The sequence below is a fragment of the Monodon monoceros genome, unplaced genomic scaffold (genome assembly GCF_005190385.1).
Source record: "Monodon monoceros isolate NGI ecotype Baffin Bay Population unplaced genomic scaffold, NGI_Narwhal_1 Super_Scaffold_20, whole genome shotgun sequence".
In the NCBI taxonomy this organism is placed as follows: Eukaryota; Metazoa; Chordata; class Mammalia; order Artiodactyla; family Monodontidae; genus Monodon; species Monodon monoceros.
Window position 1 is genome coordinate 19,515,169 of NW_021703777.1, and position 576,716 is coordinate 20,091,884.

The window sequence follows — 576,716 nt, forward strand, 5'->3', positions numbered from 1 at the left end:
AAGTGAACCAGATGCAAGCCTGTCTTTACCTGACACAGTCACTCTGCTACCCAATATCCATTCTTCGCTTCTTCTTGGAAACAGAACCCTGACTTTATTGGTGGTAGTATATCCAGCTAAAAGCATCATTTCCCAGCTTCCCCTGCAAGTTGGTGTGGCCTGCGACTAAATCTGATACGTGACTATAAGTGGAGATTGCTGTATATTACTTCTGAGAAAGCTCCTTTAAGGGGGATGAAGAGCTAGGTGTGAAGTTTTTGCCTTTCTACCCCTTCCTCCTTCCTGCTATGTGGAATTTAGGTGGGGTCTCTCTAGCAAACATTTTGGCATATAAAGTAGTCTTAAAGTCAGAAGCCAAAGATTACATGTCAAAGGAGCCGGGATTCCCAATGACCAAGGACCCGCAATGCCAGCCCTGCACTGCTTCTTCCACACTCCTTTTATAGGAGGGAAAGTGAACCTAACATGTTTACACGCCTGTTATTCTATGCTAACGAATCCTAAATGCAATGATACTGGCATTTTCTTGGCCTTACCAGATTCCAACAGACGATTTTCCTTTTCACACAGCTGTAAGTTCCTCAACAATGTCTCAGAATTAATGGAACAGGAATTTGGAGTTTTCAGTTTATCCTGCTGCCTTAGCTTACCTGAAATTTTACTAGTAAAGTCCCTGATTGGGAGCCTCCAGTATAAGGAGTTAAATGACCATGAGAGAAGGCTTTGTGAGCACTCAGCACAGAAAGGAAGTTAAGGGCAATGCAATCTTACACAGGTATTTCAACCCACAGTTGGGGGAAGGCAGAGTGTCAGTGAGAAAGCAGATGTAGCAACATCAGTGCTAAGGAATTTATTTATCACAGTTAGAACCTCTTGTATTGTCAACCTCTTGTACTGTGATGGACCTTAAATAAAACAGAGGGAGTCTGGAAATCACGGTAGCCTACTGTTAAGAACCAAAGTGAAGACAATGCCAATCAGAGCATGGAGGACAGATTGGTAGTTAATGTTCCCCTGGCACAGACCATCAATAATTATTTCTGTTAATACACCTACACTAATTACCTGGTAAATCAGAGCGCTCTTTGGTTCTTCACAATTAATTCATTTTTCAAAAATTTAAGCTCCTAGTTAAAGAAACCCTCTTAGATGTTGGGTTGGTAGGTTGGAAATACTAAACATCTAGAGGTCATTATGAAATGCTGTTCAGGGGCTATTATACAACTGGACTCTCACATTGGCACTGCTAAGCAACTGCTATAGAAGTGAACCTCGCAGGGTCAGACTTGCAAACTGAAGAAACACAGATTATCCTGACTTAGAGCAAACCAGTGTGACATCCATACATCTACACACAATAACTTACACTGGTAAGGGAAAGAAAATAATATTCTCATAAAAAGGAGTTGGTATTAAATACTAAGTTCAAACATGAAAGTAGTTCTAGAAACTCTGGTGAATTTGTATTAGATATTTTCTAAGGAAAATGAAATAATAAATCTACATCGGGTAGATTGAACCCATTTGCACTCTTCACTCTCCTCCTGCGTTAGAATTGCATGTCTATTTGCCACTTGACTCTGCAGCACCTCTTACTACACTGGCCCAACCGACATGACCCACAGCCTGAAGTGCAGCGACCCAGCAGAGCCCAGGCTGGATCTGCTCATCAGACCCGTGGGCATGAGAATAACCTGTCGGTGTGAGCCTGGGGTCTTCAGATTCTTCGGGTTGGTTGTTACTCCACATGAGTATGGTAATAGAGGTCTCCTATGGTCTGAATGTTTACATCCCCCCAAAACTCATATGTTGAAATCCTAACCCCCAAAAGATGATGATATTAGGAGGTAAGGGCTTTGGGAAATACTTACATCAGAAGGGTGGCGCCCTCATGAACGGGATTAGTGCTCTTATAAAAGAGGCTCCAGAGAGATCCCTTGCCCTTCCACCACCTGAGGACACAGCAAGAAGGCGCCATCTACAAACCAGACACCAAACCCGCCTGTGCCTTGAGCTTGGACTTCCAGCCTCCAGAACTGTAAGAAATATATTTCAGTTGTTTATAACCTATTCAGCCTGTGGTATTTTGCTATAGCAGCCTAAACAGACTAAGACAGGGTCTGATTCAGTACTCAAAAAATGCCAAATTAGTAATCATTGTTATAAAGTTCAATAATGCAAAAATAAAAGTATACACGCCCATAAAACGCATTGAAATCATTTTTGGTTTGCCATACTAGCATCTTTAAAGCCTGAAATTATAGAATATTCAACTGGTATAATGAATGTCTCAGGATAAGGTATGTTGACTGATAGGTTTACACTTTGTTATCTAGGATAATTTAAATTTAAGCATGGCTTCCCATATCCTACCTTCTACCTGGAACCATAGCCTCTAATAAGTAGCAATTTTCTGTTTTGCTTTTTTGGTCTTCATACCCTATTGCCTCTGTTCTCCTCAGAGTTGAGGAAAATGGCCAAAAGATCAACACATGGAGAGAGTAACATGAAGCACCCAGACAGTCCACATATATGCTGATCTACACCAAATGAGAGTTTGTTAAACTATCTTGGTTTTTTGGGGGGTTTTTTTTGCAGTACGCGGGCCTCTCACTGTTGTGGCCTCTCCCGTTGCGGAGCACAGGCTCCGGACACGCAGGCTCAGCGGCCATGGCTCACGGGCCCAGCCGCTTCGCGGCATGTGGGATCTTCCCAGACCGGGGTACGAACCCGTGTCCCCTGCATCGGCAGGCGGACTCTCAACCACTGCGCCACCAGGGAAGCCCAAACTATCTTGTTTTAATATCATGTTGCAAACAGCTTCTTAACCCAGACATACAATCTGTGCTTTAAAGAGGTAAAGATTATTTCTTAAGATTGAATGTAGGGCTTCCCTGGTGGCGTAGTGGTTGAGAGTCTGCCTGCCGATGCAGGGCACACAGGTTCGTGCCCCAGTCCAGGAAGATCCCACATGCCGCGGAGCGGCTGGGCCCGTGAGCCATGGCCGCTGAGCCTGCGCGTCCGGAGCCTGTGCTCCGCAACGGGAGAGGCCACAACAGTGAGAGGCCCGCGTACCGCAAAAAAAAAAAAAAGATTGAATGTAAGCAGGTGAAATGATAAAAATAGATTCTATGTTTACTGATTTTAATGATTAATATTTACAGTATTTATCTGCTGAATATCTTTGAAATAAACATAGCTATTTCTCTCCCTCATAATACCAAGTACATGGAAGTCACACAAAAAATACATATTAAAATGAATAATGAATGACACAATACATGGATTCAACGGTGTTTACGGTTTGGTCAAACAATATTCTTTAATTGTCAGTCATAGAGTGAAATGTACATTAACATACATGTTAAATATTCATCCCATCTGCATTATTGCTATGTGACATCATTTTATGGTCTGTAGAAAAATATAATTCCTGAGATCATTGTTGGCTTCTTTCAATCATTTTCCTCACTGTCAAATCATCTTTCCTTAAACGACTTGGGAGTGTGAATTGGGGTTAGGAGGTTCAATTATAGACCAACTTTTTGTATCTGCTAAATGAATAAACAGGCTCTATCTTTTATAAAGGGTAGAAAAATAACCATGGTGTGTGGAATTATTTTGCAAGGTATACATTTATAGGAAAAATGTGGGCTGAACACAAAAGAAGTATTTTCTGAATGTCTCTCAATCACCCATAAGGAACATAGATTTCCTAGCCAATCAGTCTTTGGCATACAGCCGTCCAGCTGTTATTTCGCATTTACTTAAAATATCCTCTGCTAAATAGTTGTGTTCATCTTTAAAAGTAAATTGCTTAAAATTACATTCAATTTCTTTCTGTAAACGAACATTTTCTTCACCTTCACAAGCAAACACATTGGATACTGAAACGTTGTCACCAGCTTTACATACTGTTCTGCCGTTTGCCATGGTACAACCATAACGTAAGTCATAAGAAAGCAATCCTGGCTTTTTACGGAATCTGGTGGAGTTTACACTGAGTCTGGACTTAGTAGGGCTAACAAAACTTTACTGATTTCAAAATTCATATTATTTCAGGATGGTTTCCAAAACAATCCTAGAAGTCTCTAACTGAAATATAAAACAAAACAAAAGCTATGAGCAATCTTTCTCTCCTGGGTTCACTAAGGCCTTGGAATCATTTGTATCTGTGTACTTGCTTGTGAAAGCACTAAAACAAATTAATTCAAAGAAAACCACTCTGAAACTACTTGAACATTTGATACAACCATAGAGGTTCAAAGGCTTGTACGGCCTAGTCTGTATTTTTCTCCAAGTCTTGGTGTCAAAATGATTATAGAATGCGTCGTTTCCTGCTCTGTGATGATTTTTAGTGTGCATGAAACATAAAAAAAAGTGAGTATTTAACAAATACCTCATGTATCAGGCTTCTCAAGCCAGAACTGAAAAGCTTTTTGAAGGATTTTTAACAACAAATAATGGCTTATTTCACAGATCAGAAAACCAACAATCAGCTTTCTTGACCTACAGCTGAAAACAAAATTATCTTTTAACTAAATAGGAGCTGTTTTATTTATTAAATGCCTTCGTTAACAACACCATCTTTCACTTCCTATTACTCCAATTCAATTTCTCCTGCATACAAAGTAATGAGCAGAATGGCTGTGAATCCAGTTAACACCCCAGCATTCTGAATCATGAAGAAGGTGAAATCGGTTTTTCTTCCAGTTACCTTTTCTCTCAGCATATCATTCATCTCTGGAAACTAGAGGAAAGATATATTGTTAGATAACTGTTGCCATCTTGTGGGAGAACATAAAACTGTCACTGACAGATTCCTGCGGAGGTGGGAGGGGACGAGCATTTCTCTGAGTTGTTTAGATGTTTTAGTATAGAGAGCATAACAGTGATATCCAGCCCTACTAGACATCAACAAGAAAAGTACGAAAATAGTGTTCCCCAAGTGAGTCAATACAGTGGGATGGGATGTACCTCATTTTATGTCTCTCTCTCTCCCCCAGCTCTCTTCTTTGCTCTCTCTGCTCCGTCCACACCATTCTTTTTGGACCTCAAATGCATCCAGCCCCTTTCCATCCTCAACATCTTCACACCCACCAAAACCTCTATCTGAACCCTTTTCCCTCAAAATGTTCAATGAGCTAAATCTTTGAAGTTTCAGCTTAAATCTTACTTTCCTCGGAAGGCTTCTCTTAGGCTCTCCTAATTTAGGTTCTCTTATTATCATCTTTCATCATATATATTGTTTTTCCTTTCATTTCACAGTTTTTTATTTGTAATTATGTAATCGTGTGTGTGATTTTGTTTGTTGAATTTCAGGTTCCCCTCTTTGTAGACAGAAGCCCCAGGAACACGGAGACTGTGCCTTTTTTGCTCCCTCCAGGGTCCACAATTTCCAAGCCTGATACAAAAATATCAATCAATAGTAGCTGATTAAATACATTTTTAGAAATCACTATATATTTAATTCCTGTTCTCTTCAATTTGTTTCCTTTTGCTTGTTCTGTCCCTCACAAAATCATAAGGTTTTTAAATAAACTGTGCTCTGATCTTGAAATGAAGACTAAAACAATCTTACTGCAGTGAAAGCAATTAAAACCCCAAGTTCTGTACTTAAAAGCTATCCTTTCTCAGCATATAACTTCTACTGAAAAGGCTTCATGAGGAGATCTGTAAATGCCATCATTTCAAAACATATTTCAAAGTGATCTGCTATACACACATTGATTTGCTATACATACAATGCATACAGCGGTGCATTGTACCAAAGCATCCAAGAGGTCTCCAGAATCCACTGTCAATCCACCTGCCTGATTTGAGAAAACTTACTGGGATAAAATGGATGACATTTATGAAACCATTCTGAAAGAAGCAAGTATGCTTTCTGAAAAAAGCAAGTAAGTATATACAGCATCATTTATTACTATTATTTCTTTAAATTGAATAACTCTAATAGATTCTGTTCTTACATTACAGAAAGAAGAAGTGATGACCTAGCATAAAATATGCTATGAGGCATTAATTCTGTGAAGAAAAACATAAATGCAGTGATGGTTCTAAGAGATGAAATCCTTGCACTTACAAGGGCCTGCACAGAACAATGAACAGAGCTAGACAGTTATCATTTGTAACTAAGAACGCAGATGAAGGAAATTAAATTATTAAATTATGTATGTAATACATCCTCAGTTCCAAATGCAAAAGAAACATTCCTTGAGTTGCATCCACTTAGCACATTTTCATTTTCTAGAAAGCTGTCCATGATTTATTTGAAAATGCACAGGACCATTGGTATTCTCTCTCTTACACACACACAGACATAAAGACAGACACAGCATAGACATAAACATAGATACAAATATATATCGTCCCAAGTAAATACCGTACAATTTTAATTTACCAGTTTTAGTTTAACTCAAAAGGCTCTCACTGTTCAGAGCTTTGAAATAACAGCTATTTACTTTAACAAGTTATTCCCTTCTGAACGTGACATCCTAACAAAAGAAGAGAGGAAAGTCCTATGGAGACATACTATAGAATACAAGCTTTACCCACAAGGCAAAACACCTGGGAAGATATCTCTCCTTCAGCAAAAATAAGTCATTTCATCCTCTGTCAATGAGATCCTAGATCAAACAATCAAGGAGAATCACTTTCAAATCACTATTAGTACAAACTACTGAAAAAGAGTTATCTGTTGGACCAGGAATATTTTAAACTACAACAGAAAGGCCTTCCACACTGTGGAAAGCAAAAGGTCACCCTTAGTCAATTCATAACCCAGATGTGTCATTCCAAATTTAAATTAAAACAAGATAAAAATCTTAAAATTTCTTACCATATCCGCCAGAGAAATATAGAGGAACATGCCTCCAGCAAGGGCAAATATAATATTTGGAGCAAAATTATTGCCCACCAAGATGCCAAAAGCTAGCCCAACATAGCAGGAACACGCAGAAAGGAAATTGAATAACAAGGCTTGTCGAGTACTCATTCCTGCATTGAGTAGGATCACAAAGTCCCCTAAAAGAAGAAGAACACATCAAGTGAGTAGGGTTACTTTCCTACTTGGGGATGAAATAAAAGAAAATCATCATTGTCTAAAAAAGGGCTCCATCTTTTTGAGGCATCAGCAGGATTTTTAAGAGTGTGTCACCTGAAACGTCTCCCTCCCCTGAAACCAAGAAGCACCTGACTTGGAGAACAAGAGCAGAGTCCCTTACCTAACTCATGAGGGAACTCCTCGCACAGGATGGCGATCGAAGTGCTGAGTCCCTGCAGAAGAGACAAGGTGCAGGAGGCCCCAATGGCCAGGCCATCGATGAAATTGTGGAGGGCATCACTGAGCGTTATCATCCAGGCAATGGTCCCTATTTCTGACAGCTTCGGCCCCTTCATACAGGTACATGAGCTTGACTCTTTTTTTCCATCCTGCAAAATAACAGAAAATCAGTCAACAGGATACCACCAATATTTCTTGAAAGTCTAAGCGATGCACAGAAGTGGATGTGTTACATGTTGAGAGAGACAAATGTCTCCACCAGAAAGTCTTTCATAGTAGATAGGAACCCCTAATCATATAAAAACAGAGAAAAAAACTTATGGGAGGGAGAAAGGAAAGGAAGAGATTGACAGGCCTTGAACAAACCACTTGAAAAACACTTCGCTTTGGTTTCACCTTCAAACAATCCTTTCGACTTGTATGAACAAATTCTTACGACTGCCTTCCTAAAGTGTAACTGATACTAACCAAGAATTTGATTTATTCACATTCTTTAAAGTAAAAGAAGTTTGTCAAAGACTAAATTTAAAGTCTCTTCCATGTTACAATTTAAATGTGAGATCCATATTTAAAGCATGATGATATCAAGAAACATTTATTTTAATCTATCTTATGCCACTGTGTGACTGCGGGCAAGGAATCTGGGCCTCAGTTTCTTCAATTGTGAAGTGAAGAGAGTGTACTCAATGGCTCATTTATTTTTCAATGGCTTATTAAGTTTCCACGGTATTCAGGTAGTGTGCTGCGTGTTTAGGCTGTAACAACGTGGTCCCTACAAGCTCTAAATTTCAATGATTCTCTTAACAAATTCCATGAAGTGTGATTGGAACAGGCTTGCTTTTACACAACACTTCTTTCTTTCCACTTTGAAACAATAATAAAAATAGAAAACCCTACAACAGACCCTTTGCAAGAATTCAAATTTCAATCAAATTTACAAAATTGTATAAAATCAAATGACAAATGCCAACTGTAACATCTTCCAGAAACTGTGGAAAAAGATAATAAAAGGCAAATTCATTTTTAAGCAGGGAAGCAATTTGCAAGTAACTGGAGAACATTTTATTCCTAATTCTCCTTCCTGCAACTCTACCTCAGCAGCTAATCAACATATTTATTGAACACCTGCAATTTGTACAACAGTATGCTATGCGAAGTGCACAGAAGTGGAAAATACAGCTTCTATCTTCAAGAAGCGTATTTACCTTGGAGAAACAAGATGTAAAGTATACGACTGACTCTTTTAAAAATGTGCAACATATATCAGCTGAAAAGGGCTTCCTTCAGAGCAATCATCTGTGTGGTTGTGCGTGTACTCTGACGTCACTTCATTGCTCAAAACTGTTTGGGGACCTCCTTTCAGAATTGAAGGTAGATCCTGCCACACATCTTTTCACTGTTTCATTAGTGGCAAATCTTCAGCTTTGAGGGATTTTTTTGTTTGTAGACACAGCCAAAAGTCATTTGGAGCCAATAAATCCTTTTTTTTTTTTTTTTTTTTTTTGTGGTACGCGGGCCTCTCACTGTTGTGGCCTCTCCCGTTGCGGAGCACAGGCTCTGGACGCGCAGGCTCAGCGGCCATGGCTCACGGGCCCAGCCGCTCCGTGGCATGTGGGATCTTCCTGGACCGGGGCACGAACCCGTGTCTCCTGCATCGTCAGGCGGACTCCCAACGACTGCGCCACCAGGGAAGCCCTGGAGCCAATAAATTCTTAAATTAATATGAAAGGAGGGAGGATTGTCAGTAGTAGTTTGCTAGCTGTTAGTAGCGGTAGAAACAGTAATAGCAAAGGCATATGGTGTTTATTATGTGCCAGGCACCGTACTAAGCAATTTAGATATTTAATTCCTTTAGAGCCATTCTATGAGTTAAGTACTGCTATTATCCATCATTTTATGGTTGAGGACACTAAAGCACAGAAAGGCTGGTGAACTTCCTAGGGATACAAAAGAAAGAAGTGTGCTTTTTCTAGTAACTGTTCTACTACTCCAAACTTATGGTGGGGGGTAGGGAACACCTCCTGTTTGTGGTAAAGTCTGAAGGCAATTTGCAAGGAGAATACCCCCTTTCTCTCAAAAACACTGGAAGCAACGTTGGAATAAGTATTTAACCTCCTTTTACTTTAAAAGGCAATTCTCATCCGCATAAAAAGAATTCCATCTGGTTTTCAAATGTGGTCTTTTTACTGTATAGTGTTAAAAACATAAACCGAGGCAAATGAAAAAGTTTAAGATCTTATTTGAACAAGAATGGATTCCAATCTGGCAGTGTCAAACCAGAAGTGGTTAGGAGCATTCCATGGACAGGAAGCGCAGGGAGACACTTTTACTGAGAAAAGACGGAAGCAAAGCAAGAAAATTATTGACTGGCTACGGCTTAAAGCCTAGATGGCTGTTTGCAATGGATTGTCCTTAGGTTTTGATTTTGTAACATTGAGACATTTACAGGCTTAGATTTTGGATTGCTTGTATATGACATTACAGCCACCTCAGCTTAATTGTCTCCTTGTTTAATTAATTTAATTAATTGATATATCTTAAATGCACAACATAATAAACAACAGTGACTTAGTTCATGTCAAATGGGTAGCTTGGATAAGAAATGCTCCGGATCAGGAAGCAATTACTGCCAAAAGAGAAACAAAGGCAGGCATGAGAAAAAGCCACAGAGGAAGTGACCTTGGCTTTGCAAAAACCTACTGCCAAGATACATTTAATAAGACCACTTGTTTTCCTCTTCCAACTTGGTTTACCTAATCACATATTTATTATTTACTTGTGACGATTTAGGGGAAAGATTATAAGACCAAGTCTTGACTGCCTGATATTTTGTACAGAGTCTGTATACAAACTCCTTTAATTCGGAAAAAGAAATTAAATTAATATATCAGGCATGGTTCTCTTACCTCTGAGTACAGATATTACTGACTCTATTTATTATGCTTCCTTTTAGCCTTATAATCTTAGGTCTCAAATGACAGTGTTGGGTAGGTTAACAGTTATACATTTTTAATAGTCTTAGAACAAATGAAAGAAGGCAAACATTCACAAACCGTTCTCTTTTAATTCAGCTGGAACAAAGTCACTGTGCAGAGAGACAATTAAGTCAAGTCTCTTTAGTTAAATTAGGGACTATTCTTCTCTTTCCCTTTATTTTTTATTTTTCTTTGCTGTTGTTTCCTTGCTTGCTTTCTTCCTTGCTTGACTTGTACACTAAATGTGAGGCTCTTTCTAACCTCAGCCAGGATAAAGCAACTCAATCTAGTGAAAAGACCATCACTAGATGGTCCAGGAGAAGCACGTTCTCGCTCGGCTCTGACAAGAATTTCTGCGTAATCATCAGCAAGGCTGTGAACATCGCTCACCTTAATAATTAATGAAAATGACAGTCAGAGCGAAGTGCAGGCTAACCAGATAGGGGGAGAAAGAACAGCGTGGAACGAAGTTATGAGAGGAGAGAGGACACTGAGTAGAGTCCCAGCACAACTACGGAGGGGAAGAAGCACAAAGTAAAAGGAAAAAACGTACTAAGAAATCAAATGGAAGAAAGCAGGTATGCGTATTGCAGAGCAGTCTGAGTTTAAGCAAGGAGGAAGAAGACCAAAAAGGGACACAAGGAGAAGGAGGAATGGCATGAGTTGGGAGGAAAAGGAAGAGAAATCAAAAGAGGAAGACGAGGGGCTTCCTTGGTGGTGCAGTGGTTGAGAGTCCGCCTGCCGATGAGGGGACACGGGTTCGTGCCCCGGTCTGGGAAGATCCCATATGCCGCGGAGCGGCTGGGCCCGTGAGCCATGGCCACTGAGCCTGCGCGTCCGGAGCCTGTGCTCCGCAATGGGAGAGGCCACAGCGGTGAGAGGCCCGCGTACCACAAAAAAAAAGAACTTAGCTCTCCTGCATAGGACACAGATCATATAAATACGGCTTACACCTGCGGTGAAACACTATGCAGAGTAGTGGAGATGAGGAATATTTTATTTTTCCACATGTAAAGATGTCCAAAACATAGCACTGAGGTTTATATATATATATAAAACATGTCTAGTGGGCACCTTTTTGTAAAAATTATTAATATAATTTCATGATGGTCTAAAGCACAAACATACTTGGAAAGATATATACAAAAATGCGAATCATGGTTCTCCCTAGGAGATAATACTGTGGATAATCCTTGGGTTTTTTCTTTTATCTTTTATGGGTGTCCTGGATTTTTTTTTTTTGCACTTATTATATATTATTTCAATACTCAGAAAACAAAATATTAAAGCCATGGGGTGAGAACCTCAGGAGAGGGAAAAGTGAATCTGTGATGACTCAGGAGTTATCATCATAGAACAAGGTAAAGCTGGAGAAGCAAGCTGCCTGGCCAGTTTGGTCTGCATTAAGAAGAGGGTGTATTGTCCCACTAAGTGCAACTTCTTTTGTTAAGTTAATGCCATGAGCACTGTCAGACCTCACTGTGCATTGGAGGAGGCAAGGTGAGTCATGATTAATAACAATGGTTTTGTGGTTTATTGTCTATATATTTTATTGATAAGAAGGTAAAAGTGAGCAACCACTGCAGGTGAAAGTTAAATTTCAAATTCTACATCCCATGCTGAAAGAATTTTGCAGAGCAAGAACTCTGGTAAAAAAAAAAAAGAGTCAAAAAGGAAAGTAGAAACACTTCAAAAAACACAACAAAGATGGCAAAAGGAAGTATAAGTAAACAAACAAAAGCTGAAAATTGTATGCAAAGGAACATAAAATCTATGCCCATAAAAGAGAAGTTAATGTAATATAAATAAAAACAATAAAATATTATTTTAAGAGGCTGCAAATAAAGAGAGGTGAGAGTTAAAGAAAGGGGCACTGAATGCAAGCTAGCTTAATGATTCAAGGGTATGGGCTTTGGCACAAAATGGGTGTGAGATTAAGTAGTGGCTCTGCTACTTAACAGCTCTGTGTCATTTGGAATGTTACTTGGGTCCTAGCTAACATAAGACAAGAAAAGGAAATAAAAGATATACACACATAGGGAAGAAATAAATAAAACTGTTTTTGTTGGCATATGTCTATGTAGAAAATGCAAAAGAATTTTTAAAAAAAGCTCCTAGAATATAATAAACAAGTATAGCAAGGTTTCAGGACACAGGTTAATATATAATAGTTGCTTTCCAGTAAACCAGCAATGAATAAGTGGAATCTGAAATTAAAATCATAATACCATTTACATTAGCACCCCCTAAAAATGAAATACTTAGGTATAAATCTAACAAAATATGTAGAAGATCTATATGAGGAAAAGCACAAAACTATAATGAAAGAAACCAAAGAAAAACTATTCTGTTCATTCATTAGAGGACTCAACATAGAATTGTCAAGATGTCAGTCCTTCCCAATTTGATCTACAGATTCAGTACAATCCCAGTCAAAATCCCAGCAAGTTATTTTGTGATTCTAAAGTTTATATGAAAACGCAAAATACCTAGAATAGCTAACACAACATTGAAGGAAAGAAACGAATTTGGAGAACTGACACTATCTGATTTCAAGACTTACTATAAACCTACAGTAATCAAGATGGTGTGGTACTGATGAAAGAGTAGACAAACATCAATGGAACAGAATGGAGAGCCCAGAAGTAGACGCATATAAATACGGTCAACTTGTCTTTGACAAAGAAGCAAAAGCAATACAATGAAGAAAGACAGTCTTTTCAACAAATAGTACTGGAAGAAGTGGACATCCACGTGAAAAAAAATAAATAAATAAACCTAGACACAGGCTTGACACCCTTCACAAAAATGAACTCAAAATGGATCACAGACCTAAATGCAAATGCAAAACTCTAAAACTCCTAGAAGATAACACAGGGGAAAACCTAGATGACCCTGAGTATGGCCATGACTCTTTAGATACAACACCAAAAGCATAATCCATGAAAGAAATAATTGATAGCCTGGACTTTATTAAAATTTTAAAACTTCTGCTTTGCAAAAGACAATGTCAATAGAATGAGAAGACAAGCCACAGAATGTGAGAAAATATTTGTAAAAGACACATCTGATAAAGGACTTAAACAAAATATACAAAGAGGTCTTAAAACTAAACAATAAGAAAACACAAAACCCTATTAAACAATGCGCTAAAGACTTTAACAGACACTTCATCAAAGAAGACATACAGATGGCAAATAAGGATACGACATCATATGTCATCAGGAAAATGCAAATCAAAGCAAGATAACACTACACACCTATTAGAATGGCCAAACTCAGGAACACCAAATACTGGCAAGGATGTGCAGCAACAGGTACTCTCATTCATTGCTGGAGGGAATGCAAAATGGTACAGCCACTTTGGAAGACAGTTTGTCAGTTTCTTATAAAACTAAACATACACTTCCCATATGATTCAGAAATCATGCTCCTTGGTATTTACCCAAAGAAGTTGGAGACTTATGTCCACACAAAAACCTGTTGTTTACAGCACCTTTATTCCTAATTGCCAAAACTTGGAAGCAACTAAGATCTCCTTAATTAGGTGAATGGATAAATAAACTATGGTACATCCAGACAACGGAATCTTGTTACACACACCCCCAAATGAGCTATCAAGCCATGAAAAGACATGGATGAATCATAAATGCATATTACTAAGTGAAAGAGGCCAATCTGAAAAGCCTACATTCTGTGATTCCAAGTATTTGACATTCTGAAAATGGCAAAACGGGAGACAGTAAAAAGATCAGTGGTTGCCAGGAGCTGGGGAAAAAGAAAGGGATGGATAGGTGGAGCACAGAGAATTTTTAGGGCAGTGAACATACTCTATATGATACTACAATGATGGATATATTACACATTTGTCCAAACCCATGGAATGTACAACACCAAGAGTGAACTCTAAACTATGGACTTTGGGCACTTATGACGTGTCAATGCAGGTTCATCGATTGTAACAAAGGTACTGACTTGCTGGGGGATATTGATAATGGGGGAGGCTAGGCAAGTGTGAGGAAGGGGATATATGGGAAATCTCTGTACTTTCTTCTCAATTTTGCTATGAACTTAAAACTGCTCTTAAAAAAAAATTACCTGGAATCTGACTTCAGATTCCTTATCTGTAGAATGGAGAAAAATTGTGATGATTAAATAAGATGTTTATGAACTGCTAAGCGCTCCATGAATAGTTATTACTGTGTCACACAGATCATTTTACCTAACGAAGTACAGATGAACACAGCATTATTAAAAGGAAGAAAAACAAAAAGTGCCTAAGAGAAAAGTGTGCAAGACGGAAGACTGCTCACATCTGATCCTTGAATAAATTCAGGAGCATACTGATCAAGATGATTGGAGAAAATAGGAGAAAAAGTACATCTACCCAAAAAAGAGCTTTAGAGAAGTGAGAGGGTGCAGTGACACGTGTTAAAAATAAACAAGGAAAACTTTTAACAAGGATGCTTGAGCTTGGACATAAATATACTCTTGAAGAAAGCTATCGAGCTTTCAACTACTGGAGTTCAAGGTGTATGAAAGAGTCAGGAGGTTAATTAACCAGAAGGTAAAAACCACTGTGAAATGTATGCAATCTAAATTAATAAGTTTATATGAGTCAGATAACTGACTGGTATAGGAAGAAAGGAATCTCTAAGATGTAAAGTAGTATCTTGCGTATTCAGCATTTCACAGTTTACAAAGCACTCGCATATATTAGTGTCTTCGTTTCCTGTTGACCTTTACAACATCCTCATGAGTAAAACAGAACAGATAGTAGTATCCTAATTTTAGAGATGAGGAGAATGACTGTCCAAGAATATAAATGACTTGCGCGACATCACACAGGAGGTGTTGGGATTAGGCTCCTTAATTAGTTACCAAACACCTATTTTAAAGCAGGCAGGAATGGTGCTAGGAACCGAGGACAGAAATATAAATAAAAGAATCTCCATGTTGCTGGAATTTATAGTCCAAACTCAAACTTCAGGCCCATGACAATTAATTCCCCTCTGCCCTTTTAGAATGACTCTCCACGCTCTCGCCCCGCTCTCTGTCCTGAAGCTGTTTTCCTGAATGGGCCACTGCTACAGGCTTCTTATCCTCTGGTTTCCATTTGAATTAGACCACTGGGAAGCCCTAGAGGGAGCTTAGGGGGAGAAAGGAAGGAGAAGTCAGGGTACTTATTCCTCTGATACCCCTTTGTGTGGTCGCCTCAAGCTGTCAGTGACCCTCAAATGGAGAACACAGCTCAAATCAAGACAACTCTCTTCCCAGGTTCTAGTAACTGCTCCTTCTTCGCCATCCTTTGGGCCCAGGGGTGGTAACAACTTTACCATTACTGGTCCCTGGTTCATGCGCTACTCTTATAACCCACTCACACCTTATAAATAAATCTTCCTCAAATTATTCTAATCTGAGTAATCCATCTGTTTCCCATTGGGATCCTGATAGAATCACTGGTACTGGAAGTGGCCATAAAAAACAGACCCCCAAAAATGGAATTTAATTGGGTTTTTCATATATTCAAAGTACGGGGAAGTGGGACATTGGTTACCCATGGGTGGGCTTCAATTTTCAATGAAGCCCAGAACATGAAAGGACTCTGCAAGCTCTAGGCTACATTGCAAGCTTTCCTGCCAGTTGGTTCTTAGGACCCAGCAGAGCCAGTGGAATTGGAATAATCTGTGGCAGACAGAGATGCTGAAAGGAGCCTTCTGGCAATCCCTGACCAGAGAATCACAGTGCAGACCCTTAAGATGTTAGGTTAAAGCCATGACCTTTCTTGCCATAAACTATTCTTTATCTCAAAAGCAGTTCCTTGCTTGTTCCTAGGTCCTTCTAGAGACTTACCTTGTGCCCATGGAACATCTAGTGGCCCTGAGATCATTCCCAGCAAGCCATAAATCAGCTGTTCACACCAGCATTCCATCATTAAATTGTATATACGAGTACAAGCGCACACCAGTCTTGAAGACACAGATTGCAAGGGCAGTCGATTCAGACTCTCATAATCTAAACCTCATAGTTCATCTCTTTTCCCTTAACAACAATAAGGCTACATGGGGCATTTCCTATAGCCAGTTAACTGTGAATAGTGAGTGTTCCAGCACCAACCAGCTATACAATCTTACTCACAATGAACTTAAAATAATAAAGATAAATCCTCCAAGTGGGCAGAACTTTTGAGTGTTGTGTTGAACTTCCTGTAGAAGTAATGGCCTGAGATATACATCTACTCTAACTCATGGGTGGGTGCTAAAAGAGTTGGCCAGGTGATCAGAGACTTTCAAAAAACAAAATTGGAAACTGCTGGCAGAGATCTGGAAAACATATATAGATGGACCTCTTGTAAAAGGCACAGAATATGAAGACAATTCTATTCCATTAAAACTCATAAGAGCCTATCACTGAGGATGCTCTCAGTAATAAAGTGAGAGAGAAGACCTGACTATAAATGTCACTTGGTATCTTTCATTGGCCATCCCAATGTTTGCTTAATTTATCCCCCAGGCTCCCTCCTTGAGGGGCAACTTAGGCTGGCTATGTCCCTAATTAAAGGTCACTGCTCCACTGAACAGTGGCTTTCTGTACAAGATTAGTTCCCTCCCAGTTCTAGTAGCTTCTTCCTTCCCCTTTCCCTTTGGACATAAGATTGCTAACTGCTCCACCATTTCAAGCCCCAGGTTTACTGTACTCTCCCCTGTGGTTCACCCACAACTTGCCCAGAGTTTTGTAAACTGCCCTTTTTCTATTTTTTATTTATCCTTACTTGAAAGTGCCATCTCATTCTGGAAAGGACACAACTGATTCAAAGTTAAATGCTCATTCCACATACAACACTCACAGACTCTTTATATACTATCATATATATTTGAACAGGAAAACTCACGAAAAGGATTAAATAGACACAAAGATATAAAGAGTTAAAGGCACTATACAAATATAAAATTTCGATGGGCTTTGCTTTTATGGCTATATTTTCAAGAGATTTCAATGGACTTTATAGCTGGTGGTTCCTTTGTCCTTCCACTAGCCCTTAAGAGTCAGTCTCAGCTCACTATAACCAAAATCAGACTTCATATGAGAAAAGAGAAATTAATTTTATCTTTAATGCATATAACCAAATATAATTCAAATGCACTTAGTCTCTAGTCATTTGGTTTCAAGACAAACCTCATAACTATTTTCAAAACTCTCTTTGCCAATGAAAATAACCATTAACGAGAAAATAATAATTTCCCGAAAGCTTGAAAATTGTTTCCTTTCCCTCCATCCCTTCTGTGAGAGGTGATTGAAGTTATTTAGCTCTTTAGGAGTTGAAATAATTGTCTTTCATTTGCAGTTGGGACCATATCATTTTACTGTCCTGATAAAAATAATTTAGGAGAAATCTGAGGGGTTTTCAAGAAATTATGTTACTATTTTGCCAATGGAACTTAGAGTATATACTAATTAAGTATTTACAGTTACCCTAATGGACTACTTACGCCTCTCTAAAAGGATGCCTACTGTTACTACAGATGGAGGAGGGCATTAATGCTCTGATACATTCGAGAAACAGGATATCGTTTCTTAGAAAAAGCTTACATGATTTACTCCCCAGCCAACGCAACTCTCATTGTTACTGAGAAGCCTTAAAGGAAGTCAGAGCACCAGGAAATTGGTTAAATTTTCATTTAAGTTGGAGAAATTTGTTGCGGGGCTCCTGAAAAATGGGGTTCCCCAATGGCAGGGATATCTACATTGCTCAGCATCAAGTCTCCCAGAATAATTCAGAGGAGGAAACAGGAGTAGGGTGGGATGTGGTAGAGGAACCGACGCCGTGCAGCAGCTGCCTGTGTTGTAATTACCATTTGACATGAATTATGTAAAAAGAACTGAAATAAAGAAGATCCCACCCAGTGTACTACAAGTGATTGACTATCGAGCCCTGCAAAAGATGAGGGCAGGCTGTCTGATTGGCAGAGATCTAGAAATGCAAGCCTCTTAGAGCAAGAAGTTTGGGGAAGTGATAAGAGGCAAGGGATGACAGGTGACAAGAGGGACAAGAGCAAGTGCCAACCGCAGTCACCGCGACAGAAGAGGCGATGAGGACCACAGCGGGGGCACTAAGAAACAGAGAGTCTGCCAGTAGAGAAGAAAGTGAGCAACAGAGAGGGTTAGAAATAACCCTGTTCTCTGAGGAGGCAGCTGGCCCCGGTCTATATTTCAACAGTTTAGAAAACCAGGGCATCTCTACTTTGTATGTGGAGAGTGAGGGGTGAGAACTACACAGGGGATAAGGGTACCAGGACCTCATTCCCTCTTAAAGATGCAAATGGATACTCTGAAGATTTGCTCACCAGTTTAAGAAAAGAAATTTGTATTGAGGTATAGTTGATTTACAATGTTGTGTTAATTTCTGCTGTACAGCAAAGTGATTCAGTTATACATATATATACATTCTTTTATATTCAAGAAAAGAAATTTGATAGTGAGGAATTGAGCATGAAAGACACAGGATGTACTCAGGGAACTCAGAACAGTAAAATGATAATAGTAGTAGCACAAGTCATTAGTAGTAAAGTCATTTAATCTTCACAATAACCCCATGAGGTTATTAGTTCCATTTTATAGATGAGGAAATTGAGTTATAAAGAGGTTAATTAAGTAACTTGCCCAAAGTTACACCTCTAGAAAGGAGCAGAGACAGGATTTAAACTTCTATGCCAAACAAACTACGCCTGTGATCTCCAGAAAATATGGGGTTTTATTTTCTCTTATTCACTCCTGTTCATCCAGTATCTAGCACTGCAGGCACTCTGAACATTTGTTGTCTGAATAAATGAAGGTCAAGTAATAGTAAAAGTACATTTTCTCTCATGACAGGTTCACAAATCATTGTCACATGAAGCATCTATTCCAGTCTTTCCAAAGAACAAACATAAGGGCAGTTACACAACATGGGTAAAGGGTGCATGGAAAAATGTTCATTAATCAATTCCAAATTGGTTCATCTACATTAAAAAAAAAACACTCTGAAAGTGCAGAAGTGTTTTTGTTGTTCTTTGCTTGTTTTGTCACCAATTCTTTAACGTCGTGGAGCCAGATCAAAAGCTCCTTGTGGACAAGGGTTTTTTTTTTCATTTCAGCCCAAAGTTTAACATTAGTAGGTGTTCAGTAAATTTTTCTTTTAAATAAATCAAGGTGGGGGGTCTTGTTTTGCTGAACTGGATGGAGTAATGGGATGCCAAATCACATCCTAGTCAGCAGACATCAGTGCCTCCACATCCGTCCCGGTGACCTCCAAAGGGCAGAAGACTTTTACCAGCAGCCGCCTTGCATCTAACTCGAGGATACTTACATGTTTTTCAGAAGATTGTTGGAGGAAGGGGGCAAAATATCATAGTAGCAACAAAGGTGACTAACACTGTTGAGTGCTTACCATTTGCAAGGTACTCTGCTAAACGCCGTGAGCTGAGCACCTCTAACATCCAATCGCAGATGCAGTAATGCAGGTACTAGAGGTAAGGGCTGGAACCAAAACCACACAGCTAGAGATGGAAAAGCCATTGAACCCAGATGATTTGACTCCCAAGCCCATGCAATAAGAGGCAGAGGAGACTGCTCAAAAGAACTGAGTTTTTCCAGATAAGAAATTCTGTGTTCAGTAATTTATTCCTATGATAATGGGTTATTTTATTGTTGTTGCCAGTCTCCATCATGGAAGGTGCCAGTAATTCAAGTACCTCTGGGTTTTTGTTTTTTGGGGTTTTTTTGCGGTATGCGGGCCTCTCACTGTCGTGGCCTCTCCCATTGCGGAGCACAGGCTCCGGACGTGCAGGCTCAGCGGCCATGGCTCATGGGCCCAGCCGCTCCGCGGCATGTGGGATCTTCCCGGACCAGGGCACGAACCCGTGTTCCCTGCATTGGCAGGCAGACTCTCAACCAGTGCGCCACCAGGGAAGCCCATACCTCTGGTTTTGAGTAGAATACACTAAGCTGATGTTTTGGGGTTTGCTAACACTTAAGACACACTTAAAATAATACCTCCAATCACTGAGGGAATAAAACACCATCTCGGGCTTTCAAATCTACTCCATATAATCTGTTGTTTACAGACTGCAGTATGGATAGGAACTATACAGTTGTTTTTTGACTGTCCCTTCCTGAGTCTGTTACATTTAATTTAATAAAATGTAATTTTAGAACCAGAGGCTTATTTGAGATTATCGATACTTATTTAAACGTTAAAACACAGTAACACTTACTTTGAAGGAGTTCCATCTAAAATTTTCTCCAATGTCATTTCATGCCAGCATCCCTTGTGCCTTGGCTACTCTGATCTTCTTTCAATTCCTAAAACCCACCAAACTCTTTCCCACCCTGGAGACTTTGTGCTGGCTGTTTCCACAGCCATGACCGTCTTCTCCCTGATCTTTGCATAGAGAGCTGCTTCCTACAGTTCAGATTTTAGCTTAAAATATGTTCCTGACCACCCAAACTAGCTGCCCAGACATCACCACATTTCAATTCCCTGCATAGCATCTGTAACCCTATAATGTTGGGCTATGTACCCACTGGAACAAAAACAGTGCCAGAGATCAGAGACATTTTCTGTCTAATTTGCCACAATATCTCCAGGGGGTGGAACAGAGACTGGCATTAGGCATGTGATCACAGGATACATGACACAGTGAATGAATGACAGAATGAAAAACTAAATACCATACTCCTGCCCATTAATACAGCTTTACTGATTTGACCTACAGACCAGGATGTCATTCAGAATGTGAAATGTTACCACAAAAGAAGGCTCGGTTTAAGATTGCCTTTATTGTTTTAATATATAAGTTGCATGACTGAAATTTTGGTCCAAGTCAGAAAAACTACAAAGAATCCAGAGAAATTTTCTGCAAAATGATGCCCTCCCAGTAAAGGATCTTTGAAATTTTACTTTCCAAATGTAAAACAATCTCTAGATTTGTTTGTTTTGCAGCCTAGAAAACTATTGATGATCCCTCACTTCAGTTTTTCTGATATGTATTTTATAACCTAGTGATAAAAGTAGATAAACTAGAAAGCATCAAGCCAGAGACCTGCATGGTTTACTGAAACTTCAAAGGTGATCTTTATTGGTGCTTTCTCGGCCATTGAATTTTTTTCTTTAATCTGCCTTCACTGAGTTGCTATAAAGGTTTAATAAAGTCATGCTCATTAAGCAATTTGATATCCTCAGTAGAAGAAGATTCAATAAAGTTTGTTCTTTTTTTTACTTTTAATGCTCTGATACCTGATATCAGAAATAAGAAGCAAAAAGAACCACTTTAAAAAGAAATGGGGGGGCTTCCCTGGTGGCGCGGTGGTTGAGAGTCTGCCTGCCGATGCAGGGGACACAGGTTTGTGCCCCGGTCCGGGAAGATCCCACATGCCGCGGAGCGGCTGGGCCCGTGAGCCATGGCTGCTGAGCCTGCGCGTCCCGGAGCCTGTGCTCCACAACAGGAGAGGCCACAACAGTGAGAGGCCCGCGTACCGCCAAAAAAAAAAAAAAGAAATGGGGGCTCACACATTGAGGTTTCTCCTTTTCACTGATAAGAACTCAAACATACAATAGATCTGAATAAATTGGGCCACTGATCAACACGGTGAACAAAGTTAAAGACAGTTTGAGAAAGTCACCACTTAATTAACAAAAATGAAGAGTCATTAACTTAATTGCACTGAGATCCTCAAAAAGGGACTGAAATCCCCTATCTAAAAAGCAAGCACACGGTAAAATCAAATTCCACCACCCAATCAATGATCTGACTGCAACCTGATGGTAATTTATTAAGACTGAACACCTAATTTGGTCTTTAAACACCTTCAATTATTTTCTATTCACTAAGATAATCAGTGAAGTATTTCTAGTTATAAAAGTGTTTTGTGTGATCTGGACATTTGCCTCAGACATAAAACTGAATAGATAGGAATATATAGGCAGATAAACATCTGTGTGTGTGTGTGTGTGTGTGTGACAATCTGCTAATGCTCTACTACAGAGTGTAGTAGTGTTAAACTCAGAAAACATCTTGGCAAGACCACACTTCATTTGCAAGATACTTTAGCTTTGTGATCTTTCTAATTTAGGATTCTTATTTTTGAAATATATAGAATAAATATAATATGGAATACTAGAATATAGAATAAATTCTACCTCCCCAATAGCCTCTCCTTGGGACATGAATTTTACTTATTACAATAAAACATCTCATGCTTTGGCAAATTTTCCATCATGCAATCCACTGAGTAAAAATTACTCACCGGGTCTTGATCCAGTATTCCCAAACTGCAAGATGCAGCATGTAAAAAATATAGCACCACATAAATATTTTCAAATGAGCAAACAGCAAAATTTTTTTTAAAAAGAGACCAATTTTGGCAAGCCCAGTGTTTATGACATGGACATCTTTTATAATTCAACCTTTAAAAAAGCCTGAAAAAGCTGATGTTAAAGGGACACCAGCAATAGAATATATATTTACATTTTCCCATTGCTTATGCTAGTTTGCATAATAAAATTAAGCAACTCTTTCTGATGCCCGGAATAATTTACTTGAACCTCGTAATTTTTTTCCTCATTTTTCAAAAGAAAAATGTATTTGCATTCATCCTCAATTTTTTTTATCAATCAGCATATGCACAACAAAGCAACACAGCAATTCTTCATTATACTAATGGGGGAAAAATTAACTTGACATCAAGCCTAATTGAGTAAAACCTTACTAATTTTAAATAGGGATAAGTCCTGCCTGTTTAGTGAAAGCAATTTAGTATAGAACATGTTTAGATAAATACACTTTTATAGCTTTCCAGAATTCACACTCACAAAAAGCTTCCACAGCAAGCACAGGGTGTGGTAGAGGGCCTTCAGAAAACCTGCCACGTTGTATGGATAAGATTAATGGAGCATCTCAATTACAAATAACAACTTGGTGTTTCTTGAGATAACTTGAAAACTTTAGGTGCATCTTCCTAACAAATTATTTCAAAAGCAATTTTTATAGAGGATGCCAAAGTACTCTACAGCCCAGTCTACAAGCAAAATGTAACAAATCATACGTTATTAGCTATGACAGGTTAGCAGAGTCAAATTTAATGAGGTTTCACTCTGCAGGCAATCCTCAAGTTGCACTGCAAAAGTTCATTTGTAAGTTCATGGTCAGAAATCAGAACTGATTAGAGCAATGTTCCCGTTAGGAAGGTCGTGTCATGCCTATATACGGAAGGAACATGGGTTTGGAACTCAAGATCCCAGGAGGGGATCTCATCATAACTTTGCCATTTATTATCTGTGTGAACCTGTGTGAGTTTTTTAACTTAACTGAGTCTTAATTAAATCTGTAAATAGACTTAATACCTATTTCCCAGGACTTCTGTAGGAATTAAACATAATAGCTGTAAGGCACCTACTACAGTGCTCTCTACTCCCACCCCTGGGCATTTATTTTCTTTTATCAAGTATCTCTCTATATCAGAGACGATTAGCTGGGAGGTTGTAAGGGTGTTTCAGTTGTAGGGGTGTACATACTTTAAATTGGATGTAATAATTGGTGGGTCTGTATATTCTTCTGTTGCAAAGGTTCATGCATTTCATCAAACAGCTTCCTAAGGGGGATTCTTAAGACCTGTTCTACAGGGGTACTTGCTTAAATTTTAAAAAATTAGAAATGGCCAAATGCTTACAAATAATAATTGGAAGTACCCTCTGCACCTATTTCATCCTATCTTATTTACTTAGCAATCTCACACCTATCCTTCACAATTGGTACAAGCATCATCTTCTCAGGAAAGCATCTGGGACCACTTCATCTGCATCACTTCCCACTCCAACACGTGCCACATCTTTCTCAGCACAGCAACTTGTGTATACGTCTACTAGAGTACTCATCACACCACACTATAACTATTTTTACATGGATATACCTACCTTTAAGGAATTCCAAGTACATGGTAGATTCTTAATAAGTGGACAGAATTTTTTCCCACAAAAAATGTATTTATATTTGTTCATTAAAAGTAGTCAAAAACACTAATTCAAAAAGGTAAATGTACCACAATGTTCATAGCAGCACTATTTACAATAGCCAAGACATGGAAGCAACCTAAATGTCTATCAACAGATGAATGGATAAAGAATATGTGAGATAGATGATAGATAGATAGATACATACATTCATACATACATACACATGATGGAATACTACTCAGCCATAAAAAAATAATGAAATTTTGCCATTTGCAGCAACATGGAAGGATTTGGAAGGCATTATGCTAAGTGAAATAAGTCAGACAGAGAAAGACAAATGCTGTATGAGATCACTTGTATGTGAAATCTAAAATACACAACAAACTAGTGAAAATAACAAAAAAGAAGCAGACTCACAGATACAGAGAACAAACTAGCGGTCACCAGTGGGGAGAGGGAATGGGTGGAGGGGCAATATAATAGGGGTAAGAGACCAAAAAAAGGGTTATTATGGGATTATATGAAGACATCTGTGTGAAACTTTTGAAAATTAAAAAGCACTATAGAATTTAAAGAACCTTTCATTCAACAAAAAAATTGTTTTTAAAAAGTAGTCATTTTAACTGATGAGAAACATGCACATCAGAAAGCAACATGGCTTTGGTAAAAGAACTTTGAGTTTGACAGATCTAATTTCAAAAAAATCCTAACCTCTCTGAAATTCAGTTTCCTCATCTGTGAAATGGAGATAATCACACCTACCAATCGAGGTTGTACACGAATAACATTTGTCTAGTACTGAGTATATTCCCTGCACAAGATCTATACCACCAACACCACACCACTAACTACCACCATCACAATTATTGCTGTTAATTATTCAGGAGTGACAGGTAACAGAAATCTAACATGCTTATTGAGGAATTGCTCTACCTGACACTGACTATGGCTCACAGACCAGAGAAAAGAAAATCTGTGCGGGGACAGCTTTCAGGAGGCGGAGCGCAAAACGGTATTTCTGGAACTTCATACACAGGAGCAGGCTACTTTCATATGTGACCCCCTGGTTCCCAGAACCCTCCAAAGGTTGCAGGCATGCTGTTCTCGGGGTCTGCAACAGTGTGGGAGTCTACCCAGGTGGAGTATCACCGTCTCTGCCTTGCACCCATGCAGAGTATTGCTTGAGTTTGTGAGTCCAGGATGTAAAGGTCAACATTTCCACCCCTGAAATTAAGGACACAGGCTCAGGGTTGAGAAATCTGCCTTTCTACCCAGCAATCTGTTATCATCTCTAATCCCCTCTTAACTACATTAACAGAGAACCTATTCCAAGCTCTTCCTCTCTTCGCCAACCCCATGCTCCTTACTGCTACTTCCCACCTGCCTGAGATGGAGGCATCTGACACACACACACCCCTCCGCCCACAAACACATTCTCCACCTTCCACTAGATCTTAGCATAAAAACCCTTCTCCTTTTGAAGATCAGCAGTTCCACTCGTGTTCTAATTCCCTTTTAGTTTCTTCTCTAAGAATTTGCTGCATCAGACCTTCTTGCCAGGACTTCCATCGTTCTCTGCTTCCCCAACCTCTGGCTGTCCACTCCAGCCTTTCCTCCCTGTCTGCAATCTCCTTTAGATTAACGAATTCCTGAATCGTCATCCTCCCCTGAACGGCTGTTCTTCCTCATTCTTCTTCCCTTTGATGACAAACTCCTTGAAATAATTCACTTCTCTAGTCTTTTTCTGCGTCTATTTATTAAATCTGGCATTTCTTCTCCTTACAGCCTACTGCAGCAAAGTAATCCCTAAAAAGTAGCTATATCTGACTTCAGAAGCATTGAAAATTTATAAATTCTTTACTAAGAACTTTTTGAAAACACCAAGGAAAGACTACTTAGTACACACAGCACCATTCTAAATACCCTCCAGACCTCTCCTCCTGGCCATAGTTTCAGCTGTCAGGGCAGAACCTCCAATCTCTACTTTCTTGAAAATTCTTCCAAATTTTTCTCTCCCCCAGCCCCCCACACACAGCAGTTCTCCATCTTCACATAAACTTATTATTATGGAAGCTGATTGATTATTCTCAATCATTACTCTGTGCTGGGGCAATGCAAACAAAGACATATTATCAAGGAGAGTCTGCAGTATACTGAAGGTCTATGAGGTTTCTTCTGTTTACTGCTGGAAACATAGCACCACTCCATCCCACCCCAGCCCCTGGCCATTCTCGTCTACATTCCTCTCCAATGTCCCTGAGGACAGCATTGCCTACTGCATGGGACTTTGTGCACCAAAGTGTCTTCTAATGAACTTTGACGCTGAGAAGTTTTGGTCTAAGGGGAAAGCAAATCAACCTCAAAATTCAACTGCCTTCCTATCCTTTATTCAAACTTGCTATTTGGTTTTATTCTCTGCAAACTTCCATGAAAACCCTGTTCTCAACTCTTCTGGAAACCTTCATTAATATAACTCTTGACTATAAATTGCTCCTGCACTGAAGTAATCCATCTATTTTTGAACCTTCAAAATGTACCCCACCATATTTTCACAGAAAACCCACTGCATAAAATGCTTTCCTCCTTCCAGTTGACTTGTGCTTATAAACCTGACATATGAGCCCACAACTTTGTACCAAGCTCCCTACTCGAAATCAAGAGCTGCCCAATCAATATTCTGCCATTGAAATAGAGAACGTTGTGGCTTTGAGGCCACACACAAGGTTGGCTATTGTTCCTCTCACTTAATCCCCATAACTTCTCAGGAAGATGGTCATGTTTGGTAGTATGGACGTGGTTGTAATAAGATTTAATATTTACTTCATAGCTGTACGTTTTCATTACTTTTAAAATATTTCATTTTGTTTGTAATAATGCTGATTGGTAGAGACTTTTGCCAATTTAAAGATGAAAAGAAATAGTTTTAGAAAAGTAAAGTAACCTGATTAGCGGTAAAGTATAGTTGATTTACAATGATGTGTTAGTTTCAGGTGTACAGCAAAGTGATTCAGATATATGTGTGTGTAAACATATATGTATATTCTTTTACAAAGTCGTTTCCATTATAGGTTATTACAAGATATTGAATATAGTTCCCTATGCTATACAGTAGGTCCTTGTTGTTTATCTATTTTATATATAGTAGTTTGTGCCTGTTAATCCAAACTCCCAATTTATCCCTTTACCTTCCCTCCCCTTTAGCAACCATAAGTTTGTTTTCTGTGTTTCTGAGTCTATTTCTGTTTTGTAAATAAGTTCATTTGTATCATTTTTTAGATTCCACATATAAGTGATATATGATATTTGTCCTTCTCGGTCTGACTTACTTCACTTAGTATGATAATCTCTAGGTCCATCCATGTTGCTGCAAATGGCATTATTTTGACTAAAGTTCTTTTGACAAAACAAAGTTGCTCTAACTTTCATGTTACTAATCAATTAAGACCTACTGAATAATACTGTAGTTCGGAAATGACACAATTTTTGCCAGAAAATATTCTTATTTATTCATTTAGTCTTTCACTCTGCTTTAAGAGTCCTCAATTGTAAAAGTAAAAACAAACCATTCTTCTCAGAAAGAGAGAAGCATTGCAGATTCTTAACAGAGATACATTTTTCCTCCTGGATTTCTAAAATTTTTAAATAACAAACATTTTTTTAAGTTTTTAATTAAAATTTATAAAATAAAAAAATTAAAATAAAAAAATTAACTAAGTATAGATTACCCATACTTTATAGTACAGAAAAAGAAAAAAATTCCAATAAAATTCAACATTGAGAAAAACTCTTAGTAAATTCTGAATATGAGAGAACTTTCTTGATCTAATTAATGGTATCTATTGAAAAAAAAAAAAACTAAAGCCAGCAACCTACTGAACTTAGAAGTGTACCCATCAAAGTCAGAAACAAGATGAAACACCAGCTATCACTACTTCTACTCAGCATTATCCTGTGAATCTTTGCCATTGTAATAAGAAAAAAAGAGTTGTAACAATTGTAAAAGAAGAAAAAATTTGCTTCTTTGCTCATTGACATCTACACAGAAAATCCAAAAGAGTAAATAAATAAAATACAAAGAATTGCAGGAGAGTTCAGCAATACTGCAGGTTTAAAATCAATATACTGAATTCAATGTACTACTATATAATAACTAATTAGAAAATGGAATAGGAAACAACACCTTGTATAATACTTGCAGAGCTACAAAGTAATTAGGAATAAATCTAACAGAACACTCTAAAGACATTTTTATAGAAAATTACAAAACAAAGAAAATCTGAAATCTCATAAAGATGTTAGCTGCCCCTCAACTGATCTCTAGGTTCAATGCAATGTCAATAAAAATCCCCAAAATATTGATAGGGAAGAACAAAGACAACTTTCAGTGAAAACAACAAGGTGAAGAGCCTTGTCTTGGGGCATTCTATGTTCACTACAAATTATAATAATTAAGGTACTGTGGTCATAAGGCAGAAAATTTTTAATAGACAAATGAAAGACAATAAAAAGTCTAGGTATAAACACATTGATATATAGAAACTTGACATATGGCAGAGATTAGATGATCTATTCAATAAAAGAAGCTAGGCTAACTGCTTATCTATACAGAAAGCAAAAAGTGTCTCTTTTTTTATATACAAAAATAAATTCCACATGGAATATTAAACCTTTTGGAAAAAAATACAGAAGAATATCTTCTTTACTTTGGCAAAGGGAAGCTATCTTAAGCAAAATACAGAAAGTAGAAAGCTTGAATAAAAGTATTGATATGTTTGACTACATTAAAATTAAAACTTTTAAAAAATAAAACATAAACAAAGTGAAAAGAGAAGTCAGAGACTTTGAGAATATATTTGTAATCCATTTAATCAATGAAGATTAGCACCCAGAATATATACAAAACTCCTACAAATGACAAAGATTATCCTTGACTAAACTTTAGTCAGGATCCTCTGAGCCCTGTTCTCAACTAGACCTCATTCATGGGCTTCTTTGCCCCTCCTTCCAGAGTCCAGTTGTAGCAAGAATCCTGCTAAGTCAATTTAGTAAGAATCCCCATATTCTTGATATCTGATCATCTTGGCCTGCCTTTAGCAAGGATGCTGTCAAGTTGGTTTAACAAGGATCCCTCTTACTCTTGATGTCTCCTCTTAGTAATTCTCTATCCACTGACAACCTCACTCTGCTTGTTAGCCATAAATCCTCAGCTGTCTTTGCTATATTCCGAGTTGAGCCCCATCTCTCTACTCTACTGTAATAGAGTTGACCCCTATCTCTTTAATCTTGAATAAAGTCTTCCTTGCCATTTTAACAAGACTCAGGATAAATTTTCTTTCATACAAATCAATAAGAAAAAAGATAAGCAACTCAACTAAAAATCTGTGACATAGATGAACAGGAAACACAAAAGTAAAATGGCCAATAAGCATATGAAGAGATGCTCAACTTCACTAGTAATCAGACACATACAAAGGTTAATCACAGAAAGATACCGTTCCAAATTCATTAAATAAGCAATAGATTTTTTGAAGTCTAAAATTTCCAACAATTGCTAAAGAGGTGGAGAAAATGTGAATTGTGCTGCTGCTGAGGGTGTAAATAAGCATAACAGTTTAGAGAGCAACTTGTTGTTCTTCAATAAAATTACATACGTGTGTACTGTATGACCCATTTCTTACAAGTCTAGCTATGTACCCCAACCTTTCTCACAGAGTTTCTGTGAGACAATTAAACCCTAGTGCCTTAAGGCATCCACAGTACATAATAATAAATTATTTTCTTTTCTGTGCACTTTTCCCTACATATGTTTTGCCTCCATAAAAATGTTTTCATTTAGAGAAAAAGTAATCATCTTTCCTCCTCCCCTCCTTCTTCCAGAGTTCTCTTTCCAACTGCTTCATTTCTGTTAATCACACTATAATTTTTTCTGAAACACAGGCTCATGCACTCATTTTCAGTCTTTCCATCCCAGAAGACCAACTCTTGCCAAGACAGGCCAATACTATCTGGAACTCTTATCAAATATGTCTTTCTTTTTTTCCCACCAACATCAAACAGATCTTCTGTTTTCTCTCTCACTCTGCATTTTGTAAATCAAGTTGGAAACCAAGCAGTTTTTGGCATCTTATCCTGATAACTCACAAAAAGTTTCTGTCCACTATGAGTAGTACTCTTTTTGAGTGAATTTTTAATGATTCTTTGGCAAACAATATGTGGGACAGAAATCAGTCAGGATTTCTCTGGCAATTTCTAGGGAGGTTGAGAAGACTTCTCTGGGAATGTCTCACTTTTGAATGCCTTTCTTTCTTTTTTTTACTTTAAGATATTCATTATTTAACAGAAATTAAATTGTGTGTGTGGTCCATTTACAAAGGCAAAAGAAAACCCTAAAACTCTATAAGTTATACCCAGAACTCAAAATTTCATAACATTTTAATTATGTTTGCATACAAATGGTTAAAATTATAAACTCTACAAAAAGCATTAACCGTATAAATGTTTATGAGTAACTAAAATATTCCCTTTTCATTTGGATATCACAGCAGTCCCTGACTGAGACCCTTAAGCAACTGTTTGTCCTTCAAATAGATTAAATAGTACAGATTTGGGTACATTTCAAAGCACTTTCACGTACCGTACATTACCTTATTCGATTCTCCCAGCTGACCTAAGAGTCGGTAGTACAAACTCTTTCTCTATGAATTTGCTGTGTCAATGGTGATGCTACCAGCCTCCCTGTGTGAAAATAGGGATGTCTTAGCTGGCCAAATGACTGGCTAATTTAAGGAACAACAGATAACCCTAAATCCCTCCTTACACTTGGTATCAACTAAAATGTTTCTGCCAAATTTACGTATTTGGTGCTTTTTTTTTAAATTTATTTATTTATTTTTGGCTGTGTTGGGTCTTCGTTTCTGTGCGAGGGCTTTCTCTAGTTGCGGCAAGTGGGGGCCACTCTTCATCGCTGTGTGCGGGCCTCTCACTATTGCGGCCTGTCTTGTTGCGGAGCACAGGCTCCAGACGCGCAGGCTCAGTAATTGTGGCTCATGGGCCTAGTTGCTCTGCGGCACGTGGGATCCTCCCAGACCAGGGCTCGAACCCATGTCCCCTGCATTGACAGGCAGATTCTCAACCACTGTGCCACCAGGGAAGCCCCAAATTTACGTATTTGGGACATGGTCTTATCTGGAAGAGCAAACGTGGTACTTAATGGATAGCTCCCCTTTCTGGCAAGTTACTCTGGTTGACATTCCGAACCTCTCCACTTTAGTTCTGATTTAATTTAGATTGCAGGTACCATCTCTAGTCGTGTGACTTGATTCACTGGTGCTCTATCTCATCTTTCAAATTATCATTTTTACATTTTGTATCACTAAATTTTTCATCTTTAGAATTTATCTGTATAAAATGTCTGTATCCAGATTTAAAAAGTTAACAGCACTAACTACAACTTTTAACTCAATTTTAAAAGATTTTATGCAGCCCAATTATTTCAATAACATGACAATCAAATATCTTCCCTGCATAATTAAGGTGCCATTACTTTCATGTCCTTTCAAATGAACTGAATGTGTCAGAGTATGACAGATACAACTGGATGGATGAGTGTGTAGCTGAACAACTCGGATAGAGAATCTGCAATGCAAAAACTGATAATATCATTCCAGTGGCAAGTTACGTTGGACTTTAAAGTTTTATTCCAGGGTGAGTAAATGTTTCAAGTTCTCTTAGTCTGACAGAAGTCAGTGGCAGCCTTGCAGGCATTTGCATTCGGAAAGTTTTCTTTACTACCAAACAGCCTTCAAGTTTTAAAAATCAAACTTTAATTTCTAGGAAAGGCACTCAAATGTTTTAAAGGGTAAATAAAAAAGATGAGAAAGCATGGAATTCTATGTTTTTATCCTTTCATTGTGGTACTCTATCCCACTGAAAAAAATACAAATCAATACAAAAGCCTTTATGGCTTAGTATAAGAAGCCCTCTTCTAAATGATGATCTGTAAATAATTATGCACATAGATTTAAAAGTTAATCCCACAGGAATGAAAAGTGAAGCGATAGGATCTGATGAGATCACTATGATTAAAAATGTAGGAAAGCGAAGAAAAAAATTTGGTGAACGGAAGAGGGAGGGAAATATACATTGATTGTGTGCATATAATGTCAGACACATTGTTACAAAGTTGGCCTATAGTAAATAATTTTCACAAAAACTTATTAATTTAAGGATTTTTGCTCCTCATTTTACAGATGAGTGAACAAAGACTCAGAGATGTTAACTAACTTTCCCCAAATCACGCAACGTATTTTATTGCCGAGACGTTAACATTGGCCCCATGTAACTCCAAAACCCTTGCTCCCTCCTCCCAGCTGTCCTGCCAAGAAAAGGAGATTCTGAGAAAGCACCAAGAAAATGGTAGCTAAAATGGCAGGAGAAAAATAGTATTGTGTCACAGAAACTATCTAATGAGTAATTCCAAAAGGGAGGAAGTAAGTTCCAGTAAAAAATCTGCCTTTATATTCCTAGCATTTAGCCAATAATAGGTACTCAGATGTGTGCTAAACTACAGGAATGCCTCAGAAAGGATGAGAATGAGTGTTAAGAATACAGCCTGCTGCCTAGAAAAATCACTTGTATCATTCCAGAGAGAAATTTCAGAGAATAGGTAGTGAATTTTTGAATTACAACAAACATTTGAGGAGATGATGAATAAGAGCAGGGAGCACATAAAAACTAGTCAGCAAATGGAAATAATAGGCAGTGTAGTCAGGGTAATGGTTAACCATCCCAGGAGCCAGGAAGCCTGGGCTTAAATCCTAACTTGGTACCCATGTGACCTTGGCTACGTTACTCAACTTCTCTGTATATCGGTTTCACATCCTTAAGATGGAGGTAGTTACTGTACTCACTTCATACAGTGGTTACTCTGAGCAGTAAATGAGTTAATATATGTAAAGCATTTAAGACAATGTCTGACACATATTCTTATTTCACTATTAGCTGATGTTTCAAGAAGTTGGACAGTGTAGAGAAGGAGAAGATTTGAGAAATCTTAGGGAGCAGCAGAGTCAGGAAAAAAGAATAGTTTAAGGAAGAACAGACTTTCAATGTTTGTAGACACGGGGAGAAGGAAAGATTCAGGAAAGATAAGTAACAGGAAGAGGCCATGGGAAAGATGAGTGCATGTGGAGGAACTGGCCTTAAAAGAGAAAGGATACAAGTTCTGACACAAAAGGGAAGGTAGAGAGCAGATGCACAGAGCACTTTTCAGGAAGTAACAGATGGGGTGAGACAGCAAAGTTCACACAGATTCCAAATAATCTTCGCAGTCTCCTCCTTAAAGGAAAAAAAGGTTGTAGTGAGAATTTTGTGGAGTAATGAAAAATTTTTTGGAACAGTTATTCTTGAAAATGTGAAAAGGTGTCCACTAAAAATGAATAAAAGTGGACTTAGTAAAGCGTGGGCTAAACTCAGAGCAGATTCAAGTACAAATTTTTATGACTTTCAAAACACACAGACTGCAGCTTGATAAAAGTCTGTGGGGTGCAAGGAAGCATGGAGATGGATCCAGTGAGAAAACAAATGCCACCAACAACCAAGGTGTACTCAGAATTCCTCCTCATGATTGTGTAGGGACAGTGTTTGCCTCTAATCCAACCAGCTTTTTTGTAAGCATCTGTCAATCAAGACCAATGAAAACCGCTTCTTATATAATTTATTATAAGTATCATTTTCAATTTTAACTAATTGTTAGTATAACCCCATAAAAGGAAGTAACTGATTTCTGTTTTTAAATCTTGTGATATTCAAAAACGACCAAATGTAAAACAGGTAGCTAGTGGGAAGCAGCCGCACAGCACAGGGAGATCAGCTCGGTGCTTTGTGACCACCTAGAGGGGTGGGATAGGGAGGGTAGGAGGGAGACGCAAGAGGGAGGGGATATGGGGATATATGTATGCAAATGGCTGACTCACTTCATCGTACAACAGAAACTAACACAGTATTGTGAAGCAATTATACTCCAATAAAGATGTATTTAAAAAAATAACTATATGATTGAAAGTAGTGAATAGGTCTTTGGTGAAATATGGCACACTAGACATACATATTTTTCTCTAGTCCCTACTGAGACTTCCTAAAATTAAAGACTAAAAATGACATAAGTCACAACGACAGAAAGAATGGAAGATGAGAGCGCTGAGATATTTATTTTGGAGGATGAAAAGAGGAGGATGAGTTCTGACTCCACAGAGGAAGAAAGTCAAAAGAAACAAAGTGATGCAGGGCCCAAAACATCAGAAAAGTTTAGAGAATGGAGGCGCCAACTGCCTCCGAGAGAAAGAGCGGAACTAGAAAAAGGAAATCAGTTGTAAATTTATTCAGGGAGCAATAAAAACCCCAGATTATTGCTTCCAAACCAATTCAGCAAGGCAGCCACTCCAAATGATGACTAGAGATTTACCCACTGGGGAAACTGAACCAGAAGAGGCCCTCGATTCAAGGACACAAAGCATTGAAGACAAGGGTATCAAGTCAGATATTCACAGTGCTTCAACCCCTTCCTCTCCCACCCTCCTTCCCAATATGGGCACCATCCTTCCCACCTCTGGGCAAGAATGGAGAAAAACCCATCACGCAAGAGAAAAGAGCAGTAGGCCAGCCCCATACATATACACAGAGCTTCGGATTTGGTTTTTTTGGACTTGAAAAAAGGATGCTTTCCACTTTTGTGTATAATATTTTGGTATATTATACAATACTTCAGTTATGCTATGGAAGGGCAGAAAGTTTGTTCCGCCCCACTGATGAATTCTCAGTACTTAGAATAATGCCAAGTACATATTAGGTACTCAGTAAATACTTGAATGAATGAAGTGTTTTTAAAATCTCTTGGACTCTCATGGATACCCCAAGCACCTCAAAGATGTTATCTTTATATTTGTAGAGCATCACTTCCTTTCAGTTATTGACAAAGAAATAACATCACCACACTTTGCAGTTAAATTCCACTTCATTGCACCTCGACTTTAAACATAAAATTCACAATAGTCAGTTTCTAAAAATGGCTGATATTAATTGTTCTTCTATTAGAAAGAATAAGTGGCTCATATCACTTCATATTTAATAACATTCATTCTTAAATGAAAGCACAGGAGGTTTCATTTAGAAAAAGACACTGATTTTGTACTACTGGAGGAATGAGCTAGATGGGCCCTCTAGTGGCCTTGAAGAGCTAAAACTCCCCGAAGTACCTGACATTCCTGAGGAATCAACGTCTATTAAACACAGTCTTTCTGAAGCTGTAGACTCAGGGGGAAAAGACCCACCCGGCTGCAGAGTTACTGCAAGACTTCTCCCTGTGTTTGTGTAGTAGTCAGAGAGAGAAAGGAACACAGCAAGTGTCACAGGGTGAGATGTGAAACATTACTTAGAGGCAATAATGGGATAACTGGAGAAATGGAATCCTGAGCTCCAGTCTGTCCCTCATAACTGCTTCCTTATTATGCCCCTATCACTGCTACCTTCCCCCCAGAACATGAATGCTCCTACATGCCCGATCTTCCCGGACCGGGGCACGAACCCGTGTCCCCTGCATCTGCAGGTGGACTCTCAACCACTGCGCCAGCAGGGAAGCCCCAAAACTATAGTTTTTATATGAGTGGATATAGACAAAATACCAAAGGCAACTAAACTTAAACATTATTGCATTTCTGAGTATTCGGTGATGAACCAAAATTGTCTGGATGAATATTGATAAAGACATCCCTAAGTCATGCATTTTAATTATTCTATAACATTTCTTTTGTTCTTCCTATATTCCAGAAAAACCAAGAATCATGTTGTTATAATCCAGATTGTCATATAATTTGTGTTCTTTTGATAGCAATGTCAAATTAAACTACTTTTCTTAACTCACTCTTAGATGCTTTCTTATTATCTTCAATTTGGAAAAACTTCACTGTGTCAAAACAGTAAAAACAGGAATCGTCAACAAAATTCTCAGGGCAATGCTTGGGCTTCGAAACAAACCATGAATTTTACATGTCATGTTCAATCATTGTAATGGGGTCACCCAGGTTAAATATATTCTCATCATATAAAATACTAGAAAATATTCTAATTTTATTATTAAAATCAATATCACTCATATTTCTCTACCTATTGTCTCTTAAAGCAATATCTGGACCCTGATAGCATTTCTTAAATGTCTCTTCTTTCCGTTGTTTTTAATGCGATGTGAAGAGAAAACTGAAAACAACAGTGCGTTGCTCAATTTGTTTAAATCTCTCTTCACTAGAGATTATACCTACAACCAAAACGGCCAGAAAATAGTCCCCAGAGGAAATTAGCATCAGGACTTTTTGTTTTTTAACATCTTTATTGGGGTATAATTGCTTTACAATGGTGTGTTAGTTTCTGCTTTATAACAAAGTGAATCAGTTATACATATACGTATGTTCCCATATGTCTTCCCTCTTGCGTCTCCCTCCCTCCCAGTCTCCCTATCCCACCCCTCCAGGCTGTCACAAAGCACGGAGCTAATATCCCTGTGCCATGTGGCTGCTTCCCACTAGCTACCTACCTTACTACGTTTGTTAGTGTGTATATGTCCATGACTCTCTCTCGCCCTGTCAAAGCTCACCCTTCCCCCTCCCCATATCCTCAAGTCCATTCTCCAGTAGGTCTGCATCTTTATTCCTGTCTTACCCCTAGGTTCTTCATGACATTTTTTTTTCTTAAATTCCATATATATGTGTTAGCATACGGTATTTGTCTTTTTCTTTCTGACTTACTTCACTCTGTATGACAGACTCTAGGTCTATCCATCTCATTACAAATAGCTCAATTTCGTTGCTTTTTAAGGCTGAGTAATATTCCATTGTATATATGTGCCACATCTTCTTTATCCATTCATCCGATGATGGGCACTTAGGTTGTTTCCATCTCCGGGCTATTGTAAATAGAGCTGCAATGAACATTTTGGTTCATGACTCTTTTTGAATTTTGGTTTTCTCAGGGTATATGCTCAGTAGTGGGATTGCTGGGTCATATGGTAATTCTATTTGTAGTTTTTTAAGGAACATCCATACTGTTCTCCATAGGGGCTGAACCAATTCACATTCCCACCAGCAGTGCAAGAGTGTTCCCTTTTCTCCACACCCTCTCCAGCATTTATTGTTTCTACATTTTTTGAGGATGGCCATTCTGACTGGTGTGAGATGATATCTCATTGTAGTTTTGATTTGCATTTCTCTAATGATTAATATATGCCAACAAACACATTCTTTCATGTGTTTGTTGGCATTCTGTATATCTTCTTTGGAGAAATGTCTATTTAGGTCTTCTGCCCATTTTTGGATTGGGTTGTTTGTTTTTTTGTTATTGAGCTGCATGAGCTGCTTGTAAATTTTGGAGATTAATCCTTTGTCAGTTGCTTCATTTGCAAATATTTTCTCCCATTCTGAGGGTTGTCTTTTGGTCTTGTTTATGGTTTTCTTTGCTGTGCAAAAGTTTTGAAGTTTCATTAGGTCCCATTTGTTTATTTTTATTTCCATTACTCTAGGAGGTGGGTCAAAAAGGATCTTGCTGTGATTTATGTCATAGAGTGTTCTGCCTATGTTTTCCTCTAAGAGTCTGATAGTTTCTGGCCTTACATTTAGGTCTTTAATCCATTTTGAGCTTATTTTTGTGTATGGTGTTAGGGAGTGATCTAATCTCATACTTTTACATGTACCTGTCCAGTTTTCCGAGCACCACTTATTGAAGAGGCTGTCCTTTCTCCACTGTACTTTCCTGCCACCTTTATCAAAGATAAGGTGTCCATATGTGCGTGGGTTTATCTCTGGGCTTTCTATCCTGTTCCATTGATCTATCTTTCTGTTTTTGTGCCAGTACCATACTGTCTTGATTACTGTAGCTTTGTAGTATAGTCTGAAGTCAGGGAGCCTGATTCCTCCAGCTCCTTTTTTCTTTCTCAAGATTGCTTTGGCTATTCGGGGTCTTTTGTGTTTCCATACAAATTGTGAAATTTTTTGTTCTAGTTCTGTGAAAAATGCCAGTGGTAGTTTGATAGGCATTGCATTGAATCTGTAGATTGCTTTGGATAGTTTAGTCATTTTCACAATGTTGATTCTTCCCATCCAAGAACATGGTATATCTCTCCATCTATTTGTATCATCTTTAATTTCTTTCATCAGTGTCTTATAATTTTCTGCATACAGGTCTTTTGTCTCCTTAGGTAGGTTTACTCCTAGATATTTTATTCTTTTTGTTGCAATGGTAAATGGGAGTGTTTTCTTGATTTCACTTTCAGATTTTTCATCATTAGTATATAGCAATGCCAGAGATTTCTGTGCATTAATTTTGTATCCTGCTACTTTACCAAATTCATTGATGAGCTCTAATAGTTTTCTGGTAGCATCTGTAGGATTCTCTATGTATAGTATCATGTCATCTGCAAACAGTGACAGCTTTACTTCTTCTTTTCCGATTTGGATTCCTTTTATTTCCTTTTCTTCTCTGATTGCTGTGGCTACAACTTCCAAAACTATGTTGAATAAGAGTGGCGAGAGTGGGCAACCTTGTCTTGTTCCTGATCTTAGTGGAAATGCTTTCAGTTTTTCACCATTGAGGATGATGTTTGCTGTGGGCTTGTCATATATGGCCTTTATTATGTTGAGGAAAGTTCCCTCTATGCCTACTTTCTGCAGGGTTTTTATCATAAATGGGTGTTGAATTTTGTCGAAAGCTTTCTCTGCATCTATTGAGATGATCATATGGTTTTTCTCCTTCAATTTATTAATATGGTTTATCACGTTGATAGATTTGTGTATATTGAAGAATCTTTGCATTCCTGGAATAAACCCCACTTGATCATGGTGTATGATCCTTTTAATGTGCTGTTGGATTCTGTTTGCTAGTATTTTATTGAGGATTTTTGCATCTATGTTCATCAGTGATATTGGCCTGTAGTTTTCCTTCTTTGTGACATCCTTGTCTGGTTTTGGTATCAAGGTGATGGTGGCCTCGTAGAAGGAATTTGGGAGTGTTCCTCCCTCTGCTATATTTTGGAAGAGTTTGACAAGGATAGGTGTTAGCTCTTCTCTAAACGTTTGATAGAATTCACCTGTGAAGCCATCTGGTCCTGGGCTTTTGTTTGTTGGAAGATTTTTAATCACAGTTTCAATTTCAGTGCTTGTGATTGGTCTGTTCATATTTTCTATTTCTTCCTGATTCAGTCTTGGCAGGTTGTGCATTTCTAAGAATTTGTCCATTTCTTCCAGATTGTCCATTTTATTGGCATAGAGTTGCTTGTAGTAATCTCTCATGATTTTTTTTATTTCTGCAGTGTCAGTTGTTACTTCTCCTTTTTCATTTCTAATTCTATTGATTTGAGTCTTCTCCCTTTTTTTCTTGATGAGTCTGGCTAGTGGTTTATCTATTTTGTTTATCTTCTCAAAGAACCAGCTTTTAGTTTTATTGATCTTTGCTATTGTTTCCTTCATTTCTTTTTCATTTATTTCTGATCTGATTTTTATGATTTCTTTCCTTCTGCTAGCTTCGGGGTTTTTTTGTTCTTCTTTCTCTAATTGCTTGAGGTGCAAGGTTAGGTTGTTTATTCGAGATGTTTCCTGCTTCTTAAGGTGGGCTTATATTGCTATAAACTTCCCCCTTAGAATTGCTTTTGCTGCATCCCATAGGTTTTGGGTCGTTGTGTCTCCATTGTCATTTGTTTCTAGGTATTTTTTTATTTCCTCTTTGATTTCTTCAGTGATCACTTCATTATTAAGTAGTGTATTGTTTAGCCTCCATGTGTTTGTATTTTTTATAGATCTTTTCCTGTAATTGATATCTAGTCTCATGGCGTTGTGGTCAGAAAAGATACTTGATACAATTTCAATTTTCTTAAATTTACCAAGGCTTGATTTCTGACCCAAGATATGACCTATCCTGGAGAATGTTCCATGAGCACTTGAGAAAAATGTGTATTCTGTTGTTTTTGGATGGAGTGTCCTATAAATATCAATTAAGTCCATCTTGTTTAATGTATCATTTAAAGCTTGTGTTTCCTTATTTATTTTCATTTTGGATGATCTGTCCATGGGTGAAAGTGGGGTGTTAAAGTCCCCTACTATGAATGTGTTACTGTCGATCTCCCCTTTTATGGCTGTTAGTATTTGCCTTATGTATTGAGGTGCTCCTATGTTGGGTGCATAAATATTTACAATTGTTATATCTTCTTGGATCAATCCCTTGATCATTATGTAGTGTCCTTCTTTGTCTCTTGTAATAGTCTTTATTTTAAAGTCTATTTTGTCTGATATGAGAATTGCTACTCCAGCTTTCTTTTGCTTTCCATTTGCATGGAATATCTTTTTCCTTCCCCTCACATGTGGCTCATGTCAAGGCCTGGTTCATGGCTGTCATCCCGGCACACACCTTCTCTACTTCAGGTGGACTTCTCATTCCTAGAAGTAGATTTCAAGACTCCTAGCTTCATTCTGCTCTCTCACTAGATTGGTAGTTTACCCAGGTTTACAATTCCACAGTTGCCTCTGTTCAGAATATTAAAGGTACTGTGCCACTGGTCTCCAGCATTGATGTCAGGAAATCCAACGCCATTCAGCTTCCAGTTCCCTTGTATGGGACCCATTTGATTATTCTCAAAGCTTTTGGAACATTGTTTTCCCAGATATTTTCATGGCTGGTTCTTCTTTCTCATTATCCAATTCTCCACTGACCTCTTAAGGGACCGTTCTTGATAGATCAAAGAAGCCTCCACATGTCACTGCCACATCACCATGTTTTATTTTCATCAAAATAGTTAATGCTACCTGATATTTTCTTGTTTTACTCTTTTCTATATTATCTCTTTCTGCTGAATAAACTATAAGCTTCACAAGAATTTGCTTCTGAATCCCCAGTGCCTAGGACAATGAGCAAGTACTCAATAAATGTTTATTAAATAAATGAATGAAAGCCTGTATATTAGCATTACTACCAGAAGCAGAGAAAGAAGGGCCATTTGATTGATATTTCTAAATTATGTAAAACAGGATCACGTCTAGGACCCCATCTTTGCCACGGTGTTTGTGTTTACGGCAAACATGTCTTCTGGCCACTGTGAATCAGAAACCAGGAGTCCTAAAACTTTAAAACTAAAGTCAAACTTTTGAGCAGATCAATTTTATTTGTTCTCAGAAAGCACTGACCATGGGCCAAAATTATCTTCTTCCCTCTACAAAACGTAATATTTATTAAGAGTTAATGTTATCATCTTGATCCTAGCAGAGCAGTGACATAATGAAGGCAATCCAGCAAGGTGTATAAGTGCAAGCTTCCGCATCAGATGGCCTCAGTCCTGATAGAAGCTTCGTCATTAGGCGATGTGTGTCCTTGGGTTTATTTAACGTCTCTAAGCCACAATCTCCTAATTATAAGAGTGCTTGTCTCCTAGGCTATTACGAGGATCAAATGAGATCACTCATCTAAAGTTCTAGGCATAGTCCTTGAACATTTAATAAAGGTTAGCTGTAATTATTAAAGGAAATTATCTATTTGAACATTTACTTATTCTTTGCAAAGTCTTGCCTAAAAGCATCATTCATTATATTGCATAAAATAATTTCCTCTCTTAGCTTAGTGCTCACATAAAACTGCCTTTTCAGTCCCTCCTGAGATTTTCCTTAATTGGGTGGGAAGAAGTATAGGACCAATCATATTTTCTTTCCAGAAGGAAACTCAGATCATTTGCATTAATAACCTCTTCCAAATATCTTTTATCTGCTTTTGTTTCTTAGCTGACTTCCTTCTGATTTTATTTTTAATTATCGTCTTTTATATTGTATTTAACTTTATAGCTTTTGGATCTGTCGTTTATGAGCTGAGAGACCCTGGAGAGGTTATTTGGCATCCAAAGCTCCACTTTCTTAATCTGTCAAATGAGACATGTGTGGACACCCATGACACTAGCATCCCAGTCTCCCTTTTAATGACCACTCTTCTACCGCATCCATATTCCCTTGGGGCCATACAAAGGGCCCAACCCTCTAAGCACTTAGATTAGTCTAGAAGTGGACATCTAATTCAAGCTGGACCAAGGAGACACTCACCAGAAATTTTGGATTTAGGACTTAAAGAGGCAGGTCAGTTTCCTTCTAGTAGCCGAAATTATAAAACATAAATCCCAGGAGTTGCTAGTGGCTACATTTCCCGTTTATGAAGGAGCCCATCCACAGTGAAAAAAGAAAATGACTCTAAGATGCAGAGAGGAGAAGGGAGTGGGAGCCCTAATAATTCTAATGGTTCCAGGGTTGTTGATCTTCCTATAGCTTGGTTATCCCATTAGATAGCCACTATCTTTCCAATAACTTCTCATTTTTGCATACATAATTTGGGTTTGATTTCCAAATAATTCTAATACATAGAAAATAATCCCTACTTTTAGTTCTAATAGTTCTAATATGTAGTTCTAATATGTAGAAAAGAATCCCTACTTTTAATAGTTGTTATAAAAAGTAAATGAGGGCTTCCCTGGTGGCGCAGTGGTTGAGAGTCCGCCTGCCGATGCAGGGGACACGGGTTCGTGCCCCGGTCCGGGAGGATCCCACATTCTGCGGAGCAGCTGGGCCCGTGAGCCATGGCCGCTGAGCCTGTGCATCCAGAGCCTGTGCTCCACAACGGGAGAGGCCACAACAGTGAGAGGCCCGCGTACCACAAAAAAAAAAAAAAAAAAAAAAGTAAATGAGATAAAATAAGTGCTGGCTTATTACCTGGCATATAATACTTGCTCAAGAAATAATATCTATTAACATTATTTAGAAAATGGGAATGAAAATTCTAAATCAATTAATTAATGAACACAATTTTAATAGCTTACAAGTCTTCTTTCAGTTTCAAAATCACCCAAAGGGATTCTTTGGTTTTGTATCTCGAAAGAATTGCAAAATAAGAGAAATGCTCTAAATTAGTTTTGCAACATATCATTGTATAAATCTTAGTAACTCTTACATAGTTAAACAATCTTAGAGAATACTAAAGCCTCCAACCCAGCAGCCTACAATTTATTGCTAAACTCGCATATTTGCAGTAAACTGACAGAGGGAAAGTGGAAAAAGAAACAAACTTACATTCCACTTATCCCACACATGCAGGAATAAGTCTGATACAATTAAATGTGCAAAATACTGACTGGCTGCATGCACAGCAGTCTTCACATAGTGTGAAGGACGCAGTAAAGAGAATTACAATACCTGTAGGGATACCACACTGACGTTATCAAAATGGATGTGTCCATTAGGCTCTGTGACAGCTGGATTTGCATAACATGTCACACCATTGATGGCAGGTAGCGTTTTAGGTTGATGAGTTTTTTCTTGAGAAGAACCAAAGTCATCATTTCCAAAGTGGGTATGACCATCCTACAAGAAAAATAAGGGAGGAAAAGATTATAAGAAGAAACAAAGATGGCTCATACAGGCAAGAAAATAGAGAATTTAATGGTTTTTATTTATAAGAGAAAATTTTTATATCTATTCCGTATGTAGTATAATATTTTTAGATTTATAAAATTTCTCTTCCTTTAAATGTATCTTCATTTATTAGATTCTCCTGTTTTTGTTTTTTCATGTTAGGGTGCATATACCTTCTTATGTTGATGGATATGAATGGAATACAAATTATGTGCATCTGTTATTGGACATTAAATTGTTAGTATTTACTCCAAATTCTACAATAAGAATCAAGTGTTCCTCTTATACTTATCAATATATTGATCCTTTCCTTTCTCTCCTCACATTCACAAGTCTAACAACTGAACTGTTCACATAATTGTAAGAATAAAATTCCTGCCTTTATTTGCCTATATAAAGTAGCTTTAGTGGGTAAAACATCAAACATTGTAAATAAAGTCCATTTACCTGACCATATGTCTTCAATAACATCTTAAGCGTTCTTTCAAAAAAGAAAAGTATGTAAAATCCACCAAACACAGCAACTGCCTTCTCAACATAGTTGTCAATTTTGGGATTGAATCCAAATGCCTAAGGGAGAAAAAAAGGCAATTCAGGTAAGACCAAGTAATTTAATTTGATTCAGTAAATAATTTTCACCACAGTCCTAAGTCCATCCTTCACATCCAGGTAATACTGGGGATTTACCTGCCAAAATCATAAAACAAAAACTCTGAAATCTGAGTAATCAAACTGTAAGAGATAGCACTGAAGTCTTATAACCAGAGGAAGTCCTATTAAATAAAGCCCCCAGAGTACCTTATAGTTTCCTAGCTATAACACCTTCAGCGATACTTGCCTTGAGAAAGTAAACTTTTATCAATAAAAAAGCAGCACTGATTCCTATACTTATAAGATAATATTAGACATGGGTAATTAAGACAAATGAGACATTGATTATCCACTTTTTCTAAAAGTAATATAATTGCCCATAATTTCCAGAGTCAACTTTTTAAAGCAAATATGGTAGGTCACTTGGATTACTGTTTTCCCAAGAGAGAGCCTCTTGAACTTAGAGGATCCTAATAAGTCCTAAAGAGATAAATAAATCGAGGACTGAGCCCCAGAATAAGGAAGAAAAGATATAAGGTACCAGGCACTCACACACACACATACACACACACTCACAAATGATGAGAATGAAATAATTCATTGTTTAAAGGACACAGGACAAGAGCTGGAGCTTGAAATTATAGAGTCATGATGTTCTAGGCAGACAAGAAATACAAACTTAAAATAAGTAAAATAGCAGGGGAGCATAACATGTGAAAAGCCACAGCTTTATACCATTCCACACATTGTCAATGTCCCCTCTGAACAGCAGTCTAGAATAGAAAATGCCTGGGTTCTTGTTCTACATCTGTCTCTGGGGAGACCTCATGCCACATCTTCTTTTCAGTGACTTCTCCGGACCTATTTACACAGTGCAAAAATGGCATAAAAATACCTACTCTATACAACTAACACGGTGGTTATGAAAATAAAATAGCAAAGGGGAAATAATTTTGCCACAAAAGAAGTAACTATCAGGACTTCCCTGGTGGCTCAGTGGTTAAGAATCTGCCTGCCAATGCAGGGAACACGGGTTTGAGCCCTGATCAGGGAAGATCCCACACGCTGCGGAGCAACTAAGCCCATGCACCACAACTACTGAACCTGTACTCTAGAGCCCGTGAGCCACAACTACTGAGCCCATGTGCCACAACTACTGAAGCCCGCGCACCTAGAGACCGCACTCCGCAACAAGAGAAGCCACCTCAATGAGAAGCCCGTGCACTGCAATGAAGAGTAGCCCCCGCTTGCTGCAACTAGAGAAAGCCCATGCACAGCAGCCAAGACCCAACACAGCCAAAAATAAAAAGTAAATAATTTTTTTTAAAATTTTTTAAAAAGAAATAACTATGTAAATTGGGGGTATTATTAAAAAGATAGATTCTCTAGTGTTTACATAATTCTCTGCTCATATCCATAATTCCCTAATTATCACAGAAAGGCAAAAGAACCTCTATAAGTGCTATTGAAGAAGTTTATTTTCCTAATAGACATTTTAATGTATTATTACATTTTCAATAAAACAGGAAACCTCAAAATCATAAATGTACAATCCTCAGTCCACATACCATGTTAGTTTGTTTAATTTAATTTGACTCACCACAAATCAGGTGAGTTAATATATATAATACTATATCAAATATAGTACATATAATTTTTAAAATCAGAAAATCTGTTTTGTCATCCTAGCTTTGTTACTAGCTGATTATATGGCTGTAATCAAGTCATTTAATCCCCTTGGATTTTAATTTTTTCATCTCTACAATTGAGGCTTTGAAGTAGATGCTCTCCTAGGTCCTTTCCAGATATAATAATAATAATAAAAACTATGACTTTAAGAAGTTACACCCCCACTTTCATATATAGCTGCGAAAACTAAAAGGAACTTTAGTTATAATTTTCTAAAACTTATGAGCTGAAGGTGATACTATATATTTTCTTTTTGTTCAGAGCTTGCCCCTCCATCTTTGTGTGTGCATGAGTGGGGAGATACTGTCCACGTGTATATGTGTTTCTCTAGTTGCCCTTTGTGACTCCCTCCTGTTAATGTCTCTTTCTCCCTCCTGTCTCTTTTCCTCTCACTTATTCTCCTCACTCCATCTCTCTTCCTTATATGGCCACATTACAGATTTAAAATAAAACATATACATCACGTGCTGAAGAACTGAGTAGCGCACTGTAGTCAATGGCAGCTCAATAACATGTTTTACCAAAGGAAAAAATAAGCTGCTGTTTATTTATCGGCCCTCGATTGATTTTTATCCACAATCAAAAAGAATGAAAAGGTTTGTCAACCATGTTCTAATTTACCCTCTAGTCTTCTTTAGCTGTAGTAAATACATGGAGGAGTTTTTTTTTAACATCTTTATTGGAGAATAATTGCTTTACAATGGTTAGTTTCTGCTTTATCACAAAGTGAATCAGTTATACATATACATATGTTCCCATATCCCCTCCCTCTTGCGTTGCCTTCCCACCCTCCCTATCCCACCCTTCTAGGTGGTCACAAAGCACCAAACTGATCCATGGAGGAATTCTGTTGTATATCTTAGTAAATTTGACACTGCGTGCACTTCAGAAATAAATAAGTAAATAATAAAAAGAGTGTAGAAAAATTAAATTTGCCAAATGTGAGACAGAATAGAGTCGTAAGGCCTTCCGAGGTGTCCCAGAGCTGTCTGAGCACGTCCTGGTGCCTGGCCTCCCAGAATATTAATTTTCTCTCTGACGCTGACTTCCCCTGCAGCTTGGGACAAGCTTTTTCATTTGCTGTGATTCAGCTTTCTCTTACCCAAAACACTATAAACCAGACCATAAAATGCTGCAAGAATTATGGAGGCTTAAAATGTACAAAGTGCTGAAACATTTCAAATAACCAATTATTCACAGAAACAAACAGCCAACCCCCTTACCTCTGGTATAAGTTGGAAAATTGCATTTGAAAATAGAGTCCCAATAGCCAGCCCCACAAAATAGGTCAAAATCTTAGGGAAGTAAGATTTCTTTATCAACGGAGTCAAAATCAGTCCGAGGAGAGATGCCAGATTAATAACTGTCACTGACAGGAAGCCATATCCCCAAACTGTGGATCAGAAGGAAGAGTAGAAGTTAATTAGAGCATAGGAGCCAAATGACATCTTACTGTACATTAAGTGTGAAACACATTTCACCTTTAAAAGCTTGAAACAGGTATCTTCTTTAAAACAACGAAAACTTCTCACTGAAAATTATATAGAAAATTACTGAGAATATAAATATTAATAGTAACACTGCCTATGCTTTCCTCAGTCCTAAGTCATCATTATGGGATTACAGACTTTTATAGCTTGCAGGGAATTTGAAGAACATCTAGCAGAGTGATCACCCGAGGCCCACAGGCTCCGAGCTACCTAGCTGCATCTGTGGCTCAAAGCCCAGTTTAAAACTAGGCCTTTCAGGGGACTAACAGAGGCAGTGTGGGTTTCGGGGAGAAGGTATGGGGTGACGAGAGCAAGCGGATGGGTGGGGTTGTTAGCTTCAAGATGACCATAGTTGCTGACACTGAGCTCGTCATAATCATTTGTCTGCAGGCCCTGTGGACAGCACCTCCTCGGGGAAGACAGCACCTCAGCCCCCTGCCTGGGCCTCCAGGGAGCCCCAGTGCAGTAAGCACTCAAGAAGGGAGCACAGCTCACCCTACCAGGCTCAGACAAAGGCAACAATATCCCATAGGGTGGAGACAGTGGTGAAAAGGGTCGTGGAGCATTCTTCATGTCTCCATCCTAGGGCCTGGTCCCCTACTGGTGCTTAATAAATGTTCCTTAAAATGAAATGAAGGGATGGCATCCTAAGGTCAATATCTCCCCGGTTATCCTAGAGGGGATGGTTTAAAAACAACATGGGAGGGCTTCCCTGGTGGCGCAGTGGTTGAGAGTCCGCCTGCTGATGTAGGCGACGTGGGTTCGTGCCCCAGTCCGAGAAGATCCCACATGCCGCGGAGCAGCTAGGCCCGTGAGCCATGGCCACTGAGCCTGCGCGTCCGGAGCCTGTGCTCCGCAACGGGAGAGGCCACAACAGTGAGAGGCCCGCGTACAGCAAAAAAAAATAAATAAATAAAAACAACATGGGAATGCGAGTGAAACAGACTGTGAACCGTACAGGGGCAGGTGGCAGTGCAGGCTGAGATACAAACTGCCCCCAGAACTGTGTGACATTGGCTTTGCCTGCAGCCCCACTGACTGTGCGCTAAGGACAGTGTGAAAGATTAGAAAGCTGCCTCTGCATTGCCACTTCTTTAAAATGCCCAGAAAACATTTTTAAATGTCGGGGCACTTTCCTCATTGACACTGTCAGTGGAGTACGTAGTAACACCGAATGCTTGGAGAGTGTTTGCCACGTGCCGGGCACCATACTAAGTGACTAACCTGTATTAATTCATTTGATCTTCACAAAACCCTGGGAAGCAAGTACCACTACTACCTCCTTCATGCAGTTGAGGAAACCAAGGCACGTGGAGTTCAAATCAGCTGCCCGAGTCATGTGAATAGAATGCAAGATTTTGAACCCAGTCTGGCTCCAGGGCCCACATTCATTAGCAATATGCTTCATTACCCCTTAGAGGTAATCTAATTTTTAAAAAGCTCAAAGGACTCAACAAAACTGTGAACATCTTATATTGTGCTTCATGAATACAGGATTGCTCACCATTATTCTAGTGATTCTAACTACAAATAAGCCATCTTAGGAAACATTTATGGAGCCTAGGTTGTAGACCAAACCGTGCTTCCTGCCAACAAGGAGCTTGGACCTTTGGCTTGGGGACGCTAGAGGGCACACACATACACAAAGCAAAACAAGGTAGCTTGTGCTGAGTACCACATGAAAAGCACAGATAATACACATTACAATGTTACCACAAGAACCATCGCAGCACCGACCATGCCTTTATCTTCTGCAGATACTTTCCTATCAGTTCCAGACTCCTAACCATGCCCCAGAGTCATCTCACGGGACTCACAAAGGTCCACCTCGTTCCCATTTCTTTCCTTATCACCTAAAGCAATACTACCCACTCCCCTTAGCATTTCCACTTCGAAGAAGTTCTCAACCCCACCTCTTCCTCCATGGTATAATCTATGTGTAGTTGCCCTTAACACAAACAGTCTTCTATCCCATCGCTAGCCTACATGTGTTCATTCATTCAACAAATATTTATAATCTAATTAGGTAGACAAGATATATACAAGTTGGAAATTAAAATCGAAATGCAAAGAACTTTTTGAGTACCAAACAGAGGCAAAGCCACTCCGCATATTAAACTCATCAGCTTCCCCTGAGAGATCCTATTTCACTGCCCTTGTCCACTGTCTCTGTAAATAGCAGAAACATCAGGAGCAATTTCGATGTCTCACTCTCCACAGTCAATTCCAAAGACAATTAGTGACCAAACTCTATGAATTTTGCTTGAGATATCTCACTCCACGTTCTCCATCCCATCACCTCCCACTTCTCATCTGGTGCACTGACAGCTTTCTGTCTGGTCTTCCTCCCCCTACTTGACATGGCCACCAATCTTATTATCCTAAAACACAATTCTGATCATCTCGTGCCCTATTTGCAGCTGCCCTTCATCAACGGACTGCCACACAACCTCTCCAATGTTACTTACCCCCTTATCAACGTGGCCTTTATGCAAACACAATGTTTTCCAAATATAGAATTACCTTTGCACTGTGGTTCTTTATCTGAAAACACTTTTTCTATCTTCATTGCCTGACGAACTTACACACGGCTCTCCAAGCCAATGCAAAGACCTCCTCCATGAAACTTTTCTGGATTTTCCAGGCAGCAATCCCTTGCTCATCAAGCTTCCCATAGTTCTTTGAAGGTATTTGAGCCACTTACCATTTCTTGTCTGCTACCATCATTTTATCACTTATATATTCGTCTACATGATACAAATTATAAGATTTTCAAGGACAGGGGCTATGTTTTATTCTTCCTCAGAGCCTAGAATGTTGCCCAGCAAATAGCACACATATCTTGATGAATGAATGAATGCCATATTTTCAAGGTGCAGTCCAGAACTCTGTCAAAAAAATACCAACTCATTTGCTTGTCCAACATTTCTAACCTTCCTTACTATTATTGTGCACATCAGAACCACTTGGGGAACTGTGGGAGTGGGAACCATCATGCTCCAGGCACACAGCATAGTCTCCCCTTCTTGCATTGTTAGCACATTATTCAGGAAAAAAAGATTCATTCATCCACTCAATCTGAGCACCAAAGAATGAATTAGTATAAGAATACTCCTTGGACCTCTCCATATACACATAGGACTCCCTCTAATGATCTGTTTCAGAGAAAATCCTTTCTCTCCGCTTCTTAGTGAACTCTGAAGAATTTTAATACATTTTCAAGGAATATTAGTAACAATAGCGAACATTTATTGAATGCCCACAATGTGTTAAGATTCTTCTAAGAACTTCACCTGTTTAAGCAAATTTGATTCTCCTATTTCATAGAGTTTTTATAAGAATTGAAATAAAACCAGTTAATTCAGACCCTGTAATATAGTAACTCTTCAATAAATGCTATTATATATTTTTTTAAGTTAGTAAGTAGACATCATGTAAATTTTAGTTCATTTGTCTCACTGTTATACAATGAAAGATCAGCAAACCAGGAGTCAGGAGCCCTGGGCTCTCATCCCCCCTCAGGTATGTACCTAGAGGAAGCCATTTAACCTCTCTGGAACATAGACTTATGTCATCAACTGTATTACAGAGTTGGACAGTGTGATTTTCAGGGATACTATTAAGGATAAGATACTATTACTCTTATCTGTTATTTGAACTGAATGGTATTCTGTGATCTTAAAAAAAAAATGAGGCAACTTTGGACCATTAACTTATTGCTAAAATGTAATTAATCTCCTAGAGAATTTAATTTACCATCAGTTTATTGCACTCATCAATATGAGTTTATAAAGTACCTGAGAGGCAATTTCAAAATCACAAACTGTAAGGTCTCAGGTAAGTGAGATTCTTTTATCTGCCCATTGAAATATCAGAGTTTGGCTTGCTTTTATTTTGGTTTTCCATTCCCTTGAATGAGCTCAAAATTGACTCTATATTAAGTGAACTATTATATAAAGAATCCAGGGCATTTCATTGTTTAAAATATCATTTAAAATAGCAAATATCTAGAAAAAATATTTGTTTGAACAATGAGCTCTGAAATTATTGTTACTCACAAAATCTCTAATTATATTGATAAATTATGGTTGGTAATTTCTATTCTTTGTATATGTAAATATAGAATACAAAAGAGAACATGGGCTCTGAAGCTGAGACAGCCTGGGTTTGAACCTGGCTCTACCACGTACAAGCTGTATAAATCTTGAGCAAATGACTGTGAACTCTCTGCACCTCAGTTTCCTTGGCTGTAAAATGGGAATAGTTGTTCCATCATACAGTTGTGCAAAGATTAATTGAGTTAACATATGAAAGAACTTGGAAAAGTATCGGTTATAGAAAGGACTACATAAAAGTTGGCTGTTATCGTTATTTTTGTCTTTGTTGTTATCCCTTTTATTCATATATAGTGAGATTAAAATGCTCATAGATACACAAAGGAATCCAAAAGTTAGTATCGGGCTGGCCAAAAAGTTCGTTCAGGTTTTTCATGTTACAGAACAAACTTTTTGGCCAGCCCAATAAAACAGGCACTCCCTTTGTTGAGGCTTCCCTTTTCTTCTTCATCTTTCCTCTCTTTATATTCTCCATCTATATTCACGTTAGATGTGCTCACTCAGACCAGTGGCTCCAAACACCATCTCTGAGATGACAAATCTCCAGCCTCGACTATTCTCTGAAATCCAAATATGTGTGTGCCACTGCCTACTGGACACGTCCCCTCGTGGGTCTACATCGATGTCTCGGACTAACCACGTCAAAAATTATACTCTTGGTCCTCACCACTCGCTTCCTCCACAACAAACTGCTCCTTCCCCAGTCTTGTCCATCCCAGGATATGGTGCAACCATCTATGCAGTTTCTCTGGCTTAAACTTGGATTCATCTTTCCCTCCCACACATCCAGTGCAGAGGCGAACCACATTAGCACAGTCTCCACAGTCTGACCACATCTCCTTAACTTCTCCACTCCCACCTTAGACCAAGCCCCCGTCAAGCTGAGCACCAACCCTGGCCATAGCCCCTGGACCCATCTCCTTGCTTCTACTCTTGCCCCTTAACAATTTATTCTTCAAACTGCAGGTAGAATAATCTTTTACAAATCCAAATAAAATCACATCACTCCCCTGTTTAGGACCCTACAGTGTCTTCATACCTCATTCAGAATAAAATTCAATCAGTTTACCACACCTTACAAGCCCTCCCTTTCTGGCCCCTGGCTACCATCTCCTACTCTGCTTCCCGCTCACTGTGCTCCAGACACACACGCTTTCTCGCTGTCCCTTACACATGTCAAGCTCATCCCCAAGCTTATGCTGCTGTCCCCTGGACCAAGAATGCTGTCCCCCAGAGAAGATCTAGCCATGGCCCTCTCCCTCTCCTCAGTCAGGACTCTGTTCAAATGTAATCTCATCAGAGAGGCCTCCCTTGACCCATCTAAAATCACACCCACCCACCATCTCCTATCCTTTACCTACTTTATTTTCTTCATAGCATTTATCACTCTGAAATTATATAATTTATTTGCTTGTTTGTATAAATGTTTCCTATTTCTTTTCTTCGCTACACTGCAAGCCCTAAGAGGGCAGGGAATTTTTCTTCTTGTTCACTACTGAATGCTTAATACACAGAAAATAAAGGAACCCAAAAAATGAGAATTAAAATACTCATGTGGGGCAGGTAACAATTTGGGAATACCAAGAAATTGCCCCTCAGCAACTGATCTATCCCATTGGTGAAAGAACTCTTCTACCTGTTTAATTAAGTATGTGGACTATACAGTAAGAATATACTTACTTTCTTTAAAGAAATTTTTAAAAATTTCTTTACAATACCTATGGCAACACCACTATAGGCACTTAAAAGAGTCACTGGCATTTCTTTTATTTATGAAAATTAAAGCAGTAATAACTCAGTACCTTAAGATTTAATCTAGAACCACACTAGTTTCCTTATCTCTTTACCGACAATGACAGATAAATTGACAGGTTTTAAAATAATATAAGTACAACATAATGGAAATTGATCAATTATGACCCAAATAGTGAATGTGCCATCCAATATACACAACAGAAAACATGTATTGCTTAAAATCAAGAACTGAATTTTATAAAATTTTCCGTTGGTACCAAGTAAAATTTTGACTCCATAAATAAAAGAGCATAACTTCTGAAGCTTAAATGAGTTCTAATTATACTTATTCTAAAGACTTCCAGAATATAAGTATTTTTTACCAAGGGATTCTATGTAGATTAATTAAGAGCAATAAAGCAGAAAAAGAAGCATCTTAATTTCATTTTAGACTAGCTCACAGAGTTTTCAAAGAAATGGGAGAAAAAGCTTGCAACATACCCTCTGAAAGACTTGGTTTTGTTTTGTGTTTGGGCCGATCATCGCAAGGGTGAAAGTTCAATTGCTGTAAGACTGCTGGACAGATGACAGAGAAGTCTGAGCTGGTGATCTGTGTAGCATTTGAAAATCCATGAAGGGAAAAGATCTCTTCCGCAGATAAACACTGAAATAGAAGAAACAAAGTAACCATATATGTGTCAACAGAGTAGAAGGCTGCAAGCAAAGATACTGTAAAGAGGCATGGACTACTTCCTCTAGACACACAACACTACCTCTTTTTTTTTTTTAATTTATTTATTTTTGGCTGCGTTGGGTCTTTGTTGCTGCGCACGGGCTTTCTCTAGTTGCGGCGAGTGGGGGCTACTCTTCACTGCGGTGTGCAGGCTTCTCATTGCAGTGGCTTCTCCTGTTGCGGAGCACGGGCTCTAGGCGTGTGGGCTCGGTAGTTGTGGCATGCGGGCTTCAGTAGTTGTGGCTCACAGGCTCTAGAGCACAGGCTCAATAGTTGTGGCGCACAGGCTTAGTTGCTCCGCAGCACGTGGGATCTTCCCAGACCAGTTCTGGAACCCATGTCCCCTGCCTTGGCAGGCGGATTCTTAACCACTGTGCCAACAGGGAAGCCCAACACTACCTCTTCTACAAAAAGTCACTATAAAAATGTATCAACAGATGAATGGATAAAGAAGATGTGGTACATATATACAATGGAATATTACTCAGCCATAAAAAGAAACGAAACTGAGTTATTTGTAGTGAGGTGGATGGACCTAGAGTCTGTCATACAGAGTGAAGTAAGTCAGGAAGAGAAAAATAAATACAGTATGCTAACGCATATATATGGAATCTTAAAAAAAAAAATGGTTCTGAAGAACCTAGCGGCAGGACAGGAATAAAGATGCAGACGTAAAGAATGGCCTTGAGGACACAGGGAGGGGGAAGGGTAAGCTGGGACGAAGTGAGAGAGTGGCATGGACATATATACACTACCAAATGTAAAATAGTTAGTGGGAAGCAGCTGCATAGCACAGGGAGACCAGCTGCGTGCTCTGTGACCACCTAGAAGGGTGGGATAGGGAGGGTCGGAGGGAGATGCAAGAGGGAGGAGATATGAGGATGCATGTATATGTATAGCTGATTCACTTTGCTATAAAGCAGAAACTAACACACCATTGTAAAGCAATTATACTCCAATAAAAATGTTAAAAAATATATATTATCAGTGGACCAACACCAATTCACACAAAGAGCTTTAAAACAATTCTATGTCCTCAATCTCCCATCTCTGTTTTTCCTCAGTTTGAATAGGTATTTTGTGGAGGCTATTGGAATACCTCTGTATACCGTTTCTTGTAGACAAACACACCTGGTTCCCTTACAGTTTCATGGTTAAGAAGTTCATCCATCCTGGACTGCAATAATAATCTCAATACATAAAAGTTGTTTTAAAATATAGAAGTGAAAGAGAGACAATTTGTCTTTAGAACAAATTGTTGCTTGCTAAAATATCAATTATTCTCAATGATGGTGGGTAGCTTTTCTATATTACAATATTTCTATATTATAATGGTGCTAGGCTGTTTAGAAGTTCATTTAACTGTTAATAAGGAATAGAATCTGCATTAGAAAAAAGTTCTCTGCAGAAATAACATTTTAAAAGTACCGTTTTACTCTTGGGCATATTTTAACTGTAAACTTCCTTCTATATACTTGCATTATTAAGAAGACTATAAAAGAAATTAAATGTGTTACTACTGCTAATAAATGTTATAAGAATTACAGAGTATGAAAAATACCCATTCACTCAAAGAAAAACGTCTATCTTTAATAACTGCAAAGAACGTTTCTTTGCATACTTCAGCCAATATTTAAACCCCACTAAGACCTTAGCTTTGTACTCTAGACTGGATTGTGTCCTCCGCAAATGTATATATTGAAGCTCTAACCCCCAATGTGATGATATATGGTTATGGGGCCTTTGGAAGGTAATTAGGGTCAGATAAAGTCATGAGGGTGAGGCCCTGCTCCAACTGGATTAGTGGCTTCATAAGAAGAGACATCTTGTCTTAAGCAGCCATCTGCAATCCAAGGAGAGAGCTCTTACCGGACACCAATGCTTCTGGCACCTTGATCTTGGACTTGCAGTCTCCAGTCTGTGAGAAAATAAATTTCTCTTGTTTGAGCCACCCAGGCTACAGTATTTTGTTATGGCAGCCCAAAGTCACTGATACACTATGAACTGTACCAAGAACTCAGAAGTTGTTCTTAACTGTTTCATCATAAAGTGCTGTAATTCCCCTCACAACAGAAACAATCAAATTAAAAATGTAAGATTTGGTAAAAGATCACTATTGATTATGAAGGAAAGATGAAAAACATCAAATACATCAAACTGTATGGAGCTGTCAAAAGGTAAGACTTCAATTGCCTTAAAGAAAATGCACATGTACACACCATTTTTGTAACATCTAAGAATGTGCCTAAAACTGTTCTTTACTGAACCTAAACTCTCCTTTGGGTTCGTGACAATGATAGCTGTGTGCCATCCCTAGAGTAGGAGACAACACTCAATGCTCTGTTAACAGTCTTCCCTAAGACCAAGAATAAGGGATAATGAACCAATGGAGGGAGAAAATAGCTTGATAGCCAATGGGGGGAGAGAAAGTGGGTATAGTTTATTCATTACTGTGAAGACACCCAGGAGCATAAATGCTAGGCTCAAAAATTACAGAGTCCAAGGAATTCTCTGGTGGTCCAGTGGTTAGGACTCCGTGCTTTCACTGCTGAGGGCCCAGGTTCAATCTCTGGTTGGGGAACTAAGATTCCTGCAAGCTGTGCAGCGCTGCCAAAAAAAAAAAAAAAAATTACAGAGTCCCTGTGGCTCGACTGCCCCACTGCATGATTCCAGGAATAAATAGGTGTAGAAGTGAAAATACAAAGCAGCACTGTTTCCCTTCAAGGAAGTTCCTCCAACTCCAAAATAGGAGGAAAACGGATGCTGCCCATAGATAATTTGCAAAAGTCTTCTCAGAATGAACAATCTAAGACTTCCTAAAACTTGATGACTGTTAAGCAGTTCCTTTTAGACTCTAATTGTGACCCATTAGTGGATCAGAAAATCCACTTACAACATCACAGAGAGCATTTTATCAGTAAGTAAAACCAATATAATAGCAATTACAGAGTGTATCACACATAACAGGAGCAAGTATTGCTTAGTCAAACTTTTGCTTCAGTTACACTTTATACATACCATGCACATGTATACTGGACCACAATATAAAGTTCATTTTTTACTATAAGTGGCAGTCAAGAATTTTAAAATCACTATCCTTAACGATGCCCAGACTGCCCATTGTACATCATTAAAGACACCGTCCTACATACAGTTAGGGAAAAAACAACAACAACAATGCAATCAAGGAATATATACTCAATATTGAAAGATAGCTGAGAGTCTTGATGATCTGTTCAGAAAGAATAAAAAGGTACGGAGATGACAAAACTCTAGGCCTTGCTTTATGATTTTAGAATGAGGATGGACTACTAACAGTGTGACAAAACTGAATTAACGACAGGCCTGCCTTATTTAAATTAGCGATCTACCTTCAGAAAACAAACAGAGGTTGCCAGAAAGGGGGTTGGGGGGGCGTGAATTAGGTGTAGGGGATTAAGAGGTACAAACTTCCAGTTATGAAATAAATTAGCCCTGGGGTTGTAATATACAACATAAGGAACATGGTCAATAACATGTAATAACTTTGTGTGGGGACAGATAGTTACTACTTATCAAGGTGATCATTTCATAATGTCTACAAACGTCAAATCACTACATAGGACACCTGAAACTAACATAATATTGTACGTCAACTATATTTTAATTTAAAAAATAAATAAAAATAAAGGAGTGAGGTTATGAGTGAAAATTAATTAATTAGTTTCATTAAATAGCTATCTACCAGCAAGTGGAATGCAAATAGTTTTATACTGCACCCTATTTGGCTTTAAACAATATGGATTTTTATTATGCTTTGATTTAACAGAGTTGAACTTGACACAAAGAAAGCAGTTGTCTAAGAAAGGGCAGTGCTTCCCAGAGCAGAGACAAACAGGATGAGCGCCCAGGGCCTGAACAGTGAGGACGGGGGAAGGTTGAATGATTAGGGCAAATTCCTCCCTCAACATTTTATACAGTGGAAATCTGCTTATAATAAATGCCAAGGAGCTAGGCAAGATTTGAGATTACACAGTGTAGATAATTACACAGGCTCTCTACTTGACTAAACTTCAGTCAGGTTCTTCTAAGTCCTCTAGGCTTTGGCCTTGCGTCCATCCTTGTAGGGCTGCCACTGCCCAGTTTTAGCAAGAATCCTGCCAATTCTGTTTAGAGAGACTCCCCTAACCTTAATATTTGATATTATCTTAATACCCTCAGTGTCTGGTCAAGTTCTTCATTCCTCACCCTGATATCTGATTACCCTGGCTTCAGCAGGAATCCTGTTAGGTCTATTTAACCAAACTCCCTCCCTACCCCTGATGTTTCCTCTTAGTAATTTCCCATCCACTGACCCCCACTCTGTTACTTGGCTATACATCCCCACTTGTCCATGATGTATTCAGAACTGAGCCCAGTTCTATACTGAGGTCCCTTTTCCCCTATTGCAATAGTTCTTGAATAAAATCTGTTTTTATTACCTTACTGTCAGACTCTGGTTTTCTTTAACAATACCAAGTATAATAACCATGTAATTATACTACACATCACATAAATTCTTTCCTTCATTCAACAAGTATTTACTGCATCATAAAATTCTGTGTATGACATTGATGGAAGGAGTGGAAGGTGGAGGGTGACAACAGAGAAAGAAATAGTACAGAGAAAAATAAGTCATCATACCTTCCATCAAGAAACCAAAATAATTTCAGCAGAAAGAAATCAGATACACCAGTATCTATAAAACCAGAGAGAAAGTGATAAAGTAATTATAAAGAACTATGAGAGTTCATATAAAGCAGAAATAATATGCAGAGGAAATAGTCAAAAACGACTTTGAGGTTAGAATTCCGGGAAAGTAGAAAGAGGATATTGCTACTGCTGTGATTAGAGAACCTAGGAAAAGAAAGGCATTTCGGAGGATGGTGGCAAGTTTCATTTTAGACATTTAAAGTTGCAGTGGTGCCTGTGGGACACCGGATGGAAATGACGAGTGAGCTTTCTCTGAGACAGCTAGAGGCCGGAGAGAAGGATGTGGCTGTCTTCTGTAAGGAGATAGCAGTTAAGTGGGAGTGGAGGAAATCATCAGGAGAGAGTATAGAAAGAGGAGAAAAACTTTGGGAATACACATATAATTTGTGCAAAAGCAGGAAAGGGAGCCAGAAAATAAGACAGAGCGAGATAAGCCCAAAACATAAGAAATAATTAAGGCCAGTGAATGCTTATCATTTTTGCCTGCCTGAGACTCCTTCCCCATCATCCAGTAACAAACCACCTGCCTGCGATGGGAGCCTCCCTCTATGTGATTTAGCTGGGGCTGACCAGGGAACATAGGACCCACACTTGTCCACTCTCTGGTGGAGCTATTGAAGAAATCTTCTTCCACTAGGATTGCTACAAGTCTGTGGGCTCCTTAGGCCACTTTTCCACCATGTGAAAGAAGGTGAACTAATAAGCAGAGAAAGGCAGGTATCCAATACCATCACTAATCCCCTGGATACATCTGTGCCTAAAGCTGCTTCTGCCCTTGAATCTTCAGTTACCTGAGTCAATGAATTTCCTTTTTGACTTAAGCTAATTTCACTTGTTTCTTTTACTGACAAATGAAAGAGTCCTAACCGATATATAAAGTAATTATTTAAAAGACTTTTTTTTTTTTTTTCCTGTGGTACGCGGGCCTCTTACTGTTGTGGCCTCTCCCGTTGCGGAGCACAGGCTCCGAATGCGCAGGCTCAGCGGCCATGGCTCACGGGCCCAGCCGCTCCGCGGCATGTGGGATCTTCCCGGACCGGGGCACAAACCCGTGTCCCCTGCATCGGCAGGTGGACTCTCAACCACTGCGCCACCAGGGAAGCCCTAAAAGACATTTTTAAAGCTAGCAAAGGAATGTTACGTCCAGAACCTGTGTGAAAACAAAAAGATAAGCTTCTCCACCCTTCTTCCTTTTCTCAACACATGGGCTGTCTTCCCTACTTGGCTGTCTAGTCAAATGGCATCCACTAAATAATACAAAGCAATAAGACCATATGATCCCATACCCATTAAGCCTAGGCCTTCACACTATGCCACAAATGAAATATCATCCCACTCAAAGGTCACCCCAGAGGTGGTTTCAGATTCTGTTTTGCACGGCCTGTGATTCTGTGGAAGCTGAGCAGCTCACCTTCCCAATAAGGCCACGGCTACAGGTATGGCTGAGCTCTCAAGGCAGGGAGAGAGAGCTCTCCTGATGCATTTAGACTCAGTGACGATCAAAATTAGAATGAAATATCAAGTCCTGTCAGTTTTTCTGGGTTGTCAAGTAATTGAGTCACACAAACTTTTTTAAACCCAGTATTCCTGCATTTCAAGCAGAGAAGCCAATATGTTGCTTCATCCTTCTAAGCTACCATCATATAACCATACAACTACGAGGCCAGGAACTGGTCTCAGATTGTTAAGAGTGTATTAGGAAGAGGAAAAGATGAAGATCCAAAATCATTATGTAATGGGAAAGAAACTTCTGGAATCCTTGAGCTCATATCCACCTTAGTATTTACTAATGCTAATACTAACAATATAATACCGTATGCCTGGCACACAGCAGGGCTTAGTAAATACTTGTTGAATGAACAAATTAGTACATGAATGAATGAACCCCTCACTTGTCTTCACAGTAATTTTTAAAACCAAGTGCAAAACCTGTTCATAGTAGTAACCTAAACAAAATGATATAAAAGCAAAACAAGTATAAAAGCCCAAGAAGGTGAAGTATACACAAGAATGTTTCAAATATGGCAACTGGACAAATATCCCAAGAGAACAATGTAAATATTTAAAGCTTAAAAGGGTGGTTTGAGTTTAACAACTGGGAGGCCATTTCTGACCCTGAAACCAATGAACAGTCCCATTAACTTTCCCCTTCAGGGGCGACCGCACAACGTCAAGGAATTGGTGATTTAAATGCTCCACTCTGGCAGCAGGAGCAGCAAAGTGGGAGTGACCATGGGCATCGCTTCCAGGTTTGTTCCTGACGCAACAATGGAACTACCCAACCGCAGTTACAAGGAACTTGCATACCACTTCCAAACCGCCTGGCTCTTGCACAACATATATATGTGCTCAATCACCCTCTACCAACTTTCTTTTGAACTTTTTCCCAATTAATTTCCTCTTTAAAGTTTACTCATGATTACTTCACCATGATAAAAGAGTTTTCTAAGGTTTGAGCAAAGAACATTCTAGAAAGATGATCTTCTAAGGTGTAAAAGGTGGCTAATCAAGTGATCCCAGCTCTGTTTCCTCAAGATTTGTTCTTCCATTTTTCCCGCAGATTTCCTTACAGTTCTTACTGAAGCCACTATGGTGCTGATGCAGTCCCTCCCACAATGTACACAGGCGTGCACACACACACGTGCTTATACACATTCTCAGAGCTCTTCCTTAAGAGTAGACAAAAAGAGCCTTTCCTGGATATATTATTTAAAGGAGAAAGATGCTTTATTTTATGATACATTGATAAGGGAAAAAACAGATTATTACAAAGCAATATGTATAGAATGATACCACTGCTCTAAATAAGGTTAAATAAAATCTGGAGATATGGTGCAAGAGGGTTCCCTTTTCTCCACACCCTCTCCAGCATTTACTGTTTGTAGATTTTTTGATGATGGCCATTCTGACCAGTGTGAGGTGATACCTCACTGTAGTTTTGATTTGCATTTCTCTAATGATTAGTGGTGTTGACCATCCTTTCCTGTGTTTGTTGGCAATCTGTATATCTTCTTTGGAGAAATGTCTATTTAGGTCTTCTGCCCATTTTTGGATTGGGTTGTTTACTTTTTTCATATTGAGCTGCATGAGCTGCTTGTAAATTTTAGATATTAATCCTTTGCCAGTTGCTTCATTTGCAAATATTTTCTTCATTGCCGCTCTATTTACAATAGCCAGGACATGGAATCAACCTAAGTGTCCATCGACAGATGAATGGATAAAGAAGATGTGGCCCATATACACAATGGAATATTACTCAGCCATAAAAAGAAACGAAACTGAGTTATTTGTAGTGAGGTGGGTGGACCTAGAGTCTGTCATACAGAGTGAAGTAAGTCAGAAAGAGAAAAACAAATACAGTATGCTAACACATATATATGGAATCTTAAAAAAAAAATGGTTCTGAAGAACTTAGGGGCAGAACAGGAATAAAGAGGCAGACGTAGAGAATGGGCTTAAGGACACAGGGAGGGGGAAGGGTAAGCTGGGATGAAGTGAGAGAGTGGCATGGACATATATACACTACCAAATGTAAAATAGATAGCTAGTGGGAAGCAGCCACATAGTACAGGGAGAGCAGCTCGGTGCTTTGTGTCCACCTAGAGGGGTGGGATAGGGAGGGTGGGACGGAGATGCAAGAGGGAGGAGATATGGGGTATATGTATATGTATAACTGATTCACTTTGTTATACAGCAGAAACTAACACACCATTGTAAAGCAATTATACTCCAATAAAGATGTTAAAAAAAAATCTGGAGATAATATGCTTCAAAATGTTAACAGTGTTTACCTCTGGTGGTGAAATTATGAAAGATTTTTTTGTTTTTTCCTTTCTGCTTCTCTGTATTTGCCAAAGTTTTAGGCAATATGCATGTATTCCTATTTTAATTAAGAAAAGAAAGTTAAATCATGAGGGTTTTCCAATCTTTGTACAGGTTCCTCCAAACACAACTGAGACAGGCTGGAATTTTTAAATTTTTACTAAAGAAAAAGAAATTTTAAAAGCTGTGATACACTCTTTAAAAGAGGTTTACAACATTTTCTGATGACCACAGCTACTGACAAGGTTCTCAGCCCTGCCCCCCCTCTACGTGCAGTTTCCAAGGCTCTCTCACCCCCAGAAGCCTGGTGTGGTGTCAGAGCACAAGTAGTCTGGATTTTTGACTTCATGATCCTGACCTGGCTCCAGGGGCTGGGGCCACTCTGCTTTCCATCACCAGCAAGATAGTCCCCTAGGCCTCCTCCCTTTTGCTGCCAAGACCAAAAGGTCTTTTGGCCTTGCTTCTCGCCAAGGGCTCCCCACTAAGTGCCCTGGGAGATAAAGTGTGGAAGGCTTGCCCCTTCTCCAACTCAAGGCTGGGGCAGATGCCACAAGAAGTGAGCTCATCCTCAAAGTCATCTAACCTCTGCGTACGTGGAATGACCTTGTCCATCACAGACCCAATCATATCACAACCCTTTGGCACAGTGGTTCTCAAAGTGCAGTCCAAGGACACCCCCCCCGCCACCCCGCCCAGGGGTTACCAAGACCCTGCCAGAGAAAATGCAAGGTCAACATGATTTTCATAATGATTCTAAAACTGCATTTTCCTTTTTCACTCTCATTCTTTCATGAGTGAACAATGGATATTCCCGAAGCTAAATGACATGTCACAACAGATGGAACACAGAAGCACATATGAGAATCCAACTATCTTCTACTAAGCCAGACATTAGAGATTTGCAAAATGTACGACAATGCCACTCTCCTCACTAACTTCTTGTCATGGTAAATACAGTTACTTTTCATTTGAAAAACAAGGTTAACGTGACATGGCCTTATTACTGTTATTTTTTACATGTTAAACAAATATTTTAAATTTTTCTTAACATTAATTTCTATAATGGTAGATATCAATAGATATAAACCACATGTACTTTAGTATATTGGGGTCCTCAATAATTTTTAAGAGTAAAAAAGGGTCCTGAGACCAACAGGTTTGGCCTAGAGCATAAGAATGACAGATGGGCCCTTTCATTTAACTGACAAGTTGGGAACTTCTAACTAATCTTATCCAATACATGTCTCATCTTGTTTATCCTTACTCACCCCACACACAAGACTATTTCTACTGAAATATTGCCGTTGTCAATCTTCTGCTCAAACTGGCCCCCAACACACACACCAAAAAAAAACTTTCCTTCTGCCAAGAGTCTAAAGACCTAACACTGAAGAATTATCTGTCCCCAACCTTCCTTCCTCCTTTTGCCCTCCACCAAAAGCATCCTTAAACTCTCTGTTTTAACCAAGCAGTTCTAATGCCTTGTATTTTACCTTCACTCTGACTTTGCATGCCCCATGAGCCCTACCTAGAATTCTGAGATACCTCCTCTCAAAGTATCCAACTTCTATCTGTCCTATATTTGGCCCCACTGCCTCTACTTAATATTGCTATGCTCTCCAGATTCCCCTACCCATAGGATTTACATGTTCAGCACTTACTGTGTGCTTCCTCGTATTACCATCTGCTCGTGAAAATGGATATCTCTTTAATAAGATCATGAACATCTAGAGAGGAAGGATGTATTATTTCATATCTTCCTCAACTCCTAGCAAGCTTCAGACACGTAAGTCACTCAACTTATAACAATCACTAACATGATTTGAGATTAAGGAAAGGGCAGGGAATGAAAGAAGATTAGAAACTAGCACATAGTGACTGAATATAATTCTGAGAAATACAAATTGATAACCTGAGACTTATTTACTAGGAACTCTGAAGAATCAAATTTTCTAGTCACAAGTTGCCTTGTTCATTCTATAAAACTTACCCGGCATCAATTCAGTAGAGCCCTGATACTACAAATAAACTAATACTGACATCAATGTTTCCAAGTTGCCATAACAGTTACAGCTATGGACTATGGAGAAAATCTGAGTCTAAATTATGACCAAAGTACTCTAAAAATTTCAGAAATTAGAAGGAATAAAAACTTAATTATTTCCTTCTACTGATATGACACACAGGTTCAATTTTAACATACTATTTCTTTTCTACTATTTTTTTATTAATGTGTCTGCATCAAATAAATGGATTGCTGGCTTACTTTGAACTCAATGAGACATCTAGGTTGACTGAAATAATTTTAGAAGTTATATTGGTGTAAAATTTCTTGTAAAAGGTTGAAGTTATTCATTCATTTAACAAATATTTCCTGAATACCTACTATATGCTAGACACTATGCTAGTTACAGGAATAAAGAAGGTGACTGAGATAAACCCAGTCCCTAACCTCACAACAGATATCACAGACTAGTACAGGGTTCAGATTTTTTTAAAATAGTAATTACAGTATGGCTCAGTAAGTGCTAGGGTAGGATCCATGAATGTGAAGAAGACAGAATAACTAACCTACCCTAAAGGAATGGGATTGTCCAAGGATTCCTGGAGAAAACAACATCTAAGATGAGATGTGAAGAAAAAAGGAGAAATAAAGTTGGAGAAATATGAGGGGTAAGGGTAGGTACTGCAGGGCCTTAAATACCAGGCAAGAAGTTTAGATTTTATTCTAACAGTAATTAGAAGCCATTTGAAGATGGTGAAATGATCAGATTCACGTACTTGGGATATAAATCTGGCAGCAATGTGAAAGATAGGACACGGGGCAGCACGGAATGCCGTGGGCAGCATAACGCCAGGCACAAACAGAATGCAAGATCTGTATCTAATTAAATCTCACAACAATCCCATAAAGTAGATAAAATGATCCCCCCTACACTAAAGAGAACACTGGAATTTAGAGATATTAAGTAAGCAGTATTTAAGCTATTGTGACACGACTTAGGCGCGTTTGAAATGGGAAGTAGAGATAGAGAGGACTCAAGAATAACATCCCGTTTTTCAGCTTAGTCAGCGGAGTGGATGGTGACACTGATCAACGAGACTGACAAGACAGGATTACAGTAAGTCCTCTACATACGAACCTTCAAGTTGCGAACTTTCCAAGATGCGAAAGTGCATTCGCATGTCCAATCACATAAGTTAGTTCAGGTGTCTGGCGTACATTGTCACGTGCGTGCATCCTCTACAAGTGGTTGTGCTTTTGTGTACTTTACTGTACAGGACTGTATAGAGTGCAGTAGTACAGTATCCTTATTTCAAGCCCAGGATGTCCAGAAGCAAGCATAAAAGCAGCAGTGATGTAGCTGGTACTGCTAAGAAGCGCCAAGCGATGACGATGGAAACAAAAGTAAAAATAATTGAAAGAGTGGAGCGAGGCTACAAGATGGTAGATGTTGCGCGTTCTAATAACACTGAACTCCCTGCTGTGCAACACAAGGAGCTTACTAATGAAGACCTGACGGAATTGGAGGCCCAGAGAAAGGACAAAGAGAGATGAGAGGAAGAAGTAACTTAAGAACTGAAGAGATTCACAACACGGGAAATGGGAAGGGGATTTTCTTTATTTGAGGAGGCACTGTTAGTTTTTGAGGCACAGGACCCAAACTTAGAATGGTGCACAAGGGTTGCAGCAGCCGTTCAAAATGCAACCCAGTGCTACTGTGTCATCAATGACGAGAAAAAAAGAGCTACTACCCAGACATCACTGGATCGCTTTTTCAAGAGGGTAGATAGAATTGAATCCAGCAAGGAACCAGAACCTGTGGCCTCAGTGTCAGGCGTGAGTGAAATTGCAGCTTGCCCTCCGTCTCCTGTTGCTGACGATCCTTCAGCTCTACCATCTCCCACCTCCTCTCTCTCCTCCAGTCAGTAACTCTTCTTGCCTGTTCACTGGATGCCAGCCCCTGATGCCAGCTGTGGCACTGGACTACTGTATTTTTCAAGGTACTGTAAGATTAAAAATGTTTTCTTTATTTTGTGTGTTTGTTGGTTTTTTTACATATTATTTGTGTGAAAAGTATACTATATAGCCGATTGTGTTACTTGGGTACCTAGGCTAACTCTATTGGACTTACGAACAAATTGGACTTACAAACGTGCTCCTGGAATAGTACTCATTTGTATGTAGGGGACTTACTGTACCAGAAGGTGTTGATGGAGAAAGGATGGAGTTGATGAGTTCCATTTGGGACAGGTTTAGACCTGCTGAGTTGGAGAGGGGAGAGAGTTAGACATCAGTCGGCAACCAGGATGTGCATGGCTAACCCTCAGGAGAGAAATGTGAACTAAGCCAACCTAAGCAGAAAGCCCCCACAGACAGGTGATAACTGCAGCCAGAGGAGCGACTGAGGTTGCACAGAGAGAGTGTGCAAAATCAAAAGGAAGAGTGCTTAGGATAGAACCCCAAGGAACACCGATATTTAAAGGATGAGCAAAAGACACTGAAATTGAAAAGAAGCAGCCAGAGAGGTAAGAAAACCAAACCAAAGTAGACACAGCTGTGGGCAAGGAGAGGATGTGTGTCAAGTAGGATGTGTTCAACACTGTCGAAATTAACACAGAGGTAAAGCCTGAGAATCTCTCATTGTATTTAGCAATAAGAAGGTCTGGGTGACGTCCTATAGAGCAATTTTAAGGAAGTATTGGGGACAGAGCCATACCGCAATGTGCTGAGGAGTGTCTGGAAGGTGAGAAAATGGAATAGACTTCATACATGTCCACCACCCAGTTATATAAAGAAAGTAAGGCACGAAGACCATGGGATATTCAGGGAATTCATAGCACAGGGGCCACGCTAAGGCAGCACATGCCTAAAACCAGCACAATGGAGAAGAACTGAGGATTCAAAATCGGCACCTCTGTTCTCCCAGTCAAATTTGGGCACCTGGTGACTTCTGCCAAAGACTTCTTTGTGCCTCAGTTTCTGGGGAAACTGCTATGTCCCAATTCTCTCACACAACACTGTTTGGAGTATCAAATGTCAATGATCAGGAAATAACATTGCAAGGTTGAAAAATAGCTTGTGAAGAAATTAATAACCTTGTTTTAGAGCTAGACCTCACTATTGCAGAGACAGCTCCAGCAGGAAAAATAGTAATAATAATTTTTTTTTCTTGTTTTCCTGAAACAAAAGAAATCTCAGCAGAAAATACCTTCCTGCTTTCAATGATTGTACTGTTCCCAGTGGCTTCAGGAAACTAGCATCAGTTCTACTCTGACACCGAGGCACTTGGATGACATATGAGGCACTAAGATTTTTGAAAAAAAAACCAGCCCCTCCGTGGGCAGATACTCTTCGGTATATGTGGAGCAACAGTGGAGAGACAGCCTGGGTTTTGAAGTCTAGTCACTCTGGACTGGAATCCTCACTCTGCCACTTCTGAGCTATGACTCTGAGGGAGGTATTCAACCTCCCTGAGACTGGGTTTCCTCATGGGAATACCTAGAGTACTCACCCTGTGAGATTAAGAGGCTTAATGGGATGGTATATAAGAAGGTACTGAGCACAATGCCTGGCACACGGTAAGTACTCCATAAATGTTAACTATCACTACTATTAGGATAGGACCTGCTCCCTCTGCTGGAGTGAAGGTCCTACCTGAACATTTACTTAAATGGCATTCACCCCAAGATTAGGGACAGAGCCAGTGTCTAGACTTTCTCAAAAGATGTGTAGGTAAAGTAACCAAAGAATATACATGAATTCTGAGATCCCTGCTCCTAAAGAAAACTGCAGAGCATCATGATTTGATATTCAAACTCAAGTACCTGGTATCATCAGTAGGGTGCATCCCTTAACAGAAGGGTCCATGTGTTTTCTAGCATATGTGTTCAATATTCATTTAAAGCAGGATCTGTTACCCAACTCAGAATCGTCTTACTGATTTTACCTCTCTCGTTTGAAGTTTGGACTAACTTCTCTTTCCCTGTCCCTGCAGAGACACGTCCCTGACTTATCATAGTCAGACCAAAGTGGCTCCTGTCCTCTTACCTGCTTCCCAACTAATAAGGTCACAGCTGAATGTGGAGGACCCTGGGTTCTTTTGGCCTGCAAAACCCATACAGAGGTCCTGAGGTAAATCTAAATTTAAAAGCACAATTACAGGGCTTCCCTGGTGGCGCAGTGGTTGAGAGTCCGCCTGCCGATGCAGGGGACACGGGTTCGTGCCCCGGTCCGGGAAGATCCCACATGCCGCAGAGCGGCTGGGCCCGTGAGCCATGGCCGCTGAGCCTGCGCGTCCGGAGCCTGTGCTCCGCAACGGGAGAGGCCACAACAGTGAGAGGCCCACGTACCACAAAAAAAAAAAAAAAAAAAAAAAGCACAATTACATCAATTTCTACAAGTATAATATGGGTTTCCAATCATTCCCATTTCAGTATTGATGTAAAATTTGGACAAAAATAATAAAACAAAGCCAACTCCTAAATATAGCCTCAGAAGTCCTCTGGGAGGACCTAAGGTTTACACTTTCAGGAGTTCACATTTTTCAGGAGTTTATTACTAGTGTTTAATGAAGGGGAAGAAGAGACAAATGGTAAAAGCCTTTCTCAAGATGAGTCACCACTGAAACTAACACTGAAACCAAAGTCACTGGACTGATGTATTTCTCACTGAACTTTTTATTTCATTAATCCTTGCTGTCTTTTTATAGCCTTGCTTTCCTCAAAGTTGAGTAACCCTAAGGTGCTCAGGCCTCCAGTGAAAGACAATTTTGTTAAGGGTAGTTAACTATTGTTAAGCTATATCAACTAATACAGCATTATAATATAATAACTATGCATTGAGCCTACAGTTTGAGCCAGGCATGATGCTAAGTATTTTACATGCATTGTCTTGCTTGTTATTATTTTTTTAAGTAATACAGGTAATGGGAAAAAACAGATTATTTGTTTGAGTTACTACATGTAATACACATAGCAGTAAATATAGAAGTGCCTAAAATACAGTGATACTCAGTAATTATTATTATTGTTCTTATATTTTCGTTCACAACCATCCTATGAGTAAGGTTCATTTTTTCAATTCGAAGATGTGAAAACTGAGGATTAAAGAGGCTAAGTCATTTGCCTGTGATTCCCAGCTAATAAGTGATTAGAATTTCAGCCCAGGTCTGTTTAAACCCCAAGGACAAATTGTTAACCATTATGTTGTATTCCTACTACAGTTAGAGACCTAAGAAGCCCATTGAATATACCAATGACAAGTGTATTATTTTTGAATAGGTTCAAAAATAGAACTAAAACAGAACTAAAGTCTTAGAGGCCTTATCAATGCTCACTTGGTTTTTTTATTTCTCCAACTATTTAGTTAAGTATAAAAAAAGTCAAGGTATTAAATATTTGGACTTCAAAGGCATAATACTACTTTTCAGGTTAACACCTTTGATCTAGATTCACAGATTTTTGTTTTTGTTCTCCTTAAGCTTCAGGCCAAGAAAAACAACAGAGGACTTTTGGAAGGAGACAGAAACCAAACTAAACAAGGCTCCATTCTGAAGATTTTCTATGTTCCCACATCCCATCATCACAAAGGTAATTCAGTGATAGTTTCATTTCTTTATAAAATAAACCTCAAGGCTCGGCAAACCCATTTGGCTCCTGAAACAGACAACTGGGAATAGTTTGAGAATAAATTAATTAGTTTCAATTACAAACAGGAATCCTACCATCATCTGAAGTTGGAAATGGGAACACTCTCTGAAAACTACAAGTTTCTTAGGTTGTCTAGAGTTTAGTAACATTCTTTTTTTTTTAAATAAATTGCATTGTAAATGATCCTAATATTAACTGTGTGCACTTAGTAATATGGACAGTCGCTTGAGGACATGCCACTGTGAATCCAAATAACTGGCAAACTCTTGTTACCAATCACATCAGGCTACCCTCATTAGGGGGTTGCTTTTCTTTTCCCTGAGGAATGCCATTCCTTCTCAACTTCAGGCCTGTTTTCCAGGCCTATTTATATTCCTATTTTCCTCCCCCGACCTCTACTACCACCAAAAGAAATTTAACATAGAGGTTTCAAATGTATATTGAATTTAAAGAAAAAACTCTTAAACTGCAGTCATAGTTGAGAAGCAATGGGTTTTTATGATGGGGAAAAGAAGTTCCTGACCATCAACATCTCCCAATGTGGGCATCACCTGGAAACAGAGAGCTGGTGTGAACCATGGAAAGCACAGAAGCTGAAAATCTCCCACCCAGCTACTCTACTTTGAATATCTCTAGAGAGAAATAAAGATCTATCTCAATGAAGGGGAAAAGTTTACCACTCCCTCTCCTGGTAACTGTGTGAGAGCTCAAACTCCCATCTAGCAGCAATGAGATTCTAAGAGTTAGTAATTCTGTTAGAGTTAGTACCTCTGTTAGGGTTAGTAATTCTGTTAAAGTAATCTGCTCACCTACTCTTCCCTCATTGCTTCAACTCATTCCCTAGCACCGACGCACAGTCCTCTTTCTCCAGTGTTGTGCAGTCAGCAATGCAGCTGCTTCACAGGCATGAAAAAGGAGGACTTACAGGATTAAGAGGAACAAACTATTATGTATAAAATAAGCTACAAGGATGTATTGTACAACACAGTAAATACAGCCAATATTTTATAATAACTATAAATAGAGTATCATCTTTAAAAGTTGTGAATCACTGTATTGTACACCTGTAACTTATATAATACTGCACATCAACTATACGTCAATTAAAAAAGAAAAAAGAGGGGCTTCCCTGGTGGCGCAGTGGTTGAGAGTCCGCCTGCCGATGCAGCGGACACGGGTTCGTGCCCCGGTCCGGGAGGATCCCACATGCTGCGGATCGGCTGGGCCCGTGAGCCATGGCCGCTGAGCCTGCGCGTCCGGAGCCTGTGCTCCGCAACGGGAGAGGCCACAACAGTGAGAGGCCCGCATACCGCAAAAAAAAAAAAAAGAAAAGAAAAAAGATAATTAACATGTTAAAAAAAAAAAGGATTATCTGCCACAGAGAAGATGGCAGAATTTTTTTTTAAAAAAAGGAGGACTTACATTCTAAACTGCCTGAAGAGAGAGTGAATTCATTGGCAGAATCCTTCTAGAGTAAAAGTGAGAACAGGGCTGAAAAATTTAACACTAGACATGGATGTTTCTCCCATTACCTGCAGTCTATCCATAGAAGAAAGAAGAAGCTGATTAATATGCCTTTCTCCAGGAAAACTTCTGAAACTCAGAATTAGGAAAACTATTGTTGCCAAAATATTTTCTCCAAGAAAAATTCATTATATAAGAAAGAATTAAAGAAATTTTCATTCTATAAAAGAGAATTCATGTAACCCACAAGAAAATTCCTCTTGTGATTAATAGCACAGACACATTTGGCACAAGCAGATGTTCATCCAGTATTTTAAAAACCAAAACAAACAAGCAAAATCCTCCAAAAGGAGAATTGACTGACTTGTAACTCCTCCACAAGGTGTTTCCCAGAAGCCTCCCACAGAACATGGCTCCCAAAAGTATTTGTTTGGCAATTAATCGCACACAGCCTAGTGATACGTCTTGTAATATTTCTTTCAGTGATTACTTAACTACTGAAGTTTTGCCTTGCATACTTTTCACAAGTTTCCACCTTCTTTCTTTTTTTTTTTTTTTTGCCGTACGCGGGCCTCTCACTGTTGTGGCCTCTCCCGTTGCGGAGCACAGGCTCCGGACGCGCAGGCTCAGCGGCCATGGCTCACGGGCCCAGCCGCTCCGCGGCATGTGGGATCTTCCCGGACCGGGGCACAAACCGGCGTCCCCTGCATCGGCAGGCGGACTCCCAACCACTGCGCCACCAGGGAAGCCCTCCACCTTATTTCTTAATTAGACTATAAGCTCTCTGAGGGCAAGGACCTGTTATGATCATAGTAGTTTCTGTAGTCTTAATACTGTTCCCTTAACATGACTAAGCAATGGAGCTACATAAGCGACTGATGGTTTGTAACTTCTACTCATAGATCAAAATCTGAGATTAACAGTTGCCCTGGCTAGGGAGAGTATGGTTTTCTAAACTATAATTCAAAAAATCCACTATAGGATTTAGGACTGCCTGAGGTTTTACCACTTACTGTGTGATTTTGGTCGAGTACTTAATCTCTCAGCATCACATATTTCTCATGTGTAAAATTAAGTTAATAATGGTACCTGTATCACAGGATTGTTGTGATTTTGAAATGCGTTAATACAGATAAAGTGGTTAAGAGTTATGTCGCACAGGAAAAAACCAATAAATCCTAGATATAATTATTTATGTTATGTACAAAAGGGTCTATGTGACTCCTAGGGTAGTGGGTAAAGATGCAAGTTTGGGAGTTAGAGATGGAAAGAATGAAGGCTATTTTCTCATACGGATCCCAATCATCCCTGGCACGAAAGCAAACTAAGCTCTTGACATCACAGTCAAATGAATTATGAGTGTCTCTCATTTTCCTAAGACCTCCTGGAAACAATGATCACACTGTACACAGTCAACTTAAATGAGAGTGATATAATATATCAAAATAGATCCACTGTCTTGAAGGAAAAGCCACCAGAGACCTAAACACAACCTGGCCCTTCGGTCCGGCCCTTCCTGCCAGTTTCTCACCTGAACAAGCAGGTTGGAAGGCATTCCTAGAAGATTTACCCCCTTATTTCTCAGAATATAAAGAAAAAAAAAAAAGAGGGAGAGAGATGCTCTTTCTCCCCTCCATCCATGATCAGTGCTTCCCAGAACCTCCCTCATCTAATGCACCGTTAACCTCCAACCCAAGAAAAAGTACACTAAGCAACAACAAGATATGCATACAACATGTATGTAATGACCACACACATACACCCCTTCTGTTTGCTACAGACTGCTAGCCTGGCCATCCATTGAAATAAGCCAAGAGTTACCTCACTGCCTCTCCCTCTGGCATCCTTGGGCCATAAACTAATGAAAGGAAAGATCTAACAATAGTTAAATGACTGATTGCTACAGGCAAAAGACTGAATTAGAAAATATCTACCTTTGGGGCTTTTGCCTACTCTTCAGTCACGGCTGCTCTTCCAGAAGAAGGCAGAGCTTTTGTGTACCTCCTGACAGCCTCCAGGATCAAGCAATCATTACATCTCCTACAAACCACTGCAGTTTCCTCCTCAGCTCCTGTCTGGACCCACTCCGACACATTCCACACTCTCATGCAGATGAATTTTCCAAAAACACAAGCCTGATCCCATTCCACTGTCTCTGAAATTCTTTAATCAGACATGTCGTTCTATCGTGCATTATAGTTACGCGTGCACATGTCATACGTCTACCTATTAACTGTAAAGTCATGTGAGGGCTCAAACTGCCTTACTCATATTAAACCATCTTCACTCATTCATTCAAAAAAAAATATAATGAATACATGTTATGTACCAGGCACTACACTAGCCCCTAGAGAGATGAGCCAGATCAGTCCCTTCAGTCTGTTCAAAATTGTATTGGGTGTGTGTGTTGGGGTCGAGGAGAAGCTATATAAACAGAAATTTATAATACGTATAAAATGATGTCCATATTATAATTGCAATATATAATATGTTATGATTCCATAGGCACCAATTAATATAGGGTCACATAAAAAGGGGCTCCTACTAAACCCCTGAGCAGGCTAAGAAAGGCTTCTCGGAAGAAGTAATGTCTAAACTGATACCTAAAACATAAGCACACATATATGGCGAACCAGGAACTACCGGCAGTCCATGAAGACTGGAATAATAGCAAAGGATAAAGCTTGAGAAATATATAGGAACCAGATCATAAAAAGGCTTAAGCCACATTAAAGTGTTTAAAGTTTATCTTGAAGGCATTTAATTGTTTTAATAAAATGAGTAATATGATTAGATTTGTAATTTTAAGGGACCACTCTAATCAGAGTATAGTAGTTATTTGAAATATTTGTTGAACACATGAATAGCTAAATGTCGTTAGCATAATAAAAAATTTCAAGAATTCAAAAAGACAGCAAATCAGTGGTGGTTGTGATGCCCCAGAAAGGTTTCATGGAGTTTAGCTGGGTTTTTTAAAATTTAAGATTTTGATAGGGCAATTCAAGGAAAAAAAGGACATTGCAGCTGGAAACAGGAAGGGTGCAAGGAAGATGATGAGGTAGAAAAGTGGTTGAGTAGAAGTATAAGTGATTTCATAGAAGAATGAATAATTTAATTTAGTGAGTGCTAGGTCTGGGCAGGCAGGTTAACGTCTCAGGGTCAACCTTGCGGTGCAGAGCCTCAGATGCCAGGCTTCAGATTTAGACTTCACCAGTCAAGAGACAGTTCATGGAGGAGATCTGAAAGAAGAGAGGCATACTCCAAGTATTGCTTTAGGAAGATTGAAGGTGAATTGAAAGGGATTTAAAAACAAAGTTCAGGCAACCTGTGAAAGAAAAGAAGAAGATGCGCTGCAGGATACGTATCAAATGAAAAAATAAAGTTAGGAGAGAGAAGCAAAAGTCTAAGGTGGAGTGATGGTGGGAAACAAAGGTTGCCTCACAGGCCAACCTGCCACACCCACGGCCACATCTCCATCAGGCCCACTAGGCCCCCTCAGGAGACTGAGTTATTTAAATGGAGCCATTTCCTGCAGCTTAGTGTGGTCATTTAGAGGTGAGGTGTTCTGAAGGAGAAATTATGAGAAAAGACCACTTGGAGAATGAGAAAGGAACATCTGAACAAACAAAAGGTGGCACTGAGCCCACTCTTAAATCCCCTAAATTAATCACCCAGGGTATTCACTCAGCTGGGGCTTCCCTTTGTATTTTAGAAACTCCCTGAGATACAGCAGACTTACACTCAGTCATGGGCCCCAGAGACCCCTTTAGATAAAAGAACTCCCTCCTCTCACTTGTTTGGGTTGCTTCTTCTACCTGCTCTTTGTACCCTCAGAAACCATAAGAAGCCAAACAGTAAACTCAATTATTCTATCGTTTCCAGTTTGAACTCAGGTCACTTTGATATCCCAAAGCAACAAGTTCTTTTAATAGTACTTAAGGACACTGAAAAAATACTAGAAGACCTTCCAAAATTGTCTCAATTTTTAGTACAGTAGTCCTATTACATGGGAAAAGCTGACCTAAGCCCTCATCCAAAGGAACAATGTCATCTGTAAACAGATCTCATAGAAGATTCAATAAATCCCTGGCCCAAAGAAATTAATTCTATCTTTTCAACCTTCTGCAAAGTCAGAAAATCAAGCTTTTCACATATATTATTATTCTACTTTGCTGCAGGTAAGGAAACTAAAATTGCATTCTTTAAGGTATGGAGATATTAACAGCCCTAAATTTTCCTCCAAACTGGATGACTTCCTACTGGAGCAGAAATAAATGTCAGCAAATTAATAGATTCTTCTGGAATGGCATTTCATTCGACACCATTTAACTGATGATTGGTGTTTTCATTAGGACTTTTTAGAACATCCAACAGATGTTCGCTAGGTCTGATTAAGTGATAAATTTTCCACGGCTTCCCTTTATTTCCAAACTATGGGCTTCTTCCCATCTCTTTTTGATGCCCACAGAGGCCATAATGAGGGTCGTTAAATATGCAAACAGAAGAGTGAGAAACAAGGTGTCAACATACTTATAATTTACCTGTTGAGGTGTCCTACTTACTCATAAACTGGGACTCATACTGCTAATAAACTTAAGCAATTTTCTTAAATTATTTAGGTATATTTTCTGGTGTCTTTGCCAAGGCGTGGCTCAGCGGTCTATTGTCCCTTTATAATTCATCAACACCTCCAGACATTGCGTGGCTCAGCGGTCTTTTGTTCCTTTATAATTCATCAACACCTCCAGACATTGCAACATAAGGAGATAATTTAAGTCAAAACAATGTGTGGGCTACAGATACGCAGCTGCAAGTCAAGTCCCCAAGCTTCTTTCCAAGCACATGACCGCCCCTACTCCTACCTAGAAATGCTTTAGTCAGGTCAGCTGTTTCCCCCACTTGAAGAGACTGCAGCTCGACAGAAAATACTTAGGAAGTTGTTTGCTTTAGTTTCTAAAATATCAGTATAACATAGGGTCATTTCAGTTTTTCCAATGTATCATTTTTTAGACATTGAACCAACTGTAATGCCATGCCAGAACTGGATCTATAGTTTACTAAAGAACATGCATAAGAGGACCACAAAACCCTTCTAGATCAAAGGGAGGCCACTTTGATCCCTCATGGCATCAGAGCCTTATATTTCTTGAATATTGCATGTTTTAAATGAGGTAAGGTATTTCTAACAAAAAGAATGCCAAACTATAATGTTATTAGCAAGGAATTTATCTGATTAAAGTTTCCCTAACTGTAATCTAAGGTCAAATACATCGGGAAATGCTAGATTTCCAAGAGTGGAGTATAGTATGCAGCATTTCCCAAGCATCTTGGACCACAAAAACTTTTTGTAACACAAACTAGTATCACGCAGAAGTGACAAACAATACAGAAAATACTGAACACTGCCATTCATCATCAGTTGTCACTGGAACCAGAGCAGAAGGAAAAACAAAATCAAAGCACCGAGTAAACAGAGTGTTTAAAAGTAGAGAGAAGTTCGGGGGAGGATGCCAAAAGCACACTTCGCTTACTTCACAATTTTAAGAAATAATCATAGAATATTTATGACGGAAATAACGAAGAATCTATAATATCATCCTTTTTGCAGTTTACTAGCAGGTATGGTCTTAATTGCTCCTAGGTAACTCATGGTGACCCTTAAATTTTAGGAATTACCAAATGCCTGTATAATACTGTGAGTATGTTTGTTCGTTTTTGAATGAATGAATGAAAATTCAAATCAAACCCTTGACCTGACAGATGACTAAAAGCTATGGCTTCAAACCCAGTTCGACCCACCGACTGGATGCTTGATCTTGGCCTCAGGGCCCCCCTCGGCCTCCCTATCTCTATACAGTAGGCCCTTCAGACCCAAATGCCTCGGGTAACGTACAACAGAAAGACACAACTACATTACATCTCGACAGCAGTCGTTACCCACCGAGCTACTGTTAACGAGGGTGGCCTGTGAGCCACTGTCTCTGCCGGGAAGACTTCAGGACGCCATTCCTATCTAAAACGCATCTCCTAAGATGCTTCCCGCTCTCGACTACTTCATAAACTTTTGCATAAAACCTTATAACCACAAGCGTCTGAGGACTCAGTTCATCGGGCGTAAAACTGCAATTTCTGGCTCCCTCGTCACCGCCAGCACTTTAACCCCGGCCAGAGAGCCAGGTCTAGTGAAAAGCAGGACCCGCCTCACACTGGAGAAACGCAACGAAATTCTTTCTCCAGCACTTTTCCCCATTAAACAGCGTTCCTGGGCAAATGGACGTCTCCGGAAACCCCGGCGGGGAAGGGCGGCCGGGCCCGCGCCCTACCTGGTTGAAGTGCAGCTGCCCGGGCTCGGGGTCGCCCTCCACAGGGGCGGCTCCCAGCTGCTCCAACAAGCGCCCGAGCTGCGCCGCCGACAGGCTCAGGTTCGCGCCGAACACGCTCAGCACATCCTCGCTGAAGGCGAGCGCGGGCCCCGCCGCCTCCCCTCCGAGGCCGGCGGCCGCCAGGAGCAAGAGCCCAGCCACCGCCCGGCCCGGGGCCATCCTGGCCGGGGTTGCCCCTCGCGGGCCTGAAACGGACTGGAGCGCACAGGGAAGCGCCGGGCGCACCCGAGTCGGTGCCCAAGGGCGCGGGTCAGGCGTCGGCGCCGGTCCGAGTCAGCGGTGGCGCGGAGCGCCCTTGGTCCTCCGCCGCCTTCGAAAGAGCAGCAGCCCGCGACCTGCCGGGCATTGAAGTGGCGGTGCCGCTGGGGGTGGGGAGCGATAGACAGAGCGGGCCCCCGGGCCTCCTGGAGAGCCTGAGATAAAGAGGACAAAGGGGGACAGAGATAAAGGCCACCCGGCTACCGCCGGCCGTCCCCGGGAGCACTGCGAGGCCGGAGCCCTCGAACGCCCGGCCGGGCATGGGGCCAACTGCCCCGGAGCCGGGTTCGCAAACGTCCCAGGATTAGCGTGCAGTGTGATGACACATGCTCTTTCCGGATAGAAAGCCCTACACCGCGCCACTTCTTAGGAAGAACTAAAAGTACATGGGCTGTAGAACCCCACCTCCTCTTCTTTCTTTCTGCTTAATTCCCTCACAGCAAACTTAGAAGGGGTGAGACGTGTAGCCCCCAGGAAGCTGCAGGAAATGGCCCCTCCGGTGTCCTGGGGTTTGAGTGTCTAAACGGGACCCTCCCTCTCCCAGATCTCTTCTCTGCAATGGCAAGCTAGTAGGTTAGCTAGCCTGCTAAGCTCTCACCTCGTCTGTTTGTTTCTCCGCCTGTTTATGTCCACGTGAGTCAGTCTCTCTCTCTCTCTCTCTCTAACACTATCCCAGAAAAGTCCGCTGTGAAACTCCGAGATCCTGCCCTGCGCTCTTTACTGATAACTGGAGGCCCTGTCCCCGCCTCCCTGCAGCACGTGGTGACACATTCCCCGGCCTGAACTCCCGCGCACGTCCACGCCGGGGCGCACAGCCTCTGGCCGTCCCTCCTGGCTGCCGTGGCGCACTCCCACCCTCGGCAGAGCCAGCTCCCCGCCGTCCCCCCTGGGGGTTACCTGAACGCCACCTCCTGGTCCGTATTCCTAGCCTCCTTTCTGGTCTCGACGGTCTCTTTGTTAGTTTGTTGAAACCAACTTCCTGGAATAGAGTCTGGAACCCTTTGCATTGTCTAAGAGATTAGCAGGAATTGGTTTTTTGTCTTACTTAACATCAGGAGAATAAGGAAACCAAATCTGTAGCGGTGGTGGCGAGCTCTCTGAGCCGGCACTGCTCAAGCCGGCCCTTCCTGACGCCGCAAGGGATATCCGCAGATCAGAATGAATGTTTGTTCAGATGAGGGTTCAAGAAAAGCTGACTTAGGTGTGAGGTCAACAAGCTTGTGCAAAGTGAATGCGGTGTTTGAGGGCAAAGGTTGTGTCTAGTGGCTACAACTGTCCAGAAATAAAGTGAAACCACGAATCACTGTTACATGGCTAAGGACAATAAGAGGAACTCAAAGCGTTCTTCTTGTCTGTCATGGGGGAGAGTACACAGCCTCCTAAAATAGCACATTTTAAAAGAGGCACTTAGTCCAGACAAAAGGCAGGGGAAAGAATCTCATTTCCCATGAGGAACTTAGATGATGGAAGAAAGAGACAGGGAGAGAAAATTCCAGAAGGATGAACATCCAGGGGGGACATAACTGCAGGGCTGTCATATGGAGAGGGTTTAACTGTGTTTTAACTACAGAGGGCAGAAGGCAGCAGTAACAGGGCAAAGTTACCAAGAGGAAAGTTTCTGCAGAAAATAAGGCACAACTTCTTTGGGAGGTAGTGATTTCCCCATGATTGAAAGTGATTCAAACTCAGGGGTATGTAGGATTCCTGCCTTGGAGGGAGATCAACAAAATGATCTTGATGGTGTGTCCTTTCCAACTATAAAATCTGTGTATTCGTTGATATTAATTTACAGAATTACACTGGTGCAAAAAGGGCAAATATTTCACCCAAGGGCCAGACATAAGTTCATGTCACACTTCAGCTCTTAAATTACACAACTGATGGGGACACTTCAAGATTTTTCTTGGATCCTTAAATATAGTTTGTTGCCTATTTTTCCTTCGACCCCAGCAACTCAAGGTGATCTTGGAAATCAAGGAACACTCTAGATGGTTCACCTACACCCAACAAGCTATTCTTTCCCAGGTTGAACTGCAACATTGATAAGATATTGGACTTTCCACAAATGTAAATGGGTTCCAAATTTTATATTGTGGATTTTCCAAATAAAATTTTATTTATCAGCCATTTGTGTCTATATATATACATTTTGCCAGTCCATCAACGCCACAAGATGATAAATAGTAAAATAAATAATAATCTTCTTGCTTGGCATCTTTACCGAAAACAGTTAACATAATGTAAGCATGCAATTAAAAGAGAGTATTCAGAAAATTACAAGTTACTAACTACCAAATTGGTGAGGCTAATTCCTTCCACTCTAGTGAGATATAATCACCAAAATACTACTTAGATAATGTTTTAGGGCCAAAAAAATATAGCATTCTACCAGCAATATCATTACTGAAGAAAAGGACTTCCAATTAAAAACATAAGGTGTAATGTAAAAACTAATTTTTCTCAGAAATTTGCCTTAAAGGTCAACTAATTTTAAATGATCATAATGAAGGGAGAGTGCCAAGAACACTGGCCAGGATGTAGAAACATGTCCTTTTCCTTTCTGACTATGTCACCTGGGAAACCTGGGAAAGTCATTTGACATAACCAAGACTCAATTCCCTCATCTATGAAACAAAAAAATTGGGATAGAAGCACAAATATTCATTCCAGCCTTTTCATTTCTAAATGTCTAATCTAGAAGTCATCTATCAGAACAAAACATGAAACACCTAGAAGATAAATAAAAGTTCAATTCTCCACTTGAAAGGGCATTTAACATCAAATCTTATTTTTCTAATCTCTTTCAAATTTTTCTAAGTCCAAATCTTTTTGTACTATTGCAAATAAGGAGCAAATTGGCCACTTTTAAACTTTTCCATGCATTCATTTTCCTCTGGAAGGACTAAACAGTAAACCTAGGAAATGGTATGTCTTTTCCTTTCTTCCCCTCCTTTTCTCTTTCTCTCTCTCCCAGTCCTAAAGCCATCAGGGGGAAGCATAGCATAATAAATAGTGTCTGTGTGATGGGCAGTCACAGTGGCCCAAAGAAAGGTGTTGGAACCTGAACAAGGGAAGAAGGGTATCCAAGTGGGAGGGAAATTTAGCGTGAGCTGTTAGAGCCCAAGCAGGGTGACGAAGGTGTCAAGATTGGGGGAGGAAACTTTGGAAATCAGAGGATGCATCCCTAATGAGGTAAGAGTGTATTCATGCACCCTAGCACAGAATGTCAGCACCCAAGTATGATGAGTGAAGCTTCCTTCCCAGTACAGTTTGTCAGAGCCCAAGCTGGAAAGGAGGGCATCTACACAAAGCAGTGGTGCCCTGATGTGGGGTGTCAAGAGTCAGAGCAAAGATTGGAGGGCATCCTTGGGTCAGAGGAGAGAAAGAGAAGCAGCCGATTGTGAAGTCAGAGGCTGGATGGGTGAGGAGGGCCTTGGTGCTTGACTGTGGCCCTGCACAGAATGTCTGAGATGGACAGGGTGAGGGGGCAGACCCTGCCAAGCAGCAACACGAGGTACCAGGGTCTGTGCAGTGAGGAGGGCAGCCTGACATGGGGTGTGTGCTAGTGTGATTTATAATAAGAAAAAGATATTTGGTCTTCATCTCTGTTTCTGGCACAGAGCTCCTAAAACCCTTGGAATTTCCTAAGTGATGCAAGTGTTAAAGGTGACTTTTGGATCCCCACCTAAGGATGGGGCTGGTTGCCAAGGAAACCAACCATGTGATAAGAAGTTTAGAACTTTCAATCCCACCCTCTTGACCCTCTGGGGAGAGGAGAGCAGCTGGAGGTTGAATCAATCACTAATAGTCAATGGTTTAATCAATCATGCCTATTAATGAAGCCTTCATAAAAACCCAAAAGGACTGGGTTGGGAGAGAGTACAGGTTGGTGAACATGTGGAGATTCATGGAGAGTGGTGTGTTCAGAGAGGAAAGAAGCTCCGCCCCCTTTCCCCAAACCTTACCCCTTGCATCTCTTCCATCTGGCTATTCCTGAGTTATTTTTTATAATAAACTGGGGATGGAGGAAGTAAAACATTTCTCTTGAGTTCTCTGAGTCATTGGAATCTCAGATCTATAGCCAGCTTATCAGAAGCACGAGTGGCAACCTGGACTTTGTGACTGACATGGGTCGGGGGACCGTCTTGTAGGAATGAGCCCTTAAACTGTGAGCTCTGACTCTATCTCCAGGCAGATAGTGTTAGCAAAACAAATGAAAATAGATATTGCTGTAAATAACCCCTAGCTCTGTCCACCAGGAAGGGCTGGAAATGGTGATGCCCTAATAGCAATAAGCATATACAGGGCCCTGAGCTTGGCTTCTAAGAACTATTCTCCACTAGTAGGGAATCAGAGCTCCTTAGAAAAAGGGTTGGTTCCAGGACTGAGCAGGCCAAGACCAAGATGAACCTGGAATCTCCTGCTGTGCCTAAAAACAAGGAAGTGGTCAAAAAATGTAGGAAATACATGTAAAGTATTCCAAGATAATGGAGCATCAGAGCAGCAACTTACACTCAAATGGTTTGCAGGGGAAAGGTCTCTGTGCTGTGCTTGCAACTTTTCTGTAAGCTTGTAATTGCATCAAATCTTTAAAAATAAAATATTGAGTATGAACAAGGAAAGGAGAACGTTCCTGCAACAAATTACACAGAAATTAATACTAAAATTTTGCTAAAATCCCAACTTGATAATATTCCGTAAAATTAATTGACTCATTCAAGACATATTTTTGGCAGCTGCGTCATAGTCCATAATGTCCGGGAAAACAAAAATGAAAACATGCATTTTGTTTTACCTTTAAGAAGCCTGTAGTTCAAGTTAGAAGGGAGATGGTTGCTATTACGGAGATTTTAAAGGTTGCGGTGGAGAGAGATTGGAGAACTTATGTCTGCAGAAGATGTTGAGCTAATAATTCACAGAGCAATAACCCTTGAGCTTGAAAGACAAGTAGAAGTTTGACAGAAAGACAGGAGTAAGCACATTCCAGGACAAAGAAGTGCAAAGTAAAAAGCCCTGAGAGACCTGAAAAGCAAGGAGAGCTACAAAGGATCTTTGGAACTGCAGAGTCTGGAGCAGGAACACAAGGTTCCAATGGGTCAAAGAGGTCCTCCCCTAGTGATGCTCCAAAACTTTCCTGCTGATCATCTGTGGTAAAATTCTCCTCAGCGAATTTAAACCTCCTTTTTCCCCGTATGACGAGTATCAAATAATATTCATTCATTATTATTACAAACATGCCACACATAAAATTCTCAAATGGCAGCAAGATAATGACTCTATCCAGATTGTATGACTCTTCAGCCACCAATGCTACAAACAACGTAGGTAGGAATCAGATTTCTGCAAGTCTCTGAATTTAACTCTTAGTCTATAAACTGTGGATGAAAGTCATATCTGCTCAATCTATGTCACTGAATAACTGTGAAAATCAGATATGGTAAAGTGTGTGAAAACTCTTTATAAACTGTAAAACAGAATGTCGGTATTATTATAAGCTTTTTAAATGGTAAGGTAATGTGACCTGTGTAATCAGCCTAGTGGACTGCTTTTGGAAAATGGACAAAAAAAACCCAGAACCTTGGAACAAAGACTACTTTATATCTAACTAAATTCTTGAGGTTTTTTTCCAGGAAATTAAAGTGCTAATCAGAAATGGAAAGAACCATAGATATCATTGACGCTAATCTGGTCATTTCTGAGTGAGGAAAGGAAAACTCAGGAGCGTTGAGTGACATGGGTAAGTAACGCTAGGCCTAAATCTGCCTCTTTCCATTTTACCACCAAAAGTAAACCCCTGTCAATGTTTGGAGAGCATTATGCATGTGACTTTAATTTAATTGAGTAAATGAAACTGAAAATTATAGCAGCCTATGTTCTTCCTAGCTCTTCTTCCTCGTAATGGACCAATATCCCTGCTATTGGTCTTTTGTTCCCATTCAGCTCAGCTCACTCACCATGACCTCACTATGTTTTCTGTGCTTTATAATACCTATAATACCATACAATTTTTTAAAGATATTCTTAGAAGTTTTGGAAAATGTTATGCACGCTCACGGAAAGATGTTGAATAAATTAATGAAAAAAGTAGAAGCAGAATATGTTGTAAAACAATATAAACAACATATGTGTGTGTGTGTGTTTGTACTTACAATATCAAATGTCTGGGGGTTTATGCACCAAGCTCTTGACAACGTCTTCCTCCTAAAGAGTAGGTTTGGGGAGCAGGGATTCCAACGGGAGAATAATACCTTTCTGTGGAGGGAAGAACGAGAAAAATGTATCTTCTTTTTTTTTTTTTTTTTAGTGTATCTTCTTTATACACTTCTATGGAGTTTGAATTTCTCAAAAGGTATGTCTTACTTTAAAAGAATTAAAAAATGTCGAGGGCTGCCCTGGTGGCGCAGTGGTTGAGAGTCCGCCTGCCGATGCAGGGGACACGGGTTCGTGTCCCGGTCCGGGAAGATCCCACATGCTGCGGAGCAGCTGGGCCCGTGAGCTATGGCCGCTGAGCCTGTGCTCCGCAACGGGAGAGGCCCCAACAGTGAGAGGCCCGCGTACCGCAAAAAAAAAAAAAAAAAGTTGAAATGTAGATGGTGTGAGAACTCTAGGCAGCCTCTAAAGTGGACACTCGAGGCGTTAGAATCAAGGTGCTTCCATGAGCCCAGGGAGGAGAGTCCTGAGTGGCACGGAGATGCCCTGCTGTGGGGTTGACGTGCTTTTTCATCACAGAAAGCTAACAAAAATAGCATGGGTTTATAAAAATAGCCCTGAAAGGCATCCAACTCCTTTCACTCTGTGAATCCGGAACAGCCCCAAGTCTTTGATGGCGGATGGGGTCAGCTGAACCATAGGCATGAATAATTCTCCTTGGAATGAGGGCTTCGCATATCTCAACTCTTCCAACACTTGAGGGCCGGAGGCCCAAAGCTGGAGTGAAATGGAGCTGCTAGGAAATTGCATCATGTGAGAACAGTTAAGAATTTTGCTTTCAAGATAAGATCTTAGTACAAAGCCTAGCCTCCGGCAAATTCATGAAATGAAACTGTCGTAGGGAACTGTTTTCTCCTCTGACTTCTCAACCTCTTAACACCTGGACCCACGTCCTCTTCCCTTGCCTTCCCTTCCTGCAAATCTTTTATTTTCCACTCACATTAAATATCTCCATTCACATTAAAATACAAAAGATTAAGAATTAAAAAGTGATAACTGACCCAGGCACTATTTGCAATATTTTTATGCCAATGTTATCACTGGCATAAAGCAGTGATAGTTCACGAAGCATTTTTAACTTAAGAGTTTAAATGAGACTATTGGAAGTAAAAAAGCAAACAGAGCGAGTGTTCTCTCTACAGTGCGTGTGTGCCGTATGAGGAGCTTAAATCTACCTAAGAATCCTCCTGACCGGCTTCACTTCTAGTCTTTTCCCTGAGGCTCATTCATACCACATTCTTGCTGCAGAAGAACTCTCACTATGTGAAGCATTCATCTATGACTCTTGTTTGAAAGATGTGTGTGATCTCTAAGCGTGGCACCATAGACTAACCAACCCAAGGTCCGCAGCGCAGTACTGGGGAAAGAACAACGGAATAAGAATCAGAAGACTTGAGTTCTCATTTGAACGGAAACGGCGTGAACCGTTTTGTAGTCTGTGTAGTTTGAGTCCCTTAGCTCTTTGTATACCTCACAGGGTTGTTTTGATAGTTCATTGAGATAAACAAATTAAAGTATTTTATAATCTACAAAGCCAAGGAAGACTAAAATTTCAAACTAGCCAAACCAGATTGAGATATCCTCTTGAGCACGGTTGACAGCACTGTGACAACTTGTCTGTCTGACACATGTAACAACATCAAACAGGCCAGGCAGCTCATCCTCTCTAGACTTGAAAATTACTGGTCTGTAGGGCCACAGCATGGTCCAGAGAGCCCATTTTCGAAAACACTGCTTTTTTTTTTTTTAACTTGGATGGAATTTGTCATTTAATCATAAAACTTTAATGTTTTCTAGTTTCTTATTCTGATGCCTTTGTTTGGTATGTTTCAGAAGGACGAAAATTATTCTTGGCATACGCAAAATGAAAAATCAAGCTTTGGTACCTGCAGCTTTACACTTAAATATGAGCCATTCTTATGGGAAAGTCTTAACATAGATGAATGTACTTGGAATAAAAATGTACACAAATATAAAGTAAAAGCAGGATAGATGTTACAGGGAAAGATATTAATTCGAAAACACAGGAAACAATGTTCAAAAAAAAATATCCTAATATCCTAGAAACTGTAGGGAAATGTTCAATTTGTATTTGTGAAAGAAGAAATATTCCTCAGACATAAAATCTGATGCCACTGAGAAAATGATGGATTTACTAATGTCCAGGATTTTTATGTTCCAGGCACAATCTCTAGAAATGCTTCATCTGGTACATGTGTATTTCTTAAAGTCTATGGACAACTAATAGATCTTGGGTGTCTTCTAGAAACCCAGCCTAATTCTTAATTCAAGCTACCCAAAACATGTTTGTTCTCACAAGTGAAAAATCTATTTTCCACTGCAGTTTGGAAACTAAATTAGATATGAAAAAAATTCGTGTTAAAAGAAGCCTAAATATTTGCTCAAACAAAAACACTGTGAGTCTTTTTAAGGTTGATACAGGAATAAGTAATAAGGAGGAATAAGTAGTTGCTTTATTCCAAACTCCCAGGACTATCGCCTAGGTTTCTCTCATCTAAAAAAAAGAAAAGAATTGGTATAATGGAGTTAATTCCGGGAAAATACAGAGTTCAGATGGATTTTTTTTCATTTCTTTATTATCTATCATTTATGAATTTGAGGGAAGGAAAAAGAAAGAAGGAGGGTAGAAGGAAATGTTCTATAAGGGTACAAATTTGATAATATGTTTCATATACTGAATTAAGTTCATATTTCCTTTGACATTTCCCAGTTAGGTTTATTATTAAAAATGAAATTACATCTCCAAACTGTAATTTCCAAACTAGCTTGAGGGTTTATTATATATTTGAGCTCTCACTCTCCCACTGTAGTTGTTCTTTAAATACAGTTTTCATTGTTTTAAATGTCATGAAGAAACGCTGATAAAGTCATAATATTTTTAAGTGATGTTGAATTCATTTTTGTAAGAAATAAAATAAAGATGCATAAAGAAAATAATTTAATGAACAAAATCGTCAACATGATCATCTCCGGATGGTTGTAATATGAAGTTTTTATAATTTTTTATATTTTCTAAATCTTCTGAAAAATGATTTCACAATTAAGTTTTTACTATTAATTTTAAACTAGCAACAACAAAATTAAAAGTTAGAGAGTTAAGTAGAATGAGGATATAAACAGCTTTTCATTAAAAAAGCCATTAAAAATTTCCTCTGAATATCATGCCTGTGGGATTTCCTTTAATTTGAGGAAAGAGCCCTGCTTTCTCCTTGTCTATGTGGTTAATTACAGACTCACGGCAAGAACAAGAATTGAGTCAGCAAACTCAATATTTAGTAGGGAAAAAAGTCCCCCAACGCCAGAATTTTTATGCTCCATGAAACTTTCCAACTGCAATTATACCCTCCTACATAAAAGGTAGACTAAAACTTTAAAATCCAAAGGATTAAGATACAATAAATGGTCCAATGCATTCTGGGTAGCTACCACTTTGCAAGTTTTCATCTAAAACATTGCATAGGACTAATATTTTAGAGATTTTTACTCTAAAATATTACTAAATACTAAAACAACTAAATAAAACTAAAAATTTAATCTAAAGTACCTAAAATAGGAACAAGTAACTTCTCAAGTTGTTTCTTACTTAATCCACTGAAAGTTAATACAAAGCAAGTTTTTGCCAATGTTACATTTAAATTTTCAATCTTTGTAATGCAAAATTATTTCTATTAGGCCCCTATTTTATTCTTCACCATTTTGTGATTCTAGGATATGAATTTTTAAAGAAGGCATAGAATAATCTTGGAACAAACTTGGAGCCAAAATAAATCTGTCTTTCAGAAAGTTCAGACAGAAAGTTGAAGCTCAAAGTTGTACCCTAGTGTCCTTTCTGCTCTCTTATCTTGAGAGAGGTTTGTAATGCTCTGTTTTGGCCATCCCTGGAGAGTGAGATAAGCAAAGTGACTGGGATTAGAAAAGAAGGAGGTGTGCATAGCATTACCATCAGCATACTCTGCGCCTGGCTGTGCCATAGGTTTAAGAACTAAAGAATGGGGCTGGGAGTCATCACAGATCAGATCATATCAAAACACTTTCTAGAGTAGGTTCAAAGATGCCTGGGTTTTAAGATAATTAGAGAACATTTATATCACAGTCATTTTTTTTACTCATCTATGACTCCGCTGACACTATAGAATTCAATATTTATAACTGTAGCCCCAGTGCCATCAACAAAACTAATATCTGTAATTACTCTCTCCAATCCACAGTGAGTATGAAGACATGATCTCTCCGGGACAATGCGGTGTATGCAGTAGGTCTGGGGAAAGCCTACAGTGAAGATAACAGCATTCTTACTCTATCATCCAGATTAATGTGTAGTTGTTTAAATGCCATCATTTTCTTACAGATGTTATTTTCCTTATATAACCTTGGCTTGAATTTTAATTCTAGTGTGTGAACATTTGGAACATTAATTCATTGCCTTAATCAGACAAGAACGCTTCACATATAGTTTATATTCTTAAATATTAGGAGTGACTATAAATCAAAGGTAGGTTAAATACAGAAAAGTAAACTGGTTTTTAAGTATTGACTCAATTGAAACAAGAGCTAACACTAAAAATCATAAACAGTATACATTTTAAATTTGTAATCTTCTTTTGATATAAATACTGATAAGGATGGTAAAGACCACTACCTACTAACAATGGATCTATGTTCGAGAACCTAAAACAGAAAGAGAATGCCTCCTGGACTGGGCTTCTAGCCAAGAAGCCAGGTTAAAGTACAAAGAGGCTTCGGTGTTTGATCAGCCCATGAAATCGGTTATGAGGAGCCTTAAGTGTGCTTGTTCACACTGCATTTCTACTTGCAGCTCTTTTACAGCTGTTAACATGGGTTTGGTTTATTTCGTTTCATTTGTTTTTTGTGTTGGGGGATTCTTCTAATGGCTGGATTCTTCTAACAGCTAATTATTATCCAAAATACATGACAAACAAGCAATATAGAGTTCCCTAAAAGTTTTAAATGACAAAAGACTTGGTTTGGTTTGCTTTTAGGTCTCGTGGTCCTGTTACTGCTAACACAAAACTGATTATTGATAAACAGTGATATTAATAAAATGATTTAGTTTTGGGTAAATATTCACTAATTGATCTTTTATTTTTTGCTGTACGCAGGCCTCTCACTGTTGTGGCCTCTCCCGTTGTGGAGCACAGGCTCCGAACGCGCAGGCTCAGCGGCCGTGGCTCACAGGCCCAGCTGCTCCGCGGCATGTGGGATCCTCCCGGACCGGGGCACGGACCCGTGTCCCCTGCATCGGCAGGCGGACTCTCAACCACTGCGCCACCAGGGAAGCCCTCACTAATTGATCTTTAATCTGTATCCCATATTTTAATCTATTAAAAATCTATATTTTAATCTATTGAATTTTTTAAACTGTTCTTCTGAACTTTGTACTGATTACATTTCAAACTTCAAAGGACCTATTGACAATGTGCTCTTAGCTAACCTCTGAACTACTATGGAAACATATTTAATACTTTAAACCTTTATGGTATATAGAAAAAGTTTTGCCAGAAAATTCCTTTGTCAAATGTTGTGAGGATTAAAGTAAATAATATATGTAAAGTATCTAGCATAAAGACATAAGAATGTGTGTGTCTGTGTGTATTTGTCTCAAGCACTGCACTGTACTTTCACATGGACCACAGTTCCCTAAAACAATACTAACTGTGATTATTATATTGATCCAAAGTTCAAGTCAGAAACATTTGTTTCTTTTTCACTGCAAAAATACAAACACTCAGAAAAGAAATTTCTTTTCCCACCAACAGATCTACAGTCCACCCTTACCTGAATCCCTAAGCTCTGCCTTCTCTTCTGTTAGAGCCAATGAACTTCCCATCCATTTTTCCAAGACCAGTCCTCCACTGGTACAATGGTTCCCATCCTCTCTTGCTTACTCAAGGTCTTTGTTCCCACAATTATACCTTCTCTCTCCTACAATATCATCAGTTTCCCCCTTGGTACTACATCATTCCCAAGAAAAAAAACATTATCTCTTATGTCTGAAAAGTTCCTTTCCCACTATGTACCTCTTGAGCTATCACTCTATTTGACGTATGTTGAATTGTGTTCCTCAAAAGAAGATATGTTAAAGTCCTAATCCTCAGTAACTCAGAACATGACCTTGTTTGGAAATAAGATCACTGCAGATAGAATTAGCTGGAGTTGGGTGGGCCCCGATCCAATATTATTGGCAACCTTATAAGAAGATGGACACTTGAAGACACAGAGAAGAGCACCTTGGGATGATGAAGGCTGATATTGGAGATATGCGACAGGAAGCCAAGGAATGTCAGAGATTACCCACAAACCACCAGAAGCTAGGAATACGCAAGAAAAGTTTCCCCTAAGGGTTTCAGAGGGAGTATAGCCCTGCCAACAGCTTGTTTTCAGACTTCTAGCTTCCAGAACTGCACATGAGACAATAAATTTCTGTTGTTCTAAGCCACCAAATTTGTGGTACTTTGTTACAGCAGCCCTAGAAACTAATACATCATTTCCACTTCATACTAAATTATTCCCAATGAGCAGAAAACATTATCTTATCACTTAAAAATTCCCTTGACCCTAAAACTCCCTTAAACTAGCATCCTATTCCTTTGCTTCCTTTTTATAGCAAATATTTTTAAGAGTTACTTTTAATTGCTGTCCTCACTTGCCCCCCCCCCCCGCATTTTCTAACCCACTTATTCTGGTCAGGATCCCCACCTCTTCCACCACTCCTCAAAACCACTTTTGTCAAAGTAACTTATTGTACTTTGTTTTTCTTCAAAACAAATAATATTGTATGTTTATTTCTTAATTTCGCTATTGTCTATCTGCCTCACTGGACTCTAAGTTCCAAAAAGACAGGGAATTGATGTATTTTTTCACTACTATGCTCCAGGCCCTGGCACTCAGTAGGTTCTTAGTGAAATTTTGTGGAACAGTGCAATGCATTTGCTTTTAGATTATTAATTACATGTGATACATAAAATTTCCTCTTGGATTTAAAGCACTCTTTATTTACGGATGCAATAAATTTTGCAAGTATTTTGTAATAACTTTTCAAGAATTTGAAGGTTACTAATAAAAAGGGTTTTTATGTTTTGCAAGCATATGTTACCACTAATATTTTACCCTAAGGTAAACTGTTATGTCTTTATTTTATAACTTCCAAAGCTATTAGCAGATATTAATCTTCATATTCATCCTATGTATTAAGGAAAGGAGTTTTTTTAACTTTTATCTTACAGATTTGGAAATTAAATGACTTAAGAACCAAAAGGCTGTCCTGTGACATCTAAGTGGGCAAATGATAAAATGCAAACTTGGATAAAAGCTTTTCACTATCAAATCAGTTTAATTTCCACTAAAATCCCTCATTACTAACCCCACCTTATAATTTCATTGTCATTTAAGATTATTATCTTAAATATATTATAATTATATTAAATTATTATCTTAATTATATTAAATGAGAAAAAATAACTTCCTCCTGGATATTAAGGCAATTTATAGATGAGGAATATGAAATCAGAGATATTATGCAAACAAATGCGATTAATAAAGATTCCTTGCTCAGTTCAATGCTCTGAAGAGAAGCAGAAGTTTTGCACAATGAACTGAGTTAGAACCGAAAATTAAGGAGCGCTGTTTAAACGTATTCATAAAATGCATGATCTAAAGTGTGAACAGGACTATCATCACATTAGTCCATGATGTGATAGTTCACAGTAATCAACCATCTATATCCACATAAACTTGTCTTTCCATTTCTCCACTACCCTCCTTATCAGTAGTAAAGAGTAGCTCTACAGCAAGATAAGGCAGCACATTAAACATACTGAAACTTTGCTAACTGCAGACATCAGGGCTACATTGTTTCACTTCCTATCAAGGCCTCCCTAGAAGAAGAGCGCTATGTATTTTATTCAAGCTATTTTTTGGACTAGAGTAATATAACAATACCATTTAATCATCCATGTATACACACAATAACAAAAATTCTATGACACTGTGTATCATATTTGTGTTAATGTCATCTCTGACAAAATACATCTACTTTCTGATTTCATGAAGAAAATGGACTCCAGAAATTTCAAGACCGAAAGTGATACTAGATTGAACATTAAAATATTCATAAAAATACACTTGCATGCTATTTTATGAAATCTTACTTCAACTCTTTGTTTAACTCAAACTATCTTCTCTCTCCCAAAACTCTGCCTTCATAACCACTCCTTACTTTCCAGTCATTTTTCCCATCACTTACTCCTTCCACCCTGGACAAAGAGAAGAGGTGTTCCTACACTTATCTAAGGCCAGTCCTGTAACTGAGCTATGAATCCTTTTCTCTTCCTCCACCTCAGGCATGACTCACCTCTCTCTCTTCCACCCACAGCCCTTTCCTCCCTGGTGGCTCTTCCCAGTAGTAGTACTCAAACCCAGCCCCCTACTCCACACTCCACTGGAGCCACCGCACTATTTCACTCTTCTCTCAGCCAAAGTTTTGCAACTTCTTTTCAATGATCAACCCACGGGCTCAGCAACCTCCTGGCTTCCCTCCTCTATGTCTCTCAGTAGCCTTTGGCATTGGCTGCCTACTCTCTTCTTCTGGAAACAATCCGGCCCTGTCCTTCATGAAGCCACAATCTCCTGGTTTCCTCCTACTTTTCTAAACTCCTTTTCAGTCTGTTCTGTTAGTGTTAAAGGTTAGTCCTGTTAGTGTTTGTGCTAATCCTGTTACATGATGGTTTCCCTCCAAACCCTGTTCAAGGCCCTTTTTTTCTCATTCATATTTCTTGAAGAAGCTTATCTGTTCCCCTCGTGTCGATTACTACCTGTTATGGGCTGAACTGTGTCCCATTAAAATCCATATGTTGAAGCCCTAACCCCCAGTACCTCAGAATGAGACTTCATTTGGAGCTAGGGTCTTTAAAGAGGTAATTAAATTAAAATGAAATCACTGAGGTGGGCCTAATCCAATATATAACTGCTGTTGTTATAAGAAGAGGAGATTTGGGCCCAGATAGACACAGAGGAAAGACCAGTGATGACACAGGGAGAAGATGGCCAAAGAGAGAAGCCTCACAAGAAATCACCCCTCTCAACATTGTGGTCTTGGACTTCTAGCTTCCAGAACTCTGAGAAAATAATTCCTGTTGTTTCAGCCCCTCAGTCTGGGGAACTTTGCTTTGGCAGCCCTAGCAAACTAATACACGACCTGTGATTAGGCTATGGCTCCGCAACTCACCACTGTGGTGTCAGGTCTAATCACTAAATCACATCCCACTGCCTACTGGGTCTCACCACACGGACGTCTCAAAAACATTTCAAGAATTTTACATATGCCAGTGCATCTAGTTGCCTGAACCAAAAACATGGTCACTGTAGCAGACCCTACTTGAGCCCCATGTCAAATCTCCTCAGCCCATCTCTAACTCCAGTTTCACCTCAAGTAGTTCTCTCAGATTTTCTGCCTCAGGGTTTTCTCCAGAGTTCTAAGAACTTGCTCAGCAGCTAGGAGTTAACGTCCCTGGAGGCAACAAACCAAAGAGACAGGAGGGAATAAAGACCCCGTATGCAGTCTTCCAGAGAGACCCTTCTGAGAGATTTCAGTATGGTTCCTCAGAAGATCCCCTAAAAGACTGTGCTCCAGTTTCTGCAGCAATAAAGAGCTCAGTAGGGCACACTTGATTGGCTTTCCTCCTTCGCAGAACTGGCTTTTCTCCTTTCCTGACTCACTCTCTCCATTTCCTCAGTCTTACTTCCTGGGATTGCCTCTAAAATAAACTTCCTGAACCCCAGTCCTTGTCTCAGACTTGCTTGTAAGGGGATCCCGCACTAAGACTGTCAATGTCACTCCCTTAGCTTTCTCCTTTATCCATTTTATCTGGCCATCAGTTATTAAGTTCTGGTGATTCTACCACGGCTTTCAAATTAATCTACTCTCTCCAAGCCCACTGCCTTTATCCTGGGTTCAAGCCACCATCAACTATGACCTGGATAATACTACAATCTCTAACTAATCTCTTTGCCTTGTGAATTGCCCCTCACCAAATTGTTCTCCACAGGGAAGTCAGTGTGTGCTTTCTAAATGGACTATTTGATCCTACTTACTCATAAAAACCTTCAAATAGTTCCCATTGTCTCTAGCATCATGTCCTTAACATGATTTGCAAGGTCTTTTAGACCTAGTTTTCCTCCCCAATCTCGTCTCTCACTTTTCACTTAGACTAGTCCGATTAAGCTGTTTTTAGGTCTCTGACCAGCCATGCGATCTCTCACCTCAGGGCCTTTGCACACGCGCCTCCTGCCTCTTGAAATGTCCTTCTCCACTCCTCATCACCACTACCACTCATCTTTACCCTTCCTAGTTTAGCTGGCACTTACCCTTGAAAACCTCTGATGTTAATTGTTTGATTAGGTGCCTCTCCTATGTGTTCCTAAAACATATTATGCTATATTTTAATTGCCTGTTTATTTGTTCAGGTCATACAATCAATATACTTTTTATTTACTTATTTTTTTTGCGGTACGTGGGCCTCTCACTGTTGTGGCCTCTCCCGTTGCGGAGCGCAGGCTCAGCAGCCATGGCTCACGGGCCCAGCCGCTCCGCGGCATGTGGGATCTTCCCGGACCGGGGCACAAACCCGTATCCCCTGCACCAGCAGGCGGACTCTCAACCACTGCGCCACCAGGGAAGCCCTACTTTTTGAGGGTTTTTATTCCCCACCGTGTCTAAAGAACTTCACATATTTTAGGTATTCAATAAATATTGGTAAAATAAATGAATTAATGAATACAAGTAAAATTGTTAAATAGTGTTACTGAAGATTTTTAATAACAAAAAGACTGGCAAACAAGTTTTCAAATCATATACAAAGTGTTGAAGCAAACCAGAAGGAAGATTAATAAACAGACTCTATAAAAATCTAGGACAAAAATGCCATCTTCAGAAATCTTTGATACCATTACTGCTGTAACCATGGATACATGCCTACTCAGACTCTTTTAATCTATTACTTAGAAAGCAATTTTAAATGTTTGTAATACAAAGCAGGCATTTTCAAATGGAAAATTAAGTCAATCCCATAAATTAGTGAATTTTTAAATGACTTTTAATGACACGGCTTTAATGTAAGACCTCACCCAATGAAACAATGAGGTGCTAAACAGAATTAGCCTCTCAGTAAGGCTGAGAAGTAAAATCCGTTCCAGGCCTTTGACTCCATGATTTCTCCTCTTGCTGCTTCCACCTCAAGTCCTTGCTCTGAAATCAGAAGCCTTCTATGTCTGTTCACTGCCCTTCCCCTTGCTAAATATTGCCAGGATATCCTGGTGAACTGCCCTTTCCAGCTATCAACTATCTAAACAACGTGTAATCACTGCCAATCCATGCCTCTTGGTCTTGTTGGACAAGTAAATGCCAACACTTGAGAACATCAGTAAGAATCTCCGATCAGCTAAAATGGAGAGGTTGGTTTCCTGTGCAATCTACAGGAATATGTGTAACCTCACCAATCACTCTGGGTAAGTGGTTCCCATCCAGGAAGTATCAAGAAGCACTTCCTAGCTGAGACCCTATCATCAGGGCATCACTGCAACCAAGAGTTGCTTCCAGCATAATCCAGGTAGAGTTGCTCTGCTCAAGACAAAGCTTTATTCCTTACCAGTCTCTTAACAATAATGTTTAACTGTTCTCAAGAGAAGAGATGAGGCATCACTGAAAAACCCTCAGTTGTAGGTATATTGTCATCAGTAACTATATGAAAAAGCCACTATAGTAAACCATTCCTTAAAAACACTATATTTGAGACTGAACAATTATTTTGATCCTCAATTTAGGAGGCAATAACTTTCACCAAAACCAAGTGCTGGGTTGATTCTAAGGAGTAGTTAACGAAATCATACAAATTTCAAAAACACAATTCTTTCATTTATTCGACGAAGTTTTTTTTAGAGTGCCTTTTATGTGCCTGCCAGACACTCTTCTATGTACTGAAGGATTGCCTATAAACAAAACAGACTAAAATCCTTATCTTCTTAGAGTTCATATTTTACTAGGAGAAGAATGAACATATAGTTCATTTTTAAAAACACTTATCATATAATGAGTCACTGTGTAGTTATTAAATATCATATTCCCCAAAAATAAAATTTAAAGATTTGAAAATATGTACACATAATGTTAAGTGGGAAAAAACTAAGATACAAAACCATATATGCTATATATAGTAACATACATATATATAATGTATATGTATGATACCAAAGTTTTTAAAGAATTAATAGAAGCATATGTAGACATAGATATAGGTTCTAGATATAGCTAGATATAGATTTAGGTTTAAAAAAGAGTATGGATATACACTAACAGTTACTAGTGTTATCTTTGGCATGAGATTACCAATAATACTTTTCTTTTTTATATTTCTTGTACTTTCTAAAATCTCATATTGAATACTCTTTTAATAGTAGCAAATAAATATAACATTATGTATTTTTAAATGCAAAAATTAGGCTAAGATGAAACTTTATTCATAATTGTCAAAACTTGGAGGCAGCCAAGATGTCCTTCAGTATGTGAATGGATAAACAAACTGTGGTCCATCCAGACAATGGAATATTATCCAATAATAAAGAGAAATGAGCTATCAAGCCATAAAAGTCATGGAAAAATATTAAAGCATACTGATAAGTGAAAGAGGCCCCAATCTGAAAAGGCTACATGTTATATGATTCCAACTACACAATATTCTGGAAAGCGTAAAATAGTCTGGAGGCAGTGAAAAGATCAGTGGTTGCCAGTGGCTCAGGTAGAGGGAAGGATGAACAGGCAGAGCACAGAGGATTTTTAGGGCAGTGAAACTGTACTGTATGATACTATAATGGTAGATACATGTCACTATATATTGTCAAAACCCATAGAATTTGCAACACAAGTAGTGAACCCTAATGTAAACTATGGACTTTAGCTAATAATAATGTATCAATATTGACTCATCTATTATAAGAAATGCACCCCACTAATGTAAGATGTTAATGATAGAGGAAACTGGGGGAATGGGAGGGGACTTATAGACACTCTCTGTATTTTCCATTCATTCTTCTGTAAAACTAAAACTACTTTAAAATAAATCTATTAATTTTTTTAAGCAATGGGCTATAATGAACTCCATCTTTGACCTTCCAGTGTACAAAACACTGTACAAAATTGTGGCTCCCAGGCCTTGGAACTTCAGAGACCAGTACAATTTCCCTGAGAGTCAGAAAGAAAGAGTTTTCCACTTTCTTTTGCCAAGTAAGCATATTAAATCTATATGTGTGTGTGCACATGTGTGTGCACATACACACACATTCACTCTTTCCACAATAGCCCTTAAAAAGGAGGGACATTTTATCACCCAGAATGTAAAAGCATAATCTTAAAGTAAGAAAAATTCCATTAAATGCAATAAACTTGGTCTTATGAAAAACCCACTCCATTTTGCAACTTTTCTCACTTCACCATGCCCTTGTGAACACCTGACCCACATGGGCTGGGAATCCCTGGTCTATGGCCCAATGTTTTACCCAACTGCAATCCAGGAATGGGGAGGGATGTGCTATAAAAATCAAGACTCTTCTGCCTGGACTTCCTGAGGACGGAGCGTCCATCTCCTGAAGTCAGCCATTCTCGAGCCGTTGGCTGGTCCCATGTTCCACGCTGATCTTTGTTATTTATCGTGATTGTGAAATCATGTGAAATGTTCAAATGCTAATGTCTTGAAGACAGTGAATTAGTCTTCCAAGGTGGTCATTTGACTTGTTCATGCCCTTAAAGTTCTCACATCTCTTCCTGTGAAACAGAACTAAGAGTGTATGTTCACAGAACAAATCTCCCGATAAAACCTTTAGAATACGGTTCACTGCAGAATCAATGAAGTGATGATAGCATAGTGCCAGAGGAGGCAGATGTTGTGACTCCCCAATGATCTCAAGTAGGTACTCACTGCTCCTCGACAAGAAGAGGCTCAGAGCTTCTAGATCCATCCCATGGTCCACTGCTGCCTCTGCAGGCTCTCATCTCTGCCCCAGGCCAGTAGCATCACAAGGTGTGGCTTAGCTAGAATTTCCCTCTATCTCTGAGAGGAAGAAGAGAGTGAGGAGCATCTGCATTGAGGGGTAGGGGTCACATCCATGTGTTGGTTCTGAATTATTTTACACTATTACCAGAAATGGCAAAGTTTTCCTCAGGGCATGACATCCAGGGAGATTCCTGATCCCACCATCCAGCCAAATTCTCTTGCTTCTAGTGTAGGGCAAGTGGGGACTCCTCGAATAATGCAAGGCTTTAATATCAAAGTCACACACAACCTTCCCCTCCTCTTCAGTCTCAAGGAGGTGAGGACAGATCCACTTGCTTCCTCTCACACAACAGAGATTGCGCTGGGCTTCTCCTCAGCACCTGAGTGATTGTTATTGTGGGAAGAATGCAGTGTGGCCACACCTGTTCATCTGACTCCTTCTCTATAAGCTGACAAAGAGAAAATGGATGATCTCATCTGGTTATTCCAGTTCCACAGACTTGACTCCGAATTAAGGAGAACGTTTCAGTTACAAATTTTTGAGGACTGAGTTGCAAATAATACTTCATGCCTCTATTAAATAAGAGAAAATTGATCTTTCTTTTAAGGGTATTGGTCCGTTCAGAGACAAGTAGTCTCATGCAACTGGTAAAAGAGATCAGCTGGGCTACGATACAATTTAATGCAGCCATTGTGCCCTATCTAGATTATTTGACTTCACTCACTGACTACTGTTTGTGCTTAATTAACATCTCAGGTTTGAGCGTGAAATTGCCATATTCTACATACTGACAAAGTGACCTGGTACAAAATAACCCTGCAGTGTTAATAAATAACCCCTCAGCCCAGACAAAATCATGGAGGTGCAGAACATACCAACACATTGAAATTCCAGCTGTCAACCTGGGACTCTCACAACAAACTAGAAAGAGTCCTTCTCCACACCCACTAATTTAGGCATGTGCCCTAAGCCACTCTTCTGATGTGATCTTTTTTTTTCAGTCTTTAGAATCACCAGGAAAACACCAGCTGCCTGAACTGTTCTGTCCTCCTAACAATACCACTGATGAGCGTTGAGCCAGTTTTCTTAATTCCCTCTGCATTGATTTGTTTGGACAGATAATTCTAGTGGGACTGAGTTTTGGCAACAAAAGATAGAAAACCCAGACTAGGCATCTTGCCTAAACCTGAGGACCTGAGTCACTTTTATTATGGGCCATTGTCACACCTTGCTTAAAGAAAGGTAAACCCCACACTCTCCTGCCTTTCCTCTTCTGGTCCAAACCACTTTCCAGTCTTCCACCTTCCAGATATACTGGTTAATATCTTATCTACAGAGTTAAGAAATGATGCATTACTGTCCTTTTCGCCAGTCCTGGCTTAACCTCCTTTCCAGATTCTTTCTTCTCCATTCAGAGAATGAACTACTAAGGTCTTATCTTAGCAATAAATATCAATTTTATTTTGTACTTATTGTGGTACCCTCTAGGTAAAATGGTAAAGGTAAGATTTCTTTCTCAGAAATCTCTCTCACCTTTGGTCCCTTTCAGGCACACATTTCAGGCTTCTATGTTTCCTCTACTCTTTCCTCTAATATAACTGACTTTCCAGAAAAATTAATAAATCATTCGCTCTAAGATACAAGGTTGGCAATATTTAGCCCCTTTCCAAAGATGTTTGCTTTAACAGAGAACCAAAAATCTCAACTTCCAATGCTAGAAATGCAACATCCATAAGAGGGTTTAGGAAAAGATACCTTTAAATCATACCCCTTAGAACACAGTGTTCAAATTGGTTATAACAGCCCACTTTGTGGGTTAATACCAATTTATTTTTTTATACAATAAAAGAGAAGTAAATAGAAATATCAAGGCAAGAATCATTTAGACTAAAGGTAAATATTTCTTAGGAGTTTCATTTCTGTTTTACATATGTATGTATAACATATGTATGTGTACTTACATATGAAACATATAAAGGCATTTTTTATGATGTTCATTATCAAAAAGTTTGAACTAACATGTCTGACTTACACCTTTAACTGGTGCTTCTGAAACTATCAGTGGCATAGAACCAATATTTTTAAATTTCCAGCCTGTCTCAGACCAATACTTTTAAAAAATACAATAAAAATAAATAACTAGCAGAATGATATCAACACACATGAAATTAATCTGTTAAATTTCTGTCATCTTTCTTAAACGTTTTCTCTCAATTGCTGTACTTATTTCATAATTGACTAGGTAAGAAACAGTTTGCGGGCTGGGGCTGGTCTATGGCCCACACTTTGGGTAACACTGCTTTAGGATATATGTTCCTCAAGGATGCGGGCATGTTTTGTTCACCTTTATACCTCCTCAGGTAGCACAGAGCGGCCACAGCTAGCACAGACTGATTGCTGATTAAGTTGGGTCAATCAACCTACTCACAGATGGCAGCTTCAGCAATACGTAGTTCAAACAACCAGTGAAAAGACTAGTGGATTCAGAACTCAGGCATAGAAACTGGCTAAAATCAGCTTATCCTAATCAGTAGTCTACGGGGGGGGGGGGGGGCCTTGGTTCATAATGGCACTCTTAATTATTCCTCTACATTAAACAGTAACTATGCTGTTTTCCATTTCACCAGTTTACACCTTAACCCCATTAAGAGAATGACATCACTTACAAAATAAATAACATAATCAAAACAAAGCCAGAGTTAGAGACAGAACCATTTTAGTTCTGAAATGAGCAACAACTTCAGTGTTAAACTTTGATACACAATTCATAGATTATTTACAGAAAGTACTTCCTAGTGTTGCTTAAGCATAGTCCTATTTTTAAGGGGGAGGGGAATTTGAAAAATATTTTTTAAAGTTCCCTTCCCTGAAATGCAAGCAATTATGCAAGTTGCTACTAGAAGTCCTTATAAGGTAGAGAATGAGAGATATCTGAGAAATGAAGTCTAAAACTGGGCTAGGGCGCCACTGGAGATTTCATAATACCTTTTAATTATTGCACAGGACATATGGAATAATGATTTTAAATCTCAACAGACCCATCGGCTAGCCTAAAGAGAGGACATCGGCTGAAAAAGCCCCAGGGACAGGATTTTCCAGACTTAGGTGTGTTCCCAATTCTATCTGAGGCTTGAAAAAAAACATGCAGCATTTACTTAATTGCCTTTTCACCTCTGGAGAGTAAACAAAGATACCTTATGGTTGTCCCTCTTTAAAGACATGGAGCAGTGGTGTGCTGAGTGCAGAGGAGTCACCCAACCTGAACGGGAGCCACAGACACTGTGCCCAGATTAGGGCTACGATCCCATGTCCCAAAATGTCTGACCTCCAAAGGACAGCCTTTTCATGGAAGTGTGGCCCTTCTCTTTTATTTTTTGGAGGCAAAGTTATTCTACTTCCTGCATGAAAGAAATAAAGTGAGATTATATAAGTCAGATCAACTTTAGATCTTCCCATATTAACTCTTAACCAGGTACTTCTATGATTCCTAACTTTCCTTCGTCCTGCAATATAATACTTTTGTAAGAATGTGTGAAGTAAGTAAAATGGCTACTTAAAATTTTTTATATAAGAACAGAAACTTCCATACAGATGGTGATTGAATGCAGTGTGTTATGTCATAGTACAAACAGTGGTAATTTGTCTTGCTTTACAGAAAACTTTCTGTGTAGCAAATGAGGAGTGCTAGTCGTATTAGCCAAAATACAATTATTCATCAACATTTTTATTGTGCCAGTTGTTTCTCCTGTCACACACACACACGCACACACACACAATTACATTCACACAATATAAAACTTGACAAAACAGTCATTCCTTTCGAATGCTAGCACAATTGCTAGCATTCCAGGTAAGAGAATTTTTCAAAATCTTTTTCAAACTCCCTCACCCTATACATCTATAAGACTAATCACTCACGTTCAGAGGATGCTATGGAACCAATTCCAATTTTTTACATAAAAACAGGTGAGTAAAGAACACTAACCACAAATGTATCCTGCCTTTCCTATATAAATCGTACTACTAGGTAGCCCAACAGTAGGTGAAAGAGTCATCTCTAATAAAAGTATTTCAGCTAATAATTGAAAACCAAATGATAGAATTAGAGCATCACCCTTTTAGTGACCCCCAATGAATGATTTGAGGCAGTGAGTGTCAATGTCTGCTAACATCAGAAAAACACTCAGACATATGGGTCCATGGAATTAATCTGAGTCTGACCAAGCTCCTGGATCCAGCTGCTAATGTTCAGGAAATATGGAGGATAAAACAGCGTGTTGAACTTCACCACGAGGATGTGATCGACAAAGTCCAGACTGTGAAACACTTTAGTGAAATGGTCGAGGTTCTTCCACAAACTGTAAGGCAGAGACTAGAATGGAGGATAAGCCCATAGATCAAAAGAGACATACAAGATATCGAGTTTTTAATAGGCAAAATCAACTGTAGTATCAAATGATGCATACTTAAGTGATAAAATCACGAAGAAGAAAGTGATTACCTTTGGAAAGAGGGGCAGGTCTGTGGGACAGGTCACCTGGAGGGGCTTCTGGAATGACTGGCAAAACTCTATATTTTGGGCTGAGTGGTAGTTAAGTGTTCAGCTTATAAAAATTCAGAGCTATATAATTCCTTTGTGTGGTTTTTCTGGATCTGCTTTTATTTTGTAATAAAAAAGAAAAAGTATATAAGCCTTCTGATGGGAAGAAAAAAAAAACTAATACAGCTTTATTTGACACCTCATCACTCACTTGGAAAATGGCACAGAGGCTCACAGGAATATCTTCCCTGCGTGATTTACGAGGATTACCATCTCTAAAATGAAGGACTCTTTGCCGTAAGTAGGACTTGAGTTTTAAATTCCTTACGTATTTCCAAAGTACACAGCTGAGACTGGCCCTGTGGTTAGTTATCACATTCTGAGTCTGATATCAGCTTTACTAACAATTAAAAATCATACAAATATTTTACAGAAATTCTGTGTAAAACCTGCATCTAGGTTCTGGCTATCAGCTGTGAATATTCTGGCTCCCCAGCTTCTATTCCTGAATTCTTACAATCCTCTCCACATTACAACCAATATGGTCATTTTTTAAAACTAAATGAGAATGGTATGAGCACTTAAGGAAGAGGTCTGCTAGTGTCTTGTAAAGCAAAACACACGTGGTCTGAGACACATCAATTCCATTTCCAGGGATTTGCACAAGAGAAATGAAAGTACAGTCAGCCCTCCGTACCCATGGCTGTGGGACCTGCAGGTGCAGAGGACTGACTGTTCTACACCATTGTACATAAGGGTCTTGAGAATCTGCGGATTTTTGAATCCACAGGGGTCCTAGATCCAATCTCCTTGGATATGAAGGGACAGCTGTATATGATCATAAAAACATTTGTACATGAATTCTCTTCACAACTTTATTCATAATTGTTAAACACTGCAGACAGCCCAAATGTCCATCATAAACTGTGGTATGTTTATATAATAGAATATGACTCCAAAATAAAAAGGAATAAGTTACTGATACATGTAATCACATGGGTGAATTTCATAGAGTGTCTTGAATGAAAAGACACTTTACACAAAAGAGCACATACTGCACAAATATATTTATGGGAACTTCTACAACAGGCTACTTTAATCTATGGTGGGAAAAAATGCATATAGTAGTTTTCTCTGGAACAGTGGGTATGAATATTAATTGGAAAAGAGCACAAGGTTTCTGGTGTGATGGTAAAGGTTTATATTTCAATAGGGATTTGAGTTGCACAGGCAGAAGTACTTGTCGAAGCCAGCAATTTATGCATTTCGTTTTATGTAAAATTTTCATTAAAATAAAAAGAACTAAAAACTCTGTCATCTGGGTAGATTTCCTTTGTCTTCTATTGCTAACTGATTTAATTGTGCCTAATGTTCTTTTGCAGTAAAAGGCTGAGAAGTTCTTCAACATTGTGTTCAATACTGCATGTAATCCTACCTTTTTGCAAGATTTGGAATTTCACTTTGCAATTGACTTTCCTTTTATCCTGGCATCCCAAAATCAGTCAGGGGCTGATAGAGAAGGCACTCTGTAGGTTTCATAATGTCTAGTGGTGTTAAAGGGAAGGGATGCGTAAGTGGAGATTAATTTTGTAAGTAGAAGTTCATTAGTAAACGTTTTCGTGTTATGAGGACTTTTGCTTCTCTACACACATAACTGTACTTTGGGGACTCCCTTAATGGAAACTTGGAGAGCAAGTAAGGACTCCCTATATGCTTATCTCAAGCTCCTTCAGCGAGTGTTATTAAGACTAATTGATCCACTTGGCGGAATGTTGAACTGTGACTCTACTTGAGTAACAAAAGTATTAACCTCCTTTAATACACGTGTCTTTTATTATCAAATAATTGAAACTCTTTACTCAAAGTCTACTGATTTACATGTTAATCTCATGTAAAAAACACCTTCACAGAAACTTCTAGAAAAATGTTTGACCAAATATCTGGGTATAGTGCCTTAGCCAAGTTGACACATAAAATTAACCATCACCACTAGCACATGAAATTTAGTAAAATTTAGTACTGTTTGGAGGATCAAAGGAACTTACCTTGATAGGTAAACTTCTCTAGAAATCCACCTCCTATAATTGTGTGATCTTGGACACCAGGTTACTGATTTTTTTTTTTTTTTTAATGTGGACCATTTTTAGTCTTTATTGAATTTGTTACAATATTGCTTCTGTTTTATGTTTTGGTTTTTTGGCCACAAGGCATGTGGGATCTTAGCTCCCCGACCAGGGATCGAACCTGCACCCCCTGCGTTGGAAGGCGAAGTCTCAACCACTGGACTGCCAGGGAAGTCCCAGGTTACTGATTTCTTAACCTCCAAAAATAGGAATAAAATTTGCTCAGCTTAGTGGGATTATTGTGAGCATTAAATGAGTTAATTAATAATGTCTAACGTATCATAGGTGCTGAATAAATATTATCATCATTAATTTACTTAAAATATATTAAGCTTTCTTTATATTTTATAATTGAGATATTAAACAATAGTTGTCTAAATGGGAAGGAAATTGGAAAAAGAAGGGATATATGTATACATATGGCTTGCTGTACAGCAGAAACTGACACAGCAGTGTAAAGTAACTATACTCCAATAAAAAAAATTAAAATTAAAAACAATAAATAGGGGCTTCCCTGGTGGTGCAGTGGTTGGGAGTCTGCCTGCCAATGCGGGGGACACGGGTTCAAGCCCTGGTCTGGGAGGATCCCACATGCCGCGGAGCAACTAGGCCCGTGAGCCACAGCTGCTGAGCCTGCGCGTCTGGAGCCTGTGCTCCGCAACAAGAGAGGCCGCGGCAGTGAGAGGCCCGCGCACCGCGATGAAGAGTGGCCCCTGTTCGCCGCAACTGGAGAAAGCCCTCGCACAGAAACGAAGACCCAACACAGCCAAAAATAAATGAATAAATTAATTAAAAAAAAAAAAACAATAAATATATAAACAATAGTTGTAAGTGTATGTTTTATAATCAAATCACATTAATAAATGAGCATGCATTCTTTAAACTATTTTACTAGAAGAAATGTTATAATATATAAAACTATCTCATAAGTTGGCTGCCTGGTTTCTTTTAGGTCCCAGACTTCTATTAATAAGCAAACTTGGAGTATAATTGTTTTATATGTGTCACTCCACCATTAACATCCTACCTATGTTTCCCTGAAGTAGCTACCTAGTTTGGAACAACTTTAAGGAGGATGAACACCCTGAAAATTGAACAGTCCATCAACCATTCCTGTTAAGAATATTTCTATTTTAAACTGAGGTAAATGAACCACCATTATTTCACAATAGCAATCATATGTCTAGAGAGGCTAACTATTAAAAGCAAAGATAGGGGCTTCCCTGGTGGCGCAGTGGCTGAGAGTCCACCTGCCGATGCAGGGGACACGGGTTCGTGCCCTGGTCTGGGAAGATCCTACGTGCCGTGGAACAGCTGGGCCCGTGAGCCACGGCCGCTGAGCCTGCGCGTCCAGAGCCTGTGCTCCGCAATGGGAGAGGTCACAATGTTGAAAAATCACGTGGTTTACACTGGTGATCTATGTGGTTAAGTAATAATCTTCACCCCTTAGGAACTTCAAATAGGTGAAATTGGGGTTATTTAACTAAGCAAAGAGACTAGTTTTCTTCCTGATAGACCAGGCACTCAACAAATACTTCTCATTCCTTTCTCCTATATCAAAGTATTAAGGAATAAACTTCCTGACATCAATTTAACAGAAAATAAATTTAGCTATGCTTTTACTGCTTCACAGATTTAGAAATTAAGATTTTAAGGGGAACATATTACTCTTTTGGTTTCAAGTAACAGAAGCCCAATTCAAATTGCCTTAGACAAACAAAAGAATTTACTAGGCCACACAACAGTGAAGTTCAGGGATGCAACATGGTTTCACACACAAATTGATCCAGGGCTTAAGGATGTCCTCAGGAAACTCTTCATGTCTGGGCTACATTAATAGTCAGACTTTTCCTAAACTGTAATCAAGCCCATCTTTGGGCTGTATTTGCCCACAGCAGTGTCAGGCTTACCTCCTACCAGTCTAACAGTCCCAGCAGAGACTAAGACTCCTTCTTGATGGCTCCACAGATGCCCCAGGGACTCATATGAGCCAGTCGTGAGTCCATGACCAACCCTGGAGCCAGAGAGTAGAGTTGGTCCCACACTTGGTGATGGCTGAGGGTGAACTAAGAGTGACAATGGGATGTCTCCCAAAAGGAAGAAATGGTATATTGAGGAGGGAAAAGTAACAAATCTCCACTGTAATATGGAAATTCAATTTGATACTTTAAAAAATAAACCATTTTCTAATGCACCAGAAAGACTCAGTGAAGACAGAACCTTCCAGGGACTCAGATATCTTGACTTCTTGTTCAGACTGTGGCTTCTGATTAATTATGTGACCTTTCCAAGCAACTTATCCTCTCTGGATATCTATTGCATATATGTGAAATGAGAGAATGTGATCACCCAGGTCTTTGGCTTCTAAATATCACTCTACATTAAATGGAACCAAGGCACTTGGAATTAGTGCCTAATTCCAGGACTTGAATAGGGAGAGAACAAGATGAACCTAGAACATGTCCAAAAAATGATAGTGACATGTCAAACAAACTCAGTAACCGATTTGAAAGAGCTCTTACTTGCCGAATCTGGAGCAATTTGAGTATCAAAATAAGTAATAATAGTAAAAAATTATAACCCATTTGATAAAATAAGGATCCAAGGGACCATGACTATAAATAAATATATGAATAAATAAATGGGCGAAAAGAAAGTTCTTCCTTAGCATAGAATGCCATCTAATAAGTGTAGAATGAACGATGAAATTAGAAAAATCACAAGTTGTCAATCATCATGGTAATAATAAATTTACACAAGTATTATCAATAGATGCTAAAATTGATGGGTGAAGGTGGGATAAGAAACAAGGTTTTACCTGATCTCAAGGTGTCTCCCCACAAATATTTATTAATTAAAATGAAAAAGCAACATTACAATAGAAAACCCAGGCAGACACATCTTGATAAAGTGATCAATGTTAGCTCCACCAGTAAAGGGACAATTAGCCATGGTGTGTCACCTGATAGGATACAATGAGAATTACTTGCAATAGAATTACTGTTTTGGGGACTTCCCTGGTGGTCCAGTGGTAAAGAATCTGCTTTACAATGCAGGGGACACGGGTTTGATCCCTGGTCAGGGAACTAAGATCCCACATGCCGCAGGGCAACTAAGCCCACGCGCCACAACTACTGAGCTTGTGCACCTCAACTAGAAAGCCTGCGAGCCGCAAGTGCTCTGGAGCCTGTGTGCCACAACTAGAGAAGAGAAAACCCACACACCACAGCTAGAGAGAAGCCTACACGCTGAAATGAAGATCCCGTGTGCTGCAACTAAGACCCGACACAGACAAAAATAAATAAAATAAATAATAAATAAATCTAAAAAAAAAAAGAATTACTGTTTTGCCTTGTTTATGTACACAATGTTTCTATACACGAGTAGTATCAATTACAAATTTGTCCAAGTATCATTGAGCATTTTAGAGGTAAAAAGATAAATTAATGAGTGACACTTTCATATGAATTTTTCTTATTTTAAAATTAATATGTGTTTATTACAGAAAATTAAGAAAATACAGATAAGCATAAAGGAGAAAATAAGGATCACCAAATCTGTCTCTACCCCCATTCCCATACCCCAGAACCTTAAATTGGAAGTTGCAACTAGAAGACCCAAGGTATCAAATATATCAGATATAAAATTGAGTTATGAGACAGACCACAAGATGCAAATTTCAAAGGAAATATTCAAGAATTACATATACAACACTTGGCCTCTTTCCTGGATCAGAAAGAGTAGAAGTTGAGAGAAATGTGTGAGGAAGCTTCCTTTGGGGAGAGCTTCTCAGGCAAGAGGCCATAGTGAGTCCAGGAGCAAAGGTCCAGAGCCCTGGACCTGCATCAGTCACTATATCTTCAGGCACATTGGAAGCCCACAAGTAATTATGATCCATAATTAGATGCCAACACCAAATCCCTGGATTTAGTACCTTCTTCAGTTGAACAGCATGTCTGGGCCACACTAAAAAATGGTAACAACCTCACAGTGACAGCTAACCAGACACTCACTATTTCATGAGTTCAGCTTCTGTAATGTTTAATCCCCATGGAGGTAAATCATGTATTGTCTGGTATGGGATTTTGCTTTTGTTTGTTGTGTTTTATTTGGTTTAGTTTTTGTTTTTGTAGTGTGTGATGTGGGGAAAAGAGAAACATGTTAAGCCAAACTTCTTTCCCTGATTAAGCAGGACTGACAGGCCTCTGACAAAACTCTGAGCTGGGGTCCACACTAGTGTGCTGGCCTACAGCAGGGAAATGTGTGTGATACTTTGTGCTTTACATAACTCAAGTGTCACTCTGACTATCTTTGTCTGCTCATGCACTATTTTTTCCATCCTGTAAAAAGGGGAATTGAAATAGTCTCCTGCAAGAACCAAAGAAAGAAGCAAGAGTCTTTATTGAAATCTTTTCCGGGAAGGTTCAGCTTCCAGTTCACTCCGCAGTGTAAATTCCTGGCATATATTCACAGTACATTTAACTACTCAACACCTAAACCAGGGTTCATTACCTGCCTTGCTTTTCTTTAACTATTGATTACTTTTTCTTTCTAGTTTGAAACTATAGTTCAAAGTTCTCTTCAAAGAGAATATCAGTCAGCACACCACCTCAGAATTATCAGAGCTAGACTATTAGGTAGGTATGGTCAAAGACCTTTCAGAGATTAGATGCCCGTCAACATTATTGGGTTGCTAAGTCACCCCACTGACCCTGAGGAATCTTGCCTTATTACCATTTCCCTACAAAGTATGCCCTTTCTTCAAATCAAAAATCTTGCCACATCAATAAGACTATGGCCTCCAAGTCCAAGGACTATGGTCCTTATGATGAAACTTTCATCTCACAGCAGCCTATTGAGGCCTTGTCCTGCAACACTCAGCTTATTTTGAACTCCCCAATAAAGAGGCTTTTCACATCAGCCACTTTCTGCCTCTCTTTGAACCCAACAAAAGAAGCCCTTGGCCTGCCCCTTTATATACTGGACATGGTGCCACAGTTTCCATTCTACATACATTTCTTCCCCTAACCCCCCAAATTTTAGGTCTCCCGTTATATCTATGCCCAAAGTACAATAAAAAATAGAAACTTATTGCCCCTTAAATAAATGAAAACAAAGTGATCCAGAGCTGAGCATCGTTTTCAAGATTGATTAATCGTTGGGGGTACTGCACCAACACGTGTATTTTATTAAGAACACCCCCATCTCATATATGCGTACACACACACACACACACACACACACACACACACGCACACGCACACATCTTGAAGATGGAAGTAATTTTGATAAGGGCAGGGTTTTGGCACTTGAAGTTAAGGGAAAGGGAACTAACATTTAAAAAATACCTACAGTGTGCCAACTTTACAAATGGCATGCTACTCTTGAATCCTCATTCCAGCACTAGGAGACAGCGCAGCATTATCAAGGCCAGGACAGTGGAACAAGAACAGGCTGTCAAGTCCTATAAGTCTGCTTTGAATCTTTACACCCTTTCCAGCAGTTTGTAACCCAGTCACGACTACAGTACTTTGCCCTTAGCTACCTGTCAATTCATTTCCCTGGAGTCTCTCAAACCACTTCTACATTACTTATATTTTAAATCTATCACTGGATATGGATACGGATAAACATTGTCCATTGAACAAAATATCACTCTAATAAAAAGAATGAATTTGTATTCCACAGCTGGGTAGGGCAGGGAGAGAAAACCTGTAAGTCACTACTGGGCATTACAGATCATCCTTGAATAAAAGAGCATTTACTGAAAGTGTTAGGATAAAAAAACTTTTCTGTCCTTTCATAAATTAGTTCGTTCTTCTCATTAGGTGTTTCCTTTTCTTTTTTCCTTCAACCATTTCAGTTTTGAGAAATGTAAAAGATGTTTAGTAAAAATGCCTGGACCATTTTCAGAACTTGTGCAAGTCTCAAAATATTTAGTTTATTCAGTGTGTGGAGCTTCCACTATTGCTTAATTGCCACACCCTTTTCAAATTCCTCAGAGATCTGCAAATCTGAAACCAATCAGAGACGGTTAATTTATTTTGTTCAGTCTCAAGTGCCCCTCCCCAAATTTTTTTTCCTTCTTGGAACATTCAAGCTCTCCTGTAATCTAGACCAGGTCAACACAATAATCAACACCCAACACACACATGCTTGACGGTCATCCATGGCCTGCCCACCTGCTTTACCAGATGGGCCTTCTGCTTCCTCCTCTAGTTCCCAGAAATCTGTGCATTAACTGTGACATCTGTCTCCTCAAAATACAAAAAGCACCACTTGTAAAAGATAATAGAAGCCTGACTTAACTTAGTGGGAAATTAACGTAAAAGATTTATCAATTTTAGAGCTAGATCCCAATTTGGGAACAGCTGTGGCAACTAAAACACAAAGATTGGCACAAATGCCGTTTGTCCTCACTGTTCTCAATACTCCTACCTCTCCCTCTCCCTCTCCACCACTCCTCTCTTCCCTCCCTTGTACCCACAGGCCCTGCACTTCATGCCCATGCAGAGGAAGCAACCAAATCTGAAGTATCAGATCGACTCGTAGAGCACTGAGGCTCATGGATGTAAAATGCTCAAGGTCAAATATGTAGGTAGTTGCAGAATCAAGATTTAAACCCTGATCAGTCTACCTTCAAATCTTATGCTCTTTCCATACCACATTGATAAGAAGTGGGCCGAGAAGGAAGGAAGGGACAGGAAGTCTGCTCTGTGTCTGGACACACTTAGGACCGTATCGTTCCAAGTTAGAGAAGCAAGTGCTGGTTACTTACAAGACTCCAGCAAATTACCTATGCTCTTTTTATATTCTACCTGTATTAGATTTGGACCCTGGGGTGTTAAAAACTTCACCCATCCACCAGTCAACAATTATGATAAAGAAAAATAATGGTTCACACTGGAGGTGATAATTTAGTCTGGGTCTTAAGAATGAGTCAACATTTATCAGGCAGTTGGGGAAAGGACATTTCAGACATAGCACCTTCAGTTGGTAAAGCACTTTCTGAATATTATTGCATTTAATACCGAGCAGAGGAAAAGAAAAAAATCCCATTGTGAGATAGGTAGGACTGTTATTCTTATCTCCATTTTAAAGATTAGGAAACTGAGGATCAGGTAGGCTGAGTTGTCACATTTCACATTCTCACAACACACTCAGGCAGTAGTGTACGTGGAAGACATCGGAGAGAAAAAACTCTTTTTTGTAGTGTTAACAATGACTGAAGAAAATTTAGGTGATACAAACAAACTTTAACATTTCATGAAGCAGGAAGTCTCCATTCCCAAGGGTCCAGAGAACTGCAAAATGGAGCAGAAGGCAAGAAAGTTTTATAGGATAAAGAAGAAGGAACAAGGCAGAGAAAAATAGAAAATGAATAAGAAATGAGGAAATAAGTGTAGAGCCCAGAGTTGGCTTGGTGTTTGGGGATTGGCTGGCTGGATATACCGTGTTTCCGGTCAAACAGAGGGTTTACAGGGACATGAAAGTTTTCTAGGTTTCAATGTGCTGACTTGGCACCCCAGGCAGGAGCAGTTCCATCTTGAGCCTAAAAATTTATTTCGACAATGAGGTCCTATGGGTGGACGTCTTAACTTGGTTAACTTATAAGTACTAGTGTCCTTATAAGAAGAGAGAGAGACACCAGGGTTGCAAAGCACAGAGAAAAGGCCATATAAAGACTCAGCAAGAATGCAGCCATCTACAAGCCAGGTAGAGAGGTCTCACCAGAAACCAGCCCTGACAGCATCTTGATCTTGGACTCCCAGCCTCTATAAATGTGAGCAAATAAATTTCTGTTGTTTAAGCCACCCAGTCTACGGTATTTTGTTGTGGCAGCCTTAGAAGACTAAAACCCTGTCTAACAGCAACCAAAGCTAGCCTAGGATATGGAGCATCAGATCAATTACAGATACATGATCCAAGGAGAAACCAGAGAAACTTCCCAATGGAAAGTAAATGTTTCCATAAACTATGGAAACAAATAACATTTGGGCAAAAGTCTTCTCTTGTAGTCAGCTTGTATATTTATGTTTGATGAGGAAAGAGAAAATTCTTAACACTTCCTTGGGGAGGATGTTTTTAGAAAATTTGAAATATTTCCCAGCATAAAATTGCATAACATGCCAACTCAAAAACATCTCCAGGGACTTCCCTGGCGGCACAGTGGTTAAGAATCTGCCTGCCAATGCAGGGGACACGGGTTCAAGCCCTGGTCCGGGAAGATCCCACATGCTATGGAGCAACTAAGCCCGTGTGCCACAACTACCAAGCCTACACTCTAGAGCCCGCGAGCCACAACTACTGAGCCCATGCACCTAGAGCCCATGCTCTGCAACAAAGAGAAGCCACTGCAATGAGAAGCCCACACACCATAATGAAGAGTAGCCCCTGCTCGCCGCAACTAGAGAAAGCCCGCATGTAGCAACAAAGATCCAACGCAGCCAAAAAATTAAAATTAAAAAAAAAACCTCTAGTACAATAAAAAACAAAAGTGATATTCAACCAAATGCATCGGGCAGATGAAATTCAGGCACAGAAATGGAGAAGTTGTTTTAGAGTTAAAGCTAAACTGCTATTATCTCCCAAGAGGCAGATTATATCTCCCATGTTTTTCAACTTTCGGAAAGTAGTGTACCAAGTTTCTAGGATCCTCTTCTTCTCAGGAGTGAGACCAGCCTGGGAAGTGTTCTAACTCTATTCTGACTGGCAAGAACCAAGAGGGAGGGCCCAAAACCATATAGGATATCACCTTTGGTACAACCATCAGTGGCAACGTCCTAAGCAGCAGAGCCAACAACTGTTCCTTCTTACACCTTCATCATCATATGTGCCAACACTTGACCCAGGCACCCAAAGAACTTTGGTCAAGCAACACCAATCATCTATGTGACTTTTCCTCCCTTCCAGTAGGCTAATCTTTGCTGCTTCTCCTCTTTATTCACTGATTCCACAATCTTTGTTGACTGTTTTTCTCCTTTCTCAAATATTTGTTTAACTTTCTGTTCATTTGCCTCTCTTAAAGCCTCCAAAAAATTGGGTCTCCAGCCCATCTTCTCTCCCTCTTCAGATTCAGATCAAAGTCTCCAGCTGCCTCCCGAACATCTTCACTTGAATAGCCAAGTATCCAAAACAAAACTTGGTGTTACCTTACATACCAAATCTGCTCCTCTTCCCTCTTTTTCCGTCTTAGACTCATGATCTTACCATCCATCAAGTGTTCTAATGAGTTGCCAAGTGGTCTTGATTCCACCTTAAAGCCTGATTGCAGAATTAACCTCTGTCCCCTCTTTTGATCTCTTCACTCAGGCACTCACATGTTCTCATCTAGGCTAATACAATAATCTCCTAACTGGTCTTCCTGCTTCTTGTCTTTTTTCCACTCTTGCAACCATCCTGCTGGGCTTATCGTCTTAAAGAACAACAAATATAATTTTGTCATGATCCTGCTTCTAAATATTTGCTGACTCTCCCTTTCCTACAGGATTAAATCCAAATTTAACCAGAAGGGCCATTCAAGACCTTTCCCAATATGACCCCAACCTACTTCTCTAGCTTCAATCTCTGATATGCCTCACTACACCCTCAAATGAATTTCTCTTTATCTCCCAAATTGACCATGCCCTTCCTGTTTTTTTATGTGTTATGCCCTCTGCGTGAAATGTCTGGCCTTTCCCTACTCTACCTCTACCCCAACCTGGAAAACTTCTATTTTTTTCATTAGAAAATAATAATAATAATAGATCAAATGGCACCTGGCTAGAAAGGTTTCCTTGAGTTTCTCCGGGTCTAACCTACCCCACATTTGACTAGCCCAGACTCCTAATTCCAAGAGTCTAGGAGGCATCCTACTAGAAGTAAGCTCCTTGCAACAGACAGGAACTCTAACTGGCTGGCCACTGTATCCCCAGCATCTAACATTTTGCCCAGCATTGAATATTGTTCAACTTATATATTTTAATGAATGAATCTCTTACCTTCAGCCTTTAGAGCACAGAGACCAAAAAAACAGGGCTGAGACAAAGTATTGCAGGGAGGAGGAATATCAAGACAAAAGACAAATATCCAAGTCAGTCATGAAAGCAAAAAATCTAGGCAGAGGGAAAAACCAGGTTTGAAGTCTATCAAAGTGACATCCTAGTAGGCCAGATAAGAGGGAAGGTTCAAAGGCTCAGGTGTGGACAGAGATGGAGTGGTTATAGGTGCTAATCCAGTGTGAACACCCAGGCAGGTAGATCTTCTCCCTCTGAGATCACATGGTTCATTTACAAGTAATGTCTTATGTTGCAATTTATCTGTTCACGTGCCTGAAACACCCACCAGCCTGCGTGTTCTTTGAAGGCAGCCACCCTACCTTATTTATTTTATTTTTTGTGTGTGTGGTATGCGGGCCTCTCACTGTTGTGGCCTCTCCCGCTGCGGGCTCCGGACGCGCAGGCTCAGCGGCCATGGCTCACGGGCCCAGCCGCTCTGCAGCACGTGGGATCTTCCCGGACCAGGGCACAAACCCGTGTCCCCTGCATCGGCAGGCGGACTCTCAACCACTGCGCCACCAGGGAAGCCCCACCCTACCTTAATCATTGTTATATCTGGGCACCTAGTAGCAGGGCCACCACTTAGTCATGGTTTTACTATAAATTTTTGCTGCACTATAAAACCTTAGGTATAATAAATGACTGTGCAGGGCCTGAGTTTCACTGTTGGAACCACTAATGAAGGCAGACTTGGAGATGGAAAATCCAATAGTATTATTGTGTTGGGTGAGATCATGAAGTCACACATGACACCTGAGAAGCTTGCTTTTCTCAGCTCTATTTTTAGGGCAATGACCCTAAACTTTGTGACCCAGGCCTATTTCTACCTCACTCTCAGGAAAGTTTGCACCTTTAGAAGAGCTGATTAACAGCTTAAGCTAAATAAAGTATCTAATAAAGAATTCTTGCCATGATTTAGTCAAGGTCTTCTCCGACAGGCTGACCTTGACACTTATAATCTCTATTGCAGTCTATTGGTCTTGCCTGGTTAGACTCAGAATACAGTCAGGCCTATTTTTAAAACAGCAACTTTTAAAGGAGCAAAACAAATGATCAGCCTATTCGTTTTTCCATATTCTACTTTGATATAATGCGAATATGAGCTTCTTAGATAAATATTTCACAGGATAACTCTTTGGGAGTGGCCACAAATTCTGTACCCATCATCCCATCAAGAGGTAAGCACATGTGCCCATCCCCTGGATCTCATTGGGCTTGTGACTCTGTCCACCAATAGGGTACAGAAGAGGCAATACCATATGATTTCTTTCTCTTTTTTTTTTTGGTAATTGAAAAATGCTTTATTTTTAGAGATGTCATCTTTGGAATTTAAAATAAGCAGTACATTCACTAAAGAAATTGTTTTACAATACAGGTAGTTTAAAAATTTTTTGTCTGTGATATGTTTTTTATTAAAAAATATTTTAATAATTCTAAAAAATAATTTTGGAAGGCATGGGGAAAAGATGGAGGAGCTGAATTATTTCAGGATCTCTGATTAGTGCTTTTTGTCCAGACCAGTCAGATAAGTAAAGATTTATAAGAATATAAAAAATATATATATATAATATATAAAACTGAATCACTTTGCTCTACACCTGAAACTTACACAGTATTGTAAATCAACTGCACTTCAATTTAAATTCTTTTAATTAAAAAAACAAAAGATTTGTAAGAGAAATTATGTTTTAGGAAATCAAGATGATAAAAATAACATTCAGCCCGGGATTATACCATTCAAGAAAAAGAAAGATTGAGAAAACCGCTTGTAAAAGTCAAGATGATCTAATCAAATTCTATTCATATGATCCTACTCTTAGTAGCAGAAATACTTAGTATAAGCATTATAAAAATAATTCTTACCACTTATTCAACACTTATCATTTGCCAGGCACAGTGCTAGGTGCTTTAAAGTCATGATTTCTAATTCTAAAAACTTTTCTTAGGAAGACGGTTAAGCTGTTTTTTTAAACAGAAGAAGGAAATGAAAATTATTAAAGTTTAATGACTCACCTAAGGCCATACAGCTGGTAGATGTGAGAACTGGTGTTTGAATCCAAGTTTTTCTTCCACACCCACAGCACCTACCATATAGAAAATCAGCAGAATAAACTTATCTTACTATTTTATCCAAATTTCATTTGTAAAATCCCAGACATGGCCTACTACTCTGATATGGCAATATCTATCTTTCATAGTATTAATAAATAATTAAGAAAATCCATTATGTTCTTATCATGTGTTTGGAAAACAGTGTGATCACAGACAACAATAATAAGATATTCTTTTTCTCCATTCCAACAATTTAGACTGTTACTCAAAACAAGAAGCCCTCTGATTCAAATATAAAACACAGTATTCTATTTAGCCACAATCACAACGATCTGAAACTCCATTTTTGAGCCATTTCTGCATTATAAGAATGTAGCCTACATTTCTCCATAATAGAGAGAATATTAAACTAAGAAGTCCCTGAAGAGGTCACAGTGTTGACAAAATGCAACATGACGGTGGAGCCTACACAGACAAAGGAAACAAAGCTAGGCCCTTCCACACAGCCCTAAGTCCTCGTGATGACTTTGTTTTAAATCAATGTCTCTTCGTGCCACACATATTCCCCGGTGCTTACTTGATGAAATACCGCAATCGCCATGGGGTCTACTTTCCTGAAGTCTTGTGTAGACTTTGCTGCCACCCCAAAGCCCAAAGGGATGTCTGTCATGGAGTATACCATGTCTCCCTGGTACTGAGAAGTATTTTCAATGATTCGACCTAGTCCAGATTTCAGCACATGGTTAGCATACAAGAAGGGCTGCTCTGCTCCAGGCTTTATCCACACTTTATACTTGGCATAGGGTTTTAGGTAATCTAGAGCTGTGATGTACAACCAAAACTTGTGGGTCTGAGTGAATTTTCCGAAGCACGTTCCCAAAGACAGCTGCTTGTCACCGATGATATTGGCAGTCAACTTAAAGATCTTCTCACTCACGTAATACAGCCGGTCGTTGTGCAGCCTGAAACAGCAGGTGTCATCGGGCTTGTCGACCAGCAGCTGAAGATTTTGCTATCATCTCAAACATTACACGGGTCTCCTCTTCAGTCAGAGGCCGCATTTCCCAGCTCGGTTGGAACACAGGGACCTCGTGCCTCAGTCACCGGAAACAGAAGGTCAGCCCCCAGCCGCTTCTTGGCAACTTCAAACCCTGCCTCTCTAGCCGTTTTCCAGTCGTTCCCCACGCTAACACTCTGTAGCCTGGAGGACCATCGGGGAAAGAAAGCCAGCCTAGCGAGAACCATAGAGACCGGAAGTGCACCCAGGATGCTTCCCATCCGAGATTCGGAGCTGGTTCCCTGGGTGAGGAGGAGGGGAAGAGATGCTATTGCTGAGAAGATGGCGGCGAGGCCACAGCCGCGTCTCAGCTACGGCCTCAGCCACAGTGACGGCCACCACCGCTGCTCTTGGGGAGGTAGAGGATGAAGGGCTCCTGGCGTCGCTGTTCCAAGACCGCTTCCCAGAGGCCCAGTGGCGGGAGCAGCCCGACGTGGGCCGCTACCTCAGGGAGTTGAGCTGCTTGGGGCTGCAACGCGAGCTGGAGCACCTGGCCAAGGAGCGAGCGCAGCTTGCCATGTGATTTCTAAGTTGAGGTCATAAAGAGCCGTGGAGCTTCTGCTCTGCTCATCCTTGAAACCATCTGAGCCACCACAGAAGTCTGACTACCCTGAGACCACCGTGCCGTAGCGGCACACGCAGACACAACACCAACAATCTCAACTGAGCCGGTTCTTCAGCCATCTCCACCTAGGAGAGATGTGTGCAGAAGCTGTCCTAGAATTACATCTCCAGCCCCAGTCAGTTAAGTCATCCGCAGCCATTTGAGTCATACTAGCTGAGCTCCCAGAGCCATCTGTGTTGCGCTCTTTGATGTTTCTTAACACACCTCATTTCATAACCCAAGATGTTACAGCAACCGCTTGGTATCCAGAAGGAAACACAGAGTCCAAGGCCAGATCCGTGGAGAGAATGGAGCAGCTGAATCCAAGACCCATGGAATTTAATATGTACCAGTCAGTTTGTGAATGAACGAGCATGTAGAAATGTGCGAAAAGATATACACCAGGTTGGTGGCAGGGAGAGGAGGTGAGAAAAAAATATTAATCGCTCATTTTTTCTTTGTTTATTTTTATTCTATTTCACTCACTAAACTCATATTATTTTTGCAATTTTTGAAGAGAAGTTAAAGGGAAAATGTTATTTTTTTAAAGCCTTAGAACGTGCCAACTTTCTTTTTCCTTCCTCCATACCCCCAGCCTCCCACGGTGATGTCTGTTGATCTACTCCTAGATTTCTCTATGCTATATAGCACATGAGTTAAATTAGAAATGTTAATAAAGGAGGTGTGAGGTCATTGGTAGAGAAAAGGAGCCTATTTTGTGTGACCGAGTATGATATATACACAAGTTCAGTCACTGAGAGCACCTCTAAAACGTAAAGTTTTGGTGCATGGTAGTAAATGGAAATTCAGAAGGCCTCTGAGTACTTATTTTAATTATCCACCTTTCTTGGCAGTTGTGTGGAAAATTGTGACATTTACAGTTTGTTAACTCGTAGACAAATACCCAGTTAACAGCAGTCTTATTAAGACTGTTAGAAATTGAAAGAAACCAAGCTCAATATTATAACCTGAGTATAATTCCCCTTGGGGGTGGGGGGGACTAAAAAGAGAAATATTCTGTGGTAGTACTGGGCTCAGTACACAATATTCCTAACATGTAATAGAATGAGTTCATTTAAGGTCAATTATCTGTAAACTCAAATTCATATTTCTGGCAGATGTCCTCCAAGGTTTAACTGGTTTATGTCCAACAATTCTAAACAGCATGTCAATCATTTTTATTAGTATGGGGTACATTTCACAAGTCATTTTCCCCAGAAGGATCACTAGAAAGCTGTCAAACTTAGACATTTCACAAATGGATTTCTGAAATTTTTCTATGGGTAATTCTTCTTTGAAAATTTTCCAGGCTAAAATTGTCCAAGCCGTGGTCTAGAGCATAGAACTTTGGAACTTTGTTTATTGATTTGCCCTTATCCTGGAGCAGACTCAGAATTGTTTTCTGAGAAAAATCTTCATACTGTCTACAGTCATCCCCGACCTCCTCTATTCAGAGGTAGACCAATTCCAACTCAAGACAAAGTCTAAGTTAGGCATCTTAATTTTCATCAGGTGACATTCACTTGTATGTCTTTGCTCAGTTGATTTTTAAAATATATACTTTTTGAAGTATATGAGTTTTAAAAATACATGTATTTCAATTAGTAAAACCAAATAATTATTCCAAAACATTTGTCAAATAATCAGTTGTCCATCACTGGCCAACTTTTATCAAAAGTCAAAGTGCAAGATAAGTGAAGTAAGTCAGAAAGAGAAAGACAAATACCATGTGATATCACTTATATGTGAATCTAAAATATGACACAAATGAACCTATTTACAAAGCAGAAACAGACTCACAGACAAAGAGAACAGACTTCTGGTTGCCAAGGGGGAGGGCGGTGGGGAGGGATGGACTGGGGGTTTGGGGTTAGTAGATGCAAATTATTACATATAGAATGGATGGACAAGAGAGTCCTACTGTATAGCACAGGAAACTGTATTCAACATCATGGGATAAACCATAATGGAAAAGAATTTAAATATATATATATATATATATATATATATACACACACACACACACACACACACACACACACATATATATGAATAACTGAGTCTCTTTGCTCTACATCAGAAATTAACACAACATTGTAAATCAACTATACTTCAATTTTTGAAAAAGTCAAAGTGCAAGAAATAATATTCATGAAGGACTAATTAAAGGGCATAAAGTTCACCCAGCCTAATAAATAGTTTTGATATTTATGCCTGGACCAATCTAGACATTAAGAAAGCTTATTTCATAGTTCTGTTTTTTTGTACTACCTACTTACAGAGAATTGCATTTACTGCATTGTGCTTTGGCCTTAGGCTCTCAATTTACATTGAAGGATACTATAGGCAACAGCTATACAAAACTAGTTGTTTTGATCTTATGAATATTGTTGATAATATTTCCACTCTATGACTCTATGTCCTATTCTTAAGGATGCCATGTCCTACTCTTAAGCATCCAAAATACTAAATTTGAGGAGAAAATTTTCTAAAATTTCATAACCAGAAAAATGTTAGCTTATTTAGTTTTATCTACATTTATTAATATTTTTGTTACTATTACTATGCTACTATTATTATTACTGATATTGTTAAGACAGTATTTCTTTTTATGTGATAATATTGTCCTTTTAGCTTTGGCTTATCAGAAGTTTAGAACTAAGTATAAATATGTAGTTGTCTTTGAAGAGTTGTGTGGGACCTTGTGGCATATGTTTATGTGTATTAACTTTTTTCTTTAGTTGTATCTCAACATTCTAAATTTCTTTTCCCTGTAAATAAGTGTCTTTAATCTTCATGTTATGATATGTGTGCAATCCAGTAAGGTATCGCAAATCTTTTTTGAAAGGAAGTAGGTTATAATTTAATAAATAATCATAATCCTGTGATAAGAAATCTTTCTAAGTATATGTGTGGTAGGTAGGATTTGCTAAGAAGCAGAATAGAGACAGCTGGTAAAGAACTGCTGGGTTGTTCATAATAGAAATCCCTGAAGGTGTCACATATTTTTAAATAAATGAAAAATTACTACAAGCCATGATCTGATTTATATAAAAACAATAATATAAGATCTTAAAAGGAAGCCAACTTACAGTTTAAAAAAATGTTTCTATTGAAACATTTATTCTGAATAATAATCTTTAAAAATCCTGAAAACTCTAGGATTTCTTGCTCAGAATTGTTAAGCTTCATTAGCAGAAATGTGACAAAGAAACATTAATCCTAAATGAGTTTCTAAGCTATAAAAAGTAGAAATGGAGATGTATAATCAAATTGCAAATTTCATTCACACTATAGTGTATCTCAGTTATTTTGCCTCAATTTAAAATGGTCATGTTTCCCAGTGCCACTGAAGATGATACAACCAGATGGAAAGATATTCTGTGCTCATAAATTGGAAAAATGAATATTGTTAAAATGACCATACTACCCAAGGCAATGTACAGATTCAGTGCAATCCCTATCAAAACACCAATGGCATTTTTTACAGAACTAGGACATATAATCCTAAAAATTGTATGATAACACAGAAGACCCCAAAGATTAAAAACAATCTTGAGAAAGAAGAACAAAGCTGAAGGTATCATGCTCCTTGATTCCAAACTATACTGCAGAGTTACAGTTATCAAAAACAGCATGGTACTGGCACAAAAACAAACATAGATCAATGAAATGGAATAGAGGGTCCAGAAATGAACACATTTACATGGTCAATTAGTCTACAACAAAGGAGGCAAGACTATACAATGGGGAAAAGACTACCTCTTCAGTAAATCGTGTTGGGAAAACTGGACAACTACATGCAAAAAAATCAAACTGGGCTACTTTCTCATACCATATATAAAAATTAATTCAAAATGTTTTAAAGACCTAAATGTAGGGACTTCCCTGGTGGCACAGTGGTTAAGAAGCTGCCTGCCAGTGGAGGGGACACGGGTTCGATCCCTGGTCCAGGAAGATCCCACATGCCACGGAGTAACGAAGCCCATGTGCCACAACTACTGAGCCTGGGCTCTAGAGCCCATGTGCCACAACTACTGAAGCCCGTGCGCCTAGAGCCCGTGCTCTGCAACAAGAAAAGCCACTGCAATGAGAAGCCTGCACACCGCAACAAAGAGTAGCCCCCACTCTCCGCAACTAGAGAAAGCCTGTGCACAGCAACGAAGACCCAATGCAACCAAAAATAAATAAATAAAATTGATTCTTAAAAAAAAAAAAAAGACCTAAATGTAAGATCTGGAATCATGAAATTCCTAGAAGAAAACAGAGGCAGAACACTCTTTGACATAAATTGTACCAATATTTTTTTTTAATGTCTCCTCAGGCAAGAGAAACAAAAGCAAAAATAAACAAATGCTACCTCATCAAACTTAAAAGCTTTTGCACAGCAAAGGAGACCATAAACAAAATGAAAAGGCAACCAACTGAATGAGAGAAGATATTTGCAAATCATATTTTTGATAAGGGGTTAGTATCCAAAACATACAAAGAACTCACACAACAACAACAAAAAATAAACCAGATTTTAAAATGCGCAGAGGACCTGAACAGGCATTTTTCCAAAGAAGACATACAGATAGCCAACAGACACACAAAAAGATGGTCATCACTAATCATCAGAGAAATGCAAATCAAAACTACTGTGAGATGTCACTTCATGCCTGTCAGAATCAAAGAGACAAGAAATAAGTGTTGGTGAGGATGTGGAGAAAAGGAAACTCTTGTGCATTACTGGTGGGAATGTAAATTGGTACAGCCACTATGGAAAACATTATGGAGGTTCATCAAAAAACTGAAAATAGAACTACCATATGATCCAGCAATTCCACTCCTAGGCATTTTCCCAAAGAAAACAAAAACAGTAGCTCAGAAAGATATATGCACCCTTATGTTCATTGCAGCATTATTTACAATAACCAAGGTATGGAGGCAACCAAAGTGCCCATCTATAGATGAATGGATTAAAAAGATGTGAATGTTGCTCAGTCATGAAATTTTGCCAGTTGCAACAACATGGATGGACCAGGAGGATATTATGCTTAGTAAGTCAGACAAAGGAAGATAAATACTATATGATTTCACTTATATGTGGAAGCTAAAAAATGAAACAAATGAACAACCATAACAAAAGAGACTCAAAGAGAACAGAGATCAAACAGGTTTGTACAGAGAACAAACAGGTGGCTGCCAGAGGGGACGGGGGTGGTGGGATGAGTGAAATAAGTGAGGGAAATTAAGAGGTACAAACTTCGAGTTACAAAATAAATGAGTCACAAGGGTGAAACGTACAGCAAGGCTAATGTAGTCAATAATAAACGTAATAACTTTGTATGGTGCCAGATGGTAACTAGACTTATGATGATCATTTGGAGTGTATAAAAATATTGAATCACTACCTTGTACACCTGAAACTAATATAATAAGTCAATTAAACTTCAACTTAAAATTTTAATAAAATCCAGGAAATAGGGGGGAAAAAGGTTTTTTCTACCTTGGAGACCCTATCATAAAAATAAAACCACCAAAATCCACCAAACTTTTCATATCTGTAGATGATTTCAGTTGTCTAAAAGTGATGCTCAAGCAATCTTTTCTGAAATTTTAGAAGAAAACAATGGAAAGGAAAATAAAAGACAACAAATGCTTCTTATATTTTAAGAATAATACAACACTATCAACTTTTAACAATACTAAATTAATACTGAGATGGCAAATATTATGTGTTTTTTTTAACCACATTGATTTTAAAAGCCATTTAACTTTTTGTTAATAACAAAATGACATAGATTGATACAAGGTATGAACTGGAACTTCAGAAAAACATAATCATGTAGAAGTGGAAGTACTTATGACTACGTTGCTGAAAACAATTTTAAGAGTGAAATCCTCCTCAGAAAATAAATAACACTTAGAAAAACTAGTAAAGCTTTAAGAAATGTATCATGTCACATCTCCTTAAACTAGATGTAATGGATTTTTAATGCTTTGAGTATCAGTTGGTTCTCATATCTTATTCAGTGAAAGAAATATTTTTAAATTTCCATTAACAAGACACTCCATATTAGAATATTCTATAATCTTCTGATCCCAAAGTTTAATAAGAATTTAAAATTAGAGGGAAAAACAATTAAGTACCTGGGAAGGAGCCCATTATATGATATCAAACTGGCCAAGATCATTAAGCTTAGGCAGCTATTTATGCCTTATCCTGGATTAACCTCTGGAGTGGTGTGATAGCATATCACAGCTGCATTCTATTTAAGCCTTTCAATCACTTAAACACAGATTATCTTATTTGATTCTCATAATAACCCTGTTAGATAATTAAGGTAAAGATTAGTATCCCCATTTTTCAGATGGGAAAACTGATATATGTGGTAATTAAATCTCTGGAATCCAAATTAAAGGAGTGATTTAAGCAATCGAGTTAAAGCAGAAGAATACATATAACAATATTTATTGAGCAGCCTTCATGGTTACAGTTTTTCTGCTTTTCTGTTGGAGCTAAAAGGCAGCCTAAAATCTTAGCCAAACGGTGAAAAAGTAATTTGCTGCCTGTAAAGTTTAGCTCCCTATCTAGTAAGAGATAATAGAAAAACCTGCTTTTCTTCACCTATAAAATAATGTTGAACTACTTGATCAGAGGTTATGACCTGTCAGGATAATGAACAGATTTAGGAGAAATTTCATCTGACCTGCAGAATCTTGGCTCACAGAAAATCTTACATTAAAAAAGTCAAAGATTTCCAGCTTCTCTTGAAATCAGAAAACTTGGCTGCCTTTGACCCACATTGTGCATGGTAGCAATCAAATGGAGTTAAGTCCAGGTTTCCCCCTTTCACCAAAGCATGTACTTTTCAATTTCCCATGACCTGTACCACTCCCTATTACTTACACTGAAGATGCTTCTTTTACCTGCATTGTTGCTTGAGTCCTGTAGATATTTGACTTGGTGACCTCTGTTTAATATCACCCATTTTAGCTCATCCATCAATTCATTCATTCATTTTATTCAAAAAGCATTTACTAAGCAAAGCTTGTACATGCAATATTATACAAGGTACTTAGAAGGAAAAGGTAACTAAAACAGCCCAGGAGCACCATGATCTCATTTGGTGGGGACACATACCATAAACAGATTATTACTACACAGATGCCTTGAGACTCAGTCTTTGGGTCTATTCTCCTCTGTCTTTGTTCATTCCCTTGGTACTCTCACTCAGTCTCATGACGTTTTAAGTACCATCTCTATGCTGATGTACATCTCAGTCTGGCCCTGAATTCCAGTCTCATCTAGCTGAATGTCTAATCAATAACTTCACTCAGAAATCTGTCATTCAAACTCCAAATGTCCAAAACCAGATCATGATTTTAGCCCATAAAGCCTCAGTCTTTCCTGTCTCAAAGAATGACAATCCCATTTTTCTAGTTGCTGTGGCCAAAGCCTTGAAGTCATCTTCATTTCTTTTCCTACTCATCCATTCTGTCAGCAAATCATGTTAGCCCAGGGAAGGAGGCCTTCAAGTCTCATGAAGTGACACCTGAGGATGAATAGGACTTAGCTGGATGAAAAAGGAAGTGAAGTACATTCCAGACAGAGGAGACAACATGAGCACAGGCATACAAGTGAGAAATAACAGGACATCTAGGAGGAACACCAAGAAATTCAGTGTAACTGAAGGGTAACTTATGGGAAGGGAAAGGCTGGAGATGGTTGTAGAGAGGTAGGTAGGGTTTGGATCATGGGAGGCCTTATATCCCATTTATCCTGTCACCACACAATGCTGTGTCATCAAAGCATTTTAGGCAGGTAGGACACTGATACATAAAGCCAGATGATCGGGACCTGAACTGAAGCAGCAATAATTTCCATTTAAATTCAGTAGGATTGAAGATTGGTCCAATGTAGGAGAGCAAAGGAAACAATGAAGATGACTCCCTAACATGGCCCCTGAATGTAGAATACAGGAGAAATGGATCAGGGAAAGAAGATAATAATTCAGTGTCAGAAATGTTGAGCTTGACAGCCCATGGAGCATCCACAGAAATGACTTAATGAGTTATCTGAAGCTTCGGAGATGTAGGCTGGAAATGTGAGCTTGAAAATCATCAGCAAATAAATAGGAGTTAAAACCATGACAACTACCTACTAACTGTGTCTCCTTAGTCTGTAAAATGGGGATTATCACACCTACTTTATACAACTGTTTTGAAAGTAACGAGAATTATTATACTTGCATATGGTTAGGACTTCGTGTATATTAGTTGTTTAAAAACTAAATTAATTGCTAAGATTACCTTGGAAAACCATGTAGAATGGTGGTTACTAACCTTTTGGAGAGACATGAATGCCTTTGAGAAAGCTTTCTCACTAAAAAGTTACACATAACTAAACACCCCAAATTCTGCACACCATTTCAGGAGGTCTGTGGACCCCTAAAGAACCCTAGGCTTAAAAATTCTTGATGCAGAGTTAGAAGAGAGAAAATTTGAGAATCATACAAAGGAAAATCAACATTTCAGGAATGATCAGGTTAAGAAAAGACCAAGAAGGGATTACAAAAAAGCTACAAAGAGAACATAGTATAGTTTCAAGAAGAAGGCTGTGATAAATTCTCTCAAATTTGGCAAATAGGTCCAATTAGAGTTAAAATGATCACTGGCAACTTTCACAAATCACAAGGCTAGTGGTGGGAGAAGAAACAAGAATTTAGTAAGTTGAGTGAAATGAGGGCGAAAAGTGGAGAAAACTTCTGGACAAAGAAGGGACGGACAGGAGACCTTTAAGATGGCGGAGGAGTAAGATGTGGAGATCACCTTCCTCCCCAAATACATCAGAAATACATCTACACGTGGAACAGCTCCTACAGAACACCTACTGAATGCTGGCAGAAGACCTCAGACTTCCCAAAAGGCAAGAAACTTCCCACGTACCTGGGTAGGGCAAAAGAAGAAACAGAGACAAAAGAATAGGGACGGGACCTGCACCAGTGAGAGGGAGCTGTGAGGGAGGAAAGGTCTCCACACACTAGGAGGCCCCTTCGCGGGCGGAGACTGCAGGTGGCGGAGGGGGGAAGCTTCGGAGCCGCGGAGGAGGAGAGCACAGCAACAGGGGTGCGGAGGGCAAAGTGGAGAGATTCCCGCACGGAGGGTCGGTGCCGACCAGCACTCACCAGTCCGAGAGGCTTGTCTGCTCCCTGGCCGGGGCGGGCGGAGTCTGGGAGCTGAGGCTCGGGCTTCGGAGGTCGGATCTCAGGGAGAGGACTGGGGTTGGCGGCGTGAACACAGCCTGAAGGGGCTAGTGCGCCACGGCTAGCAGGGAGAGACTCCGGGAAAAAGTCTGGACCTGCCGAAGAGGCAAGAGACTTTCTTCCCTCTTTGTTTCCTGGTGCGCGAGGAGAGGGGATTAAGAGCGCTGCTTAAAGGAGCTCCAGAGATGGGCGCGAGCCGCGGCTAAAAGCGCGGACCCCAGAGACGGGCATGAGACGCTAAGGGATGCTGTTGCCGACACCAAGAAGCCTGTGTGCGAGCACAGGTTACTATCGACACCCCTCTTCCGGGGAGTCTGTGCAGCCCGCCACTGCCAGGGTCCGGTGAAGGGACAACTTCCCCCGGAGAACGCACGGCGCACCTCAGGCTGGTGCAACGTCACGCCGGCCTCTGCCGCCGCACGCTTGCCCAGCACTCCGTGCCCCTCCCTCCCCCCGGCCTGAGTGAGCCAGAGCTCCCGAAAAAGCTGCTCCTTTAACCCGTCCCGGCTGAGCGAAGAACAGACGCCCTCCAGCGACCTACAAGCAGAGGCGGGGCCGATCCAAAGCTGAGCCCCTGGGAGCTGTGAGAACAAAGAAGAGAAAGAGAAATCTCTCCCAGCAGCCTAAAGAGCAGCTGATTAAATCTCCACAAACAACTTGATGTACCCTGCATCTGTGGAATACATGAATAGACAACGAGTCATCCCAAATTGAGGAGGTGGACTTTAGGAGCAAGATATATTATTTTTCCCCCTTTTCCTCTTTTTGTGAGTGTGTATGTATATGCTTCTGTGTGTGATTTTTTCTGTGTAGCTTTCTTTTTCCCATTTGTCCTAGGGATATGTCTGTCCGTTTTTTTGTTTTTGGGGCTTTTTTTATTACTTAAAAATTTTTTTTCTTCATATTTTTTATTTTAATAACTTTCTTTTCTTTTATTTATCTTTTGCTTCCTTTCTTTCTTTTTTTCCTCCCTTTTATTCTGAGCCGTGTGGAGGACAGGCTTTCGGTGCTCCATCCAGGCATCAGGGCTGTGCCACTGAGGTGGGAGAGCCAAGTTCAGGACACTGGTCCACAAGAGACCTCCCAGCTCCATGTAATATCAAATGGCGAAAATCTCCCAGAGATCTCCATCTCCACGCCAAGACCCAGCTCCACTTAACGACCAGCAAGCTACAGTGCTGGACACCCTATGCCAAACAACTAGCAAGACAGGAACACAACCCCATCCATTAGCACAGAGGCTGCCTAAAATCATAAAAAGGCCACAGACACCCCAAAACACACCACCAGATGTGGACCTGCTCACCAGAAATACAAGATCCAGCCTCATCCACTAGAACACAGGCACTAGTCCCCTCCACCAGGAAGCCTACACAACCCACTGAACCAAACTGAGCCACTGGGAGCAGACAACAACAACAACGGGAACTATGAACCTGCAGCCTGCAAAAAGGAGACCCTAAACACAGTAAGTTAAGCAAAATGAGAAGACAGAGAAACAGCAGATGAAGGAGCAAGATAAAAACCCACCAGACCTAACAAGTGAAGAGGAAATAGGCACTCTACCTGAAAAAGAATTCAGAACTATGATAGTAAAGGTGATCCAAAATGTTGGAAATAGAATGGAAAAAATACAAGAAACATTTAACAAGGACCTAGAAGAACTAAAAGGCAAACAAACAGTGATGAACAACACAATACATGAAATTAAAAATTCTGTAGAAGGGATCAATAGCAGAATAACTGAGGCAGAAGAACGGATAAGTGACCTGGAAGATAAAATAGTGGAAATAACTACTGCAGAGCAGAATAAAGAAAAAAGAATAAAAAGAATTGAGGACAGTCTCAGAGACCTCTGGGACAACATTAAATGCACCAACATTCAAATTATAGGGGTCCCAGAAGAAAAAGAGAAAAAGAAAGGGACTGAGAAAATATTTGAAGAGATTATAGTTGAAAAATTCCCTAATATGGTGAAGGAAATAGTTAAGTCCAGGAAGCACAGAGAGTCCCATACAGGATAAATCCAAGGAGAAACATGCCAAGACACATATTAATCAAATTATCAAAAATAAAATACATTAAAAAAAATAAAAAATAAATAAAATACATAGAACAAATGTTAAAAGCAGCAAGGGAAAAACAACAAATAACACATAAGGGAATCCCCATAAGGTTAACAGCTGATCTTTCAACAGAAACTCTGCAAACCAGAAGGGAGTGGCAGGACATATTTAAAGTGATGAAGGAGAAAAACCTACAACCAAGATTACCCAGCAAGGATCTCATTCAGATTTGATGGAGAAAATAAAACCTTTACAGACAAGCAAAAGCTAAGAGAATTCAGCACCACAAAACCAGCTTTACAACAAATGCTAAAGGAATAATGTAGGCAGGAAACACAAGAGAAGGAAAAGGCCTACAATAACAAACCCAGAACAGTTAAGAAAATGGTCATAGGAACATACATATCGATAATTACCTTAAATGTGAATGGATTAAATGCTCCAACCAAAACACATAGACTAGCTGAATGGATACAAAAACAAGACCTCTATATATGCTGTCTACAAGAGACCCACTTCAGACGCAGACCTACTAGAGAATGGACTTGAGGATATGGGGAGGAGGAAGGATAAGCTGGGACGAAGTGAGAGAGTGGCATGGACATATATACACTACCAAATATAAAATAGATAGCTAGTGGGAAGCAGCCGCGTAGCACAGGGAGATCAGCTCAGTGCTTTGTGACCACCTAGAGGGGTGGGATAGGGAGGGTCGGAGGGAGATGCAAGAGGGAGGAGATATGGGGACATATGTATATGTATAGCTGATTCACTTTGACATAAAGCAGAACTAACACACACACAGAAAAAAAGAAAGGGAGGGAAAAGACGGAATGCAAGGTAAAGGGGAATTTCAGGTTACAAAAGGGTAGTTTTTTATTGTTGTTATTTGTAGTGTCTGTTTTGTTTTTTGTTTCTGAGAATTTTTTATTATTATTTTGGTGGGGTTTTTTTGTCTTTCTAAAGGAAGAGAAAGACTTTAGGTTTGTGGTGGGCCCAGGATCAGAGCCAATAGAAAGATTAAGGTGGAAGATGGGGAACAATGGGGGAATGATTAAAGAAGCAATGTTCACTCAATGGAGATGGGGAAGGAAAAAGAGACTGAGGGCTCCAGGAGAGGGTTTGGTATTGGGCAGGAAGAGTACATTGTCCTCAGTGTATGAAGAAAGGAAGAAGGGAAATGATTTACATACTAGTAAGTGTGGGGTAGGGCTGACAATTGACAGATGATCACAACTTTCTCAGTTAAGTAACACAAAGCTTGGAGAACACTGTGAATTAAATGTTGAGGAGAATGATGGTGATTTAGAATAAAGACCAAAAGGGATGAAAAAGAAATCTAATCAAACAAGTAAAAAGCTCTTGCTCTGTGATAAGATATGAGAACTCATTTCTTGTAAGCCTTTAAAATCTTAATAATCATTATTACCAGAACATACCGAAAAAGTATGTTGGCAGTTAGTCTTCCTGTTTCACTAGCAACAGTATTTAGATGAGATCATTGTAGTTATATCTTTACCTGTAATATATTAGACTTACAGAATTGCAAAAGCAATAGTAGACCTTATGGATGTATGTTATATCTATATGATGGATAGATACATGAATACATATATATTACATGATACTAAGTACCAAAATTTTATTTGATGTTTTCATGTGCTTGAGATACAATGTTTATTTTAACCAGGTGTTATGTTTTCAAACATTGATTTGTTTTATCCTTCTCTTCCTTGTGTAACCATGAAGAAATCATATTAGACTAATTTCTTCAAGAATCTGCCTATTATAGGAAATGGAATTAATTTCATTTCCCATTGCTACAACTACCAAATTTGATGGCATAAAAAAATAATAAGATGGGAAGTACGCTCACATAATAAATTACAAAAATTTTCATGGTAGAATTCTTGATTTTTCTGCATCCAAGCTGTGTGTCACTTTATAATCATCATCTCAGGCAGATGTTCTTGTTAGGAGGTAAATTTTTCCCACTAGATTTAATGCTTAAAACAAGTTATCCCCACACCCAGCAACACACTTTCTAAATACAAAGAGCCCTTGTTATCAAATAGTTTCATCTGAGTTGTTTTTCTTTCTTCTTTTGGATTATCTGGGAAATTTCTGTCATATTTTCATTTAATATTTGCACAAATGTTTTAAACCTCTCTTCCTGTGTTGAAATTGGTTTGTACTACATTTATACGGCTAAAAGGGGAGAACAGAGAGGAAAAGAAAATCTAGTCTGAACTATTTAAAGCCTTAAATCTTCGAAAATCAAAAACCAAATCTGGGGACTTCCCTGGTAGTCCAGTGGTTAAGACTTCGCCTTCCAGTGCAGAGGGTGCAGGTTCGATCCCTGGTTGGGGAGCTAAGATCCCACATGCCTCGTGGCCAAAAAACCAAAAAACATAAAACAGAAGCAATGTTGTAACAAAAATTCAATGAAGACTTAAAAAATGGTCCACATCAAAAAAAATCTTTAAAAAAATTAAATCTGAAGATGTTCAGGTTTCTCATCACTTATAAGGGTTTAGGTCCAAAGATATGCCAGATTTTCTTAGAAAATATAACACTGATAATCTGAAAAAGAAGGCAATGTATTTGTCACATTTAACCAACTCTTATGAACAGAGATAGAACAACTAGTCCATAAATTGGAAGTTGTACCTTTAATGTACTTCTCCATAGTGCCACCAAGCGGTTCTATCAATTTTAAAAAATACTTCTAAGAGAGTAATTCAGTTGTTCTAGGAGTTAGACACTAGGTGGCAGTAGATTTCCCTTTAAAGAGGCTTTGAGAACTTTGATGAAGAGTTAGAAATGGTTTACTCTCATTCGACGGCAATTATTCATCCATTAAAAAAAAATTAGAATAACTATAACCTATTCCAAAAGAAAGGAAAATATACTGCAGGGTTGGGGTTTTTTTTTTACAATATTCTGTGAAACCTAGGTTGATCACATTAAAAAATGACCCATTTCTTTTTTTAAATTACAATTTTATTGAGATAAATTCACAGAGCATAAAAGTCTTCTTTTAAAGTGTATAATTCAGTGTTTTTAGTATATTCACATAGATGCGCCACCGTCACATGACCTAATTCCAGAGTCTATGGACCACTACACAAAGAAACCTCATATCCATTTGCAGTCAATTCTTATCCCCTCCTCTCCCTAAATCCTGGCAACCATGAATCTACGTTCCATATGTATTTCCCTATTCTGGAAATTTCAAATAAATGTAATTGTACAATCGTGTTCTTTGGTAATTGGCTTCTTTAACTTAACATAATGTTTTCAAAGTTCACGCATGATGTAGCATTTATTAGTACTTCATTTTTATTGTCAAATAATATTCCATTGTACGGCTATGCCACTTCATTTATCCATTCATCAGCTGAGGGACATTTGGGTTGTACAGTATCTTCTTTTGTACCATTATGAATAGTGCTGCCATGAATATCCTTGTAAAAGTTGTTTTGCAAGTGTATGCTCTAATTTCTTTTGGGTTTATACCTAGGAGTAGAATTGCTGGGTCATGTAGTAAAGCTATGCTTAGCATTTTGAGGAACTGCCAAACTTTCCCAAGGTGGCTGCATCATTTTACATCTAATTAACAATTTTGAAGGTTCTGATTTCTCTGCTTCCTCCATAATGCTTCATCCTTTTCTCCTTCTGTTCCTCAGACTGGCTATCACAATGACCTATCTCCAAGTTTGCCAGTTCTTTATTTTGGACAGCTCAAATCATTTCGGTTATGGTAGTTTTCAACTCCAGAAATTTTTTTGCTTTTTTTTTTTTAAATAAATTTATTTATTTTTGTCTGCATTGGGTCTTCATTGCTGTGCACAGGCTTTCTCTAGTTGTGGCGAGCGGTGGCTACTCTTTGTTGCGGTGCACGGACTTCTCATTGCGGTGGCTTCTCTTGTCGCAGAGCACGGGCTCTAGGCACGCGGACTTCAGTAGTTGTGGCTCGTGGGCTCTAGAGCGCAAGCTCAGTAGTTGTGGCACGTGGGCTTAGTTGCTCCGCAACATGTGGAATCTTCCCGGACCAGGGCTCAAACCTGTGTCCCCTGCACTGGCAGGCGTATTCTTAACCACTGCACCACCAGGAAAGGCCCTGCTTGTTTTTTTAAAATAATTTTTATCTCTTTACTGATATTCTTTATTTGTGAGACGTTCTCATACTTTCCGTTTATTCTTTTAGGTGTAGTTTTTTTAGTTCTTTAGACATATTTATAATATCTGCTTTAAAGCATTTAGTTAATTTCTATATACTTTCTTGTATTTTAATCATTTCATTCTCAAAAAGAGGCAAAATATTAAAATAACTGTTTGTTTCCTATATTAATATGCCCAGCCTAGTCAACAGAATCTCACTAATTTTCTCTCTGCTTCCACTTATGATTGGCACACACACACAAATCTTTATATATAGTCACTAATTAACAAAACTTTACTAAGTCAAGACTTAGAGGCAGAAAACCAATGAGAAATTTGTGCAGCTCACTTATGTTCATTTATATACTGTCTTGACAAGTAAAAAAAGAAATAGGGGCTGGAAAGGGGCATGGAACCCTGTGATTATCACTCCATTTCCCTTCCATCCTGCTTCTGAGGCTAAGAATTCTTCCTAATTTCTCCTGCCAATCAGAAAGAAACACTATGCCACCTTGGAACACAGCCCCAAGATGCATGGTTTAGGAGGTTTCCCTAGTTGAAAACAGTGCCACATAATGCATAGGAATCCAACACAGCTGTAGCTTTTTGTATAGAAATTTTTCTTCTCATTAATATACATAAAATGCAGATCTTCCTAAACTGTCAAAGGATTGTCACACAAAGAAAGGATAGCAGGCACATGAAGCCCCATCTCTAGTTGACAGATTAATTTCTCCTTAGGTATCTTACTTCTGACAACTACTAGGTTGGTTTAAGATGAGGAAAAATGGAGTGACCTTTCACATTTAACCTCCTGGCCTATTTTTGGACACAGAGCCTTTCTTTAATGCCAACAAGTAAAACTACAAAAGGGCTAACATATTAAACAAGACTTGACTAAATAAAAAGAAATAACTAAAGGGAGCTTGATGGAAACAAAATTATACTAGCTCCATCAGGGTAAATAGGTGAAAATATTTAACTAATCCCTTGGTTTTTGAATAGTCAACAGGAGGAAATTAAACCAAACCATCATTATCCCTTCCCCACCCTTATTTTAATTCTCCAGTAGAAAAGACTAGAGCTTGGTGATCTTGGGGCCTGAAAAAATCCTAATGGATTCCCTTGGAGATAGCATTGGGGGCTGGAGTGTAGCAAGGAACTGACCTTTTTGTGTTTTGGAACTAAAAAGAAATAGAACTGATCCTCACTAATAACCCTCCCCTAACCCACCCACCCCCCAAAAAAAGTCAGGCCTTCATTTGGAAGGTGTATCAGGTAATTAGGCTAAATTGCTCAAAAAGAATGCTGCCACTCTGGGTAGAAAGAAAAATTGGCTGAGCCCTGGTAGGTGAGTCCCCTGAGAGCAAGAGGGAGGGCCAGGCTGCATGTTCCCACAGAACCCCCGCACAGTTGGAGACCAAGACCCCACCCAGACGCAGCCCCCCAGATGTGGCAGAGCCTCACATATAGCACATGCTGAGGGAGCCTGGGCCCTGTTATTGGGCCTTGGAGGTCTCAGCAGGGTACCTGTCACTGAGTTAAGCACAAGAGAGGAAATCACAGGTAGAGCCTCCCCACTTTGAATGTACCGTAGGACCAGGCAATGAAAAGGGATTGCGACAACAATGCAGATTGAAACTGCAGCCTTCCCTGAATTTCCAGACTGAATAAAGCCCAGGATTCCTATGCAATGCAAAGCATGTCCTGACAAGTTATTAATATCGATTTTCTTGTCCACACTCAGAAATGGAGGGATGAACCAGATAGAAAGTGGGAAAATACAGCATTTTTAAATACCAAGTGGGGGACTTCCCTGGCGGTCCAGTGGTTAAGAATACGTGCATGTCCAGTGCAGCGGGCGTGGGTTCGATCCCTGGTCAGGGAACTAAGATCCCACATGCCACAGGGCAATAAATAAATAAATAACCAAGTGGAAGCAGAGCAAAGTCAATCCTCTACATAGATTATAAAGCTTGCAAACTATGATGTGCACTTCTGAAGCCTGGCTTGACCTAGATTCCAGGGTCTGAGTGCCTGTGCACTGTCTCAGAACCCGCCACCTACAAGCACAGACCAGTGTCTCCTATCTTATTTAGACTAAGAGATGAAGACCTAGAAGAGGAGGAGAATCCTTTCCTCCAACCAATATCAGTCCAGTTCCAGTCTGAAAACCTCCTCTACCCAGAGGGACTGACCTCAGTGATTACCACCTCTTTGACGGGAGATCAAGTTCACCCACAGCGTGTGGCCTGCCAGCCTCCACAAAACCTCACAATAAAACAGACTAACCACCTGTGTTCACCTTTATTCACACAGAAGACATATAAAACCAATATGCAAATGTGTGCTTTGTTACATTAGAAAATCACATTGGTACTGTGTAACACGGCATGTTGATGACAAAATGTCTTTCTTTTCAAATGAACACTTCTGTTCCTAATCTTTAGTTCATCTGACAGTGATGTTGAGGAACAGTGGTGGAAAGAGGAAATAAAGTTTCTGTCCCCCTCTCCAGCACTATTAAAAACTGTGTTTACGGGTTTCTTAATTTCTCAACACAGTTTCACAAAGTGCTCTTTTTTCAGATCTTGGAATCAATACTTCTTGAATTTAACACAGAAACACAGGCAAGTATCCTGGAAATACAACAGCCCCAGATGACTGACTAAGCCTTGGAAGCTTGTGACAAAGCACTTTGATCTCCCCATGCGTGCCAGGGCCTTCCCAGAGAGTGGCCTTCCCACAAATTGAGTTTGGTTACTATTTCCTTTGCGTAATTTGAACACTGCACTATAAAAGATGCCCTGTTCTAATAAGAGGCAGGTCCTAAAGCCTTTTGTATACGTGGGAAGTGATTTATTACTTCTGTGGGTTCTGGCTTAATTGTAACAATTACTTTGGTCACCTATGTAAAATGTCAAAGTCACTATCTGCTTAGTCAGCATTTCAGGAAGTAAAAAGCCATCGCCTGTGTCACAAAGACTGACCTGATGAGATATCTCGGAGAAATTCCTCAGTACTAATTAAAATAATACACATTGTTACACGGTGCAATTATTTTCCAGAAAACAGCTGACATATACACACTATGCTTGGCAAAAATCCTGGCGAATTTCGCAAGAATGTTTATTCCAGGCTGAGATAATCTTTAAAAAGAAAGAAAAAGAAAGAAACAGACCGACAGACGGACAGACAGAGGAAGTGGGGAGGAAAGGTTGGAAGGAAGGAAGAGAGGAAGGAGGAAGATTTCTTAATAATCAAGAGAGGATTTTAGATTTTAAAGTTGCCTTTTCACATTCTGACTAGATACCTACATAATTCTATAATAAAACCTTATTACAGAAAGGGCATTTTAGCACAAGTAAACTTTATTAACAGCTTGAAAAATCTGTAAAGTAGTTCAAAGAGTTTTCAATATATCATTTATTTTACTTTATTTTTAATTGAAGTATAGTTGATTTACAATATTATATTAGTTTCAGGTGTACAACATAATGATTCAATATTTTTACAGATTATACTCCATTTAAAGGTATTATAAAATACTGACAATATTCTCTGTGCTATACATTACATTCTTGTATCTTATTTATTTTATACATAGTATAAAATAGTAGTTTTTACCTCTTAATCCCATACCTTGCCCCTTCCCCATCTCTCTCCCCACTGTTAACCACTAGTTTGTTCTCTGTATCTATGAACTTGTTTCTGTTTTGTTGTTAATTCATTTGCTTTCTAATATGTCATTTATTTTAAACTCAAAATACAATTGTTTGCTATTTATATTTAAACGAATATTTTTAAAGCTTTAACAATCTCAGGAAGAATAACATGAAATCATGAAAATAATTACCTATAGAACAAATGGTCTGGGAGGTGAAATATTTCATTTTTACCAGAGAGATTCATTAATTTAAAATATTCTAAGCTCATATTCACCTTGAAGAATCATAGCATTGTATTTTTTTCAGATTTTAATAATTTCTACGGTTAACATAAGTGACTTTAAGGAAAATTAATCAAGATGAAGCTATATTCAAAAGGTTCATGGAAGGGAAAACATAGAGTGAACATTTGCAAATGAAGGCAAGCATTATGGAAATGCAGAGTCATGATTTACTCATTCCAATTTTGCAGATGGCTAGAATACATCTGTGAATCATTTGCTTAGCCTTCAGACTGACCACATACACCAACACGGCCACTCACACACTCAGAAAGAACTGGGCATTGTCAAGTTTGGAGGAAGCCAGTGCTGACATGTTGATCCCTTATCTGGAAAGAAGGAATTATAAAGTTCTCTTTCTATCAGACTTAATTTGCTCTTGATTTCTGAATCTTACTAAAAGGCAAGGAGGATGAATTTTTTTTCCTTCCCTTTTGATTCAGTCTAGAATTTTGACTGAAAAAGAAATTTTTTTAAATTCTTGCCATTAGTCTAGGAGGGAAGGTTTATTTCGGGATTAAAATTTATTAGCGGCTAATGGTTTGGCTTAATGAAAATATTGGGACTCGGGGTTCTAAAGGGAAAGAATTTGTAGCTTGCTTCAAAATTTACTGTGGTCCCTCATAATATCATTATTAACATATATCCTTTTTGTTTATCTGCATTGTTTTTCTGAATGTTGGCTTGTAGAGAACTATGTTTGAATAGCACTTGATACTTCCATGAGTTTCTTGCCAACAGTACAGTTATATAGTGAAAATCCCATATAATGGCTTCACAGTTTGATTTGGAAGATCATGTATAATTTTAAGATTTCATGTAAAGATTGCTTTAAATTCTCATTCAACAGGCCATGTGCAAGAAATTCAGAGAGAATGATGAATAGCTATATAAAATCGTGGGCTTCCTGAATTTCCCACTTTATAGATTCTCTTTCAGAAAGCTTTTAAATTGACAGGAAAGAGTTAATACTGTCCCTATAAGGGAACTTAGTAGGTTTTAAAATAAGCTTTTCTTTTGTGAGTTTCTACTCAATAGGATCATAATTGCTCATGGGAACTCTCTTTTAGGACTAAGTAAAATAAAATATTATCAACATCATGGCATTTTCTCTTTGCCATATTTTCATTTCACATAGAAATTTTGCCCTTACCAAAAAACAAGCAGAAAAAAATCTTTCCATTACGTTACAGTTTAAATCAATCAATTGTAACTAGACCTTTATTAATCTTTTAGCTCTATTATAGTTAAAAAGAAAAAAATGGTCTGTGAAGATGTACTTTTGATGGAATAGTTTTAAATAATGTGAATTCTTCCTTCTGTGAGGAGGAGCACGCCACAGGAATAGAACGAAGGATAGAACTGTTTCCTCCAATATTTCTCCCTTGTAGGGAGAAAAGGAGAGGGGTCTGCTCCACAATAAGAAGGTGAACAGTGGTGCAGAAGCCATGGTTTCTGCCATGAGGTCTAAGGAGCAGAGGAAGCCACTGAAGAGAAGAATGGAGCAAAGAATGGAGAAGCTGCACCCTTAGGCTCCTGCTGACTCAGTTTCTTTTGGAAGTCTGGCGGATAAAGCACCTATACAAAGCAGATAACAGTGCCTTGTTAGTGTTGGCCACTGTTTATTTATTAATGCCAGCGTGCTATTTCAAAGATTATGTTTTAAAATTTATTTAAAACAACCCCCTACTAATAAATATTTAGGCTGTTTTCAATTCTCTACTCTAGCAAAGATGGATAGACAGCGTTAAAGAAAAATTATCTGACACTTGTTAAAGCAGTAAGGAAAAATTTATCCAAGACTGTTGCAGTAGGGAAGACATACTGTGCTCAACTCTGAATACAATAAGGACAAGTGGGGATTTATGGCCAAGAAGCAGGGTGAGGGGTCAATGGATGGAAAAATTGCTAAGAGGAGACTTCAAGGGTAGGGGGATTCTTGCTAAACTCATCTCACAGATTTTTCCCTAAAGGCAGATCAAGGACTTATACATCAAAGGTGAGGAATACAGAACTTGATCAGATATCAAGAATGATTAGATATCAAGGGTGAGGGGATTCTTGCTAAACTAGGCTATGCAGACCCAGCGAGAACAGGACAGACGTGGAAGGCCAAGGTCAAAGCCTAGTTGGAAAGAGGGCTCAGAGGAGCCTGACTAAAGTTTGATCAAAAAGAGAGTATTTGGCAGGGGAATTTTTTTTTTTTTTTTTTGTGCGGTACGCGGGCCTCTCACTGTTGTGGCCTCTCCCGTTGCGGAGCACAGGCTCCAGACGCGCAGGCTCAGCGGCCATGGCTCACGGAACCAGCCGCTCCGCAGTATGTGGGATCTTCCCGGACCGGGGCACGAACCCGTGTCCCCTGCATTGGCAGGTGGACTCTCAACCACTTCGCCACCAGGGAACCCCCAGGGGAATTTTTTGATTAAAACAAATTCCCAATAATGGACTTCAGTCAAAATGCATGAATTTTTTATGGTTCTTGTTACACAGTATCAATGGCTCTTTGAAAAAATTGAACCCACTTACAACACAACTACATGAGTGTTCAAGTTTCTCAAATTTTTTAACAGCGTTTTCTTTTGACCAATTCTTAATATGTGTAATTATCTAAAATCCTTCAGTCATCCTGAAAAACAAATACCTATGCACAATCATCTAATTTTGTGTTTTATTACCAAAATTGAATGTTTTCCTTGTTAAACCTGCCTTTTTGGGATTGTGGCTGGCATCTCTACAACAGAGGTCATACTTGTACTTTCAAGTGTGTACTTTCTTTCTGAAGTACACACTGGAATTTATTGCAGATGAGATGGTTTCTACTTTCTAATCACTTTTTGCATTAAAAGCTAGACCACTGCTACACGAAAAAAGAATTAGCCTCCTAGTATCAGTATCTGTATGACTTTTTTTCTCTCTGAGTCAAGGAACAAGGTAACTTCTCAGCCACAGTCCACTGTTCATGGGAGTTTTCTGCCCACTTATTGAATTGTTCACTAGGTATTTTACCTGGTCATTTTCTTCATTGAGCTCCCTTCCCACATGCCTTATATATAATCAACTTGAAGCAGCACAGAAGATTCAGGTTTAATAAGAGAGTTCTTAGTATCTTTGTGAGACATAATGTCTTCGAATCTTCTCTGTTAGAAAATACAAACAGATGGGAACAGTAATGACAATGCACTCTACCCTACACAGACGAATCCAGCATACCACTAGAGGGTTCCACAGTGAAGTTCTGCAGTGTGGGAGAATAATATATCCTGTTCTTTTACTGAAATACCTCTGCATTATCTCCTTACAACTGAAAACTACTGACTGGGACAAAGAGCAGGTAGTTCATCATAAAAGCTAATGACATTAGCTAACATTTATTGAATCTTGTCACTATACCAGTCTCTGTTTTATTATTTTTTTTAACTTTCATTTTTTACATCTTTATTGGAGTATAATTGCTTTAAAATGTTGTGTTAGTTTCTGCTGTACAACAAAGTGAATCAGCTATATGTATACATATATCCCCATATCCCCTCCCTCTTTAGCCTGCCTCCCACCCTCCCTATCCTACCCCTCTAGGTGGTCACAGAGCATTGAGCTGATCTCCCAGTCTCTGTTTTAAGTCCTTTTCATGTGTTTAAATTCAATGAGTTTACTGCAATTCAAAATTAAATCAATTAATGATCTCTAAATCTATGAAGTGAGTATCATTAGTGTCCCACTGTACAAATATGGAAAATGAGGAACCAAGAGGTTTAAAATATTGCCCAAGATCACATAACAAGTAAGAGGCAGAATTGAGATTCAAGCCCCAGCCTGTGTGATTCCAGACGCCAATCTCTTGGATGTCTAACTCAAGGATAATAGATAATAAAGCCAAATTTTCCTCAATGCCATGTTAGGAATATATGTCCACTGACTTATTTAAACATTTAAAAGCACATTCATATATTCATCCAAATTGGTTTAGGTACTTCCTTTAGTTTAGAATCCAATGTCTAAAACTTTTTATTTAGACTAAACGCTAAAAACCTTAATTCCTTAAGCTTCAATGGTATCTTGGGATTTGTTTTAAAATTCAGTCAGGGACTTCCCTGGTGGCACAGTGGTTAAGAATCCGCCTGCCAATGCAGGGGACACGGGTTCGAGCCCTGGTCCAGGAAGATCCCGCATGCCGTGGAGCAACTAAGCTCGTGTGCCACAACTACTGAGCCTGCGATCTAGAGCCTGCATGCCACCACTACTGAAGCCTGTGCACCTAGAGCCCGTGCTCGGCAACAAGAGAAGCCACCGCTATGAGAAGCCCTCGCACTGCAACGAAGAGTAGCCCCTGCTCGCCACAACTAGAGAAAGCCCATGCGCAGCAACGAAGACCCAACGCAGCCAAAAATAAAAATAAATAAAAATTAATTAATTAAAAAAAATTCAGTCATATGTTTTATAATTCTTAGATGTCAGGCAAATCCATTGTCAGTTTTGTTTTCCTAGATTGAAGCACCCTCGTTTCCTAATAAGCACTCACACAGCAGTTCTGCCATCCCTTTTCTATGTAATCCTTGGACTTTCCCCAACATCTTTACATATTTTTCTTAAAGTATATTGACTAGAGCCACAAAGAATATTACAGGTTTATACCTAAAAGGGCTTTGTTGAAATGCAGGGGAGTTTTGTTTTTACTGTGCCTCTTATGATGAACCTTTTTGACCTTTTTGGCAATGGGAATATATATTAGGTCTTTTTGGAAATCCCTGTCTCCAGGGTCATAATGAAACATCTAGAATTGTGGTGTAGTGGAAAGAACCCTAGCCTATAGGTAGGCAACTCACATCCAACTCCCTGCTTTGGTAATTTATAGAAGTGCAATTAAGGGGTGACTAGGTACAGTTGACCCTCAGTGCAGGGAGTTAGGGGTGCTGACCCTCCACGCCGTCAGAAATTGATGAATAATTTATAGCCTGCCCTGCCCTCCCTATCCTCTATTCAACCATCTCCGTGGTTCCACATCAGCAGATTCAATCAACATCAGATTGTGTAGTGCTGTGTATTTATTGTTGAAAAAAATCCGTGTATAAGTGGACCCACGCTGTTAAAACCCATGTTGTTCAAGGGTGAGCTGTATTATAATCTCAACTTCCTCACTCACAAAATGGGACAATTGATGAGCAACTTTATTTTGGCGGTTAAGAGCACAGATATTGGAGCCAAACCACCTGGTTCAAAACCTAGATTGGTTCTCCATGAGCGTGACCTTGGGCAACTTACTTCACCCTTCTGTTGTCTGAGTTTTCTCATAAGGAAGTGAAAAGTATAACAGTAATACCTACTTGCAAGTATCAAATGGTTGTCACAAACATCAGATGAGTGAATAAATGTAAAGAACTTTGATCCTAGAACATTGTCTAGGCTAATATATGCTAGTTACTGTTGCATCACAAGGATATCGTAAGGATTAAGTGAGAAAATATGAATGGGTAGTGCCTGAACTGTTAGCAAGCACCTAGACACTACTTCATTCCTGCCCTCACTTGTATTGAGCACTTACTAGGTGCAAGGCATCATATGAGGCCGAGGCATACAGACCAGCAAAAAAATCAAGTCACTGCCCTTACTAATCATGTTCCATGAGAAAATGAAACAATAAATCAGTAAATAAATATACCACAAAATGAAAACAAACATTTATTGGACACCTGCTGTGTGCTGGCCCTCTTCTAAGCCAGGGAAGTATACGCTTTAAAGACCAGTTGCTGCCCTCAAGGAGCTCTCAATCTAGGATAGCAAAGAGCACATTCTTTCCATTAAACTAGAGCTCAAACCTAGCACTTAACTTCCTTTTTCAATATCTTTATTGGAGTATAATTGCTTTACAATGGTGTGTTAGTTTCTGCTTTACAACAAAATGAATCAGTTATATATATACATATGTTCCCATGTCTCTTCCCTGTTGCGTCTCCCTCCCTCCAACCCTCCCTATCCCACCCCTCCAGGCGGTCACAAAGCACCGAGCTGATATCCCTGTGCTATGTGGCTGCTTCCCACTAGCTACCTATCTTACGTTTGGTAGTGTATATATGTCCATGCCTCTCTCTCGCTTTGTCACAGCTTACCATTCCCCCTCCCCATATCCTCAAGTCCATTCTCTAGTAGGTCTGTGTCTTTATTCCTATCTTACCCCTAGGTTCTTCATGACATTTTTTTTTCTTAAATTCCATATATATGTGTTAGCACACAGTATTTGTCTCTCTCTTTCTGACTTACTTCACTCTGTATGACAGACTCTAGGTCTATCCACCTCATTACAAATAGCTCAATTTCATTTCTTTTTATGGCTGAGTAATATTCCATTGTATATATGTGCCACATCTTCTTTATCCATTCATCTGATGATGGACACTTAGGTTTTTTCCATCTCCGGGCTATTGTAAATAGAGCTGCAATGAACATTTTGGTACATGACTCTTTTTGAATTATAGTTTTCTCAGGGTATATGCCCAGTAGTGCGATTGCTGGGTCATATGGTAGTTCTATTTGTAGTTTTTTAAGGAACCTCCATACTCTTCTCCATAGTGGCTGTATCAATTTACATTCCCCCCAACAGTGCAAGAGGGTTCCCTTTTCTCCACACCCTCTCCAGCATTTATTGTTTGTAGATTTTTTGATCATGGCCATTCTGACTGGTGTGAAATGATATCTCATTGTAGTTTTGATTTGCATTTCTCTAATGATTAGTGATGTTGAGCATTCTTTCATGTGTTTGTTGGCAGTCTGTATGTCTTCTTTGGAGAAATGTCTATTTAGGTCTTCTGCCCATTTTTGGATTGGGTTGTTTGTTTTTTTGTCATTAAGCTGCATGAGCTGCTTATAAATTTTGGAGATTAATCCTTTGTCAGTTGCTTCATTTGCAAATATTTTCCCCCATTCTGAGGGTTGTCTTTTGGTCTTGTTTATGATTTCCTTTGCTGTGCAAAAGCTTTGAAGTTTCATTAGGTCCCATTTGTTTATTTTTGTTTTTATTTCCATTTCTCTAGGGGGTGGGTCAAAAAGGATCTTGCTGTGATTTATGTCATAGAGTGTTCTGCCTATGTTTTCCTCTAAGAGTTTGATAGTGTCTGGCCTTACATTTAGGTCTTTAATCCATTTTGAGTTTATTTTTGTGTATGGTGTTAGGGAGTGATCTAATCTCATACTTTTACATGTACCTGTCCAGTTTTCCCAGCACCACTTATTGAAGAGGCTGTCCTTTCTCCACTGTACATTCCTGCCTCCTTTATCAAAGATAAAGTGACCATATGTAGCACTTAACTTTAAAAAAAAAAAAGTGATCCAGAGGTTTGAGGAGACCCATGATGTCACAGGACTTGAGTCTGTCTGACTTCACAAAGTCCCAGTCCCAGGCTCTTTCTAGGATCCTATACAAACTGCTAATAAACAGATCTTTTTTTTTTTTTTGGCTGCCCAGCATGGCTTGTGGCATCTTAGTTCCCAGACTGGGGACCAAACCCAGGCCCATGGCAATGAAAGCACAGAGTCTTAACCACTGCACCACCAGGGAATTCCTCAAACAGATCATTTCTACAAAGAGTGATTCCCACCACGATGAGACCTGCACATGGACCTGTTCTCAAACAAAGGATGGCTTCACCCCAAGCACATCTGCAGCTGGCACTGGCCCAGGCTGCTTTGTATGCTGAAACTGACTCTGAAACGACACACTTAAGCATCTCATTAAATTGAAAAGTAAAATAACCACTATTGTAACTACTTTTCTATACTGAAAATCTTAATAACTTTAAGCAAGCTAAAAACGGCCAAAGTTGTCTTCTAATAAAAACTAAGCTGTTGAGTTAATTAAGTGAAAAGCAAATAACAAATTAACAAGTAAGTTATCCAACCCCGTCTATAAATTAATACATGGGCAATCTTAGAAAAACAACAACAACAACTTTAAATTAAAGACCTGACTTGTAATAATTAGTTTCTCCTTCAGGAGCTGTTACAAATATTTTGTGGCAGGAAGTCTTCCCTTAAATCCCTGCTGGTCTGCAGCACACTGAACCAACATTCTTTTAAAAGAAGAAAACTGTGTAAGTAGCTCTATCTAAATAGCCAACCATCAGTTCATTAAGTTAAAATTTTCAATCAGATGGCCCTAGAAGGGAGTTTCCCTTATAGAAAGCCCCCTGATTCACACAGTTCAGGAGAAGGACTTCACACAGTTTCTAAGCTTGAGCAAAGCTTAGAAAAGAAAGAGGGAAACAAAGATGTGAAAACTTATTTTGCATAAGACTCAATTAGAAAGCAGTGCAAAGTCTAGTCATAGAATAATTTTATTTAGGAAAGCAGAAATCTATGGAAGAAAATGGATTCTATCGCTACATGGAAATAATAATGGCAACTAAAATGCTTTGAAACAGTGCTTCTCAGACTCTAATGTACATCTCAGTCACCTGGGGAATCTTGTTTAAATGCAGATTCTGATTCCTTGGGTCTGGGGTGGAGTCTGATATTCAGCATTTCTCACAAGCTCCTTGGTGATTCCCTCCGTGCTAATCTCTGAAGCACACTTCGACCAGCAACATGTACAGAGTATGAATCTGCTTATTGTAAAGGCCATATCTGCTGTTAAGTTTAAACAGAATCTCATAAATTAATCTGAAGAATTCAGGCACTTGTACAAATAAAAAGGCTAGGCATTAATCATTTATTCAATCAGCATTATTGAGCTTTCTATGTCCTAGGCCTTATGGTAGGTCCTAGGCATTCAATAGTAACTAAATCAAGTGCCTTTCAAACAATATATTTTCAGCAGATGGACTGCAAAAGCAGATATAAGCATCCAGTTATCCGCATTAAGCAAGACATTAAAGAAACAGCAAAACTGGAAAATAATGCCACTTTTCTCACTAAATGTTTCGTTTGGGAAAAAATGTGTTTGGAATATATAGTTATTTTACATAAATATGTTATTTATGTTATCGTGTAATGGGTTCATTTTTTAAATAAATATATTTTAAAAATTGTAAGCGTCTTTGATAAATCTACTTTTGACTGTTCCCCCGAAATAACAATAGGAACATGGATTAAAACGACCTTTCGTAATTCACAAATCAAAATGAATCCATCATTGTCCTTGTGTTAACTTTTCCTTGACATAATATTTTTAGGAATCCTGCCAATCAGGTTGTTTAGATATCAGATGTTGAAAATAATTGGCAGTTTAATCCCATGAACTAGCATTGTTCTGTTTCGTATGAACTAGTCATAAAAATTTAAAGCTTTTTGTATGCATGGCACAGTTTATTAGCAATAACATTATTACAAGCGTTAGTGGATCATATCCATCAAAATTAAAGCAAATATGTATAGTTATGTGGCAAGAAAGTTTTCACCTAATTTTGGGTTAATATGCTCAAGTGCTCCAGGGTAAAGTCCTGGCCTCTACCTCAAACTTCTATGTATAGTATAAACAGTAGAAAGGCTTGTACTCATCAAAGATTTTACCATTTTTTCATGAGCATCAAGTATTGTCCCTGCTGCATGTTAAATAGCAAAATAGAATCACCAAGTAGGTTTTCAAATTCCATCAGGTTGAACGTAGTAGAAGAGATGACCTACCCAAGCTCTTTCTGTTCTCTCACAAGCAGCCAAAACTGGATGGCTCTAAGCACTAAGAGAATGAATGTGTAAAGAGCCATGTCTGAGGAGGGGAGTGGCAAATAGCATGGGAACCAAGGGCAAGCCTTTGCTTACCAGGTTTCCCCTCTTCAAAAGCTGCCAGGAGGTGGCAGCATTGGTTACAGCTGGTTGGACTGCATGAATTAAAGCATAATATCTCAGAGGGAACCTATTCTACTGCATTAGATTGGAAGGGGCAGGGTGGTGACAAGGATAAGGTGGCAGCGGTCTGTTTAGATTGAACAGGCATTGGGACAGGACGATAACGTAATTTTGTACTTGAAAGTGAAACAAACCCGGTGTCATGGGGTGTTTTTTTTTAAAAATGCAGTATAGTTGGTTTACAATGTTGAAGGCGTACAGCAAAGTGATTCGGTTATACATCTACATCTACATATATGTATATATATATACATACTTTTTCAGATTCTTTACCATTATAGGTTATTACAAATATTGAATATGGTTCCCTGTGCTATACAATAGGTCCTTGTTGTTTATCTAGTTTATATATACTAGTGTGTATCTGTTAATCCCAAATTCCTAATTTATCTCTCCCCCCTACACTTTCCCTTTGGTAACCATAAGTTTGTTTTCTATGACTGTGAGTCTATTTCTGTTTTGTAAGTAAGTTCATTTGTATCATTTTTTAGATTCCACATATAAGTGATGTCATATGATATTTGTCTTTCACAGGGTGTTCTTTAGCAAAAATCTTGGCTGGTGGGAATAAACAGAAGTTATTGCAATTTTCAAAGGACAGGAAGAGGGACCCAGGGAGAGAATAGATTTCAACTGAAAGACATATGACTAAAGTGTAGTCCCAGTACTGTCTCCATGAACAATTTGCTTCACACATTATATCTGTGGAGGATTTGTCATGGTGCCAAAGTACAGAGTACAAAAACTCAGCAAATATTCATTTCCTTTTCCTAATCTATTCTCACTACTGCAGGAGATTTGTCCCAGGATACTGTTCCTTCACCAACCCTTAGGAGCTCTATTTTTGTTTCTCATACTTTTCCCATAGGAAAATCATTACAAATATAATAGCCATGAATGTCTGGCAAATAGTAGCAGACAAATCTGGCAGACAGATAGTCAGAAATGAAGTGCTTCTTTCTGAGCAAGGTTTCAGGCCAACAATAATTCTACAGAATAATCACAATTATAACCATCATAAATGTGATTATTCTAGTTGCCACAGCCCCAGATTGAGGCTCAGTTTTAAAGGCTTCCCTTCTTATCGTTAATTGGCCTCTTAAACTATGCTTCTACGCAGAAAGGTATTCACCATATGTATCATTGCTTTCATCTATAAACAGGGTAACTTAGAAAAAAGAAATTCTTTCTTAGCTTAAAAAAGTGACCTGTGTTTATCTTGTTGAGATACACTCTTAAGACTTGAGAATATGTTAGATTAAAGGCCTTACTATTTTTCTTTCCCTACAAAATTCTACCTTATCATCAATGTGTAATATTTTTATTCTAATAAAACAGACATCAAAACTTTAAAGACTAAAATTTATTCTGGGGTAATGTCTCCCTTTTTTTGCAACTTGTGAATCCTTCATCTAGAGTGAACTAAAGATGAACAAACAAGTGAATCATGCATGGTTTGGAATGACTCAAAATTCTAAAGAATAGACAGGTTAATTCTTTTTTTTTTTTTTTTTCATTTCAGACAGGGAATACTTTACTCAAACCTATCAGAGAAATGGATAGCTTGGGTCTATAACAAAGTGTTGTGTTTTAAAGCATAGGTCAATAATTGTACACGAGAGTGTACACTGCTACATACAAATTAACTGATCAGACCACAGCTTTTCAATGTTTAAAACAGAATAAACTTCCCTGTAAAAGCAGCACCTTTGTGACATTTTAACTTTAGTATTCCTCTCCCTCTTCCTCTCCCTCTCCTTCAATAGAATCCACACCAACCTTCTCATCATCCTTCTCAAGGGCAGCCATGTCCTCACGGGCCTCAGAAAACTCTCCTTCCTCCATGCCCTCACCACGTACCAGTGAAGAAAAGCACGCTTGGCATACAGCAGGTCAAACTTGTGGTCCAGGCAAGCCCAGGCCTCAGCGATGGCTGTGATGTTGCTCAGCATGCACACAGCTCACTGTACTTTGGCCAGGTCTCCACCAGGTACCACAGTGGAAAGTTGGTAATTAATGCCAACTTTGAAGCCAGTGGGGCACCAGTCCACAAACTGGATGGTACGCTTGGTCTTGATGGTGGCAATGGCAGCACTGACATCTTTGGGAACCACATTACCACGGTACAACAGGCAGCAAGCCATGTATTTACAGGTGAATTCTTATATATTATTATATATATAATGTTAGACAGGTTAATTCTTATATATTATTTCCCAGAACAAAAATGTGCAAGTTTGTGACCCAAGCTGTTTTTATTTATTTGTTTGTTTGTTTATTTATTTATTTATTTTTGGCTGGGTTGGGTCTTCGTTGCTGCGCACAGGTTTTCTCTAGTTGCAGCGAGCGGGGGCTACTCTTCGTTGCAGTGCACGGGCTTCTCACTGCAGTGGTTTCTCTTGTTGCAAAGCATAGGCTCTAGGTGCTTGGGCTTCAGTAGTTGTGGCTCATGGGCTCTAGAGCGCAGGCTCAGTAGTTGTGGCACACGGGCCCAGTTGCTCCGCGGCATGTGGGATCTTCCTGGACCAGGGATCGAACCCGTGTCCCCTGTATTGGCAGGCGGATTCTTAACCACTGTGCCACCACGGAAGTCCCCCCAAACTGTTTTATAAAGATCCACCAAATTCTACTTAACACTAAGGTTTCAAAAGGGAACTTTTGAGCTAGAGGGGATATGTAGAGATAATGTAATCCAACATTTTTACACGCAGATGAGACGCTTAAAAAATTGTGATCAAGAATATTTATATTTTTAAATTTTAAGAATGTTATTTTGAAATAGTCATGACTATGTATATATGAAATTAAAGTATTCGGTTTTGAAGCCTTCCTTCTTTTTAGAAAAAAACGCTTTATTGCTAATCATGTAAACTATGAATTGCAAGCAGCCATATGTTTCATTACATGAAACGGCTGTTTCATGAGACTCTATCTAGCTCAGCCTGGCATACACTTAACAATAACAAGCTTAAAAAAAGATAATACTAACATCTATGTACCTGTGTAGTTTGAAAAGAGGATAAAATGCTTAGAGTGACACAAATATTTGGAAAAGCAAGAAGAAAAGAAATGAAGATAGAATAATACATTTTTTTGTGGCAACATGAAATGCAAACAAAACCCTCCTTTGTCACTTATTAGAAATTAGAATACCAATTCTAGATATTAGAATATTCAATATTAGAAATGCCAATGGCATTTTTCGCAGAACTGGAACCAATAATTCTAAAATTTGTATGGAAACACAAAAGACCCCAAATAGCCAAAACAATCTTGAGAAAGAACAACAAAGCTGGAGGTATCATTCTCCCTGATTTCAAACTATACTACATCAGTGTGGTACTGGCACAAAACCAGACACATGGATCAATGGAACAGAATAGAGAGCCCAGAAATGAACCCACATTTATATGGACAACTAACCTATGACAAAGGAGGCAAGAATGTACAGTGGGGAAAGGACAGCCTCTTCAGTAAATGGTATTGGGAAAACTGGGCAGCTACACACAAGAAAATCAAACTGGACTACTTTCTCACACTATATACAAAAATAAACCAAAGTGGATTAAAAACTTAAATGTAAGACTTGAAACCATAAAACTCCTATAGGAAAACACAAGCAGTATGCTCTTTGACATCAGTCTTAGCAATGTTTTTTTGGATCTGTATCCCCAGGCAATGGAAAAAAAACCAAAAATAAACAAATGAGACCACATCAAACTAAAAAGCTTTTTTGCAGTGAAGGAAACCATCACCAAAATGAAAAGGCAGCCTGCTGAATGGGAGAAGATATTTGCAAATGACACATCTGATAAGAAGTTAATATCCAAAATATAGGAAGACCTCATACAACTCAATATGAAAAAAACAAACAGTCTGATTAAAATATGGGCACAGACCTGAACAGAACTTTCTCCAAAGAAGACATACAGATGGCCAACCAACACATGGAAAGATGCTCAACATCAATAATCATCAGAGAAATGCAAATCAAAACTACACTGAGGGCTTCCCTGGTGGCGCAGTGGTTGAAAGTCTGCCTGCCTATGCAGGGGACACGGGTTCGTGTCCCGGTCCAGGAAGATACCACATGCCACGGAGCGGCTGGGCCTGTGAGACATGGCCGCTGAGCCTGCGCGTCCAGAGCCTGTGCTTCGCAATGGGAGAGGCCACGACAGTGAAAGGCCCGTGTACCGCAAAAAAAAAAAAAAAACTACACTGAGTTCCTCCACCGGCGCCTCGCTCCCTCCTGGAAGGCCTGGGGGAGAGCTGTCCCACCCCCTGCACCCAGAATGGAGCCCTCGTTTCCGCAGAGCTGGAACTCCTGGCTCAGGGTCTCTTCCCTCCACTGTCACTGAACTGCCCCGGAGGCCGAGGGGAGGATGGCCTCACTGAGGCTGCTGGCTATGGAGGGGCCCCACCAGCTGAAGCCGTGACAGTCCTGGGGACCGTGGGCAGGCCGTGTGGATGAAAGGCTCTTGGTGCTCCAGCCAGGTGTCAGGGCTGTGCCTCTGAGGTGGGAGAGCCAAGTTCAGGACACTGGTCCACAAGAGACCTCGCAGCTCCACGTAATATCAAATGGCGAAAAACTCCCAGAGATCTCCAGCTCAATGCCAAACCCAGCTCCACTCAACGACCAGCAGGCTACAATGCTGGAGACCCTATGCCAAACAATTAGCAAGACAGGAGCACAACCCCATCCATTAGCACAGAGGCTGCCTAAAATCATGATAAGGCCACAGACACCCCAAAACACACCACCAGATGTGGACCTGCTCACCAGAAATACAAGATCCAGCCTCATCCACCAGAACACAGGCGCTAGTCCCTCCACCAGGAAGCCTGCACAACCACTGAACCCCCCTTAGCCACTGGGGACAGACACCAAAAACAATGGGAACTATGAACCTGCAGCCTGCAAAAAGGAGACCCCAAACATAGTAAGTTAAGCAAAATGAGAAGACAGAAAAACACACAGCAGATGAAGGAGCAAAGCAAAAACCCACCAGACCTAACAAATGAAGAGGAAATAGGCAGTCTACCTGAAAAAGAATTTAGAATAATTATGGTAAGGATGATCCAAAATACTGGGAATAGAATAGAGAAAATACAAGAAACGATTAACAAGAAACTAGAGAGCTAAAGAGCAAACAAACAATGATGATAACACAAAAAATGAAATTAAAAATTCTCTACAAGGGATCAATAGCAGAATAACTGAGGCAGAAGAACAGATAAGTGACCTGGAAGATAAAATAGTGGAAATAACTACTGCAGATCAGAATAAAGAAAAAAGAATGAAAAGAATTGAGGACAGTCTCAGAGACCTCTGGGACAACATTAAACGCACCAACATTCGAATTATAGGGGTCCCAGAAGAAGAAGAGAAAAAGAAAGGGACTGAGAAAATATTTGAAGAGATTATAGTTGAAATTTCCCTAATATGGGAAAGCGAATAGTTAATCAAGTCCAGGAAGCACAGAGAGTCCCATACAGGATAAATCCAAGGAGAAACATGCCAAGACACATACTAATCAAACTATCAAAAATTAAATACAGGGCTTCCCTGGGGGCACAGTGGTTGAGAGTCTGCCTGCCAATGCAGGGGACATGGGTTCTTGCCCCGGTCTGGGAGGATCCCACATACCGTGGACAGGCTGGGCCTGTGAGCCATGGCCGCTGAGCCTGCGCGTCCAGAGCCTGTGCTCCGCAATGGGAGAGGACACAAGAGTGAGAGACCTGCGTACCACAAAAAAAAAAAAAAAAAAATGACATACAATGGAAAAATATTAAAAGCAGCAAGGGAAAAACAACAAATAACATACAAGGGAATCCCCATAAGGTTAACAGCTGATCTTTCAGCAGAAACTCTGCAAGCCAGAAGGGAGTGGCAGGACATATTTAAAGTGATGAAGGAGAAAAACCTACAACCAAGATTACCCAGCAAGGATCTCATTCAGATTTGATGGAGAAAATAAAACCTTTACAGACAAGCAAAAGCTAAGAGAATTCAGCACCACAAAACCAGCTTTACAACAAATGCTAAAGGAATAATGTAGGCAGGAAACACAAGAGAAGGAAAAGGCCTACAATAACAAACCCAGAACAGTTAAGAAAATGGTCATAGGAACATACATATCGATAATTACCTTAAATGTGAATGGATTAAATGCTCCAACCAAAACACATAGACCAGCTGAATGGATACAAAAACAAGACCCATATATATGCTGTCTACAAGAGACCCACTTCAGCCCTAGGGACACATACAGACTGAAAGTGAGGGGAAGGAAAAAGATATTCCATGCAAATGGAAATCAAAAGAAAGCTGGAGTAGCAATTCTCATATCAGACAAAATAGACTTTAAAATAAAGACTATTACAAGAGACAAAGAAGGACACTACATAATGATCAAGGGATTGATCCAAGAAGAAGATATAACAATTGTAAATATTTATGCACCCAACATAGGAGCACCTCAATACATAAGGCAAATGCTAACAGCCATAAAAGGGGAAATCGACAGTAACACAATCATAGTAGGGGACTTTAACACCCCACTTTCGCCAATGGACAGATCATCCAAAATGAAAGTAAATAAGGAAACACAAGCTTTAAATAATACATTAAACAAGATGGACTTAATTGATATTTATAGGACATTACATCTAAAAACAACAGAATACACATTCTTCTCAAGTGCTCATGGAACATTCTCCAGGATACATCATATCTTGGGTCACAAATCAAGCCTTGGTAAATTTAAGAAAATTGAAATCATATCAAGTATCTTTTCAACCACAACGCTATGAGACTAGATATAAATTACAGGAAAAAATCTGTAAAAAATACAAACACATGGAGGTTAAACAATACACTACTTAATAACCAAGAGATCACTGAAGAAATTAAAAAGGAAATCAAAAAATACCCAGAAACAAATGACAATGAAAACACGATGACCCAAAACCTATGGGATGCAGCTAAAGCAGTTCTAAGAGGGAAGTTTATAGCAATACAATCCTTCCTTAAGAAACAAGAAACATCTCAAATAAACAAAAACAACCTAACCTTACACCTAGAGCAATTAGAGAAAGAAGGACAAAAACACCTCAAAATTAGCAGAAGGAAAGAAATCAGAAAGAGCAGATCAGAAATAAATGAAAAAGAAATGAAGGAAACAATAACAAAGATTAATAAAACTAAAAGCTGGTTCTTTGAGAAGATAAACAAAATTGATAAGCCATTAGCCAGACTTATCAAGAAAAAAAGGGAGAAGACTCAAATCAACAGAATTAGAGATGAAAAAGGAGAAGTAACAACTGACACTGCAGAAATACAAAGGATCATGAGAGGTTATTACAAGCAATTCTATGCCAATAAAATGGACACCCTGGAAGAAATGGACAAATTCTTACAAATGCACAACATTCTAAGACTGAACCAGGAAGAAATAGAAAGTATGAAGAGTCCCATTACAAGCACTGAAATTGAAACTGTGATTAAAAATCTTCCAACAGGGCTTCCCTGGTGGCGCAGTGGTTGAGAGTCCACCTGCCGATGCAGGGGACACGGGTTCGTGCCCCGGTCTGGGAAGATCCCACATGCCGCAGAGCGGCTGGGCCCATGAGCCATGGCCGCTGAGCCTGCGCATCCAGAGCCTGTGCTCCGCAACAGGAGAGGCCACAACAGTGAGAGGCCCACGTACTGCAAAAAAAAAAAAAAATCTTCCAACAAACAAAAGCCCAGTACCAGAGGGATTCACAGGCGAATTCTATCAAACATTTAGAGAAGCGCTAACACCTATCCTTCTCAAACTCTTCCAAAATATAGCAGAGGGAGGAACACTCCCAAACTCATTCTACGAGGACACCATCACCCTAATACCAAAACAAGACAAAGATATCACAAAGAAAGAAAACTACAGGCCAATATCACTGATGAACATAGATGCAAAAATCCTCAACAAAATACTAGCAAACAGAATCCAAAAGCACATTAAAAGGATCATACACCATGATCAAGTGGATTTTATCCCAGGAGTGCAAGGATTCTTCAATATATGCAAATCAATCAACGTGATACACCATATTAACAAATTGAAGGAGAAAAACCATATGATCATCTCAATAGATGCAGAGAAAACTTTCGACAAATTCAACACCCATTTATGATAAAAACCCTCCAGAAAGTAGGCATGGAGGGAAATTTCCTTAACAAAATAAAGGCCATATATGACAAACCCACAGCCAACATCGTCCTCAATGGTGAAAAACTGAAATCATTTCCACTAAGATCAGGAACAAGATAAGGTTGCCCACTCTCACCACTATTATTCAACATAGTTTTGGAAGTCCTAGCCACAGCAATCAGAGAAAAAAAGAAATAAAAGGAATCCAAATTGGAAAAGAAGAAGTAAAGCTGTCACTGTTTGCAGATGACATGACACTATACATAGAGAATGTTAAGATGCCACCAGAAAACCACTAGAACTAATCAATGAATTTCATAAAGTAGCAGGGTACAAAATTAATGCACAGAAATCTCTAACATTCCTATACACTATTGATGAAAAATCTGAAAGTAAAACTAAGGAAACACTCCCATTTACCATTGCAAAAAAAAGAATAAAATATCTAGGAATAAACCTACCTAAGGAGACAAAAGACCTGTATGCAGAAGATCATAAGACACTGATGAAAGAAATTAAAGATGGTACAAATAGATGGAGAGATATACCATGTCCTTGGATTGGAAGAATCAACACTGTGAAAATGACTGTACTACCCAAAGCAATCTACAGATTCAATGCAATCCCTATCAAACTACCACTGGCCTTTTTCACAGAGCTAGAACAAAAAATTTCACAATTTGTATGGAAGCACAAAACACCCCAAATAGCCAAAGCAATCTTGAGGAAGAAAAGTGGAGCTGGAAGAATCAGGCTCCTGCCCTTCAGACTAGACTACAAAGCTACAGTAATCAAGACAGTATGATGCTGGCACAAAAACAGAAATATACATTAATGGAACAGGATAGAAAGCCCAGACATAAACCCACGCACATATGGTCACCTTATCTTTGATAAAGGAGGCAAGAATATACAGTGGAGAAAAGACAGCCTCTTCAATAAGTGGTGCTGGGAAAACTGGACAGCTACATGTAAAAGTATGAAATTAGAACACTCCCTAACACCATACACAAAAATAAACTCTAAATGGATTAAAGACCTAAATGTAAGGCCAGAAACTATCAAACTCTTAGAGGAAAACATAGGCAGAACACTCTGACATAAATCACAGCATGATCCTTTTTGACCCACCCCCTAAAGAAATGGAAATAAAAACAAAAATAAACAAATGGGACCTAATGAAACTCCAAAGCTTTTGCACAGCAAAGGAAACCATAAACAAGGCCAAAAGACAACCCTCAGAATGGGAGAAAATATTTGCAAATGAAGCAACTGACAAAGGATTAATCTCCAAAATTTACAAGCAGCTCATGCAGCTCAATAACAAAAAACAAACAACCCAATCCAAAAATGAGCAGAAGACCTAAATAGACATTTTTCCAAAGAAGATATACAGATTGACAACAAACACATGAAAGGATGCTCAACATCATTAGAGAAATGCAAATCAAATGCAAATCAAAACTACAATGAGATATCATCGCACACCAGTCAGAATGGCCATCATCAAAAAATCTACAAACAATAAATGCTGGAGAGGGTGTGGAGAAAAGGGAACCCTCCTACACTGTTGGTGGGAATGTAAATTGATACAGCCACTATGGAGAACAGTATGGAGGTTCCTTAAAAAACTAAAAATAGAACTACCACATGACCCAGCAATCCCACTACTGGGCATATACCCTGAGGAAACCATAATTCAAAAAGAGTCATGTACCAAAATGTTCATTGCAGTTCTATTTACAATAGCCAGGACATGGAAGCAACCTAAGTGTCCATCAACAGATGAATGGATAAAGAAGATGTGGCACATATATACAATAGAATATACTCAGCCATAAGAAGAAAGGAAATTGAGTTATTTGTAGTGAGGTAGATGGACCTAGAGTCTGTCATACAGAGTGAAATAAGTCAGAAAGAGAAATACAAATACCATATGCTAACACATATATATGGAATCTAAGAAAAAAAAACTGGTCATGAAGAACCTAGGGGCAAGACGAGAATAAAGACATAGACCTACTAGAGAATGGACTTGAGGATATGGGAAGGGGGAAGGGTAAGCTGTGACAAAGTGAGAGAGTTGCATGGACATATATACACTACCAAACGTAAAATAGATAGCTAGTGGGAAGCAGCCACATAGCACAGGGAGATCAGCTAGGTGGTTTGTGACAACCTAGAGGGGTGGGATAGGGAGGGTGTGACGGAGGGAGACGTAGAGTGAAGAGATACGGGAACATATGTATATGTATAACTGATTCACTTTATTATAAAGCAGAAACTAACACACCATTTTAAAGCAATTATACTCCAAAAAAGATGTTAAAAAAAAAACTACAATGAGAAATCATTTCACACCTATTATAATGGTTATTATCAAAAAGACAAGAAACATCAAGTGTTGGCAAGGATGTGGAAAAAAGGGAATATTTGTGTAGTGTTGGTAGGAATGTAAATTGATACAGCCACTATGGAAAACAGTATGGAGTGTCCTTAAAAAATTAAAAATAGAACTACCATATGATCCAGCAATTACAATCCTGGGTATTTATCCAAAGAAAACAAAAACACTAATTAGAAAAGATATATGCACCCCTATGTTTATTGCAGCATTATTTACAATAGCCAATATATGGGAACAGACTAAGTGCCCATCGATAGATGAATGGGTAACAGAGATATGGTATGTATTTATATACAATGAAATATTACTCAGCCATAAAAGAGAATGAAATCTTGTCACTGCGACAACATGGATGGACCTAGAGGGTATTATGCAAAGTGAAATAAGTCAGGCAAATAAAGACAAATGCCATATGATTTCACTTACATGTGGAATCTAAAAATCAAAACAAATGAATAAACATAACGAGAACAAACAAAAACAGTCATAGATACAGAGAACAAGCATGTGGTCTCCGGGGGTGGGGGAAGAAGAGTGATATAGGTGAGGGAGATTAAGAGATGCAAACTTCCAGTTACAAAATAAATGAGTCACAGGTATAAAATGTACAATGTGGGGAATATATTCAATAATAATGTAATATCTTTTTATGGTGACCCATGATAACTAGACTTACAGTGGTGATCATTTTGTGATATATAGAAATAGCAAATCACTGTGTTGTGTACCAGGAGGTAACATAGTGTTGTAGTTCAATTATACTTCAAAAACCAACCAACCAACCAACACATAGAAAAAGAGATCAGATTTGTGATGACCAGAGGAGGGGGTGGGGTGATGGGGAATGGGGTGAAGGCAGTCAAAGGTATTGATACAAACTCCCAGTTATAAGGTAAATAAGCACTAGGGATATAAGGGACAACATGACAAGTATAATGAACACTGCTGTATGTTACATATGAAAGTTGTTAAGAGAGTTAAGTCCTAAGAGTTCTCATCACAAGAAAATTTTTTTCTTTTATTTTGTATCTATATGAGACAATGGATGTTTACTAAACTTATCATGGTCATCATTTCATGATGTATGTAGGTCAAATCATTATACTGTACAGCTGAATCCAGTGCTGTATGTCAATTATATCTCAATAAAACTAGAGGGAAAAAAGAAATGAGAGGGAGAAAAGTACTTCTGTATTTTGTGGGTCACCAGAAGGAAATTAAAGACAGAATTTTTCAGGACTTTAGGAGTTTCAATTTGCCTAATATGCTTCTTCCCAACTTTCCATTAACATACCCATGAATATAGTTGATTTTGTTTATAAACTCAAAATAGTTCTGTAAATGCAGAAGATCTTATGCCAAATTGGGGGTGGAATTTTTTTTCACTAAAGATAGTGTCAAGGGAGATGGTTGCACTAGATATCAAACTCTCCCACCCTCTGAACTAAAACCAAACAGTCCTGAAGCAGATGGAGATGGGTACTTCAACTCACCTTCTGTTTCATACTTCAGCTGACTTCACCTCTTTTCAAAATGTAGTAGCAGAACACATGCACATTCCCCAAATCCATAAACACAGAGTTGTCTGACACCTTCCACCACACTCTAGACCACAAGTGAGGGAGTGGACCCCAAAGTGAGATATAAAAATACATATATTTAAGACAAAATGTATTTTTACGTTTCAAGATATAATTTCTGTAAAAGGGCAATTAGCGTTTTCTTTTCTCTTTCTCTTTTGAGATACAGAAAAGCCTTTCACCTTAGCCTTTCCTAAGGAACTGTTTTCCTGGGTTACAAAAAAAATGCAAAAAGAAAGACTGTAGTAATATCAAGTTTCATACCAACATAGAATTTTGTGGTAAGACAATAAATAGCTTTGTAAGTCAGTTAGATCATAAGATTTTACATCAAAAAAAGCAAAAGTTCTGAGCCTGGGGAAAAAGGAGGAGAGAGAAAGGCAAAAAGAGCAAGATTATATTAGAAATATTATTGTAATAAATTGTAATATTTTTGTAATATGTAATATATTATTGTTGTAACTAAATTGAATGCAAAAGCAAAAAGAACCCTGGGGAAAAAAAAGAATGAAAAAGCAAAAAGAACCCTGGAAATCAAAACTGTTATATTTCTAAAGATAAAAATAAATATTAAACTAGCTCTATGAGCCCCAGTTACATGAAAAGACTGAATTTGTGGTTGGGGGACTGGAGTTGTAGAAGTGAAGTTCTGCTTCCCAAGCTCCTTTGACCACATCCCACAAGTGTTAATACGAAGTGTAGTGAGTTTAAATTTTAGTCACAAACTCAAATGTATCAGAAATCCAACCTACTTTATATTTCCACAAATCAAACCCCATTCCACCAGCAGCCAGGTTGTTTATTATAGCACCAAGGTGAGAGGCAGGGCATCTGCTCTTCATTGTCAACCATCCACATGGGTACCAGCTGAGACATCCATCATCCAATCTGGTCCTCAGGGCTTGACTGTCATCAGTCCAAACAAGATGACACTGAGATGTGACACCACCCTAAGGTGAGGGTGCTGTGCTCACTTTCTATGATCCCTGTCGTTCTGGACTCGCTAGTCAGTCTTTCCTTCTCTAGGCAGATGCCATTTCCCAGAGCTCTGCTTATGAGGCGAGATCCAAGGGCCCTGTACAGAGCTCCAATGATGATGGCTCCTCCACTTGTGCTTACTATCTTTCCAACTTCAGAAATATTTTTCTGTCCTCTGAGTGTAGTAGGAGAAAATATCTTACCATCAGTGCTCAAACATTTTCTCTATATCTTAATATTTTCCTAAAGTTTTTCAAAGACAAATTACAGAACCATAAGAAAAAATTATTTCTTTCTACCCTGGGTCAAGGAATGCAGAGTGGCCTAGATGTTTGAATATTGAACCAATGAAGGAGAATGAAAGGAAGTACGGGTCAGAAGGAGGAACTGTGTCTAAAATCATATCCCCTTAGTACTAACATTTTTATTTATTGTTAACTTTAGATTCTTCTTTTATCCCATAGTTATTGGAGAAAGATTTCTAATTTCCATATGGACCACTGTATTTCCTTAATCTTTTAAAATTAATTTCTAGGATGGCTACTTTTTAGAGAATGTGTTCTTTAGAAGTTATGTTCTGAGGAATAAAGTGAGGTTGTTTTTTAACTAGTAAATTCTTTATTTTTAAAGATGTACAGTCCAACTCATTTCCAGAGATTATGCACTATTAATCCATTATTAATTATATTATTCAAATTCTCTGAAACCTTATTATTTTTTCCTGCTTGAACTATGTTGTTAAGGACATTTTCATTGCAAATAACAGAAACCCAAGTCAAACTAGCATAATTCATTAAAAGAACTTGTGAGCTAATATAACTGGGATTTCTAAAATATAAACTTCTTCAGCAAAGGCTGGGTCTAGGGGTTGAAATGATGGAATTGGTACTGTCTTTCTTCATCCCTTAGCTTTGCTTGCCTGTTTTCATTTCTCAGGCAGGCCCTATCCTCATGGCAACAAGATAGTGCCTGGGAATCCAGGCTGATTGGTCTTTGCATGCTGTAATCACAGGAATAGACTGCTCTTTCTCCCAGCATCATGTCAAGTCAAAATAAAGGACTCTGATCCAGCTTAGGTAAGTTACCCACTTAGGCCCAATCCTTGGGTCACACAGATAAGCCACTCTGATCCGTCAGTTTAGGTCATACGCCATCTCAGCTGGAATTTCACAGAGGCAGATCTGAGTCAAGAACTGCTTTGAGAGCAATTTATTAAGGACATGCTTCAGGAGAAAAGAGTAAGAGAGTGGGGAAAGCTGTATGGGAAGGGGAAGAAGCCTCCAATTCCCAAAGCCTAGTAAGGGAGCTTGAGATAAATTACACCTCCAAGCTTGGAGGTGTAATTATCCAATAAAGGAGCCAGGGTCTGGAGAGATTGGAGGCCATGAAATGTCCAGACACTTTCAGCTCTCCATGTGGACAAGGCAGCACCAGTGCCCACAGGCCCATCTCTGAAGGGCTAAGGTGTAAAGCCTTAACAACTAAGGTCACAAAAGCTGGGGAAGGACTCACAGAACTGGTAAAAAGGGAGCCAAAGGAATCTGAGTGGGGCGTCAAGCATCTGCTAAATGTTCCCAGTCCTGTGATAGCCAAGAAACAGCCTCTTGACTGACACCGCCAAAAGGGTCTGACCAGTGTGGGGAGGCCAGTTCCCAAAGGAAATGACATGGGGCAGACAAAGTGACCAGTCTCCCTTACAAAGCCTGAGATAATGTTAAATTTTCCTGCAACTGTAGTATTTTTTTACATTTCTTTTTCTCCTGATAAATTTTGACTATGTATGTTGATGCTGTTTTAGTCAGCACATAAAGGGTTATGATTGTTACAAATTGGTTGTGCAGTATAGTGTACATGATAAAAATGACCTTCTTTTTAACCTTTTAATATTTTGACACTTGACACTTGTCTAAAATTATTAATTCCATCTCTTTTTTCAACTCACCTTATGAATCTTTGTCCATCCTCTTATTAAAATCTGTGCTTTGTTTTAGAAATACCCCTTGAGAATAGCATAGAGATACTGTTTTCATATTCCTTATTTAGCAAACTTTATAACGCATTTAAGTTTATTATCAGAACTGATATATTTCATATAACATTTCACACTATCTTGGGTTGTGCTTTTTCTTTTTAGGCTTTTATGCCACTTCCTCTGTTTTCTGTCATTTGCCGATTGGGTTGATTTTATCTTCTACAATTAGAAGATTTCAATCCTGCTGTAAGTTCTATTTATTCACTATCTAAAAGTCCTTGTTTTCCATTCTTTACTCACTTTCACATAAATTTTTTTCTATTAGCTATTTTTTTAACTTTCTCTGAGTTCACATTCTTCTAACTGACAGTTTTTATTCATATTATCTGGACATTTAGACTCACATTATTGTGATTTATTTTTATATGTAAGTTTTACATTATTCTCTTTTAAGAACAGTTTCTGACATTTGCATTCATTTTTTAATCACCAAACATACAATTATTTAAACTTAGCGTGATGGTTTATTATATGTGTCAACTTGACTGGATAACAGGGTGCCCACATATTTAGTTAAACATTATTCTGGGTGGATTTGTGAGGATGTTTCTGGATAAAATTAACATTTGAATCAGTAGACTGAGTAAAGCAGGGTATCCTCACCAATGTAGATAAGCCTCATCCAATCCACTGAAGGCCCGAACAGAGCAAAAAGATTAAGGGAAAATTCACTCTCTCTATCTGACTGTCTTCAAACGGGGATCAGTCTTCTCCTGCCTTAGGACTCAGCCATGGACTGTGATTTACACCATCAGCCCTCCTGTTTCTCAGGCCTTCAGCCTCAGACTGGAACTATACCATGGCTTTCCAGGGTCTCCAGCTCTGACTGCAGGTCTTGGGACTTCTCAGCCTTCAAAACTGCATGAGCCAATTCCTCATTATACATCTATATGTATATATATGTATATATACTACTGGCTTTTCCCCCCCTTTGGAGAATTCTAATACACCTAGTTTTATGTTTGAATTATTTCAATGCCCACTGTAAGTCTTTTTATAGCATAACAACACGTTTTAAGATTTTGATTAAATTCATAGTCATCTGAAATATGTCAAGTATTTTTTTAAACAAAAAGCATGTGGATGGTTTGTTTTCTTAGCCATTATATATTTTTAAGTGTCCTCATATTGGCCCTGCAGATAAAAACTTAAGTGGATGAGAATTCTTGAGGCACGGTTTTATCCCTTTAAATTTCTGTAGAAAATATTACATTGTAAACTGATATTTACTACTATGAAAGAAAATTCTCAAGTCTGCAAACTTTTGTTTTATTGGTAACATGTTTTATTTCAAAATGATTGTAGTAAAGATTTAAAGATTATGTTTCTTTTTTTTTTTTTTTTTTGCGGTATGCAGGCCTCTCACTGCTGTGGTCTCTCCCACCGCGGAGCACAGGCTCCAGACGCGCAGGCTCAGCGGCCATGGCTCACGGGCCCAGCCGCTCCGCGGCACGCGGGATCCTCCCGGACCGGGGCACGAACCCGCGTCCCCCGCATCGGCAGGCGGACTCTCAACCACTGCGCCACCAGGGAAGCCCTAAAGATTATTTTTCTTTATCCTTAACTTTGAAATTTTTACCATGCTTCTCTCTCTGCTAATGTTCTTTGCAACATGGTAAGTATTTTAAACCAACGTAGCACAGCGTTAGGGTTTCTTTTTTCTGTTCAGAAAAGTGTTGGTTGGTTGGTTTTTCTCTCATTTTTAGCCTTTGATTTTTGCTTCTGATTTCTTACTCTGAAAACCTATAATTTAAAATGTGGACCATTGTTCTCTATCCTTTATACCTACCATCTTCTCCTCTATATTTTCTATTCTCTTACATTCTGGAAAAATTTTTTCAAGCAATTCTGCCAAATCACTGATTAAATTTTCTGTTAAATCAAGTCTGCCTTTTCTAACTGCACTGTTGCTTTTAATTCCATTGGATTTTTCATTTTCTTGACAATTTCCTATCATAGGCAGCCGATTTTATCTCCAGCATGTTTCACTAGCACATTTCATGCTGCTATCTCTTCAGGCTAATTTGTATTCTCTTCTTCAGTTTTATGTTGCTGTTTCATAAAAACTATCTTTCCTGGCATTTTAATGACTCTATCAAAAAATTTTCCAAAACATTCTCTGGGTTCTAGTAGTAAATCATTTTGAAAATATGCAATATTTCTGAATCTTCAGGGAAAAAATGGCTTCTTATTGTCTTTATTTTCTTCTTAAAAGCACATATTAATTCTTTTTTCTTTTCCCTCTCTAATTCCATTTAACAAGGAAATTTTCTGCCCTGGTCATTATAAATGCCAACTGTCAGAGTCCTACTTGTTCATAGTCCTACCTCAGTCTCTTCTTTGGGGTTAAGAGAATTCCCCTCTTGTGCTATTTCTGGGAAACTACTTGATATGCAAATGTACTATTTTTATTTTCTTATTTTATGAGTTTGAGTGGGACTACCTTCAGACTACCAATTTCATTGACCCTCTAATCCCATGGAATATACATAATCCACAGCCCACTGCTCTCCCAATATCTACCCTAACTACAGTCATTTCCTTTCAGGATTACATTTCTCTGTATACAATGAGCCACTATTTTTCTCACTACTCCTCGGCCTATAACAATCACCAGAACTCCATATATCCTGTCTTGTTGTTTCTAAATGGATATGTAAAGGTTGCAGTTTCAAATTGGTTATATAAAGACAGGTACCAATGGAACAGGAAGGAGGCTGGGATCAGGGTAGGAACAAGGCTCTGAATGCCTCAAAGACAATTCCTGGGTCATGGAGAAACACTCCTGCCCACCTTTTATCCATTGATACATAACATAAGTGGAGCAAATGGTAGGTTTCTCCAACTACTTTCAAGACAGTAAGTTTATTCCAGTTCAAGGGAAAAAGAATAAAAAACAAACAAAACAAAACCACCCACTTGGCCATGAATTCTGAGCATGACTAAGTTGTGATTGTTCTTTGAATAACCTAAAAAAAGCTGTCAGTTTTAGTTTTCACTGTTATGAGTTTTCATCCTTTTTCTGGGCCTTCTTAAATATTTTTGTCAGGAATTGAGAGAATTACTGAAACAGTACCTGCTAGCCAGATGTCATTTAAATTTAAAACCCTAGTTCAAAATTTAAAGCACTTCTGAAAAATTAATTTACTGTATTTCTTTTCCTTCTTCTTATCATTATTATTGTTGTTTTTGTTGAGGAGCAATTTTAATAGCTACCACTTATTGAATGTTATTATCAGGCAGACACCATGGTGGGCACTTTATATAAGCACTTCCTAGGTCTCATGACACCATAAGATAATTACTACTAATCTCACTTTTGGTAAAGAAATTGAAATTCATTGAGTTTAAGTAACTTGCCCAAATCATACTGTTAACAACTTGTAGCAAAAAGTTTCATAATCAGATGGCTTTGACTCCAAGCTCGATCCTCTTTCTTTCATCATGATGCCTCATCTAGCAAAGGATCCTATGGTTATATGAACACGGCCACCACGACAATTGGACTTTTCCTGCACGTAAATTTTACTATAACAAGCATTTTTACAGTTGGCCCACACAAATTGCCGACGAATCTCACTAGTAATATGTATGGGAGAGAAAGAGAAAGCAATTGATAGTAAACCAATTCAGGTAAATCAACACAAAGTTTTTGATCTGGCATTAGTGGCTGCATAGAGAAATGCTTGATCAAAGTCTGTGATGCTGGTTCTGATGGTAGAGATAGTATTTTTCAATGCATCACGTCATTAAATGAGTTATTTCCTGTATTCAACTTCCTTCCTTCGGCAGGATTTAAGCTTGTTCAGAAAAAGATGCTAATTGTTTGAGGGAGTGCAGCTTACTGTTCACGTCCTTTCGGTTAAAGCCTGGATTTAGAGTTACTGGAAATAAATTATTGAGTCATCTCAATAAAACTGTAAAATAGATTATTCTGTAAAATAACTGTTTTTAAAAGAAGCCTTTCCCTGGTTGCGCAGTGGTTAAGAATCCGCCTGCCAATGCAGGGGACACGGGTTCGAGCCCTGGTCCAAGAAGATCCCACATGCCGTGGAGCAACTAAGCCCGTGCGCCACAACTACTGAGCCTGTGTTCTAGAGCCCATGTGCTACAACTACTGAAGCCTGTGCACCTAGAGCCCGTGCTCGGCAACAAGAGAAGCCACCGCGATGAGAAGCCCACACACCACGATGAAGAGCAGCCCCCGCTCGCCGCAGCTAGAGAAAGCCCGCACGCAGCAACGAAGACCCAATGCAGCCAAAAATAAAATAAATAAAAAATAAATATATTTTTTTAAAAATCCCCCTTCATTATCCGTAAAAAAAAAAAAAGAAGAAGCCTTTAAACTCTTTAGCGCTTCTTCGTTATTAAAATCTAAACTCTAAAGGACCTCTAAAGTTTTGTTGTAAAACTTTGAATTCCAACTTCATATACATCATTTGTGCTCTGTAAGAGTTAGGCTAGAAATAAATATTCCACTTAAAATGAGTATAAGCATATGTTGTTCTGAGTCACAGTTGCTTACAATATGGTAGGTCTTTAGAGATAAAGGGATCTGAACTTGTTAAAGCCTCTCGTTTTACCCATGGCAAAACTGTAATCCAAAGGAGTCAAATAGATACATCAGGAATAAAATAGAGATATCATTACAGACCCTGAAGACATAGAAAGGTAATAAGGAAACAACTCTACATACATAAATTTGACAACTTAGATGGAATAGATTAACTCCTCAAAAAATGCAAATTACCACAATTCACCTACTATGAAATAGTTTGAATAGCCATATCATTATTAACGACATTGAATTCATAATTTTAAAACTTCCAAAAAAGAAATCACCAAGCCCAGAGAATTTCTCTGGAGAATTCTACCAAAGGTGAAAGAACAATTAATATCAATTCTACACATTTTTTTTCCAGGAAATAGAAGAGAAAGGAATACTTTTTCTTTTTACACTCATGTAATTCAACTTTTTAAAAAAATTTTTTTATTGTGGTAAAAGTCACATAATATAAAACATACGATTTTAACTATATTTAACTGTACAGTTCAGAGGCACTAAGTACATTCACATTTTTGTGCAACTCTCACCATCAACCATTTCTTGAATTTTTCACCTTCCTAAACTGAAATTCTGTCCCCTTTATATACTAACTCCCCATTTCCCCCCCTTCCCCCCTCCCCATCCCCCAGCCCCTGGCAACTACCAATGTACTTTCTGACTCTATGAATTTGACTGTTCTAGGTACCTCATATAAGTGGAATCAAACAGTATTTGTCTGCACCTACTGTATACTGGAATGCATTTTTAAGGTTAACTTAGTATATGTCCTGCAAATACATTGTACCTCTTTTTTTTCCCCCTGCGCTCTACAGAAGGCACTCACTAGCCATCTACTTCATACATAGTAGTGTACATACATCAATCCCAATCTCCCGATCCATCCCACCCCCCTCCACCCTTGGTGTCCATACATTTGTTCTCTACGTCTGTGTCTCTACTTCTGCTTTGCAAATAGGTTCATCTGTAGCATTTTTTCTAAATTCCACATATATGCATTAATATACGATAATTGTTTTTCTCTTCCTGACTTACTTCACTCTGTATGACAATCTCTAGGTCCGTCCAAGTCTCTGTGAATGGCACAATTTCATTCCTTTTTATGGCTGAGTAATATTCCATTGTATATATGTACTACATCTTCTTTATCCATTCCTCTGCTGATGGACATTTAGGTTGCTTCCATGTCCTGGCTATTGTAAACAGTGCTGGAATTAATATTGGGGTGCATGTGTCTTTTTGAATTATGGTTTTCTCAGGGTATATGCCCAGTGTGGGATTGTTGGGTCATATGGTAGTTCTATTTTTAGTTTTTTAAGGAACATCCATACTGTTCTCCATAGTGACTGTATCAATTTACATTCTCACCAACAGTGCAAGAGGGTTCCCTTTTCTCCACACCTTCTCCAGCATTTGTTGTTTGTACATTTTCTGATGATGCCCATTCTAACTGGTGTGAGATGATACCTCATTGTAGTTTTGATTTGTATTTCTCTAATAATTAGGGATATTGAGCAGCTTTTCATGTGCCTCTTGGCCATCTGTATGTCTTCTTTGGCGAAATGTCTATTTAGGTCTTCTGCCCATTTTTTGATTGGGTTATTTGCTTTTTTAATATTGAGCTGCATGAGCTGTTTATATATTTAGGAGATTAATCCTTTGTCCATTGATTTGTTTGCAAAAATTTTCTCCCATGCTGAGGGTTGACTTTTCATCTTGTTTATAGTTTCCTTTGCTGTGCAAAAGCTTTTAAGTTTCATTAGGTCCCATTTCTTTATTTTTGTTTTTATTTCCATTACTCTAGGATGTGGATCATAAAAGATCTTGCTGTGATTTATGTCAGAGTGTTCTTCCTATGTTTTCCTCTAAGAGTTTTATAGTGTCCAGTCTTACATTTAGGTCTTTGATCCATTTTGAGTTTATTTTTGTGTGTGGTGTTAGAGAGCATTCTAACTTCATTCTTTTACGTGTAGCTGTCCAGTTTTCCCAGCAGCACTTATTGAAGAGACTGTCTTTTCTCCATTGTATATCCTTGCCTCCTTTGTCATAGATTAGTTGACTATAGGTGTGTGGGTTTATCTCTGGGCTTTCTATCTTGTTCCATTGATCTATGTTTCTGTTTTTGTGCCAGTACCATATTGTCTTGATTACTGTAGCTTTGTAGTACAGTCTGAAGTCAGGGAGTCTGATTCCTCCAGCTCCATTTTTTTCCCTCAAGACTGCTTTGGCTATTCGGGGTCTTTTGTGTCTCCATACAAATTTTAAGATTTTCTGTTCTAATTCTGTAAAAAAATGCCATTGATAATTTGATAGGGATTGCATTGAATCTGTAGATTGGTTTGGGTAGTATAGTCATTTTCACAATATTGATTCTTCCAATCCAAGAACATGGTATATCTCTCCATCTGTTGGTATCATCTTTAATTTCTTTCATCAGTGTCTTATAGTTTTCTGCATACAGGTCTTTAGTCTCCCTAGGTAGGTTTATTCCTAGCTATTTAGTGTATAGGAATTGTATAGGAATGGAAGAGATTTCTGTGCATTAATTTTGTATCCTGCTACTTTACCAGATTCATTCATTAGCTCTAGTAGTTTTCTGGTGGCATTTTTAGGATTCTCTATGTATAGTATCATGTCATCTGCAAACAGTGACAGTTTTACTTCTTCTTTTTCAATTTGTATTTCTTTTTCTTCTCTGATTGCCGTGGTAAGACTTCCAAAATTATGTTGAATAATATTGGTCAGAGTGGACATCCTTGTCTTGTTCCTGATCTTAGAGGAAATGCTTTCAGTTTTTCACCATTGAGAATGATGTTTGCTGTGGGTTTGTCATATATGCCCTTTATTATGTTGAGGTAGCTTCCCTGTATGCCCACTTTATGGAGAGTTTTTCTCATAAATGGGTGTTGAATTTTTTCAAAAGCTTTTTCTGCATCTATTTAGATGATCATATGGTTTTTATTCTTCCATTTGTTAATATGGTGTATCACATTGATTGATTTGCGCATATTGAAGATTCCTTGCATGCCTGGGATAAATCGCCCTTGATCATGGTGTATGATCCTTTTAATGTGCTGTTGGATTCTGTCTGCTAGTATTTTGTTGAGGATTTTTGCATCTATATCCATCAGTGATATTTGTCTGTCATTTTCTTTCTTTGTAGTATCTTTGTCAGGTTTTGGTATCAGAGTGATAGTAGCCTTGTAGAATGAGTTTGGGAGTGTTCCTTCCTCTGCAATTTTCTGGAAGAGTTTGAGCAACATGGGTGTTAGCTCTTCTCTAAATGTTTGATAGAATTCCCCTGTGAAGCCATCTGGTCCTGGACTTTTGTTTGCTGGACGATTTTTAATCACAGTTTCAATTTCATTACTTGTGATTTATCTGTTCATATTTTCTATTTCTTCCTGGTTCAGTCTTGGAAGGTTATACCTTTCTAAGAATTTGTCCATTTCTTCCAGGGTGTCCATTTTATTGGCATAGAGTTGCTTGTAGTAGTCTCTTAGGATGCTCTGTATTTCTGAGGTGTCTGTTGTAACTTCTCCTTTTTTGTTTCTAATTTTATTGATTTGAGTCCTCTCCCTCTTTTTCTTCATGAGTCTGGCTAAAGGTTTATCAGTTTTGTTTATCTTCTCAAAGAACTAGCTTTTAGTAGTATTGATCTTTTTTATTGTTTTCTTTGTTTCTATTTCATTTATTTCTGCTCTGATCTTTATGATTTCTTTCCTTCTAGTAACTTCGGGTTTTGTTTGTTTTTCTTTCTCTAGTTCCTTTAGGTGTAAGGTTAAATTGTTCATTTGAGATGTTTTTTGTTTCTTGAGGTAGGATTGTATTGCTATAAACTTCCCTCTTAGAACTGCTTTTGCTGCCTCCCGTAGGTTTTGGATCATCGTGTTGTCATTGTCATTTGTCTCTAGGTATTTTTTGATTTCCTCTTTGATGTCTTCAGTGACCTCTTGCTTATTTAGTAATGTATTGTTTAGCCTCAATGTGTTTGTGAGGTTTTTTTGGGTTTTTTTTCCTGTAATTGATTTCTAATCTCATAGTGTTGTGGTCGGAAAAGATGCTTGATATGATTTCCATTTTCTTAAATTTACTGAGGCTTGATTTGTGACCCAAGATATGATCTATCCTGGAGAATGTTCCAGGAACAGGTGAGAAAAAAGTGTAATCTGCTGTTTTCAGATGGAATGTCCTATAAATATCAATTAAATCTATCTGGTCTATTGTGTCATTTAAAGGTTGTGTTTCCTTATTAATTTTCTGCCTGGATGATCTGTCCATTGGTGTAAGTGAGGTGCTAAAGTCCCCCACTATTATTGTGTTACTGTCAATTTCCTCTTTTATAGCTGTTAACATTTGCTTTATGTATTGAGGTGCTCCTATTTTGGGTGCATAGATATTCATAATTGTTATGTCTTCTTCTTGGATTGATCCTTGATCATTATGTAGTGTCCTTCCTTGTCTCTTGTAACATTCTTTATTTTAAAGTGTATTTTATCTGATATGAGTACTGCTACTCCAGCTTTCTTTTGATTTCCATTTGCATGGAATATCATTTTCCATCCCTTCACTTTCAGTCTGTGTGTGTCCCTCGGTCTGAAGTGGGTCTCTTGTAGACAGCATATATATGGGTCTTGTTTTTGTATCCATTTAGCGAGCCTGTGTCTTTTGGTTGGAGCATTTAATCCATTCACATTTAAAGTAATTATTGATATGTATGTTCCTATGACCATTTTCTTAATTGTTTTGGGTTTGTTTTTGTAGGTCCTTTTCTTCTCTTGTGTTTCTTACTTAGAGAAGTTCCTTTAGCATTTGTTGTAGAGCTGGTTTGGTGGTGCTGAATTCTCTTAGCTTTTGCTTGTGTGTAAAGCTTTTGATTTCTCCATCGAATCTGAATGAGATCCTTGCTGGGTAGAGTAATCTTGGTTGTAGATTCTTCCCTTTCATCACTGTAAATATATCGTGCCACTCCCTTCTGGCTTGTAGAGTTTCTGCTGAGAAATCAACTGTTAACCTTATGGGAGTTCCCTTGTATGTTATTTGTTTTTTTTCCCTTGTTGCTTTTAATAATTTTTCTTTGCCTTTAATTTTTGTCAATTTGATTACCATGTGTCTTGGCTTGTTTCTTCTTGGGTTTATCCTGCCTGAGACTCTCTACACTTCCTAGACTTGGGTGGCTATTTCCTTTCCCACATTAGGGAAGTTTTTGACTATAATCTCTTCAAATATTTTCTTGGGTCCTTTCCCTCTCTCTTCTCCTTCTGGAACCCCTATAATGTGAATCTTGTTGTGTTTAATGTTGTCTTAGAGTTCTCTTATGCTGTCTTTATTTCTTTTCATTCTTTTCTCTTTATTCTTTTCCACGGCAGTGAATTCCACCATTCTGTCTTCCAGGTCACTTATCCGTTCTTCTGCCTCAGTTATTCTGCTATTGATTCCTTCTAGTGTAGTTTTCATTTCAGTTATTGTATTGTTCATCTCTGTTTGTTTGTTCTTTAATTCTTCTTAATTAAGAATTTATGTTTGTTAAACATTTCTTGCATCTTCTTGATCTTTGCCTCCTTTTCTTTTTCTAAGCTCCTGGATCATTTTCACTATCATTTGGAATTCTTTTTTCTGGAATGTTGGCTATCTCCACTTCACTTAGTTGTTTTTCTGGGGTTTTATCTTGTTCTGTAGCTAGTACATAGTCCTCTGCCTTTTCATTTTGTCTATCTTTCTGTGGATGTAGTTGTTGTTCCACAGGCTGCAGGATTATAATTCTTCCTGCCTCTGCTGTGTGCCTTCTGCTGGATGAGGCTATCTAAGAGACTTGTGCAAGCTTCCTGATGGGAGGGACTGGTGGTAGGTAGAATTGGGTGTTGCTCTGTTGAACAGAGCTCAGTAAAACTTTAATCCACTTGTATGCTAATGGGTGGGGTTGAGTTTCCTCCCTGTTTGGCCTGAGGCAACCCAGCATTGGAGTCTAGAGGCTCTTTGGTGGGGCTAATTGTGGACTCCAGGATGGCTCATGCCAAGGAGTACTTCCCAGAACTTCTGCTGCCAGTGTCGTTGTCCCTGCAGTGAGCCACAGGTGCCCCCCACCTCTGCAGGAGACCCTCCAACACTAGCAGGTAGATCTGGTTCACTCTTCTATAGGGTCACTGCCCCTTCCCCCTGGGTCCTGATACACACACTACTTTGTGTGTGCCCTCCAAGAGTGGAGTCTCTGTTTCCCACAGTCCTGTCAAAGTCCTGCTATCAAATCCTGCTACCCTTCGAAGTCTGATTCTCTGGGAATTCCTCCTCCCATTGCCAGGCCCCCAGGTTGGGAAGCCTGATGTGGGGCTCAGACCCTTCACTCCAGTGGGTGGAATCCTGTGGTATAATTTTTCTCCAGCTTTTAAGTCACCCACCCAGCAGTTATGGGATTTGATTTTATTGTGAATGCGCCCCTCCTACCATCTCATTGCAGCTTCTCCTTTGTCTTTGGATGTGGGTTATCTTTTTTGTTGAGTTCCAGTGCCTTACTGTTGATGATTGTTCAGCAGTTAGTTGTGATTCCAGTGCTCTTGCAAGAGGGAGTGAGCGCACGTCCTTCTACTCTGCCATCTTGAACCAATCTCTAAAATCTTCTTAAAAGAGAACTCCAGATCCAGAAGGCTTGACTGATAAAGTCAATTAAGCATTTTTTTTAAAGCACCAATTCTACACAAACACAGAAAGAAGAGGAGGGGTTGTTTATCAAGTCACTCTAAACTGATATCATTACCCTGAGGCCAAAACCAGACAAGAAGACACTATAAGATAAGAAGACTACAGACCAATATCTCTAACGAGCATAGATGCAAACATTCTATACAAAATTTTAGCAAATTGAATTCAACAATATATAAAAAAGATGATATATAATAAGTGAAATTTATCCCAGGAATGTAGGGCTCATTTAACATTCAAAAATCAATCTATGTATTTCAACATATTAATAAACTAAAAAACAAAAACCATATGACCATCTCAATTGATGCAGAAAAAGCATTTGATAAAATCAGATACTTATTCATGATATAAAAACAAATTATCCGCAAAGTTGAAATAGAAGAGAACTTTCTTAAGGTGTATTAGAGGACATCTACAAAACACACAGCAAACATCATAGCTAATAGTGAAAGACCAGATGTTTTTCCCTTAAAATCAGGAAAAAACAATGATGTCTGCCCTCACCACTTCTGTTCAACCCTCTACTGGTGATTCTAGCCCATGCAATCAGGCAAGAACAGTAAATAAAAGGCATGCAGGTTTAAAGAAAAAAGTAAAACTATTTTTATTCACAGAGGACATGACAACCTACATAGAAAAACAATGAATCTATTAAAAAAAAACTACTAGAGCTAAAAAGTAAGTTTAACAAGTAGCAGAATACAAGATCAATAAATAAAAACTCAATTGTATTTCTATATACTAATAATGAAAAATTGAACTTAAACATTAAAATTTATTAAATACTGTCCCATTTAACTAGCATTAAAAATATAAATACTTAGGGATAACTCTGACCAAAAATGTTAAAGTCCTAAACACTGAAAACTATAAAACACTGGTGAGAGATATTAAGGACTGTCTAAATAAATGAAGATGTATACCTTATTTATGGGACAGAAAACTCGTTATTATTAAGATGCCAATTCTCCCCAAATTGACCTGTAGATTTAATGTAATCCAGAATCCTAGAGTACTTATTCTAGAAATTGACAAGCTGCTTCTAAAATTCATACCAAAATGCAAAGAACCTAGAGTAGCCAAAACAACTTTGAAAAAGTAGAAGAAAATCAGAAGGCTAACCCTACCTAAGTTCACGATTTATTATAAAGCTATAGTAATTCAAAAATTTTAAGTGTGCTATTATCATAGAGTTAGAAAAAAGATCGATGGGAAAAAAAAATAGAGTCCAGAAGTAGACTCACACACATAGAGACAATTGATTTTTGAGAAGCTGTAAAGGCAGTTCAGTGGAGAAAGTAGTCTTTTCAATAAATAATCCTGGAAAAATTGGACATACATATTTTTTCAAATCAAGATGTATCATAGATCTAAATTTAAAGCCTCAAACTACGAAAGCTCTAGAAGAAAACATAGGAGAAAATCTTTGTAAGTCTAAATTAAGCAGAGATTTCTTGGATACAACACTGAAACCGCAATACAGTAAATAAATAAATAAGACTTCACCAAAATTATAAGCTTCTGTTCTTCAAAAGAGGATGAAAGATAAGCTTCACAAACTAGAAGGAAATTACAACAAATTCAAAATTCAATAATAAAAAGCAACACACTGAAAATGGACAAAATATTTGAACATACATCAAATGAAAAATAAGCATATGATAAGATTAACATTATCATTAGACATTAGGATAATGCAAAGTAAATCACAATGAGATACCACCACACATATCATTTAGAATGACTAAAATTAAAAAGACTGTTTATACCAAGTGTTGCAAGAATATGATTAAGGGACTTCCCTGGTGGCACAGTGGTTAGCAATCCACCTGCCAACGCAGGGGACACAGGTTCAATCCCTGGTCCGGGAAGATCCCACATGCCACGGAACAACTAAGCCCGTGCACCACAACTACTGAGCCTGCACCCTAGAGCCTGCAAGCCACAACCACTGAAGCCCGCGTGCCACAACTACTGAAGCCCACACGCTCAGAACCCATGCTCCACAACAAAAGAAGCCACTGCCATGAGAAGCCATTGCAATGAGAAGCCACTGCAATGAGAAGCCTGCGCACCACAAGGAAGAGTAGCCCCTGATCGCCACAACAAGAGAAAGCCCACATGCAGCAACGAAGACCAACACAGCTAAAATTTTTTAAATTAATTAATTCATTCATTCATTTTTAAAAAGAATATGATTGAACTAGAAGTCTCATAAGCTGATGGGAAGACAAAATAATGTAACCTATTTGGGAGAAGAGATGGCAGTTTCTTAAAATGTTATACATATGCCAAACATATGCTCCAGCCATTTCACTCCTGGTACTTACCCATGAGTAAAGAAAGTATATATCTGGGCTTCCCTGGTGGCGCAGTGGTTGAGAGTCCGCCTGCTGATGCAGGGGTCGCGGGTTCGTGCCCCGGTTCGGGAAGATCCCACATGCCCGCGGAGCGGCTGGGCCCGTGGGCCATGGCCGCTGAGCCTGCGCGTCCGGAGCCTGTGCTCCGCAGCGGGAGAGGCCACGACAATGAGAGGCCCGCGTACCGCAAAAAAAAAAAAAAAAAAAAAAGTGGAAAAAGAAAGTATATATCTATACACACAGTTATACACAAATGTTTTAGCAACTTTATTTGTATAGCGCCAAACTGGAAACAACCCAAATGTCCATCAGCAGAGGAATGAATAAGTAAGTCATGGTATATCCATACAACAAAATCCTACTCAACTATAAAAAGAAATGAACTTTTGATACACATTACAACATGGATAAATCTCAAGAAAATCATGCTGAATGAAAGAAACCAGATTTTAAAATGTGTACATGCTGAATTATCCCATATACATAAAACTCTAGGAAATGCAAACAAATCTATAGTGGTAGAAAGTAGTGATTGCTTAGAGATGGCGGGAGTTGGGAATGAAGGACTACAGAAGGTCATTGAAGAAACGTTTGGGAGTGATGCATACAGTCCCTATCTTGGTAGTGGTGATGACTGCATAGTGTATACATATGTCAAAATTTATCAAGTTGTATACTTTAAATATATGTGGTTTATCGTACGTCAATTATAAATCAATAAAGCTATTAAAAAAAGAAATGTTTGTGTTACCCAATTCTGGCCAATGAAAATTAAAGAAAAAGTTGCTGAACGCTTCTGAGAAAATTCTTTGATCTTAAAGAGCCATAAGAAGATCTTTCTCTTTCTCTCTCCCCCTCCCCATCCCCACCTCAATGTCTCAATGTGAAAAAGAAAGTATGTTGTCCATGTTATAGGTGGAAGCCATCTTTTGACCAAGAAGAAAGTCAGCATGAGGAAATTGCTAACAGAGAGACAGAAAAGCGGAAACAAATGCCTCTGAGAGGAATAGAACCAAAATCGTGATTGAAATCTGAAGTCCTCCTTATCTAAGGATTTTCAACTACATGACCTAATAATATTCTATAGTAGGTAAATCATTTTTCATTAGGATTCTATAATTGCAGTGAAAAACATCCTAACTAAGACAAGCATATTCTTATTTGAGAACCATATTAACAATTTACAATATGTGACCAGATGGAATTCTATTCTTGGTATTTAATTAAATTACATATTTTTTAATAATCCTCAATCTATGTATATCTACTGCGTGTAAGGCTCATAGGTCCTACAATATAGGAGATATCAGATGTTTATACCCTCCCATCATATGTGTTTCCTCCTTTTGATAACAGCACTCTAATTTTCCCTTAGCAAACCACCTCTCTGGCACTCTTAGTTCAAGTCTTTCAGATGAGACAGATCCTCCTTGTCGCTAACAGTAGACATGTGATTCAAAAGGCATTGTGAGAAAGATGGGCAACTGAGCCCAAGTCCCCAAACTTCCCCTCTCAACCCCCTCTCTCAGCTACTTCTCCAAACAAGAAAAAAGTTGGAGCAGGTAAGTGGAAGCACCTGCATAGGATCCTTGAGGTTGCAGGCTCCAGGGTCTCTGACAGGAAAGGCACTCTCGTTCTCCTGTTTTGAGCATGCATAAAGCAAAGTTCCCAGTTTCAGGGTTCCCAGTGAAAGACTGTACTGGGAAACCTATGAATCCCTTTAGGAAAGAGCTACATGTACTTGTTTATGTGTGTGTTTGTTTGCTTGCTTTTGCGAGGGTTGAATTAATCCAGCTAGTGACAAATAATGTGGAGGAGACTTTCACCCATGAGATGAGTTGCTCCTAGCCCCTGAGGCTAGGAAAGAGTCCTGGCTTTTACCCAGGGAGATCTGGGAGAAGAGAGGCTTACTTCCAAGCTTCAGCTAGATGTTGACAGATTGCCAGTTGGTTCAGCACCAGCCCACAAGAGTGGAAACTTTCCGCCTTGCAGATTTGCCACTGTACAAGAGACCCTAATCACTTGACCTGTAATTATAGGTTAGTGCATGCAGAGCCTGAGGTCTGAGCAGGAAATGGAAAATAAGATCTTGCCTTAGTAATACCAGCAAGTCAGAGAAAAAAAACCAAGATAACACTTCAAACAGGTGTTTCATTGAAATAGAACTGTTGGAAGAGTCAGATGAAAACTTTTTTAAGTAATAAATTATTCAACAAGATATAATTGAAAGTTAAAAGATTAACAGTTAAATATATGATATATGCCATAATGAGAGGGAAAAAATCATTTAAAAATATGTAATAACTGCATGTGTTTCTCATATTGTTCTGTTCCAGACTGAAGTAACTAAAGTGAAATAAGTGATAGAAATAACATTGATATGCTGGCTAACATATTTTCAAAATTAACACATTGCTGATGTTGCATGAAAGTCAGGAATTCCCAAACCTGAAGGCAGGAGGGAACAGCCGAGGAACTGCCTGTCTAGTCCTTGTCACCGTGTAAAAAGAGAATAAATTGTCTCCTGAGAATTCATAACCACTCACACTGTATGTGGTGGGTGGTCAAGAACACTTGAGTAGGAAATTCAATTTAAAGTGTTACCAAGTTAATAATGCACCCAGAGTACAGGCAAAAAGAAACAAATATTCTTTGGAGTACTCAGCTTCAACTCAAACTTCAAAGAATTTCTAAAAATAAAGCTTCAAGAAATACAATTTATTATTGAAAACTCAGTTGATGTATTTAACAGCATATGAGATGTAATTGAACAGAGAATTTGTGAACTCAAAGAAAAAATTAAAGAAATTAACCAGAATTCAATCTGAAGAGATAAAGAGATATTAAGAGCTATAGAAGTTAGAGTAATAAGATCTAACACATGCCTAATTAAAATTCCAGAAGAAGAGACTAGAGAAAATGGGGGAGAGACAATGTTGCAAAAAATAATGGACTCAGAATTTTCCAGAATTACTGAAAGATATTAAATCCTGAGGTCCAGGAAGCCCTATTTAAAAAACAAAAAGAAACAACAAAATCCAAGTGGGGCATATAAAAGTAGACCACATCTACATTCACCACAAGGAAATTGGAAAAGAAAGAAAGAAAGAAATCAGAAAAGATCCAGCCTGACTTCTTAAAAAGCAACACTGAACATTAAAGACAGTGGAATAAAATCTTCAATGTGCAAAGAGAAAGTAACTCCTAATCTAAGTTACATATTCAATGAAACATCATCTTAAGACACTGACAAAATACAGATACTTACAATCAAATGATACTAAAGGAAATTCTGAACTATAAGATTTGCTACTTGAATATAGCCAGATGGCACAATGAGAAAAAGAGTGACTCGAATTGACAGTGGTACTTAGATATAATTGTACCTCTATTCCAGAGATTGAAGGACTAGTGTTGCTATTTTATAAGGTGACATTTTAGCAGAGACTTGAAAGAAGTGAGGGAGTGAACCATGTGGATATTCCAAGGGTGTTACAAGCATGGAAAACGGTATGTGCATAACCTCTGGGGCAGCGGGTGAATCTGCTTGAGGTGTAAAAGGAGCAGGAAGGCAACCTTTCCTGGAACAGCGAGAGTAACCAGCAGAGTGGCAGGAGATGAAATCAGTGTCAGCAGACAGCCAAACTAGGAAGGGCCTTTTTTTTTTAATATCTTTATTGGAGTATAATTGATTTACAATGGTGTGTTAGTTTCTGCTTTATAACAACGTGAATCAGTTATACATATACATATGTTCCCATATCTCTTCCCTCTTGCGTCTCCCTCCCTCCCACCCTCCCTATCCCACCGCTCTAGGTGGTCACAAAGCACTGAGCTGATCTCCCTGTGCTATGCGGCTGCTTCCCACTAGCTATCTACCATACGTTTGGTAGTGTATATATGCCCATGCCACTCTCTCACTTTGTCACAGCTTACGCTTCCCTCTCCCCATATCCTCAAGTCCATGCTCTAGTATGTCTGTGTCTTTATTCCCGTCTTACCCCTAGGTTCTTTTTTCTTTCTTTCTTTCTTTTTTTTTTTCCGTGGTACGCGAGCCTCTTACTGTTGTGGTCTCTCCCGTTGCGGAGCACAGGCTCCGGACGCGCAGGCTCAGCGGCCATGGCTCACGGGCCCAGCCACTCCGCGGCATGTGGGATCTTCCCAGACCGGGGCACGAACCCGTGTCCCCTGCATCGGCAGGCGGACTCTCAACCACTGTGCCACCAGGGGTAGCCCTAGGTTCTTCATGACCTTTTTTTTTTTTCTTTCTTAGATTCCATATATACGTGTTAGTATACGGTATTTGTTTTTCTCTTTCTGACTTACTTCATTCTGTATGACAGACTCTAGGTCCATCCACCTCACTACAAATAACTCAATTTTGTTTCTTTTTATGGCTGAGTAATATTCCATTGTATATATGTGCCACATCCTCTTTATCCATTCATCTGTTGATGGACACTTAGGTTGCTTCCATGTCCTGGCTATTGTAAATAGAGCTGCAATGAACATTTTGGTACATGACTCTTTTTGAATTATGGTTTTCTCAGGGTGTATGCCCAGTAGTGGGATTGCTGGGTCGTATGGTAGTTCTATTTGTAGTTTTTTAAGGAACCTCCATACTGTTCTCCATAGTGGCTGTATCAATTTACATTCCCACCAACAGTGCAAGAGGGTTCCCTTTTCTCCACACCCTCTCCAGCATTTATCGTTTCTAGATTTTTTGATGATGGCCATTTTGACCGGTGTGAGATGATATCTCATTGTAGTTTTGATTTGCATTTCTCTAATGATTAATGATGTTGAGCATTCTTTCATGTGTTTGTTGGCAATCTGTATATCTTCTTTGGAAAAATGTCTATTTAGATCTTCTGCCCATTTTTGGATTGGGTTGTTTTTTTGCTATTGAGCTGCATGAGCTGCTTGTAAATTCTGGAGATTAATCCTTTGTCAGTTGCTTCATTTGCAAATATTTTCTCCCATTCTGAGGGTTGTCTTTTGGTCTTGTTTATGGTTTCCTTTGCTATGCAAAAACTTTTAAGTTTCATTAGGTCCCATTTGTCTATTTTTGTTTTTATTTCCATTGCTCTAGAAGGTGGGTCAAAAAGGATCTTGCTGTGATTTATGTCATAGAGTGTTCTGCCTATGTTTTCCTCTAAGAGTTTGATAGTGGAAGGGCCTTTTTTGATCACTGTAAGGACTTTGGTATTTGTGCTGAGTGATTAGAAAGACACTGGAAGATTTTCAACTGAGTCGTGACTTGATCTAAGCAGGTAAATAAAATGCTTTAGAAATAATTTAGGTTCAAATCAACAAAAATTGTTCTTCCATGGACAAATGTAATCTGGTACTTAGAAGGCTTTCTGCTGATCCAGTTTGATATAAGAATAGAATTTATATATTTATTTTGGAAGTCTGAATAATTTATTTGATACCTTCTCAAGACACTGACAGCACCTGGGTCCTGGGTTCTGAGGGATCACAAAGGGGCCCTTGAGAAGGGCAGGAAAATGGCAAAGGCATGAAGAAGGCATATTTCAACAACTTAAAAAAATTTTTTTATAAGTTTGTTTTCTATGTCTGTGAGTCTTTCTGTTAGGATGAGCATTTTTTAATCTTTATTTTATTTATTTTTGGCTGTGTTGGGTCTTCGTTGCTGTGCACAAGCTTTCTCTAGTTGCAGCGGGTGGGGGCTACTCTTCCTGGTGGTGTGACAACTTCTCATTTCGGTGTCCACATTGCAGTGTCTTCTCTTGTTGCCTAGCACCGGCTCTAGGCCCGTGGGCTCCAGTAGTTGCAGCACGTGGGCTCAGTATTTGTGGCCCACGGGCTTAGTTGCTAAGCCGCATGTGGGATCTTCCCAGACCAGGGATCCGACCCGTGTCCCCTGCACTGGCAGGCATTTTCTTAACCACTATGTCACCAGGGAAGTCCGAACTTTAAACTTTTGCCAAACCTCCAGAACTTGATTCAAAAATATATTCTCTTTCCCAGGGACAGGAGACATTTAAAGGCTACTTGTGTAATGCTCAGTATGTAACCTAATTAAGAACACTAGAGAGTACCTCCAAACTGGAGGGCAGTGTCTACAGAGCAGACTCGCACATTACTTTGAACATCGACGGCCCTGGCTTACTCAGGCCCGTCTTGTTGCCAGCCTTTGAAATTAGAGGCCTGTGACAGGAGGCAAGTAAAGAAGAGAAGAAAACACACTGGCTGGTCCTGGTGCCGATTCTCCATTATGACCCTCACCAGGATGTAGCACCTGGACTTAATGCCGGCTTCTAACACTTCCAGGGGTAGATGTTCTGGGTATTCTCTCCCGTGGCTCTACTGACTCTCATTCTCTTTCTCGTCGAGACTGAAGGGTAGACTCACACAGTTCGTGGGCAGCCTTTAAATCAGGCCAAAAATTGTCCAGGTAATTGAGCTGGAAATACCTTGAAGGAAATCACAAACACTCCTTCTGTTTCCCTTCCATACTGCTGAATTGCCTCTTCATCTTCTGTCACCATAACGACTGGCATCCTGTCCTGGCAGTGGTGACAGTACCAAGCGGCTGCACTGTAGATGCTCCTGTTCTGCCGCTTCTCCATGGACTCCCCGCTTTCCTGAGGGAGAGAGCAGGACTGCTGGAATTCATTAGCGAAGAGAGCGCAATCATGACGCGCATCCTTCAGGAGATTTCGCAATTTGTTACACTGTCTCCGGCCTCTTTGATGCTGCACAGCTTGACAAGCCGTTTGCATGACAATAATTCCCTTCAATTCAGGAAACTCAAGGATCTCGAGGTAATCTTGAACGACTTTCCAATCTGGGATCATGTAATGAGTCACGTCGCGAGACAAGAGTTTCCCATCGTTGAGGCAGACGGCGGGCTGCGGGCGGAGCGGGCCGCTGCAGGGCACGCGGGGCCGCAGGTAATGCTCCCGCACGGTCCGCAGAGTCCGGCCCTGGAAGGCTCTCAGGAGCAGCACCGTCTTCCGCTTCTGCAGCATGCTGGCGGCGCTCCCCGGGCACAGCTCCGGGCCCCGCGAGGCCGCCGGGAGCGGGCGGCCGAGAAGCTGTGGGCGCGGCGCGGCGCGGCGCGGCGCGGGCGGAGGCGAGGCCGAGGCTTCGGGCCCGCCCCCTCGGCCTGGTCTCCGCGGTGCTCGCGGCCGGCCGGCCCTCCTGGCTGCGGCCTGAGCGCTCCCCGCTCCACCAAGAATAGAATTTGAAATGGAGTAAATAGCACCCATGTCCTATTCGGTAGACTCTCTTCCCTGTTTACGACTTGCTTCTAACAGGCTTTTAAAAGGAACTGGATGGCTGAGTGTTTAAGGCCACACTCTGTGACAAGGATAGCAGTGTGTTCTCTGTAGCACTTCCATCACTATGAAGATGTTTCCAGGCATTATACCATGCTTAGGCCCTACAGCCTCTGTCCCTGTCAGGGTGGATTAGCTACGCAATGAGCCTGCATGTACCACTAGAAATTGACCCGTTAAGCTCTTTTAAAATAGTGGTTATTTCATATTTGCATTTTGTTCTGGATACTCTGTACTTGCTCCTGCAGATCCACTCTCCATCTCTCTCCATCCTGCTTTGTGCCTCTGGCTTCCAATGGGGTCCTCTTAATGGGGAATACTGCAGATGTGCATGGTGGAGGGAGAGGTTAGGTAATGTATTCTACTGGCTCCCTGCTTGCCATGTGGTGACTTGTCCATGACTCGTTTCTCTAGTGAAGTATCCTGCTCTTTTCTAAAATGTCACCTATAGCTACAAGCTCTTCCTTGGTTCCAGGTACCACTCTCCCTCCTTGCCCTTTCAGGCCTAGGAGTGGTAAAGCTTCCCTGTTCTTGTTATCTATAGGATGCTTTGCCATCCCTCATTGGTTTCCCTTAACTCTGCTCCCACCCCTGAAAATAATTCCTTCATCAAAGTCTTGTTAATGACTTGTTGATGGTGCCATCTGTTTTCTGTCCACACAGATCGCTCTACAGAGTAAGTTCAACTAGTTATATTTATCAACTTTGCTTTTCTTTTTATGTACTTTACTCTTCTATTTATTTTGAAATTTTCGCATATTTTTAAATTTAAAATTAATCAAACACTGACTCAACAACCATTTACTCGTATCATACAATTCAATACAATAAGCTAAATCAATTGCAATGGCCCAGGAACTAGAGAAGCAAATAAGAGGAGGATCTTAGGCAACTTTGGGGTTCAGAAAAGACTCCGCTGAGAAGGTGAGTAGGACTTGGCACCTCACCGTAGGGCAGCCCCTTTCTCCTCAAGAACTGTGGGTCTCACTGCACTACAGCCTCAGGACCACCAGGGTTAGTTGCTCACACAGTCTCACTGCAAACTCTCTTCAGGGCTCCCCTACTTCAGCAGATCTAATGACATCTGCCTGCAGCCATGTGGGGTGTGGGCACGTACACACGCACACTCAGAAAAGGCTATCTGTTAAAACTAAGTAAGTGCTGTTGAAACAATTTCTTTACATGAAATGAGTGTAATTCTAAAGCATCCTGAATCTGAAGTTTTAAAAAAATTGTTGAAACAGTGAAATCGTCAACAGAGAAGTAGCATTGTTTGAATTTGCAATTCAGTAAGTCCTGACACTTTTTTTTTTAGTCTTGCTACCAATATGATGAATGGAGATTATAATGGGTATTATTATGATGATGTCTTTCAGGTTTCTGTAAAGGCTTGTCAGGATATATGTATGCAAAGGCACATTTATCCTATTAAAGATATATATATATATCTTAATATATATAAAGATATATGTATATATCAATATATAAGTATCAGACCATCACTTATGAATACCTTTGACAGCCAGATATAGAACCTTTCAGAAGACAGAAACCCCCTCCATAAAAACAAGTAATTGGCAGCTGTCTCAAATCAACCGGTCTGATGTCACTCAAACCAATTTTGTTGGCTTCAAGTAGCCTGAGCAATCATCCTGGTTAACTGGGGACTGAGGGTTTCCTGGACGAAGAGCTTTCTGTGCTAAAACCAAGACGGTACTGGGAAAACTGGGGTGAGTTGTTCCTCTAGCTCCATGTCTCGTGCAGATCAGTAGAAGATATTTCTGTTGTGGCCTGAATTGTGTCCCCTGACCTGCCCCACCCACAATTTATATGTTTAAGTCTTAACCTCCAGTTGCTCAGAATGTGACTGTGTTTGGAGATAGAGTCTTTCAAGAGCTAAGTTAAAATGAGGTCGTTGGAGTGGACCCTGATCCTATATGACTGGTGTCCTTACAGAAAGGAGAGATTAGAACACAGACATTCTGAGGGACCCATGTGAAGACACAGGGAAAAGACAGTTACCTATAAAACAAGGAGGGAGGCCTCAGAAAGAAACAATGCAGCTGACACCTTATTCTTGGATTTGTAGCCTCCAGAATCATGAGAAAAATTCATTTCTATTGTTTAAGGAGCCCAGCCTGTGGTATTTTTGGTATGGCAGTGCTAACAACAACAACAAAAAAATACATTCTCTTTTTTTTTCAGCCCCCAGTACGCGGGCCTCTCACTGTTGTGGCCTCTCCCGTTGCGAAGCACAGGCTCCAGACGCGCAGGCTCAGCGGCCATGGCTCACAGGCCCAGCCGCTCCGTGGCATGTGGGATCTTCCCGGACCGGGGCACGAACCCGCGTTCCCTGCATCGGCAGGCAGACTCTCAAACACTGCGCTACCAGGGAAGCCCTCTAATAGTTATTTTTGATTGTGTGCATTTCAGCTGATGAGCCTAATCTCTTTCTGCAAGCTTCTCTTTCCGCGTCCTCCTCGCTGCTCACACCGAAAGACCTGTCCCCTGCAATTCCTTCACCTAGACTGTGACCTCCACACATCCCACTTCCCTTCTGGCACCTTGCTCCTTCATGAATTTTCTTTCTTTTATTAAGTCTATAACACATTAAACTATTTCCCAACCCTTCCAAACTTCCTTTAAGCCTGGGACTCCATAAATGTTAGATAAATGAAGAATGACACTAATTTCTCTCTCCTTCCTGCTTCTCACTCCAAACTCTTTTACATTTATTGCCTTCCTGTCTCCATTTCCCACTCACTTGCCAGCCCCTTGTCATGTGGTTCCTGGCTCCCATCATTATATTGAAACTGCTCTATGAGGTAACCTAGGACCGGAGCTACTGGCATCAGTGGCATTTTGAGAATTTATAGTAAAGTCCCCTTTTCTTCTGAACAGAGTGAGCAGGGTGAACAGAGTGCAAAGTGGTTTCTTTCCTTAGCTGCACACCCATCCCCTGAAGCCATGCTTGGGATTTCATAATTCCCCAATTCAATTGTTTCTTCTCTTTCTGACCTTTTAGGAACTGTCTGCAGTATTTGACACTGTTGAGCACTCTCTGACCTTTGAAACTTTCTCTTCTCTGGTTTTCCAACGTTTCTTCCTACCTTCAATCGCACCTGAGCAGTCTTTAATAAGCATCTCTCTCTTTCTCTCCCCTCCCCTGCTACACACACACACACACCAATTCCAGAAATAGTTACTCATCAAATTTCTGTTCTTGGTTCTCTTCTCTTCCAACTCTTTGGTGACTAATGTTTTAGAAACACTCTCATGACAACCACCGCATCTTTGCAGTTACCTCTTGATTTAGATCACCAATCCTATGTTTCTCAGAGCATCAGGCTTGAATTTCCAACTGAACATTAGTCACTTCCACGTGATCTCCTTGAGCCTATCATGATTAACATGATGAAAACTGAATTCATCATATTTCCACAGATTCTTTCTCAGTTATGATGTTACCATTCTAAGTACCCAGACTAGAAAACTCAGAGCCCTCTCTCACTCTTCCTCTCTCTCGAACTGCATGTATTATCGCTAAGCAGGTCCTAGTGACCCTATCTTCTAAAATCTCTTACATCCTTCTCCTTTTCATTACATTGGATAAATAGTTTAGTGTAGTGATTAAGAGCATGGACAGCGGAGGCAAATCAAGTGGGTTCAGATCCTGATTCCCCTGCTGCTTACTAGTTATGAAATCTTAAGAAAATTATTTGACTTTTCATCTATAAAAATGGAGATAATGACAACCTATTTGATATGATTGTCTGAGAGTTGAATAAGTTAATACATGTGTAACAATTATTAATTTTGTGCTCACCCAACCTATTTCTTCTTCCTAAACACCCAGCAAAGCTGTATTTCCTGGGTTCCTTGCATCTGAGCGGGGCCATGGAATGTGAGCAGAAGTGTTGTGTCACTTTCAGTCAAAGGGAGTTGAAGGAAGACATACATCTCCTATGCTCTCTCTCTTCCTTTGCTGAGGCAACACTGGAAGCAACACATAATGATGGTGAAGTTGTATTCTGGAGGGATTCTGAATGGCTGAGTTACTACGTGGAGGAGAGCTGCCCCTGTGTGCCACCACCCAGGAGCTTCTGCAGTGAATTTTGGGTGAGAGAGAAGGAAACTTTTAAACTTTTATTGTGTTGAATCACTGAGATTTAAGTTTTTAGAAAATAGCAGCTAGTCTTATTTATCCCAAACATCATGTAAATACACTGGAAACTGTGCCACAAGTAATAAGTATTTGATAAATGACAGAGATTATTATTCTACTGCTACTATATTGAGTCCAAATCATCCTTCACTTAGATTATGAGAAGATAACATAAAATGTCAACTCTTTCTAGCCTGAGTAGTTCATTTATTTAAGATACATTGTGCCATAAAAGTTTTGTTTTGCCCAGTTATATTGTTGGTAAATATCAAATGATTATTGTATAGAAGCAGCAAAAGACTACTACTTTGTGATTCCCATAAAGAGGAAAACAGATACTCTATTCCTTTCTTTACTGCCTCAAATAAAGGATAAATGATGCCAGGACTTCTACACCCTCACCTAACACAAACTTTAACTTTCCTTCCACCACCTGCATCTTAGCCTCCTGAAAGTTGACTTGGGTCCAAATCCTGGCTCTCCCACACCTTCTTCTTCCTGAGTCTCTTCGTGTATGGGACATATTTTTATGGCCAATTCTTTGGTGAAACAATGTGTATAACATTTTAAGTGAAAGAATAATCTTTTAAAACATTTCTTTATTATGTATTGAACATATTTTAAGTGCAGTGAATGTGCTTTAGAGAGGTGATATTAGACCAAAAAAAATGTTGACAAGTGGGTGTCTGGGAAAAAATCTAATTTTTTTTAACGTTAATTATTACAACATACAATTCCACTTCCGAAGTCTTTTTGTTACAAACTGTGTTTTAAACCCAGACCTCATGTCTTTAAGTCTCACTTTCCCTCATTCGTTTTCTTTCTCCTGGTCAATTCACCATCATATCTTATCCACCATGCGTGGCATCCATTAAGGGCCATCTTCATCAAGTTGTTCCTCTGAGAAACAGCAGTACTACTAATAATAACCGACATAAATATGAGTTTTCTGAACATCTGGCAACTTGGTCGGTGCTTCACACACCTTATCTCATTTGGCCTTTACAATACCACTATGAGGTGGGGCGTAATTATCATCCTATCTTACAGGTGAGAAAAAGGAGGCTTGAAACAATTATATCTAGGGTCACACAGCTACCCAGGGAAGAACAAGAGTGAATTATTTTCTGCAAAGGGCACAATCGGATACTGGCTTCAAATTTGAAGGTAGCACCTGATTCCATAGCTCGAGAGCTTAACCACCAGGCAATACTGCAAGCACCATTATATCTCTCCCTACCTATGCCTAAGTATTTGACTATACCTCCATGAAAGCACTTACTGTACTCTGCCTAGCACTGTAATTACAAGCACTTCTTTGAGTTTTGCGAACTCTTTGACGGCAGTGATGGTAGTGCATAAATATCTTTGAGCTGATAGAAAAGATGCTAGTATCTCTAAGACCAGTGACATTCTTCTTTGAAATTTCTTGTCTCCCTTTCAGTGTGTCTCCATTGTCAAGGGAATACAATTCTGGATTCTCTATACAGTCTTAAGAGGAAGATGATTTCTTTGCACTCTCCTGTTGGTTTTACTCTTGGTGATATAATCCACTATACAAATCACTTTTGTCCTGGCTATTACATAAGAGGTCATTCTTCCCAGCTTTATCTTCTTTTTCTTTTGTACCCACTTCTATAGGCTAATGGAGTGCTTTTCCAATAAGACCTGCTAACTGCAAGCACAAGATAGAACATGACAAGTACTTTAATAGAGGTGTAATGCAACACTTTGCTATCAATAGGGAGAGATGCCACAAGGATGAGTGTCTGCCCCAGTGGTCAACAGTGTGAGCATTTTATGTCACTTAAGCCTATGAGGAAATTAATTTCAAGTCCTTTTTCTTAGAATAACTATTTACATTTGCATAGGCCTTTTACATTCTTTATCTCCCCTTTGTCTCTAGAGCTTCGTGAGGTAGAGTTGTCATAATGTAAAATACATGTTATTATTGTATATATACATGTAACAACACATATGTTGTTACATGTATATTACATAGCCATGTCTTAGTTTGTTAATTGGGGCTGCTATAACAAAATACCACAGACTGGGTGGCTGATAAACAACAGAAATTTATTTCTCACAGTTCTGGAGGTTGAAAGTCTGAGATCAGAGTGCCAGCATGGTCTGGTGAGGGCCCTCTTCCCAGCTGCAGACTTTTTGCTGTGTCCTCACGTGGCAGAAGGGAGGAGCTAGCTCTCTGGAGTCTCTTTTATAAAGACAATTATCCAAATTATGAGGGCTCTGCCCTCATGACCTATTCAGCTCCTAAAGGACCACCCTCGTAACACCATCACTTCAGGGATTAGGATTTAAAAATATGACTTTGAGGGGGACGCAAACATTCAGACCGTAGCAACACAACATATATAATGTAAAGCATTATATAAAGCTAGTATACAGCTTATTATATAATATACACTATAATGTTATGCTTATTGTATAGGTGACAAAACTGAAGTTCATATAAACTTGGCAAAAGTTACACAGATAATTCAAGGCAAAGCCAGGACTCTAAGTCAAGTATGATTTCAAGTCTAGTGAAGTCTTTCCATTTCATCTTGGCTCCCACAGCCAAGAGCTGTGACCTGGGTGTTTCTAAGCATGTTGAGCTGAAGCAAGCTGTGCCCTTTACAGAAATACAGTTCACTCCTGTTCTATCCCCAAGATAGGTCTTAGAGTTCGTAAGGCTCAGATGTATGAGTCTGTATTTTTGAATACTCTTTACACACTATATAACTTCTCATTGTTGATGTGTACACTATATAGATCTCAACCTCAGAATTCTCTGGACGCCAACATTTCCAATACGCAGCTTTATGAGAAGAGAAATTCATGTGATTTCAAAGATTTAGTGACAAATACAACACATCTTGCCCTTTCCACAATCTTGATGACTGAAATTCCACAGGCATTTTTTCTGTTGCGTTCTGATAGTGGCAAATGCCCTCTGACACCTGAGGGTAGGTGAATTTGTAAGAAACATTCCTGAAAGCAGGTGTGTATATGTATAGGGTGTAGAAAAAGTATTGGGAAACAAAGCGGGAGTACAGGAAGGATAACTGGTGAGCCAAAAAGAGTAGATGGAGGGCTTTTATAGTTTTGTCTACTGTAGTGCATTGAATTGTGTCCCCCAAAATGATATGTTCAAGTCCTTACCCCAGATACCTATGAACATGACCTTATTTGGAAATAGGTTCTTTACAGATGTAGTCAAGCTAAGATGAGATCATACTGGATTATGGTGGGCTCTAAATCCAAAGACTCCTGTCTTTAAAATGGAGAAAGGAGAGGGGGATTTGGATACAGAGACACAGAGGAGACACAGGAAGGAAGGCCACGTGAAGACACAGGCAGAAATTGGAGTGATGCAGCTAAAGCCAAGGAACATCAAGGATTGCCAGGAGTCACCAGAAGCTAGGAGGAGGCAAGGAAGGAGTCTTCCCTAGAACCCTCAGAGGGAGCCTGGCCCTGCCAACAACTTGATCTCTGACTTCTGGCCTCCAGAACTGTAAGAGAATAAATTCCGGTTGTTTTAAGCCACCCAGTTTGTGGTAATTTCTAGCAGCAGCCCTAGAAAACTAAAACAGCTGCTTACTAGGCCACCCCCTCTGCCCACCTCAATTTTAAGTTCAATGTACGGGATAATTTCGAATTTGAAATTTAATCCTTTTAAGTAATTAACACTCTTTTTTTGTTCCCATAATATGTCACACTGACTCTTCTCTTCTAACAATACTGTCTATTGATTCTTTCAGCGATGGGCTACCACCCCATGCAGAATGAACTGTGTGAATATTCACACTTACCCCATAAGGAAAAAGAAGACTATTCCCCTAACACTTTGTTGTTTCATGACAGAGGCAGAAATCACTTCTTATAAACTATATATTAATCTACTAAAAACACAATATTGGCACAATTTCTAATAATGTCCCATAAATAATAACACAGGGTTTCTAAAAAGTCATTGTCTTCAGTCTTTGTAAATCCCCTGAATTCCAGCTGTTTAACCAGCCCCTGGGAGCTAAATGAAATGGCTTGAAGGAAGATTGTTGGTTGCTCCCAAGGTCACTGCAGAGATTCACCCCAGACCCAAACAAATGGATCTCGACTCCTCTGCTGAAAACTCCACCAAGAGGATTCTTATAACCCGAGGAGGGAGGGGGCATGGCAAGGAGTGGGCACGAAGGGAATATTGCTATGGGCAATCTAATGCCATAGCAACCCTGCCTGGTGAATCGGTGATTCCTGATGTTTTAAAGTTCAATTTAAACAGTTATCACTGAATTCAGTAGTGAGATAATTAGCACTAAAATATCTATTTCAGCTCTGGTTTCTTGTTTGGGGAACTAATCTACCCCAAGGTATTCCCTGCCCCGCCTAGCACAGTGCCTGGCATGTAAAGAAGCTCAAATGCTAGTGACTGGTGATCTGCGGGTTCTAGCAGCGGTCTCTCCAGAAGAAAACAAATTCCCACCTGCTGGGTCAGTATTTCTTTCCGAGCTGTGAACCAAAACCATTGCTACCAGCATTCTCATAAAGGCCTGACAATGCCCTGTAAATGAAAGTTCTGAAGAACTGTCAAAACCAGATTTGAGACCTCACCCCAAACCGGTAGACATTCAGACTTCCCTGGACAGAAGTCAGTTATGCTACAGACATTCCAGTTTAATCTGTAAAGAGATTTGAGAGTAACTGAGAGCACTTAAATGCAATATACAGATGAGACTTATTTTTACACACAGCATGCCTGGCTCCATGCCGACCCATCATCCCCTCTGGATGCTTGGGCCTGTCCTTCGGGGCTCTGGACCCGCTGACTCTCACAGCCTCACGGCCGACGCCTCCGCGCCGCCCGCTTCCCAGCAAGAGTCGGCTCTGCGAGCGCTTCCAGGGGGCGTCTCCGTCCGTCGCTGCCCTCGGGGCTCCCGGAGCGGCGGCGGAGGAGCGGGCGCCCCGCGGGGGACGCCGGCGTCCAGGGCGCCGAACGTGCCCCCTTCGCCTGCGCCCCGCAGCGGCTCCGAGGGGTGGGTGCGGAGCTGGCCGGCGAGGCCGGGCCGGGGGCGCAAGGCACCCCCCCACCAGGCGTGCGGGCTTCCCCCACCCCCGGCGGCGACCCCACCTCCCGCCCCCGCGGCATGCGCGCGTGTGTCCGTCTGTCTGTCTTCTCTCTCGACGTCAGTGGGAATTTCCAGCCAGGAAGTGAGAGAGTGAGCGAGAGAGAAAGAGAGAGAAGTGCACCAGCGAGCCGGAGCAGGAAGAGGAGGTTTCGCCACCGGAGCGGCCCGGCGACGCGCCGACAGCTTCCCCTGCTCTTCCCGTCGGTCGGGCCTCTCGCCGCCGCCCTCGGCCAGCGTCCCGCTGCCAGCCTCACTCGAGAGCCCGGGGCAGCCCAGGCCGGAGCCGCCGCGGCCGGGAAGGCGGCGACGCCGTGGTCCCGCAGCCGCGCGCCCGGCGTTACCTCCACCCGCGCTGCGGCCATGGCGCGGCGCTGACTGGCCCGGCGAGACCTCGCGCCCGCCCGGACCCGATCCGACCCGCTCCGGCTCCGGCCGGCCGCCGCCTCTTCCTTCCGCGGCCCCCAGGCCCGCGCCGCCCCGGAGCGGGAGCCACAGGCGCAAGGAGGCCGAGCGCGGACCCGCCAGCAGGGTAAGCCAGACTCGGGCAAGCGGGGGCCGCGCCGGCTAAGTGCGGCCCGACTCCCGCCACCCACCCGCCCCGCACCCCGTCCGGCCCCGCTCGGACTTCCTCATTCCTGCGCTAACCGCTCGGCTAGACCGGAGGAGGAGGTTGACAGTAGCGGAGAGGCGCATGGGCTCTGCGCGAGGGGGGAAAGGCACCTCCGGACTAAGCACGGACCGGTCGGCCAGAGGGCCGCGGCTGCCCGCTCGGGCCGTTCTTTCTCCCCCTTCCCTCCGCCGGGCGGGAACGCGGCGCGGAGGGGAACTCGCGCAAACTTTTTTTATCCCCATCTCCCCTTCCTCTGCCGGGGGGTCGGGGCTTGAGGGATGAGGGGCGCTTGGGCGCGGAGTAGTGAGGGGAAGGTGGTTGGTGCAGTGCAGAGGCAGATTTCACCTAAGGGCGTTCCACGAAATGAAAGCAGAAGTGCATGTCAGTCCTCTGGGCTGGGAAAGCCCTCCCCAGCTCCCCAAGATTGAACCGGACAGCCTTATTCCTGGTCTCCTACCTCCAAAAGAAGCCCGCCACTTCACACACACACACACACACACACACACGCGCGCGCACACACACACCCCAACCAGGACAGGATATGCTCACCTACTATAGGACCTGTACCTTAGTTTTCAAAAGATAAGGAGGGCCTGGTACTGATCCTACAGGGCCTGCCTGGCGTTTGAGAGCGAAGTTACCCACTTAGAACACTTTTTAGACACCCTGATTATGTAAAACAGTTGGACAGCTGTACCATGTGTTGTGCATGACTTCTTAAACAAAAATGATATAAACAAAGCCTATCGTGACATTTTAAAATAATAAATTTTAAAAATATATGAGCTTCCATATGCATTTTTGATAGTCAAAATATCTTTTGCTTCTTCAGAACTTGTTGGTAGACGTGCTGTTCTGAGCAGAGAGATGACTGCTGTAGAAAGTGTATCTGGAAATGCAGGGTAGTTTAACCAATAGAGTAAATATTCATATTATGCTCTTCTGGTGTGTAGGTTGAACAGGAATCACATTATCAGGAGTGGTGTGTAAGAATCAATGGCTACATAAAATTTCTCATTAATTTACTGTAGTAAATTAGGAAATTTGTACGAAGATTGGTTGGTTGCTTGGCTTTGATTATCAAGATTTAAGAGGTTTTCATGGACTTTGCTAAGTCGGGTTTTTCAGTGTTGCAGATAACTAAATAACTATATTTAACTTAAAGATTTTGTTATAAAGCCCATAATCTGAGAGAATGACTGTGGTATTACTAAACCATTTAATGGCTCTGGCATAGAAATGTTCTTCTACAGACTGGTGATCTTTGGTAAACACTAAAGCTTAGGATCAAAATGTTCAGTGCTTATTTTTCTAGCAAAACACCTCAATTGAATACACCTGAGTAGTTTAAATTGCATTCCTGTTGCTAAAACTTTAAATGGGAATCTGATTAAAATAAAGCCCTCAGCTGAAGCATGCTGTTTTCCTGATTTTAATGTTGTGCTTTCTAGAGATGAATCCTTTTACTGTTTGATGCACTAAAGAAGTTATGTAAATAACTTAAAGCAGAGTATTTTTTTGAGCTTCTGAACTTGAGAAGACAGGAAATACAAAGAGATTAATTTATCATGTAATTAAATTGCTAAAGTGAGAAGAGCACGTATGATCAATGGAAACATGAGATCTCCTGAACTTACTCATCCACATTGATACCTGCAACTCCTCAAAGCCCTCTGGAGCTTATTTAGATAAAATGTCTTCCTGGGCCACAGCCTACTGGACTGAAATACTGCTTGCCGTGAATAGAAAACCACTTCTAACCTTGTTTGAAAGACTTTTTAAAGAAAGTTCTATATAATCCAATTAGGGATTGGTGGTGATTTGAAAATCTGTTTGTTTTGAACTTTCAATTTTATCTTGTGTTCTGCAGTTGGCATTCACAGGGGCTGAATAAACGCCCGGTTTTCAAACCCCGTTAGTAAATACTGGAGTATATGTACAAAAATAGTTGTTCCCCTTTGTAAGCGCTCCTTTGATCTTTGCACTTCCTTCTTCTACCTTTTAAACAGTATCATCTGTAATGACTGACTTACACTTGGTAAAAGTTCAATTAGTCTGAAATAGACAGAATTTTAGATTTAGAGATCACAGCCCTCACATTTCTCTTGTCACTTTCCTTGGAACAAATTGACACTAGTTGAGAAACTAATATTTATGCAGGCTGTTTTTACCACTGCTTTCAGACTTCCAGATAATTGATGAAGTAAGTTACTACCTGGACTTTCAGGGATTGCTCACTGTGGTAGATGGAAGGTCTTTATAAGGAATTGGCAGCCACAGGAATCTTGGACTATCATTCAATCAGCAAGCCCTTATTTTTTACCTAATTTATGAGAGGTATTCCCCTATTCAGAAGAGGTGAAAGTTCTGGCTTCTGGGGGAAGTGGTTACTTCATAACCTTCAATTAGTTTGAACTTGGGAGAAATAAGAACAGTAGTTGACATTTTAAAACAATAAATTTAAAAAATGATATCTCCGTTTCTATATAGATTTTTAATAAAGTAGTCAAAATATCTTTTTCTTTTTTAGAACCTATTAGTAGAAGTGCTGTTCTGAGCATAGAAATGACTGCAGCAGAAAATGTATCTGGAAATGCAGAGTAGTTTAACCACGAAGAATAGATACTCAGGTTATGCTCTTCTAGTCTACAGATTGAACAGCAATCACATTAACAGGAGTGGATATATAAGAATCAATGGCTATGCAAAATTTCTCATTAATTTCCCTTACTTTTAGTAGGAAGGTTGTTTCGTTTGGCTGATTGGTTTTCTGTTTATAATATGAATCATACAAGGTGGCATGATTGTTTTATGTTTTAAGAAGAGAAGGAGGAGGAGAAGGAACAGAACTTTCGTGCTGGGGGCCACTTTTAGATGTGCTGCTCCTACGTCTACATTTATGTCTGATCAGAGTTAATTGACAGCTGCTTCTTGGTGACCAGCAAACCATACTGAAGCAATTGACCCTGCTTTCTGAGAATGACTTCTCATTTGCTCTCTTGTATCTCCCATAAATACTGAATTCCCCTACAGTGTTCTTGGAGGTGAGCAGGTAAATCATGAGAAGCGTACATACCCCTTTGAGTTGACCCTGTCACTGCTTAGGAGACCTTAAGGGGTTTTAAAGATAGAGGTATTCATTCATCTTCAGAGAGGAAAGTTGGGACTTGTGACATAGTTTAGCAAGTCAGTTTGGCTCCTTGAGCATTTTTTTTTTAATCAAAAAAGATTAATATTTGCAACCAGATAATCTGGTACAGTTAATAGTTAGGGTAATATTACCAAGACACTTATCTTTGCAATATTTCATTAATGAGTATCCAATGCTTCACTGTTAGATGAAGAAAAGTAGCATTCTTTTCTCAATGATGACTTTGTTTCATACCTTTGGTCTCTGTTGTTTTAGAGAGGGTTCCTGGGTGCAAATTAATACGCTTTCATATTTTCAGGTGAGGCTGGTAGACCTACCCTTGAATATCAGCTAATAGTTTAGAAACTAAGTTGTGAAATGAAATCTCACTGCTTCACTATAAAAATATTTAAACCCTAACAGTTTTACACAAAAGTGATATAAAGTGTGATTTGTTAAAGAGTATAGACTCTTCAAGAGTGTAGATTATGGATGAAAATATTTGTTAAACTTACAATATTAATCATGAAAATATTGTATTTAAACATTTTATCATCGCATTTTAAAATTTTAAAAGAAATCAATTCATTGTTATTCTTTTATATTTTTTGCAGTAATAGGTTTAATTATCAGTAGTACAAGTTTCATCTGCTTTGATTTGTTGCCTGTTCTTGAAATTAGAATAATGAAACGGATGGTTTAATTCCCTTTTACAAATTGGCTTATTACTGTTCATTTACATTTCACCATTAGGCCAAAAATCTTATAACCAGCTTTTATTCTGACCCATACTTTTGACAGATATTAATGAATTTAATCTATAGATGATTTCTTTAAGCTGTGAAAAAAATTCTGGCTGATGGAGCCTGACTGATGCTGCAAGCACTGCTTTGTAATCCAAAGATTGTTAAAGCCTATCTAAATTAATCAATCAAAAAGTAAAACCAAAATATTTTATGACATCCGGAATAAAATACTTATGACCTATAAAAAATTGGGGGGAAAAGGTTATAGCTGGAAAACCTCAGGAACCAGCAGGCAACATTTACTATACTTTCTACCTTCATACTTTAATGATTTTGCAACACTGTAAAACCTGGGGCCTCATCACAGGAGGGTTTTGTTCATTATTTCTTATTTGTAGCATTTTCAGAAAATTTTCCTTGGAACTCTGAATCTAACCATTTATTCTCTGTGGACACAATTTATGAAATGAAATATACCATCTACACTAGAAAAGGGTACAATGCCAACACTCCCAGGCCTGGTATTATACCTTCAGGGAGAGTCAGAACCATTTTACTGAAAACTCCTAACTTCAGTCCACTCAGCTTTGGACTTAATTAATTCTCGTTCTGACCCTGACCTCTCTTCAAATCACTTAACAAACACACATTCAAGTTTTAAAAATTAATTTTAAAAGTTGTTTACAAATACATATATGTATAATCATTTTTGTTGTTGTCAACAAACTGAGGAAGAAAATAAATGTTTACTTATATAACAAGTACATTGTAAAGCTGTCATTGTTGAAAAGTAACCTGAAAAGTGAATAGCAGCAGTGTTTGTTAGTTAGAATAATAAAATAATCCAAGTACTCTGCGTATAGCTTCCCTGTGAGAAGATTTGGAGAGAACAGATAAATTTTGCTGTGTTCCATTACATAATCAGCTCAGTCTGTAGCTTCTGGGCATAAACGAAAACACAGAGCTCTAATGTCCCAGTCTTCACTGTGTGAGTCAAAAAATGTATGGACCATTCAAACATTTCATACTGGAAAATAAAGCTTTGGATTTTTCTTAGATTTAAGCCTTTTGATATATGAGGCTCACTAGCATTTGTACATGAGATTTTCTTTTTTTGCTAACTTGAATTAAAAAACTACAAAACCTACAAAAAGTTAAGCACACCTCTATAGGGAGAGCTTAATTAACATTAAATAAATAACTTGATTGCTATGATGAATTTTGTTTGTCAAAATAGTTATTTTACAAAATTATCATTTTTATTATTTATTGTGTGGTTTTACTAAACATATCACAGTATATTTCAGTGTCAGGGCATACGTATCCTTCATTTTTATCTCCAGAAATCAATTCTAATAATATTAAGCTTGAAAAAAGAAAAATTAAAAGTGATGACAAATTCCTTAATCAATCTACCTATTCATCGGTTCTGGGTTCAAGCCTGCAATTCATTTAAATAGTGAAAATAAATTGCTTAATTGTCCTAGAAAATATGCCTTCCAAGACAAGAATTTTAGGAATGGAGAGAATGACTATTTTTTTTTTTTTTTTTAGTGTTTTAACATGAATCCCTGACTTATGTTTTATTGATGTTTGAAGAACTTTATCTACCAGTTCTTAACTTAGGTATAGGTTTATTTTCTAAGATATAACCATTTAGTGTTTGATCATTAAGACTTGATTTATAAAGTGTATTTTTCTTTTAAATGGGGGCTAGGTGTGGTTGTGAGGTCAGAGGAAAAGAATCCCTAAAAAGTTACAGCATCTAGTATAATGCTCTCTGAATAGCATAAGCACCTGTATGATTTATAAAGTTACAGACAATGTGGAAGGATGGAAGGAGTATGAATGGCTGTTCATATAGAGGACATTTAAAGTAGAAAGGAAGAAACATGAAGGTAAAGAATAAAAGTTAAAGTTAATGTTGAAAACTTTGGCCAAAACAAAGGATAATGAAAGCATAGATAAAGTTTTAGTGGAGAGTTCTCTATAAAATCAGATCTTCAACTTTATTTTTGACTTAAATGTGGAAAAGAAAAATAATATAGAAAGTAAATCAGAATTCCAGAGAAAAGGATAAATTCTGTATATCACGGATGAGAAGAGGAGGGTCATAATGAAAAGAGTGAGAGGTTGTCCTTGAATAGAACTGTTTTGTAGACATTTCACTGTGGCTTATCCTACTTTTTCTTTTTTTTAACTTTTTATCTTTTTTAAAAAATTAATTAATTTATTTTGGCTGTGTTGGGTCTTCATTTCTGTGCGAGGGCTTTCTCTGGTTGCAGCGAGCGGGGGCTACTCTTCATCGCGGTGCGTGGGCCTCTCACTGTCGCGGCCTCTCCTGTTGCGGAGCACAAGTTCCAGACGCGCAGGCTTAGTAGCTGTGGCCCACGGGCCCAGCTCCTCAGCGGCATGTGGGATCTTCCCAGACCAGGGCTCAAACCCGTGTCCCCTGCATTGGCAGGCAGATTCTCAACCACTGCGCCACCAGGGAAGCCCTATCCTACTTTTGATTAATTGAAATCAATAGTCATTTCCCCCACATTCTTAAGTCAGTTGTGTTAAGCAGACCTCAGTACACTTGGGAAATTATAAAATCAAAAGCGTGGTATCTGATAACAGTTAAATACACTTCCTTGCTCTCTTGCTATATCATAGCATTTATTTGATATAATGTCTTTATGGTTTCTCCATGTGTTTACCCAGTTTCCTGTTTTAGACATTTAACTAAATTTAACAAGCACACCTTGGAAGATTTTAATACTTCCTATTTTAAAACATTGCCTTAACAGTCGTTTACTTTGAAGTGCTTTTTTATGATGGGCAGGGAAAGTATCCTATTTCTCTTGAAAAGTCTAACATATAGCCAAATAGGAATTAATCCAAGCTGAAATAGATGGATGACTGGGGGGGGCAGTTTTGCTGTACGTACTAAATATGTGTTAAACTGAAAACAATAATTTTATTGCTGAGGCACTTAAGTATCATTACATGGATGTCCCCGTCAGTATGCCAATATCAAATTTATCATCATTCCCACCCACCAAATTGCTCCTCCCAGCACATTTAGGGGATACAGTTGTTAGCCCACTGTGGTCCATTCAGTAGGTTTCCCATGCCAGAAATCTAGAAACCCATTCTTCATGCATACTCACTTATCTCCTCCAGTCCATCACCAAATTCTATCAATTCAGCCTCCTCTCACCTCCAGCATTCATCCCTTCCTCACTGAATTTCCAGCTTTCATGTTTTTCATTTGCTCCTGATGCATAATCTCCTGCTTCTATTCCATCCTTCATTCCAGCATAAAAGTCAGCTTTCTAAAGTGAAGATCTGCTCATATCACGACCTTTATATTTCTGAAATGTCTCCATTGTCTTTACAAGCTGATTCCTGCACACCTCACCCCCACCCTTGCTCCTCACCCATCCCCTATTTCTCAAGTCATCCATATCAATTTTCAGTTCCTATCTGCCCTATTTTCTCACTTTGAATGCCTCTGCATATGCATTCCCTGTGTGAGGAGTGTGCTCTCCTTCCTAGCCATTGTGCTGACTACTCAGCCTTCAGGCATGGTGTACACATCACCATTTCTCTGTCCCTCCTCTATCCATTCTCCCTGACCTCCCCATAAAGATTTATGTGCTCCCAGTCCATGGGCTTTTGACTTCTTATGCTTTCCAGACAGAAAATATCTTGAGGGAAGGGATTTTATCTTACTTTTTATCAGCACAGCACCCAGTAAGTTTGCCAAATGAATAAGTAAATAACTAGACAAAATATTGATAGACTGCTATTGATTAAGCTGTGTGACTCTGGGCAAGTTAATTAACTTCTCTGGGTCTCATTTTCTCTCTTAAAAAAAAATGAAGACAGACTAAATGAGCATCTCCCTCTAAAAGTATTTGTTTCTTTGATATAATAGTGTTATTTGGAAGACTCCAGATTTTCTTGCCATATTGAGATAGGTCAACTTAAGGAAAATTCATGTAAGAAAGTACAAAGACAGTTCTTGATTATCAATATGATAAGATGAGGAACTGTCCATTTTTGGATTATGAGTTATCATTTATGGTCCCAGTCTAGCTTCTTTCTGACGTCAGGTGTTTCTGGGGTTGCATCTTTTCATAATTAATTATTCTCTACTATGAACTCATGTTCATACCTCCGAAGCAATTTAAGGCACACATGATACAGAAATTGAATATAAAATTCAGCATTTTGATTGTAAATTGCTTCAAGGTCTCACTGATTATAACTATATTTGGAGGAAGAAGATAGGGAAGTGGTAGTCGTATGAGCTGAATCCTTATCTGTCATAGCAAGAACACAATGTCTAAAATTGATCAATTAAGAAAAAAGATATAAACATAGTATTTAAGGATATGAAAAGAACCCCCAGGAAAACCAAAAAGAGAAAGTTAAGAGGGTTAAAAAGTTGATCACTCGGAAAAGCAGGATTGGAGTTGGGAGGTGGTGTGGGGAACCTTTGCTTTTTATATAAGCTGTTCTACTTTTGCATAGTAGGATTTTTTTTTTAGCCGTTAATTTATTTGAATACACGTTGAGTCCTTCCTATGTACCAGGTTCTAGACACTGGGAATACAGTGCTGAACAAGACAGAAATCCACAATTTCATGGAGCTTATTAGATCATTTAATGTTTTCAGTTTAAAATATTTTTTTCTTATATTAGCCTTTTTAAAATTGAAGAATCACATAACCAAAAAAGGACACAAATCATGAGATTATGGTTTTAATGAATTATCTCAAAGTCAACACACTTAACATTAAATAGAACGTAACCAGCACACCAAAAGCCCCCTTTCTGCCTCTTCTTAGTCAAGATTCCTACCCTTCAGTCTCATTTAAAAGGTTTCACTAATGACTCTTGGATTACGTAAATGTTGGTTCCGTGACTCATATTTGTCCGCGTAACAATCAAGAGTTGACTGAATGAATTCATTACTTCAAGGTGCTAATAATGAGCTTTACACAAGTAGGCACTAACTCTCCTATTGTTAAAAGCCCTAAGGGCATCTTATTTCAGATTTTCCTCACCGAACAAAATATGTAAGTGAAAATATTTAAAAATTAAAATTTGACATTAATTTGTCATTTATGAGTTTGAGTAGATATTTTGCTTATTGCCAAGCAGTTAAGATCAGTGACAAAGAGACACGGGAGAAAGAAGTATTCGCATCAGACCTTACCAGACATAGAGGAGAGGAGAGGTGGTTCACCCTTTTTCCTTCTCACTTTATATTGGGTTGGCCAAAAGGTTCATTCGTTTTTTTCTGTAAGATGGCTCTAGTAGCACTTAGTTATCTTTATTTTCATTTGAAACCATTTTGTTAGATTGTCTGTGACAGCTGTCATATCAGCGTGCATGTAAAAAAAGACATCAAAATTGGTGAATTTTTTTTAAAAATAAATTTATTTATTTATTTTTGGCTGCATTGCATCTTCGTTGCTGCGCGCAGGCTTCTCATTGTGGTGGCTTCTCTTGTTGTGGAGCACAGGCTGTAGAACACAGGCTCAGCAGTTGTGGCACACGGGCTTAGTTGCTCCACTGCATGTGGGATCTTCCCAGACCAGGGCTCGAACCCGTGTCCCCTGCATTGGCAGGCGGATTCTTAACCACCGCGCCTCCAAGGAAGCCCCAAATTGGTGAATTTTTGTGTAGCCATTTTAACATTGACGATGGAAAGAAAAAAGCAACATTTTCGGCCTGTTATGCTTTATTATTTCAAGAAAGGTAAAAATGCAATTGAAACAAAAAAAAGATTTGTGAAGTATATGGAGAAGGTGCTGTGACTGATCGAACATGTCAAAAGTGGTTTGCGAAGTTTCGTGCTGGACAATGCTCTGTGGTCGGGTAGACCAGTTGAAGTTGATAGTGATCAAATCGAGACATTAATCGAGAACAATCAACGTTATACCACGCGGAAGATAGCTGACCTACTCAAAATATCCAAATCAAGTGTTGAAAATCATTTGCACCAGCTTGGTTATGTTAATCGCTTTGATGTTTGGGTTCCACGTAAGGTAAGCGGAAAAAAACCTCTTGACCATATTTCCGCATGCGATTCTCTTCTTAAACGTAATGAAAACATTCCATTTTTAAAACAAATTGTGATGGGCGATGACAAGTCTATAGTGTACAATAATGTGGAATGGAAGAGATCGTGGGGCAAATGAAATGAACACCACCAACCACACCAAAGGCAGGTCTTCATCCAGAGAAGGTGAAGTTGTGTATATGGTGGGATTGGAAGGGAGTCCTCTATTATGAGCCCCTTCTGGAAAACCAAACGATTAATTCCGACAAGTACTGCTCCCAGTTAGACCAACTGAAAGCAGCACTTGACAAAAAGCATCTGGAATTAGTCAACAGAAAACACATAATCTTCCATCAGGATAACGCAAGACTGCATGTTTCTTTGATGACCAGGCAAAAACTGTTACAGCGTGGCCGGGAAGTTCTGATTCATCCGCCGTATTCACCAGACATTACACCTTCGGATTTCCATTTATTTCGGTCTTTACAAAATTCTCTTAATGGAAAAAATTTCAATTCCCTGGAAGACTGTAAAAGGCACAGGATCAGTTCTTTGCTCAAAAAGAGAAAAAGTTTTGGGAAGATGGAATTATGAAGCTGCCTGAAAAATGGCAGAAGGTAATTGAACAAAAGGGTGAATACATTGCTTGGTAAAGTTCTTGGTGCAAATGAAAAATGTGTCTTCTATTTTTACTTAAAAACCGAAGGCACTTTTTGGCCAACCCAATACATTGACATCTGCATATATTGAAGGGTTTACCTATAGGCATGGTCATTGTGAAAAGGCCTTCATATCTAGATTAAGGACTGAACGGTCCTCTGTATAAGGCCTAATTTTGATGCTTGCCAATTATTATTTATGTGTGTGTGTAATCGGAAGCTTGTTGTGATTCTTTCTTCAAGGAAACCATTTTCTTCCTCCAGGCCAGTTGTCACCACATACGTAGAACCAAGTATTGCTGGTCCACATGATGAATCCTTTTCTCTTAAAACATGAAGGATATATTTTTATTGATATTGTAGAATTAGTAAAAATTAAAATCCATACTAAAGTCATCATATTCAGATTTAAGAGAATGTGATCAGTTTCTCTATGTTTGATCAAAAGAATATTAATCTCTTGGGAAATCCCTGCTGTCCAGTAGTTAGGGCTCCGCGCTTCCATTGCATGGGGCACGGGTTTGATCCCTGGTGGGGGAACTAAGATCCTGCGTGCCATGCAGCACGGCCAAAAAAAAAAAAAAAAGGAATATTAATCTCTAATTCATAATCCACGAGGTCTCCTCCTCCTCAATCTGAAAATACAAATACTCCAAATTGGTCCTCAAGACAAAGGTCAGACCTGAAATTAAAATTTGGTCATACTCTATTTTTTTATTACGACTTTATTTTTTTAGAGCAGTTTAAGGTTCACAGCAAAATTGAGGGGAAAGTACAGAGATTTACCGTATACTCCCTCCCCCACACATGCATAGTCTCCCCCGTTATCAGTGTTCCCCGACCACAACAGTGTGTTTGCTGCAATGGATGAACTGACATTGACACATCATAATCACCCAAAATCCAGAGTTTACACTGCAGTTCATTCTTGGTGGTGTGCATTCTGTGGGTTTAGACAAATGTATAATTACATGTATCCATCGTTATGGTTATCATACAAGAGTATATTTAACTGCCCTAAAAAGCCTCTTGTGCTGTGCGTATTCATACATCCTCCCCCACCATCATACTCTAGTTTTAGGGAGGAAGAAATCTGTAGAAGTAGAAATGTGGAAGCAAAAAGTTCAGAACAAGGTCCAGTAAGTCAAATCCCTTTTGAATGCCACCTTAATGAAAGACCTCAAACTTTGAGTAGGTGTATTGAATTGGTTTTTATATGGAAATGGAAGGCAGCAATCTCCCACGAGTGACATCAGTTCTAACGTGTAAAGGTTTAGCCAATTTACTATAAATCTTTAGAGAACTTTTATAGATATACAAATTTATATTCACCAGATTTTATCCTACTGTAGTGTAAACAAAAAGAAATGTTACTTAGAATGGAATCTGCCATTTGATATACATGACAATTATAATATGGTTAGAAAATGTCCAAAATATTTTTTGATCCTATAAATTTCAGTCATCTGTGATTAAGAAAACACCATAGGCAAAGATCTGTTTCTTATAGAAAGCATTAGAATGCATCCTAATCACTTCTCTTAAAAAATCCTTGCCCCCCATGGTTACAATGGACAAGGTATAGCAAGAATTTAGATGCTTCTTTCATACAGGGTAATGAAGTTATATTTACTATGTTTGTTGATTCTAAGAGGCACACACCCAGTTTAACACATGACTTAATCATATATGTTTGAGGATTTTCTAGGTATCTTTCTAGTCTTGGTTTTTAATTTCATTGTGTTTGGATAATATATTTTATATGCTTTCACTTCTTTGAAATTCATTGAGACTTGTTTTGTGGTCCAACATATAGTCTATCTTGGTGAGTGTTCCATGTGCACTTGAAAAGAATGTGTAGTCTGCAATCATTGGTGGAATGTTCTGTATATGCACTTAGGTTAATTTGGTTGATGGTGGTGTTCCTTAATTTTGTGTGACAATTACTGATGTTCTCTTGATTTGCTTTTATCAGTTATGGAGAGAAGAGTGTTAAAAGTCTTTAACTATAGTTGTGGCTATTTCTACTTCCTTTAGTTCTGCCACTTTTTACTTCATGCATCTTGAAGCTCTGTTAATATATACATACACATTAGGATCATTATTTCTCCATGATGATTTGACCCTTCATTCTTATGAAATGTTCCCCTTTGTCCCTGGTAATCGTTCTTCTCTTGAAGTGTACTGTATATGATATTTTAGTATAGCCTGCTTTCTTACATTTAGTATTTCCATGGTGTAACTGGTATAACTTCCCATCTTTATACTTTGAGACTATCTCAGTCTTTAATATTAAAGTGTAATTCTCATGAAAAGCATATACCTGAGTCTTGCTTTTGTGCCCAGTCTGAACATCTCTACTTTTTTATGGGTGACTTTAGTCTATTTCTATTTAATGTAATTATTGATATGGTTGGGTTTAAGCCTACTATCTTGGTAATTGTTATCCATTTGTGCCCTCTGTTCTTTATTCATTTTTTCCTCCTTTCCTGCCATCTGTTGAATAAACCAAGTTTACTTTTTAAATTCCATTTTATGTCCTTCGTCGGCTACTTTTTTAAGTGGTTGCTCTAGGGATTATAATATGCATCCTTGAGTCTACCATGAATTAATACCGTAACATGTCATATATAGTGTGAGAATTCGATAGTGTTTTACTTCCATTTGTCCTCTTCCCTTCCTCTGTGTTGTTATTGTTATACAGTTTACTTCTGCATAGGTTATAAACCCCAAAATTTATTGTAATGTTTCTCTTGAATAACAAACAAGAAAAAAGTCTTATACTTACCCACATATTCATCACCTCTGGTGTTTCTTATTCTTCCATGTAAGTCCAAGTTTCTATCTAGTATCATTTCCCTTCAGCAGGGAGAACTTTCTTTAACATATCTTTTAGCAAACCTGCTGACTACACATTCTCTCAGCTCTTGTCTATTTGAAAAATGTCTATTTCACTTTTTATTTTTAAAGGATATTTTTGCTGAATATGGAATTGTTCACTGATTCAGTTTTTTCCTTTCAGCACTTGCATCATTGTTTCTGACAAGAAATCAGCTATCATACTTATCATTGTTTCCCCTTGTCCCTGGATGCTTTTAGGATTTTTTTCTTTTTCTTATCATTAGTTTTTCACAGTATGGCTGTAATATGGCTAACTGTGGTTTTGTTTGTGTTTATCCAGCATGGGGTTCTTTGAGATTCTTGGGTCATGGGTTGATTTTTTTTTTTAATCAAGTTTGGAAAATTCTCCACCATTATTTCTTCAAATATTTTTTCTCTCTTCTCCCTCTTTCTGGGATTCTAAATTATACATGTGTTAAGACCACTTCATGTTATCTCATAAGTCACTGAAGGTGTCTTAATTTCTTTATGCCTTTTTTCTCTGTGCTTCACTTGAATAGTTTTTATTGGCCGTTATTCAAGTTTATTGATCCTTTCTTCTACATTGCTCAATATGTTAATAAGTACACGTAGTGAAATTTCATTTCAGTCTAGAATTTTCCATTGGTTATTTTTCTTTTTTAATAGTTTTCATTTCTCTGCTGAGATCTCCTATCTGTTTATCCCTTATATCCATATTTCCTTTTACATTCGTGAACATGTTACTATTGGCAGTTTTAAAGGTACTGGCTGCTCATTTCATCATTTGTGTCATATTTCTTTTTCTGAGTCATATTTTTCTACTTCTTTGCATGTTTTGTCATTTTTTGTTGTACATTGTGAATACCCCATTGTAGAGAGTATGGATCTTTGTTTTCTGTTAAAGACTGTTGAATTTTGTTGTAACGGGCAATAAATTTATTGGTGGATCACCTGGTTTTATTAAGATGAGTTTAGAGTAGCCCTTATTCTAGGGTATATCCTTTACTCCCATTGCGTGGTCTTCTGAGGTCACAACTGAATGTTAAGATTGTTAAGTGATGTCTCTTCACCCTAGATGATTAGAACTTCAGTGTCTCTCAGAAGTTCCAGGAACTTCTGGAATCTCAATTCAGCTTATCATTGTTCTCCCTTGTCCCTGGATTTGGATCCCCAGCAGCTATTTTCTAGTAGGCTTTGCAGAATCTTGTCCTGCACTAGCACAGTTTTATATTTGGCCAATGCCCAGAAGTGACCCCTATGGAGATTTATGAGCCTCTTTCTCTGTGTATCTCTCCTTTCTGATACTCTCCCCTGTGAGATTGCTGCTCTCTATTTGGGCTCTATGTGCTTGTGTCATAGTTTGGAACGTGCCCTCAGTCAAAAAGTGAGTTTGGAACACACCTCAAGTATTTCCATTCTCTTATGGTATACAGCCTTATACTGTCTCTTGTCCAGTGTCTTAAATTATTGCTTCAAGTATTTTGTATAGCTTTACATTTGAGTATGGCAATGGGGCAAGTTCAATAATTGTAAGTGTCATGACTGAAACCAAAAGTCCACATTTGGACAAATCTGGAATTGCACTGTTTCTTACCATTAATGCAAAGGTAATTTTTTTAAAGTACTTATTTACTAATTTGGCGATTCAAAGAAGTAAAACTCTATTTTTAGGCATCTATATCCAGTTAAAAAGATGACAAATATGTAAAGTTAAATTGCAGTAGAACAGTATGTTGTTGAGTGTGCAGTCATCAATACACAGAAGTATTATAGCCCTTATGTGGACTATAAAGCTGTAGGTTACAGAGGAAATATAGGGTTTCTTGGCAAATGTTGGATTTCAGTAGAGGCTTGAGGACTGGGTAATATTTAAGTAGGAAAGGTGGCATTTTAGGATGCAGGGCATACTGTGAACAAATACACAAGATGCAAATGAGCAAGGCATTTTTGAATGATCAGTCTGCCTGTTGTAGAAGGTTTTGGTTAGGATGTAGTATTAGGACATAGTGGAAAGCCCTCAACCACTCAGCATATTATATGATAAGCATCACCTATTAAGCATTAAGAGCCTATTAAGGTGATGCTTACAGTACAATATGGTGAACGGTTGCGGGCTTTCGACTTGGTCTTGTAAGTAATGTGGCAATAATGTGAAAGAGGCTTAAGGAAGAAGAAATACCACAGTAAAGGAGAACAGTATGGAGGCTATCATTGTTATTCAGAGGTAAGGCAATGAATGTTTAACTAGGGTGTAACAGTGAAAGGAAAGTGCAAAGGAGGGGCAGATACAAGAAATAATACAAAGAAAAAAATCAACAGAAATTGATTATTGACTGGATGGGTGTGAAATAAGCAGAGGGAAAAGGAGAAAATGTTGAAGTTTTGGCTCTGAGTACAGGAGAGAATGATATATTGGCAAAACCTGGAAAGTCAGGAATGGGGCCCATTGCCATAGGAGTGATGAATTTGGTGTTAGATAGTAGGGAGTTGAAAGGATTAAAAACATTATTGTTTTATAATGGTATCACTGCTTAAAGCTAGCAGTAATTCATTAATATTTATATTTTGAAGGTTTTAACAGCACTAATTTTATTTCTGTTTATACCATGGTGGTTTTGCCTCTTGTCCTTCTTTCTTTTGTTCCGCTGGAAACTGAATAGGCCAGTAAAGTAAAAATGAGTACAAAGGGTGTTCTAAATAGGACCCTAACAAAGAAAGTGTAATTATTGAATCACCAAGATGTCTAACACATGCCCCACATACCTGCCATTTCCCATGACACCTACCGTGTTGCATTGTTTTTGCCTGTCTTCCTACTTACTAAACTGTTGCATTAGTTAGCTTTTGACTACATAAAAAAATCACCACAAAGCTAACTAAGAAACAAACATTTGTTATTTCTCTCAGTTGGGGAGGCTGTCTAGGTCATCTGGTCTCGCCTGGCTCTGGGGATCTCTGAAGCCTTTTGGCTGCTTAGCTGGTGCTGTGTGGTCCAGGGGACCCTCAGCTGGGACTTCCCCTCACTGCTCCATGTGGCCTCTCATCCTCCAGTGGGCTGGCCCAGGCTTATTCACATGGCAGCTGTGTTCCAAGAGAACAGAATGGTTGGTCATTGCAAGGCCTCTTGAAGTCTGCATTTAAAACTCACCCTTCTACCTCACTGTGTTGGTCAGAGTAAGTTACAGCCCTGCCGAGATTCAAGGGATGGAGAAATAGATTTTTCCTCTTGTCAGGTGGAGTTGCAAAGAATTTTTAGCCATTGCTTTCAGTCTGCCACAACTGTTAGCTCTGTGAGTACAGGTACTGCTTCACTCTTGTGTACTTTTGTATCTTTGGTAACTGACACATAGTAGTTTCAATATTTTTTTTAATGAATGACTAAATTAATGAAAGCATTCAAGGAGCATTTCAATATACCTTAATTTTAAATATGTACTACGTACTTTTATCATACCATTAGTGAGTGTGGTGTTTTCTGTGGGCAGCTTTCAGAGAGAGCCTCTTTATTCTCTTTCTATCCTTTGAACTTGGTCAGTGGAGACATCTAAAACAAAACAAAACAAAAAGCAACTACCACTTGCATTAGCATTGTTTCGTATTTTTAACTTCACATTTGATTGTCTCAGGAAGGACTCCCTTAAGTTTTGTATACTGTCACAGTGCTGTTCTGCTTTTCAGGCTGTGCTATGGGTAGACTACCTCCAGCCTGAAGATTCAGGAGACCTAGAGCAAAGATGCGGTATTAAAATAAAGTTGTGAGTCCAGAAGGAAAATCAATTCTGCCTCTTAGACAAGTGATATTCGAATCATAGTCCGTGGAGTCAGAGCAGCCAGCATTACTCTTACCAACCTGAGCGAATGGCTTCTTCTCTCTAAACCTCAGTGTTCTCAGGAATATTGTGAGAATTAACTGAAATATATGAAGCACTATCTCTAATTCCTTACTCATGGGAGGTAGTCAGTAAAGTTTAGCTTTCTCCATGTGAACCAGCATACTATCATGACGCTGTGGCATGCAACTAGGTTTCTCATCCTTGGCACTATTGACATTTGGGGTCGGATATTTCTTTATTGTGAGGGGCCATCCTGTGCATTATAGGATGTTTAGCAGCATTTCTGTTCTCTACGGACTAGATGCCAGTAGGACCACCTGCAGGTTGTGACAGATGAAAATGTCTCCAGACATTGCCAAATGTCCCTGGAGGCAAAATGCAAACATTTTATTCAGCAGTGATAAGGGTTAGGATAGGGAGGAAATGTGGCAGTGTATCAGTAAATGTGTAGGACGGGGAAGAAAAATACTTGATTCTTCTCAGAGTGCCTACACTCTTACTGCCTATTATTCCCGTAATTTATTATAAACATAATGTTTACTGTGCTACCTAATGAAATGGCTAACATTTGCTATGTATCCCTAACTGTGCTAGTAAGCTTTGCATGCCGTAATAGTTGAATGTTGTTAGATTGGTACTCCATTGTAAACAGGGACCTTATCTATACCAGCTCCAAGCACAATGCATTTGTACTCATTAGGTAGCTATTCTATATGTTAATTGGTCATATTGTACCCAACTCAAAAAATAGGGAGCTGAGGGCTTCCCTGGTGGCGCAGTGGTTGGGAGTCCGCCTGCCGATGCAGGGGATAAGGGTTCGTGCCCCGGTCCGGGAGGATCCCACATGCCGCGGAGCAGCTGGGCCCGTGAGCCATGGCCGCTGAGCCTGTGCGTCCGGACCCTGTGCTCCGCAACGGGAGAGGCCACAGCACTGAGAGGCCCGCGTACCCAAAAAAAAAAAAAAAAAAATAGGGAGCTGAAAATGGATGGAGGAGTGGAAAAACATAGAAAATGAGTTTATACAAATCTAAACATGGTAGGACACAAATATTCTTTTTCAAAAACTTAAAAAAATCAGCTCTTCTGAGAAAAGTAACTAAATCACCATTAACTTTACTTTTCTTTCATCATCACTAAGTCAGTATATCATCAGAAAGATGTAAATAAATAGCCATTTTAACGTTAAATTTTTTTCTATTTATTACGAAGAGGATTCCAGTAGTGCTTAGAAGTTTTTGATTCATTCATACTTTATGTTTTCTTCACTGTATATCATTAATCGTTAAAGATGTCAGAGTTAAACTTTAAATTCAGGACAGGGTTTGATTTTCTCTTTTTTTTCTATTAAAAAATATATTTCCAATTATATAATTAAGTTAGAAAATTAAAACAGAAATTTATAACTTAGGGAGTAAAAGTCCCTGTGTTACTATATATGGATGTGAATTATTATTTTTAGCAGTCACATAACATATAACTGTATGAATGTAGCATAATTATAATTAAACAATCTCCTATCAAAGGACTTTTAGACTCTTTCCAGTTTTTTGCTGCAGTGAATATTCTTGTACTTATTTTTTTGCACACTTGCTCATGTAATTCTTTAGTACAAATTCCTGGAAGTGGAATTGCAGAGTCAATAGACACTCTTTATTTGAATGTTTCATATTATATGTAGTACACATATAATGTTTCACATATGTAGTGCATAAACCTTACAGCATGTTTCCTCCAAAAAATTCCTCTGTGGAAAGAAACTCCATTATATTCTTTCTCTTTATTTATTATCCAACAGAGAGATGGTAATAAGTCACTCTTTTTCTTGTAATTTCATCCAAGATGAGGTACTAAAATTATACCTAAGTGATGTCCATTGTGGCTGAAAATAAACTTGAAAACGGAGACACTTGATCTCTCTGATTCCCAACTCTATTCTCTAGATGGTACCTAAAATTCTGTTTTTCAAACTGCAGGTCGTGACCCATTAGTGGCTCATGAAATCATTTTAATGGATTTTAATGGTAGTTGTTTTTTTTAATGAAATCTAATAGAATATATTTTCTTACAGTGGACCCTGGTCAAAAAGTGTGAATATATCTGATCCTAGAAAATTTCCCCAGTTACAAAGAGGGGAGCGCCACCAATTCTACCCTAAATCGTCCAGCCCTGTGGCCTTGGTTTTGCTGCCCTCACTAAGAACCACTTATGCTGGCCTTTGATGTTGATGGTGGAATTGTCACAGACGTGTGGAAAATAATCCATTAGGCGTTTCATGCAGAAATCATCATATATTCAGAACATAGCCAGTTACAACATTATGTCTTTCATGTGAGAAATACAAACAATTCGCTCAGGGAGATATTTTAGTTATTGCTAGCTAGCTGTATGAATTTTCATGGTGTGAAAAATTTCCTGGAAGCCTCACTGTTGGGGGAGAGAGATGGCAGAGCTTAGGCCCATCTTCTCACCAGTCAACTCAGTGTCTCCCGTTCTGTTTCAAGGTCCTTCCTCAAAAGCACAGAACTGTGTGCAAAGGGAAAGTGAGGGGAAGGGCTGGGGGAGCAAGGGGGCAGTAGAGGCTTTCCCTGGTCTTTCCTAATCCTTCAGTTCCAAAGGCTTAGTTGGTATTTCAAAATTTTGAAATAAAACCTGCTCTTACAATTAATGCAAATATTACGGTGATTCATCCTTTCCAAATAATTCTTGGTTTCGTTTGACATTTTATTTTTAAATCATGAATTAACATTGACATCACTCTCAGCCTACTGTTACCTCAGCTCTTCACAGTGAACTCTGTCCCACAGAAGCTGTAAAAGTTCAGATTTTAACCGTCACCCAGTGTCTCTTGGGCTGCTGTTAGGCTTTTAAAACCATGACCTTTGGGCACTCATTCGTGCATAAATCACGGGGAGGATATTGGAGGGAGGACTGTATTTAATTTCGTGTTTTGTCCTGTGCTTACGATTTAGAGATCTTCATTGAGATGTGCTGTACAGTGGTGATCATGATAATAACCCTGCATCAGTTCTAATAAAGTAGATTTAGTTGAGTCTTTAAAATTAGGGTCAGGGCCACCTTACATTCAATCAAAGTTCAGGAAACCATCCACAGGTTTAAATATATACATAAAATCAGTGTAATAGAGGTTGTGAACAGGTTCTGTCAGTTTAACACGTCAGCAGTCTCCCTTTGCTATTAAAGACTGTGGGCTAAGATTGAGAGGATTCAAATGATCAACCCACATTAAAGGCAAAAAAAAATGGTCTTAATATTTTTCTTGGAAGCTTTTTGGGCTTCTGTGTTCTACGAATAAGAATTTTTCACATGGAATGTTGTAACTAGTGTTAACACTGTATTTCAGTGTAACACTATTTACTGGTATCCGTCATATAAGTGAAAATTATGCTAATGATTCTTTAATATGGATATATACTTAAGTCCGTATAAAACTCCAAGTTTACAGAAAGAGTTATGATTTAGGTGATTTGTTCTGTGAATAAGTATTTATTAGCTAACTAACATATTCCGAGCACAACAAAATTCTATTCCTTTCAAAGGTCCATCCCTTATCAAAGTCTTTCATTTGCAGATGAGGAAACAGAGGCCACAGTGGGTTAGTTATATATCCAAAGTCACACACCCAGCAGTGGAAGAACTCTTGAATTTCTAATGATTTAATTCTTCTTCACTAAAAGGTCTGATTTCCTTTTTTTTTTTAGCTGTTTGTCTTAACTACAGCTGTTTGTAAATCTTCAATCAATAGTTTCTTGTTTTAGACGAATATTTTCTTGCAAATCTGCATGGCATTCTTGTTCTGTAGAACTCAGAGCCGCTCTTTTCCCTTTTGTTGAAATTCAGCACTACTCTGCATTCCACTTGGAACCCTCTGATGCTCTTTCCCTCCTCCCCAGTCACAGAGGGCACTAGCAGGAGAGGATTTCATTGGAAACTGGAATCCTCTTTGGAGGACTTTGGAATGTTAAATGATATATTCATTAGAGTGAGGGCTAAACTGTTCTAACAAAGAGACCCAACAGTACACCCGGTTAAAGAACACCGTCTTTGATTTCTTTCTCACATCACCATCAGTCTTAGTTGCCATTCATCATCATGTAAGTGCCAGGTCTTCATGCCTAGGTTTTAATCCAGTGGGACAGAGAAGAAACAAAAACACGGAGGAAGGATGTCAAGGGCCTTAAGTCCAGACCTGGAAATGGCACACAATAAATAGTTCTGACATTCCACTGGCAAGCGTTTCTTCTAATGACCATCCCTAACCCCACAGGAGGGTGGGTGGGGTATACTCTGGCTGAGTGTGTTTCCAGCTACAACTCTATTACTGTGGAAAAGGAGAGAACAGATTTTGGTGGACAGCTAACACTTTGGGACAGGCCCAGACTCAAGTGCCGTTGAATGCTTTATAGACTTCATGAGAAAAAAAGAAAGAGAAAAATTGGCTTCAAATCTTTCAGCTCTGTTTTTTTTTTTTATCTTCTAGGTTTTCAGGCAATATGTCTAAACTTTGATCTAAGTAAATTTAAAGTTGTCCTATACATATTTAAAATAATGATAAGGATATTTCTTAAGTAAATCCAAAATGATATGTGATTTTAGATACTGTTTTTATCTGGTCATGTGGCTCTTAATTTTTCTCAAGGCCTCTGGGTAACAGAAGATTGCTAGGGCCTGTGATGTTTTAGTGTCTGGCTGGGGTTGAGTAAATCTGAGGCTGTAGCCTTGATAATAAGGGCTCTTATTTTTGTGCCTTTTGCTTGCATGTTTAATGTTACAGTGTTTCTGGACCACTCTGACAGAGGAAGTGGCCTGCAGCAGCAGAGTGCTCTAGGGGACAGAGCACGGCACACTGCAGCCGTCCTACCCTGTGCTATGCAAAGCACTGATCAGGCCCTCTCACAGCAAAATGACCCCCTCTGAGCTTCTCAACTCAAGTGGCATGTAGAAAGTGGGGAGATAGTTCTAGGACTATCACAGAATTCATGAAGGGTTGGAAAATAACCTATACAAAGAGCTAAGTGAATCTTTGAAGTCTAGATGGTGACAAAAAGAAATGGCCTCTAAGGAATCTAATGGCATGATTTTTATACAGAGGATGAAGACTAGTTGTACCAAACTCCAGGACACTACTGTGAGGTTGACATCAGTGTTGTGGGTTATATGTGAGTGGTAATTCCTTGATTACGCAATATTTCTACTGTTAGATTTAGATTCCAAAGAGGAACTACACCATATCCTCCTCCTAAGGTCTTTAAAAAAGGGTTATACTTGGTCTTACTGGAATAAAACAGTTTATTTCTGCATTGTGGAATTTTTAAGGTTCCTTCCAGTTTTACAGTTCAGTTTTGTATTCTTTTGATGTACAGCTCCAGAATGGCAGAAGACGACCCATATTTGGGAGGGCATGAACAAGTAAGTATTTTAATAATCTCACTAATAATTTTTTGTAAATGTATTCATATTTTAAAATATACAGAGGCAACAATAGTAACTATCAGGAAAACTCTAAAAGTGGTAAAAAATTTCTTTTAAATTGTTTTTCCTGTCCCTCTATGTAAGGTCTGAGAGGACATGTCATGTAAAATGAGTAACTTAAACCCTGCTGTCACATATTGTTGCATAAAAGTTATATATACTTCAGATCAAATGATAACTACTTGTATTAGTTTCTTAGGGCTGCTGTAACAAATTACAACAAACTGGGTAGCTTAAAACAACAGAGATATATTCTCTCTCAGTTCTGGAGCCTAGAAGTCTAAAATCAAGATGATGACAGGGTTAGTTACTTCTGGAAGATCTGAAGGAGAACCTCTTCTGTGGTTCTCCCCTGGCTTCTGGTGGTTACTGGCAGTCCTTGGCATTCCTTGGCTTGTAGCTTCGTCACTCCAGCACATTGGCCTTCTTCTTCCCTTTGTCTCCTCTGTGTTTCTGTATCCAAACCTCCTCTATTCTCTTGTAAAAGTACCAGGCATTGGATTGAGGGCCCATTCTTCAGTAAGACCTCATCTTAACTTGATTACATCTGCAAAGACCCTATTTTTAAGTAAAGTCACATTCAGAGGTATTAGGAGTTAGGACTTGAACATACCATTTTGGGGGAGAAGACAAAGTATTTATTGAAAACTCACCTAATGAGGCAGACTGGTGTAGTGAAAAGGACTTAGAATTCAAAGATCTTAACCAAGTGCTGGCTGCTCTTAAAACCTGAGGAATTACTTAGCACTCCCCTCCCCTCTTCACTCACAGGGATCTTTAAAAGACTTAATGGGCAATGAATGTGCTTTGGGAATATAAAACTGTTCATTATAATTATATTTGCAATTATAAAGGGATACCAGTGTCCTTTTTTTTTCCTCCTAACTTTGTACTTGAAAATTTTCAATTTCAAGCCTGTAGAAATATTGGATAGTCCAACAAATCTTCATTGGTTGGTAATATTTTGCCCTATACATATATATGTATATTTATATAGAGAGAAAGAAAGAGATTTATTTATATAATGTATATATATTTAATGAACCATTTGCAAGCAATTTTCAGACTCTAGGGTAATTAAATATTAAGTGTATTTAAAATACTGATGTTTATTCATTCATGAGCTGTTCATTGAGGCATTACTATGTACCAGAGCATTGGCTAAGGAGGGGTACAAAAAAGTGACACATTTCAGGCAGCTGCCATTGTAATAGGAGGGACAGAGACATGAATAGTTTCCACGTGGTGATAAGTGCTGTAGTAGTAGTCTGCACGGTATGGGACAGAAATGTCCAGGAGGACCACTCCGTGCTGCCTGGGAAGAAGAGGAGGGTTAGGCAGACTTTCCAAAAGAAGTCTGTGTAAGCTGAGATTTGAAAGATGTAATTTGCTAGGTTAGACAAAGAGAGGGAGCACTAGGTGCCAGGACACCCTGGTCCGCATTTTGTAATCATTTCACACTTAAACTTTAGCCACCTAAAAAATATATTTCCCAAATTTATGCATGCAAAGAATCAGAAACCAAAAGCGAAATATTGGGTTGGCCAAAAAGTTCGTTCGGGATTTTCGTAACATCTTACGGAAAACCCAAACCAACTTTTTGGCCAACCCAATACTTTTTTTTTTTTTTTTTTTTGCGATACGCGGGCCTCTCACTGTTGTGGCCTCTCCCGTTGCGGAGCACAGGCTCCGGACGCGCAGGCTCAGTGACCATGGCCCAGGGGCCCAGCCGCTCCGCGGCATGTGGGATCCTCCCGGACCGGGACACGAACCCGTGTCCCCTGCATCGGCAGGCGGACTCTCAACCACTGCGCCACCAGGGAAGCCCCAACCCAATACTTTTAAAGGGATTTAGTATTACTTCTTTAAATAAAATAGACTTATATAGCATTCGTTACTTTTGATAATGTTCTGATTGGTTTAGAAAGAATGAGTATGCATTGCTTTTCACATTAAGATACTTCTTTTGAATTTTATTGTACAAATGATGATATAGGATAAATCTAAGACCATTTGCTTTGATTGAAGCATGAAAAACATTTGGCTAGTCATATTATAAAAAACCTGTGTTTCACCTTTCGCTTTTAATATGCTATCTCTAACAATTAAAGGCAAACTCTAACCAGCATTAGGGTTGGTCAGCTTAGTTTTAAACCATGCTTTCCTGTCTATACGCGGGAAATCCTAACAGCAAGAGATGGTCCTTTATGCCACACAAGAGTAAAACCTGCTGAAAACATTCATTTTGAAAGCTTTTCTTAAGTGGGCATTTTTGTGATCATCAGCAACAGAGGTTGGGCGTGTTCTGATATTTCCATTTTTGAAGGGAGAGGTCCTTGAAGTTTATTTGTTTGTTTCCTTGTCTCAAGATTAATGGTACATATTTCCTGAAATGTGCATGTCCTCAGTGTTTTAATGTATTCTGGAATTTACTCCCCACCGCTGACCTAATGCACAGTGCAAGCTGCAGCACACAACACAGCTTCCCTCTTCTTGTCTGAAGTGGGGCATGTGTCTCCCCTAAGATCAGAGTTTTGGCCCTCTAACCACTCGTTTTAGCCACCTGCAGGACCGTAGGAAATATTTTTTTCTGCTAGGTCATCTTTTCTGCTCTGAGACTGATGAATTCTCTCTGTAAGGTGGGGCCCATTTTTATAATAACATGTTTTTTCATTCCTTTATTTCCTTTTTAGCAAATGGTGAATTGTGTAGATGAACTTCACTCTGAAGCACTGAAGTGGAGTACATTTATTGTTCCTCAATTGAAAATTTGCATACCTCACAACTGGATCTGAAGCCTTCTTTATTTAAACACTGCATTTCTTAGTCTTGATTTAACTAGGCATACAGATTCTTAGGTACCCAAGAATATCCAATAATATGCTAGTAAAGAAAAGAAGTAAAATATTTGTGTTTTTTAAAAAAATGTCAGCTCCAGCATATTTACTAACTAGCGTATCATAAAACAATGAAACATGTTTGGTTTCTGTGTTGTCCACAGATGACTTACTTAGGTTGAAATAAATGCCAAACTCAGAAATATGAATTTTAAATCCTGAGTAAACTAAGTGGGAAGAAAATGTTTCTCTTGGGATAAGTAATTATTCGTAACTTATTGTTAAATTATAATTCAATCAAAATATATTGTTTGCCCACTGTATTAGTTTTCTGGTGCTACTGTAACAAATTACCACAAGTTCAGTAGCTTAAAAAATACAAATTTAGGGCTTCCCTGGTGGCGCAGTGGTTGAGTGTCCTCCTGCCGATGCAGGGGACGTGGGTTCGTGCCCCGGTCCGGGAAGATCCCACATGCCGCGGAGCGGCTGGGCCCGTGAGCCATGGCCGCTGGGCCTGCGCGTCCGGAGCCTGTGCTCCGCAACGGGAGAGGCCACAACAGTGAGAGGCCCGCGTACCACACAAAAAAAAAAAATTTATTCTCTTACAGTCTGGAGGTCAGAAGTCTATAATCAAGGTGTTGGCAGGGCTGCATTCCTTCTGAAAGCTTTCCTTACCTTTTTGAACTTCTAGAGGCTGTTTGCATTTCTTGGCTTGCGACCCCTTCCATCATTCCACCTTCCTGCTTCCATTGTTGCATCTCCTACAGTTCACTTTGATCTCCTGCATCCCTCCTATAGGGCCTACCTGGATAATTCAGGATAATCTCCCCATCTGTATATTCTTACCCTAATAACATGTACGAAATCCCTTTTGCTATATGAGGTAGCATTCACAGGTTCTGGGGATTGGGATGTGGATGTCCGTGGAGGAGCCATTATTCAGCCTGCCACACCCACTAAATTCCAGGTATTTTGTGTTGTGCTAGGTAAATAAAGGTGGGGAAAAAAAGTGAGGGAGCTCAGTGCTCAGTTATTTGCTCTTTGGACTAAGTTGTATTTTCAGTTTTTCTGTAAGTTGTTCTAGGGCTGCTACCTAATTCTTTCTTGAAGTTGGATGGCTAGAGGAGGAGTTTATTTATCATCATAAAAGAAATACAGATTTCTAGGATTATCTTCTCATGCTTATATTTCTAAGAGAGTATAAGCTTTAAATCATAAATTCAACAAATATTTAAGCATCCACTCTGATAAATGTACACTGAGTCCTGCAGATATACCAGTAAGCAAGCTACACCATGTCCTTACCTCTGTGGACTTTACAGCTAGGTCATTCTTCTGAAATCCCTTTGTCACATAGCCCCCTGTAAAGTTCCGTACATATGAGAACTTAGCTAGGTCTCCTGAGTGTATTTTTTAGATTCTGATTTGAAGTGCTTTCGGGTTTTTGTTTTTGGCTTTAGTTTTTGTTCCTGTAGTTAAGTTTTAGGTGTTTCAAGTTCAAATTTTTAATACAATGTTGGAAAAATAATGACTGAAATATCTAAATTTTCCTTTTTATAGATGTTTCATTTGGATCCTTTGAATCATACAATATTTAATCCAGAATTATTTCAACCAGAGATGCCACTGCCAACAGGTAAGAAAATTCCTCATCTCTGTTGCCGTGTCATTTTGCTTTTGCTTTCTTTAAATTCAGGATTTTCTATACATTCTTTTAGAAAGTCAGTGAGGTACCTGGAAAGGAAATGGTGATTTATGTTTTAAAAACCAATCTTTTGGGACTTCCCTGGTGGCGCAGTGGTTAAGAATCTGCCTGCCAGTGCAGGGGACACGGGTTTGAGCCCTGGTCCGGGAAGATCCCACACGCCGCGGAGCACCTAAGCCTGTGCGCCACAACTACTGAGCCTGTGTTCTGGAGCCCGTGAGCCACAACTACTGAGCCAGTGTGCCACAGCTACTGAAGCCCACGCGCCTAGAGCCCGTGCTCCACAACAAGAGAAGCCACCGAAATGAGAAGCCCTTGCACCGCAACAAAGAGCAGCCCTCACTCGCTGCAACGAGAGAAGGCCTGCATGTAGCAACGAAGACCCAATGCAGCCAAAAATAAAAATAATATAAATAAAAAATAAATTTATAAAAAAAAAACAGCAATCTTTCAGTATACTTTTTTGGACTGTGTTTGCACAAACATGTTTGACCCCAGTTACCCATTGTATAACTGACAGTTGTTGCTGATATCTGCTAGCACAGCTCAAAAGGAATTTCTTTACTCCATGTAGGATTTTTCCTTTCACCCAATCTTGTTATCTCTGGTGTCTTTATAACTCCTGTTTCTTTTGTCCCAGGCAAACATGAGGCAGTCTCAACTCCTCAGATCTATTCCAAAAACACTTTTGAGTACCTATTGTGTGCCAGCCAGTATACCAGACACTGGGAACATAAATTGTACAAAAATAATAAAAGTCATCTCAGTAGAAAAATCATCTTTTTAAAAAGCTTTTTGCTTTATGTTCTGACCAGTTGGATAAACTCATGAGGATCATCCTTCCTCCTAACATGACTCTATTAATTATCCCCATCAACAAATTGTTTAATCTCATATGGCCGATTAAAAAAAGTCAACTCAGTCTCTGTTTTTATTTATTGATTCTTACGTAAGCTTGTTGTGATAGCTCTTTTTATGTGCTCCTCACTTCACCAGGGGGACTCGACAGATGTTCACAAGCTATGTGAGTCAATTTTGGAAGTTGTATGTAAGAGAGAGTTGTGCGATCACCGAAGTGGGCATCAGCTATTCTATTTACCATGGATTTGCTTGTCCTCAATGGGAGACTTTATCCAATTTGTATCATCGTCATTTAAAATTAGTGGTGTTACTCTGGCACTTCTCATTTTTTAGATCAGATGTTTTTCTGCATTTTTATATCTATTATTTCTAGAAGTTCATGGGAAGGGAAAAAAGTAAATCTGCTGTACCTTCACCTTCATTAGCTTCACAAAGTGTGCTGCTGAGCCCTTTCTCTCTTTACCCCACAAAACATATTTTGTAGTCTACTGTACCTGAGATCTCCTCAAGTGCTGTCCAGTATAAGCTCTAGGTCAGTTTCCTGTGAACAAGTAAATGTCTTGGTAGCTTCTGTGTTTCCTGTGAACTTCTTATTCTGAGGATCAAAGTCTTTTTCTTGGTACTGATACTTTATTGAAAACATGAAAGGTTCTGACCTCAGGAAGCATATACATTTCCATTTAATGCCTTGTAGGTGCCAAACAATATCCTGATGCAGATGCTTTCTTAGTGTTTTTATTTCATCAAGTTTATGGAGATAGAAATAAGATGATCAAAAGAACTATCTCAGTAAATATTCTGTAGTCAGAGCTTCATGTTGTAGGAATTATTTAGCCCATAACATTAGAAAAACTTTTATAATTATACCTCAAAATCATATTTTCCAGTTATTACCTCATCATTTTTATTGTCACATACTTTCCCTCTGCATTGCAGTGGCATACTTCAGTTTTTATAAACCAAGATGTATGGATGTTTTATTCACATTTTAGAGGGATAGAGAGGTAATATAAACCAGTATTAATTTGTAATTTTCATGTAGACTGTTTTATATTTCTTGAAATCTAAAACCATTAGTAGTTTTGCTACTTGTGGAAAACTCTATCGGATATGGCACGACTGCTAGGTCTATAACATTATGCTGTAGGATGTCAGTTCATGGCATAGAAATGCGGCCAAGGAAAATTGGCATTAAAACAAATATATACATATCAAATCTAATTTTCTAGTTGATTTAATGTTTGAGTGTGTTCCCTGAAAGAGAAAAAATGGCCCCATTTCACTAATAAAATTCCCAAACCTTAAAATTTCACATATTTAAAGGAAATTAAATCATACAGCAAAAATAATAGCAAAACTTCAAGTATTTTTAGAAGAGTTAATAAGAAGTGAGAGACTTGAAGTTTGATGTAAATGTGTTCCAACTCCTCTATATCTCCCATGGCATCCAAATGTTGCCTTCTTTTTTTTAACTGAAGTATTGTTGATTTACAGTGTTGTGTTAATTTCTGCTGTACAGCAAAGTGATTCAGTTACACATATGTATACATTTTTTTATATTCTTTTCCATTATGGTTTATCACAGGATATTGAATATAGTTCCCTGTGCTATTCATATACAGTTGGACCTTGCTGTCAAGTGTTGCTTTCTTGAAGACTTCTCTTCTTCATAAGTTCACTTAGCTTTCTAGAGGGAATGTTAATGAATAGATTTATTATATTGTTGTACAGGCTTTATATTAGCAGTGTGAAAATATTTCCTTTTCTAATCAGTTTTATCTCCTTATCAGAAATTAAATTCTAGCCATTTTTTGGAATTCTAAAATTCTAACAGTTTCTTTTCTAAAAGTAGTTAAATACATCCAGGAATTAATTTCATACAGACAAGAGAAGATAATTTACCTAAATTATACTACATTGGTCAGTCCCTACCCTTTTTTCTTGTGTATGTTTCAGTTCAAATTCAGTCATTTTTCAACTGACTTCCTTGTAAATTTCTTGAATAATAACAGGAAATAATTATACCTTAGTTTCCTACAGTTTTCTAGCCTTATCTTGACTGATCATAGTACTGAAAAGGTAAAAATAAATCCTCTCTCAAGTTAAAGTTGATTTTTAATTTCAACCTGAAAGTTTAGCTTTCTTAATAAATATACTTATCTAAAATAAGTCTTGAACTTCTGGCCTAGAGACAGTGAAGGTTGAAATGGACACCAAAGCATTCTAGAATTTTTTTAGTACCATTTTAATTTACATTCAAACAAGTGAGAAACACCAGGAGCCTTTATGTATTGCAGAGCTATGGATTATTTTACTGTTGACATAAAAACCAGCTGGGAAGCTTAGGGACTTTCTCATATTGAACAAATTTGAATTTATACTGTCAGAGCTTCTGATTTTCCTTTGAGTTTCCAAACTCAGGTATAGTCAGGCTATGGATTAAGCTTCTAGTATTCTTTGTTTTTATAACAATTAATTGGTATGCACCTATCTAAATTATTTTCAGAATTTTATAAAATGCTTGTTTTAGAACAGAGTTTATATGAGAGCACAGTATTCAAAAGTTGTATACAAACATCAGAAGCTATGAGTTAATAAGAATCTACCATGTCTGAGAGACCAAATTAAATTTGGGAGGGAGGAGGAACAAGCTAGCCAGTTAAGGAATGAGGGCAGTACTTATGGATTCTGAGTATTGGAAAGGAACCAAAAACTTAGTGTAAGGAAAAGCAGATAGCCTGAGATCATTATCTGTGTGTTTCACTTGTAGGCACTAGCTCAGTCTCTTGTAATTTCACATTAAGCACATTCTCTTTGAAGAATGGAAATCAGTGTTTAATGATATGACGGCAAAAGAAAATTTCATAGTGCCCAGGAAGTGGTTGCTGCTTTTAACTGGTATTTGTGTCATTTAAAAAATGCTTTGTTAGTGGACATGATTGTGAAGGCTGTTGACGCCTTAATCCTTGCCAGACATCATGCCTTTTGTTGGGTTGTGCAATGCGCCATCACCATTCAACAAGATGTTTATATAGTGTGGTTCTCTCTAACGGTGTAAAACTGTTGTTAAAATAAGGATAAATTTAATATTCAAACAAGGAAGATATATCCTTGTGGAATTTTAGCTAAAACATTTATTTGAAGCCTATATTTAAAAACATAATTTCAGTTTTTTTACTTCTTTTATATGTATATATTTTTCTTTTTACCAAATTTGAGAAGCCTCACAGTTTCTTTTGGTTTCTGTTTGTTGTTTTGTTTTTAGCAGATGGCCCATACCTTCAAATATTAGAGCAACCTAAACAGGTAAGAAGATGAAAGGGGTGGGACTTTCTCTTTAATTGTTAGATCCATAAGTCTAATATTAACATCTCAAGCACCAAATAAAATAATAAATGAATTTTACAAAGGAAGTACCTTATCTAGAAGATCAACAACCTGACAAATTATGTGACAACTTTATTCATCCACTTTACATTTCTCTTAGTCATTCTTCACACTGTCCTGAGCCTCAGTATGTAGTTCTATAAAACTTAATTAGAGATCCTTGATATCCCACGATCTCTACTAACTTTGCTTACCAGCCACTCCTAGGAGAGGCATAGGTTATCTCCACTCATTTTCATTTATAAGGGAATACACATGCATGCAGTTCATGTACGCTGAGTTACGTTCATCAACATGTCCCTGCAATGCAGTACTTCTTAGCCTTCCTCCTTCCTTTGGAACTCCAGCCTTCTCTGTTCTGTCTTTGAAACATGTAACCTAAGATACTAAAGGTACCAGTAGGGTGTAGAGAAAGTATTAGAATGGACGGTTGAGTTCTCTCTGGTGGTAGCTTTGGACTCAGTCTCTTTGGAGTCAGGAGAGGAGCATTTTATTTTATCGGGCTCTTCCTCTTACTACTAGATTCTATAGAGGATACCTGGCTTGAAGTGGCCTCCTCACCATGCCCCCATGGGTGAATAGTTATTAGAAATTGTATGGGACCAGTGCTATCAAAGAGGAGGGAAGAGGATCTCTAATATTTGCCTGTAGGAGATTTCAGTCATTGAGGGATGGAAATAATGGTATAGTCTTCTGCAAAATGAGGACAAAGTCGGTAAATCTCCAAATGGATGTGCTTATTAGCACATCTTTGTGAGACTGAGGATGGGTGTACCTGCTCTCTTGAGTTATATCATCCAATACCTTTCCTAAATGTTTTTAGTAGCTCAGGCAAGTAAGTGTAACACTTAACAAATGCTAACTAGGTCAAGAACTTAAATAAAGCATGGTTGTGGTTACTCTAATCGTGGCCTTATATATGTATTTGGATTTTGGTCAAGATGTAAAGGATGTAAAGATCTTAACTATGACCGAATAGACTATCCTTACGAGGTTGAACTTGGGTTAACATTTTTGGTGTGGGGACAGAGATGCCATGTGAGACTTGAGGCTGTTGTTTTAGTCGCTTGCAGGTGGCACACCCTGACCCCACAGGCTGCTGACATGACTTTGTTTTACCTCCGTGTCCAATTCCATAGTGGTGAGTTCCCACAGGAGGCCACTGACTCTCTCAAAGACCCTCCCAATGGAAGGTTATCCCTTAATATTCTAGGCAATAGTCTGGCCTCCTGGAAAATTTTCTGAGTCTGTGAAACTGAGAAATCAACTAAACTTTATTTGCATACTAGGTAAAATGTGTTTTTCAAATATCCATTTTCATAAGCATAGCACTACAATAAGAATTTTTAAATGCAGTTTCTTACTATGGGTCCAGTAGTCACAAGGAAAAATTGATACTTATGATTTATTTGAAGGGTGGGTTACATAGGTCCAAAATTCAAAATTTAGTTCGCTATTTGTGGATGTGTAAAAGCTTATCTGAGTAAATCAGTGTGTTTGCTTACCAAACTGATAATATTTTGATGTCTGACTCCAGTGAAAGTAAGAAGATTGTATTTAAGTCAGACTTTCTGACCGGATGGTTATAGCCTTGCCTTTGAGGTTGATGACTCATTTTAAGCAAATGGAGTTACTGAGATGAATGGCTGTGGATTGGCAAACCTTTAATCTCAAAAATTTAGAATCTGAAATGCATCCAGACTATGCATTTGAAGACATCCTAGCTTCCTTAAAAAAAAAAAAACTAATAAATTTCTATCCTCAGGTTAGAAATTCCTTTGCATGGAAGTTTAATACTCTTATCCAACCATGAATAATGTCTATTGTTTTTTAAATGATAAGCAAGCTATTAAGACATGTCTCTTTACTCATATTCTACTTGAAACCACTTCCAGTAAGATATAAAAGTATATGTATAAGTACTCATTTTTCCAATTGTCCTGAAGGAATTTTGTGATTAAAGATAATGAATTAATTTATTAAGTTTAAAAAATAAAATCTAGAAAAATGTTCCTTTGTCTTTGGGGTCTCTGCCACAATTTTCCCCAGCTCTGACAGAGGTGAGTCACAGCATAGACTACTAATCTTTAGCGTATCCAATTCTGTTGCATATTATTAAGTGCTAATTATCTAATATTATTTAAAAACTAAACTTGTATTCAAATTGATTAACAGTCAGGTAAATCCCTCTTTTATGGCTAGTCAATTCTGGAGGCTGTTACACACGCGGTTGCTTTTTCATGCTTTTAGAAATTTCACTTAATTATTAAAAATAAGTCAACTTGGGCTTCCCTGGTGGCGCAGTGGTTGAGAGTCCGCCTGTCGATGCAGGGGACACGGGTTCGTGCCCCGGTCTGGGAGGATCCCACATGCCGCGGAGCGGCTGGGCCCGTGAGCCCTGGCCGCTGAGCCTGCGCGTCTGGAGCGTGTGCTCCGCAACGGGAGAGGCCACAACAGTAAGAGGCCCGCGTACCGGAAAAAAAAAAAAAAAAAAGTCAACAGCCTTTGTCTATGAAAGGTATAGGTCTGAATTTGTAACTTTTTTTTTAGTTTGAATTTTGTGAGATGCAAAACAGAGGATAATTGTCTCCAAATGACTAACCTCAAAAAGCTTCCCAGGTGTTTAGGTTTGGGATCTCCTGAGGAGCCATTTGCAAGAGTTGTTTTAGGTGCCACTTTGATGAGTTGATCATACACACCAGACCCATGTGTGACTTGAAGCAGTTTCCCCGACTAAGGAATTTACTTCAGGCCTTATTTGTCCCATTAAATATGCTTTAGACTGATCCTCTTTGGAAATTAGAAAATTCTCACAGAATTTAGAAACAATTTCAGGTGCTTTCATTAGTTCAGGGTACCTGGACCTCTCAGACTGCTTTTCAAGACCCTGTGAGGCATAGTGAAATGCAGTGCAATCTAAGGAGGGCAGAAATTTTACATTGGTCCGTGAGCTCAAAGCTGTCAAAACCTTCGTGTTTGCTGGGCTCCACTGTCCAGTGTGCAAGGGAGAAAGCCCTCACCACCAAGTAGTGGGTGTTCGAAGCTTCTGATGCCTAGGGATCCAGTAGTGTTTGTATGAAGTCAACCCCACAATAACATAAATGAAAGGTGAGGATGTTTCTTAAAGTGTATTAACATATTCTTTTCACTGAAGGGTGAATTTAAAAATAGGAAAACCATCTGGTCAAGTGACCGTATAATTAAAACTACTAACACTACCACAAATTGTTTGACGTCGTTATAAAGTTGAGTCTTTCAGGCAAAATGTTGAAAGCTCCTTTAATATGATGATGAGAGCCATTCTCATAAGTGCTCTTGTTTTATTCTTCGTATACAAATATGCACAGTTATAATTGTTAGCTTTGCAATTCATAAAATGTTAGAACTGGAATAGATCTTGAGTATGGTCTAGTCTAACCTTATTTGTATAGATAAAACATAGAACTTAGGTGTTTATCAGCCCACGTAGTAAAGGCTTCTAGCTAATTCTTAATCGATTTGCTATGTCTATAAAATTCTTGAGTTAATATATAAAGGGACTATCTAGTTTTGGATTTATTCAAGTCAGTTAACATGGCCAGCTGGAGCTGATAATAGCGATAATCTTAAAACTCTTCTCTTCTGAGCTGTTGAGAGTTGCTGACCAGATGTGAGGTCTAGCGTAGGGTGTGTTCTACAACGCTGATGCAATATATTTAACAAGACATTTCTGTATGCCCTCCTGGACCAGCTGTCATCGGAGTCGATGAAGGAATTCCTTCAAGAATCAGAGAAGCTTAACTTTGAGTCATATGGCCAATTTCAGAGCTTGGCAGCAGCAATTCGAGATGAGGAAGCTGATGCAAACAAGCTGTAGCACGTCGAGTCTAAGGCTTAAACTCTGCAGCAGGTTACTGTCCACATAGCACAGCAGGAGAGGTTCCGCAGGGCCAGGGACCTGGCTTTTAAGCCACAGCTCAGTGCACAAATATCAGTTACCGTCAATGTTTGTAATAAGGTTATGGGAAAAGTGGTTCTCATCTACAGTCTTTCACAGTTTATGTTTTTCCTTTAATACACCAAGCATTTGAAATTTGTATAACTTTGTCCCTATAATTTTTCGTAAGTATTTCTCAAACTTGTTCACCTTGTGTTTACCTTTGCAGAGAGGATTTCGTTTCCGTTACGTGTGTGAAGGCCCCTCCCATGGCGGACTCCCTGGTGCATCTAGTGAAAAGAACAAGAAGTCCTATCCTCAGGTCAAAGTAAGTTCGTGGTATCTTTCCATGTGAATTCTGGAAGATTTGATGTCCTAGGAGCAAAAGAAAGGAACCCTTTAAATATAACTACCATTTGCCTCTGTGCCTAAGCTGAAGTGTTCACGTGATTATTATAATATTTAAATAGAAGTGTCTCTTAGCAATAGAGGTGACAGATTTTAAAACTCTGTTAATATTTCCATTTAGTACAAATTGTCTCAACATTAACTAACAGAACTTTTATTATTTCTTGATAATCTTCAAGGGTTTTTTAGTTGTATACTTCCTAAAACTGTAATAAGTCTTTGAAAGAGTGCTTGATTTCAGCTCTTTGGAGTTTGAGTGAAAAACAACCCTCAGTTGAAAAACAAAACTTCAGTGCATGAATTCAGATCCAGACTCTGTGCCTTTGCCTGGGTTATCCAACACTACTAAACCTCAGTACCTGAATGTGCAAAATGCAGACATGTTAATGGTCTCTACTTCATAAAGTCTCTAGAGATTGAACGAGAAAAACGTATCTAAGTGGTCCACAGAGAGCCTGGCAATACCATAGGGCCTCTGCTTGAGCAACTGCGCGTCCACATGTGGTGGTGCTTGGAATGTAGTACTTCATGACATGCTGTGGTGGGCTTGGCCGAGCCTTTTCTATACCTTCAGGTTCTTTTTCTCTCTTTTTATTTAATTGGGAATATCTTCCGCTGAGGTAATTTGAGTTTTTTATTCTCATAATGTGATGTCTTGTTTCATAGACTGATTGCTATCAGTTTTGCAGATAAACCAGTCCATAATTGCAATTTCATAATTTATAAACATTTTCATTTGTTCAGTGATTCAAGGCTTTGGCAAAGGTTATCAACTCAGTTCCCACTAAGGTGTGAGTGCCCCTTAGGATATAGCATTCTTTCGGCCTCAGTCTTCTTATTGGTTTGGTGTTGTGAGTAGGTGAAGGGCAGCAAGACAGACCTCCAGTAAAATCGTGATGTCAAGGAAATTTGTCTTTGGTTTTCAGCCTTGCATTTTATACCCTCCCTCTCCTCATATCTCACTTCTAGGTCCAGCCCTTTCTATTTTCTTATCCCTGATCTAAAACAAAATCCTGTGATTCTTTACCTCTTGAGAATATTATGTAGTATTGGTCCTACCAATTGTATTAGCATTTTAAGTCTCCTGTCCGAGCTCTCCTGTGGAATGAAAGATGTTTTTCCTGTTAAGGGTCATTAGGCAGGGTAAATATGATGTGTTTAGCCACAGTCTTATGGTCTCAAGTCCTTTAGAATCTGAATGAGGAAAGAGGAGCAGCAATAAAACAAGGGAATTAGTATTTATTAAGCACCAAAGATTTGCGAAGTGCTTTACGTACATTATGTCTTCTATCCTCAAACAACCCTGTTAGGTAGAAAGTGTAAAGCCTGTGAGGAAACTGAGGTTCTTAGAGAGGAGCCTTGCTGTCCTCAAAGGACCCATGGCTCATCATCCTACAGCAGGCTCTTGCTTATTGAACTCTTATATGGAACGTGTGCATTTGGGGTGCTGGGGGCTGGGACCCAGGGGACAGGACACGGGAGTACAATGGTGAGATAAGGTGCAGAGAATTACAACTCTGGACAACATGGGAGAGGAGCTCAGGGGTAAAGGGTACTCAGATACTAGGGAGTCAGATCCAGCACTTATCTTTTTAACACCTGTGTCTGTGTGTCCTGTATATAAATATTGTATGTGTCTATACATGTGTACTTGTAATAAGGATAATTGAAAGATACATGTTATCTGCATTGACACTGATTATAATTACTGAAGAATTAGCATTAAGAGAAAAACTGGGAGTTTTTTTCTAGACTGTCTCTGTACAAAAAAATATAAATTACAGTATTTTCAAGGACTGCTTACTCCTATTGCTCCAGTCTTCTGTGGCTAAGTGACAGTTCTTGATACTAAAAACTACATGACATTAGCTTTGTTATAAATTTGTTACCGAATAAAAAAACTATATATCCATTTATGCTCAGTCTTCATACATCCTTCTCATGTAGTGGTTGTTGCCTCACATTTACAAAATAGAAATAAAACAACCTAATGGACATGAGATGTTCTTCTCAAATCATAGTTTCTGTATCAAGGCGTTTAATACTTAGTGGGAAAGCTAGATACATAAACAACTAATAATAAAGGAAGTCAAAATGTAAATGTGTAAGATTAGTTGTTATTGAACTTCAGCTACAGCTTCACTGTTTCACCCAATTATATTTTTATTCACTAATTCAACATATATTAAGCATTTAATCCAGTTGTAAGAAAATGAAGAATAGTTTAGAGAGTCTATTACAAACTGTCATTGTTCTCTTAGCCTGTCATCATTCACTCAGAGTTTAAATGACTCTGCTCTTTGTAATGGTTAAAGGAAGTAATTTTATTTATCTTTGAAGCTCTTAATCAGAAGGATGGGGAGGAGGGAAAGAGTCAATCATGAGGCAGTTTTCCCAGAGCTCTTCCAATATCACTTTTTTTTTTTTTTTTGCGGTACGCGGGCCTCTCACTGTTGCGGCCTCTCCCGTTGCGGAGCACAGGCTCCAGACGCGCAGGCTCAGCGGCCATGGCCCATGGGCCCAGCCGCTCCGCGGCATGTGGGATCTTCCCGGACTAGGGCACGAACCCGTGTCCCCTGCATCAGCAGGCGGACTCTCAACCACTGCGCCACCAGGGAAGCCCCCAATATCACTTTTAATATATAGTGTTTTTCACAGAGGATAGGTGAGGGTGACCTTTTGGTTTACAAATGAATTTTTAAATCTCTCTTGCCTGTAAAATTTAGGCAGAGGAAGGAATTGCTCTCAGTGTGTATCTTTACCAGGAGGATCTTCACAACTGTACATGTATCTGGCAGTAGTTCAGTAAGCACACACTACTTGTGAGGCTGCAAGACAAGCGGTGGGATAGATACAACTAGCCAGGGATTTGGGTGAGAAAACTTTATACTTTGGAGGGTTTTCCAGTTCATTGTAGGATACTTAGCAGCATCCCTAACTTATACCCACTAGATGCAGTAGCATCCTTACAGTTGTGACAACCAAAATGTGTCTCCAGACATTCCCATATGTCCTGGCGCCCTGCTCGAGAACCACTGATCTAGGTGCAGTGTCTAATCAACCTTAACCTTTCTCCTTTGCATACTTTTCTGCTATATAAAGCTGTAGTGCATAGGTTATATAGAATTGCCTGAGTATATTATTTTGCAAACGTGTGTACTTTTCCTGATTATTAGATACTTATTTTCGAGTTGATGATCATGGCGACTCTATAATTTCTTATAGAATCTCTGAGTTAGTGTGCCTGGATATTAAGGAGAAAGATAGAAAAGGGAAGAAAAAACATATCCTAAACATTCCATATTCTATGATAACTGCATACCTAAAAGTTAACATAGGAGTTCTGTTGGTTCTCCGTTATAAACTGTTACAGAAGAGAAAGTGAAAGTGGAGATGGATTCAGTCAAGGCTGTAAACCTGCATAGCCACTGGGTGTGAGCAACAGAGGCATCTATGGAGTGGTCCTCGTTCCCCCTTACAGTAGAGGGAGGTGTAATAGCCAGTGCCCCACGCTCTCACCGAATTCCATTTCCACAGGAACTTCAGAGGGAGAGCATTTACATTTACTGGAAGGAAATGATATTTCTGAAATTTACGTATGCTCCGTATTTATTAAAGGACATTTGTTCAGGCGTAAGAGTGAAATGTTCCAGGCTCTGTCTTTTCCTCACCTACAGCCTCTTACCCTCCTCTCCCTCCTCCGGCCTCACTCATTGTCTTCTCATCCTGCCTCTGGGAGAGCGCACCACGCACCCCGGAGCGGCCCCGGGAAGGCTAGTGGTTCAGCATGCGCTTGGTCACACACAGGCAGCAGCAAAGTGTTGAGGGCCAGCCCCAAAGCTGTAGGGGCTGGCTGTGGTTTGGGGGCTGCAGACCTCTAGCTGGGCTTTATAGAGCTTGTAAACATATAACCCTGCTTGGGTTTCTTTCGTGCTGATTGTCCAAATGTGATACCTCAAGTTAAATCATTTTAAAACCAACTCTAAGAGCCTACCCCAGTTCTCCTTTTGCTACTGGAGTTTTGTCCTATGCTTAATACCCTATTTCTGATAAGCTGGATGTATGCTAGGCTTAGACACACTCTTACAATATTGAGATTATTTCTAGAATTAGGACTGTTGAACCATCTGGTGTTCTGCATGTTTCTTTCATGTCAAAGAATCCATTAGCTTTCACGGGTCTTGCCGTGGAAGTCTTCACATTCTTTTTAAAAAATTGTTTTAATTATAAAATATTTCATGTGTACGGGACATTTAAAAATTGATGTAAAGAACACCATATACCACCACCTGATTTAACAGGTACAGTCATCCCTCAGTATCCTGGGGGATTGTTTCTGAGATCCCCGCAGATACCAAAATTCATGGATGCTCAAGTCCCTTGTATAAAATGGGGCAGTCTTTGCATATAACCTTTGCACAACCCTTCTGTATACTTTAACTCATCTCCAGATTACTTTTAACACCTAGTACAATGTAAGTGCCATATAAATAGTTGCCGGTGCGCAGCAGATTTAAGTTTTACTTTTTGGAACTTTCTGGAATTGAAAAAATATATTTTCCACCTGTGGTTGGTTGAATCACTGATGTGGAACCTGAGGATACAGAGGGCCAACTGTATCAGCATTTTACCATATTTGCTTCTGATCTCTTTCTAAAATAAAAGATACAACTAAAGCCCCACACCCATTGTTCACTTTTTTCTTCTTCTTCATAGGTAAACCACTGCTCTGAATTTTCAATCTCTGATATATTTAATATTTTTACTATACAAGTAGGATTCCATGAATACCGGCATTTTCAAGAACATTAATTTTTACTGGTTTCAACTCAATTTTTCTATTATACATGATGGCTTTTTTCAGGGCAAATAAGAGTTAAAATTGGGCTAAAACACTTGAAGATTAGTGTTCACTTTGATTCTATTGATTCCTTTTTATCATCTAGATAAAATTTCTTCATTCCTAATGTAGAGTTTATTCTGACTCCTACAGGAAAAAATAATAATATTCAAAAATCTGGGGAAGGTAAATATGCAGCCTAATTCTTACATCTTGCCCTTTTTAAAGAAAAGCTTTCCTGTTGTTCAGCATTTAATAATCTATTATACTGTCCTACAAAGTTTCCCTTTAAAGTTTCCTCAGTTCTAATTTCATCGTGGATCTCCTAATGGGAGAGGCTGGCAGAAAAGCACAAGTACCTTCCTCGAGGCGAAGCTTGTCCCTGCCTGTTTTTGACTCAGTAAGGAGTGCCAGGGAAGGCTCATTTCCCTCTTTCCCGAAAGTTAGTCATAGATTTTTGTATTAGCCAAACTACCTTCCTCTTCACAGAGGTGGAAAGGTGCCCAAGAGGAACAGCCCCATGCGGCTTCAGAAACCCTCACCGATTCTCTTCCAGAGTGGCCAGAAAGCACGCACCCTCAGCTGCTGTGACATCCTCCCGCGTGGCCCACTCCGTGCCAACCAGAAAGCTGTCAGTGACCTTGACTCTAAAATACAAATAGCTGACCAGTTGGTATTCTTATTTTCTCTTTAGTTATAAATACCAAATGCAATGGACTACAACTTGAAACACAGCTGATGTAGTGTAACTATTTTTAATTAGATGTTTTCTGAAAGCTGATTCTCACATATGTTTTCTTTCCTTAGTGTTTTATATTGAACAGAAGGTATGTGTTGAAATGTTTGGGTCAACAACAGCTTTTTTATTGTCCCTACCCCCCACAATTGGGTTGCTTTTTTTCTTTCTTAAGTCTCCACTCTTGGTGATTTCTCACTTAAAAATCCTAAATGTTAAGTTTCTGTCAAGGTCAAATAAAGACTGGCTGATCTGCTGTGGCATTTAGGGATATCACATATCCTTGTGTAATCTCCCTTTCCTTTGTATGGACTTGTCTGGTTTGGGAGGTTTGCCATTTTAAGGATCTAGTTATAATACTAGTTTTGGGTAATTTAATCTGATTCAGTTAACTAAAAGCAGGGAAGAAGATCACCAATAATCAATTAGGCGTGCACATGAAACCTACTTCATAGCATTTTAAAAAATTTTTATCAGTACCCCTAAGCTGTTCACAATTTGCATATGTTAAAAAGGGAAAATAACCACATCCCCTAAATCCAGAGCTCTGCGCTATGTTGAAGAGAACGGCTTTGTAACCTGGATCCCTTTTACCGGTTTCAGAGGGATTTTGGACTTCTAAATCTATATGCAGAATTTTATGTGTATACATATTTCTGGGGGGATAAGTATAACTTTTTATCGGATTTTCAAAGGGAAGGACTCAAACATGGTTAAGAACCAGTGCTGCAGAGTACCTATCACTTTAGCTTTCTAACAGCAGCTGACTTTAAAAACTGCTAATAAAAAGCAGCTAATAAAAAAAAGATATAAAAAGCAGCTAATAAAAAAAGATATATAAAATGCCTTAAAAATTTTTGTAATTTTTAATTTTATATTTCCATTTTTCCATTTTTTTAAAATCCATTCTCAGTGAGTTGAAATAATTAAGGTTGCTCAACACAAGGCCCAGGAAAACCTCCCTTCACTTTGGGTTTAGGGTGGAAAGGTGGGGAGACTTAGTATCAACAGCCCAAAAAGGCAAGTAGGCTTCACTGCATTTTCTTCCTTGCTCTTCCATAGGGATGCTGATTAAATATGAAGTTAACCATTAGTAGTTGAAGCCAAAAGAGAGAAAATTTATTTACATATATTCATTGGGTACTATGTGTCAGGTCCTGCTCTTGGCAAGCAGACAAAACTCCTTTCCTTGTGTAACTGCAATCTAGACTTCTAGATATTTTTCTTTCACATAGTTCAGAAGTTTTTCATTTGGCCCCTAGAACCAAATATTACCTTATAGAATGTTTTTAAAAACAGCCCTCTAAATTTACTGTATGTATTCATAGTCTGCATTATGAACTAGAGAAAGCTACTCATGAGAGGAGACTTCTAGCATGGATCATAGCTGTGAAATGTAACCCTTAGAAATTATTAGGAGAACCATAGGCTTCTTGAATTTACAGATTGTCTGAATTTTAAGCTTCATTTTTGTCCATCCTGGCTTGGCGACCTTCCTCTCTTGGCTATTCCCATTTTTCTTCCATCTGTTTTTCCTTAAATACATGATTGTTCCTGGGACTATTATTTAATCAGAAGCAAATCTCTGATGGCTTCTTCTAACCCCAGTAGTCTCAGTTTGAAGATTATATAGCCTTTCCTCATTCCATTCAGGAATTCGGGTCTCATAAAGTCACATACTGGTTATTCTTCTTGATAAGGTAATAATATACAGGAGAGCTGATTTCAGACGCATGCAGCAGCGAGCGGTAGCTGGAAGCAAGATCTTAGTTTCCGGACCAGAAGTCCTAACCACTAGACCACAGGGGTCAGTGGCTAGGGCCTGGATCCCTACTTCTTGCCTGCCTTGTCAGGAAGGAATTCAGGTGAGGAGGCAGAAGGTAAAGAGAAAAGTAAAAAGTTTGTTGGGAGAACAAAGTATGTGCAGAAAGACGCACGGGTGAACTCAGAGAGAATCACGCCTTTGGGAAGTTTAAATTCTTTATAAAGGGGCAGTTTTCTGGGTCTTTGTCTTCCTTCTGGCCAATCATCTTGTTTTGTCCCCCCCTGGCTAATTTGTCTCGGGACCCTCCCCTTAGGTGCCCACGCACCTCTAAGCCAAGATGGATCCCGACGTGAAGGTATCTGGGAGAAGCAAGAGTCACCATGGCCTGGAGTTGTCCCCTGACTTTTGACCCCCAAGGAGCCTTTCTGCACATGTGTAGTGTCTCCCTTGCCCCAGGGAGGGGGGAAGCAGAGATCCCCTGATCCTTTACTCAAACAAGGTTTTGCCCCTCTCTGTTCCTGCCATGACTGTTACCTTAAGGTGTCCACAGAAGACAAAGCCTGGCTATTTACCCTGTCTCTGTCGTTGCTTCCATTTCGGAGAGCAAACCAGGAGGCTGACTGTAAATGCCTAACCTGGAGCCCACCTACCTCTTGTCTCAGGAACTGCAAACAGGAGGCTAGATTTAAGTGTCTGGCTTGAAGCCCACTTTATTCCTGCCTAAGTAGTACGGCCTCCAAAGGTGCAACACCTCCTCCACAGGCAAGCTGTTTTCCCACTTGTCAGCAGATCTAGAGCTGAGGCTGTAAACTACTCTGTGGTCTCAATCTCCTCTCCCCACCCTCCAGGTAGATTCCAGACCGGAATCCTCTAGTCTCCATTCACCTCTCTGAACTCTCATGAAGGTGGACTGGAAGGTGCAAGCAGACTTTCCCACACAATGCCTCTCACCTTTAGGTCCTCATCCACCCAACAGAACAGTTATAAGGATGGCTTGCTGTGCTTATTTATATCATCTCATTTAGTCATCGCAGCCCACTGAAATAGGTTCTGTGATCCTCATTTGATAAATGAGGAAACCGAAGTCCAGAGAAGTTAAGAAGCTTACCCTGGGTCTCACAGTCTTTCAGGGATGAAGCCCAAGATTTCAGTTCAGGCAGTGTCATTTAAGAGTGCACACTCTTAACCACCATGGGATACTGTTAAATTATTGTAACATTAAGGGTCTGTCTCTACTTTGGGGGTTCCTTAAATTGATGGTTCTCAACCACGGATGTGCATCAGAATCACCCAAGAATATTTTAACTGCAGAGGTGCCAGGGGCCCACTCCACACATGCTAAGTCACAGTGGGTCTTTTAGTGTGATAATTCTTTGATAATTTCTAAGGACTCATGTCATATAATGGCAAGATATAACAGGAGAATGAATAGGTAAATCATGGTGTAACCATGGAATAGAATATTATGCTACTGTTTAATTCTGAAGACTGTACAGCATGGAAAATGCTTATGACCTAATGTTAAGAAAAAAAGCAGGATTTCAAATTTAAAATATCATCACTGAAGTGATTTAACTCAGTGAATGAGTTAAAATCAAGATTAGAGACGGAAGAATTACCAAATTTAAAAATAGATCTGAAGTAATTTCCTGGAATGTAGCACAGAGAGAAGGAAAACTTGAAAGAAAGGGTGAGATACAGGTTACAAGAGAAAGAGTAACAGGGGTCTATGTTGAAGTCCTGGAAGGAGATAATAAAGCTACAGATTTCTGGTTCTGCGCTTAGAGGTTCTAGTCTAGGGTGAGGTCCAGGTGGCTTGTGGACCACACTTTTAGATTTTAAAACATTGGCTCTGAAGGCAGTTAGTTCATGGCTGAAATGATGTTGATTCCTAGCTTTGCCACTTACTGGCAGTGTTACTTAACTTGGCCAAGGCTCAGTTTCTTCATTTGTAAAGTTAAGATAGATAATACCTGCTTCATAGGATATAAGTTGAGTTGTTCAGTGCATGGCACACAGTAAGCACTTAAAAATGGTAGTTGCTTCTATTTTTATATTCCAAAATACACTAATTTGAGTATTGAATGGCAGTTTTATTGATTGGTTTATGGAATCATGGAGCTACACAAAAGCATCACCAGTCTACTAATTTATTTTCGGCACAACTTCACTAATTAGTACTGCTTCCACTCTATTTACACCATGTCCTTCCTTCTATCTGGGGTTATTAAGGTAGGAGATGGAAAACATGCCATGTCAAAAGCTTACTGTTAGGGCTTCCCTGGTGGCTCAGTGGTTGAGGGTCCGCCTGCCGATGCAGGGGACACGGGTTCGTGCCACGGTCCGGGAGGATCCCGCATGCCGCAGAGCTGCTGGGCCGTGAGCCATGGCCGCTGAGCCTGCGTGTCCGGAGCCTGTGCTCCGCAAAAGCACAGGGAGAGGCTGCAACAGTGAGAGGCCCGCGTACCAAAAAAAAAAAAAAAAAAAAAAAGCTTGCTGTTAGATGTAACACATGATTTCTTATAAAATCTTATGGGTAGCAAGAGGCCAGAAAGGAATCTATTAAATTCTTTTTAAACTCCTTAACTGTGTTCCCTTAGGCATTATGCATATAATTTGCACAAGTATTGTATTACTTTCCTAGGGCTGCCATAACAAATTACCATGAATTAAGTTGTTTAAAGCAACAGAAATTTATTCTCTCACAGTCCTGGAAGCTAGAAGTCCAAAATCAAGTTGTCAGCAGGGCCATGCTCCCTCTGAAGGCTCTAGGGAAGAATCCTTCCTTGCCTCTTTCTACCTTCTGGTGGTTGCTGGCAGTCCTTGACATTCTTTGGCTTGTAGCTGTGCCACTCCAATTTCTGCCTCTGTCTTCCAAAGACTGTCTTCCCTCTGCCTTTCTGTGTCTAAATCTCCCTTTCTCTTATAAAGACACCAGTCATTGGGTTTAGGGCCCACCATAATCCAGTCTGACTTCATCTTAATTAATTACATCTGCAAAGACCCCATTTCCAAGTAAGACCACATTCTGAGGTTCTGGGTAGACATGAATTTTGGGGGGACAATATTCAACCCATTATAATTGTATTATGGTATTAAGCTTATAAACCAATGGTTCTGAAAGTCTGTGACAATGACCATTTTAGCCCCATTATGCACTGGGAAAGATATTGACACGTATCCATGGCATCTCTTATATATCATTATTATATACTTAGGGAATAGTAGAAAATCTTTCAGGTTGGAAAGTTTGCCAGTATTTTGACTAATTTATTTCATAAAGTAATTCCTGTGACATTTCTCCAATGAGTGGATGGTGGGCCTTAAATACAGTGGTGTGCCACTGTAAATTGCACAATCTCGAGTAAAATCCAGCTTTTACTTTCAAGTATGGTATTTTGCTCACTAAACCACAGCCCTATTTAACTTCTATAGGACAGATGTCTCCACTTTAGCAACTTAGTGGGTTTACTCAGATCCTGCTAAGTTCCTTACATGAAGCAATTTATTGGTAGTAGATGTTCAGCACCTGGAATAATATGTAGTATTGGGTTGGCCAGAAAGGTCATGGTATAGTAGGTAACCAGTAATTATTTGTACAGTGGTCAACGTGCAGGAGATGCTAGAATTGTCTTCCCCAAATGAGCACTAGTACTATCATGATGTAGCTAAAGAAGAGACAGATAACATGACATAATAGTAATAGGTTTTTATTGGAAACAGAGTCTCTAGCACGCCGTCACAGCTCTCCTCCCCCTGCTGCTCCGTCTTGTTCCTCACATCTCAGCAGCCTTCTTTTCCTTTTCCTCCCCTGCTCACCTGACTACGAATCAGGTGACCCAAGTCCCAGTCAATGCGTTGGGACACTATTACTTAGACCCTAGGTATGTCACCAAACTTTTCCAGGTTGAAATAGGCTTTTTCTGCCTCAGTTTCTCTATCTGTTGGAATCTTTCCATGTCAAGTGAGAGAAAAACCAACTAAAACTAAGCAAAAAATGGGAACTTATTTGATTAGAAAGCTGAAAAGTCCAAAGGAAAAGCTAGCTAGCTTCGAACTCCACTGCATTCGGAGCTGACACTATCATTTGGCTTCTCTCTGCCTCTCAGCTCTGACTTCTCTTATGTAGGCTCCCGTCTTCAGCTCCGGAAGGTGGCCCCTGCAGCAGCCTCAGGCTCACTCTGTTAGGGCACCAAGTCCTGCAGCAACAAGTCTGCTTTCCTGGAAGCTGAAACGGGTTAAAGGGGTCACAGATTGAGGGTTCTGGGCCCTCAGTGGTCTGCGTTGTTTCACAGCCCATTCCTGGAGGTGTAACACTGGGGACAGGGAGTGGAAGACAAAGTGATTACGGTAACAGCCATTCCCAGGCTCCACTCCTGGAGCTGGTAGTGGGGTTAGCTGCACCTCAAACATGCAGACCGAATGGGGGAGGTGGATCGCCAAGCGAAAAATATGAGTACTGGTAAAATTCAGAGAGGGAGCAGAAATAACAAGTATCCATTAATTTCTCCGCCCATGAGCAAATTAAGACTTCTCAACCCCCTTCATTACTGAAATTGTGTGATCTTGTGTACTCCCTCATTAATTAGCCTGTGTGCCATTCCCATTGTTCTATTTTTTAAGAACTAGTTTTTTATTTATTTAAAAGTGTGACAAAGAAATTCTTAGAAATGCAAATAATACAAAGACATATATAGTGAAAAGTAAATTTCCCTTCTATCTAAGATCCCCCTCCTCCCCAGAGAGAAGCACTGTTATGAATGTGTATGTTTATGTGTATAAGCACATGTGTATCCAAATACATATAAACTATAGAGCATATTCATTTATACACACACACATATTCTGTTAATCTATAAAACACTCTGCCCCTTGCCTTTTTCACTTCATGAACTTAATGAACATTCCTCAGCAGCCTATAGACCTCTAGGGAAGTGATATAGCAAAATAATTAGTAGCAGACTCTAGAGCACATTACCCTGGGTTCAAATCCATCTCTGCTCCTTATTAGTTGTTTAACCTTGAAGCAGTTGGTTCACCTCTCTGCGTCTGTAAAAGGGGAAGGAAAACAGTCCCTACCTCCCAGAGTTGTTGGGAAGATTCAAATGAGTTAGTATATGTCAAGAGCAGTGCCCAGCACATGGTAAGTGCTCTGAGAATGTTAGCTTTGGGTGTCTACCTTATTCTTTGTAAGGCATTTCATTGATCATATGTAGCTTCTCACTGCCGCTTTTGTACACATACCATCTTTCATAGCATCTGAATCCAGCTACTTTGTTTTGTCAAAGACAAGCTCAAAAAGCCTACCCTGATAATCCTACTTGATCCTTAATGACAAAATGTATTTTGTCATTAAGTTGCCTTTTAATAGCCTTGAAGTTTTTTTCTATAAATGTTCTTTATGAATTGTGGGGATGTTTTATCCTGAATTTATTTTTAGCTCTTTGGAATGTCATTTCAGCTCCTTGTCACAGAATTTATTTCCTATGTAGTTTTCTGACATATTTATCAGTGTAATAACTCCTTCAGAAAGTCTGCTCTGAATTGCCCTCATTTCCCCAACCGCGTAAGTTGACCTCTGAGTGTCCCTCCTTAATAGGCCCATGCTGTCTTTGCCTGTGCTTATCACTGTTCCTCATGTTATTTCAGTTACCCACTTATGTGCCTGTCTCCCTGTCTCTAGACTTTCTTTCTTGCGGACAGGCACCATGTCTTACTCTTCATGATATTCTTCTGCTGGGAGATGTACAAAAAATACCTGCTGAATTAAACTGAATTCTTTTTCATTCTTTGGGCACTCGATTGTTGCTCACCAATTAGAAGCTTAACTAGAAATGGAAACTTAAATAGAAAGTTAGCTTGTTTAGTTAAAAAGTGTTTAGTTAAAACTTGACCCAGAAGAATTTCTCTTTCTCCGTTTCCTCCCTCTTAGAGCATAGATATCCTGATGGCTCCAAATTCTTTTCTCTAGCCTAGACTTCTACTCTGAAATCTAGGCTCCAGGCTTAGCCGCTTGATTGACGTCATTTGGTTGTCTGGTAGACTTAACAAACTGAATTCCGAATCTTCCCTACCAATCTGCTCCTCCTAATATCTTCCCTTTCTCAGGAAATGGCAGCTTCATCCTTCCAGCTCAGGCCAGAAACCTTGGAGTTATCCTGGACTCCTCTCTTTCTCTCATACCCCACATCTAAACCATTGGGTCATCCTATTGGCTGTGCCTTCAAAACTTATCCAGAATCTAGTCACTTGTCACCACTGCTGCTACCCTGGTACATGCCACCATCCTTAACATCTTTTTCCAATGGTTTTAGCTTCCATGGATGATTCTGTCCTGAATCAATTATGATCAGTAGTTGATGATTATAAATTTGTGATTTTCTGTTTCTGTTACTACTTTTATTTTTGTTAGTTGATATTCTCTGTTTTTAAAAAAAACACTCTCGGGCTTCCCTGGTGGCGCAGTGGTTGAGAGTCCGCCTGCCGATGCAGGGGACACGGGTTTGGGCCCCGGTCCAGGAAGACCCCACGTGCCGCGGAGCGGCTGGGCCCGTGAGCCATGGCCACTGAGCCTGTGCGTCTGGAGCCTGTGCTCCGCAACGGGAGAGGCCACAACAGTGAGAGGCCCGCAAAAAAAAAAAATAATAATACATGTATATATATTTTTTATTAGTGTCTTCAGTGGAGGCTGTATCACATTTGCAATGACATAAAGTGATAGATAATAAATAATTTAAGTTCAAGTTAATTTTGAAAAGTTGGGGCAAAGGGCTAAATTCTTTTTTTAATGTAAAATTTGTGTATTACTTTTGGGTTTTAAAATTCAGAAATATACTTCAACATCCATATCTGCATCAGAACCAAGGGCTAAATTCTTAAGCGATGATATTTAAAAGAGTTGAATGCATCCAGAAAACAAAATACTACAAGTACAGGGTAGGAGGCATATGCATGCAAAGAGCTCTAGAAGTTTTAGTTAATAATGGACTCAACGTGAGCCAACAGTGTGATGTGACCACCAAACAGGTAATCCCACGTTGGAATAGAATAATAGAAGTAGTATATGAGAGCAGACGGTGGTCTTACTCTCACACCAGGAAAACTGTGTACGGTGCTGGGCACCCTGTTTGTGGAGAAATAGAAACTTGAGTGTGTGTTCAAACCAGCATAGTGACAGAACTCGAACCTTCCTCAAAGGGTCACTGAGCATGAGAATATTTATAGCCTGGAGAATTTGGTTGTCTTCAAATATTTGGATGGCTGTCATAGGAAAGAAGGGTGAGGTGTGTCCTGCCGTCAAAAGAAGATGAAATAAAAAGCACTGAGTGGAAGCCCCAGGAGGCAGAGGTTTCAGTTGTCACTGAGAGTCAGAGCTGCCTGAGGATGGAATATATAGCCTCAGGATGAAGTTCATTGTCACTGGACTGGTTCAAAAAATAAACTGGAAGACTGCAGGGCAGGGAAGGTAGCTTGTGTTAAGATCCTTTGCGATAAGTAAATTCTTTTTTTTTTTATGCCTTTAAAAAGATGTTTTACTTAGTAAGTTGTACCTTCATAATAAGGGAAAATCAAGATTTGGTCATAGGGCAGTTATAATTTTTCTGGCGAATTCCTAAAACTAATAGAAATTAATAGCTTGCAGAACGTTTTATCCAAGCATCAAAGTGTATGATTTATTTCTAATACTTTGTTTTAGTCTGTATAGGCTGAACAGTATAAAGTTATCACATTGTAGGGTTTTTTGCAGGTTTAAAGTACTACTGTTTTTCCAGATTACTGGCTGATGTTATCCTAGACCATGTTAGAAATTTTGGTGTTTCTCCCTTCCTCCTTTTGCTTACATAATAGTATGTAGATGGTACAATATGTTGGTTAACCTCAGTCTGACACTTAGATCATGTTTTCTCTTTTGCCCCATCAGTGTCTGGGATGTAAATTAACCAGTAAAGTGGCAACAAGAAATCAGACAAAGAAAATTTCCCATTTCTTTCTACTCACTTGTAATTCTCCTAATTTTGTAGGGGTTTTCCACAGGAAATCACAGAAGAATAGTTGAAATGCTTTATCTTATGTACTTTCCTTCTGAAGAAAGGAACAGTTAATTGTCTTCTTCCCAGAGTGGTCCAAATTCTTGTACAGGCAGCTGTGTTTACTATAGTACAAATTAAATTCTACATTAAGTGATATCTGTAAGTACTTTCAGTCATTAAAAGCCAAAGTATTTAATTACTTCTCTAACCAGTGGATTTCAGTGAAGGTGATAGGATGGGTTTTCTAAGCCAGAAAAATATATCATGAGGATGATTGTATGCCTTTAAACAGAAAGAAATCAAAGACATTTAATCCCGAGTAAATTTGAATATCACAGAGTCAGAAGATACTCTTAATTATCTCAAATTAGGTTTTCATCAAACACAATGTGTTGAGAGACTTTAAAACTATTTTAAAAGGATGTTTAAAACTTATATTAATAATTTCTATTTTCAAAGAACAAATAAATCCAAAACCTAAAGTTTTTATTTTGCACATACTTCAGTCATACCTTACATGGGATCTAATCCTCCTAGTTACTTTTATGTAGTTTGTAAGGATTAAAAAAAAAAAAAGCTTCGTAGATTAAAAGTTTTCATTCTGTCTTTGGTTTGCTTGTATGTTTCTCTCCCACCCCCCTACTTGTATAATGGAAGCATTTTTGACATATCCCCAGAAAAGTTGGTTCTTTATTATCAGGATTTAACTTACCCAGGGCAGGACCCTTCTTGGATTTACTGAAAATAAACACTTTGGTTATTCAATTTCAGTTTTAATGAGAAAAGTTGAAATCTTTGCCTAACATAAAGGTTTTTCTTTGTCTCTAAATTTTGATTTTCCATGCTATCAGAAGCCCCATTGCAACAGGTAATTTGAGTGTTGATTGTATGTTTTCTCAGTTTGTAATTGTGTTAAATGTATTTAAAATGTTCACAATTTTAAAAATAAGTTTACTGTTAGGATCCTTCCAACTCAGAAATTCTGTGATTTTAAATTGTTTTTTTTTAGTTTGAAAATGTGATCTTTGGGGTGTTGTCCTGTGTGTCGTGTATATATATATATATATATATATATATATATATATATATGACTAGGAATCACAGAATTTCAGAGCTGGAGGACATATAGTTGTTATCTAGTGATTCTACACATGAAGAATTCGGAAGCCCAAAGAGATTAGGGGCCTAACACAAGATCGTAGCAGTAACTGGCACCTGGAACTCTGGCCGCTTACTGGAACACTGAAAATCTGCTCTAAAAATTAACCCACATTATCTGAAAATGTGCAGACTTCAGGAGAATGTTCCTGTACAAATTTAAGAATGTTGAGGCATTTATATTAAGCACAATTTATTTAAATCCTATAAACTGTGCTCTCATCCCTGTTGTTTTCTCCAAACTTGGAATCACACTTGAAAATAAATGACAACTTGGGGTAGGTTAAAGTGTCTTGATTTCACACTCCTGGGGTATTTTTCAGTAATTTAGAAGTGTAAACTGACTCTGTGAAGTTAGGCCTGTTTTCAAGTGGGAGGGTGCCCGCGCATCTCTGGGATGCTTGTGGGGAAAGCCCTCCTTGTGTAGCTGCCCTGGCAGAGTCTAGCTGGGATGATGAGTGTGAGATCACCTCTCCAGATTACATGGGGCTTGCGGCCAAGGCAGCGCTTCTAGTCCTCCCAGTCTCACTTCTATTTTATCTGGAACTAGCCCTTGATGACTGTCTTCCGCCCATCCTTCCACCTTGGCCAAACTCCAGCACCATGGGGAAATTGTATGTCAGGGTTAAGTTCTCCCTGAGAATTGAATTTATAAAAATTAAAGATGTTTTAGCACCTCTACAGCCAGTCTGTCTGTAAATGGAAGTTATTTTCTCAGTGGAAAAGCCTAAGGGAGTACAAGTACTTCAAAAACTCCTCTTAGAAATAAAAATGGTGCCAGGATTAGGTCTTCCTAAATGTGATTTCAAGCCAAGGAGTCAGTAGAATTTCACAAGTTAATTGGCTTCATGCTCTCACCTTCTGCTAGGACATTTCAGAAACTTCTCAGGGTAATCCCTCATAGTTATAGTCGAGAGATGAACCACGTCTCGTGACTGTAACCCTTCAACAGATCTTAAGGCAAGATGGCCTGATGGGCCCTGCTGTCAGCATTCTTTCCTAATAGTGCCTGGGAGCTGTTAACTACTTGGCTGCTCACTCCTTCCTCAGAGTAGCCTGGAGCCAATGATTTATTCAGTCATTAGTTCTTTGAACAGCTCTTAATTAAATACTACTGGTTCCATCCTGGGGGTTGGGGAAATAGAAAGAATTAAATAATGCCTTGGTCCTCAAAGACCAGTCAGTTTAATAGAGGAACGAAGATATGTCCTTAAATATTGAAATATGATATTGTTTGTTTTATTCACCACTGTAGAACCAGCACCTATAGCTGCCAGGTAGGAATTGCAGAATAAAGTAGTACTTTTCAAATGAAAGAGTGAATGACCTAATGGCCCTAAGGTAAAAGATCCCGCTAGTTGTGGTGGGCAGAGAAGACTTTGCGGCAGAGATTGCATTTGGGCCTGGATCTTGAGAGGTAGCAATTTGAAAGCATGAATCTAACTAGAGAAAATAGCACAAGCAGAAAAGTCAGCAGCAAAGGCTCAAAAATAGAAATCTCTGAGGTTGGATAGGAAAAGTGAATAATTCTGCTGGAATGAAGAGTACATGAAAGAGAAAGGTGGGAATGAGGCTAGAGAGGTATGATAGGGCCAAATCGTGCAAGCCTCAGGAATTTAGACCACATTTTGTAGAAAGTGGGTAGATTATATAAGTTTTAATATAGGAATGATATGCTATAATGAGCATTGTGCTTTAGGAATATAAATTTGGTAGCAATCTGCTGAGGGATTAGAAGGGAAAAGCACAGGGACACCAAGTGGGAAGAATTGCAGTGATTCCTCATGAGTTAAGCTCTGGTTCAGGCTGAGATAGATAAACTAGGGGAGTGAGAATAGAGGGAAGGGACAGGTGCCAGAGATTTTGGGGAGTGCCACCTGGCTGAATCAGTTAATTCAGCAATTGGTTACATGTAGAGGACAACAGAGGAATCCCAGATGATAGGAAAATTTTGGTGCAGTTGCTTAGAAGGTGGTGGTTTCACTTACTAGGAGGTGGAGTAGGTTTCAGAGGAAGGCCATTCATGGGCCTTCAGTCGTGGGCAAATTGAGTTATAAGTTATGGACAGGAAGATGCCCTGCAAGCAGCTGGAAATGTTACAGATTCTTAAAAGGAAGGTAAGCACATGAGACTTAATTGAGGAGTCATCCTGCATGGGCTAGATGATTAAACCCAGGAGACTGCATAAAAGTGTCAAGAGAGTGATTATGGTAATGGTTAGAGATAGACCAAGGACTGATCTCTGGCAGGACTTCTTTTGAGGAGGAAGAGTGCTTTAGCAGAACTGTCTAGTGAAGTGGGAGGGGACCATTTTGAGGAGGGAACGTAACACATCCTAGGCTACAGAGAGGTTAAGTGGGATGAAGAATAAGAAATGGCTGGTCAGTTTGGAAACATGGAGTAAGTCATGACCTTGAAGCACTTATTTCTTTGGGACATAGAGGGATTAGTTAATTTGCAAAGGTACTACAGATTCAGTTGGAGTTTCACCATTGGTGATTAGAGCTTTTCTTGCATACTTGATAAGGAAAAAAAGAGAATGGCACTCAAGCAGGTATAAGTGCCTTTTAAGAATGTTTCTTACTGAATTATAGAGAAAATCAAATGAAAGAATGGTTCTGTATTTCTTACTGTAGTGTCCGGCTCATAGGTTTCAATAAATGCTAACCTGTACAGTTGTTATCATCATTATCAGAGAAAGAGTTGTTCCGAATAAGGGAGAAGAGTGTACATGATTTGTGGATAAAGGGGAAGCGTCCTTTGGAGAGGGAGGGAGGAGAGTAATTTGAGGAGATCTGGAATAAGTCTGACAGTAAGTGCAAAAACAGAGTGGTTGGACCTAGAACAGGGAACAGAGCTACATTTCTCTGAATTGGCAGCGGATATATAAAGTAATGGGGTTGTTTTGAGCCTGAGTGACAGTAAGGAGAAGAGAGGTTGAAGAGCCTGGCATGCAATGCATTTTCACCTTCTCATTACAGTCAGAGGAAATCTCTACTGCAGATATCTGCTTAAAACATGAAGAGACAAAACAGAATCACTGTCATCTCTTCTGCCCCTGCTATGAAGCAAGCACTGTATTAGACAGTTTAAATTGCCTCCTGTAATCCTTGTGAAAATTCAGACATTATGTATTTGCATTCACATTTTACAGATGAGAAAACACATCAGAAAGGCTGAGTAACTTGCCCAGGATGGCACAGCTAGTAATGGGAGGAGCCAGGATTCAGAGCCGGGTCCATCTGACTCCAGAGCCTGTGCTCTTTATTGAAAGGGAGCCCAGTGGTTTGAGATCTTGGAGGTGTAGGCCTGCACTGCTTTATGGTAAGGTCCTGTGGAGTGGTTATTCATGTCAGTCACCAGAGTGAATATCAAAGAAGGGCCCTCTAATTTGGGAGTACATGACTGTGAAACTGGGGTGAACCAGAAATGTGAATTCTTGATCCCTGAGGGCAATAGTAAGGCAAGGAATAGAGAAAATGTTTTGAGTCAAGTCCCTAGCCTCTTCAGTACAGCAGGAGAATGCCTTATGGGTAACAGCAGTTGGGGTGGAAAGGGGCAAGTCCAAGGGGGTGTCTTGGACTTCGGGAGCACTGTTACCTTGATTTTCCAACAAGATGATTCAAGAGTCACCTTCCCTTCACTTTCCCACAGCTGCCCGAGTTCCTGACCCTCAGCAGTTACATTCCTCTAACCATACTGCAGGTCCAGATAGAGCCCACACCAAGATGCCCTTCAATCAACTTACGCTAATGTTCTGCTCTGGTGTAAATAATCGCATTCTAATTTAAATAGCCTATTGAGAGGCTGCACTAGGATCTAGCCTTTTTTTTATTTTGAAAAGACAAAATAACGAAAGAATATAATTTCTTAATTTCCATCCCCTACCTAACACAGCTCTTTATATTTTAATAAATCGCCTTCCATAGCTGACATTTTAGTCATCTTATTTAATCATGCATTTGCTACAGGATTAATTATTGAATGCCCACAGTATAACAAACATTATTGCAGGCATTTGGGATATGACAGGGAAGAAACCATTGTCTCCACTCTTACAGAGCCTCTGTTCTAATGGGGAAGTTAGGCAATAATCAAAATAAGTAAGATATGTAGTATATTAAATGGTAACTAACGCAGGGAGAAAAAGCAGGGGAAAGCAGCAAGGAATTCAGGGATGAGAGTGTTAAAATTTTAGATAGGGTGTAGGGTAACCCATGAAAGCTCCCCTGAGAAAATGGCATTTCTGCAAATCCTGAAGGGAGGTAAAAGAACATGCAGGTATCCAGGGAAAGAGTGTTCTAGGCAGGAGCTCTCAGGTAGGAGCTGAGCTGGCAAGGAGGCTGATGTGGCTCCAGAAGGAGTAAGAAACAAGATCAAAGAGGAAGTGGGGTCAGAGGGCCCAGGGCCTGTGTGCTGTTGTAAAGACTTTGGCTTTTAAGATGGAAAGCCATTAGAGGGTCTGAGGGTTTTTTTTAACTTCTTACCATGGAAAACTGTAATCATATATACCCAGAACACTACACTGAGTCCCCTTGACGACTCATTCATCTTCAACAGCTTTCACTTTTGGAGGACTGAGTAGAGGAGTGTCCACACTTGGCATGACCTGACTTGAATGGGATCACCTAGGAGAACAGGCCATGGGGAAGTGGGGGAGGCATAGGAAACTAATCATGGCAGCTTGAAACCAGGGAGTAGCAGTAGAGACGGTAAGAAGTGGTTAGTTTGGGGATATCTTTTAAAGGTCTGACTAAATACTATATATTTTATGCTTTGTTCAAAAAAAAGAATTTGAGAATGCACGTAGTGCAGCAATGAGGGTAAAGAGATGTAGAAAAGAAATTCAGTAGAAAAGAATACTACTGTTTTATTTTCTATTTAAGAATAAACCAGGTTTAGGGGCTTCCCTGGTGGCGCAGTGGTTAAGAATCCACCTGCCAACGCAGGGGACACAGGTTCAAGCCCTGGTCCAGGAAGATCCCACGTGCCGCGGAGCAACTAAGCCCGTGCACCACAACTACTGAGCCCTCGCGCCACAACTGCTGAAGCCCGCGCACCTAGAGCCCGTGCTCTGCAACAAGAGAAGCCACCGCAATAAAAAAGAGGCCGTGCACCGCAACAAAGAGTAGCCGCCGCTCACCGCAACTAGAGAAAGCCTGCGCATAGCAATGAAGACCCAATGCAGCCAAAAATAAATAAATAAATTTATTTAAAAAAATAAATTTATTTTAAAAAATAAATTTATTTTTTTAAATAAATTTGTTTTTAAAACTAAATAAAGAATAAACCAGGTTTATAAGCCAGGTTCCCAAAAAACTGGCCTATAAATGAACATTTGCAACACAGTTCATCCATAAGTTACATATTATTTTGTAACCATGAACAATTGGGCCATGCAAAGGGTAAACATTTATTTTTAATATATTAATGAGATAATGACACCTATTGAGGTGCAAGTCCCCAGAGTTAGCAATAGTGTGTTACTTGATTTTCTGAAAGAAGTATGATTTATAAGTGGCTATATTTGATGTAATGAAACTGATAATTCAAATAAAACAAAAACCAGGGGTCAAAGTATGACAAAAAACTCAACACTTGCAAAGTGGAGTTTTACATAGATAGTGATTTTATTCCACTTCTCTACATAGTTGATGAAGCCCTCTTTGTCTATTTTGTTGTGTTTAATGGCCCAGTTTGCCCTTCCAATCCCAAACATCTGAGCCACGTGTGCTGTTGGTCAAATAAGTAGGGCAGTAAAAAAGACGAAAGAATGTGAATGAATCAACGCAAATCCAGGAGCACTACTGGAAAAACAACCATGTTATCAACAGTGAGTGGGCCAAAGAGGATATTTTCATGTCATCCCATCTTATAAGAACACTGCACCTACATTCAGAAGACTCAGGATGAATTCCAGCATCCTCCGGATCTTGACTGTCTCACCTTGGGTTATGTCATTTGTTAATCTGTCTGAACTGTTTTCTTATCTGCAAAATGGGGATGATAGTGCCAAGTCTGTCTGCTTCACAGGGTCTTTGGGAAATCCAGGTGGGAAACAGCCCCTTTTTATAAAAGAGAAGGAAAGAAACTGGTGCTTCCATAGTACATGCCATGTGCCAGACATTGTGTGGTTCTCACAACAGCCCTCTGAGGTCCCATTATTGTCCCATTTTGTAGGTATAGAGCGTGCAGCTCAGAGAGGTTATTTATCTTGTGTAAGCCCACAGAGCTGGAAGAAGAAAGAGCTGGGATTTGGTCCCAGATTGGATCAGCTTGAAGTCTGCTGGCTTAAAAAGAAGGAACTAACTTTACCAAGCATCTTCCTACCCTATGCCAGAAACTATTAGATATGGTTCTGTACTATCTTGCTTGATGAAGGTTATTCAGTACTTCCTGTGTACTCAACAAATAATAAAGAATAAAGAACAGTAAAGTCTCTTTTGCGTCACTGAGAGGAGGTATGTTATGAAAATCATGTTCTTTTCTTTCCTTCTCCAGCTCCTCCTCTCCCTCCCCCCCTTCCCTTGTCCTCCTCCTTCTCCTTTTTCTTCATTTTGTAATATGACTTGCACCGTAACAGAGGAGAATCAATGCACAGTTTAATAATGTCTGTGGCATGATTTTGTTTGTAAAGAAGCCTTACAGGGGGACAAGTGCACTTCTGCCACCTCACACCTTTCACTGAGACCTTCTTCCCCACAACACACACCAACAAAACCAAACAAACAGGTTTTTCAGGGATAACTGTCACGAACACTGTGCTAGGCAAAGGAGAGCTATGAAACACTGTGCACACTGGACATATACAGAAGAAAAAGTGATTAAGCCAAGTGGTAGCCAGTGTACTGGAAAATGTGAACGGGCTTTGGAGGTGGACAGACCCAAGTTCAAAGGGCTGCCCAATCACTCCAGTTACAGGAATGATGGCAGTTTGACTCATCGTAATGTGCCTCACTTCCCTTGGCTGTGGGATTGGGTGGCACTACTGATCCCACAGGGCTGATGTGAAGATGGGCCGAGTTAACAAGTCCCCTTCCCTTCCATAAAAACAGAAAGTGAGGGCTTCCCTGGTGGCACAGTGGTTGAGGGTCCGCCTGCCGATGCAGGGGACACGGGTTCGTGCCCCGGTCTGGGAGGATCCCACATGCCGCGGAGCGGCTGGGCCCGTGAGCCATGGCCGCTGAGCCTGCGCGTCCGGAGCCTGTGCTCCGCAACGGGAGAGGCCACAGCAGTGAGAGGCCCGCATACCGCAAAAAAAAAAAAAAAACCAGAAAGTGAGGAAGTATAGCTAGATGTGCTCTGGGAGTTGAACAAGCAAGAGAGGTAAGACAGTAACCCTTCAGTTGCCAGTTGGTTTTACCATCTTCTTGCTGCAATGAACTCTGTATAATTTTCCTGCCCTCTTCCTATCACATTCCCCAAAAAAGGGACAGTGGTGGAGTTTTGTGGGCTAAAGTGGTGAAGGGAGTGTCATGGAAGATTCAGATTTAGGTTGTACCCTTGAAGAATGGATGGTTCTACACAGGGAAGAGAAGGAAGGGACACCCTCTGGTGGTAGGAACCACGGGAAGGAAACCCTGAGAGGTGGTAGTAAGTTCGACTGAGGAGACGATGAGTCGGACTCTCACCACAGAGCTTTCAGTTTGTGCTGCTCTCCCTGCCAGCAATACTCTTCTCAACCCCTACCCACCCCGTTGTCCCTTGTTACATTCTTACTCTTCTTTGAGAGCTCAGTCCTCATTACTCCCTCAAGGAGCTTTCTCTGACTTCCTGACCAGGTCAAATCCCTATTCTGCATGTCCTGTGTAAGTGCTTCATAGTTATGCACTTACCTTTATTTGTGGTATTTTTGAGTAGTATCGGTCCTACTCTTTAATTCCCGTAAGAACAGGAGTTATGTCTGTTTTCTACTCAGCTGTGTATCCCTCCATTCCCTGACCTACTACAGTGCATGGGACATAGAAGGGGCTTAATAAGTACTCACTGAATAAATGGATACATTTTGGTTGTCGGTGAGGTAATAGCCTGCATAGGAGAGAGGGTTTATATTTGAGATTGCTAATCCTGTTAGGTGCCAAGCACTTAACTCATTTAATCCTTAAAAACAATCCTATGAAAGCAAATGTATTATTACTTTCATTTTAAAGGTGGAGAAGCTGATGTCCAGTGATGTTACCCATCCTTCCCTGCTGGCCCAGCTATTAAGTGACAACAGAGGGGCTTGAGCACAGCTGCCTGGCGTCAGAGCTCTTGAATTTAACCACATTCCTCTGCTGCTTTAGCAGTAGAGGTCAAAGTTAGATACACAAGTAAAGTTAGGGTAGATTTCTGTTTGAAGAGTGTGGATTTTCCCCTCCTCTTCTTCAGGTATCATCATCATCACTTCATGAGGAAAAGCTCAGCAGAAAAGAACTACTTCATGTGTCACGTCTCACATTCATGTTGACTCTACATTCTGCCAAAGTGATACGTCCAAATTAACTCAGCAAGTAAAGTGGACCTTTCAAAATCTGATTCTTAGAAAATTCTAGGTTACTTCTCTTAATCAGCTTTAAAGAACCAGTATGCACTTTTCCAGAGCATGACAGAGTTAGTTGCTTTAAATAAAAGGAGGTGATTTGACTAAGAGTTTGGTATTATCTGAGATACTTGGTTTCTGTTTCTTACTCAAAAGGCAGATCTAGCCTGTGGTCGTCAGTAGGTATTGAGTCATAAAGCTCCTGGAAGAAAGGCTTGATTTCATCAAGGAAGCCAAGGAAACCTGAGCACCTCCAAGAATGATAGGTATTCCTACAATAACATAATTATTACTAAAATAAATAAATAAGTAAATAACAAAGCCCAGTAAAATAAATATGTCACTCTGGAAAAAAGTCTTACCCTAGGAATAGAAGTGGCCTGAATTGGTCATTTATTCCAGCCACCTGCCTTTAAACGGAATTTCTAAACATTCACCTCAGGGCAGTTGTATTATTTAAAGGTCTCTAGGTAGAGGAATGTATTACAGTAATAAGATAGTGGTTAACACTGTGTATTGCTGTTATTTACTGGGCAGTGGTCTTCAAGACTTTACATGCATTAATGTATTTAATCCTCATAACAAACCTGTGAGGTCCTGTTATTATCCCCATCTTACAGATGAGCTGAACACTGCCCAAGGTCACAGAACTAGTAAACAGTGGAACTGTCTTCAAACCTAGCTAGTCTGTCTGTCAAGTACATGCTCTTCCTGTGTCCCTTGGTAGCTGATCGTCACCTTTGTCTCCTTGGCTCTAAGTGATAGCTTAACTTGTATTTAAGCCAATAGTGTTTATTAAAAGCTTGCTATGCTCAGACTCTTTAAAAAATAACCCACCCTTTCTGGCAGACACAGTTGCTTTCTACAAACTTAATTTTCGAGGGAACCACTATGCAAAGAAGTAAAAGGGAGGCTGAATAAAAATAATCTGATTCTCCATAGAACAAATGAATTTCTGAGTCAGTTGCAAATAGCTCTCAGTCATAGTGGCATTTTATGAAGTATTCCCTCCCCTAAGGTAGAATTCCACTGTCTTCATTAGCCATAGAGCCTGAAAATAGAAAATAGTATTTTTTTGTGTGTCCCCATGCCTCAGCTTTCTTCCTTCAGTCAGTATTTTGGAAAGTCCACAAAACCCAGGGGCCTCCCTGTCGTTGCTCTGTGGCCTATGTGAAAAACCAGATGATGCCATGCTGACTTGAGCTCTTTCAAATGGATCAAACAGCACATTAGTCATTGGCACATTTTTCAGGCCCTTTACCTCAGAGACTACCCAGTTCCTCATTCTTGCCACCCTTCGATCATGAAGTAATAGCAAGAAAAAGATGTGAGTACTTTTTGAGGAGACCTCCCACCTCTTTCCTTCAGTGCCTGTGACTGATTCCGTCATAGTGGTAACGTTGAAGGGTCCAGATATCCAAAGGGATTGGGCTTTAATGGATGGATTCCTTCTGGTGTCCTGCTTAAGTGGAAAGCCTGCCTGATTTCACCCAAGTGAAGCATTTCGTCATGCCTTACACTGTTGCATTCCTATGCTCAGTGCACTTAAAAGTGAAATGACATGGTCTGTTTCATGCTCTTTCACTGTTTATTTACTGTCGAAGAAGTCCCTGTGAAATATGTCATCATAACAAAGGCTGATTTCAGATGTTGACACCAAGACACAGAACTGACATCAGCAATCCAGGGAGTATGTAGGGACAACAGCCAACTTTGGAGCAAACCCAGAACTTTTCATTCCCTGTCCTACCCTGAAGGGTAAAGGCTTTCTACCTGTTATAAAAGGGAAAGCACTAAGTTCATAATTGGTTTTATGCCCAGGGGGCTTTTTAAGTGCTTAACCTATTTAAGAAATTATTTATTTGTGCTCTGAGGTGGTCAGAAGCTAATTTAATCCTAAGCATTCTTTGCAATTAGCTTGCTCTGCAAGGCCTGGAGGACATTCCCGCAGGTGGCCCTGCTCCTTGGGAAGGGGTGTTAGTGGGTTGGGAAGCAAACTTTTGCAGCGGTTCTGAGCCTGGGTTCAGGCGGAGAGGCCCTAAGGTTTCCAGTGGAGCTACACTGTGGACAGAGGGGAGTCTGTCCTTTGTTCAGGAGAGGAAACTTCTCTCCCGCAAAAGCCTCTGGGGAATAATCCCAGTTCTGATCAACTTTTCCTCAACTCTTACAGTGGGAGATTGGATTGGGGAAAAAAATCCATGCTGAAAAAAATCCTAACAAAACCATGCCTCAATGGAATATAAATTCATTTGATGGTATTTATAGTAGAAGTAGATTGGTGGAAAGGAATTCTGTCTGTTTCCAAGCAATTTTACTGGCAAGCGTAGGTTCTTCCTCAAGTATATCTCAGAAAGACATCCATCCAGGATCCATCGCTGCGTGAGATTTCTATCTACTTTCTCTTTCTTCTGAGCTAAGGGTGGCTTGTGCAGATTGAAATATTTCTAACGATTGTATAGTTGGGAGGTCCTGGATTTAGGTCATATACTTCCTCAAAAAGAGACAATATGAGCTAAGGAGTTAGGGTGACCTGGAGTTAGGTTAGCTAAGGAGTTAGGTTAGCCCTGAAAGTGCTGCATCCCAGGAAACCCCCTCATTCCCGGGCAAACGAGGATAGCCGGCCACCCTTTGAGGAGATACAGTGCATTTCCAACAATTTGGCTGAATTTATCACAGGTTTCTGACTTATAATATTCAGGAAGTTTAAAAATAAAGCCATTGGTCTTTTCTGTGAGTATGGTTTTAGTGTTGGGGCTTTCTCAAGGAAGGAATCTGTGGTCTCCTATAGAGGGCTGGAGAACCAACTAGAGGGGAAAGGGTGTCCAAGCTCTCTTTACTTAAAATGTCATTATCTCCTTGCAGTTTTCTTTTTATTGCTATTGTCATCATTTTAAAGGTATAACAATAAAAAATATGTTACTTTAAATGGAAAAATCTTCTAAAACAAGAGCTAAACAGGTGTCTGATCTAAGGGTTTGCACTTAGGTAGTACACTTATTTGAATTAAAGAAACAGATCACTGCAGGCCAATTCCATGGGCTTGGGTGTCCATGGCCAAGCTTCATAGCCAGGTCCCTGGGCAAGACTCTCTCTCCTGCCTAATCTCATGGCAGAGAGTTAGGACGGACTCTTTCTGGTCACCTCTTTCCTTCTCTTGGTTTCCATCGATCAATCAACCCCAATACCCTTCTCACTGATCTCTTACCCAGCTTTTATGACCAAAAATGCAATGAAGGTGCAGTTGAAAATATGTTCTTGGTTAGTAGCAAGGGGATACAGCATCCTCCAAGATGTGCTCTTCCTTCCAATGTTAACAATACGTGCTGTATTTTAAATGGTCTGCTTCCTGCGGAATATCTTTCACACCCAAAACAACCGCCATTAGCATTTTAATTTATTTCCATCTCATCATTTGTTCATCACATATTTTTCAAAACCGAGCTGTGGTCGTATATATACAGATATGCTTAATTTTATATCACACTTTTTATACTTAACTGGCGTGTCTTAAGCATTTTCCCATGTTGTAATATAGTCAGATGTGCTAACTTTGAAATGTGCTTCTTATATAGATCTGCAACTATGTGGGACCTGCAAAGGTTATTGTTCAGTTGGTCACAAATGGAAAAAACATCCACCTACATGCACACAGCCTGGTGGGAAAACACTGTGAGGATGGCATCTGCACTGTAACTGCTGGACCCAAGGACATGGTGGTCGGGTAAGTGAGGGTGTATGATGTGGTGGAAGGGAGGTGCAGATCAAACATGGCAGCCAGGGAACAGGCCCTTTTTATTAAGGGTCTTTCCAAGACCCTCAGAGAGCCCCAGAAAATGAAAATTTGAGCTCTCACTTGGACTCTGAGGACTCCAAAGAGTAAGGTGCCCACTTGTCTGGATTTCCCTGATACAACCCACTTTGTACCTGTTGTCCTGGCCTAATTATTTATAGCACCCTCTTTCACTCTCAAAAGTGGCCCAGTTTGGATGATAAATTATGCAGTCACTTGACCTATGAGACATGTGTGCCACTTTTAGCAATATTTTCCTTCTGGAAATAAGGATAAGGACAAATTAGAAGAAAACTGGCTATAGCAGAAATCAACACTTTATGGATGATTTCATACCTTTGGTGATTCCCTTAATGAACTATTGATTCTCGATTTACAGTGTGAACATGTTGAGCATGAAGTGGATAGGTAAATATTATTTCAGTTCTGTGTTGCTTAGAAAGTGTGCACAGAAATGATAAGGGCTTAATTTCCCAAACATACAAACAGCTCATTCAACTCAACATCAAAATAACAAACAACCGGATTAAAAAATGGGCAGAGGACCTGATTAGACACTTCTCCAAAGAGGACTTGCAGGTGGCCAACAGGCATGTGAAAAGATTCTTGATCTCGCTAAGTATCAGGGATGCAGATCAATACCACAGTGAGATGCCACCTCACAGCTGTCAGAATGGCTGTCATCAAAGAGAACACAAAGAACAAATGTTGGTGAGGGTGTGGAGAAAAGGGAACTCTCAAACACTGTTTGTGGGGATGTAAATTGGTGCAGCCACTGTGGAAAACAGTATGGAGGTTTCTCAAAAAACTAAAACTAGAACTACCATATGACACAGCAATTCCACTCTTGGGTATATATCCAAAAAACCCAAAACACTAATTCAAAAAGGTACATGCACCCCAGTGTTCATAGCAGCATTATTTATAATTGCCAAAATATGGAAGCACCCTAAGTGTCTATCAACAGATGAATGAATAAAGAAGATGTGGTATATGTATATATATATGATGAAGATGTGTGTATATACATATACACAATAGAATACTACTCAGCCATAAAAAAGGATGAAATTTTGCAGCAACATGGATGGACCTGGGAGGTATTATGCTAAGTGAAGTAAGTCAGACAAAGACAAATACTGTATGATATCACTCATGTATGGAATCTAAAAAATAAACTAGTAAGTATAACAAAAAGGAAACGGATCCACAGATGATAGAGAACAAATGAGTGGGGAGAGAGGGAAGGGGGGAGGGGCAATATAGGAGTAGGGGATTAAGACGTACAAACTACTAGGTATAAAATAAGCTACAAGGATATATTGTACAAATGGGGAATACAGCCAATATTTTATAATAACTAAAGAGTATAACCTTTAAAATTTTTGAATCACTATATTGTACACCTGTAACATATAATATTGTACAGCAACCATACTTCAATTTTTTTTTAAAGTGTGCACAACCAAGGATTATAAATTTGTTTTGGCATTCATTCGACTTGAAATGTAAATACAAAGAGACATATTCATTTAAGGGTTGGTCAGAGAGATAAAACAAGCCATTTTTAATGAATGAAGTATTATAGAAATAAATTCAATTCAAAAGAAATTTTTAATTAAATTTGTCTAATTTGCAGGAATATCTTTCAGGGCTTCCTCATACTGGTTTAAATAGTTTACAGTAAAATCCCATTTAATCTAGACTATTCACTCAAAAGAAAGGAATTGTTCAAATCAACTGTAATTAAGCTGATGGTAACATTTCAGGCTTTGAATTCTGATCAGGTTTCAAGTTGGCTGTTATTGGGGAGGTTGGACTTTCATGTTCCTTGGTATTTCTTTGTTTGACTGTTAAAATTTTCAAGTGTGAAAAACCTAGAGAGCTTTCTTTTAAATCACTAAAATCTGATTCTTTTGATGTCAGAGAAAAAAAAAACCTCTAGATTGGAGGAAGAAGCCTAAATTGATTTGAAAAATTCAACTATGCTTTAAATGACCTTGTTTCAACATCCTCTTGAAAGGCTGGCCTGTTTCCTCTTGTGTGTCACAGTTGGTCATCGTTTGTTTTGGAATACCCTTACAGTTCCTGACTGACCTATGAGAGCTTTGAAATGCAGGGTAATTGTCAAAGAGTTTCGGCCTAATTGATCACGTAGTGTCTCTGCAGATTTACTCGAGTAGGCTACTGTCAGTACGAAGTGTATATTCCCTTTGGTCCTGTTTAATGTATGTGATAATCATATCCTTCAGAGGAAATTATACATGAAGTTTCCCTACTAACAATGTTTGTTATTATAAACATTCCAGTATGGTATCTGTAATTTGGTGTTTCTGTGGTTTGCCTTAGTAGTCTTTGAGGATTTGGGGAGGAACTAATGGTTATTTAATTTGGGACCTGCAGCAGGAGTAAAAGTAAATTCCTTGTCTCCAAGGAAAGTGAGGAAATCTGTTACTCTCTTTTAGTGCTGGCATGAGGGGTTCGGTAGTTGGAAGAATTCATTCGTTCAACAGTTTGAGCATCTAAACTTGTAAATGTGATCATCAAGATGTCTGGTCATAGCTCTGTGGGGTTTTCTAATACTATGCAGTTTCACCAAGAAATGTAATCAAGAGGATGCCACCTAAGAGTTACAGTAGACTCAGTAGCCTCTCCCATTCAGAGTGCTCTATGAAACCTTGGTACTCCTTTTATAATTTGATTTTTAACTGAGAAACTTTTGCATACAGTGTTTCCCAAAATGCAGTATTTCCTTCATGATTTCATTTGTCCCTCTTATTTTTTTTTAAGTTTCTAATGCCAGAACCTGTTGCATTTTAGTAGAAAGAGTCTCATGCTGGGGGTCTGGAAACCAGAATTCTATTTCCAGTTCTGTCACTCACAACAGTAGGACTGGGGGCAATTTGCATGACTTCTTGGGGACTTTAATTTCTTCCCTTATAAAATCTGAATGTTAGGCTACAGAATCTACCTCCAGGCCCTTTACATCCAAATTCTACACTGAACTAACATTAGCTAATACTATGAAATAACATGAGCCAACTTGCCTCATGTGTATTTACAGGATATCAGCGATTATTCTTATTTAGTTCTAACTTGTAGGTAAGAATAGCATATAGAGAAATTTAGGAAGATAGCCAGAGTTATTCCTTAGACTTGTCGATACTAGAAACAGAACCATGATAAGCAGTTTTCAATACAGTTTAGGTTAAGAGTATAAATTCATAAGCTGGGCATCAATCCAACACATCAAAAAAGATAAATGGAGGGACTTCCCTGGTGGTCCAGTGGTTAAGACTCTGCACTCCCAATGCAGGGGCCACGCATTCGATCCCTGGTTGGGGAGCTAAGATGGTGCATGCCGGACTTGGTGTGGCCAAAAAGAAAAAAAAAAAAAGGTATATGGAAAATGACATTGAGAAGATAAATAACTTCTAAATTATCAAAACCAAAAGAATGACCTTTCTTTGGAGCATTTCTCTTCACTTTACTCTCAGCATGAGTTCTCAGTAAAATTTAATTTATATTTTCGAAGATATTTTCTTATCTATATTAAACTATTCATGTTTTAGATAACTAAGTCATGATTGTAAGTTTGATTGGTTTAATTTGAGGGGGTTGTCCTTTTAACTTCTTTTAGTTAGCTTTAATTTTGACTTTTTATTTCCTACTCACTTATTTAGTTAGTCCTTCGTGCCTGTCCTCATAAAAATAATCTTTGGTGTTTTATTTTCTATCCTGAATATCAGCAGTTTGTTTCAACAGCATTTTAGTTCTCTGAAATTTGCATTCGATGGAAACTGTTACTTGACTTTGCTTTAAGCCACCTTCCTCACCAATAATCACCACACCCTCTGCTTGCTTCCTGGCAGCCCCGATTTAGAGAGATGTGAAGTTTTTCTTTTTTTTTAAACTAATATTTCCAGCATATACCAATGGTAAGCACTCGAAGTAGATATAGAAATATAAAAATGCAAGACAGAAGCAAGTCTTCCCTCAATGAACTAATGCAGATCATATTAAACTGCTATTTTTGTAGATCCAAGAACAGTTAGCTACTGGCAGTTTCGTATGGTTCAACCTTAATGCACAGAAAAGGAGCTGTTTGGAGAAAATGGACAAGGTCTGGACTGAGATTGGAAGTATCCAACTTCCAAACCTAGGGTGTGTATTGTGAGTCAAGGGCTGCTTTTAAATCTCAGGCCAGCTGTGAAGTCAATATTTGAGTCTGGAGGTGAAGAAAGGCCAGATGGAGGAGGAACTTTAGAATCCCAACCCAAGGACCTGGGGATTTGAACCTAGCCAAAGGGCAGAGGCAGTTCCCAGACGATCATAATGATGGCAGCATCTGGCACAGTGTAGAGGTTTTCAAACCTGGCTGCTAATTAAAGTCACCTTTGGTCACTTTGTAAAAATACGGATGCCAGGCCCTACTTCTAGAGATTCTGATCTCATTGCCCTGTCTCATCGTGCAGAGCAGTGGTTCACAAACTTTAGGGGCCATCAGAATCACCTGGAGGGCTTGTTAAAACACGGATGGCTGAGTCCCACCCTCAGAGTTTCTGATTCAGTAGGGTTGGGATAAGGCCCAAGAATTTGCATTTTAATAAATTCTTGGGTGATGCTGATGCTGCTGGTCTGGAGAGTATACTTTGAAAACCACTGATGTGTAAGAATATGGCATTTTGAGTAAGAAACAGGATTGTAGTCCCGGTCCCATTACTAACCCATTATTAACTGTGATAACCTGTCTTTCTAAAAATTTTTGAAATTAATACTGTAACAGTCACCCTTTAAAGTGTACAGTTCTATGAGTTTTGATAAATACTCATATAATCTCCACAATTAAGGCGTAGAATAGTTTTATTCCCTCCCCCCATCCCCCATCCTGAAAATCCCTGTGTGACCCTTTGGAGTCAGGTTCCCCCCCAACTCTAGGCACTGGCAACCTCTGATCTGTTCTACCCCCATAGTTTTGCCTTTTCCAGAATGATATGCAAATGCAGTCATACAATATGTAGCCTTTTTGGGTCTGACTTGTTTCACTTAGCATAATGTATTTCAGATTCCTCCAGATTGCTGAGTCTGTCTCAGATTCCTCCAGATTGCTGAGTTTATTCCTTTTAGTTAATAAGTAGTGTTGCATCGTTGCATTGTGTTGATATATCACAGTATCCACCTGTTGAAGGACATCTGGTTTGTTTCCAGTTTTTCAGAACAAAGCCACCTTTTGTGTGAACATAAGTTTTCATTTTTCCTGGCTTGGGAAAATACTGAGGAGTGGAATTGTAGGGATGTGTGCTAAGAGTATGTTTATCTTGATAAGAAACTGCCAAATCGTTGGACTTCCCTGGTGGTCCAGTGGTTAAGACTACTCCAGGCTTCCACTGCAGCGGGAACGGATTCGATCCCTGGTCAGGGAAGTTCCACATGCCGCATGGTGTGGCCAAAAAAAAAAAAGAAGAAGAAAAAGAAACTGCCAAGTTGTTTTCCAAAGTGGCTGCACCATTTTGCATTCTCACATGTTAACATTTATGGTCCTTGTTTTTTTCTGTTTTTCATCCTAATAATGTCTGCTCTCATTTTTCTTTTGCACTTTATTATAGAAATTGCCAAACATATACAAAAGTAGAAAGAATAGCATAGTGAGCCTTCGTTGTACCCGTCGCCCACCTTCAACAATTAATTATTACGTGGCCAGTCTTGATTTAAATGTACTCCTACCTAGGTAACTTTGTTATTGATATCTGATTTAGTTCCATTGTGGTAAGAGAATATTTGGTATCATTTGATTCCTTTTAAATATATTGAGGCTTGTTTTATGGAGGGAATATGGTCTGTCTTTTTTTTAAGTCAATCCTTTTTTTTTTTTAATTATTTATTTTTGACTGTGTTGGGTCTTCGTTTCAGTGCGAGGGCTTTCTCTAGTTGCGGCAAGCAGGAGACACTCTTCATCGCGGTGCGCGGGCCTCTCACCATCGCGGCCTCTCTTTTTGCGGAGCACAGGCTCCAGACGCGCAGGCTCAGTAGTTGTGGCTCATGGGCCTAGTTGCTCCGTGGCATGTGGGATCTTCCCAGACCAGGGCTCGAACCCATATCCCCTGCATTGGCAGGCAGATTCTCAACCACTGTACCACCAGGGAAGCCCTGGTCTGTCTTGGTAAATGTTCCTGGTGCACTTAAAAAAGAATGTTTAGTCTGATCAGATTGAACGCATGTTCTGTAAATGTCAGTTGGGTCAGGTTGTTTGTTCAAAGCTTTTCTCTCCTTACTAATTTTCTCTCTACTTGTTCTATTAATTATTGAGAGAAGAGTATTGAAATCTGACAGTATTCATAAATACATCTATTTCTCTTTTCAGTTCTATAAGATTTTGCTTCTTGTATTGTGAAGCTTTTATTAGATGCATAGAAATTTAGGATTCTTACGTCCTCCTAATTAATTGATCCCTTTATCATTATGAAATGACCTTCTTTTTTATTCCTGGTAATATTCTTTGCTCTGGAATTTACCTTGACTGAAACTAATATAGTTACTTCAGCCTTCTTCTGAATAATGTTAGCTTGGAACATTTTTTTCCCCATCCTCTTAGTTTTAACCTTTTTGTGTGTTTATATTCAAAGTAAATATGCACTGCATATAGTTGGGTCTTACTTTGTATTCCGTCTCACATACTCTGTCTTTTAGTGGGGTGTTTACGTGACTTTAATTTAATATGATTACTGATATGGCTGTGTTTAAATCTGCCCTCTTGCTGTTTGTTTTCTGCTTGTCATATCTATTCTTCATTCCCCCTTCCCCTGCCTTCTTTTAGATTAATTGATTATTTGTCATTTCGTTTATCTCCTTTTAGATTTATACCTCTTTGTATTTTTTAGCCATTGTTTTAGGTTTATACTATACATCTTTAATTTATCATAGTCTACTTTCAAGTAGCATTATACCTCTCTATGTATAGCATGTTAACAGTATATTTTCATTTCCCCTCTCTTGACCCTTGTGCTATTATGTCATATATTTTACATCTGCATATGTTGTAAATCCCACCGTATATTGTTTTTTATTTTTGCTTTAAATCGTCAATTATCTTTTAAAGAAACTTTTAAATAAGGGAAAGAAAGTATTTTATACTTACCCATGTGTTGACTTCCTTTAATTTTTCTTATACCACTGGTGTGCTGCTGATAAATTCTTTCAGTTGTACATCTTAAAGTCTTTATTTTGTTTTTGTTTTTCAAAGATATTTTTGAGGAGTATAGAAATACAGGTTGACACGGTTTTTCTTTCATGTCCTTAAAATATGCTGCTTCACTGTCTTCTGGCTTGCCTTGTTTCCAAAAAGAAGTCTCCTGTCGTTCTTACCTTTATTCCTCTGTACATAGTGTGTCAGTTTTTTTCTCTATCAGCTTTTCAGATTTTCTCTTCATCGCTAGTTTTCAGCAGTTTGATTATGATAAGCTTTAGTGTTGTATTCTTCGTGTTTCTTGTGCTTTGTGGTTCACTGAGATTCTTGGATCTCTGGGTTTATAGTTTTTATTAAATTTTAAAACTTTTCGGCCATTATTTTTTAAAATATTTTTTCCATCCACTCCTCTCTTTTCTCTTCTGAAACATCAACCTCATGTATATTTGGCCATTTGAAATTATGCCACAGCTCATTAATGATCTCTTCTTTTTAAAATTTTTTTCATCTTTTCAGTTTCACTTCAGATAGTTTTTTTACTGTGTCCTCAAGTTCACTAATCTTTTATCTGTACTGTCTAATATGTTCTTAATCCCATCTGGTGTGTTTTTCTTCTCGGACGTTGTAGTTTTCATCTCTATGGGTTTTGGGTGTGGGGGGTCTTTTTTATATCTTCCATGCCTCTCCTTCGCGTACTAATGCTTTCTTCTCGACCATATGGAGTATATCTCTCATAGCTTTTCCATGTACTTACCTACAAATTCTGTTTTCTGTCTCATTTCATTTCTGGATCTGTTTCTATTGAATGATTTTTCTCCTCATTATGAGTTATATTTTCCTGTTTCTTTGTATGCCTGGTAATTTTTGATTGGATGGTAGACATTTTGAATTTTGGATTGTGGGTACTTGGATTTTTTTATTTTCTATGCATCTAAATATTTTTGAGCATTGGGATGAAGTTAAGTTTGGGAATAGCTTGATCCTTTCTAGACTTACTATTAAGCCTTTTTAGGGAGACCAGAGCAGCCTTTAGTCTAGGGTTAACTTGATGCCATTACAAAGGCAATACCTTTCTGACTGTACGCCCTAACACTTCGTGTATCACAAGATTTCTTGAACTATTCTAGCCCTGTGTGTGCTCCAGGGGCTGTTTTGCCTGTGCTTCTGATTGTTCTTTTCCCAGCCTTGGGTCATTTCCTCACACACATTCTCTGAGTGTCTCTCGGTATGTGGTTCTTTCTTCTCAGGTATCGGCCTGTGCATTCTACCCTTGTTGACCTCCTTTGTCTCCTAAACTCAGGGAGGTCAGCAGGCCCTGTTTGGGCTCCCCCTTCCTTACTGCAGCCTGGAAGCGCTCTCTAGATATTAAGGCAGCATAATTTTAGAATTCACCTTATTTGTTTTCCTTTTCTTAAGGCTCACTGTCCTATGCCACCTATTGTCCAGTGTCTGAAAACTACTTTTTCATATGTTTTTTGTTGTTTAAAATGCTAGGTTCAGTCGGTCTGTGTTGCTCTATCATTACCTAAGGTAGAAGACTGACTTCTGTATTGTTTCATTTATTTCCAGAGTAAATCCATTATTCACATAATGAAAAATACAGATGATGACTTTTCACAGAGATTAAATTAGATAATATACACGAAAAGCACTTTCTAGGTGGTAAAGTGCTGCACACGTGTTTATCATTGCTGTTACCTAGAAGATCAGCCTCGTTTTCCTGTAGTTATGGGTGGTGTCTGTATAGGAGTAAAGCCTAAAAGGCCAAAATACGGAGGTGTTGTTTCTGAAAATCCCCCTGTGCCTCCATGCATACCAATGTGTCATATTGCGTGTTTTTCTGTGCTGGATTAATTCATGCATTTATTTATCCAGTAGACATTTATTAAGCACCCAGGTCTCTAGTCACTGGATATCTCTGCTCTCAAGGGGCTTATATTCTGTATTTTCTTTTCGGTGTCTGTCTCCACTGTCCTACTTTTTTTCATCACTGTCTGTATACCTGTATCATTTGATCTCTGGGCCTCTGTATGAGTGCTCATCTCATTCAGCCTTCACCTCCTATGTTTTCTTTCCCTAGTTTATCTAGTTTTCCAACATTATCTTCTTCTTTATTTCATTTGATCCAGTTATCATAATATTTCTATCTTTCCTCTAATATTCCTGTTAATATTTTTTTTTCTTTCTGAGTAAAAGCCAGAGGAAAAGAAGAGTCCTTACAAAAGCTTACAAGGCTTTAAAAGAATGGTACCCCACTTATCTCTTTGAACTCCTTACTTACTTCTGACCCCTTGTTCATCTCACTCCAGCCACACTGGCCTGTTTGCCATTGTTGTCTTGTGGACACCAGGCATGATCCTACCTCAGGGTCTTTGTACTTGCTGTTCCTTCCACCTCAGATGTTCTTTTTCCATATATCCATGTCTCACCCCCTACTTCCTTCAAGTCTTTGTTCAGTTGACATCTTTTAAGTGAGGCCCTGTCTGGCCTCTTCCTATTTTTAAGTGCCGTGCCTTCTACTACTGCCTTTCCTCTTCCCCATTCCTACTTTATTTTTCTTGGTAACACTTTTTACCTTTTCAATTATAAAATGTACTTGTTTGTTTCCTCTCTGTTGTTGCACTAGCATATGAACTCCATGAAGATAGGGATTCCTTTACTGTTGACAGAAGCATCCAGGACGCTGCCTGGTACTAAGGAGCAAAATAAATATTTGTTAACCGAATGAGTCTCCTTGGTAAAGTGCTGTTTTGTTTGTTTGTTGTATTACATTTATTGAATACACTTCTTTGTTTCATGTACTTTATTTTAAAACATGAATGGCTGGAGCATTTTATATATTTAAAGATCCCTTTAATTGCTTTAATTAGCATATTAACATATTTTGTTCTATGGATATGTAGGCTTCACAATATAAAAAGTTATCCATCCCTGATTGAAGGTATACCTCAAGACTGAGTACATGTAGAGTTGGACATTCTAGTGGTCATAAATAATTCCAACCTTAGAGATAGCCCAGGAGGAGATGGGATTCCTGGTAGACATTAAATCCCATCTAGAAACCCAGGGATGAGCCAAAAGAAAAAAAATCTTCTAAATATAGTATTTTGCATATTCTTTTTTTAAAAAGTTAGAAAAGTTAGTATATTTGGAATTAAAATTTCTTTTTATGCAACTCTCCTAGAAAAATACTTTAAAATGAGTCTAGGTAAAACTTTCTTATTAAGATATGTACACCCCACTCCCTTATTCATAATTTGCAAGTCTAGTAAGCTTTGAAAACGAAAAGATTTTTCTAATTTTACCACAGACTGATTTGGTGGCAAAACCCAGCCTGACATGATGTGCAGCTGGTTATAGTCTTTATTATTCCATTTGGTGAGTCTGCTTTGTATGTTTCACTGCAGAAATAGTAATGTGTTTGAGGGCCAGTGATTGAGGGCCTGTGCATTTTTTCTCAATCCATAGCTAAGGTAAAACAGGACTCTCTAGTCATTGACTGCCTAATTCTGGTTGTTGTTGCTGTTACTGTTTTTTCTCCAGCTTTGCAAACCTGGGTATACTTCATGTGACAAAGAAAAAAGTATTTGAAACACTGGAAGCACGAATGACAGATGCATGTATAAGGGGCTATAACCCCGGACTTTTGGTGCATCCTGATCTTGCCTATTTACAAGCAGAAGGTGGAGGAGACCGGCAGCTCACAGGTGAGTATCACTCTCCCAGCCTTGCTCCTTTGAGAGCTCTGGCTCTCCTTGTCCTCTGTGTAGACCATGTGCTCATCTTATGCCCCAGGTTTCTCCTTCTCCTGGTCTGTACCCCAAGCTGCTCTCACCCTTTCCCTGCTCAGAAACCTTTGATGGCATCCTGCTACTTCTAGAATAAAATCTGTACCCCCATAGCCTGGCATACAAAGCCGGGCCTCAGCCCCCTTTCCAGCTTTATCGGAGGTCCCACCTGTACCCACCTCTCCCCATCACCGCCTCCTGAACACTGATGTATACTCATACCTTTGTATGTGTCTTCCTCTACCTAAAACACCCCCCCTTCCCTTTTCAACCTGTCAGAACCAATTCAGTATTCAAGACATGGTTCAAAGAACACCTGCTCTGTTATACCTCCCCCAGCTCACCTTATTATAAGGAACCTTTCTTTCTTTGGGCTCTTCAGGCTCATTGTAAGCTATCCTCTTTATCATAAAAATGCTATGATTTTATGTTTTCCTGCCTTCACTTATATTTTTTTCTTTCAACCCTAATCCTTGTTCCACCACATATGCCATTTCTGCTTTTATGTGTTGTCCTTTCATCTGGCCATCCTGTCACCAGCTCATACTCAGGCAATCCAGAGACAATCATTTTCCCATTAGCCATGTTCTGTCTTCTGCTATTCATCCTCAAAACGTTCACATCACCTTTGAGTCCTCCTTTTCACCTCTGCTGCCTCTTCAGTTCGTGGTCCAGCTGTTCTGTGCTCTCTGGGGTTCCCCTCCTCGCTCCAGTTTTTGATGCTCTGTCTCTGTCCCTCCCCACTTCTAATCTAGTTTACACCCTGTGGCCAGATGGATCTTACTGAAGCCTACAGGTCACCACTACTCAGTGTCTCCCTGTTGCGTCCAGAATCCAAATTCCATACCCTGGCATTTTAGGCCTCCCAAGAGCTGGCCCCAATCTGCGTTTTCGACTTGTTTCCCACTACATCCCTTCTTGTCAAACTGAACTACACCATAGAAGCACAATTTCTCACTTTCTCTCTTTGGCACATTCTTTCCATTACTGCTCTTTCCTCTTCCTGGGATGCCTTTTTTTTTCATTCTCCTCCTAAGTTCAAGTTCTACCATCCTTTCAAGATTTAGAGCAATGCCTCTTCTGCTTCAAAGCCTCTGGATTCTCCCCTCCTTTGAAGTTTCATATCACTTCAACTGTAGCTCTTTTATAGTACTTATCACTTGAATTATCACCTCTTATGATATTATAAGTTAAGTACGATTATGTCCATCAGTATGAAAGCTCCATCAGGAGGGAAGGAGCCCAGTGCAGAGGAGTCGTTTGGCTCCTTAAAAACACTTGTTGAGCTGTACTTGCTTAGTGCCAGGTACTGTGCCGGGCACTGTGGGATGAATACAGTCCCTGTGCCCAGAGAGCTTTTGGAATACTTAATTTTCACATTCCTCCACACAAGTGAGGCATGGTCAGGCTACTGCATTCCATTCCATCACATCCTTTGTGTCTTGGGATAGGGCAGGGGAAGATAGGAGAGAGGCAGTTTGACACATGCAGGACAGTTTTTACTGTGATCCAGAGAAAATGCAGGCCCTTTTTTGATGCCTTTACGTTTGGATGACATAAATAGATAATTCTTAAAATTGTATTAGCAATATGAAGAATTTCAAAAGAAAAAAAAATAGACTTTTATTTTAAGTTGATGTTCTTTATTTGGGCTTTATAAAAGCATCCTATCTAAAACGTTCACACTTTACTCTTTCCCTGGGCATGAATACCCCATATTGTCTGGTCCTAGATCGGGAAAAGGAGATCATCCGCCAGGCAGCTCTTCAGCAGACAAAGGAGATGGACCTCAGCGTGGTGCGGCTTATGTTTACAGCTTTCCTTCCAGACAGCACCGGCAGCTTCACGAGGCGCCTGGAACCCGTGGTATCGGACGCCATCTATGATAGCAGTGAGTACCTGACTTCTGACAGGAGGCAGCTTGCTGTAAAGTCAAGAACAGACTTCCAGCCCGGCCCCGGCAGTTACTGACTAGCTCTGATTCCTGGGGCAAGTAACTTAATCGCTTGGAGCCTCATATTTATCATCTTACAAAATGAGAATACTGAAATTTAGCTTAAAATTTGATGTTGAGATTAAAAGTGAAATACTGTGAGGTGCTCAGTATTCCTCAGATCACCGTTGTAGTCTTCTACATGCAATGCCAAATCTCTTATTATTTATGAATTCCTTACTACGAGGATATATTGTTGGTGCTCTTAGATGAGAAAAGTATCTCAGTTGGGGCTCTGAAGAGAAGTTAATAAAAGACAACTCTTACCCATTTTCATTCTTGCATGTTATAGCTTTATCAAGTTAGGAACGTCAGGTTAACTAAGTGAGCAGTACAGATATTTCGTAGCTTCAAAATTCTATTTCAGTCTATAGTTCCTGGAGTTTTTGAAAGAGTTTTACAGAGGTCTTCATTTACCATGCAAATTTCTAATTTGGTATGCATGGGATTTATTAAACAGATATTTCCAAAAAGTCTACAAGGGCAGTATTTAGGCTCCTTGAAAGGTTATAGAGTTTGGTCTAAGTAGAGAACGCCATGCCCCAAGTACAACAACTAACTGATTTCTCTAATTTAAACATGTTTGAAGGGAAGTGAAAGCTTTATAAACTGATGTAGACTCGCATACCAAAGATCACTTTAAAATGCAGCTGTTGGAGCCAAAAAAAAAAAGGGAAGCCTTATACTATTACCACACAAAACTTCTACCCCTTAACCACACAGAATTCTAATTTCGTTTGGGGAAAAGAAATATAACATCTTCATTTTTCTTTTCTGCAGAATAAAAATTAATAAATAGTTTTAGAAAACTGTGCTTCTCCTAAATTTCTAGGACTCTTGTAAATGGTATCATGGACATAAGTTTGGGGTTAAAGTCTTGACCTTATTGAAATTCCACACACCCATTAGCTTGGAACTTCCTGAAACATCAGAAAATTTCTTTCTCTTTCTCTATTAATCTCTCTTACTGTGTTAGTGGGAGAAACAAATACTGCTTCTTTGTGTCTCATCTGTTTTGGTGATAATGAATGAGCCATGCCCAAGAAGTGCTCTGAGGGTTTCAGAAGGCATTTTTGTTTATTTATATCCTTGTTAAAGCAGTATGAGTGAAAGCATCTATTTAAACTTTCTTTAAGGTCCCTCATAGGAGGTTAGCATGTGAAGCTGAGGATAAATAATGAAGTTTGTTGTTTTTCTCCTGTGGACAGAAGCCCCCAATGCCTCCAACTTGAAAATAGTAAGGATGGACAGGACAGCTGGATGCGTAACTGGAGGGGAAGAGATTTATCTTCTCTGTGACAAGGTTCAGAAAGGTAAATATATGCTCTGATCTCCAGATGTGAAGTATAATTCTGAGTGTGTTTCTGAGTCACTTTTTGTCAGTGGGCCCAGTAATATCCCTCCTTGCCATAGAACTCCTTTTAAAAATTTATACATTCCTCTCTTCCAAATTTAAGTTGTCCATGTTATTTTGTTAACCCAACTAATTCATTTTAAAATTTTCAACAGAAGTACATATAAATAAGAAAACAGTGACCATTGGAATCAGTGATGCTTCAGGGTTTTTATACTTTAAATTTTGGTATCTGAACTTTAAATAAATGAGTAATAGCCCATGCTTCACACACACACGCACACACACACAGAATAAATGTTTTACATAGTGTAAAATTGTTTATTTTGTTTATCTTACCATGCTTCATTGCAACACAGAGAGCTTCTCTGGATATCTTCACATGACACTATGATGTCATTTAAGAAAAAGAAAGAGAATAAGGACTATAGGGAAATTCTCAGAGCATATTCCTCTCATAATTTTCACTTTCAGAAAGGTTCTTGGCATTTATCTCTCATTAAATATAGCACAAGATTGATAAGTCAGCAAAAGCTGAAGGAGATTGTGTTATTTTCTCAAGTTTCACTCATTTTTTAAATAAAATGATAGAAGGTATAGTATAATAAAGATACACTCCCACGACGGCAGCAGCAGGGCACGTGGCAAGAATCACGGCTTGCACGTGGCCCTGGGCAGTCTCGTCTTTCTGCAGCTTGTAGATCCTCAGGTGTAGGAGCTGTTTCAAGCACACAGCCTTGAGAGAGTAAGGTGTTCTTAAGACCACCTGTACCAAATCCGTGACCGAACTCAGCGAAGACCTCTATATAAATGTTCAAGATTCCGGCAGCACATGCGAAGACCTACTCTTTCAGCCACTGGAGACAACCTCGTACACAAAGTGCTCCCGAGTCAGCCTGTTCTAGCTGAGCAGCTACTGAAGACCCTCGTAATCAGACTTCATAACTGAGACCGCCACATTCACTGCTGCGTGGCTCACAGCGTCTTGGTGCTCCGGCCGGGTGTCAAGCCTGAGCCTCTGAGGTGGGAGAGCTGACTCCAGCACATTGGACCACCAGAGACCTCCCGGCCCCATGTAATATCAGTCAGCGAGGGCTCTCCCAGAGACCTCTGTCTCACCGCTAAGACCCAGCTCCACTCAACGACCAGCAAGCTCCAGTGCTGGATGCCCAATGCCAATCAACCAGCAAGAAAGGAACACAACCCCATCCATTAGCAGAGAAGCTGCCTGAAATCATACTAAGTTCACAGACCCCCCAAAACACACCACTGGACGTGGTCCTGCCCACCAGAAAGACAAGATCCAGCCCCACCCGCCAGAACACAGGCACCGGTCCCCTCCACCAGGAAGCCTATGCAAGCCACTGAACCAACCTCACCCACTGGGGGAAGACACCAAAAACAATGGGAACTACGAACCTGCAGCCTGTGAAAAGGAGACCCCAAACACAGTAAGTTAAACAAAATGAGAAGACAGAGGAATAGGGAGCAGATGAAGGAGCAAGGTAAAAACCCACCAGACCAAACAAATGAAGAGGACGTAGGCAGTCTACCTGAAAAAGAATTCAGAGTAATGATAGTAAAAACGATCTAAAATCTTGGAAATAGAACAGAGAAAATGCAAGAAACATTTAACAAGGACCTAGAACTAAAGAGCAAACAAACGATGAACAACACAATACATGAAATTAAAAATTCTCTAGAAGGAATCAATATCAGAATAACTGAGGCAGAAGAACGGATAAGTGACCTGGAAGATAAAATAGTGGAAATAACTACTGCAGAGCAGAATAAAGAAAAAAGAATGAAAAGAATTGAGGACAGCCTCAGAGACCTCTGGGACAACATTAAACGCACCAACATTCAAATTATAGGAGTTCCAGAAGAAGAAGAGAAAAAGAAAGGGACTGAGAAAATATTTGAAGAGATTATAGTTGAAAACTTCCCTAACATGGGAAAGGAAATAGCCACGTAAGTCCAGGAAGTGCAGAGAGTCACATACAGGATGAATCCAAGGAGAAACATGCCAAGACACATTAAACAAACTGTCAAAAATACAAAGAAAAAATATTAAAAGCAGCAAGGGAAAAGAAAGAAATAATGTACAAGGGAATCCCCATAAGGTTAACAGCTGATCTTTCAGCAGAAACTCTGCAAGCCAGAAGGGGTGGCAGGACATATTTAAAGTGATGAAAGGGAAAAACTTACAACCAAGATTGCTCTACCCAGCAAGGATCTCATTCAGATTCAGTGAAGACATTAAAACCTTTACAGATAAGCAAAAGTTAAGAGAATTCAGCACCACCAAACCAGCTTTACAACAAATGCTAAAGGAACTTCTCTAGGCAGGAATCACAAGAAAAGGAAAACAGCTATAAAAATAAACCCAAAACAATTTAGAAAATGGTAATAGGAACATACATATTGATAATTACTTTAAATGTGAATGGATTAAATGCTCCAACCAAAAGACACAGGCTTGGGCTTCCCCTGGTGGCACAGTGGTTGAGAGTCCGCCTGCCAATGCAGGGGACACGGGTTCGTGCCCCAGTCCGGGAAGATCCCACATGCCGTGGAGCGGCTGGGCCCGTGGGCCATGGCCGCTGAGCCTGCGCGTCTGGAGCCTGTGCTCCACAACGGGAGAGGCCACAACAGTGAGAGGCCCGCATACCGCCAAAAAAAAAAAAAAAGACACAGGTTTGCTAAATGGATACAAAAACAAGACCCATATATATGCTGTCTACAAGAGACCCACTTCAGACCTAGGGACACATACAAACTGAAAGTGAGGGGATGGAAAAAGATATTCCATGCCAATGGAAATCAAAACAAAGCTGGAGTAGCAGTTCTCGTATCAGACAAAATAGACTTTAAAACAAGAGACAAAGAAGGGAACTACATAATGATCAAGGGATCCATCCAAAAAGAAGATAGAACAGCTGTAATTATTTATGCACCCAACATAGGAGCACCTCAATAACATAAGGCAAATGCTAATACCCATAAAAGGGGAAATCGGCAGTAACACAATAATGGTTGGGGACTTTAACACCCCACTTCCAGCAATGCACAGATCATCCAAAATGAAAATAAATAAGGAAACACAAGCTTTAAAGGACACGTTAAACAAGATGGACTTAATTGATATTTATAGGACATTCCATCCAAAAACAACAGAATACACTTTCTTCTCAAGTGCTCATGGAACACTCTCCAGGAGAGATCGTATTTTGGGTCACAAATCAAGCACTGGTAAACTTAAGAAAATTGAAATCGTATCAAGTATCATTTCCAACCACAACGCTGTGAGACTAGATATCAATTACAGGAAAAAAATCTCTAAAACACATAGAGGCTAAACAGTACTCTACTAAATAACCAAGAGATTACTGAAGAAATCAAAGAGAAATCAGAAAATACCTAGAAACAAATGGCAATGAAAACACGACGACCCAAAACCTATGGGATGCAGCAAAAGCAGTTCTAAGAGGGAATTTTATAGCAATACAATCCTACCTCAAGAAACAAGAAACATCTCAAATAAACAACCTAACCTTACACCTAAAGCAATTAGAGAAAGAAGAACCGAGAAAACACAAAGTTAGCAGAGGGAAAGAAATCATAAAGATCAGATCAGAAATAAATGAAGAAGAAATGAAGGAAACAATAGCAAAGATCTATAAAACTAAAAGCTGGTTCTTTGGGACAATAAACAAAATTGATAAACCATTAGCCAGACTCATCAAGAAAAAAAGGGAGAAGACTCAGATCAACAGAATTAGAAATGAAAAAGGAGAAGTAACAACAGACACTGCAGAAATACAAAGGATCATGAGAGATTACTCCAAGCAACTATATGACAATAAAATGGACAATCTGGAAGAAATGCACAAATTCTTAGAAAAGCACAACCTTCCAAGACTGAACCAGGAAGAAATAGAAAATATGAACAGACCAATCACAAGCACTGAAATTGAAACTGTGATTAAAAATCTTCCAACAAACAAAAGCCCAGGACCAGATGGCTTCACAGGCGAATTCTATCAAATATTTAGAGAAGAGCTAACACCTATCCTTCTCAAACTCTTCCAAAATATAGCAGAGGGAGGAATACTCCCCAACTCATTTTACGAGGCCACCATCACCCTGATACCAAAACCGGACAAAGATGTCGCAATAAAAGAAAACTACAGGCCAATATCACTGATGAACATAGATGCAAAAATCCTCAACAAAATACTACCAAACAGAATCCAACAGCACATTAAAAGGATCATACACCATGATCAAGTGGGGTTTGTCCAAGGAATGCAAGGATTCTTCAATATACAGAAGTCAATCAATGTGATACACCATATTAACAAATTGAAAGATAAAAACCATATGATTATCTCAATAGATTCAGAAAAAGCTTTTGACAAAATTCAACACCTATTTATGATAAAAACCCTCCAGAAAGTAGGCATAGAGGGAATCTACCTCGATGTAATGAAGGCCGTATATGACAAATCCACAGCCAACATCATTCTCCATGGTGAAAAACTGAAACCATTTCCACTAAGATCAGGAGCAAGGCAAGGTTGCCCACTCTCACTGCTGTTATTCAACACAGTTTTGGAAGTTTTAGCCACAGCAGTCAGAGAAGAAAAAGAAATGAATTCAAATTGGAAAAGAAGAAGTAGAACCATCACTGTTTGCAGAGGACATAATACTATACATAGAGAATCCTGAAGATGCTACCAGAAAACTACTAGAGCTAATGAATGAATTTGGTAAAGTAGCTGGTTACAAAATTAATGCACAGAAATCTCTTGCATTCCTATACACTAATGATGAAAATCTGAAAGAGAAATCAAGGAAACACTCCCATTTACCACTGCAACAAAAAGAATAAAATACCTAGGAATAAACCTACCTAAGAAGACAAAAGACCTGTGTGCAGAAAACTATAAGACACTAATGAAAGAAATTAAAGATGACAAACAGATGGAGAGATATACCATGTTCTTGGATTGGAAGAATGAACATTGTGAAAATAACTATACTACCCAAAGCAATCTACAGATTCAGTGCAATCCGTATCAAACTACCAATGGTATTTTTCACAGAACTAGAACAAAAAAATTCACAATTTGTATGGAAACACAGAAGACCCCAAATAGCCAAAGCAATCTTGAGAAAGAAAAACGGAGCTAGAGGAATCAGGCTCCCTGACTTCAGACTATACTACAAAGCTACAGTAATCAAGATAGTATGGTAGTGGCACAAATATAGAAATATAGATCAATGGAACAGGATAGCAAGCCCAGAGATAAACCCACACACATATAGTCACCTTATCTTTGATAAAGGAAGCAAGAATATACAATGGAGAAAAGACAGCCTCTTCAATAAGTGGTTCTGGGGAAACTGGACAGCTACATGTAAAAGAATGAAATTAGAATACTCCCTAACACCGTGTACAACAACAAACTCAAAATGGATTAAGACCTAAATGTAAGGCCAGACATTATAAAGCGGGAAACATAGGCAGAACACTCTTTGACATAAATCACAACAAGATCCTTTTTGACCCACCTCCTAGAGAAATGGAAATAAAAACAAAAATAAACAAATGGGACATAATGAAACTTACAAGCTTTTTCACAGCAAAGGAAACCACAAACAAGATGAAAAGACAGCCCTCAGAATGGGAGAAAATATTTGCAAACGGAGCAACTGGGAAAGGATTAACCTCCAAAATTTACAAGCAGCTCATGCAGCTCAATATCAAAAAAATAAACAGCCCAATCCAAAAATGGACAGAAGACCTAAAAAGACATTTCTGCAAAGAAGATATATAGATTGCCAAGAAACGCATGAAAGGGTGCTCAGCATCACTTACCATCAGAGAAATGCAGATCAAAACTACAATGAGGTATCACCTCACACTGGTCAGAATGGCCGTCATCAAAAAATCTACAAACAATAAATGCTGGAGAGAGTGTGGAGAAAAGGGAACCCTCTTACACTGTTGGTGGGAATGTAAATTGATACAGCCACTATGGAGAACAATATGGAGGTTCCTTAAAAACTACAAATAGAACTACCATATGACCCAGCAGTCCCACTACTGGGCGTATACCTTGAGGAAACCATAATTCAAAAAGAGTCATGTACCACAATGTTCATTGCAGCTCTATTTACAGTAGCCAGGACATGGAAGCAACCTACGTGTCCATCGACAGATGAATGGATAAAGGAGATGTGGCACATACATACAATACAATATTATTCAGCCATAAAAAGAAATGAAATTGAACTATTTGTAATGAGGTGGTTGGACCTAGAATCTGTCATTCAGAGTGAAGTAAGTCAGAAAGAGAAGAACAAACACCATATGCTAACACATATATATGGAATCTAAAAAAAAAAAAACTGGTTCTCATGGACCTAGGGGCAGGACAGGAATAAAGACACAGATGTAAACAATGGACTTGAGATCACGGGGAGGGGGAAAGGTAAGCTGGGACGAAGTGAGAGAGTGTCATGGACATATATACACTACCATATGTAAAATAGATAGCTAGTGGGAAGCAGCTGCATAGCACAGGGAGATCACCTTGGTGCTTTGTGACCACCTAGAGGGGTGGGGTAGGGAGAGTGGGAGGGAGATGCAAGAGGGAGGGGATTTGGGGATATATGTATACGTATAGCTGATTCACTTTGTTATACAGCAGAAACTAACATACCATTGTAAAGCAATTGTACTCCAGTAAAGATGTTAAAAAAAATAATGCAAAAAATATAATATTTCACTTTCACATTTTTCAACAAAAATAATTGTAGTTTCTTCACTAAAAAGAAAAGAAAGAAAGATATACTCACTACAAGAATGAGCATTTTCAAAGTAAGCAACTGCATAGCTGGAAATGTAGCCCCTATTAAAAGGACTATGGCTTAAAACAAAGAAAATTCTCCTTTGAGGCTAAATGCTCTGAGATAAAAAGTCAGAAAAAAATGAGTTAAGATTTTAAGGTAAAGGTATGAATATATATCTGTATCCCAAAAATGTTTACACTTTCTCTGCAGGTTTTGGTATCAGTATTCTTTCAACCCGTTGTATCCAAGTAATATGCATTTCCAGATTTCTGGTTGTGCATATACTATGAGTAAACACAATCTGAGTGCCTTTATTTGTAAATGTGACTCTTAATCATTATCATTACGTTGGAATGGCTTATTAGGAGAAGTCTTGAACCTAGCTTAAAGAATCTGAATAACTAGGTCCAGGGTAGTCCTACCTGAAGGCAGAGGTATTAACCAGTATATAATATGTCTTATCCAACCCTAATATTCCTAAAATTCTATGTAAATAGAAATATAAATTTAGTTTTTGCAAGTCAATAGTGTACACCTTCCTATGAAATAGGAAGTGAAGCCAGGGAGATGCCAACCTGAGTTATATTGTCATATTTCTGCAGGAGTAGAACCCATGACTGAAGTTTGAAATTTAGATGTTCTAATTTAGCCCGAAGGGACTAGACCAACATGATATATTTAGCAGTTTCTCAATATGGACTAATAAAATATTATAGGGAGGTAGCATAGTAGAATGTGTAAGAGCCTGGAATCTGAAACTTCACTGTGTTCAAATCCTGGCCTCTCCATTTACTAGCTTTTCAACCTTAGATAAGTTACTTAACCTCTCTGACCTCCAGTTTCTCTTCTGCAGAACGAGGATATTAATAGTAGACCTGCATCACAAAGTTGTTGTGAGGGTTAAATCAGCTAATATATACATATAAAATCCCTCAGAACAGTGTCTGCCATATAGTAAACTTTATATTAGTTAAATATTATTATGTGAATCTGTATCAAGTGAACCACCTTTTGGGATTCTGATATTCCTCACTATCCTTCGTGTTTCTCAGGAGTGAATTGGTTTAGGGATGAAGAAGTGGAAAAGACTGATTAAGAGAAAACTCAGATTGAATAGGTAAATCTAGTATTCTGTCATTGTAAATGAATCTTGGGGCCCATTACTATGGTAACTAATAGAAAATTTTCACTAAAAATTTTAAATAATTCAAAAGTGTATTTTATATTAATTACTTTTGAAGAAGGTTAAGTACGTAGTATTTATAGGTAGAACCTTGAACCAGCTTTCTTTTTCATGTTTTTGAATATTATTATGCTGTGTGTGAAATTATACACCTGGACCTGACTGTTTGCAGATGATATCCAGATTCGATTTTACGAGGAGGAGGAAAATGGTGGGATCTGGGAAGGATTCGGAGATTTTTCCCCCACAGATGTTCATAGACAAGTAAGTGGATGATGATGGCAATGAAGATGATTCTACATTTTCTGCCTTATTGAAATTCACTAGTTTCCGTGTATGAAACAAGGAAAAATCATAAATATTTATTTAACTTTCATAAAAGAGCACTGTGTCTGGCAGGTGTTCCAGAAAAGTTACCTACCATAGAATTATGGGCAAGGCTGTATTAGACCTTGCAAGGCATTTCATTTGGGTGTCTGATCACCTAGCCACAAGGCAGTGGCCCTTAGGTCCTTTAGTAGAAATGTTTTAAGTGTTGCATTCATCTGTTCAGGCTTCCATAACAGAATATCATAGACTGGGTGGATGAAACAAAAGAAATTTGTAGCTCATGGTTCTGGAGACTAGAAGTCCCAGATCAAGGTCTGACAGTGTCAGTTCCTTGTGAGGGCTCTCTTCCTGGTTTGCAGACAGGCACCTTATTGTTGTGTCCTAACAGGGCAGAGAGAGAGTAAGCTCTCTGCTCTTCTTTAAAAAACAGTAATCCTATCCAATCAGGACCTTGCCCTTATGACCTCATTTAACCTTAATTCTTCCTGTAAAAGCTCTATCTCCAAATACAGCCACACTGTTAGGGCTTCAACATACGAATTTGGGGGGAACACAGTCCATAACAATGTTCTACCAGTGTAATATGCAGAGACCTGTTAAAAGGGTATTCTAATGAAAAGTGTTGAAAGGAGGAGTCTTCTAGTTGAGGCTGATGTCATCATGATAAATCAAGATCTCCTGGTGACAACTGAGTATAGGACTAAGAGATGAAAATGCTGAATCCTCATCTTAATGATTACACTGAACGATTGAGGAATACAGTTCTCACAAAAAATTGGAAACAATCCAAATGTCTATCAGTAAGTGGCCAGTTAAATAAATTATGGTGTATCTATGTGATGGAATATTGTGCAGTTATTAAAAAGAATGAGTACTCTATGGACTAATATGGAAAAGTCTCAAAGATACAACATTAAAATTATTTAAAAGATAGATATAAAGCAAAGTGTATATAAAAAAGATTCTATGTTTATGTTTACATACGCATAAAGAAACTCTGGAAGAATACAACAGAACAGGGAGGGACAGGAATGGCAAGGAGAATTTTCAGTGTGCACCATTGTATACCTTTTTATATTTACGAAGCTTGATCCATGTGAATATATTACATAGTCAAAAAATCCAGCTAAAACATCTTTGAGGTGGGGTGTTAAATGCTGACACTGCGTGGCTGCTCAAAGCAGTGGGCCCCTCAGCACCGGTGATTCGGCCCCAAGCATAGTTTAATGAAAAAAATAAGTTTCGTTACAAATGCATTAAAGCTATAAGCTGAGATCACATTTTGATAGCATAATACTTTTATTATTGCTCGGTTCTTATTTTATCATTTCTATCATGATTTTCTTTTAAATTTTTTGTCCAGGAGTCCATTTTTAAGTTTCCAAACATTTAAAAGATGTTTGGTTGATGATTTCAACATTATATTGTGGTCATAGAAGGTGGTCTTAGATATAAGTTCTTTGAAATTTTTTTGTCTTTCTCTGTGACTCTATGATCAGTTTTTTAAAAATGTTCCATGTGTACTTGAAAATAATTATATCCTTTTTTTTTTGTTTGGTGGAAGGTTCTGCATATAACTGTTAGCTTGAACTTATTAATTTTGTGGATCAAGTAAAAAAAAAAATCCAGCTAAAAACTGTGAAAATGCCTGACTATTCTGGCACTGCCAGATATCAATGAGGAGGCTGTCTTATGGGTGTTACCGAATGCCCTGTGTATGCCTAGAGCCTTGGCCATCCTCACCTCACAATACACTGACCCTGTCATGATGTCCCTCTTACAGGGTTTAGTTTTTTGTCTTCATTGGCTGGCAGGCAGGCTGGTAGTAGTACCACCTTCCTCACTCTCTCTTTCCACGACTAGCCTTTCTGATATTGCTGTAAATAATCTTGGAGGATTTTAAGGCTAATTTGGAAAAGGAGAAGATGTATGCAACGTATTTTATTCACGTGACTATTTATACTGAAAGACATTTGAAATTTTAGACGAGTGAACTAATGAAGTTTTGCAATACATTGGCATAATCTTATATTTCAGTTTCACATTGGCAATTTAGTAAAAATGTATGGGTATAGAATTCTAAGGTTGTAAGTTTCTCTAAGGTGTTGTATACTTTTTAGTACCTTGTGTCTAAACGTTGGGCATAAAGAATGTGTTTAATGAGTAGCGTTGCTGGAAAAGAAATGTAGTCCTACTCCAACATTTGGATCTTTGTATCCTGCAGTTTGCCATCGTCTTCAAAACTCCAAAGTATAAAGATGTCAACATTACAAAACCAGCCTCTGTGTTCGTCCAGCTTCGGAGGAAATCTGATTTGGAAACCAGTGAACCAAAACCTTTTCTCTACTATCCTGAAATTAAAGGTAACTTGGTTGTTTAAACACTTGTGCTTGTTGCAACAAGAGGATGGTCTGATTAGAAAAGATCAGGTAGTCTCCTCCTTTGAACAGCTTCCTAGTAACTGGTTTCTGGGTCCATGGTGCTTCTTTTTAGAGAAGAAAGAAGTAATATATGATTTGGGGGTCATAGAATTAAGTCTAGCCTTTTAAAATAATGTTATTTCCATTGAGTTTTATATGAGATTTAGACATTTGAAAATTTCTCTTTGAATTTGAGAATCTATCATTTATTGACTACCTCAGGGTTCAGGTAGTTGAGATGAAAAGATAAGGCTTGTTGTGTAGGAGAATCAACCACTCTGTCAACTGGCCTCAGGCACCATGCACTGCGGAGCTATAAAAATGAATAAGGCAGCATTCTTTTCCTCACAAAGGACACACCGAGAAGGGGAGATCATAAGTCTCCTTCAATTGTTACAGTGCGAATTATTACTTTGGTAAGTTCCAAAAGTGAGGCGTCCACAAAAACGTAGAAGAATGCAAGGAGAACGAACCTTAGATTCTGAAGAAGCCACCAAGAAGAAGGCTTCTTCAAGGTCCTGAAAATTGGCGATGTATTTCAGTAGTTGAGTGTGCAACAGAGAAGGAAAGGGTTTCCTAGACTTAGGAAACGTGAGGAGCTAAAACAGCTAGTGTTTATTCAGGGAAGAGTGAGCATTATGAGCACTGAGATGCACTCCTGGAGGCCACAGCAGGTGAGGAAGGCCGGGGCCAGGCTCTGTGGGGCTGTGATTGGCACCTAAAGAGTTTTGCATTGACTCTGGAAAGGGGAATGACCAGGCCAGTCTGGATTTGGAATGATGCCTCTGATCCTCTCTGTAGACACTGAAGAGACTATCTGGGTGGCAGACAGTGAGTCAGAGGAGGAATGCAAGAATCCAAGTGAGAAATGGTGAAGTTAGTGAAGGTCTTAATGCAGTGGAGTGAAAGGAGAAGGTGGATTCAGGAGGCAGTGCAGGGATGGTGTCAAGAGGACCCAGGTGCTGGTTGGGGTGGGGGGTGAAAAGAGAAAATCAGGAGTCCTAGACGGTTCTAGGAATCCCAGCCTGGGAAGGCTGTGATGTGGTTGAACTGATGAAGAGTCAAAGGAGCAAAAGTAGATCTGGGTGGGCAAAGACAGAGTTCAGCTTAAAGCATGTTGCATTTTAGGTTCCTGTGGCAGATTCCTAACAGGCCATTCAAAAGGCAGGACTGGAACTCAAGAGAGGGCAGGGTGGGAAATTCACACTGAGACTCCTCTCAGAATGAGGGTAACAGGCCTCAAAGGTTATTTGTTAACCTGGAGTCCACTCACCCCTATGGGGCTCCATGGCTAGAAGTGTACTTTAAAACAATTAGTTTTTTTTGTAATCCTATTTTGAATTTTACATACTAAAACCTGTGATTCTAAGGAGAGGTCCGTAGACTTCACTAGACTGCAAAAGAGGCCGTGGCACAAACATAATTAGAAACCCCTGGACTAGAGGGAAGTGAGACTGGGGAGGGACAGGGCGCCCAGGTCCTGGCTGAGGCTGGAACCCACAAAGGTGCCGCAGCAACGATCCACACGGCTGCTAATCCTGTGATAGCAACGTGATGGGGGATCTTTGAGGAGGGCTTTCTTTTCCTAGAATTCATGTTGTGGCAGCAGCATTTAGAAAATGGTTCTGTGATTTCTTGTTTCTTCTCTGAGCTTGTGGCCCCTCCACTGATGGGTCAGATGTATAGTGCATTCCGTTACTGGTGCTTTGAAAACACTGTCAGCAGAGGATCCTTTTTTTTCTCTCCACGTGACATTTCGTGCGAAATCCCAGTATATAAACCAGAGAGGCTTGAAGTGGAGGTGGCAAGTCCGCCCACTTGGCTCATCCAGGAAGGAGGCTTACCTCTCCTCACTTCCCTCCCTGCCCAGGAACTGCCTGAGGGCTTCCGAACGGGCCGTGGGCGTGAAGTTTGAAAATCACTGCTTTGGATTAAGCACCTTTCTTTAAAAGTAGACCCAGAAGAGAAACAGAGCAAAATTGTTTTGCACTTTCTGAGGGGAAAAAAAAAAAAAAGATTTCTTCTCCTAAAATGCGTGTTCAAAATAATGTCAATTTTTCTAACACAGAGAATCAGATAAAAAAAAGGAAACCCAGATTACCTACACATGTGTAAGCCTAGAAATACTCAAAGCTGAGCTTGGTTTCTAGGCTGCCTGTGTCCCTTTCCCAGTGGTATCGGTGCCTGAAAAGAGTCTGATACAGCAGCGACACGTTCAGACTATTACTTTCTTTGCTACCCTCTTATGGTAGGAGCTATCCAGGGCTGGAGTTAGAGAATGGGGTCTCCTGAAAGTTCAAAATCTCACCTTTATGCGTGAGGCACTTACCTTCCAGGTTATCATTGACTAAAAGCTCCATCTATAAGAACAATGTAGAAAACCATCTGGAAAAATAAGAGTTTGTAGTTGAGCTCCACAGAAGGAATGGCCAACATGTATTGTGGTTGAGTTGTTGTGAGATTAGAACAATTTTATTGAAGATAACAAATTACCTTAGTCTAGAGAACCTTCTGGATTATAAAATCCCAAGTTGAAATAATCACCAGGACAAATGATCGCACCAGGCACGTGTGACTGGCCAGAAAAGTAGCAGGCCATTTAGCATCCGAATCGCTATGTGAAGATCAATCTAAACTATACAACCCGAGGAATCATTGTGCTCCTTTATCAGAAGTCCTTGAATATACCTTCCACTGCCCCCAGCCCCTGCAGTCACTCCTGAACTCATTGCTTCATTTTATATTCTTCACTTATTTTTATCAACATGTAAAATTATCTTACCTATTAATTTATGTGTCTATTGTCTTCTTCCTACCTGTGTTCTTTAGGTCACATATTTGGTCTTTCATATTTATTGCTACATCTCGGACAATGTAGGTCACGTAGTAGATGCTTGTTAAATATCTGAGAGCTAAGTTACTGTTTGACCAACCAAGTTGCCATCCTCACCCAACAGACTAGTAACTTGTTGGGTGCCACCAATTAAGACATTAGACAAAGAAATAGATCATATTCCTCTTGTTGTACAGAATCATGCAGCCCTGAACTCTGCATCCTTTATGGTCATTGACGTTGTGTCTCATAAAAACGTCATGGAGATGGTTGGGTCCAGGAAGACAATCAAAATAATCAGGAGAGGGATGGTTGGCAAGGGAAGAAGAGGGTTGAGGAACTGTTATACAAAAGCAAAGAAAGACCATAATGACTTTTCAGTCTGAAGAGATGGAGATTAGGGAGAAACAGAATCATAATCTGTAGATTATGAAAGGTATGGTCAGGATAAATGCCGGCGTGTTTACTGGCAAACTACAACCCAGAAAGTGAGAATGAGATACTTTTAAGGCACATGCACAGCATAAGGTGGTAGAGGCTAAAAGTTTTATCGACATTTGTGAACTAAGCTGTTATCTTAAATCATCAATTATTAAAGGAAGCAAAGATATGTTGGAGTGTTTCCCCCGAAATGGTGACCTAATATAACGGAATGCTCATTAGACCTTGTATCTGTTCGTCACTGAGCCCTGACCTCATACAAGTCCCTCAACATCCTAGCTTCGGTTTCCTCTTCTGTAAAAGGAGAACTTGTAGTGAGTGGCCACTTAGGTCCCTTTTAGAATAGGTTGATGTTTCATAGTACATCCCATGGTCCACTGTCAAAAGCAGACCACAAGGGTAAGTAAACGCAGGGTGAAAATCCCCATGTTCAATTCCATGGAAATTCAGACTGTAGGTTCTTCTATTTAAAAAAAAAAAAAGCTTGTCACATGGAATTTTCTATATCAGTTTCTTGTTATTAACATCTTAATGGCTGTAGGATAGTTAATATTTTTAAATTGAGTCTTAAAAATTCCCATTTTACAATGAAATATAACCAGTGAATGTCCCTGTTTTATAAGTCAAAAGGAGTACATAGCAAATACCAAATGATCTCTTTGCTAGAAAGCGTGTCAGTAGATAACATTTATTTCTAAAGGTGAATATGTTGTCTGCCTTGCTTTTGTATTTCATATTTCTGATGAACTAATATCCCATGTGAGATCAACAGTTTATAGGATGAGTAATAATTGTGACTTAGTTATGATACAACTGATGGAGAAACTTTATCTGTCCAAAACCTTTGATAAGGAAATTGCTCAAGTTTCTCCACTTCGAGGTCACCCCTTTCTGGTGGAAGCATGTTTTCTTCAGAGTTGACCCATGCTGGCTTTTTTCTTCCTAGCGAGTCTGGACAGGATCCGTTTTTAAAAGATTATTTTTTAAGGTACTTTGCTACCCTACTTTCCCCTGCTTATCTTTCAACTGCACTTAGATGATCACGAGATAATCAGTACACAACAGCATTCTTTCTAGCCCTGAGATGACTGAAATGACGACAGAATTAGAAATAAGTGAAGATCTTTCTGAACATAAACAGTGACCAGAACTGATGTGAAGAATCAGAAATAGGACAGTTGTCAAATATTGGGCTGCTGATTGAAAAAAAGAATACCATATTGACTGTTGATTTAATTTAAACAAAAACCAAAAACTTCTTTCAGTGCTTTATTTCAGAAGAGAGAAGGGAGAAAAAATATATAGGGTGGGAAAATCAGAGAAGGGAAAGAAAGGGAAACAGAAAGAAGAAACAAGAAAGGAACAATAGACCACAAAGGCACTGGCAGAACTCACAGGGGGCAGTGGAGCTGGTGAGAAGCAAAAGAAAAACAGAGCAACCACATGAGGAATGAGGGGGGAAAGTCTCAGTAGTATCTAGACTTGGCCAATCAAAAATCTCAGAGGGCATCACTGTATTTTAGTCAAGTAGTGGTCTTAGACTTGCATGAGTCTTAGACTCTCGAGTTACCAATGACTACAGATCCATCTTTTATTGTCTTCCTGGGATGCACGCATTTTTATTATTGTGGTGACCACCAAGGAACAGCCTCCAACACCTTATGTCTGCACTGTCTCTGCCTCTCACTTTGACTCTTTATTTTATCCTATGCACCAGTGACAGATGAATCTTTCTAAAATACCACCATATGCATGGCATTCCCCAGTTCAAAAACGTTTCCATGGCTCTCCTGCCTATAAATTAAATCCCTTAGGTTCATAATCCAGGTGCTTGGCAATGTGGTCCCAATCAGCCCCATTTCTCAAGAATTCCTCATACTAAACTTTCACTTCAGCTAAGCTGATCCACTGCTGTTCTTATAAGCACGCAGTGCACATTGGTCCCTTCGTTACTTTCCCTCTACATCCCCTTCCCAGAACATCCTCCCTTTGCCCTCTCCTGATATAGAGTTGATTCTGGGAAGCCTTTTCCTGAATTTTCCAGCCCACAGAGACTCCCTAGAAGTCCTTCCTTGAACTCCTGGAACCCTAGTTGGCACCATGGATTTAACATATATAGCATTTTAGTGCTTTGTCTCTAAGTCTTTCCCCTACAACCTTAAAATTATATTGGAGGGTTCTGGACAGCAAAGACATGATGTCATACTTCTCTTTATCCTCAGCACTTAGGTCACTGTAGACGCATAATAGATGTTAGCTGATTAGCAACAGTTGTTTTGTATGACCAAGTGAAAACGCTCAGTAATGTTGTTCTCATTCAGTATTTTCAGTCTCTTCATCTTTGATGGGCAGTCTGGTCTCTCACTAACTTGAATGACAGGGGGGACTTAAGAAACAATGGCAGAGAGAATTTGGGTGTGTACTGTTCTGTGGTCCCTCTGAGGCTGGTTCTTGGTCTTTGTGCTTATTGGAATAAATATAATGCTTCTTGACATTTGGCATCTCTTCCTCCTTGGGTGCTTTCTATTTCCCTTTAAGATGTTTAAAAATACCATCAGAATCAGTATTCTTTCTGTGGCTAGTAGTGGAGCTGAATCAATCTTTTCTCCTCTGGTTTCTCTTCCTTTAAATACAGATAAAGAGGAAGTGCAGAGGAAACGGCAGAAGCTCATGCCCAATTTCTCAGATAGTTTCGGTGGCGGCAGTGGGGCGGGAGCTGGAGGTGGAGGCATGTTCGGCAGCAGCGGTGGAGGCGGTGGTGCTGGTAGTACCGGCCCAGGTACGAACCAAGCCTGTTCTTTCACATCTGAAAGGGCAGATTTTCTTCTCCTAGATTTCCTTGTCTATGGGTTGAGTGTTGTGACATTACTGAACATGATATATTACATTACTTAAAATTTCCCAGCAAACTTTTTTCCAAAGAAATGCATGTTCATCTTATAATATGTAGATAGATTAATACCAAAAACTGTAAGAAGGAAAAAAGTCACGAAGGCCAGTTACCCAAAGGATACCTCTTAACGTTTTGGTATATTCCCCCCTCCTTTTTTTTTTTTTTTTTTTGGTACAGTTGTCTTGGTATTCTTTGGAAACACTGGAAAGGTTTCATATTATATTTGCACTATGTTGTAGATACATAAAATCCTGCCATCAAAGATTAACTATTGTTTTTTGGCAGGTACATACATTATAATACATATTTATACATTTCTCCAAGCACATGTGTGATCCTTATTTTGCATAGTGTTTTAATCCATTTACTCGTATGACCTATTTGTTATCATGATTGTGTATAGAGTCATGTATGCTGCTTTTTCCTAACGGTTTAACATAAGCATTTCCCGATGGTAATAGAAATTTTACATGAGCATCATTTTTAAGCATCATTTTAATGACTTGTAATAATTCATCAAATGAACAAACCGTAGTATAACTTACTTGAAGATTATTTCCTGTTTCTTATCTAAAATGTTTGCACTGAACTCCTCTATCCACATTGCTTTTCTTTTATTCCAGATAATTTTTGTAAATTAGATTCTCTGAAGTGAAATTACTATGTCAGAGAGTATGACAACTAACACTCACTGCTTCCCAGAGTTTTACCAGCTTGTGCTTCCAGCAGAAACGCATGAGAGTAACCAGTGGGGGCATGTTTCTCTTGAGGAACCAGTATATGTTTCTGTATTTTGTTTTGTTCAGTTTTTCCCTCCAGGGGTTACTTTACTGTCTTCTGTGTCAGCAAGTCTGAGTCTGGGTGGCAGCCACTCACCGTTACCCTCTCCCCTCCATGCAGGAGTGGGAGACTTTCTCCAGCATGAGCTCCTCCACGCTGCCCAGAGCCTGGGCTCTGCCTGGGTTGCCAAAAATGTAACCTGGCCAGAGTCGAATTCTGATCGTCCCAGGACCCCCGGTGATGTGCCTTATCACTAAGTCTCAACAGAAGGACCGTGTCGGGCACACCAAAGCCTGTTCTCACCAGAGGGAGGGACACTAACGTTTGCTGAGTTTCTTTTTATTTAAAAAATCATCATGAGGTTTCATTTGTTTTGCTTGCCATTTCAGGGTATGGCTTCCCACACTATGGATTTCCTACATATGGTGGAATTACCTTCCACCCTGGAACCACTAAATCTAATGCTGGGATGAAGCATGGTAAGTAACACTTTTCTTTTTTTTTTAGTACTGAGAAAAGAACGAAAAAAATTATTTAAAAATTAATTAAAGCCAAAAAGTTTTTTTTTTTAATCATTACTCACCACAACATTATCTTGAAAAAAAATTGATGAATGCCAGTAAATTAAGAAGATACTTCTTTTCCAAAAAATTATTTCCTGTGGAGAGTATAGATTCTATTCCTGATACTATATTTAAATTTATACATTTACTTTGTACGTGGCATGAACAGGGGAAAGAAAAGAACATTAAATAGGGATATAGAGAGACTTGACTATTCAAACATAAAAAAGTCACCAAACTTAGCTGTTTTCTCTCTTTTTTCTTAAATACTACACCTTTGAAGACACTTAGAGGTTTATAGGGATGGTCTTTTCTCATCAAATGTATCCCCCTGGGGGCTTCCCTGGTGGCACAGTGGTTAAGAATCACCTGCCAATGCAGGGGACACGGGTTCGGGCCCTGGCCCGGGAAGATCCCACAGGCCGCAGAGCAGCTAAACCCGTGCGCCACAACTACTGAGCCTGTGCTCTAGAGCCCGTGAGCCACAACTATTGAGCCCACGTGCCACGACTGCTGAAGCCCACGTGCCTAGAGCCCATGCTCCGCAACAAGAGAAGCCACCACAATGAGAAGCCCACGCACCGCAATGAGTAGCCCCTGCTCGCCACAACTAGAGAAAGCCCGTGCACAACAACGAAGACCCAGTGCAGCCAAAAATAAATAAATAAAATAAATAAATTTACAACCAAAAAAAATGTATCCCCTAATTAGCAGTTGTCACATCCTGTGTTCATACTTCTATTACATGTCCATTTTAGTGTACTCGTTGAAGAAATAATACAACAAGGTCTTCTCATGTATTTCAACACCTGTTTTACGTCAGGTGCTTTTACATGTTTTAACTGTAATCTTTATGATTCCTCTGTAAGGAAAATATTAGTATCTTCATTTTACAGACAGAGCACACCAAGGTTCAGAAATGATCATTCACTCACTGAAGGTACATATCTGTTAGTGGCAGAGCCAGGATTTGAACCAGGTCTGCCTGTAAAATCTCGGTGTTCTCATAGTAGCTGTCAGGTAGCATAGTAGGACCTGAAAGATTGTGATCAGAAACAGTGCACTGGATAGCTCCCACACCAAAGAATGTGAATTGAGATCACATCTTCACAACCTGCTTGAGCATTAGGGAAAAAAATAGCTGCTCTGTTTTCAAGAACTTTAAAAATTCCACTTCCTTGCAATTCCTAGAAGAGCTTTATTTCATTTTTCTCCTTTACAGATAAACAGAATGAGGTGTACATTTTTAGAAATGTAAAAAAAAATTTTTTTAAGGTCTTAAATAGGTTTTCATCCCAAGAAAAAAGAATTTGTAACTATATATGCTGATGGATGTTAACTGGACTTACTGTGGTGATCATTTTGCAGTGTGTACAAGGACCGAGTCATTGTACACCTGAAATTATTACAATGTTATACCTCAATTTAAAAAAAGTTTTTTGAAAGTGACTTTAAAATAGCTCCAAAACGTGTTACTTATGACCATTTTAAAAGGAATTCTAAATTGTTGTTTTTCTTTTCCCTTTGCAGTAACCCTGCCTCCTACCTTTATCTGACCTTTGCTGAAACAGTGAATTATAACTTAATTAATAGATTTCACTGAGGAAGAAAAGCTGAATTTTTGCTTTTATCTTAGGAACCATGGACACCCCATCTAAAAATGACCCTGAAGGTTACGACAAGAGTGATGACAGAGAGGCCATAAATCTCTCCAGGCAGGCAGCAGAGATCATCACCAAGCAAGATAAAGAGTCCTGCAGGCGGGGCACTGAGGCTGATCTGGCGCACTCAGGAGTAAAGGAGGAGAAGCACAGCTCCCAGGGTGAGCGAGCACACAGAGGACTGCACTGTACTGCTTGGTGAGGGCGTGGGTCAGTTCTAGGTGGACAACCTGTTTCCAGAAGACAGGTTTATTTTCTGTTGACCTCAAGGCGATACATCAACATCTAGTTCAGCGTGCTCTTCAGAGCCCTGTGTGCCTTTTGAAAAGCATGTGCCAGGTTATTTTATTCACACTGGGATTTCCACTCTCCCAGTGTTATCTTTGAATATAAAGTGCATAAATTTACATATGCTTCTCCAGTCATCGTCATGCAGTTTTAGGGTATCACGAGAGAGAACCTAAATCATTTCCACCACAGATAAGAGAGAGCAGTTTGCATAACTTTGACAGTCTCCCTTCTCTCGACTGTCATACTGACGTGGAATTTCGCCTGAAAATAAGGACTTTTCCCTTTATCCTGATGCCTCCTTTGACGAATTAGGATTAGGAGGGACAGTGCATATTTGGAACCAGAACCCATTAGAGTATGTGTCATGGGTCTAGGTCATCCTAGATTATGCCTGGAAGACTTTTTCTGTAAGAGAAAGATAGTAAATATGTAGAGTTGTGGGCTACGCATGGTTTCTATTGCATATTCTTTTTTTAACACCCTTCAAAAATGTACAAACCATGCTTAGCTAGGGGGCCGTATAAAAACAGGCCACACACAGGATTTGACCTGCAAGCCACAGTTTTCCTCCCGTTGACCTTCAGGAAGCAAAGTTTACAAAAACACCAATGGCTCTCGGAGAGTCTGTATCTCTACGGCAGAGACTGATTTTTGACACTTTTTGCCTAACAAGAGAGTCGTTCAAGACTCCCATGAAGGATTATTTCACCGAGAGATTATTTACAATTGTGGCAAAACCCAGTTAACATTATTTGGAGATTGATTGTTCCCCTTAAGATAACAGAAACTTCTGAATTTCTTTTCCCCGAACAAACTGTAGACAGATTTTTTTGAGGTCAGCCTCTATATTTGTCAGTGAGCCAATGTCCAGCTGTGCTTTTTCTAGTGAACACAACCCAGAAGCCCCAAAAGGAGCATTTTCCACTAAGTCGATGTGTCTCAGGGTATCAGAACACTGATGCCGACAGTCTTGGCCTCAAGCATGGCATTCCTGTAGAGCAGGTATAGTGAAACTCAACTGTGATTGCGATCCACTGCCTTGCAGATAACCTCTTTCTGGAGAAGGCTGTGCAGCTTGCCAAGCAGCATGCCAATGCCCTTTTTGACTACGCAGTGACAGGAGATGTGAAGATGCTGCTGGCTGTCCAGCGCCATCTCACTGCAGTGCAGGACGAGAATGGGGACAGGTAAGTCAGGACTTTTGCAAACAAGGGTTGTTTTAAAGGGGCGAAGAGAGAAAAGCATTGTATGCACGCTGGCTAGAAATGAGAAGAATTGATCAAAGTTATTGGGTCCTGCAACTGAAACACCCTCTCAAGGAAAATAATGTGTCAATAAGGTTGAGTGGCACAGTGGCACAGTCTCCTTCTCCTGTCCTGTGGCTCTCACCACTTGGGCTCTAAAATAGCCAGGATACTCATCTAAGAGTACAGCACTCTGGGCGAGAAAACTAAGATGGGTGTGGGGAATGGTACTTTTTTTTTTTTTTAACATCTTTATTGGAGTATAATTGCTTTACAATGGTGTGTTAGTTTCTGCTGTATAACTAAGTGAATCAGTTATGCATATACATATATCCCCATATCCCCTCCCTCTTGCGTCTCCCTCCCTCCCACCCTCCCTATCCCACCCCTCTAGGTGGTCACACAGCACCGAGCTGACCTCCCTGTGCTATGCGGCTGCTTCCCACTAGCTATCTATTTTACATTTGGTAGTGTATATAGGGAATGGTACTTTTTGAAAAGCCCTGCTTGATTTGTTGGAATACGATTTAGAATCATATTTAATAAACAAGCACTTGTTTATTGGAATAGGAATATTTGCTTTATCTATTCGAATAATATAATAAAATTTGGTCTTACCAAATCCCTAAAGCGCTTGTTATCCCCGCTGCATATTTGTCATAATAATATTCTCAAGGAAAAGCCCACTAGAGACAGCACAACAGCGGCAACAAAATCGTTAGGAGGCCGTTGTCATGCTCTCCCAGTTACTGGTTCCTCTTCTACTGCCTCTGTTGAGGGTCACCAGGCTGTGACGGAATCAGACTCTTGTGACTGCCCTAACCCGCATTGTGTGGGAGTCTAACATTCCAAGCACCGTGCTTCCCATTCCTGCTGTTACTGAGCTTGTATTTGCAAAGACACCTGGCTTCTTTCTAAAACGGTTCTCCTAGTCCTTTCATTGAGACTTCTAAAAGGATCTCAAAAGCCTATAAAAATAACGAGTGACAGCAGCCCTCAAATCCAAGTCAAGTGCTTTATCTAAAACCTTCCCAAAATAGTGTCAGCAATGAGAAATCCTTCTCTGTGGAAGAGCTCTCGGGCGCCGTGTTTTAAACCTCAGTTTAAACACTGAACCAAATGCTTTAGGAAAGTGCCAGCCTCAGGGCTTCAGACAGAGACCTTTGTTCTCATTCCTTGCAGCTTAACCAAGGATGTGGTGTAACCACTGGCCTTGTTAATACAGTATGAGAGGAACCGGTACAGCCTTCTTTGTGTCAAGTCATGAACAGCAGAATGTTTTTTACAGGGTTAAATAATCCATTTAGCATTCAGTAGCATATAACCACAAGAGAAAGCAGTTAACCAAGACAGGACAGTAGCATTTCAGGTGACTTTTCTAGGGACCTGCTGATGGGCCTAAGAAAGACGAGCATAGGTAAGTTAGAAAGGGACTGCTGGTGTTCGAAGGGAGGATTGTGGAAAGGGACACAGGCACATGCATTCAGGTGAGGGCACTGAGGGGAAGGTATAGATGTGTGTAAGGGCCTGGATGCATGTGGAAAGGCTGGGGAGCTGGCTTTCCCTGCCCAAGCAGGAGATGAACCCTTAGAGTCCCCGCCCTGGACCCCAAACATACTCACGCAAGCAGGCCTGCGGGGCTTGTCGCAGCTGGAGGCCAGAGGGGTGAGACCTGGGGAGACCAAAGAGGAGTCCTCGTAGGAATATAGACAAGGGATAGCTTTTGGCCTTCACAGCTCAGTCCCTTGTTTTCACTGAGTTTATCATACTCAGCTAATAATCTGAATCCTGTGGCCGTTAGTCATCACAGAAAATACAATGAAGAAAAAAAATAATAAAAGCTTCTGGTACTGGGGAAATTCCCATGAGGGTGTGAAAATCTATGGGGGAGGGGGAATGTTCTTCTGCTACAAAATGCTGAGCTGCACATGGAAATTTTTAGGCAGTTTTTGAAGTACGACCTTTTTCTTGGTATATGTGCATCATGTCTGCGTCAGACTTTGGGCCCTTTTCAGCAGTCTTCTTCCAGCCCTACGGTTCAAAAGACAGTACTGAAGCCCTGAAATCATTCATTTAAAAAATCTCTCAAATAACGAAGTCACAGTTTAGTTTTTCAGGCTCTCCTGAGTCAATGTTAATCCCAAGTAATATACACTTGCTATTACCAAGAAGGTGGCCTGAATAAAATGACACCTAATGTCTTTAGAGAAAATCCAGCCTGTGCCTCAAATCCCGTATGTACTGCCTCCCTGGGATCCTCAGAGTGCTCTGCATCATAACCTGTCCATACTTTGGAGGGTTCATCCTCCTACATGTGCGTCTGCGACTCTACAGAGCAGTGCCCATGTGCCCCTGCAGCAGGAGAGCTTAAGGGATTAAGAGATGGCTTTGGGGCAAGACAGTCCTGGACTTAATATACGACCTGGATTGAGTTCTGTTATACCCGTAAGTCTCACTTTCATCACCTGAAGAATAAGGATAATATCACCTACCTCATAAGATGGTTGGGATTAGACAGATGATGTATGTCGAGGGCTCGGTGTGGTCTGGTATTAGAAGCTCTAAACAAATAGTAGCCACTTTTTATTGTGGAGTCGTTTCCAATTAATTTTAAGTTTTCTTAACAATTAAAAAAATGTGTTCCTAGGAGTGATGATTGGCACCTGCCAATATTTTCAGCCTCATTAGTGTTCGCCCTGAGTTTGTTCAGTCATCCTTATTTTAGTGCCTAAACTGTGCGCCAGGGCTATAAGACTGACCCAGAGGGAACCAGCCTCTGAGAGGATCACAGGCCAGAGAGGAAGAGGTACAGAAAACTGCAGTCGCTCAACCAAGCAGTAAACTTGAGGGGAGACAGCTTGCTCTGCCTAGGAAGTTGAGGAAGTCTTCTCCAAGGATGTAAGGTTTGCACTGGCATATGAAGGATAAAGAGGTGCCGTTGAGGCAGAGAAGAGGAGCAAGACCATTCCAGGCAGAGGGACTAACTCGGTGGAGAGATGCAGTTACATTGTTCCTTCAGAAGTTTGCGTCTAGAGTCTTCTCCCAATAGTTAAGAGCCTGACTCCGTTCTCCCCTCTTGGGATCTAGGAAGATCTTAAAAAGCCACCACACTGTATTCGGGAGGAGGTGGCAGAGCTACGTGAGATATCTACACTCTTCTGAACAGATCCTAGTGCAGCCATTTTACACACGTCACCTGTGTGTCGGGGTAAGTCAGGGAAAAGTCAGAGGAGAAAGTGCAAGGCACAGAGGCAGAGCTGGGATTTGAACATAGGTTCTCTGTCTCGAAGCTCGGGTTCCTTTACACCTCAAGGGTCCAAACTGAATGCCCCCAGAGACCAGAGAGCAGGCAGGTACTGGAAATGAGTAGGCAGTAAAGCCTCCCCACCTTGGATACAAGATGTTTCATAGATTCGAGACACTTGGGGGCCAAAGAAAACTAGGTATGAGAGCCAGATACAGTCTGCGAGTCTAATCCTACCTTGGGAATCTTTTTTTTTTTTTTCCATGAACAGTCTAGTTGATTATTGCCACTATATTTTTGTTCCAGTGTCTTACACTTAGCAATCATCCACCTTCATGCTCAGCTTGTGAGAGATCTGCTAGAAGTCACATCTGGCTTGATTTCTGAAGAAATTATCAACATGAGAAATGATCTCTACCAGGTAAGCAGAAATATCAAGGAGACAACTGTATAAAAATCCATCGTTTGTACGTGCGTGCGTGCGCACGTGTGTTTCTTAACAGTAGCATATAACGTTAACAGTTAATAAAACAAAATGTCTCTGAAGGTAATATCTTAAAAGCCCATTACATGGGAATGTTCTTTTATGAATTAGGATCCTTTGATCTGTGGGTGTAATAGCAATCACCCCACAATGAAATTCAGCATCCTGCTGGGGGACTGCAAACTTTAAACTTCAGAAATCTGCCAAAGCAGTCGATCCAGCATAGAATAAATATGTCACATCTGTCAAGAAAAAATGCAATTGAAAAAAAGTTAAGTTTGAAAAGCTAGTGATTTACAAGAATTTTGAAGTCTGCTAAACATGTTGACAGCATCTAGATTAAATGCGTATCAAATGAAGGGTGCTGAATCAGAATACAGAGAGGTAAAAGCGTTGTTTGAGAAGGAAAAAGTGTCTTTCAGAAACAGAAAGCTCAAGGTGAAGAAAACAGGGGACACCAAAGGGATTTGCCCAAATCAGGTTTACATAGAAATTAGGTGGGTTCAAAAGCAGCTTGAGGACCTCTGTTACAGAGGTCTTCAAATATTTCAGATAGGGGAGTTGACTGGAGACTCAGGCTGCCTGTTGGGCACATGCAGATTTCAGGTGAGGAAAGGAGATTAAAACTGTTGGACAGAACCAAAGCCTGGATGCTGGGTGTAGGGAGCCGGCAGACCTGGGCCAACCTGTCTGGCTAAGGGACCAAACAAGCAGGACGTACGTGAGCAGGGTTCCGCTCTCCAGAGCTACTCCCTCCTCCCTCCCGGGGCACTCTCTCTTCCTGCTGCCTTTCCCCGGCCCTGTCAGTCTTCTCTACAGCCTCCTGGTCTTGCCGCCTTCTCAGCTTTCCTGTTTTCTCCTTCCCTTCACACGAACCAGAGTGACTTCCCAAACTTCCTTGGCCTCTGTGGTGTGCTCGGATGCCTGATTCAAGCACATCCCTTACTCTAAAAATACAGACAACCATCATGCATAATTATGTACACAGTAAAGGTGTCTGTTCCAGTTCTCAATTTTTTTTAAAGCAGGTGATGTGAATCATTTTTATTTCCTCAAAGCAGAAGTCCTGAAGTGTTTACATGTATCTCTCGATAGATTTTTATCTGTGGACAGGTGTTTCCCGATAAGGGAAAGTAATGGATGTAAGGCGTTAGGCTTCTTCTTTGGCTGTTATGCTTAAGGTCAAAGGAAAAATGAAGTTGGGGATTCTTCGCTGACTCATAAAATAACTAGGATGAGGTCTAATTTTAGATATATATTTAAAGGATAGCTTCTTCAGATTTTCATACCATTTTGGGTGTTGCTGGTATTTGGAAAGTCATTTGGCCCTTAGAGCTTGCTTCTCGCAGGCTTTTGGACTGATTGTCCCTTTTCACCATCCCAAGTGTACAAATAAAACTAGAAATGGGATGTTGTCACTTCTCAGTCCTCCTTTCGAAGGCAGCTTAACTTCACTGCCTGGAGGTCAGATTGAAGGAATTGCTTGTTTTTCTGTTTATAAATAGGACCTGCAAAGGACACCGCACAACAGGATATTAGTAGTTGTGATGTATTATGTGCCAGACTCCTTACTGTATCATTTGGGTACATATATTGAGACTCTCCAGTGTGCTGGAGACAAAAACTCTCAAACCACCACCTTTGACACTTGTGTGCCTTCTGATTTGGGGAGTCTCAGGAGAATGCAGGTCCGTTTTCCCCACCTTACATTGTTCTCACTGATGGGCAAGGATTCGGGATCCCCCTGGTTTGCCTTTTAGGTCTTAACACACACACCCAATGGCAACTTTTATTTGAGAACTAGAAACCCACTAAGATTTAGACTTTCATTTATCTGTTGTAAAGGTTTCCTCTTAGCTATTCGTGATGGGAAATTAGTTCCCTAAGTAATTTGGATTATTTGGCAATTGTCTTAAACATTTCTCCCAGAATACCTTTCACTAATCTTAGTACATTTCTGTGGCCATCTGTCACGATCAAATCTCTCTGCCACCCACCCTCTAGAGAAAGACACACTCAAAATAATCCAAGTGCATAGGGTTAAGATTTTTCTGAAAATACTTCTGAAACCTGTTCCCTTTAAACCCTCTTTTCCTCTCCCATTTCCCTCCGCACAACATAAACAACAACTCCAGTGTGTGTGATATCAACTGTTTTATTTGCATATGTTCCTGTAAAACATTAGTGGGGTTTTTATGCATGTATTGTTTAATGTTTCTAATTATTATAAATATGTGTTCGTAGTTTTTAAAATAGTACATAAGGATATACATTAGAGAATCAAGGTTACCCTCCCTGGCAGCATATACGTCTCCCAGCCCCACTCCCAAATATAACTATTGTGTTTATAAGTATTTTCCCAGGTATTGGTTACATAAAAAATATATATAACTTTAAATAGATATTTTAGTATATCCTTACACAGAGTCCACATTATATTATACATACTGCTCCTGATTTGCATAAACCTTTTTCTTAAATTTTAAATACAATTATAGATTCATAGGTGGTTACCAAAAAAAAAAAAAAAGTGTACCAGGAGTCCCATGTACCCTTCACCCAGTTTCCCCAGTGGTAACTTCTTGCATAACTCTTGTCCAGTATCAAAGCCAGGAAACTGACCTTGATAGAATCCACAGATCTCATTTGGGTTTCATCAGTTTTACATGCACTCATTTGTGTGTGGCCATATAGTTCTTCATGCACATATTTTTTAATTGCATAAGTGGCTTTGTGCTACATGTCACTATATTTCTGCCTTCACTGCTTATGCGATTTATCCACGCACCTGTGTGTACAGCTAGTTCCTTGTTTCTACTCCTGAAGAGGATCCCATAGTTTACATCTTCCACCTGTTATGTACCTGTTCCCCAACAGTGGACACTGAACCAGCTTCTCTCTTCCTACCTGCACAGACAGTACTTCAGTGAAGAGTCTCACCCATGTGCCCTTGTAGATTTGTGTCAGATACACAGACAGGAGTGGGATTGCTGGGGCATTTGTGTACTTGGCTCTGCAGACTGTCTGCATAAGTCCGTATGCCAGCAGGCATGTCATGAAAAGTTCCTGGATTCCTACGTTGTGTAATTGCTTAAGATATAATCCCGGGGTTTAAGATCTAAAGCCTAAAATGTCATAGAAAACCTTCATGGGATCATAGGAAAAAAGACTTTAAAAAATTTTTTTTACTCATGGTAAGAGATTTTGTATGATATGAAACTTATATTGAAACTACAGATAATTTTAAATCTCTGAATGGTATCATGTGATTTCAGATCTTTTTTCCAGTATCATTCTCTTTCCTTTTCCCATCTCCCCAAATAACATATCTGATTATAAACAGCTTTTATTTACTTATTTATTTTTTGAGAGGAAGGCTCTTGGCTATAATGTCTAAAGTTCTGAGGACATGATTCATTTCAAGCCAGGATGTAGTTCTAAGGGATGAAAAAAATAAGGGTGAGAGTGGAAATTTAGAAAAAAAATCCATTTCTGTTATATTAAATTATCACTGTAGCAGCTTCCCTGGTGGTGCAGTGGTTAAGAATTCGCCTGCCAATGCAGGGGACACAGGTTCGATCCCTGGTCTGGGAAGATCCCACACGCCGCGGAGCAACTAAGCCCGTGCGCCACAACTACGAGCCTAAGCTCTAGAGCCCGCGAGCCACAACTACTGGAGCCCGCGCACCTAGAGCCCATGCTCTGCAACAAGAGAAGCCACTGCAATGAGAAGCCCGCGCGCCGCAACAAAGAGTAGACCCCACTCGCCGCAACTAAAGAAAGCCTGCACGCAGCAACAAAGCCCAACACAGCCAAAAATTAATTAATTAATTATAAAAAAAATAATCACTGTAATGAGACTTAGGCAGCGCAAGCATCTTTCATCCTGTTTACATGTGCCATGCCCCGGCCAGGATGTTGGTGGCCCACCTGTTGTCACTGCTACAGCCACTAACTGGCTTACTGAGAAGGAAAGTTTAGGCAAATTGTCACTAGACAGGCTGGATTTCACAGGCTTCTGTGAAATAGACTGACTTGTATAAAAATACATTGCTGTTCTGTGTCAGTGGCCTCAGTTCTTTGAAAGATACTTCCATGATTGTGTCTGTCTTAACTGATTCTGAAAACACTTAGTTTGCAAAACATCTCATTTGCATTCACTGAGGTACTGCCTCGTGGGCAGGGTAATCAAATGGACTGTTTACACACTTATTAGGTGTCAGCAACTCAGCTTGTCTGTCCATCTGAGCCCTCTTAGTGAGAGGTAGTTCTCTGGTCCTAGTATGCCTTTGAGAATCCTCTAAAATGGGGGTGACAGAGTTCTATCGATTGGTCTCATGGAGTCAGTCCACGGAACAGCAGTTTTTAATTTAGCACATTTTTTTTCCACGTCAGTATAGAATGACAGCACCTTTGTTAATTGGTTTCTATCGGGCAGTTTATTTAAACTTCAGTAAAACCATAGCCTTGATTTGATTTGTTAACATATGATTTTTCAGCTGAAGGTAGACTCCTAGAAATTCAAGAAAACTAAATTTACTAATAGATGAGTTAACATATCAACAATCGCTTGGCTGTAGTGAGAAACAAGAAAGCTATTAAGAATTGTAAATATAAAAAATAATCTTGATAATTGAACGACTAAAGTTAGTCCAGTAAATATATTGGATTGGCCAAAAGGTTCGTTCGGTTTTTTCCGTAAGACGGCTCTCACAGCACTTGGTTGTCTCTAGCTTCATTCAAAACAATTTTGTTAGATTGTATGTGACAGCTGTCATATCAGCATGCATTTAAAAAAAGACTTATCAAAATTGGTGATTTTTTTGTGTAGCCATTTTAATATTGAAGATGGAAAGAAAACATTTTCGGCCTGTTATGCTTTATTATTTCAAGAAAGGTAAAAATGCAACTGAAACACAAGAAAAGATTTGTGCAGTGTATGGAGAAGGTGCTGTGACTGACTGAACGTGTCAGAAGTGGTTTGCGAAGTTTCGTGCTGGAGATTTCTCACTGGACGATGCCCCATGGTCAGGTACACCAGTTGAAGTTGATAGCGATCAAGTCGAGACTTTAATTGAGAACGATCACCGTATACCACTAGGAGATAGCTGACATACTCAAAATATCCAAATCAGGCTTTGAAAATCATGTGCACCAGCTTGGTTATGTCAATCACTTTGATGTTTCGGTTCCATGTTAAGCGGGGAAAAAACCTTCTTGACCCTATTTCTGCATGCGATTCTCTACTTAAACGTAACAAAAACGTTCCATTTTTAAAACAAATTGTGACAGGTGATGAAAAGTGGATACTGTACAATAATGTGGAATGGAAGAGATCGTGGGGCAAGTGAAATGAACACCACCAACCACACCAAAGGCCAGTCTTCATCCAGAGAAGGTGATGTTGTGTATATGGTGAAATTGGAAGGGAGTCCTCTGTTACGAGCTCCTTCTGGAAAACCAAACGATTAATTCCAACAAGTACTGCTCCCAATTAGACCAACTGAAAGCAGCACTCGACTAAAAGCGTCCAGAATTAGTCAACAGAAAACGCATAATCTTCCATCAGGATAACGCAAGACCGCATGTTTCTTTGATGACCAGGCAAAAACTGTTACAGCATGGCCGGGAAGTTCTGATTCATCCGCCGTCTTCACCAGACATTACACCTTCAGATTTCATTTCGGTCTTTACAAAATTCTCTTAATGGAAGAAATTTCAGTTACCTGGAAGACTGTAAAAGGCACCTGGAACAGTTCTTTGTGCAAAAAGATAAAAAAGTTTTGGGAAGATAGGGTTTCCCTGGTGGTGCAGTGGTTGAGAGTCCGCCTGCCGATGCAGGGGACACAGGTTCGCACCCCGGTCCGGGAAGATCCCGCATGCCGCGGAGCGGCTGGGCCTGTGAGCCATGGCCGCTGAGCCTGCGCGTCCGGAGCCTGTGCTCCGCAACGGGAGAGGCCACAACAGTGAGAGGCCCGCGTACCGCAAAAAAAAAAAAAAAAGTTTTGGGAAGATGAAATTATGAAGTTGCCTGAAAAATGGCAGAAGGTAGTGGAACAAAAGGGTGAATACATTGTTCAATAAAGTTCTTGGCGAAAATGAAAAATGTGTCTTTTGTTTTTACTTTAAAAACCAAAGGCACTTTTTTGGCCATCCCAATACTTCATTAGCATATGATGTGGAACAGAGAGTAACTCATTTGCAAAGGTGAGAAGTTAATCTGGGAATGAGAAATGGTCCCTCAGTATCACTCCACCTATTGCAGTCACAGCTCATAAGCCTGTGGGTTACAAGTATGCCGCTGACCAGTGTCATCTCCTGCCTGTTCTCGCCAGACACCCTTGCACTTGGCAGTGATCACCAGGCAGGAGGCTGTGGTGGAGGACTTGCTGAGGGCCGGGGCCGACCTCACCCTTCTGGACCGCTCGGGTAACTCTGCTTTGCACCTGGCTGCCAAAGGAGGACACGATGAAATTCTCAGCATTTTACTCAAGCACAAGAAGGCAGCACAACTTATCAACCACCCCAACGGGGAAGGTAAGAGACGGTGTAACCCTCTCTGTCTGCTTTCTACACAAAAAGTAGCTCTCTGGTAAATGTGTGTTATTTGATTGGCACCCCAAAGTGCTTTCCTCAATCACTTAGAATTCATCATCTCTTATGGAAATTTCCATTGCTGGCTGTAGCTAATTCCTTTAAAGATGATTTGGAATAGTCAGCCAGTAGGAGGAAAAAGCAAAGGCCTGAGCAAACACCAGTCTTGGTATGTAGAAAGCATTCGTTATTCGGAGAATGCTTATATGCGCTCAGTGTCTCCTGAGAACGTGAAAGGAGTCTGGGTTTACATGCAGAACAACTGACTTACAGCACCTGTAAAGACTGTCTGAAGGAGAGATTCTGTCGGCACTCGACATGCTGACCCCCGACAGCCTTCCCTCCCTGTGACCGTGCCTGTGCTTGGGCTGCAGGTCTGAACGCCATTCACGAGGCCATGATGAGCAACAGCCTGCCGTGTCTGCTGCTGCTCGTGGGCGCAGGGGCTGACGTCAACGCTCAGGAGCGGAAGTCGGGGCGCACGGCGCTGCATCTGGCCGTGGAGCACGACAACATCTCCTTGGCTGGCTGCCTGCTCCTGGAGGTGAAGGATGCGCTTACCTGCCTTTGCATTCAATTCCCAAAGGGGATTGGGGGAAATCTTTTCGAAGAATGATGTCGCGAACAGGTTATCTCCCTACATTCTGCTCCACCTTTGTAACATCTACTCTATCTACTCGACGCTTCAGAATAGGAGCTCAGGCTCTCCCGGCATCCCTTGCCTGGTTATTTCTAACTGGGGATTTCTTCAATGGCAGAGCCTGCCCAAAATAGCAACAGGGCTGGTAATATGACCCGGGGAGCCATGCAGACAGGGGGAGGCGGGGAAAAAAGGGCGAGAGAACCTTGGACTAACCCTTTTCTGTGTGGGGGGATTTTAGGGTGATGCCCATGTAGACAGCACCACCTATGATGGAACTACACCCCTGCACATAGCAGCTGGGAGAGGGTCCACGAGGCTGGCAGCTCTTCTCAAGGCAGCAGGTAAGGGAGCCTGGCGGTCGGTGATGGAAAATGTCATCAGGAATGCAAACCCAGCCTCGGTAGAGCAGCCATGCCACCTTCTTAAGCCACAGACCCGCTGCGGAAAGGCACAAGTAAATAAAAGTTCTCTGGCAAATCACATTCAACTGCCGTAGAGGCACCGTTTGGACTAGTAATCCTGGGCTTCGTGCTGACAGTCACGTTAGCTTTTACTCTCCAGTTCACCTGTTTGTTTTGGATGTGGGTTGTCTTCATTGACCCCCATGACAAGAGGTCTTCTTAACGTTGAATCGAATTCCTTGTAGAATTCGGAGCAGTATCCACCTCAGGTCATGTCACAAGTCCTCAGAAGGAAAAGTTTATTGGTATAAGAAATGATTTAAAGACTTCCTTTTGCAAGAAACGTCCCTGAGAAGCCAAAGTAATAGGAAAAAACAAGCGGGCCGTGTGTTGAGTACTGTCATGTACCAGGCACTAAACATCGCTAGCTTCCGTTGGGCTGTTGGGCTACAGGCACTTCACATGCACTGTCTCATTTAGTCTTACTTAATCCACAATAACCCTTTGAGACAAAGCCCATTATTAGTCCCATTTTATAGCCAAGGAAACAGACTAGAGAGACTTCTGCATCCCGGTCCCAGGGCCCCAGTAAGGGGCAGAGCTGTGAGTCACACCTCGTCACCCTGAACTTCCAGACTCCATTCTCTCTGCTGTGTTTCTGTCCCGTTTTGCTCAAGAATTTGAAGGTGTTATTCCAATTCAATCCTCTCTTCCTGTGAAATATAGAAAAAATTATTCCTGCTCATCCTTGAATCTCTACTGCCTTGTGTATTTAGAACCTCAAAAAATGTTTAATGGAATTGGTATCTCAAGCCTGTCCTGGCCTATGTGATTTACCTCAGAGGTTATTAAAATTTTTTTAGAAAATAAATGCTTCACAAATTCAAGAAAAGAGAAGATTAAATACCTTCTAAAAAAAACTGAGGCCAGAAAAATATAAGAACCTTTTCTTTGGCAGCACTGCATTTTTCTGACCTCACATCCCGAATAAGCAGCAGCCTTTTCTTTCCTCCTTTGTCAAGTTGACGTTCCCGTGAACAGGAGACGATGATTGCAGTGTGTATGAAGAGTGTGGGGAGTCACTGGTTATAATTAAGAAATGCCTTCAGACGAGAAGCTCTGACCCTTCCAAGAATGCTTTCTAATTCTCAGTATCCCATGAAAGGAGTAGCAAGTAGCAGTTTCTCCAGTATATAAATAAAGAAACTCAGAAGAAAAACCGAGTCCTGGGCTTCCCTGGTGGCGCAGTGGTTGAGACTCCGCCTGCAATGCAGGGGACACGGGTTCGAGCCCCAGTCCAGGAAGATCCCACGTGCCGGGGAGCAACTAAGCCCACGCGCCACCACTACTGAGCCTGCGCTCTAGAGCCCGCAAGCCACAACTACTGAAGCCTGTGCACCTAGAGCCTAGGCTCCGCAATAAGAGAAGCCACCGCAATGAGAAGCCCGCGCACCGCAACGAAGAGGGGCCCCCGCTCACTGCAACTAGAGAAAGCCCACGCGCAGCAGCAAAGACCCAACTCAGACAAAAATAAACAAAATTTAAAAACAAAAACAAAAAACCTAGTCCTGAGCTCAGAGTCATGAAGAAGGTCACTTAAGGAGCAGACCTAGTTCAGCTTCTCCATCTTTGGTCCTGCAAATTGTTCATCCTAGTTTCTCTACTGTTTCCGTGGTCGGGTGACACTGCCCCAGAGATCAGGCTGCAGCTGGGAGAACAGAGTAAGAAGTGACATGCAGATCCTCTTGTTAGGCACTCCCTATTATTGAAGTTGTCAAAAGTCAAAACGTCCTCCCAGCAAGACTAAAACAAGGTCCTCTTTGCAAAAGGGGAGCGTGCTGAACTTCCTACTGTTGATCAGGCAGCAATAAAATAGTCTCTCTAAGCCTTTGAGAAGTTAACTCTAGCCTTAATTTTTGAGTTACTTCACGTGTTTCTCGCTGCTGGCTAAGGAACAGACTAGATTTTCCAAGATTGGCCCTAACTTTTTCAACAACTCCACATCCTACCAGAAGGTTTTCTTGGCATGTTGCGTTTAAGGATCAGTGCCGTACCCAGGAGTAAAGCGGAACAGGTTGGCACTAGACAGCAAGCAGCTTTGCTCTTTTGAGCCAGCAGGTGAAGAGGCTGAGAAACGTGCGGCGCTGGGCATCAATGTGAACATTTAGGACCTTGATCCTGAGCGTGCACCCTGGTCCCTGTAAACTGCTGCTGTCAGCTCTCAGGTTAAAGATGCATCGTTCACTTGAAAACTATCCTATAGCGTTAAATGTGAGAGCCAGCGTGTTCCAGGTCTTTTGTTTTTGAAAGTGTCCTTGGCCATATGGCGTATCTGCAGTCAAGATGCATTAGAACTTATTTAAATTTACATTTTTAAGTTTAAAAGCAGGTTTCTGGATATTTCAGTAGAAAATGTGTTTTATATGCTTATAAATTAACATGTTTTATCTATTTATAGACTCTGACCCCCGCAGGCAGTTAGAAATTGACAAGATGTGGGTTTACCTAACGCTGTGTTAACTTGACTTCGCAGGAGCAGATCCCCTGGTGGAGAACTTTGAGCCTCTGTACGACCTGGATGACTCTTGGGACGAGGATGGAGAGGATGAAGGAGTCCTGCCAGGAACCACTCCTCTGGATATGGCCACCAGCTGGCAGGTGAGTGCGGCTCCGCCCGTGTGCTGGCTGCTCCCGAGGGAGCTGCAGGTCCAGGGACGTCAGAGCAGGTGGCCTTCCTCGGTCTTTACTCCCCAAAGCACATGCCTGTTATTTTTTAAGAAAGTCTGTTTGTCAAGAGCTGTATTTATCTTGAAAAGCCTATCTGTGAAAGATCTAGGTCAGCAGAGTTCTGAGTGTAAAAGTATATGCCCAATCAGATCAGAGTTAGATGAGAGAAACACAAAATTCACGCTACAGGTTACCCACTCTGAACTCACACCACAGTCGTTCCCATCTCAGTTTCTGAAGCCAGGATAAATGTTACGGTTGGCTTGAACTTCGGTAAGTGATTTCTGAACATAAAAAGAAATGGGGGTTCTTCTGAGGATCTGCACAAATGTAAACAAAGTAAACAGCCTTAAAGCTTTCCTCGGAACTCTGCTGACCTGAGATCTGAAGGCGAAAGCAGTTACTGGGTCTTTTGGGCGCCGGGAGGGGAGCCAGAGGGAGGAGGTGGGCGGCCCAGCTGAATATTAACCCTTTGCAGGGCCAGGTGCCGCTCCCTGTCCAAAACTGCTCGCTTGCCCCTCGCGGGCCGCGTGGGTTGAGCTGAGTGACCCTGGCGGAGAGACCACACGGCTCTCTTTACGTTGGACGCCTGGTTTTCCCAGAAGCCTCACCACAGGACACAAAGATAACCCACTTCAGCGACCCCATGTGGTCCTCGCCCAGGTCAGCCAGCCACCGAGCGACTGCAGAGAGCGCAGAGCAGCCCCCAGAACTATGCAGTTTTGTTTTTTTCCTCCCTTTTAACCTAAGACTTTTCTGGCCCCGCAGTTAAAATGTGGATGGTGCCAGGAGGCTGACCCCAAGCCCTGTGAGCGCTTGTACACCTCAGTTTGGGCACGTTCGTAAAACTCGCTCTCAGAAGCCTTTTCACTAGGGAGGAGGGGCAGCCGCAGAGCCCAGCTTCACAGCTCAGCATGAGCTCAGCCCCCTCCCTAGCTCTCAGGGAACATCGCTGACCGACACGTGGCTGACTGGGTGGCCTAGACTGCCTCTGCCCCTCAGCAGGGCCGTGGCCTTGGCTCTGTGTGAGGCTGGGTTGGGTCTTCCTCCCCACCTCAGGCGGCTCCCGCGGAGCACAGCCTCCCAGGCCCAGAGCCCCCCCAGAGGGCACGCGTATTCCCGGGCGATGGTACTGACCCCTCTTCCCGTTCCTCCGTCTCTGGGGTCCTGGCCCCTCCTGAGGAGGACACGCCGAGTCCTTTATATTACAGAGAAGCAGATTTCCGTCATGGTCCCTGTAATGTGCAACATCTCCCCGTGCTTTTCCTCCCAACAGGTATTTGACATATTAAATGGGAAACCCTATGAGCCAGAGTTTACATCTGACGATTTACTGGCACAAGGTGAGTTGTGGGAGAAGCGGGTTCTTTGAGCCAGTGTCATCTCCACCCTGTCACTGAAAGGGGGGGTCAGGGTGTGCTGTGAAAGGCACAGGGGCTTCTCTCAGAATCAGGAGACCCTGGAGGGGTGCCACGGAGAAGGTCCGGCTGTAAGTTACGACAGCGTGGGCTGCTGCTGACTTCCAAGTGAAGGAGCATGATTGCTTCCCCGGGGCGGGAGGGTGAGCTGTGTGGCAGCGATCCATCCCTCCGGAGCGTCTCTGGTCGGTTAGGACGGTCGTGTTTCTTCTTTATTCTCTTCAGGAGACATGAAACAGCTGACTGAAGATGCGAAGTTGCAGCTCTACAGGTTGCTAGAAATTCCTGATCCAGACAAAAACTGGGCTACTCTGGCACAGAAATTAGGTTTGGGGATACTAAATAATGCCTTCCGGCTGAGTCCTGCTCCTTCCAGAACTCTCATGGACAACTACGAGGTAACACGTCGTCTTACATCTTTGACTACGTTTATTTGACTTTGCTCTGTTAACACCATTGGCCGGAGGATAATCCCTTTCCTTCTCCCTTAACTCTGAGGAAGAAAATCAGTCATTACCCGTGTCCTGGGAGGGTTGACCCAGGACAGCAGGAAACCCACCTTGGCTGTTCTCAGACACCTTGAGACTTGCTGCAGAAATGCTCCTTAGAGTGTCAGGATGGTCACAGAACTTTGATCTTGCTGAACAAAGACGAAAGACTGTAATCAACCTTCATGCCTTGCCCTCCCCAAGAACATGCCTTGATTGCATGTCAGCACATGGAACCAGTGACGTGACTCCTTGCGGAGCCACTACCTGGCGATGCTCTCCTTTCTAAAACGAGAAGGTAGAGAAACACGGGGTGAAATTACTTTCTGTGGCAAAGTTCATCATCAGGTCGTTTCCCAGTGGCTTCCAGAGCCTCAGGGACACGGGGTAGACTTCACTCTGCGCAGAGGTTTACTGCCTCGGCACTTCCTCTGCTTACTATAAAGTGCTTCTCCGGGATTTCCTGAGTGGTCTTTGAGCTGAAACAGGAACCTTGATTCAAAGACCGCGTACCTTTGAGTTGCTCTCCGCCGTGAGAGCAACCTCCCAGGCCGCCGGCTATCTCGGGGGGAAGGGGCGTGCTGTCATGTTCACAGCCTGCCTGCTTGTCCCTGCACAGCTTTGAACGCAGAGACATCCTCCTTCTTCATTTCTGTCTCGCAGGTCTCTGGGGGGACAATAAAAGAGCTGGTGGAGGCCCTGAGGCAGATGGGCTACACCGAAGCCATTGAAGTGATCCAAGCGGCCTTCTGCACGTCGGGCGGTGCGGCCACCAGCCCGGTGGAGGCTGCCCCCCAGGCCCACTCGCTGCCCTTCTCGCCTGCTTCCACAGGGCAGCAAATAGGTAAAGAAAAAGGACTGAAAAAGCGGTCGAGACATTTCCCCGCCCTGCCAGGCTGGCGCCTTCAGCCTCTGGGGCTGTGGGCTGTCCTCCCCACCACCATCTCCCGGACACGCCGTCCGCTACATCCGTCTCCCTCGGGGACCGTAGGTTGTACTGTCTTCCCCTCCGGACGCTACCATTCAGGGGAGGGGCTGTCCCCACAACAGCCACATGGGCACCCGAGTCGCTCAGGTTCACGGTAAATACCAAAACAGCAGGCTGCAGGTGGTGAAGGCCAGCATTACTTCTCTCACTGCTTAAATTTACGAAAGAGAGAGAAACGTGCAGACCCGGGTCGGTGGAGGCAGGACTAGCGCCCCAGGCTGTGGACTGACGCTGCGACGTTTCCCACCGCTGCCCAGGCTCCCCTCCTGTGGTCCTGTCTCTCCTCCCTTCAGCCTCCCGCCGCGTCCACAACGCTGCCCCGTCACCCCACCTAGAACGCGTGCCCTAATGGACTCCCAGCGCTGCAGTCCTCCATTTCCCTTCAAATGTATTCTCCCGCCCTAACAACCATTTCTCTCATGCTCTCTCCTCCTACACTGCCCACACCCCTTCCCACTCCTCACTCATCCCGTGTCCTCGCCTCACTCCACCGAGAACAGAGAAACCACTAGACTTCTCTCATCTTTGCACCATCAGACCACCAGCCCGCCTGGGCCCGCCTCTTGCCCGGCCAGCTCCTGCTCCTCTAACCCTCGCTTCGCTCTCACGCCTTAGCGTTTTCTCCCTCCCGACTAGATCCCCTCGCAAGCATGCTGTAGTTTCTCTCATCTTTTCAAAATAAAACGGAAACAAACATCCCCTTGATTCCCCCATCCCCTTTAGCCGCAGCCCGATTTCTCTGTTCTCCTACCCAGCCAGGCTTCCCGGAAGAACTCTGTAGCGTTCTTCTCTCCACCTCCTCTCCTCTCTCCTCGACGCCCTGCGCCTGCACTCGGCCTCTACCCCACCCCTGCACCAGGCCCCTCTCACCACGAGGACCGGCGTCTGCTCACATCTGGTCGCCATCCGCTCGCAGCGCGCATCCCGGGGGACCGCTCTTCAGACAGCCTCCCCTCCGGGCTCTCCCCTGGCACGCTCACCTCCACACTCACCTTTTAAAGTTGCAGCCTCCAGAGCCCCATCCTAGGCGCTCCTTACTCGTCCTCACCTGCCCAGGACTCTTGATACCCACTCACAGCCAGGCTCGGCGCTGGCCATGGCGGTCACAAGCACTGCCATCCTCCAAGAGGTTGCGACTGCGTGTGAACGCTCGCTGGCCCTGACCGCCCCCATCCAGCCCACCTCCATCTCTTGCCTCGATGCCTGCGGCAGCTCCTAGTCAGTCTCCCTGTTTCCAATCTCTCCACCCGCCTTCAGGCCATTCCCTACACAACAGGTAGTGTGATTCTTTTTAAAAATGACATTCCTCCCTCCCCTTCATTCAGCCATTCAACAGATCTCTACTGAGCACATCTGGCGTGCCCACCCACCAGTGTTGCAGGCATTGAAGATGGGTCGGTGAGCGGCAAAGACCGTGTCCCTGCTTCATCTGCTCTCTCTTTCAAACATCGCTTTCGCCTGCGCTTCCTCCTGCCCCCCTGCCCTGCCGCGTGTTCCTTCTGCCCCCCCAGATCACTAGTCCGATCCAGGTTCAGGGTCTTTGAGCTTTCTCGTCCCCTTCCCTGCAGAGGTCCTTACCTGGTGGGCTCCTTCCTGCCGTTCAGTTTCAGCACTGGTGTCACCTTGCTGGGGTGGGAGGGCCCTTCCTAGGGGAGTGAGGACAGGTGTTGTGCACGCTTTAGCAAGGAATAGCGTATCCACCAGAAAACCACCCACATCTCCTGTCATATGACCTGACGCTCTGTCTACACAAAGAAGTAGGTAAATACTTATATTTTTAAAAGTCTTAAGCCCTCAATTTGTAGTTATTTTTAAAATACCTCACAGTTCCTAGCACATAACAGAAACCCATAAAGATTGATGGGTTGAATAAATCAATAACAATAGCCATGCCACTGCCATTAAGGTCTTAACGTTTTAACATTGGAATTTAATATACAAGAAGATAGCTTTTTGATTCGTGTACGGTGGACTTCTGTTTCCTTGGTCACTCTCTCCCTATAGGAAATAATTCACATTGCTCAGATCCCTAAAGACACTCCTCAAAGGAGAATCTGACCTAATTGCCCAGTAGAGGCTCATTTTCATCAAAATCACCTTACTTTTTTGGCTACCAAAATATTTTTGAGGCAGTGTATAGTGTCTAATAGCATACGAGGCCCAGAGGGAGATCTCATTTTTATTTCCTACTTCTGTCACCAATTTATTTTGCCTACGTTCAGCAATTTGCCCACCTATAAAATAGGTAATACAGTGGGTGGAAAAAATACACCTAATTTCTAAGAAAAAAAAAAAAAAGGTACACTTTGAGTCTAGAGAATTCAGAAAGGATTCTGATAAACGTGAGGCTAGATTATAAGAAAGAGAGGTGAAAACACTTGGCTAACTTTGATGTTTTCACACTTTTTATAAAGCTCAGTGTTTTCTGTCCCCACCCCCACTCCCCCCACCCCGTGAACAGTAGCAACACCTGGGGCGGCGTAGGTGGGCCCGTGGTGACTGGTGGAGGGGAACAGGCAGAATTCTGCAGCCCACGAGCCTTCCAGATGCACACGGGAGCCCAGCGGGGATGGCCGTGTTCCCCGTGCACCCCTGTGAGTCCGTGCTTTCTCCCCCCAGACGAGTTCCGGGACGACAGCGTCTGTGACAGCGGCGTAGAGACATCCTTCTGCAAACTCAGCTTCACAGAGTCTCTGACCAGCGGCAGCTCCTTGCTAACTATTAACAAAGTGCCCCACGATTACGGGCAGGAAGGACCTCTAGAAGGCAAAATTTAGCCTGCTGGTAGCTTCCCACACCGAGTAAACCAAAGCTCTGAAATTCCATCGCGTTGTCCAGAGGAAGGAAGTGCATCCGAAGGTGCTCCGAGGAATACCGGCCTGCTTGGATCGCTCTGGGGTGTAATTCAAGGCCTTAAACGCGGATTTCTTCTTTGGTTCTGAAATGAATTTTAGTTCAGTTGACTTACCGATAGTATCTACGATCACAGCCCGCGGCTGGGCTGACGCCTCTTTGGGAGTGCGGTAGCTTGTTGAGCTTTACCAGCTGCTTTCTGTTATCATTGCTGCTGTCCCTCTGCTGCTTCCCCACTGTCATTAAAAGTTGTCACAGTCCCTACTGGGTGTTCCTTCTGGCCGTCCATAGCACAGTTGTGCATTCAGATTAAGGATTATGAATTTTAAAGTGAGAGTTATTTGGTGTGTGATTTAAAAAAAAAAAAAAAAAAGGCTCATTAGGACTTCCCTGGCTGTCCTGTGATTAGGACTCGGTGCTTCCACTGCAGGAGGCCCGGGTTCGATCCCTGGTTGGGGAACTAAGATCCCGCAAGCCGAGTGGCTGGGGGGAATTTCCTAATGTGGTTCTCTCTGTGATTTGGAAAAAGAATATGTACATGTCAGTATTTAAACATGGTTACAATCAGTCCTGAAAATGGTATTTCCCCCCTTTGGCTGCATTTTGCTATTGTAAATATGTTTTTTAGATCAAATACTTTAAAGGAAAAAATGTTGGATTTATAAATGCTATTTTTATTTTACTTTTATAATAAAAGGAAAAGTAAATTGATGAGCTCATCTTGTTTGATCTCTACAAATATTTTTCTAAGATTATTCCTTATAATCACGGGATCATTCCATAGCCTGGTTCTCACATTCACAGTTCCCTCTAGAATCAATTTTTTGATCCAGAAATGAGCAAAACAAAAAATATTTCAACCTGAGATGAAAGCTTTGGGTTTGTCCAATCCTTGCCAGGCTCATTTCATTTAGGCTGTGTCACTTCATCTTCCTCCATCATCTCATGCAAAACTGTTTCCTCTTCAACCCTCAATGTGTTCCCAATGCCTCTGCGATGCATAAAGTATTGAAAAGCCTTCCAGCACGAAGCTTTGCTGAACTCTTCACTCAAGAGGTTGAAAATAAGGGAGAGGAGAAATGAAAAGTGTTTGAATGAGGTGCTGTGGTGGACACTGTGATGTGCAACCCAGATCCTTCTTCCACGAAGGACTTGTCAGCCCAGCTGCTGGGGGCACACTAAACCAGTCCTTCATTGTCATTTCAACAGTCTTCACCAGGTATAGATTCCATCTCAAGAAACCACTTTCTTTGCTCATCCATAAGAAGTAACTCTTCATCCCTTTAAGATTTATTATGCGGTTGCAGCACTTCAGTCACATCTTCAGGCTCCACCTCTAATTCTACTTATTGTTTCCACCACAGCTGCAGTTCATTCCTCCACTGAAATCTTGGCCCCCTCAAAGTCATCCATGAGGGCTGGAATCAACTTCTTCCAAACTCCGGTAGGAATGTGGATACTTTGACCTCTTCCCATGAATCATGAATATTCTTCATGACATCTAGAATGGTGAATCCTTTCCAAAAGGTTTTCAATTGAATTTGCCCAGATCCAGCAGAGGAATTTCTACCTATAGCCTTACAAAGTGTATTTCTTAAGTGATAAGACTTGAAAGTGGAAATTACTCCTTGCTCCACGGCTGCAGAATGGATGTTGTGTTAGGAGGCATGAAAACATCGTTAATCTTGTTGTACATCTCCATCAGAGCTCTCGGGTAACCAGGTGCGTTGTCAATGAGCAGTCCTATTTTGAAAGAAATCTCTTTTTCTGAGCAGTAGGTCTCAACAGTGGGCTTAAAATATTCAGCAAACCATGCTGTGAACAGCTGTGCTGTCATCCAGGCTTTGTTGTTCCATTTATGGAGCACACGCAGAGTAGATTTAGTGTACTTCTTAAGGGCTCTAGGGTTTTTAGAATTGTTAAGTGAGCACTGGTTTCAATTTAAAGCCACCAGGTACATTAGCCCCTAACAACAGAATCGGCCTGTCCTCTGAAGCCAGGCATTGACTTCTGCTCTCTAGCTATGAAAGTCCTGGATGGCATCTTCTTCCAATAGAAGGCTGTTTCATCGGCACTGAAAGTTTGGTGTGTAGTGTAGCCACCTCGTTCAGTTATCTTCGATCTTCTGGATAACTTGCTGCGGCTTCTACATCAGCACTTGCTGTTTCACCTTGCTCTCTGGTGTTATGGAGATGCCTGCCTTCCTTCAGCCTCTTGAGCCAACCTCTGCCAGCTTCAGACATGTCTCCTGCAGCTTCCTCACCTTTCTCAATCTTTACAGAATTGAACAAACGGAGGGCCTTGCTCTGGAATAGGCTTTGGCTTAAGGGAAGGTTGTAGCTGGTTTGATCTTCTATCAGCAATAAGGCTCTTTTGCTTTCTTACCTTTGGTGTGTTCACTGGAGGAGCACTTTTCATTCCCTTCGAGAACGGAAGGGAATTGGCTTGGCTAACTGCTGCGAGAGGCCTAGTTTTCAGCCTTTCTTGGCTTTCGACATACCTTCCTGAGCTTGATCGTGTCTAGCTTTTGATTTAAAGGGAGAGACGTGCAACTTTTTCCTTTCACTTGAACACTTAGAGGACCTTGTAGGGTTATTAGCTGGCCTGATTTCAATATTGTTGTGTCTCAGGGAATAGAGAGGCCCGAGGAGAAGGAGAGAGACAGGGAACGGCCATTCGGTGGAGGGGTCAGAACACACTCATCATTTATCAGTTAGGCTCACCGTCTTCTATGGGCATGGTTTGTGACACCTCAAAACAATTACAATAGTAACATCAGAGATCACAGATCACCATAACAAATACAATAATAATGAAAACTTCGAAATATTTCAAGAATTACCAAATTGTGACACAGAGACATGAAGTGAGCAAATACTGTTGTAAAAAATGGCGCTGGTTAACACAGGGTTACCACAAACCTTCAACTGATGAAAAAAACAAAACAAAAACCCCCCCTGCAGTATCTGCAAAGCGCAATAAAGAAAAGCGCAATCAAACGAGGTATGCCTGTATTCCAGTTTTTGAAAGTTGTATTTTTAAAGTAAAAACAGTAGCTCTGAGTCTCCATAATTCTCCAACAGCAAACCCATGCCTCCATTCCTCCGCCAGTTTCATTCCTCTGTGAGAAACAGCTATTTTCCAGGCGGCCACGACGAGGCCTCCAGTCTTACGGTATCGTGCGGACACTCCTCCTCCTGAGGGGAGGGGCCTACGTTCCTTCTCTGTACATCTAGCCGGGTGTGTGACAAGGGGAGAAGTGATGCTAAGGGATTTCCAAGGTTAGGTAAGAAAATGCAATACAACTTCAGTCCCCCTGGGTCGAGTCTCTCCCTCCTGGAACCCAGTCACCAGGCATGCTCTGAGGGAGCCAGTGGCCACGTGGAGAAGCCTCATGTAGGTGTTCAACCAACAGCCTTCACCAAGGTCACAGCCAACGCCGGCGTCAACCAGAGTGAAGCTTTGAGAGGATTCCAGCCAGAGTCACACCTGACTAGCCTTCACGCTACCTCAGCTGGCACGCAGAGGCCTGCCCCAGTGGCAGATTCAGGAGTAAATGAAACAATGGCTGATGTTTTCAGTCTTAGGTGTGGGGTGGCTTGTTACCGTCTCCAGGTCTCTAGCCCAACAATTCCCACACCAGGAGGTCACTTTAAAGAGAAGCTGACAGCAGGAACAACGAAGCAACTCATGCCCAGACTAAAAATAACATTCCCCTACTTTAATAAGAAGCCCTGCTTCTGTTCCAGAAACTTCCTCTCTCTCCTCCCAGATTGCAGCGCTGGCCTGAGCCTCTGCATGGTGCTCAGACAAAAAGGCTACCAACGCTGTCTGTGCCTCTGAGGAAGGAGTGTTTTTCATTTAGGACCAGCAGATGAGGAAAAATACCAGAAGGAATGCAGGAGACAGGTGGAAAGCTACAATGGGCCTGAAATAAACCTTCCCAGAAAGCTGTCTCTCAGCAGGAAGCCATTTAAAAATAGCTTCCTGGACTTCCCAGGTGGTGCAGTGGTTAAGAATCTGCCCGCCAATGCAGGGGACACGGGTTCGAGCCCTGGTCCGGGAAGATCCCACATGCCGCGGAGCAACTAAGCACATGCGCCACAACTACTGAGCCTGCGCTCTGGAGCCCATGAGCCACAACTACTGAGCCCGCGTGTCACAACTACTGAGCCCACATGCCACAACTACTGAAGCCCGTGCACCTAGAGCCCATGCTCTGCAACAAGAGAAAGCACTGCAGTGAGAAGCCCACGCACCTCAACGAACAGTAGCCCCCGCTCGCCACAACCAGAGAAAGCCCATGCGCAGCAACAAAGACCCAACGCAGCCAAAAATAAAAATAAATAAATTAATTAAATAAAAATAGCTCCCTTAGAACCTTTGTCATCTTTTGAGCTTTCTATACCCTGCAAGCATAACCTAGACTTTTTCAGGATCGGCAGTCTTTCTTTTTTGGCTGTAGGAAGCCAGCCTGCTGCTCATTTACCCACCGGAGTCCCCTGCAGTAGTTGGATGTGGCGAGGATATTCCCAGCACCATCTCGGAGGGCAGCCCCACAAACCCACAAACCGGACCCTCTGCATCTTAGCAGGAGAAAGAGGGGAAGGAGTCAGGCAGATTTGAGCATTTGTTATTTGCCAGCCCCTTTGCTTTAATGAATTCTAGTGATAATTCTCATGACATCCCCATGGGGTACATATTTAACCCCAATTTTACAATGAGGAAACAGATAATCTGAATATTAACTAACTCACCCCAGATTCAAATCCAGGTGTGTCTGATTCCACAGGTTATTCTTTAGCCATACCTGAAGTCCTGTATGTAAGAGAGAAAGAAAAAAATCCATACAAATCTGTATAAGGATGATGGAGTCATAATGTACCCCAGGCAAAATGCAAAGTGAACCCAGAGTATCACTAAAAAGATATGTTGCTTAAATGTTCACATGACTTGACTTTCCCTGTAATAACAGGCTAAGATGCTTAACTATAAATTATTCATAGACTGGAGGTCTCTAGTTGCATCTCTTTCTCCTCCTTATTTTGTGTTTTTGGGGGAATTTTCTTTCTGATTGTGCTTCCGCAGGTAATGGACTTAGGGAGGCGCAGAAGTCCAGAGAAGATGGAACTAAAATCCTTTTATTTTCTTAAGGATCACAGAACTTAGGGCTAGACAGTATCTTAAAGATCATCTAAATAAATCATCCAAATTGCCATCTTTTTTTAAACACCTACGACGTGAAAACATCTCCTCCCTATAATCCTCAGTATAGCTGCTGCTTTGTTACACCACCAATCCCACAGACTACAAGTTCCTGTCCATGGGTTTTCTAGGTTCGTCGCTTGGGTTTGGGGTTGAGGGAAGTGCTGAGGAGGGGCGTGAAATTAAATGGATAGCATTCTCCGTTATTATAGATTCCACTGTGTCTGTAATAGCCTGCTTCCATTACCCTGGACAAGTGACTAGGTCCACAAATTGTTCAAGTTTCTTAGAATAAGAGGGAGGAAGGGGCTGAGACAGCATTTTCTCACCTCCAGCAATTAGCTTTTCCATATTGATATCTCTCTCCAAAATGATTATTTCATTAAGATATCACAAAAACCCTCAAGGAACGAAGATATGTATTCGGTCTAGATTTCTCGAGCATCTGTCACCTGCCAGGCTCTACAGTGAGTGGTGACTCATTATCCCATATTACTTGTTCAAAAACTCTGTGAAGTAAGAACTTTGTTGCAATTTTACAGATGAGGAGACTGAGGCACACATAAAGCTTTTAACCCACAGGATCTCCTGTCTCCACTCACGTGTTTCAATAAACCACACTTGCAGTAGGGGACAGGGGTGAGTAGGGCATCTCTCTTCCACATAGTCATGAAGGGATCCAGGCTGACAGTGACTCTCCCTCCAACCCTTGGCTCCTAAGGTCTTGCTGGGGGTGATGGTCCAGTCAGCTGGAAGGGAGAGCACGGAGAAGTACGTGTGGGGGTTTAGAATGGGCCCCTTCCTCCCTCACACTGCACTGGAAAAAAACTTTAGTCCCATGGCCACACCAAGAGCTGGGAGGCTACCTACGTGGGTGATCTACTTTTGTTCCCAGTATCAGGAGGGAGGTTGCTTTTGGCAAACAGGTCCCGGTTTCTGGCACAAATCAAAATTCCTTACCTAAAGGATGGAGATTGAACCTGAAGTTCCTTCGAGTTCCAACTTGTGTGCAAACATCCACTCACTCTGAAAGTCACCTGCAATCATGCTAAATGGCCATCATCAAGGGCAAAATCATTTCCCTGGATTAAGAAGGAAAGATGCATTGGAAGGACAATGTCACAGGTTCTCTTACGGAAATCCTCAGAGATGACCAAGGGTATTAGATCAGGTAGGATGAGGGGAGGGACAGTTACCGCAGCAAAGTCTTGTTATCCCTGCTCTGACTCAGGAGGACTCCCGCTCTCCAGCCTCCATGGTCTGTAGTCCCTTAAGTGCCGTGCAAGAGCCCTTGGGCATGTTGATGCTAAAGCTGAAGGTCTTCAAGTGGCCGTGGTGCTTGGGATCCCACCCAAAGGAGAGGGACAAGCAAGTTCATCTTTCTTGCAGTCTGCAGAGAACTGGCAGAAGACTAGCAGATGAAACTGAATTCTAGCAATCCCATCTCCCAGGCTTCCTTCTTGGGACTCAGGAAGCAGAGTTGGTGCTGAAGATGGTGAGATGAAACCTTGAATACGACGGCATCAGCTCAGGGAGGGTGACGAGTTGATGCCGGATATCAGATAACCATGTTGCTAGGTCTATTCTCTGGCCAGAGAGAGATTTTTTCTTTCCAAACCTGTTTTACAGTTTTCCTTCCCTTTCCTAAGGCAAGAATGCACAACTGAAGTTATTTTTGCTTCAAAAATTTTAAATGAAGGGCTTCCCTGGTGGCGTAGTGGTTGAGCCTGCCAATGCAGGGGACACGGGTTTGTGCCCCGGTCCGGGAGAATCCCACATGCCGTGGAGCGGCTGCGCCCGTGAGCCATGGCCGCTGAGCCTGCGTGCCCGGAGCCTGTGCTCCGCAATGGGAGAGGCCACAGCAGTGAGAGGCCCGCGTACCGCAAAAAAAAAAAAAAAAAAAAAAAAAAATTTTAAATGAGAAACTTCATGCCATGATTTTTTTTTTCTTTTGCAGGACAACCAGTTTGTCACTTTGTTCAAATGTAAATGTTCTCTTTTGCTTTTGAAATAAACTTCCTTTCATAATTTTGAAAAAATATAAAAACAAAACTTGTAAACATGAATGCTGTCTTTTACAAGATATTTTCAAATATTTATTCTCATAACAATCTGAGAGGTAAAAAGCAGGCAGGGGGAGTAATTCCTGCCATTTTCCACAGACAGAAAAAGATGCTGAGGTGCCTGGAGGTCCCCAGCCTAGTGTAAGGGGCTGGACTCAGCCATCAGTGCTCACACTGTGCTCCTGGGCCTCTCTCCACAGCCAATCACGGACTGCACGGCTGCTCTGAAAGGCAAGGTGGCACAGACGTGCCCAAGAGGGGGTAGGCGAAGCTGCCCAGGTGCTGGCACTGAAGGCTGGTACACCAGTGGGAAACTGGCATCCCATCAACAGAGGACTCGGTGGCTTCAGCACGTAAGGCACTCACGCTAGTCTCTGCAAATGAACCCCAGAGGGGCCGCGAGAGTCATGCTGGTTTTCTCTCCCTACCCATCCTCCTTCAGCCTCACTCTCCTTCTTTGGCTTTGGAGCCCTCAGAAGCTTCCTCTCAACACCCTGCCTGGTCCTGCCCATTTCCTTGTGTCCCTTCCATCCCACCAAAATTCAAGCCAGGGCATCCAAAATGCTCCCCAAGGGGCACCGCGTTAATGCAGAATCCTGTCTCATAGCCTGGCCCAGAGAGGCTGAAGGATCAGCAATCACATCCCTGTGAGGACCCACCGCAGCTCCACAGGCAGGTACCACCACCGGAGCAGGGCCGCCCAAAAGAAACATTCCCGTCTCCTTCCTAAGTACCACCCCCTGCACCCCTTCCATCACTGCCTGGGCCCCAGCACCAGGGGTGACTTTACCTCTCCCACAGACGGGGACATACATGCTCCGGAAGTATTTATGTGCTCATGGACGACTGGGCAAGTCAGCCTGATGCCAAAGCGGCCCTTAGCCGTCTTCTCCTTCCCAGTGTTGATCTGGGAAGGTCAGAGTCACCATTTGGCCCCGACTGCTTTCCTCCCTCACCAAAAGCACGTCTTGAATGATGATCAACATATGCACACAGCAAATGCACCGGGGACCGTTCGTTTTAGTTCTGAAAGGCAAAGAGACTCCAGGTTTAAAGCTTCAAGAAAGAATGTGTGGCCAGTGAGTCACCCACAGGGCCACCGCCTTAGACAGAAGAGGCCATGCTGGACCAGGAAAGACCCTCCATTGCTCCCTCCATCACCAGAAGTTTGGGCCTTTCTGCAAACCATGCCATAACTCACGGTTTCAGTAACTCATGGTTTCAGTCCTTCTCGCTCTCCGTCACTGTGGCTTTTAAGAGATCATCTGACTTCTCCCCCATCAATCAGCTATGCTGGAGGCTTTGTGCCAATTTTTCATAGCTCCGTAGCAGTTAAATTGGGATTAAAAATCATTGAGATGCCCTTTTGCCCAGGTAGCAACAATGAAGGGAAATGAAATAAACTGAAAGGCAGACAGCAGAAAGAGTCTCTCTGCAGGTCTGACCCTTGGGATCATCAGCCTCACGGGTGCCCTGCCTCTGAGCCCTGGAGCTTAAACAAAGCTGCTGCCTTCCTTCCTCCCCCTCTCCCTCCTCCCCGCTTTCTCCCTCTATCCATCCCTCTTTCTTTCTCTCCTTCTCTCTCCCCGTCTCTTTCTTTCAAGAAAGACTCCAGAATTCCAGGACACTGGCATCCAGCTCTCTGAAGCCTGGACAGGGGACGGGGGTGGGGGGTGGGGGGCGGTCCCCACAAGCTCTTCCTTAGACTCCCCTCCCCGCTTTACTCTGGGGGAGCTTCTGGGAAACCAGTGCCGTGGCCCAGGGTCCCCTCCAGCCACCACCAGCCTCATTTCCTGTGCACAAGAGGCCTCTGCTGGAAGAAGCAGAACTTTGCACCATCACTGAACAGCTGGCATGCCTCTTGTTACTCAAATTTTTGCGTCAGTAAAATTGGAAGGAGGCTCACCAAAAGAAAGAAATTTAGAAATTCTTCGGCTTACTGCCTGAAAATTTCTCCTCCAACTCAGGTCACAGAAGACTGACGATTATTTTCCTTTGGTAGAGAAAACTTAAATCATTCTGTTTCTTTTGGCAAGGAAAATGTAAGACCCCTAGGTCTGATCATCCCAGCCACAGCCAACTGTATTCTTTGAGGAATAATCATCGTAAGCCAGCGTTTACAGCTCACTTACCCATCCTAGGCATTGTACGTCCTTTATTTTACGTAATCCTCACAATTCTATGAGATGGTAATTCCTATAACCTCATCTTAAAGATAAGGAAACTGAGGCTTAGAAGTTAAGTGATTTGTCCAAGTTCAGTACGTGTTAGAGCCAAACTTGCATACTGGAGGTTTATTATCAGACCAAGAGCCTGTACTGCCCTCTCCAAGGTCTGGCTATGTCTCACCTGCAAGCCCTGCCTTTATCCACAAGAATACTTTTGATTACAAAATCAGAACACCTGACTATGAGTGGATTAAACAAATAGAGGCTTTCTTTTAAAAATATCATTGTGGGGAGGCTTCCCTGGTGGTGCAGTGGTTGAGTCCGCCTGCTGATGCAGGGGACACGGGTTCGTGCCCTGGTCCGGGAGGATCCCACATGCCGCAGAGCGGCTGGGCCCGTGAGCCGTGGCCGCTGAGCCTGCGCATCCGGAGCCCGCACTCCGCAACGGGAGAGGCCACAGCAGTGGGAGGCCCGCGTACCGCAAAAAAAAAAAAAAAAAAAATCATTGTAAGAAGATCGGAGATAGATCTAGATTTTACATGGAATCTTGCCTTTTAAAAATGTTAATAAGTAATACAACTTTTAAAAGCACTGCGTGGGCCTACAAAGTCATCTGCTGGCCAAATATGACTTGTGTGTGACCTGAACCACACTTTCTGCAATCGTACTGTCAACATGACCAGGCAGGGGGCCTCCCTGGTGGCGCAGTGGTTAAGAATCTGCCTGCCAGTGCAGGGGACGCACGTTCAAGCCCTGGTCCAGGAAGATCCCACATGCCGCGGAGCAACTAAGCCCGTGCGCCACAACTACTGAGCCTGTGCTCTAGAGTCTGCAAGCCCCACTACTGAGCCCGCGTGCCACAACTACTGAAGCCCACATGCCTAGAGCCCATGCTCCACAACAAGAGAAGCCACCACAGTGAGAAGCACGTGCTCAGGATTGAAGAGTAGCCCCTGCTCGCCACAACTAGAGAAAGCCCGCGTGCAGCAATGAAGACCCAATGCAGCCAAAAATAAAATAAATACATTAAAAAAAAAATGACCAGGCAGAGTGATGAGCTGACAGCTCTGAGACAGAATCAAGGTCCTTACCTCTCCCCTTCCAGGAGCCACTGCTGCCCCCTCACTCCTATGGGCTCCCCTGGATGATGCTGTTTCCAACCCTCATCCAATGCCCTGAGCAAGTGCCAGTTCTGCCCACCTCCCTAGGCTTTCCTTGATGATGTAACACAGAGGTAATGATAATGATAATAACATTTATTGAATAAGTATTGTATGCTATCAATATCTATGCATCAACCCATTTAGTCCTCACAGTTAACATATGAGGTATGATTATTATTATCCCACGTGTACAGAAAGACCCAGTAACTTATATGCAATGTCAAACAGCCTACTAATGGTAGATCTGGAACTCAAACATATGTATTTCAAAACATATGTGATTTCAAAGCCCATAACTTTAACTGTTGTAGGATGCTTTTGGTTATAAACTCAGAATACCTGACTACAACTGGATTAAACAAATAGGCCTTATTTTTTATAAGACCAGGGTGAGATGATTACAAGGCTAGTTCAGTAGTTCAACATCTCTGACATCTCCCTATTCAACACTGTTTCCTCAAGGTCACAAAAAGGCTGCAGCAGCTCCAAGTATCAGGCCTCACACAACAGCCTCTTAACTTTGGCAACAGCATAGGGTTCCTCCTCAAGTCTCTCTCTTGTTAGGCAGGAAAACCTTCCCTTAAAACCCCCCATTAAGTATCACCTCATGTTTCATTTGCCAGAACTGTCACATGCCTAACCCTAGACCAACCACTGGCAAAGGAGAATAGGATTAGTATAACCAACTATGATTCAGTCCCTGGGGCTGGACGCATAGCCACTTCTATTAGCAGAGAACAGGAGGAAATAGCTGTAGGATGGCCTGCCAATAATGTCTGTTCCAACTACAGGGAACATGTGAATTGTCTCCCAGGATCCAGTAAATCTTACAAAAGCTGTAATAAGTAACATTACAGAATAAGAACAAAGGGTTGTTCCCACATACATTATGAGACAGGAATGAGTACCAGTTCTCAACCAGAAATTTCCATGATCCCAACACCCCATTTGCCCAGATTTCTAGGCCATTCTGGCGTTGCTGTCATCCTTTGTGCTCACTCGCTGCACACACAGCACAACGTGGCACAAGCTGGTGCTCAGTAAACCCCGTGCAAAGGCTGAGACCTGACCTAAGGAGTCCAGCTGCATCACTGGTGCATACTCTCTTTTCATGGCAGGATTCAGTAACCTCTGTCTAAAGAAAATGAGAGACAGTTACAAAACATGACACAGCGATGTGATGCCCGTATTTCTGCAAAGCCTGTTCACTGTTTGGCCCCTATTTGAGGGCTCGGAGATGTCATGGCAGGTTAGTCCCCTTCAGCTTACTGATCACAAGCTCAGAGCCCAGCCTAGCTGACCAGCTGGTCTTGTGCTTTTCCTCCCTCGTGTATTAATTACAGTGACAGCCTTTTAAGACTCCTTTCTCAACTGACATTTCTTTCATTTATTTTTTTTTATCATAAACTTTCAAAAAAACTTTCCTAAAGTGTTGAACAAGATGGCCTTATCCTACGTTGCTCCCCGAGAGAATATTCTTCTGTCTCAAATCTGTGTCACTTTAGGAATGCTTGGGAAATATATCTATCTCTCCTGTACTACGGTTCACTTTCATTCCAATAGCGAACAGAATCTTCCTGTTTATTTTCCAAAGTCAAGTAAGAGGAAAAAGGAGAAGAGTTTTAGTGAATGTGATTGAGAATATTACCATTTTTGCTGTTTTCTTGATTCTAAACTGGGAAGATGTAATCCTGTGAGCTGACCACTTTCCATCTCACTCTCTGGAATGTGCTTTGCAGCCACACAGCAGAAGGACCGGATACTGGTCTTCCCATTCTATTAATGTTTGCATAACCACTAACAGAAAAGCCTTCTCAGAAATCCAAAGCCAAGAGTGACTACATCCAATTCTATGCCAGCAAACGTGGCAAAATAAATCTACTAAAATGGTAGAAATTATTAACCTCAGTGCCACATACAAACTGTGAAAGAACGTTTTGGATGTAACTATTCTCTTACAGAAATAATGTATATACAACACATTTCTCTCCTTTTATAAATTGTTGTCAGCATATATTTATGTCCATTCATTAATTTATTCTTCCTTTATAAATTCTTTAGTTTCTGACATCTCCCCCCTACACACACACTTTAAAAAAAATTCTTAGGGCTTCCCTGGTGGCGCAGTGGTTGAGGGTCCGCCTGCCGATGCAGGGGATACGGGTTCGTGCCCTGGTCCGGGAAGATCCCACATGCTGCGGAGCGGCTGGGCCCATGGGCCATGGCCACTGAGCCTGCGCGTCTGGGGCCTGTGCTCCGCAGCGGGAGAGGCCACAACAGTGAGAGGCCCGCGTACCGAAAAAAAAAAAAAATTCTTAAAAGGCATTTGCCTTGAGGAGGGGAATTAAGATGGAGGACATAGAGCTTCCCCACCCCCCAATCCCCACACAGACAGAGCAAAAATACACCCACTTGTGGAACAATTCTCACAGAACACTAACTGGGAACTGGCAGAAGAAATCCTATACACCCAAAGCTGCTAGAAAGATCTCCATGTAACCGGGTAGGGCGGGAAAAAAGCATCAGGCCGGGACCTGTGCTCCTGGGAGAGATCTGTAAGGAAACAAGGTCCGCATGGGTGGACCCTCGCCCAGAGGAGTGAACCGGTTGACTCACAATCTGGGTGTCCCAGTCCTGGGGTCCTGCAAGGAGGAGACAAGACCCCTTGCCCATCAGGAAATCTGCTGGGACAGACAGAAGGGCTGGAGAAGCCTAGACTTTACTCGCAAGGAGTGTGCACGCTTGCAGGCATGCTAACAGTCAGGGCAGAAAAAGCCTTGACCTGGCGGCTACCGCCTCAGCACAGTTCCCAGTATGAAGGGTCAAACAACCAGGTCCTGCCCACTCCTGTCCACTCTCACGCCTGCTGTGAGATCTGGGCAAAGATTCAGTCTAGCTACACAGAGACAGACTGGGGCGCCTGGGGAGTGGCCTAGGTAGAGCCACCGAGACCACTGTCAGCACGTGCTGTGGGCTGGCGGTCCAGCCATGGCAGACATCGTCAGCACGCGCACCGGGCAGCACCACAAGGACGAGCAGCATCTAAGCTCTGAATCTTGGGCAGACAGGCCCAGGAAGCGTGCAGGCGCAGGCAGCGGCTGTTTCCCAGAGAGAGCGCCCTGGCTCCCCCCGCTTCACACCGTGGCTTAGCACCAGACCTGGGGCACACAGATCCAGGGATAAGCCACCTCAGTTCCTGCAGACACAACGCCCCGACCCCAAGTCCCAGCCCACTCCACACCACAGCCTAGCCCTAGATCTGGGACAAACACAACAGAGAAAGAGGTGTGGCCCTGGGTTGCTTCTAAGCGGAACCGTGGATGCCTACACAGGTGGCACATGCATCACCTTTGGGGCAGGGCACACACTCAAGGGCAAGGGAACCTGATCAAACCCAACCATCAGGGCTTCTACTCCAACAACTGGGCAGCAGACCCTGCCACTGACAGGGTGGTGACAGCCACAGGGGAAAGAGGAAGCCCCACCTCACATCCAGCACAGGCTCTAGACATTACAACACCAACCGCTCCCCCTTAGTCTAGGGGAAAACAGCCAGCACACTCTTAGGAAAGGCGTGGCTGGCATCCATACCAAAGCCAGTCCTTGCACCAAAAACACTGAACACAGAGAATACACAGGACACTCCCACATAAAAACACCCCTTTAGAGACTTCCTCTGGTGGCCCAATAGTTAAGAATCCGCCTGTCAACGCAGGGGACACAGGTTCAAGCCCTGGTCCGGGAAGATCCCACATGCCACGGAGCAACTAAGCCCGTGCGCCACAGCTACTGAGCCTGTGCTCTAGAGCCCACAAGCCACAACTACCGAGCCCATGTGCCACAACTACAGAAGCCTGCACACCTAGAGCCCGTGCTCTGCAACAAGAGAAGCCACTGCGATGAGAAGCCTGCGCACCGCAACGGAGAGTAGCCCCCGCTCGCCGCAACTAGAGAAAGCCTGTACACAGCAATGAAGACCCAACGCAGCCAAAAGCTAATAAATAAGTAAAGTTAAAAGAAAAAAACACCCCTTTAAGGCCACAGTAGATAACTTTCTCTGTCTCTGTGAATTTAGGAGAAACAGTTAAGTAAAATGAAAAGGCAGAGGAGCTACTCCCAATTAAAAGAACAAGAGAAATCCCCTGAAAGAACAAATAATGAAACAGACTTCACCAGTCCACTAGATCCTGAGTTCAAAAAGGAGCTAAAAAAAAATGCTAAAGGGATTCAGAAAGATTATCGATAGAAATGCAGATCACTGTAACGAAGAATTAGAAACTACAAAGATGAACCAGTCAAAAATAGATGATTCGGGAAGAGATATGGGAACATATGTATAACTGATTCACTTTGTTATAAAGCAGAAACTAACATACCATTGTAAAGCAATTATACTCCAATAAAGATGTTAAAAATAAAAAATTAAAGAAAAAATAGATGATTCAACTGCTGAGATATAAACCAATCTACAAGCAATGAATAGCAGACTAAATGACACAGAAGAACAAATAAGTCACCTGGAAGATGGAATAATGGAAATCACACAATCGTAACAGCAGCAGCAGGCAGGCAAATTTTTAAAAAAATGAAAGCTACATACGAGATCTACGGGATAATATAAAGTGTGCCAACCTATGCACAATAGGGGTTGCAGAAGGAGGAGAGAGAGAAGGGCATCAAAAATGTATTTTGTTTGTTTTATGCTTTAGTTACTGAAGCCTTACAAGGTTATGTAGAGAGGTACCATCTTCTGTACCAAAAATAGACAAGAAAATGCTATCAATACTGGTGTACTGTAATGTGAATCTATACTGGTGAACAGAACTTTTTGTTCCCCTTATTAAAACCGCAGTGTCCTTTTCTCATTTGTAGCTTCCTGCATCACCCCAAACAATAATAATTATATATATATATGTATATGTACACACACACATATATAAAGAATGACGTTGATAATGTGATCATGGAGACATTATCTTCACAAAAATGATGAAAATATAAAATTCTGTTTTCTTTTCTATGTCAACCCTAAGTATCCCAAATCCCCTTCATTTATAAGTGTTTGGTTTTTCTCTCCCCTCGAGGATACAGGTCATGTTTCCAGCCCCAGGTGGTATTCCACAGCTTCACCAACTTTATGAGAAGTCTTGTGCCTGCCCTCAAATATGACGGATGCACATGCTGGGTAAAATTATGTTTAAAAACGCCACTCCTGAGACTGTTGTTACAGAAAGTCGAGCTAGTTTAAATAAGACAGCACCCGTTTCTCTATGAGGATTAGCAGTGCAGTGACTGACGGTTCAGATGGTCGGAGGACAGAGAAAGAGACTGATGGATAAAGTGTATCTCGAAGGAAATCACGTTCGATGTTAGATTGTTTGGCTTTTACATTTTAATTACTTCTTACAGAAGACTGCATTAAAAACCTTTGTACATCTACATAGCGATTTATCCATTCAGACCTTTTCTTTTAGAACAAGAAGTTTACATAAAATCCTACCTTCTAAAGACTGAGAAAGTGCCGGCTGCAGTTATCATGAAGAAATCCTCTGGCTGACTTCACAGAGCTTGAGTGTGATCCTGTAGTCTTGTTTCCAGTTCCTGAGTCACCACAGTGACGTTCGTTATTAAAATTGTTTGCGGGAAACTGGGCTATTTTCCACAGTGGTTAAGCAATGTCTACACATCCCTTAAATATTTCTATCTTCCTTGGGATAAATGTTAGCATTCAGAAGAAATCTTCTCATTTATGATTTGGAAAATTTCACGAGTGTCATCAACTGTACATTTAAGCAAATAATTAACAAATATTTTTGGCATAAAAATTACTTTATAATTTTCTGACTTGTTTTATAAGTTTGAATAATGTTTCTGTCCCTTAATTGATTTTATATTTGTGGATTTGATAATCAGACTGACAGTAGCAAATCTGATATCACTTAAATAGGTATAGACTGCTCGTCTGTTTAATGAAGTAGTTAACATATTTAAGATATATAACACAAAAATTTTCTCATCCTCAACTTTTTCCAGAACTATGGCTTTAAGCACTTTTCGTATAAATGCATATTGTTGATTAAAGGTGACGAATCGTAACCATCTCTTATTCGTTGAACTGGTGCTATGTTCCATCAAGAGCAATAAAATTTTCCCCAAATGTCAAAAAAAAATGTATTTGAATAAATTATGGCTGAAAACTTCCCAAACCTAAAGAAGGAAACAGACATCCAGGTACAGGAAGCACAGAGGGTCCCAAACAAGATGAACCCAAATGGACAACACCATGACATACCATGATTCAAATGGCAAAAGTTAAAGGTGAAGAGAGGATTCTAAAGGCAGCAAGAGAAAAACAGAGTCAGTTACAAGGGAACCCCCATAAGGCTGTAGCCTATTTCCCTGCAGAAAATTTGCAGGCTAGAAGGGAGTGGCATGATATATTCAAAGTCCTGAAAGGGAAAACCCTGCAACCTAGGATACTCTACCCAGCAAGATTATCATTTACAATAGGGGAGAGAAAGAATTTCTCAGAAATGCAAAAACTATAAGAATACAGCAATTTCCTCTTAGATTTCTTCAATGATCTCTTGGTTATTTAGTAGCGTATTGTTTAGCCTCCATGTGTTTGTTTTTTACAGTTTTTCCCCCTGTAATTAATTTCTAATCTCATAGCATTGTGGTCGGAAAACATGCTTGATACGATTTCAATTTTCTTAAATTTACTGAGGCTTGATTTGTGACCCAAGATGTGATCTATCCTGGAGAATGTTCCATGTGCACTTGAGAAGAAAGTGTCATCTGCTGCTTTCGGGTGGAATGTTCTATAAATATCAATTAAGTCTATCCGGTCTATTGTGTCATTTAAAGCTTGTGTTTCCTTATTTATTTTCTGTCTGGATGATCTGTCCATTGGTGTAAGTGGGGTGTTAAAGTCCCCCACTATTATTGTGTTACTGTCAATTTCCCCTTTTATGGCTGTTAGCATTTGCCTTATATATTGAGGTGTTCCTATGTTGGGTGCATAAATATTTATAATTGTTATATCTTCTTTTTGGTTTGATCCCTTGATCGTTATGTAGTGTCCTTCTTTGCAGCTTGTAACAGACTTTATTTTAGAGTCTATTTTATCTGATATGAGTATAGCTACTCCAGCTTTCTTTTGATTTCCATTTGCATGGAACATCTTTTTCCATCCCCTCATTTTCAGTCTGTATGTGTCCCTAGGTCTGAAGTGGGTCTCTTGTAGACAGTATATATATGGGTCTTGTTTTTGTATCCATCCAGCCAGTCTGTGTCTTTTGGTTGGAGCACTTAATCCATTTACACTTAAGGTAATTATCCATATGTACGTTCTTACTACCATTTTCTTTATTGTTTTGGGTTTGTTTTTGTAGGTCTTTTTCTTCTCTTGTGTTTCCCACCTAGAGAAGTTCCTTTAGCATTTACTGCAGAACTGGTTTGGTGGTGCTGAATTCTCTTAGCTTTTGCTTGTCTATAAAGCTTTTGATTTCTCCGTCAAATCTGAGTGAGATCCTTGCTGGGTAGAATAACCTTGGTTGTAGGTTCTTCCCTTTCATCACTTTAAATACGTCCTGCTAGTCCCTTGTGGCCTGCAGAGTTTCTGCTGAAAGATCAGGTGATAACCTCATGGGGATTCCTGTGTATGTTATTTTTTGCTTTTCCCTTGTTGTTTTTAATATTTTTTCTTTCAATTTAATTTTTGTTACTCTGAATAATATGTGTCTTGGCATGTTTCTCCTTAGGTTTATCCTGTGTGGAACTCTCTGTGCTTCCTGGACTTGGGTGGCTATTTCCTTTCCCATGTTAGGGAAGTTTTCAACTATGATCTCTTCAAATATATTCTCAGACCCTTCCTCTTTCTCTTCTTCTCCTGGGACCCCTAAAATTTGAATGTTGGTGCATTTAATTGTTGTCCCAAAGGTCTCTGAGACTGTCTTCATTTCTTTTCATTCTTCTTTCTTTATTCTGCTCCATGGCAGCTACTTCCACCATGCCATCTTCCAGCTCACTTAACCATTGTGCTGTCTCAGTTATTCTGTTATTGATTCCTTCTAGTGTATTTTTCATTTCAGTTATTGTGTTGTTCATCACCGTTGGTTTGTTCTTTAGTTATTCTAGGTCCTTGTTAAATGTTTCTTGTATTTTCTCGATCCATGCCTCCATTCTATTTCCAGTATTTTGGATCACCTTTATTATCATTACTCTGAATTCTTTTTCAGGTAGGTTGCCCATTTCCTCTTCATTTATTTGGTCTTACAGGTTTTAACCTTGCTCCTTCATCTGTAGCATGTTTTTTGTCATCTCATTTTTTTTGATCAGTAGGGCTGTATTCCTGACTTGCTTGTTGTTTAGCATGAGCCGTCCAGCACTGGAGTTTGCAGGCAGCTGGGGGGAGCCAGGTCTTGGTGCCAAGATGAGGACCTCCGGGAGACCTCACACTGATTAATATTCCCTGGGACCTGAAGTTCTCTGTTAATCCAGCAGCTTGGACTCAGTGCTCCTAACACAGCAGCTCAGGCCCAACCCCTGGACTGGGAACCAAGACCTGCAAGCCACGCAGTGTGCAAAACAAAAACAAAAACAAAACACCATAAAAGCAACTAACAGAAAAGAGCATAACAATAACAAAGAATGAAAACTAAAATAAAATTAGAAAAATAAAAAATATATTAGAAAAAATAACAATAAAAATGAAACAAAACCAGAACCATAACAGCAAAACAAAAATAAAATAAAGAAAATTAAAACATAAAATAAATAAAAAATTAAAAATTCCCTGGTGCCTCCTCTATCAGTGTCCTTGCCCCCACAGGGAGCTACAGCCTCCCCCCGCCTCCCCAGTAGGCCTCCAAGACCTCTAGGTAGGTCTCTGGACCCGCTGCGTCAGCCCCATCTCTGCATGTGTTCCTCTCACCAGCTGTCCCATAACACACATGCCCGTGCAGGCCAGCTGGGGCACAGGCCTCCACAGGCATAGCCGCAGGGGTCAACACAGCCAGAGGAGGCCTCGGAGGAGGCTGGTGCTCAGCCTGCCTTGGACCCACACGGCCAGAAGAGACTTCTGCGGAGGTGGGGCTCAGGCCCAGGACCCATGTGGCCGGCATAGGTCTTGGGGTGGGGCTCAGGCCCAGGACCCCCATGGCCAGAAGAGGCCTTGGGGGGTGGGGAGGACAAATGACAATGAAAACACGATGACCCAAAACGTATGGGATGCAGCAAAGCAGTCCTAAGAAGAAAGTTTACAGCAATTTAATCCTACCTCAAGAAAGAAGAAAAATCTCAAATACAACCTACCCTAACACCTAAAGCAACTAAAGAAAGAACAACGAACAAAACCCAAAGTTAGAAGGAAAGAAATCATAAAAATCAGAGCAGAAATAAGTGAAATAGAAATGAAGAAAACAACAGTAAAAATCAATGAAATTAAAAGCTAGTTCTTTGAGAAGATAAACAAGACTCATCAAGAAAAAAACGGGAAAGGACTCAAATCAATAAAATTAGAAATAAAAAAGGAGAAATTACAACTGACACTGCAGAAATACAAAGGATTATAAGAGACTACTACAAGCAACCATATGGCAATAAAATGGACAACCTGGAAGAAAGGCACAAATTCCTAGAAGTGTACAACCTTCCAAGAACTGAACTGGGAAGAAAGAGAAAATATAAACAGACCAATCACAAGTAATGAAATTGAAACTGCAATTAAAAATCTTCCAACAGGGACTTTCGTGGTGGTGCAGTGGTTAAGAATCCGCCTGCCAATGCAGGGGACATGGGTTCGGGCCCTAGTCCGGGAATGCCGCAGAGCAACTAAGCCCGTGTGCCACAACTACTGAGCTGGCATTCTAGACCCCGCGAGCCACAACTACTGAGCCCACGTGCCACAACTACTGAAGCCCGCACGCCTAGAGCCCATACTCCGAAACAAGGGAAGCCACTGCAATAAGACCATGCACCACAACAAAGATTAGCCCCCACTCACGGCAACTAGAGAAAGCCCACGCTCAGCAACAAAGACCCAATACAGCCAAAACTAAATAAATAAATTTATTTTTTAAAAAAATCTTCCAACAAACAACAGTCCAGGGCCAGATGGCTTCAAAGGCAAATCCTTTCAAACATTTAGAGAAGACTTAACACATCCTTCTCAAACTCTTCCAAAAAACTGCAGAGGAAGGAACACTCCCAAGCTCATTCTACGAGGCCACCATCACGCTGATACCAAAACCAGACAAAGATACTACAAGAAAAGAAAATTACAGACCAATATCACTGATGGATATGGATGCAAAAATCCTCAACAAAATACTAGCAAACAGAATCAAACAACACATTAAGAGGATCATACACCATGATCAAGTGGGATTTATCCCAGGAATGCAAGGATTCTTCAATATATGAAAATCAATCAATGTGAAACACCATATTAATTAATTAAAGAATAAAAACCATATGATCACCTCAATAGATATAGAAAAAGCTTGTGACAAAATTCAACACCCATTTATGATAAAAACTCTCCAGAAAGTGGGCATAGAGGGAAGCTACCTCAACATAATAAAGGCGATATACAACAAACTCACAGCAAATATCATTCTCAATGGTGAAGAACTGAAAGCATTTCCTCTAAGATCAGGAACAAGACAAGGATGTCCACTTTCGCCACTTTCATTCAACATAGTTTTGGAAGTCCTAGCTATGGCAATCAGAGAGGAAAAAGAAATAAAAGGAATCCAAACTGGAAAAGAAGAAGTAAAACTGTCACAGTTTGCAGATGGCATGATACTATATATAGATAATCCTAAAGATGCCACCAGAAAACTACTAGAGTTAATCAATGAATGTGGTAAAGTTGCAGGATACAAAATTAATGCACAGAAATCTCTTGTATTCCTATACACTAACAATGAAAGATCAGAAAGGGAAATTAAGGAAACAATACCATTCACCATTGCAACAAAAAGAATAAAATACCTAGGAATAAACCTACCTAAGGAGACAAAACACCTGTACTCAGAAAACTACAAGACACTGATGAAAGAAATCAAAGATGGCACAAACAGATGGAGAGATATACCATGTTCTTGGATTGGAAGAATCAATATTGTGAAAATGACTATACTACCCAAAGCAATCTACAGATTCAGTTCAATCCCTATCAAATTACCAATGGCATTTTTCACAGAACTAGAACAAAAAATTTTACAATTTGTATGGAAACACAAAAGACCCCCAATAGCCAAAGCAATCTGGAAAAGAAAAATTCAACACCAGCTGGTTGAATCAGCTGGAGGAATCAGGCTCCCTGACTCCAGACTATACTACAAAGCTACAGTAATCAAGACAGTATGGTACCGACACTAAAACAGAACAGATAAGTGGAACAGGAGAGAAAACCCAGAGGTAAACCCATGTACCTATGGTCAACTAATCTATGACAAAGGAGGCAAGAATATATAATGGAGAAAAGACAGTCTCTTCAAAAAGTGGTGCTGGGAAAACTGGACAGCTACATGTAAAAGAAAGAAATTAGAACACTCCATAACACCATACACAAAAATAAACTCAAAATGGATTAAAGACCTAAAAGTAAGACCGGACACTATAAATCTCTTAGAGGGAAACATAGGCAGAACACTCTATGACATAAATCACAGCAAGATCTTTTTTGACTCACCTCCTACAGTAATGAAAATAAAAACAAAAATAAACAAATGCGATCTAATGAAATTTAAAAGCTTTTCCACAGCAAAGAAAACCATAAACAAGATGAAAAGACGATCCTCAGAATGGGAGAAAATAATTGCATACGAAGCAACTGACATGGGATAAATCTCCAAAATATAAAAACAACTCATGCAGCTCAATATCAAAAAAACAAACAACCCAATCAAACAAATGGGTGGAAGACCTAAACAGACATTTCTCCAAAGAAGACATACAGATGGCCAAGAAGCACATGAAAAGATGCTCAATATCACTAATTATTAGAAAAATGCAGATCAAAACTACAATGAGGTATCACCTCACACTGGTCTGAATGGCCATCATCAAAACATCTGCAAACAATAAATGTTAGAGAGGGTGTGGAGAAAAGGGAACCCTCTTGCACTGTTGGTGGGAATGTAAATTGATACAGCCACTATGGAGAACAGCATGGAGTTTCCTTGAAAAACTAAAAATAGAACTACCATATGACCCAGCAATCCCACTACTGGGCATATACCCTGATAAGACCATAATTCAAAAAGACGCATGCACCCCAATGTTCATTGCAGCACTATTTACAACAGCCAGGACAGGAAGCAACCTAAATGTCCATCAATAGAGGACTGGATAAAGAAAATGTGGTACATATATACAACAGAACATTAGCCATTAAAATTAACGAAATTGGGTCATTTGTATAGACATGGATGGACCTAGAGTCTGTGATACAGAGTGAAGCAAGTCAGTAAGAAAAACAAATATCATGTATTAATGCATATATGTGGAATCTAGAAAAATGGTACAGATGAACCCATTTGAAGGGCAGGAATAGAGATGCAGATGTAGAGAACGGACATGTGGACACGGTGAGGGGGATGAATTGGGAGATTGGCATTGATATATGTGCACTGCCATGTGTAAAATAGATAGTTCATGGGAAACTGATGTATAGCACAGGAGCTCAGTTCGGTGCTCTGTAGTGACCTAGATGGGTGGGATGGGGGTGGGGTGGGAGGGAAGTCCAAAAGGGAGAGGATATGTGTATACATATAGCTGATTCACTTCACTGTAGCAGAAACTAACACAGCAGTGTAAAGCAACTATACTAAAATAAAGTAAAATAAAATAGCAATACTAAACCAACCCTGAAAGAAATATTGAAAGGTCTTCCCTAAATAGAAAAGAAGCAAAAATCTATAGGAAAGGGAAAATCACAATAGGAAAGGCAAATATATAAAAGGGTTGAAGATCATTTAAATAAGCCTGTACTTGGATTTAAAAAAATCAAAGAACTGTAACGGTGATTATAACTACAATTAACAGTAAAAGTATAAGAATGAAGATGTAAATAGGACACCAAAATCACAAAATGTGAGGGAAGGGTGGATAAAAATATAGATCTTTTAGAATGCCTTTGAACTTGTATGACTATCATTTTAAAGCAAATAGATAGGGACTTCCTTGGTGGTTCAGTAGTAAAGAATCCACCTTACGAAGCAGGCGATGTGGGTTCGATCCCTGGTCAGGGAACTAAGATCCCACATGTCATGGGGCAACTAATCCTGCGCGCCACAACTACTGAGCTCACGCGCCTCAGTGACAGAGGCCGCGTGCCACAAACTACAGAGCCCATGTGCTCTGGAACCCACACACAACTACAGAGCCCACATGCCCTAGAGCCTGTGCGCCACAACTAGAGAAGAGAAAACCCACACACTACAACTAGACAGAAGACCGCGCGCCGCAATGAAAGATCCCGCATGCCTCAACGAAGATCCTGCGTGCCACAACTAAGACCCAACACAGCCAAAAAAAAAGATAAAATAAATTTTTTTTTAAAATAAATTAATTTAAAAAAATAAAGCTAATAGATATAGTTATGGGTCAACATACTTGAACATGGTAACCACAAGTCAAAAACATACAATAGATTCACAAAAACCAAAAAGAAAGTTACTCAAGCATACTTTGAAAGAAAATCGTCAACTACAAAAGGAAAAACGAAAAAGAAGAAACAAAGAAAAAAAATGGTTCTGAAGAACATAGGGGCAGGACAGGAATAAAGACGCAGGTGTAGAGAATGGAGTTGAGGACATGGGGAGGGGGAAGGGTAAGCTGGTACAAAGTGAGACAGTGGCATGGACTTATATATATTACCAAATGTAAAATAGATAGCTAGTGGGAAGCAGCCGCATAGCACAGGGAGATCAGCTTGGTGCTTTGTGACCACCTAGAGGGGTGGGATAGGGAGGGTGGGAGGGAGACGCAAGAGGGAGGGGATATGGGGATATATTTATACATATAGCTCACTCACTTTGTTATAAAGCAGAAACTAACACACCACTGTAAAGCAATTATACTCCAATAAAGACGTTAAAAAAAAAAACAAAGAAGAACTACAAAAACAACTGGAAAACAGGATTAAAATGTCAATAAGCACATACTTATCAATAATTATTTCAAATGTCAATAGATTAAATGCTCCAATCAAAAGACACACAGTGGCAGACTAGATAAAAAAAACAAAAACCTACAATATACTGCCTACAAGAAACTCACTTCAGGGTAAAAGACACACACGGATTGAAAGTGAAGGGATGGAAAAAGATATTTCATGCAAATGGAAACAACAAGAAAGCAGGGTCGCAATAGACTTTAAAACAATGGCCATAAAGAAAGACAAAGAAGGGCATTATATAATGATATAGGGACCAATACAAGAAGAGGATAGTACACGCATTAACATATATGCACCCAATATAGAAGCACCTAAATACAGAAAGCAAATGCTAACAGACATAAAGGAAGAAATTGACAGTAATATAATAATACTAGAAGACTTTAACACCCCACTGACATCAATGGACAGATCATCCAGACAGAAAATCAATAAGGCAACAGAGGTCCTAAATGACACAACAGACCTGTTGGGCTTAATTGATATCTACAGGATACTACATCCAAAAAAAAAAAAAACCCAGAACACATATTCTTTTCAAGCCCATATGGAACAGTCTCTAGGATAGACCACATACTAGGTCACAAAACAAGCCACAACAAGTTTAGAGGACAGAAATTATTTCAAGCATCTTTTCTGCCCACAAGAGTATGAAACTAGAAATCAACCACAGAAAGAAAAATGGGAAAAGAATGAACACACAAAAACTAAACAACATGCTACTAAAAACCAATGGGTCAATGATGAACTGAAAGAAGAAATCAGAAACACCTAAAGACAAATAAAAATGAAAACACAGGGCTTCCCTGGTGGCACAGTGATTAAGAATCCGCCTGCCAAGACAGGGGACACAGGTTCGAGCCCTGGTCCAGGAAGATTCCACATGCCACAGAGCAACTAAGCCCGTGCACCACAACTACTGAGCCTGAGCTCTAGAGCCCGCAAGCCACAACTACTGAGCCCACACGCCACAACTACTGAAGCCCATGCACCTAGAGCCCACAACAAGAGAAGCCACTGCAATAAGTAACCCGCACACTGCAATGAAGAGTAGCCCCCACTCGCTGCAACTAGAGAAATCCTGCATGCAGCAACGAAGACCCAACACAGCCAAAAATGAAAATAAATTAAAATAAATTTATTTAAAAAATGAAAACACAACCATATAAAATCTATGAGATGCAGCAAAAGCAATGCTAAAAGGGAAGTTCATAGTGATATAGGCCTTCCTCAAGAAACAAGAAAAATCTCAAATAAGCAGCCTAACCTACCAGCTAACAGAATTAGAAAAAGAACAAACAAAACCCAAAGTCAGCAGAAGGAAGAAAATAATAAAGATCAGAGAGGAAATAAATAAAATAGAGATTAAAAACAATAGGAAAGATCAATAAAACCAAGAGCTGGTTTTTTGAAAAGATAAACTAAATCAACAAACCTCTATCTAGGCTCACCAAGAAGAAAAGAGAGAGGACCCAAATAAAATAAGAAATGAAAGAGGAGAAATAACTGATACCACAGAAATACAAAAAATCATGAGAATATTATAAACAGTTATATGCCAACAAATTGAACAACCTAGAAGAAATGGACAAGGTTCCAGAAACATACAGCCTGCCAAAACCGAGTCAAAAAGAAACAGATAATTTGAACAGACTGATCACTAGAAGTGAAACAGACTCTGTAATTTAAAAAAACAAAAAAACTCCCTCCAAACAAAAGTCCAGGATCAGACAGCTTCACTGGGATATTCTACCAAACATACAAAGAAAAACTTATATCTATCCTGCTCAAACTGTTTCAAAGATTTGAAGAGGAGGGAACACTCCCAAATTCATTCTATGAAGCTACCATTGCCATGATACCAAAACCAAAGACATTACAAAAAAGAAAATTACAGCCAATATCTTTGATGAACATAGATGCAAAAATCCTCCACAAAATACTAGGAAACTGAATCCAACAATACACAAAAAGGATCATACACCACGATCAAGTGGGATTCATTCCAGGGTCGCAAGGATGGTTCAACATGTGCAAATCAATGTGATATACCACATTAACAAAAGAAAAGACAAAAATCATATGATCATCTCAATAGACATAGAAAAAGCATTTGACAAAATTCAACATCCATTCATGATAAAAACTCTCATCAAAGTGGATACAGAGGGAGCAAATCTCAACATAATAAAAGCCATTTACAATAACCCCAGAGCCAACATAATACTTACAGTGAAAAGCTGAAAGCCTTCCCATTAATTTCAGGAACAAGACAAGGATGCCCACTCTCACCACTACTATTCAAAAAAATATCAGAAGTCCTAGCCGCAGCAATCAGACAAGAAATAAAAGGCTTCCAAATTGGAAGGGAAGAGGTAATAAAACTGTCACTCTTTGTAGATGACATGATACTCTATATAGGGAACCTTAAAGTCTCCACCCAAAAACCATTAGAACTAATAAATGAATTCATCAAGGTAGCAGGATACAAGATTAATATACAGAAATCTGTTGCATGTCTTTACACTAATAATGTAATATTAGAAACAGAAAGTAAAAAGAAATCCCATTTAATATTGTGTCAAAAAAATACCTAGGAATAAACTTAATCAAGGAAGTGAAAGACCTATACACTGAAAACTATAAAACATTGATAAAGAAAACTGATGGTGATTTAAAGAAATGGAAAGATAACCCATGCTCTTGGGTTGGAAGAATGTAATACTGTTAAAATGGCATCATACTACCCAAAGCAATCTATACTTTAATGCAATCACTATCAAAATACCCATGACATTTTTCACAGAACTAGAACAAATAATCCTAAAATTTATATGGAACCACAAGAGACCCTGAATTGCCAAAGCAATCCTGAAGAAAAAAATAAAGCTGGAGACATAACCCTTCCAGACCTCAGACTGTACCACAAAGCTACAGAAATCACAGTAATCAAAGCAGCATGTATCCGGCACAAAAACAGACAAACAGCTCAATGGAACAGAATAGAGAGCCCAGAAATAAACCCACGCACCTACGGCCAGCTAATCTACGTCAAAGGGAGCAATGATAGTCAATGGAGAAAAGACAACCTCTTCAAAAAGTGGTATTGGAGAGCTGGACAGCTACATGTAAATCCATTAAACTAGAACACTCCCTCACACCATATACAAAAATAAACTCACAATGGTTTAAAGACCTAAATATAAGACAGGACACCATAAAACTCCTAGAAGAGAACACAGACAAAATATTCTCTGACGTAAATCATAGTAATCTTTTCTTAGCTCAATCTCCCAAGGCAAAAGAAATAAAAGCAAAAATAAACAAATTGAACCTAGTCAAACTTAAAAGCTCTTGCACAGTAAAGGAAACCATCAACAAAATGAAAAAACAACCCACATACTGGGAGAAAATATTCACAAACAATATGACCAATAAGAAGTTAATATACAAAGTATATAAACAGTCCATGCAACTTAATATCAAAAAACAAACAACCTAATCAAAAAACAGGGAGAAGACCTAAACAGACATTTTTCCAAAAAAGACATACAGATGGCCAAAGTCACATGAAAGGATGCTCCACATCACTAATTATTACAGAAATGCAAATCAAAACTACAGTGAGGTATCACCTCACACCAGTCAAAATGGCTATCACTAAAAAGTCTATAAATAACAAATGCTGGAGAGGGTGTGGAGAAAAGGGAACCCTCTTACACTGTTGGTGGGAATGTAAGTTGGTGCAGCCACTATGGAGGTTCCTTAAAAAACTAAAAATAGAGTTACCATATGATCCAACAATTCGACTCCTGGACATATGTCTGGAGAAAACTCTAATTCGAAAAGATACATGCACCCCAATGTTCACAGCAGCACTATTTACAATAGTCGAGACATGGAAGCAACCTAAATGTTCACTGACAGATGAATGGATAAAGAAGATGTGGTATGTATATGTGTGTGTGTGTATATGTGTGTATGTGTATATGTGTGTGTGTGTGTGGAATATTACTCGACCATAAAAAAGAATGAAATAATGCCATTTGCAGCAACATGGATGGGCCTAGAGATGATCATACTAAGTGAAGTAAGTCAGACAGAAGAAGACAAATATTTTATGATATCACTTATATGTGGGATCCAAAGTATGATACAAATGAACTTATCTACAAAACAGAAACACACTCACAGATGTAGAAAACAAACTTATAGTTATCAAAGGGGAAAGAAGGTGGGAGAGGGATAAATTAGGAGCTTGGGACTAGCAGATACAAACCACTATATATAAAATAGATAAACAAAAAGGTCCTACTGTATACCAGCTGGTATACTGAGTCACAGTGCTGTATACCACACACTAACACAACATTAAAAATCAACTATAATTCAATTAAAAAAATTTTAATTAAAAAAATAAAAAGTAAAAAAAAATTGAAGTGGATCTCTTGTCTACAGTACTAAAAAAAAGATGTGCTATATACATATATACAATGGACTATTACTCAGCCTTAAAAACTGAAATATTGGGACTTCCCTGGTGGTCCAGTGGTTAAGAATCTGTCTTGCAATGCAGGGGACGCTGGTTCAATCCCTGGTCGGGAAACTAAGATCCCACACGCCACAGGGCAACTAAACCCACATGCCGCAACTACAGAGCCCACATGCTCTGGAGGCCATGCACCACAACTAGAGAGCCCGCGTGCCGCAACTACTGAGCCCACGCACTCGAGTCCACACACCACAACTAGAGAGAAGCCTGCACACCACAACGAAGAGCCCACGTGCCTCAACGAAGGATCCCACATGCTGCAACTAAGACCCGATGCAGCCAAAAAATAAATAAATAAATATTTTAAAAAATGAAATATTGCCATTTACAGCAACATGGATGAACCTAGAGAATATCACACTTAGTGAAGCAAGTCAGAGAAAGACAAATATTATATGCTATTACCTACATGTGGAATCTAAAAACATAATGCAAATGAATCTATATACAAAACAGGAAGGACTTCCCTGGTGGTCCAGTGGTTAAGACTTTGCCTTCCAATGCAGGGGGTGCGGGTTCGATCCTTGGTTGGGGAGCTAAGATCCCACATGCCTTGCGGCCAAAAAAAACCAAAACATAAAAAAACAGACTATTGTAACAAATTCAATAAAGACTTTAAAAATGGTCCACATCAAAAAATATTTAAAAAAACAAAACCAAAAAAAAAACAGGAACAGACTCACAGACAGAGAAAACAAACTTATGGTTACCAAAGAGGAGGAGAGAGGAGGGCAAAGTAGGAGTATGGGATTAACAAATACACACTACTATATGTAAAACAGATAAACAATAAGGATTTACTGTATAGCACAAGGAATTATACTCAATATACTGTAATAACCTATAGTGGTAAATAATCTGAAAATACATATATATAAGTGAATCACCTTGCGGTACAGCTGAAACTAATGCAATATTGTATTAGCTATACTTCGATTTAAAAAAAAGAAAGAAAAAAGGCATCTGCCTTTATTTGCTTCATTTTTATCCTTGCTTCATGTACTGAGTGATAATGACGCTAAAAAAGTATGACTAGGGCTTCCCTGGTGGCGCAGTGGTTGAGAGTCCGCCTGCCGATGCAGGGGACATGGGTTCGTGCCCCGGTCCAGGAAGGATCCCACGTGCCATGGAGCAGCTGGGCCCGTGAGCCATGGCCACTGAGCCTGCGTGTCCGGAGCCTGTGCTCCGCAACGGGAGAGGCCACAACAGTGAGAGGCCGGCATACCACAAAAAATAAAAAAGTATGACTAGCATTTATTTTGTTCCAGACCCTATTTGTTTAATCTTTACCACTACTGTTGAAGGTTAGAGATTACTAATCTCCATTTTACAGATGAGAAAACTAAAATCTAGAAGATCAAGTGGTTGCCCAAGGTCACACAGCCAATAAGCCTCAGAACTTGGATTCTGACTCAGGTCAGTGTCCCTGCCCTCTCTAGACAAGAGGGTCACACCCCAGAATGGTGCCTCCATTTACAGAGCCTTCACTAAGTGTCAGTACTGGGCCGAGCCCTTGAACCACATTTTTAATTTATTCTTCAAAGCACACTTACAGGGACTTCCCTGGTGGTGCGGTGGTTAAGAATCCGCCTGCCAGTGCAGGGGACACGGGTTCAATCCCTGGTCCGGGAAGATCTCACATGCCGCGGAGCAACAAAACCTGTGCGCTACTGAGCCTGTGCTCTAGAGCTCACGAACCACAACTACTGAGCCCACGTGCCACAACTACTGAAGCCCATGCGCTTAGAACCTGTGCTCCGCAACAAGAGAGGCCACCACAACGAGAAGCTCGCGCACCACAATGAAGAGTAGTCCCCGCTCGCCACAACTAGAGAAAACCTGCGTGCAGCAACGAAGAGCAAATGCAGCCAAAAATAAATTAATTATTTTTAAAAACCCACACTTACAAGGTGAGCGTAATTATTCCCACTGTACCACAAGAAAACTGAACGTAGAAGTTAAATAACTAGATTAAGGTTACAGAGCTAGTAAGGGCAGAATTGCAATGTATTGGGTCGTTACAGAATTAGGGAAAAAACCAAACTTTTTGGGTTTGGCCAACCCAGTAAATTTGGCCCATCAACTTCAAAGCCCACCTCACAGGATACCTAGCACAGAAAAATGCTCTACTGAATGGAGAGGTGTGTCCTCCCTGTCCCCCAGCAACAGTGACAAGAAAGTGATATAATATTTATCAGGTAAGAATCTTCTGGGTTACATCCCCAAGTCACAGCCTTTCATAAGGCTGTTATATATATTTTGAAATAACACATAAAATGAGGGAACTCATAGATACTGAAGGAGAGGCCTGGGTTGGCTGCATTTATTTTCTTTTTAGTCTCTGAACCATGGCCAAAAGTTTCTCAGCTTTAAAACCAAAACTATTATCTATTTAGTCTTGATTCTAAAGCCAAACTCTCACTGCCAGTCCACTCTATAACCAATTACCCGATTCTTCTTAGAGAAGACCCCTCAAATATCCTGGATTAGATTCTTCAAACTCTTCAAGTTTATCAAATAGACTAAAAACTTGACCAGAGCTAAAAGGAAATTAATGCTCAGCATGGTACTGGGCAAAACTGAGTGTTCATGGAATGAGGAAATAAGCCACAAATGAAACACCAAGTTGTCAATACAATTTATACAACTTTAAAATTTTAACATAATTTCAAACTTACAGAAAAGTCGCAAAAGCAGAACAAAAAACTCCTACACACCTTTACCCAAATTGGCTACTTATTAACACTTTGCCCTCTTTGCTTCATTACCAGTGTGATTTTATAAACATGATAATGCAGAATAAAATGATTTCATAGCAATTATAATTAATCAATGTTTTTTAAGATGGTTCAAACTCAAGTTAAAGGGAACATCACTTTGCTGCCAGGATCACCAAGTACAAATCTAACCACAGCCTTGAATTGGAAAGCTCACTGGATTCAACCAAATCTGAAGCCCATACATAACGATGGGTGACCTATGTCAGGACACCCGAAAGTTTCCAAAGTGACCATGGTGATGTCCATTTCAATATGAGCTTTTTCTCCAAAGAAGAATCACTCTAATGGCCTTTGAAAAAATAAATTATTATTGTTAAAACAATATTTTTTAAAAAACGTTGCAAATGAAAAAAGGACTCCTACCCAAAAAGTAACTGAATGACAACAATCAACCCCCCAAACTTTCTGGCAATAGCAACCAATATGGCTACCACCCAGAAATCTCTTTCTGTTGTGACATTTGAATCTCCATTTCCTCTGGAAATAACAACAAAGCAGTTTCATTCCGATTATTTGGTATTTCTCAGAGCTAACCACGAGAGCCTACATGACCTCACGACCTTCCACATTTGATTCCACAGATACCGCAATAATCACGTACCTGTGATTCCCTTAAAGGGCTGCACGTGGACAGACCTCCTTTCGGGGCTTGGAGAGGCAGTTGGGTTATAACTGGTTCATGTGGTGCAAAAGCTGTGGGGGAATGGGCTAAAACCACAGTCCTGGTGCAGACTGGACGGCACCTAGGCACAGCTTTGTTGGAGGAGGACATCACCTGAGTACACAGCCTTCCCTGGGAGAATGCACTAGTACAAGCTCTTCACCAAGTGGTTATGCAGACACCTGACAGCAAGCAGACGCGTTTCCTGGCTTCTTCAACTTGTTTCTGGTTGCCTTCAGCTCCTGCCAATACAGCCTGGATTCCCTCAGTAAATATCCGCCAGTGAAGTCACATGAAAAGATCGCTCCAATTCACTCTCGTTGGTGGGTTTCCAAGGGTAGAAGAATACAGTCCGTGTCTCCTCAGTCATGAGAAAACCATTGTCACTGAATCTCCCTGGGAGGCTTCCTACATCCAACCAAACAAAGGGAGCAACAGCTGAGGTTTTCAGATGAAAAACAAATGTGTCCCCTTGCTGAGAGATGGTGGCCTGAAAGAAAAAGATAAATGAAGTGAAGGACGAGGGCAGAGCTCTCTATTCTATATACAGCGCCTACCAGAACATCGATGTGGCTAACAAGGAGTGCATTTCCTACAGCTTTGGTTCTGCAGCTGCTAACGTCATACATTCCATGCACTGGGTCAGATGCTAAAAAATACGTGGAAATGTATTGAAGGCTGTGGAAAATTACCAAATTGTAATCTCAAACCAGGCGGGGAGGGGGGGAATATGTAGTCCCCAATTATTAAGGAGAATATTTCACACGAATCTCAAGGCTTTGTAGCTTTTACAGCTTTATACCTTTTTCTCAGGGTCTCATCAAGAGAGGCACATTTCTGCACCAGGGCTGGGTGTTTTAAATTACTTTCTCAGAATCTGTGTGGAGCTGGCTGCAGAGCACAGCCATGGGGCTCACCTTCTGAGGAGATCCTGCAATCTAGGCAGCAGCCGGCCGGGCATCTCCAAAAGCTCTACCACTAGAGCGCTCTCTCTTTTATTGCATCGTCAGTAAAGTCACATTATTAGCACTTTTTTTTTTTATTCAGCTCAAATTAATTTGCTTTTCATATTACTCTTGACAGATTTACTAACGTTCATTCTTAGGTAGCTATCACACTGTACTTATTTAGAATTTTTCAAGTATTCGTTTTATTTAATCTGAACCATCTAAATGAAATTATTTTCCTATTCATTTGGATATAAGTCCATCCAACTTTGAAATATTTGAAAAAGTCTTCGTAATGTGAATTCTCAGCTTTGTAATCTGACCCTTAACTTTCTTAATTTTTTTTTCCTTCTTTTTTTAAATTCATTTTTACTGGAGTATAGTTGCTTTACATTAGCACTTTTAACACGTGTGAACCCCACACGATATCAGCAAAGGAGAGCACAGTTTAAGTCTTGTCATTCATTAGCCTCTTAGCACAGGCAGAGAGTGAGGCAGAGCTGCTTCCTGGAGGCTGGGGGTCTGTGAACCTCTCTCACTGTGAGTACACAGTTGAGTGGGACCTGGTATTCAAGCCGTGCATCTGTCATGAAACATGACTCTTCAACATGCATACATGCCACGCCGTAGGTTTGACATTATAGGTTATGTGTGACATAAAGAATTTCCAAGGGCAATTTTTACTATATATAACTTAGCCTGAGACAGCATGCAGGGTTCTGAGTTATTAACAAGAAACCCTACTTTGGTAGAAGCAAAAAAGAAACAAAATGTATTAGGTAGCTCTCAGAGGGTCAGAGATACAGGCTTGAAGTTAGATGTCAAATTCCCAAATCATGCCACCCACCTATTCTGATGAAGACCCTAAAGCAGTTGCAGGCACACAGTTTACATGGCTGGCCCTGGCTGCCACCAAGCCTGCAGGGAAGCCTCAGCTACTCTGTCCCAAGGCCAAGGCCAGAAGGGACACTGGCACCTGCTCACTCTCGTTGTTGCCTTCTTCTGATTGGAAACCTCATCTCTGCATATCTGACTGCAGAGCCCAGAGCTCAAGCTTGTATTCTGGCTTCAGGGACACAGGGAGGAAAACTCAGTCCCCAGCATCCCCCTGAGGATAGTACATCCAAGTGCCTGGCCTACATTAAGCCTACAATAACGTTAACTATCATTACTATTATTATTGTTATTATATCCCTTTAGGATAGGCAAAGTCTCATTGAAATCCAATTGAGGGAGGACAAAGGAAGAAGTCCTACCTCTCCCCCAGCCCAGTTATCTCAAAGTAATGGAGGCCCAGAGGAGGAAAGAAAGATTTTGAAATCCTGTCTAGAGACTGCAGACTTGTCTACTACATAGTTTTGTGCTTTTTTTCTGGACAGAAGCTATGTAAATGTATGTCATTTCCTTCATATTTGCCCTATATCAGTTGTTACAGATAGATTTCATTATGGGAATATTTCATTATTAATTGGGAAGGAAGCTATGCTTTCATTTCAAGGACTGAGTTTTGACATGATTTCCAAAGCAAATGTAAAAAATCCTCTCACTTAAGTCTTTTCAATGAAATCTAAAACAAACTTAAAATTCATTAAAAATAGAGAATGAAAATATTTTTCTAGAAAGTTTCAATCACTACATGGAGAGGCGGAAAGGGAAGGAAAGGTTTTCAATCAACTAGACAGATTCCAAATTTCCTAGCTACACAATTTTTTTTTTTTTTTTTTTTTTTTGCTTGCGGTACGCGGGCCTCTCACTGTTGTGGCCTCTCCGGTTGCGGAGCACAGGCTCCAGACGCGCAGGCCCAGCGGCCATGGCTCACGGGCCCAGCCGCTCCGCGGCATGTGGGATCTTCCCAGACCGGGGCACGAACCCGCGTCCCCTGCATTGGCAGGCAGACTCTCAACCACTGTGCCACCAGGGAAGCCCTAGCTACACAATTTTTATAACAACACATCCTATCCTGATCATCTCTTTTTTTCCCTTGGCAGTGATAAAGAGATTTGGTGACTGAGCAACATGGAAGCAATAAATCAGAAGAGTAGAGTGAAAATTTTTTAAATGAATAGACTCTCCTTAAAAATGTAAAATTAAGAGTGCTTCTACCGGCTCCATTGTTTCCTGGCTATGGACTCTATAAACACGTTACTCGGTCCCTCCAAACAGGTTTGCTCACTTGTATATGCAGGTGATAGTACTTCACGGTTGATGCAGCAAAGCCCCCAGGACAGACAGAGCCTGGAACCTAGAGGAGGAGCAGCCAGTGGTGATGACTCCTGCTGCCTCGCCCTCCACTGCACCAGCCTGACTAGGGAGATGTGATGGGACAGCAGGAGTGGCAGGAACCTTAAGCTTTGACAAATACAAATAATAAAAATGATTTGCTCTTTGCTTCCAGCGGGAAGGGGCCAATCTTCCCTGGGTCCCAGGTAAGCTCAATACCAAGGAGAAATTTTGCAAAAAAGCAGGACAGTTCCACAAAGCCACAGAGACCCCAGGCCACTGGTGCTTACACTGATATTTGCCTTGTGGAGCCCCTTGGCCTCCTTTGGTGAGGACAGGAAATGATAGTTGGTTGGGCTCAAGAGCTCCCTGTCAGTTGACAGGTAAAAGGAAACCACACAGCTTTGTCGTGTACAATTTGTACATCCTCTTAATAATTCAGCTACTGGCTTATCATAGAGAAGAGCAGACTCCCCTGCTTTCATCACAAAAGGCTTCGTCGTCTCAGAGCACACGGGCTCCAGGGAACTCCATGCGTGGACTCTCACCTGGGGAGAAACAAGACAGACAAAAACAAAACATTCTTAGTTACTTTTTTTTTTAGAGAATAATAGGAGTAATAATAGATGAAAGTCAGAATAGCAGAACTGGTTAAGAGACTGTGAAACTCGGGTTTAACCATAGCCCCACCAAGTACTTGTCATGTAGCCAAGAAGTTAACTTCTCAAAGTATCCGTTTCTTCAAACGTAAAATGAGAATAATAACAGCACTAACTCCACAGGCTGTTGTGAGAATTAAGCAGTTTAGGGAAGGCACAGGACCTGGCGCATTATAGTTAATTCACAGACTTGACCTGTTCTCAATGTCCTCCTAACTGCAGCCACCCAAGACTTCTTTGAGTTTCTATCCTTTCTTTTACCTAAAATTGTTTTAAATACAAGTTCATTTTTCCACATATATATTCTGAATAATTTTACTGATTTCCACTTTAACATACTGTTTTTAAATGAGTTCTTTTGGTAAAGTCTAGCCTATTTCCAGCTTCTCATGATTATAAATAACCTTAGACTTAACTGGCATTCTAGAGTTTACAATGCACAGTCATCTAATGACTGTATTCACTATCCATAGAAATCCTTTAAGAAGGCAGGCTGGTGTCATTCTACAGATGAGGAAACTGAACCAAGACATTAAGGTCATAGAATAAATAGCAGAATTTTTCCCTGAATATAGGTTTTCCAATTCCAAGAACAGCTCATTTTCTGCTGCAAGCACTAGAAACATTTTGATACAAATTAATTTGTTTTCTTTTTTCCAAAAAAGAATAGAACCAAATAACTAAAGAAATCTAAAATTCGCCCTCTACCACAGAGAGAAAAAAATCCAAGCAACTTACAGTGAGCATCATCTTGTGGTCTGAGTGAAGGTCTGACACACCATAGATGAAAAACACATCTTCATTCTCAAAACCCACCGGCAACAGCGGAGCGAAGAAATGCCGAGCAAAATAATGAAGCATTTTCCACTTTCCTCCATACTCTAAAAGTAATCAGTTGGGTTAGGAAACAAGGGTCAAGCAGTCGGAGTCATCATCCACAGGGTCCAGCTGTGTAACCTGTCATAATTCAGGGCACTGAGCGTGGAAGGGAGAGCTGACAGTGGAGGGAACCCATGTTTGTTGAGGGCAAGTAGCATTTTTGGATATCACCTCATGTCAGCCTCAAATCTGAGTGAGGCAGCCATTAACATCGCACTTTTCAAATGAGGAAATGGAGCTCAAGCAGTTAAGTCAAACATGCCACTGGCAGTATTTTGAGCCCAGACCTGATTCCTAGCTAGCACTTTCTCATATGCAATTCTGCTTCCAGAAGCTCAGTGTACCAATGTTCCTTTTCCCTACATACACATGAAAAAGGGAGTCAGTAGCATTGGCAGTGAACATCTGTTACAAATATTCATTTCGCTAGTATTACTTAGCAAAACTACTATTATAGAGGCTGGCCAAGATGTTGGAGTAGGAAGACCCTGAGCTCACCTCCTCTCATGAGCACACCAAAATCACAACTATTTACAGAGCAACTATTTATAAGAAAGACCAATATCTAGCAGAAAAGATCATCTACCACTAAAGGTATAAAGAAGGAACCACAACAAGATGGGTAGGAGAGGCAGGGTTGCACATAGTCAAGACCCACACCCCAGGAGTGGGTGACCCACAAATGCAAGAATAATTACAACTGCAGAGGTACTCCTCAAGGAACGAGGGGTCTGAGCCCCATATTGGGCTCCCCAGCCCGGGGATCCTGCACCAGGAAGACAAGCCCCCAGCCACAAGAATGTTTGGCTTTGAAGGCCTGCAGGGATTAAATTCGGGAGTCCCAGAGGGCTGGGGGAAATAGAGACTCTCCTCTTAAAGGGCTCACACGAAATCTCACACACTCCAGGAACCAGGGCAGAAGCAGTCATTTGAAAGGAGCCTGTCAGACTCATTTGCTGATCTTGGAGAGTCTGCCAAAGAGGCAGCAAGCAACTGGAGCTCACCCTGGAGACACAGACACTGGCAAGCGCCATTTTGGAATTCTCCCTCCAGCTGACTGGCACCAGGACCCAGCCTCACCCACCAGCCTGTTCACACCAGTACTGGAACGCCTCAGGCCAAGCAATTAGTTGGACAACCACCAGCAGACAGGCTGCCTTAAGACTTCCTGAGCCCGAGGCACCTCAGGACATGGTCCTGTCCACCAGAGGGCCCAGGACCCAGTGCCATACAACAGTGTGCAAGCACTAGCCTCAGGACCCCCAGGGCCTGGCAGCTAGAAATCCTGGGACCCAGCCCCAGCCAGCCAGCACTAGCCCCAGAACATCCTGGGCCTTGGCTTCACCCAACAACAATTCAAAATCAGCTCTGGGACACTGGGCCCTGCAGCCAGAGACCCTAGGAGTCAGCTCTGCCCACCAGTGGGCCAGCACTAGCCCCAGGACCCAGATTCACCTACTGGCTCCAGGATCCCCTGAACACCAACTCCACCCACCAATGGGAAGACACCAGCCCCAGGACCACTGCAGCCCTACAGCCTACCTTGTTGGACACAGCCAACACAGCAGATTGGCACCAGCCCCAGGACTCCCGGGCCTGGGCCCCACCCCCAGCAGACCAACACCAGCTCTGAGAAACCTTGGATGCCTCAGCCAGCTGCCCTGGGATCCATCCCCACTCACCAATGGGCCAGCACCAGCTTTGGAATACCCCAGAACCTGCAGCGAGCCATATCAGGAACTGGCCCCACCCACCATCAGGCCAACACTAGATCCAGGAACCCCAGTCCTGTAACCACCCACCCCAGAACCTGGCTCTGCCCACAAGTGAACCAGCAGTAGCCCTGGGACCCTCCAGGGTTCTGCAACCAGCAGCCTCATGACCCAGCCCCACCAACCAGTGGCTGGCAGGGTCCACACAAGGCAGGGCCTGGAAACCAATTGGGCCAAAGGCCAGCCATGCCTACTAGACCAACGACATCAGTAAGCCCACCACACAGAAGGATCCATGCACCCCACATAGGGGGCACCCCTAGAGCGTATAGCTCTGATGACCAGAGGGGAGTGAGCTGCTAGGACGCACAGTGTACCTCTTACAAAAGGCCACTTCTCCAAGATCAGGAAACGTTACCAACCTACCAGATACATAGAAATAAAAAAAGAGCAAGTTAGGCAAAATGAGGCAACAGAGGAACATGTTCCAAACAAAGGAAGAAGATAAAACCCCAGATGAAGAACTAAGTGAAGTGGAGATAGGCAATCTACCTAAGAAAGAGTTCAGGGTGATGATCATAAAGATGATCAAAGAACGCAGGAGAAGAATGGAGGAACACAGTGAGAAGTTTAACAAAGAGTTAGAAGATATAAAGAACTAAACAGAGATGAAAACTACAACAATTAAAATGAAAACTACACTGAAAGAAATCAACAGTAGATGAAATGATACAGAGGAATGGATCAGGGAGATGGAAGACAGAGTAGTGGAAATCATTGAAGCTGAACAGAAAAAAGAATAAAAAGAAAAGAGAACAGTTTAAGAGACCTCTGGTACAAAATCAAGTGCACTAATATTCACATTATAGGGTCTCAGAAGGAGAAGAGAGAGAGAAAGGGGCAGAGAACATATTTGAGGACACAATAGGCTGAAAACTTCCCTAACCTGGGAAAAGAAACAGACATGCAGGTCCTGGAACACAAACAAGATCAACCCAAAGAGGTCCACACCAAGATACACTGAATTAAAATGGCAAAAGTTAAAGAAAGAATATTGAAAAGGGAAAAGCAACAAGTTACATACAAGGGAACTCCCATAACGCCATCAGTGGACTTTTTAGCAGCTCTGCAGGCCAGATGGGAGTGGCAGAATAAATTTAAAGTGATGAAGAGAAAATCTACAAACAAGAATACTCTACTCAGCAAGACTTCCATTCAGATTTGATGGAGAAATCAAAAGTTTTACAGACAAGCAAAATCTAAGAGTTGGGCACCACCAAACCAGCTTTACAAGAAATGGTAAAGGTATTTCTCTAAGTGAAAAAGAAAAGGCTACAAATAGAAACATGAAAATTATGAAATGAAAAAGCTCATTGGTAAAGGCAAATATTAGGTAGTAAATCAACCATGTACAAAGCTAGCAGGAAGGTTAAAAGACAAAAATCATCTATATCCACAATAATTAGTTAAGGGATACACAAAACAAAAAGATGTAAAATATATCAAAAACAATAATCAGGACTTCCCTGGTGGTCCAGTGGTTGGGACTTCACCTTCCAATGTGGGAGGTGTGGATTCGATCCCTGGTCAGGGAGCTGAGATCCCACGTGACTTGCAGCCAAAAAGCCGAAACATAAAACAGAAGCAATATTGTGGCAAATTTAATAAAGAGTTTAAAAAAAATAATAATAATCATGGCGAGGGTGGGGGAGTAAAAATGTAGAGTTGTTAAAATGTGTTTGAAATTAAGAGATCAGAGACTTAAAATAATCATATATATTATATTACACTACATTACATTATATTATATATAGATTGCTATATATAAGCCTCATGGTAACCACAAACCAAAAATCTACAATAGATAAACACCAAAAAAGAGAAGGGAATCCAAACATAACTAAAGATAGTCATCAAATCAAAAGGGGAGAGAAGAAGACAGGAACAAAAAAAAGAACTACAAAAAACAACCCCAAAACAATTAACAAAATGGGAGTATATACCTATCAATAATTAAATGTAAATAGACTAAATGCTCCAATCAAAAGGTACAGAGTGGCTGAATGGATATAAAAACAAGACCCATACATATGCTACCTATAAGAGACTCATTTTGGATCTAAAGATACACACAGACTGAAAGTGAGGGGATGAAAAAAGGTATTCCATGCAAATGGAAATCAAAAGAAGTTGGGATAGCACTATTTATATCAGACAAAAGAGACTTTAAAACAACGACTGCTACAAGAGACAAAGAAGGACATTACATAATGACCAAGGGATCAATCTTATATAACAATTGTAAATAGCTATGCACCCAACATAGAAGTGCTATATACATAAAGCAAATATTAACAGACACAAAGGGAGAAATTGACAGTAACACAGTAAGAGTAGGGGAATTTAATACCCCACGTATATCAATGGACAGATTATCAAGACAGAAAATCAATAAGGAAACACTGGCCTCTAGTGACACATTAGACCAAATGGACTTAATAGATATTTAGAACATTCCATCCAAAGCAGCAGAATACACATTTGATTCAAGTGTAAATGGAATATTTTCTAGCACAGATCACACGATATGCCACAAAACAAGATTCAATAAATTTAAGAAAATTGAAATCATATCAAGCAACTTTTCCAACCACAGCCCTATGAGACTAGAAATCAACCACAAGAAAAGAACTGCAAAAAACACAAAGATGTGGAGGCTAAATAATATTTTACTAAACAACCAATTGGTCACCAAAGACAAAGAAGAATCAAAAAATACTTGGAAACAAATGAAAACAAAAACAGAATGATCCAAAAATCTATTGGAGGCAGCAAAAGCAGTTCTAAGAGGGAAGGTTACAGTGATACATGCTTACCTCAGAACACAAGAAAAATTGCAAATAAACAACCTAACCCTACGCCTAAAGGAACTTAGAAAAAGAACAGCAAACAAAACCCAAAGTTCGTAGAAGGAAAGAAAGAATAAAGATCAGAGCAGAAATAAACAAAATAGAGACATAGAAAAAATAGAAAAAGATCACTGAAAACAAGAGCTGGTTCTTTGAAAAGATAAACAAAACTGAAAAAACTTTAGCCAGACTTACCACAAAAGAAAGAGAGAGGGCTCAAATCAATAAAATAAAAAATGAAACAAGAGACAATACAACTAATACCAAAGAAGTACAAAGAATCATAAAAGACTACTATGAACAACTACACACCAACAAATTGGACAAGCTAGAAGAAATGGATAAATTCCTAGAAACATATAACCTTCCAAGACTGAATCATGAAGAAATAAAAAATCTTGTTTTTTATTTCAGACCAATTACTAGTAAGGAGACTGAATCAGTAATCAAATACCTCCCAAAAGGGCTTCCCTGGTAGTGCAGTGGTTAAGAATCCACCTGCCAAAGCAGGGGACACAGGTTCGAGCCCTGGTCCAGGAAGACCCACATGCCGTGAAGCAACTAAGACCATGGGCCACAACTACTGAGCCTGCGCCCTAGAGCTCGTGAGCCACAACTACTGAACCCGCATGCCACAACTACTGAAGCCCATGCACCTAGAGCCCATGCTCCACAAGAGAAGCCACTGAAATGAGAACCCTACACACCTCAACAAAAAGTAGCTCCCACTCGCCGCAACTAGAGAAAGCCCGTGCACAGCCAAAAATAAATAAATAATTTTTTTAAAAAAATTAACAAAAAAACCTCCCGAAAAACAAAAGTCCAGGACCAGATGGCTTCACTGATAAATTCTACCAAACATTCAAAGAAAAATTAATACCAGTCCTCCTCAAACTTTTCCAGAAAATGGAAGAGTAAGGAAGCTTCTGAACTCATTCCATGTGGCCAGCATCAACCTGATTCCAAAACCAGGCAAAAACCATATGATCATCTCAATGAATGCAGAAATAGTTTTTGACAAAATTCAACATCCATTTATGTTTTACCATAAATGGATGGGTATGGAGGGAACATACCTCAACATAATAAAGGCCATATATGATAAGCCCACAGCTCACATCATACTCAACAGTGAAAAGCTGAAAGCACTTCCTCTAAGATCAGGAACAAGACAAAGATGTCCACTCTCCCAGTTTTATTCAACATAGTATTGGAAGTCGTAACCAGAGCAATCAGACAAAAAAAAACGAAATAAAAAGAATACAAATTGGAAAGGAAGAAGGAAAACTGTCACTGTTGGCAGATGACATGATGCTATACTTAGAAAATCCTCCTGCAGTATAAAAAAACAAACAAACAAAAAAACAACTACTACTAAACTTTCTTTGGGTTATTTGTATGGAAATATGTTAATATAAATGTTTCAGGCATTACATGAAAAAAAAAAAAGAAAATCCTAAAGACAGCACCAAAATTACTATAGCTCATCAATGAATTTGGTAAAGTCAAAGGGTACAGAATTAATATACAGAAATTTGTTGCATTTCTATACACTAACAACAAACTATAAGAGAGGAATTAAGTATACAATCCCATTTACCATCACATCAAAAAGAATAAAATACCTAGGAATAAATCTAACTAAGGAGGGAAAATACCTGTACATGGAAAACTATAAGACACTGATGAAAGAAACTGGAGACAACACAAACAAACGGAAACAGATACTGTGTTCATAGACAGGACTAACATTGTTAGAATGACCATACTACTCAAGGCAATCTACAGATTCAGTGCAATCCATATCAAAATACTAATGGCATATTTCACAGAACTAGAGCAAATAATTCTAAAATTTGTATGGAAACACAAAAGACCCCAAATAGTGAAAACAATCTTGAGAAAGAAGAATAGTGCTATAGGTATCATGCGCCCAGACTTCAGACTGTACTACAAAGCTAGCCATCAAAACAGTATGGTGCTGGCACAAAAACAGACACATACATCAATAGAACAGAATAGTGAGCCCAGAAATAAACCCACACACTTATGGTCAATTACTTTACAACAAAGGAGGCAAGAATATACAGTGGAGAAAAGACACACTCTTCAATGAATGGTACTGGGAAAACTGGACAGCTACATGTAAAAGAATGAAATTAGAACATTTTCTCACACCAGTTACAAAAATAAACTCAAACTGGATTAAGGACCTAAATGTAAGACCAGAAACCATAAAATTCCTAGAGGAAAACATAGGCAAAATACTCTGACATAAATTGTAGCAATATTTTTTTGGCTCTGTCTCCTCAGGCAAAAGAAACAAAAGGAAAAATAAACAAATGGATCTAATTAATCTTAAAAGCTTCTGCACAGCAAAAGAAACCATAAACACAATGAAAAGACAGCCTACTGATTGGGAGAAAATATTTGCAAATGATACGACCGATAAGAGGTTAATATACAAAAATATATAAACAGCTCATACAACTCAATATAGAAAAAACAAACAACCCAATCAAAAAATGGGGAGGAGGGCTTCCCTGGTGGCACAGTGGTTGAGAGTCCACCTGCCGATGCAGGAGACACGGGTTCGTGCCCCGGTCCAGGAAGATCCCACATGCCGCGAAGCGGCTGGGCCTGTAAGCCATGGCCACTGAGCCTGCGTGTCCAGAGCCTGTGCTCTGCAATGGGAGAGGCCACAACAGTGAGAGGCCTGCGTACCGCGAAAAAAAAAAAAAAAAATGGGGAGGAGACCTGAATAGACATTTTTCGAAATAAGACATACAGATGACCAACAGGCATATGAAAATATACTCAATGTTGTTGATCATCAGGGATGCAAATCAAAACCACAATGAGGTATCACCTCACATCTGTCAGAATGACTATATTCAAAACGACCACAAAGAGTAAATGTTGGCAAGGATGTGGAGAAAAAGGGAACCCTCCTACAGTGTTGGTGGTAATGTAAATTGATGTGGCCACTATAGAAAACAGGATGGAGGTGCCTCAAAAAAAACTAAAAATAGAACTATAAGACCTGGCAATTCCACTCCTGGGTATATATCCAAAGAAAATAAAAACACTAATTCGAAAAGATACATGCACCCCAATGTTCAGTGCAGCATTATTTACAAGAGCAAAGATGTGGAAGCAACCTAAGTGTCCATCAACAGATGAATGGATAAAGAAGATGTGGTATATATATATATATATATATATATACATATATATATGCAATGGAATATTAATTGCCCATAAAAGTATGAAATTTTGCCATTTGCAACACATGGATGGACCTGGGGGGTATTATGCTTAGTGAAATAAGTCAGACAGAGAAAGACAAATACTCTATATGTTATCATTTATATGTGTAGTCTAAAAAATGAAACAAATGGATGAATGGAACAGAAACAGACTCACAGATATAGAGAACAAACTATTGGTTACTCGTGGGGAGAGGGAAGGAGCAAAGTGCAACATAGGGACAGCAGATTAAGAAGTACAAAGGACTATGTATAAAATAAATAAGCTACAAGGCTATACTGTAGAGCACAGGGAATATAGCCAATATTCTATAATAACTTTCAATGGAGTATAATCTATAAAATTTTGAATCACTATATTGTACACCTGAAACTAATATTGTAGATCAACTATACCTCAATAAAAATAGATAAATAATAAATTAAATTAAATTTTTTTAAAAAAATAAACTTACTTAGAACTCAAAGTCTCCTTTTCCCATAGGCACAAAATCCTCTGAGTGAAACAAAGCAACCACAATCACAAATATGGCTGGTAAGTTCAGACTGGAGGGGGACACCCAAACGCATGACAATTAATGACAATTCCTCAAATACAATTAGAAGCTATCAAGAACCTGCAGAATCCGGTGCCCTGTTGGCATCTCTGGTATGCTAAACCCACAAACCAAAAAATATTTCAACGTGCCTCTATTTCAGAAAGAAGATCCTTCTCCACAAAACACTGCATCACCAGACAGCTTCAGAGAAAGGTATACAGTGAGAGGGAGAGGGAGAGAGAGCAGCGGGTGAGAGAGTAAGATGAGGGAAAGCGGGTGGGAGAGAGGGGGAGAGAGAATGGGGGAGCACTTCTAGAATTCACCCATGCAAGCTGCTGAGATGAAGGAACACGGTTTTGAGGTTCAGCTAGAACTAATTTCTTTAGGTTTTGCAAAAGTTCAACTCTCCAGCACTTCAATTCCAACTCTTAGTATTTCCCCTTAAAAATAACAATGAGAGGGCTTCCCTGGTGGCGCAGTGGTTGAGAGTCCGCCTGCCGATGCAGGGCACACGGGTTCGTGCCCGGGTTCGTGCCCGGGTCCGGGAGGATTCCACATGCTGCAGAGCGGCTGGGCCCGTGAGCCATGGCCGCTGAGCCTGCGTGTCCGGAGCCTGTGCTCCACAACAGGAGAGGCCACAACAGTGAGAGGCCCGCGTACCGCAAAAACAAAAATAAATAAATAACAATGAGAGGGGAAGGGTGGAGAGGCCTTTCCAATTAGATCTATGAAATGAACTAGAACTTATATTTGGAAAGTTTTCTGATAAATGGAAAATGGCTTGGACCTGAGATAACTTACACACTCTCACGTGTGGCATCCATTACAGGAGAAAGACTTCCAATGCGTGGTTGCAGCAATCAAGGCCACAAACAAAAGACATTCAAGAGAACAGCAGTTGAAGCAAAAGGTCTCAGTGATACATACCTTAGTTACTAAACGGTGACACCCCCAGGAGATGGTGACCCTCTCCTCGAATGCACTGTCCTGCCAGAGTTTAGAAGGCAGACAAATTCTTACTCTGCCATCATACTCTGAAATCCTTTCTGAAGAACATAGGGTCATTTAAGGGAAGAGTTACAAAGCCTGGGCTCTCCCACTTCTTGAACCGAACTCAGCTTCAGAAGACCACCGCCGCATCCGCGGACAGGAAGCAGGCTCAGGCTCCAAGTACCTCTGAACAACATCTCTGTCTCCGGTTTAAGCGTCCCAGAAAGGCTATTCCCCTAGCATCTATCCCCTGACTCTCATTAAATATCCTTTTCTCTGGTTGGTGTAGATAAAGAGTTTGATCAGGGGAACCTGATCAAGACTGCAGTTCCCTGCAGAGGTGATGAGCACTTATTCAAAGCATGTGGGGAAGGAACTCTGTGCTTTGCATTCTCAGCTTGTTTAAGAGCCTCACCCAGCAAAATGGCCTTCTTACTTCACGGCCTTGCCTCATTTTTGACCCAAAACTTTTGTTCATATCGTTAACTGGACTTGGCTTCTAATCACCTCTTAGTGAAGGCCAACATTTCATTATTACACCTTAATTTTTTTTAACGCACCAAAATAGATGAAATAATTCAAACTGCGAGCACCATGTCAGCCGTCTCACCTGTTCCTCATTGAACAGACAGGTTCACCTGATAACCCTTCTTACTTGGATTTCTCACTCAATTCCCTTTCCCCCAAGAGATCAACAGGGCGAAAGAAAGATGACCTGACGGACTTGAAGGGGAGTCAGCAAAGGGACGTTTTAACACTCAGCTGGGCCAAACTTTCCTGTGGTTGGATTCTCCTAAACAGAAGAAGGGGTGCTTATGTCAATCTCCTTTTGCCCTGGAAAGTCCTCTTAAGTAAACTCAAAATTCTAAGCAACAATCAGAAGACACATGGCTGAGATCTTCACGCATGAATCTTTCCCTTCCTTCGCCTGCTTTTGCGACTGCACAGCTCAGAACTCGTAGTGAGGCTGCCTCTAAGGCTCCTGGAAAGACTGTGAAGGTGGGAGAGGAGGCCGCAGCTCCGAGACCAGCAGCTGGACAGCCTCCTCTCCCTGGAGTCCTGCTTGGGTTCATCTGACCCTTCCAGCTCTGTGCTCTCTCAGTGCCTCTCCCCACAGGTATGGCTTTCTCTCACTCACACAAAGAATACTGAAACACTTACCTAGAGAAGACCAGGAAGGAGCCTGCCAGATGTCACTCAACTGCCAATAAAGTGCCCCCATGGTGTGCCCTTCTCCATGCACTATCTCACTGCGACTGCGGCGGTAGAATTCAGTTTCTGTTTTGACACACTGGGCCTGCATCACCTGATTCAGGGGAAAACATTACAGCACAGGTGTTTTTCAAATGAATTTATCCGCAAAACAGAAATAGACTCACAGATATAGAGAACAGACTTGTGGTTGCCAAGGGGCAGGGGGAGGGTTGAACTGGGAGTTTGGGACTAGCAGATGCAAACTACTATATATAGAATAAACAACAAGGCCCTACTGTATAGCACAGGGAACTATATTCTGTATCCTGTAATAAACCATAATGGAAAATATGAAAAAGAATATATATGTATAACTGAATCATGTTGCTGTACACCAGAAACTTACAACATTGTAAATCAACTACACTTCAACCTTAAAAAAAAGATCATTCAAAAAAGAAGCTCAGTCCATTGCAAGATTTAAAAAAAAAAACACAGGTGTTTTTGCTTGAGGTAGGCTGTCTAGATCTGAGAAAATTATAGGCTTGAATAAATTTGGGAATTTCATTACCATTATATATACCATCATTATACTAGATCTGGAACCAACCCCTTAGTATGAGAAGCTGTTGTCTGTAGCAGCTGGGTTTGGGGAGAAGCTTGGTATTGGGCTTAACAATGGGTAATCAGGTAATCGTGGAAACAGGATGGTGTAAAAGGTTCTTTGCCAACGATAGTGGAGGCAATGATGGAAAACAAAGACTGTGATTCCAGAGCAAACACTAAGTTGTGGGCAGTGACGGGTTTTACTAACACTTTCGTGGCTATTAAGAAAATAGTTTATTAGAAAAAATTCTATAGAAAAAGAACTATATTATGACTCGGATATTGTCAAATCCCTAACCCCTTTCTTCTAGTCAAGCAATTGTTTTTTATATCATGCCTTTTGATAATGTAAAACTTCTTATGAATGCAGTTCCTTCCTTATAGCAGAACAGATTGTAAACTGCAACAAAGAGACAAGTAAATTTAGTTCTTATTTAAGAGGCATGAAAAAACTTCATGCAAGACCCTTAATTACTTAATTACCAAGGAGAACCTGGAGAGACAGTCAGAGCTGCAAGGATTCCCCAGTCAGAGAAAAGGACGGCCTTAGAGTAGGGTCTGGATTTTCAGAGGAGGAAAAAGAGGGATGCATATATGGCCACTAGAAGACCAAGTTCAGATGCCTTCCTAAAACACTAGAAAAGCTCCAATGAAGCGAGACCTTTAGATCGAGGAGAGCTGGCTAGTGAGGAAGTCGCAGATGAAGTTACAACTTCAATGAGGCACAGCTGTCAAACTCCAGAAGGGCAAAGCGAGAAGAAATCACGGCCGTTCAATAAAAATTTAATAAACACTTACAGTGTGTGTTGCATGCTGGTAATGGTAAGCCCCGCCCCCAGCAAAAAAGAGACAGCCCACCCTTGTGGAGCATATTGGCTTGTGTAGAAGACAGGCCTTAACCAAAGAATCACACAAATATATGGAAACTTTAAACAGTAATGAGGGCTAAGAAAGAGAGGTGTGTGATATTAGGAGCCTGGATAGGAGGGGAAATGGGTCTAGCTGAGGAGGGAGATTGGCCTCGAAGTACAGGAAAGAGAAAAAGATAGAGGGCAGAACCCTGCAGCCAGAGAGGACACATGTGGTGAAAGGAGAATGCACAGCAAAGAACTGAAAGAAGGCCAAGGCAGCCTGAACTCAGAAAGCTGGGAGCAATGGCAGCAAGGCTGGTGGGGATGCAGAGGCCAGACCTGGGAAGGTTTGGGATGTATCCTAAAGGCAACTGGAAGTCACAGAAAGCTTTTAAGCTAAAGGGTGAAGTGACCAGACTTGCATTTGCAACAGGCACCTCTGACCGCTGAAAGGAGTCAGGGGACTAGAGGGCATTCGGGGAGACCATTTAGAAATCTATTATAATCTTCTAGGCAAGAGATGATGTTAGCTGTGAGCAGGTAAAGAAATGCCCTTTCCATTCAGGAACCAGACCACTGGGAGCACAGCCGTGATAACAGGCAGATAACAGTCTAAAGAAAGTAAGAATCTCACGAACAGAGTGGCAAGGGTGCCAAGCTCAAAATGACCACAGGATACTCTCTGAATATATGTCTAGCACTAAGTCAAGGAGTGAAATACGAAAAACAGGCCTAAGAACTATGATCTATAACAGTCAAGTTAATCTGCAATTATGAGACAGGCTGGGACCTGGGACCCCCTACCAGAGTGCTTGCACCTGGACAAACGTCTCCTCAAGCAACAGAACGCAAAGAAACTATACAGGACTAAAACCAACTGCACACACGCACAGTGGGAGCAAATTATGAACAATAAGATACAAAAAGGCCACAAACCAACTGCCATTTCTGAGGTGTCAGAAGCAAAAGCAGGGTGCTGCGCGTGATTCCTGCACGCAGCACCACCAAGGGGCACGCAGACCACCTAAACTACACCTCCCAGCCAAGCCACCAGTCCACCTCCAGCCTCACCCCTTTAAGGAGCCAGGGAACCAACAGCACCTGTTACTTGTTTTCGCTCCCTCATGCTGCAGCACGAGTCCTGATAAAGTCTTGCCTGAAATTCTCCTCTGGCCTCTTATCAATTTCTATGGATTAAGAGTCCAAGGACCCAGGTGAGTAACAATTAGACTCAGGATCTCTAATCAAGTTCCTTCTAAAAATACCAATCTCGTCTGAACTAAAGAAGAAAGAGATTTATCTACTTCTAGGCCTGGATAGCTAGGCACAGGGAAATCAGGTCCCTTGATTAAGCGTTCACATGTTTGTCGAGTTATTGTACAAAATCAGTGTTGTGGAGCGATTCCTAGAAGGTTCAGTGAAGATAAAGCAGCCAACTGAAATCTTAGTAGAAACAGATCTGAGGGCAGCACCAATTATCAATGTATGCCCATTAGAGATTTAACCTCACATCAGCATGGGAAGTAACCTTTGTATTTGTTTTTAAAATTTGATAATATTTGAACTTATTTAAATCACCTCAGCCCTCAAATAACGTCCCCACCAACCAAGCTAAAATTGGCCCATGGGCACAAAATCAAGCCAGCCACAGTCGCTGCCCTGCAGAGCACACACCCGAGGCACTGAACAACAAGAAGTCTCTGTTGTCATCCTGCGATTCCTGAAGAATCGGCTAAGGCTTTATGGACGGTGTGTAAAGGGATCACAGGAGGAGAAGATGAGGAAGCCCTCATCACACCAATAAGGAACACACGGGGAGAGGTATTCTGATCACCAGACACTCCAGAGGTGCTAGCCCAGCCCTGACAGGCCAAGCACGGGCATCAAATGGCGACCACCATGGACACTCCACTTTGGGTGTTGGCCAACAATTCTGGAACTTCCAGGACCTGAAGTATCTCCAAAGCCTGGGCCATTCCTGATACACCAAGGAAGCCAAAGGACCTGCAATATTCTGCTATGGGACTTGGTTCAGCGTGGACCCACGAGTAGAATGGAGGGAGGGGCGTCACTCAAGAACTTTGGGACTGGAATCTGTTTCCTTGGATCCAGATTTATAAAACAGGGTGAATAGGAGAAAAGTAAAAATCGGAATTTTGAGGTGGGGAACAAAACATCAGTGTATACCAGAGTAGGAAATTAAGTCATCTCTTTCAGGCAAGAATAAAAACTTCTAGGACAAAGTCATATCTATTGAAACAGTCATGCTTGTGCTTAGTTGGATCTAATCCAAAGGACAATTAGATATTTTACTGATGGGCTTGGTGGAGGTGACCTGCATTTTCTTCAGGGTGAATTTAAGCTTCTTTTCAGGGGGAAAAAGTCTGATGAGTGGCAAATTTTTTACAATGCTCCAAATTCCTGCCTGATCTTTGTTAACATATACTGTAACTCATATACGTTTATAATTTTGTATTCTACTCTCACTTAATTTTCACGTGTACATTTCCATGTGATGCCCTGGCATTTTCTATATATCTCTGTGCTCTAAATGGTTCCACAGTTATACCATAGTTTGATGAATCATTCTCCAATAATTATTCGGCATTTGAATGGTTTGCAGATTTTTTCTTTAAATACAAGAGCAAAGAACATTTTATGTCCAAATTAATTTCTTTGCCTCTTCTGTTGTCTCTTTTGATAATAATATATGACACATTTTAAAGTCCTTGTTGCATGTTGCTATATTAGGTTCCAGTCAAGAGGCTGCCATAAACTGCTAGCCTCCAGGCAGAACTCAGCCCCACGCAGGTTTTAATTGGCTCACAGAGCGGGTGCTTTTTGTTTCTTCTTGTTGTCGTTTAATGTCTTAAGTCAGGGCCTGTATGCTCCATTTTGCCACAATCCCCAATATTCAGACTCTCATCCATTTAAATTACCCGCCTGGTCCCTACAAACATTTGAGTTTTCAGTCCCTGAACTATTTCAATTCTCAGAACTACCTGCAAAAACTATTTAAAATATTTATTTCCGTATATCTATTCTAACAATTTCCCAGCTGTAATTTTTTTTTTTTTTTTTGTGGTACGCGGGCCTCTCACTGCTGTGGCCTCTCCCGTTGTGGAGCACAGGCTCCGGACACGCAGGCTCAGCGGCCATGGCTCACGGGCCCAGCCGCTCCGCGGCATGTGGGATCCTCCCGGACCGGGGCACGAACCCGTGTCCCCTGCATCGGCAGGCGGACTCTCAACCACTGTGCCACCAGGGAAGCCCTCCTAGCTGTAATTTGCCTTTTCTGGTTTAATAGGTAAACATTAGCAATCCTTTTAAACTTAAATGTTTAAGGCAAGCAGGACTCCTAAGCCTTGCTAGGAATGAAAGGAAAAGAGCACTAGGCAAGCGCTAACTAGTAGCCTATCACACCTGAGTTTAGTGTGAAAGTGATAACCAAGGCTCTTCCGTGCTCCGGGCTCTGGCACGTGCACCATGCAGTACCCTCCACAGGCGGATGGTGCCATGCCTATAACATGGATCTGGGTTTATCCAAACCAGTGAGTGCCAGTTAGGGCTAATGAATGACACCTCTGTTCATAAAAATGCAGAAGTCCACTATCCATCTTAAAGGGAAAATATACAATCCTACTTCCCTGGGGAAAAAAAATCTCTGCAACTGCCTCTTTCCCTTTAAAAACTGTACCTGTATTTATATATTCATGCATCTTTTCCTAAAGAAAGCTATCTTTATATACGAGAAGGATAAATGCTTAGTCATTTCCTAGGTTACTCAGTCCCACTGTTAGCAGACAAATCTAATTTTAGTTCCAAAATATGCCTATTTTCAGCAGCTTGCTTGATTACACTTATGAAATCAGTCCCCTTAGAGAAACATGGTATGGGAAAAAGAAATTGGACCAGGACACCAAGACCTAGGTTCCAATTCTAGCTCTGCCACTGTGATGAAGGTTGCTGTCTACAAAAACCCATTCTCCCCTTCCTCCAGAGTGATAGAGTTGTAGCTGGGCTACATGCTCAGAACCACACCCTCTACCCTTGGAACTAGGAGAAGCCATGTGATAAGTTCTCCTGATACGATGGTATTTATATACTTTATTTACTTAAAATTATCCTGACAATAAGAATCTTCCAATAAAGCCATTTTTTAACTGGATATAATTCATACTATACAATTCACTCTTTTACAATTTATAATTCATTGGTTTTTAGTGTAGTCACAGGTTGTGCAACTCTCACCACTACCTCATTCCAGAATGTTTTCATCATCACCCTCTAAAATCTGAACTGGTTCATCTGTCCCTGCTCATTCTTCTCTCTCCTCTGCTTCTGGAAGCCACTCATCTACATTCTGTCTCTATGGATTTGCCTATTCTGGACATTTCACATAAGAGGAATAATACAATATATAGCCTTTTGTGACTGGCTTCCTTCAGTTAGCCTAAAGTTTTCAAGGTTCACCCATGTTGTATTATGTACCAGTATTTCAAACCTTTTTATTCTGCTGAATACTATTTCATTGTATGGATATGCCACATTTTGTTTATCCACTTATTGGCTGATAAACATTTGGATTGTTTTAACTTTTTGGCTATTATGAACATTTATACACAACTTTTTGTGTGAACATGTTTTCAATTTTCTTGGATATATACCTAAGAGTAGAATTTCTGTGTCCTATGGTAACTGTTTAACTTTTTAAGAAACTGACAAACTTTTCCACAGTAGCTGTGCCATTTTACATTCCCTCTAGCAACATTTGAGGTTTCTAACTTCTCTACATCCTTACTGTGACGGTTAACTTTACGTGTGAACTTGACTGGGTTAAGGGATGCCTACACGGCTGGTAAACACTATTTCTGGGTGTGTCTGTGGGGATGTTTTTGGTGATTCAATAGACTGAGTAAAGAAGGTCCGTCCTCACCAGTGTGTGAGCATCATCAAGTTGGTTGATGGCCTGAATCAAACAAAAGGGGAGGAAGGGTGAATTCTCTCTCTCTTCTTGAGCTGGGACACAGTTTCTTTTACCCTCCGACACTGGAGCTCCTGGTTCTTGGCCCCTGGAACTCTGGGACTTACACCAATGGCCCCTGAGTTCTCAGGCCTCAAGACTTAAACTGAATTATACCACCGGCTTTCCTGGTTCTCCTTCTTGCAGATGGCAGACTGTAGGATTTCTCGGCCTCTGTAATCATTTCAGCCAATTCCTATAACAACTTTCCTCTTTTATATGTCTACATATATCATATTGGTTCTGCTTCTCTGGAGAATCCTGACCAATACACTTACCAATACTTGTTATTTTCTTTTTTTTTTTTTAATTCTAGATATCCTAGTGGACATGAGTGGTATCTCATGTGGTTTTGATTTGCATTTCCCTAGTGACTAATAATGTGCATCTTTTCATGTACCTATTGGTCATTTTCTTTGGAGAAATGTCTCTTCAAATCTTTTGCCCATTTGTAAATTAGGTTGTCTTCATTATTGAGTTGTAAGAGTTCTTAATATATTCTGGACATTAGATCCTTATTAGACATATGACTCGCAAATTTTTTCTCCCATCCTGTGGATTATCTTTTCACTTTTGTGATAGTGTCCTTTGACACACAAAAGTTTTTAATTTTGATGAAGTCCAATTTATTTTTTTCTTCGGTTGCTTGTGCTTTGGTGTCATATCTAAGAAACTGTTACCTAATCAAACTTCACAAAGATTTACACCTATGTTTTCTTCTAAGAGTTTCATACATTTGGATCTTTAATCCATTTTAATTTTTGTATACGGTGTGAGGTAGAGGTCCAAATTCATTCTCCAACATGTGTACATTCAGTTATTCTAGCACGATTTGTTCAAAACACTATTCTTTCTCCATTTTATTGTCTTGGCACCCTTGTAGAAAATCAATTGACCATAGATGTATGTGTTTATTTCTGGACTCTCAAGTCTTTTTTTTTGTTTTTGTTTTTTTGTTTTTTTTGCGGTATGCGGGCCCCTCACTGCTGTGGCCTCTCCCATTGTGCAGCACAGGCTCCGGACACGCAGGCTCAGAGGCCATGGCTCACAGGCCCAGCCTTTCCGCGGCATGTGGGATCTTCCCGGACCGGGGCATGAACCCATGTCCCCTGCACCGGCAGGCGGACTCTCAACCACTGCGCCACCAGGGAAGCCCTCAAGTCTTTTTAATCAATCTGTATGTCTGTCCTTATGCCAGTACCACACTGCCTTGATTACTATAGCTTTGTAGTAAGTTTTAAAAGCAGGAAGTGTTTTAAACTTGTTCTTCTTTTTCAAGATTGTTTTGACTATTCTTAGTGCCTTGCATTTCTATATAAATTTTAGGATCACTTTGCCCATTTCTCCAAAGACGGTAGTAGGAATTTTGATAGGAGCTGTGTTGAATCTGTAGATCAATTTGGGAAGTTCTGCTATCTGCGATCTGACACAATATTAAGTCTTCCAATCCATGAACACAGAATGTCTTTCCATTTCCTTAATTTCCATCAGTAATGTTTTGTAGTTTTCAGTGTGCAAGTCTTATGTCTCTTTAGTTTAAATATGTTCCAAAGTATTATATACTTTCTGATATTATTGTTCACTTAAGTTCATTTTCAAACTTTTTATTGCTTAAAATACAACTGATATTTGTATATTGATCCTATATCAATAGGACTTTAGCAAAGTTGCTAAATTCTTAGTTCTAATAGGTTTTTAGGTAGATTTTTTATGGTTTTCTATATATAAGATCATTCATCAGCAGATATCATTTTACTTCTTTCTTTCCAATCTGGATGCCTTTTATTTCATTTTCTTGCTAATTGTGCTGACTAGAATCTCCAGTACAATGCTGAATAGAAGTGACAAGAGCAGGCATCCTTGTCTTGTTCCTGATCTTAGGGGGAAAGCTCTCTTTCTTTCACTATTAAATATGATATTAGCTATGGGTTCTTCACAGATGCTCTTTTTCAGGTCAAGGAAGCTCCTTTCTATTCCCAGTTTGTTGAATTTTCTTATCATGAAAGGGTGTTGGATTTGGGCTAGTGCTTTTTCTTCATCTATTGAGATTATCATGTAGTTGTTTTTCCTTTATTCTATTAATATGGTGTATTACATTGATTGACATTCATATGTTGAACCAGCCCTGCATTCCTGAGATAAATCCCACTTGACTGTGATATATAAACCTTTTTATATGCTGCTGGATTTGGATTATTATTTCGCTGAAGACTTCCTTCTGTCTATATTCATAAGGGATATTGGTTTGTAGTGTACTTTTCTTGATATGTCTTTGTCCAGTTTTAGTATCAGGATAACAATGCCTTCACAGAATGAGTTAGGAAGTGATTTTGCCTCTTCTATTTTTTTGAAGAGTTTGTGAAGGGTTGTGTTAATTCTTCCTTAAATGTTTTTTAGAATTCACTAGTGAAGCCATCTTTGAGGGAAGTTTTTGAATTACTAACTCAATCTCTTTAGTTGTTAAAGGTCTATTCATATTGTCTATTTCTTCTTGAGTCAGGTTTCATAGTTTGTGTCTTTCTAGGAATTTGTCCATTTCATTTAGGATATATCACTTGTCACAGAATTGTTTACAGTATTCCCTTATCACCCTTTTTATTTCTGTAAGGTCAATAGTAATGTTCCCTCTTTCATTCCTGATTTAGTAAATTGAGTCTCCTCTCTTATTTTCTTGGCCAAGCTAGCTAAATGTTTTTCAATTTTGTTGATCTTTTCGAAGAATTAACTTTTGGCTTTGTTCATATTCTCTATTGTGCCAAATTTCTGAAGTCTTCTTTACTTAACTGTTAAAAATTGATGTTATAATTCAACCAACCACCTCAGTAGTTATAGAATTTCCCTTATCTCAATTGCGAAGAGATTTAATATATAGTTTTAAAAGCAGAAACCTGCTCCATTCATTGCCCTGAGAACTTGGGAAAAATACTTAACCTTTCTGAGCCTCTGTTTCCTCATGTCTAAAATGGAAACAGTAACAGAGATGTCTAGAGATGTTAGATTACATGAGAAGGTATACAAGGCACCTTCCTGCCCCAGGGCCGGGTGTCTGAGTAGACACGCAAAGAATGCTAATTGTCTGCTTGACTGTTAAATTACGTGATGCATATAAATATAATACACTAATGTATAATATACGATGTTACTAATCTTACCTTCATTCCCCTCCTTTACCCACCCTACCCCCAACTTACAAGCTCAGCATGGCCTGGATCCCCATCACATCTCAGTGCTGTTTACCAAACAAGACACTGTTCCAGGGTAGCAGGTGTCATCAACACCTGAGCCTACAGCATAGCCTGCTTTTTTTTTCTTAGTTCTTATGATCAAGTAACTTGCAACATGGGTAGATAAAATGGATCCCTAAAGACTCTGAGTCTCTCAAGGACATCCCCAAACTTCTAGCCCTCATTACATGCTCAACAAATATGTGAAGAATAAATGAAAGCACTAGAGGGGGCTATAAGCTAAGGGGTTAGTAACGACTGTCCATAGCCCAGCTTCCTCTCTAGGACGCTGGCAACAGATTTGTTAGTGTAGACAGTCCTCAAACTAAGCAGCGAGGTCTTTGTGACATAGCTTAAGAGAGTGTGCCTACAGACCTACTAGAGAATGGACTTGAGGATATGGGGAGGGGGAAGGGTAAGCTGTGACAAAGCGAGAGAGAGGATATACACTACCAAATGTAAGGTAGATAGCTAGTGGGAAGCAGCCGCATAGCACAGGGAGATCAGCTCGGTGCTTTGTGACCGCCTGGAGGGGTGGGACAGGGAGGGTGGGAGGGAGGGAGACGCAAGAGGGAAGAGATATGGGAACATATGTATATGTATAACTGATTCACTTTGTTATAAAGCAGAAACTAACACACCATTGTAAAGCAATTATACTCCAATAAAGAAGTAAAAAAAAAAAAAAGAGTGTGCCTAGGTATGTAGGTTATTTGGAATACAATACAACAGGTTAAAGTAGGAGAATGAAAGGTGGGGCAAGATTATTTTGGAATATTAGAAGAATGAAAGAGGTAAGAGCCTAAGTGATACCTTTGTGGTTGTAAGATAAAGAGAAGCTAGGGAAGGATCTAAATGTAAAGAAACTTACTGCACAGCTTTCTCTGCCAAGATTTTTCTGAAAGTTGCACACAAAATAAATTGCTTAACAGAATGTCTTAAAAAGTGGCACACAGGCAAGCTCTTCAGAACAGTATGACAGATTATGAGAACAAGATCAGGGGCTGGGAGTGGGAACAGAGAAAATGGACCAAAGAAAGGTTTTACTTCTTATACACAGGTGAAAGATGATTGTTCTAATATCAAAGTAGTAAGGGGAAAAAAACTTGTTACCCTAACATTTCCTGTCTGTACTCAGTCAGGAAAGTCCAACACGGAAAACAAACAACAAAAGAAATCATAATTCTGATTTCTTTCATCTCAGATCCCATCTAGTATATCAAAAAGTCCCAAGGTAGAATCAACAAGGACAAGTCCAATTCCCAGCCAATGCCTGATAGGACGCTCATGCTTAAAGGATCAGACAAAAGCCATCACCAACAAAAACCGCCAATAAATAATCCCACTTCTACACCAGCTCCTGACTGTGTACCTCTGATGCTCTTGAGTTCAGAAAGAACAATTATTTCTGTTAGTTCTTTGAATGCGGTTTGGGGAAGTAGAATAAAGTAACGGTAGGGCTTCCCCAGTGGCGCAGTGGTTGAGAGTCTGCCTGCCGATGCAGGGGACACGGGTTCGTGCCCTGGTCCGGGAAGATCCCACATGCCACGGAGCGGCTGGGCCCGTGAGCCATGGCCGCTGAGCCTGCGCGTCCGGAGCCTGTGTTCCGCAACGGGAGAGGCCACAACAGTGAGAGGCCCGCGTACCGCAAAAAAAAAAAAAAAAAAAAAAAGTAACGGTAATAAAACGAACAGCCGGGAGGAGAAAAGCCAGCATGAAAAACAACAGCTGAAAAGGTTCACACATGCACACGTGTGTGCAAATAAGGCTCATCCTATTTCATGTATCAAAACTGAGACACTTTTATAGAATATTGGCTACAAAAAACTAATAAGGATGAACTGCAACACTTTAAAAGGAACAGATATCAACAGAATCCTTAAACTTGTATTCTATGAGGTAAGTTTATAAATTACATATTACATAGGAAAAACTTCCTGAATTGATAATATTATAGTTGAAAATTTAAAATTCTCATCAGTTTATCACCTTCCAAAAAAAGAGTCTTTTGGCTGACAGTTTTCTGTTCAACTTCCATCCAGGGTTTTGTGTTTTCATACAGGAGAAAACTGAGGAGAGTGAGCGTGAGTTTGTATAAAAACTGGTACATTCTCAGATGCTAAGATGCAAAAATTAAAATGTGATGTTTAACACATTACTGCAGATCATATGATTGGGAACAGGCTCTTACCTTCTCTCTCAGAACTTGAAACAAGTTTAGCAAAAATACCACACAAATAAGCAGTGGTTCTCAAATAGTCTTAATGTGTGTGTATTCACAGGTTCATGAAATATAATAAAAACATAAAAATAATTTTATATTAATTTCATTTAACTTTAATGAATTTTCCCCAACTCTAATATTAAAAACATTAAAAGAACTTAAATTTTAATGGCAAAAGTTACTGGTTTCCCTATCTATTAAAAATTTTTGTTTGATTTTTACATATCTAGCATTTACAACTAAAGTACATTTTTATAAGAACTGGCATCTTGATGTATATGGGTCTGAAATGATCTTCATCTTTGATTTTTAATTTGAATTAATAAGACCATGATAGATTTTTTTTTTTAATTTTACTTTTAAACCATTTTAGTGTGCTATTATATCTGTTCTAGTACTCTGAGTCACTTTGGTTTTAAAAACTACCTATTTATTTATGGTACCATGTCAAGAATTTCTTAATGTTAAAAAATACTGTATGTATGTGACGACATAACAAACCAGAACAGTTCCTAGATCGGGGAGGGTTCGGATTAGCGTTTACTAAGAGGGCAAGAAGAACTGAACTTTGTACTTCAAAAGGAGATTTTGGTTTTATGAGTTGCTGGTCATATAAGTTGTTTATTTTTATTTCATCAAAGCCTGGCAGGTGTTTGCATTCCAATTTACCTTACAGGGAAGCTTCTTTTCTAAAAATTAGTTTTTAAAATGGGTGATGAATTAATTCCACAGGAAATGACATTATAAACATTAGTTTTCCTTTGAGATAAAATAATATAAGCCAAACTTTCTGAAGTTAAGGGTGACGCATAATATTACAACTTGTTGTATGTTGTGTTTGTAAAGGTTCCCTAAACTATTAAAACTCAGGCAATTTGTGTAAATTGCAAAAGCAGAAACTGTGATGTTTGCTTAGTAGTACGTTGTGTTAGAATTCTTTTTTGAGGTGTATGTTATACACATAGTAAACTATTATTCAGACTTGCTCATCCTGTATTTTTTAAATAGGAGATACAGCATCCCAAGTCATTTTTAGTTCAGTTAGCCTGCAAAGACTTCATCTCTCTCCCCAAATTCTCTCTTCCAAGCCTTCTTTGTCATCTATGTGCAGTTAAGGTGGAAATGTTTACAGACTTTAGTTTGTAAACTAAAAGTGAACTTAATTTCCATTGTGCCCTTACATCCACCATTGGCAGTAGCCAAAGCTAGCTTTATAGTCTAACAGGAGAGACCATGTTCTGCCATGATGAACCGTGGTGCTGCCAGTGGAGTTTTTTCCCCTTTTGATGGTTTTAGTTAAGCTACTAAATGGATATACACAAGCAGTTGAGTTTACACTAAAACTATGAAATGGTATTTCCCGTCTATGTCCGTGCCTCTTCAAACTTGGACGTGTGGGTTTTTAAAATCATTTTTCACTTCCTTGTCAATCTCTTATAGTGTTCTAATGATGAGAGGGATTCAAATAAAACTAAATACCTTTGAATATCCCTTCCCCTCTCACACACTGAAGGCTGTGGAGGAACTAGACTATTTCCTGTTGCCAAGACATGCTTAGACACCAGAGTTTTCTTTACTCGGCGGCATGCTACCCCCGGCCTCACCCACACCACCTAATTTAAGAGGGTCCTGACCTCAACCTCTACTGAGACGTAAAGGTAAACTCTCCTCCCTCCAGGTTTTTTGAGCAGTTTTTTGGCACTTCACCAGTAGCCCTCATTTTTACATGTGCTGTTGTAAACTTCTTAAGGACAGGGATGACGTCTTGGTGATTTTTGTGCTTCCACCTCAACCCTGGCAGCTAGCCCACTGTCTGGAACAAATCAGGTGTTTAATGTCTGTCAAACTAAATGGAATAAAGGGTTTCTACTAGCAACAGCATTTCTCATGCCTCAGTTGTGTAAGCTGGTTGTTTGTGTTTGGTTTCCTCTGCAAATATGTATGTTTATCACCCACCCAATAATTTAAATTATTTTTTTAAGTTTTGTTTTCTTTCCTTCAGATACTACCCCATGGCCAATTAGCTCTAGAAAATGTAGTTGCTGCCAATGAAAAATTATTTTTTCAAGTTTTGTTTTCTATCCTTCAGATACTACCCCATGGCCAATTAGCTCTAGAAAATGTAGTTGCCGCCAATGAAATGATTATCCCAAACTCTGCCCCTGGTTATACTTCGCCAAACTGAAATTTGAATTTTCTCAATAAATTGGTCATGTCTGAAAAAAATATATAAATTGTAAACATTAAGATAAAAATATTATCCAAGATTCAGGTCAATATTTTCTTTAAAAGTTAAACATAAATTTACCATATAGCTCAGCAATTTCACTCATATATTTCTACTCAAGAGGAATGAAAATATAGGTACAAAGATGTGTATGCAAATATTCATAGCAGTGTTATTCATAAGAGTCAAAAATTGGAAATAATCCAAATGTCCATCAACTGATGAATAGATAAGTAAAACATGATATATCCATACAACAGAATATTATTTAGCAAGGAAGAGAAATGAAGCACAGATATATGGCTATAACATGGAAGAACTTCAAAAACATTATGCTTGGTGAAAGAAGCCACATACCAAAGATCACATATTATATGATTCCAGTTATATGAAATGTTGAGACAAGTAAAATCTATAGAAACAGAAAGCAAATTAATGTTTGCCTGGGACTGAAAGTGAGAAAGGAGAGTGATTACAAATGGGCAAGAGGGGGGACTTCCCTGGTGGCGCAGTGGTTAAGAATCCGCCTGCCAATGCAGGGGACACAGGCTTGAGCCCTGGTCCGGGAAGATCCCACATGCCGCAGAGCAACTAAGCCCATGCGCCACAACTACTGAGCCTGTGCACCACAACTACAGATTCTGTGTGCCACAACTAATAAAGCCCATCTGCCTAGAGCCTGTGCTCCGCAACAAGAGAAGCCACCGCAATGAGAAGCCTGTGCACTGCAATGAAGAGTAGCCCCCGCTCGCCGCAACTAGAGAAAGCCCGTGCGCAGCAACGAAGACCCAATGCAGCCAAAAATTTAAACATTAATAAATAAATAAATAAATTCATTTTTTAAAAATGGGCAAGAGGGATCTTTTTGGAATGTCAGAAATGTTCGACCATCACTACGTTATGGTGATGGTCGCATGACTCAATAAATATACTAAAAATCACTTGATTGTACACTTAAAACAAGTGAATTTTATGGTATGTCAATTACATCTCAGTAGAGCTGCTTAAAAATAATCTACTAAGGTACACAATATAATATGAACAGATCTTAAGTGAACAACTCAGTGAATTTTAACATATGTATACACCCATGTAACCAGTACCCAGATCAAGATACAAAACTTTTTTAGCAGGCCAGAGTTTCCTTGTACCCTTTCCTAATCAGAATGCACCATCTTCCTCCACAAGAGTGGTTACCATTAACTTGTTCTATATCATCTGGATTCATTTTGTCTATAGTGAAACTACAATGTTTCTTTTGCTCAACATAATGTCTACAATATTTATCAAGGCTGAAGCTGATAGCAGTAGTTCATTCTTTTTTATTGTTGTGGAATATTCCATTGTATAAATATTCCACAATTTGTTTGTAAATTCTTCTGTTAAAGAACATTTAGGTTGTTTCCAGTTTGGGGCTATTATGAGTAAAGCTGCAATGAACATTATTTTAGATGTCTGTTGGCAGACGTATGCACTCCTTTTTCTTGGGTACCTAGCTAAGAGTAGAAATGCTGATTCATGAAGAAAGCAAATGTTTAACTTGGGTAGAAACTGCCATAAGATTTTCCAAACTGTTTAAACAAATTTCCACTCCTACTAACAATGTCTAAAAGTCCCAGCTGTCCCACCTCCTCACCAATAGTTGGTATTGTCAATCTTTCTAATTTTAGCCATTCTGCTAAAATTACATTGTGTACATAGTGTGTAGGAGTATCCTGGCATGGCTCTAATTTGCATTTCCTGGATTAAGACTTAAATTGAGCATATTTGCATATACTTCCTGACCATCTGGTTATCTTCTCTGATGAAGTGCCTGTTCAAGGTTTTTGTCCATTTTTTAACAGGTTATCTGTCTTTTTTCTTATTGCTTTACAGAAGTTCTTTATTCTAAATACAAATCTTTTGTCAGACATATGTACTATAAATATTGTTCCCCAATCTGTGGCTTGCATTTTCTCTCTCTTAATGGTGCCTTTGATACACAAAAGTCCATAATTTTAATGAAGTCCAATTTATCATTATTTTCTTTCATAGTCTGTATTTTTTATGTTCTGTTTAAGAAATCGTCTGTGTATGCCAAGGTCATGAAGCTTTTCTTCTATGTTTTCTCCTAGAAACTTTATTGTATTACCTTTCCCAATTGAGTGTTTGATCACTAATCAAATTAATTTTTGTATATGGAGTCACAGTTCATTTATTTCCCATAAAGATACCCACTTGATACAGTACTGTTTATTGATAAGACTATCTTTTCCCACAGGATTGCAGTGGCATTGTGGCCATAAATCAGGTGACTATATCATACATGAGTCTGTTTCTGGACTCTATTGTGTTCCATTGTCCCATTTTTTCCTTGGCAAATGCTACTGACTTAATTACTGAACCTTGATAGTAATCTTGAGCTAGGGAAGATTTTAATGTACAATTTGTTGTAGAACTTTGTGAGCTGTTCTTGTAAGAGAGACAAATGCCAAAAATTAACTATTTCAAGTCCTATATGTCATCAAATACCCATTCCGAAGCAGATAATTTTTTTTAATCAGCAAAATGAAAACCTGAATATTTTTCACCACAAAAGGCTTATAAAATCTACAGGATCTCTTTATGTTAACTGCAGGTAGCTGTTGAAGCCCAGAATAAAAATGGCTTACCTGAGTAAGATAAATAGTGTCTTTGAACTTGCATAATTGATCTGCACTTTGGGGGAGTTTGAAGTGAAGCTCAGCCTGGTGAAGCATTTTATAGTTACCATCTGTGAAATGTTGTCTATGATGTGCAAATTTGCTTTCATAAGACCAGTCCTCTTTAGATGAAACCTTTCAAGCAAAGAATAAGAGGTTCAGATTGGGAAGTTAGGAGTGAAACTACTTTTCTTCACACTCCTGACAAACTTGAAAAGTACTACACACATTTGCAGAGCCCAAAGCTAACAGTAATAAAATATCACTAGTAAAATGGTAAATGCTTAGCACTTGCTCATTTGCTTCTCAGTGATTACTAAATATATTTGATATATACACATGTTTAATTTTGATATAGTTGAAGATACAAACCAAACAATGATACTTCTTTCCCCTAATAATAAATCTTTTTTTTTTTTAACTTACAGAATCTTTCTTTTCCTTTGAGAAGCTATCATCAGGTCAAGTAAAAAATAAAAACAAAAATAAATAAATAAATAAATACAAATACCACACAGGTTAGTAAGTGTACCTTCTACAGGAGAAAAAAAAAAGCAATAATTCTGGCTTTTAGGCCCTATGATTTAATGAACTGTTAGCATTTGACAAAGATATAAGACAATTGCTGGCTACATCTGAAAATATCAGAGTTTTAAGCCAAGTTACACAGACACTTTGAAAAAACATATTCCACTCCACCCTCAAAAAACCATGAAAATTAGGAAGCTTAGTAATCCCTGTTCATAAAATATGACTTAGAATTCTCAGTAATCATGCAATGCACAGACCAATCACCTTAAAAGGAAAAAGTTATTCTTTAGGAATTGATTTATACCAAAATATAAGCAACATACATTAGCCATATTTAATGTGGTAGTTTTTCCAAATTGTATTTAGTTTTTGAAAATGTTACCACCAGACAGTTTAGAGAACACCAATTATTTCTATTATTTATTTGAAACAGAGGTATAGTATTTACAGTCATCTTGTACACATTTGAGATGCGCAAACCTTTAGCAATAGTCTTCCCTTCTTTCTACGCTTCTTCCTTTTCAAAATCTGAAACACATCTCCTGGCCTCTCAGCCCTGTGGCTGCTAATAATTTAAAGGTATCCCATAATCATAAACCTGATCTGTTATGTGGGAAGCTTTCTACCTTCTGATAGCTATGGTTTGAAATTCTTGTAAATTTCAGCTATAACAATGTTACCAGAGGAATTAGAAAGTGTCAGATAATGGGGCTTCCCTGGTGGTGCAGTGGTTGAGAGTCCGCCTGCCGATGCAGGGGACACGGGTTCATGCCCCGGTCCAGGAAGATCCCACATGCCGCGGAGCGGCTAGGCCCGTGAGCCATGGCTGCTGAGCCTGCGCGTCCGGAGCCTGTTGCTCCGCAACGGGAGAGGCCACGACAGTGAGAGGCCCATGTACGGCAAAAAAAAAAAAAAGAAAGTGTCAGATAAGGCTCTAATTGCTTTAAGAATATTAACTCATTTAATCATCATAACAACCCCATGAGTGGGTACTATTATCACCCTATTTTACAGATGAGAAAACCAGGCACAGAAAGGTTAAGTAATTTGCCCAAGATCCAAAGCTAATTAGTGCAGTCTAGCTTCGTATAAACCATATGACTAGCATTGCCTATATTAATAGTAACAATAGCTTACATTTTATGGGCTCATCACTATGTGTCAAGAACTGTGCTAAGTGTTTCAACGTATTAACTTAATGTTTACACACCATCACATGCACACATGCATACCTGCATGTGCACACACGTACACAAACACTCCTTAAAGTATCTACTACTATTACCCCCAATTTAGATGAGAACACTGAAATTCAAAAAGAATGAATAATCTTTTCAAGGCAGTATAGCTAGTGTGTGGAAGTTCTAGTATTCAAATCCTGATCTGTTCATTCCAAAACCCAATCTTTCTATTGCTGTATATCGATGATCACCTGTTGAAAATATGATTATTTTATGAAGAAGTAATGTATCCCAACCAGAGAAAGACATTTTAATATATTTGCTGAATGCATGAAAAAAAAATGAAGATTTTACGTAAAGGTTTTCTTTTCCCAACACCTACTCAAATTCTCCACTAAGCAATGTAGTTCGAAAAGAGGCAACAATCAAATCAAGGGTTCATAATAAACAGGACTTATCTTTATCTTTCCCTGTTTTAAAATATAGTGTTTAGTATCTTTGAATGTCATCAGGCATTTCACAAAAACATGGGAATTCCATTATTTTCGAGAGGTGAATAGAAATGCTTATAGATTTTTTTAAAAAAGGTTTAGCAATTCCTAACACTCATCTTTCTGAAATGTAGTGAAAAGAAAATAGATCAATTCTGGAGTCAGACAATAAGCCTGAATACAGATATGCTACTTACAATCTAGGGACATTGACAGAACTCTCACCATATATATATCAATATATATTGATTTCCCTCTGGGCCTCAGGGCTGGATTATTGTTAAATGATGTACCTGGTACAGAAATCTGCTCAGTAAATATTTTTGATTCTTTCATTCCTTCTTTTCCATTCTCAGCACTTGTTCCTACCTGAGTCAGGATACTGAACTGCATCTTCTTTCACTTTGAAACAACAGTGTTCCCAAAAGATTGGGCCCACAATATGGGAGTAATAAAAAAAACAAGGGGTAGAACTAAGGTTATGGCATTACTTATTAAAGTTAAAAATACAATATAACTTCAACATAGAAGTACAGTTGTGTTCAGGTGGTGAGATTGAGGAAGATTTTTAAATTCTCTTAAAACTTTTTTTGTGGTTACTTCACACAAGTGATGCAGAAGGGGGAAAACTACATGATTATTTCAATAGATGAAGAAAAAGCATTTGACAAAATCCAACATCCTTTTATGATACAAGCAGGCAACAAACTAGGAATAAAAGGGCATCTATGAAAAACCTACAGTTAATATCATACTAAATGATAAAAAGGCTTTTTCCCTAAAAACAGGAATCTCCCTGAGAAAAGGAGTGAGAAAAGATTATCTGTTCTCACCACTTCTATACTGTGCTGGAGGTTCTAACCAGGGCAATTAGGCAAGAAAAGTAAACAAAAGGCATCTAGATTGGAAAGGAAAAAGTAAAGTTACCTCTATCTGCAGATGACATGCTCTTATACATAAAGAATTCACACACACATACCCCAAAAAACAAAAAGCCATTAGAGCTAATAAATGAGTTCTACAAGGTTGCAGAATATAAGTTCAATATACAAAAATCAATTGAATATTTAGAAACTAGCAATAAACAATCTGAAAATAAAATTAAGAAAATAATTCCAATTACAATAGCACCAAAAAATACTTAGGAATAAATTTAACCAAAGAAGTATATGACTTATACACTGAAAACTACAAAATAGTATGAAAGAAATTAAAGATGACATCACATGTTCATGAATCAGAAGACTTAATATTGTTAAGATGGCAATTCTTTGCAAACTGATCTACAGATTCAACACAATCCCCATCAAAATCCCAGCTGACTTTTTTACAGAAACTAGCAAGGTGATCCTAAAATTCATATGGAAATGCAAGGCACCCAAAACAGTCAAAACAATCTTGAAAAGAAGAACAAGGTTGGAGAACTGACACATCCAGCTTTCAAAACTTACTACAACAGTATAATAATGATTACAGTGGATACTAATATAAAATAGACATACACAATGGAACAGAACTGAGAATCCAGAAATAAACATTAACATTTATGGTCAATTGATTTTTGACAAAAGGGTCAAAAGAATTCAATTAGGGAAAGAATAATGTTTTCAGAAATGGTGTTGGGACAATTGGCTGTCCAAAACTGGACATCTACCTCACACCATACAAAATAATTAACTCAAAATAGACCATGTAAGAGCTAAAACTAAAAGACAGCACAGGAGTAAACTTTTGTGATCTTAACTTAGGCAATGGCTTCTTAGATACAACACCAAAGCACAAGCAATAAAAGAGAAGATTGATAAGTAGGACTTCAAAATTTTAAATTTTGTGCTTTTGGGACTTCCCTGGTGGCACAGCGGTTACGACTCCATGCTCTCAATGCAGGGGGCCCAGGTTTGATCCCTGGTCAGGGAACTAGATCCCACATGCATGCCACAACTAAGAGTTTGCATGCCACAAATAAGGAGCCCACGTGCCACACTAAGGAGTCCACCTGCTGCAACTAAGGAGCCCATATGCCGCAACTAAGACCCAACGCAACCAAATAAATAAATATTTTAAAATAAATAAATAAATAAAATTTTGTGCTTTAAATGACACTATCGAGTAAGTAAAAAGACAACCCACTAATAGGGAGAAAATGTTTGCAAATCATATAGCTATTAAAAAAATTACCACCTATATCATGGACACATAGATGGTATGTTTTTTGCAAGCTCTTACAATAAACTCTTACAACCTGATAATAAAAAGACAATCCAATTAAAAAGTAGGCAAAGGATTTTTGCCTACTTTTTATTTCTCCAGATATTTCTCCAAGGAAGATATATAAAGAGCCAACAAGCACATAAAAAGATGTTCAACATGATTGGCCATCAAATAAATACAAATTTCCTGTAAACGTAAATTTCCAGGGAAATGTTAAAAAAAAAAAGACAAAAATGGGGAATAACAAGTGTTGACGAGGATGTGGAGAAATTGAAACCCTCGTGCATTGCTGGTGGGAATGTAAAATGGTGCAGCCGCTATGGAAAACAGTTTGGCAATTCCTTGGAATATTAAATATTAAACATAGAGTTACCATACGACCCAGCAATTCCACTCCTAGGTATATACTTAATAGAATGGAAAACATATGTTCACACAAAAACACGTACACAAATGTTAACAGCAGCATTATTCATAAGAGCCAAAAATGGGGAATAACACAAATGTATATCCACTGAAGAACGCATAAACAAAATGTGCTTTATCCATTCAATGGAATATTATTCAGCAATATAAAAGAAAGACATACTAATTCATGATACAACATGGATGACTTTTGAGAACTTTATGCTGGGTGAAAGAAGCCAGTCGCAAAAGATCACATATGTTACGATCCCAATTATAAGAAATGTACAGAACAGGCAAAAATACAGACACACAGAGCAGATTAGTGGTGCCTAGATCCGGGATGGGAGGGACAGAGAGAGCGGGGAGTGACTGCTAATACAGAGGGTACAGAGTTTCTTTGAGGTGATGTAAATATTCTAAAATTAGTTCATGGTGATGGCTGCGTAACTCTGCGACTATACTGAAAACCATTAAACTGTACACATTCCATGAGTACATTGTATGGCCAGCGAGTTAGGTCTCAATAAAGCTGTTAAAAAAAAACACACAAGTCTGAAACAACCCACCTACAAAACAGAATCTTCAGGAATAGAGAAAGTGAAGTGCCATACTGAAAATCAAATACACCAACATGAAGAAAACGGAAGAGGAGGAAGAGGAGGGGAGAAAATAAAAGGAATGATATGACGTGCTAACATCAGACAAAGGTTTATTTATCACATTCATTTCTCTTATTGTAGCAAACTATCCAGTTCTGAATATCTGTAAGTAATAAAACAGTTGCAGGACACATAGAAAGTAGTAAGTGAGAGTAATTTTCACATGTGATAATAACTCAGCCTTCAGTAATCACCGGCTTCCATTTAATTTTTGAATACTCTTGACGGAACATAATTAAAAGCAATATAGAAAAGTTATAATCCCCAAAATGATGACTACAAGAGTTTAGTACCCCAAAGGTTAAGGATAAAAAGTTCTTTTGTTTTTTTTGGTACGCGAGCCTCTCACTGTTGTGGCCTCTCCCGTTGCGGAGCACAGGCTCCGGACGCGCAGGCTCAGTGGCCATGGCTCACGGGCCCAGCCGCTCCGCGGCACGTGGGATCTTCCCGGACCGGGGCACGAACCCGTGTCCCCTGCATCGGCAGGTGGACTCTCAACCACTGCGCCACCAGGGAAGCCCTAAAAAGTTATTTTCTATTATCTTCTTCCTACACTTCCATTTAAATAAGAAGTAGATTTCATTTGACTTTCTGAACCACTGTTAAGGAAGTGACATACACCCATGGCCTACCATTCTGAATCACTGGGAAATCAAAGATGGCTTACCTTTTCTAATGTACTGAAGGAAGGCCAGGACTGATATCCATATTCAGATACAAATCGAGCTTTGGGGAAAATTTTCCAATTCCAGCAATCACCAACATAGTCATAAAAATGTACGTCACCATAATTCGGGTCGTATGGGTTTTCAGAGAGCCAGCCTTCTGCAGTGGATTTAGCCCCATTTGTAGGACTGGATGTGATAAAAGGACGAGTCTGGTCTCCCTGAGTTCAGAAATCAAATGGTTTAAAAGATAAGCTTTTCACTCAGTAAAGTACAGATCACTTACTTCTTTAAAAGTAGTATCAAGTCCCAGAAATGCCAAGTAGCTGATAGAAAAATAACAGAGCCACTTACCTTCTTCTGCATTTGACAACCACCAGCAGCTTTCTGCTTTTTGCCAATCCTTCATAGCCTTTCATAATGAACTGTAGCTTATTCCTCACAGTAGCTGTTCCTAATTTTTTCAATCATGTCTTAACCTATACTTGACCTTCTACCATCGTGGGTAGTATACTGTCTGGTGCTGAATTTCTCAACCTTGGCACTAGCGACATTTGGGGCCTGATAACTTTTGGTTTTGTGTGTGTATGCTGGGAGTGGGGGAGGTCCTATACACTCTACTAGATGCCAGTAATACCTACCCACCTGCCACGCCACCTCACAAAAAAAAGTCTACAGACATTTCCAAATGTCCCCTTGTACCTTGAGAACAAAATCACTTCCACCTGAGAAACAAAGGTCTAATGGTTTAGAATGGGCTATTGAGTCAGAGGGACATGAGTTTGAATCTCAAATTAGAACCTTATTGTTTTGGGACAGGTCTAAGCCTCAGTAGTCTTATCTGTAAAATGGAGATAATAATGGTACCTCCTTCATTGGGCTATTGTAAATGGTAAAAAAAAAAAAAAAAAAAATGTGTGGAAGAGATGGCTAAGTGTCCATCAAAATTCATGTTCCCATTTCTGTCCCTAGAAAGTGGCTTGCTAACTATTTGCATCTCTGTGCAGCCACATTCTCATCCTCTTCCCCAGTTTGTAGGCAAAGGCCTAAGAGATGGTGGAGCTGGAAGATGGAAGGAGCCTGGGTCTCTAAAAGGAGGAGAGCTGCCTGCCCATCAGAAGCAACCACTGTGTAGTGTTACTGAGTAAGAAAGAAACTTTTATTATGTAAACCACTGAAACTCTGTGGTTTCTTTGTTACAGTAGCCAATATATAATTACTTAATCCAGTGTCTAGCACACAGGGAGAACTCAAAATGTTTTAATTATTATTATCTCAATTAATGAACTTACTTCCTATTTCAGTGACAAGAATCATTCATTTAGCAAGTATCTGTCAAGTGTTTATTGTGGGTCAGGTTTTTCAGCACTGCTGAGAGAAAGAGAGAGAGACAGACAGACAGACAGAATCTATGGCATCATCCAGTATTAACGCATCAAATCTCTTTTGAGCATTTACTATGCACCAGGCATACAGTTTCTTCTATACACTGGAGGTTCAGCAGGGAACAAGACAGACATGCCGACTGACCTCTTAAAAGAGTAGACTGAAGTCTAGTGGTGGAACCAGATGCTGAGCAAGTAATTGTAAGTGTGATGAATGTTTTAAAGGATAAGTACAGGGCTCTTCGGAAATACAAAACATGTAGAAGGCCAATAAGGCCTCTCTGAGAAATAGATTTTCAGAAAATAATTTTCTCAGCTTTTCCCCATTAGGTCTCACTTTTTCTTGGTATAACCACCCATTTTTTTCTCTTCTCATTCCTTTTCTGTCATAGGGGGAAAGAAACCTTATTCTTTTCCTTTGCCAGAGTCTCTGTCTGTCCTCTGGTCATCTTTGGATTTCACTTTGGAATTAAAGCCAATAAATTATCCTCCACTCTTTTAGAAATCTCTCCACTGTCCTTTTCCCTTAGCTTAAGGGCTCCCCACATCCTAATTTTAAAAAAGTCCCTCGATCCCTTGGAGCCCATCAGATTTACCACCCATTCCTTCCTCAGCCCCTAACACTCAATTCCTGATCATTCCACTCCACTAAAATTGTTTTTGGTTTTGTTTTTTCATAAACTACCCATGGACTTCTACTTCCCAAATAAAGCAAGAATCCCCACACTCTTCCCTCTCTGGTGAGCAATAAATGACCTGTTTACCACACACAATTTCTGAAGTTCTCCCCCCCCGTGACTGCTTGTTCACTACTCTTTCACATTCTGGTTTCTCCAAACCTTTCTGATAATTCCTTCTCCAGCTCCCCTCTCCACATTCTTAGATGGACGTCACTCTCTTCAGCCTCTCCTGTTCTATACCTTCTCCCAAGGCTGTCCCTCTCACCAATGTTCTGATTACTCCCAGACTGCTTCACCTTCACATTTCTATTTCCAATAACCAGCTCCACATTTCTACCTGGCTTGTCCTGCCCACATCTCAAATCCAATCTTTCAAAGCAGAATTCCTTATTTACTTATCCCAAACTTATTTGACTATGCTTCGTACCTTCATTAAAGGTACCCAAGTAGGAATCATCTTCAATTTCTCCCTCTGTCTCTCTCACCTCCCACACTCAGTTGCTCTGAATCAAATTTTTTTCCATCACCTCATTTCAAGCCCCACTACCTATGACCTATATGACCTTGAGCAATTAATCTTTCCAACCCTCCCATGTCTTATCTCTAAAATAAAGATTATATTTCTCATATGCCAGGGTGCTTGTAAAAATTAAGTAAATCCTACAAAGCACCTATATCATTAATATGTTAGTATATTATAATAATCATATTAGTTAATACAATAATTAGTCTATCAATGCCTGGCATATAATATTCCTAATAACTTGGAATTTTTGGTCATTATATCTGTTTTCCTTGCCTAGAATCTCTCATCCGCCTAATTCTTTGCAAGTAATAATACCAGCAAGAACATGGGTCAGATAAAATTCTTCCCCTCCCCCAAAATGTTCACTAGCTTCCCACTGTCTACTGAATGAAACCCAACTCCATAACATGATTCAAAGTCCTTTTAAGATTTGTTTCCAAACTGCCTTTTCTGTCTTTGACTCTCCACACCAATCCATGAATCCCTTGCTTCAGGCACTGGGCACTGCTTGCTGCTTCCTATATATATACACGTGCTTTCACCTCTTTTCACCTTTACTGACATTGTTTTCCTGGCCTAAAATACCTACAGAACAATCCTTTGCCTCAAATTCTATTCCGCCTTTAAGGCTTGAATGTCACCTTTTAATTAAAAGCCTTCCCAGATCCTGCCAGTTAAAATGAATGGCTCTTCTACATAGTTGCCAACACTTTGGAACTACATTTTTCATAGCACTTCTTTCACTCTGCCCTGTAGAGCTGGTATTTCTTTCCACGTTACCTCCTGGGAGCAGACTATAAGCTCCGCGAGGATAACAGTTTCCCCATAGCATCGGGAATGAGGCTTTGCTCCTAGTAATATTCAACAAATTTTGGTTGAATTTTAAAATATTGAAAAGCGTGGTAAGATTATGGGTAATCAAATTTTAAACAATATTCTATTATAATGGCTTTGAAGTAGAATTGGAGAAGGCGGATCAACTGGCCTTAATCAATCAAGCTTGATTGGTTTCCCTCCATTATTCCAGATTCTTGAATAATTTGGTAAATTGAGCCAGTCAGTAAAATTACTAATGAATCTCTGCCTTAAAATGTCCACCCATGATGATGCACTATGATTCCTTTCCATTTTTGTATCATTTCCACTTGAGGCTTGATTTTTAGTCTCAAATCTCACAGATGATTTCTTCCTAGATCATGACCTTAAATGCTTATTTGGACAAAGAGATATGTAAGATAAACCAAGAGACTGACTATTTTTAAAAAGCATGAAGTGCAAAAGAAAACTGATCTTTCATTTAGTGTGTGGATAGATCAATTTATGGTCCTTTTCCTTCAATGCCTTATGCTTTGATATAAATAACAACAATATGATTACATAGCACTTAATCCTGTCCATCTTGAAAACCACTGGCAAACATCAATTACTGCTCACAAAATCATTTTAAAAAACACAGATTCCCTTGGGAAATTTCCTGGCAGTCCAGTGGTTAAGACCCAGTGCTTCCACTGCTGTGGACCCCGGTTTGATCCCTCGTTGGGGAGCTAAGATCCTGCAAGCTGTGTGATGCAGGAAAATAAATAAATAAAGCAGTTGTCCTTGTTCAAGATGGCAACATAATTATCTTCAAAAAAAAAAAGATAGTTTTTAAATTAATTAATTAATTAAAATTAAAAAAAATATAAAACATAGATCCTTCATAAGAAAGGCATCACATTTCCATTTCAAAGATGGATAAGAAGTGGTATACAGAAACTAATTTTTTATAAGTTCAAAAATGTAGTGTTAAAATTAGAGATTAAAGTTTGAAAGTATCTGAAGACCTGTCTTGTTGAGTGAAACCAACAAGGATGATAATGATTAGCATTAAGTAAAAGTCTACTATGTGCCAGAGTCTGTGGAATGTACCTTCCATTCTTTATCTCACTTAATCCAAATAACATCTCTTAAGAGCTGTTAACCCTTGGCAAAATGGAGGTTAAGTAATTTGCCCAAGAATATATAGAGAGTAAGTGGTCCAGCCAGGATTTGGAGTCATGAGCTCTTAACCACTAAGCTATGAAACAAAAATCCTCAGATATTAAAGTCCAGTTCCTAAATCCATCAGATATGAAAAACATAATACCAATACGGTGAGTAACCAGATTATAAGTGTTCTGTAAATATTAATTAAAGCTTATACCATCACATTTTGTGAACAGAAAAATTTTTCATGACATATGACTTAGCATAACAGATAAGCAAAAAATTTGAACCTATGTTTTTCATAAATTCTCACTGAAGTTTCCTCACATAAATGGAATAATGCCATCATCTGGGTACATTTGAGTGCCAAAGTCACATACCATTCTTTTTAAAATATTTCTCTTCAAATTGCTTCAAGGATATACTTCAAATATTTAAAACATCTAATTACAGATACAAAATTATAAAGATAGATTATTAAATCACATGTTAAACATTAAAGTTTTTAAAAAGCCAGATCTGGGCTTCCCTGGTGGCGCAGTGGTTGGGAGTCCGCCTGCCGATGCAGGGGACGCGGGTTCGTGCCCCGGTCCGGGAGGATCCCACGTGCCGCAGAGCGGCTGGGCCCGTGAGCCATGGCCGCTGAGCCTGTGCATCCGGAGCCTGTGCTCCGCAATGGGAGAGGCCACGGCGGTGAGAGGCCCGTGTGCCGCAAAAAAAAAAAAAAAAAAAGCCAGATCTTTTGAAGCCATTACCACAAAAACAAACATGATGCTTCCTCTTCCTGCAAAAGAAATCCAGTGTATATTAAAATAAAGTATGTATTCATGTAGTAAATACAAGTATAATATGCCTATTAAACAAATAGTGGTGGAAAGAGAACCACCATAAAGGAAGGGCTCTAAGGTGAAGCTGGCAACAAGCTCTTTCCTAACCCTTTGCCTCTATATCACATGCCAAGATATTCATACATGATATATATCAAATTTTACTTTAGCATGTACAATTATAGAATTTTAGAAGTAGTATGTCACTCAGACTAAAATTGAAGGAATGGAAAAGGATATTCCATGCAACTGGAACCCCAAAGAAAGCTGGTGTAGCTATATTTATATCAGACAAATAGACTTTAAAATGAAGACTGTAGGGCTTCCCTGGTGGCGCGGTGGTTGAGAGTCCACCTGCCGATGCAGGGGACATGGGTTCGTGCCCCGGTCTGGGAAGATCGCATGTGCCTCAGAGCGGCTGGACCCATGAGCCATGGCCCATAGGAGACTGAACCAGACCTACCTGCTAGTGTTGGAGGGTCACCTGCAGAGGCAGGGGGTGGCTGTGGCTCACTACAGGGACAAGGACACTAGCAGCAGAAGTTCTAGGAAGTACTCCCTGGCGTGAGCCCTCCCGGAGTCCACCATTACCCCACTAAAGAGCCTGTAGGTGTCAGTGCTGGGTCGCCTCAGGTCAACCAACCAACAGGGAGGAAACCAGCCCCACCCATCAGCAGAAAAGCAGGTTAAAGTTTTACTGAGCTCTGCCCACCAGGGCAACACCCAACTCTATCCACCACCAGTCCCTCCCATCAGGAAGCTTGCACAAGCGTCTTAGATAGCCTCATCCACCAGAGGGCAGACAGCAGAAGCAAGAAGAACTACAGTCCTGCAGCCTGTGGAACATAAACCACATTCACAGAAAGACAGACAAGATGAAAAGGCAAAGGGCTATGTACCAGATGAAGGAACAAGATAAAACCCCAGAAAAACAACTAAATGAAGTGGAGATGGGCAACCTTCCAGAAAAAGAATTCAGAAAAATGATAGTGAAGATGATCCAGGACCTCAGAAAAAGAATGGAGGCAAAGATCGAGAAGATGCAAGAAATGTTTCACAAGGACTTTGAAGAATTAAAGAACAAACACCTAGAAGAACTAAAGGACAAAACAGAGATGAACAACACAATAACTGAAATGAAAAATATACTAGAAGGAATCAATAGCAGAATAACTGAGGCAGAAGAATGGATAAGTGACTTGGAAGACAGAACAGTGGAATTCACTGCTGTGGAAAAGAATAAAGACAAAAGAATGAAAAGAAATGAAGACAGCCTAAGAGACCTCTGGGACAACATTTAACACACCAACATTCACATTATAGGGGTTCCAGAAGGAGAAGAGAGACAGAAAAGGACCTGAGAAAATATTTGAAAAGATTATAGTTGAAAACTTCCCTAACATGGGAAAGGAAATAGCCACCCAAGTCCAGGAAGCACAGAGAGTCCCAGCAGGATAAACCCAAGGAGAAACACGCCAAGACACATAGTAATCAAATTGACAAAAATTGAAGACAAAGAGAAATTATTAAAAGCAACAAGGGGAAAATGATAAATAACGTACAAGGGAACTCCCATAAGGTTAACAGCTGATTTCTCAGCAGAAACTCTACAAGCCAGAAGGAGTGGCACCATATATTTACAGTGATGAAAGGGAAGAACCTATAACCAAGATTACTCTACCCAGCAAGGATCTCAGATTTGATGGAGAAATCAAAAGCTTTACAGACAAGCAAAAGCTAAGAGAATTCAGCACCACCAAACCAGCTCAAAAGCAAATGCTAAAGGAACTTCTCTAAGTGGGAAACACAAGAGAATAAAAGGACCTACAAAAACAAACCCAAAACAATTAAGAAAATTGTAATAGGAACATACATATCGATAATTACCTTAAATGTGAATGGATTAAATGCTCCAACCAAAAGACATAGGCTTGCTGAATGGATATTAAAACAAGACCTATATATATGCTATCTACAAGAGACCCACTTCAGACCTAGGGACACATACAGACTGAAAGTGGGGGAATGGAAAAAGATATTCCATGCCAATGGAAATCAAAAGAAAGCTGGAGTAGCAATACTCTTATCGACGAAATAGACTTTAAAATAAAGACTGTAACAAGAGACAAGGAAGGACAGTACATATTGATCAAGGGATCAATCCAAGAAGAAGATATAACAATTATAAATATCTATGCACCCAACATAGGAGCACCTCAATACATAAGGCAAATGATAACAGTTGTAAAAGAGGAAATCAACAGTAACACAATAATAGTGGGGGACTTTAACACCCCATTCATACCAATGGACAGATCATCAAGACAGAAAATTCATAAGGAAACACAAACTTTAAATGACACAATAGACCAGATAGATTTGATATTTATAGGACATTCCATCCAAAAACAGCAGATTACACTTTCGTCTCAAATGCACATGGAACATTCTCCAGGATAGATCACATCTTGGGTCACAAATCAAGCCTCAGTAAATTTAAGAAAATTGAAATCACATCAAGCATCTTTTCTGACCACAATTCTAGGAGATTAGAAATGAATTACAGGGAAAAAAACATAAAGCACACAAACACATGGAGGCTAAACAATACGTTACTAAATAATCAAGAGGTCACTGAAGAAATCAAAGAGGATATCAAAAAATACCTAGAGACAAATGACGACAAAATCACGACGATCCAAAAGCTATGAGATGCAGCAAAAGTAGTTCTAAGAGGGAAGTTTATAGCAATACAATCCTACCTCAAGAAACAAGAAAAATCTCAAATAAACAATCTAACCTCATATATAAAGTAACTAGAGAAAAAAGAATAAACAAAACCCAAAGCTAGTAGAAGGAAAGAAACCATTATGATCAGAGTAGAAATAAATGAAATAGAAACAAAGAAAACAATAGCAAAGATCAATAAAACTAAAAGCTGGTTCTCTGAGAAGATAAACAAAATTGATAAACCTTTAGCCAGATTCATCAAGAAAAAGAGGGAGAAGACTCACATCAATAAAATTAGAAATGAAAAAGGAGACGTTACAACGGACACCGCAGAAATACAAAGTGTCATAAAAGAATAGTACAAGGAACTCTATGCCAATAAAATGGACAACCTGGAAGAAATGGACAAATTCTTAGAAGGATGTAACCTTCCAAGACTGAACCAGGAAGAAATAGAAAATAAGAAAAGACCAATCACAAGTAATGAAATTGAAACTGTGATTAAAAATCTTCCAACAAACAAAAGTCCAGGACCAGATGGCTTCACAGGTGAATTCTATCAAGCATTTAGAGAAGAGCTAACACCCACCTTTCTCAAACTCTTCCAAAAAACTGCAGAGGAAGGAACACTCCCAACTCATTCTATGAGGCCACCATCACCCTGATACCAAAACCAGACAAAGATACTACAAGAAAAGAAAATTACAGACCAATATCACTGATGGATATAGATGCAAAAATCCTCAACAAAATACTAGCAAACAGAATCCAACAACACATTAAAAGGATCACACACCATGATCAAGTGGGATGTATCCCAGGGATGCAAGGATTCTTCAACATATGCAAATCAATCAGTGTGATACACCATATTAACAAATTGAAGAAGAAAAACCATATGATCATCTCAATAGACGCAGAAAAAGCTTTTGACAAAATTCAACACCCATTTATGATAAAAACTCTCCAGAAAGTGGGCATAGAGGGAAGCTACCTCAACATAATAAAGGCGATATACAACAAACCCACAGCAAACATCATTCTCAGTTGTGAAAAGCTGAAAGCATTTCCTCTAAGATCAGGAACAAGACAAGGATGTCCACTCTCACCACTATTATTCAGTAACGTTTTGGAAGTCCTAGCCATGGCAATCAGAGAGGAAAAAGAAATAAAAGGAATACAAATTGGAAAAGAAGAAGTAAAACTGTCACTGTTTGCAGATGACATGATACTATACATAGAGAATCCTAAAGATGCCACCAGAAAACTACGAGAGTTAATCAATGAATTTGGTAAAGTTGCAGGATACAAAATTAATGCACAGAAATCTCCTGCATTCCTATACACTAACAACAAAAGATCAGAAAGGGAAATTAAGGAAACAATCCCATTCACCATTGCAACAAACAGAATAAAATACCTAGCAATAAACCTACGTAAGGAGGTAAAGACCTGTACTCAGAAAACTATAAGACACTGATGAAAGAAATCAAAGATGGCACAAACAGATGGAGAGATATACCATGTTCTTGGATTGGAAGAATCAATATTGTGAAAATGACTATACTACCCAAAGCAATCTACAGTTTCAATGCAATCCATATCAAATTACCAATGGCATTTTTCACAGAACTAGAACAAAAAATTTTACAATTTGTATGGAGATACAAAAGACTCCGAATAGCCAAAGCAATCTTGAGAAAGAAAAATGGAGCTAGAGGAATCAGACTCCCTGACTTCAGACTATACTACAAAGCTACAGTAATCAAGACAATATGGTACTGGCACACAAACAGAAATATAATCAATGGAAATGGATAGAAAGCCCAGAGATAAACCCATGAATCTATGGTCAACTCATCTATGACAAATGAGGCAAGGATATGTAATGGAGAAAAAGTCTCTTCAATAAGTGGTGCTGGGAACACTGGACAGCTATATGTAAAAGAATGAAATTAGAACACCCCCTAACACCATACACAAAAATAAACTCAAAATGGATGAAAGACCTAAATGTAAGACCGGACACTAAAAAACTCTTAGAGGAAAACATAGGAAGAACACTCTATGACATAAATCACAGCAAGATCTTTTTTGACCCACCTCCTAGAGTAATGGAAATAAAAACAGAAATAAACAAATGGGACCTAATGCAGCTTAAAAGCTTTCTCACAGTAAAGGAAACTATAAACAAGATGAAAAGACAGCCCTCAGAATGGGAGAAAATAATTGAAAACAAATGAACAGACAAAGGATTAATCTCCAAAATATACAAATAGCTCATGCAGCTCAATATCAAAAAAACAAACAACTCAATCCAAAAATGGGTGGAAGACCTAAATAGACATTTCTGCAAAGAAGATATACAGATGGCCAAGAGGCAAATGAAAAGCTGCTCAACACTAATAGAGAAATGCAAATCAAAACTTCAATGAGGTATCACCTCACACCAGTTAGAGTGGACATCATCAGAAAATCTACAAACAACAAACGCTGGAGAGGGTGTGGAGCAAAGGGAACCCTCTTGCACTGCTGGGAATGTAAATTGATACAGCCACTATGGAGAACAGTATAGGGGTTCCTTCAAAAACTACAAATAGAATTACTGTTTGATCCAGAAATCCTGGGCACATATCCAGACACAACTATAATTCAAAAAGACACATGCAACCCTATAGCCAAGACATGGAAACAACCTAAACGTCCATCAACAGATAAATGGATAAAGAAGATGTGGTATAGATATACAATGGAATACTACTCAGCCATAAAAAAGAATGAAATAATGCCATTTGCAGCAACATGGACACAACCAGAGATTATCATACTAAGTGAAGTAAGTCAGAAAGCAAAAGACAAATACCATTATGTTATCACTTAAATGTAGTATCTAATACAAATGAACCTATCTACAAAACAGAAACAGAATCAAGGACATAGAGAACAGACTTGTGGTTGCCAAGGGGAAGGGGGGTGGGGGAGGGGTGGACTGGGAGTTTGAGGTTAGCAGATGCAAACTATTATATATAGGATGGATAAACAACAAGGTCCTACTGTATAGCACAGGGAACTATATTCAACATCCTATGATAAACCATAAAGGAAAAAATATTAAAAAAGAATGTGTATATATGTATAACTGAATCACTTTGCTGTAGAGCAGAAATTAATACGACATTGTAAATCAGCTATACTTCAATGAAAAACTGAATTAAAATAAAATCTATACCCCGCAAAGGCACTAGGCCCAGACTGTTACATGGGTGAATCTGTCTCAATAAAACGAATAATCTCTATTGTATTCCTAGATATTAAAAAGGAAAAGGCCCCTAACTCATTCTGCGAGGTGAGCACAAACACATACACACCAAATGCTACAAGCTGGCTTCTATGGGCCAAATCTTTCTTGCCAATTATGTTTAGATAGCATTTTTTAATGCTGAATATAAATGTTATGAGACCCAACATCCATTCTCCTATTACCACAGTCCCCTATTCTCTCTTTGTGAACCTCATCTACTCCACTTGACTCAACTTTTTAAAACAAATTTGGCTCCTCTAGGCATTTGAGTTTACAATTCTTACCACATACCAATTTCACTTGTGAATATGAAATTTTAAATTCTACCAAAATCTTAGCAAATCAAATCTAGCAGAGCAAAAAGAACAAGGCATTATAACTAAACAGAGCTTAGATTACAACTAGCTTATCATTAGAAAATTAATTCACAGTAGTCAGTATACTAATATATTAAAGAACCAAAAAATGGGGGAAAAAGGAAGTGGTATATCAATGAATCATTTAATACAGAGATTCTCAGGCTTTGGGGATCCATGGATGGGCTCCAAAGAGTCCATGACAACTTGCAATTCTAAGCACAATATTGGTGTATGGGTGGCGAGCTTCACAGACACATTAATTCTCAAAGAAGTCCACAATTCATGAATCCTTTCATATGTCGCAGCATTGTAATAGACTACTCTGAATTAAAATGATATTGCTGAAGGCCACGCTAAAAACAGGACAGAAGAATATATAATATCAATATTCATACTGATCCATTTTTAAGACAGATTCTTAAATTCGACTTCATTAAAAAGCATGACAGGCATACAATTGTTACTACAAATTGAAGGTTTCTGGTAACCCTGCATCAAGCAAGTCTATCAGTGCCATTTCCAACAGCATTTGCTCATTCTGTGTCTGTGTCACATTTTGGTAATTTATGCAGTAATTCAAATTTTTAACTATTATACTTGTTATGGTGATCTGTAATCAGTGATCTTTGATATTATTATTGTAATTGTTTTGTGGCGCCACAAAGCCATCCATATAAGATGGCAAACTTAATCCATACGTGTTGTGTGTGTTCTGACTGCTCCACTAACCAACCATTCCCCCATCTCCCTCCCTCCAGACCTCCCTGTTCCCTGAGACACACAGTATTGAAAGTAGGCCAATTTCGTGTTCAAGTGAAAGGAAGAGTACGGGTCTCTCATTTAAAGCAAAAGCTAGAAATGATTAAGCTTAGCGAGGAAGGCACGTCAAAACCCAAGATAGGCCCAAAGCTAGGCCTCTTTCACCAGGCAGTTAGCCAAGTTGTGAATGCAAAGGAAAAATTCTTGAAGAAAATAGGAAGTGCTACTCCAGTGAACACATGAAGGATAAGAAAGCAAAACAGCCTTATTGCTGATATGGAGAAGTTCTGGATAGAAGATCAAAACAGCCACAGACTCTCTTAAGCCAAAGCCTATTCCAGAGCAGGGCCCTAACTCTCTTCACTTCTATGAAGGCTGACAGAGGTGAGGAAGCTGCAGAAGAAATGTGTGAAGCCAGCAGAGGTTGGTTCATGAGATTTAAGGAAAGAAGCCGTCTCCATAACATCAAAGAGCAAAGTGAAGCAGCAAGTGGTGACGTAGAAGCTGCAGCAAGTTATCTAGAAGATCTAGCTAAGATATTTAAAAAGGGGGCTACACTCAACAACAGACTTTCAACGTATGAAACAGCCTTCTATTGGAAGAAGACACCATCTAGGGCTTTCACAGCTAAGGAGAAATGAATGCCTGGCTTCAAAGCTTCACAGGACAAGCTGACTCTCTTGTTAAGGGCTATTGTACTTGGCTTTAAGTTGCTCATTTAGCAATATGCTGATTTACCATTCTGAAAATCTGAGGACCCTGAAAGATGATGCTCAATCTACTCTGCCTATCTCTATCAATGGCACAACAAAGCCTATATGACAGCACAGCTGTTTACAACATTGTTTGCTGAATATTTTAAAACCACTGTTGAGACCTATTGCTCAGAAAAAAGAGATTTCTTTCAAAATATGACTGCTCATTGGCAACACACCTGGTCAACCCAAGAGCTCTGATGGAGATGCACAACAAGATTAACGACATTTTCATGCCTCCTAACACAACATCCATTCTGCAGCCATGGAGCAAGGAGTAATTTTGACTTTCAAGTGTTATTATTTAAGAAATACACTTTGTAAGGCTATAGCTAGAAATTCCTCTACTGGATCTGGGCAAATTCAACTGAAAACCTTTTGGAAAGGATTCACCATTCTAGATGCCATGAAGAACATTCATGATTCATGGGAAGAGGTCAAAGTATCAACATGCACAGGAGTTTGGAAGAAGTTGATTCCAGCCCTCATGGATGACTTGAGGGGTTCAAGACTCCAGTGGAGGAAGAAACAGCAGGTGTGGTGGAAATAGCAAGAGAACCAGAATTAGAAGTGGAGCCTGAAGATGTGACAGAATTGCTTCAATCTCCTGATAAAACCTGAACAGATAAGGAGTTGCTTCCTACAGTTGAGCAAACAAAAGGGTTTCTTGAGATGGAATCTACTCCTGGTGAAGATGCTGTAAAGACTGTTGAAATGGTAACAAAGAATTGAGAACATCACATAAATTTAGTTGATAAAGCAATGGCAGAGTTTCAGAGAATTGACTCCAGTTTTGAAAGAAGTTTTACTGTGGGTAAAATGCTATCAAACAGCCTTGCATGCTACAGAAAAACAGCTCCTAAAAGGAAGAGTCGATCGATGTGGCAAACTTGGTCGCTGTCTCATTTTGAGAAATTCCCACGGCCACCCCAGCCCTCAGCAGCCACCACCCTGATCAGTCGGCAGCATCAACATCGAGGCACAGCCCTCCAGCAGCAAAGAAATTATGACTCGCTGAAGGCTCAGATAATGATTAGCAATTTTTACCAATGAAGTATTTTTTAAATTAAGGTATGTACATTGTTTTTTAAGACATAATGCTATTGTACACTTAATAGACTACAGTATAGTGTAAACATAACTTTTCTATGCACTGGGAAACCAAAAATTCATGTGACTAGCTTTATCGCAATATTCTCTCTATTGTGGTATCTGGAACTGAACCTGCAACATCTCCAAGGTATGTCTGAACTTACTTCGAAGACAATCCTTCGGATATTTTTCACATACAGTGTCACATAATCATCGATGTAGGTAGACAGGTTGCTGGACTGTATATCATACCAATTCAACACCAGCGCTGCTTCATTTTCATTATTTCCGCTCCATGTGATGACGGAGGGATGAGATTTCAGTCTCCTGACCTAAAATTGAAGAAAACATAAAATAATTTTCAAATGCTCAACATAAGAGAGCTCAGAGTTGTAATTACTCATAAAGTTATAGCCACTGTCTTTCTGCACATGTATTTTTACGTGCCAGGAACTCATCAGAAAATGAGCAGTAATGTTACATGGGGGAAGACATTTTAAGAAAGCGCTGAGCTTCTTTTTATCTAGATTTTATAAACATTGAGAAAACAGGGTCCCTCTTCTCGCCATATAACTAAAGAAAATGTAATCCCTTTCATTAAAAGAGAAAAATAAATCAACCTCATCGTTATCTGACTTGCCACAAAAAGGTTCTAAGAAATACAAAACTCAGGAGACGTTACATTACAGGGCTTAGCTTCTCAAGAGCAAGTTGGAGTTTTCTGTGAAGAAACAAATGAGGCAGAACAAACACTACTGCTGAGAGAGGGACTGAAGTTCCCACACAGTTTCCACCAAGATCAGAAAACCAGGACAGTTAGAGAGGGTTTTAAAAGCAAGTGAGTACCAGAGACACTCTGAAAGTTAAGGACAAATATATGGAATATTCTAAAGGAAAAAAGATTAGGACATCAAGAGGCTGTCCCCTGAAATAACTATCAGTGTCCTGTCTTAAGAAATCAACTGGACTTCCCTGGTGGCACAGTGGTTAAGAATCCGCCTGCCAATGCAGGGGACACGGGTTCAAGCCCTGGTCCGGGAAGATCCCACATGCTGCGGAGCAACTGGGCCCGTGCGACAAAATTACTGAGCCTGTGCTCTACAGCCCGCGAGCCACAACTACAAGTAAGTCACTGAATATATCTAAACATAGAAGAAGAAATTAGGGAATCTGAAAATCCAGTTCTTCTGACACGCTGGAAGATGTAGCCCAGCAGAAGAAGGCAATTAAACCTCTTTGCCAACAATAGAGTGAGTCAACGGTCAAGAGAAATTCTTTTCAAACATGTTTTAGCAACATAACCTCACTGGTATTTATAGCTTCTCTTGCACTGTAATGGATGATTACGTGATGGATCCCAGCTGATGTTCTCTCCGTGGTCTCCGTTCAATATGCTAAGTAACCCATACATGAAGTAGAGATGCAGTAAGAATATCTTAAAGAGATATATCTCATTAAAAAAATTAAAGTCTTGTGTTTTTTCTTAACCAGTCTTATAAGCAGTATTTCCTTATTTGCCTCTGTATATGCCCACGTAAGTGAGGGCTGTGACCGACTGTGACAGGCGTGTTTATGGTACTGATGAAAGCACAAATACAGATACTGAAGAGACAAAAAGCTTCAGTGACTCTGTGCTACACACACCCTTCGAATTGACCTAGAATTTTCTGGTGAGCTTTACTTTAAAATTTTAATAAACTCTGCATTAAAAAGTTCTCCTCTTTAAAATATATAAAAGAACTGAAAACACATAGATATCATACTTTACTTGTGTGAAAGAAAATTAAACATAAAACTGACATGTTTACAACCTACATAACTATAATTAATATTTTAAAAGTTATTCATTCGTCCATCCATCTATACATCTGATGAATAATACAGCCAGATCATGGGGACATACAGGAAGGAACATGCCCTAGGCCTCAGGGATATTATAATTTTGATGCAGTGACAAAATATTGAAAATGTAATTTCAAGTGTGATGTATGTCACAAAGGGAAAATGACCTAATCTAGACTTGCAGACATAGAAAGCTTTTTCCCAGAGAGTCATGCCCAAGGTGAGACGGGCCAGAAAAACATGAGCGAGGTGGTCCACAGGAGAGGGTAATAGAGAAGGCGCTCCGGGGCACAGAGAGTACGGGGAAAATGGCGCTTGATGAGGCTGGAGAGGGAGGCTGAGACAGGATAGTGCATGGTGAGGACCTTTAATTTTATCTGGAGGGCTCTGAGCAAGGGATGATTCAATGTTCATTTTCTAAACTTCAGAAAACTACAGAAAACAAATTATGACATGGTGAACTATTATAAGGCAATCACACTTATAACACACAATCCAGCCAAAGAAAGAAAACTTTACCAAGCACCCCAGAAGCCCTCATGTACCCCTTCCTAATCGTAGCCCCTCCTTCCTTCCAAAAGTAACCACTATCTTGAATGTTACAACAATCTTTTTTTTTCATTTCTTTTGGGTTTTCACACAAAACTACATTCACAGACACTCCAATTACGAACTCGTGGATTTTAACATACTTGATGGATTTCGATCCACTGACATTCTTATCCTTATTGAATTTCAAGTTGTCCCACTTTTGGTTGGTCAGAGTCTCATCAAAGTTCTTTTAACATATCTTTGATAGCTTCCTTGTTATTGGTATGCCAAAATATTTCAGGATCATCTAGTATATTTCCTGTCCCAGACTTGGTATCAGCCATTTCTCTAAGAACCCTTCTCTTAGTGGGATTATTTCAATATAAGAATGCTCAATATGACTAGGTTGTTCACTGTTTCTAGGTCTTTTCAGCAGACAGAGCTAGGATATAATCACTTCTTTGCATTCATAGATCTATAAATATAAAAGTGTTTATATGTGGAATGTAAAAGAAATCAAGGAGTCAAGAATCACTTAAAATTTTTGACCTGAGAAATTCAAAGACTGGCATCGCCATTTATTGAGGTGGGGAAAACTGCAAGAAAAGCAAGTCTGGGGAAGGTAATATAAGTTTGGTTTGGACATGTTACATTTGAGATTCCTATTAGACCTCCAAGTAGAGGCACCAAGTAGGCAGCTGGATAATAAGAACGAGGAATTCAGCAGGTAAGTCAGGGCCAGGAATAAATCTGACAGTCATCAGCCAATAGGAAGAGTTAAAGTCATGAGACTGGGTGGAATCGCCTAGGTAGTCAATTACCTGACTGATTTTTTTCATGGGATTTAGTAAAGAGAACAACAAGAAGAAACAAGGAGAAGAAACTAAACACAACACTGTAAATCAACTATATTTCAATAAAATTTTTTTTAAAAAGAAGAAACAAGGAGAGGTTTAACAAAAGGCAGAACTAAAACTTAAGCCTTTACTTCTACTTGAAATGGTAATAACATACCTGGTAAGCAACTTCTGCTCTCACTGAATCCATGAAATCCTGATCAGTTGGGTAAAGCGCACAGGCAAACATAAAATCCTGCCATACCTATCAAATCAAATAAAAGGCAATATAGCACTTCCATAGATTTTACTGCACAGAAAGAAATTCTTCATTCTGAACTTTGGGCATTATCTTTCATGCAAATGAAAAATCAACTTAGCCCGATGAGTGTGATCATTTGAGCATCACAAAGCATGAGGTACTGGGAAAGGCACTCACAGACTCTCTGGAACTATAGGGAAACCTGAGAAGAGAAAATGTTAGGTAGGCAGAAAAGAAAAAGAAGAAAAGGGAATTCAAATAATGAAACAGTGCTTGTGCTGAGGGGAATATGAAATTCAGTAAGAAGCTTTCTCCCAACCCCTCCTCACTCCTGATTCACTCTGATTTTCACCAGGAATTTGTTACTGAGTGATGGCCCAGACTGTTAAGAAACATATTTTGTTTATAAAGGAATTAACTTCATGGCCAAAAGGATTACGACATGGACAGTTTAGAAATGAAACCACTTAAGTGCATTGCTAGGGAGGCCATTACGACACAGTAGTTGGCCTGACTCAGAACTTCAGTTCCACCATATACCCACTGTGTGAGTTTGGGCTAGTTAACTTCTCCACGTGTCAGTTTTCCTACCTGTAAAATGGGGATAGAGAACAACAGTAACTACCTCATAGAGTGGGCATGAAGCTAAAATAAAATAATAGCTGCAGAGCACTGAGAAAAACGCCTGGAATATTACAGAATATTGTCACATCATCATGACCATGAGCATTGTCAATATTATTAAAATTACTACTCTGCTATGAAGTGCTTTATATTTTAGAACTGTAATACTAGAACTAAAAGACTATATTTCCTTTGCTTAACCCTCACCAATGCAAACTATGTTCAGAGTACTTAATGACAATATTAAGCACAGCTATTAAAATTTAATTTTATCATTTTTCTTCTCTCTAGGTCTTGTTAGATCTCCTTAAAGTTAAAACTTTTTAATATTTTATTTTATGTTTTATGCTTACCCTCCTATCACAAAGATAATTACAAAGAAAATATAGATATATGCTTAGATATAACCAATATGCAGAATGTCTATCATTTAAAATAATTATGATATTCACTATCAACTATGGCTCAGGGTTTGCGAGATGCCATTTATTCCTTTGCAGAAAAGTGGAACATCATTCCTGGCTCTGAGAAAAGAAGGAATGGGCTATGATATCACTTATATGTGGGATCTAAAATATGACACAAATGAATTTATTTATGAGACAGAAACACAGACATAGAAAACAAACTTATGATTATCAAAGGGGAAGGAGCTGGGAAAGGATAAATTAGGAGTTTGGGATTAGCAGATACAAACTACTATATATAAAATAGATAAACAACAAGGTCCTACTGTATAGCATAGGGAACTATATTCAATATCCTGTAATAAACCATAAAGGAAAAGAATATGCATATATATGTATAACTCAATCACTTCACTGTACACCTGAAACTAGCATAACATTGTAAATCAACTACACTTCAATGAAAAAAAAAACACAAAGGAATAGGCAATATCACCCACTCAGAACACTGGAGGTCAAACTGAGGATACAGTAACAAATCAACAAAGAAAATAATGAGCTGTCAATTACTCACCATTATTCCTAGTTCATCACAGAGTTCATAGAATTCATCCTGCTCATAAATTCCTCCTCCCCAAACCCGGAGAGCATTCATGTTAGCATCCACAACAGACTGCAAAAGGAGCCGTAATCTACAGAAGAAGTTTTAAAAACAAATGCCAATTTGAAACCTTGGGGATGTTAAAAGAAAAAAATAAATAAATAAAACCACACTGTGGTTGATAAACACATTTCAAATAGCTGTTAGAAGGACACATTTTTAAATTATGATGGTTTGGATACAACGCTAAGTGAAGAAAGTGAGACAAAATTATATACACATTAACTGTAACCACATTAAATAAACAAACCTACAGAAAAATTACGGGTGAAATCTTTTCTCTGCCTTCCAAATTTCAATCATGCTATTACACTATTTTTAAAACTAAATTTTTGTTTGTTTTCTTTTTGTTTTTTCTATATGTATTTTTTAAATATCTTTATTGGAATATAAATGCTTCACAATGTTGTGTTAGTTTCTGTTGTACAACAAAGTGAATCAGCTATAAGTATACATATATCCCCATATCCCCTCCCTCTTGAGCCTCCCTCCCACCCTCCCTATCCCACCCCTCTAGGTCAACACAAAGCATTGAGCTGATTTCCTGGTGCTATGCAGCTGCTTCCCACTAGCTATTTTACATTTGGTAGTGTATATATGTCAATGCTACTCTCCCACTTCATCCCAGCTTGCCCTTCACCCCCTGTGTCCTCAAGTCAGTTCTCTAGTTCTGCATCTTTATTCCTGCCCTGCCACTAGGTTCATCAATACCGTTTCTTTAGATTCCATATATGTGCATTAGCATACAGTATTTGTTTTTCTCTTTCTGAATTACTTCACTGTATGACAGACTCTAGGTCCATCCACCTCATTACAAATAACTCAATTTCGTTCCTTTTTATGGCTGAGTAATATTCCATTGTATATATGTACCACATCTTCTTCACCCATTCATCTGTCGATGGACACTTAGGTTGTTTCCATGTCCTGGCTATTGTAAACAGAGCTGCAATGGATATTGTGGTACGCGACTCTTTTTGAATTATGGTTTTCTCAGGGTATGTGCCCAGTAGTGGGATTGCTGGGTCATATGGTAGTTCTATTTGTAGTTTTTTAAGGAACCTCCATACTGTTCTCCATAGTGGCTGTAACAATTTACATTCCCACCAACAGTGCAAGAGGGTTCCCTTTTCTCCACACCACCTCCAGCATTTATTGTTTGTAGATTTTTTGATGATGGCCATTCTGACTGGTGTGAGGTGATACCTTATTGTAGTTTTGATTTGCATTTCTCTAATGATCAGGAATGTTGAGCATCCTTCCATATGTTTGTTGGCAATCTGTATGTCTTCTTTGGAGAAATGTCTATTTAGGTCTTCTGCCCATTTTTGGATTGGGTTGTTTGCTTTTTTGATATTGAGCTGCATGAGCTGCTTGTAAATTTTGGAGATTAATCCTTGTCAGTTGCTTCATTTGCAAATATTTTCTCCCATTCTGAGGGTTGTCTTTTCGTGTTGTTCATGGTCTCCTTTGTTGTGCAAAAGCTTTTAAGTTTCATTAGGTCCCATTTGTTTATTTTTGTTTTTATTTCCATTTCTCTAGGAGGTGGGTCAACAAGGATCTTGCTGTGATTTATGTCATAGAGTGTTCTGCCTATGTTTTCCTCTAAGAGTTTTACAGTGTCTGGCTTACGTTTAGGTCTTTAATCCGTTTTGAGTTTATTTTTGTGTATGGTGTTAGGAAGTGTTCTAATTTCATTTTTTACATGTCCAGTTTTCCCAGAATCATTTATTGAAGAGACTGTCTTTTCTCCATTGTATATTCTTGCCTCCTTTGTCAAAGATAAGGTGACCACATGTGCGTGGGTTTATCTCTGGTCTTTCTATCCATTTCCATTGATCTATATTTCTGTTTTTGTGCCAGTACCATACTGTCTTGATTACTGTAGCTTTGTAGTATAGTCTGAAGTCAGGGAGCCTGATTCCTCCAGCTCCGTTTTTCTTTCTCAAGATTGCTTTGGCTATTTGGGGTCTTATGTGTTTCCATACAAACTGTAAAATTTTTTGTCCTAGTTCTGTGAAAAATACCATTGGTAATTTGATAGGGATTGCACTGAATAGAACTACCATATGACCCAGCAATCCCACTACTGGGCATATATCCTGCGAAAACCATAATTCAAAAAGATACATGTACCACAATGTTCATTGCAGCACTATTTACAATTGCCAGGACATGGAAGCAACCTAAATGCCCATAACAGATGAATGGATAAAGAAGATGTGGCACATATGTACAATGGAATGTTATTTTCTGCATCTATTGAGATGATCATATAGTTTTTGTTTTTTTTTTTTTTGGGGCTTAGTTGCTCCGTGGCGTGTGGGATCTTCCCGGACCAGGGCTTGAACCCATGTCCCCTGCACTGGCAGGTGGATTCCCAACCACTGTGCCACCAGGGAAGCCCGATCATATAGTTTTTATCCTTCAGTTTGTTAATATGGTGTATCACATTGACTGATTTGCATATGTTGAAGAATCCTTGCATTCCTGGGATAAACCCCACTTGATCATGGTGTATCATCCTTTTAATGGGTTGTTGGGTTCTGTTTGCTAGTATTTTGTTGAGGATTTTTGCATCTATGTTCATCAGTGATACTGGCCTGTAATTTTCTTTCCTTGCGACATCTTTGTCTGGTTTTGGTATCAGGGTGATGTTGGCCTCATAGAATGAGTTTGGGAGTGTTCCTCCCTCTGCTATATTTTGGAAGAGTTTGAGGATAGGTGTTAGTTCTTCTCTAAATGTTTGACAGAATTTGCCTGTGAAGCCATCTAGCCCTGGGCTTTTATTTGTTGGAATATTGTTAATCACAGTTTCAATTTCATTACTTGTGATTGGTCTGTTCATGTTTTCTATTTCTTCCTGTTTCAGTCTTCGAAGGTTGTCCTTTTCTAAGAATTTGTCCATTTAATCCAGGTTGTCCATTTTATTGGCATAGAGTTGGTTGTAGTAGTCTATTACACTTTGTATTTTGGCAGTGTCAGATGTTACTTCTCCTTTTTCATTTCTAACTCTGTTGGTTTGAGCCTTCTCCCTTTTTTTCCTGATGAGTCTGGCTAATGGTTTATCAATTTTATCTTCTCAAAGAACCAGCTTTTAGTTTTATTGATATTTGTTATTGTTTCCTTCATTTCTTTTTCCTTTATTTCTGATCTGATCTTTCTGATTTCTTTCCTTCTGCTAACTTTGGGGTTTTTTTGTTTTTCTCTAATTGCTTTAGGTATAAGGTTGGTTGTTTATTTGAGATTTTTCTTATTTCTTGAGGTAGGACTGTATTGCTATAAACTTCCCTCTTAGAACTTCTTTTGATGCATCCCATAGGTTTTGGGTCATCGTGTTTTCATTATCATTTGTTTCTAGGTACTTTTGATTTCCTCTTTGATTTCTTTAGTGATCTCTTGGTTATTTAGTAGCGTATTGTTTAGCCTCCATGCGTTTGTATTTTTTATAGTTCTTTTCCTGTCATTGATATCTAGTCTTATAATGTTGTGGTCAGAAAAGATTCTTGATATGATTTCAATTTTCTTAAATTTACTGAGGCTTGATTTGTGACCCAAAATGTGATCTATCCTGCAGAATGTTCCGTGTGCAGTTGAGAAGAAAGTGTATTCTGTTGTTTTTGGATGGAATGTCCTATAAATAGCAATTAAGTCCATCTGATCTAATGTGTTATTTAAAGCTTGTGTTTCCTTGTTTATTTTCATTTTGGATGATCTGTCCATTGGTGTAAGTGGGGTGTTAAAGTCACCCTACTATTACTGTGTTATTGTTGATTTCCCCTTTTATGGATGTTAGCATTTGCCTTATGTATTGAGGTGCTCCTTTGTTGGATGCATAGATATTTACAATTGTTATACCTTCTTCTTGGATTGATTCCTTGATCATATAGTGTCCTTCGTTGTCTCTTATAGTAGTTTTTATTTTAAAGTCTATTTTGTCTGATATGAGTATTGCTACTCCAGCTTTCTTTTTATTCCTATTTGCATGTAATGTCTTTTTCCATTCCCTCACTTTCAGTCTGTATGTGTCCCTAGGTCTGAAGTTGGTCTCTAGTAGACAGCATATATACGGATCTTGTTTTCGTATCCATTCAGCCAGTCTGTGTCTTTTCGTTGAGGCATTTAATCCATTTACATTTAAGGTAATTATTGATATGCATATTCCTATTACCATTTTCGTAATTGTTTTGGGTTTGTTTTTGTAGGTCTTTTCCTTCTCTTGTGTTTCCTGCCTAGAGAAGTTCCTTTAGCATTTGTTGTAAAGCTGGTTGGTGATGCTGAATTCTCTTAACTTTTGCTTGTCTGTAAAGCTTTGATTTCTATGTCAAATCTGAATGAGATCCTTGCTGGGTAGAGTAATCTTGGTTGTAGGTTTTTCCCTTTCATCATTTTAAATTTATCTTGCCACTCCCTTCTGGCCTGTAGAGTTTCTGCTGAAAGATCAGCTGTTAACCTTATGGGGATTTCCTTGTATATTATTTGTTGCTTTTCCCTTGCTGATTTTAATATATTTTGTGTTTAATTTTTGTTTCATTCATATGTGTCTCAGCGTGTTTCTCCTTGGGTTTATCCTGTACGCGACTCTCTGCATTTCCTGGACTTGACTATTTCCTTTCCCATGTTGGGGAAGTTTTTAACTATAATTTCTTCAAATATTTTCTCAGACCATTTCTTTTCTTCTTCTTCTTCTGGGACACCTTTAATTCGAATGTTGGTGCGTTTAATGTTGTCCCAGAGGTCTCTGACACTGTCCTCCATTCCTTTCATTCTTTTTTCTTTATTCTGCTCTGTGGCAGTTATTTCCACCATTCTATCTTCCAGCTCACTTATCCGTTCTTCTGCCTCAGTTATTCTGCTATTGATTCCTTCTAGAGTTTTTTGGTTTTTTTTTTTGCAGTATGTGGGCCTCTCACTGTTGTGGCCTCTCCTGTTGCGGAGCACAGGCTCCGGACATGCAGGCTCAACGGCCATGGCTCACGGGCCTAGCCGCTCCACGGCATGTGGACACGAACCTATGTCCCCTGCATTGGCAGGCAGACTCTCAACCACTGCACCACCAGGGAAGCCCTAGAGTATTTTTAATTTCAGTTATTGTGCTGTTCTTTACTGTTTGTTTGCTCTTTAGATCTTCTAGGTCCTTGTTAAATATTTCTTGTATTTTGTCTATTATATTTCCAAGATTTTGAATCATCTTTACTATCATTACTCTGAATTCTTTTTCAGGTACTTTGCCTATTTCCTCTTCATTTATTTGGTCTTGTGGGTTTTTATCTTGCTCCTTTGTCTGTAAGATATTTCTCTGTCTTCTCATTTTGTGTAATTTACAGTATTTGATGTCTACTTTCCCTCGGCTGCAGGGTCGTAGTTCCTCTTGCTTCTGTTCTCTGCCCGGTGGTGGGGTTGGTCCAGTGTCTTGTGTAGGCTTCCTGATGGGAGGGACTGGTGCCTGCGTTCTGGTGGGTGAAGCTGAGTCTTTTCCCTCTGATGAGTAGGGCCATGTCAGGTGGTATGCTTTGGGGTGTCTGTGAGCTTAGCATGGCTTTAGGTAGTCTGTGTGCTGATGGGTGCATTTGTGTTCCTGTCTTGTTTGTTGTTTGGTGTGAGATGTCCAGCACTGGGAGCTGCTGGCAGTTGGGTGAAGCCGGGTCTTGGATTCAGATAGAGGCCTCCGTGAGAGCTCTCAGAGATTAATCTTCCCTGGGGTTGGGAATTCTCTACTGGTCCAGCATCCTAGACTCAGTGTTCCCACTCCAGAACCTCAGGCCCGACTTCTGGTCGAGGGACCAACACCCTGCAAGTCGCTTGTCTTGGCAATAAAGGGGTTTAAAAAAAAAAAAAGTCTAACAAAACCCCAGACAAATGGTAAAAATTTAAATCAAACAAATAGAAACAGAAACAAGGAAATGCTCACACACAAAAGAAACAAAAACAGAACCAAGTAAAGCAAATAGCAAGAGAACAACCAGACAAACAAAAGAACCCAAGAACAAAATCAAGCAATTGAGAAGAAAGCCGACAAAAACCCAAAACCAAAAAACAAAACCACAGCAGAGTGCCAACCGAAGAATGAAGCAAGGAAACAAAACAAACTGAAAAAAATGACATTTTAAAGAAGAAAAAGAAGAGAAGGAGAAAGGGGAAAGAAGACAGAACAGAAAAGCAACATAGAAACAGAAATCTAAAAAAGTAATAATAAAGTAGAAAATATATTAAAGAAAAAAAAAGACAAACAAAACCCCAGAGAAACGTTAAAAACAAAACCAAACAAACAAAAACAGAAACAAGGAAATACACACACACGTAAAAGAAACAAAAACAGAGGCAAATAAAACCAAAAGCAACAGAACAACCAGACAAATAGAACTCAAAAATGAAATCAATTAGGATTAATACTAACAGAAACACATAACCTAAAAACAAAACCAAAGCAGGGTGCCCACTGAAGAATAAAGCAAGGAAATAGAACAAACTGATAAAAATGATTTAAAAATAATAATAATAAAATAAAAAGGGAAAAAACACAGAACAGAAAAGCAAAATAGAAATGGAAATATTTTTAAAAAACCGAAGAAAAAGAGGAAGAAAAAAATTAGGGAAAAGAACACAGAACAACAGAAAAGCAAAGTAAAAATAGAAATGTATAAAAAAATAAATATGTTATAAAACACAAAGATACCAAAAGACTAAATAAAAAAAAAAAACTAAAAGAACAAACACAAAAAGAAAGAAAAAGAAACCAAAGGAAAAAAAAAGAAGTCAGAACCAACAACAGAATGAATCAAAACATAATAAAATTAATAGTAATAATTATGTTTCCCTGGGGTATCTGCTGTGAAGGTCCTTGCACACGCAGTGAGCCATAGTCCCCCTCCGCCTCCCCAGGAGCCCCTCCTCTGCCTCTGGGCTGGTCTCCAGACCTGCTGTGGGCCCTGTGGGGACCCCTCTGACTCTGATGTGGCCCACTTCCTGCGTGTGCTGCCCCCAAAGTCCACAGCTGCCAGAGCTGGACCGTTTTCATTTGTGGGAACACTCATTGTCTACTCACATGTTCCACGGACACAGGGTCTTCCTAGCTGACCATGGGGATTTAATCTGCAGTTTGTACAGCTGATGGAAAGATTTTCCATCCTCTTCCTTAGTCACCCCATCCCTGGGATTCAGCTTTGGTTTTATCCCCACCTCTGCGTGTGGTCCGCCCGCAGGAGTCCGGTCCTGAGGCTGCCTTGGAGCTCTTGGGTCTGGCCCTGTGAGGACCGGGTGCAGAGGTGGTATGACTGCTTGGATCACGGGAGCCCCAGCAGCGCCAAATGCACAGGGGAGCCGGCAGCCATGGGTGCAAGAGATATGGCCCTAGTGAGGGCCTTTTCCAGCACCCAGCATAAGGCATGTGAGGGCCAGCCCTGGCTGGGGTTTTTCTGGCACCCAGCCTAAGGCATGTAAGGGCCAGCCCTGAGAGGATGGTTGTTTATTTTTTTAATTGCCCTGCAGCCAGCACGTGAGGGCCAGCTCTGAGGGGGCTTTTTTATGTCTCAGCAGCCAGCACACAAGAGCCAGCCCTGAGAGCAGGCTTCTTTTATTGTCGTCGGCAGGCGGCGACATGTGGGGAGAGAGAGGTTACAATAGTGGCTCCTCCCCCTGCATGGGACTCAGCAGTAGTGCCCTGCTTCCATGGCTGTCCAGTCTTCCTCCATAGGCATTCCCTGCTGCGGATTTCTTCCCTCCCGTCCCCTCAGCCTGTCTCTCCACAACCAACAGCAGTTCTCCAATCCCCACACACCAGCTCCCAGCCCCCTTGCACACCTGTGAACACACATCCCAGTGTGGGCCACATAGGGCCGTGGTACGGACCGTCTGTGTAGTTCTCACTCTGTTCCTTCTGCCACAGATCAGCAGCTTCAAGCTCTTCCGACAGCGTCAAATGCTTCCATTCTGTCCCAGTGGATTTCCCCATCGGAGAGGGGGTATCCCCATTAGAGAGGGGGTTTCCCCGCATTCGGGAATCTCTCCTCTGCTTCAGCTCCCCCTCCCCAGGGGTGCAGGTCCCATTCTGCTTCCTCTCCTCCTTTTTCTCCCTTCCTTTTTTCCATCCTACCCAGTTATGCAGGGATCTTTATAGTCCTTTACATTGTCCAAGGTCTTCTGCTAGTTTTCAACTGGCATTCAGTGAGAATTGTTGCATCTATAGATGTATTCCTGATGCATCCATGGAGAGAGATGAACTCCACGTCTACCTACTCCTCCGCCATCTTGAATCCTCCTAAATTTTTGTCTTAAAGTTACTCCTGTAGAAAAATACTGTAAACCTTGGAAAGTATGTGCTTATTTTATATAACCATTTCAAACTATACGATAAAAATGAAATTCTGAATATTAGTATTTAGCTCTCTCTCATCCCTTTTTACAATTCCTCCAGTCCAGTACTCCTTTATCTAGTAAACTTCCTTTCTGCTTTTCCAATTTCTATTCACATCACCCTCAGGTAAGTACAGAAATTTGCAGCCACGTTGACAGTATGTACCCTCCATTTCCAGAACAGCATTCAGAAAGGAAGGAAAAAGGCCAATAACAGGATGACCACGCACTCAGAGCACTGTGCTCCCAGCAAAGCCACCTATGGGCAGGTTTACTAATTGACCCAACTGTGCTGTACAGCCACTGCCAAACTGCCAGGAGTGGAAAGGAGCATTTGAAAAGGAGAAGAGTCAGCAAATTATCTGTGTTGTGCCTGGAGAATGATTGCATTTTCATATGAAATTCAAAACATTATACACATTTTGAAGTAAAACGATATTACTACGACTTTTGGCAAAATTAGAGTTTACTTACCAGCCACATCTACATTCTAAACATAAAATATACGTCAATGCATGTTTGTACATTTAAATAAGTTAAATGTGTTTATTTTCACTTCACAAAGCTTATTTTCACTGTTACAAAGATAGTAGTTTATAAACCTAATCAGGAAATACTTTCTTGTTAAATTCTATTCTCAAAGCTTCAGAAAAACACTTTGAATTTTTAAATTTCTTTCGTTCTCTTTATTAAGGTAAAATTGAAAGAATGTGCAAATACCTTAGCATGAAAAGGTAAATATGGGTTCCTATTTTTTTTTAAGTGTGCAAAAAAAAAGGCATTCTTCAAAAAAAAAAAAAAGAAAAAATCCAAATTTAATCATATTTTTCCCCCAAAGGGGCTAACTATCCAAAATGTGCATTAGTCATTTTCTTGTTCCTCTAGAAACAATTTATAAAAGTTGGATGATTTCAGCAGTCTCAAATAGTTTAGCTGTAAGACTACCTATAGCTCATGAGAATGAAATAAATGATTTTAAAATCCTTTCCAAAATTTCCATCATCCTAGAATTATATATTACCTCTTGGTTCCTTCCACTGGAACTAAAAAAAGTTAAAATGAGTAGCTCTTAAGCTCTGTGGGACTGATAATATGAAGAGGAACAAGAAATAAAAGATGATAACTTACAAGGCAGAGGTTACTCGATCCTGGAATGAATCTGGGGGAATCCAATTTGAGCCCTTCAGAAATATTGGAAGTCCATTAATTTTGAAGTAGAAACTCAGACCACGAGATCCTTTTATGGGCTCTTCTATGAGTTCCACTGTCCTAAAATAAACCTATTATTAACAGAATTAAATAATGAATATGAAACTTAAAACATAAGCATATGACAAAACCAAACTGTATTGTTTACTATAGCCTTAAAAAAATAAGCCAAAGAGATTTTTTTTTTTTTTTTTTGCAGTACGCGGGCCTCTCACTGTTGTGGCCTCTCCCTCTGTGGCGCACAGGCTCCAGACGCGCAGGCTCAGTGGCCATGGCTCAGGGGCCCAGCTGCTCCGCGGCATGTGGGATCCTCCCAGACCGGGGCATGAACCCGTGTCCCCTGCATCGGCAGGCAGACCCTCAACCACTGCGCCACCAGGGAAGCCCCCAAAAGAGATTTTTTTTAAAGTAAACTTCTGAGCAGTTTACAGGAACATAAATTAGTGTTAATTTTCTATCTGCTATGAAGTACTTAATATGGAAGTGCACATTTTAGAAAAAATATATATAAAGAAATTATTGCCAGGTCCTGTTATTTCTCTTTGAAAAGAAGAATACAGAAACCATTAAAGAGTGAAATATACTGTAGCCTTCCCCATGATGTAGGCATTTGCAATTATGTCAAAAGAAATATATTTGAGATAACACTTCAAAATTACAGCAAAAACTGATACTATTTCACAAAAGTGGGGAAAATATGTCACCAGTTAATCTGATGCATCTTTGAAAAACACATTCTCATTTCAGTGTTATTAAAATGTGTCAAAACATGCATCTTAGAATCAAAGAAATACAGTACAAGGTATTTCATAATCTAACAACTTTCCAATTTTAATAGCACATAATTATAAAGTCATTTTGCTTAATGGGCAATTTAATCCTAACTAATTATCACATCAAACTCAATGTCTGAGACAGCACTGGTATGGAGACTGGAGATGTAAGTGGTGCTCCAACTGAAAGAAAAGATGGAAGCACACAGTCCAGTGTTATCCTTGCTACGTGAGAAGCTGAGACCTTTGTCCCTGTGACAGTCCAGCCAGGTTTCCCTACAGTTAAGAAGTGAGCAGCAAGACCCTAGATAGAAAAGATTGACATTCTTCATTCTTCATTCTTCCCAGCCATAAACTGGATCAACTACTGAGAGACACAGTTCTACACCAACAAAGCCCCATTTTGAAACCAAGATTATGCATTTCTTCTCTAGTTAAAAATTAATAAATCAACTTATTTCATGTAATAAAAGTGCCCACCATTCTTCCACTTTCTGACCCTTGCCCTAATTAATATGACATGACAAAAGATATCAGAGTTAACTTTATGAGAAGACACAGAACAAGGCCTGGATGAGGAGGATCTTGACATGGAATTACCACAACTGTTTTAGGATGCAAAAATGTAAAAAAATAATGGTTACTTTCAGAGGTAACTTTTAAAACATCTTGATGGTAGATTCAAACATCTAGAACAGCAGTTCTTTAAATGTGGCCAGGATACCATATGAGATCCCTGGGAACCTTTCAAGGGGGTTCCTGAGATCAAAATTATTTTCACAGTAAAGCTAAAACATCATTTGCCTTTTTCACTCTTACTCTCTTTTGAGTGTACCGTGGAATTTTCCAGAAGCTATGTGATGTGTAATGACATGGCCATTCTGACAGCTAATGGAATGTGTGCTTGTGTATTCTGGTGTGTTCTACATCTCTAGCAGAGGTTGAGGGTATGAAGAGGTACATTTCCAGAGATTAACTCAATTTGTTCTCAGTACCACTGTGCTCTTACTAGCTGCCGCTGGTTATTCCTGCTATAATCTCTGTGGCCTCATTACTGTTCAATAAATTCATATTTTGAATCTCAAAGTTTTCCTTGCAACTTACACAGAAACACAAAAGGACTAGGTACCTTTTATTAACTTGTCTCATGTAATATTCTTAACTTTTCAAATAAAAACGAATTTTAATTTTAATTGAGACTCATTTAAACAATATTTTATCTCATTCTAAAAGAAAACTTACTTTTAATATACTTTTTCCTAATTTTTGTCTTAAATTGTTGTCTTAAAATGGGATTAGAAGACTAACATTCTCACCTACAACCACACTGTCTACATTTAAAAGTGCTGAAAAACATGAAACTGACAGAGAGTCTTCTGACTCAAGGAAGGGAGGAATCTACTCCAAAGAAACTGGATGAAATGATAAATAAGAAATGAGATTGTGATGAAAGCCATATTGTCCTCCATTTTGTAGATGTTAATAATTTATCTTATTGTATCTTATGCAATGGAACATTTAAAAAATAATATTTATGGTGACAGTTATGTTGTAGTATCGTTTTGAGACCAATCATTCTAAATATAAAGAAAAAGGAACTGAATATTTTAAACTTAGATGGATAAACTCTTCAAAGGGCTAACATTCTTTATTACATTGTAATACACTGTTTTACATCATATTACAATGTTTTTCAAACTAGAAATGACAAAGCACTAGAATATCTCATAGGGTTGGTTTTCACACTGCATTTGCTGGAGAAGCACACATATTAGCTGAGAGAGTTTTACAGTGGGTAACACTGCTGGTGCCTTGGCAAAAATCAAGGCAGTGCCTCCAAACTGTGCTAGTAGGCATTGTATCCTTCACTTTCATGCATTATTGGGGGGGGGGGCAGTTTCACTTCAGGATGTCCTTGATAAAGCAATAAAAATTATTAATTATATTAAACCCCAACCTTGAGTACACATCACTGTACTAGACTGTATGATGAAATACGAACTATGAATAAAGCATCACGCACAATGGATGTCTTAAGGAAAAGTATCTGGGCCACAGTTTGAGTTGTAAGCTGAATAAGCCATCTGGTTTATAAAACCTGGTTTTTTTAACTTGAAAGAACTGCCAGACAAACTATGGTTATTCAGACTTGGCGACTTGGTAGACATTTTCTTGAAAATGAATGAAGTGAGTCTTGTCAGTTCAAGGCAAGTAACAGTTAAAAATGAGGATTCAGGAAAACTTGTACAACAACCATGAGCTTGAGAGCTTCCCAAAAGTCATCAATGGTAATGTTAACAAATCTGAATGTGATTCATATACTAAAATGGTTTAACATTTGAAAACATTTAAACATCTCCAGATGCCAACATTTTTCAAATAACCAATGCATTATATTACAATAACATAATATGGATAAAAAATCCATTATGGGAAGCAAGAAGAACTACAATCCTGCAGCCTGTAAAACAAAAACCACATTCACAGAAAGACAAGATGAAAAGGCACAGGACTACATACCAGATAAAGGAACAAGATAAAACCCCAGAAAAACAACTAAATGAAGTGGAGATAGGCAACCTTCCAGAAAAAGAATTCAGAATAATGATAGTGAAGATGATCCAGGACCTCGGAAGAAGAATGGAGGCAAAGATCGAGAAGATGCAAGAAATGTTTAACAAAGACCTAGAAGAATTAAAGAACAAACAAACAGAGATGAACAATACAATAACTGAAATGAAAACTACACTAGAAAGAATCAATAGCAGAATAACAAGGCAGAAGAATGGATAAGTGACCTGGAAGAGAGAATGGTGGAATTCACTGCTGTGGAACAGAATAAAGAAAAAAGAATGAAAAGAAATGAAGACAGCCTAAGAGACCTCTGGGACAACATTAAATGCAACAACATTCACATTATAGGGGTCCCAGAAGGAGAAGAGAGAGAGAAAGGACCCGAGAAAATATCTGAAGAGATTATAGTCGAAAACTTCCCTAACATGGGAAAGGAAATAGCAACCCAAGTCCAGGAAGTGCAGCAAGTCCCATACAGGATAAACCCAAGGAGAAACATGCCAAGACACATAGTAATCAAATTGACAAAAACTAAAGACAAAGAAAAATTATTGAAAGCAATAAGGGAAAAACAACAAATAACATACAAGGGAACTCCCATAAGGTTAACAGCTGATTTCTCAGCAGAACCTCTACAAGCCAGAAGGGAGTGGCATGATAAACTTAAAGTGATGAAAGGGAAGAACCTACAACCAAGATTACTCTACCCGGCAAGGATCTCATTCAGATTCAATGGAGAAATCAAAAGCTTTACAGACAAGCAAAAGCTAAGAGAATTCAGCACCACCAAACCAGCTCTACAACAAATGCTAAAGGAAATTCTCTAAGTGGGAAACACCAGAGAAGAAAAGGACCTACAAAAACAAAAACAAAACAATTAAGAAAATGGTCATAGGAACATACATATCAATAATTACCTTAAATGTGAATGGATTAAATGTTCCAACCAAAAGACACATGCTTGCTGAATGGATACAAAAACAAGACCCATATATAGCTATCTACAAGAGACCCACTTCAGACCTAGGGACACATACAGACTTAAAGTGAGGGGATGGAAAAAGATATTCCAAGGAAATGGAAATCAAAAGAAAGGTGGAGTAGCAATACTCATATCAGATAAAATAGACTTTAAAATAAACAATGTTACAAGAGACAAGGAAGGACACTACGTGATGATCAAGGGTTCAATCCAAGAAGAAGATATAACAATTATAAATATATATGCACCCAACATAGAAGCACCTCAATACATAAGGCAACTGCTAACAGCTATAAAAGAGGAAATCGACAGTAACACAATAATAGTGGGGGACTTCAACACCTCACTTACACCAATGGACAGATCATCCAAAATGAAAATAAATAAGGAAACAGAAGATTTAAATGACACAATAGACCAGATAGATTTAATTGATATTTATAGGACATTCCATCCCAAAACAGCAGATTACACTTTCTTCCCAAGTGCACAAGGAACATTCTCTAGGATAGATCACATCTTAGGTCACAAATCAAGCCTCAGTAAATTTAAGAAAATTGAAATCATATCAAGCATCTTTTCTGACCACAATGTTATGAGATTAGAAATGAATTACAGGGAAAAAAACGTAAAAAACACAAACACATGGAGGCTAAACAATACCAAGATATCACTGAAGAAATCAAAGAGGATATCAAAAAATACCTAGAGACAAATGACGACAAAATCACGACGATCCAAAAGCTATGAGATGCAGCAAAAGTAGTTCTAAGAGGGAAGTTTATAGCAATACAATCCTACCTCAAGAAACAAGAAAAATCTCAAATAAACAATCTAACCTCATATATAAAGTAACTAGAGAAAAAAGAATAAACAAAACCCAAAGCTAGTAGAAGGAAAGAAACCATTATGATCAGAGTAGAAATAAATGAAATAGAAACAAAGAAAACAATAGCAAAGATCAATAAAACTAAAAGCTGGTTCTCTGAGAAGATAAACAAAATTGATAAACCTTTAGCCAGATTCATCAAGAAAAAGAGGGAGAAGACTCACATCAATAAAATTAGAAATGAAAAAGGAGACGTTACAACGGACACCGCAGAAATACAAAGTGTCATAAAAGAATAGTACAAGGAACTCTATGCCAATAAAATGGACAACCTGGAAGAAATGGACAAATTCTTAGAAGGATGTAACCTTCCAAGACTGAACCATGAAGAAATAGAAAATAAGAAAAGACCAATCACAAGTAATGAAATTGAAACTGTGATTAAAAATCTTCCAACAAACAAAAGTCCAGGACCAGATGGCTTCACAGGGGAATTCTATCAAACATTTAGAGAACAGCTAACACCCATCTTTCTCAAACTCTTCCAAAAAACTGCAGAGGAAGGAACACTCCCAAACTCATTCTATGAGGCCACCATCACCCTGATACCAAAACCAGACAAAGATACTACAAGAAAAGAAAATTACAGACCAATATCACTAATGAATATAGATGCAAAAATCCTCAACAAAATACTAGGAAACAGAATCCAACAACACATTAAAAGGATCACACACCATGTTCAAGTGGGATTTATCCCAGGGATGGTGGTGTGCTGAATTGGGCAAAAATCCTCAACAAAATACTAGGAAACAGAATCCAACAACACATTAAAAGGATCACACACCATGTTCAAGTGGGATTTATCCCAGGGATGCAAGGATTCTTCAATATATGCAAATCAATCAATGTGATACACCATACTAACAAAATAAAGAATAAAAACCATATGATCATCTCAATAGATGCAGAAAAAGCTTGTGACAAAATTCAACACCCATTTATGATAAAAACTCTCCAGAAAGTGGGCATAGAGGGAAGCTACCTCAACATAATAAAGGCCATATATGACAAACCCAGAGCAAACATCATTCTCAATGGTGAAAAACTGAAAGCATTTCCTCTAAGATCAGGAACGAGACAAGGATGTCTACTCTCACCACTATTATTCAACATAGTTTTGGAAGTCCTAGCCACGGCAATCAGAGAAGAAAAAGAAATAAAAGGAAAACAAATTGGAAAAGAAGAAGTAAAACTGTCACTGTTTGCAGATGACATGATACTATACATAGAGAGTCCTAAAAATGTCACCAGAAAACTACTAGAGCTAATCAGTGAATTTGGTAAAGTTGCAGGATACAAAATTAATGCACAGAAATCTCTTGCATTCCTGTACAGTAATGATGAAAAATCTGAAAGAGAAATTATAGAAACACTCCCATTTACCATTGCAACAAACAGAATAAAATACCTAGGAATAAACCTACCTAGGGAAACAAAAGACCTGTATGCAGAAAACTATAAGACACTGATGAGAGAAATTAAAGATGATACCAACAGATGGAGAGGTATACCATGTTTTTGGATTGGAGGAGTCAATATTGTGAAAATGACTATACTGCCCAATGCAATCTACAGATTCAATGCAATCCCTATCAAATTACCAATGGCATTTTTTTACAGAACGAGAACAAATCATCTTAAAACTTGTATGGAGACACAAAAGATCCCGAATAGCCAAAGCAACCTTGAGGGAAAAAAAACGGAGCTGAAGGAATCAGACTCCCTAACTTCAGACTACACTACAAAGCTACAGTAATCAAGACAATATGGTACTGGCACAAAAACAGAAACATAGATCAATGGAACAAGATAGAAAGCCCAGAGATAAACCCATGCACCTATGGTCAACTAATCTATGACAGAGGAGGCAAAGATATACAATGGAGAAAAGACAGTCTCTTCAATAAGTGGTGCTGGGAAAACTGGACAGCTACATGTAAAAGAATGAAATTAGAACACTCCCTAACACCATACACAAAAATAAACTCAAAATGGATTCAAGACCTAAATCTAAGACCGGACACTATAAAACTCTTAGAGGAAAACATAGGAAGAACACTCTTTGACATAAATCACTGCAAGATCTTTTTTGATCCACCTCCTAGAGTAATGGAAATAAAAATAAACAAACGGGACCTAATGAAACGTCAAAGCTTTTGCACACAAAGGAAACCAAAAACAAGACAAAAAGACAACCCTCAGAATGGGAGCAAATATTCGCAAACGAATCAACTGACAAAGGATTAATCTCCAAAGTATATAAACAGCTCATGCAGCTCAATATTAAAGAAACAAACAACCCAATCCAAAAATGGGCAGAAGACCTAACTTGACATTTCTCCAAAGAAGACATACAGATGGCCAAGAAGCACATGAAAAGCTGCTCAACATCACTAATTATTAGAGAAATGCAAATCAAAACTACAATGAGGTATCACCTCACACCAGTTAGAATGGGCATCATCAGAAAATATACAAACAACAAATGCTGGAGAGGGTGTGGAGAAAAGGGAACCCTCTTGCACTGTTGGTGGGAATGTAAATTGATACAGCCACTATGGAGAACAGTATGGAGGTTCCTTAAAAAACTAAAAATAGAATTACCATATGATCCAGCAATCCCACTACTGGGCGTATACCCAGAGAAAACCATAATTCAAAAAGACACATGCACCCCAATGTTCACTGCAGCACTGTTTACAACAGCCAGGTCATGGAAGCAACCTAAATGCCCATCGACAGACGAATGGATAAAGAAGATGTGGTACATATATACAATGGAATACTACTCAGCCATATAAAAGAACAAAACTGGGTCATTTTTTGAGATGTGGATGGATCTGAAGACTGTCATACAGAGTGAAGTAAGTCAGAAAGAGAAAAACAAATATCATATATTAACGCAGGTATGTGGAACCTAGAAAAATGGTACAGATGAACCAGTTTGCAGGGCAGAAGTTGAGACACAGATGTAGAGAAGGAATGTGTGGACACCAAGGGGGGAAAACTGCGGTGGGGTGGGGATGGTGGTGTGCTGAATTGGGCAATTGGGATTGACATGTATACACTGATGTGTATGAAATTGATGACTAATAAGAACCTGCAGTATAAAAAAACAAACAAAAAAAAACCAACTAATACTAAACTTTCTTTGGGTTATTTATATGGAAATATGTTAATATAAATGTTTCAGACATTACATGAAATTTCTAAAAATCTTATATGTTCTGGTATAATGTTATAAGTCATAATTCTAGTTATTATTTTAAAATGTATATCTCAGAAATAACTAAATTTCCTTGTCAATTGCATTACTATGAACTTTCATCAAATCTTTAACCGTGGTCATTTTTAGTCTTTTGTCATTACCAGACAGTTCTGGGTGAACTCTGATGCCTTAGCAAAAATGTTCCTATAAAAGGGTTTCATCTTCAAGGAATTCATGGAAAAGACCCTGACAAGTACAGGTTTCTGGTAACTGACTGTACAGCTGAACTGAATGAATAAGCATCTTCAGAACTCTAACGGAAAACTGATGAACTCATAAAAGTGCTAACAAAAGATCAAGATGAAAATAAATTAATCACATGTGACTGAGTGAACTGATGAGGATGATTATAATTTTTGTGAGTTTCTGTTTGAATAAAAAAAAAATCCCACAAGGACTCAGAGGCAAAAAATATACAAATCAATTTTCACTGCAAAGTAAAGGAGCTGTTAGAGTGGAGGATTACTGGACTGAATGTCAATATTATGACATTGTATGAGTGTGTTTCGTGTTTGGTAATTGCAATCACTGTTGCTTTTGTTGAGGTCATCCATTTACAATGCTTGGTGTCAGTTTATTTATCTCTTGTAAAAATAAAATAGTGTGTGTGAAAAATATCCATTATGAAGAGAATGGTCTCATACCATACACAAAAATAGACTCAAAATGGCTTACATACTTAAATATAAGACATGACACCATTAAACTCCTAGAAGAGAGCATAGGCAAAACATTCTCTGACATAAATCATACCAATGTTTTCTTAGGTCAGTCTCCCAAGGCAATAGAAATAAAAGCAAAAATAAACAAATGGGACCTAATCAAACTTACAGGCTTCTGCACAGCAAAGGAAACCATAAACAAAAAGAGAGGACAACCTATGGACTGGGAGAAAATATTTGCAAATGATGCAACTGACAAGGGATTAATCTCCAAAATTCACAAACAGCTCGTGTGGCTCAATATCAGAAAAAACAAATAACCCCATCTAAAGATAGGCAGAAGATATAAATAGACATTTTCCAAAGAAGACATACTGATGGCCAACAGGAACGTGAAAAGATGCTCAGCATTACTAATTATTAGAGAAACGCAAATCAAAACTGCAAGATACCACCTCACACCAGTCAGAATGGCCATTATTAAAAAGTCTACAAATAACAAATGTTAGAGAGGGTGTGGAGAAAAGGGAACCCTCCTGTACTGTTGGTGGGAATGTAAATTGGTGCAGCCACTATGGAAAACAGTATGGAGGTTCCTCAAAAAACTGAAAATAGAGTTGCCATATGATACAGCAATCCCACTCCTAGGCATATATCCAGACAAAACTATAATTCAAAAAGACACATGCACCCCTATATTCATAACAGCACTATTCACAATAGCCAAGACATGGAAACAACCTAAATGTCCATCGACAGAGGAATGGATAAAGAAGATGTGGTACCTGTATACAGTGGAATACTACTCGGCCATAAAAAAGAACAAAATAATGCCCATTTGTGGCAACATGGATGGACCTAGAGATTATCATATTAAGTGAAGTAAGTCAAAAAGAGAAACACAAATACCATATGATATCACTTACATGTGGAATCTAAAATGTAATACAAATGAACTTATCTATGAAACAGAAACAGACTCAACCAGACAGAGTGGTTGCCAAGCAGAGGGGGAAGGGATGGAGTGGAATTTGGGGTTAGCAGATGCAAACTACTATATATAGAATGGATAAATAACAAGGTCCTACTGTATAGTACAGGGAACTATATTCAATATCCTGTGATAAACTATAATGGAAAAGAACATTTAAAAAGAATGTATATATATGTATAACTGAATCACTTTGCCATACAGCAGAAATTAACACAACATTGTAAATGAACTATATACTTCAATTAAGAAAAATAAAAATCCATTACAAGTGCAAGATATACCAATAGATTTTAATGCAACGGAGTATAAACAGCTCATCAAAATGGTTTTAGACTCCACATTGCAACTAACCTTTAAGAAACTACCACTTGTTAAGTTCTAGTGCAGTACCCCAAAATACCCACAATTACCTGAAAAGGCTATTAAAATACTCCTCTCTTTTCCAACTATGTTATCTGTGTGAGGCCAGAATTTCTTCATATATTTCAACAAAAACAATATATTGCAAATTAATTGAAAGTAGAAGAAAATGAGAATCCAGCTGTCTACTAATAAGCAAGACATTAGGCATGTAAAACAATCATTATTCTCACTAATTTTTTTTATTCTATAAATATATTTACTTTTAATAAAACGACATATATTAACATGTCATGGGTTTAGTATTGTGAGCTGAAACGAATAAATAAAGATTTAAACCTCTGCTTTAATATTTACCCACAAACAAAAGCACTTTAGGGTCCTCAATAATTTTTAAGAATATGAAGCAGTTGAGTCCAAAAAATTTTGAGAATCACTAATCGAGAAAAGAGAACCCACTTCTTTCTTTATATCCATTAATGCTACAAATAGTATTAATGATAAAACACATCTTCTAACATAGTTTTTCATTTCTGTGCAAATTTTCTCATGAAAAGACAGCTATCCCTATCTCCCAGTTCCTACAATAACAATTTTGTGACCCCAGTCAAAGTAAACCCTAACCCACCTGACAGCGCCTCCGCCTCCGAGGTGAAGCAGTAATTACCAGGCACGTTTCCCTCTGCACATTCTTTGAGAGGTTAAAGGCTGGTCTGTCTATGATTGGTGTCAGTAAAACCATGTCCTCTGGCAATATTGACAGGTAACATAAAAGCCTTCTTCTACAGCAAGTGATTTTACCTCAGAGAAAATAATGGGCTCTGAGAAACGTTTCTTGAAAAGACCCCTGAGTAACACATTTACAACCAGAGTGAATATACTATCTCCTTACAAAATCAAAACTATTTTAAACAGCTCAACAAAGTAAGTTACTGTCTAAAAGTAGAAGAGGGTGTAAATATCTAAGAACCTAAATGTGTAAGTCAAGCAGTTTGAATTTTAAAAATTTTTAATTTCCAAACTTTTCTATCTAATGTTGAAGGTTCTATTAGCAAGTCACTAAATTACTTTTTAAATTAGCTTCAGGATCTCATTTTTAAAATAGAAGGATTAACTTTAAAAGTACAGGATAGCTGAACACTTTTTTTTAGACAAGAGTTAGGAATATCTTAACTAAAGGGCTTAAGAGGTTTGTGACTAATAAGTAAATACCATATGCTTCTCAAATTTCTTTCTCTGGCAGACCAAACAGATGATGATGTAATGAAGCATTGATTCATAAACTGAGTATTACTTCTCAGCTGTCTATAGTCAAATACTTAAAAAGCTGTCATAGTATCACTACATTTTCAAAAGAGTAAGTTTCTTCTTTTTTAAAAAAAATAACTTATTTCTAAACATTGGCAAGTGTTAACTGAAATATTTTTCAAATAATTTTCAGGCATTTCCAAAGTACACTTTCTAAAACAATTTCATCTCTACTGTCATGCATTTTTAGTGACAACCAACCCCACATTTCTGTCTGCTCTGAAAGTCCTCTAACATGCAGAAATACTGAGAAAACTGGTGCTGGATCTCCACAAAGAGCTCTCCTCAAACAGACCTGCACAAGAAGATGCAAGAGTGGCTCTCCTTGTTGTGACCTAGAAGTCTGCAGACAGCAGCACACCCAGAAGTTAACAGATTAAAGTTCACATCAGCATAGTTACCTGATTGATATCTTTGTAGCCAGATGTATATTTCATGTATCTGACACTAGATAGGATCACTTTTTAACATACCCCTCTTCTATATGACAAAATTACTTGCAGTAATAATAATGAAATAAAATGAATAATGATAGTGGCCAGAAAAAATGCAGACACTGAAAGGTCTCTTGTATTTAACTCCATATGAATAATCACACCGTTTTTTAAGTAAAATAAATGTTAGAGTTTAAAAAAGGAAAAAGTACTGGATTCATGAATTTGATTATATTAATTTTTTTAAAAAAGAAACTAACATATCTACATATTGGTTTGTTATAGTAATGGATAATAATATTTGCTAACTTGAGCCTTAACTTCTAAAAATGTCAAGAACCTTGTCAACGGCTTCCCTGGTGGCACAGTGGTTGAGTCCGCCTGCTGATGCAGGGGACACGGGTTTGTGCCCCGGTCCGGGAAGATCCCACATGCCGCGGAGCGGCTGGGCCCCTGAGCCATGGCCACTGAGCCTGTGCGTCCGGAGCCTGTGCTCCGCAACGGGAGAGGCCACAACAGTGAGAGGCCCACGTACCGCAAAAAAAAAAAAAAAAAAAAAAAAAGACTATAGCCAGATTTGTCAATCTATCCTTGAATAATTGATGGAAAAACACCTTTTATTAATTTTAATTTAGAAATGTTCTTTCAAATAAAGCCAAAGATATACAATATTTTGGGAAGGTATTAGATAAAAAGATAAGTCTGCAAGAGATTCATAAAAATTGCTCTTCACATTAAATTCCAAAAAAAGCAGTAGTATCCATGTCCGTTTCCTTGAGATCCATTCAAACTGCTTACAAATGCCCCTGGGTTCAAAATTTTTCCACTTCTCAAGTATTTCTTCTGCAAAATCAGAGAAAATGGCTGAATGATAGTGAACACAGATATATGATCCATTGCTTTAGAGCAAGTCTCCAGTTCTTGGTGAAAACGGTTGGTATATTCAACATTGCTATTTTGATTTCTTCAGGCAACGTAAGATCAGCATCTCCTGTTGTTTCTCCTGGCACTCTTCTTCAAATTTTTATTCTTTTTTTTTCTATGTAAATGTCCATTTCCCTACAGTTTGTTTTTGAAAAATGAATAGCCTTCAAATTTTCTGTGCACTTATCTTCAAAGACGAGTTTTAAAAGCTTGGAATTTCACTGTACATTGCTCAAAGCATATATATTTGTATCTGATTAACCTCATCTAAAATTCTACACTAAGGAGAGGGAAAAAAAAAAGATAATTCTGAAGAGAAAACCCACACTAGCAGAGAACAAAATCTGAGCTGATTCACACATGTCCACATTTGCTTTCGCTCACACAGGACTTCAAAGTTGAGATTAGCTTTTCAAAATTTAGCTTTATGGTGCCCTAGCTTCATAATGAGCATTCCTTTTGTCTAGGAAAGACTTTCTGCAGCTTTTTCCAATGATGAGGTGAGATTAAAAAGAATGAATAAGATTTTTCCAAACTTCCAGAAAATGTCACACATGAAGAAATGTTTCCAAAACAGCAAATTCTGCAAGGTTCAAAGAATGATTTTCAGGAGGCAGAAAAAATATATAGGATTAATCTCTTTGATTTTTGTATGAACTCCACTGTGAATACTGGCCACATACGCAGTACTCCTATAGAGTTGACCACAACAGAGGTTTAGAAAACAACGATCCTGTTGTTTCAAGATATCTTCTGTGAGTACGGAGGCAGTCTTTCCAGAAATAAAAGAATGACTTCTTTATTTCAATTGTACCACCTTCTCTACAGACCTATATGATTAAGTCACACAGTTGATCTCTGTATGAAGCATCTGGAGTGCTATCAAAAAGATTCCCAAGGTACTCTGGGTTTTTAATATCTGCCGCTACTAAAGCATATCACTGATGTCATGTTTTACTTTGATTCTTTAGTTTTAAAACAATTATCAAGTTAAAAAAAAAGAATAAATTTCAATTCTAAAGGTATTAAAATTAGTAAAAGATTTCATATATGAACCCAAATATGCACTTACCAAGCAAAATATTGCATATTAACACATCATAGTTAACACTTTTCTCTATTTCAAGTTTTTCTAAATAGCGACAAGTTTTTTAGAGCAGTTTAGGGTTCATAGCAAAAGTGAGCGGAAGGTACAAAGATTACTCCCTGACCTGCACATGAGTATCCACCCCCATCATCCACATCCCCCACCACAGTGGTACATTTGTTACAATCGATGAACCTATATTGACACCTCATACTCACCCTAAGTCCATAGTTTACCTTAGGGTTCACTCACAGTGTTGCACATTCTATGAGTTTGGACAAATGTATAATAGCATGTATCCATCACTATGGTATTAGAGTAGTTTCACTGTCCTAAAAATCCTCTGTGCTCTGCCTATTCATCCCTCCCTCTTCCTCCCAACCCTTGGCAACTACTGATCTTTTAAATGTCTCCGTAGTTTTGTCTTTTCCAGAATATCACATACTTGGAATCATTTACAGATTGGCTTCTTTCACTTAGTGATATGCATTTAAGGTCCCTCCATGTCTCTTCATGGCTTGATAGCTCATTTCTTTTCAGTGCTGAGTAATATTCTATTGTCTGGATAGACCACAGTTTATTACTTTATCTACTTAAGGACACCTTGGTTGCTTCCAAGTTTTGGCAATTAGAAATAAAGCTGCTATAAACATTTATGTGCAAGTTTTTGTGTGGACATAAGTTTCCAACTTCTTTGGGTAAATACTGAGCAGCTTGATTGCTGGATCATACGGTAAGAGTATGTTTAGTTTTGTAAGAAACTACTGAACTATCTTCCGAAGTGACTGACTGTACCATTGGACACGCCCACCAGCAATAAATGACAGCTGCTGTTGCTCTACATCCTCACCAGCATGTGGAATTGTCAGTGTTCCAAAGTCTGCCCATTCTTATAGATGGTAGTGTTATCTCATTGTTGTTTTAATTTGTATTTCCCTGACGACGTACGATGTGGAGTATCTTCCACATGCTTATTTGCTATCTGTATCTCTTCTCTGGTGAGATGTCTGTTAAATGTTTGACCCATTTTTTAATTGGGTTACCTGTTTTCTTATTGTTGAGTTTTAAGCGTTCTTTACATATTTTGTTTAACAGATGTGTCTCTTGCAAATATTTTCTCCCATCCGTGACTTGTCTTCTCATTCTCTTAACATCGTCTTTGGCAAAGCAGAAGTCTTTAACTTTAATAAAATCCAGCTTATCAATTATTTCTTTCCATTTTAAATTTTAAACATAAAAATAAGAACTCCAAGAGGTCACAATGAAGTAACTCATGTTGAGTTTCTTCTTTTTTATAACTACTGTGCTACTGTTTCTAATCTACTTTTAAATGCAAGAATATGTAATAAGACAGGGACTAGGGACATGAACTATGCCCAAAACAAGTTTAAACAATTCCAAACTGTTATGAACATACTTTCAAAATGACTGTATGAAGCTAAGTCCCCATGAGCCTGGGGACAACCATATAAAAGTTCTCCAAATTCACTTCCATGTAGAATATAATATTTATTAGAGGGTTAATAATAAAAATATGCTACATGGAAGCCTACACATATGGTATTAAAACTCAAGTACAATTGCACACATGGGTAAAACAGACCAACAAAAGATTTTGGGGGGAGGAATATTTTATCACTGATGGTGCACAGAATTGCCAGAACATACTACTAATAAAAGACAGGCCACCTGTCGTCTACACACAATGCAACCACTTGCTGCCTACACCCAATGCTAACTGCTCCCATAGCCCACTCTGGGTAAGCCACTGCCTGTAGCCATTTTGGAAATGTTTAACTTTGACAGGGAGAAAGATAAAAGAAAGGTGTACTGAGTTGAGCAGTGTTTCCTCAAAATACATGTCATTCAGAAACTCAGAATGTGACCTTATTTGGAAATACGGTCTTTGAACATGCAGTTAGTTAAGTTAAAATGAGGTCATACCAAATTAGGGTGGGCCCTAATCCAGTGGCTAGTATCCTTATAAGAAAAGCAGAGGGACTTCCCTGGTGGTGCAGTGGTTAAGAATCTGCCTGTCAATGCAGGGGACACAGTGCAATCGCTGGTCCGGGAAGATCCCACATGCCACGGAGTAACTAAGCCCATGAGCCACAAATACTGAGCCTGCGCTCTAGAGCCCGCGAGTCACAACTACTGAAGCCCGCGTGCCTAGAGCCCGTGCTCCGCAACAAGAGAAGCCACCGTAGTGAGAAGCCCACGCACTACAACAAAGAGTAGCCCCCGCTCGCCGCAACTAGAGAAAAGCCCACGCTCAGCAACGAAGACCCAATGCAGCCAAATATAAATAAATTAAATTAAATTATCAAAAAGAAGGAATGATTGATTTATTGATCTGAAGGGGTGATAATGAGATACAGCTAATTGAGAAAAAAAAAAGAAAAGAAAAGCAGAGGCACACACAGGGAAAAGGCCATATGACGACAGAGGCAGAGACTGGAGTGATGCATCCACAAGCCAAGAAATGCCAAGGACTAGCAGTAACTACCAGAAGCTAGAGGAGACAAGGAAGGATCCTTCCCTGAAAACTTCAGAAGGAACATGGCCCTACCAAAACCTTGATTTTGGACTTCCAGCCTTCAAAATTGTGAGAAAATAAATTATTTTTATCTTAAGCTACTCATTTGTTATGGCTGTCCTAGGAAACCTGGGAAATACAGAAGGAAACACACTTCACGTCTCTGTGGACCCTCAGTATTGATCAAAAGTACAGAAGTGGTCAGAAATACACCCTGATTATTCTGAATTCCATATTTTTTGGCTATGTGCTTTTAAGGTCTTGAGAGAGCCAAGAGTAGCACTTTGAAAGAGGAAGTGGCACTGGGACCTCACTTTGAAAGAGGAAGTGGCACTGGGACCTCTTTCTGCCCTGTGCATATTGCAAAGATGAAACTGGGAACTCAAGAAACAAAGAACAAAGTGAAGTTTTTAAAAAACAAAACAGTAAAGGAAATCTCCGTTATTTTTCTAATTGTAATAGCTAGGGGCAATCTTTTACCTCTTCTGGCTTGGGAACTGTGCAATATAATTTCTGATTGTGGAATACATATGATTACATTTTTTTCTTCCCCTACAGTAATTTAATTGGAGAATCTTGATGCCAGGTCAAATATAAACAGCAACTACCTTCTCTTGCTTTCAGCAAAAAGATTTACCTTATATAGGGAATACTTGGAAGAGTCTTACAAAGTAAGTTGTGCTAAAGTGAAATATCAACTAAGTGATTTCCTAGTTTTCCAGAAAGGTAAACCATAACAGTCATTCCAAAATATTTATTATGCTCTTAACACACATACTACCTAGGCAATTCAATACAATCAATTAGTAGAATACAAATATTCAATTAGAGCAGAAAATGGCCAAAACAGTCATGGGGAAGATTTTTTTTTTTTATTCCATTTACCCAGAGTAGCCTCTCCCACTACCATTTAGACACAAAGCTTTCTTTTGTGTTAAAAAATCAAGTTGGTTCCCTAAACTGATAAAGCCAACGCTCCCACACTCACATTCTAAGGTCCCTCTTGAAATAACTTGCTTGACAGACTTTATAATATCCCAACATTCGCTTTTATTTTTTAATTAATTAATTAATTTGTTTTTTGTTTTTTTTTTCGGTACGTGGGCCTCTCACTGCTGTGGCCTCTCCCGTTGCGGAGCACAGGCTCCGGACGCACAGGCTCAGCGGCCATGGCTCACGGGCCCAGCCGTTCTGCGGCATGTGGGATCCTCCCAGACCGGGGCACGAACCCGTGTCCCCTGCATCGGCAGGCAGACTCTCAACCACTGCGCCACCAGGGAAGCCCTAATTTATTTATTTTTGAAGTACTCATTAATTATCTCCCCTCATACTTAAACCATTTGCTCCGAAGCTACTCCTTTTAACAACACCAACAAAAATCTCAGTCATCAAGATATTCTTTCCCGTCCAAAAGAAATAGAGTCAGCATTTTCCCTTCCCCACAGCACCTGCATTCTTTTTATGACCCAGTACATCTCTGCCTGCGTGGGCTGCAACCACAATCTGTAACTTCCCCAAGGCGTTCCGTCGGAGACTGTGCTGTCGTCTTCTGACGTGCCCAGTAAACAAAAGATTAAAACGCATACGTCTAACGTTGATGGAAGACAGGCAAGAAAGATATAAACCTAGCAATATGGATTTCAATGAGATACTTTAAAAATAGAAATATTTTTGCGTAAAGCAAGCCCAGGATAACAATGAAACCATCAGGAAACATGAGCAGTAGAGAGCAGATAGGGAGAGGCCAGTGATGAGGGAAAAATACCCCTCTGATACAGTACCAAGTGTTAGCGAACATGGGAGCGTGCAGAGTAAAGGTGAAATACAAACACTTTGGAAAACAATTTAGCATTCTCTGTAAAAGCTGAACCCATGCCTACCCTATGATCCAGCAATCCCACTCCAGCAGGAACGCTGTTGGGGGCATATGTGCTCCGAGTGTCATACGATAAAGTTCATAGCAGCATTATCCAAGAAAGCCAAAACTGGAAACTACCCAAATTCAACAGCAGAATGTGTAATACAATGAAATAGTACAAAGCAACGTAAGTAAACAAACTACAGCTACACACCACAACATATCTAAATGTCACAAATATAATGTTGAGCCAAATTAGCCAGTCATAAAAGAATATAAACTATGTGGTTCTATGTACATAAAATTTAAAAACAGGCAAAAATAGAATATAGTGTTATAAGTCAGGATAGTGGATCTACGGGAAGGAAAGGGGGCAATGATTGGGGAAGCTCGCACAGAGTGGGGAAGCTCTGAGGTGCTAGTAATGCTCCTGTTTCTGGATCAGGATGACAGTCACGTGAGTGTTCATTTTCTGATCATTCGTTAAGTGTTCCATTTATGTTCTGGTTTTTTTCTCTTGTGTGTTATACTACACTAAATAAATAAAATAAATAAATAAATAAATAAATAAAAAAGAAATCCCAGTCTGACACATTCCCACCAAATAAAGGCTGGAAAGAAATCAAACTGAGAGAAAACAGGCAATGACGGCACATAGCAGTCGAATTTCTTGCTTGCTGAAACACTGGCAGCTCTGAAAACATTAAGAAATTCGGGACTGCCAAGAAACTGAATTCCCTGGAAGACCTACCCTGGATGGAAACAAAGGTGAATTAGGTATCAGCTCTCTTACCAAATTTGGCAATAACCTATACTTTTAATCTAAATTTCAAAAGCAAACATTGATTCCTGAAACTTGCAAAACAGCTCAAATTTTTAAAGCATCCTGGTTTCCTCTTTTGAGCAATCATGGAAGTGCAGGGAGGCACAAGAGATCATTCAATCCAACCTCTACCATCCCAGTCAAGTGGACAAATAGACAAACACTCTTTAGAGTTCCCACTGCAAATGAATTCTGAGATGTTCCTCAGTTACCTGTTCTGGAATAAACAACCTTGACTAGGGCATAGCCTCTCCTGAGAGTAACCTTGATCTTATATGCTCCACTTCAAGCTCTCATCCTGCCCCACACCTAAATGAAAAAATACCGTAGGGCTTCCCTGGTGGCGCAGTGGTTGAGAGTCCGCCTGCCGATGCAGGGGACACGGGTTCATGCCCCGGTCCGGGAGGATCTCACATGCCGCAGAACGGCTGGGCCCGTGAGCCATGGCCGCTGAGCCTGCGTGTCCGGAGCCTGTGCTCCGCAACGGGAGAGGCCACAACAGTGAGACGCCCGCGTACCGCAAAAAAAAAAACACAGTAGGAGAATATTTATAAATAAAATAATGTGCAAAGTCTGGTCCATTAAAAAATATAAATATACACATACCAGAAGCTTTTGAATGAATATAACTATTACTACTAATTATCTCTGAGTGGTGGGGTTGCAGAAGTTTTGTTGGTTTCTTCTTTTCCTACAAAGATCTGTATTGCTATTTTAACAAGAAATATACTTTTTTTCACAAAATATCTTAAAGTATTTGCTTACCTTAGCTGATTTTTCAAAACTTAAGCCTCCATCCAGCTTAAAAAGAACTGTCATGTTGTACCCAGTCTGGTTTCCATGTCCATGAGGCCACCAAGTTTCTATAGTAACACTCTTTTAAAAAATAATATGTCAGTCTAAGTAATCTGTGGCATATTTTCAGCAAAATAATATAGTAATTCAGAGCATCACATCAATTTCTCATAGACAAGCACAGAGCAATATAAATCTCTCTCCTTGTATTATGCCAAATTATACCAATCCATAGATAATATTTAAAAATGAACAGGCTAGGAGTTTAGCATGGATTAATATACCAGAAGGGAAGGGAAATAACAAAATAACATGGGCATTCAGAAAAACAGCTCTTCCCATTGCAACACTCAGCTAACATGTATTCTACATTCTTAACATTTAGAATTGGACTTTGAGGTTAACTCTTCTCTCAAGCCCAGAACTAGAAAAGCGTTTTGAGTTCTTACTTTATCTGGACAGTTACTGAATGCTGATTTGCTCTATCCTTTTCAGCTCACAATTGTCAATTAGAGGAATAAGAAAAGGTAAAATCCAGTTCACTTCTACTTACGAAAGATCGTAAGTTTAGAATTAGAATTCTGTATGTAGAATAAGTACCAATATTCAAAATAGTTTACAAATACCAAAAATAATCACAGCATTGAAGTATGATGCTTAGAATGTATTTTGGATTTAGGATACTCCAAATACTGCAAAAAAATTAAAATATAACACACCTGACTTTTTGAGAGGAGAGGATGCCAAATTAATCATGTAACCTCCGTTTTCTTAATCTTAAAATTTGGGAAAATCATTCCTTAGCTTGCACACACACAAAATATATAACCGATTAAAAGTAAAGAAAAAAATGGAAAAAGTACACTTTTCTTTAATACTCAGGTCCTTTTTTCTAAGCATTTCTTTTGAACAACACTGCTTTTCATCTTAGTGCTTCTCGGGAAGTACCATCATTCACCTTGTCAATTTTCACAAAGAGTTTAACAATCCTTTCCCCATGATGAAGTTCAATGCTGTTTGTCTGTTGTATTTTTAATTCAGGGATGGCTATAATCGCTTGACCCAAAACTGGCTTTGAACTGATAACATCAAAAGAAGACTCTATTTCAAGATTCCACTCCTGGATATTATTATCTAAGGTATAAAGAGAAAAAGAAAAAATACATATATATTATGTAGGATTCACTGAAAAAAAGGCCAAAGCAGCTTCTAAACTATAAGCGCTCCACAAATGCAATCCTGATCAAAAGTTCAGTGAAAATTCTCTTTTAATGTTTAGAGTTTAATCCTTAATTCTGAAGAAGAATAACCAAAATTATATTTTTATATATACTTCTACTCTAAAAATGTTACAATCGTAAGTCACAAAAACTTTATAAATATGGCACAAATAGAAAATTACAAATGAAAAGATAACATAAATCTTCCAAGATTTATCAGTCTTGATTTATCAAACATACTTGCTTGTTCCTTTTTATAAAGTAAAAATACTGAAGGTTTTTAAGCCATATAATAAGTTATAAACTTAGGTGTATTAGAATTAATCCAATGTGGAAAAAATAAAGATGCATTTTAAATGTAATTATTTATCCAATAAATGTGTACTGAGAACCATCTAAGTGCCATGTTCTTTGCTAAGTGATGGGACTTAAACAGTCACCAGGGTAAATAAACACGGCCCCTGCCCTCATGAGCTAAGGGCCTAATGGGATGTGGACAAGTACAAACGTGTGATAATACTAGGATGGAGAATTAAAGGTTGTTTAGAAAAATATTCATATTCCCTTTACCGCATTTTTATTGTTCTTAAACAGAAGCACACACTCCAATCTGATCCAAAGCTGTTTATTTTCTAAAACATCCCTAAATCTTTGACAGCTACCTCACCTTTAACTCGAAATCATATTCCCTCTGGTTTCCCTTACTATCTCTTATTTCAAGAAATAATAATAGATAACATTTACCAAGATCTTACTATGAGCCAGGCATTGTTTTATGCTCTCAACAAGTATTAACTTATTTAAGCATCACACCATTGCTATAAGGTAAATTCCACTACTATCATCATTTTATAAATGAGAAAACTGAGACAGAGAAATTAAGTAACTTGCCCAAGATCACACAGCTAGTAAGTGGCAGATGTGAACCAAGACAGTCTAAAACTAGAGACCTCTAAAACATTTAACCTCTAAATTCTGCCAACTCAATCCAAATAATTTCCCCCAAACCACATCTTAGTGGTGCTCAGGAGTTTTACAGTGGGGAGAGGATCTTATTATATAGGAGAACATTTAATGATGTCAAGCTATGCTAGACATCAAATATGTCCTTTGGCTAAGTCTTTGACCAAAACAGCACAGATTCACAAAACTGGTGAACTAGAAGTATGCTGACAGATCACCTGGTCTACTTTCCGATGTGTTTGATTCCCTCTAGACCACAGGCTAGCAAACTATGGTCCTTGGGCCAAATCTGGACCACCTCCTATTTTTATAAATAAAATTTTATTGGAACACAGCTGCTATGGACTGAATTGTATCATTCCCCCCAAAATTCATATGTTGAAGCCCTAACCCCTAATGTGATTCCATCTGGAGAAAGGGTTTTTTTAGGAGGTAATTAGGTTAAATGAGTTCATAAGGGTGGGGTCCTATTCTGATAGGACAGTAGCCTTATAAGAAGAGGAAGAGATCCATTTCTTTCTCTCTCTCTCCCCGCACACCCCCTCAGCCCCCAATCATGCGAGAACACAACTAGAAAGCTGGCCATCTACAAGCCAGGAAGCAGGCCCTCAACACAAAGCAAATCAGCTGGCACCTTCATCTTGGACTTCCCAGCTTCCAGCACTGTGAGAAGTCAATTTCTGTGGCTGAAGCCAACCAGTCTTTGGTATTTCGTCATGGCAGCCCAGCAGGCCAGACAGCAGCCATGCCCACATTTTACGTATTGTCTTTGGTCGCCTTCATGCTACAAAGGCAGAGTTGTGTAACTGCAACAAAGGCCATATGGCCCAAAAAGCGAAAATGCTCACTAGCTGACCCTTTACAGAAAAAGTTTGCTGATCTCTACCCTAATATATTTCCCCTGAAAGGCCATTCTAATCTGTCTTTAATACCTTTAATATAATGACAAAAACCTCTGCCTCCCTTTCTGCTAGCCTTCACTATTGGAAAGTCGTCCTCTACACTGATGTGAAATCCACTTTTCTCTCATTTCCATCTAGAGATTTTAGTTCTGCCCTCTAGGCCTCTCCTACCAACCAATAACCACCAAGTTCAAGCACGCTCCCTGGGACTTCCCTGGTGGTCCAGTGGTTAAGATTCCGCCTTCCAATGCAGGTGGCACGGGTTTGATCCCTGGTCAGGGAACTAAGATCCCACATGCCGTGCAGCGTAGCCAAAAATTTTTTTTTAAAGGCAGGCTCCTTGGCCGTTTCCTATCACTTCTTCAGCAGAGAATCAGCTGCTTGTAAGGGCCTCCAGAAGGAAGACAAACAGAGTAATTCCCAAAGGTTACCGGCAAAATTGTCCAGTTTCTATTGCTTCTAACATGGAAGGTTCTAAAGTAAATCGGCACCCCTCTGGAGCTCATCCTGTTAACTCCCTCGGGTGCCACTAAATGAAAAAACTAAAGCTGAGGAATTAAAAACCCAACATGAAGATTTACAAGCCTATCGTGTCATTACCAAATACCCTACAACAACATATTTTGCACTCTTTTCTTCTTCCAAATGAAGTACAACGCTTCCTTCCAGGAGGAGAATTCCATGGAGAATTTCAGTAGTTTAGGTTCACAGAGCATACTGAGAGTCTTAAATAATAATTTTCCTGGTATTATCTGGTCACTTCTTTTCACTGGCTAATTTTAAAATGTATAATCTTATTTCTAGTTAAGGAGAGCTCCCCCTTATGAATCAAGACCCATTCCTAGAATGCAGCTTCCCAGTATATCTCTTCCAGCACTAACAAGTTATCCTTTCCTAAAGAATACCTATCACCCCCAGCTCTCGTGAAGTGGAATGCAAGATCATTTCAAAAATGGACAAAGTACCGGGGATGGGATAAGAAAGAAGAAAGTTTACTAAATGACTTAAAATCCCCTCCCAGGTCTCCCTCTCAATGACACCAAGTTTTGCATCCTTCCTCACCCTGACTAATCAACCCTGGGCCCAAACAGGACAGGAACTCCTTATCAAAACAGGGTGGAGAGCAAGCTGATGAGCTCTCTCTACAACTTGAGGCCTTCCCTGGCCTGGAGCCTCAGCGATGTCCTAGCTGATGCCCTGCCCCCTGCAGAAGACACTACAGTCTATAGTTTGTTCCATTTAACCTCAACCAGGTGGGCAACCCAGGGCATGGCAGAGAATGTGGTTCTGGCCATTGACTCATTTTCAGATTCTTCCAAAGCTGATTCAGTGAGGTTTCTTCAAAAACAAACAAACAAATCACCATGAGTTTGACTCGGATGGGAATTTGTAGGAAGGGTAACCAGCCTCACAGTCCAGATGAACGTGTGCTGCTTCTTCATGCAAACAATCTTCAGGACAAACTCCAATTTGTGTAGATGTGGCCAATACATTTAACCTTTTCTTCTGTTCTAAATTTATTTGGCTGTGTCGGGTCTTTGTTGCGGCACACGGGATCTTCGTCGCAGTGTGCGGGATCTTTTGTTGCGGCATGCGGGGGTTCTCTCTAGTTGTGGCATGTAGGCTCTACAGCACGCAGGCTTGGTCGTTGCAGCACAGGGGCTTAGTTGCCCCGTGGCATGTGGGATCCCTACTAGGGATCAAACCCGCGTCCCCTGCATTGGAAGGTGGATTCTTAACCACTGGACCACCAGGGAAGTCCCAGTACATTAACTTTTAAAACCTTCTAAAATGTGCCAGCTCCTTTTATAGTCCCATATAGTCCACTTCTTTGTCAAGATGTGGTCAGGATAAAAATTTTAAAAAAACAAAAAACAGCTTTATTCGGTTGTCTAAGAGAAAAAAAAAAACGTATAGGAAGACATGGAGGTAGAAAAATAAGAAGACGGATGAATTACATTAATTCAAGTGTGTCCATAACTACAGAAAGAGTTACTCTCAAACTACACCTTAAGCCTTGCTTTAACTGATTGTAATTAAGCCTCAAATATCAGTACCTTCATTTAATCATATATCTAGCTTCAAAAAAAACTGGTTCTTCCACACTTACACCCTCACTAGGCTGTAATGAGTGCTGTAATTTACAAACACCAGGAAAGAACTGTGGAATGTTAGAGGCAAAAGAAACTTGGCCATCTCCTAGTTACTTTTAGTTGTGGTATTTGAGGCCCTTGACTGCAGAACTAGCTCAAAGCTCCCGAGCCAGTGGACAGGGCAAGGGCCCAGGTTTCCTAACTCCAGTGCTCTCTACCTTCCACGCATCTCCCACAGAGGGGCCTATCAAAAAGAAAGACACTAGCAGGCGCGCAGAGATTGAAATTTGCATATGAATAATGAGGAAGACCAAAAGCAAAGGTGCTTTTTGTCCTTCAGAATCCTAAGTCCTAATAGCAAATACGTATAATGTGAAACAAAGCATTTGAAGGGACTGTAACCATAAAATATTAGTCTTTTAATATGAGTGTCTTTCTAAAAAAGAAAAAACACTGAAATCTACAAACATAAAGAATGTGTCTGACCTTCCACTAAATGCATAATTACATGGTGCCACAGTTCCTCCATCTGTCAAAACACTATCTTTGTAACCTAAACTACCTGACAAAGGCATGACAACAGTTATGTGAGCATTTCTGCCAAACAGTGGAAATATATTTCTTGAATAATTACTGTCTGTGAAACCTGACAGGCACTATAAATTATACCCCAATCGCAAAGAGCAAAGATGTTGAATCTACTTAAAGAAACAAAATATACCCGAAGGTCACAGTTAAGAATACAGGATGGGGCTTCCCTGGTGGCGCAGTGGTTGAGAGTCCGCCTGCCGATGCAGGGGACACGGGTTCGTGCCCTGGTCCGGGAGGATCCCACATGCCGCGGAGCGGCTGGGCCCGTGAGCCATGGCCGCTGAGCCTGCGCGTCCGAAGCACAGGCTCCGCAACGGGAGAGGCCGCGGCAGCGAGAGGCCCGCGTACCGCAAAAAAAAAAAAAAAAAAGAATACAGGATGGCATTTGGAAGGGCTAAGAACCAGCAGGGACATGGAAGCACACTCAGGTCAGCATGGGATGGATCTGCAAACGTTGGTGGACTGCTCATGTAAGATGTAAAAGATGCTTCCTCTCACTGGGGGGGGCAAGCTATTCAAACATGGCTGCCCTGATTAGCCCTACTGAGCTCCTCCCAGCTCCTCCTCCTACCTGCTCGCTTCATCTTGCATCTTTCATAGGCGATGCAAAGCTGCAATGAAGAGATAGCCTTGTGCATCTGAAGGAACAGCAATGACAACGAGCCACAGAATGCTGAAATTCAAACATAGGATACATCCCCATGCTCCTGCCAGAATTAGAGGACAGGCTACAGTAGCTGCTTTTCAAAGAGCTAACAGCTTGCATTAGCCAGAAAAGCAGGCTTATAGTTAGTTACAACAGCTGTTTTCCCCTTCTTTCTCAAGCAGCAAGATCTCCTTGCCTATTCAGCAGGACAAATTCCTCAAAGATGAAATCAAAACAAAACAGACACAAAGCAAAATCCCACCACCACCCCCCCACCAAACAACATAAATTGATAAGTTCTAGAGAAAAAAAAAATCGACTTACACAACAAGGCAGCTACTCAGAGATTATTCAAGCAACCTACCTACCCATAAATATATTTTCGAGGGTGAATACCATCATTTTATGGGTAATGAAAAAGTGATTCAAAATGAATGTAAGAAAAAAGTGAATGCATGCTTGCGTTCAAAAAGGAATGCAATAAACAAGGCACTAAGCAAGACTGACAAATCTTTGTTACGTTGTAATATTATATTCTCTATATTAAGCTGTAAGCAAAGGGCAGCAATGACCTTCAATAAAGGCCACTGTTGGGCAGGCTAGGGTCTAGCTAGGAGCTAGGCCCACTCTTCCAACTCAAAGGCTATGCCTTCAAGAATGAAGAGACGGGGTGCTTTAGGCTAAGGCAGCAAGTAAATGTGGATACGGTTGGGAAGGCAGCATCTCTGACTAACAGAATTGCCCAAGCACAGGTCAAAGATCCACAGCTCACCTCAGCTCAACAGGAAGATTTACATGTTGAAGAACATCTCTATTTTATTTCTTTCTAACTGCGGTAACAGAAGATTAAACAATGCAGTGTTTCATCAGAACATACTTATTATATATTTGGACTTAATATGTCTATGTAACCTTAAGAAAAGTTCATAAAACTAGACAACCATCCCTCCCTAACAAATTTTAGGGCCTAATATGAACAATTTACATCAGATTACAAATATGAAAGACTTAGCATGGAGATGATCAATAAATGAATATATGTCTATCTCTCTCTCACACACACACGTACAGACATTCAAATAAATATTTTCTAATGACGTTTTAGAGAAAGTCACATCAATAAGTTGGTATCTCTCAAAACCCAGATAAATGGCAAGAGCCTAAGAGATAATGAGAGTAACTCTTGTTTCCCTTTGACCTCAGTATTTTTTCCAAATATAAATTTGCTTTTATTACCTTAAATATTAAGAATATGTGAAAATCATTTAGGAAGCTGAGGTTAGGGCAAAATCAAACAAATGACCAAAGGATATTCAAAAGCACAAAAGTTTAGAAACCACTATGCTAAGGATTAAGAAGGCAGAAAAGAAAAAATATATATATATACATAAAGCAAATTAATTCACAAAAATTTCAAGCTAGTTTTTAAAAGTCTAACAGCCTTTTTTCTGTTATATTTTATACAATTAAACTGGGGAACTATGGTTGGTCATTTGGTGTTTAGGGTTAAACTCACTAATTTTAAATTAAGAAATAAATTAAACATTTGGAAAAGCAAAAAGGTTATTTTCTTCTAGCCTCAATAGGCAGAAAGCAGAAAGTGCCACAAAGTCAAAGTAGTTTAGCCTTTCATAATAAGCTGGCTGAAATTACTAGGTACTAGATTAGTTTAACTGCTTTCTTCCCTTATTATAGAGACAATATAGGCTCAATATAAAAATCTAGAAGAATAAAATACAAACTATCTGTAGTACTATTATACAGAGATTAGCCACTGCTTGCATTAGTTTTGACTAACCTCATTTCACACTTAAACCTTAAAAACGAATACAGTATTTGATTTAAAATAAAAATTACATGTATCTACTTTTGATTATGAACTAATCCTTTTAAAAAATGTTTAGTAACTCTCAATGCCTGCCTCAAACTGTGTACCAAATAAATGCAAAAAGTATCCAGAATATATTAGTTTATTCTCTATTATTTTCAACTTCTAAGTTTCTATTGATTTCAGTAATGATTGCTATCTTCCAAAAACAAACTGAAAAAAAAAAAATTCTGAAAAAATCCTCAAGGAAGTTCCTCTCCTAATGCTTTCATAAGTGTATGCTTCAATTTTCTCTATTACATCAAGTAACCACACCGAAATCTATAAAATTAATCAGAAATATAAGAATTACTGCTTAATATGCACAGGACATATCTTCTGAACAGGAAGGATATTTTTCCCTGTGTTAAGTACAAAATATATTGTAGCCACAGAACATCAAAAATGTGGCTGATATGGATAACTGATTATACCGAGGCTAAATGAAACTTTAAGCATCACTTAAATTGACTGAATTCAAATAAAATTCACTCAGTCACTAATGGTGAATAAACTGAACCCTAATGACTCATACTCAGGAAGAAATGTTTAGCTTCATATTCAAAATTTTAAATTAAACTAGAGCAGTGTTATTCAAATTTTTTCAGATATCAGGATACCTGGAACTCATAGCACTTTTTGCTAACCACCTAAAACACTGATTAAACTTCAAAACTATTAAATAAATAACTTTTGGCAAAATCAGACCCCTTCTTACAGTAGGTTTTATTATATACACCTGAGAAAAATTATGGGTGGGGATGGGGGGGAGTGAACCATTATGTATTTGATTTCATAGCAAGGCTCAATTCGGGTGGAGCCTCTGAAGAAAAGTTTGAGAAACACTAAACTAGAAAGCTCTAAACAGCCACATTTATATGTGCAATTTACATTAGATCTTCCAATGCCTTTTAAGCATTTAAAAATGCCAGCAGCGGGCTTCCCTGGTGGCGCAGTGGTTGAGAATCTGCCTGCCAATGCAGGGGACACAGGTTCGAGCCCTGGTCTGGGAAGATCCCACATGCCGCGGAGCAACTAGGCCCGTGAGCCACAACCACTGAGCCTGCGCGTCTGGAGCCTGTGCTCCGCAACAAGAGAGGCCGCAATAGTGAGAGGCCCGCGCACCACGATGAAGAGTGGCCCCTGCTTGCCGCAGCTAGAGAAAGCCCTCGCACAGAAACGAAGACCCAACACAGCCAAAAATAAATAAATAAATTTATAAAAAAAAAAAATGCCAGCAGCACCTAATAACTTCCTCAATTATCAACCGTCTCTGATATGCTTTTGTCTTCTGCCTTTAGAAAACACAGATCTGGCTCCATCGAAGAGCAATCTAGGGTCACCAGGGCCCTAAAGACAACAGAGCTCTTGTATGGACACACCACATACTTGCTTACAGACTTCATCTAGTTAGGCCTGCACGGAACTGGACTGAGCATGAGTTATCATTTAAAATCCCATTTGCCTCCACCTTCACCCTGATTTCCCTAACTTCTCAAATCCTTTGATCTCTGGTTTTCTGAACTACTGGGGCTGCCATCCCAAAGACTATATGACACAATTTAGTTTGGCTTGATAATTGTTTATATCTCCCCTCCCCACCTCAACCAACTTGCAGGGATAAGTAAACACATTATACTTCTTTTCTATGCCAAATACACACAGTACTGGGCAAAGAACTCAACAAATATTTGACCAGTTTTTAACCAACTCATTGACATCTGTGAGATTTCTGAGGTTTTCTTTAATGCTACTTTCAACTGAAAAAGTAGTATTCTTTACCTTATAAGAGCTTCTTTAATGCCTTGTCTGTCTTCCAGTTTACGTTCAACTCTTAACAAGGCTGGTATGTCATGGCCTTAAGAGGAGAAAATGTGCAGTGACAGAAAGTCAGCCCAATGATTTAAGCAAACCAAGAACTCAGCACCATGGAGTTTTGAAAGTGACTACAGGGGCAGCAAAAAGGAGTGCAAGCCAGCAGCCCAAATTCTTTTAAGAAACAGCTTGGGAGAACAGAGCTTCCTTCCTTCCCTCCCTCCCTCTTTCCTTTCTTCTCTTTCTTTCTTTCCTCCTCTCATTTTTTATTTTTCAGAATATGTCAAAATGTAGGTACCCACCTACTTAACTGCTTTATACAGTAAATTTTCATGACAGGGACTTCCTTGATGGCGCAGTGGTTAAGAATCCGCCTGCCAATGCAGGGGACACAGGTTCACGCCCTGGTCCAGGGAGATCCCACATGCCGCGGAGCAACTAAGCCTGTGCGCCACAGCTACCGAAGCCTGCGCGCCTAGAGCCCGTGCCCCGCAACAAGAGAAGCCACAGCAATGAGAAGCCGGCGCACCACAACATAGAGCAGCCCCCGCTCGCCACAACTAGAGAAAGCCCACGCGCAGCAACAAAGACCCAACACAGCCAAAAATAAATAAATTAATTTTTAAAAAATTTTCATGATAAATCAGTTTGTAAATATTTTTCACTTTTCTAAATTTAATGTGCCATAAATTTTTTTTTAAAATAAGTCTCTGAAAAGTACAGTTGTCCCTCGGTATCCACAGCAGATTGCTTCCAGGACCTGCTGGAGATACCAAAATCCACTGATGCTCCAAGTCAGCCCTCCACATCCACAGTTCTGAATCGATGGATTCGACAGACCTCGGATCATGTAGTACTGTAGTATTTGTTGAAAACAATCTACACATAAGTGGACCCGCACAGTTCAAACCCATGTTGTTCAAGGGCCAACTATATATATATTCAAATTATAAACCCAATTTTTATAACATAGAGGAGGCTCAAAAAAGAAAAACAAGAAATCACAGCTCTTAGCTTACCATATATGGGGGTAAATGTGAAGTAGTTCAGATGACAAATATTATAGGCTTCAATTCTAACATCTTTCCAGATGCCCTGGGTAGGAAAGGAAGGCCCCCAGTCCCAACTAAAGGAACACTGTGCCTGCAATTTTAAGGGAAAAAAAGAAGATCGATTCTAATTACCATGAAACTTAAACATTATGAAAACCTTTTTCTTTTAAAATATTATGTACATGTGTACTAGTTTGCTAGGGCTGCCGTAACAAAATACCACAAACTGGGTGACTTAAACAATAGAAATTAACTTTCGCATAGCTCTGGAGGCTGGGAAGTCCAAGATCAAGGTGTTGGCAGGTTTGGTTTCCTGGGCTTACAGATGGCCACCTTCTCACTGTGCCCTCACATAGCCTTTTGTATACACACACACACACACACACACACACACACGCCTCTAGTGTCTCCCTCTGTTGTCCAAATTTCCTCTTCTTATAAGAGCATCAACCATACTGGATCAGCAGTAATCCTAACGGTCTCATTTAACTGAATCACCTCTTTAAAGACCTCATCTCCAAATAGAGTGATATTTTGACCTTACTGAGGGTTAGGACTTTAATATACAAATTTGGGGGGCACAGAATTAAGTCCATAATAGCGTGTGTATGTGTCCCATATACAGCATCTAAAATGACCCAAAATGATCCTCTCCTGGTATTCAGGTCCTTGTGTAATCCCCTCCCCTTGAGTACAGATTAGACCTAATGAATCACTTCTAACCAACAGAATACAACAGCAGTGAGAGCATGTCCAAAATTAGGTTATAAAAGAGTGCACCTTCTGTTTTGGGTGCTCTGTCAGCTCTCTCTTGGCCAAGGGGGAAGTCAGTTGCCATGCTGTAAGGCAGCTCTGTAGAGAGGCCCACATGAGTGAGCCTGGAAGCCCATCTGAGGCCTGCCAACAACCACATGGGTGAGCTGAGGTAGGCCTCATCCAGGCTTAAGGTGACTGCAGCCCTGGTCCACAGCTTGCCAGTAACCTCATGAGTGACCTTGAGCCAGAGGTACCCAGCTAAGCCACACCTGCATTCCTGACTGACAGAAACTGTGATAATAAATGTTGTTTTAAGCTGATAAGTTTTGGTATAATTGTTACACAGCAATAGATAACTAAAAAAATAATCTATCAACCTCGGAAACATAGTTAAATTTGGCAGAAATGTTCTAAGACCATAAAATCTAATTATGTACATTTATTCTTCAAAAGCATATTACACTGAAGCAACACAATAGTCGCTCTTTAAATTTCTCCCAAATATCTCTGCACCCACTATCATATTTAAATGTAATAACTATAAAGAATGAAGAAACATATTGAAAGATAAATATACAACAGTTTAAGAAACTCTAACTAGAGTTTCTTGCCAACTCCTATTTCCTCCAGTATGAATTCAGAAATCCTGGTTTCTGAACTTACAGCCCAAAACCAATCAGTTCAACCGGGGCACAGTTGCAGAAGGCTAGTAATAAGAATCACTCATAAACATGAACCCTACAGTCTGGTGAAAAGTTTGATAAACCCAGGTGGTTTTTTAAAAAAACTGTAAAGGGGGAATTCCCTGGCGGTTCACTGGTTAGGACTCCGCACTTCCACTGCAGGGGGCATGGGTTCAATCCCTGGTCAGGGAATTAAGATCCCTGCAAGCATCGTGGCACAGTCAAAAAAAAAAAAAAAAATTGTAAAGGTACATTATCAGTCACCTATCTTTCTTCTTTTTCCAACGTTATCTAAGTTCTGAAGCACTCCTCAAGAAGGAAACCTAGAAAGACAAGCTCTCTACAAAAATTCTGGTAACTTTTGGTTCTTATTTCTTTTTTTTTTTTTTTTTTTTTTTGCGGTACGCGGGCCTCTCACCGTTGTGGCCTCTCCCGCTGCGGAGCACAGGCTCCAGACGCACGGGCTCAGCGGCCATGGCTCACGGGCCCAGCCTCTCCACGGCATGTGGGATCCTCCCGGACCAGGGCACGAACCCGTGTCCCCTGCATCGGCAGGCGGACCCTCAAGCACTGCACCACCAGGGAAGCCCTGGTTCTTATTTCTAATTTTTAAGGGGGCAGGAAAGAGATGCCCAACTTCTGAAATACAACTGGAGTCTTCAAACAAGCATTTCATATGCCCTCATCCCATCCTCAAGGCTAAAGCCCCTCCATTGCGAGACTGTTACCTTGCGAATAAAGTTGACATGGCATTCGCCATCCTGCACACGCGGAGGGCAGTTGGGGGGCACGCTGTAGTGAGTGTGAACTTTACTCCTCTGGTCCGCATATATCACTGGTGACTGGAAATGCACCTCAAGGATGTTTACTGCTTGGACCACATGTGTAATATCAAAGCTCTAAATTAAAGGGAAAGAACAAATGTGAAAGTAGCCTCCTGTGTAAAATTTTAGATATAGGCAGAATGCATGAAAGATGCATAAAATAATTGAAATCTTTAGGTTTAGCCTTTTGGCAGGAGAAAGCACTTCTCCAAAATAGTATAACTTAGTTGCCTACTTTTAGTTATAACTGATCACATTCTCCTACGCAAACATAGATTTCTAGGTTTTCTCCTGCTATTTTTACTGACAGATGATGGTTCTAGGCAAACAGAGCAAGCAGAGACTATCTTTAGCCCTGGAATGTCTGCTCTGGCTATTCACACATGGCTTTGAATCGCCAAGGATTTCCTAGACACTTCGTGATAACCTGACTCTCCGCTATGCATAGTATGTATTTCTAAGTCATAAGTTATTTTCGTTTTGATAAGTCTACCCTTGAAAGGGAAGGGAGATCAGGATACAATCTCTTAAGGTAACTGTTCCAGAAAGGAAGGAACATTTTCTTTTAAAATGGTTTGTCAACTGTCATTTCCCATGAAACTCTGGATTACCAAATTAACAGAGAAGGGAACAGCATTTGTCAAACATTGCCTATGTGCCAAAAACTAATACTGATCACGTCATATAATTAGCTCATTATATCCTCACAATAGTTCCATAGGGTTTGAGTGTCTTCATCATTCTACAAATATGGCAACTGAGAGATAAAGTAACTTACCCAGTGCATCCAAGGACCTGTACTTGCCAGTCATGATAACAATGAACCCAAATACATACAAGTGGTTCTTTTTAACCTGATGTCATTATGTACTTACATAGCTTCTGAACATGTTGTCTGTTTCGCCAACAGGAATATTATTGAGCAGGACTACTGCAACTGTATCGATGCCTTCAAAAACCAACTTTACTTTATGCCATTTGCTAAAAAAAGAAGATTTTTAAAACAAGATGTATAGAACATTAACTTAGATAATTAGCCTTTTTTTATTAGTTAAGAACGAAAGGAATAAATATTTCACAGAAAATATACATTCTTAGAAGGGAGTTTGCAATGAAATTTTCAGAAATATTGCTTTAATACATTTTTTATATTGAGTGATCCAGTTTAACTTTCTTCAAAATATTTCAATCACCATAAAATCATGAGCATGACTTCTAATTTCCATGCATTGACTTGTTTCCTAGAACTTCACAAATTCTTATAAGAACCAAGTTAAATAATAGACATAAAACATTGTCACACACTATTATATTTACTAACACTAAGAGAACGCATTAACCAAGGAACAAGTATCTGCGAGTAAACATTATGTGCCCAGCACTCTGCTAAGCCTTACAGGGAACTAAAACAGTCTCTGAATTTAAGGAATCTGCAATCTGATTAGCATTGAAGCCTAAAACACAGGAAACAAAGAGAAAGCTTTCAATCTCTTCTACTTTGTGGTACAGTCTTGTTGGATAGACTACAAGTGCTATCAGAGTTTATGTCATAAGGAAAGACTTCAAGAAGGAGACAAGAGTTTAAAGAAGAACAAAATAAATAAAATGTATACCCATACAATAAAACAGCACTCAGCAATAAAAAGAAATGAAGTACTGGTGAATATGACAACACGGATGAGCTTGAAAACATTATCATGCTAAGTGAAAGAAGCCAGTCACAAAGGACCACATATTGTATAATTCCATTTCTTTGAGATCTCCACAAGAAACAAATCCACAGAAATAAAAAATAAATTAGTGGTTGCCTAGGGCTGAGAGAGGGATGGGGGATGGAGGTGCAGGAAGTGGTGCACGATTGGCAACAGTAAGCAGCATTTTCACAGACAAGCAGAGAAAATTAAACTTGATCTGCCAATCGAAAGGAAGACACCGTCATTCTTAAGCAAGAATGTCATGGTAAAATCAAAATTCGGGAAAGATGAATCTTATGTTTCTGCATACGAAAGACTGGAGAATAATAAAGGCCTAGGCAAAGGCGGAAACTTGGAAATGAGGAGGCAGGGGCTGAACCAAGAGAAATGATAGGCAAAAATTAACAGGACTCAGAAACAGACCGAATACAGGGAGATGAAGAAAAGATATGATGAGCCAAAAACTCCTTGGGCACGGAAGATTGGGAAGAAGGTATTACAGTAAGAGAAATAACGAGGTTGCTAGACTATAAAGCAAGCTTTCAGTGGGAAAGTGAATTGGTTAAATTTCGGATATGTTGAGTTCAAGGTGAAAGAGGACCCCCTATTAGAGATATTTTAAGTATTATCTAGAAATAAGAGCCTGGAACACAGTAACTCCATGATATTGAGCACTATTTTCTGGCTTTATTTCTTTTTTAAGAAGCTAGTAAATAATTACCCAAAAAAAGGTCATATTAAAGGGACAAAAGGGTTGTTTTTTTTTTTATTTAGCAATAATGGTGGTAGATACAATTGGGTTACATTCTGCTACATAGAACATTACTGAAAACTATACCATGGTTTTCCTCGTGGCCTCACGACATAATCTAAGGCCAATGCCTTAGTTTCAGTGGCTGGTTAACGCTACACCAAACAAAGGATGTATCTCTGATCCTACTTGACAATATTGTAAATATATACACTCTATGGATTACTGGGAGGGCAGGGAAAAGGAAAGGCAGATAAGAGAACTGACTAGGTCGAGGTGACTCCATTATAACCACTGGAAAAATGATTGAATAAGACATAATTTTGAAAAAAAAAAAAAAAAAGACATAATTTTGTGACTAATGATCAGTGGCACCACCCTCATACACAAATCAAAACATAAATCATATATATTCACTTTTATAGTACAGGCTTTAGTCTGACAATGTTCTGATATGCAACCTAAACAAAAGATTACTGCAGACAGAAAAAGAACAAAAGTTCAAATAATAATAATAACTGAATAGATAGATATAGATATAAATATAGATATACACACATAAGTACCTTATGTCAAAAGGGATTTTAAATTTCTTGATATAGGTCCAGTTATCCAAGGCGATCCATCGGTAGTTAAGGTTATTAAATCTGTAGTAAGGATCCTGTTGATAAAAATTATGGTAGGTGATTAAATATGTAAAAATAATTAATGAAATAAACTATCAATGATAGCTATTTATTACCTAAAAATTAATGAACTCTTGGCCTAAGAGTGAAAGCATTTCATATGCCGACACATCCCATCCTCAAAGCTAAAGCTCCATCTGTTTAAGAGACCATTACCTTTCAAACAAAGTTGCCATGGCATGAGCATACTAAAAATACTAAAAATAATTTTAAACGGAAAAAAAAAAGCCCAACACAATCAAAATACCTGAAATGAAAGAGCTCTGAGATACAACTATTACATAGCTTCATTATGAAAGAACATGTGTGGAGATGGAGAGTGGCTTCCTCTGTTAAAACCAAGCACAGAACCTGCAAGGTATCAGCAGAGAATGAACGGCAGCACTTCTTATGGTGCGCAGCCATCAGACACTCACCGCCCTCTGGTTCTCACTTTGCGTTTTGCTGCCACTATCCCAGCTGGCCTCAAGAGGAACACTTCTCCTCTACTGCCCAAAGATCAGCAAAACTCCCACTCCTTGGATTTACTCAGCATTTACAAAGTTATTTTTCACTCAGCTTTACTAAGTGAACACAGAAAGGATCTCTGCAGAGAATATACAGGCAGCGTAGATACCGTCAAACTTACAGACTTCAGGTTTCCTGTATTAGCCTAGACTAGGTCAGCAAACTACAACCCATAGGCCTAATGCAGCTCACTGCCTGTTTTTGTATGGCCAGTGAGCTAAGAATGGACATGTGTCGATAAAGAAAGTTTTACTGGAGCACAGCCAGGCCCATTCCTTTATAAATTACATACGACAGTTTTCATGCTACAATAGCAGAGTTGAGTAGACACGACACAGACCAAATGACCCATGAAGCCTAAAATAGTATCTGGCCCTCTGCCCTAGACAACTGGCCTGCTGGGTGTTCACAGATGCTCTTCCATCTCAGGGTCCAGCCCCAAGTCCTCCCTTCCATAATCCTTACCTCTTTCTTCTCCTACTCATTTTCTACCCTTTACCTCTCAGATGAGGGCTTCCAGGCAGGAGGTGGAACAGAAAATGGTAAGAGAAGTTTCTCAGTTCTAATGTCTGTGAACAACACCACGGCTACATAGAGGGACACAGCACAGGCTCAGAGGGCTTCTCCCTTCCAACTGGGACAGGTCCAAGGGTGACTGCCTCAGGAACTGCAACTCCACGTTGAGAGGGAAAAGCCAACTTTGTCTCAGTTCCACACAGGTAAGGGCTGGCCCCTGGCAACAACCAACTGAGCACTTGCCCAGAGAACAAATCCGCAAGGGGCGCTATAACATCACGGGGTGCGTGTCAAAATGGAGAGAAAGGCATCAGCCAGAAACGGCTCCTGCCTGGAAGAAATAATTTTGATAAGATACGAAGAGGGTGGGGGGACTTCCCTGGTGGCCCAGTGGTTAAGAATCCACCTGCCGATGCAGGGGATACGGGTTCGAGGCCTGGTCCGGGAAGATCCCACATGCCGCGGAGCAACTAAGCCCGTGCACCACAACTACTGAGCCCGCGTGCCACAACTACTGAAGCCCGCGCACCTAGAGCCCGTGCTCCGCAACAAGAGAAGCCACTGCGATGAGAAGCCCACTCACCACAACGAAGAGTAGCCCCCGCTCGCCGCAGCTAGAGAAAGACTGCGCGCAGCAACGAAGGCCCAATGCAGCCAAAAAAAAAAAAGATACCAAAAGAGCAGTCAGTGGTTGACGAGATTTAGTAACAACCAATAGGGCTTCCCTGGTTGCGCAGTGGTTGAGAGTCTGCCTGCCGATGCAGGGGACATGGGTTCGTGCCCCGGTCCGAGAAGATCCCACATGCCGCGGAGCGGCTGGGCCCGTGAGCCATGGCCGCTGAGCCTGCGCGTCCGGAGCCTGTGCTCCGCAACGGGAGAGGCCACAACAGTGAGACGCCCGCGTACCGAAAAAAATAATAATAATAATAACCAATAATCACCAAACTGACTTTTAAGGTCTGGTTAATGGTGAGCTTTTGTTCTGCTAAATGGGGTGTGCCAGGCCCAGCCCACTTGCTTCCTTTTCTTCTCTTCCCCACACGCAGGACTCAGCCTCTCCACGGAACTAACATGGAGTAAATATTTAAGGACACGGGTTTGAAGAGGCTCCTAGTTATTAACCTGCCCATGTGTCTCTACCCAGCCCTATTTATAACTCTACACTGTGGACTTAATCCAATATATTTAAAAATATCATGACAAGAAAGGTGTGAAGGCTGATGCAGTTGCAAGATGTTAACCTGCGTAGCCTCGGGGCTGGGTGATGATCGGGCTTGTGGGGCACAAGACTCCTTCCCATCCCCCCGCTCCTTGAAGGAAGCTGCATGTCAAGCTCCAGAGGGTAATCTTCTCAGATAAATTTTTTCTAGACAAACAGAATTTAGAAGTTAAATATTTTCTCTTACTTAAAAGAAGCCAATATGAAAAGGCTACAGACTGTATGATTCCAACTATATGATGCTCTGGAAAAGGCAAAACTATGGAGACAGTAAAAGGATCAGAGGGTACCAGGGATTAAGGAGGAAAGAAGGATGAATAGGCAGAGAACAAAGGATCTCTAGGGCAGTGAAACTACTCTGAATGATACTATGATGGTGGCTACATATCATTATACATTTGTCAAAATCCATAGAATGTACAACACTAAGAATGAGCTGTAACATAAACTATGGACTTCTGGTGATAATGATGTGTCACTGTAAGGTTCACTGATGGTAACAAATGTACCACTCTGGTAGGGGGTGTTGATAGCGGGGCAGCTGTGCATGTGTGGAGACATATAGGAACTGTCTGTATTTTCCATTCAATTTTGTTATGAACCTAAAATTGCTCCAAAAAAATAAAATTTATTTAAAAAAATTGCTCTAAGGGCAAATGCCTACCTCCCTAAATTAAAAGTTGCAGAGACTCAGATTACATTTATAATAACTACTGCACATGCTAAGCAACCAACTTAATTTGGTTCCAGAGTGGTCTGATCCCCTTTGCTCATATTAAAATTCTGAGTCCTATTTAAAGCAAATAGGACTACGTTCAGCATTACGTCTGACGACTAAGGACCCATGTAAGTGACTGAGTTCATAAGCAAACCCATGAACCCTAAAGACAGTAACAGTATCACTTGTTGACCATTTACTTTATATCAGCCTCCAAGATAGGCACTCATTCACTCTTATCTTCATAACAAAGATGTGCTGTAAATACCGTTCTATAGAGGAAGAAACTAATGCTCCAAAAGATGCAGTGTCTTTCCTGAGGTCCCATGATGAAGCAGAAGTACATCCAGGCATGAAACAAACTCAGTCCGACACCAAAGTCTACATTTTTCCAACTGTGCTTCAGTGCCTCACGCCATATTTACCTACTTTTGTGTGTGTGTGTGTGTGGTACGCGGGCCTCTCACTGCTGTGGCCACTCCCGTTGCAGAGCACAGGCTCCGGACGCGCAGGCTCAGCGGCCATGGCTCACGGGCCCAGCCGCTCCGCGGCATGTGGGATCTTCCCGGACCGGGGCACGAACCCGTGTCCCCTGCATCGGCAGGCAGAGTCTCAACCACTGCACCACCAGGGAAGCCCCTACCTACACTTTTATACCAGATGATCATTGCGTCTCGTACCTACCATTTTTAGTAGTGTATGTGTATATTTACAATATATTTTCTTCTATTTTTAAGTGTATATTTTGAGTGAGAAAAACTTTATAAAGGAGTCTATGCAGTTATTAAAAATTTTTCTAGATCTATATTTATAGACATTTATAGATACAGAGAGATGTTCTATAGATACAGAGAGATGTTCATCATATATTTTAAATGAAGAAGTAGCTTACAAAACCATCTCAGGGACTGACTTCATCTTTATATTATTATATTTGTTTGTATATACTTAGAAAAGTCTGGAAAGATATATATGAAAATTTTTACCTCTGCTTAATAGTATGCTTTTTATTAGCTTTTTCCTTCTTTATATTTTATATTTCTCTGCATCAGTATTTGTACAGTAAGTATTAAACATTTATTACTCTTTTTAAAAGAATTTTAAAAGAGAATAAGAAAATTCAGTATATAAGAATTTTGTGCATGATAAAAGTAATGTTTTGTATCAGTGGACAACAGAGAAATTGTTCAAATCATTTGATATAGAAAACTGTTTAACCATTTGAAAAAACTCAAATGGATCAAAATTTTAGATACAAAAGAGGAATTATAATAATACTAAAAGGAGGAAATATAGGTAAATATTTATTTAATTGGGAGAGAGGAAATTACTTCCAAAGCATAATACCAAAGACAGAAACAATCATAAAAGAAAAAAAGCTTAAAAGATTTCAACATATAAAACTTTAAAACATGTATATGACAAAATATATCATTAATAAATGGGAAATTTTTGAAAACATATAACAGGCCTAACAAATCTATATTTTAAAAGATGAATAGTCAATAGAAAAATAGATAAAAAACAGGAATAAGTAAGCCCAAATCACCAATAAGCATGAAATAAACATGTAAAAGGTGTTTAGGGCTTCCCTGGTGGCACAGTGGTTGAGAGTCCGCCTGCCGATGCAGGGGACACGGGTTCGTGCCCCGGTCCGGGAAGATCCCACATGCTGCGGAGCGGCTGGGCCCGTGAGCCATGGCCGCTGAGTCTGTGCGTCCAGAGCCTGTGCTCCACAACAGGAGAGGCCACAACAGCTAGAGGCCCACATACCGCCAAAAAAAAAAAAAAAAAAAGGTGTTTAACCACCTCACTAGAAAGTAAATTGTTTCTATTTTTATTTTTTAAAATAATATCCAAATCTAGCACTTAAAACAAGTACTCCAATAAAGTCATGATGGGAGTGTAAAACTGGTACAACTTTTATGGAGAACAACTTAGAAGTACATAGCAAAAGACTAAAAAAATGTATACTCTTTTGAATCAACAATTCCACTCTTAAAAATTTGTCCAAGAGAATAAGGATGTACACTAACTAAAATGTAGCTAAAAATATCTTCCCATCATTGCAGAATAAAATCCAAAAGTTATTCCCAATGGCCTACAAGCCCTGCATGATCTGCCCCAGATGGCTACTTTGAAATCATCCACCTGCCCCCCAGGTCACAGGGCTACAGCCACCTGGCCTGCTTGCTATTCCTGGAACTCATCAAGCATGTTCCTGCCTCAAGGGCTCTCCCCTCCTCACTGCCATCTTTTCTTCCTTTTTGCTGGGAATTCGCTTCCGCTTAAAACTGAACTCATCAAAAGATCTTTATCAAAATGGCTATCTTTAACCACCTTTTCTAAAATAGAATCTTTCCCAACAAGCCTTCGCTCTCTCTTCCTTTAACATGCTTTATTTTTCTTCAGTGTACCTGCTGTCACTGTATTATCTATTAATCTGTTTATTGTCTATCTCCTCCACTAGAATGTCTATTGGGACAAAGACTTTGTTTTCTTCACCACTTGATTCCAAGCACCTGGAATAATGCCTGCCACATTGGAGGTACTGAATAAATATTTACGAGATAATTAGGTGAATGACTTCAGCAAGATATGTTTCAAGTTCTCATGTAAACACTGTATTTGGACCAGTGTCTGCTCTAAACTATAAAATATTTCCTAGGTCAACACCAAAAAGGGATGGTATAATAAAGCAGGTAGTATAACAACATCATATTACTCCATAATGATACTTGATGATTATTGTCAATAGGCCTGGAGTTCCCCAATCCCCAAAAGCTCCCCATCTCTCATCCCACTACCATTTAAGAACTACATCTACCTTTACTGAAACTTAAACTTTTCCTTAGAATTTATTAACAGATTTAACAGACATTGTAAATTGTTCCCACAAGGAAAAGTCAGTTATTTCCTTCTGTGAGCACATCATTCACATTAACGAGTAACCAAACATTGTTTCTTGATATGTAGCCCTATAACATGAAACAGTAATCTGATTTACTACAGCCACTAATGATTTCCCATTGCCTTAATTTAATCAGGAAAATGAGGCAAGGAGAAACCCTGCAAAAGAAACACAGGCATTTTCAAAGCATGGGTAAGTGAAGCCTTGGGGTAACCAAGGTCACCTGTGGTCCATGTCATAAGTAGTTTGTTAACTAAAAATAGTTCAAATACTTAAGTCTGAGGATTCTTTACTTAAAAAATAAACAGGACCATGGTCAGTGTCATTTACATTTGCTTCCTTTCTGATACACATTTTTGAAAAAAGGCTAATTGTACCAGATCAGAAATTTTGCATAACCCTAGTTGACTGTCCTGTCATTTAAGTAAACTTCGAATTATATTCCTGACAGTCAACTCCAGTGCTTTAAAAACACATGATTTGTCAATGTGTCACACAGGGTAAGTGTCACACAGTACAGAAGGCTATGTAGTCAGGCCAGGCTGGGTTATAACTCCATTTCTGCCACTCTTAGTTGCTGTGTGATCTTGGGAAAATTCTCTAACTTCTCTGGGCTCCATAATTCATATCATCCATAAAATGAAGATAAGAAGACTTACTCTTTAGAGTTGTTATGCGGATTGGGACAATGCATGCAAACCACGTATCAAGTACATCTTGTCCCTAGCAAAGCCATTAAAGATGTGCAGCAGATGGAAGGAAAAAGCAGTGGGAGGTGGCAGTCTGTTTGCAAACCTCTAACCACAGGCGGCCAAACAGGAAAACGTCCTCCACCAGAAGTCTAGAAATTGAAGCATCTATTGGGACACACACATCACATCACATCACACGCCCTGAGAGGAAACAGCATCTTTCTTCATATCCCAATCAGCATTAAAAATTATTTAGCCTGTACGCTAGCACTGACAATCCTACCCTTACACTTGCAGGTCTCATTCTCCTCAGCTTACGTGCTGCTGCATCAACTCCAAATCTGACTCCCTGGTGCCTAAAAGCGAAAATGAAAAACTGAGGCATTAATGAATACAGTTAACCCTTACTAGGAGAAAGACTATTGTCCTCTGCAGTGTTCGGGTAGTTGAAACAATAATCCCCCGCTTTAGGCTTTGTCAGTGACAACACGTCCTTTCTAATCTACGCTTCACTGGAGAACTATGGCAATAACACCCCCAGTAGAACTGTCTGGACCTCCGCTTTCCTGAGTTGCTGCTGTCCCAGCGTGGGCGTGGGTCAGCCTCCATCTAGCCCGGACCCCAGCGGTGATCTTCGCCAAGAGTAGATACATTGCCTCGGCGTCCCCATCCCCACCCCCTCACCACCACCACCCCTAGACCACAAGACGCAAAGGGGAAGTTAGTGCCAAACCGAGAAGAACAGCCCCGGGCTCGGGGACTGCCAGGCCGTTCCTGGGCCCCTCTCACCACGAGGGGGACGCGGGCGCAGGCTCCCGGCGGGGAGGCCGCACACAGTACCTGGATGAGCCTTTGGTGGAACAAGGCGCTGTGCACGCAACCGGGAACCTCCGCGGGCAACTCCAGCGAGCCGTTCCCGCTGCGGATCCTCCAGCTTCCCCGCAAGCTGACGCTGACCACCATGGCAGCGGAGCCCGCACCGCACAACGCAAGCAGCAGGAGCAGGCGGAGGAGCATGCCGGTGGCCGGTACCTCACCCACCCACGGGGGTAGAAGCCCCGCGCTTCGGAGAGCCGCGGAAGTTACCCTCTGTTCGGGAGGACCCTGGGCTCTAGCTCTCCCCGCCCCGGGGCCCGCCCCCAGCTCCCGGCCACGCCCCCGCCTCTCGGCCACGCCCCCAGGTCAGCTGAGCTGAAAGGACCTCAGCTGCTCCCCAGGCTCCGCAGGCTAGCTGGGAGCGCGGATGTCGTGCCAACTGGCCGAAGCTCGGCGTCGCGAGTGTCGGAGCCGCCACCTCGTGCATGGTTCCGGGCTCGGTCCGCTGCGGTCTGGGTCCTCCTCGGCTCTTATTCCAGCTGCTCCGGCGTCGGAACGGGAGGCGAGAACCGTGCACGCTAATTGGGACACACCAATCTCTGGACGCAAAGTGGCGCACAGCCTCGGGGAGCTCAGGGACAGACAGTAGTGTGCGGAAACTACAGCAAGAGAGGCTCCTCACTGCTTCAGAGAACCGAAAACCAAGACACCCTATCACTTCAGTTCCCCCCGGTTTCCCCACACTCTCATCAGTGCTGCAGGTGTCTGCCCGGCGCGAGTAACGCCCACCTCCGGCAGCTCTGCAGGTTTGTCTTAGAACAGTCTGCCCTTCAAACAATAAATAAGTACTAAAGTACCTAATTCGTACGGTTGTTGTGAGAGCTGAGAAAATCCGTGTACAGTGTGCAACATAAGGCCCGGCCCAGAGAAAACACAGCACTTTGGCCTGATGTTAGTGGGCTACGACCTTCTGTCTTACAAAGCTCTGCAGAGGAGGTTCCTGAGATTCCGGAAACCTGCATTAATGCGCAGGCAAATTTAAAATCCTCTGCCGCTCACTAGCTGTGGGACCTGGGCAAGCCACAAACTCTCTAATACCCCCGTTCCCAGAACTCAAAATTGGAGACAGTACTCCTTTTTTGGGTTGTGATAAGCATAAAATGAGTTAACATACTTGGCTGTTCCTAACAATGCCTAGGTACCCAAGAAATACCACAGGTTTATTTCAAGTCTCATAGTGGCGCAGTCTACTTGAGTCCCATTTTTGCAATAGGATGTAACTGCGATCTGGGAAGTTAAGAGGGAATTTCGCATTGCATAAAATAGACTAACGTATGACTGTGTTGATGTTATCTACCTTATTTCTGTATTTAAGCAGAAGTCTTTGAAGAGAAGTTCTCCCCCCATTAAATCCGAGCTTTGTTTTGCCTTAGAATGGCCCTGGAATTGCCTGAATCTGTAGACACTGGACAATATTTTATTTTTTCAGAGTCAGCATTTTTCACAAGCCTAGCATCTTGGCTTTAGGGACATTTGGATTATTCAGCCCAAGCCTCTGGCTTTAAAGCTGAGGGAACAGGGTCCAAAGAAGTCAGGTGACTTGCCTGTCAGACAGTGGCAGACAGGACCCAAACTCTCCTTTCCTGGCCCATAGACTCCTTGCAGTAGAGCCCATTGATATTAAGGGGGAAAGGCTCTGGCTGGTTCAAAGGTTTCCTCACTCCAGGAGCATTTTACTTTTGATAGGAACGGGGTTCCCAATTCAAATTATATTCTCTGGGCTTCCCTGGTGGCGCAGTGGTTGAGAGTCCGCCTGCCGATGCAGGGGACATGGGTTCGTGCCCCGGTCCGGGAAGATCCCACATGCCGCGGAGCGGCTGGGCCCGTGAGCCATGGCCACTGAGCCTGCGCGTCCGGAGCCTGTGCTCCACAACGGGAGAGGCCACAGCAGTGAGAGGCCCGCGTATCGCAAAAAAAAAAAAAAAATTATATTCTCTGATTCATGGCATTAAATGGCCAGCCCTAGTCTGTTCAAAACTGATAACAAGACTTACGGCCGCAAGAGTGGCAAAGAGTTTTTGTTTGTTTGTTTGTTTGTTTGTTTTTCCATAAATCCCAGAGCCAAGTCAAAGGAAAATTCATTCCTGTGAATATGTTTGGATATACTCTGTTGTTCTATTAAGAAATATTTTAGGGAATCTATTTTTTTAAAAAAACAAGAATAGAGACTTATCATTCCTCCTTTCATTCCAAGACACAAGTATGACATCATTTGAATTACTTCACTTTGAAAACATACATTGGTCCAAACCCATAGAATGTACAACACCATGAGTGAACTGTAATGTAAGCTACAGACTTTGGGTGATAATGATGGTAGGTTCATCGATGATAACAAATGTACCATTCTAGTGGGGGGATGTTGATAATGCGGGAGTCTGTGCATGTGTTGGGGCAGGGAGTGTATGGGACATCTGTATTTTCTATTCAGTTTTGCTGTTAATCTAAAGTTGTTCCAAAAAATAAAAATAAAGTATATATATATATATATATGTATACACACACATATACATGTATGTATGTATATTCATGGGTCAAAGAAATAAAAGACTTCCAGTTACTGTTTTGTCATGTCAGGAGCTTGCAAGTCATCACTCCATCCTAAAAACAAGTAAAAAGCTGAACAAACTGAAAGTCAACAGCTTTTGTTAGATCTGTCAGAGAATTCAGGTGAAAGGGCAAACTGCTGCCCCCCAAATTGGAGAAAAAGACAGGTGGATACAGAGAATCACAACTTAACCAAAGCAGAAACCCATGAGTAGAAAGCTCTGCGAAAACCAGTACTAGGGAAGGAAAATCTAAACTCTAATTTCTGGGACTTCCCCGGCGGCCCAGTGGTTAAGACTCTGCATTTCCACTGCAAGAGGCACAGGTTTGATCCCTGGTTGGGGACCGCATGCCGCAAGGCCAAAAAAAAAAACCCACACAAAATAAAAACAAAAAAACCTCTAATTGTTGAGTGGCTGGAGGCTCAGTGCGGACAAACTTGAGAGTTTAAAAACTCCACAGGGGACTTCCCCGGTGGTCCAGTGGTAAAGAATCCGCCTTACAATGAAGGGGACTCGGGTTCCAACCCTGGCCAGGGAACTAAGATCCCACATGCCGCGGAGCAACTACTGAGCTCGTGCACCTCAACTAGAGAGAAGTCCCGGCGCCGCAATGAAAAAGATCCCGCATGCCTCCACGAAGATGCCGCGTGTCGCAACTAAGACCCGACGCAGCCAAAAATATAAATAAATAAATAAGTAATAAATAAATCTTAAAACAAACAAAAACTCCACCGGAATTCAGTCTTAGTGGGTCTCCCCACAGCTTTGTGTTTTGTTTCCAGAAGATCTACCAGCTCTCACATTGAAGATTTGCGAGCAATTCCCTCATGCTTCCAGCAGAGGGACGGGGGTAAGGAACCATTTTGAAATACATGATAGCATTCTCAAGAACTACCCTCAAGAGAAACGATTTTGTCAGAGCCTAACCTGGGAGAAGGGAAGTTCCTCCTAGTCTTCTTGCCTTACCTAAGGGGCTAAAAAAAAGAGAAGCATTTATTAAATTCACAGCCCAGGACACAAGTTCACTAAAAGACTAAGGCCTAATCATAAGACTATAGACAGCTTCCCCTCTCCTCATGCCTTCCCACTATATCACTAAAGGCCTCTTTGCCACTGTTCATTTCACTGCACACATCACGTATGGCTTTCAACAAAAAATTACAAGGCAAAAAGAGACAGAGCAAGCCCTAGAAGCAGACTCAGATATAGCAGGGATGTTGGATTACCAGGACAAGAATTTAAAATATTAGGCCAGCACTGGTCTAATACCAACACCAGACAAAGACATTACAGTAAAAGAGAACTATAGACCAATATCTCTCATGAACATAAATGGAAAACTCCGTAACAAAACAGTAGCAAATTGAATCCAAAAATACATATATTTAAAAAAATATATATATATATATATGAATCATGACCAAGTGGGATTTATTCTGGGTATGCAAGACTGGTTCAACATTCAATCAATTAATGTAATTCATCACAACAATAGGTTAAAAAATAAAAATCACATTATCATATCAATAGATACAGAAAAAACCCTTGACAAAGTCCAGTACCCATTCATGATAAAAACTCCACACACTAGGAATAGAGGGGAACTTCCTCACCTTAGTAAAGAACACAAAGATCTACACCTAACATTACACTAAATGGTGAGAAACCAGAAGTTTTTCTGCTAAGATCAGGAATAAGGCAAGGAGGCCTCCTCTTGTCACTCCTTTTCAACATCGTATTGGAAGCCCTAACTAATGTAGTATGAAAAGAAAAGGAAATAAATAGTATACAGTTTAGGAAGACATAAAACTATCTTTGTTTGCAGATGACATGATTGCCTATGTATAAAATCAACAACAACAACAAAAAAACACTGGAAATAATAAGCAATTTATAGCAAGGTTACAGGATACAAGGTTAGTATACAAAAGTCTATCATTTTCCTATATACCAGCAATGAACAATTAGAATTTGAAATTAAAAACATAATGCTATTTACATTAGCACCCCCCAAAATAAAATACTTAAGTATAAATATAACAAAAATGTTTAAAATCTACATGAGGAAAACTACAATACTCTGATGAAAGTAATCAAAGAAGAACTAAATAAATGGAGAGATACTCCATGTTCATGGATAGAAAGACTCAGTATTGTCAAGATGTCAGTTCTTCCCAACTTGATCTATAGAGTCAATGCAATCCCAATCAAAATCCCAGCCAGTTATTTTGTGGATTTTAACAAACAGATTCTAAAGTTTATATGAGAGGCAAAAGATCCAGAATAACCAACACAATATTGAAGAAGAACAAAGTTGGAGGATTAATGCTACCCTATCAGGAACTAAGCTGAGCTGGAAGAGAGATCTGAGCTGTCAGGAGTCAGAGCAGCCAATTAAAGCAACAAGGAGCCAAACTGAAAATAACAGTGAAGATTTCAACCACTTACAGTGATAGTATAAGCAAGAGGCTAAAACTGGAGAAGACGCCAACTCTCCCCTGTTTCATTGCCCAAGAAAATGGCACACCAGTCACGGGCCAGGTGGATCAGCACAGATGTGTGTGTTGTCTCACATTGAGAGAGTCCTGAACAAAAGGCTCTGGCTGTTTTATGGGCCCTGGGGTAGGGGAGGAGGATGAGGAGGAAGGGCTAGGAGTGGAAAATTGCTGGGTACTGAGTTTGAGTAGGAATAAATGTATTCAGGGTTTCCCACTTCTCCTCTCCAATAAGGAGATCTCAGTGCAGTCACCTGAAGATGACCTCTGCAAGGCCTCAGATAAAGAGAACAAGAAATGAAGTCAATGAAACTAGGAATGTAAATATGTGAAGAGCATGAATAGTCAGAGGGGCAATAATAGGTCCTTCACTGCAACTCCCTTTAGAGATTATAATACTTAGACTGTATACCAAGTCTGACTGGGGAGGACAGCTTTACCTCGTGAAGCCTTTCAGGTAAAGTCTTTGTAATTGCCTATGGTCAGGCCTGAAAAACCACACTTATATCATATGACCCAACAGATCTAATAGTGCTGGAGATATCCATGGAGTGTCTATGGAGCTTTGGGCAAGCTCTAATAGAAGACTCACAGTGTAGACCCTTATACTCTGGAGCAAGGCTATGTGCTTCACCATAGAGAACTGCTCTGTTGGAAAAATAGGTCCTACCGTACTACTGGGTCTTGGCAGAGACCAAACCTCTGACCGTGGTACACCAAGTGACTATGCAGCCTGAACTGAGGGTCTGCAAATCAACCAAGCCATAAAGCTGGGCAGAGCCTGCAATGTTCCACACTGGATAGAAAGTGATACATCCAGACTCAAACGGAAGTCCAAGAAAATTACATGAATTTGTAGTCTAGCCTTCCATGTCACCGTCTCTTCTGCACTGATGACGACACTGATGACTTCAAGGGGAGTTCCTCCTGCCTGATTGACAGAGGCCTGATTCATACCTGGGCTGGTGCAATATGTATTGGAACTGGCCATAAAAGGACTGCTGCCACATTACAGCCCCACTTAGGAGTGGCCCTGAATGACATTGGTGAAGGGAAATGTTCCCAGTGCACAGACTTGTGAGATATATGTTTGTTTTTCACTTCATGTGACAGGAGAGGTGGTTTGAGGCACAGTTATATATTGACACCTGGGCAGAGCCAAAAGTCTTACTTGGTTGGTCAGGGCCTTAAAAGAAATAAAACTAGAAGATAGGTGACATGGAGGTCTGGGTAGATAATATGCGGACGGACTGTAGGAGTGGGCACAACACATGCTGTTTCTTTGTAACTCACATTAATGTTCACAAGAGAACATGTACAGAGGAAGCTCTTGACAGCCAAGTACACAGAAAGACAGTCCTATGAATTTTAGCTGGCCTTTCTATGCACCATCCCAGTACTTGACATTGGGCACATGAAGAGAGTGGCCATGGTAGCAGGGATGAAGGCTATGCATGGACCCAACATGGGCTTTCTCTCACCAAGGATATCTTCCTACCTCTGCTGATTGCCCAACCACCCAGCGGCAGAGACTGATGCTGAGCCCAAATAAAGGTACCATTCCTTACGAGGACCAGACAGCCACCTGTTGGCACATTGATTACATTGGACACCTTCCTCCTTGATTGGGGCGTCAAATTGATACACTGAAATTAATAGATTCTGAATATGTTCTGCCTTCCCGGACTGCAGTGTCTCCACTAGCACCATCTGAGAGTTGATAGAATTCTTCATTTCTTAAAATGGTATCCCTACCAGTGCCTTAGAAAACAGATCCACTTGATGTAAAAGGAGATGTGAAGATGGGCAGGTGGGCTCATGACCTTGAGAAACACTTATTTTACCAAGTACCCTATCACAGGAGCAGCCAACCTCCTCTCAAAAACAACAACAACAAAAAACAACACAACAAAAAACCCAAACCAGTGGAATGGCCTGTGGAAAACTCAGCTTAAGGACAGCACCTTGCGGGGCTGGAGCACTTTCCCACGGGATGAGGTATATGCACTGAACTATGGTCAACATGTGGTGCTATATCTCCCCAAATTAGAATCCACAGGTATAAAAACCAGGATATAAAAGCAGGAGTAGCCTCCCTCATCATCAGTCTCAGTGACTCACTAATGGAATTTATGTTTCCTGTTCCTGAAACTGTTGATGCTGTTAGGTCAGAAGTCTTGGATCCAGAGTTGGGGAAGGTACAGGGTTCCACCCATTTGGAAGTTGTGACTAATACTGTGGAGTCACTCTGGGTTTCTTATTCTAGTGGACAAGCAGGTAAAGAATGAGCCAATATACTGACTGGGGTAATGAACTGATTACCAGATGAAGCTAGGGTTGCTACAACTCAGTGAACAGCAGGGAGGATTATGTTTGGAACCTAGGAGAGGCATTGGAACATCTCTTACTACTTCCATGCCCAGTGTTAACTATCAGTGGGAAATTACAGTAACCATAACCCAACAGAGACAAGACAAGCCACCACGGCAAGATCCTCAGTAGCCCCAGCACCCAGGCTTAAACCAATCACTCCCTTGGTGATTCTGGCTTCTATTATCACTTCTAATCTCAGATGAAGCACCATGCTGCAGAACATGGGATCAGGCTTCCCCAGCAACGGCCCAAAGTTGTTTTTCCCAATTCCTCTGTCTTAATCCCTTTTTCCTACACTCTCACTATTCTGGGACTGTACCTCACAAAAATTAATTAATTAATTAAAAATTAGCAATTAAGCTTTGCCTCAGTCACTGTTTGCTAGGGGACTCAGGCAAAGACAACACTTTCTCTTAATTTATATTCATTAGGCTACTCAATGATTCTAGGGCTGTGCAATAAAAATTAGACATCCAGAGCAGTTCGATAGAATTCTGTAATACTCATACGTAATTCAAAAATATCTAGTAGTCACATTTTAAAAAGTAAAAAGAAACAGGTGAAATTAATTTTAATAATACATTTTATTTAAACCAATATATTCAAAATACTATTTTAACATGTATTCAATATAATTATTGAGATATTTTACACTCTTTTTTCATACTAAGGCTTCAAAATCTATTGTAAATTTTATACTTACAGCACACCTCACTTTTTTTTTTCTTTTATTTTTGCGGTACGCGGGCCTCTCACTGTTGTGGCCTCTTCTGCCGCAGAGCACAGACTCCGGACGTGCAGGCCCAGGCGCCACGGCCCACGGGCCCAGCCGCTCCGCTGCATGTGGGATCCTCCCGGACCGGGGCATGAACCCGCGTCCCCTGCACTGGCAGGCGGACTCCCAACCACTGCGCCACCAGGGAAGCCCCTCACTTTTGATCTGTATTCAATTTCATAAATTTTGCAGTGAAAACAATTCACATACCCAATTTGTTCTGAAATATTGGAAGATAATTCTCTGATATTTCTGAACATCTTGTGAGCAGAGGCACTGGATTCTTCTGTTCCAGATGATCTTTTAATAAAGGATGTTTGTATATACATCAGCTTTGGAAGAACAGCCATGTTCTAACCTGTGTAGTTAGGCAGAGAGAAAATTATTTCTTCTTCTGCCTTTTTGTTCTACTTAGGCCCTCAATGGATTGGGTGATGCCGATTCACAGCAGGGAGGACGATCTGATTTACTTAGTCTACAGATTCAAATGCTGATCACTTTTGAAAAGACCCTCACCAAATCACCCAGAAATAATGTTTAACCAGTTCTCTGGGCATCCTGTGGTCCAGCCAAGTTGACACATAAAATTAACCATCACAGTGCACAGTTCAGTGAGTTTTGGCAAACATATATACTTGTGTAATCACACCCCCATTAAGATACAGAATATTTAATCCTAGAAAGTTCTCTTGTGCTTCTCTCCAAATTCCTCCCATTCCAGGTAATCACTGTTCTGCTTTCTAGCATCATGGTTTAATTTTGTCTCTCGGATGCCATGCAAATAGAATCATACACTATGGTTTTTTTTTTACTTCTTTTGTTCAACAGTGTTTTTCAAATTTATCCATGTCATTCATCCTTATTCTTGAAAGATATTTTCCTTGGTATAGAATTCTAGGGTGATAGCTATTTCTTCTCAGTGTATTGAATATTCCACTGTCTTCTGTTTCCGTTGCTATTGAGAAATCTTTCATTTTTGCTCTTCCATCAATCAACCTATTGACTTTTTTTTTTCTTTTCTTTTTGCAGGTAATCTACTTTATTTGCAGAGGAAATAACAGCTCTGTACCGACCCCTGGACTACAGGTGGGCTGCACACATGCTGTTCAGGTGTGTAATCCTCCAGGCCACAAGAAACTGTGTGCAGGCCATGCAGGAACTTTGGTTTCCATGTCAAGGGGGCTGCAAAAAGATTATCTCAAGGGGGGTTGCAAAAAGATTATCACCTGGCCAAGGCTGCAAGGTCACAGATGGATTGCGTTCTGGGCCTGTGGAAATTTACTAAATGTCTTCAAACCCACCCCAGCCAACCCCCAGCCCATACCAGGAACAGCTGGAGAGCCTCTTTATTCCTGCAATATCCCTCCAGTGCCTTCTACTGAGAAAGCTTAATATTGTGTTCGTTTTAAAGGGAAATCTTAAAGGAATTCAGTTTTTTATCACAGAGGAGATATATATATATTTCTTTCCTCTCCCGTTTCGAAGCACAGGCTACGGACGCGCAGGCTCAGCGGCCATGGCACAGGCCTAGCCGCTCCGCAGCATGTGGGATCTTCCTGGACCAGAGCATGAACCCGTGTCCCCTGCATCAGCAGGCGGACTCTCAACCACTGCGCCACCAGGGAAGCCCCACAGAGGATATATTTATTGAAATGTGCATTTAGGGCCTAGAGGCAATAAATTGAACTCAAGCTCCAATTAGACATGTTAGACTGATTCACATCTCACTCCATGTTTCTTAGACTCTTTACATCTCTTTGTGGTACATTCAGAATTTCTTCATAACTTCCACTGCTCTAATTCTTTATTCATCTATGTCTGTTGGGATATTAAACCTGTCTTCTGAGTTTAAATTTCAGTTATTCTATTTTTTTTTAATTTCTGGAAGTACTGTTTTTGGTTAATTTTCAAATCTGTCATTATTTATAGTCTCTTGCTCTTTATTCATATTTGAAACTTTTATTTCTGGCATAATGATTAAGAGGTAAGACTCTGGAATTTCATTACCTGGATTTATATCCAAACCTCTGCCATTAACTGAGTAACCTTGGGTAAGTCATTTATCGTCTTTGTTCCTCGGTTTCCTCATCAGTAAAGCAGAAACAGTCATGTAAGTATATGTCTGTTAATTAAGTATATGTTTGTTGATAATAATGTAAGTAATAAGTATATGTTTGTTATGAGAATTAAGAGTTAAGAATTCAGAATTCAGAACAGTTCTTGGCACCTAAAAATTATTACCTAAGCGTCGGCTACTGCCTTTTGTGGCTGAGTTTTTGGTTAGGAAATTCATATAACATGAAATTAACCATTTAAAAATGTACCATTTACTGACATTCAGTGTGTTCACAATGTTGTGTAACCATCACCTCTATCTACTCCCAAGGTATTTTTATCACTCACAAGGGAGACCTCATACCTGCTAAGCAGTCACTACTCATTCTTTTCTCCCCCACACCCAGTACCTGGCACATACCAATCTGCCTTTTGTCTCTCTAGATTTAACTATTCTGGATATTCATACCAATGGAAGCATACAATATGTTTCCTTTTACGTCTGGCTTCTTTCACTTAATATAATGTTTTCAAGATTCATCTACATTGTAGCATGTATCAGTACTACATTCCTTTTTATGGCTGAATAATATGCCATTGTATGGATCTATCACATTTTGTTTATTCATTCATCCATTGTTTCCCTCTTTGACTATTGTGAGTAATGCTATGGATATTCATGTACAGATATGTGTTTGAACATGTTTTTAATTCTTTTGTGTATATATCTAGGAATGTAATTGCTGAGTCATATGGCAATTCTGTGTTTAATTTTTTGAGGAGTTACCAAACTGCTTTCCATAGAAGCTGGATCTTACATTCCTACCAGCAATGTACAATGGCTCTAGATTCTCCAAATCCTCACACTTATTTTCCATTTTTTAAAATTATAGCTATCCTATCAAGTGTGAAGTGGTATCTTATCTTGATTTGCATAGTAATGATGTTGAGCATCTTTTTCACGTTTGCTGGCCACTTGTACTTCTTTTTTTTTTTTTGAGAAACGTCTTTTCAAATCTTTTGCCCATTTTTAAATTGGGTTTTTTTGTTTTTTAAGGATTCTTTATATATTCTGGATATTAGACCCTTACCAGATATGTGATTTGCAAATACTTTCTGCTTTTAGGTTGTCTTTTCACTTTGATACACAGAAGTTTACAATTTTGAGGAAGTCCTTTACCTATTTTTTCTTTCATTGCTTGTGCTTTTGGTATCATATCTAAGAATTTATTGCCAAATCCAGTCATGAAAATTTACTCCTCTTTTCTTCTAAGAGTTTTATAGTTTTAGATCTTCCATTAAGGACTTTGATCCATTTTGAGTTGTTTTGTATATAATGTGAGGTAACGGCCCAAATTTTTTTTTTTTTTTTTTGCATGTTAATATCCAGTTGTCTCAGCACCATTTGTTGAAGAGACTGTTCATTCCCCATTGAGTGGTCTTGGCACCCTGTTGGCCATAATACGTATATGAGCTTACTTCTGGACTCTCAATTATATTCCATTGGTCTATAAATTTACCTTTATGCTAGTACCATGCTGGTTTGATGACTGTAGCTTTGTAGTAAATTTTGAAATCAGAAAGTATGAGTCCTCTTTGTTCTTCTTCAAGATTTTTTTGTGCTCCTTTGCAATTCTGTATGAATTTCTGTATCTCCCATTTCTGCAAAAACAATCATTGGGATTTTCATAGGGTTTGCATTGAATCTGTAGATTGCTTTTGGGATCACTGCCATCTTAATAATAAATCTAATCCATGAACACAGTGTGTCTTCCCATTTATTTAGGACTTTTTTTCAGAAATACCTTGTAGTTTTCAGTATACAAGTTTTGCCACTTCCTTGGTTAAATTTATTCTTATTTCTTTTTGATGCTATTATAAATGGAATTGTTTTCTTAATTTCATTTTAGGATTCTTCATTGCTTATAGAAATACAACTGAGGGAGTTCCCTAGTGGCCTAATGGTTAGGATTCCAGGCTTTCACTGCCATGGCCCGGGTTCAATCCCTGATCAGGGAACTGAGATCCTGCAAGCTGTGTGGTCAAAAAAACCCCAAAAACTGATGTGTTGATTTTTGTATCCTGCAATTTTGCTGAATTATTAGCTCTAATAATTTATATTCTATATCACATCCACTGCCAATGTAGTTTTACTTCCTCCTTTCCAATTTGGATGACCTGATGTTTTTTAATGTCTGAAATTTTTGCAAGTCAATTCCTACTCATGGCACTATGTTGCTTTGTAATTTTCCTTTCTGATTTTTAACTGTGAACTATCATTGAGTCCCTGCAGAGTATTTGTTTGCTTCCGCCAGCACTGGGTTGCTCTGATTTGGAACTTTAAAAAATAAACCTTCTGCTTGGGTTTTCTCAGACTACCTATGCAGTAAGATTTAGGGCTACAAATCTTCACAAAGGCCAAACTATTATTACATATTCTGAGAGAATACTCTCCTGCCACACAGCATCAAGATTCAAGATATGCAAACTCCTCATCGTATGTATTAAGGGTGGGTTTATCCTGTTTGAACACCACTCTTTGGATGCATTCTGGGCTTTGCAAAGGTCATGAAAATACATCTCATTGGTTCTTCAAGTGTGTTCAAGATGAAAGCTAGTTTCTGATTATAGTCAGCTTCCTGTTTTAATTTGGTTTTGGCTTGAGAGTACTTTCTTTCTTGACAGATTTTTTTTAAAAACACATTTTTTAAAAGTGTTTTTTCCCACCATGTTTAGTTGCTTTTTCACAGGAGAGATGGTCAGTGTAATCGTCTATACTGAAATGTCCGTCCACTCACTGAGGTGGCCTTTAAGTCAGTCAAGGTTCCATTAATTATTTTTCTATAGTATACTGAAGTTTTTGGTTTTTGTACTTTTGGAGTTAAAGAAAAACAAGGAATACTTTTGGCAAAGCCTAATATTTAGCTCATAGTCATCTATTAAATATCTGACCACCTAACAATGTGCCAGGCAGTCACCTAAGTCATGTAGGGGAACAAAACAAAAATCCTGTTCTTACAGAGCTTACACTCTGGGGTGAGGTTGGGGAGTTAACAGTAAATATTACATTTAAGGTGGGTATTACAGAATATGCCACAGTGCACTCTATAGTGGCGGTGCTGTGCTGGTATTTTATATAGAATAGTTGAGAAAAAAACACTGATGGGTTGACATTTGAACAGAGACTTAACAGGGAAGAAAGAGCTTATCTTTGATAATTCCAGATAAAGGGAAGAACAAGGGAAACATCTTGAGGTAAGAAAAAGCCCGCTGTGTTCAAGCCTCAGCAGAGGCCTGTGTGATGGAGCTGAGGAAGTTGGTGGGGAAGAGTGATTAGGGAAGAAGTTAATGTGGTGGGAAAAGTCATTCCAGCCTGTAAATTGCTTTTAGGATTTTGGCTTTCGCTCTGAATGAGGTGAGAAACCATTATGTTTGGAGCAAAGCGATAACACGATCAGATATGGTTTAAAAGGAATATGCTGGCTGCTGAGTGTGGGATAGATTACTGCAAAGTAAAAAGCAGGGACACTACTCAGGTTATTGCAGGAATCCAAGAGATGATGTAGATTTAGACCACTGTGACAGCAGTGAATATGGTGAATAGGTAGATTCTGAAAAAAAAAAAAATTAGGTAGAACTGACAGAATTGCTGTTTAATTTGGAAGTGTGAGAAATCAAGGTTAATGCCTAGGTTTGGGGCCAGTGCAACTAAAATGTTTGTACTTACTGAGGACAAGAAGAGGTAGGGGCGTGTGTCTGCATGTAGAAATCAAGTCAGTCATCCTTTAGACAGCCAGATGGCGTGATGAATAGGAAGCTCCTGAACAGGAAGTTCAGGAGAAATGGCTGGTAGGTCAACATATCACAATGGTTAGCTGTGTTCTTAAGCAACTAGGGCATGAAAGTACTTCATTGTTTGGCCTTACTTGACAATACTCAAATTTGATATGGTAAACAAGGAATCGAGGTTACATAGAGGCTCAGACAATAGTAAGAATGAAAAGTAGTTATTTCATAAAACCATTTTCTACAATACAGAAAAAAATTAAGAGGGCTTTAAAAATTTTTTAAATACATAATTTCATCCAGAAAGTGTACAACTTGGGAAGAGATTATCGACAACGGAATGTTAAAACAACATATTCCATGTAAAAAAGCAACTATCAGGAACACTGGGTACCAGAGTTATTCATTTAAAAATTCTTTAAAATGAGGCAAAGAAAGGAACTAGTAGTTTAACAGAGTATCAGGAAAGAATGCAAAATATTGGTTAATTACTGGGGACCTGAAAAAAAACACTCGGCTAACTGCAATCTTCCTAGTCTTCCTAGAACTTTTTGACCCTTCAACACAAGTTCTTCCATAACTTTTATTTTGGAGGGGGAGGGGCTGTCATGTCTTAAAATTCTGGTCCAAATACCCTTACTGTTTATTTTTCTGTTATATTGGGAGAGTAGAAAGTTTTAATAGCTACCTTAGGGTACGTTCAGTATCTTCTAAATTCAATGAAGACTGCTAACACCCTTCACATGACATCTTACGTTTTCAAACCACCTCCCACAGCCCCCCAAAAGTTGCTTAGGCCACAGAAAGAGACCAGGGCTCAAATCCTTGTTCAGCTAGGTTATCTAGCCAACACTTAGCAGGAAAACTCTTGCACCTGGTCACTCATTTTAACTACTTGGCTACTGGCTGAATTATGCATACCCAGAATAAAGTTAGGTCTTAGTTATAAATTTGAATGTCACTGGGTTAGACTGTTACTCAAATTAGTTCACTGTAGGATGTTAATAAATCTTATTAAACATGTAAATCAACCCACAGTATTAAAAGTACTATGAATTTGTCATTGTTAGAAATGTAGTACTTGGGCATACAATATAACAAGTTCTCTTACAGCCATGAAACATCAAGAGTAAAATGAGTAAAATCATCATAGGGTCGGAAGTATCACTGCCATAGTCTACTACAAAGGAGAACTAGGAACAGCCTTCACCTGGATGGTTTTTCAAAACAGGCCACTGGGTACCATTCCATAGTTTCTCAATCAGTGGCCTGGAGTGGGATCTGATAACTTCTGTTTTAGAGAACTTCCCAAATGATACTGATTATTGCTGGTCTTGGGGTCACGTTTTGAGAATCACTGTCCTAAATTCTTTACAGACCATAGTTTTTGTTATAACTGTAAGAAATTCAAAAATAGAACTCACACACAGTATTAAGTTAAAGTGTGGATTTCATGTTAGCTGGAATTACCGAGTTAAGACCAGAGTGTCTTTAAACACAGACTTTAATGGTAACAATCCTTTAAGCTCTATTAACCTTAGCTATTACAAGTGTTATGCAGATGTCACTATTAGACAATATTTAGTGACTTGCACTGGGTTCCTCATAAAATAGAGACAAATTCACTTAAAACTGTAATCAACAATCATTTAACAGTTTTGTTATGCCAACACAAAACATGGCTAATTTGAGTCACTTCCAAAATCACTAACACAGCATGATCAGTATCTGAAGTATGTCAACTAAGCCATTAAAAAAAAAAAAAAGTGAGTGTTTCACTACCCCTGAGACCACCAGTTAACTGTGGTTCATACTTTAAAAAATTGTGAGTACACCCACACAAGAAAGCAGAGTAGTAAGTTATTTTTTTTTCTTTTAAATCTGATTATCACATTGCAAACCTGCCCAGGAACAAAAATGAGTCACTTAAAATATAATTTATCATTAACAGCTCAACTGGACTATAATCCCCATAGGTTAAGAGAAACTTTAAGTATTTAAAATCTGAGTTATGCATTAAAAGACATAGGAAACAGGAAGAACCAAAATCAATTTTTAATCTAACGATCACTTCAGTCCTATACATGGCACTAGTAATATATATGGGGGCGGGGGAGGACAAATTCTTGGATTCTTTTGAAGGTTTCATTGCAGATGATCTCAAGTCCAGTGTTCATACATTCAAAAATGTTGGTTTTCCAGGTACTTTACTGTTCTCTTAAACCTGGAGAAGCCTTTATGGCTTATTCCCTTAGAAGTGACATACGAAATATAGAAAGCATCAAGTCAAAGATACAGAGAACTGGACACATCTACTAATCATTATGACAATAGTTTAAGGAAGTCATCTCTATAAACACTTAAGGGCTGTCTATGGCTAAAAAGGTCAATTTGAAAGCCAATTAGGAATCCAGAAGCTCTGACAAGTATGTTTTATTCGTGGTTGGCTTTTAAGAAATGATATGCCTACTATAAAAGCTGTTATTTTGAGGGAATCTCAGTATTTATTCTAAAAATAGAGCCAAAAAAAGTTTCTTACCTTGTGGAGAGGTATGTTACTAATTTCTCATTTGTACTTTGAATCCAACAGTTTTAACAGTATGACATCTACCCTTGAGTTATTTTTAAAGCAAAAGATAAAACGAAAAATTCACTCATTGGAAAATTGTATAACTGGATTGATATTTCTCAATGAAATGCTTATTACAGAATTAACAAAGCCAAAACATCTTCGGAAGGCATGCATTTCACTTTCAGTTTAGAGAAGAACCTTAAGTCAATAAATCATGTCCAAACTACATATTAAAATGTTTATAAAAATCAAGCTTTAACATTTTATGTCTAACTTTCCACATCTGTGCGCAGACAAGGAATAAGATTGCACATAAGTGTAAGCAGTGCAAAAATGTGGAAGTGGAAAAGTCACAGATGTGCTAGAAATTGAATATAGGACTGTAAGAAAGCAATGGACAAATCAAAATAACTAGGAAAAAGTAATAAAACTATAGGGTCAGAATTAGGAAGGGTGAAGGATGATAATGCCCTTGTTACTACAGAAGTTAAATAAGTGGCACAGATAGCACTTGTCAAACAAAAAATAATCCAATAGCATTGACTTTTATTCATTCATGTTAAGTCACCTGAAATGATATCTGTTGCATTTAAATGCTCATTAATGTAAATGGCTGAACAAATTCATTTTAATGGATACTCACTCCATTAAAAAAAAACAACTCAATATCCCACATAGTTAAGTCACTTCAACATAGCCTTATGACAACTCCCACACCAAAACAGTACTTTATTTTGTAAATTTTGACCCATTATTACTCCCATGTTATGGTTTTTTCAGCTGTCAAGTGTACAAGGTGAAGAAAAAATTTAGTTAGATAGGGGTTGCACCTGGAAAATAAATTTCTTAAACTCCATATACACGTTTCAAAACTGCTGGGTCCCAAGTCCATCAATGAACTCCCGGGCTGCCAGTACCATGTGCAGCATACTAAAGCTACACTATCTGAATAGCTTATTAATTCTGCATAAATCAGGTCAATCAATGTGTCAACCTGTAACAGACTGCACACTTTTAACTGAACATGGCAAAATATTCACTCTCTAGAACTTTACATCATCATTTGATGTCAAACAATGAAGCAAATCCCAACAGTATATACAAAAAACAGCTTTGCATTTACAAAAGATTGTTTCCCATACTGATTAATCCAGGCAGCTAACTCATTGGTTTATGCAACTTTATTGAAGAAAAATAAATCAATTACTAGCAGAGCTATTAGTTGATCACTCATCCATTGACAACTTGCATCATTTATTCAGTGCTATATTAAACAGTGTATTGGAAGATAGATTAACTAATAGCTCCAAGCCTCCTAACAATTTAAATGAAAATTACAAAATGTTTGAGACCCTATTTTGGAATACAAAGGGTGTTTGACTTCCAATTTCCATTCTCTGTAGAACAAGAACAGGTCATTCCTTTATTGACATGCATAAAATACATCACATTTTCTGTTCTGCTGATGCTATAAATTCAATACCAATTCTCCAGCCACATCAGTTATGAGCATAAAGTATATCATGTAACCTCAAATCTCTAACAGTGGAAGGCTTACACAAGAATGGATGCTGCTAGAATAATGCTGCTTCCCTTGATGTGGCAACTGAGCATCCATCTCCCTCCCCCTCTGATGATTCTTCAGCATGTTAGAGCAGTGAGGAATGGTTTTAGTCTCATAACCAAGTTAGAGTGAAGACATTGGCCACATAATACACATGCTCCATTTTTTTAAAAAATTCTGAATCTTGGGCAACTGTTCTCTTGTAACTACTTTACAGTTTCTAAAAGCAGTTATTGTCCAAAGCTGGAAGAACTTAAGTCTTCTCAGATGAGCATGTGAATGAATGGAGGGAGGTAAACAAAAAATAAAATTAAAAAAGATGAGGTCTGATAGGGGAGCAGCCGGATAAGAAAATCAAAAAAGGAACAGTAATTTAAAGTTTATTCCAGCTATAATGCAGGTTATTCTGACTTTAAGGTAGCATCACATGGCATACTTCTGAGTCCATTCCCGAGATATTCTGTTGTACCTGTAAATAAAAAAGATGTTATTTAAAAAGTTAAAATAATTTTTAACACTTAAAAGGGAAGGAAAGAATCTATTTTACCTCTAGACTCACCAGGGAGTCACCTTTAATGGCTATGATTAGAATAAAGCCAACAAGGAAGAAAAAGCACTGATACTCAAAGCAATGTAGGAAACGAGAACTTTATGCTTCAATACAATGTCCTAATACACTGAAAGTAGTATTTTAATAAAAACATAGAATGGCTAACAAAAATCAAAGACCTTTTCTGTCTCCTACCACTGAGCTAATGTTCTATTAGAAACTCTACAACTAGTATCCATTCCAACAAATTTTAAGATTTAAAATTTTTTTTACAATTCATCAGAACAGCAGATTCTGTACATCTATAGCAATTTCCATTAAACCCAGACCAAACAATGAACTAAAACATTTTTATCTGAATCCTAGACTTTGAAAAGTTACTTGACCCTGGATATTACCAAAAGAGAAAATGCCTTTGAGACTTCGGCACAGGCAGAAAAGTAAGACACTGGGTAAGGTGATAAAAGAGCAGTAATTTTCAAGACGAGGTGGGTGTGTCATGTGTTAATCAAAACCACGTGTTACTTTTAAAGTGTGGTGATTGGCGCTAACAAGCCCCACTTGAGGCCTGATGAATGAGACTCCGGAGTACAACTGGGGGCATCTTTGTTTTAAAAGAGCAATAGGTAATTCATACCTGAGCAAGGTTATTTATTACTGAGGAAGATCACTAATACTGATAAAATGCTATCAATTTCTCCTTGTATTACAACCATGCCACAGGCCACTTACCCGAACAAATAATGAAGTGATAACTTTAAGAAACAAATATATAAAAGGGCATAGGAGAACTTTTGATTTATATTTACAGTTTGACCTCTATAAAACATTAACTAACTTCATTTCAAACCGAGAACTAAACATAATTCAACCATTTTTCTAACTTTAACATATAAAAATTCTTTCCTCCAATTCATGGTTACTTCATTTAAGGATACCTCTTGTAAAGCCAGCACTTTAAAACAAAGGTTTTTATTTAGCATACGGGGAGCCACAAAGTATAGCTGACACTAATGCATGCTTGTCAGTAATGAACATTTAGTATAGATGGTGAGGCTTAAAAGTGTTTCTCCCTTACATTGTTATCTCTTGGCAAAATTTTAACCAAGTTACCACATTCCATATAGTACTGAAGTTTAAAATATACCAATTTTAAAGTTAAAATTTAAATACTGTAGTAGTTTGAAAAAGAAACTAAAATTTTCTTTTCTTACTGGTGCTAGGTAACTGGTTTGCCATGCAAAAATACTCTCAAGCAATAATGACTATTGGGTATACTTTCACACTAAACAGAGATCAAGCAGTTAAATGTACAGTTTTCAGAACTGCCACATCTGTTACCTTTTGTTAGTTAATACAGTGCCTTAACGCATGCAGCACTCAAGTGCTGGCAGTACCATGAATAAGCGCACCATAGAGTGCAGATCCTCTTACCCTACAACATAGCGTATTTCTCTGTCCACTCTCTTGCTAACCTATTGTACCTAATTGAACAAGTATACTTAGCATTAATTATAACATACAAAAGTTATAATGGTAAAGTTGTACATACATAAAGAATTCAATATATAAAAAATTTAGACCAAATTTTTACAACAGTACCGATATTTTTTTTCAAAAACATAATTGGGGTGAAGAAAAAATACCTTTCTTCCTCAAAACAAAGTGACAAAACGTTGAACATGTTAGAAAAATGAAACATTTTAGATGGGCTATTTATTGCTACATAAACCAAAACCTAGTAATTAAAAAAAAATCACATTTCAGTAACTGGCTTTCTGCACATTCCAACTATCATCTTACCAGATATAAGCATCAAGTCTTCTTGGCGTTGCCCTGACGACTTACAGCAAAGTATAAGCCTAACTCATTAAGAAAAGCCACTTTTTATACTGTTTTCTTAAACTAGTACATACTTACTTATCTCTGTCTGTTTTATAGATCCGTGCAATCTCTGGCACTAGGGGGTCATCTGGGTTTGGATCACATAGCAGTGAACAAATGGATAAAAGAACTGGAAGAAAACAAATGCCTGTTACCCATCATCAGGAATTTGGATAAATACAAGTATTTAAAAACATGTATTATAAACCTCAATCTTCAAAAGATTTTTATTAGTTTATATCTTAATCTCCGTAAGACAAAGCTTTACAGAGATTCTGCTTTATAGGAGACAAGTTCCTGGTAGGTAAGAAATACTAAAAATAGATCTTTGCTGGCATCAAGTTTACTGATTAGCTATAAAAATCTGCCAAAATCAGGGGTTCTAAGACAGTCAAATGATGCCATATTAGTTTATATTACTCTTTTTTTTTTTTTTTTTTGCCGTGCTGCAAGCCATGTGGGATCTTAGTTCCCCAAACCAGGGATCGAACCCGTGCCCCCTGTAGCAGAGTTCTAACCACTGGACCACCAGGGAATTCCCTGTATTACTTTTTAAAATAAAATGGTATAAGAATTTAAGTAACTGGAGTTTCTTGGTACTCTGCAGGGTGGGGGGACCTTGAATAAAAATATCTGGGGAACATCTGTGCAGTATTATTCTTAGCTGTTTGCCATGATAAAAAAATCCACTTTCTGTCCTGCTCTCGAGGGAGTTTCACAGAAATTCACAACTGCCCCCACTGACTGTATGTTTTGTCTTCCTGAATTTATAAGGTAGAGACCATATCACAAAAGTACTGGTTAAATTTAACAACGCCAAGATCTATTACTAAGTGGGCCTTCAACTCTAGCTCTTACCCTGTCCTGTTCAAAATATCAACTTAAAAGATACCAAGCATCATGCCAAGCATCATGGAAGATGTACCTAATTCCTTCTAAATGTCTGTTATGTGCCAGACACTGTGCAAGGTTTTTATAAAAGTTTAAGATATATAAGCTTAAAGTGGTCAAAAAACAACATTATTATTGCACATATAATTTTAAACCCAAGTGCGGGGGCAGATATAAAACTAAACCCACATTTATAGAAAAAGTATTCAGTATTACAGTGCATTCCCAACGATGGTTAAAAAAATAACCTGGAACCTAGTATTAAAGCTTTCTTAATACCAGATATCTGGTGTTAAGAGAGCCTGATCTGAAAAGAAAATTGAATGTATCCAAGAGGGTGAAAAATAGGCCTAAAATTATGCCTCACTTAAAAGAATTACAGCAGCATTCACCCAAATTGTTTTTCTTTCTCCCCGCAAAAAGTATTTCCTATCAAATAAAATTTTGGGAATGCTACACAGTCCCTTTAAGGAGATTCAAAAGCACTGTACAAGCATATGAGAGGCTTTATGATGTCCTGCCTTAAAAAACAAATGAACAGGGGCTTCCCTGGTGGCGCAGTGGTTGAGAGTCCGCCTGCTGATGCAGGGGACACGGGCTCGTGCCCCGGTCTGGGAAGATCCCACATGCCGTGGAGCGGCTAGGCCCGTGAGCCAGGGTCGCTGAGCCTGCGCGTCCGGAGCCTGTGCTCCGCAACGGGAGAGGCCACAACAGTGAGAGGCCCGCATACCGCAAAAAAAAACCCCAAAACCAAAAAACAACAACAAATGAACAAACAAAACCAGTTTCACTTTGCATTTACCATACTCATAAAAATAAAACTTTTGGTAAAACACAATTAACTATTTCAAGAAGCAATAAGTAAGTACTCAGCCAGAAATTGAGAATGCTTCGAGTCAGCTGCTATCCTCAAATATCTGAAATAATGTCATAATTAGCAACATTAAAAACTAATTTTGTGTACTAAGGAATGCCAATACTCCAAAACTGAAAATTACTAAAAGGCAGACTTCCTTCCCATTAAGTAGTTTTGTGTTAGATGATTTTATTTGTGGGGTAAAAGCGACATAAAAGCCACCAGAGTCATTCAAAGAGTAAGAGATGGAGAGACACTCCATCTCCATCTGGGATATTTACATGGAGACTGGACAACCTAGTAAAGATGTCACATAATGGATCCCTATTAAAGTAGAAGAGCAGAATTTATCTACAGTCCTTCCCAAGACTATACATTTTAGACTATTATTAGGTAGGAACAACCTACCATGATCACAGAACACCTAACTAAAGGTTTTTAAAAAATGTTTTTTTATCTAAAAAATAATAAACACAGGAAAGCAAAATCACAATTTTTCTGTGAGAAAGCTCAAGTTTCAAAAGCTCTATGAACTTTCGGTATATCATTTTAGCTAAAATTTAGGCGACGAGTGAATGAGATGTGCAGGTGGCTTGGGACTGAAAAATACTGTAGAAATCAATTTGTTCCTTTTCCCACCTTTATCAAAAAGTTGTCATTATAAAAATACTCAGAAAAGTAGGCTCAAAAATGAAACTCCTTTAACTATTAGAAAATCAGCCTCTCAAGACTTTCTCTAAAACTATTTTACCTTTAGAAATAGTTAAAGCAGGAGACCACTGTGATCTTAGAATATCGAGACAAATGCTGCCATTACTGTTAATATTTGGATGATAAATTCTTGTTGTAAATGCAACCTAAAAACAAAAACAAAAAAAACTTTAGGTATTTTTCCCAAATAAAAACAAGCACCCTAAACTTTGGCAGAAGACTTTAGCAAGACTCAAAATACTGTTAAAATTCTAAAAAATCAAATAGCTAAAACCTAATTAATACACCTAAAAGGACCAAATATTACAGAAACTGGTTTCTATATTCTGACCAAGATCCCTCAGGGGCTCTCCTATTTTTAATTAAAATGGAAAATACAACTCTGGGGCAAAAATTTTATTGTCAATGATATGGTGGGCTGTTCTGAAGGTTAACTTTTGGCCCTACCATATCATGAGTATCAAAGAGCCATTTAAAGGGTATTTAACATTCACTTAAAAATAAGAAACTTCCAGATGTAAACCAAAACACCCAGGCCAGCTCATTTAAGGCATCGAGTTACAAAGGTATGTATTTGAGCCTCCTTTTCCACTGTACATAAAAAACACAAATTTGAATATCACAAAGGCACTTCATCTAAAATAACTGTCATATGCACCTATAATTGTGAAGATAGTTTTAGTGAAGTGCCAATGTTCTATATATATTATCTTCCATAGTTATTCATATAGAATGAGTTTATCTCAATGGCTCGAAAAGTTAAGGACCACATGCTTTTAATACCTATAAACCAGTCACCCCAGTGCATTAAGCAACTCTTGAGTTTTGATAAATTTACTGTTACGTGTGCAAGCTCAAAGCCCAAAATGTATTACAGTCTGTCTAAACCCCAATACAAATACGTATAATTTTTAGCAACATGTGAAAATGCATACTGAAGTTGGATATTTGGAAGCCTAGTATTGTAAGACAATAGGGTAATAATCCAAATCTGTATAAGCACAATAAAGGGGAAAATAAAAAAAGCTTTCACATGGTATATTTGAGCCTTGCAACATTAAGGATACAGCAATTCTCACCTCCACTTACAAAGTTCAAATCCAGATTTAGCTGCTCTTTTAACTAAAGGTTAAGAGTCAGCATTCAACATCAGTGATTCAACTCAATATATACATTCAGCCTCAATTATTCTTATTCACTATACATTCATATCAATTTAACCTTGACTTACACAGAACCCTAATTTCTAAGAATTAGAAATTCTTATTTTTGGAATAGAACACAAATCTATACTCACAAATTTGGAGGGGAAATACTTGCCTTAGGTGGTTTGAAGGGGTAGTCTGTAGGAAAATGAATTGTCAAAAAGAATACACCACCTTGATATGGGCTGTCATTCTGTGAAAAGAAAAATATGCTTAACTCTATTTTAAATGTTACTGCTAGATAATTCATGTAACATTTCTATTTTCTAAGCATTTCTCTAATATGAAGCAAAATTACCTATTTACACTGCAAGAGTCTAAATTATCCCACAATGAAGTTCGTATTAATGAAAAATCACAATATTTACTATAGAACAATGAACCCTACTTTACTTAGATCCTACTTTATGTAAGTTAAAGAAATTTAGAAAAAATAACCCAGAAACACAAGGCTCTAGACCCCAATTCTCACAAAGTATACTTAGCAATAAAAGTCTACATAATAATGTACCAAGTTATAATTTGAAAATATAAGTTTACATTTATTTGTAGAATATTTCTTCTAATGATAGTCATATATACACAAATGGCTTTGTACCTCAACAGGCTATTCTGGTTACTGGCAAACCAAAAAGTTAGGTCTTGTAGGTAACATAACAACTCCCTTCAGTAGGACAAGTAGAACAGAAACAGAATATGTTTTTAAAGAAAGTTTAGTTCCCAACTGGCTCCTCAAAATTCTCATTTAGAAACCATAAAGTCTTGGGACTTGCCTGGTGGCACAGTGTTTAAGAATCTGCCTGCCAATGCAGGGAACACGGGTTTGAGCCCCGGTCCAGGAAGATCCCACATGCCGCGGAGCAACTAAGTCCCTGCGCCACAACTACTGAAGCCCACGCGCTTAGAGCCAAGTGCTCCGCAACAAGAGGAGCCACCACAATGAGAAGCCCGCGCACCGCAATGAAGAGTAGCCCCCCGCTCGCCGCAACTAGAGAAACCCCGCACACAACAACGAAGACCCAATGCAGCCCCCCCCAAAAAAAAATTAATTAAAAAATAAAAACCATGAAGTCTTTTCTTCAAAAGCACACTACTGAGTTCTCTACAGCCAATCAATACACAGGATTACTAGATTTGGAAAACTGGAATGTTTGTTTGGTCCATTTCAACAGAAAATACAGAATTTTAAGCAATAGCACTACTTTTTCTCCTTAGCTGTCCTGCCCACTTTGAATATGAAGAACTCCTCAGTAAATAAATATTATACAATGTTAGTATGAAGTAACATTTGGGAGAAACTTGCGAGTATTTTACATTTAATTGATTAACCAATAAAAGGAAAAAGACACTGTTCCCATTTTATGAGTTGAGTAAAATAGGACTTGAAATAACTTAGTGAAGTATACAGTTGGTACACAATAGAACCAGGATTCAAACTCAGGTCTTCTGAAAACCACTGCTTGACTCGGATCAAAGAATGACGACAAAAGATGGTGATCCAGTCAAGGATTTTAAGGTCAAATTTTTTTTAAGAAAAGGGATTGCATAATTGTCTCTGGATATGCAAAGAGCCAACCTGAAGACGTGTTTGAAAATTTGCAGTAATTGAGTTATTACCAACACCTATTCCTCTCCATTTGAGTGAGGATGTATACAGCACTAATATGAGCCTTTTTCTATGCCCACTCTGTATGTGAGGCAAATAACCTTCACAGGTCTGACGCTGTAAGTTCATTTAATCCCCAGACCTCTGTAAAATAATTAAACATTAGTTGAATTACTTTAACTCCGCCGTTCTATTTACTAAGTATATGTAAGGGACACAGAACAATTTCTTATCTTGATGAGCTTACAGTCTGGTAAAGGGAGATACAGTGAAATGTTATAGCTATTATGAAAAATGAACGAGGGTGGGCTTCCCTGGTGGCGCAGTGGTTGAGAGTCCACCTGCCGATGCAGGGGACACGGGTTTGTGCCACGGTCTGAGAGGATCCCACATGCCGTGGAGCGGCTGGGCCGGTGAGCCATGGCCGCCAAGCCTGCGCGTCCAGAGCCTGTGCTCCGCAACGGGAGAGGCCACAATAGTGAGAGGCCCGCAGACCGCAAAAGAGTAAGGTACTAAAGAGGAGTTTTCACGTATTATTAGCCTTTGCAGGAAAAACATAATAAACAACATAAACTGAAAAATTCACCCTTATGTAACAATAAAACAATACCCACTGCTTTAGTTCAAGATCTTACTTCAGATGGACCAAATATTTTACTTCAGATGGTTTTTGTATCTGATTCTGCTCAGGCTGCCAACAGTTACATTATTCACAGATACGGTACTTTCTTCTGCGGCTACGTATCATAGATTAGATGGAAGTTAATGTGGTTCTCAAAATAATTTCAACAATGTCTTTCTGCCAGCTCTGTTTACAATTTTAAAAAGTCAGGCACATAAATATCAGAAACAATATGTAACGAAGTTAGTTTCTCCTCACTGCATCAATTCTTCATGGAAATTTCCCTTAACATAGCACAAAATAACCAACAAAAGTTTAAAAACCACATAACAAGCAACACTGCCACCTTCTTTCAATGGTTTGTTTTTATCGGCATTTGTGCTTCCGCAGTATCTTGCCTTCGGAAAGAATAAGCTAGCACGTAGTTTTTAAGAACCAAGCATTTTTGTTCAACCATCAAGATTTCCTTACTATAATCCATCAAAATCCAATAGTAACTCTGTCATGAAACCTCAATTAGACGATCCACACCTTAGAGAGTCAGAAATCTAGTTCTGTGACACTGCCATCACTTTGACCTAAGAAGCACTCCAAAGCAAAATAATTTTGTTAACGTTTATTCTTCCAGGAAATCTGCGATTTATGGATTGTTATGCCACCACTAGCCCTACTGTTTTGGGTCACATCTGCATGCCACTTAGGGTAGGCATACTAACAAAATATTATCTAATCAAACTGTGACGTTCTGTCATAAAGATGCAGTCAAAAGCCAAAACAGCATGGTTGTTTCATTGATACACTTCATAGTAAGGATAATGATTAACCATTTACAAGCTGGCATCTAAACTTAGGTGCTTACTTACAAAACGTGCAGTTAAAACCTGCATTTTGTGTGAGTTTTTATAACTTTTGACTCATTCCTGAAAATTAACCTCCTCAGAAAACAAGTACATTTCAGAGACTAATGTTACTAAAGCAGAACTATGCTGTTATGGTATAAATATATTTTTTGCTCTTGTTAATCGGGAATATTTAAATAGTTCTGAAAATCAAATATTTGTTTTCAAAAGCAGAAAACTGCTATTCCTTTATATTAAAAGGTTGCTGAAAAAATTAGCAAAGCATAGCCATAATCTGAAATACATATAAATAAAAAATGTTTCCTGAAAATAAAAGCAAATTAACAGCTGAAAAATTCTTCAGGATAAGCAATCTTCTATTTTGTGGAAAATTACTAACAAACTCCTCAATTATGCTTCACTTTGATTTACTATAGGTGCATTCCTTACCTTTTGGAAAGGAATAAATAAAATAACGAAGTCTCAAAAGTCAAGCAGAAAAACATTACACTGATTTAAAAGAATTGGTTTATTATGCACACCATCCAATTTTAAGTCTTAACTACCAACTCTTTTGTGCTTTATTAGTACAGACAACTAATTTTTATAATGAGACTATCTTAAAGCACTCTGAATCAAAGATGAGCTTTATTTGGTATAGATATGGCAAGGCATTTTACTGAATTCCTTGCTTTGAAAATTGGTGATCTATAATGGGAAAATTCTAGAAGTTGCAACTCTAAGTGCCTAAGTGGACCTGGTAGAAATTGTGGCAGACACACATTTTCTGAAGAAAGGAGGCAGCTGCTACTCCACCCCACACTTGTAGAAGGAGGGTCTAGTGAGAGGGTTTTTATGTTAAGATTATCAACATGTAAAACACTGTGTGGGCCAGGACCTCCCTGGCGGTCAAGTGGTTAAGACTCCACGCTTCCGCTGCAGGGGGCACGGGTTTGGTCCCTGGTCAGGGCCAAAAAAAAAAAAACTTTGTATGGGCCAAACAAGGCGAGCCATGAGTTACTTAACTATATGTATTTAAGCGGGGGTGGGGCGGGGGCTGGGCGGGAATCACAATTTTGTCACCAATTAGACAAAAGCAAGCACTTAAAACAATAAAAATAGACCTTGAGGTAACTGGAAACAACCCTGACTCTGTAGTTTTTTCATTAGGATCTCAATCACAGACACATCTCAAATTGTTAAACTAAATATCCCCCCTCTATGTGATTTACAATCAGAACTGCTGAATAAACACTTGCTAAACCAACCCACCCACTGGCTAGCTTTTTTTCCCAAGGGCATTTCTTCTTTTAGAATTATAAATATCTACTTACTGACCATTATCTCACCTAGTACATTACTGCCAGTTATGTTGAGATTAAAATACCGAAAGGGGGAAGAAAGCAGAAAATTCAGTAACACACACACACACACACACACACACCCCTCAGAACAGAAATCCTTAGGTGCCTTCCACGTCAAAAAAAAATGTTAAGTATTGTTCAAGATACAGTCTTACCCCAGGATGTTTTACTGTGCTCTAATTCTGTGAAACTCTTAGATGGTATCCATAATTCTGAATATTCAATTATCCAGCACATACAGTTTCTTATCTACCCAGGATAGAAAGGAATTTTGCTGTATTCAAAATATCACTTTCTAAGGACTTCCCTGACGATGCAGTGGTTAAGACGCCACACTCCCAACGCAGGAGGTGCGGGTTCAATCCCTGGTCAGGGAACCAAGATCCCACACGCCGCATGGCATGGCCAAAATGAGATAAAACAAAATATCACTATCTACCTAAAAACATTCAAATTTTACATGAAACTGAAGTTCTATAAAAACTCAAATATCAAAATAATACAATTAAGCTAGATTTTAGGCAGCTACAAGAAGAGAGTAAGATCTTTGAGTAATATCATGGTACAGCCAGAAAACTAATGGGCTACAAGTCAGGAAGCTCTGTGATAATACTTTACATTGCTATGAAAGAAAATTAGAATGGAAGAGATATTTGATAGGTCATAGAAAAGCTATACATACTCTAGAACCTGAACACAGGGACAGACACTTACAGTATACTTAACTAATGACCAATTGTTTCTTTCAAAAGCAGTGCAACAACTATGGCATATCTCAAATAAAATTACAATGTAATAAAATAAAGCTAAAGGCTTAATTAAAAATTACTAACTACATCAATGCTGGATTTTCATTAAAAGCAAAAACTTAATTCTCAGTACTTACAGGTCCCATAATTGTGGCTTGCCAATGAAACACTAGAAAAAGAAAACACTCTTGTTATTATCTAAAAATACACAAGCTTTTTTGAAACTAACCATAAAAATCAACTTGAAAATTACTTACTATCATCCCCAACTGGACCTGCAGAACATTGTGCTGGAGGGTCACGGGCCAAATCACTAAGTTCCTACACCAAGACAGAAAATGCTGGATCATGTAACCATAATAGAAAACACAAGCAAGTAAAGACAGTCATCTGCTTCCAGTTATTTTTACACCATTCTTTAAGGGACATATAATCACAACTTACATCAACAATACATTCTATTGGAAAGAAAACGTAAGTAACCCTAGTCCAGTTTCTGGGACACACTAGGCACAGTTATTTTATGGATACATACCAAGACAATCATCTCGGCCAGGGGTTCATAAAAGCACACACACACATCGCTATGAAGTTTTACTGCAGGCATACACCTCACTTTCCCATGCTTCACAGATACGCGGTGGGGGGGGGTTGTTTTGTTAAAACAAATGGAAGGTCTGCGGCTACCTGTGCCATCTTCCTAACAGCACCTGCTCACTTTGTGTCTTTGTATCCTATTTTGATAATTTCTGTAATATTTCAAACCCTCTACCAGTAAAGAAAGATTACAACTTGCTGAAGATCCAGACGATGTTTTTTAGTAATAAAGTATTTTTAAATTAAGGTACATTTTTAAAGACATAATGTTATTGCACACTTAATAGACTACAGTAGTGTAAATGTTAACTTTTATACGCACTGGAGAAAAAAATGTGACTTGCTTTATTGTGATATTTGCTTTATTTGGGTGGTCTGGAACCAAACCCTCAATATCTTTGAGGTGTGCCTGTACATGAACAAAAGCTGTCCTCTTACAAAATGAAAAAGTTGTAATCAGACACTTTCCTAGGTTAAGAACTTAGGGCAGTTATCAACATTCATGTTATTTGCTGAGCTTTCAGACCATCTCAGAGGCTCTGTCTTAAATACTGTCTGCTGTCTTAAATACTCTTTTTCTGAACCACACTACCCAGTGACCACATTTTCTCCTTAAAAAAATCTCTCATGGGGCTAGGTAAGTACCCCTTTTGGTTTGATCTCCTTATCCCTCAATTCAACCTTATCTTTTACTCAACATTGAGTATATCTCTGGAAAAACCTTCCTCTCCAGGTAGAAAAGCACTGTGCTTTTTTTGCTAAGAAGCAAAACAAGCAGTATCCACAATTCCATTTGACCTTATATTTCCAACATAGTGTAATTTAGCCCTTTCATGACTTGTGCATAACCCATATGGATAATCTAGTAAGAAAACAGAGTTGCTTCTTTACAAGTTTAAAAAAATTAATGATACAGCTTTATCTCTATATACCTATATATAAATTCCTACAGTACAGGGATTTATAGACCTTTGAGATAATAATGGACTTCTAAGAAAAAGGCAGGGAATACACTGCAGGAAGACAGATCAAATATTTGCCTTTACTATGGGCAAAATAATGCACTTCAGAAAACAGCCAATTGTTCAGGAATATCAGTCTAGATTCACTCCATTAAAAAAAAAAAGATCAATGCAGAAGAACTGTTCTTGAGGGGTAATCATTTTGCAATATACATATATCAAATTATTATGTTGCACATCTATTACGTTATATCTCAAAAACAAAACTGGGACAAAGGAGTGCCTTGACATACACTTTGCCAATTTGCTTCTGAATCTCAAACTATGACTGCTTATAAGGTTATCAAGGCAGCCAGGGAATCCCAGGAGTCACAATCTTAAGATGACTGGAAGATCATATCAGGCTTTTATGCTTGCCCATGTAACTATACCTCATTTGTTCAACGTATTTAAAGAAAGGGGGAAAACTCATTCCAGACACTTAGATTCTGATCAGTACTAATTACAGAAGCTCTTATCCCAGAGTTAAGCAACTAGTTAAAAGAAACTGAAACTATGTACAGCTTTAGCTTAGAACTGAATCATAGTTTTTTGAGTAAAAAAAATATACTGGCAGCTTGAACTAATCAACTATCCAAATGACTTTTTCATAGGCCAGATCAACTCTCATAAAGCATTTATTTGCATTCCATGATCAGCCACTTTATTATAATGGCAAGCTACTTCAATACCATCTCAAGGTATATACTTTATTGCAGATAAGGATTGAGCATAGTCTAACTGATATGAAGAGAACTTTTTTCCATGTTCCAAAACTTATTTAACAAGTTCTGTTGTTTAAATGATCCACCAAAAAAAGATAAACCAGAAGCTAGCTTATGCAGGCTAACTTCCTCTGCCGGAACATAAGGGTCCAAAGAAGTCTATTTTAAGATTAAAAACTTACCTGTTCCAAACCACCCTCTCCCCTTTCCTACACAACAATAAAGATGTGAATTTTCAAAAATGCTACTAAAACCAAACATAAACTTGAGCATACAATTCAAATGCTCAAATATAGCATCATGAAATGAGGACAATGAATATGCACCTCCCTCAATATGGATCATCAGTCTGGAGTCTCACTTTTAATCCAATTTAGACCCACTATTTCCTAGGCTTATTTCCACATCTCTAAAACACAATAGAAATGCCTGTTGTTACAGAACTTTTGAAAGAATGAATAAGATAAAGTACTTCAGCACACTATCTGGCATATAATGTATTAGGTGCTCAGCAAGTGGAACACCCACCTTGAAGGCAAGATTTCCTAGACAGGCACTCAAATCATTTGTTTACTAAACAAAAGCAAAACTGCTTTATAAATAGGCTACTTATTATAGCCTTAGCTTATTTAAATCTTTTGCCTATGTGATGAATTTTTATGCTTAGTTGTCTATAACATACTCTTCTAACAATTATATGGCTCGTGCTATGATACACGTTAATAATACAAGGTCAGCAATTCGAGGGCTATTTGTGGATAGGCTTTTAAAGAAACCATGTTATTGGGTGGTTGTATGAAATTACTAATACTTGACCATTTCTGAACTGCAATTTCATGTGGTTCTACCTAAAACTGTCAGGTAAGCATGTGAACTCAAATATTACTAAAATGAGTTTCTTACACGGATCTACCCCAAATTTATGTACTTTTCTGTACTTACACACTTTTACATATGTTAATGATAAGAAAAATATCTAGCATTTTTAAATTAAAAAGTAATTTAATGATGGGTGGTCTAACAAAATACCCAAGTGATGCTGAAACAACTTCATAAACTTCAGGAATCTATAAAGCTGACCTAGAATATATCAACATCCTACTTCGAAGTTGCACATTTTATGAAAAATCTAAGAAAACATTTTTTAACGAGTCTTCCCGCACATGGACATCTCTGAATCACTCAGCCTCTATATGCTGACATTTTCACTCCTTTACAGTGAATGTACAATTTCAGAGAGCACTGAATTTAAGCTCTTCACTCCCATAACTTCAGGATCTTATTCCCCTCAGATAATTTCTAAATGCCTCATTTTCCAAGTTCTCTGTGACTAAGACACCTCTTAAGTAATACTCAAAGATCTAATATTCAGCCAAGTGTGTACCAAAATCGACTTTAAAGCCAACATAAAAAAATGACCTAAAGTAATTTTAAGAATCAAAATATCTTTTAAATCATATACCAGCACTTACCTCAAAGATGCCAACTAACTCTCATGACATTATTATGTCCATAGCAGAAGCAAGTAAGATATAAGAATATCTTAGCAGTGAAAATATATGAGAAAAAGCATAATAAGTCATCTCAGATGCTCTTCCATGCACCACTGTCTACTCAAACCCTCTTCTCCTACTTTCCTGGAAATGCTTTTCTCATACTCCACAGGTATGACTGTAGTGTTGGGGTGACTGTCAGCCACCATTAACCAACTACTCAGAAAGGGTAATCAGAGAATTTTGTTCCATCTATCCCTACCCAAGATTTTCAAATTGAAGCTGGAAAGGACACTTTTTCCTTCTCTAATCAGGAGCTGTAAGGATGTGACCCAGAGCTACTGGCAGGCATATGCCCTGAAATTACATGGTGAGTCCAAAGAAAAAGAGGCCACATTGGGCAGCAGAGATAAAGAACTAACTTGGCATACAGACACACAATTTCAGTTCCTGAGGTTGTAGCTTGCTCTAATTCCTACAGTTACTGCTTTGATTGTTAACCACTCCAGTTTTCTTCAAGGGGCGGGGGCAGCAAACACAGAGTAAGGAGAGATCCACTCTAAGCAGAGTGCTACCTGGGCCCCATTACCAATTATACACATTTTAATCCACGAAATGTGTTGCTTTAATCTTGCTGTAAAACATGTAAGAAATATAAATGAAGCGAAGTCTCAAAAGGAAACTAGAGGAAGCAGGGAGAAATCATGTGGCTTACCTAGTAAAAAGTTAAACTTTCAATAATAGGAACTAAAGATTAACTTAAATCCATTTCTAAAATAAAAAGTGTAATATCAGCTCAAGTTTCACCCAACAAAGCATTTATTCATTTATATGAAGACTACCTTTTTTGGTGTCAAGCATGTTAGGTCTGAAAATACCAAGATAGAAAAGATAGAACATGAATGCCTCCCCCAACAGGCTGAGCTAAAAAAAAGTGCAGACATAATACAAAACCAAAAAATTATATTGCAAACAACCTGAGTGCTTAAAGTAAAGGCATTCAACTGCTTTGTGAATCCTGAAAAGGTTATCACTAACCTTGCCTGGGTTTAAAACAGTGACATTTGAACTGGGTCTTGATGGAAGGATAAGCATTCAAGGTAGAGAAACTAATTCAAAACCAGGGGTGTGAAAGAAAACAGGCTGTAAAAACTTGCTTGTAGTTTGGTATACCAGAGACACAACAGGGTACTGGTAAGGGAGTAGCAGATGTGGCTAGAAAGGTTAATCAGGGCTGGATCTTTTGAGAGTCTTGAATATTATGGCAAAGACTATTCCACAGCCAATGGGAAGTCACTGATTTTTAAGCAGGAAGAGTTTTCAAGTACGAGTAAGACAAATGAGATTTGGATTTTTTGATGTACTAGCAGTAGTACACTAGGAGTGATTGACTTTTTAAATTATTAATCCTAAAAGCAGTCATGTATCTGTGTACCTAGCTTAACATTACATTTTTACTATACCTCTTTCAGATTTTAAGTTTTGCAGATATAACAGAAGATCTCTCATGTACTCCCCAGATGCCCTTCCCTTTCCCTGACAGGTTAAGACTATCCTAAATTTGGTTTCTGCCATTTCTCCACCTTTTCATTCACTACTACACATGTATATAGCATTGTTTGTGACAAGGTCAAGGACTTCTAAGAACCTGATGAACTACTGACCCTCTATCCCTCAAATACACATGCCCACACAAAATTTTACTTAATTTATGGGATGTCAAAGACCCTCCTCACCCTCCAAATTGTAGGAGTACCTACTACAAAGGATGTATGAGTAGGTAACTACATTAGGAAACGATAGCAGTAATTCAGGTGAGAGAAGAACATAAACTAAGTCACTGGGGATGAAAAATATCTTAAAACACTGATCACTTTACCCTTACAACCACCTTATGGAAATAGGTCTCATCTCCATTTTACATTAGTGCCGCACCCCCCCTCCCCCCGCCTTAAGAGGGGAAAGGAAAGACTGAGTTCAGATACAGGACATGCTGCGCTTCAGGATGGGTAGGAAAGCAAAGTAGTGTATCTACTAGATAACCTGAAAAATAGGTCCAGGGATACATTTAAGGCTGCTTTCTCAAGAGTGTCCTTGCATCAAAGATGTATTTAAGTTAAAGAATTTGATATGGTACTTGGCAAACTGGAGAAAAAAAATTTCAATCACACCAACCCAACTCTTCATCAAGACCACTGAAATAAAATAGTTGGCAGGGGAGTTTGGCACACACTAGCTAAATGCTCCACTCACCTTGAAAGGACACTGGATCAAGGACAGGGTACGATGCTAAAAACTGTACTCTCCATGAAAAAAAAACCCACCAAAGTTAGACACTTCTCTGCCATGGTGTACTCTTTTGGGGAAATAGTCTCCTTTCGGGATCATCTTTCTCTGAATTGCTTCTCCTGAAACCTCCTGAACACCTGGCTAGTGTGAGAATCCAGGCCTTCTCCCACTGGGAAATACGTTTCTCCCTTCCCTTTAAAAGCCTAAATAGACCGATAGGAAAAGGAGTCAATCAAATTTCTCTTACAGGCAACCAACAGGTATAGCTTAAGCCAGTGAGTGTTCTCATCTGGAGGTACATGATTAAACATTAATGAGTCTGACCATTCATTATGTGGGACTCAAAACAGAAAGCCTACAGTTTGTTTTGAGGAAGATCTTTGCTTCTATCACCATGGGACACAGTATCTTTGACAATTGACTGCTGGAGATAAAACATGAAAAGGCTGAGAGAGACACTGGCCAAGAACAGAAGTCTAAACATACTGCTAAATATTTGGTTTTTGTTTCTCTAGTCTCTCTACATCTTCCTCACTCGATATGAAATGACCAACCACAGACTACAAAGAACAGGAAACCAAGGTATTGAACAGATTAGAGGCTCTGAGAGATGTCAGGGAAGTATAAGAAATGGCCACTGCCTCCAAAAGGCTTATAAACTGGAAATACAAGAACTATTTATGAATAACTATAGAGCAGCCATATGAGTAGATGAGCCTCCAGTAAGATTTAAGACCTCTGGTAACTATTATTTACACATTCTGCTAAACATTCTTTCAATGACAGCCATTACTTATACATTAGATCAACATAACCAAAGTCAGCATTTATGAAAACAAAATTTGTTTAATCAATTCTGCTACTGAAGTGTAACTCCCGGTATAACCTTTTCTAGTTTGTCCAGTTCCATCACTCTCCCAAGGGCTGGCCAAAATTTAACCCAGATGACTACTGTGGTAAGGTCAAGTACAGTAGTTAATTACGATATTAAGTACAATAATTACCACAATGTTCCACAATGTTATCCCAATCTCTGCCATCCATCTTGCATCATCACATGAAGTCATAATAATAGCAGTACGGATACATTTCCTATCATCACTTTTGGGAAAACTTGAAGTCCATCCCATTACTGCAAGTTAATTTCTTGTACTTTATTCAAGAGTCCATTTCTTTCAAAACTTTTACTTGACTTCAAGATTTGTATAAGCATGGGAATCAACACTATGAAGACAGCCCTTGGGACTTCCCTGGTGGCACAGTGGTTAAGAATCTGCCTGCAATGCAGGGGACATGGGTTTGGATCCCTGGTCCGGCAATATCCCACATGCCGCAGAGCAACTGAGTCCACATGCCACAACTACTGAAGCCCACGTGTCCTAAAGCCTGTGCTCGACAACAAGAGAAGCCACCGCCAAGAAGTCCGCGCACTGAAGAGTAGCCCCCGCTCCCTGCAACTAGAGAAAGCCCGCGCACAGCAACTAAGACCCAACACAGCGCCCCCACCCCCACCCCCAAAAAGGACAGCCCTTGCCTCTTAAACCTATACTGAGCAACATAAAATACTACCTTGGGAGCTGGATGAGATGAGGGCATGAGGTAGGAAGGAGAGTTAAGTGCCTTTAAGAAATTCTGAAATAAGAATCACCCTCAAAGAACCTTTACAACCTAGCAATATAAAGGTATATATCTTGACCAATGATAGAGGTCAAAATGCAATAGTAATTACCCAATGAGGCAGACAATAATTGCTCTAGTTCTTATAAAGATCAAGTTTGCTATGAAGTAAACAAAAAGTTTTTAAACTTCAATGTTGTGAAATTTATTTTACATACCGCACGTGGATACAAATAGCAAGGAAGGAAACAAGTATCTCAGAAATGCATGGTTACCGGAAGTCATTTCAAAAGAAGGAAACTTGGCAAAAAGATTTTGGGATCTGAACAAATTTCATATGTGGACGTAAGAATGGGAAGGAATAGTCCCCTTAAAAATCATTTTAGTTTGGAATTTGTGATTTCTTCTAAGAAATCCTGAAAGTTTCTTTTACATTAAAGATTAAGACGTTAAGTGCTGCATACCATGTCTCATTACATCACTAACAAGAAATTAACTTCCTGTTTAGCTATAATTATGAGACAAGTATGCCTGTTCATTCAGACAAGGTACAAAGAATAGCTTGAATGAATAATACTGTAATTTTCTTTCTTTAGATCACCATTAAAAATAAGTCACTTCAGATTACTCAAAGCTGTTCTTTTGTAAGCAGTATCTCTAAATGGGCAAAGACACAGAGCCAAATTTAGTTCCTAAGCTTTGATCCATGAAAGCAAATAAGGCATTTTATAGATATGAAAAACAAAAATTAACAGCAGTCCAGTGGTTGAAGACATTCAATTATACATTAGCCAGGAAACTGTAACAAGGCTAGGGTTAATATGAGGTATTCCATCCTGAAAATGAACAAGTAACCAAGAAGTAGTGAATCACAACTAAGACCCAAAAGGTTAAATACAACAAATTTAACTAAGAAAAGCTGGCTGGAAGTCTCTGAATGATACAACATTATGTTCAAAGTATAGTTGGAGATAAAAATCCGATGTTTGGGCAAAGTATAAAATACTCATTTGAACTTTTCCCCTCCCCACGTAACAGGACCGAGGGTACCATTTTGAGACTAAATCTCATCTAACAACATAGACTGACAAATGATATACTCACTAAACATACCCATTTTTCACTACACTATACAATTTTGAAATAAGATCATTGTTATGGTAGCAAAACTAGCTCAAGAGCACAAAATTTCCAGTGAAATAAAAATCATTTAATTTTGTTAACACTAATTTGTCTTGGAAAGGGAATTAGTTTTAAAAACACACTTAACAGTGAAAAATATATATATAACTATATATATAAAATATCGTACAGGAAAGGCATTTAAATAAACCTATCTTTAATAATGGGTGAATCTGACATTGGAATAACGATTCCCCTTATTTTAAATAAATGCTTCCCTTACTTGATTTATAATTTTGAAAAGCTGTATAGAGTGACAAATACCAATTTATGTGTTTACATGCTCGTTTCCTTCACTCAAAGAAGACATCCTCATGGGTAGTAACAGGCTTCCCTATATTTTGTGCCCCGAGACTAGACTACTGTGCCAAACAGTAAGACCTCAATAAGTATTGATTAAATGATTATCCCTTATGTCTGAGGTTCTTAACCAGAGGGAGGCTTCAGAATCACCTAGGGGACATTTCAAAATTATGCCTGTTCCCAGAGAAATAGTTCAGTAAGTCTGGCAAGACCTCATGTACCTATATTCTTTGAAAAGCTGTTGAACATTCTGATATATAAATGTAACCCACGTCAAAACCCACATACACCAAAATCTAGTAGAATGCAAAAGCTAATCTAGGATTTGAGAATTCAATCTGAAACATTTTAATCTCAATACTAGGAATTTGGTGTCTTCTTTAATAAATGGATTATAGTGAAATGCTTTGGAAAATCCTCAAGAATTGACTGTTATCTTAGATAACAAAGGACACCTGAACGCACGAGTTAACAATGCAATATGATAGAGATATCCAGTGATAGTTTTTCCCCAGTGTTAGAGTATTCAACTTTCCACTTGTATAACTACTAGAATTAACATTGACGGTGATTATGATGAAACCAAAGCATAGTGTCAACATCACCCTTATTCAAATAAAAAACTGAGGTCATTACATGATCAGCATTTCTCAGTCAACAAACGCCCTACAAACTAAGTTAGCTGGCTAAAGACAAGCCTTGAGACATGATGCATACAGCCTATAGGCTTACTGGAAAGAAGTTTATGATGCCCCTAGTGATTAGTCAGCACATAGTTCCCTTAGTCCTTGAAGATACTAACCGAAAAGAAATTCACTACTTTCAAAACTTATGTCAGCTAAAATCTAAACTCACAAATTAGCTATAACTTAAGAATAAAGTTCAATCCCAATTATTTAAATGTGAAGTGGGAGGAGAGAGCTTATTTCAGGAAGCAAGATTAAATTTAGGAATTGAAATTGTTCAAAATAGCAGACAGCATGGAGTTCAAGAGCTCGAGTTTTTGAGGTAGACTATCGGATTTGAATCTCAGTCCCTTACCAGCCATCTGACCATAGACAAGTAACTCACTCTATACCTGTTTCCTCACATATAAAATGGAATGGTAAGAGCATCCATCTCATATGGTTGTTGTGAGAATTAAATAAGTAGATACTCATAAAGGGCTTAGAAACAGTGTTCAATACAGAGCAGATGCTACGTCTAGCTGTTAGGAGAATGATGCATACAAAAGAAAACTTTTAAAATACCAAAACCCTAAAAAGATGACATGACAATGTAGTGGTTAAGAGCACACACTGCAGAGCCCAAATTGCCTAGGTCCTAATCCCAACTCTGCCATGATATGAGGACCCTTTTTTTTTTTTTAAACCTCTCTGTGCCTTAGGTTTCTAATTTTAGAATGGAGATATTAATTATACCTACTTCCTTGGGGTGTCATAAGAGTTAATTCAAGTGCTTCAAACAGTTCTGACACACTGCAAACACTCAAAGCATGAGCTATTCTTTCAGGCTTGGTTCATATTACATTTTATGTAAAGTTCTCTTTAAACTTCCCCAAAATACATGCACTGTGGTCATTCTGTTTGATGAGAGTAGTAAAACTGCCTCTGGCTCCCAAACACCACCAACCAACTAGGGAGTTCACATATTTTATTCTTGTTGACAGCCTTATAAGACCACAGCTTGTCCCAATAAAGAATACAAGGGGGGGGGGGAAAAAAAGAATAGGGCTGTTTGATAAGGCTGCTTGGTCTAAGAAATATTCAAAAAAACTACAACATAAGCTTTAGAAAGAAAACAAATTTAAAAGCTTAATCAAATGAACTGCTATTGATTAAAAATATTCCAACAATAAGCATTCCAATAAAATGATCAGTGAGGAATAGATATATCTTAACATTCAGAATCTGGGGGGATGCAGACAAGAATAAATTAAAAATAAAAGAGAGGTGCCTAAAATAAAGAGCATCTCCCATCAGAGTTGTCCACTTGCTAAAACTGTTTGAATCTGGGACTTTTTTTTTTTAAAGTTTGACCATATGATTCTGACAGTGACAGCTGAAGACCAAACCACATGCACAACAAAACTTTTCTACAGGTTGAATCAAAAATGTCCCACATCAACACTGTTTTTTTCCAGTTTGGAAAGTGTTGTGTCAAGTTTCTGTATTACACAGATCTTCAAAGTATTTACAAAAGGAGACAATCTGGTATTGATGAAGAGTACTAGACTCGAAGAGTTCTTTAATAAAAGCTCTTGAAAATTAAAGTTGCAGTAATAAATTGAGTGCCTTGTGCTAGGGGCCTGTTTAAAGCCACACATTAACTTATTTTAAGAAAAATCTTGGACTCTAAAATTTGTTTTGCTCACTGCTGCAACCCTAGTGTCTAGAATAGTGCCTGGTACACACGAAACACTCAATTATTTATAGCTCATACACAACAAATACTCATTTTATAGAGGCACACAGGTAAATTTGCCCAGCCCTAGAATTCTAACTGGAGCATTTCTGCTCCGAAGTTCACACTCCTAACCATTATACTGACTCTCTAGAGCTTTTAAATCATTAAAGTGGTGTCACAGCAGCTGGGTATCACCTGTAAAAGAAAAAAAATCAATGAGACCTTCCTTTAAAGTGTTCTGTTCCACATGCATAAAAATCTATGGATTTGAAATTATTCCACATCTTAGTGGCCCGAATTAATTCCTATAGATAAAAGGTTTTGATTTGTACTGAATACTATGTTCAACTATATTGCAAAATATAAATAACTATGCTTCTCCAGTGTGTTGCTGGCCTTCAAAGTGGTCATAGAAAGAGATGTTTAATAATCCTTTGTACTTTAAGTCTTAACTCCTAAACTCCTCTTTTTTCCATGGTCTCAAAAATACAAAGACTGAAATTTGTATTTCACACAAGCCCCCAGAGACAATGCAGTGATGGCCTAAATCAAAATTTACCATTTCAACATCAATACTTTGAATCTAAACTTTCATCATTCATAAGATACCAGTTTTGCCAAATACGTTCCAAAGTCACACGTTAAATAAATGTAAAATTAAGCAGCATCACGTCTATTTTTAGTAAAGCCAAGTCCTTGCCATTCCGTCCATGTAAACTGTTTAAAAAGCAACCTATCAAAACCAAAGTTTGTAATCCACAACCTCCTCTATTTCCTAGTTTTAGTAAGGCTGAATTTATTCCATGGCATTTTTTTCAAGTTAGCTGTAAATACTCCACCCTCCTTGATTGTGCAAGAACTAAACACATCACACACAAGTTACAAAAAAGGGAAATACAGTCTGAGAGTCTGAATATAGATTAAGTCTTGAGCAGAAGATCTTAGGGCAGTGTACAACCTGATGTAAAAGTTAACATTTAACAAAGAATATTATTTCATATTATTACGAAAGGAGATGCCGGAAAGAGCCTGAACCACTTAAAGCAGCCGCCATCTTAAAATGCGGGATAGAAGTTAGAGCAAGAAAATGAGACTAAACCACCGGAGGTGGAGGTTCCGCTCACCCACCGAGCCTCGAAAAACCCTATTTTTTCCAACATGAATCCACAGTGTACCATCAAACCTCGTCTTAAATAGCTTAACAATTTCCCCGGAGGCTGCTATGAAATGGACTGAGGCAGACATAGGTACACCTACCCTCCTCTCCCTGCCACCACACTCTCCCCCCCCTCCCCCGCCAAAGCAAAACGGAGCTTCCAGAAGGGCTTTCCATCAGTTCCCGGCGCGCCTCTGATGAACAGTTTCGGGTGAAAAGCCGCAACTACAAAACACAGAAAGCGGCAACACTGTTGTCAGCCCACCTCCTCCCAGCCCCACTTACTCCTGTACAAGCTGCCCAGAGTCGAGCAGTTTCTGGCCAGGCCCATTCACTACTCTTCAGCTGGTGAGACTTCTACCCCGACCCCTTAATCACGTTCGGGACCCGCCGCATTTCTTAGGTCTTCTCTCCTCTGAGATTCCCCCGTCTATTCTTCCAGAAGGCCCGGGGCCTTGATCTTACAACTAAAATAAGTTTCCAAGCCCCGAGAATAGGAAGCGCCGTGACATTTGCGGGAGCGTCTCCCGGCATTTCCGAAGAGGGACTAAACTCTTCTTCTCGAAGAATCGAGGCGCCTGCAATCACCACTCTCCCTCATCGCTTATTTGCACCGATTCCATTGAAACACGCTCAAGATAACAACACCTCACTTGCCGCAAATGCTCTGTTCCTGAGTTTCCCCCTCGCTTCTTCTTAAAGTACAGCCGCGTTCCCCATCCCCCAATGGACGAAGTGACCCAAGGAAGAGTCTTTCCGAAATTATACCCCCCCCCAATGCCAAGGATCTCCCTCCCGGCTGGGCCTTCCTTTCCTCTCACGCCCCCATTCCCTCCGCCCCATGGGTTACCTTATTAATCCGTTTCAGCGCCATAGTCTGTGCTTTTCGTCTGGCTCCTCACTATCTCGGTGTGTGTTCAAAGTTCCGGCCAAAACTCTTGATTATCCCGGCGGCTGGGAAGGATTGTCTCTTGGTCTCACACCGGCTCTGCCAGACACAGGCGCCTTTTGCAAAAACGGAGCAGATCAGCACTCGCACAGGCCCCGCAGAGACCCTGACGAGTCCAAGTCCCTCAAAAACGGTCGCGATCCGGGGTGGGTGGGGCGGCAGAGCCACCGACAGCCTCTATGCCGAGCTTCGGCCCGAAGAGGGGGCGAGGGTGCCGGGAAGAGCGGAGGGGTGGCTCCAACTGTGACTTCCCGGCCTCTCGAAAGGAAGAGACCCGGGTGGGAAAGGAAGAGGCGTAGGAGAAAGGGGTGGGTGCGGGGCAGGGTCCGGGGCCCAGCAGAGGAGGAGCCGGGGCCTAGTCGGCGCTACGCCGGCGTCACTAGGGCAAAGAAAGGCAAGGGGGGAGGGGAGAACAGGAGACTCCGGACTGACGACCGGCTTCTTTCGGCCGCTGCTCAAAAGTGCGGCCAGGGAGGGGAAGGAAATAAATCAGAGGCTGGATGTGTACCGCTGTCCCCTCAGCTAGAGCTATGCTGTGTCGCCCCTGACGCCACCATACACTCCGCCTTCCAGCGCGCTCCCGCGCGCTCCCGCCCGCCCAGCCACCGCCACCACGCGCCCGAGCTGCCCCTGAGGCTCCGGCTTAGGTGCGAGGACGCGCCCATTCCCCCTCCCCCTTAAACGGGAGAGGCCCCGGCGTCCCCAGGCTCCCCACCCTACCCCACCCAACAAGCTGGTCACTCAAGCCACCGAGGGCCTGTATTTCCCTCCTTACCCGGCCGGCCACTGGGCCGGCCTCCCTTCCCTTCCCCTAGCCGTCCACACCCACGCGTACAGAGGGGCCGGGGCCTCCCTCAAGCTGCGGCCTCGGCCTCCTCCCCGCGCGGCAGCTGGTGCCTCCCCGGCCCTACGGGGCTCACGCGCACGACACAGCCACAAGATGTCCGCTCTGACGGAACTACTGCCAGCTGCCACGCTCCGCCCCTCCCCCCTCCTCCTGCCTCTTCACCGCCGCGTATCAGTCCGCCAACGCCGCCGTCGCGAACGCGGAGCGAATCTAAGGCCGAAAGAGGACGGCTTGCTCCCCAGGTCCTGGGCCGAGCGTATCTGTGCCAACCCCCTTCTCCTTCTTTTCGGAACAGCACCTTCTTACTAAACAGATCGGAGGTTGGACTGGGAGGGCGGGGGCCGGAGGCAGGTCATGGGCTGGGGGGAAGGGTAGACGAGCGGCGGAAACCCTTAGACTCAGAGAAGCATCGAGAACCGGAAGGAGACCATGGGAGGAAGGTAATGGAAGCGGCAGCTGCGCGGTCGAGCCCCATACCCCTCCCGACAGCGTCCCCCAATTTCCTCACTTGGTATTGAGGAGGCGAATCTCGCGAGAATCTCGTGGCTGGCTAGCAGGAGCTGTAGCGCTGCAATGACTTAAGGGCAGTTTTGTGCCCTCTTCCTGTTAGGGGCCCGCCCCCAAATCCACAAATTCTCGCGAGATGCAATGGGGCACCGGATCGACCTGGGGCGGGCCGTGGCCGGGAAGCACCGCCCCTGAATGCTTATATTGGTGGGAGGGAGAGGAAATAGAGTTTCCCGCACTGGTAAGAGCGCGAGCCGACACATCCCTCCGTCAGGCGCTCAGTCAGGAATGTGCTGTGGGAGGTACTATGGGTTAATTACCGGATACCTTTAGTCTACGTTGACTCGGGCTTTTGAAGTTTCCGGTGCAGCAGGTGAGCGATATCGGCTCGCCTGCCGGCCTGGGCTGGTTAACCTGTGGGAGGAGTCGCCCCTCAAAATGGGAAGTTATTTCAAATAGAACCGGGCAGGCAGCTGATCAGCGCTCCCACGTGCGGAATCCTAGTGCTATTCTGACCCTAGGGCCTAGAGGGTCAGCCCTGAGAAAAGAGTGTCCATTGACCAGACCCCAGAATTAGAGCAGCCTAGAAATCAAGCTCAACTGTGAATTGATTAGGAGGGAGGGTAGGGAGATTGGGACGGGCTGTTTACTTGCCTCTGTAATCAACGATCACCATCGCTAAGGTTTAGGTATGGGAGTAGGCTTAATACCTTTTTCTTCTGTTGCTGTGTTTCAATCCCTAGAGCCAGAAAGTTGCAAAACTCATTCAAGAAATAGAGTTTGGGGTCCGAAAAACTCAGTACTTACTGAAATATCCAGGGAGAGAAATACAGGGTTTTATTCTGCCGGTGAAAAGGATGGAGAGGTGATTTTGCTTTCTGGTATATCATACTTAGGGCACAGGGTAGTAAGATTAGTTTTATAGGGCATTGGAAAGTAAGAACTGACCTGCTTATGGTTTTCTAACGTTCCTTAATGACCCCACTTAAGAGAGTAGAGATCTTTAAGAATTAAATGGAAATATAAATTTGTTTTTTAAATATACTTGACTTTTAAAAAGGGAAAGCAGGAAGCTATTTCCTCCTACTATAAATTATTACTTAATAAAAACTTATTAAGTCTGTGGTAAATTTGTATTATTCAAGTGACCATAACAGCATCACTAGAGCAATTAGTGGAACAGTTCTTCTCAAACTAGTATCTTGGAATCACCTAGGATTTGTTCGAAATGCTGATTTTGATTTAGTAGGCCAGGGGTGGAGCCTGAGATTCTGTAATTCTAACAAGATACAGATTACTCAGAGGACCACCCTGTGAGTACCATAGCACCAAAGTGCTCACCTCATGGCCTGCTGGACACCTCTGCCCCCTCCTTTTTTCCTGAATAAGCTTCCTTTTGTTCTCTCTTTTAACCAGTCTAATACAGTAGAAACACAGGATTAGACAATTGGAGTGAAAGAAGAAATGCAGGTTTGAGTTCTTGTTCCATTGCTTCCCATTTGTGTGATATTGGTGTGGTTACCTAGTTTCTTCAGCACTAAAGTAGGTATAATAATAGCTGTCCTTTCTCAGGGTTATCATATGCTTCAGATGTCATAATGCATGTAAAAGGGCACTGTAGACTACAGTACTGTATAAATGTAAGTTATTAGTCAGTCAAACATTAGCTGGCCATAGTGTGAAACAAATCTATAATAATAATAATAAATATAAGTAATATTTATGGAACATTTATAATGTACCAGGTACAGTGCTTATTAACCTCTTTCACAAATAAAGAAATTGATGCACAGAGAGATTACGTTACTGTCCCATGGTCACAAAGCTGATAAATAGCAGAAGTAGAATTTGAACCCATGCAGTTAATATCAGAGTATTTATTGAATGGAGTATTTATTGTCTCTTAATTTAGAAAGTGGGAGGGTAGGATGTTTTAGATTTCTACTTTCAATACTATCCAAAGCTAATTTTATTTGACTTATTTCTCCCTCTATTTGTTTTGCTCTTTCAAAAGCCAAGTATAAGAATGGTAGGAAACATTCCTACCTACTCAGAGGGAACTCACAAAATCCAGGAGGTCCATGAAGAAAAGCCCTAGAGAAGCTAATTTGTACTACCCTAATCTAAACAAGCTTTGGTATGAAAATATAATGGACCACATCAATGCTGTGAATTAACAGAGCACAGAAGAGTGAGACAAATTTGAGGTCAGCGTTCTTAACTGTTTTTGAGCCACAAACCACATTAGCAGTCTGGTGAAGCCATGGACTCTTCTCAGAATTATGCTTTTAAATGTATAAAATAAAATTCATAGCATTACAAAAGAAAAAAATTTGAAACAAGCTCAAAATATTCAAGAAAAACAAACTTTTGATATAGGAATATATGGGCTTTATTAACACTGTAAGATCTAGTGTTGGGTCTAATAAAGACCAAATTTGTGAAATAATGATGAACATAAAATTTCCAGAGTTTGCAACAGTTGTAATGTGATATAAAGGATCTGTGATTCCTATTGGAGATACAGACATAGGTGCAGCTCTTTGGTGCTTTCAGTCATAATTGAAGGAAATGCTAATTTTCAGTTAGAGATTAGTAAAAATAAAGATGTAATTTTTTTTTCCCATTCAATTTCACACCCCCTGAATTCTATTCATGGACTTAATGTTAAAAAACCTTAGGTGGAATCAAGTAGGCATATTACTGTTGGTAAGCTTTGGATTGTGACATTTTAACATGGAAATATAATTGATATTCATAATAATAGTGATTTATTAAGAAAAAGTTTACCACTAGTATACTGTTGTTAAGAAGGCATGGAAGTGTGTAATAGGGTAGGAAATAAATTTATCACATTTGTTGATTTTTTTTTTTTCTGGATACCTATAAAGGTACCCTATAATAAACTACTAAACCCAACATCTAAAAAAAAAAAAAGGTACCCTATAGAAAATTTACCTTTCCAGAATGATTCATTTCCCAAGCATTCTGGATAACTTAGGTTTTACTGTATCACTGTTACTTATTTGTAAATGCCTTTACAAATAAGACATGCTGGAAGAATTACAAAATGAAAATAATAACCAAAGATGAAAGAAATTAAAATACTGTGTATTTGAAATTCTTAATAACAAGTGTTAATAATTGTTATTTGATGTACTGTGTGCTGGGCCCTTTAATCCCCATTACACAGATGAAATATTCAAGGTCATACAATTACTAAGTAGTACAGCCAGGATTTAAACCTAGGCAGTCTGACCTCAAAGCTCTCACTCTTTTTTTAACTGAAATATAGTTGAAAAGCTCTCACTCTTAACTACTAAGGTGTTTATTTTTTTTACCCTTCGACTGTTAGCCGACTTTAATTTGCCCACTAGTGTAACAAATACATATTCACTGCCTCAAAATATTTTCGCCCAGTGCCTAAAAGGAATTTAAAAAAATTTTATTGAAGTATAGTTGATTTACAATGTTGTGTTATAAAAGGAATTTTCTAAATTCTTCCTTTGCTGTGGTATTGCTTATATCCAACACTACCTTTAAAATAAGTGGGCTAGGGCTTCCCTGGTGGCGCAGTGGTTGAGAGTCCACCTGCCGATGCAGGGGACACGGGTTCGTGCCCCGGTCCGGGAAGATCCCACATGCGGCGGAGTGGCTAGGCCCATGAGCCATGGCCGCTGAGCCTGCGCGTCCGGAGCCTGTGCTCCGCAACGGGAGAGGCCCCAACAGTGAGAGGCCTGCGTACCGAAAAAAAAAAAAAAAAAAAAAAGTGGGCTACCAGTTGGGGCTAGAAAATAGTTTGTTTTACAGAAATTTTTGTTGTAATGGAATTTTGCTTAGAAGATGAAGAAATCCACTCATGCCTTTTCCTGCCCTACAAACATACTTTCGTATCTGAAATTAAACATTTGTTTTATAATGATGCTACTGTATTTTTTATATTGACCACTGTCAGGTTTGTATGGAAGAAATTATTGCATGTAAATAAATCCTAATATATGAAGTTCTAGATTATCTATGCTTAATGGAGGCAAGTGATTATGAAATCCCAAATTCATTTTTATTTGGCACTGAAGTGAATTTATTGGTTGACTATGCTTTCTATTTGTTTGTATTTACACTAGCATACTTATATTTCTACTCAGTTTTGCTAAGGTTAAAATTAAAACGACCAAGGCCTAGAAGTATTTTGATGTTTTAAGAGGCAGTTTAGGATCAGCTCAAACTTTAAAACACTATTCACATGTCTGGTATTATAGAGAACTCACTTTACAGTTGCATTTGACCTATTTGAATTACGATGATAGCAATGTCCCCATCTGAAAAAAAGAAAGGAAAATAATCATTTTTTTATATAGCAGTGTGCAGTATGCTAAAAAAGACTATGGTTTTATATATTGAAAGAAACATTTACATTCAGAAGTTAAAAAGGTGCAAAAATGTTGAATAGCTAAACCAGTCCCTTCCTTCTTAATGAATATTGTATTGAAGTCTTTCTAATTATGGTAGGTCAGATTTTCTTGCATGAAGTGGCATAAAACTGGAGAATATAAAGAATGAAGAAAATTAGCGTAAAAGTGGCAATGGAATAACTAATCCAAATTATGAAGTCCTAATATTATATGAATGCATCAGTGAAGCTACATTATTGTAATGTGAGTACAGGGGTTAATTAAAACGTACTTGTGAATAAACATCGTTAGCGTAGACTAGTACATATACTTATTAATATTACGGCTATATTTTTAGATCTTTGTAATTTTGTCACAGAATTTTTTTTTCTTATTGAAGTATAGTTGAGTTACAGTGTTGTGTTAGTTTCTGGTGTACAGCAAAGTGATTCAGTTATACATCTATATACACACTCCTTTTCATTACGGTTTATTTCAGGATATTGAATATAGTTCCCTGTGCTGTACAGTAGGAACTTGTTCTTTATCTATTTCGTATATAGTAGTCTGTCTGCTAATCCCAAACTCCTAATTTATCCCTCCCCCACCACCTTTCCCCTTTGGTAACCATAAGTTTGTTTTCTGTGTCTGTGTTTCTGTTTTGTAAATAACTTCATTTGTGTCATATTTTAGATTCTACATATAAGTGATATCATGTGGTATTTGTCTTTCTCTTTCTTACTTCACTTAGTATGATAATCTCTGGGTCCATCCATGTTGCTTCAAATGGCATTTATTTCATTCTTTTTAATGGCTGAGTAGTATTCCATTGTGTGTGTATGTACCACATCTTCTTTATCCATTCATCTGTCGATGGACATTTAGGTTGCTTCCATATATTGGCTATTGTAAATAGTGCTGCTGTGAACACTGGGGTGTATGTATCTTTTCAAATTATAGTTTTCCCTGGGTATATGCACAGTAGTGGGATTGCTGGATCATATGGCAGCTCTACTTTTAGCTTTTTAAGGAACCTCCATACTGTTTTCCAGTGGCTGTATCAATTTACATTCCCACCAACAGTGTAGGAGGGCTCCCTTTTCTCCACACCCTCTCCAGCATTTGCTATTTGTAGACTTTTTAATGATGGCCATTATGACTTACGTTGTTACGGAATTTTATAACTTCCTAAGGACACTGGCTCTAACACAGTTTATGCCATTTTATTAATTTAATTACATTATAAATGCTATGGTCCAGATTTAATATAAAACTATGAATATACAAAATGCATGTTTACAAATTCTACTTGGAATAGGAAATATGGAACCCAACTCAACCAAACGTTTTTCATATTATTTGCATAAAAATCAAATTAGTTGGGCTTCCCTGGTAGCGCAGTGATTGAGAGTCCGCCTGCCGATGCAGGGGACACGGCTTCGTGCCCCCGTCCGGGAAGATCCCACATGCCGCAGAGCAGCTAGGCCCGTGAACCTTGGCCGCTGAGCCTGTGCGTCCGGAGCCTGTGCTCCGCAACGGGAGAGGCCACAACAGTGAGAGGCCCGTGTACTGCAAAAAAAAAGAAAAAAAAATCAAATTAGTCTTTATACCTTACCACTTCAGAATTTCATTTTAATGATCAAGACAAGTGAGTGTGGTTTAGGAAACTACTTTATTTCATACTGAGAACATCATTTTGACCTTGAGGTGGTTTTTGGCACATAATGAACCACGCCCAAATGTTAAAGCTAAAAATAAATTTGAGCATTTTCAATGTAAAAACTTGTATACATGAATGTTCAGAGTATTATTCATAATAGCCAAAAAGTAGAAACAACCCAAATGTCCATCAGCTAATAAATGGATAAATAAAATGTGGTATATCCACATGATAGAATAGTATTGGTTAATAAGAAAGAACAAAACACTGATACTGCTGCAACATGTATCTTGAAGCTTGAAAATATTCTGCTAAGTGAAAAAAGCCAGACACAAAAGGCCACGTACTGTATGATTCCATTCATATGAAATGACTAGTAGATTACTGGTTACCCGCGACTAGGGGCAGGGAAAATGGGGAGTGACTGCTAATGAGTATGTGGTCCTTTTGGGGGGAAGGTGATGAAATGTTCTTAAGTTGGATAAAGGTGTTGATTACACAACTCTGTGAATATTCTAAAATCCACTTAACTGTACACTTTAAAAGAGTGAATTTGATGGTATGTGAATTATCGCAATGTAGATTTTTTAAAAATAAATTTATTTTATTTCATTTTTGGCTGCGTTGGGTCTTCGTTGCTGCGCGTGGGCTCCCTCCAGTTGCGGTGAGCGGGGGGCCACTCTCTGCCACGGTGCGCGGACCTCTCATGGCGGCGGCCCCGGGCCCCTCCCTCTCCCCCTCCTTCCCTCCTCCCCCTTCCCCGCGCCCCCGGGGGCTCATGGGCTCCGTAATTGTGGCACACGGGCCCAGCTGCTCCGCGGCATGTGGGATCCTCCTGGACCAGGGGTCGAAACCCTGTCCCCTGCATTGGCAGGTGGACCCTCAACCACTGCGCCACCAGGGAAGCCCTAGATTTAAAATAACTAATGAATTAGAATTAAAATGTGAGATCAGTCTGGAAACTTACTACTAAATATTTTCAATATCTCATACTTTTCTGGTTACTGATGATAAAAGATGGCATCCTTTTTTTTTTCATCCTTTTAAAATGTAAAAAATTTACAGCCAGCAAGGTTTTTCCTTCAGTACAAACAACAATGTAATTTAGATTTGGTTTTAACATAAGCATTTGCTGTCAGTCTTAAATTTGGAGATATTTTCATCAATGTTATTTGCTTTGTAAAACATAGTGATTAAAATTAATTTTAAACAGCATTATATTGGGACTTCCCTGGCAGTCCAGTGGTTAAGACTCCATGCTCCCAAAGCAGGGGACGAGGGTTCCATTCCCGGTTGGGGAACTAAGATCCGCACCCCGCATGCCACGTGGCTGGGCCAAAAAAAAAAGCATTATATTTTATTGAAAATTAAAGTTCATGATTATGATCAGAAATAGAATACATCTGATTTTGGCATACTCTAAATATAGAAAAATTTCTTTAAAATTTCCAATAAAAATCAAGTAGTTTGAAAATTGGGGGTAGATCATCTAGATAAGGAATTTGAGGGTTAGGTGCTGTCAGATGACAAAACTAAAACAATTTAGTAATGAGTTTGATGCCCTTTATTCAAGGGAAAACAATCTGTGGATTGAGGTTGTACAGTGTCTCATAATCAGTGCAACACTCTTTCCCTTCCCCAGGGATTTTGGGCAAGCGTGAGTTTTAGAGCCTTAGAAGCTTCAATGACAAAACGGGGCATGACTGCCTAGGAGGTCGGGGATTTCCTTGTAAGGCCAGCAGGTCCTGTTTTCTAGGGTCAGGTGAGCTAGTTAATAGTTAAGCTGAGTTGGAGGATTGTGATTGGTATATGTTAGATTTCCTTGACAGGTGTGTCATGTAATTGCAGGCTGACGTAGATTTAGATTTGTGGTGTGGGCTGAGGCACTGGGTTGGCCTCTATTTTTTGGGTACCTAAATACGAATTAACTTTAAAAGTACTTAACTAAAAGTAAGGAATTCAAATTAAAATAATTATAATTATATAAAATTATATATATATTATAATTATATATAAATATAATTATAAAATAATTATAATTATAATAAATATAACCAACAATAATTATAATCTTTCTTGTTTCAGTAACAATCTAAAAAGTCTAAAGTAAACAGAGGTGTGGTGTGATTTAGACCAGAAATGATCATTATTTTACCCATATTGAATTTGATTATTTATATATAGGTGAGAATTCTTTAGTAAGATAGTGATGATAAATTTAAAATTCTTCTATTAGAGAATTTTAAGTTAGGTGTGATTATAGGAATGTTGTACACAGTGGTTCTAAAGAATCAGATCTATATAGTATCTAAGTGGCTTAATGGAGCAACTTATGTGAGGCTTTTAGTTTTTAATACTATCTAGTACCTGTTGATTTTTTTCATTGCAAGAAGTACTGATTTTAACACATGGCACATAAGAAAGAATGAAACTTACTAAGAAACATTCCACTACATCTAAAAAAAATTTTAAGAATTTGGCTCATTTGGTGTTGAAGAAGTGTGACAGTTTCAGCGATATCCCATCATCAAAACATATTAAATCTCAAAGTTAATGATTAAGTGAATGGGCTTTATTATATATACCCAGTAAGAACAGTATGATACGGATTCTGCATCTTACAAAAAGACCTATTCAAAATAGAACCCTGGGTGCTACAATACTTGAAATTCAATTCTCCAACAGTAATTTAGACAAAAAGGCCAAGAGTTGATATAAGTAGCTATTTGCAGATTTGTGTGAATTTAGCTTTGTCTTGTTTTCCTTCTTTCTATTCTGCACTAATGGAGAGAAAGGGAAGATTACCCTGGAGCATTTTAGGGGTAGGGCTAAATGCGTACCCCTGGCTCAGACAGGGCTGTAAGTAGGGACAAAAGGCAAGGTAAGGACATTGGAGACTAGATGGAGAGGTGTGCAGAAATAAGTGGGAAGGAAAATGTCAAAGGTGGACTGTCCTTGGGGGAACTGGAAGTGAAGAGGAATCCTTTTTTTCTTCCTCTTTACTCAACTACTACAAGGTCTCCTACTTTAGAGAACAGAATTCAGGGTACCACCCTTATGGTGGTTCAGTTTTACATAACTTAGTTGCCTTTTTTGTACTTGCTGGCTTAAAATCTAGTCACTGTAACATGTTCATATATATATAATAGTTCATTTTGCCTTCCAAAAAACTTCCTTATTTACAGTTTAAAAAAACGTGGATTTACATTATGGGACTGCTTTTGATGTAAGTTAAGGGAAGTTATACAGTGTGTCAGTCAACGATATTTAGGTCTGACTAGGCTAGGCGGTGTCTTCAGGTTTAGGCCGAAGGATGTTAATGTAGTAGAGATCTGTTGATATAATCACTCCCATCTTTTTAAGTGTTCATTTAAAAAAAAATATTGAATGCTTAGTATGTGCTAGGCACTGAGCTAGATGCTGAAGATACATAGATGAAAGTCAGATGTCACCTTGAGGAAAAATTTTTAACTGGGGAGACCATTAAGTATCAGACAGTCACCATAGAGTGTGTTCAATGACATAAATGCATGCATAGAGTAATATTAATGTGCCCAATTCACCAGTGGGGGCGGTTATCTGCAAAAGGGAGTTGTATTTAAACAAATGAAAAAAAGGGCATACCAGGAAAAAGAAAAGGGAGAAATGCTCCTAGGCAGAACAACATGCACAGTTTCAGAGAACTTGACCAGGTAAGTTATAGAAATAACAAGTTTCCAAAACTTACTTTGGAAAGTAAGTTTCCAAGGTACTTTGGAACTTTAGAAGGTACTTTGGCTGTAGTAGTAGTAGTAGTAGTAATAGTAGTAGTGGTGGTGGTGGTGGTGTGTGCGTGTGTGTAGGGGGTGGGGGGGATGAATGAGAAAAGAGACACAACATTGAAAGACAAGGCTGGATATCTTGAGGGCCTTATTAACAAGCCATGTTAATGAGCTCAGATTTTATTCTGAAGGGTATGGGATGAGCGAATTGAATTTTTAGCATAAAGTCATGATCAGATTTTAATCATGAAAAGATAACTATGATAGCAATGTGGAAGATGTAACAGAAGTGTATGTAGAGGTAAAGAGACCACTTGAGATGCTACTGAAATAATCTGGATGAGTTGTGATTGTGAGAAAGACCTAAAATAGTTGCAGTAATTGCACTAAAGACCCATAATACAGGAGGTATATTTAGTGTGTTTAATGGGTAGAGCTGACCTTAAGAAAAAAAATTTTTTGAGGCTACCCCTCCAGTTATTTATCAGAATGTTATAATAAAATCATATATATACACACAGACACACACACACACACACAAAACATGACGATAAACTATAATAAAATTGCAAAAAAATAAAGCAAAATATACTTATAAACTCCTTAAGCTCTTAACTCTTAAAGAACTATGAAACTAAAGTTTATATATTAAATGTGGAAAAATGTAAACTAATAAAATTAATATCTGTGTGCTACTTGATTTTTATTTTATTTTTTACAAATTGCCTCTTGAAACAAATACAGAGCTGACTACTGCAGTTTAGGTACTTTTAAATTTGGCACGTCTACACTAACTGCTGTGTTCCATATATAATGACCAGCCTTTTCTACAGAACCTTTAGGAGACCTTTGTTTATTCTTTCACTGATGTCATTTAGCTTTCACATGGCCAGAAATAATCAATTGTTATCTATTTCTGTTCTCATTTGCCTAAGACAAAGTACTGTTAGATGGTGCCAACAAGGTCATAAACCTAAACACAACACAGGTTCTGGAATCACATGGCAGTGCTTAGTTGTAAGTGGGAATCAAGGTGATCTGGACTATATTAATTACTATAGATTAATGAAATAAATCAACATGAGGAAAAATATCTGGTAAAGAATTCAAAGATTCTAGTTTGAGAAACACTGATGTAGAGGTTATAAAAATCCTTTGTCATATACCTAAAGTTGAATTTGTTGAGTCTGACCTTGTGACTCCTCCATTGATTCCGACTTTACGCATCCAAAAAATATTTGCCCACCTACTGAAAATATCAAGTGTCAAATGGTATAGAAGGTTCAAATATACTAGGGATTAGAAATTTGTCAACTAAGATTTGTTATTGAGTCATCTGTCACTGAGTGAAGTGGTTTTGACAGTTTAAGTAGGTCCGGGAGTGAATGGAAAGAGAAAAAAATGGAGAGCTTGGCTATGATAAGAAATTAGAAGGTAGGGTATTAGCTTAAAGGAACTCAACGGAGAATACTTTTTTTTAGAATGGGAGAGATTTGAGTACGTTTATAGTCTAGCAGGAGTCATGAGAGAGTTGAGATACAGAATAGAGATATTAATCAATGGAGCCAGTTTCTTCACAAGATGTGACTGTAGGTCAAAAAGTATTTGATTTTGTACAAGGGGTAAACTTACCAGGGACTAGAGGGAAGATTAGAATGGGTAAAAATGAAGATAAATTTTAGGTGGGAGGAGGCAGGAGGTTGACCATTAATACTCAATGTTCTCACCTTTCTTAGTAAAATAGGAAGGAGTGCTATGGATGACAATGAGTTGGGCATGAGAAAAGGAAGTAAATGTGGAATCACTGAAGAGGGAAGCTGAAGAACTAACTAAAGAAAGGAAAGAAAGTCCTTGTTAAGGGCCTAAGGTAGAAGATCATGAATTTGTCGGGGCAATTTTCCATGTGGTTGTATAATTGTTTTCCCTTAGCCTTAAGAACTTTTCACATGTGTGTTTAATGCCCATAGGATTTGTTACTACATGCTTACAGGCTTGTATTGCTAATCAATGTGTGAATATATTTATGTGTGTATGGATATATATATATAAATCAGTGCTTTTAAAAAATGGTATACTTTAGTACCTTATGTTGGTACTTTTTTTAAAGTGTAAGATCAACAGCTCTTCTCAAAACTTAACGTTCCCATCTCAAGAAACTCAGATGACAGAGTAAAAGTTTTTATGCCAAATGAGAAAGAGAGGGAGTGCGGAAAGAAGTGAGAGGCATTTTACATTTAATTATGATTCACCTAGCAGATATTTATTGAGCACCTACTGTGCATCAAGCTCTGAGCTTGGCTTGTGAATAAAATTTAGTTTTCATACTTTGTTTTTTCCCCAGGAGTCCTTAAGTCTGTAAAACTAAGAAGTTGCCTGGGTTGGAAGCTGAAGCCTTGCCCACTCAGATTCTTTACCACTTTCCTTCCATCTCCAATCCCCACTTCCACTCAGGATACCTCAGATGGTTCTGTGGGTACCCCTAGTGTTCATTAAACACAGTCTGAAAAACCAAAGGTCTAATGAATATTAATACTGAAGCCTTGTTATAAGAATAATAGTCACATGTAAAACAAATAATATGAAATTTATTAGGGATAAATGTAAAGACAGGCACTCAGATGAAGAGAATCTGGCCTAACAGCAGGCATGTGCTAAAGACAACAGCAGTGTGCTTAGGGTTGCCCAAAGAACCTATACAGTTTTACCCTGAAAGATGGAACTGAGTTATCCAGAACAAAGCAGTTGCCTTTTACTCATCTCTCCTGGTCATACCACAGTAGATTGCGTTTTTTAAATAGCTTTATTGAAATATAATTGACATACAATAAATTGCACATAAAGTATACAATTTGGTAAGTTGACATACGTATATACCCATGAAACTATCACCAAAATCAAGATAATGAATGTATCCATCACAAGTGTCCTTGTGCTCCTTTGTAAACTTTCTCTTGTTCCTATCCCTCTCTCCCCTCATCCACAGGAAACCACTGATGTGTTTTCTGCCACCATTGATTAGTATTTTCTAGAATTTTATTTAAAAAGAATCATACAGTATGCCCTATTTTCTTGTCTGGCTTTTTTCACTCAGCGTAATTGTTTTGAGATTTACCTATGTTGTGTCTCTTAATAGTTCATTTTTTAAAAATTGCTGAGTAGTATTTTGTTTTATGGATATGCCACAATTTCTTCATCCATTCACATGTCAGTGGACATTGGGATTGTTCGCAGTTTCTATTATGAATACAGCTGCTGTGAACATTGTTGTATGACTGTAGGGACATAACGCTTTCATTTCTCGAGTAAATAGCTAGAAGTGGAATGGCTGGATCATATAGCAGGCATATGTTTAACTTTTTAAGAAACTGCCAAACTCTTTTCCCAGGTGGTCGTACCTTTTTACGTTCCTACCAGCTGTGTATGAGAGTTCCAGTTCCTCCTGACTTCTTACGATTAGTCTTCAGTCGTAGCCATTCTAATAGGAATGCAGTAGTATCTCATTGTCCTTTTAGTTTGCATTTCCCTAGTGACTAATGATGTTCAGCATCCTTTTTTCCTTTTCATTTTTCTTTTCAGCATCCTTTCACGTGCTGCTTTGCCATCCGTGTATCTTCTTTGAAGAAATGTCTGTATATTTTTTATCGGTGAATAATGACAGTTTTATTTATTTCTAATTTTTATGCCTTTTCCCTTTGCTTTTTTTTTTAATAGATCTTTATTGGAGTATAATTGCTTCACAATACTGTGTTAGATGCTGTTGTACACCAAAGCGAATCAGCCATATCCACACACATGTCCCCATATCCCCTCCCTCTTGAGCCTCCTTCCCATCCTCCCTATCCCACCCCTCTAGGTCATTGCAAAGCACCGAGCTGATCTCCCTGTGCTATGCTGTCTATATTTTTTTGCCCATTCCTTGTTGGGTTCCCTTTGTCACTATTTATTTACAGGCAACACAGGTTAAACATGTACAGTAGCCTTAAATGATTTTAAAAGTAAAGTCATAACAAGGTAATATATACATGGAGGAATATGAAGAAGGCATGAAGGACTTTACTTTGTGAGATGGTGGAATTTAATGGTTGACTATATGAATCTGAGTATTTGTTTTTTATCATTAGCTAGCAGAACCACCTCAACTCATATTGCTTATTCCTTGTTACTTCAACTAAGAGTGTAGGCCATAGTATGCTAGAGCTGGCTTATGCTGCCTTATGAGTGCCAATTTTAAAATTTTTAGGAATTTTGCAAGCTGACTGTTAAACATAGCCTTTATTAGAAATTAATTGTATAAACTGAAAGTTACAGTAAGATCCAATATAGGACTTAATAATAAATACTTGAACTCATTTCCTAGTTATTTTGCTGTTTTATTATTATCCACGTTTTTATGTCTATTGTGTCCACATGGTGGAAGTATTATAATTTGACAGTATACGCCTCTTTCCAACTTTGTCTTCAGTGATGTCCTGTATTAGCTTGAAGTGGGTCGCAGTGGGACCCCAGAGAAATTTGCAAACATTACAATCAGAACTATTTTTTCCCCCCTGGAGGGAGCTGTTAAACTTACCGGCATACCAGTAAAGACAGAGCCCTTTGAACTACACTAACTTACTGTCCATGATGAATAATTGAAGCTTCAGTTACACAGAGAATTCACCTTTGTGAAACACTTAATTCCTCAAGAACAGATCAATATTTCTGCTACAGAATGAAGGTTACAACACCTGTTTTCCTTGCTGCTCAGTTTTTTTCTTACTTCCAAGTTCCCTAAGGTTGAGAATGCCAAAGTCTAAGTACTGGATAAGGGAGGGTGCTAATACCTTATTTTTGTGATCCCAAATTAAAAAATACATAAAGTACTTTTTTGGAGTAGAACTAGGAAGGATGTTAAATACAGAAAATTGTAATGGGCAAAAAAGTAGGAAAGGCAAACAGCTCTATATAACCAAATTTCTATTCATGTAGGAATAGGGGAAACTAGACTAAAATGAGAAGGAGCAAACCATGATACAAGAGGAAGTACAAACTTAAAAAAGATGCTGGATGTTATTGGGAATTTAAAGTTACCCATATGGTAACACAGTACAGCAGTCTAGAGATAATCAAACTGGGGGGGACAAACTATTAGTCCAAAAGATAAAGTGACTGATACGGTTGAGTGTCCATTACAATTAATTTTTTTAAAGTACTAGGAGAAGGGGGGGTGGGATAACTTGGGAGATGGGGGTTGACATATACACACTACTATATATAAAACAGGTAACTAATAAGGACCTACTGTATAGCACAGGGAACTCTACTCAGCACTCTGTAATGGCCTATATGGGGAAGGAATCTAGAAAAGAGTGGATATACGTAAATGTATAACTGATTCAGTTTGCTGTACACCTGAAACTAACAACACTGTAAATCAACTATACTCCAATAAAAAAAAAGTACAAGGAGAAATGAAGAATTTCGGAAGGAATAGAAACCATCTTAAATTTCAGGATCTAAATGAAAGACATATACATTTAAAATATAAAACAGGGCTTCCCTGGTGGCACAGTGGTTGAGAGTCCGCCTGCCAATGCAGGGGACACGGGTTCGTGCCCCGGTCCGGGAAGATCCCACATGCCGCGCAGCGGCTAGGCCTGTGAGCCATGGCCGCTGAGCCTGCGTGTCCAGAGCCTGTGCTCCGCAATGGGAGAGGCCACAACAGTGAGAGGCCAGCGTACCGCAAAAAAATAAATAAATAAAATAAAACAAACATATGCGTATGACTTTCAATAAGACATTCTTTTATGTCTCACATGGAATTCAAATAGAAGTTAAAGAAAATGTTTGCCTGGATTATGGTAAGGTACTACGACCTTAAGGTACTGGTAGTGACAACTTTTTAGAGTAATGTACATAAAGAGTAACAGTTTGGTATTGGAGGGACCAAACAAATAATCCTTAAACCAGTCAATGTCCTGTATAATAATTTTACCAATAAACTGGACAAAAATTTTATCAAATTAATCAGTAGGTACAAACGTTTTGTTTTGTTTTGTTTTTAAATGAGGAGGTAATATAAATTCCCAAGGAGATAACTTCCTTCTCTCTCTAGAACTTAAATTTTTATGAAGGACATTGAATGAAATGATCTCATATGAAAAACACCTAATAATATATGAAACTAACAAATGTAACAGAGAACCACCTGATGAACATTTCAAATTAAGTGAATCATTATTTTCCTACTAACCTTTTCCTTATTTCCAAAATCAGCTCCTCTTCTGACCTATTTAGATGAATATATTTTCTAGTGTCCAAGATTCAATATCAGAGTAATATTTTTTCTTTCACCCTTACCAGTCTCTACTGTGGGCCTTCAAATACATATTTAGACCTTATATTTTATAACATACAGTTTAAAATATTTTAATCATTGTATTTGCATAACCACTCTGAGTTAAGCAGAAGTTATTAACATTTCATCATTCTGTTGAAGAGCCTACAAGGTGACTGGCATGTGAACAGGAAGCAGAATAAGAGGTTAAATGACTTGCCCAAGTTGACAGGACCAGTAATTACAAGTCCTGTGATTCTAATGTCAACATTCTTTTATCTACAGACTAAATATATGTACAACTACTACCTGTGTGTTTTGATGGAGAGGGGGTAGGGAGCACCTGGTAATTTTTTTGACATTAAATAAAAAGAGTCCCTGCAACCTAAGTGTCCATCAGTGGATGAATGGATAAAGGAGATGTGTTACATATATATACACTGGAATACTACTCAGCCACAAAAAGAATGAAATCTTGCCATTTGCAACAACATGGTTTGGACTTGGAGGGTACTACTCTCAGTGAAATAAGTTAGAGCAAGACAAATACTGTATGATTTCACTCATATGTGGAATCTAAAAAATTAAACTAGTGAATATAACAAAAAAGAAACAGACTCACAGGTATAGAGAACAAACTAGTGGTTACCAGAGGGGAGAGAAGTAGGGCGAGGGGCAAGATAGGAGCAGGGGATTAAGAGGTACAAATGACTATGTATAAAATAAGCTACAAGGATGTATTGTACAGCACAGGGAATACAGCCAATATTTTATAATAACTATAAATTGAATATAACCTTTAAAAATTGTGAATCACTATGTTGTACACCTGAAACTGATATAATATTGTACATCAGCTATACCTCAGTTTAAAAAAAAAAAAAGAGTCCTCTTCAGTTCCACTTCTGGTAACGAAGAACTAGATGGTTTTGATCATGCTTCTGCTGAGAACGACTAGAAAAGCTGAGCCAAAACAAAAAAATACATCTGTTTAAAGGCACTGGAAAGCTACCAAAATGGTGAGGATTTCAGGGCCAAGTCCTAGTAGATGAAGACAGGTTGGAGATGCTTGTAGCATCTCTGCTGGAGGCATCTGTCTCTTCCAAAAGCAGCTAAGAAGGTGAACAGAGCTTTTTGCAAGTTCACAGGCCTAGGTGTGGGTGGAAAGGGAGAAAAACTAGAGTTGGGCTCACCAAGAAAGAGATAAACACCTCAGTCTTACTGTTGAGATTCTAATGCGCTGTACCCTAGGAGTCAGAGTGAACTGAAAATAGATTGGAACTGGCAGGGACGGAATCATCTCAGGTCCCAACTGGATTATAGTGATCTGAGGGTACTAATGGCCCTAGCTGCCTAACTGAAGTAAAAGAAATCCTCTCTAAAAGAAAGTAATGCTATCCAGAGCGTCAAAAATTATCTATACAATATTTTATATGTAATATCCCGCACACAGAAAACCATAATCAGGTGTATGAGACGATATGACAAGACAGAGAAGCAACCACAGAAACAGGACCCACAGGGATTATGAAATGAAGACTTCAAAATACTACGATTAGGGAATTCCCTGGCAGTCCAGTGGTTAGGGCTCGGCATTTTCACTCGGCATTTTCACCCCCGGCCTGGTCGGGGAACTGAGATCCCACAAGCCACGTGGCGTGGCTAAAAGAAAAAAACATATATACTATGATTAATATGTTTAGGAACTTAAAATATAGGACTAAGAATGATTGTAGAGAATGGAAACAAAACCAAATGGAATTCTATTATTGAAAGATATAACAAATTAAAAACCCAGTGAATGGATTTAATAGCCAATTACACAGAGCTGAAGACAAAATTGGAGAATTGGAAGAAAATTCAGAAGAAAATATGCACACAGATTAACAAAGAGACTAAAGGATGAAAAATGGAAAAAATTTAAAAAGTAGAAGAGATAGAGTAAAAAAAAAAGTCTAACGTAGGTTTAATTTTTTTTTTTTAATTTTTGGCTGCGTTGGGTCTTCGTTGCTGCATGCAGGCTTTTTCTAGTTGCGGCGAGCAGGGGCTACTCTTCGTTGTGGCGCATGGGCTTCTCATTGTGGTGGCTTCTCTTGTTGCAGAGCACGGGCTCTAGGCGCATGGGCTTCAGTAGTTGTGGTGCACAGGCTTAGCTGCTCCACGGCATGTGGGATCCTCCCGAACCAGAGCTCAAACCCGTGTCCCCTGCATTGACAGGTGGATTCTTAACCACTGCGCCACCAGGGAAGTCCCAAATGTAGGTATAATTAAGACCCAGAAGGAAAAGCATGAGAGACTGTAACAAAGTGATACTGGAAGAGATGTCTCAAACAAAAAGCATCATGCCTCAGATTCAAGAAGCACTATAAACCTTAAGGAAAAGGCAAAGAAAACAATACCTAAGCACTTCATATTAAAACTGCTGAAAACCAGAGAGAGGAAATGTTGAGTATCCATAGGTAAGAAACAAAGTATTCTATCAAATGAATGACAATAAGACAGCTGCTTTGCAACCAAATGGTGCTATTTTCAGAGTACTAAAATAAAATGTTGCCAACTTAGAATTCATATTCAGATAATATAACTTTCAAAAGTTAAGACAATATAAAGGTATTTTCAAACAAACAGAAAATGAGAATTTGTCACCAGCATCTCTGCCTTGGAGGAAAGAGCAGCCTTCGAGCAGAGAGAAATGATCTCAGATGGAAGCTCTTAGATTCTGAAAGGGATGAAGAACAATGAAAAAGAAAATACATGGGTAAATCTCAATGAATATTAATTTTACAAAACAATGCTCATATACTGTGGTGTTAAAAACATACAGATTTAAAACATTAACACCACATAAATTGAGAGGAGAGGATAAAGTGGTCTAAGGTGTTCACACTGTCTTGGAAGTGGATAAAGTACTAGTATATACCAGACTTTTAGATGTCCAGTATGCACATTCTAATTTCTAGAGTAATTAATTAAAGAATAGTAAAAGAACATATAGCTAAGAAGCCAATCAAAAGGAAAAGGTGGAATAAAAAAACCTGATCTATCCCAAAGGATAAAGAAAGTAGAGAAAAAAGAGTGAAGAACAGGGGAGACAAGAAACAGGATAGCAGCTTTAAAGCCCGATGTATCAGTAATTACATTAAGTGTAAATTGATTATCCCAATTAAAGGTCAAGACTGTTGCCTTGGATTTATAAAGATACACCTTTAACCTGTTTTCAAGAGACAACCCTTAAATATTAGAATGCAGAAAAGTTTAAAGTGAAGAAATATGCAAAAACGAACAAAGACTGTGGCTATGCTAATATCGAAGTAGATTTTAGGCAAGAAGCAATACAAGAGATAAAAAACTCATGTATCAAGAGTCCTAACAGGAAACAAATGATACACTCAAGGGACTTCCCTGGTGGCACAGTGGTTAAGACTCCACGCTCCCAATGCAGGGGGGCAGGGTTCTATCTCTGGTCAGGGAACTAGATCCCGCATGCATGCCGCAACTAAGAGTTCGCATGCCACAACTAAGGAGCCTGCCTGCCACAACTAAGACCCGGCACAACCAAATAAACTAAAAACAAATGACTCACTCAAGATCATTTAAGGAAGGTTTTTTGTTTCTTTTTTTTAAAGAGAGGGACTAATTACAAATTTGTGTATAGGATATGAGAATTACAAGGATAGTTCTGTAACCCAGGGCTAACAGCAGGAGAACTATACCTCCCTTAATCTCCAAGAGACAGAAGAAGTTAAGCAGTTTCGAAGGAGAGAGAATTGTGAAGAGTTCATCGTGAGAGAGGCAATGACCTTTGGTCAAGGTACACATCCAGTTCAAGGCAACCTCTAATGGCGGGAGCCAGGAGGAATATAAATGCTCATCTCACTCTTTTCCACCACAGTCTCCTTCCATCAGCTACAAAGTGATCGTGGGGTGGTGTCAATTCAGTCATACTCTCATCTGAAGCCAAAAACATTATCCACCCCAGAATTTTTCATACTTGGTAGGGGAGAAAAGAAACAAGTAACAAAACATAATCATAGTTTCATAAAACCTGTGTTTTAGCTGGTCATGAGGACTAGGTTCATAGGCATAGCTGCTTTCTTTCACCACCCATTCTAGGTTTCTCCCACTCAGCTTGCACCTAAATTGTATGGAGTTCTTTACCACGTGTGGCGACCCAAACATTCATTCTTGTAAGATGAATCTTAGTGGAGGTCCTTTTTGGGTTACTCTAGTTTTCTTATTGGACTATCAGCCAAGAAAATACTAAGAAGCAATCTTGGTGAATATCATACATTCCATATATAGTCCTACTTACTCCACTGTGTAGCAGCAATCCAATTTCCCCCTGTTAAAAGGAATCTTTCACCCTTGGCAGTAGTGATCCCCTCCCTTCTCTCTCTTGATTAGTGATAGAAAAAGCCCAAACCTGCCAGCAAGCAGTGTCCACTTCTAATTCACTGAAACCATGTTTCCTAGGAAGCATTCCTCCCTTGAGTACTAAAACCTCCAAAACCACTAAGTCTGAAGTTTCAGGGACCAAAAAATTCCTCAAGTGGTTTATTAGGCATAATAAATGAACCCAACACAAATGCATACATATGTACACCCAAAGACATACACAACCATGTTCACAGCAGCTCTCCTCCTAGTAGCCCAAAAATGGAAACATCGGGACTTCCCTGGTGGCGCAGTGGTTGAGAGTCCGCCTGCCGATGCAGGGGAACACGGGTTCGTGCCCCGGTCCAGGAAGATCCCACATGCCGTGGAGCGGCTGGGCCCGTGAGCCATGGCCACTGAGCCTGCCCGTCTGGAGCCTGTGCTCCACAACGGGAGAGGCCACAACAGTGAGAGGCGTGCGTAACGCAAAAAAAAAAAAAAAAAAAAAAAAAAGGAAACATCTCTGATGTTTATCAACAGTAAAATGGATAAATAAATGTGGTATATTTATAAAGTAGAATACTGTATAGCAATGAAAATGAATGAACAACTGCTCCAGGTAACAACATGGATGAATCTCCCAATGTTAAATAAAAGAAGCCAGACACTAAAGAATACATTATTCAATTTATATAAAGGTTAACCACTGTCATGTATTCAATTTATATAAAGGTTAACCACTGTCAAACCTCATCTTTGGTGTTAGAATTCAGGATGATGATTACCTTTGGGAAGGAAGAAGAGTAACGACTAAGAAGGGACATAGTTATTGATGTGGGTGGTGATTACATAGTTATCTTCACTTTGTGGCAAGTCATGCTGAACAATATTTGTGCATTTTTCTATATGTTATGCATCCTTTTAAAAAAATTCATATAACTGCCATCTTGTGTATAATGTATAATTTCTCTGGATGCTTTTAAGTTGTTTTTCTGAATTAGTTTTATCAGTTTGACTGTAACATGCATAGGTGTGACTTTCACTGCAATTTTTCTGCTTGTGATTTACTGAGCTTTGTGGATTTGTAGTTTTATGCTTTTCACCAAGTTTGGAAAACATGCCACCAGTTGTTTTTTTTTTTTTTTTTTTTTTTACAAAATTAGTCATACTGAAAATAGAGGGACTACTCTCATCTCCACTCTGCATACATTTTGGGAAAGGTGGCACCATATACTGATGACTGATTTTAAGCATATACTTCATTCTTTAGGTCAGCATCCCCAATTTGCAGGTTACTGTATCCCAGCTGGCCTCATAAATGGAACCAGCTTTCCAATTCGTTCTCTCCAAGTTCTTGTCTAGCCTGTCAACTCATAAGCTGCTGACAACAAACCAGTGTACACCCTTACCTCAGGCCATGTCTCCTAAAATTCTTCCCTATGGAAGGATTTCCCTTTACTATTCTGGGTCAGGGCCACTAATGAGTGGTGGTGGTGTGTAGTGACCACTCACATCCAGCTATTGGCAGCTCACTGCAGATTCTTCCATGAACAAACAGGACCCATGCTTTTTTCTCTTCCATTAATTGGTCAGAAAGAACTCCTCATGAAGCCAATTTATATGGGTTTGGGGGGAAGTGCTGAAGGAACAGAGTCAGGGACTATAGGAGTCTGAGTCACCTGCTCATTTAGTTTAATTGTAGCCGTGTCCCAGTCTCATAGGGAGTAGACTGCTTCTGTGCTCATCCAGTTGTATGGTTCGGTGAATCAGATAACACCAGTTTGTGATGGGTGGTTTTATTATTCACATGGTCACTTGATGTCCCATGATCAGGTGTTCTGTCTCTACCAGGTAGCAGGAGCAAATCAGGAGGTGCTTTTCAAAGAAACAAAACAAAATGTTGTTGGCTGAGGCAGATACATCCTTACTCCAAAACCAAAGGGTCTATGTTGTAATTCCCCTATTGGAACTTACCCAAGGCTTCATTTAACATCTCTAACACATGAACTTCCAATACCATTGGATCTGCCCAATCATAAGGCCCAACTGGCAAGACAGTTTGCTCTGGGCCCCACTCAAAACATGTAGTCTTATAGTTATCTGAAAACAGATAAGAGCAGGTCACCCTAATATACTTTATTTTGTTGCCTCCAGAACCCCAAAAGGCCTGCTACACATTTTTTCCTTCTTCTTTGTTATAATGGTAGAAAACACAACTACCTGCCATTTATTTGAATGGATATCCTAACATGTCTTAGGCCACCGCACCCCTAGAAACTCGGTGCAGGTCCTGGAAGTTTTGCAGGGTTTATCTTGCATCTTCTGGCAGGCATATGTCTTATCAAATCATGCAGAATGCTTGCTACTGCCTGCTCACTAGGTTCATTTAACATAATTTCATTGCTGTAATAGACCAGTGTGATAGTCTATGGTACAATGATATGGTCAAGGTCCCTCCATACCATAGAGACAACAGGAAAGCTGACACAGCCTGAGACAAGACAGGGTGTACTGTTGTCCCTGCCAGTTAAACGCAATCTGCTTGTGGCTTTCTTTCCTGACTGGAATCGGGTGGGGGCGGGGCAGAGCGCGTTTCCAGATCCGTACCTGTGTACCAGGTCGCAGTCTGTACTAACTTCCTCCAGTGCAGGTACCACACCTGGACAGCTGCAGTTGGCACCCCACCTGATTAAGCTTTGCAACAATCCACTGTCATTTCTCACTACCCATCTGGTTACCACACAGGGAATTTAAATGGGAATCTGGTACGAATCACCATGCCCGCATGGGGGCACTAACTTCTGTACTGCTTTTCTTTTACTGTCTTGGGAGGGAGTGGTAACAAGCAGTTCTGAACTTCTATGTAGTCCTTCCTACCATAATGCTCAATCTATTGGTCAGAAAACCAAAATGAAGATTGCTTCAATTATTAAAATATATTTATTCTTACTACACATCTGGGGCTGGAGAAATAACCAGTGTGGGTCTCTCTGGGCTCACTGTTAGCTAGACTCTGGCCAGGACTCCATCTGTCACTTGACTTTCTTAGGCCCCCTATTTAACCAATAAATAGCCACCGGAGAAGGATTAGGGCAGTGACTCCCTAACTTGCTCACTGGAATTACCTGGGGAGCTTTAAAAATACAAGTGCCTGGGTCTCACCCACAGAACTTATATGAGTTAATTGGCTTGGGGTGTGCCCCTGGCTTTAGAATTCTAAGGTGTTCTTACGTGCAGACAAGTTTGGAAACCACTGGGTTAGGGGAAGATTCATGGTTATACCACTGTGGCTGCATTGCAGGTTCCTCCTCTAAAGGACCAAATCTATCCCGATCATCAGGAAGTACCAATTTAACTGTAATAACACAAGTTAGTCTACATCTCAGAATTTTTCCACCTAAATATGTCAAGCAGCACCTTAATAGGTTAATCTATTTTATTTCCAGGGACCTCAAGATCATTTAGTATCCATTACTACTTTTCCCTGTGGGTCAAAACACTCTTGTTCACATTTTCGTTTTTGGCTTATTATGGTAATTGTGCCCACCTTGTCTCTGACGGTTGTATGCTATCATATGATCTCTACCACTTTAGGCTTCTTTATTCCCAATGAGATCAGGAAACTCAATTCTACCACAGCTTTCATCACCATCATTTTTGCAAACAAAGGAGAGCCACTTCAGAGCTCTTTGGGAATGCTGGTGCTCCCATCACCAATGCTTTTTTTTTTTTTTTTCTCGTACGCGGGCCTCTCACTGTCTTGGCCTCTCCCGTTGCGGAGCACAGGCTCCGGACGCGCAGGCTCAGCGGCCATGGCTCACGGGCCCAGCCGCTCCGCGGCATGTGGGATCCTCCCGGACCGGGGCACGAACCCGCGTCCCCTGCATCGGCTGGCGGACTCTCAACCACTGCGCCACCAGGGAAGCCCCACCAATGCATTTTTTAATGACTTGGTGAAAGTTGAGGATGGCTAAGGAGCCATTGTACTCCTTCCTCTATGGTATGCCAGGGGATTTCTGATATTCTGAAATTATTTCAAATTTTATTTGTAGGCCGTTTATTTTTATTTTGGGAGCCATTTATTATTTGTAGGCAGTTACTGAGTCCAAGGCTCATCCTAGCAAACTATTAATGCCAACATATTAAATCTTAATTCTCAGGTAAGTTTGCCTTGATTAAACCTTATGTCTACTTTCCCTCGGTGTAACACCCTTAGAACCCACTTCTATATATACTCCCCAGGTTCTTGCTGGTCAAAACGACAAGGTCTTAAACTCCTCTGTAGGTAGTCTCTTGCCAGAGCAGGATGCATACTTCCCTGATGGGGAGGCTATGTTGGGATGGAACTGGGAGGTGGTGAGGGTAAATTCTGAGGACAATAGGAATCAACTTATAAGAGAGCTGCCCCAAATGTAGTCACTGAAAGCCTCTATGCAGAGGAGGCTGGTTTCCTCTGAGAGCAAAGGAAGTTCAGGGGAATATGAAGGTTCAGAGTTCTCAGCTTCATTCTTGTCTGCCCAACTATCCCCATTCTGTGTCTCAGGGCCCACTCCTTTCCCATCAATGCTAACCTTAGTGTAAGAAAACTGGAAGAACTGAGCATTTAATTAGTACTACGAATCTACCTTATCTGCTCACTGATTACAGAAGATGAAGGACTCCTTCAAAGCTACAGTGGAGGAGCTCTGATCCCCTACAAGCATTCTTAACTATATATTAATAGTTTTCATATTTTTCTTTTTCCTATGTACAATGTGTTTAGGACCATAAGAGAAGCCTGGTGGGTTCAGAATCTTTATAATTACTATGATTACCACGGTGATACTTTCTCTCCCCTCCCCTCCATCTTCACTCCATCCCATGCTATTAATGGTCATCACAACAGTACTGTAAGCCATGGATTATAATCTGTGGTCCCTGTACCTATAGCAATGAGGTTATCCTTGTGATTGATTTTACATATGTGTGTGTATGTGTGCATATAAGCCAATCCCAGAAGCCCATTGTGAGGATCCATTTCCTGTGATAACTCCTGGTACCAATTAATCTATCAATTAGGGTTATAAAAAGAAATAGAAAGCACACTCAAAATAAGAAAGGAAAAGATTGGTAAAATATATTAAACTTAAGAACTTTTTTCCAAAAGATGCTATTAAGGAAATGAAAAGACAAACCATGTTATGGGAAAGGATATTTGGTGCACATATATTTGACCAAGAACTCATATCCAGAGTACATAAAGAAGTCCTAAAGTTCAATAAGGAAAAGAATGACAACCCAACAGAAATATGGATAAGTGACTTGAACAAGCACTTAAAAAAAAAGAGGATCCCCAAATGGCAAATAATGTAAGATGGTGTTCAAGCTCAATAGACATCAGGTAAATGCAAATTAATGCCAAATGAGATACCACTACACACCTATCAGAATGGCTTAAAAAAAAAACAAAACTGACAATACTCAGTGTTGCCTAGGGTGTGGAGAACATGAAACTTTCATATACTGCTGGTGAGGATATAAAAAACATAAACTTTGGAAAACTGTCATTCTTTACAGTTTGAATCTACCTCAATGACCAAGGAATTTTAACCCTATGTACTCTCTCAATAGAAATGTCTGCCCACGTACACCAAGTGACATATGAAAGAATGCTTGTGGTACCATTATTTTTAGTAGCCCCAAAGTAGAAAAAACCCAAATAGCTACAACAGAATGGATATATTTATTTTATCCACATAATGGAATATAGCAATGAATACGAACAAACTACTTCTACAAACAACAGATGAATCTTACAAATATAATGGTGAAATGCATATTTAATCTCTTTCATGTATGATTCAAAACCAGGCAAAACTAATCTATGGTTAGAAATTAGAATGAGTGGTTACATTTGGGGAGGACGGGCAGGATTGTTACTGGGGGGTCACATAAGAGGTTTCCATGTAACTGGTGATATTCTATTTCCTGGGTGATGGATAGAGGGATATTTTTACTTTATGATAGATACTTCATTTGTTTATGCAGTATGCTGTATTTCAGTTTTTTAAAAGGATGGTCCTAATAAGATTAGGAACTACTGGTTATGCCTACTTGCCCTTCTCCATCAATTCAAACACTTCTTCCTTCAACGCCCAGTTCAGATTCCACAACTTACTTGAAGCCCAACAACTTCAGCTAGAAAGGACTTATCTTTCTGCTTGGTTTTCATTACATTTCCTGGGAGACAGTATAATACAGTAGAAGTGGTACAGGCTAAGGGGCTTGGGCTTTAATCTGTAAGGCAATAATAAGCAAGAGAGTGATGTGGTCATATTTGTATCTGCTCACCATGAATTAAACTCATTATAACAGTACTTATTTACATTTCTTTGAATATGCAAACAAAAATTTACATACACATATAAGTGTAAAAATGTCATGTTAGACTGTTACAATATTTGCTCCCAATGAATCATGCCTCCTTTGTTTATGCCTTTTTGCAATGTGCCTTTGCCACCTTAACTAACAAAAGGTAGTTTATTTCCCCATTTCTTGAATCTAGGCTAGCTTTGGGACTTGTTTTGACCACAGAATGCAGTAGCTGTGACTCTGTGTAACTTCTTTGGATGAGGCTTAGAAAGGCTTTACAGTTCCTTTTTCACCTTTTGGAACACTGCCCTGGGCCACTATGCTGTGAATAAGTCTGGGATGAAAGACCATGTGAAGGGAGCCATGTGAATGAGCCCAGAGAAAACCAACAGAAAAACTTTCTAGCCAAAACACAGCATGGTGAGAAATAATAAATCATTATTGTCTTAAGCCATTAAATTTTGTGGTTGATTTGTAATGCAGGAATAGATAATCTAGTCTATTATGGCAGAGACTGCTATTGTCTCTCAGTGTCCCTTCTTCTCCCTCATCCTTTAGTATTAGAACCCCCAAGTTTTGGCTTGTTACATTGCTACACAGGCAAGGACTATATTTCCTAGCTTCCCTTGGAGGTCTGGCCATGTGACTACATTTTGGCCCATGGGCTATAAGTGGAAATGATGGCTGCAAATTCTGTGACATGCCCTTAAAAAGAAGAGGTATACTGTTTTTCCATTTCCCATTCCCAGATACATCTTGGCAGGAGCTGGAACAACCACCTTAGGCCATGAAATAGAAGCCGCATATTGAGTATAGCTGATTAACAAGCCTGGATCCCTAACACCTGAGGCTGCTGTATCAATCTTGAACTGATTATTTCTGGACTATTATGGAACAGAAAAAAAAAACCTTCCATCTTATTTAAGTCATTATTATTTTGGCCTTAAAGCAACCAAACCTATATCCCAAGTAATATGTATTTTCCATTATTTCCCCCATATAGTTATATACAAATACTCATGTGTGTATATATACATCTACAAATATAAATATTTTGAGTGTAAACAGGCACAAACACAAATATGCAAACCATTTATGTGTGACAATTATGTTTTATAGACTGGGATCATATTATACACACTTTTCTTCATCTTGTTTTTTTCTCATTTAAGCAGTAGTGTTGGATTGGCCAAAAAGCTCCTTCAGCTTTTAAGTAAAAATAAAAGACACATTTTTCATTTTTACCAAGAACTTTATTGAACAACGTATTCACCGTTTTGTTCCACTAACTTCTGCCATTTTTCAGGCAACTTCATAATTCCATCTTCCCAAAACTTTTTATGTTTTTGAGCAAAGAACTGTTCCATAGGCCTTTTACAGTCTTCCAGGGAATTGAAATTTTTTCCATTAAGAGAATTTTGTAAAGACCGAAATAAATGGAAATCCGAAGGTGCAATGTCTGGTGAATATGGCGGATGAATCGGAACTTCCCAGCCAAGCTGTAACAGTTTTTGCCTGGTCATCAAAGAAACATGCGGTCTTGCTGATGGAAGGTTATGCGTTTTCTGTTGACTAATTCTGGACGCTTTTCGTCAAGTGCTGCTTTCAGTTGGTCTAACTGGAGGCTGTACTTGTTGGAATTAACCGTTTGGTTTTCCAGAAGGAGCTCATAATAGAAGACTACCTTTCAATCCCACCATATACACACATCACCTTCTCTGGATGAAGACCCGCCTTTGGTGTGGTTCATTTCACTTGCCCCACGATCTCTTCCATTCCACATTATTGTACAGTATCCACTTTCCATCACCCATCACAATTTGTTTTAAAAACGGAACATTTTCGTAAAGTTTCAGTGGAGAATCACATGCGGAAATACGGTCAAGAAGGTTTTTTTCACTTAACTTATGTGGAACCCAAACATCAAAGCGATTAACATAACCAAGCTGGTGCAAATGATTTTCAACGCTTGATTTGGATATTTTGAGTATGTCGGCTATTTCCCTCTAGCAATATCGTTGACTGTTCTCAATTAATGTCTAGATTTGATTGCTATCAACTTCAACTGATGTACCCAACCATGGAGCATCATCCAGTGAGAAATCTCCAGCACAAAAGTTCGCAAACCACTTTTGACATGTTCGATCAGTCCCAGCACCTTCTCCATACACTGCACAAATCTTTTTTTGCGTTTCAGTTGCGTTTTTACCTTTCTTGAAATAATAAAGCATAATATGCTGAAAATGTTGTTTTCTTCCACCTTCAATATTAAAATGGCTACATAAAAATTCATCAATTTTGGGACTTGCCTGGTGGCACAGTGGTTAAGACTCTGCACTCCCAATGCAGGGGACTGGAGTTCGATCCCTGGTCAGGGAACCAGATCCCACATGCATGCCGCAACTAAGAGTTCACATGCCACAACTAAGGAGCCCACCTGCCGCAACTAAGGACCTGGTGAGCTGCAACTAAGAAGGCTGCCTGCTGCAACTAAGGAGCCCATGTGCTGCAACTAAGGAGCCCACCACAACTAAGATCCAGTGCAACCAAATAAATATTTTTTAAAAATTCACCAACTTTGGTAAGTTTGTTTAAATGCACACTGATATGACAGCTGTCGCATACAATCTAACAAAATTGTTTTGAATGAAGTTAAAGACAACTAAGCGCTATTAGAGCTGTCTTACAGAAAAAATCGAATCAACTTTTTGGCTAACCCAATATCTTGTGGAAATCACAATTCAACTCATACTGCTTTAATTTATTACTTTCCATAAGATACAAAAACTGTAATTAATTCAACCATTTTCCTATTAATGAGCTTTCGTTTTGTTACTTGTTTTTTGATACTATGGATGATACTACAGTGAATATTCTCACAGATAGACCCTTACGTAGTATTTTATACCTATAGGACAGATTCGCAAGAATGATGTAGCTAGGACAAAAGATATTTGTAGTTTAAAACATTTTAACACAGGTTGCCAGACTGTTTTGCAAATAGGTTGAAAAAGTTCACATTTATACCAGCAATGTATAGTACCCTTTTAGTTGGATCCCTACTGGCAACAGGTGCTATTGGTCATTTAACATTTTGCCCATTCTGAAAAGATGTCTCACTTCACTTGTAACAGGAGAAATGCGTAATACTACACTAAGATTAAACATTTTCACTTATCAGTCCCAAATCCAAAAGTTTGATAACATACTCTAATGACAATGCTGTGGGGTCACTCTTCCATGTTGTTTATATAACACAGGGAAATCTGGCAATATCTATCAAAATCCCACACACATTACATACCCTTTGATCCAGCAATCTTATTTCTGTGAAATCTTGAACATGTGAGACAAAATTATAAACACTCTTATTCATTACTACACTGTTTTCAAAAGCAAAAGACTGAAATCAATGCAAATATCCATCATAAGGGCTGGTAAAATAAATTCTGGTATTCTTGTAGTGAAATACAATGCAGCTGTTAAAGGATAAGAACTCTCATTATGGAGCTACTTACATAACTCTGAGTTGTGGAACACAGTGCATTATTATAACCTTTGCTTTTTTTTTTTTTTAAGGAGAATAAAATAAACTCATATTTGTATAAAAAAGCTCTGGGAAATACTTGAGAAACTAATCAAAGTGGTTGTGAGACGAGTGGTGTTGGCATGGGAAATGGGTGGATGGCAGATATGTGGAGGAAACTTCAACTCAAAACATAAATACCTATCCACCTATCTAGATACACAAACACACATTACATTTGAATGAATTGCTCCTCAAAAGGAAAAGAAAAAGAAAAATAGTTCCAGTAGAGTGAATTCCCCAGTTTCCTTTATGTGATTTTTGTCAAGTCAATTTAACTATCTGATCCTCTTTCTTCAACTGTAAAACAGGGATAAGATCTGCTTCACAATGCTTTGGTGAGCACTAGATTAGCTCTGTCACTTAATAAACTGACACTTAATAAATGTTAGTTGAATAAAAAAAAAAAAAAAAGGTTTGCCAATCTGTTACATAGGCCTAATTGGCATCTCATTATTTTAGTTTGCAGTTTCCTGATTTCTTCTGTTTTTTTTTTTTTTTTTTTGGCGGTACGCGGGCCTCTCACTGTTGTGGCCTCTCCCATTGTGGAGCACAGGCTCCGGACGCGCAGGCCCAGCAGCCATGGCTCACAGGCCCAACCGCTCCGCGGCACGTGGGATCCTCCCGGACCGGGGCACAAACCCGCATCCCCCACATCAGCAGGCGGACTCTCAACCACTGCACCACCAGGGAAGCCCATGATTTCTTCTGATTTTGAGCATCTTTTCACATTTGGGTTTACCATTTGCTGAGTTCGTATTCTTTGCCCACCCATTTTTCTGTAGAATTGCTTGCTCCCTTTTTTTCTTAATATTTTTTTTTTTTTGGAATTTACAAAGTGCTCCCATACTGTGTATATCTTTTCTTTTCTTTTCTTTTTTTTTTTGGCTGCGTTGGGTCTTTGTTGCTGCACACGGGCTTTCTCTAGTTGTGGCGAGAGGAGGCTACTCTTCGTTGTGTGTGGGCTTCTCATGCAGTGGCTTATCTTGTTGCGGAGCACGGGCTTCAGTAGTTGCAGCATACGGGCTCAGTAGTTGCAGCATGTGGGCCCTAGAGCATGCCGGCTCCGTAGTTGTGGCTCGCGGGCTCTAGAGCACAGGCACAGTAGTTGTGGCACATGGGCTTAGTTGCTCCGCAGCACGTGGGATTTTCCTGGACCAGGGGTCAAACCTGTGTGCCCTGCATTGGCAGGCGGATTCTTAACCTCTGAGCCACCAGGGAAGCTTGTTCCCTTGATGTGAATTTCTAAGAGCTCTTTTAATATTATAGATGTTAAACTTCACTGTACATATTTTTCTAAATGTATTATATACCTATTAACTTTAACTATGTTTATATTTTTGCATACAAGCTATTTCTTACACTGACAAATGTCTCTCTTTTTTAGAAGAATGTGTATTCTGCTGTTGTTGGGTTAAGTATTCTATAAATGTCAATTAGATCCAGTTGACTGATGGTACTACAGAGTTCAACTATATCCTCACAGATTTTCTGCCTGCTAGATCTATTGATTACTGAAAGAGGGGTGATGAAGTCTCCAGCTATAATAGTGGATTCGTTTATTTCTCCTTGAAGTTCTGTCAGTTTTTGCCTTAGCTGTCTTAAGGCTCTGTTGTTAGACATACACACATTAAAGGTTGCTGCATCTTTTTGGAGCATTGACCTCTTTATCATTATGTAATGACCTTTCCTATCACTGATAATTTTCCTTGTTCTGAAGTCCGTTTTGTCTGCATATAGCAACTACACTTTCCTTTGATGAGCATTAGCACAGTAGATCTTTCTCCATGCTTTTACTTTTAACCTATCTGTGTCTTTATATTTAAAGTGGGTTTCTTATGTACGGTTCCTGAGAAAATAGAGATCTAGTAAGGGATGCTGGCTTCCTCCCTCCAAATTAACCCTGGGTAGGTACAGAAAGGAAGTAAGGGCTTGAGGAATAAAATCAAAAACTGTGAAGAAACCCTAGTTAGGGTCAGAAGTTTTTAAGTATTGTTCCTGCCACCCCCCCACTGATCATCCCACTTTGGGACAATCAGTTCCAGACAACTGATTACTACGCAAATGATCAGCAACAGACCAGGCTTCCCAGCGTAGAACAGCGTCTGTTAAAGTGAGCTGCTGATGAAAAAGCGTGTGGGTGGACCAGATATTCTAGAGCAGTGGACAGTCACTCCACCATTGCTTCCCCAAACCTCCAGGGTTTTGGTGGATTACAACAGCCTTCTGCTGTTGAATTACGAATTTCAAGGCAAATCTTTACTAAAGGAGTTGTCCAGTGAAACAGGAACCAACAGAGATAGAGCACTATACTCTTCTGTGGTGCCTGGAGCCTTCCGCTCTCTATTCCTTCAACTTGTGGGAAGGGGTAAAACTAGGGTCTACCCTTTTGCTCATCCTCCACATCCATTATGAGAGACAGCAGTAGAGAACATGAGCTTGTGAACCAAAATATCTAGGCACCTGAGGAGTATGATCACCATGTGACACAACAAATTAAACAACATATACCAACTGAAGCAGAATTATAGGAACAGATATTTAATTTTAAAAAACAATTCAAATTTAATAGTTTAAAAACAATCCAATTATTCATTCAAAAGATTTTTATTGTGCACCTATGAACTGTCAGGCACTGAGGATTCACCAGTGAACAAGACAGACAAAAATCTTTGTGTACTTTCTAGTGGTGCAAAATGGCCTGGGGCACAGAGACAAAAACATACAAACACCTAAATATCTAACTAACTAACCATTAAACCATTTTAGAAGGTAATAATTGCTTATAAAAATAAAGCAGGTAAAGCAGATTGGAACTGCTTAAAAGGGTGAATAAAAATTGTGACCCTAATTTTAAAACGAAACTGAGCCTAAGACAGGAGTCAAGAAGATGCTGAGCAGGAGGTTACTAATGTGTGAAGAAGAAACAAGAAATCATAAAACGGTCATAAGAGAATATTAGGTATAAAAATATGAGTTTATGGGCTTCCCTGGTGGTGCAGTGGTTGAGAGTCCGCCTGCCGATGCAGGGGACACAGGTTCGTGCCCCGGTCCGGGAAGATCCCACATGCCGCAGAGCGGCTGGGCCCGTGAGCCATGGCCGCTGAGCCTGCGTGTCCGGAGCCTGTGCTCCGCAACGGGAGAGGCCACAACAGTGAGAGGCCCGCGTACCGCAAAAAATAAATAAATAAATAATTTAAAATTATAAAATAATATTGTACATGGTAAGAAATTTAAATAAAAGTAGAAAGTTAAAGACCTCATTAACTCTTCCTTTCCATAGAAGTGATCATTTTTCTGTGTCTCCTTCCAGAAATGTCCCATGCATAATCAAATGTGTGAATGTGTATAGTTTTAAAAATCTATAAATAGGATTTTTTACAAATTTTCTGCAACTTGCTTTTTTTCACATATATGGATCTACTTTAGAGATACAGGTTTTAAAGGACAGTAAAAATCTCATTTAAAAGGCAAAATTATAGTGATAATAAAAAGATCAGTGGTTGCCAGGGGTGTGGGATGGGAGGGGCAGGGATGAATAGGTGGAACGCAGGGCATTTTTAGGGCAATGAAACTATTCTGTTATGACACAACGTTAGATACGTGAAACTATGCATTTGTCAAAACCTACAGAACTGTATGACACAAAGAGTGAACCCTAAAATGTAAACTATGGACTTTAATAGTAATGAATCAATATTGGTTTATCAACTGTAACAAATGTGCCACACTAATGCGAGACGTAAATAATAGGAGAAACTGGGTGTGTACGTGAAGTGTCATATGGAAATTCTCTGTATTTTCTGCCCAATTTTTCTACAAACCTAGAACTGCTCTAAAAAATAAAGTCTACTAAAAAAAAAACCCAAAAAACCTTCACTTAGGAAAACTATTTTTAAAGCTTTGCATAGAGTATTTTAGAGTTGGAGGCTCAAAGTCAAATATTGGGCAGGTTGTTGCTACGGTCCAGGCATAAAATGATTAGTGCTAGGCTTCCCTGGTGGCGCAGTGGTTAAGAATCCGCCTGCCAATGCAGGGGACACGGGTTCAAGCCCTGGTCTGGGAATATCCCACATGCCGCGGAGCAACTAAGCCCGTGCGCCACAACTACTGAGCCCGTGAGCCACAACTACTGAAGCCCACGCACCTAGAGCCTGTGCTCCACAACAAGAGAAGCCACCGCAATGAGAAGCCCGCACACCGCAACTAAGAGAAGCCCCCACTTGCCGCAACTAGAGAAAGCCTGTGCGCAGCAACAAAGACCCAATGCAATCAAAAATAAAAAATTGTAAATAAAATAAATTTAAAAAAATGATTAGTGCTAAGGCAGCAAATGAAATTAGTTTGAACTATTAGATTTGCTAATACCTAAGAAAATTGGACCTCAGAAAATCTTAAGTAGAATTTAAAGTTTCTGATTTAAAGAAGTAGTATGTCAAAAATAGTATGTTAACCAGGAGTAGGAAAAAAAAATATGCTTAAGAATTAAGTGGACAAAAGAGAGATGTGGCTGAAAAGATGCGAATAGCCATAAATGACATGTTAAACACATTTTTTAAGTTAACATGACATGGAGGAACCAGGAAATTATCCATCTAATATACTTGGTGTGGCTTATGTACTTAAACTGTTTACTTCCAGATTTTTACAACCTACATATTTTCTAAACATAACAGTCATTAACAAGATATATTGGGTGCACTCAATCTGAATAGTGTTATTCTATATAAAATGCAGCTATCTTTGAGTTTACAAGCTCAAAGGCAAATATAAATTCAAAAGTTAGATAATATAAAGCAACATATTATTAAACGCACAGTGGTATCACAAAGCGTATCAGATTCCTGTTTTCTTTAGCTCCTAGTTCATCAGCACTTGGAGTAGGCTAGTTCCATAAACTCCTGAGGTAAATAAGATTCTACCTTATTTTTTTAATGATTATATATCAAGATTACAGTAAGCGTGGAATTTCTAAGACAAAAAAGGTGGCTTCCGAAAAAGAAAAAGCAGCTTCGAAGACCTACACAGAATTAAGCTCTTTATTATGTATGTATACATAAATTTTGTATCTATTTACTTTTTGACTATAATCTTTTTCTAGTCAGTGACTACAAAAGTGGCATCTCAGTACACACTCATAGAAATTACAGAATAGAAAGGTTTTTTCCAAGTTCACTCTATTCTACCAAGTGTCTCTAGGAATTTTCTATCAGGCAATTCTATATACTGCTTGTTTTTAGCACCACAAGCATTATGGAAGAAGACTTTTAAATAGTTTTACCATTTGTTATTAATTTAAAGATACCAAACTTGTTTCTCTAGTTTTGCTTTTATTTCCAGTTTGCTGCATTTCCTCTTAACACTGTGGGTAAGGTGGGCAGTTAAAATGTGGTTCCTCAAAAACAAAAGGGAGGTATAATATAAGAACACCAAAATCAAAATCCTCTTTTTAAAAAAGTTTTGTTTATCCCTTTAAAAATGTCTGAACACATAAACTGACAGATTTAATAGAAATCCTTTTTAAAAATTTGCTTAGTTTCTCACATAATAATCATTAATTTAACCCCAAACTTAAATCATTAATTTGAGCCCAGGAGGTTAAGTCTCCACTCAATTTGTTCAAACATATTAGGTGTTCCATTAATTTCATCTTATTGTTTCAATCTATCAATCTCCAATTCCTTTTACCTCTCTCTTACTTTGGGCTTCTTATTTGCTTGATTACATGTCCTACTTCTTCTTGGTTTAATCCACACGTAGGTGGTATCCATCCCCCATTAGTTTCTTGAAAAAGGATGAATGAACTATATTTGAGAGACTTCAGGATTGAAAATAACTTTATTCTAGCCTTATATTTGATTGACAGCGTGACTTATACAGAATTCTAAATTAGAAGTAATTTTCCTTCAGAATTTTGAAGCATTGCTCCATTACCCTTTCGCTTCCAGAGTTGTTATTAAGTCCAACACATTCACCTCTGTATGCACCATATGAAACCTCTATCAACTTTTTTTCTCTCTATCAACTTGTACAATTTACTCTTTGTCTCTCTACTCGTTATCTTCATAGAGTAGGGAAAGGGAAGGTGGGAGATACACAGAAAAAGAGCTCCAGAAATCAGCACGGGTCCTCTTAAGCATTTTATACTTACAGCAATCTTAATTAGGTCCCCAAGAGCCACATGTGATTAGCACTGGCATACTGCACTATCATACAGACTGTGCAGCCCTAGAGCAACCACTGTAAGAAACAAAACGAGGTTCAGCGACAATAAAAGAGGTGTGTTGGGACTTCCCTGGTGGCACAGTGGTTAAGAATCCGCCTGCCAATGCAGGGGATACGGGTTCAAGCCCTGGTCTGGGAAGATCCCACATGCCGCAGAGCAACTAAGCCCGTGCACCACAACTACTGTGCCTGCGCTCTAGAGCCCGCGAACCACAGCTACTGAGTCTGCGTGCCACAACTACTGAAGCCCGCGCTGTGCAACAAGAGAAGCACCGCAATGAGAAGACTGTGCACTGCAACGAAGAGCAGCCTCTGCTCACCGCACCTAGAGAAAGTCCACGCGCAGCAACTAAGACCCAACGCAGCCAAAAAAAAAGAAAGAAAAAAAAAAAATGTGTTGATAGCAATGTAAAAATAATAATTATGACGAAGATAAAAGCTAACACTACTGTGCATGTCTATGTGCCAGGTACTGTTTTAGTTGCTTCATATATGTTAATCACTGAATTAGTATATACAATACAACCTTAAGAAGTTGGTATTGTCTTCATTCTTATAGGTTATATATTTTACCCTGGCACAGCCAGAATTCTAGTCTAAACAGAGTCTAGCTCCAGAATCTTGTGGTCTTAACTATTATGCTATATTGCCTTCCAGCAGCAGATGGTAGTCATTTTTTGTTGTTTATTATACTACTTTTAAATATCTTTTCTTGACAAAATAAAGTTGGCAAACCCATGTTGATTTCCTCAATTAAAAAATTTATTGGTTGGTGAAATGTGAAAGCCTGGAAATCACCAGTTTGTAGGGCCAGTAGAGAACAAGAAAATGAAAATCTGAGAGAAGGTAACTGATGGAGCAAGGTCTTGGAGGATGAGTTCTAGAACACAGGGAGGAGTTAAATGTAAAGGACAGGGCAGACACTAAGTACAGGAGGAATTATAGTCACATTTAGAGATGATGGGGAAGAAAGATTCTCTAGTAACTAAAAATCAAGGTCATCTGAGCCCAAAACAAGCCTGATAGTATCAATTAGAAGGCTTAAAAATAATATAGAATGGTGAAGATTTAGAGCAACTTTTGTGAGGAATGGGAAAAAATAAAGCCGGGATTGGACGGACAGACTAGAAAAATAGAGATGGTTTCAACACTAAATATCTTGAAGAAGTCCAGAAATAAGGTTAGTGGGAGTAAAGGAGTGGACGATGTATAAACAAATAAATGAGGTTGTGGTTAGAAGGTAGGATTTCTGAATTTAAGATCTCAAAGCCAGAGGTAATGCTCATTCATTGACAACGATGAAGACGATACTGCTGATAATAACCATTCATTAAGCACACTAAAAAAATTAATTACATATAGTCATAACAACATTACTATCAGCATATTACAGAGAAGAAACTGAGGCCCTAATGAATTTTCAATTAACACTCAAGTTTTTTATAGAACTTAACAAGATGATGCTGAAATTCATATATAGTAGGAAAGGGCCTGTAATTCCCTAGAAAATTTTGAAGAAAATAGGTGAATATTAACTATTGTTAATACCCTACTGGCTATTAACACTTATTATAAAACAGCAGCAATTATGATAGTGTGGTTATGTTATAGAGGTCATACAAATTGACCAATGGAAAATAATAAACAATCCATGGATGTGTGGAAAACTGATTTGAAATCAATGACATTACAAACCATAAAAGAAAAGTTATACTATTCAATAAATGCTGCTAGAACAATTAGTTGTTCATATATAAAATAAATTAGATCTCTACCTCATGCACAAAAATAGGTTGATTAAAAAAAGAATAAAACATGAAGAATAAAAGTTTAAAACTTTTAGCAAAAAGATAAATGAATATCTTTGTGATTTTGAGGTAGGAGAGGATTTCTTAAACCAGACACCCAAAGCACAAAATATAAAGGAAAAGATGAATAAATGTGACTACATTCAAACTAAAATTTCAGTGTAAGAAAAGACACCACAAACAAAGGCCAAAGAAAAGGCACAGACTGGAAGATGAGAGGCAACAATATAACCAACAATGTTATTATTAACCAGAAAACATAAATCAATGAAAAAGATGAGCATAGCAATAGAAAAATGGGCAAAGATGCCCAGAGATGTCCAGGAGGCGTTTGGGATTAGTACTAGAGACATCTGGGCTGGAAACAGAGATTTGGGATACATCAACTTATTGATCATATTTGAATTCACGGACTAGATGAGTTTATAAAAGGAAAGCATGTAAAAAATTAGAGATCTGGGCCTAGCTAGGACATAAAGCAGGCAGAGGATTACCAATCCTCACTCAAGTTCTTAACACTAAATAACTTCTTTAAACTTATCCACATATTATTTTGTCTTGCCTTTTCTGACCATAACTTTGTCTTTTAAAGATGGGGTCTAAACACAAGAAACAAACTCTTATAATAAAACCAGATTTTGTTGGACACTACATCAGAAGGTGGTCAGATAAGCCTGCCACTTCTGTTTAGAACAATATTACCTTCAGCTCCTCTGTTTCATGTATTGCCAAGAAGGCAGGATTGTGGAAATGAAATGCAAATTAAAAATTAAAACAAAACAGGATTTAGAATTTAAAGTAAAGGGAATGTAAGAAAATATTCCCAAAGTGCACAATAAGGATTTTTTTAATTGGTGGGGTTAGGAACTATCTCCTTTTATACATTAGCATAGCTCATTTAATGCATCAGAAATAGGTAATGTATGCCTACACATCTTTAAATTTTAAGACAAAAAAGATGAAAGACAAGAAGAAAAATGTTTCGTCCATACAGACTTCTGCTCATCCCATTTCTTCTACTTAGAAATAGCAAACCAGGTATCCGCTGCTCAAGGGAAGCCAGTCACAAAAAAACAACTACATGCAGTATAATTCCTTTTATATGATATTCAAGAACATGCAAAGCAAGACAGAATAGTGGTGGTGGTGTTGGTGGTGGTAAGAAGACGTGGTTAGCAGGGACATAAAGAAGCTCTATGGGGTGTCTGGTATTCTGTATATGTGGATCTGGGTGTTGGTCACATCAATTTATACATTTGGCACTTGAGCATTTTACTATGTTCTGTCTTTTAACTGAGGTATGTTATTTTTTATTCCTATAAAGAAAAACTTCTTAGAGACCTTAAGAATCTCACTGAACACAGCTTGTTTCACTCTTGTCAAGACAACAAAGCCTCTAATTAAGAAACAAATATTTAGTGGCCTTCTCTCAACTTGTCTTCCCCTAATGGCCCCACTCCCTCAACCCACCCCTACCTCAGCCATCTCCCCAACAGAACAGGCTCAAGGACAAGGACGTCTGAGATGAACATTTTCAGCATCAACAAGCTCCAGGGTCCTTCTTCCACCAAACCAAAAGTAAGCTCCTAAGAGGAAACTGAAAGGAAACTCGAATGTAAACACCAACCTTTAATTATCACTTTGTGAATCATCTTCTACACTATCCTAGCTCATGAACATGAACCTGTATCTAAACATCTTTGTAGAAATTTCCATTGTAATTTTACTTTGACAATTTTGACCAGGGTAAAATGATAGAAAATAGGCTTATCTAGATTTCAATTAACCCTCTTGCTGACGGTTACTTTTTTTAGTGAAGGACAGTAACAAATATTAAATGTAAACAGTCCAGAGAATGCTTTTTAAAAAAAACCTTCCCTTTCTCACTTTAGCATGAAACACCAAGGAAAAAATAAAAGATAAAACCTATATATTACAGCTGGTTGTTACAATGAGTCATACAAAATGCAATATTGGACCTTGCGCAGTTCATTGTTTTATGTTGCTGGTCAAGCGGGGTTCAGAACGGTAATGAGACAGGGTATGAGATACAAATTACTTCGGATATCTTACTTCAGCAAAAACATGAAACAAAGTCATGTCAAGTAAGATGCTTCCAGGGACTAAAGCTATCGCCTTTCCTCTTTTTTTTTTTTTTTTTTTTTGAGCTACCTCCTTTCGCTCTTTTTTTTTTCTAAACAACAATTAAAGTTCTTCACGGATACCTTAGTTTGTAGCAGAAGCCCTGCAACATGAAATAAAGGAAACCCTAAGCCTTTATGTTCTTTTACCACTTTCCCAGTTTTAGGTAACCGAAAAAAGAACAGATCTTTAGAAGGAACTGAAGATTATCTAAGGAAGGACTCTAACGGGTCTCGTCTGAATGGCAAATACCTCAAGGTCTCGGAGCAGGATTATACCAAATGGCCAAGGGGCAGAGCTGTAAGCAGTTCCTAGTTTAGCGAAAGTATTTTAACTTCTTTAAAACAACAACAACAAAAAAACAGACTTGTAAAGGGAAGAGAGCGAAATTAGGCGCCGCGGCGGGTAGAGGAGAAGGGTGCTCTGAAGAGAATTTGCAGTTCTGGGGTCGCGGCTGGGAAGAGGCCGAGACGAGACGGGCCGAGGTAAAAAGAGACGCCAGGAGAAACTCACTTTTGAAAGGCACTTCCCGGTTACAAAGCACTCTCTTGTGCTTTACCTCCTCCGACACAGTATCCTTTCTGCGGGCCTCCAGCGTCTACAGACGTAAAAGGCCCACCGCAAAAGCCCTCTCCAGCATCGAGATTCCGAGGCGGGCCTCGCTACCCGTCAGTCCCCGCGGCCGCCCGCATCCCCTCGGCATCCCCCGGGCGCGCGCACGTCACCCGCCCGCTGCCAATCGGCGCCGGGCAGGTCGCCTCTCCTCGCGTGCCCGCAACCCCGCCCCGCCCGGTCCAGGCTGCAAGCGCCCGCCGGCCGCTTCCGCTTTCGGCGCAGGCGCGGCAGTTCGGCCGGAGAGCGGCGGGGGTCGGGCGAGGAGCGGACGCCGCTGGCCAGGATGGTGCTGGAGAGCGTGGCCCGTATCGTGAAGGTGCAGCTCCCCGCGTATCTTAAGCGGCTCCCAGTCCCCGAGAGCATTACCGGGTTCGCCCAGCTCACAGGTAACCTTTGCCATCAGCCAGTCCCCATCCTTGTAAGCTTCGCAAGGCGGAGGGTGGGGGCGGGCATCTAAAAACCCTCGGGCCGAGGGGCGGGGCGGAGCTTGGCGGATGGCTCGTGACCCGGTGAGTCTGCGCCCCGAGGGAGGTGGGCGCGCGCCGGCGCTGCTGCCTGCGAGCGTGTGTGAGGCCACCTCTCGGTACTTGGCGGCCCGGGGTGCTTATCCTCGTGGCTGTCGCCAGTGTCTTTACGTGGCGAGAGACCAGGTTTTTGCAGAGAAGGTGCTGAGTTGGGAACGGGCCCATCTCTTTCATCTCCATCGCTCCCTGCAGTGTGCCTGTTTAAAGCAGGGTAAGTTATCGTTATCTAAGGCACTGTGTATCAGACTGTCCCAGCTCTTGGCTGGGTTTTACCCACATCGTGTGGGTGTGACTGTGTGGGAGAGAAACACAGACATGCACATAATATGTATTGCTGTTTTATTTAGAAACAAAATTAGAGAATAAACTCCAATCCTATAGGAGAGAGTTGACCTATCATGGGGTCATTTGAGGTCACCTCCATTACTACGGGCCTGGAGGCAATTTAGTTTCCTGGAGTTGAAAGAAAGATACCTTTGCTAGTATGATGGACCAAAAATTAGAAAATGAAATTTAATGAATATATGTAACATCCTGTACTTAAGTTCCCTCCTTTACAAAATAGAACCCAGAACTCGGGATTTCACATCTAAAGGATGAAAATTTCCAGAATGCAGTCAACACTTGGAAGATTTTGTTGGGTTCTGAGCTTTACAATGTAAGTTGGGATATTGGTGAACCAGACACAGGGACTGATTAGGATGATGGGGGGGTGAAAAACCATATTAATAAAGCAAACATTGAATTCATATGTCCTGACTACCAGGGTATGTAAGCATGAATTAAGATAATTCTGAGGTAAATAGGGCTGCTTAGCTTGGAGCAGTCTGGAGATCTGTGGTAGCTGACTTAAAATACAGTATTTGGAAGGCTGACCAGCAGAAGAAAAATAAGATTTATTCTGTGTAGACCAAAAGACAGAACTAGGGCCAAATTAGTGATAGTTATTCGAACATGGATTTTAGCTCCATGTTCAAGAAATTTTTTTTCTTTAATTAGAGAATACTTTACCAAACAAATGGTGCTTTGAGAGCTATCCCCTCTCAGAGATTTAAAAAAAAAAAAAGCAGTGTCTGGAGGTGGATAGATTAAAATGTGATAAACTAGATGACTGTTCTAAATCTAGAGATTCTTTGCATAATGGTCATAGACATTTGCTCTTGACAAATGGATTGTGAGATTTTTTAACACTTTTAGATGTTAAGGGGTTTGATAGAAAGCATGTAATTGAATAGAAAGAGTGGTAACTGAGTAATAAACATTAAAAAGAAATATCTAAACATAGGAACAACATAAAAGTAACAAAATGAAAAAACTTTCAAATCACGTGTTTGTAAACATCAAAGTCTTCTGTTGATTTTACTAGTTTATTCTGATAGATTGCAGCAATTATGTAAAAATTTGCCTTTTTCTCCCCTTATCATTTCTTTTACTGAAGTACTTTACATATTTTAATGTATTCCTTATCTCGTTCTAACAACTACGTATGTATATAATCTTATTATAGATTAGCATCACAGTAGGCCTAACCATTCCCCTGCAGCTGGAAATTTGGAATGTTTTTATATATATATTTTATTCATAATGTTCAGTGGTAAGTAGCTCTGTACCAATTGTTATTTTTTCCTTCTTTGAATTATACCCTTGAATATATTCACTAAATGGTAATACCAGGTCAAAAGGATATGATCATTTTGTGACATTTGTTCCCAGTTGCCAACTTACCTTAAATATTTGCATAAATTAAAAGCTGAGTTTTTAATAGTCAAGAAAGAAAAAAGTCCCCTTGCTCCCACCTCAGTCCAGTTAAACCTGAATTATGTGTGTTGATTCTGATTGTAGCAGGTTTTATATTCATTTCAATTTTCTGTAAACAGAGTATAGTTGAAGCAGATTGGAAAGTACGATATTTGATTTAGCGATTAGAAGATTTTCAAACCTTTTTTTTTTTCTTCTCAGGGATTCCTAATTCCTTAAAGGTATTAAGGAAACTCAACCTAAACCTTTTCCCTCTTGAATCAATAATTTACAGTAGTTTCTTCTTTAAAGCTATTAAATAGTTAATGTGAAGACCAATTCTCAGAAATAATGACAACTCTGATAAATATCTTTATAGTGCATATTTAACTTAAGTCCCATTACGATGGGACAATTTAGTTCTCATTGTAATGTCCATTTATTTAGGAAACGTTAACATATTTGTAATAACTACTTTATGACAAAAATGAGATAGTCTGTTTGGCACTGGATAATGAGAATATAACCGTTGCAGAATCTGTTTGGGAGCACTATGAAAGAAAAATTGCAATGACCAATTTCCTCTCTGGGTCTCGCCTCCTGATTAGATGGTAATAGCTAATGACATTTGGCTCTCTTGAATGAACTTCTTGTAGAATCCATCTTAGACTTTTTTTTTGCTGAAATTAAAACCTGGAAGATAACTTTTCAATATAATTGTTTAAAATGTCTACCGGACCAAAAATATTTTCATTTTCTATCTATGACAATTAGAGCAAAAAAAAAGTTTCAGTTCTCATTATTGTTGCCTGTTTTTCCTTCCCTGTTTAGACCCAGTGGTTTTTTAAAAGCAATGGACTCTCTCATGATGACTCTGCATTCTTAGTAAACACTTGAAGATCCTTATTTACTACACAGTATTTATAGATAGCCCTTATCTATCAGAAATGCCTTATCTATCTTTGTTTAGGTTACATTGTTAAGAGTGAGGCTTTTAAGGTAAATTAGTGTAATTCTACCCTTTGGAAGTATAATATACTCAAATACATTGACTTTTAAAAAAGCTTTCCCTGTCATATAAACTTTTAAAATAGAATAACAAAACTTCCCATTCAAAAGTCAGAAAAGTTTATATCTAGATTTAAAAGCTAGCTATGAAACTTTGAATATAGTAGTTCTACCCCACTTAAACTAGGTAGCTGCTTTGAAACGTAATGGTTTTGCTCCTAAAGACAAAGCAATGAATCCTAAGACTATAATAATATTTTTCCCAGAGTAACACAAACATGTCAGAGCTGACCCTTCAAGGGCATTAGCTCTAGAAAGGGCCAATTTTGAGCAAAGAATTTAAGAAATGGAACAGAGTTGAAAGCATGTTCATAGCAGCCTTATTTATGATAATCCCAAACTGTAAGCAACCTAAGTACCTAGCAACAGGAGAGTGGATAAAGGAATTATGGTATATTCATAGAGTGGAATACTGATTAGTAATAAAAAGGAACAAATTAATCACTGGATGAATCTCAAAAATTTTATATTGAGTGAAAAAACCTTCAGGTATAGGAATCAGTGGTGGGGAGATAGACTAGAAGGGGACAGGAGAATACTTTCTGGGGTGATGGAAATATTTTACATATTTTTACACATTTTCAGTGGAGGCTACAAGAGTGTATTTAATTGTCACAGCTCAGAGCTAAACACCTAAGATCTGTTTATTGTATGTAAATTTACCTCAATTGCTTTTTTAAACAAATAGAACAAAAGGTGAGTTTTCTTTAATAAGAAAGGGTAATAAATCATTAAGTTCAAACTAAAGAGTTGCATTTATTAACATGTAAATAATAAAGGTTATTTCTGAAAGATTGAAGAATTTTATTTCAGAAAACTTTTATTTTTGAGAATTTGGGAAAATATTTACATAGTTACTGTAAGTTGTAAAAGTTTTTTCCCCTTTTCCTAGGTAGACCGACTGTATTTAAAAGTCAGTGTAATTAAAGATTATACTAGCCTTTGTGGAGAACAATTTTGATGTCATTAAAACATTTTCTTCCATGTAACCACTCTGCAATTTAGAATTCCTCAAGTCATCAAGTATTTATTGAGCACTTACTATGGGCCAGGCAGTGCTCTAAATACTGGGACACTGTTGTATTTATAGTCGTGAGTGGAAAAAAGATTTTAAAATTGATTATTAATTTCATTTTATTGGCCCTTTGGTCCTGAATAGTGTATATTAGGTTTTAAGTGGTAATAGTAATGCCATCCATTAAAAATATTTTACTTTCATCTTTCTGTAGTTCAGAAATGAAGTCATTTCTATGTTTTACCCATAATGATACATAAAAAAAAGTTATGAAATTATCAGCAGTCAAGTTGCCAGTATTATTTTTATAGTATCATTATATGCAACCTTTTTAAAAAGGAAGAAAAACACAGCAAAACAGAAATACAACAAAATGTTACCAACTCTTGAATGGTGGGATTAAAAGTTATTTTGTTTTTTACAACTTTTCTAAATTTTCATATTTTGTAAAATAAATGCTATTTCTGATAATCCTAAAACAATTTAAAAGTGTACTGTACAAAATATACGTTATACCTAACAGTTAGTAGGTAATAGATTTCCCTTCACAGTACCTAATATATCTGCAGTAGCTCAATATATATCAGACAGGTTCATAGGAAATAGCCAATCTTAAAGGTTGTTTTTTTAATTTCTTGTTTGATTTTTCTGTATTTGATATTTATTCATCAAAAATCAGCCTTAATAAATGTACTTAAAATGATTTAATTGAGCTTTACAGACTGTATTATTTTCCTTTATTATCTTTTCTGTAGTTAAATTGAAGTTTGTCATCTTTAAAAAGTAGATTTTATTAAACAAGACTGTTGTATAAATTGTTACTTTGTTGTAGGAAATAATAGTACCTTTCATCACTGTATTACTATAGAGTAGTGTTTTACCAAGGAATTAAGTGTGGAAGGACAATGTTTTCTGAAGTAGATTTTAAAACAGTATTAATACCATTTATTCCCTGAGATTTGTGGGTTAAGCTAGGAAATGCTAAACTTAAGAATCTAAGTTAATGTTTTCATCTTTACATTCTCATTCATTTACTTTTTTACTTTGAGTCACTTAACCTCTCGTGACTTTTTAATTTTGTAGTATACATAATAATACTTAATGTTATTCTACATTCAAAAAACATGTATTGAATAAGTACTGTTTCAAGATACTATACTGGATGTTGGGGCCAATAACAATCTAAGATATTTATTGCCTGATCTAGAAAATAAGTATAAATAAATAATTACAGTACAATATGGTGAGTGAGAAAGGGACTGACATTTATGCTCTACATTCATTAAGTCACTCATTTAACATTTATGAGGTATCTACTTTGCGCCAGGAAGAGTAGTACACAGCTCCTTTTCCTACAGGCTCATGGAAGAATCAACTTTATAAACAGATAACAGTAGTATCATAAAAGAAACTTCGGAAAAGGGGCTTGGAAGCAAAGGAGGGAGTGATTAATTTTGCTTTGGGAAATGAAGAAAGATTTCTGGAGGAGGCATATTTGACCCCTGTTTTAAATGGTCCACATGAGTCAGGCCACAGATAGAAAGGCATGGCAGACAGAAGGAATTCCTTATGCAAAGGACACAGGAAGCCTGTCACTAGGTAATAAGTAGCTTTGGCTGGCTTCAAGTACATGAGGGATGGGATATTTGTGGGAATTGAAACTGTCAAAGTAGCCTTGCCGTGTTATAGAGTTGGTACTTTATAGGAACAGTGGTCTATAGCAGCACTGTCCAGAAGCCTTTCTGTGATACACATGTTCTCTGCTGTCAGATATGGTAACCACTAGCCGCATGTAGCCCTTGAGCTGCTGAAATGTGACTGGTATGTCTTAGAAACTGACTTCTGAATTTTACTTAATTTATTTAAATAGCCACATGTGTATTAATTGTGTTTTTTATTTTCTATATTTTATGATACTCGGACAACTTGGGGGCCTTGCTGGCCAGGGAGAACTTGCCCCCTCCAAGGACTGGCTAATGCCAGGAGATAGTAAACTACTTGCCTGTGAGCATACTTTTCATATGCAAACCAACCAATCCAAAGCCTACACTCCAACCACTTCCTTTATGTAACTCTCACTTACCAAGCCAGTATTTCCCCTGCCCTAAATCACCCAGGGCCAGATGTGAGACAACTAGGCACCACCCCTATAGCCCAGAGCCCACTGAAATTATTCAAGCCAGCCAGTCCTAAATGTTTACTCTGCCCTACCTTGCCTTTTCTGTAGAAACCACAATAAAAGCTTGTGCCCTTTTACCTTCTGCCTGTGACCAAGCCTCGTACTTGCCCATGTGGTCCTGGGTGGCACGGTGTGCCCCCTTCTCTTGGGAATTGTAAGTAAACTTTTCTTTCAAGGCAGTTGTCTCCATGTCTGTCATCTTACCATACCTGAGTAAAACAGAATCCTGGGTACAAATCAAAACAGTGTGGCTAGTGGTTACTGTATTGGACAGCACAGATCTGTAGGTAGACCCCTCCCCCACAAGAAACAGTTCTTTGTCATTTCCAGAACTTTAATTCATTCAAAAGATTTATGTGGGGCTTCCCTGGTGGCGCAGTGGTTGGGAGTCCGCCTGCCGTTGCAGGGGACACGGGTTTGTGCCCCGGTCCGGGAGGATCCCACATGCCGCAGAGCGGCTGGGCCCGTGAGCCATGGCCGCTGAGCCTGCGCGTCCGGAGCCTGTACTCCGCGACAAGAGAGGCCACAGCGGTGGGAGGCCAGCGTACCGCAAAAAAAAAAAAAAAAAGATTTCTGTGGAGTCTTTCCACTCTTGTTATAAGAACAGAACAGCCAGCTTGACTGGCAGGATCTTACCGTTACAGAACTTCATTCTGGTGACTAAAAGATTATATCCCCAAAGATTTCTACTATATAACATTGTCAGGTTTAGTTAGCAAAAGATTTTTTTCAGGGGAGTTGCTCCCATCTCCATAATCTTAATAAAAACTACCATTTATTGTGTATCCTCTCTGTGCCAGGCACTCTTACAGGTGCTATTCATACGTAAATAGGTTGATTCGTCCACAACTCATAACAAACCTTTGGCGTGGTGTTGTATCAAAAATAATTTCATTTTGGAAGAGTTAATATTAAGCCAGTCTTTGAGTAGTTTTACTGAGAGAAGAACAGATAAAAGTTTAGATCTGGGGGCTTCCCTGGTGGCGCAGTGGTTGAGAGTCCACCTGCCGATGCAGGGGACACGGGTTCGTGCCCCGGTCCGGGAAGATCCCACATGCCGCGGAGCGGCTGGGCCCGTGAGCCATGGCCGCTGAGCCTGCGCGTCCGGAGCCTGTGCTCCGCAACGGGAGAGGCTACAACAGTGAGAGGCCCGCGTACCGCAAAAAAAAAAAACCAAACGTTTAGATCTGTTGAATTTCATTCACAGTGATTGAGAACAGGCTTTGCACTTACTGTCCTGGACTAAACCTGCTTAAGCTACAGTTTACGCACATGAAAAATGGGAATAATAATGGTGCCTACCAAATACAGTTGTTTAAACTAACATAGTGTTAAACGAGGTAATACAGTTGCACTCTTAGCATAGTCTGTTCATGTATCATTAATATTTATTAGTATGCCTTAGCACATGACCTTCAATTTTTCTTTTTCTCCACTAAGCTATTTCTACATAGTGTTCATTAGCAAGATATCAGGTTAGCATTCAGTGAAGGATGACAGGTGATAACTCTTTAAAGGCAAAGGATTCCCTGCAGAGCCCAGCAGAGGCAGGGTACTAGCCAACATTTGATAAATGCATGCTGAGACAGTTATCTTGGCTTCCTGGTGTGTTTGTCTCCACAGGCATAGGAGAAACTTATATCATTTATAAGTGATATAAATTTCATTTATGTCACTTATATTCCCTATCCCCCTGAGACAGTGCTGAGTACTACAGAAGGCTTTCATGAACACTTAAAGAATAAGATGTATCTAATGAGAATATTCAGGATGTGAAAATTTCGACTAGCTCTTTAAAATAGCTTTTACACAACATGTAGGTATTTCTTTAGGAATCACTATGCCTTACCAAAAAATGTAAATTAAAGCATTGAAGACGTGTTCTTTCTGAAATTATAAATCAGTGGTAAGCTATTACGGGATATTCTGTTGTATGATTTTAGACATGGTGGAAATGTTTTCTAAACCTGTAAAATATATCACATTGAATTTAGTTTATAATTATGGTGATCATAATTCCTGAAATAAAACTAAACACAAATATACTTAGTGAGGATAATGATAGGATATTTGGTAGAGGACCCATTTCTGAAAATTTTGTTTTCCAGTTTCAAAAGTCTCAAGTCAACCCACAAATAAAATAAGGTGGTCCTAGGTGTAGGTGCCTTATTCACAGTTTTACAGATAAGTTAGATAGTTAAGAGATTAAAGTGAGAAGTGAAGAATAGATAAAGAATAAGCTCAAAGATGAGACATGCTGTTTAAGTTTTTTTAATTTTTATTTTTTGTTTTTACAGTAGGTCCTTGTTGGTCATCTGTTTTAAACATGGCAGTGTACATGTCAATCCCAATCTCCCAATCCATCCCTATTTGAGTTCTGTTACAGGAGCACGCAGACTTTAACAAATCTGTACATGTTTAGTTTCAGAATGGCTTCGGTTATTGCCTTTCCTTGGTGTACTTGCACTACTTGGCTACCTTGCGGTTCGTCCATTTCTCCCGAAGAAAAAGCAACAGAAGGATAGCTTGATTAATCTTAAAATACAAAAGGAAAATCCCAAAGTGGTGAATGAGATAAACATTGAAGATTTGTGTCTTACTAAAGCAGCTTATTGTAGGTGTTGGCGTTCTAAGACGGTAAGATGTCCATTTACATGTCCACTAAAATTTTGTGCAGTTAAAATGGTTTTGCTTCTTAAATCCCCAGTTTTGTGGTCCTGTGAGATTAGGGATTTTTTCATAGTATTCAGCACTGAAAGTCTACTCTAAATTAAAGGTCGCCTCTTAATGATCACTATATTTCCTACATTAGAAAAGTTAGACCAGCACAGAAACTTGGTTGGGCAAATTACTTAATCTTTATTACTCTGATCGTCAGGTGTTTTAAAGTCTGATAATATATTAATATCACAGAAATTTTTGAGGATTTAGTGAGACGATGTATGTACAGTGCCTTGTATGTAGTATGAGTTAGTAAATGGTAAGTATAATTACGGATGATTTTTAATGTGGAAATTAAAAGTGAGTTTGATGGATGCAACTAGAGATTATCTTACTAAGTGAAGTAAGTCAGACAGAGAAATACAGATATTGATACAGTATGATATTACTTATATGTGGAATCTAAAGTATGACACAAATGAACCTATCAATGAAGCAGAAACAGAATCACAGACATAGAGAACAGACTGGTGCTTGCCAGTGGGGAAGGGGTTGGGGGAGGGGTGGAGTGGGAGGTTGGGGTCAGCAGATGCAAACTAGTGTATATAGGATGGCTAAACAACAAGGTCCTACTGTACAGCACAGAGAACTATTCAATATCCTATGGTAAACCATAATGGAAAAGAATATTTTTTAAGAAAAGAATGTATATATGTGTATAACTGAATCACTTTGCTGTACAGTAGTAATTAACACAACATTGTTAAGCAACTATACCTCAATTAAAAATAATAAACCAAAAAAAGGAGGAGTTTGGAGTGATAAATTATAAGTAGTTGATGAGATCTAGTTTGATCGTAGGCTATTTGAGGCTTTAAATACAATAATGCTCATCATCGCATCCTTTGTAATAACAAAATCTCAGAAACAGTCTAGATATCTGATAATAGAGGAATGGTTTAACTATGGTATAATACAAGTGATGGGATATTAGGAAGCTATGAAAAGCCATGTTTTTTAAAGAATATTTAATAACATGGGAGCATGATGTAATATAAGCTAGAAAAGCGTATTACAGTATGATCTCAATTTTGCTTAAAAAAAATGAGTACACAGGAAATACAGAGGAAAAAATATACCAGAATGTTAATTATTGTTACCTATGAGTAAGTTTTTAAAAATATTTTAAAAGTATTTTTTAAGTGTTACAGTGTGCATGAGTTTTATAGTAAGAAAACGTTACGAAATAATTTATTTTGAATTTAAATTACATCCTTTTAAAATTTAAAATAAGTAATGAGGTGAGCTCAGATTTAGAGCTTTATAGAAAATAAGAGCTTATTTTGATGTCCTTTTATAACTATTGTATTGACTTGTTTGGAATCATCCAAAGCTTTTTATTTAAAATCTACCAAATAATTAAATACTTAAATTTGTTAGATTTGCTGTAGTATTGGAATGTAGTTAGGTTAGATAGAGAATATATCTGTTACTCAGGAAAGCTATCTGATGTGTTTCTCCCCCCAAAGTAATGGCCTTTTCTTTATAAGATCACGTCACAAATATTTCTATTTATTGAATCATTTAAAGAATAACACTTGTAATTTTTTTCCTTTTTAGTTTCCTGCCTGTGATGGTTCACATAATAAACACAATGAATTGACAGGAGATAATGTGGGTCCACTAATACTGAAGAAGAAGGAAGTATAATAGTAATGAATTAGAATGGAATTCAATTGTGTGCTGTAAAAACTTATAACAGTATTTTTCCATTCTTTGTTTATAGAAGATCTTTCAAATGGTGGTCTTAATTATTGCTACTGGTTGAATAATTATTTCTGCCAATTTATTTTCTTGTTACACTACTGTTTATATTTGATACTTTGTATATTCAAACAGTCATTTATATAAAAATTAAATTGTGCAACCCTTTCATTCTGACTTCAAAGAATTAATGTATCTTCCTACAATAAAACCAACATGTTTAAATTTTAATTGAGAAAGCTTTTGACAGTGAGTCCAAAGCTGTTTGTTTGAATGTCAATATTTTCAAAAGAAACTGTACTTTAAAAATTTCTCTCTACATTATTAAATATATTATTTTTTAGTGCTCTTCTGTTTTGATCATTTGAAGTGATTTTTCCCCTTTTGGCCTTCCGTATTCCATGCTTTTTAGATCAAAAAGAAAACTATTGCTGTCAAGAATTGCTTGAGTTTTCAAAGAGAAACTCTTTACTTTATAAATATTGTTCTCTATAAATATGAATATCCCAATTTCAGAAAAGACAGGAACTGGGTATAAAAAGTTTCAACAAGGAACGATTATTTACATTATAAAAGACTTGTTTGTGTCTGTTTACATGTGTTGTGTGTATGTCTGACTCAGTGACAGGGTGGGGTGGCAAGAACACTTAGAGCTAAACCTCGTGAGCTGCTGCAATTTGAAGGTCAATTAAAAATAAAGTAAATCGGAATTTATCTTAAGATGATAACAGTTCAGTGTTCAAAACTGAGTCTATATGAACATTTTTCTCTTTATTCCAGTGTATACCAATCAAACATAAAATACAAAAGGCTTGCAAAATAAACTTACTGGAGAATCTTTAAAACTTGTAATTTTTTAGCCTAAGAGTCTATTTAATTTCATATTGCAATTCTTATATTAATAGCTATCCTTAAGTCTGTCTATTAAAGCTACAGTCCAGTCAGTTCACTGTGCTTGCTTTATATATGAAGAAGGTTTGCGAGGCAGGCATATTTAATTCTTCCAATGATCATCAAAGCTAATAGTTGCTGAGCACTTATATGGAACAGACACTGCTCTAAGCATGGTACGTGGATGTTTGGTTTATTACATGTATCAAAGCTTCTATTATGTGATCCTGGTTTTCTTGAGAACAACAGCAGGAATTTTAAAGGTAGGGTTAGAAATGTAGGTGTGGTTTTGAGAAATTTTACAAAGTGTATGTACAAAATTGTTGCTCTTTCCTCACCTGCGAGTAGGGAGAAATATAACAGTGCTCTCACTTTGGCTCTGGGTATTTCCTCCCTAAGACCTTTTCTTCAGCACCCTTAAGGGGCTTCAATTATTTTTCCACAGTTGATCACAAGACTTGGAAAAAATCCTCCTCACCAGAAGTTTGGATATCCTGGTCTGTGGTCATGAAATGCTTTTCTTAAAAAGCATTCACTGCAAATCAGAGCAACATGGCTTTGTACATGTTCTAGTGGTTCCCATTCTTAGATTTTACAGAAGGTAAAATTTTCCCCAAATGTGGAGACTAAAGTGACATTATCAATGTTAAAATTATTAAGTAAGAACATTTAAAAAGTTGAAAACTATCTGATAAAAGGTAATTTTAACATCCCAAAGGTAAGAAGGTTATACTCTCGAATAAAGTTTTTTTCTCCCCACATTTTGAATTGTTAAAATTTGTTAAAGAGTTGTACCCAAGTATTTTCCCACATGTGCAACTTCTTCAGAAGCATGGGGCTGGTAGCAAGCTGTTATTTTAACTACCCCTTTACATAACCATTATTACTAGTTGCCCTCACTTCCTCTTGTAAATTCACAGAATTCCATCACATGTGCCTTAAAAAATTGACAATCTAATTGAAATCTAACTGCATCTGAATTGATACAACAGAAGATAACTTAGCTCTAGAAATACATATCTTGGGTCTCTAGAACCTTTAAGAAACAGCTGTATTGTTACAGTGTCACGTTATGATCATTTTGAGGACTGCTACACCTGACCCAGGGAACTACTCAGTTCCCTGAGTAGTTTACTTTACTCAGACGTGAGCACCACCATTACATAAGTAGGTTTTCAAAACTGTTGAGCAGGCTTGAGGTATGAGTGACTCATTCATATCAGTAATTAAGCAGGTCGTATTATGGTAAGCATGTGACAATTCAGCTTTGAGTTCAGTGCCTCATATGATGATTCATTAAATTACATTTGTATTTTGTAATCTAATTTGTTAATAAGTTTATGGGAAGCTAATTAAGCCAGCTGCTAATCTATATAGTTCTGTCTTCCTTATTGTGCCCACAGTCTTCCATTGGAAACGTGCTATTAGACTCTTCTCTGCAAAGAGAGTTTTAAAATTTTTAACAGGGTTCTTAAATTATGATGGATATTTTATTTACTACTTACCAGAAACATCTAATTGCAATTTACATGTTTAGAATTCAGTTGTGGAGCATCACCAATCTGGAGAAGACCAGGAGACCTGTTACTAACACTCACATACTTTACTGAGAAGTGAGGGCGCTCAGGTCCCCATCTTCAGCGTGTACGTGTTCTTATTTCACACCTGATTCTAATAAGTTTCGTTATCTGACTTATGCTCCTGAATAAATCATAAGTATTGACAGTGTCCTGCTGGAAGCAGGTAAACAAAATGTGACAGCTGACAGCAGGGGAGGGAATCAAAAAATAAATGTAATGTGAACATTAAAAGGATAGCAGCTTGAGACAACTTTATATATAGGGTCCTGCACACCACAGGCCCTGAGAGCATCACTGTTAGCAAATTATACAAGTGACGTTTAATGATGAATTTGAATCGAGTAGGTTATGGTATGTAAGAAGGCAGAATTATGTGTTGCATTTGGTGATAACCAATTTCCTCTTCACATAGTTAAAAGCTGAGTGCCTAAAGTGGTTTATCCAGGTGGAAAGTTTATGCAGAAAATACCTTGAATCGTTCCTTGATTATTTGGAGGCTTTATCAGAGGAAGTTTTTCATTCAGTTGAAACATTTTTCAAGTTTAATGACTAACTCACTACCTAGTTTAGTTAAAGTATGAGGAAAACTAAAGGAACAGTGATTTAAACCACGTAAATCAAATTAGATGACCTCCTCCACCTTAGGGAGGATTACAAATCATGTGTAAAAATCATTCAGCCCCAGTTCCGTGACTGCCCCACTGCCTTGCTGGCCGTGCAGTCCCTTTGCACCAGAGGTGGGATGGTAAAAGACTCTCAGAGCTGTTGTTTTGTTGTAGCTATGCTGCATCACCTGATATACTTTAGTTTGTCATAGTAATCTTTTGCTGGAAGCTCACTTTATCATGTTCAGAGAGTCATCTATTATCTTTTGCAGGAATCCAGTTTAGTAAAGTCATGTAGCAAGCATAATTTTTATATAAAATGTAGACTTCATATTAGCAATTGCATTGTGCAATTTTCTATTAGTTATGGTGGGAGTTTTTTGTTTGTTTTTTGGGGTTTTTTGGCCACGTGACATACAGGATCTTGGTTCAACCAGGGATTGAGCCCATGCCCCCTGCAGTGGAAGCGTGGAGTCCTAACCACTTGCCTGCCAGGGAATTCCATTTATGGTCTTGAAGGACACTGAAAATCTGTTCAGAAAGGCAAATCTGTGTCATTCGGTCAAGAGATGACATCACTTTCTAAGTTTCCTTTGGTTTTAATGCTTGATTCTTTGCTTACAAAAAGTATATCTGGGGCTTCCCTGGTGGCGCAGTGGTTGAGTCCGCCTGCCGATGCAGGGGACACGGGTTCGTGCCCCGGTCCAGGAAGATCCCACATGCGGTGGAGCGGTTGGGCCCGTGAACCATGGCCGCTAAGCCTGCGCGTCCGGAGCCTGTGCTCCGCAACGGGAGAGGCCACAACAGTGAGAGGCCCGCGTACCGCAAAAAAAAAAAAAGTATATCTGTGACTCCATTCTCTTAGAACACTGTTCTAAAATAGATCAGCCACAATATTTACAAATTACTGATGTCTATTGTAAGGCTGTAATTTTCCAAAGTAATATAGAAAGGGGAAAAAGGTAGTAAATTGCATAATTACAGAGATGAACCCTGTAATAGAAAATAAAAATGTCAGCAAACAATTCACTAAATTTTCAAATTTCCTGTAATTTTCCATTAGTATCCATCATAAATTCCTCTACATTATCATACTAAAGATATGAATCAATAACATCCATTCAATAAATTTAAGATAGAAGTACAGAGTCTTCAACTGTGTTGAATGCTGCCAAGAAGCAGCATTCATGAAAATGAATGAAATAAGATGAACTAGAAAGATGTTCATTTTAAAATTCTGCATGCAACCGTGTAGCAGCATGGGTTGCTGCTACAAAGAAAAAGAATCCGCCTGCCAGTGCAGGGGACACGGGTTTGATCCCAGGTCCGGGGAAGATCACCCATGCCACGGAGTAACTAAGCCCGTGTGCCACAACTACTGAGCCTGTGCTCTAGAGCCCGAGAGCCACAACTACTGAAGTCCACGCACCTAGAGAGCCACAACTACTGAAGCCCATGTGCCTAGAGCCTGTGCTCCACAACAAGAGAAGCCACTGCAATGAGAAGCCCCAGCACCACAACGAAGAGTAGCCCCCCGCTCGCTGCAACTAGAGAAAGCCCGCGCGCAGCAACGAAGACCCAACGCAGCCAAAAAAAAAGCACAAAACCCCAAAAAACCTGATAAAGAAACACAAGACAAAAAGAAAAAAAGAAAAAAACCATAGACCAATCTCATCTATACATACAGATGAAAAAAAATTTTTAAAGGTTAATAACTATGGCAAAAAGAATTGTATTCCAGGAATTCAAGAGTGTTTTGATTTCAGTAAATCTATTAACACAATTACCCAAATAAATAAGAGAAAACATGATCATATCAATAGATGCTAAAAGGCTTATTACTAAGATTCGGTAGCTATTCCTAATGAAGATTCTTGAGTAAAACAGAAATTGAAGGAAACTACTTAAACACAATGAAGATTATTTATGAAAAGCCTATAGGTATTTAAAAATCATAAGCTGTTTCAATTAAAATCAGGAATTAACAGGAATGGCTACTGTCATTAAAGATTATCTTGGAGGATGCAGTGACTATTGATATGATTATATGCCTAGGAAACCACGGAGATTAGGAAAAACAAAGAGGGATTTTTAGTAAGGTATTTGGAAACGATGAATATACAAAATTTAATGGCAATAAACACTTTGAAATGCTAATGGAAGAAATATTTCATTCACAATAGCAAAAAAAAAAAGGGCGGGGAATAAAGTTACACAGAAAGGTATAAGATCTATGAGAAAAAAAAACCCTACAAAAATGTTACTAAAAACGAACAAAATTTAAGCATATGAAAAAATACTATTGTAAACATAAATCTCTTAAAATTAATAAATTCAATAAAACATTAGAATCACAAGAGTATTTTAAAATTGGATTAAACTATATTAAGATTCATTTAGAGTCAGAAAATTCTACAAAAACAAACAAACAAACAAAAAGAAAGGAACTTTACTCACCAGATATCAGCATATACTATAGTCATTGGAATCAAGTCAGTTAATAAGATAAGAAAAACAACTGCATTAAATAAGAATAAACAAGACTGATAGAAAAGAATTGAGATGAAAGTTTACTGTATGACAAATATGGTGTTTTAGTTCAAAGAGAAAACAAAATTGGACTCCCAATTTTCACTAAGGGCTTTAATGTGGCATAAAATTATTTTTTAAATGATCATTGGGAATTCCCTGGCTGTCTAGTGGTTAGGACTCAAGGCTCTCACTGCCGGTGCCCTGGGTTCAATCCCTGGTCAGGGAACTAAGATCCCACAAGCCACACGGCACAGCCAAGAAAAAATTATTTTTTTTTTACTTTAGAAAGAGAGAGTTGGGGGGTGGGGGGAAAGAAAACAAGAGACTAAATACAGGGAAAACCTGTATTAACAATTTTTTGTGACAAAAGAGTTAAAGTCAAATATCAATTATACGTAATAAATATGGAGGAAATTGCAATGGAGGTTACAAAGAGTTAATATCTATACTACTGTGTATTATATAATATGAAATGATAACATTTACTATAGAGCACTTACAAATGGGCAAGAAAAACGCAAACAAAAACATGGGCAAATATAAAGACATAAACATAGAAGAGTAAATCCAAACGACCAAGATGTAGAAAATTATGCTCAAACTCACTAGTAATCAGGGCAATACAAATAAAGCTCTAGAATATTGTCAATTTTTACCCCATTAGATAGATGGTCACATATAAAGAAGAGCAATACCTATCATTGGTGGGAATTTTGCAGGAGGGACAAGGTACTCCCATACATTGGTGGTAAAAAATACAGATTGTTACAGTCTTTTGGGAAAAAATATATTCTTTGTCACAATAATCCTATAGAAATAAAATCAGTATGTATGTCCACATATACATATATTTTTTTATTGATCTTAATGGAAAATACACATTAAAGCTGTATTAGTTGACTCTATTTCTATGCCATAGTGATGGGATATATATACTCTTATTTTGAGTGTTGTGAGTGTATGTATATATGTTTGCATATGATTTTTATGAGCATGAAGAAAAATGGGAATGATATATTCTAATAGGGATGACATCATTTGTCTAGAGAGGGTAGGTAGAGTAAAGATGGGAATTTGGGTGGGAAGGGGAAGAGGAGAGAGAAAAGAGTAAGCAAACAGAAAAAAATACTAAATTCCATGTATGGCATCCCATTTTCAGATTATATAAATTAAACATTTGTACACACAAGAAAAAAGTTTAAAACATTAAATGGATTTGATATCATGATGGTCATTTGATGACCTTACCCAGAGCATGTTTAGATAAGTGGAAGCAAAGAATAAAGTAAAATTCTTATTAGAACAGTTTGAGTAATAAATAAATAGTAAGATAGCAGACGACTATAAACTGAAACTTTACCAAATAATACCAATAAAAAAGTAAAATATAATAAATGATGAGCAAAAAAAGGGGTATGAGGCAAAGGTGGCCTCTGTATATTGGCCCATGGGTTGTTTATTTCTTTACAGCAGGCTGAGACCCATTAGCGCAAAAGCCCACTGACACCAAACCAAAATTTACCCATCCACTTGTTTTAAACATAGTCCAAACAAACAGTTTTAGAAATTTAGAGCTTGCCTGCTTTATATACCCTGTGAAACTGTGCCCCAAATCTGCTTGCCACAGGTAATATAAGCCTTGGGCTATAAAGACTCTAAGCTGCTGCTGCCCTCTGGAATTCTCTAACCCAGAGACTTCTGCCATGCTGCTGAGTGACATCATACATAAGCCCCCTAGACATAATACCTCTGTCTCTGATGTCTCTTTCCAGCGGTACCCTTGCCCTCCCCTCCTCGATGGTGGCCTCATGCCTTAAGCCTCTGTATGCTGCTAGGACCTCTCCCAAATTGCAAACCTTTAGAAGTAGAACCAAAATAGAGCTTGTGTGCTCTACTGCCACCTCATGGCCATAAATTTTTCTTTGATCAGCCCTGAAATGCTCAAACTCACCCCACTTATACTACATAATAATAAAAGTAAAAATTCATCAGGAAGATACACCAGTGCTAAAATTGTAGATACCTAATATATCCTCAGAATAAATAAAGCCAAAATGAATAGGATTACAAAGAGTAATTGACAAATGCACAAACATAGTGAGAGACGTTAACACATCATTTTCAGTAACTGACTAAAGGGACATAAAATTAGTAAGGCTATATAAATTATATAGAGCTATAATCAACAATTAAAGAATTTCTATTCTTTTCAAGCATACTTGAAATATTTACAAAAATCTAAAATACTTTTAGGCCTAAAAGTATCAAACATTTAAACTGATATAGAGACTACAAAGTACTACTATTACAAATCAATAACAAAAGCTTATCCAAAAGAGACTTAAAATTTTTAGAAATTAAAAACATACTTCCAAATAATTCATGAAACCAAGAAGTAATTATAATAAAAATTAGAACATATTTAAAATTGGATGAAGATGAAAAGATTACAGACCAATAGATATGTAATAGCTGAAGCAGTACCTAGAGGGAAACTTACCAGAAGCAATTCACATTCACGGGAAGGACAACAGCCTACACTTACAGTCTATCCAAAGTCTATATTGGCTCTTCTACTCTATGTCATAATATAGCCCAAATAAACCTGGACCGTCTGGACATTCTGTAGAACATCACATATGTTTGTTATATTGATCAGTAAAAACAGACTAAGAAGTAGTAAGTGTGTTGAACATCTGGGACACAGGCATCCCCGAGAATAAGAGAAAACTCTTTGAAGATTAAGGGACCTACCACATCAGTGAAGGTTTTAGGGGGGTCCAGTAGTCTGGGGTAGGTTTAAAATAAAGGACAAATTATTGCATGTCACATTCCCACCATGAAGAAGGAAGTACAATGCTTCACAGGCCTCTTTGGGCTTTGGAGGCAGCATATTCCATAGTTAGGAATACTGCTGTGACACATACGCTGAGTGACACAGAGGCTGCCAGCTTTGACAGGAGCTTACAGCAGGAAAGTGCTCTGCCATGGGTTCAGGCTGCAATACAAGCAACCCTACCATTTGGGCTATACAGTCCAGCAGACTCTCTGATATTGGAAGCGTTTGCAGTGAGAAAAGAGACCATGTGGAGTTTATGGCAAGCCTCATTAGGAAAATTACAACATAGATCTTTGGGGTTCTCTAGCAAGGCCATGCTATCTGCTGATAATTACATACTCTTAATAGTTCCAGGCATGCTACTGGATCCACCTGACAATGGGCATTAAGTGACCATGTGGCTAGAACATCCCATCACGAGCTTGGCTTTTTTAGACCTATCAAGGCATAAGGACAAGCTGGCCTAGTAGCAATCCATGATAAGCTAAAAGCAGCACATCAAGAATTGGGCACGAAAAGCACTACAGGACACAAGCAAGCAGTATGAGTATGTGGCCCAGGACCCCATTTCATCAAAAGCTGTTGCAATATTTTCTCTCCATCAGCTTGCGACTATGGTTGTATAGGCATTCCCAAGTTGCTCAAGGAGGAAAAAGGCTAAATTTGGTCCATTGAAAGGTCATCTCAAGATGTGGATGCAAGCCAAAAATGGATCACTGCCTACTTTAGCTCTGGAAATATAGCAATAAGATGAAATTCTCCTAGTATGCAGAACTTTGGACTGTCCACCTTGTCATTCATTTTGCATGGAAAGAGAAGTGGCCCAAGGTAAGAATGTATCCAGATTCATGGTCAAATGACTTGGCTGGTAGGTTAGAGGTTGGAACAAAAAAGTTCGGAAGATTGGAGACAAAGACATCTGGGAAAGAGGCATAGGGAAGGACCTATGGGAATACAGTAGACAAAAAAATATGTAGATTTTATATCACATGTTAACTCCCACAGAGGGTATCTACCAACAATCAAGTAGAGGAAATGATTCAGCCAGTTGATGTGAGCCAGCTTCTTCCAACCTTAGTACTGGTACAATTGGTGCATAAATATAACGACAGGGATGGAGGCTATACACAGGTCCAAACAGCAGAAGTTCCCACTGAACAAGGCTGATCTAGCCATGCTGCTGCTGAATGCCCAAACTGCCAGCAACAGAAAACAACACTGATACCTCAGTACAGCACCATCCTTCAAGGAGATCATATAGTCATACAGTGACAAGTCGAATACATCAGATCTCTTCCATACAGGAAGGAGAACAATCTTGACCGGAACTGACACTCATTCTGAATATGGATTTGTCTTTCCTTCTCACATGGCCCCAACCTGCACCACTACTCAAGGGCTTACAGAATGTTTGATCCACCAACATGGAATCCTGTACATCACTGCATTGGATGAAGAAAGGCTCTTTACAGCACAGCAGTTGCAGCAGTGGACATGTGACCATGTGATTCAGTGATCTCATCATAAATCACAAACATCATAACTAGAGGCTGCCAAACAGCGTGAAAAAGCCTTTAGAAGCCCTTCAAAGATACAAGGCTGGGTCACCAGCATATAGTCCCATATCTCCAGTAGAAAAAGGATCAATGGAGAAAGAATCAGTGACATATTTACCACCAGTTCCAGTGATCTTCTTGGAAATTTTTGCTTCTTATCTCTGCACGTCAATGCTGTTATAAAATGGAAGCAGAAAGGAATATGCTTGACACCCAAGTGATCCACTGGGAGATCTCTAGGTAAAATCGTGTTCCATTTTAATGGCTCGATTTGAGTAGACAAGTGTAGTAGCCATGGCTGAGCATGGCATTCTACATTCACTTGAAAAGGAATGGAGACCTGGGCTCAGACAACTCAGGGGTGATGATCTGGGTCGCTCTACCAGGTAGTGACCGGGACCAGCCAAGGTGCTAGCTAAGGGTGAGAGGAATGTAGAAGAGACAGTACGTACCTGGATAGCAGAGAAGGGAGATGATGGATTGAGGGTGCAGGACCAGCTGCAGAAATAGGGGCTATATAGTTCATTCAGTGAACATTTCTTTTATAAATTTCCCCAGCAGAAGAACCGATCAGAATTCTGGAGGAGCTTTTCCTAGACAGAGTGAAATTATGTAAAGCAACAGATTCAAATGATACAGGGGGTGGACAGTAATATGTTCTGTGGTGTGTAGCCAGTATTCCTCTTTCAGGACTGAGGCAGTCATTCCCCTGAGGGCTCTGAGTGTTGTCTGTTGGGAGTTTACAACCAAAGCCCTCTGTAGGGAGTGCCCTCAGATAAAAGAAACTCTGTAGTCCAAATTACACTCCCTCCCTGAGGGCAGTACATATCCAATGACTACTTGATTGGAATTCATATTAATCATTGCCAACAGAATTTTAAGTGATATGCTGTTAGTGAAAGAAAAATGAAACTTGAGATGAGCTGATGAGAGCTTGAGAATGGAGGCTGTTGGTGAGAGAACATCATGATGATGTGGTCAGTGAGGGCCATTGAAATTCAGAGTGTTATTTGGGCAGAAGGCAACTGAGAGGGGTTGATATGAGGCCCAGACTGGGGCGCTGGGCAGTAACAAAGTATCTGGGCTTCAGTTTTCTCATCTAGAAGAGGAAGGAGTCAGACTAAATTGTCATCAGGTGTCTTCCAGCTCCTGTATTCTGTAATTCTAAAGTCCTCTGCAGAACATACAAACAGCACTGAGGGACAATACTTCAAATCTGTGACTGACTTACTAATGGAAAATGATTTTTAATACAATGATACAGAGGGTTATCCATAACCTAGAGATTCCTACATTCCTACATTTACAATTCAATTTACAATTGAATTGTAAATTTCAATTGGCAATAACTCATATGAAGAAGCACAGCAAAATATTCAGTTTTTATTAAAAATAATATGACCTTAACAACAATGCTCTTGCCAGTGGAGTATAATGTATAAATTAATGCAGTAGCAAGTAAAACAAAGCAGTGAGTATAACAAAAAAGTAACAGACTCACACACATAGAGCACAAACTAGTGGTTACCAGGGGGGAAAGGGAAGAAGGGAGGGGGGATATAGGAGTAAGAGGTGTAAACTACTATATATAAAATAAATGAGCTACAAGGATATATTGTACAGCGCAGGGAATATAGCCAATATTTTATAATAATTATAAATGGAGTATAATCTATAAAATTTTGAATCGCTATGTTGTATACCTGAAACTAATATAATATTGTAAATCAACTATGCATCAAGTAAAAAAAATAAGAATTTCTGGAAAAACTATACTCCAAAGAAAAGAAAATGTAATGTCTGCTAAAAACTCAATTTAATTTTTGTTCCATTTCTTTAAGACACTAAAGCTAACACCCTATCCAAGGGCTGTGTGTAGGAATTTAGGGTAGCTACCCTTGGCAAGGACACTGCTCATGCCTACAGGAACTGTTTGACAAAGAACCGTTTCCCCCACAGGCCTGCGTGCAAGTAGGAACAGCCCTGTCTTTTGTCTCAGAGCCTTGCCCACCAGGTATCCAACCATCGTATTAATGGGAACCTGCATGGCCAGTGCTCTGAGCCCTCACATGTCAAACTGTCTGGCCTCTAGGAAAAATGCTTTCATGTCCTGGGTCCCATATGTGCCCTAAGGAGACCACCAGGCACCAGAGGGATTGACCGAGAGAAGACCCCTGCACTGGAGCTTTGGGGCTGGACTGCGGCATTCTACAGTGCCTTGAACTGGGGACAGAGGGAAGCAGACATCTTTGTTGCAAAAGAAACCAAATTGCGACATTGAAGGTCTTCGTTACTCAAGGAAAATTGAGATTAAAAAAAAATTTATGAAGTGAAGCCATTTAAAAAGATGGAAATAAATGAATGTTTGTGACTTTATATTTAAAAGGAAATGACAAATTATGAAATAGTTTGTTTTAGCTTATGTTTAGAATAGGCTGTGAAGGCAACTCTTTTTAAATTCTTTGAACAAACAAAGAATAAATCAAATGTTGATTTAGCAGGCATAATTTTCTGAATAGATTATCTAATAGTGTGATATAACATCCTTGATTTCACTTTTGACCTTCATAGCACAATCATAAAGAGGACGTTTTTGCAAAAAAAAAAAACGATAAAGCTACTAAAATTAAAATATTCTGGTATTAGTAGATAAACAAATAAATCAGTGGAATAGAATAAAACTCCAGAAATAGACTCAAGTATATATGGAAATTTAATATATGATAAACAAAAGATACCTCAAGTCACAGGGAGAAAAGGCTATTTTAATAAATGGTACTTATTATGGGTGAATTGTGTCCCCCCAAAAAGATATGTTAAATCCTAACCCCCAGTACCTCAGAATGTGACCTTATTTGGAAATAGGGTTATGGCAGATGTAATTAGTTAAGGTGAGGCCATACTGGAGTAGGCTGCGCTCCTCATCCAATATGACTAGCTTCCTGATAAGAAGGGGAAATTTGGACACAGAGACACACACAAAGGGAGGATGATACAAAGACGTACGGGGAGAATGCCATGTGAAGACAGAGGCAGAGATTGGAATGATGTACCTATAAGCCAAGGAACATCTGGGACTACAGTGAGCTGGAAGAGGCAAGGAAGGATTCTCCCCTGGAGGCTTTGGAGCGAACAGGACACTGTTGACACCTTGATTTTGGACTTCTAGTCTCCAGAACTGCGAGAGAATAAGTTTCTGTTGTTGCAAGCCACCCAGTCTGTGGTACTTTGTTTTGGCAGCTCTACCAAACTAGTACAGTATCAGATAACTAGATAACCATTTGCAAAAATTTAACATTGAATTCATGCCTCACCTCGTATATCAGGGTAAATTAGAAATGTGTCAGATGGGCTTCCCTGGTGGTGCAGTAGTTAAGAATTTGTCTGCCAATGCAGGGGACACGGGTTCAAGCCCTGGTCCAGGAAGATCCCACATGCCATGGAGCAACTAAGCCCATGCGCCACAACTACTGAGCCCGCGTGCCACAACTACTGAAGCCCGCACGCCTAGAGCCCATGCTCTGCAACAAGAGAAGACACCTCAATGAGAAGCCCACGCACTGCAACGAAGAGTAGCCCCTGCTCGCTGCAACTAGAGAAAGTCCGCGTGCAGCAACGAAGACTCAATGCAGCCAAAAATAAAATAAATAAATTTATATATAAAAAAAAGAGAAATGCATCAGAGAAGTAAAAGGCAAAAGTAAAACTATACAAGTGCTGGGGAGAAAATGAGTGAAGTCCTTCCTAACTATGAACTGATATCTAGATGCATGAAGGAAAAGATTCATATATTTAACAGTATGAAAAGAAAACTCTTTTGCTTAACAGAAAAAGCACTGCTAGCAAAAGAAAAAACAAAAGAAAAACTGGAGAAAATATTTGTAATTTATATCACAGATAAGTGGCTATTCTCTCCTACATAAAGATCTTTTCAAAATAGAAAAGAGAGGGACTTCCCTGGCGGTCCAGTGGTTAGGACTTTGCCTTCCAATGCAGGGGGTGCAGGTTCGATCCCTGCTCGGGGAGCTAAGATCCCACATGCCTCTTGGCCAAAAAACCAAAACATTAAACAAACAAACAAAAAACCCAGAAGCAATATTGTAACAAATTCAATAAAGACTCCAAAAATGGGGTCCACATCAAAAAAACTTTTAAAAAAGTAGAATAAAATAGAAAAGAGAAATACCCAAAATCTGATGAATGGACATAGGACATGAACAGATAGTTTACTGAAAAAGAAAGGCAAACAGCCTTTAAACCTATGGAAAGATGCCCACTCATTAATCAGAGAAACTTCAAGTTACACTGAAATACCATCTGTCATTTATCGGACTGGCAAAAATCCCAAAGTTTGACAATAAATGCTCTTGGTGTGACCCTAGAAAAGAATGCCCAAGTGTGCACGTGCACACCGACCCCCTCCCCCCCCCCACAAGCGTTTGTTTTCATTCATTGTGGGATTATTTATAACAGCAAAAGACTGGAAAGAATTTGCATCAGTAGAGGACTGCTTAAACTAATTATGACAGAGCCACAATGAAGCACCATTCAGTGGTAAAGAGAAATGAGGATAATTTCGACATACTGACATGGGACAGAAAAGTGTATATAGTATGCTGCCATTTGTGTAATTAGAGGGGGATATATTTCAAAGATAAATACCTATTTCTTTATATTTGCTAAAAGAAATACTGGAAGAAGAAACCAAAAACTAAATAAATGAAGTGGGGTGGAATTCTTAAGGGACAGGAAAAGAAGCAAGAGTTCTCCAGAAATGCCTTTCATACAGTCTTGACTTTTAAATCATATAAATGTTTTACATATTCCAAAATTATACTTAAACTTTGTTTAAAAGGAAATCTTAGAATGGGAAGCAAATGGAAATAAATAAATCTAACTGTATATCAGTATATATATATTTTAGTAATTACATCAAGAATTACATCAAGTGATTTTAAAATTTAGTACTCTTAGTGGATATCTTTGGCGAGATATAGTCCAAGAACAAAAAGAACTGCAAAATATTTTAAACTTAATTCAGTTTATTGTAAGTAATAATACTGCTATTGTCATTTTGAAATCTTTTTAACATAAGATAAAGCTAATTAATATGATGTTAATATTATCAGGAATCAAGATATTCAGTGTAAGAGAAAAAAGATAAGTTAGGCAAAAGCCCTATAAAGAAATATTTGAATTAGAAATATCAGTTTGACCTCATATCTTTTATAGCTTTATTTTTTTTATGATGAAAAACTGTGATGACTTAGAAAACTTTATTTACTTAACATATCTAGTTATCTTATGGAACCTATGTCCTATAATTGCATTCTTTTATATAACATTCACTTTTTCTCCTTATTAATTGTCACTGAAGGGATTTTGACTGAATATAATCAGTGCATGAACTATATTCTAAAATCATCGGTAATACTAAAAACAGCACTGTTTTTATTCTACAGTACCTATTGAAAGTACAATGATTTCTAAAACATGCATTCCTTAGCAATGTTTACTGCAGAGGTCTAGATGCAGTGATACTCCAGTAATAGTGAACATCTTTGTCCTCCAGAGTTTGGTTTCAAAGATACCCATCCTCATGGAAAGGTACCAGTGTCTTTTGGAGAATACCTGATTCCAAGTCTGGAGTAGGGAAAATGCAATATGAATCTGGACAGCTTGTTATGCCTGAGAGGAAGAAAGCATTCAAACATTATGGCACCATGTCCAAAGAGTGCAGAAACAAGTGTGAAGGGACCCAAGGGCCAAATGTGGGACAATTTGAAAATCAAAAAATAAATAATGATGGGCTGAAACACACTGCGTATTAAAAAGTCATGAGTTGACATGAAAAGAATACAGGAGACTTCCGGCTCTGGTGATGATGATATAGCAGCTACTATCAAACAATCACCAGCCACAAACAATCATAAAACCTGGACATACATCCTTCAGGTTACTTCCTGGCAGCTGTCCCACAGGCTTAGAACCATGCTGCATACATCCTCTTAGCCAGTTTGCTCAACTGAGACCAAGTCGTTGCTAGACTGCTCAGGGTGCCAGACCTCATCCATTCCAAAATACGTCCGGTGTTATCTGTCTGGTCGCTCCCATTTAGTATTATGGCCCCACAAGCCGTGTCAATAGAGTGTGGCTAACACGTCGACACACGGCTGAGTCCACAACTGCAGCAGCTGCTGCTGTAGCTATTTCTGCTGTCCGTATTCTTCCAAAGTACAAATGTGCTGTGAGAGTTTACAGTCCTCAACATCTTTATGCACAGCCACAAGTTACTGTGCAGCAGCCTGCTGTTCATGTACAAGGTCAGGAGGCTTTGATTGCTTCCGTGTTGGCATTTGCCCCTCCCCAAGTGCAAAATCAAATTTGGGCGAACTCATCTTTCCTTATTTAAGACATGCACCCTAGTCTTGCTGGTAAAAATCACTGGGATGTTGTTGGAAGCTGATAATTCAGAACTTCCTCAGAGGCTTGGATCTCCAGAGTCTCTCTCTGCGCTAAGGTTGATGAAGCTGTCACTGTACGACAAGCCCACCACGTTAAAAAGGCTGCCCAGGAAGCAGTTAACAGTGCCACTGGGGTTCCAACTGTTTAAAATTGATCAGGGACCATGAAAAGATACTTGTGCTTCACCACAGAAAAACGTCTAAACATCAAAAACTTAAATCATATAGAAAAATTGCAAAATATAAAACAAATTTTAAAAGGAAAGAGAACTTTGAACCTTATGTACTGAGCAAATGCCAGGTCTAACAAACATAGTACTAGTCCTAGATTACTTACTGGTTTACAAACACACACAGAAAAAGGGAAAGAAATTAGCAAAATATAAAAACAAATGAATGTTTTATAGACCCTGGGGAAAATAATTTTCAGCAAAGTACAAAAATTTTAAGCATTCCTTTAAGTTTATAATTCTTTACTGTGAAATAGCTCAGAATGTCACTTCTGTTTTCTTTTCTTTTCTTTTTTTTTTGTGGTACGCGTCTCCCGTTGCGGAGCACAGGCTCCGGACGCGCAGGCTCAGCGGCCATGGCTCACGGGCCCAGCCGCTCTGCGGCATGTGGGATCTTCCCGGACCGGGGCACGAACCCATATCCCCTGCCTCCGCGGGCAGACTCTCAACCACTGTGCCACCAGGGAAGCCCGTCACTTCTCTTTTAAATAACAGAATCGATAATGGAGCAAGGAAATGCAATTTGGATTTAAAAAATTCTTGCTTTAATAAAAATTCCGTAAACAGCAAAAAAATTAATAAACAAAGATACACTTTATAAATTTATAAGGAACAATATTCTTGTATTTATGTGCTTAAATACTATGAACACTTGAATATTGTACACATGGTTAACTGGATGCAACTTTTAAATGACTTTAATAAAGTTAATTTTCATAAAAAGTTTTTCTAAATAGAAAATTTTAAATTCAAATTACATATGGACACCTGCAAGACTATGTTAAAAAGTAAAATGTTTTGGTCTAATGAACATATAAAACACATCTAATAAAAAAATGACAGTTTTCTCCTTAATTAAAAATATGTCCTTATTCTGAAAATGATTTATTGTGTCTTTATCTTTTATTAAGGCCAAATTTCTATTTTAAAATCTAATTTTCTTGTAAATATAAATTACTGTCTTATGAATATAAATATATTTTTACTTCCTTATTTGTAAAAATGATATGTCCTCATGATTTAAACATTAGTCAAAACACTGGTGCAATTTAAACTTTAAAAATTTTAGTACTAGAATTAAAATAGTTGAAAATGAGGCATAGGGGTCATAAGTGTGCTAAGTTGTAAAAGTATAGAAGATGCTACTAGAACAATAGCTATTTTATCTTCTCCCAAAATTATCTGGGTGTGTTTCAACTTTTGGCAGTTTTAGTGATATATTTTGTGCAAGGTCTCAGTCTTAGTAGGAATAGATACATATTTTTGGTTGCCTTAAATTACAGTTGCTTCACTTTGTAAATTTATGCATAAATTTCATATTCTGTGCTGTTTTAATACCTTGCTTATATAGGTGAGGGAGGAGAGAGACCAAAGTAATGTTTAGTCCCTGTATTTGGCTTTTGCCAAAGAAATCTGAACAATTTCTAAGAGGCCATTCACTGCGGCTATTTAAGAAGATTTTACATGACCCTTCTAATTTTAAAACAAAGAACCTTGCAAGTCAACTGAAACTGCATTTTGCTTGTGATGGGTTCTATATATAGCAGATTTCGTCAGCCAGAATTGAAAGGTGATTCTGTTTTACTAAGGGAAAGAAAATCTCGTGTGGACAATAGTGTACTAATCTTTCACTTCTGCAGGCCGACCTCAGTTCCTACATTGTTTTATACTAATCGAAAAATCATGGTTTATTTCCATTTGTGATTTAGTTTTATGTCTGTAAATAAATATTACAGACAAAGTTTCATTTAAAAATTATTAAAGCCAGGCTCCCCTGGTGGTGCAGTGGTTGAGAGTCCGCCTGCCGATGCAGGGGACATGGGTTCGTGCCCCGGCCTGGGAGAATCCCACGTGCCTCGGAGCGGCTGGGCCCGTGAGCCATGGCCGCTGGGCCTGCGCGTCCGGAGCCTGTGCTCTGCAACGTGAGAGGCCCGCGTACCGCAAAAAACTATTAAAGCAGACTGTCATGTTAAAGGTATTGCAGAAGAAATATAAGTCTAACTTTGGTTCTTTTACTTAACGTATTATTAATTCAGATAGTCACTGTAGTGTGCTGTCCAGAGTACTTTTCAACATGTTACTCTGTTGGGCTGCTGGCTTTCCAAGGTCCTCAGTGAAAGCCCCGCCCTCGCCAGCTGTGTGTCTTCAGGGTAGTCATACCTCCGCCTTTTCCCTGACGTCAGGGTGGTGAGGTAGCAGATGGAAGCACCTCTGTGCTCAGAGGTGGGTGAATCTAAGTTCCCCATCTCCTCCCTCCTCAAACTTTGGCCTTAGGTACTGGCAGCATCCATGTCATCTCGGAGCTCATCACATATACAGAATCTCGACTCCCCCCAGACTCACTAAGGCAGACTGTGCATTTTAATAACATTCCAAGATGATGTGTAGGCATGCGAGAGTCTTAGAGTCACAACCCTCGATAAACTGCTTGGAGGAAGTTGTCTGAGTTCTTTGTCCCTTCAATTTAGTCCTAAATATTGCTATTAAAAACATGTCCACTAGAGGTCACCAGACTCAAGTGATTAATTGATTTGCCACCCATTTGCTTGGAAAAAGAAAAAAATGTCAGGACCAGGGCTGGGAGTTACCTCAAAGAGTCAAATCCTCCTGCACCCCCATCTCCCCCAAAACAGGAACTTTCTGCCCACCTCCTCAAAGGCAAGTTTAATCAGAAATCTGCATTTGCAAAAGGTGCACCATCAGAGGTCAGAGCACTGATCTTCAGGTGAAATCCGTGCAGTAGGGGCCAGCCTCACGTCATGGGGGAGCCAAGGGTGGGGTGCTGAGTGCTTGTGCTGCCCCCACTGCTACAGGGTGACCTCAGGCAAGTGGATTCTCCTCTCAGCCCACGTCTCCATCCATAAAGTGTAGGCAGTCGGACCATGAGATTCCCAGGGTCCCCTGAGCTTGGATGCTGTGGGTCTCTTCCTGTTGCAGCTTTCTGTCTTGTGCCCCAAAATTTGCCAAGGAAATAGAACTAATCTCCAAGCTCCTGTCTCCACCCATAAGTTGTCTTCCTGGCTCTCAAGGCCATGGGAGACCAGGCACTGGGCCTGGAATTCAGGGTGTCTGACAGGCCTGGAGTTTTAAGGCACCCAGAGGCAAAGGCACATTTGTCTCTGTGTGGTAGAGTGGGTTCTGAGCGTGGCGAGAGATGTGTAAGATGATGGAGGGACAGAGCTGGAGGCCCCAATCCAATCATTTCACAGATGGGGAAACTGAGGTCCAGCGAAGTATGTGACTCTATCCCAGGTCCCTAGGGCCCTGAGTCAGTGACGGAGCTGGGACTGGAATTCAGGAATTGCTGGTGGAGAGGACAGTGGAGGATGCTTCTTTTCGTGGCTCAGAACGGCCTAGAGAGAGGCCAGCAAGCGCTTCTGTTTTTCTGGTCTCCTGTCCATAAATGTAAGTACTTCTTTTGGTTTATGTTTAGATATTTAGTTACTCAAATATGTCCTAGTCCACCCAGGAAAACCCCTACGAGGGTGTGTGTAGTCCTGTCTGGCCCACAGCAGGAAGGTGACAGAGATTTTTTAGGTGACCTAAGAAAGGCATTGGGTTTGGCAGGAAAGGGAATTAACTACAGTTAAGGCTACTTACTGGTGCCAAGTTTTGTGCAAATCACTTTACATGGGGTTAGTGACCTTGTGCACTACTCACAAAAACCTTTGAAGGCAGGTATTACGCCCATGTTACAGATGGGGAAACTGAGGCTAGGAGAAGGAAAGATACTTGCCCAAGGCCAGATGGCTAGCTGAGGTTCATCAGTGTGTTGGTTAAGATGCTAGTTGCTGTAACAAATAATCCCCAGATCTCAGTAGCTTAACCAGTAGAAGGTAGTTTTTGTTCTTCAACAGTGCAATCTGGTGATCCTGGTTGGTGGGCTGCCTTCTTCCACGTGGTGACTCAGGGACCCAGGCTTCTTCCAGCCTGTGGCTTCAGTCTTTCCAGGGCCTCACAGACCTCCCTCCTGGCTGGCAGTTGGAGGATGAGTGTGTAGAGAAGGCACATGCTTCTTTACATCCACAGCCCAGAAGGGACATCATTTCTCATGCATTCCATTGGTGAGAAGTAGTCACAGGGCCACATACAGAGCAAGGGGTGCTGGGAAAGGTAGTCCCC

The 576,716-nt window shown here is 39.5% G+C and overlaps 5 protein-coding genes, 2 long non-coding RNA genes and 1 pseudogene across 18 annotated transcripts; 2 read left to right on the forward strand and 6 right to left on the reverse strand.

The window, feature by feature from the left end:
* Positions 1-2,023: 2,023 nt before the first annotated feature.
* SLC39A8 (solute carrier family 39 member 8) lies at positions 2,024-79,365 on the reverse strand. 5 transcript variants are annotated; one of them, XR_003795652.1, is made up of 10 exons: positions 78,068-78,381; positions 53,843-54,005; positions 47,226-47,395; positions 44,170-44,292; positions 43,504-43,671; positions 7,227-7,434; positions 6,842-7,026; positions 5,177-5,404; positions 4,718-4,750; positions 2,024-2,036 (listed from the first exon to the last, which is right to left on the reverse strand). XR_003795652.1 is itself a non-coding variant. In XM_029236038.1 (9 exons), the coding sequence occupies exons 2-9, from the start codon at positions 78,284-78,286 to the stop codon at positions 4,601-4,603; spliced, it is 1,386 nt and encodes a 461-aa protein (XP_029091871.1). In that variant the 5' UTR covers positions 78,287-78,540; positions 79,283-79,365; the 3' UTR covers positions 4,553-4,600. The 5 variants fall into 5 exon arrangements, 3 of the variants coding, with proteins under 3 accessions (XP_029091871.1, XP_029091870.1, XP_029091872.1); XM_029236038.1 differs by lacking the exons at positions 2,024-2,036; positions 5,177-5,404 and adding an exon at positions 79,283-79,365 and having other exon boundaries at positions 4,553-4,750; positions 78,068-78,540; XM_029236037.1 differs by lacking the exons at positions 2,024-2,036; positions 5,177-5,404 and adding an exon at positions 78,984-79,148 and having other exon boundaries at positions 4,553-4,750; positions 78,068-78,540.
* Positions 79,366-117,961: 38,596 nt separating this feature from the next.
* Positions 117,962-118,490, reverse strand: LOC114903076 (annotated as a pseudogene).
* A 75,356-nt stretch (positions 118,491-193,846) lies between these two features.
* On the forward strand, positions 193,847-315,137 carry NFKB1 (nuclear factor kappa B subunit 1). Of its 3 annotated transcripts, none has more exons than XM_029234653.1 (24): positions 193,847-194,290; positions 217,044-217,089; positions 221,550-221,625; positions 225,821-225,861; positions 230,088-230,186; positions 258,889-259,037; positions 269,833-269,996; positions 271,810-271,968; positions 273,279-273,383; positions 281,641-281,732; positions 284,023-284,161; positions 290,128-290,271; positions 291,555-291,644; positions 293,365-293,550; positions 294,726-294,867; positions 298,475-298,589; positions 304,988-305,189; positions 305,621-305,790; positions 306,128-306,230; positions 308,824-308,948; positions 310,294-310,360; positions 310,661-310,833; positions 311,587-311,767; positions 314,531-315,137. In XM_029234653.1, the coding sequence occupies exons 2-24, from the start codon at positions 217,051-217,053 to the stop codon at positions 314,686-314,688; spliced, it is 2,919 nt and encodes a 972-aa protein (XP_029090486.1). In that variant the 5' UTR covers positions 193,847-194,290; positions 217,044-217,050; the 3' UTR covers positions 314,689-315,137. The 3 variants fall into 3 exon arrangements, with proteins under 3 accessions (XP_029090486.1, XP_029090487.1, XP_029090488.1); XM_029234654.1 differs by having other exon boundaries at positions 194,121-194,290; positions 225,824-225,861; XM_029234655.1 differs by lacking the exon at positions 225,821-225,861 and having other exon boundaries at positions 194,196-194,290.
* Positions 311,780-321,751, reverse strand: LOC114902332. Of its 2 annotated transcripts, none has more exons than XR_003795478.1 (3): positions 320,572-321,751; positions 319,522-319,582; positions 311,780-313,557 (listed from the first exon to the last, which is right to left on the reverse strand). It is a non-coding gene; the product is annotated as an uncharacterized LOC114902332 (long non-coding RNA). The 2 variants fall into 2 exon arrangements; XR_003795477.1 differs by lacking the exon at positions 311,780-313,557 and adding an exon at positions 314,879-317,996.
* A 153-nt stretch (positions 321,752-321,904) lies between these two features.
* MANBA (mannosidase beta) lies at positions 321,905-459,388 on the reverse strand. Of its 3 annotated transcripts, XR_003795571.1 has the most exons (18): positions 459,167-459,388; positions 451,644-451,738; positions 449,508-449,613; positions 448,537-448,707; positions 446,337-446,460; positions 436,179-436,354; positions 435,191-435,301; positions 414,870-415,021; positions 405,303-405,420; positions 403,614-403,700; positions 400,391-400,558; positions 385,850-386,068; positions 379,672-379,836; positions 362,833-362,977; positions 352,112-352,254; positions 351,005-351,262; positions 347,488-348,037; positions 321,905-323,058 (listed from the first exon to the last, which is right to left on the reverse strand). XR_003795571.1 is itself a non-coding variant. In XM_029235140.1 (17 exons), exons 1-17 carry the CDS (start codon positions 459,341-459,343, stop codon positions 347,813-347,815), a joined length of 2,640 nt encoding a protein of 879 aa, XP_029090973.1. In that variant the 5' UTR covers positions 459,344-459,388; the 3' UTR covers positions 345,924-347,812. The 3 variants fall into 3 exon arrangements, 2 of the variants coding, with proteins under 2 accessions (XP_029090973.1, XP_029090974.1); XM_029235140.1 differs by lacking the exon at positions 321,905-323,058 and having other exon boundaries at positions 345,924-348,037; XM_029235141.1 differs by lacking the exons at positions 321,905-323,058; positions 459,167-459,388 and adding an exon at positions 458,610-458,671 and having other exon boundaries at positions 345,924-348,037.
* A 15,333-nt stretch (positions 459,389-474,721) lies between these two features.
* UBE2D3 (ubiquitin conjugating enzyme E2 D3) lies at positions 474,722-503,833 on the reverse strand. Of its 3 annotated transcripts, none has more exons than XM_029236025.1 (8): positions 503,722-503,833; positions 502,268-502,422; positions 488,906-488,969; positions 488,786-488,817; positions 483,584-483,661; positions 482,304-482,409; positions 479,842-479,935; positions 474,722-477,840 (listed from the first exon to the last, which is right to left on the reverse strand). In XM_029236025.1, exons 2-8 carry the CDS (start codon positions 502,289-502,291, stop codon positions 477,795-477,797), a joined length of 444 nt encoding a protein of 147 aa, XP_029091858.1. In that variant the 5' UTR covers positions 502,292-502,422; positions 503,722-503,833; the 3' UTR covers positions 474,722-477,794. The 3 variants fall into 3 exon arrangements, with proteins under 3 accessions (XP_029091858.1, XP_029091859.1, XP_029091857.1); XM_029236026.1 differs by lacking the exon at positions 503,722-503,833 and adding an exon at positions 503,512-503,658; XM_029236024.1 differs by lacking the exon at positions 503,722-503,833 and adding an exon at positions 503,202-503,497 and having other exon boundaries at positions 476,339-477,840.
* Positions 503,834-525,327: 21,494 nt separating this feature from the next.
* Positions 525,328-545,001, reverse strand: LOC114903194. The gene is made up of 3 exons (XR_003795650.1): positions 544,848-545,001; positions 543,669-543,789; positions 525,328-526,097 (listed from the first exon to the last, which is right to left on the reverse strand). It is a non-coding gene; the product is annotated as an uncharacterized LOC114903194 (long non-coding RNA).
* A 158-nt stretch (positions 545,002-545,159) lies between these two features.
* On the forward strand, positions 545,160-556,481 carry CISD2 (CDGSH iron sulfur domain 2). Its single transcript, XM_029234565.1, has 3 exons — positions 545,160-545,335; positions 553,895-554,109; positions 555,754-556,481. The coding sequence occupies exons 1-3, from the start codon at positions 545,233-545,235 to the stop codon at positions 555,841-555,843; spliced, it is 408 nt and encodes a 135-aa protein (XP_029090398.1). The 5' UTR covers positions 545,160-545,232; the 3' UTR covers positions 555,844-556,481.
* The last annotated feature ends 20,235 nt before the right edge of the window (positions 556,482-576,716 follow it).

Bases quoted from the DNA above. Each gene is read 5' to 3' on its own strand.
- SLC39A8 (XM_029236038.1), bottom strand. From the start codon at position 78,286: ATGGCCCCGGGCCGGGCGGTGGCTGGGCTCTTGCTCCTGGCGGCCGCC. The intron at 54,006-78,067 runs GTAGGGCGCGGG...CTTCTATTTCAG, and splicing joins GGCAGCTGCACTTCAACCAG to TGTTTATCTGCGGAAGAGAT. The intron at 43,672-44,169 runs GTAAATGGACTT...TTTTTCTTGTAG, and splicing joins TATTGAAGACATATGGTCAG to GATGGTCATACCCACTTTGG.
- NFKB1 (XM_029234653.1), top strand. From the start codon at position 217,051: ATGGCAGAAGACGACCCATATTTGGGAGGGCATGAACAA. The intron at 217,090-221,549 runs GTAAGTATTTTA...TCCTTTTTATAG, and splicing joins ATTTGGGAGGGCATGAACAA to ATGTTTCATTTGGATCCTTT. The intron at 305,190-305,620 runs GTAAGAGACGGT...CTTGGGCTGCAG, and splicing joins CAACCACCCCAACGGGGAAG to GTCTGAACGCCATTCACGAG.
- MANBA (XM_029235140.1), bottom strand. From the start codon at position 459,343: ATGCTCCTCCGCCTGCTCCTGCTGCTTGCGTTGTGCGGTGCGGGCTCC. The intron at 436,355-446,336 runs GTAAGCTAAGAG...TTTATACCTTAG, and splicing joins CACATTTACCCCCATATATG to ATAATAATATCCAGGAGTGG. The intron at 400,559-403,613 runs GTATGTTATTAC...CTTCAATTTTAG, and splicing joins GAGCAGAAGTTGCTTACCAG to GTCAGGAGACTGAAATCTCA.
- UBE2D3 (XM_029236025.1), bottom strand. From the start codon at position 502,291: ATGGCGCTGAAACGGATTAATAAG. The intron at 482,410-483,583 runs GCAAGTATTTCC...TTTTGTTTTTAG, and splicing joins ACCCCTTCAAACCACCTAAG to GTTGCATTTACAACAAGAAT. The intron at 477,841-479,841 runs GTAAGTATGTAC...TTTTATTTACAG, and splicing joins TATAAAACAGACAGAGATAA to GTACAACAGAATATCTCGGG.
- CISD2 (XM_029234565.1), top strand. From the start codon at position 545,233: ATGGTGCTGGAGAGCGTGGCCCGTATCGTGAAGGTGCAGCTCCCCGCG. The intron at 545,336-553,894 runs GTAACCTTTGCC...GTACATGTTTAG, and splicing joins CGGGTTCGCCCAGCTCACAG to TTTCAGAATGGCTTCGGTTA. The intron at 554,110-555,753 runs GTAAGATGTCCA...TTTCCTTTTTAG, and splicing joins GGTGTTGGCGTTCTAAGACG to TTTCCTGCCTGTGATGGTTC.